General features: G+C 42.1%; 2 protein-coding genes across 3 annotated transcripts; one reads left to right on the top strand and one right to left on the bottom strand.

The window, feature by feature from the left end:
* The first annotated feature begins 43,555 nt into the window (after nucleotides 1–43,555).
* Nucleotides 43,556–180,096, top strand: SLC25A26 (solute carrier family 25 member 26). Its single transcript, XM_063122056.1, has 10 exons — nucleotides 43,556–43,640; nucleotides 51,906–52,062; nucleotides 55,979–56,088; nucleotides 72,915–73,019; nucleotides 75,284–75,331; nucleotides 142,502–142,546; nucleotides 157,611–157,680; nucleotides 168,443–168,507; nucleotides 169,500–169,573; nucleotides 178,491–180,096. Exons 1-10 carry the CDS (start codon nucleotides 43,608–43,610, stop codon nucleotides 178,585–178,587), a joined length of 804 nt encoding a protein of 267 aa, XP_062978126.1. The 5' UTR covers nucleotides 43,556–43,607; the 3' UTR covers nucleotides 178,588–180,096.
* Nucleotides 180,078–324,005, bottom strand: LRIG1 (leucine rich repeats and immunoglobulin like domains 1). 2 transcript variants are annotated; one of them, XM_063122049.1, is made up of 19 exons: nucleotides 323,701–324,005; nucleotides 275,536–275,607; nucleotides 265,408–265,482; nucleotides 229,773–229,910; nucleotides 225,357–225,500; nucleotides 222,307–222,450; nucleotides 220,323–220,466; nucleotides 217,559–217,702; nucleotides 215,340–215,420; nucleotides 206,631–206,702; nucleotides 204,134–204,205; nucleotides 201,504–201,667; nucleotides 196,468–196,788; nucleotides 193,804–194,085; nucleotides 191,838–192,257; nucleotides 190,065–190,190; nucleotides 187,356–187,502; nucleotides 184,638–184,940; nucleotides 180,078–183,449 (listed from the first exon to the last, which is right to left on the bottom strand). In XM_063122049.1, the coding sequence occupies exons 1-19, from the start codon at nucleotides 323,913–323,915 to the stop codon at nucleotides 183,259–183,261; spliced, it is 3,255 nt and encodes a 1,084-aa protein (XP_062978119.1). In that variant the 5' UTR covers nucleotides 323,916–324,005; the 3' UTR covers nucleotides 180,078–183,258. The 2 variants fall into 2 exon arrangements, with proteins under 2 accessions (XP_062978119.1, XP_062978120.1); XM_063122050.1 differs by lacking the exon at nucleotides 190,065–190,190.
* Between the last annotated feature and the right edge of the window lie 199,047 nt (nucleotides 324,006–523,052).

Below are 523,052 nucleotides of genomic sequence, written 5' to 3'. Positions count from 1 at the left end.
CATTCACCACTGCCATTAAAAGTGGACCCACCACCGACCAAGTGGGGCGGATCAACCAAGTTGGACATGGATCCAGGCCACAGGTGGTCGGTCTAACCTGACCAAAAATCCTCTCCAGCTCAGTCAAGGATACTAAGCCAAAACAATCAAATGTAGGCTGTAATCTCGATGCCTCCAGTGGCGGCTCAGAGGGTAAACCTGGAGGAAAACCAGCTCTAATTCCATTAATCTTATCAACAAAAAATTGGGCAAACTCGTCACATCCATTAACTGTAGGTTCTCCTACCGTTGCTGCGCAGTTAGGATTTATCAAGCTGCGGAGCATTGAAAAGAGGCCAGCTGGCCGGTTCTTTAATGCGTCTAGGCGTGAGGAGAAGAAAGATTTCTTCGTCCTCGTCACAGCCCTATGATATTGTTTGCGGTGCCATACAAGAAATTTACGATCAGCAAGAGAGCGGGTCTGTCTCCAGTGCCACTCTAATCTACCCAACCTCTGTTTCATCCCACGCAACTCATCTGAAAACCAAGGTGAATTGCGTGGGCAACCCCGAGCCAGCAGCCGCCTTGGGGCTACATGATCAATAGCTGTGGTCAGCCAAATATTATAGCAATGCACCAACTGATCCACTGAGTAGTCGGTATCCCACTGAGGTTTATGGGTTCTCAAAGCACTCTGGAAACTGTCTGGATTCAGCTTGCTTCTTGAGCGGTCCCAGACTTGTGGGCCATCACCTCTTCGGGGGGGGACAAGAGGTGTCTTAAACACACATTGCAAGAGGTAATGGTCTGTCCATGACAGAGGGGTTAGATGACAATCCCCAACGACCAACCCTAGGCCAAAGATAAGATCGAGTGTATGACCTCTAATGTGAGTGCTCCCATCAACATTCTGCGAGAACCCCAACGAGGTCATGGTCTCAAGGAAGGCCCTGGCCGACACATCACATGCATCTTCCGCATGTACATTGAAGTCACCCAGGACCACCAGCCTGGGTGACTCTAAGATCAGGTCCGACAACAACTCAGTCAATTCAGGGACAAACTCCGTTAAGTGCACTGGCGGCCGATACACTATCAGGAGTTTGCAAGCAATGTTCTTGTGAAAGAGACATGACACCAAAAGATGTTCGAAGGATCTCGAGTCTGGGCTAGGGACCACCCTACAGTAAAAACTAGATGAATATACTAAAGCAACCCCTCCTCACCAACGGCCCTGTCTTGCCCGGTGATGAATCGAGTACCCAACTGGAACAAACTGGGCTAACACCGGTCCATCCACGTCACCCAACCAAGTCTCCGTAAAGACAGCTAGATCTGGGCACTTGTCCATGATCAAATCATGGACAATACTGGTCTTATTACATACAGACCTAGCATTTACCATCACAAGAGATAATAATAATAATAAAGAGGACTACCATCCATGAGGCCATTGCCTGATGTTAAATGGACCAAGGGGGCAGACGAGGGAGGAAGTGCGACAAGAGTCCTTGGTCTTCGCCTACACCATCGCTGCCGCCCACCTAACACTCGCCGCTTACACCCACCCCCAATAGACTGTATCTGCAGGGCATTATTAAAATAACTTTCTTGTCAGATCTGAACAGGCACCCCATCAGTCATAGATTGAGTTCCTGTATTCGTTCCAAGGGATATATGCTTTTTATGGTTTTAATTTTTGTGAACTGCCCAGAGAGCTTTGGCTATTGGGCAGTATAAAAATGTAATAAATAAATAAATAAATAAATAAACCTTTTCTCAGGGCATCCCACCCCAATAAATACCGGGCCTTTATTGAGAATGAAGAAAAAGAGTTTGGATCTCACAGACCAGAAGGAATGTGTTTGAAATTAAGTCATTGTATGCAGCTTTTAATCCAAGGAGTGAAATGGTTAGACTCCCTAATGAAGTGTGGGATTTTTGTTTTGTTTTTCGCAAGTGCCGTTACGGAGTTTAGCTTGCAAAGTTCCCAAACTGCTGTGCTTTAGAACAACATGTGAACAATAAGTCCAATGGATTCTGAAGCCAGCGGTTCATCTTTTTCCTAGCAGATGTGTTTTATGTTCTACATGCGGGATGGGGGCGGCTGGGGGATAAGGAATAACCACATAAATTGCCACTGGAAGCGATTTCTTCCCTGGCTGTCTTTTTCTGCCTTATCTATTCCTAAAGGGACAGTATATATAGATTCTAATCAGGCCTGCCTGTTCGTGTCAGGCATTTCAACAAGGCCCAGGAAGAAAAGAGGCATTGCCTTCTTGCATCCAGAACCTTGTATCCATGTGCACAACATTCCCTAAAGGGAAATACCCTTTACCTCTTTAGATCCAGGTGGGAAAGGAAATATTTATAGAGTCTGGCTCTTTCAGCCTGCATTTTTAAAAGGTGTGTGTGAGAGAGCGAGAGCGTGAGGGGTGGGGCGGAGGGGAGAGATATGTTGCAATGTTCATACAACCAAGTGTTTTCTAGTCTACTGTCTTTAAAAAATTGTTTTAGAATTGCAAACTCATGTCATTCTCAAGGGATAGCATTACAGCCGTTATTCCAATAAACATGCATTGAGTTTATTTATCTAGAAAGTCCCCAAGGATAACAGAATGATAAAAATGTTCCATATTTGTATTATTATGGATAGGAGTGTTCTAGTAGACATTGCTTCCTTGGACTTTTGGAAATGTTGAGCTCCATCACACCTACTTCCCCCCCCCGCCCGGTTTTCCTCCACAATTTCTAGCTCCATTTCATTAGAGCCTCAAGCTAATGCCCCCTTTCACATGGGCTTGTGGTATCGCAAACTTCCCTTTCGCTTGTTTGCTCTTCCACTCTACCCCACCCCACCCCTTCTCCTCCCACCTTCATTGGTTGTAATATTGTGATGGGTGTGGGCTCCTTCCCACCCACTACTCTGGCTTTGTTGTCTAGCAATTTACCGACACGGTGCTGGAAGAGGAGAACCGCTCTGCTTTTCCCTTTTGTCAGCAAGCTCTCCCTTCAAAGCACACGCCCCCAACAAAGGAAATAGCAAGAGGACAACACTATATGGGGGCTGAAGGGCGCTTTAATTCTGCTTGAGGGAAATAATCCAGACATTCCCCACTCTAGGAAAACACGAAAAAGAGAGGGGAAGAGGCGGGATGTCTGCAGGACAGGCATGGCATCATCTGAGTGCCGTGCTGCAAACCAGGCATGACGAGAGTGCACTAAAACACTGGTGTGATGGAGCCTGCCACGACACAGGCTCTGAACACCAGACCTCACGTCTGCCACCACTTCTTATGGGGTGACACAGGCTCTGAACACCAGACCCGGCCGAGGCTACTCCCTGCTCAAGCCAAGCACCACCACTTGATACGCCTGAGGGAAAGGATAAAACCCACCTTCCTCTAAACTATGTGGAGAAAGGGGTTTAAAATGGAGAAGGATTTTAATATATATAATAATGCGCTGTGAGTTATATCTGCTTAGGTGAATGATTGTCAGAGTGGGTGCTGAATGTGTAAACTTAAGATGATAAACGCCAAACAGACACGTGGGATTTTTGTGGTAGTTTTAAAACAAACAATCAAAATTTATTTTTAAAAGTTCATAAGCTTTGTTTCAAATAACAACATTTAAAAAACCTTTTTGAAACCTTCCATACAATCCTGTCACTCTCACATTCGCGCTTTCCTTTTTCTCACACAATCACTCTTGAACTTTCTTTATTATCGGTATTGATTAATATACTTCCACTACGTGCACACCACACTCTAAAGACACCACTCACTACACTGACTCTCAAATTTCCCAGAACTTAAGTACCATAAACACAGAGAGCACTACAGACTCTAAGAGTACCTAACAAGTCTCCCTGAAAAGTTCTCCTGAAAAGAACTCACAATCCCCTCAGTCATTCCCTTATATATCACTCCTCCCCCCTCCCAAGACATTCTAACTCCGCCCACTCAGGCCAACATTCTACAAACCACAGACTTACAAACCGCAGACATACATTTGGAATTGACTTGTGGGGTGTAACGCCACAGAGCCCATTGACAAAGTCCCTCAATGAAGTTCCTGAGTAAACACAGCACATTATGCTAGTACTTTTCTAGCTGCACTGGCTGGCAGTACATGTTCAGGGCTGACTCCAAGTGCTGGTATTAACATTCAAAGTCCTAAACAGCTTGGGACCAGGTTATTTTAAGGACCATCTCCTCTCATATGTACCTGCTCAGACCCTAAGATTGTCTTTACTCTTTAGGGGTCCTTCTCTGTAAACCTCTGCCAAAGCAAGCAGGGGATTAAACTATGGGGGGGGGGGGAGGCACAAGCCCCCACTGGGATTTCTCAGAGGGGGCAATGCCCAATCACCAGGTAACATCAGTAAGCTCACAGCCTGGCTGGCAGATTCCTCAGTCAGTCTCCAGTTGTCTGTATTGTTATGTGTTTGGGAATTAGTCTAATTACCTCCAAGTAAACCCTGCTTCCTCTTCAGTTGTTCAACAGATCTCTTTGCAAGACAAAAGCCACTCTCCTTTTATGTCAGGTTCAGCCTTCCTCAGATTCATTTCCTCCTACCCCCTCAGGCCTTGTAAAACAAAAAGGTTGCACATTTTGGAACTACAGTGTGTGAGGTGTGTGTGTGTGTGTGTTGCCTTTTAGATATGTCTGAACAATAATTTATTGTTTTACTATCCACAGCACCATGTGCATTGATGGTGCTAAATAAATAAACAAACAAACAAACAAACAAACAAACAACATACACATAATGGCACAATCCAGCTACCTAAACTTACGCATGTTTACTTAGAAGTAATTTCCAGACAGCTCACTGGGACTTAATTATAAAGAATCTCCTTCAATTAATACAGTACATCTTGACTAATGAGTCAAAAGCAAATTACATGTCAGACATTTTCAGACTAAACACAGGAAGAGGGTCCTGAAGGCACTCGGTCATGGGAAAAATGTTTGAAGAACACTGACTATAGGACTATGGATGGTGGGGTAGTTTGTAAACTATCATAATATTATAATTAAAATGTAATATTTTTGTAGAGTACTTGTTATTTTAATATGTGGCTTTAAACACTCTGGGATCCATTGTTGAAGGATGGTTTCCAGAAATAGAAATATATACACAAATGCAAACAAATAAGCCCACTCACCCTTTTTCCAAGTTTAGCCCCATGCACACACCCCCAATTTGAGAAATCTACACCCCTGAAAGCAAGTAAGGTGGGTAGCTACCAGGAAAAGGGCCTTTTCTGTTGTGGCACCCCAGCTGTGGAATGAGGTCCCTAGAGAGGGTCGCCTGGCACTTACATTGTACTCCTTTTGGTACCAGATACTAAAACTCTCAGAGTTTTAGTATCCTGGTCTTTTAGCTCTGCTGTTTTAGATCTGTATTTTAAATCTCTGCATTGCTGCTCAGTTTTATTTTAGTTATACTTTTATATTGTACATTTTACTTTATATTTTATGCTGTACTTAATGGTTTTAATTTTTGTAAACCGTCCAGAAAGCTTTGGCTGTTGGGCGATAGAGAAATGAAATGAAATAAATAAATAAATAAATAGCAGTCATGGGATAAGACAGTAGTGTCTAACTTTTTTAGGTCTGTGAACAAATTTGGATTTTTTGATAAAGTGTTGTGGGTGCTGTCACAAAATGGCTGCCATAGGATACGGGCAATCAAACTTTTATTGCTGCAACAAAACATGCATTGTAGAAAGGTAAGCTGATTAGACTAAAAGACAAATGCAAACACAGTTTTTTTGCTCCGACAAATCACCCATTCACAAAGGAGCAAGCGGATTTCCTCAAATCATCTATGAATAAATTATTAAAAAATTATTTCCCCCAAATTTATTTCCTCCCCAAAAGAAGACTGCCCCTTCATGGAACCAGTTACCAAGGGAGGTTGTGGGCTCTCCCACGCCAGAGGCCTTCAAGAGGCAGCTGGGCAGCCATCTGTCAGGTATGCTTTAAGATGGATTCTTGCATTGAGCAGGAGGTTGGACTCGATGGCCTTATAGGCCCTTTCCAACTCTACTGTTCTGTGATTCTATGATAGGGAAAGGTGAAGAGGTCATGGCAATGGTAGTGGAAGTAGTAGGATCTTGGCAAGATAGTTGGATAGTGAGCCATATATGAACCACTGTTGTTATGTTTTTTGATTGTATTACTTTGTTGTAAGCTGCCCTGGGAGAGTGTTACTGAAGGGAGGGGCATATGAAGAGGATATGGCTAGGATGCACCGAAGGGGATTCATTTAGGTTGCTGCTGTGGCTAGCATCAAAGCTGGGTTCACAGAACGTTCTAACCCACCATGTGTTATTGTGTTGTCTGATCACTGTGCATTTTCCAAAGGGTGGGTTAATGTGTTGTCTGAACGCAGTGCATTTTCTGCAGGGCAGCTTTTTAATAGGGATGTGCTCCGCTCCGATTAGAAGCGAAGAATCAGAAGCAAATTGGCCCGCTCTGCCTTGCCCAGAGGCGGAGTAGAAGCGGACCGGGGACCCGTAGAAGCACGGCGAAGAGAAGCGCCCATACGCGGAGTGCTTCTCTTTTCGCGGACTGATCCGATCACCATTTTGAAAAATTTCACCCATAGGATTGCATTGCGGAAAAGAATAGGGGATAACTGTGTTGTTTTTTAAGCTATCTTTCTGAAACTTCTTGTGCTTAGAGAGTCGTGGATGGGCGTCATTTTGAGCCTACTCTCAGCTCTCTGCGTGCTGCAGTTCGCTTGCTAGAATTTTTGGAAAAATCGGGTAAAACAGCGGGAAAATGTACCTTTTTCAAAGGGCTGAGGGGCAGAGTCAACTCCCGGTCATGATCACATGATCCCAAAGTTGGAGGAGGGGATAGGCAAAATGGGTAACTTGGGATTCTGGGAACTTCTCTTTCTTAGTCTGAACGGACTTTTCCCAGTGTTTTTTAAAACAGTAGCCCCACCAAATGCACAAACAAAACCTGAAATCATATACTAAGCCAATAATAAGAGATAGAAAACACAGCACTGCTACCCACCCTAACTTTGGGGAACAACTGAACAGATGTGGTGCAAGGGGATGAGCTCCCCTAGGGCTTGTGGACGTGCCCAGTGCACTCTCCTGACCTTGGAGGATCATCAGAGTCCTCCAAAGGTAAATCACTGGAGAGAATGCCTATCATGAGTTGAAGTGAGCGTTTGCTTCTTAAAGACTGGTACCTTGACAGGACCAGTCAAATTGGCAGATGATTCCCCCTCCCCTTGGGCACGTCCACTCCCCTCTTACTGGTAAAAGACAGATATAGCCTTTTTTTAAAAAAATCTTCTTGTTGTTTATTCAGCAACACTGCTGCTTTTAATTCGACCCCTCCTTTGTTTATTTATTTATTTATTTATTCCATTTTATATGCATTACTGGCTTTGAAACTATCCTTGGCTCACTTCCTTGTGCCCCCAGAAATGTCTGCTGCCTGCCTGCCTTCCCTCCCTCCTCCCCTGCCCACCTCGCAGGGATGGTTTTTGTGTGTCTTGCTTTGACTCAGGGGAGAAGTCCTTCCTGTACTCAAGTTCCAAATCCATTTTTCAAGTGTGGAAGAAGATTCATATTTAGGTTTATCTCTACTCCCCAATTCATGGCATGTTGGGATTTCCTTTGATACTGGGGTGTCCGACTTTCATAAATTCCCCAAAAATCAGGGGATGATGGGATTGGCTTGAAACTTGGCATCCACGTGTATCCCTGGATAAGCAATCATGGTGCCAAGTTTGAGGTTTCTAACATGCAAATTGACGGAGCTATCGAAAGGGGTGTGAATGGGGTGCCCGATTTTCAAAAATTCCCCTAACATCAGGGGATGATGGGATTGGCTTGAAACTGGGCATCCATGTGGACACATGGATTAGCTGTCATGGTACCGAAGGTGAGGTTTCTGACATGCAAATTGACATAGTTGTAAAATAGGACTTGATTTGGGGTGAGTTAAAAGGTTTAAGCCCCGCCAAAAATCATGGGATGATGGGATTGCCTTGAGTCTTGGCGTGCATGTGTATCCCTGGATAAGCTATCATTGGTGCTGAGTTTGAGGTTTCTAACGTGCAAATTGACGGAGCTATCGAAAGGGGTGTGAATGGGGTGCTCGGTTTTCAAAAATTCCCCAAAAATCAGGGGATGATGGGATTGGCTTGAAACATGGCATGCGTGTGATGGGATTGGCTTGAAACATGGTGTGAGGTGTCATGGTGCCAAACTTGAGGTTTCTAACTTTAACAGAAAAAAAGTTGTATACTTTTTTAGCTTTCAATGCAAGCCTATGGGGGGGGGGGGGAAACGGAGCTCCGATCCGGATCCGGAGCTCCGCAGCGGAGCGGAGCGGACATAGGCAGAGCGGGGGCGGAGCAAAGCAGCCCGATCCGCAAATCGCGGATCTGGAAGAGAAGCGGAGCGGGGGGTCCATGCGTTTTTAACCATGCAGTGTGGTTTATTTTTCTCAAACAAGCCATCTTGTCCCCCCAGCTGTGGAACAATCTCTCTGACGAGGCCCGCCTGGCGCCGACATTGGCAACTTCTCGGTGCCAGGTCAAGACTTTTCTCTTCTCCTAGGCATTTAGCAATATGTAATGACCCTGGGTCTGTTTTTTTTTTTTTTTTTTTTTTTGGCTCATCGTTTTTAAAGTTGTTGTCGTGGTTTTAAATGTATGTGTATTTTGCTTGTTTTTGTGGTTTTTAATCGTTACGTATTGTTTTTAAGTGTTTTTATCTTATGTGAACCACTCAGAGAGCTTTTGCTATGGGGTGGTATACAAATGCAATAAATCATCATCATCATCATCGGAACCTATGACTCTTTGTTGTAATAAGCAACCCTGCAGAAAATGTGCTGCGATAAGACAACATGGTAACACACCCTACAGAAAATGCTCTGCATTAAAAACAACAACGATAACTTGCTGTTCAGCGTCAAGCCACAGTGGGTGCGTTAGCAAGTTGTGTGAACTGACGAGTTTGCTATAAATGCAGGTTTCCCCACTGGTTTTTCCTTACCCTTTTGGCTGGTTTTAAAGTAGTGCTGGTGGAGATCTTCTAGCAGACGTTATGGTTGTTGTGATCAGGAAGAGGAGTCCAACAATGTTTGCTCATACAATGCAACCAAGGGCACCAACTGTTATAATCTCTTAAAGTGTTTGGCAGTGTTTACAGATGGATGATTAGACATTAATTAGCACATAGATGGGGAATCAGATGGGCTGTCTGTTCCCAGTTCTATATCTTTGCGTCATTCTGTGACCTTGGGCAACTCATTTTACCTTGCTGGGCCTATTTCCCCCCCCCCACCCACAGATTCACCGGCTGGTGTTTTCCATTCTAATTTTATCTATTTTATCAAGCAAAATTAATTAACTGGAAAGGAATATAAAAATGGTGCAGTGGGATTAGAGGAAAGAGATTATTTCCCATCTGCTTAGTGCTGAGTCGTAGTGGTTTCCTGAAAGCACCTGAAGTTGTAGGGTAGCAACTGGGGCTGGATGACAGTTCAAATATTCTCAAACAACACCATTGCTGAGTCTCCAACGCTGATCATCCATTCTTGTTCACTTAGCAAACCAAGGTCAGGGTGGGTTTTTGTTCTCCCCCTTCCCCACCAGCCGCCCTTAAACTCACATTTTTTTACTTGACTGTAAAAATAACCTACTGCACTTTCAACATTTCTAAAGAATCTATTATAATAAGACATAAGCAGAGATAGAGATCTACAGGGACAACGTTAAAAACCGCCATGCTTTGGTAGCTATAACTCTTTTTCAGTTATCTAGACAACTTATCACATTCTCTTTCTCTAATCTCAGATCTCAGAGGCAAAATCACACTCAAAATCAGAATTCCGGGGTCACTTTACACCTACACCAATCTGGATAAAATTTGCTTTAACCAAGTATAAAAGCTCCTGGAGAGTTGAAACCTTGTTCACACGGACATGCAAGAGATGTGTGTGCACATGTAATGGCCAACACAGGTCTAAATAGGCCCTTTAGTGTTGTGTTCACATTGCTGATTTATGTACTATTATTATCGAAGTGAGGAATAGCTACTTCTAAAATGGGGAATTATCTCAAACACTTGTTAAGTTGAAAAGTATAAACTTTATTTTTGTTCAAAAAACACATATGCATACTCGTTACAGAAAGGAAAAATGGCTTGGTTAGTATAAACCCCACCCCCACCCAGCACATGAGCCAATATAATTCAAATAGGCCTAACTAAGGCCCTTTTGACACCTAAGGATTATCCCAGGGAAATGGAGGAATCATCCTTACCTGCTCCCAAGATCCCCTGTGAGTCATTTGGATGCACAGGGATGATCCCGGGATGATCCTGGGGGGAAAGGCAGGTGTAGAAACGGCCTATGAGAGAGATGGAGGAAATTAGCATTTGCCAATTACAGAGGGGAAGGAGGCACTATGGAAAGGCAGATCAGGGGATTGCAAAGCTATGCAACAAAGGGAGCTTGGATGCTGGTGTTAATAGTGGGCCGTAGGAGCAGAAATTGATAGATTTAGGAAGAAAGTTATGGGGGGGGGCACATGATGTGGTTACAACCTGGGAAATCAGGGGATGAGGCCTGTGGATTTCAGCTATGGTCCACTTACTTTCCCCCATATAACTTGACCATTTCTTTATCTCGCAACAGAGACAGTGGCCTTAGCTAGACCTAAGGTTTATCCCGGGATCGTCCCTGGACCCCTGTTCATATAAATGACACACAGGGGATCCTGGGAGCAGGCAGGGACGACCCCGGGACGACCCCGGGATAAACCTTAGGTCTAGCTAAGGCTTTAGTTATTTGGAGAATAGCTTTATTTCGATAAATACCTTGTTTATTTCTATGGATATCCCATCTTTCCCTTAAGCAGCAGCAGGGGGAGGAGGAAGAAGGGGCAGAGGCTGATGGGTGCCCCAAGGAAGCTTGATGATAGAATAGTTCTGGATGCTCATACTGGCCCACTTACTCCACCCTCTGCTTTTGCCTCTTCCTTCCCTTCCCCAGGTGCAAAACAAAAGCGAAGAAAGCCAGTGGGCATGCAGTGTCACAACCCAGTCTTCTTGGAGGAAGGGGTGGGCAGGGACAGCCAAAGAAAACTAGAGTGGTCACTAATGAATTGCCAAAGAAAGAGGAAATCCATCACCAAAAAGAGGATGAAAGAGGACACTGATTTGCATACAATTTGCATGTGCAAATTTATATGCGTAGATGCAAATTTAGGAAATATTGTAATAATTGAAATAGAAATACAGTGATCTCACCATAGTGTGGAAGGCTATGACCAGCTGACCTGTATGCCTTCCTGTTCAGTCTGCTGTCCAGGTTCTCATTGTGGTTAGGCAACCATTCTTATGCTTCTTTATCTTTAAACTTATAGGGTGGGATACAAATGGTTAAATAAATCAATAAATAAATATGGCTGGACTGAGATCCAAGTAGGGCCAGTTCATAGAATCATAGAATAGTAGAGTTGGAAGGGGCCTATAAGGCCATCGAGTGCAAGTCCCACTTCCTGGTCTAACCACTACCACACCGGCCACTGATAACCAAAGTGGGCATATTTATGAGCGACTTGGCCCTTTAAAATTAAGCTGCTGGCCAGGTGGAACTGTAAAGTGTTCTAAGCCAATCGTCAGAAGATGTCAACCAATTCTACCACTGCTCACATAAAACCCTCTTTGGCTTGAGTCTGCTGGCTGGAGCCCATGTGAAGTCAAGGAGCTTTGAGACCACCTACAGTCATGTCGATTTGTAATCCTTAATCTCTCTCTCTCTCTCCCCCCACCCCCCATCACTCCCTGGTAGTCTTATCTAGGTGGTCGATTCGTATGGACAGTGACAAATCTCTTGCTCCTTGTTTTGTCTTGTGCAATCTTCCTTCTCTGATCAAATTGCACTAGGGGAATATTTTTAAAAAGAGAAGAAATAAAAGGGTCTTTGCTTGACTCACTGTGGATAAATCATGTCTTTGAGGCATAAGGATTTTAGCATGACTCAGCGGCTTGCTCCACGTTAGGTGAGCGGACAATATTAAATAGCTTCTGCTTTTGACTTGAGCATCACCTGCTGGCTTGTAATCGAATTAGCACCATTAGCTAGATATTGAAAATCTCTGCAGTCCATGAGAATGTGCCAAGCTTCTCCCCATCCTGAATACTCAATACAGGACCAGGACAATGTGGATGCACTGTATTCCTATTCATTGCTAACTTGGATTGCTTCCATATTTCCAAAAAGAAAAAGCCAAGGCATTGAAGTATAACTGCAAGAAATTAATATTGTAGCAAAATATAGAACCAGTGGTGTTTTTGTTATAAATACAAAGGTTGTACCATTATGGCCTTGTTTTGATGGCTACAACAGATGGGAGAAGTTTTAAATGAAACCAGCCTTGTGGGGGGATACGGATAAAGCAATAAATGCAATAAGGTAAAACTTGTGGGGAGCAATTGCAGAAGAGCTGCCTAAACTATCACTTTCTTCCCATGGAAGACAATAGCTAAGCCTGTTGCCCAGAGTAGAAACCCATGGATAAGGACGTACAAGATTTTTGTTTTCCTTCATCTATACTCAAATTTGCCCCATTTGCACCTGTGAATGTGAACATGAATGTGAACACATTTTGTTTCAGGGAAAGTTTGCATACTTGCATTCACATTCTGAAAAACTGCACTTCAAAATGCACTTTTAAAAATGCACTTTTTCCAAAAAACAACAACCCCAAAACCACCTTATATTCATGTTTTACACTAGTAGAGGAAGGAATGGCACATTTGGGTGTGCACTTTAAAAAATGTGTACCAAAATGTGGACTTTCTCTGTTCAAACAAAAAGAAAAGCAGATTGCAATAAAAATGGGAACGATCCCAGCTTCAAGGTAGAGTTCAGAGAATCTCGGTAATTTCAAACATTGTTGATTCTCCCATCCCAACCCATGGACAAAACTCCTTTTGATTTCAGAAGAGAGCAATACTGCCCTTTAGCTAGTTACGGCAAAGGTAAAAGATGGGAATAAGAGCATCAAAGACTATAATATATAATCAAACCATACCCAGAAAGTGGGTCTCTCCACAGTGCTTCAGACAATCTTGCAAACTAAAGTTTATGAGGATGCTAAGAATTCCGCAGGAGATCCCTGGTCCATTCAGTGGCCATGCTTTGCATTTGTAAAGGAATGCCAGCATGAATGTGACTTTTAAGATACTACAAAACTCTTTGATGTTCTTGGTGGGATGGGGCACCCAGAAGGGCCATTGTATGATGGTAGTGTAGCTGTGTACCAGTGCATATTTGCAGTCCCAAACCTCTTTTGCAGTTGTGGGACTTGTAGCTGCCAGAGCTGTATGGCAGGGCTTCATTGCTCAGAACTACTGCAATTGCACATTTGCTCACCTAAAGTAAATATAAGCTCCTGCCATATACCGTCGACAGAAAAATAGCTCGCCTCGCCTATTACTATCCTTTTTGGCAGCAAACATCCAGGGTGTCAGGCAGGGGTCATTACCAGACGACATTATTTGACATTTTTGACTGCAGATTGACAGGGATCGAACCTGGGACATTATACGTGCAAAACATGTGCCCTTGTACTGATCTATGGCCTTTTTCCATGAAAGATGTACATGAGCTCCTTAAGGCGCTACATTTTAATGAAGATCTGGAGCTAAGCCATGGGGTGCTCTTGCTCAAATTAAGTCCTAGCTTTCTGTGTTCATGCCTTGTGCAATGTTCCTTCAGCACCATCCCTGCACGCATTAAGAGATCAGAGGCACTGAAGCTAGGATGGCCACCAAGTGGCCTACTCACAAAGGACCTCCCAGTATTTGAAGGCATAAAGATGAGGAAGGGAGAGCAGGGGCCTTATTATTATTATTATTATTATTATTATTATTATTATTATTATTATTATTAATTTATATAGCACCATCAATGTACATGGTGCTGTACAGAGTAAAACAGAAAATAGCAAGACACAGGTCACCTGGTCACAGTCTACTCCACTATAGTGAAATGTATTTAAATTACAGTCATAATGTATACATTTGTGTGTATGAATGTGGGAATGGGTCAGAGTGTGTGCTGAAGTCCAATGCGTGTGCATGCACACACAAACATATATGCAGTTTTTATGCAATATATCCTCTTTTGTCCTCTTTTTCCTGGTACATTTCCCCTTTTTTTTGGTAATACATAAGTAGCTAGCCTACAGAATGCAAGGAGAAGCCATAGCTCAATACTAGCATTCCTGCTTTAAATGCAGAAGGTTTCAAATTGAATCCGTTATATCTCGAGTTAAAAGGATCTTAGACAGGAAGGTTGGGAAAGAATATTCTTTACCTGAAACTTTGAAGAGCCACTGCTGGTCAGAGTGGACCAGCCTTCCCCATGATAGCTGGGGATGATTTATTTTATTTTATTTTATTTTATTTATTGCATTTCTATACCGTCCAATAGCTGAAGCTCTCTGGCCGGTTTACAAAATTAAGACAATTCGAAGCGTAAAACAACAGTATAAAACTATAATATAAAATACATTATATTATGATGGGAGCTGAAGTCCAACACATTTGGAGGGCACCAAGTTGGGGAAGACTGGAGTAAACAGCATTGGCCTAGATGGACCAGTGGGTGTCTCAATATAAGTCAGCTTCATATGTTCAGACCGATACTCATAACTTAGCCTTTCCCAGCCTGGTATCCTCTGAATGTTTTAGGGGCTGTCTACATGCAGGATCTGCGCTCCGTCAGTTAGATGATGTAGGCACAGGTTCGCAGCCACCACTGGTTTGCGTTTTGAGAAAGTCAGGGATTTACTCTGACTTTTTCAAAGGGAGCAACGTCAACATGGCACTTCTGCTGTGTAACGTCACTCCACCGCCAATCTGGAGTCAACCCAGGGGTGGAGCCTCATGGAAGGTGACCAGCGATTGGTCGCCTTCCACCAGGAAGAGGGTGGGGGCGGCTCCAGGGCTTGGATGGCCACCCAGAACTACTGCTCAGGACTACTAGATGCCGCCTCGGGAGAGAGAAAGTGTGGTTGAGGAGGAAAAAGGCGCCATGAAGACAGCCCCTTGGACTGTCTTTTCAGTGGTGGCCCCCTAATTATGGAATGATCTCCCCAATGAGGCTCGCCTGGCGCCAACATTGTTATCTTATTGGTGCCGGGTCAAGACTTTTCTCTTCTCCCAGGCATTTAACAGCATTTAACAACATAAGCTAAGTTTGTTTGTTTTTTAATGGACCCCAGAGCTGTTGTTGTTTAAATGGATACTGTTGTTTTATACTGTTGTTTTTATGTTTTTGATGGTTTAAAATTTTGTATATTTTTTAATGTTCACTGTTTTTAACTTTTGTAAACCACCCAGAGAGCTTTGGCTATGGGGTGGTATAAATTTAATACATAAATAAATAAAATAAACTCCCAGAGTTCTTGGCTACTACCCATGCAGGGTGGGGCCAGTGGGAGGGTACCAAACTGGGGAAGGCTGCCTTAACTTAAAAAAATCAATTCAATTATAAGAAATTTATAGTGAAATCCGATTCATGTCTACTCAGAAGTAAGTCCCATTGATTAGAGGCATTTCCTACACATAATTTTTATATAGTACCATCATGGTTCCCCCCCCCCATAGGAACCCCCATAGTTTAAGAATACAGTTATAACCTAACAAGTAAGTGAAGATGCCAGTTTTAAAATCTGAAGAGTATACCTAAAATGCACCCAAGAAGTCGTCTTTAATTCCTAACCAACCAATTTAGGTTCAGTTGCAAGAGTATAAGTATCCTACTGGCATTTCTCAAATAGATCCCAGCAGTTGAAGAGTGTGTTCTAGTTAAGAAGATTATTATTAAATCTTATTTGTATATTTAAAGCATGTTTCACGCACTGCTCTTGGTTCTTATGAGAAAGTAGACGCATAGACTGGACAGACTGCAGTTGCCATGGTGACCAGCTGTGAGCTTGCAAGGCTCAAAGGAGAAGTAGAGAATGACATTTAAGTATTTTACAGGGATAAACCCTTTTACCGGATAGGCTTGAAGCAGTGCTACAAAATGCAAGCATTATTACTGCGGCCACTGCAGGAGGACTAAGCTATCTTCTCATAAACTCCTGGATCAGTTGATTATTTTAGGGTTTGTTTTAAGAAAAGCTGATGAAAATAGTTGCCCCTAGTGGCCTTGGGAAGCAGTTGTTGAAAACTAGCATCCTGTTGATTTTTGGTATTTTCCCCCCCTAAAAAGGTGTTGCAAGAGCAGAGGTAGGCAAAGCTGGGCCTGGTTGGAGTTGAACTATAACTCCCATCAGCCCCAGCACATGATAGCTGGGAATTATGGGAGATGGTCAGGAATTCTGGGAGTTTAAATATTCCAAAACATATAGGGAGCACCAAGTTGGGAAAGGCTAGTCTAGGAAGAGGCAACTACCAGCAGACAGTAAGTCAGGTATTGGTGGTACATTGACCCAAACATGTCATTTTGAAAGGGAAAATGATGCCATTAGTTTTTGAGGATTCGCGTAATAATCGTAGTGCAAATGGAAGATTATCCTATTCTCACAGAATCATACAGTTGGAAGGGGCCTCAAAGGAAGGAAAGCAGGAAATCCAGTACAACAGAATCCCTAAATAGGTGGCCATCCAACCTTTATGTAAGAACTTCTATGGAATCCACCAACCTTCAGAGCAACCTGTTCCATCGATGAATAGCTCATACAATCAGGAAGTTCTTCCTCATGCTTCGTTGAACTCCTTCTTATCGTTTGCACCCACTGGTTCAGGCCCTATCCTCTGGAGCAAAAGAGAACAAATTTGATCCATCATCTGCACGACAGCCCTTCAAATATCTGACGACGGCTACCATAGATAGGAATGTCAGAAAAATCCACAAGGGATTCAGATGTGTTTGGATTTCTGTGACTCTGACCTATGAATCCGACTTTTTCCAAGTTGTGCAGATTCTGCGGACTTGCAGGCCATTTTTTTTTACTTCTGGGGGAGGTTGCAAAAATGTGCACTTGTGTTAATGCGCTTTAGCGCAAGTGCAAACTAAATTATGTATATCCTTAAAAAAAAAATCCAATTCCATCAATCGGTCTTCACAGCCTCCTCACCATCTTTGTTTTTTCTCTGCTCACTGCCTTTTTAACAGGGAGCAGCAATACCAACTCATCCCATCAACCTCTGCAAAAGATCCCTATATTTTGGGGGTTGTTGGGTACATGTGTACAAATGCACATTTGTGTACGCGTGTGAGAAAACACATTTGGTAACAACAGGAATAGACAGATTATTACACAGTGAGGGTTATGGTGGAAATAAACGTCACGAGAAAGAAACCAATAGCTAACTCTCCCTAGATAATATTGTTCCCAGATACCTCAGCTGAACCATTACATTACTGCAGCCGCGTAATCATACTGTTGGCACAAAAAGTTAAACAGCAATAACAATGTTCTTAACGCTTGACCTTCCAAATCGTACAGCATGTCCTGCTCATATTTATTTATATAAAATAATATAATGTAAATACATTGGCAGTTTTTTAAAAAAACACTTTCATCCATCTCTTCAAAGTAGCACACAGATTTATTGATTTAACAACACCAACCAGAAAATTACCCATATTTGCCACGTGGTGGACAACAGCTTATGCCACCAAGAATATTTGAACAGGGCTTTATTCACAGCAGATGACATGAGAAATTCTCAGATGATTTTAAGAAAACAACCCCAGTATGCCTTTAATGATAAGAGAATAAATAAGGGGGTGAGGGGAATCTGACATGTTGGCATCTATTCCTCTTCCTGATAAATGTTCATGGTTGGGGAGCTTCAGCAATCAGAAATGATGAAAAAGTTAGACACAAATGTCAGATTAGGAACATAAATTCCCTCTGGGCTTTCTAATGTCTAGAATCCTTCTTGCTTCGGACAGGATGATTATCCAGGTGCAACACAGAAATATTGGCCTTTAAGGAGAAGGCTGAAAGAGGGATGTCCAATATTTTTTTTAAAAAAAACTATTACTGTGGTGCTGTAGAATTCCATGCTAAGAAAGAATAGCACGCATGAGAAATGCCACCAGGAATCATGGATGTCCCCTTGTCCCCTTGAAAAGTTATTGGTTCCCTTTTGTCCACCCACCACAAAGCACCATGTCCTTAAGAAGACATACTTATGATGCAGAGCTTGCCCCCTGGAAAGCTCTGTGCTGTTCTTTCCACAATATTTATTCTACTAGAGTCACATCTCTCCATAAACTCTCCATATACTACAATACGACCAATAACTTTTGATAACCACTCCCAAATGGTATCCTTTACTATTATGCTACCCTTCCTTGGTCTTCACAACTCTGTGAGATATGCCAGAGAGCTTGGCTGGCCCAACTTGCCTCAGGAAGCTTTCTGGCTGTTTAGGGATTTGGTTTTGGGTCTCCTCCGCTCTTAAGTCCAACTCTCTCACCGTTACCTATCATTGTATAGAACAGGGGTGCTGAACCTCTTTCAGCCCAAGGGCCATATTCAATTTCGGAGAAGCTTTCAGGGACCGCATTCCAGGGGTGAGCTAAAAGCAAAAATGGACAGGGCCAAACATACCAGAAATACCAGCATATTTTAACTTAAAGCTCTTATTGCCAGTATTTAAGCTTTAGGAGAGGCATTTAAACCTTTTAGATGGGGGCAGTGGCGGCTAGAGACTCAGGCCACAGCTAGACCTAAGGTTTATCCTGGGATCATTCAGGGTTCGCACCTGCCTGAGCACTGGATCCCCTGTGTGTCACCTAGATGAATAGGTTTGACCCCTGGACGATCCAGGGATAAACCTTAGGTCTAGCTATGGCCTCAGTAGGGCAGTGAATCTGCTCCAGGTTTCAGCCAAAATCAGACAGAACTCTAAAGGAGCTATCCAAGGTGCTGAACCTTGGATAGCTCCTCTGTATTTCTGAATTTCAGGAAGAAAAGTAGATTGTAAACAGGCTTAAGCAAACAGTATACCTACCTGAACTACTTATACGAAAACACCTGAGGCTTCTTGCACTTGACTCTGAGAACAGCCCAAGCAAAGGTCCCAACTGGTTTTCCACTTCTTTCTCTGCATCTATTGCCAACACGATCCCAGTGCCTGAAAAAAAATGTCTACCTCTGTTTCCACCCCAAACATTTGTTTGTTCAAATGGAAGGGAATAATGAGGCAGAGGAGCAAGATTTAACATTAGTTGTCTGCCCACATCCTCCACAACCTTCGTCCAACGAATCTCACCGTATATTGCAGCATGATTGCTTTCCTTCAACTGAGCCCTTCAGCCTTCCAAAGTTTCAGTCCTTCTGACAGCAGGTTGACTTCATGTTCCCGGTTTCTTCTCATTTAGACACAGAGGGTATTCAGGTTATAACTCTGTCATTCACACCTGGAGTTCGTAGAATGTTTTATTTCATTCCCCTCAGGCTCTTCCTTTTCTCTTCTAACCTGATGATGCGTTCTTATTATACAGGATCCGAATTCTCAGACGCTTGAGGAAGGATTCAAGGGGTTTCGTTATTTTAAGAGATAGCCATGCCTTTGGCTTGTGCTTTCTCTTTATAATTACGATGCAGCGGACGTGGGCTTATGCTCATGGGTGTTTGCAGGCATCACTGCGATCTTAAGGAGTTGGCAGGGAGGCAAATCACAAACCTTAGCGCATATATAGCACCTTGGGTGTTCAAAGCACATCACATACATTATCTCAGTCATTCTCCTAGAACAGCTCTGCCAGGTCGGTCACTATCATTACCCTAGTCACGGGGGGCTCAGAGAACACAGCATCCAGGAAGCTAAACAAGAACTTTATTGTCTCTCATAAACAAGAACAGGACAATTAAGCCCAGTGCCACTTAGTGACTAAGCCATGTAATGACATGATTCATACATCTCCCCTACTCCCTTGTGTTTAAAGAAGCAACAAATGAATCAGACCGTTTGAAAAAAACACCACCCATCAGGTAGTTCATCTCCTCTTTGCTACTATCACTTCAGCCCATTCATAGGTGTGCTCAAGGGGTGTGCTGGGTGTGCCCAGGCACACCATAATGTCTCAAGCACTAAGCGCCGAATTGAGAGGGCCATTGAGTAGGGATCCAGAGGGGGATCCAGACACAGCTGGAAAGGTCCTCCAGCTGCCCTCTGGCTGCTCTGCTGCTGCTGCTCCCGACAGCACGCCATTGTTCCCGTCAGCAGGAGCAAAAAGGTGCCTCTATGCTAGGAACCATGCTTCAAAGAGGCCAACAGGAGGGCCACCAAAGGCTAATATCGCCTCATAAGCTCCTCCTCCAGCCAGTGTCACCACAAAGTCCCACCAATGGCATGAGGAGCATCTCCTCATTGACCCCCTTCCCTACAACGGCCCTTCCATGATCAGGCAAGCTGAATGCAGAGTAGGACATCAGTGTCTACAGTGTGTAATAAATAAATGAATAAAAATAATACCCTTGATGACTGAGTATTCAATATAACTGTTCACCTTTAGAAAAAAACATAATTTAAATTACCTGGGTGCACACCCTAATGAAATGTGCTGCGCATGCCTATGAGCCCATTCATAGAGTCATAGAGTCACAGAATAGTAGAGTTGGAAGGGGCCTAAAGGCCATAGAGTCCAACCCCCTGCTCAATGCAGGAATCCACCCTAAAGCATCCCTGACAGATGGTTGTCCAGCTGCCTCTTGAAGGCCTCTGGTGTGGGAGAGCCCCATTCTATTCATTGGAACATAAGAAGCTGAGTCAGACCATTGGTCCATCTGGCCCAGTATCGTCAACACTGACTGGCAGCAGCTCTCTGGGGTTTCAGGCAGCGGTTTCTTCCAGCCCTACCTGAAGATGCCAGGGATGGAACCAAGGATCTTCTACATGCAAAGCAGGAGCTTTGCCACTGAGCCATGGCCCCCCTGCTTGACCTCTCCTTCTAGGTCTAACAGCACCATCACCTAGAGGGAGAGGGAAGCCGAGGCAGCTGCTGCTGCTTCTTGCTCTGACCTGCCTTCTCCTTGCTTGCTTGGGGGCTGTCTTCATGGCACCGAGTTGGTGCCACCTTCCTCCAAAACCCTGCAGTTTCCCTCCTCCAGGTGGTGTCGAGTAATCCTGATGCCAAAGAGGGAGCGTAGGGGTTTCGGTGGTCAGCCGGGTACCAGAACCACCCCCCGTCCTCTTCCTTGTTTCTGGTGATCAGTCGCCGGTTGCCTTCCACTAGGACCTAGGACCACCCTCTAGATCAGCCCCGGAGCAATGTTAGATGGTGGAAGAGCCATACTGACCTCACTCGTACCGAAAAAGTTATGGTAAGTCCCCTAGTTTTCCAAAGTGCAGCTTCATGGAAAAGCCCTGAGGTAGCTGTGAATTTGTGGCTGCGTCCTATAACTAACACAGTGCAGATTCACAGCCACCGCGGAGCTTTGGCCATGTATAGACAGCCCGAGAAGGCAGGTGAACAAGGTGGAAGAGCAACAGCAGGTCTGTAGATTGCACTGGGGCTTAGGCCCTGACAGGTGCCCAATAATACCTCCCCACCAGCTCTGTATCAGGCAATGCTTTACTCAAAATTAATCATGATAGATTCATTCACCGCAGGGGTGGGGAACTTCAGCCCCACAGACCAAATCCCACCCTCCTTGGGCACCAATCTGGCCCTGGGGGGTCCAACAGATGGCCCCACCCCCTTTCCCTGGCCATCCCCTTCCCTCTCAACCACTGATCTTCAAGTGATTTCTTGGCTTTTGTGCATTTTCTCACATTCTAAAAGGTTGAGATGCCTCTTCTAAGGCTTAGCTCCTGGTAGTTAAAGACTTTAAGCTACAACGTGCTGCTGCTCCTGATGTTATATTTTGGTGACACCCTTTAAACCTTTGTCCGCTGAGAGCTTCTTTGAAATTGAATTTGGCCCTCAGGTTGAAAGAGGCTTAACACCCCTGATTCACAGTAATCAAGATGGCCGATCTAATGATGGTACAAAAACTGTGGAGTAATTTCATCATATACGTTCAAGGTCACTCATTTCTCTTCAACCCCTGTTCTCCCAACACCTTCACTTTCGGAATTATTGTGGTTGATTGCTGAAAACCAAAAGTATATTATTAGTAGATATAATAGCCAGTCCCAGCCAATCAATACCTAATCTCACTGGGTTCAAAATGAAGTAAATTTTGATGTGTTTTGCAGATACGGAAAGCCCATGAAAGAGATTAATGTGTGGAAATGCTATCTAAATACATTGTTAGACAGCTCTCTGAAGTCTGGAATGGAGAATAGCAAAATTTGCACATTTGGGAGAGAGGTTCAGGAGGCAAAGCGTCCTGAACTCACATCTAGCCCAGCCCCATGTATCTTGTGGGGGAAATGTGTTCAATTACAGTAAGCTGACTGGACAAAACTGTGCACTGCAGAAGTAACTCATAACGCAACAGGAGCTCCATCTAGTGGTAGAAGTAGGTAATATTTGAATGTATTGCTTCATGCAGACATCTTCATTACTAGTATATACAAAAATCAGGATGGTGAAAATGTATAAAAAATGAATTATGTTCCTTGGGCTAGAAGACCCCCTGTGGCCTGTATTATGACCATTCTTACCTGTGTTTTCCTTTTAAGAACATAAGAGCCACTCTGGATCACACCAAGGGTCCATCTAGTCCAGCAATTTTTAAGTGAGGAAAAGAGACCAAAGTTAAGCTATTTCACAGCAGAAATTCTTTCTTTGATGGCTTCAGTACTATTATTTTTGCCATGTGAAAATGTATGCATATTTGATGGTTCAATTTATTAAAATTCATTTCATTTATCCACAAAGTTTTCTTTAATCAGATGATAGTTTGAAGATAAACTATTATTATTATTATTATTATTATTATTATTATTATTATTTATATAGCACCATCAATGTACATGGTGCTGTACAGAGTAAAACAGTAAATAGCAAGGCCCTGCCGCATAGGCTTACAATCTAATAAAATCATAGTAAAACAATAAGGAGGGGAGGGGAAGAGAATGCCAACAGGCACAGGGTAGGGTAAGCAGGTACAGGGTAGGGTAAAACTAACAGTATAAAGTCCGCACAACATCAAGTTTTAAAAGCTTTAGGAAAAAGAAAAGTTTTTAGTTGAGCTTTAAAAGCTGCGATTTTATTACTGTTATTTCAAAGTTTCTTGTTTTTCCCTAGAACATTAAACACTACATATTGACCCAGACTGCAGGGTGAATTATCTTTGTTTCAAACAATGTAATGCTTTGCAGATAAGGCTACAGAAATGCAAGCTAATGAAGGGAGGGTTACATCAAGTTAGCATGGAACAAGGCGAGTTCAGGCATCCCTCACTTATGTTGTGAACTACTCAGGGGCTGTCTTCACTGCATCAAGTTGGCACCGACTCCCCTCAAACCCCATGGTTTTACTTACCCTGGGTGGCACTGGGTAATCTATGGGGTTTCCTGCGGTCATCTAGGTCCTGGAGCTGCTGCCCCACCATCTTCCTGGTTTCTGTTGACCAATCACTGGTCACCTTCCACCAAGACCACCCCCCAGATTGACCATGGAGTGAGGTCAGACAGTGGAAGAGTCGGACTGACCTCATTCCCACCAAAAAAAAAGTCGGGGTAAGTCTTATTTATTTATTTATTATTTATTTATTTATTACATTTTTATACCGCCCAATAGCCGAAGCTCTCTGGGCGGTTCACAAAAATTAAAACCACAATAAAACAATCAACAGGTTAAAAACACAAATACAAAATACAGTATAAAAAGCACAACCAAGATAAAACCACGCAGCAAAATTGATATAAGGTTAAAATACAGAGTTAAAACAGTATAATTTAAATTTAAGTTAAAATTAAGTGTTAAAATACTGAGTGAATAAAAAGGTCTTCAGCTGGCGACGAAAGGAGTACAGTGTAGGCGCCAGGCGGACCTTTTTTCTGCACAGCTTTGTGGGAAAGGCCCATGATGGCTGTGAATCTGTGGCTGCATCATATAACTGATGGAGCACAGATTCTCAGGCACCACAGGGCTTTGGGCGCCTATAGACAGCCCTGCAGGGAGCTTCGGCTTTTGGACTGTATTGAAACGTAATTAATAACATAGATAAATAAACACATAATAAAAATATGCGGAAAGAACATGAGTTGTTGTTCTTCCAAGTTGTAGAGGCTAGCCCCACCCCTTTGCCATGTGGTTGGCAAGCATGGATGCAGCCTGATAGGCCCAAGCCCCACTCACAGGGAGTTTTACGTATATACTATACGTACAATGTTGGGCTCATTCTCACATTTGCCAGATGTAGGGCTGGTGGGGGTTGTGGTTGGTGTGCGCATGGGCAGTGGCGTAGGGGGCCATGGCAGCACGCATGACTACTGCCATGCCTCCACTTCCCACCCCCTCAACATGTTGGTAAGAACACCTCTAATGAAGCACATGCGCATGAGATGGTCTAACTCTAATGTTGAAGCAATGAGGGCTGGTTCATTGATGATCATTGCTCTATGTGTGGAAGTCAACACAAGCCCTGAAGCAATTCTAGCATGTTGAAGATCAGCCTTCTTGCAGATTGCCATTTTCCCTTGGGGTAACCCTCGCAAGAACCCTCTGAGATTGGTTAGGGATGACAGAAGATTTACTCGTCCAAAGTGAGTCACATGGCTGAACAGAGATTAAAAGCCATGTGTCTCCAAACACAGGCGTGACCCAAAGGTTTTATTCCCAACTATGTGGAAATAAGCATGTGAAGGGGGTGCATGTGCGATCCTGTCCTCCAGTATTCCCATCCCTACTGGCTCCACCTCTGACCTTTGCGTGTTCAGCAAAAAGATCTGAAAACAGATTCTAAATGCACTCCACTGTACACAGTTAGAACCTCCCTTCAGACCTTCATAAGGCTAGAGAGGGCAGGGATGATGCACATGGGACTAGGGGGGAGGTATTGGAGGTGAGGCCAACTCACACAGCCCCATGTCCCCTTCACATGTTATTTTCACATGGTTTAGAACAGGGGTCCTCAACATTATTTATTTATTTATTTTTGCATTTATATCCCGCCTTTTTTCCTCCAAGGAACCCAAGGCGGTGTACATAATCCTCCTCTCCGTTTTTATCCTCAGAACAACAACCCTGTGAGGTGGATTGGTCTGAGAGTCTGCAACTGGCCCAAAGTCACCCAGTGGGTTTCCATGGCCGAGTGGGGACTAGAACCCAGATCTCCCGACCCCCTGTCCGACACTTTAGCCACTACACCACACTGGCTCTCATTGAGCCCATGAACTCTGTAGCGCCCATGGGGGAGCTCAAACGCTGCCCACGAGGGTTTCCATTCCCTGCCCTCTTCTAAAAAAATATTTAAATTAAATCTTTGCAAAATGTTAGACTAGTTTTCTTTCTTTCCCTTTCTAGCCTCCAGGCTTGCCCTTTCTCTCCCCTTTGCTTTGCTATTTCTCCCTCCCTCCCAGCCTCTAGCCTTGCTATTTCTCTCCCTACTTTCAACTTCTTTAGCTCACCTTTAACTAGCCACCCCCCCATGGCAGCCATTATGTCACTAATTACATCCTTAGAAGCATTTTTTTGTAGTGGTGCCCACAGCAGTTCCTCAAATTCCCAAATGTGTCCAAGGGTCCAAAAATGCTGGGGACCCCTGATCTAGAATAATGCCTGAATAGGGCCAAGGAAAACAGGAAACATGTAAAGGAAAGAAAATGGTAAAAAAATACTTCTAACCCTTCTACTATTCCCCATTTGTGTTGGTATACTGAGATGGTTCTAACAGTTGAGAGCCACTGAGCTGAGTTTCAAGTTAACCCATTATGATAATATGATGGTCCATGGTTCCCCAAGAATGGGCAACATCAGACCATTTTCTATAGACACAGCACCCTTTTTCAAAGGGAACAGCAAAAGTTGACAGAACTTTTTTTTGCTCGTTCCCTAGACCAGAAGGAGTAGAGGGTATGAACCTGGCAGCTGGAGAGACCTGAGGAGCTTCGCAAAGAGCCCAAGGCATCTTTTGCATCAGCCCCTATCTAGCTGAGGCAGAGAGCCTATGTAGGAGCTGGAGGCATCACCTCTTCCTGGCTCTCAACCGGGTGCTTACATGTGATTCGCCCCTCATCCTGAGTAGTCTTGTCATGCAATGGATTGCATTGGCTGGCTAGTTGAGCACTCCACCAGCAGTCTTGAAATTCTTGTCTGGTTCTTCATCCCTTCTGCTCTCATGGTCCTGGGGATCTCAAAGGGTGTGTGTGTCCAGGGTGTGATAACCGTTGTGGAGTCCATTGGGGTCCAAAGGCTGCTCTGGAACAGTGGGCTCCAGTCAGGGTTTTGTGTGTGTGTGTATCATGTGCTTCTCCTTCCAAGCAGACCTCAAATTCATGGCTTGGGCATGGCTGGGTTCTAACAGGAGGTGAACAGCTAAAGCACATAGACTAAACAAGGTGTTGGGAAAGGAAAGGCCTGTCCATTGATTACCAGAGCAAAAATATTGACATAAAAACCTATCAAATACTGATTCCTTGTCAAGCCAGGAATCAGGTAGGCCATCAAGCAGGTAAGTGGGAAAACAGAGGGCTGTTTAGTCCATACCAGAGCAACAATTTGTTCAGACTGAGCCAGTCCACAACCAGCAAGTTTATAGAACCCCATTGCTCCCTGACCTTTGCTGGTTTGACAACTGCAAAACAACCCCAGGTCATCCACAGTGATGGTGCTGAACTGCATCCTCTTCCTTGTTCAAGCTTCAAATATGCAACAAAACCAAAGGTTCCTGGATCATTTTGTGAAATCCAGGGCCTTACAAATGTCTCCCTAGATATTTGGAGATACCTGGGAGTGTCAGGTCTCCCCGTAGCTCTGCTGCTTTTACAGAAATGCTGCAGTTTATCATTAGAACACTAGATGGCAGCCTCAGACCAGACAAATTTCCACAAGAGGTTCGTAGACCCAATGCATTGTTAAGAATTTCAGTCCCAGAAAATGACACACAAACCAGGAAAGGTGATGAAGCCTTTATAGAATTGGCTTCTCACCCACGTTTGTGGATGAATTTCAGCCTCAAGGCTATAAAGTAATTTTGGTTTCTAAAAAAAAAAAAAAAACAAGAAAAAAGAATGTTCCACAGTTATATTGATCTCCTCTTTACCCTCAAGTTCTCCATATGGCAGGCATGTAGTTTATTTGTAAGATGAAAGGGTCATTATATGCCAAAATGTGGTTTTAAAAATAAATTCCAAAATATGTATGAGTGTAATACCTTTATTAGGCCAACTCAAAGGTCACAAAAAACATGCAAGCTTTCGGGACCTCCAGATCTCTTCATCAGGCAAGACATACAAAAAGCAGGGGTGGGGTGATAAAAAAGAAAATGGGTGGGTTGTTATTGACGTCATGATGTCTGCATTGTCCAAGTTGAGGATGAAATTGTGTAGTGGGATTTTGCAGACATTCAAATTGGGCTCTATCAGGTGATATGGTAGTTACAGGTTTCACCTACAGCTACCCCTAAATAGCTGCCTCTTCTTGTAAAGAGGCAAAGCATTTGGAAGGGGGTGCGTTGTCATGCCTTTAGCCCCAGCCCTGATGTCACGCTGCTGCTCCTGGCTCTGCGTCTCTGCCAGGGCTGGACTTCCCACAAAGTAGGGTGAAGTGCCAGCATCAGTTGACAAGCAAAAGGAGCAGCAAATTGCACTGTTTCCTCCACCTCCAGTGGGTGCTCTGGGGAAACCCGCCAGCCACTCTCCTACCATGGCATTTGCAAAGGGAGGGAAGAATAATATAATCATAGAACAGTAGAGTTGGAAGGGGCCTATGAGGCCATCGAGTCCAATCCCCTGCTCAATGCAGGAATCCACCCTAAAGCATCCCTGACAGATGGTTGTCCAGCTGCCTCTTGAATGCTTCCAGTGTGGGAGAGCCCACAACCTCCCTAGGTAACTGATGCCATTGTTGTACTGCTCTAACAGTCAGGAAGTTTTTCCTGACTTATTTATTTATTTATTTATTACATTTTTATACCGCCCAATAGCCGAAGCTCTCTGGGCGGTTCAAAAAACTCTCTGGGCGATTCACAGTCCAGCCAGAATCTGGCTTCCTGTAACTTGAGCCCATTATTCTGTGTCCTGCACTCTGGGATGATTGAGAAGCACAATGGGGTTGGGAGCCCATGTTCTCTCCTGCTTTAGGGTGGGCGTCTGAGGTAGGAAAGCTTTCATGCATGATCTGTTGTGCATGCATGTAGGCTTCCCTTGACCTTGGAATTCTGATCATGCAGGATTTTAGGATCCAGCAAAGCTTCTATGTGTAGAGGTCTACGCCTGAAGGTTTCTCTGCTTCACATCCATGCTGAGATATGGATGGAGGGGTGGGAGGATCCATGAAACATCACAGAAGGGGCTAAAAGCTGACTTCACAATCTCTTCCAACTTGTTTTGCCCCTTCAAGCAACTACTGTATGAACATGGCTTTAGAGATGCCAGAAGGAAGTCCTGTGCAGACACTGTGTGTGTGTGTGTGTGTGTGTGTGTGTGTGTGTGTGTGTATGCACACTTGTAACTATGGCAGCAGTCTCCAACCCTCCAGGACCCCAAATCTCTACTTGTTGGATGGCACATCTGCATAGTGGTTACAGCTAAACACTCCATTTTTTTTCTGGTGTACTTGCAGTTGATACCAACACATAGGGGGTTACTTGCATATTTATTTATTAATAATTATTTTAGGTTGTCTTTAAAGACGGAACTCTCTCATTATGCAAACGCATAATAAATTACTTTGCATTCATTTTTGATTTTGTGAATTGCTTAGAGTAACCCACCATGGGTTATTGTGTTGTGTGGAGGGAGTTTTTTAACCAACGGTTGGTAATTTGGCTGAAATAAGCAAAGCTAATAACCAATGCTGTGCAGAATTGGCTATTTGAACCACCATTGGTTATTGTATTGTATGGAGGGTACCATTGGTTATTTCATCAGCCATAGAGTTGCAAGGCAAGAGTGGTCAAAGTGGTGGCTGCCATTCTAGTCCAGCCGGCAGGATAGTTTTTTGGCAACAATGGCTGATGGGTTATTAGTGGTAGAACTAGGGCAGGGATGAGTGAGTCAACTCAGCATGGACTAATAGTCAACTTAGCGCTGATCGTAATCCACACCATGGTTGATTATTATGTTGTGTGGGGAGTACCCCCTAGATAAACAACTGTCAAGTTGATTATTACCCCACCATTGACTATTGTGTTGTGTGAACGCAGCCTGTGACTTAGATGCAGCTGCACTATCAAATCTTTTTGCAGCTGTTTGCTATCCTCATAGACCACGGTGGCCTCATTAGTTGCACTCGTTAAAACCTTTGGATCTGGGACGAGAGGTAGGCAGAAAATGTTAATCTGCAATTAAGGGATTGTTTTAAGTAAGCAAGTAAACAAATCTTTAACTTGAAAATAAATCATTTACATTCTGCAGACTGAATGGGAATATAATGCAAGGAGAAATCAGGAATACATTAGTAGTAACTTGGTCATTTCACAGTTTCAACAAATTGCAAACTATTATTGATTTCTATACATAAGCTGCGAAAAAAGAATTACAAAACTTTTCAGGAGACTGAAAAGCCAATATCGACCAGCCAGCAATGACATTTAGGAGAGCGATGCTTAGCTGATGAAAATAAATAGCAGTAAAATAGCTTCTCTCTCGTAATTTTTATCTAATATTGTATGAGCTCGGTAGCCCTTTCCAAGTGTCATCTCATGCATCATTACTGACTGGAGAAACCTGTGCAGAATGAACAAAGGATGAGCTCTGGCGATGGCACACCTGAGCTACTGAAGCTCCAAAGAAAGCTATCAGCTTGATGTATGATTCCTTTCTCAGATTAAAATATAAAAAGAATTAGGGTGGATTTGTACAATTCCTGCCCCTAACACTGATGCTCTGATCTAGTTAGTGGGGTGGACATGTGAAGAAGCAGGTTTCCACTATGTCTTATTAGCTGGAACAGAAGCCACACATATGAACAGATGCTTTTATACAGATGGTTCTTCTTGCCACTGTCGTAGACTATCTAGTAGCAGCTCTGCAGGGTCTATGCTGGAGATCTTTCATATTAGCTGTAATTGCTACCTGATCTAATAATAATAATAATAATAATAATAATAATAATAATAATAATGGGAGATACTAGGGATTGAACTTGAGAACTTCTGAATACAGGGCATGTTCTCTTCTATTGAACTATTATCATGGTGAGGGATGAATGTCGTTGGGTGCTGGTGAGGCCACTAAGAATGTCGTTGGGTGCTGGTGAGGCCACTAAGAGGCCACTGGTGATTCCACTAAGAATCAGGTGTTTACAGGGTTTGCAGCAAATCAGGATTTCTAGGAAGGCAGGACAGAAAGCTCCAGGTGATGCTGGAGCTGGCAAGCTTGTCTGTATGTTGCTCCAACAATCAGCAGATCATGACCTTAAGTAGGAGTTTAACTTTCTTTAGGCTGGTTAGCCCTGCCTTGACGCTGACTAAGGCCATTTTCTCTTAAAGGGGCCTGGTCTGCTTTAGCATCCTCAGAATGTGACAACCCTGGGGTGGTTGTGGCATGCTGATGTCTTCATGGCTAGGGTCCTCAGAGTCTGAGGATGGCAATGTGACCTCCTTTAGAAAGCCGGGTCCTGAGGAGGTGGAATTGTTGTGCACCACCTTGATTTTCGCTTTTAGCAAGTAGGTGGAATATAAACATTATAAATAAATGAACAAATAAATAAATCCCTCATGATACCTTTCTGTAACTGGGTCCCCTCCCTAAACAGTCCACTCGGGAACCTCTTCTTTTGAGGTCGGGAGGTTGGGATCCTCTGAGGATTAAGTTTTGGGGTCCTGGTCCATGTCAACTATAGTTCTTCCCCCATTTAGTTTTTGAGGCTCTGCATGCACACCCCACAGACAATCTGTGACAGTATTGTGTGGGCAGCCAGCAGGTGGGCTTTGGCAGCAGTGGGTGGCTTTGGTGGGCAGTATGGTAGGGGGCTTTGGCAGCACTATGCGAAGGGCCCACTGGATTCTTATGCTGGCCTTGGTCACAGGCTCAGGAGAGCAAGCTTGGGGCTGGGCTTGGTCCCACTGCTCTCCCTCCTCCCCAAATAGCTGATTGGCATACTTGATAAGTATCCAGATGTGGCCTAACTTGGTTACTGTTCACATGCGTAGTTGTACTTGGGGTGGTGACGTTTGTAGAGTTGCACCTACATGGAATGCATTGACTGAAATTTCCATTGTGAGACGGATTCTGATGCCAAAACATTTTTTTTCCCAACAAGCAAGATGTTTGCAGCTAATCACAAATGTGGTAGCAGCAGAGAAAGAACAGTTTTCTAATTGGAAGGGGCATGAAGCACGGAGGGAGGGAGGGAGGGAGAGAGAGAGAGAGAGATCTAAGGGAGCTGTGAACTGTGAGCCACCAGAAGGCAGTACTAATGTTCTACTTGTATATTTGAACATAAAACAAAAATTACCAAGGCACCAGAAGTCTCCATTGCTCCCTTATTTGAAGGTAACCACACCCTAATTGTGCTGCCTCTGGAACCTCTAATTGCTTGGGGAAGCGGGCAGTATGGAACGGAATCTATTCATTTAATTGTTTCTCTCTCACTATTAACTTCCTCGGTTCAGTTCACGTGTGCCATTAGCCATTTGGCAGCTACTGATGCAGTCTCTTTCAACTTGCCTCCACAGTTCCCAAAGCCTCTCTCTGCTTCCCATGATTCCTTGGGAGAATTCCAGGGATGACCAGGCTTCCCTCTTTGGAATATAATGTTTGATTTGACAACGGAAGAGGCACACCAAATGCTTGTCAAAGTACTGGCAGGCTTGTTTCTGCTGGCAAGAGAAAAGTCACTGGTGGTGCTAAGGAAGCCCTTTAAGGTGTCAAAGGATTCTTCTGTGGTTTTGGCGAGGTATGTAATTAAATTTAACTAGCAAAATTATGGATGATCAACACACAGCAGAAATGTCACCTGGTCCATTCCAGCTAAATGAATGTCAACTGATGACAGGCTAGGCTTCAGAGCTCTGTGTCTGCTGGCTCTTGACGCATCTGCTCTTGTTAGGGTCTTACTGCCATAGGGCAGGTAAATCTAAACTGCAAATAATTGTCTTGAAGGCCTGTACTTTCATAAATGAGAGGAAATGACACTGACACGTATCCTTAGGAAGTAGATCTTGCCTCTTCCTTGGAGCAGGAATATAGAAATCAAATATTCTGGAACTAGGGTGGCCATTTATACATCACCAAAAAAGAGGACACCAATTTGCATTACAGTTGCATATGGAGAAATACAAATTTAGAGATAATAACTATAATTTAAATGGAAATACAATACATCTCACTATAGTGAGGAAGAGATTGTTCAGGTGACCTGTGAGTCTGCTGTCCAGATGCTAACTTCAAGGCCCCTGCTGGTCTCCCCCATCTTATGGTTGTTATTATTTTCTTTAAAGCAGGCTCAGTCTAAGCAGCTCATTAAATCGAGGATACCTTCAAATAGAGGCCTATCCTCTGTAAAGTATGACATCTGGCTATCCTAGGTACATCCCCTCTGTACAAACAGCAACCCCCTGCCTTGTGTAGTCATCATCTTTAATGGATTTACCAAGCTCAGACACACTTAGGTGTTCTGATGTTTGAAAATTCAGAGTGGACAATTCTGAGAAAAATGATACAAATATCAGGTTTCTACCACACTTGATAACCCTCAGTACACACCTGCATAGACACACTAACAGCCTTACTGGAAAGTCATGTGCGGGATCACTGAAAGAAATGTGAGAACTAGGAAGGGAGAATGTTCCTCAGTTTTAGGGTGAGGGGATTACATTGGTCCTATCCCATGGGATTTCCCCACTTTCCTGTTGTAATCTAGTCCCAAGTTCCCCAGCTTTTATCCCAGGCCAGGCTGTAAAAATAAAAACAAATTAATTTATCTTTTTCCTAGTTTGGTTTTCATCATGATACACTACATTTACACTACATTTAACTTCATTGGCACATGCTCCTTCTGAAATGAAACTAGGGAGTGATTTCTTTGGCAATGAGCACGTGCTGAAGTCCTCTGCCTTCTATCTTTGTGTTCACATTGAATGTCTAGGACAGTTATTGAAAGTAAAGATGGAAGGCAGAAGACCTGGGCAGGTGCTTACTAGCTTGGCCTTAAGTTTGTTTAAATGGAAGGAATGTTGCTCAAAATAAAATTAGAGGACTCCCATGGATTCATCCAAGAGAAATTCACAAACAGGTTGTTTTGAAAACCTTTTATGTTCAAGCAATAGTTTCCCACAGTTTTGATACTGGAGTAATGATCCAAAAGCGGTTTTTGGCTGCTGTAGAAGCCAACATCGTTGCTGTGCCAGGTTTTGCGACTGCTGGATCCCTACACCATGGCACATATCACAACCATACATATATTTGGAATGAGAGATACTTCATATGCTGACACACTGGCCTTGTTGGCATAAACCAGGATATTGTGGATTTGTGGGGAGGGTGATGAGAGTACCAGCAGGCCACAGAGGAGACTCCCAAGGGCTACATTTGGCCATGAGCTGCGGGTTGCCCTCAGGCAGTCTAGAGGATAACCTGCTGCAGGTTTATGTTAAGTGGCCTCCAGAGTCATGTATAGAGAGCCCTTTTTTATCAACCTATTCCTTTACCAAAAGTAGAAAAGGTTCAATGGACGTTACACCCCAAAGCTAGCTTTCAGTCTCTACCTATGACATTGAAGAATTCTGTCAGGCTCTACTGTATACAGTATTTCATAAAGATGTAGCACTTGGTTCTTAGCTCATTCTGACACTAAAGCTTCTGTATTTTCTTCTCACTTTCATCTGCAACCAGTTTCATTGCAATGGCTTCTCCATTTTACTTTTCAAGGCAAAATCAGGGAGGAGTACATGTAGCTCACTAGAACATATGCATTGCATGAAGAAAGCCTTCTTCCTGGTGTAGTTTTCTCCCTGGTGTAGGTTTTTTCTCCTCTGTGCAGGATGTTCCTGTCTTGTTTTGTTTTGTTTCGTATATAAGAGATTCAGTCATGTGAGCTCTCACCTTCAGCCTGAAGTTGTATAGCCCAGACACATTTATCACCTCAGTCAAAATGAAGGTCTGTTTGGGCCTTTCTACACCTAAGGGTGTAGAGGGATGCAGAGGTGATAATCCTGGGATTTCCAGCTTCCCGGGATCGTTGCCCTGCATCCAGACAGCTGCGCAACATCCCGGAAGTAAAGAGGAATGTCGCACCCATTGCGCCTGCCTTTTTTTTTAAAAAACCCCACCCACAACAGGAGCCAGAGCGCACTTGCGCTCCAGCGAAAAGTAAGTTAAACACAAAACATCAAAAAGAGGCTCGACCCTGCTCCCCACCCCACCCTGATGTCCTTGGACTCCCTTTGGCCCGGCTCCTTCTCTCTGCTGACCCACACTACTTGTGGGGAAGAAGCCTGGACAGGTGCCCACACCACCCGCGGTCCTCGGACCCAGGTTTGTTTGGGGCCTTGTGGATATCAAGACTTGAAGTAAGTCTATTTTCAGATTAATGTTGAGTGCTAACAATCAAGAAGGCCTTATGTAGCAATTCTGTCCTCTCCCCAAATGAATTTTCCATGGTAAGGAAAGTTACCAGTGGAGGCTGGTGGCTCCAATTTCAGTGGGGCTGTGAATCCATTCTGGGTTTCAGCCAGAACCAGTCAGAACTCTAAAGGAGCTCTAACCATGCTGCTGAACATTAGCTCCTTTAGAATTCCACCTGGTTCTGACTGAAACCCAGAATGGTTTCATAGCCATTGGTTATGGCAATAATGGTTTCATGGCAATAACGTCGACACCCCACGTGGCAATAACGTCGACACCCCACGTGGCAATAACGTCTACACCCCACGTGGCAATAACGTCTACACCCCACGTGGCAATAACGTCTACACCCCACGTGGCAATCGCACCAAAAACGCTTTGTCTGGAAGCACCCCTGCATTCCTGTAAATCACAAAAGCACTTCAGCTTCTCTCTCTCTCTCCTTCTCCTTCAAACAAAATGGACTCTGCCATACCCTGAAATAACAACTGCTATGGGGCAATGTGGAGTGGAACAAGATAAGAAACTAAACTTGCTACAGTAACTTATCTAAAAGTAAAAAAAAGAACAAAAAAGAACAAAAACTTAAGTTTCGCTGGCTTACACTGGTGTAGTCTATTTGAAATCAGGCTATAATTTTATTTATTACATTTATATCTTGCCTTCTTTCCTCCAGGGAACCCAAGGCGGCATACATAATCCTCTCTTTCTCCATTTTATCCTCAGAACAACAACCCTGTGAGGTGAATCGGGCTGAGAGTCTGTGACTGGCCCAAAGTCACCCAGTGAGTTTCCATGGCCGAGTAGGGACTAGAATCCAGATCTTCTGACTTCCAGCCCAACACTTTAGTGACTACACCACACTGGCTCTCTAAAAACAGACAAAATATTACTTTTTGAAAGCATCAACTGTTCAAAATGCAGAAATAGATACTTGTTGATTAAATCCAAATTCTCTTTGGGCTCTCTTACTTTGAAATGGCACTTGCCTTCATAAAATCCTAAATAAGGTTAATACATTGAAACGTTCTTCCAATATAAACTGCATCAAATGAATGGGAGACGGTGGGGGCCAGGGGAACCAAGAGGTTCTCCCCTGCCTGGCTCTGCTCATTTAGTTTCCATGTGTCAAATTAATTTCACCCACGGGGGTAATAAAACATCATGGCTGTATATTTTTGTAAACACCATCTGATTTAGAGAGCTGTGATTTCTCTTAACAATCAAAACTTGAATAGGGTGCAGGTTGGTTTTAAGAAGGAACTGAGCAACACAATTTAAGAAGCAACTGAGGCATGTAATTGAGTTTGTCAGGGTAATTGTATTTTGGGATAGATAGCACTTTTTATTTTTTTTAATTGCTAGCGAGTCTTGTATTTAGGGTGCTGATTAATTCTATTAGAGGAATTAATTAGACAGAGAAGGGAGCTGTGTGTTATAGATTACATCTAAATCATTGTAAACACTGTATCTAACTTCACTTTACTAATTCGGTGTCCCAGGGATGGAGGCACATGGAGTGTTGGTGTGTGGTTTGAACTCATTAATTAAGAGCGCTCAGTGTAGCCGGAAAAGATGAGCTCTAATTTCTTTCTTTCTTTCTTTTGGATATATTTCAAAAAATCTAGTACAAGATACGCTATCTGTGGAAAATATACTATTTTTCACTCCAACCCAAAGCCCAAATTACAAAACGTCCTCTCTTCTAAGAGCTTCTTCAGGCAGGTGTTTTATCGCACACTTGTGACAGGCCACTCAAGGATCTTTGCAGGTCATTTTGAAGATGCCATGTTCCACCTACGTGTCTCCCACTGATCTCCCACTGTGTTCACCTTTTTTTTTTAGTTCTAAAATAATTGTCAAAAAACGCAACTCTTCTGACGTATAGCGACGTTTGTCATTATTTCCTGCCATGTGCAAAAGATTCACTATAAATCGCCCACTAGAGGGCGCTGACCCACTACACTGAGTTCTTCACATATTTCTTCGATTCTAAGACACACTTTTTTTCCAATATAAACATCTCTAAAAATGGGGTGCGTCTTAGAATCGCGGGTGTGTTTTAGGGTTTTTTTTTCCTGTTGGTGGTACTGAAATTAGTGTGCATCTTACAATCGATGGCGTCTTACAATCAAAGAAATACGGTATGTGAAGAACTCAAGTGCTGATTGGCTTCCAACACCAAACAGGTATTGCAAAGGGGTTGGACTTTGTTTTCATAACACTGTGGTTTGTCTGCTCTTGTTCTCTCTGCTATGGGACCCTGGAAGTATCAGCATCCCTGGTCTGATCCAGTAGAATTCTTCTTAATGTTCTTAGTTCCCTTAGTTCTTCTGTAATGATTAAATGAGCAACACTACCTTTTCTTAGTGCGTAGCTAAGGTTCCATGTCTTGTCTTCTTGCAGTGAACATTTCACTATTGCTTTTTAAGGGGAAGGGATGTAGCTCAACATATGTTACATGCAGAAGTCCTGGTCCAATGCTCAGCATCTCTTGGTAGGGCAGGGAAATATTCCTAATTCAAATCTCAAAGAGCTTCTGCCAGTCCGTGTAGACCAGCCTTTCCCAACCTAGTGCCCTCCAGACTTTTTGGATCACAACTCCCAGCATTCTGGGCTTCATGCTGGGACTGGTGGGAGTTGAAGCCCAAAACATCTGGAGGGCACTGGGTTGGGGAAGGTTAATGTAGACAATACTAGGCTAGGTGGACTAATGGTCTGACTTGCTATAATGCAGCCTCCTCTGTTCCTAATTACTATAAAAACTTTAATTACTAGGTATAATCCTCACTAACTATATCTATCTATCTATCTATTATTGCACACTGTTACTGAGACTTCTGCTTCCGGATTCTTTGTGGGATTAAGATTGGCTCCTTTACATGTGTTTTCTCTGGGATTTTTCTTTCTCTGCCTTTCTATATGTTCCATTACATAACCACTAGGTGGTGATATGGTATAGTGGAATTGTGCATTTACACAAGGCTTCTATAACGTCATTGAGAAAAATACCCTACTTTTGTTGTTAGGAAAAAGGCACAATAATAGTTGAAAGCTTGGGGGAGGCTCTGGAAGATGACAACGTCGTGTAAAGGACTTGCAAACTATTGTGAGTGAGCGATCATGAGCACACAATAAAAGCCTTTTGCAGAAAAGCTCTGTGTCCTTTTATATACGCTGGATTAAAAATAGCAGGGGGGTAGCCCTACCTTAAATAGCAACATGAGATCATTGCATTGATTTTAATGGAGCACAGCTATGTGTACCTTTGGGATCATGATATTAATCTTAGGCTGTCCAGGCATCCAATAAAGGATTAGATCCCAAACTAAACTAGGATAGTAATGACTTGTACCACTCAAGTTTTTGTATAATTAGAAAAAATGACATTTTCATTAATCAATTTTTCTTAATGAATTCTGAAACAGGTGTTTCTACTGTTAAGCACTTGGAGGAGCCATTAGCTCTCTGGCTGGCTGTTTTCCCCCATCTGTTTGGCTTATATCTGCTGCAATTAGCATCTCAGCCAAATCACTCTCAGCCTGCCCCTTCTCTCCCCACCTCCCCCCCCCCCCCACAAATTAATAACAACCAGATTTCTTTGCAAGGGGATTTTGTGAACAGCAGCGATTCTTAGATATGCAGCAAGTGGTATATCACAACAAGAGCTACCAATCCATCAATTATTTGTAGCACAATTGAGTATCATGAGAACCTCACTTTAAACGTGTTTCTAAATCAAGTTTCTAGGCCTTATGTCAGCCCAGAAACACACACACACACACACACACACACACACACACACACACGTAATAGGATACAGATAGGAATTTTATTATCTGCAGAGTGCTTTACAGCCTTCTTTGGGTTTGTTTTGTTGCGGCCTTTACTGGGTTTATTGCAGAAACCCTGCAAATTAAAAACATTACTTTTAGGCAAAGAACAGACGTGAATGAGTGACATATAAGTGAGGGGCAATTTGCTCATGAGAGAGTTGAGGTTTCATATCTGCAATAGTCACATCCAGCTCTCTATCCACTGAGCCTCATTGGCTCTCTGAAATCTCAAAGCCTAGAGGAGAATTCATTAGGAATTTCAATATTTAGGATATAAGACTTCAATGTCCGATCTAGTTTCTTGTCCCTTCTGCTAGGCACAATGGTGCAGTTGGGTAATTTTAGACCCTGAACATAATGGTCTCACGGGAGTCCAGCTTTAGAAGGCTATGTGTACTACTTCAGTTATGAAACACACAACTGAGATTTCATGCTTCAAAACTACTTCTGTATTCATAAGATGTTAGAGCAAAACAATAACAACAAAACAAAGAAAAAACAACTGTTTGCCAATCCTGATTTTTTTAAAAAAGAAATATTCTGAGCTTATGAGGTTTCACTTTTTAAACTCACTTCCATTACCACACTGTCATGACTACACAAACAAAATGGTGTCTGCTTCTGAACCCCTGATGCTAACTACAAGCTTCATCCCACCTACCTGCTTCCTTCGGATTATCCCCATAGCGCTAAATTTTCGCTGTCGTTGTTGTTTTTGCTACCGGGAGGCAGTGATCCTTTGCATACCAGGAAGTGAGTTGAAGGAGGGAAACGTAAATCAACGGATGGCCCAATTCAATCCAAATTTGGTATGCTTAAAGCTCTCTGTAATAACTATCAATGTGCCAATTTTGGTGTCTTTAAAGCTTATGCAGATGTAAGCATTTGTTTAATCCTGCTCCTGCACCCCAGCGGCGGCTCGGAAGATATGCTCAGAAAGCAGGGACTAGATAGAGCGAATCTTTTTGCTTTGAAGCACAATTAAAGCAGGATGCATGGGAGTACTTCACAATCAAAGCAGATTATAAAGTGGAAAACTTCTGAGTCCTTTGCATGCAATTCGCAGTGATTGCACAGTATAACACTGGTGTGATAAAGCTCTACATTTACTAGGGAATAAGCACCGCATTTTTGTAGCAAAGGCTAACATTTTTCAAGTAAGAACAATAAAATGAGCACCCATAACTATATTCATCCCCTGCTGGCTGCCCCGAAGTATAAAATGTTTTAAAACATAAGTAAAGATGCTGTGGTGAGCAGCATCAGTCCCAGTGGGCTCCAGTATGTCCATGCTGGTACTGATGTTGGTCCTGTTTGCTTCTGCCTCCATCACTTGCTGCTCTCTTGGGGGCGGGGGCTGTCTATACATGGGGAAAGCCCCGTGGTGGCTGCGGATCTGTGCTGCGTCAGTTAGATGACACAGGTGCAGCCTTGTAGCCACCGTGGGGCTTTCCCACAAAGCTGTGAATTGAAGAAGTCAGGGATTTAACCCAACTTTTTCAATTGGAGCAATGTCAGTACGCCACTTTTTCCGTCTGATGTTGCTCCAGGGCCAATCCAGAAGAAGAGGGAGGGTACCTGGCCGGTCACCCAGAAAACCCACGCTCCCTCTTTGGCATTGGGATTGCCAGATGCCACCCCATAAGAGGGAAACCAAGAGGTTTTGGAGGAAGGCTGTGCCAACCCGGCACCATGAAGACAGCCCCTGGGTGGTCATTTGGGGACCCCTGGGCTGGGTTGTGTGTCCCCTGGACTTTGGCCCTGTAATCCAGCCCTGCTGGGTCACTGACTTGTCAACAATAATTCCTAGAACACACCTGTCCTTTGTTGCAATACTCTTCCTGCTTTCATTATCCCAGACCTGGAGGACAGGGCAGGTAAGTGCAATAACGTAGATCCTATTGTGAATGCACCTGTTGTATTTACCTAAACTCACTGCTGCATTTCATAGCTACACCACCACAGAACCCTGCAGAAGGGCCACCATAGTTCCACAGATTCCCCTTTTGTTGCTGTTGCCATTTTTGATTTGGCATTCATAGGGATCAGGGTCTTGTGGAAATCACCCTGTGTATCCAACATGGAATGCTCATGCCACAACCAGTGTTAGTCTTTATCATGGGACTCTTTGTTGCGTTTGCTCGCTAGAGCAAAGCATAACTGCTCCCTGGAATGTGTTAACAGAGAGCTAAGTACGTGAGCCATTTAATCAAATTTCTCAAGGGCTTTATATCTGCACAGCGCATTGGAATAAATGGAAATCTTCTTTGTGTGTGTATAAGAATCAAGAGGAATGATGAAAGGTCATCTCCTCAATGGAAATTTCTGTTTAGTTTGTGTACACATTTGTACTCGGTGCCAGCAGTGATGGCAGACTTCATTCCCCTTAATGAAGTATGTTTATGAATGAACCTTTTATAACTGAGCCAAATCAAATATGATGTGGAGGGGGGGGATAATTGAACTGAGGGAATGAGTCCTAGCCAATGTCCATCATCTTCAACTGAAACGGCTGTTCAGTTAAATGATAGATGAAAAGATTGGGCTTGAAGAGTATGCAATTCCCTTCCTGCTCAGTTGAAACAGCTTGCCACTCTGCTGGTTGAGCATTGTATGAAAGTTGGTGGTTTGTTTGGAAGAAAAAGAAAATCCATTATTTATTTAGTCATGTCAATTCATTCAAATATATAACATTTCTGTTCTAGTTGAAGATTCCGAACCATTTTCAAAGGCAGTCCCAAACATAGGCCCTTTCTACTCCTAAGAATTATCCCAGGAAAATGGAGGGATCGTCCCTGCCTGCTCCCGGGATCCCCTGTGTGTCATTTGGATGCGCAGGGATGATCCCGGGGAAAAAGGCAGGTGTAGAAACGGCCATAGAATACATTACAATAACCCAATTTGGAGGTTACCAGAGCATGGATTACTGTGGCCAGGCTATCCCTGTCCAGGAAAAAAGTGCACCTGCAAAACCAAGTGAAGTTGTAAAAGGTGCCTCAAGCCACTTAGGCCTCAGGGGACAACATTGGATCAAGGATAAGGTGACCATATGAAAAGGAGGACAGGGCTCCTGTATCTTTAACAGTTGTAAAGGCAAAGGAATTTCATCAGGTGTCATTTGTATATATGGAGAACCTGGTGAAATTTCCTCTTCATCACAACAGTTAAAGCTGCAGGAACTATACTAGAGTGACCGGATACAAAAGAGGGTAGGGCTCTTGCAGCTTTAACTGTTGTGATGAAGAGAAAATTTGCACCAGTTGCTGCATGCATACCATCGACACCTGCTGAAATTCCCTTTTCTATGCAACTGTTAAAGATACAGGAGCCCTGTCCTCCTTTTCATATGGTCACCCTAATCAAGGAGGACATCCAAGCTGCTCACCTACTCCTTCAGGAGAAGTATAACTCCATCCAGAACAGGTAATACACCAATTTCCCAGACCTGGAAACCACCAACCAACACTGTTTCCATCTTGTCAGAATTCAGCTTCAGTTTCTAGGCCCTCATCCAGTCCATTTTTGAATCCAGACAGTGGTTATTTAAATAGCATAGCAATTCTGATGGCACAGAGTGCATATATTGGCTACTGTACTGTTACCTTTTAGTCAACATGTTCTGGATTTACTCGCTAAAGTATTTGCAATCAGACTACATTTTTGTTGTTTTTTGTTTTGTTTTGTTTTGATATGCACACTTACAGGTATGGTGGGAACCACAGCTAAGGTGAGACAGACAGATGGACCATTTTTTTTACTCTTGTCTTCCTTGCGGAGGAGGGAGAGATTTCAGTACAGATTAAAATCCCTGCCCTGTATTTAGGTACACCCAAATGCACATAATTGAACTGTAAATTGCAAAAATACAAATGTTATGATTACTTTTGATGAAATTAGTTTTCATACCTCTTAATAACCATTGTAATACTATCCACACAGATAATATAAAAAAGTTTTTTTGTTTCAATGTGCATAGTTTTGACATATGTCCATTTAATTGTTTATTGAAGTCAGTCTCTGTTAGAACTTAATCTGAAAAGGAGACAGAAAACTGACTTTACTCTCTGTAGGAAATCCTATAGCATTGTGGGTTCCCTGGGACATATGACGGGGAGCAGAAATCATTGAAGTTTGTAAAACCCAGGCTGTATATATGTTAGGGTGACCGTATGAAAAGGAGGACAGGGCTCCTGTATCTTTAACAGTTGTATTGAAAAGGGAATTTCAGCAGGTGTCATTTGTATATATGGAGAACCTGGTGAAATTTCTTCTTCATCACAACAGTTAAAGCTGCAGGTGCCCTGACCGCTTTTAAATCTGGTCACAGTATAGCTGCAGTATAGCTCCTGCAGCTTTAACTTTTGTGATGAAGAGGAAATTTCACCAGGTGCGATATACATACAAACGATGATATACATACAACCTGATGAAATTCCCTTTTCTATGCAACTGTTAAAGATACATGAGCCCTGTCCTACTTTTCATATGGTAACCCTAATATATGTATAAATAAACTTATATTACCAAAGTTTAGCTGACCTCCTTCTAAGGAAGCTGGAACCCCTGAAATTTCTCACCAGCTGGAAGTGGGAGGCAAAAGCATAACACTTTTATTTTCTGACACTGCCTTTAAGATGTTTTATTTTCTTGAAAGGTAACATCTAAATGCTAGAAAGATATGTATTTTTATAATAGCATCCACAAATAAATATATAGCATAAATAAATAAATTTATTATTATGTGGTATAGACATGAAATAATAATAATAATAATAATAATAATAATAATAATAATAATAATAATATCCCGTCTATAACCCATTCACTTCTTTGTATTTCTTTTCCTGCTGATATTTTCAGATACTAGAGAGAAGTCAGCATGGACCCATAGAGCTACGAAGTATAAAAACATACTGAGGGCAGAGAGAAAGGGCAAAGGCTTCATTTTTTGATGTTGCGCATGCGCCTATTGCAGCTTAGGGCTCCCGTGAGCTTGTAGTAGAAAGTGATTAGCAAGCGTTGGTGGATGTGACACTTGAGGAGGCGGAGCGGAGAGTTTGCAATATGGCTGCGCCCATTTGCAACGAGTGTTTGATACAGTTGCCGTGTCCGACTAAATCCTTGTGTGCAAATGGATCGGGGGGAGTTTTTGGTCTCCCTGACGGTGAGTGAGTGAGATGCAGAGGCTCGAACAAATTATTAGATTTGGTTAGAGATAGAAAAATGAATTTTAAAAGAATTTGGGATTTGCTTCCTTAAGGAGTGGTAACTGGGAAACGAGGGCTTTCCTTTTATTTTATGTTATTTAAACTGCACAGCGCCCTTTTAGCTAAAATAAAAACAGCCTGATCTTCTGCGCCTTTACTTGGAAGTAATTTTCGCGGACGCTGAAATTTTCAAAATAATAATAAAAGTGCAGTTTTAAATGCTGGGGAAGGGGGACTTACGAAGTGTATATAGGATGGAATCCTGCAGGTTGTAATTGAGGCTGTAAGAAGTTTGTTTCACTTCCTCTATAGAATGGATGAATTCAAGAGCAAGGGCGCTGCTTGCAACGTGGGGAAAAGGATTGGCTTTTTTCGCGTTACTGTGTTGCATTTGATCCAAAGTGGGTTCCCTTTAAAGACTTGCTGTATGGTGTTTTGACTTGGTGATAACATATGAGGCTTTTATGGCGCTTTTGCCATGCCTCGTTCATGGAATTTAATAGGGGTTCATCTTCCACTTATAATCCTCCTGTGTTTTCCCACCATTTGTCCACCATTTCTTCTGTCTTTCCCCTTAATGTAGATAATCTGTTAAGAAAAAACAAAAACGGGATAGCTGCACAGTGCCTTCTGATTAGTAACACTAGAAGTGCCCTTGGAAATGCTGTTTGCTGTCTGTCCTCTCACACAATAGTTGTCCAAAAGTCCCTTTTGGCCCCCAAAGTGACATAACAGGTTTATTGTTCATTCTGCTTGGGAGGTGATAAGATACCATTAGAACTTGCTGGTCAGTGATAACATTTCAAGGCAAACTACTATCTCTCATCCTAATTACATAGTTATTTTGAAGAAAACAAAAAACTCAGGAACTATAAAACACTTTGTACTTTAGATAATGCTTCAAGCGTTAATAATAATAATGCTCTCCTTTCAGTGATATGGAAGTCTCTAATTAGGGGAAGCCTCATAACTGCTCGAATGCATTTTAAAGTCTAGACCTTGATTACTTGGAAGTCATTGCAAGTTAAAGGCACTTATACGTACGTGGAGATTTACACTGTAACCGCATGTGTGTTTTACCTGTAAGTAAGTCCCACTCAGTTTAGTGAGATTGATCGTGAGCAAGTGGCAGGTGTATGGGATGGCAGCTTTCGTCTGAGAAAATATGCTTAGGATCCTGCTGTAGGGTTCTTTTCAGTCTTTATACCAAGTTGGGCTAAAGGCATCAGTAGAACTGCCCTTACGAAACTGGTTAAGACTGTGTGTGTATAAACTGCACCACTGGGCAGTTTTGCAAAGGACTTGTTTTGCTTTGCTAGTTTGTTTGCATGAATCATCTCAACCTATTTCCCCTCTCACAACTTTAGGCCACAATCCCATGCATGTTTAGAAAGGAAGAAAGTCCTACAACTCCCAGCATGGCTGGCTGTGGAATGCTGGGAGTTGTAGGACATTTTTTCTGTCTAAACATGCATAGGATTGCACCCTTAGTGCATCTACTTCGTGATTTATTTATTATTTTGCTAACACAAAATAACATTCATCTTTTGAATTACCCATTCATGAAAAAAATGGGCGTCCTTCTTTTCTAATTGTAAAAAAGAAAAAAATGAATCCTATCTGAAATTAGCTTGAAACAATTTTTCAAAACAAATTAAGTCAGTTTTCTAATACTGTGTGTTTGCTGTTTCTTAGCTACAAAAGAATAGCAGAAGGATCAATTTTTTATTTTTATTTTTATTATTTACATTTATATTCTTCCTCATAGCTGAAACTCTCTGTAGCCTGTATGTAGCTTCCTCGAGCTGAATATACATACATGCATATCCTTCTTCTCTTGGTAATAATTTCATTTTAAGGACACCTCTTATTTTATTTTTTTTATCTTGGGATACATGGCGCCATATGGAGTCAAAACTGCTGGCAAGTCAAAATTGAGCTGCTCCAGGTATAGAAAGATTAACAGTGCAATCCTTAGGATGTTTACTCAAATGTGTTGCTTTAAGTTCGGTTGGACTTATTAAGTCAGTGTGTTAGGATTGTAGCTTAAGGCAAGCTTCATGCAAACATGGTAGGAATCTGTTTGGCTCCAAGCAGCATTTTATCAGGTCGATTACATCTTGTAGCTTTGGAACCAGTCCATCCTGTTACCCACATACTTAAGAAATAAAAGGAAACTGTATATGTAGGCTCCACTTAACCAGTGAAGAGCCAGTGTGGTGTAGTGGCTAAGGTGTTGGACTGGGAGTCTGGAGATCCTAGGTTCTAGTCCCCACTCAGTCATGGAAACCCACTGGGTGACTTTGGGCCAGTCACCTACTCTCAGCCCAACCTACCTCACAGGGTAGTTGTTGTGAGGATAGCATGGAGAGGAGAATGGTTATGGATTGGGTTCCTTGGAGGAAAAAAGGCAGGATATAAATGTAATAAATAAACTGAACTTAGAGCACAGTCACTGTTCAGAAGACGTTGAACTTGGAGTCGCTTGGAGTCTTCCGAGAGTCCTATGACCTGTCAGGCTGAAGCTGGCAGGGCAGGAGGAGTGGTGGAGGAAACCTTTGCCTTCCCATCTTCTGATCTTCTTTATTTTCACTAGTTGGGGTTTTCAGCCTGTCTAGTGAGGGGTGCTTTGGAAGGGGAGGGAAGGAGGCTTGAAAAGGTAGTTCAGGATAAACGGTATCCTGGCCTCTCCGGTGCCCCGTTCTCCTCTCTGGGTCAATTTTCCAAAGGGCCAGGGTGGTGATATCTGATCTACAGCTCCCCCTTCCAGGACTGGAGCACTGTCTCCGACCTTGGAAGGGGATTCTGAACCATTCTGCTCCCCAGAATGCTCGCCCAGGGACCATAGGAGAGCTGTCTTCAGCATTTATTGTTTATCCTGAGTATTGCATTATTTTCTCTTATCGTTGCTTATGCTATTCAGGAAAATAATTGGGATTTGGTGATTTCAGTAATAGCAGGGCACATCTTGTATATTAAAGTTTAAATACATCTAAATTTTAGAATTGAGTTGTGTTTTCGTATTTCTGAAAGCTGTTGAAGTGGGGCTTACTGCTGAGTAGACATATGAAGAATTGAGCTGTGCTTGGTGGGAAAATACCCAAGCTGGTGAAAATTACATATGTGTATATCTGTGTGTACTCGGCATGTGTGGGTACTCTGGCTCCCCAGCATATTCCAGATGTCGCCCTCAGGGCCAAAAAAGTTGTACACGGCTGCCCATTATTGTTTTCTGTCAGCAGCTCTCCAGGGTTTTATCAAAGGTGTTTTCTGGCCTTGCAATCCTTTTAACTCGTGGTGCTTGGGGATTCAAACTATAAGCACAAGAGTTGCATGCTGTAGCTCTCCCTAACATTTTTAGAGGCAACAGGAGCATCTGCCTCCTAGCACAGGCCAAAAGCAGCCCCAAACTAGGCATCCTGCATACACCAAGCTGGCTCACACTGGCAGGAGACACTTGAATCGAGTTGCAGAAGACAGGCAAAAGCAGCTCTATGCCAGGATTTCTATTTATCAGCTTTAAAGGTGCAGATGTAGCATTGAGGAGGGGTGTCTAAGTCCCCTTGTTGTCTAAAAATAAATAAATCATTACCATTTTCCACAGATGGAACTGGCAGCCAGGTATTTGCACTCTCCTGCAGATGCTCCATTAGCCACTTCATGAATTTAAATTACATTTAAGATACAGAAGTTTGAAATCCAAAGAAGCAATTAGCAACTTTTGATTCATGCTTTTGCCAGATGGCTAGATTAAAATCAGATCAATTTTCTTTTTCTTCTTTTAATCACTTGGTACAGATAAGAATTCTGATGGAGAAGGAGTAGAAGGATTTGGGGTTGGGGATAAAATCAATGCATGCAAAATAGCCAAGCAGATTAAAACAGTAATTAACTTATTGATTAAAACTTTAACTGTAGCCAGTGAGCACCTCTTGAATGGGGTGGAAGAGAATATCAGAGCTGAGGACAGCTTTCCTTGGCTTATTTTATCAAAGCATTCAGCAGTACTATGCGAGTTGAACTTAACTACTGTTTGCTTGATTTTCAAAGCAAATGAACATTTGATGAATCTTTGGTTCTTATTTGGAGAACTGACTGAGTTATCTTGCTTGCGGCCTTATTATGAGACAATACTATTTAATTTTACCATGTGATAATGAAGCTTTGCAAATACGTCAACAACATTTTAGTACCTTGCACCATTTTTTATTATCCCATCTGCCTACATAGCCCTGGATTAGTCACCTTGAGTCTAAATGAAAAAGTCAACATAATTGTAAAGGTTCCTTACCTGGTCATCTTTGTAAACTCTTAACTCGCTACTGGGTGAGTAGGGAAGTGGCTACTTAAAATATCAATTGTATCAAGGGAGGAGTTGGGCCAATGCAGCGTTTGCTACTCTGGTGTTAAGAGTGGTCAAATGTCCTGCACATTTCCCTTTTCTAATTTAGCATGGAGGTAAGTTCAAAACATAGGATGCCCCTGCAATTGAGTTTTTAAAGTTATTGGTGTACTGGTGAATAATAATAATAATAATTTTATTTCTTACCCACCTCTCCATTTTGATCGAGGCGGGGAACAACGGTAAGTATAAAATATTGATCAAAACATAGTATACATTGTTAAAACATCCTAAAAGCATCCTAAAATTCCACGGGATAGGCCTGCCGGAAGAGATCACTCTTTATAGCTTTCTTACATGCTAAATGACTGTTAAATTGACAAATCTCCTCTGGCAGGCCATTCCACAGTCTGGGAGCAGGAGAAGAGAAGGTCCTCTGGGTAATACCTGTCAGCCTAATTTTGGCTAGCTGAAGGAAATTCTTCCCAGAGGACCTGAGTATGCGTAGCGGATTGTACGGGAGAAGGCAATCCAGCAGGTAGCCTGGACCCAAACCATGCAGGGCTTTATGTACGAGAGAAGGTGATCCTGCAGGTAGCATTTGTCCCAATTTGCTGGCAAAGAATTCAAGGCAAATAAAGTAATTTGTCAACTTGTAGAATCAACAAATCACATTTTTTTCTCTTGATATTTGATTTGGCTATGTACTCCAGTCTGGCTTACTTGTACCTTTACAGATTTCAAATCATTTGAGCTGATTCAGTGTTGTTATGGGGACCATTTTTGCATTTACTGGTAGTTGAATAGATCCAAATGGAGCCTGCAAGAAAATGTTGCAGTGCATCTTCTCTTCTAGCAGGTGTGCTGCTGCTCAGGGTTTGAGCCAGCAATCCATTCTCCCTGCTCTTCTTTTCTGTTTCCATATCTCCAACTGTTACTCATGTTTTCATGGCAACTGATCATACTTTGGGTGCTTTTATCAAACTGTCGCACTGCCTCATTCATGGAATTTTATGGGAGGTCCACATATCATCATTATTATCTTCCATTCGTGGCCTTCCTGTGTTTTCCCACTGACTCTTCTACCTTTTTTCTCAACACAGAAACCCTGTTAAGGAGAAAAAGATGGAATTGCTGCACGTGGCCTTTTAATTCATTGCACTGGGAGACCTATGTCTGGAAGCACCCTTAGTCTTCACTGTCCACAACTGGGCATGCTTAGTCCTCACTGGCTGTTTTTTTAAGCTGATGTTTTTAAATAGCTGTTTTTATACTTTTACAAGCTCCAGGGTCTCCCTAAAAATGCTGGCACCTCCCTCTTGTTTTTCAGCAGTCCCATATTGGCTCTGTTCATGTCTGTACTTACTCCTTGAATGCACTCTTAGAGGGAGTGGTGATTATTTTATTAATTAAACACACAACAAAATGCTGTAGAGCTGAGTGCTCCTGTTCAGAGTCCCACCAGCCAGCTGTGCTTTATCTCAGGATATTCCATGTTTGTGGATAGTGCCATTTTGGTTACCTAAAGTTCGGTACGCAGAGAATTGAGTTTGCTAATAGCAGGATAATAATTATAATTACAGAGCACTCAGTGCTGTATGATACACCTCCCAACAAGTAACAAGGGATAAGAATAAGCCTTTATTATTTTATAAGTTTGTGAAATTGTTTAATTCTCTGTTTTATGCTTAAAAAAATTCCTGTCAGGATCTTTTTGGTTCTGTTCATCAAGATAGTTCCCGCTTCCCCTTCTGGGTCCTCTTTCAACATTTTCCCTAAAAGATTGTGTTGATCTGTCTTATGCCTTTACTCTCGTGTGACTGTCTCTTAATGCACAATTTACTTGTCCAGCTCTTATCCCTGTTTCAACAGAGATGGATACTGTAAGCAGAGGCTGTGTCAGTTCTTTTTACACTTCCGTGCTTAGCATAATGTCAACAATAAATAAATGTTAGCTATCTAGTCATTTTTCTTTGTTGCTGCTGCTGCATACTTTTATTCCACAACATATTTTTTTTGTGCTAATGGCATATCATTCTGACATCATATTTGCATATTGTAATATGCTTTGCTGCCTTATTTTTTTCTGTCATTTCACCCAAACTAGCAAAAAGTAATTACTTTCAAATTAAATAATGATGAAATGTGACTTTATTTCTTCCCCTCCCCCATGACATCATGCTGTAAATGCAAATCTCAAACACCCATTTACTGTAATAGGAAAAACATCTGTGTTTTTTTTAAAAAATAATCTGGATACTTTACACCTGGATGTATTATGCCTTTATACCTTATATTCCCATATGCATGGCATTGAGTTTGTTCCATTCATCCCCCCTTCATAAGAAAATACATTTTCTAAACTGTCTAGAATAGTAGATTCTACTCTATTTTTAAAAATGTTGTTTGGATTGCTAGTGGGTGGGTACAAGTGCATATTTATTATTTGATGATGTTTTAAAAACTTTTTTGTCCTGAGAGGTATATAGGTTGGTTCCAATACTATAGATAGTGACTTTGCCCAAAGGCAACTTATTGGTTCCATGTCTAAGCCAGAACTTTGAATCTTGGCCACCCATATTCAAAACTAACTTTCAAATACGTTAATGTACATCAGGTATTCCCAGTATTTTTTAGCTTTTGGTATTTTGGGAAAATGCAATGGGCACTGTCACAAAATGGCTGCGTTGGCAAGTGTGATCAATCAGAAAACGTACTATTTAAAAATAAATAAATACCTATTTCAAGGAAAGGCAAAACACAATCCAACAGGACACCGGTTTCACAGAAGGATGAAATGCTGAGGCTAAAAGACAAGTTATTTGCCCAGGAATCTGAGCTCAAGAGGTGGGGTCTGACTTCCAAGCCACATGTTTCCCCCCACAAAGCACCACAAAATACTAATTTCACAGAAAGGAAACTGGTGATGCTCAGAGAAACACAAAAGACAAAACATATACCACACAAAGACACACACCGCGACAAACACACACCGCGACAAACATACACCCCCCCAAAACCCCAAAACATACATCACAAACTCACAGGCAAAACACACACACCCCAGCGCACCCATCAAAATAACACAACCAAGCACCCACAAACACACAGGCAAAACACGCAGATCACACTAACTGACTACACTCAAAAATACTTACAAGAAATAAAAACACACACACAAATACACAGGCAAAACATACAACACAGTGCCCCTAGAAAAAAACAGCCAAATAAACGAACACGCAAGCAAAACCTTTAACTAAATAAACCTCCAATAGACATCTCCCCACAAAAAAACCCCCATGGACAACCCTTCCCAGGTTTCTAACTCTTTAGCTCCTTAAACCTATGAAGCAGCAGAAGCATATCTTCTTCTTTTTATCCTCCCTTCTTTTTCTTTTTTTAAATGATGACTGCTTCAGCAAGTGGTTGGACTTGCTGAAAAGCTAAGCACCAATCTCCACCTGCTCTGCCCTTTTCTTCTTGTAAGAATTCCTCTGGGCCCATATGAGACCAGAGGCATTTTGGGGAGAGGAGAGGAAGAAGGCAAGTGCTTAACCCAACCATGGTTTGTTAATCGTAAACAATCCACAGTTTACAACCCAACAACAAACAATGGGTTTTCTTCATGGGTTGTTTGTGGTTAACAAACCATGGTTTGTTGGTGAGGCTGGAATCAGACAGTACGATAACCCATGGTTCACAACAACCCACAGTTCAACGACAACCCACACTCAATCCTTGAATGTGGGCTATTGTGTTGTCTGAACCCAGTCACTGTATTCTTCAGTTCACCTAACAAGATTCTTGATTTTCTGTTAACATAGATCATTTTATTTTCTTTTTTGTCTTTCTGCCTGTTTCTCTCATATTTTTGAAGGCTGGTGGACTAGCTGGAGCTTGCGTTGACCTGATATTGTTCCCTTTGGATACAGTCAAAACTAGACTACAGAGCCCGCAAGGATTTAAGAAGGCTGGTGGCTTCCGGGGCATCTACGCTGGTGTTCCTTCTACCGCTGTAGGGTCTTTTCCAAATGGTAAGGTTGTGTTATATATGTTGCATATTTGTGGTCATTACTGCCACCTGCATGGCTTGGTTGCAAGGCCTCGACCTAGCTAGTAACACTGTGTAATGCTTGACAGCATGAAGATATTATAGAAATAGATGCTGGGCGCTTTCGGACAACACGATAGCCAACCCTGCGCTTGGGCAACATGCCTAATAAGTCATCCGTGGAGTAGGGTTTCAGGGCAGGGTTGGCTATTGCTCGCTCTCTCCCCTCTCCACCGAATGGTGGTGCTGGTTCCCCCTTACCTTAACCGTGTGCCACCATTCCGTGGGGAGTGGCAGAGGGAAGCTCCCCACGCTGCCTCCTTCCTGCAGCAGCAGCTATGGAGGGACTTGCGCTGTGGTCGCTGCTGCAGAAAGAAGCGTCGCCAGCTCCTTCCCCATTGGCTTTGAGGCTGCGGCCGGAGAGACAGCATCAGCTCTCTCCGGCCACGGCCTCAAAACCAATGGGGAAAGCACCGGCGACGCAGAGGAATCTCATCCCCTTATGTTTCCTTTCCCTGAAAAAAACACCACACCAGCTTTCAGTACTTGTTCACTATGTTTTATTTGAAAGGAGCTCTTCGCTCCTCTGATGCCATGTTTCTCGCCTGCCCAAGGGCCTCTACTTCCCTTGCTCGGCTTCGTCCATTTTCGTCTGCTGCCCCTTACGCCTGGAACGCTCTTCCAGAACATTTGAGAACTACAAGTTCAACCACAGCTTTTAAAGCTCAACTAAAAACTTTTCTTTTTCCTAAAGCTTTTAAAACTTGATGTTGTGCAGACTTCTACTGTTACTTTCTACTGTTAGTTTTTCCCTACCCTGTGCCTGCTTACCCTACCCTGTACCTGTTTGCATTCTCTTCCCCTCCTTATTGTTTTACTATGATTTTATTAGATTGTAAGCCTATGCGGCAGGGTCTTGCTATTTACTGTTTTACTCTGTACAGCACCATGTACATTGATGGTGCTATATAAATAAATAATAATAATAATAATAATAATAATAATAATGATGATAGCTAACACTTGCGTAGCCCTTTCTAATATTCAAAGCACTTCAAATGCATTATCTAGTTGTAATCCTTACAACAACCCTGTAAGATCTCCCATATTTTTGGGGAGAGTGAGGCTGACAGAGTGTGTCCACCTAGTAAGTTAATGGCAGAGGTGAGAATTAAACTGGGGACAACTCTACACCATTACTTTACACCAGCTCTCCTTCAGACAGTGCAAGTGACTACTCTTTGTTTATAGGAAGCTGCCTTGTGCAATGTCTGATCATTTGTTGATCTAGCCCAGTATTGTCTGTCTTGATTGGAAGCAGTTTGCCAAGGTTTTAGTCAGAGCTCCTTCACGTCACCTACTACATCATCCTTTTAAGTGGAGATGTCAGGGACTGAACCTAGAACCTTCCGCAGGCAAAGTGTGCTCTACGGCTGAGCTGTGGTTTGTTCCCCTTGTCTTCTGGTATCTTTAGGCTTAATCACATAATGAGCTGCCCTTCTGTTGTCAAAGATGCACCTGGGGCTGGATATCTGCCCCCTGCACCTGAAGTCTCAGGCTTGCTCAATTCCCAATGATTATGGCACCTTTGGCGTTGCCTCCAGAGCAGGCCTGTACAACTTGTGACGCAACAAACTAAACACAGTCCACCAGGTAGGTATAAATGGCTTTTTGGCCCTGAAAGCCAGAGGTGCGATAAATCTTTTTGGTGTTTTTGTTTCCTCCTTGCCTCAGACTGCAGAAGCAGAGGTGTCAAGTACCTGGCAAGCCGTAATGCATGGCTTAGTGCTCTGTGTGTGGCTTGGTGGGTCACATGAGCTATGGAGGAGGCCTTTTCTACTTGGATGAGGAGTTCAGTAACGATTCTTACCAGCTGGGAGGTGTTTAAACCCATAGCTTGTGGCTTGGTGAAACTTTTAAAAATACTACTTGCTATTCCCCTTTTGGGCAGTTGCTAAATTCTGACCCACAGCCCATCATCTCCTTTCCTGACAGACAATGCTTCCTGTGTTGTGCTCCATGTTATATCACAAATCCTCTTCCCTCTCCCTTTCTGGAGATAATAATAATAATAATAATAATAATAATAATAATAATAATAATAATAATTTCTTACCTGCCTGCCTCTCCCTCCGGATCAAGGTGGGGAACAACATAGAATACAAAAACTGGATTGTGTGTTGTTGTTTTATTTAAAACTATGGTTTGCCATGTTTGGATAAAATAGTAAACCATGGTTTTCCGAGATCCCAGAAGCCAGTTTAAAAATTTCATATTGAGAGGGAAGGGTACAAGTCCAACATCTACTAATGCCTGTGCATGTGACACCAAAACATGATTTGATGTTGAGTCTGAAAATGGTCACTGTAAAGTTTCTTAAACTTAAAAAATTACAAAAGCAGTGTCAGTTTATGAAGTAATGCTTTTACTGTTTGTGCACACTTCCTTCTTGACATCTGTTAGTGGATGTTAATGACAGTTTTCAGAAGCATCCTCGGGCACCTTCAGACCTTCTAAGCTCTTCCTAAGATGATATGAAATTTTTCTGTTCTTTATCTTCTCAGCTCTTATCTCCTTTTGGACAAGATAAGCATCTTTTGATTAGCAGCAGAGGACAACAGATGCAGCCCTGTAACACAATTAAAAGCTGTTCCTCTTGCTGAACTTTACTGTTTTTCTTTTGCATGTTTAAATTCTGATCTGTTTTCGGTTTATAGGAATGCTGCAAAGGTTAGAAATTTTAAATGGTATCGGAGTAAAGGCAGTACTTAATGTGATAGAAGGCAGATGTTCTGTTGTTAGTTTTATCTTCATTACAAAATATTGCTGACGTTTCAATATCCAGCTATGCCATTTCTTTTATGCTGCTACTTGTGTATACATGTATTGGTGGTGATTTTTTTAGAGGGGGCGAAAGACTTTTAAAATAAACATTAACTAGAATTGGTGTTCAATTTGAGTTGAATTCCAGATTGGTTATGTAGGTACAATTTGCAACTCAGTTCCTCCTCAGCTTTTAAAACTTCCTTGAGTTTTAAAAAGCAGTGATTTGACGCAAGAAATGCAGAAGTGAGAATTGTTTCAGGTACATGTTTTAATTATTATTATTTTTTACTTCCAATGCATTTTCCTCTCAGCGACTCCTATACTAAGTCTTTGAATTGCATTTTAAATTCAGGCAAGTTTGGGAGGCACGTTGGGTTCTTTGTCAACTGAGAGAAAGAAAGAACTCTGTTATACCTGGTGCCCCAGGGAACTCATCGCCTTTGTTTGTTTGGTCAATAAATCACAACTCTATAGGAATGTTTATATTTTATTTCACCAGAGGCAAAGAGCTTTCCTTCCTCAAGGCAGGACTTAAATCATATTAATATATTCTGTCTCTGGCGTAAGAACACTAGAGGTGTTTTTTTTTAAAAAAAATCAATCCGAAATTGCAGGTGTTAGCAAGGCTGAATTTCTAGCACCTTTGTTTTTTAGGTGTTTGGGCAAACGGGTTTGGAGTTTTTCTAGCTGTCTTATCTGGTTTCTCTCTGAAGTGTTTTATTTTTTAACATTTTTTTGGGCTTTTCCATGTGGATTTGTCTGGGACATTCAGCTAGTTTACTAAAATTCCATGCCTGAAGCTTCATCTGGCATGTTAGGCCACCACCTCTTTTCTTCTTGTGGAAGTTTATAATCTGAATGATGCAATGTTATTGTGTGAAGAAACATCTTGGGCTAGAATCTAACTAAAAGTTCTACCTAGAGTAGACTCATTGAAATAATTTGGTCTCAAGTTAGTTATTTTAATGGGCCTACCCTTGGATTCTACACTTGGCGTTTGCACTGCAGTAGCAAATTCATGTGCGAACAGGGACCTCTGCGTAGCTTAATAGGCATTCTCTCTCATGTTTCAGCTGCTGCCTTTTTTGTCACATACGAATATACGAAAGCCATGCTCCGCACAGATGCATCGCCGTATTTAATTCCGATAACACACATGCTGGCTGCCTCCTTTGGAGAAGTAGTAAGTAGAAGATACATGAAATACGAAATGTGTGGGGGACATGGGGGTGGGAAGACAGGTACTTATGCATTTACCAATGTATGACTGGACATGGGCCTATATTTACTGCAAATTCTGCAGTCAGAGGCTGCTTAGCAGAGTGCAAGAAGGCCAACCACTATAGATGTAGCCTTTGGAAGGATAATGAACCTGATGGTAGGGTTGACATATACCCAAAATGGCAAGATGTCTATTAGACAGGGATATTGAACCTCAGCATTGGGAGCCAAATAAGGCCTGCTTGCGGTCTTAATCTGGCCCTTTGGGATTCCCCAGAGGGCCGTGGCCCTTTTCCCTGACCACCAATAATTTGGTCTCCTAGGTTTTGTGAATTTTTCCGATCTGAAAAGTGAAAATGCCTTTCCTAAGGTTTAGGTAACTGCAGGAAGAGGTTTAAACTACAACATGCGGGTGGTTTTAATTTTTTTTTAATACCGTTTGTTTTATATTTTGAATGGTTTTTATGGTTTTAATTTTTGTAAACCTCCCAGAGAGCTTCAGCTATTGGACGGTATAGAAATGCAATAAATAAAGAAATAAAATTTTGGTTTTCTTTTGTCTTTGGCTCTGTCTTCTTGACACATGTATACTGGCATGTGGCCCCCAAGAACGTCTTCAAAATTAAATTTGGGCCTTGGGCTGGAAGAGGCTCAACACCTCTGATTTAAGAGGTCTGAAGCAGGGCAGCATTCAAATAGGTAGTTTTTCCTGGCCTTGTTACAGGGGAAACTGCTGCTATGGAATGGTTCTCTTCCATGGGGCTATGAAGGAAATGTAACAGTGTGCTCTACCAGCATATGGTTGGAGGCTACACCTGCTCGAGGAAATAAGGCTCCAGAACACCAGTATTGTGGAGGGAAGCATAGAATTTAAAGATTTATTTATTTATTTATTTATTTATTACATTTTTATACTGCCCTGTAGCTGAAGCTCTCTGGGCGGTTCACAAAAATTAAAACTGTGAAAAGCATGATAAAACAAACAGTCTAAAAACACAAATACAAAACACAGCCTTAATATGCCTTATTGGAAGCTTTTGCTGTCACAACCTCTGCGTTAGTGAAGCTCCATACAGTAGCCTTTCTGACCTAAAATAGTTTTTCCTAAGGTTCATACTCTTTCCTGCCTTTTTTCTTGTGAAGAATTGAGCTAGGAGTTTGGGGATTTGGTACAATGGCCTCTGAGGTAGTACAAATGGGTGAGATCTTCTCTCTCTCACCCCCCCCACCATTGTCAAGTGCTCTTTTATTCTCTCCCCCACTCTCAGCTCATGTATCCCATATTTCACACACAAGGGTGAATCTTGTAATTATAGTTTTATTGATTAGTCATTATGTCTTAATCAAGCCATAACCACAGGGAAAGGCTTTTACTTTGCAAGTAGGCCTCAACTTTCAACACCCTTCCCCCTCCCAGCACTCTAATTGCTTGGTTGTAACAAACAGCTTGAATGTGTGCAGCAGTAAGCCCGAAACATGAGTTGTGCCAGGATTGCTAAGAAACCTCGCTTGATGCTTTCAGACGGGCTGCAAACTTCAGAATTGCTGCCCTTATATAGGGTGCACTGATGGAATATAGGGTGCTGTGTAGGAAGCTCTTGTGTCCGGATTCTCAGGCAGGGTTTGGGAGAGCTGTTTTTGTCTTGTGGCTTTATGTTGGGGTGGGGAAGCTATGCTACAGGAAACATGTTAGTGCTGCAGGGTCCTTGAGTCGACAAAGCGACAGTGTTAAGGAGCTGTTGCTCTGATAAAATGGCTTTGTGGAAGGATTAAAGTGAGTTGGGCCTCAGGGTTATGCACACATTTACTTGTCGGGAGTAAACTCCACTGAACACAGCGGGGCAATTCTATGCAGACGTACGTAGGATTGCATAGCATGTCTCTAAAAGAAGTGTTAAGAGGTTGTTAGGATGGCCTGAACAGTACAGCTGGACTGTGGATCTTGGCTGTGTCTCTTGTATTGGAAAATAATTTCCAAAGAGGGCATTAAAACTTGAGCAAATTGTATGTGCTGTGCAGGTAGTAAATGTGTGCCATGCCCAGGGATTATGCTGCTATGTAGTGAGATCACTGAAGCACTTGGCTACTACAACTTGTGGTGTCCCCTGCAAGTTGTATAACATAGCAATCAGAAAGAAATGAGCATTGTTCCTTAAATGAATCATGTTATGTTTTGAAATATTCATAAACTAAGCTGGATTTTCTGCCAAGCGCCTATGCAGGAGAGCAGTTGAGCGCATTGTTAAAAAGGTTGCAGAGAAATGAGATTTGCTGTCATTAAGACCTGGTAGAGAACACAGAGAAGAGGGGCAGTTATATTGGAAGGAAGCTCAAATTAAGGCTGCAGCTGGAAATTGCCTGTAAATAAAGATGAATGGAGGCAGAGAGCTACAGACGCTGCCAGCAGATTCATCACACAATTAAAGGCTGAAACCAGCAAATTAAGAACTGTCAGATACTTAACCAGCTGCCTACACAGTCTCGCATGCATACATTAATTCTTATACATGCATGCGTTTTCTTCCTGGGTTTCCCCTCCCGTTACTTCAGTTTCTTGGGTTTCCCATCTGTCTGCCAACTTTTTTCTCTTTTCCACTGTTAGCCCCACCCCTGCCAACTCTGTTTTTTTGGACTGGTGAACAGGATAGGAGCAATATAATTTCTGCGGTGTAATTCTTGCAATATAATTCTTTCGTTGTCAACATTCTCAATGACAGGGAGACTCAGAAGAAGTAAGGACACGCATGCTCACAAATATGGATGATCATATCTCGTATCCTAATCCCCGCAAGGAGAGTATGCATTTTATATGATAAGTTTAGAACTATATTTCATCCTTGAAAATTAGTAATTAAATTTACTAGTGACAAGACGGACAACATTACTAGCCTGCCGGCAAACACATACTTAACAGTCGAAAATAGCTTTAATCTCCACACTCTTAAAATAATGGTTAAAAAGAACTGTTCTTGGATTGACTTTTTTAAAAACAAAAACAGGTTGGAGGAAATATTATGTATGAGGTACATCCTAAGGAAAGCAATTCTGTTCTCCTTTGCCAAAATGTCAAAGTTGTTTGTTCTCCTTTGCCAAAATGACAAAGTGGTAGTTGTTTACATTTAACTGCAAAACAGTGTTGATGGCAGAGTTCTTCCAGCCTAGCATCCCCCTTTTTCTTTTATTGGACAGGAACGTAAGCCAGGCTTGCTAAGGACCGCCATTCCCCTTAATCCTAAAACTTTTGAACATGTGCAAAATGGCTGCTTACTCACTGAGTGACTTTAATCAGTCCATGCATATCTACAAACAGAAACGTCAAGGAAAGACTATAAAGCAAACGAACCTGGACTCTGCCACTCTGGCAATTAGTGAGTTTCAGTTACATACGAATGCCCGTACTCAGCGTTGCAGTAGGAGATGAAGACAGACGTGTTGCAGAGGATGAGCGCACAGACTTGAAGCATGGGGTGGGGAAGGGAAGGGAGAAACTGTGAAAAAGTGTAGAGTTGGATATCTCAAAATGCTGTCTGTAGAGGGAGGGATTATTGATACATCTAGTAGGACTGATATGACCACCATGACACCAGCACAACCTGTTTGCAACAGGAAACTATGTATAATGTGTGATTTCTGTTTTCCCAGCAATTGGACATTGTGATGCAGTCTTAGGCATAAGAATAAGCCACATTCAATTGAATAGGATTTACTTCTAAGTAAACATTCATAGGATTGCACTGTTTGCAGTCATTTCTGAAAAATAATTATTATGTTGAACAGGAATGCTTTCTAGGGATGATATTTATGGTAAATTTGAATTGTTGCTATCTGTTTAAATTAAGGTAAGTCTCTTGAAAGGCCCTATTTATCTGTGCTGTTGCAGCTATCTATATGTTTTGGTTATTATTATTATTATTATTATTATTATTATTATTATTATTATTATTTTCTTAAGCACAAAATGCTTTATCATCCTGTCTTGTTAATTATCTTGACTTTGCTTTGATCTGTGTCACTATTGCTTTCATTGTGGGGCTGAGGCTTAGAGAGCGTGGTCAGCCAAAGCAATAGTTGAGCTCTGAGTTTTGACCAGAGAGTTGCCTGGTTCATCTGCACAATTTTCCTGAAACTGTTGAGGTACATGTCCTCATGGTGCACAAAGGCATGAAGAATTCTTACATGTTGACAAGATGATACTCACTACATGGGGGAATTTAATTCTCAGGTATTAATTGTTGAATGGGAGGCCATTCAGGGCCAAACTAAGGGCTTATTTAGATTAAGGGGAAATTGTCTTGCCTTACTGGCGCTTTAGTTTCTACTTCACTTGTGCAGTTGTTATGGGCTGCATTACACAGACGGAGCGGGACAACCATGTGGTCTACAACTGAAAACTTCCCCTACTCTTGGTGCTCATAGCTTTAAATGGGACAGCACCCTCTAGTGGGTGCCTTGTAGTGCAACTTTGGTTGTGCACGGTAGGAAATCCCGCAATATTTCAGAAGAATTGGGATATCCAGGATTTTTTTAAAAAAACAGGATTACTGGGGGAAGGTGCAGGAGACTTGCAGGAGGTTGATGACATTGTCAAAAGGACCCACAAACTTCCATGAGTGGCCAGTCACAAGTGTGCCTTATTTTGCTGGTGTGAAAAGCCCCTCAGTTATTCACGCAATTAGTGTTTCTGGGAATGGTTTTAAGATATAAATAGCAGGCACGGTGGGATACTCAGCCTAGACTGGGACCCTAGTGGGTGGTCCCAGTCTTTCCCCCTCCCCATCCTGCCCCTGATACCTGCTATTTACACTTAAACAACCATTTATGGAAAAGCTAATTGTGTGAATGGAGTCATATTTAGTTTGGCCTTCAGAAGAAATACATCTCCCCAAGAAACTAAGGTAAGATCATATAACGATTACATTAGCTTGTCAAAAATGAAAGAATTGTGTCTTGGCGACAGTAGCACGAATGTGCCTGGAAGCTATATATGTCTTAATACCTTAAGTCCAAGGTCCGCTTCACATTGGAACTTATCGTTACATGCCGCATATATTTTTGCGTGGGTCATAAAGTTACTGCTGTAACATGGTCTTTTGGATCATACTTTCTGATCACATCCTAACCTGCCTCCTCTGATTAGGTGATGAGCTGATGTGATAAAAAGGAGTGATTGATGATATCGGTCTGTGATAACAGCTTCATGCAAAACAAATTAAAATGATAAAATTCTACTGTTTGGAAGGGGGAGTAAACATGTTTTTGAGAAGTTCTTGGGATTTTTTTAAATTAAAAGGTCTTCTGTTTTATGTAATAAAGTAAGCTTTTAATGATAAAGGATTAGATTTCTTGCTTCTCTCCATTCCCTGGCAGTATTGGCAACTTTAGTTGATATTATATGCTATCTGATATACCTGGTATTGCCTGGGTCCCAGAAAAGCACCCCCAGGCAACTGCCCATGTGGGCAGTTCTGCCAAAGTCATGCTGGGCTGTGTAGCCATTACAGAGATCTTGTGAGATATCACAAATAGCCATGTGCGATCTCCCAAGTTCTGTTACACCTACATCTCCCAGCATGTCTTCAGTTGTTGGGAGTTGTAGGCGTCAGCCTAAAGTATGTTTTAAATTATTAAAAAATAGTTAAACTGCAAAAATTCTGGATTTAAGGTGCGTTTTTTTAAAACTTTGTACACGCAGACCTATCAGCATCAAAATTTTCAGGTTTCTACCTCATCAGGAAATGGGTAAACATTTCTGGACATACGAAGTCCAGACACATACTTTTAGCTTTATAGGTTGAGATATATATTTCCTTTGGAGTTGAAATGTGTCTTATCTATGTTTTGGGAGACGCATGGCCGAAAGAAGAAGACCCCTTCTTCTCCTCTTTTCCCTGGTTGTGTATAGCAAAAGGCAGCCCATGTTGTGGTGTGATTGCCTCTGAGTTTCTCTGCCCCACTTAGCTGCCATAGTCTGAGGCCTGGCCTGGGCATGCAGCAGAACAAAGTGTTAGAACAGATTTGTGGAATGTGCTCCTTCAAGAACTATGATTGGCCACCTACTCTCTTGGGCTTTAGAAAGGGTGTGAAGACACATCTTTTTAATTTAGGCTTTTAAATTATGTAGTTCTACTGTTTTTAATGTACTTATTAACCAGAGATTAATAACCATATAACATGTGTTATATGGTGAAGCATTGACCTACTAAGGAGTCATTAGATTATGACTTTTCAGATCTTGAGGTATGGCAGTTGCGAAAGGCCTGCAACTATGTGTAGAACTGAGTAAGCAGGATAGGCTTGCAAATCTGGAGAAACAGGTTTCAAATAACTCTTTTTTGAGGTTACAGTGTTCTTTGGTATTTTTACAACACAAACTAAACTTGCACAGACGTGTTATAACAATTGTACCTAACACTAATAGCAGGAGGTGAATATTTCTCTTGTGCATTCCTCATGAGCTTACCCATGGGATCTGGCCAACTTCTGGGGATATGATTGCATATTAAAGTGAATGTGATCATTGTTGTGACCTGGCATGGTGGAGCCATTAGTCTCCCATGAAAATGGGGGTGTCAGTTGTATAAATCAATGGTGGGGAACCTTTGTTGGCCCATGGCCCAGGTTCCATTTCGGAGAAGCTCTCGGGTGCATTTCAGTGGTGGGCAGGGCCGAAGGCAAGAGTGGGTAGGGCTGAAAAATCCCACTTACCCTCTCCAAATCCCATGGTTAGTCATTTATAATAGGAAGCACGTCTGCTTGGAATAATGAGGATCATGTCTACCCACAAGTAAGCAGGGCAAGCCTCCGTGTGATCTCTCAGAAGTAAGCAGGACAAACTGCTCCAGGCTCAGAAGGCTCAGAAGGAAGCAGGACTCAGAAGGAAGCAGGACAGAATAACTAAACAGCTTCCTTTACCAGCCCTGAGCCTTTCCCCGCAGGAAGAAGCTCTTAGTTCAGATCAGCGCCTGATCCGAGATAAATGCTTCCCCCTGCTAAACATTGAGAAAGGGAGCCTTTTTCAGTGCTTATCTCCAATCAGCTGCTGATCAGAGATGAGGACGTTACCCTCTATGGCAGAGTGGGCAGGGCCAGGGAAAGAAGCTGGTGGTCTGGATGGGAAACCATGGACCAGAGATTCCCCGTCCCTGGTATAAATCAAATGGAGTCCATTGAGTGCTACACCATGTAGTTGCACACTGTTTTTTGTGACTTTGGGGCTATTGAGCAAAATATTTCATGTCTTGTTTTTTTTTGTTTTTTTTAACAGACCGAAAACAGCAGAGACTTGTAGCCTATCTTTACATTAATTTTTTTAAAGGGTTGTCGTCCTCCATTTTAAGTAGTGGTGGAGATGCAATCAACATTCTTGGTTAAAAATAAAAAGATGGAGCTTCCCCACTCCCTCAGTAAGGAATGCTATCTACTTCTGATGAAAGTAATTGCAGAACTTTTTCACCAGTGTAAGAGCAATGAACTCCAACCTTCTGCTGCCTCATATCTGTCATGACAAGCCCATTCCCAAGATAGGAGAGATTTCTCTGAACCTTGAAGGTCACAAAAATATTTGAGGGCCACTTTTACCGCCTTACGCCCCTACCCAGAAATACTTCGGTACAGCACTAGTTGGCATCGTAGCATCCCATCCCCATCCAGAAATGGCTGCAAATACTTATTTTGCACAGGATATTGCTAGGCTTAATTTAAGGCTGAAATCCATTTTATTCCACTTTTAATAATAAAAAAGTGCTCTGGAAGCTTTTTATTAATAAAGTTGTTATTAAGTGCAAGCTATTATGTGAATGGTACTTTGAGAAAAGACATTAACAGTCTGAAAAGTGCTTCCTTACTGCCATTTGGAATAAGTTCATGCCCACACTGTTACTGCGACTACATCCGGAAGTAATCTCATTCAATATTTCCATTTGTAGCCAACTAAGAAAAGGAGTCCATTAACTGTTACATGGATATAAACTAAAAATAATCATTTAGTAGGCTATATTCTAGACTTTTTAAAATCACCTTCTTGCTTCAGAGTTTGTGGTTCTCTGCCTCCCCTCCAATATAGTCTCTTGGGGCTCCTGATTTTTTATTTTTATTTTATGTTATTAGTTTATCCTGCAAAACAGATACCATTTCCATTGAACTGGTTGCCATTCCAGATACGTTCTCACACCTTCTTAGCACATAACACTGACTTTATTATGTTTTTATCATTCTGGTTTTATGTGTTTTATTGTTCTTTGCTGCTTGACTTCATAATGTTTCTTCAACCATCACTCTGGTTTTAATATCTTTCTTGAGTAGTATCTGGACCTTCCAGAAAAGGTGGACAGGCACATATTGTATTTGATTTGAACAAAATAATTGAGCTTCCTATGTAAATTTAACTTGCTCTGCCCAGTTTTGCAAATTGGCATTCTAATATGAATGTTTATTTCCCCCCCCCCCCATGTGAGCCTGCACCAGATCAGTTCCCAATCTTCACCCCAACTAGAAAGAGATGGTTACACTTGGCTTTTGCATAGTGCACGTTTTAAGTGGTCAGAAAGCGTCGCATATTTCTGTAATCTTTGCAGTAGCCCTATAAAGTAGATGAGCATTATTATTTACTCATTAAGGGCAAGGCTGCCAGAGACAACACTTCTGCATCATGCGTCACACTTTTGAGTTGCACAGAGGAGCATAGGATGGACCTGCCCTAGCACCTGTCTGGATATTTACAACCAGCCAAAAGTAACAGCAGCAGAAACCAGCAGCAATTCTCTCTTTTATATTATTTCATTTCATTATACAATTAGGAATTTTTAATATGTGCCTGGGGAGCTCAGTGGGGCAAGGGGGTGCCCTCATAACTTTGGTCATGGGTAGGGGGAGGTATGGTGTTGGGGGAATAACAGGCCAGATAAGGAAAGGGGCTAGGTTCCTTACAGCTATCCCCTCTTCTGGTTCTTTCCCCATCCAGATGGTTCTTGGTGGCCTTAACCTTGGGTTTGGTGCTGCTGTTGCTGAATGCCAGGTTGGTCCAAAACAAAAAACTCCCTCATCCATGATCTGATTGTGGATGAGGGGGCTGACCTGTTATGTATTACTAAAACCTGGGTGGGTGAACTGGGAGGGGTGACTCTCCCCCAGCTTTGCCCACCTGGTACTCAGTGCAGCATCAGCACCAACTTAAGGGCTGAGGAAGGGGGATTGCCGTGGTCTATAGAAATACGATCTCCCTCTCTAGGCAGCAAGATTGTTAACAAGGACTGGCCAACAAGACCACATTATGCAAGTACTTTTCAAGCTTCCCTGGCTGCCGGTCCAGGTCCAGGCCCAATTCAAAGTGCTGGTATTAACTTCCAATGCCCTAAATGGCTTGGGGCCAGGTTATCTGAAGGAACACCTCCTCCCATATGTACCTGCCCGGACCCTAAGGTCATCCTCAGGGATCCTTCTCCATAAGCCGCTGCCAAAGGAAGTGAGGCAGGTGGCTACCAGGAGGAGGGCCTTCTCTGCTTTGGCACCCAGGCTGTGGAATAAGCTCCCTAGAGAGGTTCACCTGGCACCTATATTATACTCTTTTCAATGCCAGGTGAAGACATTTCTGTTTTCCTGATTCTTCAACCTTTTATTGTCTTAGTCTTTTAACTTTGTTGTTTTAAATCTTTATTTTAAATTTGAATTTTAAATCTTTGCGTTGCTGCTTGGTTTTATTCTGGTTTTACTTTTATATTGTGTTTTTTATATTGTGTTTTAAGTTTAATATTTCAGATTGTACCTTGTGGTTTTACTTTTTGTGAATGTGCCCAGAGAGCTTCAGCTATTGGGCAATACAGAAATGTAATAAATAAATAAATAAATAATTGTAGACAGGGGAGTAGTGCTGAGAAGGTAAATTTTTATATAATTACAGTGCAAATCACAACTGCCAGACTACTGAAGAGTGTGGTTTCATGACTATATACTTTCTAATGTTACCGGAGTCTGTAATCTGTTTTGTGTGTATTGCAATCCAATCCTGAGCACCAGATGGCAGTATTGATACATTTATTGGATAATACAGATTTGAAGGCACAGTCCCATTTGATGAGTAGAATGAGTTCTAATTAACAACTTGTTACCCTGCAGAAATGTTTTATCTACAAAAAGCAAATGTGCATAGGTTCATCTCCATAAATTGCCTTTTCCTCCCAGATGGTACTTGTAATTAGGAATGGGAGAACGACATTCAAGCTCATTGAGGCTCTCCGTTTTCCACATTGGTGGTCATCTCGTCTCCCTCCCACTCCAGTGCACATCTCTGAACATGAAAAATGTGCACTTTTCCAAGCACTTTTCTTAACTCCTTACTCCTCCAAAGGCTAAAGGGGCAAGAATGGGTGTTTTTTTAAGCGGTGTGTGTGTGTGTGTGTGTGTGTGGAAATGTACATTTTTCAAAGTGAACAGTTTGGCAAGTGAGCACTTGCAAACACGAATGTAAGCTCAGGAAATTGTGAAAAATTATTTATTTACTTATTTATTTTATATACCACCCCATAGCTGAAGTTCTATGGCCAGTTTACAAAAGTTAAAAACAATGAACATTAAAAGTATACAAAATTTAAAACCATCAAAAATATAAAATAGTATAAAACAGCAGTATCCATTCAAACAACAACAGTTCGGGGGTCCATTAAAAAACAAACTTAGCATATGTTGTTAAATGCTGTTAAACGCCTGGGAGGTCTTGACCTGGTGCCGAAAAGATAACATTGTGGGCGCAAGGCGAGCTTCATCGGGAGATCATTCCATAATTGGGGGGCCACCACTGAAAAGGCCCTCTCTCTTGTTGCCATCCTCCGAGCTTCCCTCGGAGTAGGCACTTGGAGGAGGACCTTAGATGTTGAGCTCAGTGTACAGGTAGGTTCGTGTTGGGAGAGGCGTTCCATCAGGTATGGTGGTCCCAAGCCTGTTAGGCTTTATAGGTTAAAACCATCATCTTGAATTGGGCTCGGAAACGTATAGGCAGGCAATGCAAGCGGGCCAGAATCAGTGTTATATGTTCGAACCTTCTGGTTCCAGTTATCAATCTGGCTGTTGCATTTTGCACAAGCTGCAGCTTCTGAACTGTCCTCAAAGGCTGGCCTACGTAGAGGGCATTGCAGTAGTCTAATTTGTTTACCGGAGCATGGACGACTGAAGCTAGTTTATCCCTGTCCAGATAGGGGCATAGCTGGGCCACCAAACAGAATTGGTAGAAGGCACTCCGTGCCACCGAGGCCACCTGAGCCTCAAGTGACAGAGATGGTTCTAGGAGAACCCCCAAGCTACGAACCTGCTCCTTCAGGGGGAGTGCAACCCCATCCAGAACAGGTTGAACACCCACCATCCGGCCAGAAGAACCACCCACCAGCAGCATCTCAGTCTTGTCTGGATTGAGTTTCAGTTTATTAGCCCCTCATCCAGTCCATTGTCGCAGCTAGGCACCGGTTCAGCACCAGTTCAATTTCCCAAGAACTGCGCTCCTGTTGATGTTCGAGGTAGCAGACGGGACATGTTCACATGATTTATAAACAGGAACGATATTTGTGTACATCCTTATTTGTAATAATAAATTTAAATTATTTTTGACGTGTGTGCATAGGAAATTCAAGATAAGGAAAAGAAATTGCTTTCGCATATAGATACATAGGCTTGGATCCAGAATCCCTAGTAACTCATGAGATGCTCCTGCTGGAGTAAGTGGGGTATGGCCAAAGCATCTGGAGGGCACCAAGTAGGGAAGGCTGGTCCAGATCAAACCCATAAAGGATGCCGCAAGATATGGTGATGATCATGGGGTGAAAATGGAGTTAGAGCAATGGGACATCCATTTTTGGAGATGCGATACCTATGGATAGAAACTGCCAGGAAGTATTGAAGGAAGCAATGGAACACTATTACATTTATGCTTTGGCATCTTCCTGGCCATTGTGGGAATTGGATGCCAGACTAAATGGCTTGGATCCAGAGATCCCATAAAGGGGGAAATCAGTGAAAATTGCCGCCCCTCTGGATCAAAGACGTTTCTGCGAACAGATGGAGCCAGTAGATCCTTGGTCTGATCTGGGAGTGCCCTGTGTGGCTTAGTTTAAACTATTTAGCTTTTATAGCTGTGGACTTGTTTTGGCTTCAGCAGCTATTACAAATGCTTACCTGAGGTAATTTAATAGGTAATCTAGTAATTTCACTGACCTTCCCCTCACACAGTTGCTTAACTCACTTGGTTGCTGACACTTTGTCACTGGGGCTTTAGGTGCTTCATAGCTGGGGCCCCTTGGTAGTAGTTGTAGTGATGTATTTTATGTTGTTAAAGCAGAAAATTAGTTTAGTTTTGCTAAGGAAGTAAGTGTTGGATATATTTTGATGTTTCCCCCCCATTAAAAATGGGTTTTTCTCATGGCTTCAACATTTCTGGAAAGTTTCTACTGAAAAGCACTTCTATGTGGCTGTGATAGCGCTCTTCACATAGATTGGTGCAATTGCATCCAAAAGAGTCATACCAGCAGTAAACATTTGACATGCTAAAGGTGCCTGATTGAATGGAGCAATTCACAACTACCTGTCCCTCTTCATACTTTAAAAACTACTCATTCCTATCATATATCCTCTTTTTGTTGTTGTTCTTGTAAGGAACCCACAGCAGCTTACATGGTCCCCCTCCTCAACAACCCTGTAGGTTAGGTTGAGAGTCAATGACTGGCCCAAAGTCACCCAGAGAGTTTCAAGGCCGAGTGGGGACTAGAACCTGGATCTCCTGATTCTGAGTCCACGCAAATCACTACACCAAACTAGCACTTACGTTTTATACGTCTGTAAGGATCATGAGAAGTGGTTCTGGAGGCCCATGAAGTAATTTTACTGAAGCCTGACTCTAGAATGGCATAAGGCCGTCCGTAGTGGCTGTGGACGAAGCGTATGAGGCCTGTGGCCCAAAAGCAAGTAGGAAGCTTATGTTTGATAAACTTTGAACTTCATGAAGCAGAAAGCAAAAGCTTCTTGCTTTTCCCCACCGCCTGTGAGGTGCACATGTAAAACAAATGTAGCAAGCCTAAAGTTCAGATGTAAAATGAAAATGTCAGCCTTCTGTCAAGGATAGAGGCCCCCCTCCCCTCAAACCTCTGTGCACAAACCTATGAGAAAAGAAGTGCCCTACACAACCAGCCTGACAATAGACCTTTGGAATGAGATTAGCTTTTATACCACAACAATGTGATGCTCTCTTTTTTTGTTCCTGTGCAGTGAAATATATTCCCTTGTAGCTCAAATTCAAATCTGGAACACATCAAAGTACAATATGAAACAAAATAGAAGGCACCGCAAGTGACTGGGAGAAAATAGAGAGAGGTACATTACTTTGTAGCTTCCCCTCTCATGCCAAAATTGCAACGCCACAGAAGTCAGGAAGCCACAGTGGGTGCCTTGGATCCCCTTGGTAGGTTAGATTGTTTTTCATCTGTAGTATTTCTAAAGTCTTTTTCCTCCAGTATTAAGGAATATTTTTAAAAAACCCAACAACACACCGCCCTTAATATAAGGACATTGTGTGTTATGAAGCATGAAGTTCTATAAATATTTATGCCAAACTACAAAAAAAAGTTGACAGTTCTTATTTTCTCAGCCATATTGGGGTCATTTTGTTGTGTTTGACCACGGGATTGAAGAGCGCACATGAGTTTCTACCTTTTTGGAATGACATTTGGATATTGGCACATCTCTCTCTCCTTGTACTTTTGATGAGTTTCTGAATTGACCATTTCACAGGCACTTTTAAAAGTTGCAGCTGGGTATCTAAACTAACAAATAAGTTCCGCTCTTTATTGGCCACAACACGATACTAGCTTCAAAGGTGGGGTTTCTAAAATATTAAGGCAGCAAGCAGTTCTGTGAATAATGGGAGTGAGTCCTCGGGGGACTTGCTTCCAAGTAAATATGCATTAGGATTGGGCTGCCAATAGATCTGATCCTTTGTTCTAAGGCTATGGGAGGTGCTGGACCCTCCCATGGTGGGGCCATTGCTCAGTGGTAGAGAATAAGCAGAAGGTCCCAGGTTCGATCCTTGGTATCTTCAGGAAGGGCTTCTTGAAACCCTGGAGAAATGCTTCCAGTCAGTGTTGACAGTACTGGGCTGCATAGACCAATGGACTCAGTATAAGGCAGATTTCTATGCTCCACCATGGTTACTGTAGCAGTTCAGGTATTATGGCTGCCTTTGCACACCAGTGTCAAAATTGTGGAGATATTGAGCCTTCTGGCTTGTTTAAAGGAGGAGGTGGGCAAACAGACTTGGGAGAGCTACTTCTTTTTAAAAAAATACAACCTAGATATCTATCAAACAGAGCCAGGTGCACAATATATACCCTTAGAATTAAAGAACAGGGTGCCTCTGAGCACGTTAAGAGGGCTAAATGACAGGCTACATTAAATAATAATAATTATTATTATTATTATTATTATTTATTTATTTATTTATATAGCACCATCAGTGTACATGGTGCTGTACAGAGTAAAACAGTAAATAGCAAGACCCTGCTCTAACTGGCATTTTTTCCTTCAAGTAAGTGCATGGGCCCTGATCCACATTGGGAACAGCACATGCAGGTAGGGGAGGTTTAAAGCTTGCCATCCAACCGCTTTTCACCTAAATTCGTCCGCCCACGGTACGGAGATGAGCTGGGGAAAATCTCCATTGGCACAATACAGTTTTTCCTCTTTCTTTTTAGTCCCTGGGGGTGTATATCGGGGTGGGGTGGGGAGTGAGTTGGATGGGGAGTGGGAAGGAAGTGGCTGGTCCTGAGGCTCATGCACTTTCTTCAAGGAAACAGACTAAAGTCCCATTGGGTAGTATCCTATTGTGCCCATGCACTTGTAGGAGTGAGTGCTCCCACAATGAGGCTTTTGCAATTCTAAAAATAATGCAAAACAAGTGGAAACACTTGTTTCTGAAATGGGACAGGTCAGCAGAGTTCTCAGAAGGTTGTTGTTGTTGTTGTTGTTATAATTATTAGTAATAGTAGTAGTATCCCACTGATAGTGCCCTAGTCAGGATGATTTCAAGAAAAAGTAGCTCTGTTTTTATTATACATCAGTACATTATAGGTTTACTAGTGTAAAGCCCTTGTGATCATGGGGGCTAGTAGTCTGAGAGTGAAACATACTGTTCCTTGACTTCCGCTATATCAGTCCTCCAGAAGCTGTATGGAGGGTACTTTTCTTCAACGCAACTGCTTTTGGTGCTCGCTTTCTCGCACCCATCGCTGCTGAATGACATTTGCTTCTTCCCCTCAGGCCTCAAGCCCACCTCTTTCCCTCTTGCCCCACATTTTAAAACCTGGCTTTTCCTAGGGTTGCTTCTTTTGTTCGCTGCTGTCACCTCAGAACATTTGCCACGCCTCCATCACCATCTCTGCTGCCAATATGGCTGCTTTGAGAGCAGGCTCAAATAACAAATCCCAAGGCCCTTCCTCTGTCCCTAACTTTGCGTTTTTTTCTCCTTGCATAGCGTGGAGCTACATGAGAGCTGTAGTTCCCCAACTACCTTGGGTTCATGGCTAGGGTGTGGAAGCATACTGCTTAGCTGTTAACGTTCAAACTGAACTTTTTTGAACTTTCACAATTTTCTGTCTGTCTGTACTGCTCAGGCTTCAGTTTAAAGCAAAAATTAGCAAAATTGGTCAGGTAAATCTCAAGTAATGAGCCTTACACTACTGTATTCTTTTGTAAGATTCTGCATTGGTGAGTTACAGAGTATATCTGAGTTGCGTTTTTGCATGCTCACGTGTTTTCGGTATATAACTCTGGCTACAGGTACTTGCTGTTGGTCACTAGATGGCACTACCTGCCTGCCTTATCTTTTAAGGAAAACTGTGCGGAAGTTCATGCTATCTGAGCTTCCTAAGCACATCCTAATATTGGAGGAGCACATTCCTACAATCCAAAAGAAAGAATAATGCCATTATCCAAATCAGGGTGGATTTGATTTAAATCATTTTGATTTAAATCACTACTCAGAAAGACTCGATTTAATCATGTGACTCCCCCCCCCCCAAAAGTGCACTCTTCCTCGCTATAAGCTTAATACATATTTTACACAACTCAAGAGTTACCAAAGACTCATTCTTGCTGGTATAATCTTAATATTTACAACCAGATGAAGTTTTCATTTTTAGAATAACAACTTTTCAGATTAGTTTTACAGTTATATATAAAAAATACTGATTTGGTTATACTATTAGAAACACATCATAGATCGATAATTATGAAATTATTGCGAGGTGAACTATCTCCAGTTTAATTGGTTAATCATTCATATTTGGACAACGTTTCTGCTGTACTCTATTGGAAGGAGAAAAATAATCATTACCTGAATGGATTAATGGAATTCATTTACCAAAAAAATTAAATATTGCATGAATATACAATATTACATGCTACATAATTAAAAACTAATCCTTATTTCATGATGAATAACCTTTGGACTATAATGTATCTTAAATAGAAAACTATTTTTAGATAGATTTTTCCTCAAAAAGCATTTTATTAAAATAAATCCGATTTAAATCAAAAGAATCCGACTTTTTTGATTGTTTTTTTTAAAAATCATCCACCCTGATCCAAATCAACATTTGTTTTATGAGTGAAAGGCCTGGCAGACAGTTGCAAATATTCTTGGCTGTTCAGAGAGATACAAAATTATACCTTGTTTCCCTAGCAAGAAAGGGTTACTGGTTAAAGAAACAGCATCTAGAACTGTGATGAACTCTGTGAGTGTTTATGCTTCTTTTGCAGGTTGCTTGTCTAATACGGGTTCCCTCTGAAGTTGTGAAACAGAGAGCACAAGTCTCCCCCTCTTCCAGTACCTTACGGATCCTTTCCAACACAATATGTGAAGAGGTAGGAACGGATGCAGTAGCATCTTCTTAGGAACGGATGCAGTAGCATCTTCTTTTCCTGTTTACCTATCTGTACTGATTCCCCTTCCTCTGCTTATTTCTCTGTGTCAAAATTTCATTTGCAAGCTCCTAGGGGCAGGGATCTGTCCTCCTTTCCTCTGTAAAGTGACATGCATATTGAGGGCATTATCTGAGTGAATAAACAGCAGGTTTTATTTAAGGAGAACTTTTGAACCATTAATGCTACAGGAATGCAAAGTCGTTCATATATTCTCCAAATCATTCGTGATTCTTAGTCTTAAAACTCCTGGCTGGTTTATCCATTCATAGAAATCCTACATTTATACAAAGCCTTTAGACACCAGGTCTTGCATTCTTATTTACCTGCCCATTTTCAATGTATGTAATGCATCTGCATTATTTCTGTGGATTTTATTTGCTGCCCCTTACGATGATGATATGGTATTGATGATGTTTCATTTTTATGCCACCTTTCATGAAATGGATGATGGGTGGCATAAAAATGTTTTAAAACAGGGTGTTGAATCTCTTTCAGCCCAAAGACCAAATTCACTCTCAGGAAAGCTCTCAGGAGCCAGGTTAAAGTGGTGGGTGGAGCCAAAATGCCACCCTAATTTAGCCTAAAGCTCTTATTGCCAGTAAGTAAGCTTTAGGGGTGGCATCTCAACATTTTTGAATGGGGGGAAAACTGACTCCAATTTGTAATGTTGAATAGTAGTTCTTATGATGATGAGTTGGAAAGGAAACAGTTCAGGGAGAGGAGGAGCCCAATGGAGCTGATGATAGGGTCCTACTTACCATCTCTCCCTCTTCTGCAGCCTGATAGAATGGCTGCTGCCAGATGTTACAGTTTGGAGCCATGGGAGAGCTTCTGGGAACCACTTGTACAACTAAAATTGTAATGGAGGGAGAACTTCTGCAGGGGAGAGTCTTGGTATGTTGTCTGGCTGGTAGACACACATATGGTTAGCCAATTCTCTTGTAACCTCTTTGGAAGATAGTAGAACTCCTAAGAGGAGTGCAAGTATATGACTTTTGGAGAATTGACATGATAGGTGTTGGGCAGGGATTTTTCCTGTGTGCTACCACTGTAGTCCCCATTTTGGAAAATGGGGACTACAGGATGGTCAAGCCTGTAAGAATCCTCAGAAGTACAGTGATGGGCTGAGGTATCATATAGAAACAGTTACCTACGGAGGTTGTGGGCTCTCCCACACTAGAGGCCTTCAAGACGCAGCTGAACAACCACCTGTCAGGTATGCTTTAAGGTGGATTCCTTAAGGTGGACTCAGTGGCCATATTGGCCCCTTCCAACTCTAGTATTCTATGGTTCCATGACTCCGGATAGGCAGGCTCCCTGGCTAGAGCAACAAGGCAACTTGGCTTGCTGCAATTCCCTCCCTCAAGCTTCCCTTGTCTTCCATCTCAACACAGACAACTTTGACTGGGCTTATTCTTGGACCTCCCTTGGTCCAGGACTGATGACATGGAAGTAACTGAGAAGCCATAAGGACATAAGAAGAGCCATGCTGGGTCAGACCACGGGTCCATCTAGTTCAGAATTTTGTTCATACAGTGGCCAGCCAGCTGCCCATGGGAAATCCACAAGCAGGACATGGTGCAACTGCACCCTTCTGCCCATGTTCCCCAGCAACTAATGTATATAAGCAGACTGCCATACTTGACAGTATTATACGGTTGTAAGAAAACTAGTAGACAAGATCTGCAGAATGCACACAAATGCATTTTTAAATATTCTGCCCATTTTTGAAAGCAATGAAACCATTGCTTGGGAATGAAACTGGACCATTGCGCTTAAAAATTAAGAGTAGGCATACAGATGTATTAAGTTCAACCTCGGAAACCCTACTGATCTCTATGTGCATTTGGAATAGCTGATAATTCTTGATACCAGCAATGCTTGGCAAGAATGAGTTCACACATTTCTATACCTTCCTGTTCTTCTAACTTAATAATGTGACATATTATCCCTTTGATGTGCAGCTGTAACTGATTACTTTTAGCAGCCGTTAAATAAGTTTTGAAAGCAGGGATAAAGCTCTCCTATGTTAGTAAAGCTAGGAAGACAATATATAGTGTGTTTATAATCAATATTGTCAATTTGCTGGAAGCCTGGGTATTAGGCTCAGTAAAGCTGTTATACCTGCCATGTAATAATCAGTAAATTGCAATCTTTGCTAACATAATTCCCAATAGCTGACACTTTCTCTTGTTGATTTGCAGGGTATTCTAGGACTCTACCGAGGTTATAAAAGCACGGTATTAAGAGAGGTAACACACTTCTTTAAATGTTCTAATCTTATTTTTTATTTTTTTGAGTGATGTATGCCTTTGGATTTTCTTGAGTTGTTTTCCCTTAGGCATGCTATGATAGTAGTGCAACTCAATGAAAAGAATGGAATTATAAAACATTCTTTCTCTCATGTTTCCCTTTACCCAGCCAACCCTGACAACACCCCTCTTCTACAGAAGAAGGGTCAAATTAGATTTACAGCTCATTCGATTCTTCTTTTTCTTTGGCCTTATACAAGATATGTAAGGTATTGGCATTATTATTTTTTATCCCTGGCTGTAGAGGTGAGTGCTTAGATTTGTTTGTTCATTTATTTATAACATTTTTATACCGCCCAATAGCCGAAGCTCTCTGGGCGGTTCACAAAATACAAACCCACAAAATACATCATAAAATACAATATAAAATGTAAACATTTAAAACTGCCGTATAAAGTACAACCAATGCTTGGGAGGAGACCAGTGGAACAAGAGGTTGTAGAAGGATCAGAAGAATTATCTGCAGTTGCTTTCTGCAAGAGGATGGAAATTTCCCTGGCCCTTTTTGGCTGGATTCTGTCTTTAAGAGAGGAACTCCTGCCAAGACCGTCTCCTCCCTTCCTGAGTGCACTGCCATTGCTGTCACCTTAAGTCAAGACCCTCCTTGCCAGAGGTCCACAGTTTTACCACAGTTCTTCAGTTTGGGAGATAAAACAAGCTGTATTTAAGCAGAAACGGAAGTGGAAACACCTCGTGGCTGTGCGAGAGGGGAAAAGGAAGTAGCTGAGGCCAAGGCTTATTCGTCTCATGCTAAACATGTTTGGGCTTGTTCGTTTCATACTAAACTGTGGGTGTTGTTGTGTCCATGCACACCAAGGTGCCTGTGAACATCTCTCTTGGCCCCCACCAAGCTCCCTACCCCTCCTGATTTTTATTTTATTTCTTAAGATTTTTAATTAATTTTTAGCGGAGATGCTGGAATGCTTCAAAGCAAAGTTCTGCCCTATTTATAAAGGTACAAAAAAGAAGTTTTGTGTTTTGGAGCTCAGACCCCACCTCTGCCATGTAATTAGGTTCTTGGGCAAGTTATTTTTCTTTCAGTCTCAGTACATTACCTCCTGGGAAATGAGTGTTTTGTGACTGGCCATGGCCACTATGGCAGCCATTTTGTGACTGGGCAGGCACCTCCCAGCAGCCATTTTGTGAGAGCAACCATGGTGCACACCAAACGTTCCAAATGTGCCTATCAAATCCAAAGGATTAGGGATCCCTTGCTTTAGCCTGATGTTCGAAAGCAGCCATTGTATCTCACAGTATGGTCCAATTTTACTGTCAAAATCTAGTGAAGCATTATAAAAGATAAAGTAGATTAAGAAATAAAATGTGCTTGCATTTTGGAGCCGGGAAAACAGTTGGTATCAAAACAGTTGGTTTGATATCTGGGATAAACTTGAAAACTTTTATCTAATCAGGATGTAGGAGGGGAAGGAAACAACTCCAATATATCCCTTTTTATTCACTTCTCATTTTCTACCTTTTTTGGGGAATAGGGTAGGAAGACTGGGAACTTTAGGGCAATGAAACTGAAAATTATAGTATGCTTGAATAACAACATTGAAAAACTTAGCTGAAACCCCAAAATGGCAGCCTCTCAGAGCATTGAAGTCAAGCAGCAGTCCGGAGCAACGATAGAGCCCACTGCCTAGAGTGCCCTGGGCTAGTTAGGCTGTTCTGTACTGAAAACTCTATTTTTGGGGGGACTCTTAACCAAAGACACATGTCTGATGACAATTTTAGCCATGGTTAGCACCGCTAACCATGCTACATAACGTGGTTAGTGAGGCTGACCACAGTGTGGTTAATGGAGGAACATGGTTAGGCAGGGGGTTGGACTCAATGGCATTATAGGCCCCTTCCAACTCTGCTATTCTATGAAAATGCGTGACAGGTGACACCGTTAACCATGCTGCTTAACTCCAAAACGGTTAACAGCATGGTTAATGGTGTCATCTGAACGGGACCAATAAGAAATTCTACCCTCAGAATGTCTCTGGGCTCTGGAGAATGATAGTAAGGTTTTTGTTGTTGTAGCACCTCTGAGGGTCTCAAAAATTAGTTATTTGTGTGATGAGATGACACCTGTTTTTCTCAAACATAATCCCCACTATGGCTTCATCCTGTACTTATTTTCTGCTTCACTAAGCACACGTTGCTTGTTGAGATTTCATCTGGTTGCAGGATAAAGAAAAAAGCAGGGGGGACAAGACTTCTTGATTTCTCTGAGGGTTGATGAATAAATGAATAAATGTAGCTGTGTCAAAGAATAGCGATCTGATTTTTTTCTTTTTGTGTGTGCATATTAACGAATAGATAAAACACACGGTTACAACTGAATGCTATTCTTTCGCAAAAATGTACTTTGACATCTGTCAGGGCGGTAATTAATTTCCAGGCAGATCTCTTAGCATAGTATGTGACCCTGCTGAGAGAACTTTGTTTACTCAAAATGGCAACACTTTGTTGGAAATTTAATTGGGGCTCTTTCCATTATGTGTATTCATAAAAGTTCTTTCAGAACCAATTTCAGCTGAAATATTGCTTTCTTTTTGTGTGTATGTAGCATCTGCCTTGATAGAATGAGAAACAAATTATTGTTGAAATGAAATGTTGTTTCAGTTCAAAATCAAACAAATCACAAATGATCAATTTTACATTGTTTTTCTTAAGTGTCATGTGCTTAGCTCTCTGTTAAAAGGCTCATGGTTTCAACACTGAATATTTCTGTTTTGGGGTGAAGTGTCTGTTAAATTGTTTAATTGGCTTCTTCTACACAGCTCAGACATGGTGCTGGGTGTGTTCTGAAACTCCACATGTATATTGGGGATGTAAATAAAAGAAAACACACACCATCTGTGATATTCTACTTTTAAGCAGAAGCAGTTTCTCTATTGGATGGGAGACACTGTGTTAATTATTGGATATTTCCCTGTATTCTTTTTCCACACTGGTTCTGGAACTAGATGTGACAGAAGCTACGTGTGCTGCCTCTTTTTTTTCTTGTTCTTGATCATTTGTAGAGAAATAAAGCATGACTTGATGCCACAGCTGCTAATTTTCCCCATCCCCAGCAAGTGGTAGCCCAAACATGTAGTGGTGGTGGAGAATTTGCACAACTGGTGACCTCGGGTCACATGGTTTGTAGTTGTAGAAGTTAGTGGAAAAAGCAGAGGACACATGGGGGTGATGTCTTTGGCAGCAGCCCTGCGACTCCTATTACATCTAATTCCATTTAACTTTTTCCTGTCTGTGATGCTGGTGGTACGTGTTCCCATTTTTCAAAGCTCAGAAGCTGATACTTGTGTTTTTTCTATAGTAGCATGATTAAACTTTGGAAGATGGCAAGACAAACACATTACATCTAAGTATCTTAAATGATATCCTTTTGGTTCCAACGTAACTCATCCCATGTGGATAGAGTGCTACTGAATTGGAGATGGGATGACGGAACACAGGAAACAATGTGCTAGACGCAATGGCAGCCCAGGATGCATCCAGACGGAGGACTCAAAAGGCACCGTGAAACTATACCATCTTTCCCTCCTTAACAGATCCTTTTTTCCTGATAAAAAAAGATGGTAGAAGTAGTGGGAAAATATGAGTTTACAAATGGAAGATGTCATTGTCTGGACCTCCTGTAAAATTCCATGAATGTGGCAGGGCAATTGCACAATAAAAGTCTCATTTGGAAGCACCCTCAGTTGCATAAAACAGAACTAAGGAATTTTTGACACAGCTGGTGTGAGTTTCCATAACTGGAAAAAAGAGAGGAGGGTGGGGTAAATTAAACCACAGTTGGGAAAAATCTTCCTTCTGGCCTTTGTGCATCATTTTCATGAAGTGTTGTTATACTGATAAGGCCAGTTGTATGGGGAATTATGCATTCTTGGGCTCATAGTTTGGTGATGAGCCGGTGACATCTATAGCTCCTCTGCTGAAAGTTTATCCTAGTAAGCTGAGCCAGGCTTTTCAATTTCTGTAGAATTCATTTTATTAACTATGACCAAGGAGAACATCTGTTAAAATTCCATTACATTTAGTTCATGGGAAAAAGGGGGTGGAAAGGAGGGAATCCTTCCCCGGATCCTCAGTTTTCTTTAGACTTAAAAACAAAAACTAAAACCCAATAGTCTTTTAACAGATGCCTGAAATGGACATTATAATGAATGAAGATGTAGCATTAAAAAGCAGCCCTTTATTGAATTGCAATGTTTACTATAGCTTGGTGCCTAATAATTTACTTTGATTAGTTCTAATATAATTAAGGATGGCACACTCCTCTTGATTTTAAATTGTTAGTTGCAGTACTATAAATCTGTAAGGGCTAGGCTTTTAAAAGAAACTTGTATGACTCAGGCTTTTATTTATTCAGAAAAGCAGTGAAAAAGAAGGAAAAACATCTCCTGCTACTAAGCTGTAGTTGCCTGATTTGAAAAGTACTTTTAGTACAGCTAGACCAAGAGGAGCTCTGTATTAATTTGACCCAGCTAAACGGGGCCATTTTGGCTAACACAAGAGACTGTCAGAAAGTTATGTTGGAATGGATTATCTATCTATCTATAGATATAGATATAGATATATTCTTGGGATTGCCCTATGAATGAGAGCCTAGTTCTATCCTGATTTATGTTATCTGTTACGTGGATAAACTTTTAAAAATACATGTAGGAAATATGTTCAAGAAACACGTGTTCAAACAACACTGTGTTGGTCCATCCAAATCAGGAGCCACAGAACTGAATTCTGAAGAGAAAGATCAGTTTTAAATTGCTTCCAGCAAAATGTTTGTATTGGCTTCTGGAATACGTATTTTCTCCCAGGAATCTTTATTTGTCCTTGCAAATAACTACTTTTGTGATTTGATCTCCCAAATTGTATATCAAGGCTCTTAAATGGTTGACTTTAACGATTTCCATAAAGATTTTGATTTTTTTAAAAACTGGAACAAGAAATTTAAGAAATGGGCATTTAACTTAAGATACATGCTTTTCTGTGGAAAATAGGTTAGAAGTGTTCCAGCAACATATTGCATGAGAGTTGTGGGGGACACTAATACCCTAAGAAACATTTTTTGCCCCTGCTCCCTGTTTTCCCTCAGAGAGCAATTGGATGTACTTGAATATTTTTTATTTCTTTTTTTATTATTCCATTTCTCAATCTGCATTTCCTTGCTTGGTTGTTCTTATGCTCTGTTGTGCTAGAAAAGCTATGCTCAGGATCTGATTCTGGAATACCGCCACCTCTAATGGCATTTCGTTGGTTCTAGGATGCAATCTGAGCCTCAGCATGGATATATCACAGCTTCATCACAGAGGTTCTAGTGCTCTCTACCATTACGATAAGTTGTTCAATGCAGGTGGAAACAGGACAGGCCCTGCAAGATTGCCATTTGGTGCACCTTCCTTAAGGCCATATAGTCCTTTGAAGGTGGGCTCTACCAAGGAGTGTTTTCAATACAGCCTGAAAATACATCCCTCTGCCTTATCCATGCTATTTGTTTACAAAATTTCTGTCTTTCCTTTCTGTTTAACAACATTCAAAGTGTTGTACGGATGTAACCGTCAAAATTAGATCAAAAAATATAAAAGCACATATACAACAGCTAAAAACGCATGCTCAGGGAGTCATATAACCAGCTAGTGTCCCTGAGCATGTGTTCGTTATTGGAAATAATCAGAAAAATTGCTCCACCAACTGAGAACAGCCAAAATCAAGAAAGAGCTATTGACTGGATCTCACGTAACAGCCAAGAGTATGGGTTGAATATGGGTTGTCATTGAATCGTGGGTTGTTGTTTCATGTGAACCCTTCACTATGGTTTAACTATGGGTTCTTAACCATGAGCAGAGTTCACAACTCAACAACAAACCGTGGGTTCTCTTCCTGGGTTGTTCATGGCTAGCAACCCATTGGGCCTGTTCAGACAACATGTTAAGCCATGGTTAGGCCACTCTTTTGCATCAAATAGTTATTGAGAGTGTTTCAACTGTGTTTATGTAGCCACCAAGGTTAGGAATGATTTACACAACACACTAAGTCATGGGTCACATGACACTCTAAGCAATAATGTTTAGCTCAAAATGCTTAACCACTATGACTTTTCGTGTCGTTTGAACAGGGTCATAGTTAAACTATAGTGCAGGGTTCATATGTAACGCCAACCCATGATTCAGCCCATACTCAGGGTTGTCGTTATGCGTGAACCAGGCATTGTCAATCAATTCATTCTTCCAGAGCAACCTGTGAACCACCAAGCTGAATTCAAGTGCACTGACAATATTGTGTCCTGCTAGGTCAGCCTTCCCATTGAGCATGCTGGATGGGGCTGATGGGAATTGTAGTCCAACAGCCCTGTAGGATACCAGGTTGGGAAAGACTGTGCTACATGCTTGACAACCTCCAGATAGGGAGTAAAAATGCTTATTAGGCTTGTTGGGGCATGCATGTTACGCAGGCCTGTTCCAGACTAAGGGATTTGCCTGGCATATTGGGCAGAGCTGGGTGTTTCTGTTCCTCTTGTTAAGCATAGCTTGCTGGTATAGTGGCATGATGCACTGATTGTGCTGCTATTGATTATCTAGAGTGAATTCATGCAATCAGGGTGTCGGACATTTGGAAAGATGTTCCTGAATCTTTGCTTAATATGCTTTCAAAAATAGGTTAATGATGCAGGACTCCAGAATCTTAGCTACCATCTTCTTTAGAAGCAATTCTTTGTGAACTGCAGTTGTTAGCTGGATTCTTTGCACATTCTCAAGGTGATGTAGAGACATGGTAAGGCCACCATTGGGAAGTTTTCTTTTATGGCACGGTCACTAGTCATTTGAATGCTTTGACCCATTGCAGACCTGCTGCAATTTTGGACTTGTCAGTACAGTATAAATACAGATTTCATAGGCCTATGACAGAGTGCCTTGGGTGTGGGAGAAAACACTGGGGAAATTATCTTTTTAAAATGATTTCCCATTTCCCCCCCTCATGCTTGTTCAGAAGAAGAATGTTAAACATGCTTATACTGAATTGCAGAAAACTCCAAATGAAAGCACTTGATTCTCTTTTGGCTGTGTGGTTTCTGAGCAAGTGGCGTGCATGTATGATACTGTGCTAGGAGGGTGGGGAAGCCTTTCCCAATGAGATGCAATCTGATCTATGATACGTTACTATAGGCTGGCTTTGATTTTTGTTCATATATTACTCAAGGGCAGAGTCAGATAGGAAATACTGAAGAATTATTCCAGTTTAATAAGTTTCATATGTAATTTTTACAGCTGCCATGATCAACATATGCAGTTATGTTAAGCACATGCAGATGGATAATGAAATTACATCTAGACTGATACTGCACTTTAAATATAACTTTCAATGCTGAACAGGTTGCCTGTATAGAGATTTTTTCTGCAACCATGGAGTTTACAAACCTGTTCCCTTGAAATAATAAATAAATAAATTACTTAAGATTTGCAGTGCAGCCCCCCCTTAATCCTCAGGCTATAGCAATCTTTAATATTTGTACACCATCTCGAACACTCATTGAGCAGAGGGACAATACAAAATATTCTAAATAAATGAAACGTAATAAATCTAAGTATGTTTGCTATGAGTAGCGTGTGTTCTATATGTGCATGCACACATGAACACCAGGAGGCAAAACGTTGTAGTAATTGTATTTAGACCCATTTCATAAGTTATATTAGTCTTTGCTGGAAAATGAAAATTCGAACCAACTTCTAATGTAGTTTGGCAGATTTCAACACCAGTTCAGCCCCTCCGTTGGAGTGTGTTTATGATAACACGGCTGACTTGAAACCACAGTGGGACCATATCCATGTGCTCTTGTTTCTTAAGCAGCAGACACATACTTCTACAACCCATGAATTCTGCCATATTTTTAAAGAAATGATATAAAACATTGCCATTTGTACAAAAAACACAGACAAGCAGGTCTTTGTTTTCTGTAAAACCAATTGTGACACAATTTTTTTATATATTCAGGAGAAGCTCTTAATATGTGGGATTTACAAAGGAATTTTCTTTCTTGGGAGTAATATTTGCCCTTGATTTAAGTTGGTGGCAAGTTTCCAATTTTCTGCCTTCTGTTCAGATGTAAATTATCTCTAAAGGCATATTCTCTTGCTGCATACACACACCTGGTTTCTTTAAGGATTGGGACCTTAAGACTCTTGTCAAGAAACCAACATTTTTGGGATTGCCAAGTAATTTAGACCGGCTAGAATAACACCGAGAAAGGAATCCACATGAAGGGTAGATTGAAGAGCCTGTTCGTGTGTGCAGATTCTGAACTTAAATTCACTAGCAAGCTCTATAAAAACACATACCCACTGTGCTGAAGTTTACCTTTAATAGACACTATTTTCAGTGTGAGGGTGTGTTATCTTTGAGGGCTTGGGTAAAAACATTGCATTTGGATTTAACCTGTTCACAGGTTCCTTCTGACAGTGAAAGTAAATACACACTGTATGTTAAAGTTGGTGAATGACTCAGAGGCCTGCTTCAAGCAGTATATGTACTACCGCTTGATCACTCAGCCACGGTTTGGAAAGTGAATGATAGGCTTGCAAATTCCTCCTCTCCCTTCTCCTTGCTTGCTTGAATTCACTCCCTCTCCAGGTTAGCAATCACTATGATTTACCATGATGTCTGAAGAGCTGGGACCATAGATAGCTTGTAAATCCAGAGATTCCCATCCTCCTAATTTCAATCTCTGCTTCAGAAGTGTACTGTCATGGATCACATTAGAGGGCGGGGGGAAGCCCATACATCATTCTTATCTAAGAAGCTTTTGTATTTTTAATGCATCTTTAAACTAAGTGGAAAAAAATGTGTGTTCCTGAACTCTTTAAAAGTTTCTTGCTGCATCTAACAGCCTGTTTAATAATCTTTACCTTAAGTTTTTTAAGGCACAATCGTATGCATGTTTTGACAGAAAAAAAACTCCTACAACTCCCAGCATTCCCTAGCCACCATGGCTGTCTGCGGAATGCTGGGAGTTGTAGGACTTTTTTTCTATCGAAATGTGCATAGGATTGCACCCTTAATTGATTGGTAGTGTATATTTTAACCTTTTTATTGATTCTACATCTAATTCTATCACAAGAATTTCAATACTGCATTAAAATATTTTCAGAGTTTATTCCCCATGGGACTTAAATACAAAAGCTCAGTAACCTTTCGTCTGCCGATCAGATTGGTATGCTTTGGAGGGTAAGCCCCGTCCTCTTTTCCAAAGTGAAATGCATCACCCTGTTAGAGAATCCTGCTTAGAATGCAACCAGTGAGGGGCAGAAATAAATGTGGGCGTAGGTGCAGATTCGTCGCCTTCCTGCAGCACCGCAGTATATTGAGATGACAAGTAGCTGCAAATAGAAATGATCTGTCCTTTACTGGGTGGGCAGATCACACTGGCAGGACATAGTTGCTGATCTTCAGGTAAATGTGGGTGGAAGAGATTCTGATGGCATCAACCATGGTATAGTAAGGTAGGAAAAGGGATTCTGGAAAACCAACTGATGTTGGGTGTACAATTTATGTTGGATGAAATTATACTCACCCAAAAGGTCAGAGTTACCCTTGAAAAGCATCCAGAAACTTCCAATGGGCGCAAAATGCTGCTGCCAGGTAGCAGGGTGAGGCTAGGCATTCAGAATATATTACACCCACTTTGTTCAATATACACTGGTTGTGACTTGGTTTCCAGGCTCAATCCAACTTGCTAGTGTTAACTTTTAAAGGCCTCAATGTCTTGAGACATGGGTACCTTCTTCCATACGTTTCTCTTTACATGTTCCATCCAACACATGAGGTCTTGCTCCATTTTCCATGTCCCTGCTATGAGCAAGGACTTTTTGGTAGTGGCTCCCACTTTGTGGAATAGCCTCGTAAGGGAGATTTGTCATTTTATTCTTTTAGGGGTCTGGCCAAAACCTTTTTTCTAGAAGTCTTTTATTTGAATGTTCCATTGGCTTTGTAATTTTAGTGCTGTTCTTCTATGAACAATGTTCTGTGATGTTTGATTTTTGGTAATTTTATACTGGATATGTTTATGTGTATTGTGCAATAGTTTTGAGTTCTAAGCTACTTTGAGTTCACTTGTGGAAAAATGGAGGGGGGCTACATGTTTTCTAAACAAATAAATAGTTGTTTAATACAAATATAAAATCGTATGATCTGTAAAACACTGATTAAATGAGCATGCTTGTATTTGATCCTTTATATTACGAATGCCTCAGAACTGAAAGTAGTTGTTTAATCGAAAATATGTATAAGTCTGAGGCTATATTTGCACATTTCTTTGAAATGCTGGACTTTTTATTACTTCAGACAGGACATTATATGTTGCTAAGGCAAAACATTCTTGTAATGTCTTACACTCCCCTTTGCCATATACTCCAATTGATGTTTGCCCTCCTCTAGCTTCTTATTAGTTACATAGAAAGGATACAGGGAGGATGCAAATAACTTTATAATGGGCCAAATGCGGCCTGCAGCCTCCTCCCCTTGACCCTGTCCCCCTATGTGGCAATTAGGCTTAGGAAAAAGGTCCCATTTCCCCTTAAAGCTAACTGTCACAGTGCAGTGGGCTGGGATTTTGTAGGTGAGGGAAGGGAAGAAAGACAGAGAAGGTGAAAGAGAAAGAGAAGAAAATTGGGTTGTCAGAAAGAAAAAGAGCTCTGCCCCTGCCCACTTTGGACTTTCCCTTGGTCGCTGTGGCCATGGCCACACTGATAAGTGACCTCCCCTAAGATTTCCCCTGAGGGAATGTGGCCCTTGATATAATGAAGACTCCACACCTATGCTTTGTAAGAAGCCACAGCATAGATTGTTCTAGTCCAGTGCCATCTACTCCAACTGGAAGCCGTTCTCCAAGTTCTTTGAGAAGCCTTTCCTAGCCTCTGCTACACGAGGTCTTCAAGCTGAAAATTCTGGGACCGTTTTATGTTCAAAGCACATGCACCACTGTTCAGTGGCAGGCTGGCAGCCCCTCTCCAAAGAAAGTGCTCAGTGCCCAACTCCTGGGAAACATCTTCTCTCCAGTGCTCCTAATTATTATTATTATTATTTATTTATTTATTTATTTATATAGCACCATTAATGTACATGGTACTGTACAGAGTAAAACAATAAATAGCAAGACCCTGCCGCATAGGCTGGAACTTTTGACTGGCCTTTTAAAATTGCTTATCCTTCTTTGCTCTTTTTAGCTCATGTGATGGCTTTTCTCAGCATGGATAATATGGTTACCCTTGGAATTTGGAAATAAGGAAACTTTTTTTTAAAAAAGGAAAGCTAATATTTATGCTTTTTTTAGTAGCCGGTTCTCGTATTCCTCTTAAAAATGAGGCTTGAGCAATCAAATGGCAGTTCCAAAATAATACACTAGAGGGAGCCCCAATGCCTGTGTTTCCTTTACTTTGAAGGTGCTTAAAGCAAAGTCTTAATCGCACAAGATCTTATCTTCGCTTTGGAGAAATCTGTTCAAACAACCTTCTTATTAGCTTTTTGTAGAAGAGAAATCATACCAAACTCTCCATGGCTTGTTTGTGTGAGGGCTTTAGGGCGGGTGGGGAGAAATCAAGTGAGATTTATATTTGGATTGCTATGATTTATCGGCTTGGTTTTCAAACAGCGGAGTTTTCATGGGATGTGAGTAGATCATGATCGTTCCAAATCTTTAGTTCTTCAGCTGTGAGCTAATTCAGCTGCGCTCACTCTTACTTCATTTTGAAAGGCTGTTTAGATTGTAAATCAAGATCAGGCAACATAGAAGGTTTGGGATCTTTCAAACGTAATGGTTTCCCTATGTGGGGCTACCCATGTGTGTGGTTCAGAAGCTGCAGCTTGTGCAGAACGCAGCAGCTAGGGTGCTCACCGGGACACCTAGCTCTGCCCACATAAAACCTGTGCTAAAAGAACTGCACTGGCTGCCTGTTACCTCCCGAGCCATGTATAAGGTTATGTTATTATCCTATAAAGCCTTAAACAGCTTGGGACCAGGATACCTAGCAGACCGCCTTCCCTTATACATGCCCAGATGACATTTAAGATCTTCAGAGGAGGCCCTGCTTGTCATTCCAAGACAAACAGAATGTTGTCACGAAGAACCTCGACGGTGGGCATTCTCTGTAGTGGCACCCACCCTCTGGGAAAACCTCCCTTGTGCAGTTCGGGAGGCGGGAAATGTAACATACTTCAAACGCCTCCTGAAAACACATCTTTTTAGACAAGCCTTCCCTGGACTGTAACTTATTCTGGGTTTATGTGAATTTTTTCTGTAAAGGTTTAAATTCTGACCTTTGTATATTGTGGTTTTAATTGTGAATTGCCCAGAGAGCCTTGGTTATTGGGCAGTATAAACATGTAATAAATAAATAAATAAACCACTGTGAAGCCAAACTTTAAAAAAGAAAGCTGAGTGGGGTCTAGAACAAGGGAATAGATTCAAGTGTGGGTTAGGGACGCATGTTCTGAGCAAGCGTGGGAACAAGTGGGACCTGCAACAAAGTGTTGCAGCATGGGGTATTGCTGTTCAAGTTTCCAGCCACTCTAGTCTTTCCCCATCCTGTTTCGTTTTCTGTCCCCCACCCCACCCTCAATAGTCAGCCAGCATTCTGTGTCCACTGAGCATGCTCAGGCCTCATTGGGCTGTTTTGGGTCAGCCCAGTGGTGAAGGTTAAGCCTGCTGATACCTTTTCTGTGTGGATGGTGCCAATTTTAGCATCTTTGAATTTTAGATTTCTATTGTTGATCATGCAGTACTTCAAAAGAATGATGGATTTGGCTGAGTATTCGTACAGTAGGCCCTGTCTTATGTTATATATTGGGAGAGGGGTTTTAACTTAATAGCATTTTTTTTAAGACTCGCAGCTGTTCTGCTAATAGTATGAAAAAAATAGCACACTTTTCTAGAGTTGCAATGTCAGGGGGAAGAATTTTCAGGTCTATAAACCTGAATGAGGTTGAACCTGTGGAGATTATTAGCAAGCATTTCATCCTCACCTTCTGGGGCCTCCATGTCAGAATCAAGCAGAACTACTCGGGAATGATTCCACAGACACCTGCCAGACCCCATAGTCATTTGTGACTTGCCAGTTATCACCACCTTAGCTATGATGTAATTGAGAGATCGTTAGTAGTATCAATGGACTATTGATCTCTAGCCAAGAATCATGCCTGTTCTTATGAGGGTATAGGAAATTGCCTTATACCAGGTCAGTCCACTGGTCCCCCTAGTTCAGGGGCAGGCAACCTGGTGCCCTCCACATGGTTTGGAGTACAACTCCCATCATCCCTGGCTATTGCCCATGCTGACTGGGGCTTATAGGAGCTGTGGCCTATAACATCTCTATGGGATCAGCATCTTGGGCAGAGGTCTGTCCAACCATTTGCTAGCCAAACATCTGAAGTGGATATGCCAGAGCTTAAAGCTGGGACCTTCTGCCTGCAAAGCATTGTGTTTTGGCACTGAGCTATGGCTCTTCAATCAAAATGGATGGGCCTGCTTCCAGGAAATTGCTGATGTCCAGCTGCAGTTGAAGCTAGAGAGCAATTGTAGTTATAGGTCTTCTAAAAATGTTTTTCATTCAGAAGAATCACACATAAGCTCCTTTTAAGAGGTTTTTCCTTCTTCTTTTATCGCAGTCCAAAGTACGTTTTGCTAACAGTATCCAATTAGATGCTAAATTCTCGTAATAGTTTTTAAAGACAGTTTTTTAAATTACATACCCAGTGTGTTATTGTTTCGGAAGCTGCTGATTTGTAGCAACAAATGTTTGCATCACAAACGTTACTCAAGCAATGTGACCAGTTCTCAAAAGTCATTGCATATGCATATTTGGAGTTGAAAATTAATTTCAAACCCTTCCTTTTTATGCCAGACTTGCCTGTCAGCTCCAAGGGATGTTTCAGACTTTCTGTTGCGTTATATTTTAACTGTGCCAGTGGCAATTATTCTCTGATATAAGATTGCCAGATGACTGGTTAGATTTTTTTTGAGATAAAAACTGGCTTCCTGACATTATTAGTAATAGCTTGTTATCTTGCTTTATTCCTGACTATACTTGACCATGTCTTTCGCCTTCTATAGCGTATATGTAATTATATTTTCTTTCCTCAAGACCTTTTTGTACTTTTCGTTTAAGATTCCAAAGGTTTTTTTCTTGGTTCCTTGCTCTGTCAAGACTGTGCACAGCCTTACTCAACTTAACTGGACAATTAATGTTTGGTGATGGTAAATGTCTCTTGACAGGTGTCAGCACTATTGCCAAGGGTGTTAAGAACATAAGACGATCCATGCTGGATCAGACCAAAAACTTATCTGGTCCAACATTCTCCTCTTACAGCAGCCAACAGCTGCCTGTGGGAAGCCCACAAATCCACATGAGCACAAAAGCACCCTGCTGCTTATGTTCCCCAGCATACTGCCTCCGATACTGGACATAATATATAGCCATGATGCCAAGTAGCCATTGGTGGCCTTACACTCCATGAAATTGTCTAACTGCCTTTTACAGTCATCCATGTTGGTGACCATCACTACACCTTGGGGTGTTAGAAAGTTTTGATTGAAGTTCTAGGTTAAACATGTTCTTGTGAATATTGCATAATGTTCTGAAGTTTCCTGCCTCCCCTCCACTTGTGAATCAACTCAATAGGACTTGCCGAAGCGCTGAAAGCAATGCTTTCCTAGTTCAGATGTAGAAGTGGTCTTATAAATGCACATTTCATTCCCCTGCACCCACCCACACAGTGACTGGTTTCATACAACCCCGTAACTCACATTCAAGTGTTGAATGTGTTGAAACATGAGTTGTTGCACTGTGGGTTGTTGTTGAATCATGGGTTGTTGCAAAGTCTAAAAATTTGTAATTTTGCATTGCTGCTGTTTTTATCTGGTTGAGCTTTTATATTGTATTTTATAGTGTGGTTTTATATTGTTGTTTTATACTTTGAATGTTTTTAATTTTTGTGAACCACCCAGAGAGCTTCGGCTATTGGGCGGCATAGAAATGTAATAAATAAATAAATAAACCCACCCGTGCTAACAAACCATGGTTTGTTAACTATGAACAACCCATGAAGAAAACACATGGTTTGTTGTTGGGTTGTGAACTGTGGATTGTTCATTATTAATAAAACTTTTTAAAATCATGGCTGGGTTAAAACAACACAATAATCCACATTTCAGAGACAACGCATACTCCACCCTTGAGTATGGGTTATTGATTTATGTGAACCAAGTCAATGTCTCTGCTTTTAAGATGTCCCTACTGGAACAACTGGACGCTACCATTATTATTGGTAATATCACTATCAGTACAAAGTCTAAAGTTTCATCATGGGAACTGTCAGCTTCTTCTTGGCTGGCCAGGATGTTATTGAACAGTTTTCTTTAAACACCAACTTCTGCAAGTGGTAATTTCTCCTAGGAAGACTAATGGGTAGAGGGCTCTGTTAATGTTGTATAATCTGTACAAAAATGAATTCATTCTGGCACTCTCTCAGGATAATTATCTGTGTTTATGTATGTTTGCATATGTGATAACATCCTTGCACGTGTGCTTTTCCCAGACCCTCATCACAGCTGATTATACCTTTTTTCTGTCTCTTCTCCCTTTCCCTTTATCCCTTTTCTTACCCCACAAGAAAGGATCAGAGCCATCAAAATTGGCAAGCGTTAAGCATGATAATTAGTTCAATACACTGACCAATTCTCTGAATTGCAAGTTCAAAGAAACATGTGGACATGGATGAAATCAGATTTTGGCATTTCTCACTCTGATTGTTCCAGGACACTTGGAGCTTCTTTGATCTGTAAATAACTGATGGGTTTTAATGCCTGGCTCAAAATACTTCAAACATGTTTTGCAAAGTTTTGTTTTTAGTCTTAGAGCTAATTTTATGTTACAGCTTTGAACCATAGTAATGAAATTATTCATGTTTCTCAGATTTTAAGGAGTACTCATATTTAAAAAAGAATTAAGAAGCTTTTCACTCTTGATTATTATATAATGCCCAATGTATGCATGCATTTGTATCTGTACTGTGTAATTGTTTTTGTTTTGCTTTATCTTTAGCTAGTATGAAAGTCTGGATTATTTATTTATTTATTTAAAACATTTGTATCCCGCCCTATATCATTAGGATCTCAGGGCAGCGTACAGATAATCTTCTGAGATGGTAAACTCAGAAGATTTATTTTATTTTTTTCCTGCCCTCCTCCAAGGGTGATGGACTCCATAAACATACAGCTGTATTTATATAGACTCTTCCACATGATTAGGAACTCTGTGTGATCTTTCCCCCCACCCAAAATATTTAGTTAGTGGGAAAAGGATTACAATCTAATGTTGTAACCACTATGTCACACTGACATTTGCATTCTTCTTTGAAGCCCTTTATAACTGGGTTTGGACAACACGATAACCAATGGTGGGTTAAATAGTCAGTGGTTGGTTATTGTGTTGTCTGGCAGGACTTTTTCACACCACAGTTGGTTATTCAGCAGAAATAACCAACGCAAATAACCAATACTGTGCAGAGTTGATAATTTGAACAACCGTTGGTTATCATGTTGTGTGTTGGGCACTGTTGACTATTTCGTCATACACAGTTGGTTATTTTCGGCAACTACAGAGTCCCTGGCAAGAGCAACGAAAACGGTGGCTGCTACTCTAGTCCATCTGGAAGAACTTGCAATGGCTGATGAGATACCAGCAGGAGGACTGAGGGAGAGAGAGAGAGGGCAAATGCAGCCTATGTGTTACTTAATGGCAGCAGTTATCTTTTTGGTAGAAAATTAAAGAGCCTTTGTGCATTAGGCAGAATGAGTTGGCTGCCTCAGGTAGCTGATTTTGAGTGTCATGAAAGGGAAACAGATTGTTGTTTAATTTATTATTATTGTATTTTTATTCCGAGGGAGAGGCTCTTGCAGGATTTTCTGCCTCAGGTGCCAAGAAACCTGGGAGGCCTTGGATACTATGCAACTTGATTGGGGTTGCGTGGAATGACAAAATGTCTTGGGCTGGCCCTGGACTGTGGGCCTGAAAAACCTACATTCCTGTTCAGCTGTGAACCTTTCTGGATGCTCTTGGGGAAGCCACTCTTATAGAATAATTGAGAATAAAAAGCTTTTTCATTATTTTTAAAATCTTAAGTACTTAAAATCTGCAAAAACAAATGAACCCATGAACAATTTCATTACTATGGTTCAGATGGTGCTAGAAAAAAGCACTGCTATTGCTACATGTAGCTGTGGTGAAGATCAAAAATGGAACACGTTAACATTCATCGTTGTTAATGGTGAGCTTCCCCTCTTTCCTCTCCAAAAAATTATTTCCCCTCCCCCCAGTTTTTTTTTACTTCACACACCCTTCCGGGTGTGTGAAGTCTCTACATCTCTGAGAGATTAATTTTGCTGATTTATATAACATATTAACAAGCATTGTGATAAATATTAGCATGAGCAACGAGTGAGCTAATTAGTGAGCTGACGTGTAAGAGAATGGCATCACCTATACCATTAAATGCATTCTTCTGGTTATTCCCAGTGATGTACACCCTGAGACCATTGTATTACTGTATGTTGGCTGGAGTTATAACTGGCAATGCAGAAGCACCCTACTGGATGTACTCTGTGCAAGGGAAAAAGTGCTGCATGGGGTAATGGTCCCACACCCTTTCTTGTATCTATGTATCCATCCTCTGAACAGATGGTCAGCCCTGACAATTCACCACTACTTGTTTGGGGGTGGAAGCTGGATCCCATGCCAAAGAGGTGATCAGTACCATTGTGAAAGCAGGTGTAGTGCTGTATATAGAAAGCATGCACACATTTTCAGACCAGGGCCTGGATCTATATACACAGCCAATGAGAGAGAGAGAGAAAGAAATACTGTTATGGTCATACCTAACCTGTACTCAGCCTATACCTTATACTTCACCTGTACCTAAGCCCACTTGTTGTAAGTTATCTTGTAAGTAGACCAAAGCGATAAAGGGGCTAAGTGTTGGTAAACATGCATATTCTGACTTACTAATCTAGGGTTTGATTGCCTGAACTGGGCCAATGACGTTTTTGCTGCCTGCTTTTTGTTTGTAGAAGAAATTAGCCCAGTTTTCTTTAACAAGTTTGTGGCAGAGTTCAGAATAAATAGCTCTAGTAATCCTGTGCCATTTCATTTTCTAATGTATTTTGTGTGGCCATGCACCATAGCGCATTTCCTACAAAGTAATATTCAGGTGAAGAGCTAGGGAAATAAGCTGTGCAAGGAGCGAGAACATTTTGGAGTGACGTGTTGTGAGAATTCTTTTCAACTTTGGAACAAATTCATTGCGCATCTGCTATGACTTGGAAGCAATCTTCATTTCTGTCTTATGAGAAGCAGGGGGAGGTAGAAGAGATGGATGTTTAGAAAAGACCCTGAGTATATATGCATTGCATGGTATAACAGGAAAGTGAGCAACATCAGATTGCACTCAAAGCTGTTATTAAAAAGTGTGTGTATGCTGCAGTGTGTGTGTGTAACATTTATGCATAGCAACAACTAAATCCATATTGTTCTGATGAAAACCTGAAATGGGTCTCAAAGGGGGATGTGATGTGGAGGAGGAATGAGGGAAGAGCAAGTTGACTGAAAGAAAAGATGCCTTCAAAACAAGGTGGAAAGAGTGAAAAATGGGGATTGAAGGAATGGAAAGACTTATATCTTTTCTCCCAGTGCCTAAGCTCTTCTTCAGGCTGTTTCTGGAGATTTATCATATGCTGAAGCAGGCAAGCTCTTCATGTCACTGGGCTTAGAGTTAGAGAGTTTCCTCTGAGATCTTTCTCACTGATTATTTCAACCTCCATCCAGGGCTGAGAGCCAGCTTTAGCCTCCCTCCTGCCCCCTGGCAATTCTTTTCCTCTTTCCCAACATGTTACTTCTCCTGTCTCAAAACCCCAGCAATTTCCCACCCCTCCCCAGTTTGAGAAGTCTCCTCCAAAAAACGTGTAACTGGCTGGAAAAAAAATCCCCAGCCCAGTCACTCTAAATTTGCCCTAAAAATTACTAATGCAATTATATAAATATTCATAAAGCTGTAGGCTTTATTTGAACTTGGAATATGACTTGTAGGGAAGCAGTATGTGATTTTTATTTTATTTTTGGCAAGGTGTGGCAGGAGGAAAAGTAGGAGTTAACAATAGGCAATAGGTTTTTGTGCAGTGGTCATGAAAGGAGTTCATGAAGATGAGACAGATAAGCATGTATGACAAATGTAGCCTGAAGAAGTTTGTAGACGCTGCTTTCATTTTTCATTCCTAATGCCATAACCTTGAGGTCTAGGAAATTGGTTTGATTTTTAAAAAGCAAATGTAACCATCATGATTTAAGTTTTAAAGACACAAAAGAGATTTAAGATTTAAAGAGTAGTGAAAGAGAGGTATAAACTTGGGCATTCAACCTAAAATCTATGGTTGTACTTTTCTCAATACGTGGCAAAGTATTTACAGAAGCTTTAACCATGGAAGAATTGGAGATTTCTCACTTCTTGGCTATGTATTTCTAAAACTGAATGAGGTGAGAGATCTCAAATTCCTCCATTCATATGGTTTCCCTGTGACTTAGTTTGCTAGAGATAGGTTGTCTGACATCAGTTGGACTTTAAGAAAAGATTTGAAGGCTGAAATCTTATATCCACTTACCCAGGAGTTATCCCCATTAAACTCAATGGAAGTTACTTCTGAATCGAAATGTAGAGACTTGTGCTGGAAGAAGTATATATCCAACATGAATTGTCTCTGTTGTTGAGCACTAGGAGATTAGTGTTTGGGGGATTTTCTTTTCCCAGTGTTGCCACCACATATGGGGGACTTTCTCTCTTCATGTATGGGGGACTGCTAGCAAATGCTTATTTCTCTGGGCCTAAGGACCTTTTCCCCACTATAACTCAAGAGTTCCACAAGCTCACCCTTTTCCACTGCTAGCAATTCTCTTAGAATACTTTAAAACCTCCTAGTAGTTTGGAGGAGAGGCTTAGGCATGAGATGGGCACCAACACTGGAGACAAGATGAATTATTAAACAACTCTGTTTATTAAAGGGATATTTTGCACATAAGGGAATACTAATATTTACTTTTGGGTTTTCAAATGACTGCTTGCTGACATTTCCTAAGGACTCAAGAGATACTGCTAATATAAGCCTTTTAATTACTTCTTTTACCTCAGGTAAATTCCCTAAACCCCCACTTCAGCCAAATAAACTCACTTCTAGGTCCAGTTCCAGTTCTTGGGTAAAGTCATCTTCTGGCATCCAAAGCTGCTCCTGTTGTATTTCTGGCTATTGGACAGTATATCTGACTTTTTACTCCCTGTCTTCCTCTGGCAGCTTCTTGGCATAAGATGGCCACTACTCCTTACTCCTGATCTTCACCAGCTGCATAAGGTTATCCCACAGAGAAGGAGCTTAATATTCAGGACTTCACTTTCTCCTCTGCTTTCTCCTAGTCCTTCTATAACGCCACATACCAATGAGCAGACCTTCTCCCTCTTCATTATCAATTGGCTAAATCATAAATTGTCATTTCTCAGTTGCTCTTTTCTACCTACCTAGAATCCCCAGTCAATCAGAATTGAATTTACCTGATCCAACAATATTCAAAGCAATTGCCTCTCTCCTCCCCTTCAGAATGTACTTAAGCAACTACTACGCAGTAACAGTAACAAAGCAAGGCCTCAGGTCTACTCAGATACATTATCGCCTCATAGGCCACACAAAGTAACCATTGCAGAACCACAACAGTTATGTACATGGCATATCTTCACAGTTATGTTTAAATTTCAGTTTGGGTGACCATGATTGAACTGCTACAGGCACATTTCACTTAAGGGAGGCTTTAATGCTGCTTAAATTTCACACATGCCTTCTACGGGCTTGGATGTTAGATATTGGAACATACCTTACAATGCTAGATAGTAGAGGATATCTTGCTGTATCTTTTTTGGAGCTCTTGTACATGAGCATAAGGAATACGCTTCTTTCTCTTCTGTTAAATGGCTTGTGATCTTTAACTTTGGCCCTTTCTACACCTAAGGATTATCCCAGGAAAATTGAAGGATCAACCCTGCCTGCTCCCGGGATCCTCTATGTGTCATTTGGATGCACAGGGATGATCCCAGGATGATCCCAGGATAAATGGCTGGTGTAGATATGCCCCTGATCTCTCAAACTGTGACTTCTTACTAGCAAATCACAATGTGCTGACTTACAATGCAGTCTGTCTGGGTCTACATGGAAGTAAGCCCCATGGGCCTCAATGGAACTTACCACCAGGTAAGTGTTATAGGATTAGCAAGTTTTGATCTAGCATTGGCGAGATGGTTTCATTTTTTTTTCTCAAAGTGCATGTCTTTGCCAATTGGATTTATTTATTTTATTAACTTACATTTGTAGAATGGTATTAACCTTTGGTGGGGTTTTTTGCATTTGATGATGTCTGTATTTGATCATGAATTTATCTTTTTGGTACTATATTTTGCAATCTGGCGGTTTCAACTGCATATTTTCATATTTTACTTCAATTTGTACAGCTTTGTTACAGTTTATATTTGAAACAGAAAACTAAATCCTAAATGAATTATTTCGTATAAACTTGTAATTCTTTTTATAGATCTACTTCTTTTTGAATAAAGAAGTATAACAATATGGAATACTTTCACTGACAATTAACTGCAGTTCCTATAGATTTTTTTAATAATAAAAAAATTAAAGTCTGACTTTTGTAAAAAGGAGTTGTTGCAGGAAAATATCATCACAAAATTGTGAACTGCAGGGAAATTTCATGGTTATGTTAATTTTGTGAAGCTGAATTTCCTGCAATTCTGTTTAAATTTCACTGGAGGAGGCTGGGAGGTGAGGTGAATTTTATTATTTTGTAAAAAGGGAATAGCAGAAGAATTCCAGGAAAGCATCACACAATGGTGCCATTTCACTGTAAAAGCTGATAGTAGAAACCCTCTATAAAGATGCTTTGCTTCAGTTCTCGGGAGTTATGCAAGTTCACAGACTCAATGCCAGCTTTTACGGTCTGCTTCTCTAAGGATTAAAAAAATGTGCAAGCCTGTTAATTTAGTCATCAGTGTCTTTATTTTCTCTGCATACAGCATTGGGCTTCAACTAGGTCCACTCTGCCTATGCCTAGCAAAGGGTCATTTGCTTTACAAGTCTTTGATGGTTGCTGTATCAGCTGTTTTTCCTCCCAGTATTTACAATACAGCTGTGTAGAGGCTCTTTTCATCCATTCATGCTGGTAATTCATTTGAACTTCAACATTCAAGAATTTAACTGTTCACTTCCTGTAATTTGGAAAAGGTGATGGAATGTTTTTGGTAGATGAGGTGTCCCTCAAAGAACCCTGGACATCTAACCTAAACTTCCATAAGTCATGTTGACAGAATATGTTATTAATTTTTTCAGTTAATGATTTCAGTGGAAATCAGGGATTGAACTAGTTGGAGAATCACGTTTTTGCAGTGTAATGACTTGAAGAAGGAACTTGGATTGAGTTTCCATTTTAATATGTTCTTGTGTTAAAAAAAGAAGGAGGGTGTATGTCTCATCTGCAATTTCCACCCCTCAAGATCACACTAGGGTGGCCACTTATACATTGCCCCCAAAGTGGAAAGGAATCAGCAAAAAAGAAGGCAAAAGAAGACATTTGCATAAAACTTGCATATGTTAATTGATGTGTATAGATGCAAATTGAGAAAGAACTACAATTGAAACAGAAGTATAATACACCTCATCCTTGTAGGGAAGATGGTGATCTATGTGTCTGTTCAACCTGCTGACCAGGTATTAATTGTTGATGGGCAACTTCAAGCCCTCTGCTCTCCTTTCTTCTGATTCTCTATCTTTAGACTGGACTTGGACTAGACCAGGTCCAGATGCTTTAGACTCCAGTTCCCAGAAGCCTTTGTCAGCATGACCAAATGTTCAGGAATCCTGGGAGTTGAAGTCTAAATCACCTGGAGATCTAACTTCTACCCACCCCTGGACTAGACGGCCATTCAAATTGAGGACACTTTCAAATAGATGACACCGTATCTCATTCGGAAGGTAACACAAAGAGCTGGTGCAATGTGTGCCTCAATCTGAAATTTGGTCCATGATCACGTTCTAATTTCTGGTTGCTTAGTATGGAAGAAGTACTCACTCTTAAAGAGGTATTAGCTTTACCATGGTGCCCCTTGTTTATGATTGTGCAAATGTCTCATAGGCCCTGTTCAGACAACACACTAAGCATTTTGAGCTAAACATTATGGCTTGTCTCATGTGAACTGTTCCTAACCCTGGTGCTACATAACCATGGTTTAAACACACTCACTAGCCACTTTCTGCAAAAGCGTTAGTGGCCTAATCATGGCATAGTGTGTTGTCTGAACAGGGCCATAATGTCCCTCAATCTGGTTTTGTCCTGCTCCTCCTACCACCTTGTTGGATCTTTTCCTTTTTTAAAAAATAATATTTTTGACATATCAGTCCTCTCCTTTACTATAAGAGTATTCCACTTTAAACAATTCTATCCTTAGTTTGTGTATATCTACCTGTTCACTTTAGATAACAGACACAGTGCTTGTGGAGAAGTGGAGGGCATTGTATCTGTCCTTGCATAACTCTGGTTTCTTGATGGTACTATGGCAAAGGCATGAGGCACTCTAGCAGACTGGTATTGTTATCTCCATAGGTTGTGGTACATCTTGGCATGTTCTGCCCATATACTGATACTGCGTGTGCACACTCTTCCTACCTTCCAGATTTTTTTTCATTTTGGGTCAGGCTGCCGAATATTAAGAGTAGAGAGCGGATTTGACTGTTTGCCATAGGAATGAATGGCAGCCAGTATTCACTGATACTGGTGAAAGTGAAATAGGTGCACTTCGGGACATAATTGTGGTAAGACTTAAAACCTTCTTCCTGTCTCAGGTGGCTCTAGCAATGAAGAATCAAGCCTGCTCCTAGCTGCCAAATCTGGCCACCTCATTTGCCTAGCTCCATATTCAGTTCTGTTTCTTGGTCACTCTAAAACTGTGGCTTTCAAACTGTGTGTCTGAGAACCTTTAGATTACTCAGGGTAATGGTCAGTAATGGTGGACAAGGTAGCTTATCTACCATTACTGAAATTTAGATGCAGGCTGTGTTGTAGGGTGCACACTCCTGTTTACACAATGCAATGGAAAGCCCCCCAAAGTCTGGCTAGTGCCCATTATAAGCTATGCTTTAGAACATACTCCAGAATTCTCTACAGTGTGCAAGGGCTTCTCAGAAGACGAGTAGGCATGGAAAGTGTTCCTTGAAAGAAGAAAATTTGAAAGTCACTGTTACAGTGACTGGGTTTGCACAACTTGACAACCCATGATGGGCAGCCAGCCATGGTAGGTCGTGTCATCCAAACCTGGCAGTTCACTTCTTTTTAGTAAACAAGCCACAGTGAGAACCCATGGCTTTCTTGTAGAGTTGTTCGTGTCTATGGTGGGTTGCTGTCTTGTCCGAACCCAGGAAAGTGACTTCATAGTGAGTTGCTGGGATTGGCTACAGAGCCGCTTGGCAAGCATGGCAAAAAAACCCTGTGCCACTCTTCGCAATCTTGCCAGTGCTGCCTCCAGCCTCCCTCACTGATGACTGCCCTTCCACCGATGCCAAAATGGCACTTTGGAAGGACCATCACTTATTCATCAACTTAAAAAAAAAGAAAGAAATGTGTCTCGGAATTGTGCAAATGGGGTCATAAATTATTTTACAGATGTCCTATATGTCTCGTCTTGCCTGGACAATTTCCTTCCATGTTTTACCTGTCAAACGGAGTAGGGAAGTGGAGTAGATAACATACAAGGAAATTGACAAGACAAAGCTGCACATAGGCTAATTTGCTCACAGTTGTGAAGGTCAGGGGAGAAATAACAGTAAGAAAAAGGAGGGTGGAGGACGCTGAAAAGTGTCAGTTCAACACCTAAAGTGAGAGGATCACATTGCCAAGGGGGAGATATTGTTTCCCCCTTTTGGTGCAGTTTGTGTTTCTCTCCCCCCCCCCCCATTTTTGGTGTTCCTGAATTCCGCTGCTTGGTCCCTCTTTTCTCTTACTATTATTTCTCCCCTCTGTCCGTCGCACCTGTGCGCAAATTAGCCCATCTGTAGTCTCAACAATTTCCTTGTAAGTTACCTACTCCACTTCTCTGCTGCCTTTCACAGCTATGGCAAACCCGATTGTCTGACGGGCGTACTGTGGGTTGTTCTCTCAATAACCAACCCACCATGACTTATTTGCAGGGTGGCTTAGCATGATGTGTGAACCCGCCCAGTGTGAGGAAACATTGGGAATTGGGTTATATACATACCCCAGTATGGCTCCTTCTCTTCCAAGATTTTCTTGTTACTCTTAAAAATTGTTATGTTTATTTTCCTTTTTTAAAAAAACTTGTTTATTTTAAGTAGAATTATTTTATTATAAAAGAGCCAGTATATGTTAACTAACTTTATATATTATATGCAGACTTTGTCCTGATAGAGTGTTAACAATGAAGCCATCAGTCTCTTGATTTCTTGCAGGATGACTAATAGTTTGTTGGCCAAAAATAACAATTTGAATACAAGCAAGCATGACATATGCTTGTTGGCCTCATGAGTTTTGAGCAGTTGTGGGAGCCAAAGGGATAGGGAAATGGCGAAATTTATTCTGTTTTACTTACAGGCAAATATATGCCAATGTGCAAGTTGTTCTGTTGTTTCCCCTCTTGTCCTTAAGGATAGAATAGGTTCCCCTCTATATTTATGGTACCTAATAAGGAGATAGAATTGAGAAAGACGTCCTTATTCGATTCAAGACAGAGACCATAACCTGGCCTGTGGAGACATGAGTAGCTGCTCCAAAGGTCAAGAGGCAAGAGAAGAAAAGCAGAATGTGAAAGGAAAAGAGATTGGAGCACAGATATTACTTATTCCAAAGCAAAGGGGGTAAAGAGGGTTTTTATTCAGGCTTTGCAATGACCCTAGAATTTGTCCTTAGGAGCACTGTAGTTGCATGAGTTGTTTTTATGAATTATGGTTGGGTTAGACACCCTGGCTCTTGGATAACGACATGTAGCTTGTTGACTAGAAACATCCAGGGAAAAAAAGGTTATAATGGGTGACAGAGGGTAGGCAGTGCACTTGTAGGATTCCTTGATTCCTGTATGAGGCACGGATATTAAACAAAATGCAAAACTGAATTCTCCTTGAATTCAGGCTGGTACAAATCAGTATATTGGCAAAAGTAGGAAGTGGTGAAGACCATGTCTCTTGCTGAGCAACAGATAATCTTAGAGGTAGAAAGAAAAACTAGGCAAACAATGATCTGGATGAACCAACTTCTAATTGCAAATAATTCTTTTTTAAAATAATGGGTTTGGGGGAGGGGTTTTCCCCTCAGATCAAAAGAGGGGACCGAGGGTGATGCTGAGGTTTTGATTTCCCCACTATTGGTGTCTAGTGCAAAAAGGTGCAAAGTGCAAGAGTTGGTTTTGAGCATATTTTGGGAGTGGGATTCACACCCATGTGTGAACGGGTGACTAAATACTTGTGATGCTTTTTCCAGTGCGTCCTGCATGGTGTTTTGCTCTCTTTATGACTCTAAATCAGCCAGTTAAAGGGTTTGCCTGTATGACTTGTTTTCATTAAGAATTAGGTAGGCAGCAAGACATCTGCATAGTCTGGGGGTCCCAGGCGTGCTGAACAGTGGGTGACAACCATTCCTATACTGAATGCTAATGAAGGACAGGTGGTACACACAATGACTCTGACTGTTCCCTAAGCCAGTGTTTAGTGTACCTTCCCAGACAAAATGGAGTTTCTTTGAGATAAGATGTTAGGGAGATAATCAAAATGGCAGTAAGGCTGAGTCTCTTGATAGCACTGCTTTAAGGATCAGACTGACTTTTAAAGTTCATGGGTATCATTTTTGCATCCACACTGGAGTGTTCTTTTCCCATCCTTTAATGCCATGTTAACTTATGTCTGGCTTGCATACATTTTGCCCTTTTGCCTGTAATCCAACCTTGGTGACACTATCTTATATCTGTGAAGTCCACAGGCGAGGGTGAATAAATTCCACGATCCATTGGGCACAAACAAGCATTTCTTCAAAATCGGACAATCATACCTTTTTTTAGTTCCACTGTTTTTCTTTCCCATCTTCAACATATGCCACGTATGCTGGGGAAAATCCCGGTCTCTGTTTATTATGTCTTGAGTTCTTTGTATATGTCTGCCTGTGGCTGTCTCTGCTCTCTGTCTCTTTCATTAGGATTTCAATATGGAAGGATTGCCAACTCACGTCTCACAAGGGCTCATGTCCCTTTCATAGCCATATGGTAGGAAAAGGGTTGGCAGGTGCAGTTGCATCCATTAGAGTGTTACTGTGATGTGAGAAACCGCACCTCCAAGGCACCATTCAAAGCCAGCTCCTGGGCCTCTTATACAGAACCATGATGCATCACTGTCTGCATATTGTGGGTGGCACGAAATGTTTGCGAAGCCCAACAGTTGCATAAACGGGCTTAGTCTGCATGCTTAATTTACATTTACTTGTATAATTTTGGAAGGTGTTTTTGAAGCACTTATATTCTTTTTTTCCCCGTCATTTTTATTTTTTCCAACAACATCTAAACAAGCATCACACATCATACAAACACACATAATACATACCAACAAAAATACATATAGCAACTACAATTACACTAAAAAACATTTAGGAGTGACTTTGGATGTATTTTTCTTCTTCTGCCCTCTTCATGCCAGAAATGCCCCTTAATTTCTCAATTACCCTTCCACCTAATTTACATACATTGAATTCACAAAATTATGCTTCTGTTCCCTTTCCCCCTCTTGATTGAAAATCCACCTCTTGATTGAAAATTCACAAACAAATACATCATTTTTCTCTGTCTCTTTCAAATATTCTATCAAAGGTTTCCATTCCAACATAAATGTGACTGTTGACCTTTCTCTCATTATCGCTGTAAGTTTTGCAATCTCTGTCAGTTCCAACATCTTCAACATCCACTCTTCCATTGTCGGTATTGCTGGGTCTTTCCAGTTCTGTGCGAAAAGCAATCTTGCTGCCATCACCATATACAAAAACAAATTTCCCCCTTCTCTTTTGTTTGTTTGTCCATTAGTCCAAGTAAGAATGCTTCCGGTTTCATTTCTATATTTGTCTTCAATATTTTTTCAATTAAAGAATGTATCTGAGTCCAAAATGTCTTGGCTTTTTTTTTACAAGTCCACCAAAGATGATAGAAGGTTCCTTCCTCTTTTTTACATTTCCAACACTTACTTGAAGCCCCTTTAAATGTTTTTGCTAATTTTACAGGTGACATATACCATCTATATACATCATCTTATAAACATTCTCTTTAAGCTTTGCACACAATGTAAATTTTAAACCCTTTCCCCACATATTTTCCCATTCTTCCATTAAAATATTATGTCCAACATTCTGTGCCTATTTTATCACACAATCCTTTACTTGTTCGTCCTCCATCTCATATCTTAACAACAATTTATACATCTTTGCAACAACATGTTGATCGTTTGTACATAATGATATTTCAAATTCAGATTTTGTTTGTTCAAATCCATGATTTTTCTTGTCTATTTTAAATCTTTCCATAATTAGAAAAGTAGAAGCACTTGTATTCTTTATGTTCCCTTGGTGGGTGTTTGTGTGTGTGTGTGTGGAGAAGAGGGCATGAACTCATGGAAAATTACAGAGTAGTGAAAATTGCAGGGGCTGCAAGGTATGTTTGTTGGGCCAGCAAGTTTAGAAATGAGCCATAGTCATATGACTCATTTCTAAATAGTTTAAAAAATTCAATGAATATCTTGGTATTGCTTGGTGGGATAATTTGCATGTAGCAGGACCAAATTCACATCATTTGGTGACTACATCACTAATCAGGCATTCTGCATATGAATAGGGCAAACACAATGGAGAACTCCATTCTCTGGGTTTCTGTAGTTGTTTGGGCACAAATTATCTAAAGAGAAAGCTATATATTGAATGTGAGGGACAATTTTGGTCCTCGTGCAATTTTCCGTTACAGATATCTGGGATCTGAACTTTCAGAGACTATGGAAATATGTTGGGTCTTTGTATCTTAACATGGAGTCCACACAAGGTAGGGGAAGATTGGTATTAGTAAACAGGTGTCAAAATATCAAAGTAATCACATTATTTTTGTCTCTACATAATCCATGACTGCCCCAAAATTAGGAGGAGAGAGAGAACATGATCTCTTACTGGAGCCTTTCCAACCAATGTAATTCTTCAGTACTTGGGCAGCTAGTCTTTGCCATTTCCCCCTATTGGCATGATACCTACCTAATCTATGGTAAGTTGGCCTTTGGTTTCTTTAATTGGGCTGTTTTTGAGTTGCATGAATGTATCTTTTTTCAAACAGTTTAACTCGTTTGCTTACGCAATGGATTCATTTTGACCCCACAGATAAGTTTCCCGTAAGGCAAAGCAAATATTCTGTAAGGTAAAGGGCAAGTAGAGAGAAAAAAATACATTCACTGAGCCAAAAGAAATATGTCTGCCCTTCCTTCCAGTTGAGTTAGTTATTTCCCCAACCATTTAACCGCTTAGGACTAGGGGAAAATATTAACATTTACATCTCTATTTGTCAGATGGCAACTTAAAATCTTTACCAGACAGGCGTTTACCAACTGTTGAAAAGCTGGAAGGATTAAACCTGTTTGCTTTGTCTTTCTGTGCCTCTAAATAATTGATTTTAAAGTAGAGAGACAGGGGATGTATCTTTGTCATCCTCTGCCAGTCCTATGAAATGTGGTCAAACAGATATCTAAAAGGAAAGAATTCTGTTTAGTGATTATTATTATTATTATTATTATTATTTATTTATATAGCACCATCAATGTACATGGTGCTGTACAGAGTAAAACAGTAAATAGCAAGACCCTGCCACATAGGCTTACAATCTAATAAAATCATAGTAAAACAATAAGGAGGGGAAGAGAATGCAAACAGGTACAGGGAAGGGTAAGCAGGCACAGGGTAGGGAAAAACTAACAGTAGAAAGTAACAGTAGAAGTCTGCACAACATCAAGTTTTAAAAGCTTTAGGAAAAAGAAAAGTTTTTAGTTGAGCTTTAAAAGCTGTGGTTGAACTTGTAGTTCTCAAATGTTCTGGAAGAGCGTTCCAGGCGTAAGGGGCAGCAGACGAAAATGGACGAAGCCGAGCAAGGGAAGTAGAGGCCCTTGGGCAGGCGAGAAACATGGCATCAGAGGAGCGAAGAGCACGAGCGGGGCAATAGTGTGAGATGAGAGAGGAGAGATAGGAAGGAGCTAGACCGTGAAAAGCTTTGAAGGTTAACAGGAGAAGTTTATATTGGATTCTGAAGTGAATTGGAAGCCAATGAAGAGATTTCAGAAGCGGAGTAACATGGTCGGAGCGGCGAGCTAAGAAGATGATCTTTGCGGCAGAGTGGTGAACAGAAACCAACGGACTGATGTGAGAAGAAGGAAGGCCAGAGAGAAGAAGGTTGCAGTAGTCCAACTGTGAAATAACCAGTGCATGAACAAGCGTCTTGGCAGAAGAGACAGACAAAAATGATCGAATCCTGGCAATATTATACAGGAAAAATCGACAAGATTTAGCTACTGCCTCAATATGAGGAATAAAGGAGAGCGAGGAGTCGAAGATAAAGCCAAGGCTACGAGCTTCCTTGACCGGAGTAAGCGTAACATCATTGACAGTAAGAGAGAATGAGAGATGAGGAGAAGGTTTAGGAGGAAAAACAAGCAATTCAGTCTTTGCCATGTTAAGCTTCAAGCGACGATGAAGCAGCCAAGCTGAGATATCTGAAAGACATGCCGAGATACGATCGTGAACATCAGGAGAAAGTTCCGGAGATGACAGATATAGTTGTGTATCATCGGCGTACAGATGATATTGGAGGCCATGAGATTGAATAAGCTTGCCCAAGGGCAACATGTATAAGGAAAACAACAACGGGCCAAGCACCGAGCCTTGCGGAACCCCTACTGAAAGGGGAAAGGAGGAAGACGAGCTGCCATTAGTCAACACGCTGAAAGAGCGACCCGCTAGATAGGAGGCAAACCAGTTATAGACAGAGCCACAAAATCCAAGGTCATGAAGGGAATCTAAGAGAAGATCATGATCAACCGTGTCAAAGGCTGCAGTTAGATCAAGGAGAATAAGAACGGAATAATGGCCTTTAGACTTGGCAGTAAGGAGATCATTGGTGATCTGTTTCGGTGGAATGCAGAGGACGGAATCCAGATTGAAATGGATCCAAAGCAGAGTTACTAGAAAGAAAGTCAAGACAGCGAGAGTAGACCGCACGCTCCAGGATCTTTGAAACAAACGGCAACAAAGAGACAGGTCGGTAGTTAGACAGAGATAGCCTATCAAGAATAGGTTTCTTGAGAATGGGAGAGACTGTAGCATGTTTAAAAGCAGAAGGAAATGAACCAGAGGACAGAGAAAGATTAATAATATGTAGCAAGGAAGGGAGGATAGCAGGAATAAGATTAATAAAGACGCGGGATGATGATTACTCAGTCATGTGTTTGTGTCTGTGAGTTAAAATTGCATCTATCTATAACCAAAAGGCCTATACTGAGCATACGTTTTATAATTTTTATGCTGTCATGTGAATTGCACAAGGTGAGCTACCATGGTTGCAAATTTTTGGATTCCCCCCCCCCAAAAATATATATATATATATATTGTGGGGGGTTTCCCCCAATAACTGTAAGGGAAAAAATTGCTCTATTCTTTTTTAATTGCTCTAGATTTTGGGGGATACCCTCCTTCGGCCCATGCAAAAGATTACATGTTATGAACCTGGATTTATGGGGCTTTATTGTACCCAGAAATTAACTTAGCTTAAAATAGAGATAAAAGGCACAGGTGTGTGGGTGGGTAAGTGGGGCTTCATTGTCTTCATTATTATTATTATTATTATTATTATTATTATTATTATTATTATTATTTTATATAGCACCATCAATGTACATGGTGCTGTACAGAGTAAAACAGTAAATAGCAAGACCCTGCCGCATAGGCTTACATTCTAATAAAATCATAATAAAACAATAAGGAGGGGAAGAGAAAGCAAACAGGCACAGGGTAGGGTAAACAGGCACTGGGTAGGGTAAAACTAACAGTATAAAGTCAGAACAAAATCAAGTTTTAAAAGCTTTAGGAAAAAGAAAAGTTTTTAGCTGAGCTTTAAAAGCTGCGGTTGAACTTGTAGTTCTCAAATGTTCTGGTAGAGCGTTCCAGGCATAAGGGGCAGCAGAAGAAAATGGACGAAGCCGAGCAAGACTTAGAAGTTTTTTTAAAAAATTAAAAGACAGTTATATAGGGCAAGGATGGGGAATCTCCAGTAGGTTCTGCATCTGGCTTGCAGAGGTTTGGCTTCTTCCATGAGCCCCACCCCCTCTGCAGCCCATGCCCCACCCCTTGGAGGCTACTCCAAAGAGTGAAGGGGATGAGCTAGCATGGTTTGCCTACCTGGTGTTCTCTGTAGAAGGAGAAGGTGTGGGGCAGGCAATGCCAACCTGGCCAGTGTGTTGGATGGATGGTCTACCCAACACTTTGGCCAGGGCATCTTTGCTGCACATGAGCCTTCCCCAAACAGAAGCCCATGTGTAGTGAAGCTGGGTCCCTGGCTGAAGGTCTGGGTGGATATTCCACCCAGTGCATCTGTCAGAGACTAAATGACATCAGGCGGTCTGGCTGCACCCTTTGAGGAAATTTGGCTCACAGAGGGCTGGGTGAGGAATCATCAGACCCCAACTCCAAATTAGAGAAGAAACCAAGTCGAAAAGGGTGTCAGCATGATTAAACCGCAGAGTCTGGGACCTTATAAACCACAAGAAGACTTTCTTTATCAAATGGGAGCTAATTGAGGGAAATAGAAAGAATTCTGAAAAAAAGCAGATATGAATTGTTACCGCCATTCTTATCTTGCATTCCTGAAAATAGTAAAAATGTCTATATTTCACACTGAAACTTTAAATATGTGGTAATCTAACAGAGGTGAAGCCCTCATGATACAAGTTCTTGCTTCCTTGTCCAAAGGAAGCCTCACTGGAATGCTTGCTTTTTTCTTTTTTCTTTTTGTATTAGTGGGAATTTACTGAGTGATGTCCTCTGCAACAGAGTGGCAGCTAGGATGGTATCTTAAAAATCAAAATAAAAAATTGAGATTTTCAGCTTCCCTAAAATAAAATAAAAGGTAGATGCACACCACTCCATGCACCTGATGAAGTAGGCTATAGTCCATGAAACCTTATGCCAGAGTAAATTTATTAGACTTTAAGGTGTCACAAGACTCTTTGTTGTACTTTCTGCAGTAGCTTAACATGACTACCTTCTGGAAGATATTCAAATGACTCTGATAATGATAGAAAGGCAGTAACAGAAATCTTGACCAATATTTTTCTCAGATATACTTAGGAATTTTTTTACAAGGTGTTGAATGGTAACTTCTGATACATCCCATAAAGATGCAATCATTCTAATGAGTCAAGTCTCAGTCTCATTTTCCCATATGTAAACTGTAAATTTGAACTGTTGTCCCACCTGGGAGTTGGCTAAAATGTTTTGAAGATTAGAGTCTATAAGAGGAGAACTATGATATTTTGCAATTTTTTGAAGCTGCCCTTCTGTCTCCCAAGTACTGAAGAATTACGTTGGTTGGAAAGGCTCCAGTAAGAGACCGTGTTTGACTGCATTTGTCTCTCCTCCTAATTTTGGGGCAGTCATGGATTATGTAGAGACAAAAATAATGTGATTACTTTGATATTTTGACACCTGTTTACTAATACCAATCTTCCCCTACCTTGTGTGGACTCCATGTTAAGATACAAAGACCCAACATATTTCCATAGTCTCTGAAAGTTCAGATCCCAGATATCTGTAACGGAAAATTGCACGAGGACCAAAATTGTCCCTCACATTCAATATATAGCTTTCTCTTTAGATAATTTGTGCCCAAACAACTATAGAAACCCATATAATTGAGATCTCGCTGCATAAGTGTTACGTGCATATTGTGGAGAAGACACCCTTAAAAGTCTATAAGTCTTCAAGAACTTTATGACTATAATGTATACTTCTGTAAACTATGAATACTTATTTAGTACTTATTTAGTTGATAGATTCTTGCTCAAATAAGTAAACCTTGCACAGATGAGTCATGTTTTAGAGATTCATTTCTGAATCCCTTTTGTCACAGCAGATTCCATAGTAGATTGTATTGAAATTCCTGAAATAACTAGAAAGAAGCTTATAAAAGAGAATTGGGCAGCTGAAGGAAACATAATAAAACAGGCCTGCATCAGAGAACTGATGGCAGAATGGGTAGAACATAATTGGGTCAGGCAGAATGGGTAGAATATAGAACCTTATATTCAGTAGAACATAATTATTCTAAGCTGGTTTCAAAAGTTTTCCATTTAAATACTTTTCATTCTCATTTTGTAAACCTAAACTATGAAGTCAGGCTTCACATATTTCCTCTGTGATCTGTCTCACTTGTCTTATAGGCCATAGCTAGACCTAAGGTTTATCCCTGGATCGTCCAGGGGTCAAACCTGTTCATCTAGGTGACACACAGGGGATCCAGTGCTCAGGCAGGGGCGAACCCTGGATGATCCCAGGATAAACCTTAGGTTTAGCTGTGGCCATAGTACTCCTATTTAACCTGACCAAGAACTCATCTGCAATTTAAACATTGATTGTTTCTTCATCATGGTACAATTTAGCACATCAGAAGTTTTGTGTCTAGTTTTCTTTCAGGGAGAATAGCATTCACCCCAAACAATAGTGAAGATGGAAAATGTCACCTGACTTACGTTTTATACTTCTTCCTTTCTGAAAACGTACTGACAAAGATTATGGAGATAATCAGGCTCTGTAAAAATATAATGTATTTATTTGAAACGTTTTTGCCCTGTATCTTAATCAAAAAATACTCCCAGAATGGCTTATGTGGGATCAGTAACAAAGACAATGCCTGCTGTCAGGCTTACAGTCTAAAAGATGCAACACAAAAGGAAAAAAAGGAGCGAGAGGGAAGAGGAAAACAAACACATTCAACCACTGCTTCTTAAAGTTATGAAGTTCCTGTAACAAGCAGCTTGAATGGAAACTGTTTAGGAAGAGGAACAATCAGCAGGGCCCTCAGAGTGGAACCAGAAGTCCCATCCCTCTCCCTGCTGCAGCCAGGTGACAGTCTGATTTGATTTGATTTATTACGTTTATATACAGCCCTATAGCCGAAGCTCTCTCGGGGGAGGGAAGAGGATGATAGTGCTGGTTTCTCACCCAAGCTAATGAAATGGCCCTCCCTCAGCTGCAGCCTGATGGAACAGAATTATCAATAATTATTCATATGTCACAAATGTATCACAGTCATGCAGCAGTAATTTCCCAAAGATTATCTTCAAATGCTTTAACCAAGATAAAACAGTGGTGGCCCGCCTACTTAAGAAATTAGTCACTGAAGAAAATCCATTGGGTGACATCCAATGTCATATGAGCAGACTCCCCTTTGTTTTCCTCCCCCCTACATTTCCCATGTGTCCCTCAGATCTGCTCCAGAGAGTCACCCAACACTCCAGAGCAGATATGAGGGGGGTGGGCACAGCGGCAATCTGTTCTGCTGGTGGATGGACACTGTTGGATTTCGTCCATTGAGTCCAAGAGAGAATGCCAACACTCAGTCACAATCGACACCAGTCCACAACTCCTATATATGAGAAACTTGGCTTGATGAGTAGTTGAGGAAAAAAGGTGGTAAACCAGCAAACCAGCCCTTCATAAATTATAATTCTCAGACTTGCACATTTGGGGAAAATAGCCCCCAAGCTTTCATCCTGGCCTAATCTTGGTAGCTATCTGGTAGGCATGCCATTATTGTTTTATTCTAGATTAAGCACCTTCAGATATACAATCTGAGGCTGACTTCATTGTGAATTTTGGCTCCAACACAAAATTACAATTTACATAATGCTGAGCCTAGTATGATAAGAACTATCAAATGAGTACCACTATCATTTCTATCTCCCTCCCCCATTTTTTTTTTTGGGGGGGGGACAGAATTTTATTTTTCTTTAGTGTTTCAGCTATAGTGCAAAAGAAGTGAATTTTTTGTTGCACTGTCTCCAGTGTTTGCATGCATATTATAACGCGGGTGATTTTGAGCCATTTACTCTTTAGTAATTGCCAGGTGATTCCATGTTACACTAGATGTAGGCTAAAGTTACGCACAGGTACAATTGCATTTATCTTTAGTTACTGATTTAGAAAATGACTTGTATTTAATTTGTAAACACAGCAGTTACTACTTGATATGGAAGCCAATTGCTTTAACGCTAATGTTATGCATTTGTACAGGTTCACCGTCTGTAGTAGAAGGAAGAATACAGCTGAGGTTGCAAGGTCTCAATCCAGCGATTTCCTCATGTAGTAACTTGTACTTGTCTTTAAGCATTTTTTAAATTGTAGGCAATAATCAGGTTTCCTCTTCTTAAAAGGAAGAAGTTTAAGATGATTTTCTGATTTAATTTTTTCTCCTTTTCCCACCACCATTAGCACCTTTTCTATAGCAGCTCATGGTTCAAGAAGCAGCTTGTCTGAGTTTTCATTGGCTGTGAGCTCCCTTTTTATTCTTTGCCGTTTCACGGGGCTGCATATTTGTTTCCCACAGTTTTCTGCATGTTTGTCTGAAATGAACCATGAAATGATTCAATGCCAGCATGTGTTTTCAATAACCAGGGAATGTGGGCATATGGAAGATGAGGAATGTTCAGTTTGATGTTCAAAGTGGATAACATGGGTTAAAACTCTCTGTGGAGTTTTCAGTGCCACTCTTGGCTAGGAGTGGTTAATTATTTTAAGATTATGCAATGTCTTGTATGAACCATCTGTAACTTTCAGCAAGCATTAAATGAGTTAAAAATCGGGGTTGTGGACAGGTGATTTATTTTTTTAAAGGGTTTGCCGCAATAAGGCTAAATACATTCATAGAGTTAAAAACGTTTCCAACTCTGTGTAGGTTCTTATGATGCCCCTCCTATAAACTCACACAGGTGCACTTTCTTCTCATTACTTCTACTCCTTGTGAGAATTCTCATATACTTTCCCATCTCCCGGAAGAGAGTCTACACATAAAGCAGAATGAAGTGAAAGAATGCTGAGATGTTAGAATGGACAGTACTGCTTCAGACTGGAAGTGCAGGATAACTTTTTGACTGCTCCCCCAAGTTAAAAATGAAATGTCTCTACAAATTGAACACTTTGTGCCTCTTCTGCTGGTTTTCTATTTCCAGCGATTTCCTCTTCCACCTTGTTATAGTCTGAAGTGGTGCAGACCATTCTACCCATGGCTTGTTTCAGGGTTGTTTGAGGTTTGTCTAACCTTCAAACAACCCCTGCTGCCTGGGTTTGCATGGCACAACAACCCATGGCAAGCTGGGCACCATGCAAAAATGGGTGGCCAACTCAACATGACAAGCCCCATAGTAAATTAACCCAAGGCAGTGTCATGTTGTGTGAATCAGCCCATGGTCTTGCATGTGCAGATCAGGCCAAAGTCACTACTGTTCTGTTGGGAGAAGAATCCCAGTTAGTTATGACTCACCAAGTTTATTGGATCCAAATGCTTATGCATGATCCAAGAGATGCATTCCATGCAATGTCTCTGGAGACATTCAGTTATAAATCTCCCATTATCACAAGAACTGAACTTCTTGGTGCGCAAAGGGATCCTTGGGCACTTCTCTCTCATCACATGTTGTTTTGCTGGTAGCACTAAAAATGCTACTCAAGAATACTGGTTGAGCTGTTCGTACTGTATTGGTCCTGATGTTCATGGAGAAGAAAGTCACTCTGCTCTTGTTCTCTCTTTCAATGTGTATAATCCTGGCTCATAATCACATGCTGCATAATCACAGGCAATAATTTCCTTTCTGCAACTGTCCAGAAAGTCTTTAAGCTCATTTCTAAGCCCTGTATAACTTATTTTATGCCATCCACACTTAATTATATTCTAGGATCCAAAACTCCATGGTTTAAGAGCAGGACAAGCTCCTGACCATTTCACTCATGCACCAAAAGGCACAGAAATTGTAGTGTAATGTGCTGGCCTTAAGTCCTGCGCCATGTAAGCAAAATTGTGTATCATTGTGTAATAAATGTATCTTAGTGCCAATGTCTGATACCTGACTCCAGTTGGATTTCAGGCCTGGTTTTGGCATGGAAACAGCCTTGGTCGCCCTGTATGATGACCTATGTTGGGAGAAAGACAGGGGGAGTGTGATTCTGTTGATTCTCCTTGATCTCTCAGCGGCTTTCGATACCATCAACCATGGTATCCTCCTGGAACGTCTGGCTGAATTGGGAGTGGGAGGCATGGCATTGCAGTGGTTCCGCTCCTACTTGGCGGGTCGGCTCCAGAAGGTGGTGCTTGGGGAACTGCTCGGCCCCGTGGACTCTCCAGTATCGGGTTCTGCAGGGGTTGGTCTTGTCCCCCATGCTGTTTAACATGTACATGAAACCGTTGGGTGCGGTCATCCAGAGTTTTGGAGTGCGCTGTCATCAGTATGCTGATGACACACAGCTCTACTGCTCCTTTTCATCTTCATCAGGTGTGGCTGTGGATGTGCTGAACCGGTGCCTGGCTGCGACAATGGACTGGATGAGGGCTAATGAACTGAAACTCAATCCAGACAAGACTGAGATGCTGCTGGTGGGTGGTTCTTCTGATCGGATGGGGGGAGGTGTTCAACCGGTTCTGGATGGGGTTGCACTCCCCCTGAAGGAGCAGGTTCATAGCTTGGGGGTTCTCCTAGAACCATCTCTGTCACTTGAGGCCCAGGTTCTTTTGCTTGCTTCTTTTTTTAAAAAAATCCAATATACATGATGTATGACTAATAATGCCTTTAGTTTCAATGAGCTGCTACTTACACTCTTCACTTAGATGGGTTGAATTGAGTCTGTTCTCTCTCTGCCACAAGTTGGCTCCATAAATGGAGAAAACTAGAGAAGTGTTTGATTTCAGAATGGCTAAAGCAGCTGCTGCCTTACAAATATATTTCTTTTTAAATTTCACATAATGTTTATATTCACTTCAAGAGACAAATAATAGTTAAAATGTATAGCTTGCATTTAACACTCGTGTGTGTGTGAAGTTTTTGGAAGACACCAACCTTTATGTGATTCCACCCCCCATAACCAGATAGAGAGAAAATGAGATGCAATATGCAATAAAGCATTTCTGCCTGCAACCTGTTTAACTCTTCTAACTATTCCAAAATACAGGAAAGCGTTTATGCTGGCTAAGTTTAGTGTGCTTCGCTCTGCATTTTTGGAGGGTAGATACAATAGTATTCCACATTCTGAGTGCTAATGCCCCTGTAAAGCTGGCATAATAGAGACTGTGGGCCATGTACTGCTGTACTCTTCCTTTCATTGTGATTTTTGGCATATTTTTATTACCCCTATCTTACAAGGAATACCTGGGAGATCTGATATGTTTTATATAGATTATCTCCTGGCTGACTAGAATTGTCAGATAACCTCCAAGGTAGCTATATTCTATGCTGCTGCAATTGCTTGTTGGTGTGGGATGATACCACCTGACTGTGATAATGTTTTAGTTTCTTAAATCCTATATTATTATGAGTGGGACATGTACAATGTACAATTTAATTAATTGCTTATTTACCTGTACTTTTAATTAATTACTACCTTTTTATATTATTAAATTTATACCCCCATCTTACTTTGCTGGCCCTGGGAATATTATTGTGTTTACAGTGCTGTGCTGTTTTGCTGGTTTTGTGACCGTAATAAATTCTTCTTCTAATAAGTTTATATGTGACAACTGACTCTCAGTCACTTGGGCTACTACGAGCAGCATGGGAAGGCTGAATTGATTCAAACGTTACTCACTTTGCTTAGCCGAAAGATGTGGCTTGAGATTCAAATTCCAGGACGCTTGCAATGGCAAAGGAAAAGTATGAGATTTTCAGTTTAAATACATTTTTAAATCTCCAACTTTGCCCAGCAACCAACCTGCTGTGGAGCGCTGCTGCCATTTTTCTTTCTGGTTACCAACAGTTTACTAGATTCTCTTCCTGCTCCCATTCCCTCCTCTTCAGGATGCCCTCTCCCTTTGGGTTCCCCTCTCCCTTGTTCATATCATCCTGTAGGTAAAGAGTAAATGTTTGATGTTCATAAGTAAAATCATGATGCAAAAACTGGACAAAGTGATAGAAATATAGGGGGGGGGGGAAACAAATTAGAAAATAAACTAAATAAAATAAAAGGGTTGTGTGAAACATGTCTCTTTGCTCACCTGCACTGGTTTTGCAGTAGATCGCATTACCCTGAAAATAATTCAAGAGAACTTCTTCATGTTAATTGGAATTTATATTCTTTTAGTAATTAGATATATTACTAAATATACCTTTTCACAGGCAGCTAAGGTCAACAAATGCTGAATCCGCCAGGTTTTATTTGCCTGGACCAGTAGCTGGAGGACCTTCTCCATGAATTTGTCTAACCCCCTTTTAAAGCCATTCAGATTGGTGGCCATCACTACATCTTATGGTGTCTTTTTCAACTTGGTTCAAGGTTACCCAGGGGTGATCTACACTACTGCTTTTAAAGCGCTTTGGAAAAGTTTTGAAACCTGTATATGCAGTGTGTCCTGGGCCCCAACAGTTGTCAAAACTGTTATAAAGCGCTTTAAAGCAGTAGTGTAGATCCCCCCACAGACGGGCCAAAGCTTGCAAGGCATGTGAAGGCAAAGATTTGGCAAGGTTGGTCCGGTCCAGTCCAGGTGCTGAATAGCCAGGCAAGTTAGACCAGGCAGGATCTGCCAGCACCTTGGCCAGTTCCAACTTAGTTGAGATTCAAGCAAGGGGAGCTGTTGACTCAGCACCAGTCAAAGGCTTTCTGAAGCCTTATAAAGGCCAGCAGCTCAAAAATGCAGTTAACTCCAACCCCTCAGAGAAGCAGTTTTTTCTTAAAGGGCTACTGCCAGATTTTGTAGCCACTGGCTCTTAATGGGCTACAATGGGGGAGTGTCCTTTGCATCTGAGGAGTTAGGTAGAGGCACATCCTCTGGTCTGGAAAGCCCTGGCCTAGCAGAGTTTGGATTAATGGACTGCTTCGAGTCATCTTTGGAGCTCGACAATATGTCAAGGCTGAGGAACATAACATGTGTTAGTGAATTCCATTGTTTTACTAAGCGCTGTGTGAAGATGTACTTCTTTTTCTCTGTCCTGAATCTCCCATCAATTTATTTATTATTTATTACATTTCTGTTACGCCCAATAGCTGGAACTCTCTGGGCAGTTCACAAAAAAACATTCAAAGTATAAAACAACAGTATAAAACCATAATATAAAATACAAACTTATTCTGGAGTTTTTTTGTGCATCGTTAGGTAACTGCATTAAAAAAATTAACAAAGTACAAGTGTTGCATCATCAGCACCTCAAGCCTACGAAATTAGCTTTTGCCTACAAACAGATGTCTTAAGGCTTGGACTTCTGCTGAAGGTAATGAATCCCCCAATAAAATATGTATTCTGACTGTAGGGTGGTATTTGGGAGTTCATTTGCAACCCCAATTCACTTGTGAGCTCCTAAAAACTACAATTATCTTGAAGCAGTGAATCTCCATCAGGTTTTTAAATGATTTATAGGCAATAAACTATCTCCCCAAGCAAAGTTGTCTTTTCTTCTCTATCGCAGCTGCACAGATTTAGCAGGACCAAGTTTAAAAACTTGCACTGTCTGTGCTACAGAAAACTTAGTTTTGGGTCTGAAGCCTTTGAGATGGCAAAGGACGTTCTTTATAGGATTGGCTCAGGAGGGATAAACAGATATGCCCTTGTATGTAGGAATAGGTTGCTGTGGGAGTATGACTATGGTACATTATTTAAGAAGGTGTCTCATTCAAAAGGCAATGGGCAAGTTCACACGTGATGATAAGCCACCCTGGAAACAAAGCATGGTGGCTCGTTTAATCCATCGCAAACCTACACTACTGCCATCAGAGGCTCAGGCAACTCCTTGATTCCCCATGGTTTCTTTCCCTCATTGGTCCTCCTGACCGCTCCTAGCATGTATCCCAGAGTCCTTTGCGGTGCAACCTATTTTACTTTTTAAGAGTGAAACTTTGTTAAGACGTTTCCATCTGTGTATTGTGGATTGTCAGGCAACTTTTTTTTTTTTTTTTTTAAACACATTTTCTTGGGTTGTATGCAAATTTAATTGGTGGCGTGGGGTGAGGTGGGGGAACCAGAGATCAAAAATATGCATTTCTTCTCCCATAAGCTAATCACAGTATTGCCCCACTCGTGCTCTTCACTCCTCTGATGCCGTGTTTCTCACCTGCCCAAGGGTCTCTACTTCCTTTGCTCGGCTTCGTCCATTTTCTTCTGCTGCCCCTTATGCCTGGAACGCTCTTCCAGAACATTTGCGAACTACAAGTTCAATCTCATTTTTTAAAGCCTAGCTAAAAACTTTTCTTTTTTCTAAAGCTTTTAGAACTTGATTTTGATCTGACTTGTATACTGTTAGTTTTACTCTACCCTGTGCCTGTTTGGTGCATTCCCTTCCCCTTCTTATTGTTTTATTATGATTCTATTAGAATGTAAGCCTATGCAGCAGGTTTTTGCTATTTTATTCTTTTACTCTGTACAGCACCATATACACTGATGATGCTCTATAAATAAATAAATAAATAATAATGTGTGAAAGTACAAAGTGGGGGGGGGAATTTGCACTTATTACCAGTTTCCCTTCCACACACATATTTGGAGAGATTTGCACATATTCATACGTCACAGCAAGCCACCCTGAAAACAAGCCATCCTGAATAACCCAAGTGGCAGATTTTGGGGGGGTAACTTGTAAGAGCAGGCGGCTGGTTGGCTGCCTTAGTCTCCAGCTCTTGTACCAGCTGCTTTGTTTTCTGGCTTGCTTGTTGCTTCCCCTGCCTCCTCCACTTCAAATGGAGCGTTTTCATGGCTTTACCCCCTTCCTGTTGCCTTGAGGGAAAGGAGGTGGTGATGGTGGTGCAATAACTGGAAGGAAGAGAAGAAAGGAACTTATGTCTATGAAGCCCAGCATGGGCAGCCAGTCCTTTTCCCCCTATAACATCCCATAATAACCTTGGTTATGCATCAAACCTGAATATCTGCTAGTAAATTAACATAGCTATCAATGTGCAAAATTTGGGATAGTTCGGACAAGGAGGAGTTTAGCTATGCCCCCAAAATTGACTTTTTGCCTCAGTGGGAAAAACGCACAAAATGGTGTTCCCAACCATATGTGTGTTTTGTGTGTGTGTGTGTGTGTGTGTGTGTGAGAGAGAGAGAGAGAGAGAGAGAGAGAGACTGTGTATGAGTTTGTATGTGTGTGTCAGTGAGCAAAAGAGATATTTTCCCAGCATGGCGTCTTTATTCAGAAGTAAGTCCATTGAATTCAATTGGGTTTACTTCATTCTTTGGGTTCTTGTTGATGTACTGTAGGACACGAACAGAAATACAAGCTGTTTATTTATTTATTTATTTTTATTACCTGCTTGCTGGTTTTGCTGATGCTACAAAATATATAAAATTGTGAATGCAGCCTCAAGAAAACGCTAGGGCAAAACTATCATATTTTGAAAGCAATGGTTTAAAAACAAATAAAAAATCCTTGCTTTTGTAAAACGCCCAGAGAGCTGTGGCTATGGGGCGGTCTATAAATGCAGTAAATAAATAAAATATAAATTTATCCTGAACTATACATAGCTACATGCACGACATCAGGATATTTCACTACACTTTTAAGCAGTCCATGGGCAAGTGTGCATTGATGCACAGATTTCAGAACATAATATAAAATCAACGTATTTAGACTGGAAAACTCTAGTCATTCTGATCTGCCAGTTGTGGCAGTGAAAACAGCTTTTTATGGCAAAATGACATTCTTTGGCTTTCAAAATCTGCATTTGAGAAAAAGGATGATATGGGAATAAGAAAACAGTTTTGTGAAATGCATAACTGGGCAATAACCCTCATCCCCCTAGTTTTTCTAGTTGTACTTTTTTCTGATAGTAATTTAATTTGTAGAAAGGATTTTTTAAAAAATAAGTGGAGTTAAGTAGTTTAGCCAATGCCAACAGCTGGTGGTGTTTTGAGATGACATATTGTTAACAAAATACTCTTATTGATGCAATTGATTTAAGGGAGTGAAGAAACATCACAAGGAACAACATGAATGGATATCATAAGATGCAATGGGGAAAGTGAAGGATGCATATTTATTTTTATTTAATTACTGCATTTATATACACATCTGTACTAAGTGTACATAGGATTGCTGCCTAAGGCAAACCATGGCAAATAAGCTTGCATATCTAGGGATTACAGTTAGTTTCGACAAAGTGTGTAAATTGTCTCTCGTTTACTATAGGAATGTTACGAAAACCTCCCTGAGGTTCATAATACTGAATAACAAGCCTGGTACCAGATTTTTCTTTTTCTTTTAAGAGTTGGCATCTTTGTAACAACACCAGGCTCCGCCTTGCAAATGTCAGGTTTTGGACATGGCAACCCTTAACATATTTTTCAGAAACACCAAGCTATGAGCACCCTTAGCTGACTGTGAAAAATGAGGGTGAGGAATGAAAAAGCTTAGTGGCCATGGGAAATGCCTAGAAAAAAGAATCCTCAACACTCTTGCAGATGTGGATTCACATCTCCCTCCTTGCTTGCATTTATCTGTAAGTAAGAAAAGAATTTGAGTTTGCAAAGATATAAGCTCCTATGAGGGCATGGCTTAACTGCCATACACTTGTCCCTTTATAACTGCTTAATTGATGTTGTGAGAGCAAAAGGTCAAGAAGTATCCTGGTTTTTCCCATGAGTAGATCAGGTTCATTTTTCTCTTTCTCTCTCCTGCAAACAAGGTTTTGTTTTCACTTATATTACTTCGCTCTCAGACTTAATAAGATAGATGTGTTTTATCTAAGTGACAAAGATTCTGGTGTTTGTGATTGGATGTTCTGTGCTGCTGCGTTTTATTTTAAAGCTCAAAGTAGCTCTTTGTGTGGTGAGCTCAGTGGATTGGGGAAGAAGTGTAGGGGCAGAGAATGCTTCAGTCTTCCCAAACCTGCACCATTCTTCTGATATAAATCAATTTTCTGCAGGCAATGAGTCCATCAAACAATTTATTATTATTATTGCATTTATATCTCACCATTTTTCCTCCAAGGAACCCAAGGCGACATACATAATCCTCCTACTCTCCATTTTGTCCTCACAACAACAACCTTGTGAGGTAGGTTGGGCTGAGAGTCTGTGACTGGCCCAAAGTCACCCAGTGGGTTACCATGGCTGAGTGGGGACTAGATTCCAGATCTCCCGACTCCCAGTCCAACACTTTAGCTGCTACACTACACTGGCTTCCATTTTCATATCGGTTAGAAAGTGGAGCAGGGGTACACGAAGACATGGGTTTAAGGTTTGCAGGCCCACCCCCATTTGTCTCCCCAGTTTAAGCCATAACATGTTTGCTCAACCCCCCCTGAAGAAGGGTACTGTTATGCTTCATTTTTGTGTTATTGGAGGATTATTTTACCACTTTGGTCCCAGTTCAGTGATCTGCTATGTTCTTCTGGGGGAAATGTTGAAGGAGCTTTCCACTGAATTTGGCTGCAGTAGTTTGTACCTTTCTGGATTAAGCCAAACAAGTCTTCTCCCGTGTCCATTGGGGTTAGTCCATTGATGGGACCTTTCCTTAAAGCCACCTTCTTGATTGGAAAGTAATTTAAGTTAGTCTTTTCATAATATTGCTTCTCAAGGTCACCCCTCAGATGCTTGCTGAACCGCTAAGAGATATTTAAAATATTTCATTTGATGCTGTCATTATGGAAACTCTGTACCTTAGTTTATGGGAGCTGACAAGCTGCAGACAATTTATGGCAGCTGAGATGTGTTTGTGGCTCCTGCTTATCCTTAACAAGCTCAGGTTTGGATAGTGGTGTATAAAAATCTTTTCGGTATAAACGGAAAGTCTGTTTGCTGCTGTTAAGCTCCACTGAGGCTTATTTTTACTGGATTATAGAATTTTTAGAAGCACCCTGGAAACACATTGCCCAAAACACAGGAGGCAAAATTAAACACCCTGGAATGCAGCTGGGAGCCTGAAAATGTCTGTGTACCCATTGCGTGCCCTGGTTTTCTTGCGATGTGGTTGCCCTTTTGTAGGCACTCATTTCATCTCCAAACCATTTTTAACAGTACACATTGCAGAAATGACTAAATGTTATGACATGCCCTGAAATAACTTCAGTTCAACTTGTATAAATTCTACATGTGCGGTGCTTTTGGAGCTTGACAGGTGGAATGTTATTGTGATATTATTTAGCTCTCTTGACATAGTAAAGACTTTTGCCATTTATCTTATGGCACTATATGTTCCAGAGCAAACGAGTAAGAGTTTATATTTGGTTTTTAAAAATCAGCCTCTTAAAGAAAAGCCAATTGCACAGGGAGGCTTACAAATGTCTGCATAAGCCAAATGAATTCTCTTTTTATGGCCCAAAGTGGCCATTTTCAAAGTGTGAAGTGGGCCTCCCTAGGGAGACATAGATGGGTTTTCAGAGGGGTTACTTATGAGTTTCTCTCTTTCAGTGGGTTGCCATAATTGGGTCAGGTAGATAAGACCTCTAATACATCACTGCTAGTATGTTATAACAGAGAGAACGTTGAAATTGAATCAGGGGTGGGAGGGGAGATCTGGGTTCAAATGCCCATTCGGCTATGGAGTGCACTGAGTGATTTTGGAAGAATCACTGCCTCTTAATCTAACGTACCTTGCAGGGTTGTTGTTACGGAACAATGGAGGAAGGGAGAACTGTGGCTGCTACATTGGTCTACCTGGAGGAAGGGTGGGATATGAATGAATGCATGTGCCTCATTGTGCTCTAAAAACGTTTTCAGTGGAAAGTACAAGGAAGTAAGTTGTTTTCTATTGTAGCCTTGATCTTAATGACTGCATTTCTATATGTCTCTGTCTAGCAACCATGTGTAGGTTTTAACATTTTAGATGAAGCGCTTTTTAACTTTTTTCCATCTGGTTCATTTGTTATTGGTTTCCAGTGTACATACGGCCATTTTAAGTTGGGGGTGGGTGGGTTTGCAGGAATCCCTTGGAAACCTGTACCGCTATCCCAAAGTATTGAGAAATGGAACTCTAGCTGATGGATATGCAGCACCAAAGCTGTCCACACACTAGGCGGAAGGGTGCAGTGGCATTCATGTTCTGCTTGTGGGTTTCGTGTGGGCAGCTGGTTGGCCACTATGTGCTGGGCTAGATGGACTCTTGGTCTGATCCACCATGACTCTTGTTATGTTCTTATGTTCATACCAGGTGGTAAAACTATTAAAAGAACTTCAAAATTTCAAAGCATTCATAAACTACTAGCAGAGTTAGATCAGCACCTAGAGTGTTTGTTTTCTGCTTCCAAGGGACCTGTAATTGCCAAATAATCCAAACAAGGGGCTGAAATGCAAACATCTGTACTGATTGTGTCTGTGTGCTAAAACATGTTTAAAACACCTCCAGAATTGTCAGTTTTTAGTTACGTCATTATTTTCATGCCTGGGTGGCCTCCAGATGTTTTGGACTACAACTCCCATGATCCCTGACTATTGTCTGCTGGCTGGTGCTGATGGGAGTAGTAGTCCAAAACATTTGGAGGTGAACAATTTGTCTACCCTATCCCTAGTCTTTATGTACTTCCCCGCCCCCTGCCAACAAATGCCAGATTTAAGGCAAAACAAGACCTGGGCCTGGTGAACAGCATCCCCATGTGCTATACTTTACAGAGGACAATCCTCTAGATTTGAAGGGCTCCCCAGTCTAAGTCCTGTTTAAAGATAAAGACTTAAAAGAAAGTAGAATAGCAAGGGCTTTGAAGTCTCCCATCAACAATTAGCTTTTGGATAGCAGACTGAGGAGGCACACAGGGCACCACCGCACAGTTTTCCCCATGATGGTGAGACTGATTGCATTTTTATTTAAATTATAGTAACTATTTCAAAATTTACATGTATACATACAAATTGGCATGTGCGAATGGCCATTTTTGGGTGGTGGTGATGGATTCTTTCAATTTGAGATGCATCCCCAAATGTCCTTTTTGGGATATGTGTGATGTATTTCTTCTGTCTGGGATGCATTAGCCAGTCCCCTCCAAGGATATTTGTGGGTGCTAGTTGGGAGCCTTTGAGGCTGCAACATTTTTGGAGCTAAGCGAGTGTGGTGGATCTGCTCATATAAGAGACTACTGGGGGGACCCCATAAGAACAGGATATAAATATTTATTTATTTATTACATTTTTATACCGCCCAATAGCCGGAGCTCTCTGGGCGGTTCACAAAAATTAAAAACATTCAAAGTATAAAACAACAGTATAAAACCATAATATAAAATACAATATAATAAATAAATAATAGTAACACCAAAGAAGACCCCAAATGCAGATTATTGCATTGTAATAAAGAGAGCGGGGTGGTGGTGGTTCTTAAATATTTACAGCATTTTGGAAATCTACTTGGGGTGGCATTTGCAGAACTTGCTTAGTGACAGATAGGACTGTGAAAGTTAAAATAATGACAATTCATTTTGTTTCCAGAAGAAAAAACTTCTGCGATAACTTTCTCTGCCACTTGATGGAGATGATGGTGCAAGATACAGGCAATATGACTTCTGTAGCTAAAAACGTCTTGAAGAAGGAATTAATTAGTATTTATTTCTACTCACTCTTGTGCAGTGATCTTATAGTAATTTTATCTTTCAATTAGTTTTGTGTATAAAGAGTAATTAAGTTTACATGATCACAGACAATAAAAGGGAAATAGAGCAACAAATACTCAAAATCAGTGTTCCATCTTTGAATATTTTGGTCTCATTTTCTAAGGGTGCAAATGTATGCATGTTTACATAGAAAGAAGTCCTACAGCTCCTAGCATTCCCCAACCAGCCATGTTGGTTAGGGAATGCTGGGAGTTGTAGGACTTTTTTCTGATTAAAAATGTATAGGATTGCACCTTTAATCATTCCAAAACTAAAAATTCACAAGTGACTTCAAAATTATTATTTGAATGTTAAGATCAACGTATAAATGGTGTGTGTGTATTTATATTTGAGTAGGTCCACACCTGCTTAACTCCAAGCAATACTACTACAATACTACAAAATTTGTTGGTTTGGGAGTTATAGACCTGTTACACATATCATTGTTTAATCCATGGGTAGTCATGAACGAGTGGGAGTAGTGAATGAGCTGGCTATGTCTGTCTGTTTACTCCCACTGAGCTAAACAACTCAGGGATGCTTCATCCCTGGGTTATTTTTGTGTAATATCCAAATGCAGAATTGTGGGTTGTTGATAGAAGAGCAACCTGGACTTGTAACCCATTGAGTTACAAATTTGGGTTCTTCTTGCCCTAACAACCCACAATTCTGGATTTGGACATCACACTATAAACAACCCAGGGATGGAACATCCCTAGGTTGTTTACATTGGTGGGGGTGGTTGGGAACCACCTTGTTTGCTAGCTTCCACTTGTTCACAATTACCTATGGATTGTTTAGTCAGTGGCTAGTTGTGACATGTGAACTGGCAAACATAGTGCTTGATTTCTGGTTTTCATGATTACTATCTCTGAGTCTTCCAATCTTCAATATCTTTATTCAATAATAATAATAATAATAATAATAATGATTGAATTTCTTAAAAAACCAAAACTCTTTTCTTAGTTGTCATAATGTCCATCAGTATCACTGGATCACTTCAGTTCTTGTAGTTTGCCAGTGTTTTTTTTTTAAACTCTTTCACATCTTGATTTCATAGTTTCAGCTGAGTCCCCCTCAGCTGTCTTCCCCCCTCCCTGAGCTAAAGCTACCCAAAATATTTAAGAAATTAATGTTGTATGAAATTAAATATCAAGTGTCTTTGGTTTTGGAAAATGGGAATATTTATGAATTTCTTATACATAGGACACACATCTAAGTGCATTCTAGCCAAAGGATATAACTCTCCCACTCAGATTAATGGGATTTAAAGATCAATCCTATACATGTCAATTCAGAAATATGTCCCATTAAGTTCAATGGGACATACTCCCAGTTAAGTGTTGAAGGTTTGCAACTGCAAACATATCTAGATTTTGCTCATTATTGCTTGTTCTTTTTATGAATTATCTATTAATATATTTCAGCTTAGCATTAATGGGAAATACAATATTAAAAAAAAGTCACATTGATGTCCTGTGTTGCTTTAGTCTGTTGAAATAGGATTGGTTTCCCATGTAGAGTGGGCATGCCAAGACCATTTCATTTTCAGAGTTCATTGGATTTAGGGATGTACAGATCTGCATAAGGCTGAACTGTTGGTGTTGATGTTAGGCTTGCTAGTTGCTATTATTGGTTTTAAGTTTGTTTTGCTTTAAATAGGAACAGTTGTTCTCCATGAGCCTAACCTAGTCCAAGTGAAGCACTTTCAAGGCCCCTTAATTTCAGTGGATGAGTTAAGCACGTGCTTAAAGCTCTGCCATTGACATCAGTAGGACTTTGATTGGATTGTGGCAGTAACTAATCAATTATAAGATCTCTAGTTAAGTTCTGGGCATAGGCAAACCAACAGTAGATTGCGGTCCTAAAAAAGCTTATTTTGACAAGGCTAATATAAATATAGGCATAGCTTCAGGGTTCTAGTGTAAATTTAGGTATAGTTTCAGGGCTGAAATATTTTGGGGATTGTGAACAATAATGGTAGCTTCTTCAAATACCAGCCCTCCACCCTTGCCCTCTTCTCTTACATCTGTGCTTCAGAAGTCCCCCGCCCCCATGAAATGCTGTATTCCATGCTCAAGGGGTTGGCTGTTATGGGATTTTTTTTCTTTTTACACTGTGAACAAAGTTTTGTCCTTCATGGTTCTAAACTCAATGCATGTGCATGACTTAAAGGCATTACCTACCAATAAATAGGAGATTAGCTGCGGCTTGTATATTTCCTGATCGTTTCACATTTTTTCAGATGGCTCATTGTTATCCTGTTTCCTTTAACGATGGGACACTCTAATGAGTTTGCCATCTGACATACATCTGCTTCCTGTTAAACAATACCTTCATTCTTCCAGAGCTGCTAAACTCATCTGTTATCCTATGAGATTTGTATCTTTGCCTTGAAAATAGCAAATACAAGTTGATTGCTGTATATTCTGTTTCCCTATTACGGTTGTTAAGTTTTTTTTGGTTGGTTTTCTTTTCTTTTCTTTTTTTGAGTATTGTCACACTGTGGTTAATGACCATGGGAACAAGCTGGAAATATGTAATCATCTAGAAGATTGCAGCTAATTTACATTTTTTGTATGCATATCCCTGACATAATTTTACGTGGTGTTTTATTAATTGATGGCTCTCCATCCATAGTTGAAGGCCATGTTATAGTGATTCCGGTGTGGTTGAGTCCAAATCTGAATAATTTCAAACCAGTCCATGTAAAATTTACAAAAGTGCTATGTGAATAGGAATACGTTTTAACGTTTTGGACTGAAATAGAAAGATTCAAAATATTATTATGAGTCTGAATCACATGTTTCTTAATATTAAAAATTATGCTAAATAAATAAAAGAAAGAATAAAAATGGTTTAAAAAGAAAACAATGAAATTGGGCTGCGTCATAATTGTTTCCCCTTCTATCTCTGACCTTAGGAGATGTAGAAGAGAAGTAAACCTCTTTAGCTTGATCTCTCATTCCTTCACAGCCAGAGCTGTTATGTGTCTCTGTCAACTTCATTTGTAGATTTTATTTTTAAGCTATGCTTTTCTTCTCTTTTGGAGAGAATTTATAAAAAAATACTGAACTAAGCTTGGAAGGTTGTCCCTGGCAGAAATGTGATCCAATCTAAACCACAGGTGACAAACCTGCAGCAACTCACCCACCCTATGACAGAGGGTCAAGTCTAAGCTTGTGCTGTTGCTTGCTTCCTGGCTTATCAGGAGAAGTCAAAACCATGCTGCATATACCGTATTTCTTCGATTCTAAGACGCCATCAATTGTAAGACGCACACTAATTTCAGTACCACCAACAGAAAAAAAGCTTTGATTATAAGAAATAATAAATGCACCCGCGATTCTAAGGCGCACCCCATTTTTAGAGATGTTTATATGGGGAAAAAGTGCGTCTTAGAATTGAAGAAATACAGTATACCATAGAGTGCCCTCCCTTGGAAGCCCACTTGACCCCCTTTTGAAGTCTGTTTCATCACATGTGGATTTTTAGGGAAGCTTTTAGGGGAAGCTGACTGTTGGCAATATTATTCTCCTGCTATGATTTGGGGTAAGCTCTTTTCTTTTTTGCTGACTACTTCTATATTATTATTATTTGTGGCTCTCTGTGTGTGTGTGTGTGTGTGAGTGAGAGAGAGAGAGAGAGAGAGAGTTAGTTTGATGGTGCTCTCTCCCTCGCTTCCTCTTTCTCCTGATATATATCTGTATCTATATCATCTACCTCTATAACACCATCTCATAACCAGTAAACCTGAAAGGCCACTACTGTTTTGAACAGTGCAACATAAGTGTGTTTTCCTCCTCCCTTTCTGATGAACATGCACTGAGGTGGCCCATTATTGTCCTCTGAAGTTCCTACCCATATGAATTTCCCTAATATAGATCTTTCCCTGTTTACAAGGAAATATATGTAGACTATTAAGTTTCTGTACAATTATATTTCATTGTCTTGGACTTATTTCTGTGACATCCGTAAAGGATTGCTTCAGTATTTTTTCTCTTGTTCCTTTTGTATTAACATTTCTATCCCTGTTATAGGGAAGGAAGGCATCCATTCATTATTGTCCACAAGATAACTCAAGAGGACAAAACACACACTGCATCACACTTACTGTGACCTAATAATTAAAAGGAAATGTTGTTCTATACAAAAAGTAGAGGAAAAGATGGTAGGTGGCATAAAAGGGATGGATGAGCAGGAGTGAATGAAATATCACCTTGGTGCTTTCAAAGCTGGCCACAAACTTCAATAGTTCATCTGGATGGTGAGATTTCTGTTTTCTAGGGCATTCAATAGGATTGAAGGGAAGCCTTTGAATTCCCCTTTCCTCCCCCAATATTCAGTGAGTCCGAATGTTTCCAGATGGAGGGCATTTAGAGTGTCAGGTATGCTAATTGAGCATGTCTGAAACCCACAAGCCAAATGGGTTGTGCTGATCTTTAAGGTGAAGGCCAGAAGATGTATGCTGTTGGCAGAGATGGAGTGGGAGTAATGGTGTGTGTGTGTGTGTGTGTGTGTGTGAGAGAGAGAGAGAGAGAGAGAGAAACGCATGCTGTGTATACAAGGAGTTGGACTAAAAGGCAGGGTGATGTAAGAAGTGAAACAAACTAGACCACCTTTCCCCAAGCTGGTGCCCTCCCAGATGTGTTAGACTACAAATCCCCTCATCCCTAGCCAGTAGGGCAAATAGCTGCTGGGGATGATGGGAATTGTAGTCAACACATCTGGGGGGCGCCAGGTTGGGGAAAGCTGAACTTAGTAAGAACATAAGGAGTGCCACGCTGGATCAGACCGAGGGTCCATCTAGTCCAGCACTCTGTTCACACAGTGGCCAACCAGCTGTCAACCAGGGATCAACAAAGCAGGACATGGTGCAACAGCACCCTCCCACCTATGTTCTCAAGCAACTGGTGAACACAGGCTTACTGCCTCGGATACTGGAGGTAGCACATAGCCATCAGAGTTGGTAGGCATTGATAGCTTTCACCTCTAGGAATTTATCCAACCCCCTTTTAAAGCCATCCAAATTGGTGGCCATCACTACATTTTGTGGTAGTGAATTCCATAATTTAACTATGTACTGTGTGAAGAAGTACTTCCTTTACTTGCCCTGAATCTCCCACCAATCAGCAACTGTAAAATGATACAATGGGTCGTAGAGATAGGGAATTGTGAAGCCCACTTATGACCTATGGACAAAAGTGGCTGCATGGTGTGGACAGGCAGGAAATCGAAGGGAAAAACTTTGGGCTTGAGGACCATTGCTCAGTGTACCAGAGGGCATAGAGTTACTACATCTATATCCTTACAGAGTTCTTGCATCTTTAAGGATGGAGTTGCTTCTTCTCTTACTGCATATTTATTTATTTATTTATTTATTACACTTATATACCGCTCCCATAGCCAGGGCTCTCTACTCTTACTCTTGCCAGTACTGCGACCTGACAAAGTTGATGGGGAACAAGGGTAAAAAAACAGTGGAATAATGTGTGTGTGTGTGTGTGTTAACTTTCACATACTGATATGAACTAACTTGCCACTAGTCCTATTTCTAGATGGCAGGATAACCATGATAGAAAGTCAATGTATGAACAACATCTGAATTCCTTAATAATGTTATCCTTGAAACTTCTTAGAATTTTTAAATGATAGCTGTACTTACATGGTGCCTGGTACTCAGCATGTTTTCTTGACCTTTTTCATTCGAGGAGATAATGTAAGATTTAAAATACACCTGCGACTACTTCTTTCCCCAGTTAGATTTATTCATTTGCTTCAAGCTGCCCAGCACCATACTGTCTTCCATACTGTTGATCTGTTCAAAGATGGGGAGGTGCTGGTGTCATTGTGGATAGGCTGTTGTAGCCTGTATATGGCAAGAGAAATAGATTCTCCTGTGCTGTGTTATTTCTCTGTGTATCTTTTCTTTTGAATTTGCAAAGCATTTTTCTTGTATTCCAACTTGAGTGCCAAAAGCTGGAGTTGAAATGGAGGGGGAAATCATGTAGATATACGTTGTTGTCCTCCAGGTTGATGGAACAAGAGGGCCATGGCAAGACCAAGACCCTGTTCGCACGCAATGTTGTTTAACCCAGAAATTGCCCTTGCTAAGTCGAAGTGTGTGTGCTGTCTCCCCACATGTTTGTTGCTTCCACTTTCAGTCAACAACCCAGGAACTGGGTTGTTATCATGATATCCAAACCCAGAACTCTGTATTATGCAGGGGTTAAAGAACTCAGAGTTAACTCAACAAGTGCCCAGGAATTGCCATTACATGGAAAATGAGTCCAGCAGACAAGGACAGGCATAAAAACATGGTTTCCTGTTTGCTGGCAAAAATACCTTTGCTAGGGACGAATGAGAAATTCATTGGGTTCACATTATTATTATTATTATTATTATTATTATTATTTGCATTTTTATACTGCCCAATAGCCGAAGCTCCCTGGGCGGTTCACAAAATGCAAACTTACTGATGGCTGGGTTCAGACAACACACTAACCCACCATGGGTTAGTGTGTTGTCTGAACACAGTGCTTTTTCTACAGGGTGGGTTAACTTGCTGTCTGAATGCAGTGCATTTTCTGTAGGGTGGGTTATCATGTTGTCTGATCGCAGCATGTTTTCTGCAGTGTGGTTTATTTTTCTTGAACATGCCACCTTAAGAACCCATTCCTTGTTGCTTGGTTGTTTAGGGTGGTTAACAAACAACCCTGTGCAAAGTGTACTGACTTCAGAAAACATGATAACCCACCCTGCTGAAAAAGCACTGTGTTCAGACAACACAATAACCTACCCTGTGGAAAAAGCACTGTGTTCAGACAGCACAATAAACCATGGTTCAGCAACAACCCATACTGGGTGGGTTAGCATGTTCACACTTTTCAAACCTAAATACAAACCAGAACAGTTTACTACAGAAAGTCATACATTTCCAAAGTTTGTGATGCAGTTCACAAAAATGTATACAAAATTGCATATATATTTTTAAATGCACAAAAACACATTATTAATTGCACAGCACTTTAAACAACATGAACAGTTGCAAAAGGGCCAACAAAAACTCACACATTTTTATAACATGCGTACAAAAAGAGGAATAATTTCAGAATCTGATGCAAAAACAAGATGGAACAAATGCAAAACGGAACAATTGAGCACCCGAAAGAAATTGAGCTTGAGAGATTTTTCTACCCCTGGTCTTTTGACTGCTCTGTTGTTACATCTGGTATTTTGTGATGGGTTTTTTTAGGAAAAGCCTTTGCTGCCCATGTCTTCACATTCCCAATATCATCATCCTGTGTTTCTTTTCATTCTTCCCTTTTATTTCTTCTTTCCTTGCTCTCCGCTGGGCAAAGATGCTTTTTAACCATGTGGGGGCAACTAGTCCCCACACCAATCCTTAAACCACTGCTTTAATTGAGACCGTTCATTTGTTTAAGCTTAACCATGTGTTTTAACTGCTGGGGTGATGTATTCAGGCTCTCCACAGAAAAACAAAGCTACACCTGTTGAACTAAACAAAGGCCTTCAGTACTACGAGGTGAGCTAGTTCTCTCCTGAGGCTGTTTACACAGATCTCTTCTTCCAGTATTTATTTTAGAGTTTTGTAAAGGGAGATAATTTGGAGGGCAAACCCGACCTGCTTCAGAAACAGACAGAACCTGAATAAACAAACGCTTGCTGCAGATTAGTAAGAACATCTGTAGTTTTTAGATTGTTTTGAGAGTGCATACCAATTTTTTTTCAGGCGGGGGGGCGGCTCTTGTTTGTCCATTTTTTTCTCTTCCCATTTAAAAAAGGCAGTCACAAAGGATGGGGGTAGAAGGCACAGCTGCGCTAGGCATGACATGCCACTGTTTTAATTTTAAGTTTTAAAGGCCCAGCAGAAGAGTGGTTTTATTGTATCTTAGGAGAGAATAAAGCCACATGCAAATTCCAGCCATGGACATCTGTTTCCTCTTGATGTGGAAGAATTCTAGCATTTTGAAGGCTATTTCAGTTCTGAAGCAGTCTGTCTTCCTCAGATTTTGCCTTGCCTGTTGCCTTCCTTCCAAACCCAGTTCTGCAGTCCATCACAGCTTTTGTTAGGCCAGGAAGACTGTTGTTTATCCATCCATTTTGTAAGTTAGGTTACCAGATTGTCCTCTGGATTGTTTTCTCACTTGTAAAAACTAACTCCAGCAGCATCTTCCCATACTTGAGCAACCCTGGGGTCTTTCTTCCGATCTTGTAAACATTAGTGTTGTATGGTATAGTGATAGTTGCAGCTTCTCATTTATTGCTGAGCTAGTGGCTTCTCCATCTTTTCCTATAAAGAATAGTAAGTTTCTATAGTTTGCTTAAATATTCACTTCTGCTACCTCCTGCCAGGTATCGATAAAACTGCAGCAAAGACGGATGATTTCTACAGTTCTCTTCCTTTTTTCTTATCATTTCTTCAAGGTGAAGACAGAATTGGACTGAGAGAAGCAATCTTTGAGCCCTGGATTGGTGGAAAGGCTTTGTTCCCTCTTGGTGACCATTGTCAATCCTTTGACTGCCTGGCAATGTTGGTTAATGGCATCTCTGTTTGACCTTGTTCAGACAACACCCTAAGCCACAGTGGTTAAGCATTTTGAGCTAAATACTGTGGCTTAGCGTGTTGTGTGAACCGTGACTTAGCCTGTCCTGTGAACCATTCCTAACCATGTTGGCTACATAATTGCTGTTTAAACATGCTCACTAACCATTTGCTGCAATAGGGTTAGTGGCCTAACCATGGCTTAGCGAGTTAAAGATTTATTTACATTGGATAAGTACTTCCAGCCCATCGACCTACAAATAAGTTGGCAGTCATGTTACAATAGGACAAAGACTTTATATATATGTGTGTGTAAGTGTGTAATTTTTAACATTTCTTGGACATGCCTTAACTAAGGTAGTTTGATTAACCAGAAGTGCCAGGTTGGCTTTGGATTTGATTTAAAGCTACCCAAAGTGGATTTAGGTACATCTGAATAATGGACATACTTCCTCCCATGTACAAACACTTGTGAGCAAACCCAAAGTTACTAGATAAAGTTAACTGTGCTTCAGTGTATTTTGTTGTTTTGGTTTCTTAACCCATTTATAGCTTTTAGCTAAAAAAAAGTGGCTAAACAGAATTGAATAAGACGGAATGTATGTATCTGCAATTTCTGTAAGTCATACAGATGGCTACGTGCTACCTCTGGTAGCAGAGGCAGTATGGGGAACGTGGGCGAGACGGTGCTGTTGCACTCATGTCCTACATGTGGGTTGCTGGTCGACAGCTGGTTGGTCATTGTATGAACAGAATGCTTGGCTAGATGGATCCTGGGTCTGATCCAGCATGGCTCTTGTTATGTTCTTAAGTTCTTATTTCCTCAGTCGAGGATGAGAGAAGAGGTAAATATCTTGCTGCCTGACATACTGAAGGGGTCTGTAGGTTCAGGGACCATATTGGCCCATGTGGAATGTATTGTGGGGGGTGGTGCATGAGTGGGCAGAGCTGGTGAATGGGGCCAAGAAATACACACCCATTCACACCCTCACATAGCCATTTGCAAATACCTCTCTCTCTGTCTTACACACACACACACACACACACACACACACACACACAGAGAGATTAAGATCACTGGGAGTACGGGTGAGGCTTTCATTTTACTCCTGAGCAATAGCAGCTAATAGCTGCAGGGAAACAGCACTCTTGTTTAGGATTTCTGGACAGGCGAGGTTAAAGCCTTTCCTGCCCGTCCCTTCCCCACCCCCATGATCCCAATCAATATCTTGTTTCCCTGCTGCTGTTGATGGCTGATCAACTGGGTAGCAAGAAAAGTGGGTGGGGCACTCCAGGCACTGGCAGCCTGCACAGAGAGTGGTCAAGCACTGCTTGCAGCCCAAGGGCGGCAGGGAAAATTAAATTAAAGAAAAACGAAGAGTCTTGTGGTACTTAAGACTATCAGATTTATGGTGGAATAAGTCAGAGCCCACTGTAGGTCACCTAAGAGCCAAAGTAGACATGACACTAAATGCATCACTCCAAGTGCTGCATCTCTTTTTATAATTATAAATAGCTGCTGACAAAACTCTCTCTCTCTCTCTCTCTTTCTCTCTCTCTCACACACACACACAGAGCGAGAGAGCGACAGAGAGAAGCTGCTATTTATTGCGGTGTCAATGGAGGCTTCCCACCCAAAGCAAATAGCAATCTTGGGGGCGATTCTTGTCAGAACCATGGTGGGCGAGGACAGTGTTAATCCTTTCTCATTGCACACCACTGTTCTGATGAAAATGGGAGGGGGCTACCTCTGCAAGAGCTATTTTATAGTTGTAAAAAGGAACACAATACCTGAAGTTGACCTGTTTGTTTCCTGGCTCTAAGTGGGCAGATATATACACACGTACACACAGTGCATGAAGAAGAAAAAGCATCTACAAAGTCAGGTCAAAGCACACATGGATCCGAGTTTCAACTAGAGGAATACAATACCCAATCAGTCTGAGTGAGACCAATTTCCATCTCGACGTTAGTGGAAATAAATTGCCATAGCAAATGAAAAGAGCAAACACCTAAAGACCGGTGGCGTTTGTTTTTTTGCTCTGATAAAGTAACACAGCTACTTCTCTGGAATTTGTCACAAAGGGAAGACTGTTAATTTGAATGCATGTCCTTTATCAGAATGGAGTCTTTCGATAAATACTATCAGTGCTCTGAGGCTCCTTCCCAAAGACAGGCAGGTGATGTTTGTCTCAGCCAAATTGCTGTAGCTGGAGAACATGTTCGGTATTATGTGCTAATTTGGTAACACACGCAGCCACTGTTATGCATCAGAAATAGGCCCTGCATCTCTTAAAAACAGGTATGGTTGGAGTATATGAATATTATATCTTAACAAAATATACCAGATAAAACAAGAGTGAGTTAATTCTGTACAAACCAAATCAGTGAAACCTGCAACATTTGTTGTTTCATACATTAAATGATAATATTTATTAATAGCAGTATTGATATTGTCAAGTTAAGGTATATGTGGCCAAGAGAAAATCGACAATGTTAATCTGTAAAACATTCTACAATAATTGATGTCCGTCTGGAAGTAATTCTAGTGTTAGTCAACTCTGCTGAATAGTCTGAACAGCTACATAACATCAAGCCAGACAGGCAGAGAGAGCTGGTACGCTGGTGTCTGTTTTCTGTGAACGTTGTAGGAGAGTTGATGGAGCCAGCCAGCATTTTGCTGGCAGAAAGTTATCCACATGTGCGGAACACATTTTCACTGTTGTTTTAACATATTTCAGGTGTAAATATCAATGCTTGGCAGGGCGTGATGATCTTCTGTTTCGGTGATTTCTTTAGGAAAATAATCACAAAATGCAATCAGTTCACAAACCGCCAAAAAGAGAAGAAGCCCTTTCTGAAGCAAGACATTTTAATCGCCCTAATTGTGGTGTAGCTGTAAAAAGGCTTGCGGTGAATCCAATCAATTTTTGTCACTCTTGGAATGACCTCGTAAAGAAAGCGGTCTTTGTATCTGTGATTCAGGGTTGGGGCCTCCGCCTCCCTTTACCCCCCTGCAATGGGTGTTCTGTTAAGATGGTATCAAAATGTAAAGGCTTCTTGGAAAGAAAAGACCTGGAGAAAGCAATTTTTTAAAATTTCACAATTTGTGTGAAATTGCAGCTTGTGATAGTAAAATGCAGCAATCCTCTAGATTATTATTTGGTTTCTTCTTACTGTATGTGAAGTTTTTTGGAACATTTGGAAAAGCACTATATGAATACTAACCAATCTGTATAAGAATGCCCCAGAAGTCTGTGAATTTGTCTACTTCTTCCCTGCTCCTTGTGAACTGCTGTATTGGCACCAGCATGGAAAAAGGCCGTGCCTTTCAGAAAGCTGAGCAGCACGGAAAGGTAATAGATTGTAGTTGAGGATTTGTTACTTTTTGGTAGGGATGGGCAGATCAGTTTATTTCCAGTCCATGTTGGTTTCACATGTGTTTCTTTGTAAATCTATTCTGTGCTTTAATATGCAATTTTTTAAAAAAAATCTGCACAAAAATTCATATTTAAACATTTATTTTCCAATGTATTCCCCCCCCCCCTCAAAATACAGATTTCTAAATGCACTGGTAAAAATCCTGTGTCTGAGTCTGAGAATGTTCTTTTTAAAAAGATTGTCTACCGTTTCTTGAAGTTTGAGGTCAAAAACACGTGACGTTAAGATTTCTCTCTCTCTTCTTCTGGTGTCCCTTCAGCTTTTCTTTCTTCTCTATCACCCACTGATCCTTCCCTAGTATTCTGAATCATATCCTAAAGTCAGGTTTTCTAGATGCATTTTGGCACATTTTTTGAGATGAGGACTGCATCGCAAAATTCAGATGTGTGTGAAATCTACAGGGAAGCCACATTCCGATCCACACATTAGTTAGTTTGTTTTGAAATGTGGATTGGATAAAATCCTCAAGCATTACTGCTTTCGGCTTGAGAGGTGCCTCCTCCCATGGCTACATCCTCGCAGGAATGGCTGTAAGAAAAAACATCTCAGTGTAGAGTTCCAGGCCATTGTGACATCAGAAGCCAACGTGCTCTTTGGAAAATTCCAAGCTCACAGTGGTACGATAAGCTATGTTGCAGAATTCAAATGTTTCCACCATTTGGTGGGCATTTTATTGTAATAATACTGATCTTAAACTTCTGTGGCAACTAACTTCATAGCTTTATCTTAACAGCTGGACTTACGCAGTACATTTGCTATTTAAATATGTCTCCCAACTATGGCTGAGCATTGCATATCTAGTACAGACATTAGCACAACCTAGAGAAAGGGCCACAATTGAATTGTAGAACACATGCTGTGCATATATAAAGGCTTAGACTAAATCCCTGGTGTCTCCAATAACGGATCCAGGGTACTTAGCCTGGAAGAGTCCTGTGCCGTCAAGATTCGTAGTACTATCTTTATAGTAACCACAGGCAAGTGTGTGAGTAAACTGTATGAAAAACATCCATATTTGTGCCAAGTTGTTAACCCATATTGTACACCAAGAATAGTAAGGTTAAGTCCTTGTATAAAATATGCCTTGTAAATGTGCCCACTAGTTTTACTAGTTTACAAACATTTTTACTAGCCAACCAAAAGGCTAATAATCTGTGTTTTCGTGCTGACTGCAAAGGAAGGAAATGAAAGCTGCTAGTAAGAAAATAAAATAAATCCTGCTAAGCGGACAGGCAGAGGAGGTATGAAGTGATCTGTCCTCTGTGAGCCCACTGCATTTCTGTACTGGTCACAGAGGGAGGGGCTTTAGAATAGCACCCACGTGGGCTGGTGGAGGAGTAATGGAGCCCACTCACTTTCCGGCATGATATTCCTTGTTCCTTAGGGCTGCTAGGCGAGTTGTTAAATAGAAGTCTGATATGTGATCATTGTACATCATACATTTTGCTTCTTTTTGCTCTGGGGAAGTTTAAGAAGCTGTGCAGGGCATGGATGCCACATTCCTTTACCCTTTGACATCCTGCCTTGCCCCCTCGTGGATCCATTGCCCATACATTTTCGACCCTGTATTCGCAGCCCTAAGACCAGGAACTCTTGAAAACAATTGGACACCAGGATTCTTTCAGGCTGTTGAATTTTCCATTTGTATGGTGTAATCATGGGATTTGGGTTGACCTCATCCTGGATCAGAACAAGTACCCCTGATATAAGTTGATTTTGCATTTGATTCTGGGAGCAAAAGGATCGCCCAGTTAATTCCTGCTCAAGAACGAGGCATCCTTTTGCAAGCCTGTATCTCCTCGCAAATGTATTACTCCTTTTGCTGTAAAATGAAGAGGGCTTTGGCACCTGAAATTGGGGGCAGGAAGGAATTTAATCTCAGCACTTGAGTTTCATGGTCCTGATAAATAAGAATCATGTTTGACCTTTACTGTGGGGCTTTGAGATGCCACAAGGGAGATACTTTCTTGTTTGCAACGACAACCTTCCTATGAGATTTCAGTTTGTCAGCTCAATGTACAGCAGTGGCATTGATTTCTTCTCAATGCCACTTCCTGCCTGACTAGATAACAAATTTCCCATGGCAGGTGTCTGTCAAGCTCAGTTTTGCCTGGCAGAGGATTGGTGTCGACTCATTTATTAATCATTAGTGGCAACATGATGAACCAGACAATAAGCTTTAACTCTTGTGGTGTTGAAAAACATGGGGGAGGATGTAGAGCAACTTTCCCCAATAAGGTGCCCTCCCAATGTGTTGGACTACAATTCCCATTGCCCCAGCCTGCATGATAATGGGCATCCTGGCTGGTGATAATAGGAGTTGTAGTCCAGCACAACTGGACGGGCCTCAGGCTGGGGATGGCTAGTGTAGAACGATAGAGACATTTCTGTCTGCATGGCTGGATTTTATTGCAGAAAATAGTATATATAAAACTAATAGAAGTTATTAGAGTTTTTTCATACTGGCCTTGCCGCTGCCTGTGTAAAAACGTGTTTACTCCCAGCTTCATAGGTAAACTTTTCTCTGCATATCCATTATTGTAGAGAATGATACTTTTCATAGATTACCCAAAACAGAACAAAAACCAGTTAGAAACAAAAATACCCCTTCTGGCTTCGTTTCTATGAAATGGAATGCAGTCTAGACCTTCACAAGATTATTGAGTGATTCAAATTTCGGGTAATATTGAAACATGCAATCTAAAACTATTACTTAATTATTGCTTCAGTTAAGTCAAGTAAACAAAACGGATAGAGAGGTTAAAATTGCACCTTGTTAGCTCTCATCTGGCAGCAGCACAGGGAGAGATGGGAATAGGGCTAACCAATTCACCACTCACTCTGAGCTGTTTCCATTCCTGCTGGTCATTATAAGAAATACCGGCTCAATTCAGACAACACATTTCTCAACAGTGGTTTTAGAACTCCATGGTGCAGTTTTTACACCATTGTTGAGAAATGTGCTGTCTGGTGAGAAAACTCCATGCAGTGGTGGAGTTTTTTTGGGAAAACAGTCCATGCTAAATATCCACTCTATGCAGAGGTGAGTTCCTGTACAACCATTGTGTTGTGTAGAGGGCTCCGTGGAGTTTTCTGTTGTGTTGAGTTGACTTTTCCCATTGGCTACAGAGTTTTCTGGCAAGAGCGGTGAAAGGAGCGAATGCCGCTCTAGGAGAGCCACCAGGATTGACTTTTGCAGCAATGGCTGATGGGATACCATCAGGAGGACCAGGGGAGGAGAGAGGGTAGAGGAACTGTAAATCAAATATCACAATGGATTTTACTCAACTCCATGGTAGTCCACGGTCACACAACGGTGGAGTTAAAATATGTTGTGTGGGGAGTACCTCCTAAAAACTCAAACGTTGAGTGGAGTTTTCACACTGCTTTGACGAATGTGTTATCTGAACTGAGCTGCTATGTAATTTTAAGAATTGGTTCCTGGGTTGACTTGTTTTTCCTTTTCCCTCCTCATCCCCTTTCCTTTTGTGTCATGTCTTTCAGGTTATAAGCCTGCAGTCAAGGACTGTCTTGTTTGTTACTGATCTTATGTAAGCCACTCTCATAAGTAATGTTGCATGAAACTATCGGTCATCCTGGGTTGTTGTTTTTATAGATCTTTGATAGCATGTAAAATCTTCCTGCAGTAGGAGTGGGGTTGATTAAAAGATCAGCAATTTCTCTATCCAGTAAATTTTAATGTAGGAATTCAGTTGAAATTTGGGGTAAAAATGTTCTGAACAAATAAATTAATAAGAGATAATATTGTAACTACTCTTCTACAATTTCTAAAATAATTGTTTTTCCCACGGACTCTTCTGTAGCTCATGGAGATAAGTCCAAGAACATGAACAGAAACTGGAATAATTTGAACTGTGTTTCAGTAGAAAAATCAAAACCAGCGATGTGTACCCTGAGCCTGTCTTGTAACACACCTGAGGAGAGAAGGAAGAGGAAAAGGGGGTCTCAGGGCTACCCCCTCTCCCCAGAGACTGAGCCTGGGGAACTGTACTGTGAGCTCAGTTTTGTTTGGGAGGAGTGGAGGCATATGGGAGGGAAAGGGATCAACCTAGCCTTCTTCCTCCTGCCTTTAGCCTGGGGTGGATTTCAGCAGGCCCCCTAGAGAGCACTCCTACCCTAATTTCAGTGGAAAATATCGTTCAGAAATAGAAATACCGTGCTCATCCTTTGAATTATACTCGAGAAACCTCAATACCACATGTACCACAATGTCACTGGAGGTGTGGGAGCTGTACATTGCAGAAGGATCAGTTTCTTTACCTCATGGTAGTTAAGAGAGAAACTCACAGCCATGAAAAAGAAGAAGAGTGAATACACATTTTGTTAGGCTGGGTTTCCATTTTTGGAAGTTGAAATTGAGACGTAGACAGATGTTGATGTGGACAGATAGCCAGATGCAAGTGGGGTTTTTTGAGTGAATATATTAGGTTAATGTTAAGCGGTTACATCTGTTTCTGTGTTGTTTTGTTAAAAATCTATGTATTAAGTTAGTCATCTTCATAATTAAAAAAATAAAGCATAAACAATTCATGCCAGGGCTCTTGAGTGCATTTTAGCATCACGTTAAATTAAATGTCACAACGAATGTCTGGCTCTCAGCTTCACTCTTCCTTATTATATGTCTGTATAGATTTAATACGACAGCTATGGTCTATGATGTAAATTTGAATGACCTGAAGCCTGTCGTGTTGACAGTCATGGTATAATAATGTTTTACATTTAACATTTATAGCGCCTTTGTAGAATACAGTTTTTGCAAAAACACTTTACGAGCATGATAAAATTACATGATAAAAAAATTAATATACTATCATAACAATATGCTATCATAACAATGGCTGCAGTCCAGGTATATGATTAGGCATGCTTAAGTCCTGTTGACTCAAGAGAGGTATAAGCAAAATACCTGTGTACATGTGTGCATTGTGGTCAGTGGAACCAGCAAATAGTAAACTAACCTGGAAAATTTCACTAACACGTTTCTGAATTTGTGGTTTCTTCTTGTGTATGTCTTTTTGGGGAGAAAGATTCATGGATAATAGCTGGCAACAGTGTAATGTCCTCAGTCAGCATGTTCTTACTTTCCAGCAGAATCCCAGACAGTAAAAGCCCAAAGAACTAGTAAACTAGATATCCCATCACAGCCCCAGTATCGTAAGAGTGAATTCACACAATCATTTCCCCCCACAACACAGTGCATGATTCTGTGAATGGATTCCATGTGCATTTAGCTGCCTTCTACTAATATATAGAGGAAGTTTGATTTTTGAGTCTGGCTGTGTGGGTAAGAGGTTGTGGAACTGGCAGGAGCAATGAGTAGTAGAGGCTGTGCTGTACCCATTCACCAGAACAGATCTTTGTCATAAAACAACTTCAGAGAGTCATCATGTGGTACAAAAGAGTGATTATTACAACCTTCTCAGAGCTTCTAACACCTCCAGTTAAACTCCCGAGTCTTTTGATGCACGAATGGAAATTCTTCACCTGAATCTTTATATCTTTGAAATCAGAAGATAAAAAGGGGCCAATGAGTGTTTGGGTGTTTAGATGTGGATGACAGATGGAAAAAGTGGATGGCTAACCTCCAGAGATAACATTTTCAAGCATTGACAACTTGGGTTCTCAAGAGATTAATAACTCCACGGATCTACTCAATTTTCAGTGGTCAGGATTGATTGGGGACAAATATACTTTCCCTTATAAAGTGTCTAAGTCTTCAATTAAACTTAAATCTTTGTGATGGCTGAGCTGGCAGTTCTTTGGCAGGCTTGCTTGCTGTGCATAGCTTCTAAACCATCCTCTATTATTACTTTTCCAGACTTTAAGTCAAACTTTGAAACTCACCCTACTCAACGGTGCCAGTTAGCACTCTTACAGCCCACCCTGGTTATAATACATTAACCTCTCAGCAGGGAATGTGCTAAACGGAGTCAAAGGTTCTGTAACAAAACCAGCCATCTAACAGCCATGTGTATAATATAATCCTCCACGATTTATAATTTTAATAAGCTACAATTCCCCGAATGAACAATAACGTTTCCTAATTTAGTAAGCCAAACTAACATGCCAGCATAATTTTGCTTATGTGACTGGTGTGATTTCTCTCTCTCTCTTTCCCCTCCACTCTAGATTCCGTTCTCTCTGGTCCAATTTCCTGTGTGGGAGTACTTAAAGGTAAGCTTCTCATATATAAATTCTGAATGTAAAAATTATTGTAAATGTGGATAGCACTTAATTAAAGGAGGAGAGATCTGTGGTCAAAAAGGCGATGCAAAATGCAGCAGGGGTTAAAACGAAGGGGACATGGTAATAAAGACCAAGAAAGACTAACTCTGGAAAACCAGGATAAAGCCAAGGGAAAGGTGTTAATATCGTAGTTAATGCTTTGGTTAATGTGAGATCAGTATAACATAGCAGTATGTTTGTCATGGATTTGTACTAGAAAGATGAATGGAACTGATTGGGCAGCCTGGTTATAACATTTGGCAGATTATATACAAATCTGTTCTTCTTCCCAACTTTCCCTGTCACTGACCTGCTTTCCCCTACCTGGTACCCTCCATATATTTTAGACTACAACTCCAAGCATCCCCAGCCAGCATGCCCAGTGGTCAGGGATGATGGAAGATGTACTCCAACACATCAGGACTGCTCCAGGTTGCGGAAGGCTGCACTAGACTCTACCCTGGTCAAAAGACCATTGCTGTCACCATACTGCACTGTGATACCGCAGAGCTTTCTGTGGAGAGAAATAAGAGAAACTGAGAGCCCAATCCTGTGCATGTTTATACAGGAAAAAAGTCTTAGAGCTCCCAGCATTCCCCAGCCAGCTATCTGCCCTAATTTTCTTTGTGGCAAATTGAGGATACCCTGAAGAAGACTGTGTAGAAACGTAAAACCCTATAGTATGTTCAAAGATAAATTGTATTAAAGATATTTACAGGTATCACCTAAGTACTCTTTATTGTACAATGAGTCATATTTCTTATCCCGTTATTCCTTCTTTTCCTGTGTCCAGCCCCAACTCCGGTCCTAAACTTATGCAAAGTAAATTATCAGTGTTCTTTATTCTGGGTCCAGAATGTGGGTTAGCTTGTCTTAGCATTTGGATTTTTTCAGAGACGGGGGAGGCATGGATTTTGTTCAGGGAAATTTTGTAAAAGGGCTCCTCTTCTAAATCATGCTTCGAACTGAGGCAGTTAACTTAAATTATTCTGGTGGTTTTGGAGTTGAATCCACTTGCCCACTTGGAACTTGACTGAGACCACAAAATAATTTTACATAAACCACCAAACTGCTGTCAGATACGAGTAGATTTCAGCCACTACCAGCCTTTGCTCGAGTGACATAAAAAGAAACCTGAGATGTATTTTCCACATCCTACTGGATGAAGCCCCAAAGTGTAGCTTCACATAACTTGAAATCAAGAGAATAGTGTTTCCAATCATGTTTAGTTTATCCATGTTTAAATATCTTATTTGTATAGTTTGAAGTATCTTATAGCATTTTAATAGCAATCTAATTTATTAATGGGGCAAGGGAAGGATGGTAAGAACTGTAGGAAATGTAAGGAGAATGCTACAGCAATTATATATTATTAAATTTTAAATATGTCTTTTCATAATTTAAAGGATACATTTGAGATGTTGGAAAAATAGAGTTTCATTTCGACATTTGTGTATTGGAAGTGCCCTTTAAAGATGCTGTGGCATATTGTGTATTGGCAAACACTGGATTACAATTTTGTAGATGAGTCCCTTGGACAGGGAAGAAAGCAGTAAAGGAGCTCAAATATATGCAGTGATGATGATGATGATTTTAAAAATGTATATGTTGCCTATAGCCAGGCATTCAGTCCAGCATATAACAAAGATAAAAATGTACTTATGTAAATAAAATCAATGCAACAAATAAAAACAGCATTAAAAAAGCCCAGATAAATGGAATTTTAAAAGAAGAACAGATTAAAATCCCTGAGAAATTAAAAACGTATTTTTCGGGCCATAAAATGAGATCAAGGTAGGAACCAAGGAAGTCTTTCTGAGGAATGCATTCCACAGCCAGGATGCCACCACTGAAAAGACCCTTTCTCCAGCAGCCACCCTTCTCATATCAACTGGCAGAAGCACCTGGATAAGGCCACAAGAGAAGATCTTAAAGATATAGAGACAAGTCATCCTTTCAGAGGTCCTGGTCTCAAATCACAAGTAAAAACAGTGCTTTGAATTGTGCTGGGGAAATGGACTGGGAGACATTGAAGCTGGCAAAGCAGTGGAACAATTTATTTATTTATTAAAACATATGTACCCTGCCCTTTATCACTGGGGTCTCAGGGTAGAGTACAGATAAAATCAGAACAGTATAAAACAATAAACAATATACACAGCTAAAAACGTATTCAATCATTAACAAATTAAAGCCAGTAGAAAATTTAAAAAAGCAATAGAAACAATTAAACACGATTAAAACTCTGTGCAACCATGGAAAATTTAGCCCTCAAAGGCTTTAATAAAAATACATTGTTGTAACTTGGTGCTGAAATGAAGCCAGCGTCGGCACCAGTCGGGCCTCCAAGGGGAGGGCATTCCACAGTTGGGGTGTCACAACAGAGAAAGCCGTATGTGTTGCATTGGTGGGATGCAGAGGAGGAGTCCTCCAATGGATCTCAAATATGCTCATATTGCCCAATTCCAGTTAGCAGTTTTACAGCTCTATTCTGAACTAACACCTTCAAAGGCAGCCCCATGTACAGCACAATGCAGTAGTCTAAACAGGAGGTTACTGGAACAAGGATAACTGAAGCCAGGCTATTCCTATCAAGGTAGAGTCATAATTGGCATACCAGCCAAAACTGGTAAAAAGCAGTCCATACCATAGTGGTAAACCACCTTCTCTAATGTCAAAGATGGGTCAAGGAGCACCTCTCCATGGCATGGTTGATGCTTTGGGTCAGGCAGTGCAACACGTTCCAGGCTGAAGGCTACTCACCTGGGAAGATAAACTGTTTACTAACAGTATCTCCATCTTATTTAGATGGAGTTGCAGTTTGTTGGCCCTTATCCAGTCCATTGCTGTGTCCAGGCCTTGATTTAGCAACCCACCTGCCTCACCTGATGAAAAAGCAAAATAGACTTGTTCTTGTGCACATATTGGTGACATCTCACTCCAAAACTCCAGATGACCTCACTCAGTGTTTTCATGTAGATGTTAAGGAGTATGGGAGAATATAATAGAATCCCGTGAGAGCCCAAATCACAACTACCAAACCATCAAGCAGAATTACCCAATGCCATCTTGAATTGGCAATCCAAGAAAGAGTGGAACCACTATAGAACAGGGAGCCTAATCCTAAATGCAGGCTCTTAGGAACTATGATCAGTGGTAGTGAAAGCTGTTGAGAAGTCCAGGGCAATCAACAGGTTCATAGTTGCCCTGGCACAGGTCATTCCATAGGTGTCCAAGACCATTTCTTTGCCAGACCAGGCGTGAAACCCAGCTGAAATAGATGTATAAATCAGACTCACCTAAGAGTGCCTCCCACTTGAATCTCTTGCCCAGGATGGGAATTTTTGCCACTGGCTGATACTTATTCAAATCTGGGTCAAAGGCAGGTTTCTTAAGGAGCAATCATATCACAGCCTCCTTTAAGGCAGCTGGTACAAGAACAGCGCCTGGCAGCAAAGTGGAAGATCCCAAACCCAGAGATTCCTAGTTTAAACTCCAGACTCCCTGACATGCACTTACTTGGAAATTGCTAAATCTATCACAGTAATGCATTGAGAAGGATAGAGTTTTATGAAACCAACTGGCTGGTTATAAGGTGCGATTTGGCGAAAGTATTCTCATCGTGCTAGTATGTGGAAATTGTCTCAACCTACAGGGTAACTTCACTTACCTTATTAGGAATCTGTTTTAATACCATAGTGTAGGAATGGTTTCCTATTACGTTGTATATTGTAGAACTAGCCTGACATAGTAATTGCTAGGTAAGTATAATTTTGTTCTGGACAATGGAGATGACAGCATTAAGGGGAGGGAGGAAAGAGACAGTGTGCTTTCCAAAACCACTTAAAACAGGGACATGATTTAATGATTCCCAGAATACAAGGCTGTTTCGGCAAACATTCACAATGCTGTGGAGGTGAGCTGTATGATAAATGCAGAGTGCAAAGTTATGCCAGTGGACATCAGCTCACAGAGTAAATACACAATTTGGATTTTAGATAGAAGGTAATCTAAATATCGTTCTGTATATTTCCAGTAAAATGGAGGATCTCTTCAGTAATAAATGCATTGCAAGATGTTGATCCTATGGCAGCATGAACCTAAATTCCTCTCAAGTTGCTCAAGCATCTTCAGGCACTGCATACATATTATTTAAGCTTTGCAGTGCTTAAGTTTGAAGCCCTGGCATTTTGGTAGGTGGGATTTTATTTGGGTTAGTTACACCCTTTTTAAGAAGGAAGGAAGAAAATGTTATGAAGAAGAGTGCCCTGTAAGAAAATCTGCAGAGCTGGCTCAGGGGCCATGGAATGACTGTGGATGCTAAAAAGAGAAATCATAGAATCATAGAATAGCAGAGTTGGAAGGGGTCTACAAGGCCATCGAGTCCAACCCCCTGCTCAATGCAGGAATCCACCCTAAAGCATCCCTGACAGATGGTTGTCCAGCTGCCTCTTGAATGCCTCTAGTGTGGGAGAGGCCACAACCTCCTTAGGTAACTGATTCCATTGTCGCACTGCTCTAACAGTCAGGAACTTTTTCCTGATGTCCAGCTGGAATCTGGTTTCCTTTAACTTGAGCCCATTATTCCGTGTCCTGCACTCTGGGAGGATCGAGAAGAGATCCTGGCCCTCCTCTGTGTGACAACCTTTTAAGTATTTGAAGAGTGCTCTCATGTCTCCCCTCAATCTTCTCTTCTCCAGGCTAAACATGCCCAGTTCTTTCAGTCTCTCTTCATAGGGCTTTGTTTCCAGACCCCTGATCATCCTGGTTGCCCTCCTCTGAACACGCTCCAGCTTGTCTGCGTCAACTCTGGTGCTTGATAAACGTGTTAAAAACTATTTTATTCTTTAAATCCAAAAATGCTCTGCTCAACATTTCGGACGTGTCGTCCTTCGTCAGGAGCTGGAAACAGTTGCTGTGCTAGCAGGAGCTACTGTGTCTCACTGGTTTTCTCACCCGCAAGTTACCCTGTAGGTTTTTTCCCTACATCGGCATACCGCCATGGAATGACTACCGCTGGGAAGGCTGAATTTTCAAACATTTCACCCCAGCAACCTGGCAAGGATTAGGCATTGCTACCAACTATTCCCATGTCCTATCTTTAGATAGATGAACTGATTTATAGGATTTGTTGCTGTAACCTATCATGGCAAATTGGAGCGTCAGCCCATGATAGTTTGGAATACGACCTTTAGTGCCACAGCACCCACTATGTGGAACCCTATACCAGTACAAATTAGACAAGCACCAGCCATTCTGGATTTACAAAAAAATATGCTTATTCCAACAAGGTTTCCTAGAGTGCTGTTTTGTCTTATATATTTAGGGGCAATCCTATACAATGGCCTGGTTCAGACAACACGCTAAACCATGCTTCTTAAGGGATTCCCTTAACCATTTTGTGGTTAAGCAGCATAGTTTAGCGTGTTGTCTGAACCAGGCCATTGTTTACAACAGAAAAAGTTGTACAATTACCACCATTCCTCAGCCAGCCATGCTTGTTGGTGAATGCTGAGAGTTGTAGGATTTTATTTTTTTCTGTCTAAACATGCATAGGATTGTGCCTTTATTTATATATTTAATATTCTGGCCTTCTACCCAAAAATGGCACTCATTCCTTGTTGTCATGCTATTGCCTGTTCTATTTTTTATACAGTTATTTTATTATACTTTATATAATGTTGTTTTTAAAACTTTGTTTCTATACAGTGTATTGTATTTTTACTACCAGTTTTATACTGTGTTTCTCACTTAGACACACCTTTGTAATGCAAACAATTCATAAATAGCAGTAATCAATAATATAATATAGAAGCAAATCATAAACACTTCCAGGGAGGGAAGACCGTTTATGACTTCACTGAATACCACAAATACTCTTACTCTACAATCCTCTGCACAGTTACCTGGAATGACTATAAACCCCCTGAATAAGGTGAGAATTACCTTTGATTAAACCTGCTGCACAAGATTGGGCAGCATAGCAGTTTTTCCTGATTCCTGACTCAGTGGCAGCTTGAACCCATTGCTCTTCCTTCTTTCCTCAAAGGTCAGAGGAAACAATTTGATGCTTGAAAATGGCTGCAGTGCATCATGACCTCTTCCCTGATTAACACTCTAAACATTCTGCGAAGCTCCTGTGTCACAAACCTCTACAGCTCAGGTGGCTGCAGTGTGGGCCCTCCAGATGTTTTGGCCTACAACTCCCATCATGTCTCATCATTGGCTCTGCTGGCTAGGGCCAAAACACTTGGAGGGTCACCAGTCCTTCTAAAGTATTGCAGCGATGTTTTTTTTCTATCAATTACTATTTCTAATGATCATCAATTCATTGATTTTCAGTGTTTAGCATCTTGATTCTTTGATAACTCATGGAGAGCATGTGCGCTCTCTCTCTCTCTCTCTCTCTCTCTCTCTCTCTCTCTCACACACACACACACACACACACACACACACACACACACACTTTTAAAAAGTTGTGCAGTTCTTCACCCTAACAATATTCCTAAAATGGTTTTCACTGAGTTCTCAGCAAGTGAACTTTCTCCTCTCCCCTTTCCTTCTCTCTCTCTTTCTCCTGCCTGTTTCTCCCTTTCCCTTCCCCTTCTTCCCCCTCGTAGTTTAGCTTCCCATTTCTCTTCTTACTTTTCCCAGTGGCGTTTAAGCCCAGGGTAGATGAAACCCAGACAAAGCCTTAAACCCATTTCCTTGCAAGCTGTGCTGTAAGCGTTCTACCATTCCCTCCTCCATCTTGGTGTAACGTCTCTGCTTCTTTGGGGGATTAAGCGTTAATCGTCCCAGTTACACTAACGTGTCTGCCATTTGCTTAGGTGCTCTTTCACGGAAACCAGATTTCTAGTGCACTGTTTCAAGGCAGATGATGTCACTTTCATCCAATGGGGGAGTGCAAATTCCAGTTGCCTAGTGGCTGCCTTGCCCGCCCCCCACCCCAGAACAATATAGCCACAGCTGTTCAGCAAACAAAACCTCACTTTATTAGTGTCACAATAACAGTTATTCACAGTGGCTTTAAAATACTGTCAAAGACATTCTTGTGCGCCATCTGTATGTTGCTGTATGCTTGGAACAGTGAAGGGAAAGGAAATGCATTGCTGGCCGTGTTAAAATACCCTTTGGATAATGCTCAAGAGTTTAGAAAGAGGAAGCATATTGGAAACAGGCTCCCCAAGGATGAATCCACATGGAGTCCCTTCACTGCTCTCAGTCCTGTTTTTAGAATGGGAAGCGATCCTATTTCTAGAGAGTTTGTACATGCCTCATTCTAAATATGTACGGAAAGCATTCTCGGCTCCAAAGCTTGTTACTGTCTCTGGAGTATTTCTGTACTGAGAACACTAGTTTGGATCGTACTGCAACACAGGCAGATTCGTTCTTTCCTCCTGATTAGGAATTCCTGGTTGGCGCTAATGTTTTTTTCCTATTTGCAACATTATCCACAAGATAATGGAAAGCTTTCCAGCATACAGTACGGTTAGGGAGAAAAGTAGACCTAAGTTGGAGGGGATCTCATGAGGAAATCAATTCCACTCTTTGCAATAACAGGGCTAACTCCCCTTAAACCAGGGGTGGGGGGATGTGTAGTCAACCAGAGGTTGCTGGACTGCAACTCCCATCAACCTTGCCCAGCATAGCCAATGATGGGGGAACATGGGAGTTGCAGTCCATCAACATCTGGAGGACCTCAGTATTCTCCAACCCTGCCTTAAATGACCTCTGGTAAAGGCTCATCCATTAATCGTTGAAGCTGAAAGCCTAGCTCAGCCCTGTGATATGTCTATTATATTATACAAAGAGGGTGTCTTTGAGCATGTACAGAATGCCACTGAAAATATAACTTCCTCATAGATTCAGTGTACCCCTTTTCCCCTCACACATTGAAAGAATGCATGAGGAGGTCATGGGGCCAGGCTGGGTAGCCCTGCTACCAAATTCCATACTGGCTGCCTGAAGAGGAAAATCCTGATTGGGCCAGGTAATGCCCCTTCCTGTTGCCACTGACTACGTGGCCAGGTGGGGCTATGCAGCCCAACCCCCTTCATGTTCCCTTTCAGTGTGTGAAGGTGAGTTGAGCGAAGCACCCTATTAAGTCAGATGATTGTTCCATCCAGTATAGTATCATCTAATCTGACTAACAGTGGCTCTCCAGGGTGAGGGCTTTTTAACTGGAGATGCCAGGTAGTGATGCAGCTCGGGCTGGACCTTGGAGCCAAAATCCAGGGCACCACAGCTCAGGAGGGAAGGGGTAAATGACCACCCAGAGAGCAGCAGGTGATGAGGCCAGCTCCATTTTATTCCTGTAGTCACGATGATGCTATGATTTATGGGAGCTAAAAATGCAAATGCTCGGTGTGTTTTTATTTTTGTCATCCTTGGAAAACATTCTAACATATCAGCTATGTAGAAGAAGTTGTAAAACATGGAATAACTTGGAGCTGGGGTTATGGGGAAGGAGAGAAATGTTAGTTAGGTGCTTCACACCTGAAATAATGCTCATGGCTGTCTAAAGCCCACCCACCTCCAGGTAAGACCATGAAATCTGTGGTCCAAAATTATGTAACTTCATCAGTGATGGCGGGGATTGAGCCTGGGCCCTTCTGTATGCGAAGCATTGGTGTTCTTCCACTGAGCTAGAGCGTCTCTATTTCTGTCGCCCTGGACAATCATAAGAACATAAGAAGAGCCCTGCTGGATCAGGCCAAGGGTCCATCTAGTCCAGCACTCTGTTCACACAGTGGCCAACCAGCCATTGGCCAGGGATGAACAAGCAGGACATAGTGCAACAGCACCCTCCCACCCATGTTCCCCAGCAACTGGTGCACACAGGCTTACTGCCTTGAATATTGGAGATAGCACACAACCATCAGGGCTGGTAGCCATTGACAGCCTTTGCCTCCAGGAATTTATCCAACCCCCTTTTGAAGCCATCCAGATTGGTGGCCATCACCACATCAAGTAACAGTGAGTTCCATAATTTAACTATTCGCTGTGTGAAGAAGTACCGTATTTTCCGGCTTATAAGACGACTTTTTAACCCAGGAAAATCTTCTCAAAAGTTGGGGGTCGTCTTATAGGGCGGGTGCTGTAACTTCCAAACTTACTGTTTGGGTTCTGAGGGTGTCGGGGGTTGAGGCAGGCAAAGGGAGCGCGAGCTCCTGAGTTCTGTGTGCGTGTGTGTGTGTGTGAGAGAGAGAGAGAGAGAGAAAGTGAGCGAGCGAGAGAGCGCGAGGGAGGGAAGGAAGGAGGAGAGCGAGGGGGGGCGAGCAACTCCTGATGGAGGTCTGTGTTCTGTGTGTGTGTGTGTGTGTGTGCGCGCGTGTGTGTGTGTGTGTGTGAGATCTGAGAGGCAGAGAAGGAGGTAATAGGATTGAAATCAAATCTGATGTTTTTTAAATTTTTATTTGGTGTGCGTTGGAAGAGGGGTAGTCTTATACGGCGAGTATATCCCAATCTCTATATTTTAACTGGAAAAGTTGGGGGTCGTCTTATACGCCCAGTCGTCTTATACGCTGGAAAATACGGTACTTCTTTTTATTTGTCCTGGATCTCCCACCAATCAGTTTCATGGGATAACCCCAGGTTCTAGTATTTTGTCCCGTTAATCAACTACTTGGTCCCAATGTACAAGACCATTTTTGATTTATGGGTGATCAGATGACGGTTTTCACATGCAAAGGGTTTTATAATGTTTATCCTGATGTGGAGCTAACAGTTGAGTGGCCGAGACTTCCCAACATTATCCATTGGCTTCCCAACATTATCCATCCACAGTCTGTGTGATTTTGGTCTTGAGTTCAGGCCTCAAGTCAGGGAAGATTGTTCTAGAGTATCTATAGGTTCTAGAGGATCTAGAAGATCTGATAGTGTTTAGCAGTATTAGCAGGCTACTGTGGACTTCCTTTTAAAAGTAGAACTCAATAAATTATTCTTTCCACCCCAGAAATAATTAAGATGTGATGACCTTATCCAATACAACGTCTTTAATGGTGACCTCTTTCTCTTTCCAAGAGAATGTGGGATAGTGTTAGCTTTGAAATATGGGAAAGGGTAAGGAGAGGCTGAATGGGTAGCTAATTCTAATAGGAGTAATTATGGCAGGTGGATGAGAAACGAAGCTAAGGCAGTTGGTACAAAACATAGCATGGAAGCAAAATGAGTTATTGTCTCGGGGCGGGGTGGTGGCAGAGGGAAGTGTGCAAACCAGGATTTGATTTTGACAATATGTTTCCTGAGTGTGCACTAAATGTACTTTATGGCATGCAGAAGTGTGCTTGTACTTCCAACTTTGGTCCCACGTTGGTATTTCTCAAAACGACTTTTTTTTAAAAAAAAATAAGCACAACTCAGCATACAAGTGACCTAGGAAGCCAAGGAGGGCCCAGATTGTATGAGTTTCCATGTGCTTCAGCCAGAAGATTTATTTCCAATTTGTTATTCATAAGGGAAGAGCGCGAGATTGGGATGGGTCCTTTGAAGTGGAAAACAAAGTCTTCTATTCAGTCTTGGGTCTAATAGAATACACATGACACAGGCTTGGCATCACAGCCTGTTTTAAAAGTGCAGCGCTTGTCATCTTTTGCTTTCCAGTACTGGGAACGCTGGTGGGAATGGGTATTGCCCTGAAAGGAAAACATGGCTAATTATTTCCTGCTGTCTTTAATAGTACACGCCTGGAGCAATCAGACAGGGAATCATTAGAAAGAAACAGGATGACCAAATCTTTGTGTACTCATATTGATACCTAGTCAGTGTATTTACAATTTCAGAGTTAATTGGACTAAGAGAGAGAGAGAGGGAAACTTCTATAATTACATGCATTGCTAATTACCGTATTCTTTTTAAGGGTAGGCAACCTGCTGCCCTCCAGATGTTTCGGACTTCAACTGTCACCAGCCCCAGTCAGCATGGCTAATGATCAGGGATTATGGGAGCTGTAGCCTAAAACATCTGGCGGGTATGATGTTGCCTACTCCTGCGTAAAACTAATTTTACTTAGAATCCCAAAATAATTGTCCCGTTAATCAGCTACTTGGTCCCGATGTACAAGAGCATTTTTGATTTATGGGTGATCAGATTATTATTATTATTATTATTTATTATTATTTATTTATATAGCACCATCAATGTACATGGTGCTGTACAGAGTAAAACAGTAAATAGCGAGACCCTGCCGCATAGGCTTACATTCTAATAAAATCATAATAAAACAATAAAGAGGGGAAGAGAATGCACCAAACAGGCACAGGGTAGGGTAAAACTAGCAGTATAAAGTCAGAACAAAATAAAGTTTTAAAAGCTTTAGGAAAAAGAAAAGTTTTTAGCTGAGCTTTAAAAGCTGCGATTGAACTTGTAGTTCTCAAATGTTCTGGAAGAGCGTTCCAGGCATAAGGGGCAGCAGAAGAAAATGGACGAAGCCGAGCAAGGGAAGTAGAGACCCTTGGGAAGGTGAGAAACATGGCATCAGAGGAGAGAAGAGCACGAGCGGGGCAATAGTGTGAGATGAGAGAGGAGAGATAGGAAGGAGCTAGACAGTGAAAAGCTTTGTAGGTCAACAGGAGAAGTTTATATTGGATTCTGAAGTGAATTGGAAGCCAATGAAGAGATTTCAGAAGTGGAGTGACATGGTCAGAGCGTCGAGCCAAGAAGATGATCTTAGCAGCAGAATGGTGAACAGAAACCAACGGACTGATGTGAGAAAAAGGAAGACCAGTGAGAAGAAGGTTGCAATAGTCCAACCGAGAAATAACCAATGCATGAACAGACAAGAATGATCGAATCCTGGCAATATTATACAGGAAAAAACGACAGGATTTAGCTACTGACTCGATATGAGGAATAAAGGAGAGCGAGGAATCAAACATAAAGCCAAGACTACGAGCTTCCTTGACTGGAGTAAGCGTAACATTATTGACAGTAAGACGACGGTTTTCACATGCAAAGGGTTTTATAATGTTTATCTTGTTCGACCACACAGCAACCCTACGACAGTTATTCACATTTTATTGATGTGGAGCTAACGTTGAGTGGCTGAGACTTCCCAACATTATCCATTGGCACAGTCTGTGTGATTTTGGTCTTGAGTTCAGGCCTCTCAGGTCTAGGACATACATTTTACATATAGCTCAATATGGTAGAGCTGGGCTGTTTTGCACCCTTGGAATTCAGCTGCTAGTTACGTTAACCCCTGTCAGGAATGTATTTATGACAAAGCAACGTTTGTTGTCAGCAGTGATGGATTACTGTGGTGTATCAGTAATGCTTGCCCTACCATTAGGTAGGGTGAAGCATCTTTTCAAGCAACAGACTTTGGGGTACCTTGAAAGGGTGGCAAATTGTCTATTATGTAGTTCCTTATTATGTTTTAATCAGTAGGAGGGGTGTTATTTGGATTTTCTGCCTCAGAGAGCATTCCTAAAGTAAGGTGGAGGGAGTGGGGGGGGTGAGTGAAGAGAAGGATCCCCCAAGGGTCTGCCATCTCATGGCAGACCAGAGGTCATGAGAAACAGGCAGATGCACCTGTTTCTTTGTCTCCAGTGGGTGTGTTTTGCCTACTACAGGTAAAGACCCAAACCTGCAACCTCACAGAGACACAGAGGGCTGTTAGATCCATGATCAATGTCTATACTGGCTGGGGATGCTGGGAGTTGTAGTACAATACATCTGCATGGCACCAGGTTAGGGAAGGGTACCTTAAATGAACAAGACCCCTCTTACTGGTACTTACTTAGCAAATCAAAGTTTCATAGAAAGAGGAATAGTCCTGTAAACTATCTGATCTTTCAGCTAACAAGCATCCACCATATGAGATTGTTCGGAAAAATCTAAACGTAATCAGAGCAATGCACATGGTGAAGAGTTTACCATATGTAGTTGCTTAGCAATAATTCCAGACAGAGGAATGCTTGATTGTCATGCACCTGAAACCTGCTAGCTGCACGGGGACTGTGCTAAATGCTGAGGTTGCTCCATGTTTTTTCCAGATGGCACATTATGAGCTATCATAGTCAGCACTGGCAGCAAAATCCAGAGGAATAACTGTTGTAAAAAAACACTTCCTCCTCTTGTTTTGTGGAATTTCTCTCCCCCAACGCGCGTGCGCGCGCGCACACACACACACACACACACACACACACACACACACACACACACCCCCCTCTACACATTCCCAGTTTTGTTCTATAGCAAGGCTGACCAACGTGCAGCCAAGGGGGGAGAGAAGGAGGGCAGGAGGGGCAAAGGGGGAAGAAGCCAACATGAGTGCAGATTTGTGCCTCTGGGTGGACAGAGAAAGGAAAGGCAAGAAAAGGGGAAGAAAGAGACAAAGAGAGTGAGAGAAAAGGGGGTGGCGGAGAAACAGATAAAGGCACGAAGTGAGAAAGGGGGTGGCCAAGAAAGAGGGAGAGAGAAATAAAGGAGGTGACTGAGAAAGAGGGGGTGCAGAGAAAGAAATGGGGATGGCAGAAAGAGAGCGATAGTGAAAAAGGGGAATGGGCCCACAGGCTCCAATTCCGCCCACCACCAGCATGACAGATGACCCCTGACGGAATGCAGCTTTTGACAGAAAGGGAGGGAAAGGCTCCTCACCACCCCTCTTCTATAGATAAAGACCCCATGTTACAATTTGTAGGTTTACAATGATCTTCCCCTCCCCTTTAGTTGATGCGTTCATTCCCTCCCTCTTGCACATTTCAGTTTGGAACTCCCTATGAAAAGGAACATATTAGGTCATCCGTGTCCAGTCTTTGCCAATGCAGGATTATTCCCTGTGGTATGTTCTCAAGTGCTGCCTTCTACAGTCTATTTTTAAACGATCCGGCTAGTAGGGCTTTCCCTGCTTCTCTGGGGAAGAACTGCGCCATAATTATGTTGGCTTAACTGTGAGGGGATTTTATTATTTCCTGTTGGCCAACTTGAATTCTCCTTTGGCCTTGGTCCTCCAAACGACTTTGAGTTCTGCTGCACAAGAGAGTTGCCCATTCGTGGGTCTCTCAGCTTAAACATGCACCTTGCTCAGAGGAAAGAGTGCAGTGATTAAGTGAGACAGTGCAATCTAGGACTCGGAGCATAAGGCAGATGACAGACGTTCCACCCTCCAGGATCAGTTGTAAGTTTTGCTTTTGCCTTTTCTAACGATGCAAGACTCCAGAGTGGATTTTCATGCCACCTAGGCTGTGAGCAGGCTTTTGGCTTCATAAAAAAACACCTAATGTTTACTCAGCATCTTCTTTCTTCTTTTTTTTTTAAAAAGTTGCTGATTTTGTTTTCACTTGAAACATTGTTCTTCTTGATTGCCGCAATGGCCAGCCAATCAGCTCTTTGTACATCCATCTTGGGCGGGGCAGAGGGCATTCGCTTCATGATTGTCACAAAGGATGAACAATCAACACTCTGAATAGTTGTTCACCTCAGTAAAATGGGAATAATAGTGACCTACGGCATGGTCTTTAAGTCCACTTTTAGTAGTGGTGGCTATGGTCAATCTTCATTTGAGATTGAGGTAGTGGGTTACAAAACATTGTTCGTGTTGCTTACCTCAGCTTTAGGGCAGTGTATCCGAGTATGGAGTAATGTAGAGTCTGTCCTTTGGAAATGGTTTTGTTTGGCATGTACATACATACTGGAAACCACTGCTGATACTTTTCCAGTGTTCTTTTTTGCGTGTGTGTTTTATCTTCCCAAGAGGAAGAGAAAGCCAGGCAATATCTGCAGAATTGCATTGCTCCAGGCTGAAATGAATATACACTTAACTCTCTGCGTACCCGCCTATTCTCTTTCAGTTCCGATTATCTTTCCCAGACCATCTACTTTTCTGAGTGCACGAGGACCTTTGGAGGGGCGGGCGGGCGGGCGGAGGAATTACTTGTTATATAATTGAAAATGCCACAAAAACAGCTCTTTAAAACTCCTGTTTCCATCCTCTTTATAGCTAACTCGCAAGTTGGAAATAGGGCAGATACTAACTCCCCCTCCTCCCCTCCTATCTCTTTAAACACAGGAACTCTGGTCATGGAAGCAAGGACACGTGGTCGATTCTTGGCAGTCTGCAGTCTGTGGAGCTTTTGCAGGTGCAAAGGATTATATGTTATCCTGGGAAATGCTAAAGAAGAAAGGAGGGGAGGAGGGGAAATGTGCAAATCTATGAAGGCTCGCAGCGCAGCAGCATTCTTTGATAATTCCAGTTTGTTTAGAGCAAAGAAAATGGATCTCTCTACGTGGAAGGGGCTGGGTGGAGGTGGGAAGTAAGGGAGAAAAAGGTGAGGTTAGGGAACCCAGGCAAGGGTGTCTGTTTGAAAGACAGCCAATTTGTTTTTGACAAATTTCTGTTATTGAACAAACAGGTCCTGTCAGTCAAGCTCTGGGATTATCCAAAGGTTGAGTTGTAAAACCCTCTGCGAGAAGAGAGACCCCGTTTGGGTGCGGGTTTGTGCAGCTGTCTGCCCTGAGCTTCTCTTGAGGGCTTTCAGAAAGGGGCCATGATTCACTGTTCATGTGACAGCTCTGACAGCGCTCTAGATTAAGTAGAGTCAGGAGAACAGAATGTCTAAATGCAGCAGCCTCCAGGCGGAAACTTTCCATGGAGGAGAACCGGAGGCTGAAACATCTGGGCAGTCTCCGGACACTATCCCTGGAATGAAGAGTGGCAGGGCGTGCTCTGGGACGATTTATTGCAAAACAAGCTGGAAGTTAATTGAATTCTTAAAGAGCCACCTTGCCTTATTATAACAGCCTGCTTTAAAATAATTTCCTTTAAGATGTCACAAGTGGCTCATCCCACACGTCTGACAAGGAGCAGGGAGGGGAACCTTAATGGTCTGATAGAAATCTCAGGTTAGTGGCTGCTTGGGATGGAGGGGCGAGATCTTTTTTCCAGAAGGAAGTGAAATGTACAGCGTAAGGTTCTGAAGCGGTCACAGGGAAAAGCGAATCGTGAATAGGAGGAGTAGCAATGGCACTTTTGGATTGCCCCAAAGTATATTTCATCCTGCTTTAGTATTAATCTGCTTTTTAAAAAAGAGGGGAGGTGGAGGTTTTCCTCTAGAGTAAATGTAGTGTAGCCATGCAAATAGGGAGGGATTTTTAGGCTGTGATCCTGTATATATTTGCCTGGGAGTAAATGCCACTGATCTCAGTGGGCTTTATTTTGAGTAGACATGTATGGGATGACATGGTTAGTCACCCAGATCGGGTAGTCTACTCATAAAAATTGCCATGACATGTAATAGCATAATTTAGGAAATGCCTACTCTACCTATGCATGCCCCTATTGGATTGCCCCTATGTTTTCCTTACTTAGAAGTATGTTCTTTTGATACCGGCATGACATCTTTCCATACAAGTGAATTTAGGATCACTTGCCCCTTCATTCTAACAATTTCCAAAGGGATTAAGCTGTGTTAAGTCTATTTCAGCAAAAACAACAGAGTCTAGTGACACCTTAAAGGACAGATATAAAAGCAGGCTGTTATAATAAAGTGGCCATTCTTGAACAAAGGGATTTCAAAGAAAGATATCAACACAAAATGGATGAACTAAAACTAATCAAGAGATTCAACTCATATTTCCTGTGGTTTGAATAAGCACAAGGGGGGTGTAGGTGGTCACACTACCTATGTTAATTGGCTCACCTATCATCCAACAGCTTTTGTGAATGGCAACTCTTAAGGTAATTGTTGCTGTCTGTACTTCTTCCATTTCAGTTTCCTTTGACAACACAGTTTACATCTCCTCACCCCCACCTCCTATCACGTGTATAAAAATCCGCCAATTTGAGGTTAACACTTTATGTATCTGATGAAGACTGCCAGAATAAGTGTGTTAGTCTTCAAGGTGCCACAAATCCCTTTATTCTACTTCTTAAATTCTTGATGCCTATCACTGTCATGGGCTTTATCTACACCAAGCAGCATATTGAACTATGAAAGCAGTATATGGTATGTGTCAATGGGCCCCAACAATTGTCAGTGTACTTCAATACCGCTATAAAGCAGTAGTGTGGCTCCTGCCTCTTATATACTGCTTTCATTGTGCTTTCATAGTGCTGTAGCCTGCTTGGTGTAGATGAGGCCATGGTCTCTTGTGCCCCTGAATCCATGTCCCCATTTCTGTTTCCAACCATTTCTGCCCCCACTCTTGTATTCCCAAGTTCTTGGGCTCCCCTCATGATACCTCCATTTCAGCAGCTCTACTCGCCTTGAATACCTTCACGCCCTTTACAACCATTGCTTCTTTCAGACCCATAGCCTTTCACTTTATTTATTTATTTATTACATTTATATACTGCCCCATAGCTGAAGCTCTCTGGGCAGTTTACAAGGGTTAAAAACAGTGTCTTTTGGTCCTCTCCTGATGTAGAATCCCTGCTTTGTGCATGAATAGGGCAGACACAACAACATGATTTCTCCCAACATGTCTAATTTGGCCATACACTAAATCCTGCATTTATCTCCTAAGAGACTCATGATGTCTCTCTCACTTGGCATCATGCCCTTACACAATATGGGGAGTAGTTAGAAAACTGGGATGTGGAGGTGAGTGAGGAGCACTTGGGTAGATGTTGAGCAGCTGTTGAAATGCTGTCTTTCCAAAACACACGCTGAAGCAGTTGGAATGTGCCTTAATGGTTGCTTTGAAACAGTCAGATTCCCCCTACCTCTTCTCCGAAGCCCCCCTGGAATAGGTTCCGGGCTACCCAGACACATGTATTTTGGAAGAAACTAGGTAACGATCCCCAGACGGGGAGGGTTTCGTAGTCTGGTGAGATGATTGTTCTGTATCTGCTTGATCCCTTTTTCGTCTTCAGTGTGCTGCATGAATATATCTTGCGTCCACAGGTCATCAGAGAAGAAGGACATATCATTGCACACCAAAATAAAACCATACATAAACACTGGAATTTGTAAGCATAAATAAGTAAAAAATAGTAGCATGAGAGTTGCTTACATTCATCACCACGTTGCACGTCTCTTGGAAGAGAAATAAAAGTTTATAAGCCCAAGCTACTAGCCAATCCTTAATCACAGCAATGTTGCCAATCCCACAAAGAGTGTATTCAGACACTATAACCGTCTGAGACTCCCTAGCTGCTCATGTTCTTTGCTTTACCACAAAATTTACTTAAAGCCTTTTAGAGGTCAGAGGAGAGAAAAAACATTAAACAAGATAAACACACCCTCCTGTTTTGAGCTCTTGAGTTAACCAAGAAAAATTACTGGCTCCTTTCTTTCTTAATCATAATGTTGTATACTTGGCTGTGGGAAAACAAACATTACTTGCTAAGTTAAACGGTCAACACTATCTTCTTTTTTTAAGCCTATAAAATTGCACTGGTTGAAGTAAACTTTCTATGATGCTTTAGGAGTTTGTAGTGAATTTCTTGGTTCCAGTCTATGCCCTTTATCCATCTGTCTATAAAGAACAGCACATCTGTTCAATAAAGACGCATAATATAAACTTTAAAATAAAAATCGGAAGCCTGCAACCAAAGAATTGGCTGGTTGGTTGAATTCAGTATTTGAAATTCTGAATCCATTAAAAAAAAAAAAACACCGCTAAATGCTTCCCCTCTAGTTCTGTTGGGTAAAATCCATTGTTTGTTTTCTATCCTTCAAATACTTTGCATCTTAGTTTCTCTACCTCATGAGACCTACGTAATACCATATGACGTTTTCTTTCTAGCCAAACTGACAGCATTCTCTTTTCTAATAGAATGTGACCAGATTTGTTCCCTGAGCAGACAGAATGTTCATGAACATTCCGTTTGTGTCAGAGGGCTCCATGACCACCACAGATGTAATAGAATATAGATCCCTGGGTGACCATATTCTATTCCCTCTCTTGGTGTCATTAAGCTTTGCATCTTCTCCCTTTTTCCTGGTAGTTTTTCTATGGGCATTATCCAATGGTGACATTCTGCAAATTGTAATAATGGTAGTGGAGCTCTGCTGAATTTTTTTCATTGCACAAGTGATTGCCCATTACTCTTGCGCAACTGGTTGTGGAAGCAGTTGTGAAACCTGTTGCGCAATAGTTTCTTTGCACAACAGGTGCAGGCAGTTGTGGAAACAAGCAGAATGTGCAACCGGTTGCAAAACAAGTTGCACAATGCATTCCACCAGCATAATCATAGAATAGTAGAGTTGGAAGGGGCCTGTGAGGCCATTAAGTCCAGCTCCCTGCTCAGTGCAAAACAGCTTGTGTAACCACGCTTGCAAAAGCTTAACTTTAGTTGGATTCTCCTCTTGTGCATAGTTTAGACCCTAGTTTCTGCCAGCGCAATGCCGTGTGCACTAATAGAATGACCCAGTGGGATCCTGCCCTTGGTCTTTAAAAGCAGAAGTAACTAGCAGACATGTGATAGGTGGGAGAAGCTGGGAGCTGTAAGCACCATCTTCCTAGGATACCATTACAGCCATTGCCCAATCAGTGATGTAATGCAGGGGTGGGGAACCTCTGGCCCACAGCCAAATCTAGCCCTCCTGCAGTACCAATCTAGCCTTCCAGGGCTCCCCAGATGGCCACACCCCCTCTCCCCTGAGCACTGCTCATTTTGTGGTTTCCTAGCTTTTGCACATTCCCCCCTTTTGGCTGAAATGCCTTCCCTAAGGCATAGTTGCTGGCAGTAAGAGCTTTATGCTAAAATATGCTGGTATCTTTGCTATTCCTGCCCCTTTTGCCTTTGGCCCTGCCCACTGCTGGAATGTGGCCCCCAAGAGCTTCCCTGAAACTGAATTTGGCCCTCCGGCTGAAAGAGGTTCAACACCCCTGGTGTAATGGCCAAGCTGAATACTTGGCGATCATTCTTTAGCTGGGTGGGACAACTGTTTGGAGGTGCTAAGTCTTTTAGGCACAGGAATGAGACACAGGTGAGAGCCCAGAGAATTTGCTGGTCACAGATTGTTTGGAGCCATTGGTGGAAGAGACAGGTTGTCAAGGAACCACTCTAGAGAGCTGCTTCCAGTGGATAACTTTATTCAAGGAAAGACTGCAGTAGGGTTGCCACAAGCCTGAGGAATGTAAATCCTATTTCCCATGTCAAGCACATAGGTTGCGTTTTATGCACAGCAGAGCAGTGACAGGTTGGCAACTTGGTACTAAACCAGGTGTTCCTGTGATGTCTGCAAAATAAAAGGAGTTATGGGTTTCCATAGGCTCTTGGGCCACATTCCTCCATGTGCTCTTTGCCACCTGCACTGACCCCATTCTTTCCATTTCCTGATATTTTCATTCGTGGCAGTCAGCATAAGGATTGGTTCAGTTGCTGCGTGGCTTATGGCACTTGGAGGCCCGAAAGGACTGCAAAGCAAGCAGGGAGCACAGCACATTCCTTGCAGATACTCCTTCTTTGGCCGATGGATGGGGCCAGGTTGGTCTCCACTTTGCCATGATGCTTATCCTGGGAGGTTGTGGGTGCAACCTCCCAGTGACCCTTGGTCCCATGGATGAGGCCAGAGTGTGCTGCAATCCCAGGATCAGCGCTTCGGGCAAGACTAGCGCTTTGGACTGAGCCCAGAAGCCTATTGGTAGCCAATGTAGTTTGTATCACAGGCAAGAGGATAAACACCCCTAGCATGAACCAGGATCGCCAAATGGAACCTCCATGTCCAGAGGCAGTGTACTCCTGCATTTTTGACAGAGAAGGTTGTTTACTTTCATGCTCTGCTTGTGAATGGCCAGGGGCAAGCTCTTTGGCTGCTGTGGATAACAGAGCATTGGAATAGAACCCTTTCTGGGCACCTGCCAAGGAGCTCCTCCCAGTTGCAGCATGTTTTTCTAACTGGCAACCCCTGGGATCACTTCAAAGCAAAGTGCTCCAGGTGCTGCCATCTTCATTTCCCCCGAATGCCTCTGGGCTACATGATGGGGCTCAGAGACATTCTTAGGAAATGAAAACGAGAGAGACAGAAAATATAGAGGGGTGTGTGTGCGCGTGCGCATGTATGTGTGTGTGTGAAAGGTCGAGAGAGTGCATGATTTAGGTGGTGATTCAGTGTGTGAGAAAAAAAGAGATGGAGGGATGAATTGGCTGTTTGAGGAGTGTGGGAGAGAGAGAAAGAGCTTGCCTTCTGTGAAAGATGTTTCTGTTGGCACTGAAAACTTTGATTTAAATGAGTTTGTTTGTTTGGGCTCGGACTGCACCTGTTTTGTACACAGTTGTTTAAGCAAGTTACCTGTCGTTTGTGACTAGCTTAACCTCCCATGGCATCCATTTTGTGATGTACCCCTGGGCCCCAAAAAAGGTTGCCTCTGCCTGGAATAGATAGACGTTGGTCTGATACAACAAGGGAGTTATTTTGTTTACTTTCTGAAGGAAGTCAGGATACCAAAAGGCTGTCTGTTAGTAGGTTTTTGTTTTGTAATTTTCTTTTTCCGGCACAAGGGAGTTGAACTGGCGGGATTGATTGATCTCATCCACACTGGTATTTCATACAGTGCAAAAGATCTGCAGTATTATTTTGGTGCATTTGAAGGTATGATCTTACTGAAAGTTGTTGACTTTTCTATTCCGTTCTGGCTATAAAACACATGCCTTTGTTAATCATGGGCATGTTGTAGGGGCAGCATATATATCTCGGAAGTGAGGATTGCAAACAGTGAAATGCTAGTGATGGCTTTTTGTGCAATAAGCCTGGACAGCTGCCTTGGTTTCCCCTCGACTCTAATTAGCTCTGACAAGTTTACAGTGCTGCGTGTTGAGAGCCTCCTTGCCCATACAAGGCATAAAGGCAATGATGAAATCGCCTCTTAAAACTGACTCTTTACAGATGCTCGAGACAGTTATTCCAAACCTAAATTGGTTAAATAATTACAGATGAAATGCCCAGTCCCAAGGTTTTTGCCTCTCCTTGTGACTTGAATCTTCCTTTTATAGACTGACCAAATGTGCTGACTAACTGAGGGAAACACTCAGGATGCTATAGAGCTCGTCTTATGGGCTACATGACCTTTTAGTCTAGTCTGTAACCAGTACAGGGGTGGATATTCTTAAATTGGAGTAGGCTTTTTAGTATTTCAGTTCTAAAAGGCACCAACGTATTTTTAAATGCCCTCTGAGGCTGGATTTAGTTTGTATTTATTCTGTGGCTGTTTTAATTTGTTTTTGATTTTACATTGTTGTATTATATTTAGGTATTTTATGGGGTGGCATAGAAATATGATCAGTAAATAAGGGTGCAATCCTATGTGTGATTAGACAAAAAAAATCCTTCAACTCTTAGCATTCCCCAACCTGTATGGGAAAATAGGCACAAGATTGCACCTTACATCTCTTAACTGAAGGTCAAGGCTTTTAAAATAGTGGGCATTGCAGGGGTGGGGGGTAGATTTCTTTCTTCTAGTATTCTAGGCACTAGCAATTTGTAAAAATCAGTTGCCCAGCCAAGCCTTATTATGTGACGGCATCTCTTAGTTTGTGCACTGCACAGAGTTTATTTATTTATTTATTTATTTATTTATTGCATTTATATACCGCCCCATAGCCGAAGCTCTCTGGGTGGTTTACAAAAGTTTAAAACAGTAAACACTAAAAACAAATATACAAAGTTTAAAAACATTAAAAGCATAAAAACAACAGTATCCTTATAAAAAGGACCCCTCCTATTTTGGGGTCCTTTAAAACAAACAAATTCAGCTCATGTTGTTAAATGCTCTTAAATGCCTGGGAGAAGAGAAAGGTCTTAACCTGGCGCTGAAAAGATAACAATGTTGGCGCCAGGCGAGCCTCTTCGGGGAGATCATTCCATAATTGGGGGGCCACCACTGAAAAGGCCCTCTCTCTTGTTGCCACTCCAGCCCAGCATATCCTGTGATTTCAAGGTCTTCCTTAATATTTCACAATGACATTCTTCCTTTTGCACTTCATTACTCCCCCCTCCCTACAATTGCCATGCTTAAGCCATCCAAGGGCTCTCTTTATTTACATACTATTTGGTGTCCTTTTGATCTCATGATTTTCTGTCAGCATTGCAGAGTCCTACGTTTTATCTGCAGTCCACTAATAGAACCATGGAAACATTAATACAGCCTTTCCCGACCTGATGTCCTCCGGATGTGTTGGACTATAACCCCCATCATCCCCAGATAGCATGATCATTGGTGATACTATCTGGGGAAGATGGGAGTTGTAGTCTAACACATATGGAGAGCATGAGGTTGGGGAAGGCTATACTAGTCTGTTCCTCTTTCACAGCAAGATGTAGACTGGTATTGTTCATTCTCCTCCCTCTGTCCCTCCTCTGTGTGTGTGTGTGTGTGCGTGTGTGTGCGATGTGCAGGTGTCACACCTTCATCCAGATTCCACAAGTATGGACTGTACTATGCTGTGCCAAGGAAACTGAGATAGTGTAGGCTGTTCTTATGCAGTGCTCAGCATAGAATGAAATCCAAGTCCGCCAACACATCGTTATAGTTACACTTGGTGGTCCTGTTGTTGCCTTTTGTCTTCAGCAGGGGCGACATGCTGTCATTTTACCATGCCACCTCCTCTGAAGTCATGACTTGAGTATAGTTAGTTGAGAATGCTAGTGAATCTCCAAAGTTAAATAGATCACTCGCATTTCCTGATTCCTAGTGGCTAGCGGTTGTTGTTTTTTAAGTTTCTGTTTTTAACATGGAGAATGGGAATTACTGCCTGCTGTTTTCATAAATCCTCAGATTCTTGTTAGTTGGAGAATCCACAGCATGAAGGAAACCCAAAGTTTGAGCTTAATTAACTCTGTCTTATGTATATTGACTACATTAATTGCATTCCATTCCTTTCTACAGTGTGTTTTTCCTATCTGGTGGTGGTTACTGAGTGTATGAGGTTAAGCTTGCAAAACTAATAGTGCAATCCTATACATATTTACTCAGAAGTAAGTCCCATTGAGTCTAATGGGACTGGATCCCAGTCCAGTGTGTTTAGGATTGCAGCCTAAGACAATCAAGGGAGCTTTCCAGGGTCATTCAAAGTCAGTTTTTCTATCATTTCCAGATTTAAATATCTCTCTCCCGCCCACACTTTGGAAAAGAACAAGTTTTCTATATTACAGAAAACTGGGAGGAAAAGTCAACTATTTATAGATACTTCCCAAGACAATGTGCTGGGCTGGACCTTTTGGAACATGTGTTCTGACCTTGGCTCTAGATATGCTACACACTCCTTAGAAAGGATTTTGCTTTTTTAACCTCTCATTGCGTTTTCTCTTCTTTTCTTTTATTCAGCACTATGATTCTTTTGAATAGTTTGGTTTTGGTACAGCTAACAATTGTAGCTCTTACCTCTCCCAGTACTACGTTGCTTTTCACAACCAGGAGGGTTAGTAAATATCAACGGAGGCTTGTTCAAACCTAGTGCAAATTGTGGCAATTTGTGTCTTGCTACTTAAAATCTTTAGCCAGTGGAATCATAATGACACAGCTGCAAGCATGCAGCCTGCTGCTGTACCCATAGGGATCTGTGGACTGAGCCATGCTCATCCGACACTGGCCTTAGAAGAGAACCAGAGCAGGGTATCTCAGACTCCTTCCTCAAACCAGGCAGCTTGGGAAGGACGTAGGAGCAGGGAAGAGGGCTGCAGACAGAAGGCTCCGTGTGTTCTCTGCCTTCCTGCAGTTTCCGTGTGGGTGGCTACAGTGCTAAACTTCTGCTGCTGGGAGGGACACATTGCTGGCTCTGACTGCTGCAGGCTGTTCTCCTTTCCTGGAAGTTCATGCCTCCCCTCCAGGTGTCTTGTGCCCCAGCCAGGGGGATCTGCCCCACTGCTGTTCTTGTCTAAACACATCCAGTTGTTTATCTCTACCCTTGAGCTGAATTCTAATGGAACTTTCTCAGAGCAAAGCCCCATAGCTAAGGAATGCTATGCGCCAGTCAAAGGGGTGCTATCCTGTACTTTCTCATTGCTAAATCCCCCCTCCCTTAGCTGCTCCTTTCGTATCTGCTTTGATTGTACTCAAAGACCATTAATTTCTGCTTTTGTACCTCCGTGTTGGGACTGAGGAAGGGGCTGATTGGAGATGGGGAAGGAGGAGTTGCAACCTGGTAGTTGGTACACAATGCCTTCCAAGCACAGGGCCATGACTCAGTGGATCCCATGTTCTTCATGCGGAAGGTCCCAGGTTCAGTCCTGAGCATCTCCAGTCAAAAAGGTCAGGTAGCAAATGATGGGGACAGTTTCTCTCTGCTGGGGATCCGGAGCTGGCATGAGTTGAACCTCTTTCAGCTGGATTCTATTTTGGAGAAACTTCAGGTGCTGAGTTCTAGCAGTGGGCGGAGCCAAAGGCAAAAGGAGGCATGGCCAAAATGCCAAAAGTATGGCCACATTTTTGCTTGGAGAGGCATTTCAACCTTTTAGAATTGGGAAAAGCGGCACAAAAGATTAAAAGCCATCAAACAATGGGTGATTGAGGGAAAGGTGGTGGGGCTTTGTGGCCGGATTTGCCCCCCAAGCCCAAGATTCTTCAGTCCGGGGCTAGATGGACATTTACTGTGACCTGGTAGAAGGCAGCTTCATAAGTTCTTAAGTGGTAGTTCTAGCATCCTGTCTTTGGGACGATGGGGCAGAACTAATGTGAATTCAGAAGTCTGGATGAGGTAAGAATGTAGGGCTACCAAGACAGGGGTTTGAATAAAGGCCATATTATTTGAACACACTATTTATTTATTTATTTATTTTGCACTGATTACCGCAACCTACCATGGCTCTGGCTTCAGACAGATTCTGAAGTGAGAAACAAGCTGTAAGCATTAATGATGAAGTGGTTTTGGCAGAAGCTGTGGGAACTGTGGGGCTGTGCAGCATGCATGTTTCACAAACAAAGTCTTGCTTGTGTTCGGCATTTTTATACATTCAGGTGGATTTGCAGCTGCAGTCACCACCCCTCTGGATGTAGCCAAGACAAGAATTATGTTGGCAAAGGTAAGAGCTAGAAGAACAGTATGGGGCTGATTGACAGGTTTGCAGGTTAATAACTCCCAGATTTTGCTTAGTAGCAACTAAATGGAATCCCGCACCTTCTAATGGTTTCTCTTTTTGTGTTCTGTGTTTGGGGTATCTTATGTCTATAACTCTGGTGCCACTAGTCCTGGTTTTTCCTATCACCTTTGGTTTCTTTTTCCACTCAAGTTGATGCTGGTTTTGATCTGTTAATTTAGATTTATCGTTTGGGTCTTTCTTATAACTCAGGGCTGGTAACCAATTACCCTAATTCCATTCATCATTGCATCACTGCTTTTCAGATAAGAAACAGATTGAAAATCTAAGCCATTCTAAGTTAGGCTGGGATTTGAACCCACATCTTCCAAGCCCAATCCTGTGAGTCTCTCTCTCTCTCTCTCTCTTGTGTGGAGCAGAGTGCTTCATTACAAGAATCTAAATAAGAATAAAGATCCTGCACTTCAAAGAAGGGTAGATGAATTGGACATATACCATATTCACTACGCCAATGAATGACTCCCAGCAAGTCATGGGAGCAAAGCCCTTGTCTGGTAAAAGTAACACAACAAGCAGCTCTCCAACTCACTGGTTCTTTGCTGTGTGACCATCTGGAGCAAATATGTGTTCCAAATACTGTTCAGTAGAGTAAAAAGGAGAGCAGTTACTACTCTGTGTCTGTAGATCCATAGCTTAGTGGCAGGACATGTGCTCTGCATCTATGAGTTGCCTCGTTTACCCCCTGGCCACCTCCATTTAAAAGGCTGGGAAAGTAGAGCTTGTATGGCTCCATAGTATACACCAGAGCTGAGAGCGATGAAATAGGCAGGCAAATTACTTGAGTGTAGATGGAGGAGAACTCCCAGCGGATACAATCTGACACTCTGGAGTTGAGACATTACTAGGCAAGATGAGCCAATGGTCCAACTTTGGGACAGCTTCATATGTTTATATATGTGTTTTCTTCTTCTGCATAGACTGGTTCCAGAAATGCAGCTGGGAATGTGTTGTCAGCTCTGCATGGAGTGTGGAAGACCCAAGGGATGACTGGGTAAGGATGAATGGGCAAGAAATTGGGGAGGATACAAATGTCCCAGCATGTAGTGTTTGAACACACTCTTCCATAAAATGGTGGATTTGACTCCTAACCCCCAAGCCAAATGAGCTTTGGCTATTGGGTGGTATAGAAATGCAATAAATAATAAAGCCATCCAAGTTGGTGGCCATCACTACATTGTGTGGTAGCGAATTCCATAGTTTAGTTATATGCTGTGTGAAAAGATTTTGCTGTACAAAAATCTATACTCAGTAATGGTTCACTGGTTTATTTTTATTTTTAAAAAAACTTGACATGGGGCAGGGGAGGAGGCTTATTTAGGAAAGCCAACAAATATACCTACCATGCTCAGTGATAGGTGTTTGTTTAAAGAGGGTTCCTAAGAAATTTCAGTTATTTATATTGAACCAAAGGATAGCAGACCATTTTTCCATGGAGCACTAGTGGAGGTATGGTATTTTAGTCATGTACTTTAATGGCTTCCTAATCTCTGGTTGTTACCAGCACTCTGTGCATATACATATGTATATTCTGCAGTGTACTTGTAGCGTAGTAGTTCAAGGACTTAAAAGGAGAATGTTATAAGGATCTTGAATTGCCTTACTTTCTAGCTATCCCTTTCCCTTCCATCAGTGACAACTCTCTGTTTCACAAAACTTACTGAGTAATATAGCGATTAAAACATTTTCTCTCTCTCTGTTCTCTCTCATTGCCAGAGATAAGGTAAATTTATTACGATCATAGATGGGCACAAGAGAGTAAATAAATGGGCTGATAATAGGTTTCAACCTAAAAAAAACAGATAAAACAAAAACAAATCGGAGATAGCTGGAAGAGAAAAGAAATCAATCTGAAGAAAGCCTCTGTAAGATCATAGGTTTATAGAATTAGAAGAGCTTCAAAGATTATCACATCCAATCCTCTGCGCTGAGGCATTTTTGTTTTCACTTTAAAGAAGGGGCCAAATTAGATGTGACATGAATTGTGTGAATTAAAATGCACATTTATTTTAATATGCATGGTGTGAAACTTCCCATCCACATTCCCCCTCCCCCCCCCCCAAAAAAAGTTGCCTTTCCAAAGCTGCTGTTTGCTTTTCAAGGGAGGTTCCCATTTGGCACCAATGGAGGCTTCCTTTAAAATACAAGCAGCATGTCTCATGGTAGGGAGTGAAATTTTCCCTTCCCACAACCACGGATGATCAAGCTTCCCCATAGCTATTTACATAGCAAAAACATGCACATTCATGGGATACATTCAGTTTGGCCCTTAGAATGCCCAGGGGAATTTTCAGGCCGATCAATTTGGCAGGTCAGTTTTGTTCCATATGATACTTCACGTATTATTGTTGCATACCAGCATGTAGCGATTAAAAATGTGGAAGAATTAAATGGTTGCAGCCATTTTACCATGGTGTCATTGTATCTTGGGATTTCTAGTATTTACAGCGTGGGTGAGATTGCAAAAGGCGGTTTGGTGCAAAAGTGGCACATGCTGATTTTGTTAGAGTATACAGAATGCTCATCATCATCATCATCATCATTTTATTTCTTACTCGCCTCTCCATTCCGATCGAGGTGGGGAACAACAGCAAACATAAAATACATAAAACTGAATTAAAACATAATATACATCATTAAAACATTCTAAAATCATTTTAAAAACATAAATGTGAGGCACAAGAATGATGACAGATTTCCTTGTGAATAGCCTTCCTTGGAACAATTGTCAGAGTTCTTAAGGCAATATTTTGACCATGCTTATGCTTTTGGTGAATTTCATAAGTAGCACTAATTAATAGAACTTAAGGTCATCAAGAGGTTTGGCTGAATTGTGCCTTGTTAAATTTTCACGTCTTTGTCATCACTTATAAGGACTCCTTTGCTGTGAGGCCTTGACGCTGGGCCCTTTTATGTGTTTGGTTAAAACTTGGTTGTTCAAGAAAGCCTTTGGCTGAATGTTCTCCTGATGTGCCTTAATCCGATGGCCGTTATGGTTGTGTTTTATGAAGATGTTTATAATTAATAATATTCATGTTGATATGAGGCTGTATTTTGTAAGTTCACCTGGTTAAAAAACAGCAAGGTATACATTTGTTTGAGTAAATAGAAAAGATCAGTTTCTAAGGACTAGAACCTTGCTTAGCTGTTTCCTTTTGTAGCAAAGCCTCAATTCTTACCATTGAGCCCAAAGGGCCTTTGTTCAATTCCCAAACTTGTTGCTGTCAGGATGGGGAAGAAAGAGCATGTGAGGAACCCTAGGCAGTCAGGAGGCCTTTCAGTGGGCTCTTTATCACTGTGGGTTCAGGTCCTGGGATGCTGCTCAGCCATCTTAGGAAGCAGCCGATTGCATGGCTCACTAGAATGGTTGCAGTGCAGAAAATTGGAAAGGTCATGGAGTAATGGGGTGTATATGCAATTGCAGCTGAAAATGAATTCCTTTCCACAGTTACACTCCTTGGCCTGTTTTTGATATTTCATTTATTTCTTTATTTTGGATGGCCGAAATCTGTCTAAATGTGTATATCCAGAAAGGAAAATCAAAGCTCTGAGCAATCTCTAGGAAAAGAGAAGTTGCAAGCTGAGGCAACTTCAGGGAAAATCTTGGGAGGACGGTTAGAAATCGTAGCGGCCAGTGCTGCCAGGCCTGCTGCCAATTATAAATCTATTAATCAAGGCAATAAAAGCGTCAGGCCCTGCGCCTGTCTGAAACTGAGAATGATGAATGCCTTATCTAATCAATCGTTATTTCAGCGCAAAGGAAGACAAAATCCGGAGCTGTACATTGCAGCTTCCCACCTTATTAAAACCAGAGGGCACATTTTGTTTCCTGTTGGCACCTGTACTGTGGGGCAACAAATTAACATCCCGTCCTGTCTGGGGGAAAGAGAAGGAACTACTAGCAACAGCAACAGGCGTCACGGCAGTGAAGTAATAGGAGATTATAAAAGGAGATTAAGGGGTCATAAAACAGACATGTGCTTGTTTGGCTTTGTGCTTTTAAATGGCAGCCTGCATGAGCTGCTTCCCAGTTTCATGAGGACTGGCACCTCTCATGCCTTGTTGCCTTTTATTTGAATCCATACAATTTATTTATTTATTTATTTATTACATTTTTATACCGCCCAATAGCCGAAGCTCTCTGGGCGGTTCACAAAAATTAAAACCACAGTAAAACACCCAACAGTTTAAAACACAATTACGAAATACAGTATAAAAAGCGCAACCAGGATAAAACCACACAGCAAAGTTGATATAGGATTAAAATACAGAGTTAAAACAGTAAAATTTAAATTTAAGTTAAAATTAAGTGTTAAAATACTGAGTGAATAAAAAGGTCTTCAGCTGGCGACGAAAGCAGTACAGTGTAGGCGCCAGGCGGACCTCTCTGGGGAGCTCGTTCCACAACCGGGGTGCCACAGCGGAGAAAGCTCTCCTCCTAGTAGCCACCTGCCTCACTTCCTTCGGCAGGGGCTCACGGAGAAGGGCCCCTGTAGATGATCTTAAGGTCCGGGTAGGTACATATGGGAGGAGGCGTTCCTTCAGATAACCTGGCCAAAAACCGTTTACAAAGCAGAAGGCAATGGGATGCCAGGAGTGACATTTTGGCATCCTGAAAATCCTGCCTTCCTTTTTAAAATCATGTTTCTAGTATTCATGGTGGGGGACATAAATTTGAAAATGGATGGGTTGTCTGAGCATGGGCTTGCAAATTACAGGTGGAGGATTGGATCCGGATTTAGTCATATTTTGAGTAGACCCACTGAAACCAATGAAATTTACATTAAAGCATGGCTAAATCTGGATTCAGCCCAGACTGTGCAAGGCTTCCAGTTGTCAGGGTTGCAAGTTAAGTGTCCAGTTAAAGCTTTAAATTGTTGGTAACTGGAACTGACTGATGGGCAGTGAAGTTCCCACACTTCTTCCAGCACAGCTGGAATCTGTTGGAGTTGGCCAGTGTTGTAGACAGGGTGCTGAATTAGATGGGTAATTAAGCTTGCCTTGATGGTTGCAGTCCTAGACACACTTACTTACAAATAAGCAATGTCTGCTTTGGCCCACAATGCCAGGGGCTGACACTGTAGATGAGATCCACAGAGGTTATCTTGGAGGCGGTTATGGGCTGGATGAGGAAAAATAAACTGAAGCTGAAGACGGAGATTGCTTACAGTCAAAGGTACCAACCTGGGTTTGGAGGTGTATCAACCAGTTCTGGATGGGGTTACACTCCTCTTGAAAGACTGTGTTCGCAGCTTGGGGGTGCTCCTGGATCCGTCGCTCCAAATGACAGCCCAGATAGATGCGACGGCCAGGAGTGCCTACTATCAGCTTCAGCTGATACGCCAGTTGCGTCTCTTCCTAGAGTTGGAAGACCTAAAGACGGTAGTGCACATGCTGGTAACTTTGAGGCTTGACTTCTGCAATGCGCTCTACATAGGGCTGCCTTTGTACCTGGTCTGGAAACTTCAACTAGTTCAAATTATGGCAGCCAGGTTGGACACTGGTACACCTAGGGGTGACCAGATTACACCAACTTTAAAATGACTTCACTGGCTGCCAGTTAGTTTCCGGGTGAAGTGTAAAGTGTTGGTTATCACCTTTAAAGCCCTACATGGTTTGGGTCCAGGTTACCTGTGGGATCGCCTTCTCCCATACAATCTGCCCTGCACACTCATGTCCTCTGGGAAGAATTTACTCCAGTCAACAAAAACTAGGCTGATAACCATTACCCAGAGGACCTTCTCTTCTGCCACTCTCAGACTGTGGAATGGCCTGCCGGGAGAGATTCACCAACTTAACAGTCATTCTGAATTTAAAAAAGCTATAAAGACTGATCTCTTCCAACAGGCCTAACCAGTAGAATTTTAAGATGTCTGGCTATTATTTTAATAATTTATTAGTTTTATATGTTTTTAATCAGTTTTATGTAATTTATAGTATTTTTGTATTCAATGTTGTTCCCCGCCTCGATCCAGAGGGAGAGGCGGGTAAAGAAATATGTTATCACCATCATCATCATCATCATCATCATGGGGTACCTCTCCTGTTGCCTACTCTGCACCAAATTGCAAACTTCTTTTAAGACCCTACTGTGTAAAGGAAATAATTTAAGGTTCAAATTGCTGCTCTAATGAAAATTCAAGGGAAATGTGAAGTCCGTGGCCACTATTTGCTCTCCTGTTAATCATAATTTATGGCACTTAAACCTGGGGACTGACTATACGTGGGGAAAGCCTCGCAGAGACTTACGAATTTGATTTCCTGCTTTGGTTGCTTTGGAGGAACTCTGAATGTGGTCCTGGAATTCAGGTGTGTCATTCTTGAAGTTGTCCTGTATGTGGAAGGTGCCATAGTTAACCGCGGATGATTGAATGAAACCAGGGCCAAGAGACAACTTGGTGGGCTGGCTTCAGTAGTGTGTGTTTGAGATTTGACAGGACGCTATATGTGGTTTAGTGTGTAGATCATGAAGTTGTGTGTGGGCTCCTAGTCAACAGCAGCATCTTTGGCAGTGGAGAGATGGCAGTTCAAGGGGCTGGTCCTTTCCAGCAGGACTCTGTCAACCACCAAGTCAGATGACAGCATTGCTGTAGAGAACAATGATACTCTACCACAAGATCTGCCCCTGGAATGTTGTGTCGGTACTTGCCTTGTTACAAATTACTTGGCTTTAAAGCTATAATTATGGTAATAGAGCGAATTGCTGTCTAGTGAAACCATAAAACATTTCCATCTGCCCACCGCAGCCCTGAAGCAAAGCTCATTACCACAGACAAGTGCAAGTGCGGCAGGGAGGCTAACGGAGCAATGAATCTGACTTAGCAGTGATTTGAGGAAGAGAGAGAAAAACCTCAAGTACCTGCCGGAGACTTGGCACCAGGCTTCCAAAGGCCCAGACGTTATTTCACGGGCCTTGACGACTGGTTTGATAAACCCTTGATTGCAGGAGAAATGCTTGCTGAGCCAGTTCTGATGTGCCACTTTCTTAGAGAAAGTGGTGAGACGTGCCATCTGTCTTCACAATGTAGGTAGAGTTTTGATGCCGTGTATTGTGGGGTGGGAAGGGAGTTATGATGCAGTTGGCATTGTGCTGGGATTAGAAGACCCCGGTTTCATAAAGAAGCATGTTGAAGGCATACAGTTGGGAATGGGTAGATCTAAACATTGCATGCAGAATGGGGAAGTAACTGGTCCATTTATATGTTTCATGAAGCAGCCTTGAAATGTAAAAACTATCCCCATTTGGAAGTACGTCTGCTTTCAGAAGTGCTGTAATAAGCCCAGGATACCCCAGCGCAGATCATCCAGAGCGAAATTTGTCTTGAACAGGCAGAAATTATCTCACATGAGAGAAATGCACAATTAGCTGGTAGATGGGCAGTTTACACATGGCCTAAGGCTTCAACATCTTTTCTCTGTGATAAAAGAACTATTAGATGACAAAATCTGCCTCAGGAACCCATATTGGATGATACAGAGCCATGTTGGGTATTAACTGAAGGCCTTATATAGTTATGGAGGTTCTTGTTTGTGTGAGTGTTCGTTTGAATACTAATTACTTGGATACATTAAAAACTGGATTTAAGAGGGATTAACTGCACTGCTGGAAGTGGACTTCTCCACCCACTCCTTCCCACATTAGCTTTTCTAGCTCCCTGAAAATGCTACCCAGAAAGTCAGGGAGACCCTGCTGAATGAGGTGAGTTGTGGTGTGTGTGTGTGTGTGTGTGTGTGTGTGTGTGTGTGTGCGTGCATGTTTGGGAGGAATCCCCAAAATCCAGGTGGATGGACCTTCTGCAAGAGGAATGTCTCTTCTCCCATAAGGCAGATCCTGGATCCAACTAAATCTGCTGCCAATCAATTTCATTGAATGGTCCTAATTTTCATATTTTTGGGTGAGTGAGATAAACTTGACTCCACTTTCTCCACACCATGCACATCTGTTGTTGAGTGGGAACACTCAACAGTTTTCTAAGAACTGGGAAATTCACAGCCATGAAGCTCAAGTGGGTGATCTTGGGCCAGTCACCACAGGTCTAGACATAACGTCTGGGCACAATATCCAAAAAGTATTTTTAGCAACCGACATGAAACTAGTAAAAATGCCCCTGAACATATGCAGAGTGCCTTTCTTTTTCTGTCCAGCAAATGGTAGTTTGTCCCTGCCACAGAAATAAAGAGAAGCACTAATTGTGCAGATGGTATTGTTCACCATAATCCTGAGTCCCCTACAGGTCTCTCTGAAAATTAAATGTTGCCTCCACTTCCTCGGCCAGCAAAAGTCTAGGAGACACTGTCTTTCCCTCTCTCCCAAAGAAATCCATTCCAGATTTTTCTTCCTTCCCTGCAGCAGCTCCCGTTCATACCCAACTATTTTGTTGTTGTTTTGTTTCTTATGTTAACCTACAGAGGACAAAACAATGGCAGTTGGACTTTTTTCCTCTCTCTCTCTCTCTGGGATGGAAAGGGGGAGTATGAGAGAAAAGCCAGTTGCATGTGGGCCTGGGGAATGGAGAAAGGCTGCAGAGGTAGAGAACAGGGTATGTGTGGGGAAATGGGAGGCTTGAAATTGCCCCCTGCCTTCTCCCATCCACCCAGTTTACAAAGAAAACCTTGCTTTTTTTAATGTAGGGTTTTAAAAGGAGATTGTTGGTTCTCAAGGTGAGGGGTTGCAGGTGGGATTTCTTTTATTCCTTTTGCATTATTTTTAGACTGGGTGGAATGCTCCCAAGGGTTCTTTAGCTGCTGCTACTGACATCTGTGATGGCTGATTTACTTCTTGAGTTGGCAGGGCAACAGTTTTTACATTCCTGCATTTCCTTATACCAGGACTTGTGCAGCACGTTTAAAGGAAAGAATGGTATCCCCACTGAGCAGCATCAGCTATCAACTACACACTCATGAAAAGTCGGGCTTCGATGTGAGACAGAGTTGAATCCCCAACACTTCTCATTAAGAAATGAAGCCATTCCATGCCACACATTCTCAACTTCATGGATTTTTAGGAACAAATACAAATGACCCCTCCAAGACAACAGTACAATACATACATCGTTGCTTTTAATTGCCAGGGAATAACACTTGTTTCTAGTTGCATTCAGGATTTAAACAAAAACTCATTCAGTGTCTCAGAAACAAAACTGTAAAGAACTAATTCCTTCAGACTTATGAACAAGAATTTAATCTGAGCCAGGATCCACCAGAGCTTCGCATTAGAAACAATTTTAAATGTCCTGGCTCATTCCTGGAGATCATATGTAGAATTACCTTACATCACTGAATGATCATAACCAGGCTTCATATGCTTGAAATTAGGAAGAGCCCCTTCCAGATTTTGGGAGGGATTGGGCATCTGTCTGTGTGATGTCCAGACAGCCTTGAGAACTCCACACTTTTTCCATTTTGGATATTTAGTGATAAAATGTTCTTTGGACAAACTTGCAAAAAAGATTGCCTGAAATTTTAGCTGCAAAGCTTGGGTTGGAAGCAAACAGCCCCACTCTGTGGGAGAGATTAACTGGGTACCTTCAGAGAAAGGTAAGGCAGACCAAGTCAAGAAATACTTTTGTAAGCCGCCGTGAGAGCCTTTTTTGGCTGAATGGCGGCATAAAAATCCTTAAATAAATAAATAAAAATAAGTCTGTGGGTGCCCATCCCTTCTGCCTGACCACCAATTTGAACTGGAGTGGAAGACAAGTCTGGAGAACAAAAATAAGATGACGCGATGACATTTCTTTGTCCTCCTCCTTTTGATTAAGGACGGCCATGTCCTTCGGCTCATAACACTAGAGCTGCCATCGAACAAGCTACCTCCTTACTAAGGGGCCGGGGGCAGAATTGTACATATTCAAAGCGGTTGGCGCTTCTTCATAGGTTCAAAATAACCTTGGTTTTTGTTTCTGTCCTTGCAGATTGTTTGCAGGCATTGTCCCTCGAGTATCCGCCATCAGTCTTGGAGGCTTTATCTTCCTTGGGATGTATGACAAGATACGAAGTTTGCTTTTGTGAGTCGGCTCTGGGACTTGAAACAAACAGCTGAGGAGCTGCTTCCTTTCTTTCCTAAGAAAAATGCACGTTCGTGGAAGTTCTTCATTTGCCTTCCCACCGGTTTCTCCCTCCCCCCCCCCTCCTCCTGCCCCCAGCCCGTCCTGGCTCCTGTGGCTCAGCAGCTGTTCAGCAGCCTGGACTCTATTCTCACTATTTAAACAAAAAACGAGTCCCCTTAATTCCGTTTCCCTAATATAAAATTTCCGTGTATGGAAACCCCTGTTCTAGTGGTGAGCTCATTGGAAGGAGTGTGCCAAGAAAGGCAACTTTTGGGGGCAAACGGCTCGATTTATGGGCTGCACCGTTGTGCCTGAAAGGCATTATTATTAGAACTCGTTTAGGGAGAATGATGTGCAAACGAGAAGAACATGGCCTGCGCAGCGTGGCAGGAATTAAAGGAACCTTCTTTCATTTTGTGACACTGGAATTGAGGAAGACCGCACCATTTATTTGCATTGCCAAAGGCCTGCTGTGATCCAGAGGATGGAAGAGGTTGTGTGCGGGTTTCTTTAAGGGGAAAAAGGCCACTTGCTTCTTGTCTGAAGACCATTTGGAAAGTTTAGACCACTATTCATACCTGCAGGTGCATAGTAAGCATTCTTGCTTGGATAAGCAAGGCTGCCTTTTTTAATTAGACTCAGATTTCTCCAGTAAAAGTACAATGTTGTATTATTTTACTGTCTGACAATGTTGCCTATGAAAAAGAAACAAAGCCCTTTTCCCCCTTTCCTTTCCCACCCCCGGCCTCTATATCAGCCCAGTCTCGCAGAACAAGAAAAAGGGGACTGGGGGTGGGGGGAAGATTCCATCTGTTTGGTGACTTAAGTCTGCAGTCCCCAGTCCTTTTATTGTAGGACAGTAACCAAAATCAGTGGGTCCGTTCTGGAATGAATAGTGAGCAATAGGTTGCAGTCTATGCCACAGTCCTCAGGATAGCAGAGTGAACTGGGTGGCACAACTGGATTTCTAATTTTTATACCCTTCTTGGCAAGCTGGTATCAAAAATTTGAGGCATTTCAAAACCAGCTCGTGATGCATCAAGGGCCCAGCACTATTAGCAGTCGGGAAACGGTACACCCAACTGTGACAGACTATAGCTGCCAGTAAGATATTGAGAGAGCGAATGCCTGCCCATGCTGTTTTGTAGACCCAGTTAACATTTAAATAAATGCAGCCCAAGTTCGTCCGATAACTGAGTCTTGTGTTTTTCTTCCACGTTCATCAGCAACATGACAACCTAGAAAAACATTCCTTATCAGTGATATTAAGAATACAATCCTATGCATATTTACTCAGAAGCAAGTCCCCATTGTATTCAACTAGACTTACTCCATAGTAATTGACGGATTGCAACCTAAGAGGCATCTTGGAAATCCCAAAGGTGTAGGCAATGTAGAATTTTGTTTTCGCCACCCCTCCGCCAGAACAGATCCTGGTCTAGACAAAACTACTGATATTATAAATGGACCTTTATTAAAGACACTTCAATGCCGTTTGTTAGACACTTCCAATATTTTTACAATGTACTTCTCAATGTACAACATTGTACCAAAATTTTCTAATAAATAAATAACTTTGTACACAAAAGTAATACTTCCTCTTTCACATTGCCTCTCAGAAGCAGCAGATTCACATATTTAGTGGAAGTAACATTAAACAGTTAACCATATCCAAAAATACAATATTTTTCAAAATGTTAACGCGGCAAGTGTGCTTAGCATTTCCAATGGTGATAACATTTTCCTATGCTTTTTTGTAGGCACGTTCCCTCAACCTAACCTAAAGCATTTCCACGTATTCCCTCTTGATACAATGAAAAATGCACCCTGAATATTTTTGTTTTTCTTATTGGCCACTGCGTTCTTAAAATTTACTGAATAGCTATAACGTTGGCACCTCACATAATTAGCCACCTACTACAAAGTGCAAGTGTATCTACCATCAGGAAGTGACGGAGACAGACAGCTGGCTAATTTACGCATTGCTTCATAAAGGCCAGCTTCAGCTAAAAAGCAGACGGCAAAACGTTTAAGGTCCTTGCCTTACAAATACGCATCTCCTCCTATGGGTTGGAGGTGCAAAACAGCCAGATGTTTACAGGCTCAACCTAGCTTTAAGAGAAAAGAACAGGTTGCTTTCCTGTAACTGGGTCTTCAAGCGGTCGTCTGTGCATTCACACATATGGGCTCTGCACCTGTGCAAAGCTCGCTTTGGGAAACTTCCGAAGCTGATAAGTGTTGGGTTGAGGTGCGGGAGGGGCTCCCGCCAAAAAAACATTGGGGTGGGGGAGGGGTTCCTGCCAAAACCACTTATCCTGGCTTTGGAAGTTCCCCGAAATAAGCTCCGTGCAGGCACAGAGCCCATATGCGTGATGCACAGAGACCACGATGACGAAGTTTACATTTGACCAGATTTCCTATTAGAAAGCCCATCGCACTCGCATAAAACTAGAGGGTCAAACAGCCACGGATGGCAGGCCACAAACACCTGGTTGTTTCTTGTGGAAAGGACATACCTCAGGGTTGAAGAGCAACCTGTGTGCTAACCTGGTCTCATGATGCCTATTCGATGTGGCACTTTCCAATACAGGAATCGTTGAGAGAAAGATTGGTGCAAGGAAATACTCAAATGCCTTATTCAGAACTGATCGAACAATCTGATCAAGGTGGCTGCACAGCCAGAAAGAAAGGCTTCCATTTACGTGGTATGCTAGCTTAAGCCCACTCTTTGTACACTGTCCCATACAGGTGGGGCCTCCCAGGTTAGGTCCCACAATCCTTATAGGGCCTCATACAATACTGCCCTAAACTAAACATTCTTGCTCCCCAGCATTGCTCCTCTGAAACTGGCCTTTAAAAGTCATGGCTAAGAATAATAACAATAAAAAACAGAAAACCCAAAATGCCATTCTGCCCCTCTTAGCCTAAGTCATAACTTAAATTCAACAATCTTGTATTAGAAGAGCCCAGACTACAAACTATTATGGGAAAATGAAACTTTCAACACACAGGTACAAACATCAAGAAGCAGCAGCACTTCTATAAATAAAAAAATGCTCTATACTTAGATTTTAAGTAAAACAGCTTTTCCTGTGTGTGTTCACATTGGGGTGTGTTTTTATTAGTTTGCTTTAGAACATTTGCTTTATAATAGTGCTTTAGGTGGCTGACAGCTCTCAAAGCAGTATTTTAAAAAATTAAATAAAAACAGTAGCCTAGTATGGTAACATCCTTTGAATAGTTTTCTTGGTGGAAATTAAAACTGAAATACCTTACAAAATTCAGAGAGCTTTCTTCAAAAGCAGATAGAGCTAGTCACTAAGAATCTGGGTTCTAAGACAGCATCCAGATCAGAAAAGGTGTTATGTGTGCAAAAGGATGATTCAGTGTGTTGGATTACTGCATAAGAAAGTAAATTTAGTATTAGCAACATATTTTAAGATTACCATTGTCAGTGCTAAGGTACCACAATGAAAATAGTAAGGAGTTTCCATTAGACACATTTCAGAGCAAAGGAAAGTCGGCCAATTAATAATTGTCTACATTGTCTTGCCTGTTTTGAGGTTTATGTGCAGTTCAGGGCTGTTCCACTGGGATGCAGATTATCAACTAGTGCAATGAACATTTAGCACTTAAATATAAATACAGGTCCTATGCAAGGCTGTGTGCATCTAAAATTTGTTTGAAGTCAACTGGACATGTATGCGTATAACCCAGCACGATAGGAGCTACTTTTTTTTAAAAAAGTGATGGCTGCCTGTTTTTTTCCATTTCTGGCACCAGCCCAATTGCACTGAACGAAAACACCGCTGATGCACACCAGTTTAATCACGTGTGCCAAGGATCACACGCTTCAGACGTTCCTGGAGTGCCTTGCATCACCTCTGCTTGGCAATGCTGAAATAACAGATCTCCATATAAACTTTAAGACTGCATAGATTTGTGCAGCATTTCCAAGGAGATATTTGAACTAACAAGCCAATTCAGTACTATCAAAGGGGGAAAAATGGATGAAGTTTCATCAGCAAAGTCTTCTCCGTTAAAGGTATATGGGCCTGTCCTTGAAGTTCTTCTACCTAAGGCACCAAAACTCTTGGGTGAGTGCTAAGAAAACCTAATAACCACCTTATAGTGAGAAAACAATGTACATTGTCAACATTGTATAATTTCACTCAGTTCGATCATGCACCAAGGAATAAAATAACCTCTGTTAGAAGATATAATATATATATAGATTTATATATATATATATATGAAACTCTTATGTACAAATTTGTTATCAAATACTTTTCTTTTTACTTTACACAATAACCTTTTTTATTTCTGTGCTTTATATGCAAGCCAACGTGTGAGCCACAGATACTTCTCAGGGAAGTTTAAGAACTATGTACAAGTGGGCAACGGCTGAGACACAACTTTGTTCCCCCACACAAGCTTCTTATACCTCATTTTGCTTTCTCTTTTTCTTCCTTTGAGAAGCTGTCAGTCCAGAACCTGAGGTAGAAGTAGCTTAGATAATTCTGTGCATATATATATATATATATATATATATATATATATATATATATATATATATTCCGTTCCGTTCCGTTCCATTTGCACATAGCAGTTTCCTCAGTCTGTGGTGATCTTTTCAGTGGCTTGACTCGTGAAGGGAGTCACGTGACCTTGGTAAGTGTCCATTGGAGAGAAGTGTTTGTTTAACTTCCACTTCTGGCAATGTCTGAGATAGTTCAGCAGTTCCTTTGAGGTGCCTCAGTGAGCCTTCAGAAGGCAATAGAAAGCTGTAAGGCTCTGAAGGTTTTGCTAATGGCTGTGAAGAACCTGTAAGGAAATACAATGCAAGAGTTTTAGGGATGGAGCTTTTTCAAAACTTTGCTATTATCTATCTCTTCCAGAGCATACACGTGCACACACACATTATCTATGTCTATATGATATCCAGAATTCCCTGCAATAATGCCAGTGTTCCTGATCAGTTCAGACTGGAAGCAACACACAATTGTCTCTGACCATACCAAGGCCTGCATCCAGTGAGAAAGCACCCCAGCTGCTTCTGCGACAGTGCAGGGCGCTCAGGCAACATCTTCTAATCTCAGGCACTCATCTCTTGTGCCTCCACACCAGCAATGTATTGGCTGCTACATACACCCAACAGTTTTGAGGTCCTCCAGGGCAAAACTGCCTGATATCTAAAAAGCTTGTGCATCACATTTATTTTCTGCAAAATGTTCTATGAAAATATATTCTGTACACTCATGATGTTTCCCTGCTAATTTGTGTGCCTCTAGGATACAGACTGTATAGGAAAGCAACTCCATAGGGGTCACTTGCTGGAGTGGATTGGGCCAATGTGAATTAGATCAAAGTGGCCATCTCTCTCTTGCAAACACACAGATATAAGCCACTATGGTTAAGTGTTTTGAGCTAAACATTATGGCTTAGCGTGTTGTGTAAACCATTCCTAACCATGGTGGCTACATAGCCACGGTTTATACACTCACTAACCATTTGCTGCAAAAGGGTTCGCGGCCTAACCATGGCTTAGCATGTCACATATATATTCATGTTACGGTTTTATAGATGGGAGTGCCTTCTGAAAACATATTGTGGGATGTATGTCTAAGAAAGTGGACCTCTTTCAGCCTAAGGGGTTGAATTCAACTTCGGAGAAGCTCTTAGAGGGCGCATTCAAATGGTGAGCGGGGCTGAAAGCAAAGAGACGGTGCGCAAAAGGGGTGTGTTCAACCCCCTCTCCCCCACCCCTCCCCTCCCCAGGATTTTGTAGCTTAAAACTCTTGCTGCCAGTCACTACGCCTTAGGAGGGGCATTTCAATCTTTCAGAAGGTGGAAGAACTGGACAAAAGCCTGTAAATCAGCAAATGATCAGGGGTTGGGGGGAAAGCAGGTGGGGCCAGGGGAAAGGGGGAGAGAGCCCAGGAGGCCAGATGTAGCTTGAGAGTCCCCCACCCCTGGCCTGGCCAAAGCGATAGAACCTCTGCACAAACACACCTGTCCTGTCCTCTCGAGGTGGTGTGCTTGGGCTCGCAGATCGTATCCTGTCGTGATTACTGGGATAGATAGTACCGTTGACATCGGATTTCCTGCCGCTCACACTCCCATTGCACTTTGAAGGACTTTGACAGTTAGCAGCAGGTACACTGTCCTGCCTGCTGTTCTCTTTGCTGCTGGAAGCATTTGGAGGCACAGTCTCTGCAGGCAGAGGGTAATAATCTGGATCCTTGGGGTAAATGGTGATGCTCATACTATCAGTGCTCCCACTGCAATCAGTGCATACAACTGGCAAGCTGTAATCTGGAGGGGAGAGAGAGAGAGAGAGAGAGAAACATTATGACTCGGGCTCTTGAGTAGCTATGGGCAGTATCCAATGCAGCCCACGCGCACGTAGGCAGGAAACACTGACGTTCTCGTTCCACATGTTCCAGCCCTGCCAATTCCACTGCGCCCACCACTTCCACAACGGAGATTTAGCATTTTGGGGGCAAGCCCCCAAATGAGCAGGAAACCTGATTTCTGGAACACCCCGTTCCAAAAGGTCTGAAACAAGCATTTGTGCTCGTTTTGGGTTGGCCACAGACGCACTGAATCTCCATCCCACATGTGGTGGGTGCCGCTCGCAGAACAGAACTGGCAGGAGTGGCGGCGCATGGGCAGTCCGTGCTGGATACTTCCCTATACTTCAGACAGAAAAGGCAACACTGGCTTCATGGACTGGCTTGGGTTTTTTTGGTGTTTTGGTGTGTGTGTGTTTTACATGTCAGGGCACTCCATTCATTCTTCAGCATAGCTAAGACTATCTATGCCTATGCTGAAATTCTATGGGAGCATAAAAGAGACAGAGAATTTGATAGTGGCACATAGTTTAGCTTCCCGAGAAGCTCTATTTACATTTTAAACAAACAGCAAGCTTTTATCCCCCATGGCAGCAAATGCTATAACATTTCCAGTGATCAGGGGTCGGGGTGGTGGTGGTATAAGTTATCTGAATGGTTCCTTGCCTTTCATTACAGATAGCAAAAGCAGAATAAACTATGCAAAGTGAACCATGCAATTGTACTTAGTTTGCAGGTCACAGAATCCACATTTTTTGTGAAGCAGAATTTGACTAGCCCTTCTGCTGCATGCTGCTTTCACCACCAAGATGGAATCCTGGATGTAGAGAAAAGCTGAAGGGTTGCAGGGAGAAGGATGGATTGGTAAGCAAGAGAAGTCATCAGAATCTTGCTTCTTTGCAACCAGTTTTCTACATTACAGTGGTGGCCAAAATTGTGGACACTTTTTTGAAATTTTTATGTTTTGCAACTTTGCATGCTTATAAAAAATGTTCTGTTTCACGAAATTCAAATGTTTATATATCAATTGAAAGACCTGATTCACGAAATACAACCATCCTGTTTATTTTCCTGGGTGTCCAATCAACTCTTTCCTTTGGTGCCGTTGCTCTGTTTATGATATACGTACGTACACTTTTAATTTGGGAAATACTTCAAATATTCACACAATCTCCAACTGCGCTTCAGTTACAGAACAAACAGCAAAACTGACTTTCCCCAACTTGAAACATCACTGCCATGTGATTGGTCCCCAGAGCAAGGACTGTGATTGGCCAGTAGGGTCTGCAATTCCAATCCGCTTCTTCACTCAATCACACCTGTGTTTGTTTTTAGAATAAAGTAAGCATAACTTTTTTTGCACTGCAGATATTTGCATTCTGGGTTTTGTTTTGTTTTTTTTGGTATTGAATTCAGTGTTAACTTCTCTTTCAATTGATATATAAACATTTGAATTTCGTGAAACAGAACATTTTCTATAAGCATGCAAAGTTGCAAAACATGAAAATTTCAAAGCGTCCACAGTTTTGGCCACCACTGTAAATGGTGGCCTCCCTACTTGCCACAGTTCAGAGGAAACCTAGGTCTACACCAAACATCTAGATCTGCCTTAGCTGTAAATGTTTACATTTTCTTTGCCTGTAGTTCAGCTATGGGCGATTAACCAATTACGTAATTGCAAACTGATGCACCCTTTTAAAAGACCTACTCTATGTTGCTCTCAGGAGCAAACTGAACTGCTCTAAGAGTTCTGTGCAACCCAAGCACTGATTACCCTTGCCAAACATAGCTATCATTCATCTATTTTGGATTGTAATTTTATCAAGAGGTGTAACTCCCACTGAAAGGGGTGGGATCCAAGCACAAGCATGAAGTATTCCTGCAGTGAGCAAGGGGTTGGATTCGATGGCCTCATAGGCCCCTTCCAACTCAACTATCCTATGATTGTATGAATACTCTCGCATCATTCCTATTTATTTTGGTGGTGCTTACACAGGAGAACTTCCCAAACAATTTGTGCTTCCTAGATTCCACCCAACTTTCTTTTGGACTAACAAAGCAGGTGCTTTCACAACTGTTAGATTTTCTCTCCATCTTTTTTCATAAGTAGCATAAAACTAATTGGAAGCAAGCATCTTTGACTATAATTATCTCTGAAAGTCTAAAAAGGCTACCTTCATTTGCTGGTATTATTAACAGGAATTGTTACAAAACCCTGGCCAGATCTGTACACTAAGCAGGATATGACGCTTTGAAAACGTTTTGAAAACTGCCTGTGTCCTGTGTCCTGGGCTCCAACAGTTGTCACTACTGTTGTAAACTGTTTTAAGGCAGCAGTGTAGATCCTGCACCTCTCTCAGACTAATAGGCTCCATACCTGTCTTGTCAGCAGTGAGCATCTTTTCAGCGATATCTTCTCCTCTCCAAGCTTCCTTGTTGTATCCTAAGCACAGCTTTGGCTGCCGGTAAACAATAGGATGAGCGTCGGCCTCCGGATCCTTCCCACCTTCAGTTTGGCAAACACCTGCAACAGAACAACAAAGTGGCTATCATACCGCAGATGCTGCAAGCTTTTGCAGGTAAGGAAGATATTCAGATAATGAGATGTTTGAAGTATGGATTTAAACCAGAGAGGTCTGCGAAACCGACTTGGCTTACTAGCCAACTTTTTAAACTCCCTCCACTTCCCAGTCTCCTGGCATGTCAAAAGTGCTGCAGGGATTTTCTCTCATTTGTCCTAGAAGCTAGGGCAAGGGTTCACAACCTGTAGGCAGGCCAACCCCCAACAAGCCCTCTTCCGTACCTCCCTCCAGAACTGCACCTACTGCCAAAAAAACCACATTGGTACAGCACTAAGGGGAGGTATGGCTGCTTTACCACTGGTAATGGTGGTGGTAATGGGACGACTGGGTATGGGTGGCTGGGGTGGAGAATAGGGCATGGCCTCCTCCCGTGACACCGATGCCGCCCAGATTCATAGAATCCTAAAATAGTGGAGTTAGAAGGGGCCTCTATAGGCCATCAAGTCCAACCCCCTGCTCAATGCAGGAATCCACCTTAAAGCATCCCTGACAGATGGTTGTCCAGCTGCACTAGAGGCCTTCAAGAGGCAGTTGGACAACCATCTGTCAGGGATGCTTTAAGGTGGATTCCTGCACTGAGCAGGGGGTTGGACTTGATGGCCTCAGAGGTCCCTTCCAACTCTACTATTCTAGGAGTCTATGAATCTGGGCAGTATCGGTGTCACTGGAGGAGGGAGGAAGCCATGCCCTATTCTCCACCCCAGCTTGCTGCTTGAAGGCTGCTAATGGAGGCCGTAAAGCAGCAAGCGGGTTGGGCTGCCTGGGGAATGTAGGGGCTTTGAATGAGTGTGTGAGCACATGGGCGTGAGCATACAATGGTGTGCGTGAATGAGAGCAGGTGTGTGAGTGCACGCACTCCGACTCCCAGGCAGACACCTGATGTGGCTCTCCAGGCCGAAAAGGTGGTGCACCTGCGAAAAAGCATTACCCATATGGCAAAATGAGCTACAGCAAGCTACTGGCCCCTTTTTGCCTGGATGGGCTGTGTACAGGCCTCATGTTAGTGGGCCAAGAAGAGAACAAGCAGGCTCCCCAACAAGGCTATTGGTCTCTTTAATCTGTCCTTGCACCCTGTAAACACAGATTTATTTAGTTAGTTTCATACCATTAACTTGCTTTTCAGCCAAGATTGGCTCGCACAAATTTACAATATAATTAGGGATATGTTGGTGGGGCAGGGAGAAGGCCGCTCTCTTCTGGCCGTGATACAGTCTTCCCTCCAAAAGGAAGCTGCAGATGTCCACCTGCATCCTGGAGGCTTGTCAATGGGTCACAGCAGGCCCAAACATCACAAGGAACAAATGTTTTAAATGTGGCCTATGGATCCTTATGTAGCTCATCAAGCAGCTTTAAACTGCTGCCAAAAAGATTACAGTGAAAGCTTTAAAAGTTATTGCTGCAAGTGGTTCTCTTGATGAATTGATTTGATCAGTATGTTCATTTTTCCCCTCGTCAAAACTGTAAGAACCCATTGTTATATACAATAAAACTGACTGAACAAAAATATTTTAATGCACTGGAGGTCTAGAAGGAGGACTGAAAGATGGCTCCCTGACCACCAAGACAACTCCAAGGTACCAGGAACATCTTGCAAATGCTGAGGGATTTTGGCAAGGACAAAGTATCAGTCGGGTTAGATAACCAGAACAGTAAAGGGAGAAACTGCGTGTTGATGCACAGCTCTCCCCCCGAGAATTGGATATGCATTGAGATTAGGATGCCCAAACACTTCTGCAACCATACGCCTGTACATGCAGAAGTCTGCTTTTGCGTAGTCCCTTCTTCCTCGATTGAGGTAGTTTCCAGAACATGTGCTATATCTACTGTATGCAATCAAATAATTACAAACAGTGAACCTCTGTAAAGTGTACACTGTTATGACAAATCAATCCCAAATAAAATTTAGAAAACACCCCTAGAAATAGATATGTGGGGAAATCTGCTCTGCAAATGTCTCAAGTTCAACTGGGAACTAGGTTCCACCAGAATGTTCAGGGTGATTTCCAGAGGCTGGTGAATTCCAGAATGGCCGTTCAGGAAATGGAAACAATGACATCACCTGAAAGTCTAAAGAGGATTCCACGCATGCATGGTGAAAGTTGGCACAGCCAGGGAACATCTGCTCAGGAAGCAATGGTTTGGTTATCCATATTTTAAAGCTGATCTACATATTCAGAAAAATTACAGTGTAGAGTCCATCATGACCTGTACTACATCTGAGAACAGAATTTATTTTAATGTGTTCCTCCATTAAAAGCAAAATAAAACGAGCAATTTAGAGAGAAAGATTCAAAGCCTGGATCTACTTTTGAAGTGTAGCTAATTCTCTATATGCAGGGACATGTATGTCATGGGAGAACACTAAAACAAATGTCTCCCCAACCTTGAGTCTGATGTGGTATAGTTCAGGAAGGACTCTACCATGTGATTTTGCAGAATCTATACTGTCTCTCTGTCCCTTAAGAGAAGCAAAATGAACACAGTAGAGTTCTTCCAAGCCATACCATTGCTCTTTATGTGCCCGTTGGGCTGTTGGCCATTTTCCACTGTGACCACCGATTCTTGTCGTTCGGACAGTGTCCCTTGGGATGACAGATAGCTTGGCACATCAGGTGGTACAATGGTCTCATCTGGAAAGACAGGGAAATGAGATAAAAGGTGAAGGGCCCATTGCCACGGCACAAGGCTGCTGTTGAATCCAACGCAGCGCAGGGGCTTGTGCATTCATCTCAGTCCAGGTTAGAACCGTCTTGAACAGACTTTTCAAGGATTAGCTGATAAAGAATGGGAGGCTACCTAAAATAAAACTGTTCTGTTTGTTTTTACTTCTGAACAATAGCTTCCCACAGCTCCGTTTTTTAGCCTCAATTTCTGCAGAGAATCTCCTCCCTGCACAGAGAGAATATTATTCTGCTGCTTGTCCTTTCCCCCAGTAACCACACATCCCCAATCTTCAGTCTTGTGCTGCACGAAACACCTTTACATCAACTCTTTTGCTCATGTCAACTCTGGAAATGTTCCAGTTGTTATTCTCTAGTTCAGCCTACCCCAATCTTGTGCCCTCTGGGTGTTTTGGACTTCAGTTCCCATCAGCCCTAGCCAGCCGGGGGAATGATCAGGGAACCTGGTAGTTGTAGTCTAAAGAATCTGGAGGGCACCAGGTCGGGGAAGCCTACTCTAGTCAAACAGATTCTAAAAATTCATCACAGGGGATATTCCCCACTCAAGTTCTCAAAAACTAAAGTAAATGAAGGCTGGCAATGTTTGGAGGGTGTGTTAGCCAGCAGTGGCCCTTGGGTTCCCAGAAATATGGGCTCAAACTTGGGAAAAAGAGGGGCTGCCCTGAACTTTCAAGGCTATGAGTCAACACAAATAAAGTCGGTACATAAACTCACTGAGCTGCACCCACGGCTTTAATTCAGAAGAAGGTATGCAGCAGGTAAACTCTTCACCCGCTGACCCAAACATGGGCCACAAAATAAGCTAAGGCGTGGGCAGCGAAGGTGTCAGAGAACAAGACGTCTCTCCCTTAGTGACCTAGCAGGCTATTTGAAGTTGATTTCTTTTGTGGAGAAGGGGCTCTATGTTAGGCAAGGAGCTGGACTGTCCTTTCATTGAACCCTGACCCTAAAGCATGAGGCAAGAGCATTCCTGAGGAAAGAAGGTGGCCCTTCTCGGGCAGATGATGGGCATCCAAGAGTGCTTAGGGAAATACAAGGTGGTGGTGCAAGGGGCCATGATTCAGGAGAGGCGGAATTCCTTGGCAGCATGTGGTGTGATGGGGAAAGAACCTGCCTATACGCCATGCAAACAGTTCACAACTCTACTTGGAGTACCTGGTAGCATCAGTTGCTGTGCATCACATCTGCAGCAAAGCAATCCACTGCACACATGCACTGCATCCAAAAGGTCCCAGCTTCAATCCCCGCCATCTCCAGGTAGGACTGGGAAAGACCCCTGTCTGAAATCCTGAAGACCTGCTGCCAGTCAGTTTGGACAATACTGAGCTAGGCAGACCTAGTTCCGTATTGACACGATATAAGGCAGCTTCCTATTTATTTATTTATTTTATTAGTAATACTTATATACCGCTTAATATAACAGGACCCCTAAGTGCCACACACACATATATATTAAAAGTCATATTAAAACACATGATTTTAATCTAATTTTAAAATACACTATGAAGGCTGCAGCAACACCACACAGTCTGGCTTCAGAAACGAGCCCTTCTTGATCTGTGTACCATTAACCCCCCACAAAGACTCTGGGCCTACCTGTGTTGGTGACGCTGTATTCTTCGCTCTTCTTTCTGGTTTGATAGATTATGCACACCCAAATGATGGATGTTAACACGATGCTGCCTACTACAGCAATAGTGATAATCCCGACCGTGGTTCCATCCTTCCGGCAGCCCAGCGAAGGCAACACGCTAACGTGGCTGTGCGCCCGTTCTGTTCCGACAGTGTTCGAGATCTCACAAGTATATTTCCCAGCATCTTCCACCACAACATTCCGGACAATAAGCAACTGGTTTCCTGGAGTGAAGTGATGCCTTTCGGTGACTATCAGGGACTGGTCGCCCTTCAGCCAGTTAATGCGTGGAGGGGGACTTCCTGTTGCTTTGCACTGCAGAACCACGGTTTCACCCACCGAGACAACGCGATCTTCCAGTGGGTGAACCAAGCTTGGAGTCTCTGCAGGGATCCAAGAAGAGTTTTATTAGAATGTAAGCCAATGCAGCAGGGTCTTGCTATTTACTGTTTTACTCTGTACAGCACCATGTACATTGATGGTGCTATATAAATAAATAAATAAATAAATAAATAAATAAATAAATAAATAAATAAATAATAAGTCAGCTGAAACATGTTTTATGACATTGCCGCAAAGATCCTTGACTTTGCTGTGGGCAAGAAAGAGTCCCTTATGACACATGAACTCCTCAGTTGTAGAATGTAGTCTAGGCTTTCCTTGTACCAAATGGTCAGTTGAAACTCATACCTCCCAAGTCTTTTCTCCATGCTAAAGAAGGACGGCTTTCACCTCTACCAAAGAATACTCAATTGCAGGTGGGTGTGTTTAAATGTGTGCAAATATAAAATTGGTGATTAGCTCTAACTGAGATTCCAGAAAAGGCACAACAATAATGCTGCTGCCTCTCCAGCCAACCCATCAACAACAACTTTAAAACAGGAGGTTGCAACCCTAACAAGAGGGAAATGGTTAAGAATTGTATCACCATATGTAAGTCATAGAAAGTATTACTTCTTTGTTCCTTAGAGATGGGGAAAACACGTTCATTGTAGCTTACAGACCTCTAGTGTGTTGATGCATATTCCCAAGATCCCATGTTACAAGGATATCCAAACTCCCCCCACCTTGCTAAATGCTTCCCCAAAGTTCCAGATCCTAGAAACTCTTATACTGTAATCCCAATCAACATGGGATAGTCAACTATCACTGCACTCTGCCCACCCAATGAGGGCTAACTCCGGTCCTGCCTTTTTAATCTCTCTCTTGTTTCTGCTCATACCCATCAATGTAATTTCAACATATTCCATAGTTAAACTATAGAATTCACTACCACAAGATGTGATGGTCACCAATTTGGGTGGCTTTAAATGGGGATTGGATAAATTCCTGGAGAAGGCTATCAATGGCTACTAGTCTGGATGGCTATGTGATACTTCCAGTATCAGAGGCAGTAAGCCTGTACATACCAGTTGCTGGGGAACATGGATGGGAGGGTGCTGTTGCACCAATGTCCTGCTTTGTTAGTCCCTGGTCAATGGCTGGTTGTCCACTGTGGGAACAGAGTGCTGGACTAGATGGACCCTTGGTCTGATCCAGCGGGGCTCGTCTTATGTTCTTATTTAATGGGCTGAATAAAGTTTGGGCAGCTGTGATTCTCCAACACATCTTTGGCTACTGTCCTCCCATCCTGACCACCTCAGTCTTTCCAAGTCCCTGGGACAGAAACGTGGTGTCTCACTTCTTTGCTTTGTACTAGCAAAGAAAGTCCTCCTCCAAGCAGGATCTCAAAGGACTGCTGTGCTATAGGAAGAGGAATTTTATAACATAATTCCTTCTGAAACATAGTCCCATTAGTTGCTTAATTCTTGATAATGGCATCTTAAAAGGTCATGTCTTCTACCTTTCAAAAGAAGGGGTTATAAAAATAAGCTAGAATTAATGTGTATCCCCCACCTTGCCCTTCCCAAATGAAGCAAACTTCCTTACCCAGCACAGTCAGGGTAGCATTCGCTGACACAGAGCCAGCAGAATTCTGGGCAGTACAGCTATAAATGCCCATGTCCTCTATCTTCACGTCGGTGATGAAGAAGACGTCATCATCAGGCATGACATGCATCCGCCGCTCACGAGCAGCAGGGAAGTCAGTGCCTCCATCTTTCTGCCAAGCAATTTGCGGGGTGGGGTGACCACCAGCGGCACACTCCAACCGGGCTGTTGTCCCAGTCCGGGCTGCAATGTCATGGGGGGTTTTGAGGAACGATGGCAACACTGTGAAGGAACAAAGACTCTTGAAGAACGTTGGCTATACTTTTAAGGGCGAAAAAGGTCTCAATCCCATTCTTTTTCTACAGCATGTTCATCCTCCAGCATTACTAGGATGGCAGGAAGCTCCTCCAATTTCACAAGTCAGAGTATGCTACAATACCAATTTTAAGCTAATTTGTAAGTGGTATTGTAGCATACTGTTATTTGGGACTGAAGCTTGTGTTTTCTACGTAAATGATTTATATTTTAAAATGTGTTTATATATGTATATAGGTATTCTGGGCAGTACAGAAACGTAATAAATAAATAAATAATCTCATGTAATTAAGCATATATCCAATTTGCGATCTCACAATTAACCGATTTTACCTTTGATTACAAGAACTGGCACAGATTATTTATCTATCTTTCATTAAACAGCAATGAAAGATAGATAACTTGTCAGATTTCCCAAATTCTAGAAAACACTATAATTTCCCCTATGCAGAATCTACAAATAAGAACGGCTGTAAATTTTTTGGGAAAAATGAAATAATTCATTGCCATGATTTTGTTTTTAAATTTGCCAACCTTGAGACTTTGCAATTGCAGCTAAATTCCAAGTTGAACAGTGTGTCAGCTTCCACATTTAGTGAAGGCGCCAAAATACAGATGTAATTTTTTTACCTGTATCACATTGTCAGTTTTGTCTTCTAGCTACAGCAACTCATGCTTGATCTATGTATGTACCAGAAAGAAGTGGTACCAGAAAGAAGAATGGCCCTGTACAATTTGTGGGACTAACATTTGTGAATGTTTCCCTAACATAAAAACTTCCTTGCAAATAAGAAAGCTAGCACAACAGGAAGAGGGATGAACTACACCATTTCTCCCCACTGTGCTAGTTTTGTTTTTGTTTTCAATGGCAGGGACTTTTTTTAAACATTAGGAAGCATTTAGGTATGTTATCCCACCCCCTGCAAACTGAGACTTTACCACTTCATCCTGCCATACATGTAGACCAGGTCTCATAACCTGCTCCTGGAAGTGCTAACTTTCCTGTGAAATTTAAGACTTATGCAGAATCTACAGTACTGCTTTATAGTGGTACTGAAATGCACTGACAATTGTTGGGGCCCATGACACATCTACACCAAGCAGGATATAACCAGGGCTGTGGAGTCGGAGTCGTGGAGTCGGAAGCAATTCTTGGGTTACTGGAGTCAGAAAAAATGTACCGACTCTGACTCCTAATAAATTTAAATTGTATATAGAGTTGCGATATGTATATTCACTTGAATTTTATATTCAAATGATACTTTAATCTTGCAAAAGGCTTGTTACTTAAGTACCTGAGTTCATTTCTTTTAAAATGGTCATTTGTTAAGTTGTTTTAAGTGTTCAATTGTTTTTTAGCTTTTTGTAGTTTTGACTTTGATATCAAAGTATATACTTTAGATTTTTGAACTAGTAGAGAAAGTTGTTCCTGATTTTCTTTTATAGTTTCATATCCTATTATTTTATACTCTATAGTCTTTTGATAAACCGCCCAGAGAACTTGGGCTATGGGGCGATATAAATGCAATTAAATAAATAAAAATATAACCTCATCGTTTTCATTTTTGGGGCTTCTTTAATAAATAAAATAAAAAACCCAGAATATCTTAGCTATAGCCTTTAGACCCTGGCTTTAACAGGTTAGGGTTCTAAAAAGTTGCATGCTTGCAGTCGATGTAGGAAATATATAGGAAATTTATTTCCTATATCAATATATAATTAAAGGAGTTGGAGTCGGAGGTGCCATGAATAAAGGAGTTAGAGTCGGAGGTTTTATGTGCTGACTCCACAGCCCTAGATATAACTCTATGAAAGTGGTATGAAAGTGGTATATGGTATGTGTCAATGGGCCCCAACAGTGGTCAGTGCACTTCAATACCGCTATAAAGCAGTAGTGTGGCTCCTGCCTTTTATATACCACTTTCATAGTGGAATATCCTGCTTGTAGCTGAGCCCTTAGAGTTAAAATGCAAGACCTCCAAAGGAAATGTTTTAAAATAACCTTTTAACATAGGAGAGTGCTGCTATGACAAGAAGGGGGGAAATCCAAAATGGTAGAAACTAATATTTATAAAAGTAGCCTTACACATTTCAGGCCTCAACTCTTCTTCAGAATAATTTCTATAAACAGGGGCCCTGCCCTTTGGGCATGTAAACTTGCAAACAAGTAAGAACACTGTTTATATCATTTGGATTCTTTCCCCTTTTTTGTCACTGCACTTTAAAATTAACACCTACAAATATGCCATTTAGATAGTTAGCAATTTGAAAATAGAGGTATGAAAATCTGGTTCTCATAATGTAAGTTAGTTTCAACCCCAGAGCATGAAGTTCTTCTTCCTCACTCACCATTCACCGTAAGCTGAGCTTTGTGAGAATACGTAGAGCCAAAATGGTTGGTAATGATGCACTGGTAGCGCCCCTCGTGGGTGAAAGCGACATGGCGCAGGTGCAGAATGGTGGTGTACTCTATCACCACACCATCTCTTGCCCGGACATGAGCAAAGTTCTCCATCTCGGCATGGTGTAGGACTTCATTGTCTTTCTTCCAGGCAAAGGTCATGGGCGAAGTGCTGCTACTCGCAGCTGAGCAGGTGAAGCGGATGTTCTTGCCGAGGACAGCCATCGTAGTCTCCGGCTCAACAATAATCTTCGGCTTGGGGAAATCCTCTGAAAAACAACCAAGAAAGCATTTTCATTTTAGAAAGATGCCATGGGAAAAAGCTAAAAACTTTTGGATACAAATGCATTCTCTAATTCAGAAGATATTAAAGACCAATATACAACTGAAGCCGGAATACTTCCTTTTGGGCTTAATGGACGATCAGACGAAAAGGAACTATGGGACTCTATTTTTATATATGATAACAGCAGCGAGGTTATTATATGCACAAAAATGGAACAGCTCAATATTGCCTACAACGAATGAATGGCTAGTGAAGATGGTGGAGTTGGCGGAGATGGCAAAACTTACGTCAGTAATTAGAGAAAAATCAACATCTATGTTTTTAACTGAATGGAAACCTCTAATAGACTTTCTGCAGGGACTAGAAAAAATGATTTGTTTATCTGTGGATTCAATGATTAAGAAGAAAACTTTAAGATAAAAGAGGGGGATTTTGATTTTTGTAATTATAGAGTAAGAGAAGATATGGACATTTACTTTTGCTGTGGAGAAAATCGGAAGTCCATCTTAACTTTGTATGCTTTTTATGTGTTGCGTGTTTTTTATCTTTTTATATGGTTTTTTTCTTTTGTATTGTGTGTTTGCAAGTTCGTGGTGTTTTGAAATAATAAAAAAAATATACTGAAAAAAGAAAGATGCCACAGGCAACCCGATCTTACCATATTTGAGAGGTGTAAAGGCCAGCTTTTGTCTGTTGAACAGTGCTAAGAAACTTCCTATAAGTCCCGACCTTGCAATTCAAATGCAGTACTGCACTCTCATGTCCCCACAAAGAAAGAGCATGCACCTAGATTATCCACCTTAAATTTTCTCCCCCATGTAGTTTCAGGTTACTGTAACCCTAAACTGAAAACACTTGGGTTTTTACAGACATGTCATTGCCTGTTTCTCCCCCACGCCTCCATAAAAAACCTATTTGCATAAATGAATCTGTATTGCAACAGGCAGCAAACAAATATCAGCAGAAATCCACCACGCGCTTTCTGGATGCAGGCTGTAAAACGTATAACCCGGTATAACGTGGATAAAACACCCAAACTGAGGCGTGCGGCAAAACACGATTGCCATAAATCCTTAGAGTGGAAGGAGAAGCCAGTGCTTTTGGGTGACTCACCACTGATCCATCCTGTCCTATTTATATTAGTGAGGAAAAGAATTCGAAGGTATGCAGAGAAATATGACCTATATGCACCACGTCATTTCCCTCTTCTTGGGTTGGCTGGTCAGTGAGAGATGCCCTCCAACTGCTGCTACCTCACACTAACATGGTTCATTTGTTAAGGAGTTGCAGCAACTGCTGCAATTAACGTCACCAGTGACAAGTGCTGACAGGCGGGAACAGCATCCTGGCACAAAGACATTGAAGGAAGGCAGATGTATCTGTTTGTCACCCTTCCAAAGCAAAGACTTGTGCTCTTGGGGCCTGACAGTGAAGACTATTTGGTTTAGCCGAGTTCCAAGCAGCTTAATTTATTAGGCACACAAAAAAGCATCTCTGATTTCTGTATGAAACATTTCCCCTTGCCCCAAAAGCACAGCTATAGCAATGGAAAGGAGAGACTCAAAGGGAACGATGGTCATCGAATCACGTTCAGATACAAAGAACAGAGATTGGAATGCCAACCTATTAAAGGCAGAGAGCCAATTCAAAACTTGGAGAAAGCAGGCAGTGCAGCATTTTCTTCCTGAATGGTAAGCCTTCAGACTGCAGGTGGCTCCATCAGGTGGAGGGGGGGGGGGGGAGGAAGCTGCACCTGGAAGGCTAGCTTGTCAGATGAAAGAGTTCTATTCCAGCCTTATCCCTGACATGCTAGCTTTCCATGCAAAGGGAGGCAAGAGATATTCAAACATGAAACTCACCACCTGCAGCCTGATACCATACAACCACAGGAGGGCTTGTGTTGTATATTATTTCCGTGCCTTTTGAGTTGGCCCTGTGGGAATACTCAATGCATACAGACTGTTGATGCATTTCACGTTTTTGCTGCCAAGTTCTTATTTATTTTATTTTTATTTAAAAACATTTTTATAGCACCACCTCACTATTTCTGGCATCGTGGCGCTTTACAATAAAACAAAACAATTTCCATTAAAAACCCCCAAGACGCATTAAAATTTAAATGTTCTACTTTACGTTCTTTATAGGAAGGGGGAACTGGGTGCTTGCAATTGACCAGCAAAGGAGGCAATGAGTTCCAAAGTCCTTTATTTTAGTGAGATTCAACAGAACCTTCATTTACAGAGTGAATATTTCTTTAGTTTCCAAAAAGTGAGATTAACTGTGGCTTGGAAGGGAGAAGGAAACAAGGTGATCATACTATCCCAGCTTTCTGCCTCTAAGCAGACTGGCAACTAGGAGCATCCCTCTGACTGATCAGAGCAGAAGCAAAGGCTCCTAGGCAAAGGAAGATTGGTAGTTCCTTTCTGGGGGATGTTGCAATCGCTCCCAAACGTGGACATGTCTTTGCTGGCCCTCACAATGTAAGGCATGTCAATGGAGCGCCTGCATTGCTGAGCACTGGAGCTGTATATTAGCTCCTTAGCTCTTGCAGCCGGGAAGCGGAACTCCTCCTGTTGATGTGCTTTGTGGCTTGGTTTCCCAACCCAGCCAACTGCTGTTGTTTTCCTCAACAGAGAATGACCTTAACTTCATGCAGTCAACAAGGTGTGGCCTCAACCACTGATGACTGTGGCGGGTAGGACTAGAGCAATATCTGCCTATGGATTTCCTAATCATCTTTAACACGCGTACAGCTGGAGAATGAGATCATCCAAGGAGCTGAGATGTTCCTGTGTTCTGAGCAGGTGTTTGTATGTTTCGGCCTATCTGACTGCAGCATCGAGTGTGGATCAACTCCAATGAGGTTGATAGATTATGTTTTCAACAGAACAGGGATCCTTGCCTAACAGATTATGGCAGCTCCAATTCTACATCAATAAACAAACTCAGCCAAAGAAGAAGGTTTCTAGAAATCTGTTTGAGAGGAGAGAAGTATGAGTAACTGCAACTTTGGCTGTGGTGCTAAATGTTTAAACTATTCCACTTTAAAAGACAAAAAAAATGTTATGCACATGAGCATTCAGCTGCTCTGTATTTACTATGCTGGTACATAATCGTTCCCTGAACCAGCAGTATAGAAAAGGCTCAGAAAAGACTATTCAGAAGAAAAATGTTACTTATTCCGCACAACATGGTGATGCTTCCTATTAAAACAACAACATCTCAATAGGCCTTGTATGCATTAAAGCAGGGGTAGGGAACCTCCAATCGTTGTTTGACTCCAACTCCTATCAGCCTGAGAGGAATGATGGGATTTGCAATCCAACATCTGGAGGGCCACAGGTTCCCCACCCTTGTACTGGGAGCCTTCCAAGATTAGTTTAACTAAATATGGTGAATGGAAGGTGTGCAAATTGGCGTTGCAATGCAGCTGACAAATTGTTCATCCATCTTGTAAGGCAGATATTTTGGTCTACAACTCCCATCAGTCCTAGCCGGCATAGCCAGTGGCTCCCATCATGGTCGCTGTAGGCCAAAACATTCGGAGGCACACGAGTGGTCCTTCCCTCTTTAAGGGGTTTAGATTCTGAGACAGTGGCTTTCAAGAGAGTTCACTATACCTTGCAAAGTACAATTATGAATGTAACATCCATGTCAGACATTTGCACTGATTTGACCACTCAGATATATTTTTTTATTGAATAATCTGTTACCACCTTTCTATTCTCCAAGGCAGTGTAAAGTAAACAAGAAAACAACTCAACAACCAAAAAAAAAAAAAAAAAAAAAGGGAGGGGGGAGAATCAGCACCCGTAAGAGCATACAAAATTAGTGAAAATGAAAAACGAGATGAAGGTCCCCTGACATGGCAAATCAAGCCAATCTCAACCAGGCTAGAAACCAGATTACAATGTGGCAAGGTAGGATGTGTCATTCAGGAATGTCTGATATTGTTTTGCCACCACAAGGTCTGCTATAAAGTTTCTGCCATCAAGTTTCCATGACCTCCTAAAGGGTCCCCCAAGTCCCCATTTAGGAATCACACATGCTGTCAATGGCCTGGTTCACACATAACGCTAACCAATGTTTTGTTTAACCCATAGTTTGTTTCCCTACAAGGGGTTTGCCTGGCAGATGTTTGAACAAACTGTGGTTGGCTTGCTCAAACCCTAGGTTGTTTGTTTCCCTCCTCCTTTGCTTTCTCCCTCCCTGTATCTCAAATGCCTTTGTAGCACTTTAGCAGTGGCATGCAGTGTGGCTGGTTCCCCCCCCCCCATTCTTGTCCGCCACCACTGCAGCTTCACAAAACAGCCCATGAACAACCCACAGTTCTAGATTCATACGTAATGACAACCCAGCAATCACAACCGAACAACGTGGGTCTCTTTCTGGGCTGTTCGTGGTTAACAAACTATGAATTATTAGTATGGCTGGGTTCGCACAACACAACAATCCAGAATTCAACAACCCATACTTGGGTTGGTTAGTTTTATCTGTGAACCCAGCCAACATGATTTATAGTTTTGAGCTGAAATCAGCTCTGCCCAGTGATGAACATAAGCATACAAAAGGGTGTGTGTGCACGCTCTGCTCCACAACATACAAAAGAACGAGCTAGCCACAAAGTACAGACACATTCTTGGGTAAGGGCTGCCTCCAAACTAACCTCAAAATTACCAGGCTACAGCCAAGACTTACCACATACAAAACTTTCTGGCACCACATCGAAAATGTTTCTTCCCTTTAAAGACTCTGGGTGGGCACAGGTAGCTTCCACAAATGGCTGCAGTTCCTTCTTGGTTAACCACTGCGGCAACCACTTGAGCTGACAATCACACAGGAAGCTTTCACTATTTATGCGGCTAGAAGGGAAGCAAGCAAAAGGCACACAAAAAACTTTTCTGTGAAACTTGCAAGGGAGTTTTAAAGCATTTGCATACTTGCCTTTCATTAACATGAGGGGCAACTCAGATATTGACAAAAGAACCCAGACATTGACATAAGAATCTGTTAACAGGGCATCTTCACACATTATACACTGGCCACAAAAACAATCAAAGCAAAACAAATTCCATGGTTGCCAGCAAGCAGGTGAATAGTGGAGAGGTGCACAGGTTTCTGCTTTCAGTAGAGTAGACAAAATATTGGATTTGGACAGGATAGTCAGGGTAAACAACAGTTGGATATATGAGACATTGTTCTGAGCCTGCATATGGGATGGATTCAGACTTAAGGTGGATCAACAGTGCTGGTAGAAGTAGGGTTCCCTGCCCCCTGAACATGCTATACAGAGAATCAGGGGACTCTGCTGAATGGGGTGAGCTGCGACGTAGGGGGCACCCCCCAAAATTAAGCAAAGGACACTTCCACTAGTGGAAGGTCCCTTGCTCTTACAGAAGACAGATGCTGGATCGAACCCCTTTTTTATAAATAGCAATTTGGCTGGTCACCCAGGGTGAGTAAGAATTGTATCCAGGTGACTAAACAAAGAACCTCTTACTCGAAGAACCTTAGAACCTCTAAGAGGAAGAAGAGATGGATATTTGTTCTTTCAGGTCATCCATGCATCATGTTGGACTAACATTAGTAGATGTGGGCTAGGAAAAAAGACTGTGCTAGCTAATAACTTTTAACTTATTTGGAAGACCACTACAAAAGACACTATAAAATCACTACACAAATACCACAATAAAAAGCAAACGCCTTTGAATATAATGCCCACCGCAAAATTAAATGGAACAGGCCTTCACCAGCTGGCGCTTGTTTTCTCCTATAAATATTCAGATATATATTTTGCAGGAAATAAAAACTGGATGACCCCCAACCTCATATGCCAAGATTAAGGTCGACATTACTTCTAAAGCAATAATCTTGCTTGCTAGGAATAAAGAGAGCAATTTGTTTAACAGTGTGTTGCGGGTCTTTTAAGCCAGGAGAATTCTCCAAACAACTTGTGGAACCGAAATATTGGGTGGTGGTTCAAATCTGAAATATGCAAAGATGATATAAAAGAAGTTTGTTATGGGGAATGTTAAAAAGAGCCCTACTGGATTAGCCAAAAGGCCCACCTAATCCAACTTCCTCTTTCCCACACCAGCTAACCAGATGCATCTGGGAAGCTCTCAAGCCAGGCACGAAGCCAGTATCCGTTTCCCATTGCTGCTCTCCAGCAACTAATATTCAGTAGGCATGGTTGGGTAATTGCTGGGGGCCCACAGCCCACTGACCAGAGGCCCCAGCACATGCTCCTCTTATTCACTGCTGCAACCAGCTTGCTGACCTGCCTCTTGCTCTGGCCCAGACAATGGTGGTGGTGAGAAGGAGGAGCAGTAGATGCCATGGCCTACTTGCTCACCGGCTCTCTACCTGTCAAGCAAGCAAGCGGTAGCTATGATGAGAAAGAGGGTGAGGAGCAGGAGCAGCTAGTGACAATGGTCGTGAGAAGGCCATCTATAGACCTCTCCTCTATGAATTTGTCTCTTTAAAGCCATGTTAAGCTGGTGGCCGTCACTGCATCTTATCACAGCAATTCTAATACATTAAATTACTTCTTTTCATATTCAGACAGGTGGCTACTGCAACACCTTGAAGAATGGAGATGAATACGTCCTCTATCTCAACTAAAATTATACAGCTGATGATCAGTTACTGCTTTTGGGTTTACTATATGGACGATGGGGTACAGATCTTGGATATATATATGGTTGTCTGCCTGGCGTGCAAGCCAGTAAGTTTAGTTCCTGGACATCAAATATCACTTGAACATCTGAGCAGCATACTAACATTTTTTGGTGGTGGTGGTGGGGAAGCAGGAGATGGAAAGCATCACAAGACAGGATGTTTGCTATTTACTATGCTAAACAGGATCCTACTCGTGCAGCTGAAGCAACAGATCTGCTAGCAAGTCTGTAATTTTTCCATCCTGAGACTAAGAGGGCACAAATATCAAGTTCAAAGCCTGCGTATCCTGACATGGCAGTGCACCTGAAAAGTAGATATAAAAGGAATGGCAGCTTTGCCACCAGAAATTGAGTAAGTCGGTGAATGCTCTGCAAGGCTAGAGAACAGGAGTCTAGGTTTCCTGAGCAGAAATGGATAAGGGCACAGATGCAGCCCAATGAAAGAAGCTGCTGAGAAGATCCAATTTCAGTCGTTACTGAATGTGAGATGAGTCTCTGACATCTGCTCTACTGTAAAAATAGTCTGTAGGGGTGGCGAGTGGGGAAGCCGTGCGAGTAGGAGCGTGGTGGGAGAGCTGGAAGCAGCCGGTGGGGTTGGGGGCAAAATGTCATAACAATACAGGATAGAATAATAGCTCCATTACTTACAGCTTCTTCAGGTTCTTTAGCTTGGTAAATGCATCCTCCTGAACAGACCGTATGGCATTGTCTTCAAGGTTCCTATAGAAAAGAAATGTCCCCCCCCCCCCCGCTTTTTAAAACACACTCACATATGCTCACAAATGCACACCATTAATGGGGTTGTGATACTACACAAGGCTTTGTGCCAGTTTAATTTCTTTAACTGGTTTATGGCTCTGTATACATTCATAACATCAGTACTCCTACTAATAGGAGCCTGTGTCTTTATTGGTATTCTGGTTTTAATCATTTTAATGTGGTGTTTTAATCTTTTTTACTTTTGTGCTATTGTGCCTTTTATGTTCACCGCTCCAAAATCTGTACAGGTATGAAGCACTATACAACTGTTGTAAATAATAAATAAATAAATAAATAAATAAATAAATAAATAAACGTAATGCTAATGTTACAAAGGATGAGTCACAGTGGTAGAATTCTGCTTGAAACCCTGAAGAGTCTCTGCCAGTCAGTGCCAACAATACTAGGCTAGATGGACCAAGAGTCTGACTCAGTATAAAGCTGCTTCCTGTGTTACCCTCTTCCAGCGTGATGGTGAGGAGTTTGAAAGCTTTTGTTTCCATTTTTAGACTGACTGAGGCATGCTGTGATGTCTGAACCCAGAAAAACCACTTTAGTCTTAACTACGATTAGTGAAACAAGGCTTGTGGTGGAAAATCTTTTTAAACCCGTAAAATCCTATGTGTTCCCTAGTCTTAAATATTGAGGAAAACTGCTACCATCTGAAATAGTGTCATTAACGTATTATCTGAGCAATGACTGAAAAGCTGTACTTGCAGGGGGAAAGCAAATGCGATCAACTTTTCTTAATCAAAAGTACCTCCCCCTGCAACCATTGAATCACACTCCTGTTCTTGTGATGAAATTTGGGGAGATTATAAGGAAAAGGGAGAAGAGAATTTTATAGCTTCAGCCAAATATTCTTCCTTTTAAAAAAACAACAACCCAAAAACCCCAAAGACTGCTTAGGGGAACACACATGCTTGTCATTTTCAATAAGAATGGCAGCTGGGCTGTCCCCTGATAAAAGACACTGGAATGTAAATCTCTATACATTTGCAGCATATGAGTAAAAATATTACTGCTGCAGAAAAAAAGCACATTTCCTTTGGATACGATCCACTCTAGTGCAGGTGCAATGCCGGTGCACAGAAGATTTCCCATAGCCCCTACAGAATCTTGTTTCCACTCCCTGCCCCGGCACAGGCAATGTGAAGAGCCATTAGGGTGAATGGAGGTTCCCGGCATAACTTGTGTTTCGCCCATATCAGCCCCCACTCTTTTCAAAGCAAATTTTTCATGCTCAGGAGCATGGGTCGCTTGTATTGAGGTTAGACAAAGACTAGATGGGGATATGGGAGAGGCGCGTAGACCTTCCACGGTACTTTGAATTGCCTACTATGTGCAGAGTTAGAGTGAGGAGGGAAAACAAGGCTCTTGCCTGCAGGCATTATACCCACTGTAGACTGGATCGTGACCTTTGTTTTTAGATGATGTCTACATATATTCGCAGAAGAAATAATCTTGGAAGAAGTATCCCCTCTTGTGCAAACAAGGAATGCCTCTTCTAAAAGGGTGCTTATCATCTGCAGATTTTGGAACTACTTGCATATCAAAATAGTAAATTAAAACAACAACTCCTGGCCAATTTAGAGGGGCCTTTTAGGTTTTTATTTATTTATTTATTTTACTAATTCAGTGTCTACTTCTGGCATCTCTAATGCCAATAGAGTGAGACAAAAAGAGGGCAAATGATGGGGCAGAAACTGATCTTTATAAAAGCTTTAGACTACAGTGTGGCAGTGTAAAAATCCACAATGTGATTTGCAGAAACTGAAGCACTGCAGAAGAACACACCACCCAATCAATTTTGCCCACTAGTTCAGTTTATCCTCATTTCAAGCAGTGAAAGATGGTAACTGCTAAAGCAGCTGAAGCCGTGGCTCCATTAATGCTTGTTACACTTTGCTGGCAAAAACAGCAGTGAAGCTCTCCTGTGGTAAAATGAACTTACTCTCCCATCCTTTTTTGCACATATAAAACTTAGGCCCAGGTGGAAAGTAAGAATGGAGTGAAGGATGCTATCCAAGGACACTGGGAAAGGAAGAATGGAGTGTGGGGGCAAGGTTTCCCACTGGGTTCGAATGTTTGTTACGCCTTTGCGTGAATAAATAAGATGTACTCCACTGTACATTAAAAAAAAAATTAAGAGCATGCAAATTGGCCATGTGTTCTATAACTTTCCTCCTGGCAGAAAAAAAGCCAAACTTGGAGCTGACTTATAATGAGAAGGAAGCAGCTGGCTCTCACAAATGGACTGACTTCTCAGCTTACAAAGATGCTATTAAATTGCTTGCAGGCCTTTCCAGCAGCCCCTTCTGGCAGGCTTTCCTTCTCCCACCCAGCCACTTCTCTTCAAAACTGCAAAGCATTGTGGGTTACTCACAGGTGTTCCAGGGCCTCCAAGCCTGAGAACGCCTCCTTGGCCACAGACGTGATCTTGTTTCCAAACAGAGTTCTGCAGTTTCCAAACACCCAGCGTCAGATAACCAGTGGAAGGAGGGAGGGGGGGGGGGGAGAGCAAAAGAAAAGAAAATGAAAAGACCCCAATTAGTGTGGCTATATCTGATGAAACATCCCCATGTAAGGCGCTGGATATACGATCTGTGGAGATTAAGGAAGCTGAAGTATGCATACTCTCTCCCCTACCCTGAAATTAAATACTTTTATCTTTATTAGAACTTAATAGTGATGATAGCTTTACACAGGACACTCTGTACTGTGTTAAGAAATGCAGGTTTGCTTTGGTTACTGGGGAAAGGGAGTCAGAATAGGATTTGACCTTCACTTATCAGACAGAACACTGTTTAAACGAGACACTGGATTCACCTCAACACATTTTACTCCTGATCTTTTCACAGTTCGTAATAAAATGGCTTGCAATACAGACCAATAATTCCCAGAGAATCCTGTGAGCTTTCTGGACTTCTTTACTATTGGGGCAGTGTGTGTGTGTGTGTGTTTGTGTGTGTGTACAACACCCAAAACACTTGATAACCTTTTGAAGAAACTGCTCAACCCTTCACAGTGGGTTTAGGTGGGCTTCCAATGGCAAAGGAACAGGATATCCTTGCTTTCTTTCTATCTCCAGAAACTATATTTATTGATTAAACACCTAAAAGAGATGCTCCAAAATTCTTTGTGCTCCATTCATGCTTCTGGTCTGTTAGCAAAATACCTGGCAAAACCAGCTCATACATTCCATCCCCCCTCCCCGTCCTCAACAGCAGTCAAGTATTCTATTCTCATTATATTTAAAAATCCTTAATTATTTTTGCAGCTCAACATGGATTTCTGTGGCCACACTACACAGAATGGGAAAATGCTTTTAGGCAGAGAATTTTTCCGCTGTATACTCATTAACTTATTTACTGTCATAAGATGAGTGATCACGTCCCAACAAAACCCACAACAGTGCTAAGAAGGGAATCTCTACCTTTTACCAAAGCTATTTCTGGCTCAATAGAAAGTGTGACAATTTCTTTCTTGCTACTGAGTCAGCAGGCCAGATAGCCACATGACCTAAAGTTTTGGTATTGCTAGCTTCTGTAGTTCAAAATCATGAGTCACATATCCCCAAAGTCAGGTGATTTGGCAAGCTGTAATGTGTAGGGTTTGCTTTTTGCTAACTCTTAAAAGAAAGGCAAAGCTACTCAAAGCCACATCACATTCCAGCATGGAATGTTTGCTGCTATGTTCCATCCTTCTGGTACAGAAATGCAATGTGGGGCCATTGGAATGCCGTGCTCATGAAATCAAATATGGGAAATGTTCGATTTTCACAATCCAGGAAATGCGTTGAGACTTTCCTACTTCTGCCGTTGTCTAATAGCTAGGCTAAATTGGCCTGGAGGTGTTTGGTTTGGGATGTTCTTGAGCGTTTTCTCCTATTATTGATATCCAATGTCTAGCGTTTTCCTGGTTTTTTTTGAATGCATTGTAGCCCATCCTAAAACCTGATGACAGAGTAGATTAAAATCCTGCAATAAATTAATTCAGAGAGGTATTACATGGTAAGCTCTGGAATGCTTCTTGCATTCTCTGGAATGCATTTTCATTAGCAAGAGTATCCCTATAACTCTCTTCCCTGAAAAAAGATGTGAATCAAGATCGTGGCATGCCAAGAATATAGGAGATTATTGGGGTCAGGAAGTCTCTTCACCTTGTGAATCTATTCTACAATTGGTGCTGTGGGATTATAGGTAAATGCTGGGATAGGAATTCTTCTGCAAGTTAAGGATATCGCAGAATGCAGAGCAACCTTCTGTAGCTATTTTGCTACATTTCTCATACAGTACTCTAACGGAGCAATCCTATGGTCCCTGAGAGAGCATCCCAGGGACCATAGAATTTTTCAGATTCCCACTACTGAGGTCAAAGATACACTGGAGCGCTCCTTCAAAACATATAGGATTGCACCCTAAGTTACTCATTTTCAGTATCAGCACAACTTTGGCACAGAGCTTTGTGATGAGCAGTGTCTAAATGATGTGCAAACATGTAGGAACTACATGTTTGCACACCAGTATCTACTGCAGAGGAGAAATGCACAGTTGTCAAAAGTTCTGAAAACAGGAGACTTTGTCTAAATGTGGAACAGGCACCAGTGATGGGCTCTACTTGAGATCTTCCAGCTCTGTAGGATTTAGATCCCACCAATGCAAGTGGTTCTTATGATAAAGGAGATGGAAAACTTCCATAAACAAGAGCAGGCAGGAGATCAACTTTACCTAAACAAACACCTATGTTTTGCTACATGCAAATGACCCTCCCGTAGTACAAGGCTCTCAGTTTTGAGAGCTGGGAACAGCAGCTGAAACAACTTGTAAGAAAAGCAAAAAATTATCTCAGAGGTTTACATAAGTAGCCCACACGTGTAAAGACTTCCACCCAAGCACACACCCTATTATCTTTCAGATATGCCTTTTCTGGTACATTGATTCTCAGCCACACCCGGTCAAAGCTAGTGAAATAGAGGTGGAGCTGGCAAAGAGTGTGAAACTATCTTGGCTGCACAAACCAACTATCCCAAGACAACAATACAGACCTTGCCTATGCTTCAGCTTCAATGCTAATTCTCAGTTTAATCCTAAAAGGAGCACTTAAGTAAGTTGAAGTTCAAAAAAGGAGTTATGTTCATGTTTCTATTCTCCAAAAGAAATATGCACATTGTGGGCCTGTTCAGACAACACACTTAGCCATGGCTAACCCTTTTGCAACAAATGTTTTGTGAGTGTCTTACTTATCTTCTAGAATTCTTTGAGAGTGTCAACAAATATGTAGACAGGGGTGATCCAGTGGACATTGTTTACTTGGACTTCCAAAAGGATTTTGATAAAGTTCCTCACCAAAGACTCCTGAACAAGCTTAGCAGTCATGAAATAAGAGGAGAGGTCCTTTTATGGATCAGTAACTGGCTAAAGAACAGAAAACAAAGAGTAGGAATAAATGGAGAAGGCTATCAATGGCTACTAGCCCTAATGGTTATGTGCTACCTCCAGTATCCAAGGCAGTAAGCCTGTGTGCACCAGTTGCTGGGAAACATCGGTGGGAGGATGCTGCTGCACCAATGCCCTGCTTTGTAGGTCCCTGGTCGACAGCTGGTTGGCCACTGGAGTGCTGGACTAGATGGACCCTTGGTCTGATCCAGCATGGTACTTCTTATGTCCTTAGTTATTTAGCCACCATGGTTAGGAATGATTCACACAACATGCTAAGCCATAATGTTTAGCTCAAAGTGCTTAACCACTGTGGCTTAGCATGTCATCCAAACAGGGTCTATATGTAATTCAGTATTACCTTCTCACAGAACTTCAAACATGAATGTGTATCTCAAGACGGTAAAAAAAACATTCCAAATGAAAGGTGATAGCCAGGGCAGAGAAGTTCATCAGGGCTTGAACATCCGAGAGAGTAGGGGGAAGGGCTCAGCAAAGATATATGGGAACTCCTGCTCTAAATAATTTTAGGTCACAGTAAGATTATTCATCATTTTTCAGTGTTGAGTTGTGATGACGTTAGGTCATATCTGCATTTCAAATTATTTTAAAAATCTGATTTAATTGTCATGGTTTTCCTCTAAAGGGCACTGGGGATTGTGAGAAAGCCCAATTTCTGACAAGAAAATTTTGTTAAATATTTTCAGGAGTTCCATAAGAAGCAGATTTACCATCATGGATTGAAAAGTGGACTAAATCCTCAAGCACACCATTTAATGGCAAAAAGGAGAGAGAGAATTTGCTGTTCAAGGTCAAATTCAAACCAATGGTCAAGTGGGGGACTAATCATGTAATTGGTATGTGTGCCTTTAATCTTTTTTGGAATTTAGTCTGAGACGTCTCCACATAGTTGGCCTATTTTCTCCCAGCCCTAGGTCTGCAGCTAGAATCCCAGTTACCTATTGGTGGCTTGTTCACTCCTTCTTCTTCCTGTTGTGCTCCAAAAGCAAGCACAACCACTACCTCATGGGGAAGAGAGAGGCTAGCCCATATTGCCTGCTTATCAGAGCTAACTACGTGGGGTATTATAATTATAATTGCACTGGGGAAGCAATAGGCAAGTCTTTCCTTCCTGTGTGCTGCTCTCCTGGCAAAGATTACCCACCTGCCACCGATTACGTAAGAACAGAGATGTAGCTACATGCTAGACATTAGGTATAGACTGGGTTTAGACAATCGCGCAGGGGGAAGAACCCTGCATGTGTGTCCTCCATTTGCATAATCCCCCCATGATGGCACGTTATCCAAACCTGCAGCAGGTGCAACAGGGGTGGCTTTGTACCCACCCTACAATCTATAACATGCAGTAGAAATTGCAGGATGGGTATGACGCCATATGCCCTGGGTTTGGAAGACACGTCAATCTGCGTTGTATCACAGAGGATTATGCAAATGGAAGTTACATGCACAGCATACGTGGGGGGAGAAGCCAGGATGGCTTCTTTTCCCTGCATGGCCTTCCGAACACACCCGTAATGTGTCTTTGTCCCTCACACAGACTGTTTCTCCTACCTGAGTTTGAACTTGATATTAGGCCTTCTGTAAGCCAGGCTTTCTGTGATAGTGCTATGCAGCCTTGTGTTGTATACCTGAGCAGCCAAACCCCAGTAGTTGGTTACCAGGAACAAGGCCTTTTCACTGATGGCATCCAAACTGCGCAATAGCCTCCCTAGAGTAAGTCTCTTCACATCCACTTTGATCATTTGGATTCAACTTAAATGTTCCCATTTGAAAGAATTTATAATGATGGAAACATTCTGCTCCTGTTTATGTTTTTAGCTATTGCTGTCATTTGTTTGAATTCAGTGATTTCAATGTCGTTTTAGTATGGAATTTATTTTTAAAATCGGATTTGTATTTTATATACTTATATTAGCCACGTTTCCACTTGTGCTCTCTTAACGAGGTGTGTGTGTGTGTGTTAAATAAAAGAGCTGAATAATTAGGGAGTGGGGTGAGTAAGAGACTAACAGCTCCCCAGGGATTCCCGCCATGCAGTTTGCGCCAGTGTACTTTTCTGATTACTCTTCCGAGGCGATGTTTTAATTTAGGCCCGTTTTCTCCATAGTGGAGAAGCTCATCTATAATTCAGAGAAGGCTAGTGACTTGGCCTGCCCCTTTCTCCCAGTTTAACACCTTCAATATGCTGAACAAGGCACTGGAGTGCTTACTGCAAAACCCTTTCAGAAGCTTATCCACAACAGATCAAAAGGGGAGCAGCTTTTAAAGCAATCTCCAAAGCGCTGGGGTAATTATTAATTCATTTGAAGGTTTCCTCCTAAGTGTCTGTTCCCTCCCCGCTTTATGCTAATGCTTTTAAACGCCAGCAGGTTGAGAGTTTAAACACAGGGGCCTGGCTGATGAAAGGCAATATTTACTATAAGAAAGTTAATTTTTGATGACTTTTTAATGAAAGGTTGCAAGTATGTGCTGAGTGAATGAAACACCAATAAACAAACAATTATTATTGTCTCTAAAATAAGTAGCGAACAAGATCTTGTGTGCGTTTGTGTTTAATTACACCAGGTGCAATTCTAGATGAAACAGAAAGACCTTTCTAACACTGTTCTGAGGTAAAATGAGCAGCTGATGGGTTTTGTGCCTTAACTGAAATAAGAAAATATACCTTTCTACGAAGGAAAAACAGGGGAAGAAGAGTGAAAAGGGGACATTAGTATATTGCTGGCATGGCTATTTATCAGCTCATGGCTGTTTTTCTGGAGAAGGAAAAGTGAGAAAGACAGCCTAATGAGCCTATGTGGTTGAAAAAGTCCACAACCTTTTGTGGTTGCTTAGCAGCTGCTTAAAGGGGGTTCCAACAACTTTTAATTTGAAGTGGGGGGTGAAAAAACCTCGCCCACAGGACTAGCCAACAGAGCTAGGCCTAAAGATGGCTTCCCAATAGAAAGGAATGCCGTTTGGATTCTCTTTCCGATCATGGCCAGATGGGTGAACATCTTCCAATCAAATGAACCAACCTGACTAATCCGATGGCCCCAGACCTTCTGAAACCTTAGTTTAAAAGAAAACAGGAAGAAGCTGCTGGGAGCCAATTCACTGATAACCTCTGACCCTGCGAAAAGACTCTCCTCAGCAAGCCTGCTGGCTTGTTTATGTGGCTCCCAAAATCTACATGTCCTGCACCTTCTCTGGATTTGCATCCTGTCCAATCCTTGCTTGGTTACACTGAACCACATTTGCCATTTGGATGCCTACTCTCCCAGTTTAGAGAGCTCCTTCCACCTTGTATCCATTGCTAGCTGTCACATATACATATCTACAGAGCAGAGAGTGGGACTGCTAAACAAATTTCACGGCAAAGCAATAAAACATATTTATTAATTATTGCATTTATATCCTGCCTTTTTTCCTCCAAAGAACCCAAGGCGGCATACATAATCCTCCTCCTCTCCATTTTTATCCTCACAACAACAAGCCTGTGAGGTGGGTTGGGTTGAAAAAGTCTGTGACTGGCCCAAAGTCACCCAGTGGGATTCCATGGCCGAGTGGGGACTAGAACCCGGAACTCCAGACTCCCAGTCCAACACTTTAGCCACTATGCCACACTGGGGAATTTCAAGAATGAACAGTAAAACTAAGGGGGAAATTACTGAAATCTCATGGGAATGCAAAAAAAATAATAAAAAAAATAAGGGGAAAATGGCACAAATCTTATAGCAAAGCAGTAAAATATTGGGGACAATTATGCAAATTTCAAGGCAGAAAAATAAAACTAAGGGGGAAATTGTGCAAATGTCATGGCAAAATAGTAAAAAATAAGGGAAAATTGAGAAACTCACATGGCAGAGCAGTAAAACAGAGAAGGAAACTGCAAATTTCAAGGCAGCACAGTAAAACTGAGGAGAAAATAACACAAATTTCCTAGCAGCGGATATTCACTCCTGAACACTTGCGCAGGACCAGAGGGGAAAAATTCCAAGCACATTTTCAACACACACGGATGTTCTTTTTTCTTGACTTTTAGGAGCATGGGGCGGAGGGCACTGATAAGGAATGAGGGAGGATGGCAGTGACACTAGCAAGATTGTGATGGGCAGCAGGAGTTTTTGCCGCTCCTGCTGGACAGTTCTCTAGTTGTTCTCAACAACCCACGTTGAAGTCGCCCAGCTGGGTTCAAATGTCACAAGAAGCTGCCATGGGTTCCCGGGAGAAAAATAAGCCACCCTGCAGAAATTGTCCCACGTTCAATTGTGCCGAGAAAAATAAGCCACCCTGCAGGAATTGAGCCATGTCTGATCAGTCATGGTGGGTTGCTGTGTTGCGCTAACCAGTTCTATGAAACCAGTTCTATCATGCAACTGAAACTACCATTCCATGTTACAAGTACCCAAATGGCAGCCAGTACCATCCACGTAGAATGATAGATTTGGAAGCGAACTTGAAGGTCATCTAGCCACAACTAGATGAAGATCATCTAGCCACAACTTATCTGTGGCACAACTCTCTGCCACATATAAAACATTTTAAAGCATCTTTCCTTTTAGCTAACTGAGTGAATGGACAGTCCGTTACTTGCTTCTGCATGCATATCAAAGGGGGAAAACCTTCTGTATTTTTCTTTTTCCATTTTTTTCATCAACCTGCCCAGTCACTAAGTTCATCTGAGGGCATGCTGGTGGTGGTTCCAATCATGCGATTGGAGTCCACCAGGGGAAGAGACTTCAATATGGTGGAATTCCCTGCCTCTGGAGCTCAGGCAGGCACCAACTTTATATTCCTTCTGGTGCCTCCTGAAAACGTCATCATTCCAGGAAGCCTTCCCTTAACGATCAGCCACAGCTTCTTTTGTTTCTTTTAAAATGTATTTTTAATGTGTTTTGATTCTGTTTTGATTCTATTTTATTTTGTCCACCGCTCCAACATTTTGAATGGGGAGCGGTATATAAATATTGTGAATGAATGAATGAATAAATAAATACATAAATAAATAAAATGCAGGTATCATTTGAGAATCTTAGGTCACTTAAAATAAAAACATTTCTTCATGGCTAAGATTAGCATGTGTTTATGACAAATAAACATTGCTGGGGGTAGGTAGGGGTTTATAAAAATGTCAGGACTTCGTACTGCCTCTAATTGTGAAAAATAAATAATATAATCAGAACTAAAACACCCGATGACTGCATTTCTGGTAAAATCAGCATTTGAACACAATTCACTGAAAATAAACTTTCTATAATATCTAGATCCCTCTCACATTTATTGGCATATTGGTAGATGTTGAATAGCAGGTAATTAGCCATTTGAGAAGGGTACAAAGAAAAATTGGCTTTTGTAACTAAGCTAATAAAATAATATTTTATCCTTAAGAATGAGAAAACCTTTTAAAGTACAAACTAAGCAAAAGGATATGTAGCCTCTGAAAAGCCAAGTTTTCTTCTAAGAGATGTGCTTCAAATAAAAATAATAATATTTGCACTCCATAATGAATGTAGAGGAACTATACATAACATTTCAATGGATTCCTTGGCTTCTCCCATCCCTAAAAGATATATATGGTGAGTGCAATGCAAGAAGAAAAGGGGACGGTCCAAAAAACAACCCTTTTACAAAAACAAAACATCTTAGATACTCACAGCGTGCTTAAGTTTTCCAGGCCTGTAAAAGCCCCACTGGTGTCTTCTATTGTGCCTGAAATCTCGTTATGGTCCAGATTCCTGGAGAGAAGAAGACAAAAGAAAGCTTGCAATCAATTTCCCATTTTGTGAGCTCAATGTTAAAAGAGACGAAGGGTAACCTTTAGGAAGAGTTTACCAAAGGCCTCATCTTTTGTCCCCCTATAGCATAAAGCTTTTATCAGAAGTGCCCCAGTACTTGCAGGAAAAAGCAGAGGCAATTAACTTTAGCAGACTAGACCTGTCCTCTTTGCTATTGTTTTCTTTAAATGAAAATGTCCAAAGTGATGCTTCTGGCATCTCGCCCTCTTTACGCCTGAAGCAGATTTCGATTTTCCTCCTTCTGTCACCCAAGACATTTTTGCTATTTCAGGGCAACAAAGAAATTGGGCTTTATTCCAAATTAGACAAGAATCAAGAACAAATCAAGCCACAATCACTGTGCTGGAATTGGCACTAAGCATGAGGATTGCATCCCAGCTATCAGAGTGTTGCTGAGCATGGTGACACAGAAGTGGCTGCTGTAAAGATCTCTGCGCAGATAGAAGCCAAAGAATTGGTGCAATCATTACAACAGGTTATGGGTGAAGCAGTCAGGAAAAAACAACGCCTGAGGTCTAAGTCAAGATGGTAAAGCCTTTAAATGTCCACATGCTGTGAGTCCAGGGCTATAACAGCAGGGCTAGCAGTAAACTTTTGCTTCTTTGAATCAGATATATTTGATTCTACACGTGTTACGTGGGTATATATATATATATTTTAAATTTCAGACAAGTGTTATTTCCCTCCACTTCTAATTTTGCAAATCTATTATTGGAGGAGTGGAGAAAGGCAGCGTCTTGTAATGCTGCATCCAAAACTGGCTAAGGTCATTTTGGGAACATAGTATGCGGGTGAGTTCTCCGAAGCACACTTTTTCTTTTTCTTTTTTCTTTTTAAGTTAATTGACCTTTACATTGCATTTTCTATAAAAGGAGAGACAGAAAAGCATAGCTTGTTGCTATGCGGGTTCTTCCAAAGGAGCATGAAATGCCTTTTAATACCAAGGAAATAAAAGGGACGAAAAACATACTTTCACACACACAATAAGTATAGGAATTCAGTATTCCGGCCCAGTTTTCTTTGCATTCACTTTGCTTTTCTCCCAGCCCCTGTTGCCAATTTCCTATTCTTTCTGGCTGGCTGGCCCTGAAAGCATACTGCCTTGTTAATCATTCTGCTGTGAGGTCCCTGGGCCTGACCTCTATTTGAATAGCTTCGCATTTCAGCAGTTTCACACCCACCAAAGGCTCGTCAACAATAGGCTGTAATTAAAGCATGCCCAGCTCTTTTTCACCAGGTGCAGGACCCGATGGGCCTTCCTCTTGATTCAATTAGAACTTGCTCTCCCACCCTCCGTTCTCTATGGGTGCTGGACACAAAAGATGACCAGGAATTAGCTGCAATCCAAACACCCTTTTTTGGTTTGGGAAAGGCTTTCGTCCTTTTTTGTGGGCCAGCTGCCTAGGAGAAGAGCCTTTCTGAAAGCAGGCATGGGATCGAAAAGTGGCTCTGGGAAAGGCAAAGAAACATAAAGCGCTTCCTCTCTCTGCTCAGTAAAACGAATAAATAACTGCACAGTGCTGTAACTAAGGAGAGACGTTTTTTCTTCCTTTCAATTAAACCAAAACCTTAAGAAGGCTTAGGAGACAATTTTTTTTGAAAAAAAGTTTTGTTCATTTGTCTTAAATATATTTATTTGTTTTAAGGAAAACTGATCCCATAAACACTGGATAGGATGCCAAACCATTTTTGAAAAGTGGCACTAAGGATTTCATGACACTGGAGGATGAATAATTGCGCATGCATAATCTCAAGGCAATAAAAGCCAAGATAAATTGTGGGAACGAAGAAGCCACAGTGTTGCTAGTTTCTATATATCCCAAACTGAAAATGAATAGGTCCATCAAGTACAGTGGTAAAATAGCAGGTTTTTTGTCACACCAACCAAGGGAAACCAGAAAAAGGATCCTTGCTGACCTAGGAAGCAGCTCTGGAAGCTCTGAGACAGAGAAAATCTATCATGCTATACCAATTACACTTCCGATCAATGGCAAACATATTAAAATATCAGAAACCACCCCTTTTATCACTGGGGAGGGCATCTGGGTAGTCAGAAATAGAAAATCTAGAACACTTACAGAACACGCAAGCTTTTAAGTCCTTTGAACGCTCCTTCTGCAATGTGGCTGATGGAATTGTGGCTGAGCTGTAGTATTTGCAATCCTCCCAGGTCTGCTAAACTCCCCTCATCCAGCCTAGTTAGGTTGTTAAACGACAATGACCTGGAAACAAGAAAGAACAAAATATCAATCTAACATTTTCCTAAAGTTCTCATTATCTCTCTTCTACAGCTCCACTGTGTTTATCAGCACCTATGTCCTGGCAAGTATGATTTTGTAACTGATATCACCAACATCTTTACTGTGGGAAAACAGGTCAAATGTACTTAAATCAGGCAAGGCATTTATAGGTTAAATTAAATCACACATTATTTTACTTAGGTATTATATCTGCATTCCATCTAATATTCCTCCAAGAATATCGGAATGTGATACGTAGGGTTTCCAAAAGGTTTAACATCCAGTTACTGGCAAAGCCAAAGCCTGCTTAACTTCAGAGATAGCGCTACTTTTAAATTAGTCTCAGGGCCTTAGATGATACCACACTGAGTCATCCCTAAGTAAAGGAAAGAATTATCTAAGCTTATTCAAACTAAAGAAACAAATAGAAGTTTGTCTCCTCTCCAGATTCAGAGTCAACCAGTACTTAGGGGCACATAGTGTCCAAGCCTCATACTGCATTAGCGAAAACTGCAAGGCAGAAGTTGGCACTCTGCCATCTGGTTTCATTCACAACTGGCAATAAGGCCTAGGTCAAGCAATACGGCACGTTTTCCCGCCAAATGAATGGGCCAAGGCGAGCATTGTGCTTGCATGATTCCTCCTCCTCTTTCATGCGCCAGAAGTTTTCACTTTTTAGCAAAGTTAACTACAATTCTCTGTCATGTCTAAACCCAGGTTTGTTTAAACTCTGGTTTGTTTAAACTATGGCTAGAATTAAACCAAGGTTTTGGATCCTGGCTTTTTCATTAACTACAATTAAAACAAACCACAGTGCCCCAAGTTTGGCATAACATGAATTGTTGGCTGATTTAAAACCAAAAGTGAATGTTTCCCATCTCCTCCAGGCAGCCACAAAAGAGGAGAGCAAACGCCCAACACAGAAGCTTAGGCGTGCTGGTTCATGTCGCAGGAAACCATGGTTTCCCTTTATATATGAACTGGCTCCCAAAGTGTTAAGTGGGCTTTGAATTCTGGTGAGCATTTCAGTTGGTGCTTTGCATTTTGTGAGCATTTCAGCAACATCATCTCATACAAAGCAACATAAGCAATATTTTGTACATGTACTGTGATAATAATATTGCAGAGTAATGGAACAAACTGTATGTACTGTAATTTTGTCCACTTCTAAACTTCCATATTTCTCTTGCAGATTTGGCTATTAACACACTGCCATGGGGGAAGCACCGAGGGTTAAGTATAAAAGTTAACTGTATATGCCAAAGCCTAAGTCAAAACAGACACATTTTTAAGTAGTAGGAGTGTCATTTCCTTGGCAAATAAGCTGTATTTCTTTTGTAAATGTGAGCAGAGGCGGCAGCAGTGCAACTAAAAGCACTGGAAGAAATTCAGAAGAGATTAATGGCTTTCAAGAAGGCATGGGACAACATACATTCATTCCTAAAGCGGCTGTAGTGTTGAATTATGAAGAAATGGCAGCCAGTCAAAATTATTTCCTCACCTGCGATGAAAGAATTTTTCAAAGGGGGAGTGGGGGGTGGGGTGGAGAGAAGAAGAAGAAATCCAATGCTAGAAGGTAATGCTAAAGTTGACTAAGGGAAAACACACACACACACACACACACACTTCCTTTGATACCCTGCATGGAGCTTTCTGTCAGAACTGGTAGAAGCATGTTTCTTTTCTGACGTCATCTAGAGTTAGCCAAGAGCAAACTTCAGAATATAACTTAAGAATATCCATCATTAGGGTTGCAACCAACTGGAAAGATGCATACTACTTGCAGACATACTAGCATTAATGCTCTCCTCTCCTTCTGTATTTCTATATACTGGAGTAGAACAAGAGCAGGCAATGACCAGAGTAGTAGACAAAGCAGAAGGTTCATAAGCCAGATGAAAAGCCGTATGGTGTTTCCCAATGCTATTTTCTTTCCATAGTATCATACAAACTTATTTTAGCATATTTACATGCCACCTTTTTATCCAATATCTCAAGGTGGCTCACAAAAAATTAAATAAAGCAACCAATCGCAATTAAAAAGTCAGAGAGTTTAAATAGTTAAATATAGTAAAATGTTTTTAAATGTAGGGGTAAACAAAAGCAAAAAAACCCGCCTGTCACCTAAAGAGTAGAAAAGTTTGTGCCGGCTGTGCCTCTCTGCAAAGAGTATTCCATACGTTTCGCACCACAAGTTTTGCACCACAATCGAGAAAACACTCTCCCTCGTAAAGGAAACCTGACCTCTGAAAGATGAAGCATTTCGAGAAGGCAATGACCTTAGTGTGTGGGACAGGCTGATATAGGAGGAGCTGGTCCTTCTAGTACTCGGGTCCCAAGCCATTTAGGGCTCAAACAGGCAGGGACCAGGGCTTTGAACTGGGCCCAGAAACCAATAGGCACCTAGTGAAGTTCTTTTAAAACTGGCAAAATATGGTTTGTCCCAAGAGTGCCAGCCAAAACTCTGGCCACTGCATTCTGCAATAACTGAAGCTTCTGAAACGTTTTCCAAGGCAGCTCTACACATAATGCATTGCAGTAATATCTACTTTTATTGTCAACTGTTGCCCCCTCACCCCACGCCTGAAAGTGGCTAACTCACAGTTCATTCAGCTTTTGGCAGAAACTCCATCCAACGGGGCTGATACGGGATATCAAGTTGTTACTGAGATGAAATTGCTGAAGAGATGCAAGACCATACAGGGATCCACTGTTCACCTCTGTGAGGATGTTGTACTCCAGATGCCTAGAGGGATGGCCACTTTTGATTACACAAAAGGTCACAACGAACACTGATTTTTTAAACAACAAAAACAACAACACACACATACATGGGCTCAGTTCAGACAACACATTACTCAATGCAGTGTAAACTCCACTCAACGGTTGAGTTTTAGGGGGTACTCCCCACACAACATGTTCTAACTCCACCATTGTATAACTATGGGCTACCATGGAGCTGAGTAAAAACCATCATGACGTTTGATTGACAGTTCCTCTGCCCTCTCTCCTCCCTCAGTACTCCCAATGGTATCCCATCAGGCACTGGTGCAAAAAAACAATCTCCTAGAGTGGCACTCGCTCCTTTCACTGCTCTTCCCATGGAACTCTGTAGCCAGTCGGAAAAGTCAACACAACACAACAGAAAACTCCACGGAACCCACCACACAGCATTTGTGCAGGAACTCTCCTCTGCACAGCGTGGATATTCTGCATGGAGTGTTTTCCAAAGGAAAACTTCACTGTGGGGTGGAGTTTTTCCGCCAGACAATACATTTCTCAACGGTGGTGTAAAAACTCCACTGAGAAGTTCTAAAACCAGTGTTGAGAAATGTGTTGTCTGAACTGAGCCATGTTGTCATATTTAAATGCTACCCTTGGTTATTCCCCTGATCCAACAACTGGGTTTAGCAATGCCTCTTTTTTTTCTTGGGCCAGGAAGTGCAGCACAGTAGTCTCATATTAATACCCTTCTTTGCTCTTATGGATCATGTTTTCAGACTTATCTCAAGATGCCTCCCCTGCCCAGGAGATGATCATATTGTCTGGATGGATATACCAGCAAAGAACAGGTGGCCACAGATAGCCACTATGCAAGAAATCCATAGCAAGAACCCCCCAAAGAGATAGCCTTTGCTTGAAGACCTCTACCAAGAGAAAGCCCCCCATCTCCCTCAGTAATTGGTTCTGCTGCTGAACTTGGTACCAATGGGACGTTTTATTTACTAGTGTTGACTATTTCAGAAGGGATGGGTGTGTGTCATGGCTGTGGACAGAAGGACACTGCACAGAAAAAAAAAAGTAAAGTGAGACCTTTTAAGGGGCATGAGAAAATAAATTTTAAACTATATTTTTATTGAAAAAATGCTCATGTCCAATAGACAACAAAACAAGAACCATGAATCATGGTGCAAAACAGAGTAATGTGTCAGTGGAGAGGATTCAAAATATCACGACCAAGAAAAATACAAATTTAACAAGGTAGTTTCTTGTTATCTAGAGAAGAACAAACAGATAGATAGATAGATAGCCTATAGGAAATGTATGTGCAGCTTTCAACACTTTGGCCATATTTTAAAGTCACCTTCTTAGTGCGTCTGTCTGAAATAATTTGTGGCTTTTTAGCAAAAAGTGTACCTGGGGAGCCTTTGTGGCTTTTACTAAGGTCTAGCTGGGTTTCATCTGTCTTTGGAAGAATCCAACTGTGCAGGAATTTGGCCACATGTATTTGTAGACCACCAAAGCCAGTTTACATAACCTGAATTGCTACAAATCTTCTGCACACTGTTCCCTAACTTCAATCTAAACCAGGGATGGGCAACTTGCGGCCCTCTAGAAATTTCAGCCTACAACTCCCATATAACCTCACTACTGGCTATGGTGGCTAGGGTTGAAGGATGTTGTAGGCCAAAACATCAGGAGGGCCACAATTTACCTACCACGATCAAAATTAGAAACTCAATCCTATGTTTGTTCACTCAAAAATAAGTCCCACTGCATTCAATAAGCCTTACCCGCAGGTAAGTGTGCAAAGCATTGTGGCCTAGAAGTAGAAGCCAGAAGTTAAAACCATCTTTTTAACTTACAGAACTTGCATTCTGGCCAGTCCCCAGAAAGCTCCATCGGTCAGCTTGCTTATGTTGTTGCGCTGCAGCTTCAGAACTTCTAAGCTGTCCAGCCCTTGAAATGTCAGGCCTTCTATCAGACGAATACGATTCCGGTTTAGCTCTCTGAAATTCCCAACAAAACAGAAAGATGTTGACCCAATCATTTCCAGTGCATTCATCTTCACAAGCACAATAGCCACGAGCCACACCTAAACCATTTCCATCAGGGTTCCCCTGAAAAGACTGTCCCAAAAGAGTAATATGACGCGGTCAGTTCTAAATAAATCCCACCTTCAGCAAACTTGACCACAGGCAAAGATAAAGAAGAGTGCAATTCTTAGCACTGGGCATGTTTCTGACAAACCAGAAAATATATTTTACTGGGGCTTTTGTTTAAAATCATTTACTTTTATATAATATCTTATCACATTCTTAAAGCTCACATGCTTAAGAAAATCAGCGGTTTCCCTTTTAACCTAGCAAGAATATAAAGTTTTTTTCAACAACAAAACACAAATGTCTGTTAATGGAAGCCAAAAGGCCGGGAAATATATTAAGAGTAGATCATAATGCCACAAAAATAAAATCTGTAAATTTTACAAATTTACTCAGAAATTCTTTAAAAAAGGGGACGACGGCAAAATTGCAGTAAGTTCCAAATATTTTGACCTATCCCTTTCCCTCACAATATCTATTTAATTTCATGCTACTAAAACTAATTTCTTTCAGATAATGTTCTAGCTTCGCTAACTGTGGTGTATACTTTACTATAGCATAGGCGGTTGTAACTGTTTGGGCTTCAGCAAGTAGGGTGGTATCTTACTATATTGATTTTTATTGGTGTGGAGGTAAGCTAATGTTTACAGTATACAGGGGTTTCTGCCTGATGAAAGATTCTGAGTATCTCCAAAGCTTGCATGTTCCTACATGGGGAAACACTGGGTCATCACTTCTTTACCTATTTTGTAAATCTACTGCATTTAAGCATCAATGAAGGGTTTCTTGTTATCTAGAGAAGAACAAACAGATAGATAGATAGATAGCCTATAGGAAAAGTATGTGCAGCTTTCAACACTTTGGCCATATTTTAAAGTCACCTTCTTAGTGCGTAGATATCAAAATGTCAACACTAGAAAGCCATAGAATTCACTTATGTTTTAACATGCAAAGTTTAAAAGACGGGGAGAAAATAGGATGGCTATTCTTTGGATCCAAACTACAGTGTTTTATCAAAAGAACTGTGAATGGAAGGAAAATAGCCACTAGCACTGTTCTGCAATGCTTAAGAGTTTACACAGAGCTATAAAATGTAGATTTCTAGAGCAGTCCTCACGTTTTTCATCGTGTAAGAGGTTGCACGGGCAGAATAGTATTTTTGGATTAAGTTTCCCTTTTCTCATACAACAGTCTAGTGCAAAGTAAAGGAAAAGAAATGAAGAAGCTCTTCTGTGAGTAGACGAGTAACTTTGGATCCAACCACATGATTATATTCACATTATTTTGGAGGTTCTGTATTAATTTCTTTGGACAGCTGTAGAAATAATTCACTATAATTTAATTCAGGTTGCCCAGAGTACAATATTTGACCTGCAAGTATGAATGTTATGCAGAGATGTCCCTATACCCACACAGGATTAGGGATTTCTATTCCAACATGCTAAATAACAGATGCAGAAGTAACATCGGGGCCTGCTCCTGCTGGCTCTTCCCCCCCCACAGGGCAAACTGCCATCTTGGCCCTGTGGGGAAGAAGAAGGACCGAGGGGACAGGAGCAGGCAGAAGTAACATCGGGGCCTGCTCCTGCTGGACTCTCTCTCTCTCCTCCCTCCCTCCCTCCTGGACTCCTTTTCCTTGTGTGTCATGTCTTTATTAGATTGTAAGCCTGAGGGCAGGGACTGTCTTTTTTGCTAAGTGTAAGCCGCTCCGAGAGCCTTTTTTGGCTGAGGAGCGGGGTATAAGTATGATAAATAAATAAAATAAATAAATAAATAAATAAATATATTACAATAAAAAATATCTCATAGATGAGAACTAAGTTCCAAAATCCTTTATGCACTTTTGAACACTACCCTTATAGGGCATTGTTAATTAGGATTTGCAATAAAGAAAATATGAAACTTCCATTCAAGAGTGGTAAAAATGTAAATTTACTTTATGAACAGCTGACTTGCTCAGTAAATAAGGAAAATCAGTTTCCCTGGAGAGAAAGCTGAATCAAAATTCTAGTGGTAACTTGATTTCAATTTAAAAGGAATCTCATAAGCTATTTTTCACATAAACTCTAATTTTTATAGCACTACTTGAAATAATGGTGCATAATCTAGTCATCAAGTCAGGTTCCAAACTTCTAGAAACCAGCAAGCAAATGCTGAAGCCAAAGGTCAATAATCTGCACTTAAAGCACATTCATAGATGCAAATGTATATTTATGATCAAATGCAGCCCACGTTACACTCTAGCTGAACAAACAACAACGTGTGTGCTAACTCATCAGAAGCACCATTTTGTCCATCTAAATGTCAACTGCACACTTTTAACAGCCTTCCCTCGTTGTAGTTTTATTACTACATAAAGACACATGTGTGGTCTTGAAAACTGGGTTTGAGGAAGCCCTCTGACCTGCTTCACTTTCAATACCTTTTCACGAAATAAAGGAAGAAATAACAAGGAGCAAGAAAAATAAATGAACTGGAAGGTTGGGAGGCAGGGGGAATCTAAACTCTGTGTTCTAGATAACCAATACCAAAACCAATATCTAAAACCTTATTATCCAAGGTTGTTGTTTTTCATTCTTGTTGTTTTTTTGGTCCTGTTACGAGTACAATCTGCAAAGTCAATACCATGTGGAACCACCAAAAAAGAATCTACTCCTAATTTGTTTTATTAGGTGTCACCACAGGGCCATTAAAATATAGTTTATTCAATGTTTTATAGAAGAAGGATTGCATTTGGTGAGCATGTCCTCAGGGAACGTTTGTCTCCATAAAGCTTATGGTTAGCCATAATTAAAGTGCACATTTCTACTCACAGTTGCGTGAGCTTAGGCAGCTTGAATGCTTTCAGAGGAAGCTGAGTGATCCTGTTTTTACTCAGGCGAAGCGTTAGCAGGGATCGTGAGAGACTATCAAAAGCCTTGGTCTCCAAGATGCTGATTCTGTTGCTCCCCAGGTAGCTGCAATAATTCATTACAGAACATTCAAATGGCTATGTCAGAGGTCTTGGTCTTCACTCTTTATCCGAAAGACTGGTGACATTAGATACATATTGCATTCAAAAATCAAGTGTGTGTTTCTCCCTCAGACAAATCAAGACAATTTTTCCAGTAACACAATTTACACAGCAGATGGTAGGAGATCCTCTGAGGTAATTCTGCACCTTCAACTTCCTTCAGCATTTTTCCCCAACCAGGTGCCCTCCAGATGTTTTGGACTTGAATCCCCATCAGCTCCAAGCCAGCATGTCCAATGGCCAGGAATGCCAGGAGCTGTGAGACAAAACAACTGGAGGACACCAGGTTGGGGAAGGCTGTCCTAGAGGGAAAAAAACCTCCCTGTCAGGCCTATAGGGTACCAGAGACAAGATCTAAACCACAAACAGAGCAAAGACACACTGCATCCTAGTAGGTAGAGTGTGATCATTGAAACTAGGACAACTGCGAGTTAAACATAGGCTCACTAAGTGACTTCTGCCAACCGTAATTCCCAGTCTCTACAGTTTACGCAGTCTTCTTGGATTTTTACTAGAATCCCAGACCCGAGTGCCAAAATCCAGGGCAGGGGGGACAGTCAATTTAAAACAGTGAGCTCTGGAGGAGGAGCCAGTTACCTGCTATAACCCCATGAACTATGCAATGACCGGCAAATCCCAAATGCAAATCTCCATCTGAGTGGCTACAGATCAGGCATTCTAACAGCCCTAAATTAAGGGGATGAGGAGAGAGAGAAAAAACCAGCCTTTTATCTGTTGCTATTATTAAGCCATGGAGAATCAAAAAACCTTTGCCAACCTACTGAAAACCATCTGCTGACCTACACTACTCATACCAATCTACCTTATTTATCATTTATATTCCAACTTGCCCTCAAGGACTTCAGGCTAATACACGTAACTCTCCTTCTCATAACTCTGCATCCTCACAACAACCTGATGTGAGAGGATAGACTGAGGGCATGTCTACATCGGGCGATATCCCGGGAATTGTCTCGGGATCATCCTGCACGTCCACATGATGCACAGGGGATCCCGGGGGCAGAGAGGGATGATCCCTCCATTTCCCTGGGATATCGCCATACCCTTTCTTCGCAGCTTTTCCCACAGTCCTGTGATGATCCCAAGGACTGCGGGTGGTGTGGCCGCCAATCCCAACTTCTTCCCTCTTCCCTGCGAGTAGTGGGGGTCATCAGAGGGAAGGAGCCGGGATGGGAAGAGTCCAGGACCATCGAGGGTGGGGTGGGGAGCAGGGTCGGGGCTTCTTCTTTTTTTTGCGTTACTTTTTTGCTCCTCTTCTTTGGGGGAAAAAAAAAGGCGCACACAACGTCTTCCTTCTTTCCTGGACATTGTGCACTGTGTGGATGCATGGGGAGGATCTCATGATCAGCATATCGTGAGATCCTCTCCCCTCCCTCCCAGAACGCCGGGAGGTGTAGACATGCCCTGAGAGATAGTGGGACTCTTTGCATGACACACCAGCCCATGACACACAGAGCATGTGCGGATGCTATTTTGAATATACAACTCCAGCTTTGGGGTTGTTTTATCATGGGAACCTAGCGAGTGTGGCTTATGCAAGGATTAAACAACGCACAGAAAACCTACGGTCTGTTTTAGGGTTATGCAACGGGTGTTTAACCCTCGCATAATCCATGCTTGCAAGGTTTGCATGACACGACAACACACAAGTGGAAGTTGCAGATTTAATTTGGAGCCTGCAGGCAACATGGGCTATCATAGGTCAAATAACCCATGACAAGTCACAGCATATCATCTGAACCCAGTTAGTGTGACTGGTTCAAGGATCAGCTGATGTGCTTCATGGATGGCTCTGACAATCGTAGCCTGACAATCCAATCACTACACCACACTTGCTCCCTTCTGTCCATCCCTGCTACCCAGCATTTTGCCCCACTGAAAAAGAAAATATACATTATGCTTTGTACTAATTTTCATTTAGCAGCATTAAACTGCTGTATTTTTGAAGGATCATGTAAAAGATGTTTACCAAAGTGTATCCTTTTATTGGTATGGATTTTGCCTTTGACCTTCTGCCTCAGCTCATTTTTCGAAATTTACAATCTCCATACTGAAAAGCAGCTCTACCACACACCATCTGTTGTTTAATACACTTCAACTGTGACATACTGTTAAGTCAGAAGTCAAACCATTTCCATTTTCTTGTTTATAAAAATAGACATTTACAACATTAGCCAACATTGCAACATGAGTATTTTCATCATATACAATGTGGTAAAAAAAATTTTTTTTTATTAAAAATGTGATACAAATATCAACACACCACTTTGTCTCTCTCTTAGTTCCCCACTCACTTTTCACAGGGGCCACATACCCAGCGAAACTGACGTGTCTTATTCTTTCCCCTCCCCTCCCGTCCTGTCACCACTATATATGCCTGTGCGATTTGCTACAGCAAGTGGACAGGAGAGCACGCAGCAGTTTAAAGCCAAAAGACTCCTGCCCTGACCTGCCCTTGACTGTTCAGTTTCCCCTGCCCCACCAGCTCTCATAGAGACCCAGTTTGCACAATCAACGCGGCTTAAACAAGCTGAGGCTTGTTTGAGAACTACATTTGAGAACTACAAGTTCAACCGCAGCTTTTAAAGCTCAACTAAAAACTTTTCTTTTTCCTAAAGCTTTTAAAACTTGATGTTGTGCAGACTTCTACTGTTACTTTCTACTGTTAGTTTTACCCTACCCTGTGCCTGCTTACCCTACCCTGTACCTGTTTGCATTCTCTTCTCCTCCTTATTGTTTCACTATGATTTTATTAGATTGTAAGCCTATGCAGCAGGGTCTTGCTATTTACTGTTTTACTCTGTACAGCACCATGTACATTGATGGTGCTATATAAAATAATAATAATAATAATAATAATAATAATAATAATAATAATAATAATAATGAGGCTAGATGGCTAAATGTCAGGGATTCTGCACTGCTGCAGAGACTGCACCGAGCAGGGAATTAGACTAGATCAGCCTTGCACAACTTGGCTTCTTGTTGGGTTCTCTGAAGGCAGTTTTCCCCTCAAACAAGACATGCTGCCTGAGTTTGGATCACATGACGAGCTGCAGCTGGGTGGACAATTAGGCAAACGGTGCCTGGCACAGGCCGTGGCTTAAAACATGCCACCATGACTTGTTTAAGCCACACTGATCATGTGAACCAGACCATTATAGAGCTGGAAGGGACCTTGAAGATTAGCCTTCCCCAAACTGGTGCCCTCTAGTTGTCTTGGACTACAACTCCCAGCATTCCTGACAACTGGCCATGCTGGCTTGGGCTGACAAGAGCTGAAGTCCAAAACATCTGGAGGGTGCCAGCCTAAGCAAGGCTGATCTAGTTTTCACCCCCTTCTCAATGCCATCTTTGCAATGCAGGATGCAGCTACAACCTCCCTGTCATATGGCCATCCAGCTTCTGCTTAAGTACCTCCAGCAAAGTAGAACCTACCAGCCCCAGAGGCAGCCTATTCCCCTGCTGAACAGCTCTCACTGTTAGGAAGTTCCACCTAATGTTTATCTGAAATCTGCATCCCTACAACTTCTAACCACTTGTTCTAGTCCTGCCCTCTGGAGCACCAGAGAACAAGTCTGCTCCATCTTCCGCATGACAGCCATTCAGGTATTTGAAGACCGCTATCATGTCTCCTCTTACACTTCTCTTTTCCGGGCTAAACATACTCAGCTCTTTCCACCATTCCTCACTGAACTTGGTTTACAGACTCCTCGCTATTCTGGTCACTCTTCACTGAACATGTTCCAGTTTGTCAATGTCTTTCTTAAAATGTGGTACCCAGAACAGGACACAGTATCCAAACGCATCCTGACTAATGCAGAATGGAGTGGGAACTGTTACTTCCTATGACCTGGGTGCTGTGCTTCTGTGGATAAACCCTAAGACTGCATTAGCTTTTTTAGCAGCCTTATCACACTGCTGGCTCACATTCAGTTCATAAACAGGCAGAAGAGGGCAAGGGTGTCATTTCAATAACAAGGTGCTTCTTCAACCCATGCCATAAGTAATGAGATTACTCAAAGAACGGGTACTTAAAATAATATGCACACAAAGACACCCATGAGCAACACCCATCTGATTTAAAATCCATAATTGTAATCTATTTGCAAGTTTTAATATAGATAGATAGATCAGTCCTTCCTGTATAAATGGATACTTTCCCATAAAATGTTTAAAAACAAAACAAACTTACAGGTCCTTTATATGAAGTCCCACTGGGAAGCAGCCACTTCGGATTTCTGTGATGTTATTTGAGCTCAGGTCCAACGTTTCCAGGGCAACATATGGCTCCAGTTGGCTTGCTTCAATGCTATGGATCTTGTTGCGATTCCTACAATGCAGAATGGAGAAGAATTTGACATAATCCACTTTGCTGCCCCTCCCCCCCAGGTTAAAATGAAATAAGTACAAACATAGAACAGACACAGTCTCTCATATCATATTTGGCTCCAGGCTAGTATTAAATGTATTTTGTGGAGATGGAAAATAAAGGTTAGAAATAAAAAATTAAAGTAAGAAAACACCTTTGATGGAACTAACATATGCTGGCAAGTTTTCCAGTTATATAGAGCAATTCATCAGGCAGAATACCAAGAAAGCTTAAAAGCTATCTGTTTAGATTGTGATATAGTGACACACATACATGAGGCCTCACCACTGTCTGCTAGGGAAGACTGAAGTATATAGTCATATGAAGCATGTGCAAAGAGCCTTTCGTCACTTCTTATATATAAAATTCTACATTGCCCAGTAATGGAGTAACGTAAGAAACAGAGAAGCTCTTGAAATTCTGCAACATTTGTGGCAACCATCCTAACTCTATTCTCATCAATGGAGGTTTCACGTGCTTGAAAAGTACCATATATTTCTGCAATCCACACCTTGGCCACATCAGAAGTAATGGTAAGCAATTGGGTTGGCATTCACTTGGAAGTGATGGAAGGAATTGGCACTCCTTAGGAAAGGAATGGGACACATGAGCACAGTACTCATGCCAACGCCTGCTTTGGAGTTATATCTGAAACGATTCTCTGAGTTGATGAGACCATGAATGAACAGTGAAAGGAAACATTACCGGTTTAGCCCTTATTAGCATATAACAACAACTGAGTGCGGGTAGAGTATGACTGGGTTTGGACGACGCGCTAACCAATGGTGGTTAAATAGTCAACAGTGGGTTATTTTGTCATCTTTCGGGACTTTTTCACACCATGGTTGGTTAGTTGGTTGAAATAATCAAACACTGTGCTGGGCACCATTGACCATTTCATCGCTCATAGTTGGCTATTTTCGGCGACTACAGAATCCCCTGGCAAGAGAGACTAAAGCAGCAGCTGCTGCTCAGTACAGCCAGCAGAACTTGCAATGGCTGATAGTATACCAGCAGGAGAACTGAAGGGGGGAGAGATGAAACTACACTACAGTGATTCAGGACCATACTCAAGCACAATCTATGGTTTGATTCTGTCTTCAACTGATGCGTTGGGATCCACTATTGTGGTACAGCCTGAACTAAAGTGGGTTGCAACAGCAGGATTACCATCTTAGCAATATATGGTTTTTTAAAAAGGGGGGGAATGAATTGTTTCCCCACATGCATCTTTGTGATAAAGGTGGGGGTAGGTCTAAAAAGGATGAAGACTACAACTATAGGCTTGGAAAACATCTGGAGATGAAACACCAGATACTCTTCCTGCCTCTCCACCTAAAGGCATACTTTGATTCAACAAGTAGGAAATATGACCAAACATTTCCCCTTCCTATACAGTAAATATTGCTGCTTTTTTTTTTAAAAAAAAAATGTTTCATTGTTACCATAACATGGGAAATGTTGCTTGAAATCCAGAAGCATGTGTGCACATCACATCACCCTGCACCTACTCCAATTTTCCCTCCAATATTACCCTCACAGCAGGTGTCTCCTCAAAACACACAAACAGCTTTTTAATTTCCCAGGAGTTGTACCCTGCTGCCAACAGATATATCAAAGGTAATAATTCCAAAAGAGAATCCCCCGCATACACACTTCCAACATCTGTGAGCAAATATTTTCCCTCTGGAACTCTTAACAAGCATTGGCTAGGATTCCAAAAAATTTTAAGAATTGACACAGAAACTGAATTAGTGGCATCACAGAAATTTCCCAATGTATCCACCACCTGTAATCTGGGCTCTAGGCTCCCATTTTATGGCAATTTGTATACAAAGATCTTCATGACAATGAAATATTACTAAGGACTGAACATTATTAGTAGCTCTCCAACTCATTACATGTTTCCAAAGGAGTTTCCCCTCCACTTCAACCCCAATGCTCAACAAGACTAGTCATGCTCTAACTCAGTTGAAGAAAATAAAAACACACTAGTTGACAGGTGGGAAGTTATGGTTATTATTTGGAAGAGATGGAATTGCTTAAAGTAAAAGCTCTCCACCAAGTGGTCTAAGTTTTATTTATTTATTTATTACATTTTTATACCGCCCAATAGCCAAAGCTCTCTGGGCGCTTCACAAAAATTAAAACCGTGAAAAGCATAATAAAGCGACCAACAGTCTCAAAAAGCTAGTGTGAGAGGGTAAGGAGAGAGTTAGTAAAGAGTACAACTATGCTACTCTGGGTAGCCATAGCTTCACCTACCTTCAATACTTTAAATCCTACTCAGGTTACACAGTACGTTGTCATTACAGGGCCGTGCTGTTGAGGTTAAAGTCAACTTCCTGATTTTCCTGCACTATTCGAGAGTAATAATGTATTTGGGCTTTTTAGCAATGCTGCATAAAATGTATTGACTCCTACACTAAGCAAATATTGCACAATTTATTGCCAATCGTAGTCCTGTATATTGGTATGTTCAGTTCGCAAATTTCCAGAAATCACCCCTTTCCAAACATGCAAAATATGAAGTCCCAACAAACCAAGTAAGCCTTTCCAGGTAGTTGTAACATTTTAATATTCCTAAACCTTACCATGAAAAAAAAAAAGTGATTTGAATTCCACGGTCATGAGGGCTAGAAACCTCCAAAGCAAAAGATATTTTCAGCGATCATTTGCCATCCTTGTAGAAGTTATTTGATTTAAAACAAGTGCTAAATGCGTTAAAATATGATTTACCTGGTATACATCCACAAACTGTCTAGGAGCAAACACATCTAGAAAGACTCCCCTGCCCTCCTCACTAATTTCTATCACTTTTACTACTTTGATTCCATTATATCGGAAACTGCATTAGAAAAGTCCCACCCTTTGCCTGTTCACAGCAAGCTTCCTTCACACGCAAAGTGTACAAAACTAGAGGATTTTCTGTAGAAGCTGCATATCCCATTGTCCTTCAAATGATGTAACTTGACCCTACACATGTTTTACTTGATAGTAATAAGCCTCACTTAGTTCAATTGACTTCATGTTAATTATGCTGTGTGCAGCTCCCACTCTCCTTTAAAAAAAAAAAAAAATTCTAAAGTAAGGATGTGAGGCCTCAATTCAGATTAAGACAACCAACCCTTCCCTCCTCACGACCACCACTTCCTTTCTGAAATTCGCCTCAGGCACAACAGTTTTTTAAAAGCTTCCATTGGTGTCAATATTTCTTTCTTTTCAAACTGTTATGAAGGGGGTGTGATTTCAAGAAGGAAGTGGCTGGGGAGGAAAAAATTAAACTTTTCTCACCCACAAACTATGGATACGGACCTGTATGCTTACTTTGGAATAAACAAAAAGAAGGGGGGGAGCTACATCCCACATAATTAACATAAGGTGGAGCCTGACCCCTAACCTTCACTTAGTCAGCCTTGAGCTTTCTCAGGAGCAGAGTGAATTCGGCTGATTTGCAGAACCAAAGAAACCTCCTTGTATTGATCGCTAAGTATGCGATTACTGTTTGCAATTTCAGCAGGCGGTGTCATGAAGCAGAAGGTAAGATTGGTGTTTGCAGGCACTAGAGGTGAAGTGAGATCTGACAGGATAAAACAGGTGGTTGCTACTTCAAAAGATCATGGCTTTTCTAGGAATACTGGAGTATGCTTTAGAAGGTAAGGTTACACCTTAATCCCAGTGGGTAGGCCACTGCTAAATGTCTTCGTGAATATTTATTGAGAAGTCTTTTCAGCAGCCTTTTCCACAAGCGGGAGGAGGGAGACTCCCCTTCTGATGCTAAAGAGGTGATATGTGCTTTGCACAGTGGGAGTTATTTTTGGTTTACCGTAAGGAGAAAGAGAACAGGGAGGCAGGGAGAAATTGCATGGTTGGCCTTCATCTAGTATCGGCTTACAGCATTGGCCAGACTTTGTTAATTTAGAAAAAATAAGAACAAGAAGCCTTAATACAGCAAAACTCTATTAAGGCACCACCTGCTACAAGCATCAAAAACAAAACCAAGCTTCAAACGAGAGGAGTGATCTACACATCCCTTTCCGTTCTATTAATATTCAAATATGTTCAAGTGCAAGGAGAAGAACAATTAAACCACCTAAAAGTGCCTGCTACCAAAGGACATGCAAGGTCTTGTGTCATAGAAGAATGTCAGGTCATGACTGGAGATCTAGATCAAAAAGAGGAAGTTACATGAGAAAAACCAACCACTGCTTTTAGGAACGGCGCTTCCAGCTTTCCACCATTTGCAGCAGTGTGCTTAGGCACAGCTACTTTCAACCTCTACTTGTCCTAAAAGAATAAGAGAAGCTTTGCATCAAAAGTTAGCCATTCCTCTGGATCCAGCTGAACCTGGTTCCAACACATCATTGTGTGCTTGCCTTCTACCCCAGGGATAACGTATATGCCCAAACTTGCCTCTACTGGTTTTCCTGAATTTCTCAGCATGCAGAGGCTTCTGCAGAACAACTTCAGAGGTTACTCACATGACAACTCCCTACCACACGAAAATCACATAATAACTTCAACACTGTAGTCCAAAGGAAGTCAGACAAGCATGGCACTACAGATATCAAGGGGAATCAAAGTTGGCACCCAGAATCCATATGCTTTTTGTCTGTTGAATGTTCCATCAATAATAATTTGAGCTAAAGCTTTAACCAAATATATGAAAACTTGGAAAACAGAAGACATCGCTAGCAAATGTAATTTATAATAACTCAGCCATGCCCTCTGTTTGGACACATGATTCAGATTCCTTTATTTGCATCAGTTACAGGCCTTTGCTTTTAAAATACAATGTACAAAGGCTAAAAGCAAAATTACAATTCACTGAAGTCACCCAGGTTACATGCTAAAAAATTACATTAAGCGCAAATACCAAAATTAATACATAGTCCTTTCCACATTAAACAAAATTAAACAAATAAACGTTTGATCAAAGAAATGTGTAAAATCAAGAGTCAGCTAAAATGGTAGTTCTTATTTTAATAGCACCTGCTAAAAAAATTGCAGTCTTTGTTGTCACCAGCTTAAGGCTACATGATTGCTACTGCTGCCACTGTCTTTTCCCCTGGCAAAGAAACTCAGAAACAGGCAGATGGAAGCTGTCCTGCTTACATCTCAGCTGCTCCGCACTGAGGGACTTTGTTCCCCAGATGGGGGGACAAGGAAGAGATGGTGGCCATGGCAGCAGTAGTGACAGGCCAGGTGACCGCAAGGGGAGGGAGCAAGACAACCAACATTTGACCTGCTGGCAAGCTGGAGGCAGATGTTACTATAACAGACCTCACAGAGTTTTCCCAGCAAGGTAAGCTCTTTTTATATTATGTTTATTTTTATCCCAAGGCACTGCACACTTCAAATATATATAAAAGGAGAAGGGATTATAGGTCAGTGGTAGTAGAGTACATATTTTCTGTGTAGAAGGTCTCAGGCTTAATATATGACACCGCCAAATCTCAGTGAGCAGGGCAGGTAAAGATGCCCACCTGTGTGTCCTTCAAGAACCAGTGGCACTCAGAGAAGTTAATACCAGATAGGAGGGCCCAATAGTTTGGCTCAGTGTAAGAAGCTTCGTAAATTCCAAAAGCAAAATAAGAGCTTTCAAAGATAGAACCAGTGCTTCTGTTTTAAAATGGAGGAAATCTAAGTATGATGGACTCATCTAATCTAAGGACATATGTGTGTACCCTTGCAACTGTGAGAGTAGGTCAATGTAATGTGCTTCACTTCATTCAAATCAGTACAAGGCTGCCTAGTAAAAAGCCCTTTGAATGATGCTCCTTATCCTAAACTGAAATCCTCTTCTGCGTTTGGAATGGCATTGAGCTTCAGAAAGCAAACAGCAGTGGCTATAACTACGTTCTTTAGACAGGAAGTGAGTATCCATAAAAGCAGCCCCCACTTTTCTCAGAGGCCACTGAATCACTAGTTCCCCAAGGGAATGCCTGGCAGATTCTCAAGCCTGTTGCAGAGACTGTTTGTTCAGGTGGAGCTCAAACACATAACAAGAGCAGTCCAGGGGTTGGAGACGTGCTCCTGACTTGCTTGGGTCAGCCACTGTGAAACTCAACATAAGCTGCCTGCACCAACTGCTTAATTAGTTACAGCACAGGCCCTGGAGCAAGATGGGTGATAGGCTTCCTTTGTAACAAAAAGGAGAGAAGAGTGCCTGCACCTAGCCTAATCTCCTAGCTACATGAAACCATTTCTTTTCCAGGAATGAAGGCATAGGAAAGGTCCAGAAACAGTGGCTGTGCAGAAGTACAAGTACAACCAGCACTCACTGGCTGGATAAAGGTTATGGGGTGGGGCTTAAACCAACCCAGCTCTGGCAAAGGATATCTCTGGCTGCATTTCATTAAGGCAACCTTGGAGCATGAGGCCCACTGAAGTCAGGCCACGTTGCTGCTACCCAATGAGTAGTCTAAAGGGCAAGGATGTTCAGCAAGCACAATGGGAATATACCTGCAAAAAGCTATGGTGTAAAAGGCAAACCCTACGGGCTAGTAATAAAAACTCTAGGGGCATGGCTAGACGGAGTGATATCCCAGTGATCGTCCCAGGATCGTCCCTGTGCATCCACATGATGCACAGGGCATCCCAGGAGCAGAGAGGGAAGATATCGCCCTACCTATCAATTCTGATTTTTCCGCAGTCTTGTGATGATCCTGAGCCTGCGGAACGTGTAGCCCACTGTCGCTGTTTTGAGTAACCTCGAGGAGCTGGGAACCTTACCTATTGTTTGAGCGCTCATGCACTCCTTTTCCTTTAAAAACAAAATTTCAAAATGGCGGCTGCGATGTTGCGTGCCACGTGTAGATGAGGGGACAATCTCGCGATCATAAAATCACGAGATCATACCCCTCCACCCCCCTCGTCTAGCCATGCCCTAGGAGTCTCTCAAGCTGAGTGGAAGTCAGACAATAAACCTCAATGGAAAAAAGTATCCTGAATGTATGTAAAAAAGCAGTAACGGAAGGGAGGGAGCTGCTACTTCATGCTTCCAGTCCTCAATAGCGTGTTTTCTCATCTATCACATTCCACAGCTTCCTGGAAAAATATGCACTGGTTGCAAAAGTGAGCTCTGAGGAATGGAGGTCTCTGCTCTAACAGGGCCAAGCCAGTGAGCCTTGGGCGTGTTCATCCATTCTGTTTCTAATATTTTAGCCAAGCACCTTCTGTCTGTATTCTTTTACCAGAAACCTCTCACATAATTAAATCCCTGTATCGTATTTATTATTTTAGTTAAAGCATTTTAAAGACAGCCTTTCCAGATGAAGTTCTCTCAAACTGTCATACCATAGTATAAACATAAAACTGAAATATTACATTTTAAAAACAAAAACAAAAACTATTAGAATTACAAAAATTCACAAATAAGAAACATTCTCAAACATAGAACAGCCCTCAAAGTAATTATCACAAAGCACAGCAATAAGGTAGTAAATCAGCAGCATATCTAATAAAATTGCATCAGTTGAAAGCCACCTGGAACAGATATGGCTTCAAAGCATTTCTGGACACGAGGACTGAAGGGGCCACCCATATGTCCCTTGGGAGAGAGTTTCACATAGCAAAGGCCCAGTCTCTAGTGACTACCAATCTAATCAGTTTTAGAAGTGGGCTAGAAAGCAGGGCCCTCAATGGTGCTCTCAAGATACAGGCAGGTTCCTACAGACTTAGTCCCAAACTATTTGGAGCTTTTTAGGTCAAAACCAGCACTCTGAATTGGGCCTGAAAATGCACTGGTTGCCCATGCAATTGGAAAAGAATCAGTGTGATATGTTCTGATGGGCTAGCCCCAGTGAGCACCCAAACAGCTGCTTTCTGTATGAGGTGGCATTTATTTCCCTTCAAAGGCAGCCTCATGTAGTGCATGTTACAGTAGTTTAGGCTGGATTAACTAGCACATGCATAACCGAGGATAGATCTGCTTTCTCTAGGTAGGGCTTGTACCATTTGCAATTGAGAGAGGTGTTAAAATAAAGAAGCAAAGGGCAGATTTACTGTTTTACTGTTTATTGTTTTAACTTTTGTAAACCGCCCAGAGAGCTTCGGCTATGGGCAGTATATAAATGTAATAAATAAATAAATAAATAAATAAATAAATAAATAAATAAATAAATGGGGCTCTCAGCCCTCCTCAAATTGCTCATGTGAATTTTAGAGGAATAGAAACACCTTTTCTCCTTGTCAGGGTATCTATTTCCACCAAAGATATTGTAACTATGTGCCTTGTAGGGAGCAGTTATCAAGAACAACTCTGAGGTATCTCCACGTGACATCAAAGAACATGGTTCCCCGACAGACCCCTCCCCTCACCCAAGCACTATGCCCTCTTGCGAGTGTCAAAATTTAACAAGGCATACCCTCCTGAACAACAAAGAGTACTGAGGTACCTTAAAGGCTAATAGACATAGGATGCAATTTTCAACAAGAGTGCTTCATTGAACACAGTGTGATTTACTTCTGAGTAGACACAAATAGGATTGTGCTGGTGCTATGGTATAGTGGGCTCCAGCCCACAATAAATGTGTTTAAGGGTCCACATGAGACTTTGTCATTTTTGCTGCAAGACATCTACTATAGAAGATACTTCTGAATACCCCATAAAAGACTACCAAACACTGTTAGCTTGATGTTTACATAAGCATAGCCATCATGTCAGAGTTTCATCATCCACTTGTGTTTCATGGTACAGGAAAACCAACGGCTCATACAAATGGCAATTTCAACCGCAAATACTAGCCAGAGTGAAAGTCCACCGTAAGAACAAGGAGGATGTGGTGATAGGACACCAACAGAGGTTGGAAACAAGAGCTGTAACAAGCACTGAGAACAGATGGAAAATAAGGCCAATGAACTGATAGCTGAGATTATTTCCTACTTCTTTACACCTGCCACGCCAGATTTCAGAAGGTTGAATTACCCCAACTGACAGGAAGTTCCATTCAGAAGAGAAGTACTTTTTTAGGAGACAGACTTCACCCACATGCCTCATGGGATGATGTTAACAAAAATAAAGGGCACAGCTTAACTCAACCCCTTCATCCCCTCTGCTGCAGGAGCACCCACTGGCATTCTTGAACTGGCAGGTTCCCAGTTGGCTGGTTGGCTGGTTAGAGTGGAGCAATAGTCAATGAGCAAGGTACTCTGTACCTCTTGTGCGGCATTTTATGGGCCTTCCTGGTCCAAGGGGGTGGGGTTTCTGGAAGCCATTTTTGCAGTGAGTGTCACAGAAGGGGATGCATATGGCTTGGGGCCACATGTTGCCCACCCAGCCATAGGAGAAGATATGCCCAGCACAAACCTGTGCCACTCACTTAACATTATGGCCTGGTTCAGACAACACGCTAAACCATGCTGCTTAACCACAAAATGGTTTAGCGTGTTGTCTGAACCAGGCCTATGGGTCTTTCAAAACAAGCCTTTTAACGTGCAATTGCTGTGGCCCATTCATATATTGGGGTGGGGGCGCTAGACGATGACACCATCCATTTGTAATCCTCCTGTGTTTCCCCATTGCTTCCTCTGTTTTTTCTTACTGTGGAATTTTTTTTAAAAAAAGACAGAATAATTGCACAATGCCTTCTGATAGTTAGGTCTAGGATCTCTCCATTTGGAACCATCCTAATGCTGGGAGAAGCAGCAACGAACAGGAATGAAGGTTTTGTTAGGCTGCGTTGGCATATCTCACTATTTATGCTGCTTTAACTAAAGCCAATCCATAACATCATGTTGTGGCTTCCAGTATGGCAAGTCCTCACAAATTCCATGGGAAAGGTGAAATGAAATTATGTGCCAATACTGACTTTGCACTGGGAGCAATGTAGAAGACTAGGTTTTCTTAAAGTTGAAAAATTTTATACTGTTGTTTTAATGTTTGTTATGTTTGTTTTTATACTGTTGTTTTTATGTTTCTGATGGTTTTTAAAATTTTGTATACTTTTTAATGTTTACCATTTCTAACTGTTGTAAACCGCCCAGAGAGCTTCAGCTATGGGGCGATATATAAATGTAACAAATAATAAATAAAATTAGGATTCCAGAAATCAAGTTTTTATATATATCTTCCTCAAAACAAAGAAAAAAATTTAACAGTAGCATCTCAATTCCTATTTATTTATGTAGTGTATGTATTCCACAAAGCACTCCATAATTTTTATACTCTTTGCTCTTATTGTCAATAACTTTTGTGGGGTAAACTTTATTACTTGTTTTTTAGAAATTAGGAGCTGAGTCAAATCTGAATTTGTAACCCGAGAAAGCATCACTTTAGCTGCACATGGATATGAGCCCGGTTCAGTCAGACCATAGTCTTCAAAATGCCTCACAGTGATTGGGAAACAAGTTAACAATAGCTGGGCACTACAAAGCAAATATGGCAAAAGATGATCTCAAGGAGAACTGTTTATACCAAAAGCCTGCCTTCTAATCCCCATGTGCCGGTCAGTAACTGCACAATAATGACTTGGCACACAATTAGGAATTATGAGTTTGCAGTATTTCCCATCTTGACGTTGACAAGAGTAAACAAATGCTCATTTCTATTTCTAGTTCACTCCATCTCACTCAGCCCCATTATGGAACTCCTGTGTACTTAATATGTGCACGCATGTGCTCATCAATTACCTCACTTATGGGTTACATCACCTTAGCCCTCGCCACAAGCCAAACAGTTACACAGGAAGCCTCAGGTGTCTGTCTGTCCCACAGGCCTGCAAACCCACATGTTTTTCCAGAGGCAACGTGGCAAGCCACCCACCACACAGGACTCTACCTTGATTCTGCTCATATTCCCACTGGTTTGCCAACACCATCCTGACCAATATGAAAAGCATACTCTGTTTTAACAGCTGCTCAGAGCTTTGATTTTTTTTTAAATCCTACTTTGCTCTTGTGCTGAATATCACTAGGGGCTGGTACAGCCATAATCAAGGGAGCAGAACACAGAACTGGACATCTTTCCCTGCCCTACCTCCTTGCCTAAAAAATTCTTTCACCCTTCTCTGTCCTAGCTCAACATATTTGACTGTTGCCAAGCTGGTTAGGAGCATCCTTAAAGTCCAATCATACGCCCTGACCAGGCAATCCCATAGACTTCCCTAAAAAACGGTTCTACATCATGCCTACATCAACCTTAAGTTCTCTAACTTTGACACCCAAATGTAGAAGGTGGGCTAATACAAATCAAGAAAATCAACATAGATGCACTTGATTCAGCAGGTTTATAATTTTAGCAATACCCACCTCCTTCCCTGACATTTCTAAGCACTGAACAAAAAACGTATATAAGCTAAATGCCATGCCTTGAAAACAATATGCAATATCAATGAATGAAATTCAATTGAACTACTTACCAACTGGGCCCTTCAAAAGAATATCATCTTAACTAAAGTAATTACTACTTTTTGTTTTGCCTCACCTGTTTTTTCCCCTTACGACGGTAATGTGAAACTTAAACTGGACTGAAGGCAGAAAAAGGCTTAATTCAAAAGGTATTATTTTCACTGCCGAAGAATTAGAATTGCATTAGCTACTTTGTTTTTGAAGTATAACCTGAGATCTACAGGCATGGCCTAACAAGCTACAATTTAGTGGCCTCAGAGCAAAATGGCCAAGGGCCCAGCTTTTAGCACTAGGTAAGAAAAGTGTGTGTGTGTGTGTGTGTTTGTGTAGTGGGGTGTGTGTGTGGGGGGGGATATACATGCATCTCTCTTATTATAAACCTTCGGAGATCCAAAATGCACAAAAACATTTTAAACAACTGATTTGTCTAGTAAAAATATATAGTTTCTCCCAATCCTGTTACTCTAACACACTTTTAAACTTTACTTTATAACCAGAGGCCATTCATGTGATTTTAAATGTTTGCTGCTATAGAAGGGTAAAAATATTTGAAACAGTTTTCAAGGTAGCATTCAAACTGCCACTAAAATAACATCAATAAATAATAAAAACAATAAATTAAAGCCTTTATTTTCAGGATTCCATGATAGCTACCATCACTTTATGATTTGTCATATAAATCTCATGCCAATGTGATGCAGTGTGTAGTGTACCGTTGGGTATGGGAAGTGTGCTTAGTCATGAATTTTAATGCATGGGCTTGCAGAAGTCAGCCTACCCTACTTCACAAATTGTACTAAGGATAGAGTGTGATTAAGGATGGATCACTGATTTGTTCACAGGACTATACCAATTGCCCATATTTAACCAATTGAATCAGTATTCTTCCAGAATGGCATAGCACATTACTACACGTGTGACAGACGACAAAGAAATAAATCAATGTTAAAATGGCTGACTTTCACTGTCAAAAGTCTGAAATAGAGCAGAGAAAAAAGCAAACCACTGCAAGATTGTACAATATTGTATTTTGAAAAGGTTTTTACTGTCTGTAATCTTCCCAGAGAGCTTTTGCTATGGGGAGGTACAGAAATGTAATAAATGAAATGAAAATTAAGAGTGCAGTACTCAATTTAATGATTTTGCTCAATAACATTTAAGCTTTCCTGTACTCTGCACAGGCAGTATACAGACTTTTAAAAGTTATAAATTCATACAATTTAAGTCCAAGTATTTACACACACACACACACACCTGCCAGATACTTTATGCAATTTCTAGTGACAATCACCTTAGTTTCTAAAGGAATGATTCCCTTCCAAATTCAATAGGTCTTGAATTTATGTCCCATCATATCAATTCTATCGCTCCACATTCAAGATTTCAACACAAAATGTAGTTCTTAAAATTAGATCTTTTAAACAAAGATTTGTGGCTTTTCTTGACTTCAGGCATAATCTTATGAGATGTACCCCTGTACTTGTAAGCTTCTGAACTTGGAGGCTTAATGGTATCCTATGCAAAGCAGGAGGGGCTTTGTGCCTCTTGCTCTGCATTTAAGCTAAATGGGCGATTTTGCCGATCTAGCGGAGGCTTGGGGAGTGGGAAGGAAGGGCAGACATAGGATTTCTTGGATGGCTGCCACTCTGGTCTCCTCCCCAACTTCAGGAATGCCTCCTTTTCCCCATCTCCACACACCGTTTTCAGAATGCGGATAGCCGGCACAGTTCTCTCCACACCGGCTATGAGGGAGAAGGGGCAGGGATCGTGGTTTCCTGACTCCCAGCTTGGAGCCCAGTCTACTACCTAAGAAACTAAACATTCTATGTCCCCTCCAGAAGCTATCTAGGAGACATAGGATTGCTCCCTTAAAGTTATTATCTGGTAATGGTAATCAGGTAAATTACCAAACAGATGCACAAGAAATTTACGTACAAATGTTGTTTATATTCAGTAGTTAATGAGATGCTATGAGATTTGAAAACATTATTAAAGCAACTTGTTCTTCTCCTGAATCCACTGTAAGCTTTGGTAAACTTGAGTATCTCTTGGTGATTGAGGAAATTGTGACCAGTTGGAAGACAAGGTATTTCCCCCCCTCTTCCTAACCATGGTAAATCAGGAGATTTGTTTTCTTTAAATCTGCATTTTCTTCTGATTCTGAGTTGCCCTTCACCCAAGATGTATGGCTAAGCCAGTGAGACACTTTTGACATTCTGTTCTATTGTTGTTATTAATTGAGTTTAACCCTCCTACACCATTTTTAAACATTATTGATCGGATGCAATTTATGATACTGGGAAAACCTAAGTTGTTTTGCCTATCTTATTTTGAAATGTTGCTGAGGATAGGACAGACATGAATTAGCTTATGCATTCGGTAGTTTCACTTTCTCACTCATACAGGTAGACCAGGCCTCTTAGTAAGCTAAATGTGATATATGTACACACACACTCTCTCTCTCACTCTGAAGGGGAAGTTACTATAATTGTGGGAGTATGAAGTAGTTTAGGTTTGCTAAAAACAGATTTACAAATATTTCAAACAGCTGCTGGGGACCACGGCAACCCCATTAGCTTAAGAGGGTTAAGTATGTGGGGATAGACAGGATTAAGAGCCTTAGTCTATGGACATGAAGAAGAGGGACTTATGCATCACAAGGACCACAAAACCTGCTGCAATATCCAAGCAAATTAAGATGCCTCTGTTGCTTGCACAATTACTTTGCTGGTTAATAGTGGAGCCATTTTTGTTACGCTTCTGATCAAGAGGCTAAATAAGATATATCCACTTAGCAAGCGTTTATGCTCCCAGCTGGACATTACGCAATGTACAACCAAGCGTGCAGAAATTATTCTCGGAAGGGGCCATGTGCAATTTGTTTCACTCAAGCCCCGCAACCGTGTGGACTGCTGACAGCTGAAGCACCAAAGGTGTGCATCTAGCATATCTAATCGCCAAGCCAAGAGCCATGCTTGCGTACTTTCACCAAACATTTTAGCATTCTGGATGGAGAAGCAAAGGCTAGCCCATGCAGGAAATTAATAGCTATAACAAGTGGCACCATGCCAAAGAAAATTAGAGAAAGGAATTGGGGGCGAGGGTTGCTTCCCCTTTCAGCACCCTAATGCTGTGTTTGCATTATAGTTTCATTAATTTGTGAGGGAGGGAGCAATGCTCTTTCCATATTTGTACATGGAGCTACAAAAAGTTGGTGGTGATTGGGGTGGGAGGGAAGGGAGTCTCTTGATTGACAACATCCTGCTCCCTCTTTTTGAAGCAGCCTTCTCTGTCCTCTTCGATAGCTCTAGCAGACAACCACATGGCTCTCCTCGGGATCAACGAAGCAAAACACTCAAAGGACAAGAAATGATCTGGTTGCTGAGTAATAAAACTGAGGGGGGCCCTCACCCCCACCACTTTTCAGCCTGACAGAAATCTAGCCTACCTCCTCCAACAGTGTTTGTGGCTTTACAAATGGTGAAGGAATGAGTTGTGCCTTTTTATATCGGGCCGGTATCAAGGGACATGCTTAGAAGATGCACCTGCTCATTTGAGCGAAGTGAAACCACAGCTGCGACAGCTGACCACCGCAATGGGGGACGGGGTATTTTAATGATAGCGGGACAACCTTCCGCTGCTCAACCTGATCCCACCCCCTTCCAACATCGGCCTGCTACCATCATCACTTCCTGTGCATGGCTGCTGTGGCAGCTACTTCTGTTTCTAAGCCAAAGGAATGCAGTGCAATGCTACGTAGCCTAGAAGCATGTGGCAAGTTTGCCCTCCTCATAAAACACACCAGTTTCCAACCATTGCAACAGATGAACTTTTGTATATGGATACATGCAATGAGCAACCTACCAGAATATTTAAGCTACAGAGCATCCCAAAAGCCCCAAAGTACCCCTGATTTATATAACATAGACGATTGAAACCTCAGTGACTTACATGTCCTGACACAAAATAAAAACCCTGACATGTTTTCGGGGAACTTATTTAAACGCGAAACCTTCAAACTTCCCTAAAAATATCTTCTTTTTACATCCTAATATATATGTGTGTGAAACCAATGCCATTTTATATGGAAACATATCCTATATAATCTGACATTTGTGTGTGGTGAGGCGGGGTGGGGTGGATAGATCACTTTGCCCCAATTAGACTTTTACACAAATATCTTTTTGCTTACTCATAAGATGCATGATTGAAACTGCTCTCATTTTCTGTCTAGATCTCTGTCCCATCCTCTAGTTTACAGTCTAAGCTCCATTAAGACATCAGGTCAACAGACTACGAGATCTGAATGAAATGCAATGAAAGCAGAAGCCTCATTGAATTAGCTTCTATCTGACATAAAAGTACAGTGCTGTTGGAAATTAAGAACCACGTAGCAGAAATGTAACTTTTGAAACATGGAATATATCTGCTTGGAAAACAAAGGCCTAGCTGAGGTGTTGAACCAGATGTCCACCATCACCATCTTAAGGAAAAGTCCCCACTATGGTTGCCAACTGAGGGGGCTAGAGGGATAGGCCAGGCCTGGCCTGCTTCTGTGACTTTGACAGCAGCTGAGCATGCAGGAGTCAACAGCAGATGATGCTTTTCATGGCATGGAGCTAAACATGATCGTCTGATGATTGCTGTATATCCATCTGCTTTTAAAAAGGAAAGTAACAGGGGCTAGTTCAAAAGTTAACAGTCAGATGAAAATGCATCATATACCATATCCTAGCCACGAGGGACTGGTACACTGGGAAAGAGAAGTGGGAAGCATGAGCCTTGCAGAGGTTAGGAGAAAATCCTGTGCGCTTACATCGGAAGTTCCCCACCAAGGGTGCAAGCCAGATCACATCCAGCACAATCCTACGCATTTTTACTCAGGAATAGAAGTCCCACTGTTTTCAATGGTAAACGTACACCTTTCTCCCTAGTAAATGTATTCCAGACGGCAGTCTTGCGGGGGTCGGTCTGATGCACCGTCTCCTCCCTGAGCTAGCATTTCTGAACTGCTCCTGAGTAGATGCTGGTATGCTTTTTTGTTGAAATCAGAAGGATGGAATGGGGCTTCTAAAAGGCAGCCTTTTTGCAAGCAAAACAAATCTCTATGTAAGCCGGTCATAACCTCCAGGGATTTAAAGTGTCTTAACCGTTCAATCACTATCCTCCAGAGAAGCTCAATTTTATGCAAAAAGGGCAACAGCACTGATCAAAAGTAAAAGCTAAAATAAAAGCAAGCCTCCCTCTTCCACAGACCCCACCCTGCCCTGTTTAGCCATATTCAGCTAAAGCAGTCTTCCCCAATTACACGCTCCCCAGATGTGTTGGACTACAACTCCCAGCATTCCCAGCCAGCCATTCTTGCTGGTAGATTCTGGGGCTTGTAGTCCAACATCTCTAGTCGGCACCAGGTTCTGGAGGTCTGAGGAAGGTAAGGCATCTTTCATGTCACAATTCAAAACTCCAAAATAGGATTTTGGAAGACTGTTTGTGCTTCTGGCTTCTATAAAAGGTATTGGGCCAGTTTGCACAATTAAAATAAGTCACAGTGCTTGTTGCCAGCCATGGTGCATGACGGGCACAATTTTCAAAATCACCACAAGGCCACAGAATTGTAGAACAGTAGAGTTGGAATGGGCCTATAAGGCCATCAAATCCAACCCCCAGCTCAATGCAGGAATCCACCTTAAACCATCATTGACAGATGGCTGTCCAGCTGCCTCTTGAATGCCTCTAGTGTGGGAGAGCCCACAACCTCCCTAGATAATTGGTTCCATTGTCATACTGCGCTTACAATCAGGACGTTTTTCCCAATGTTTAGCCTGAGTCCATTATTCCGTGTTCTGCACTCAGGGATAATCAAGAAGAGATCCAGAACCTCCTCTCTGTAACAACTGTTCAAGTACTTGAAGAGTGCTATCATGTCTCCGCTCAATCTTCTCTTCTCAAGGCTAAACATGCCCAGTTCTTTCAGTCTCTCCTCATAGGGGGTTGTTTCCAGACCCCTGATCATCCTCGTTGCCCTTCTCTGAACCATGGCTTATGTCATCCGAAACTGGGCGGTATGGCTTGTTTAAGGGTTAAACAACCGTTAAACAGCTCTACAACAACCCATGAGTTGAGGGCTGTTCAGCCAACAAGCTATGCCACCCAAGTTCAGACGACATGTAAGCTGGGCCAGGCAGTGATTATGCAAATCATGCCTACCACACACTGAGGCTCACAACAAGCCATGGCGGCTTGTTTTGATCTTTGTTTAGGTCACTGGTTAATAAGCTTGCAACAAAAGCTTATGACAACTTTTATGCACCAGTTTAAGTTTTCCCTTATATATCACAAAAGCATGCCAAATTCAGTACATGTTGTTGTGCTGTTTCCAAAGATGGAACTCTAAAAGCTCTAGGAGCAATTATGTACTATTCTGTTTAACAGGATATTGACTCTTCTTCCTCAGATTGCTGTGGACAGAGGCTCTTATTACATAATTAGGCAGGCATACTCATATCCAGATCCTAAATTTGGACTGGGGGCAGGGAGGGTGAAACATTACACAGAGAAAATCCAGTGTGAATATTTGTGGGGTTTTCTTTCTTGGCAGCACAGAGAAAGGCTATGTTAAAAGGCCAGACTTTTTTTAAAGCCACAAACCAAATCTATTGGCTATGCTAGATAAGATAGGCCTCTGATCACAGGACTCATTACAAGGAAATATCTATATATTACCACACAATTTATTATGCCTGAAAGCTACAGTTAGACTGACAGGTCAGCAGACTAACAGAAACGGTATGAATTATAATGAAAGCACAGGCCTTTGAGTGAATTGGTTTATTTCTGACATCCCTCAAGATCAAATGTGCTGCTGCTCTTAGATATTAGGATCAGTACAGCAAAAGCACAATTTTAAAGACATGGAGAACAATTCTACTGTACTAAGGAAGGGAGAGGCCTTGCTGAAAAACTGCACCAGACATCCAACTTCATGATGGAAGAAAGTTCTGGGCAAACAAAGGAGGATTCTGAGAGCAAGAAAGAATATATAAATGGTTCAGAAGAGAAGGGTACTGTACTGTGAATCCCATAGAATAGTACAAAAATATTTACAAAAGCAAATATAGTCAGCCCAATGGCTACATTGCTGGCCTCAGATGTAGAAAACAACTTCAATCCTTCACCTATAATATGTGGCCTACCACACAGGGCTGTTCTGAGCGTAAACGTAAGGGCAGGCCTGCTGGATCAGACCAAATGTCCTTCTAGTCCAACATCATGGTTCCCACATGAGCCAATCAGATATCTGCAAGAACTGATACATTTCCCCACAAGCGGTCCATAAAAAGAAAATGACTGGGAATGCAAAGGTGAGGAAAAGAACGTAGATTTGTGACATCTGTAACTTCCAATTACAGGGAATAATTTTACCAGTGCTCTCCAACCACAGTGCTTTTGGGAAGAATAACATAATATATCAAAGTTGTTCTAATCATTTTGCTAGTTTGGGGAGCAATCCTGTGGCCCTTAGACAGCGTCCCAGGGGCTATAGGATAGTTCGGATTCCCTGATCTGAGGTCGGAGATAGCACTCCGACCTGGGGGGCGGGATCAGGGATCTGATCCCCCCTCCCCCTCGCAGCCAACATGGGAAGAACCATGCTGGCTGGCCTCCGAGATGGCCAACTCAACCTCGGAGGGTGAAAATGGGGTGTTTCAGTAGGCAGGGAGGAGAGGAGACTGGAGAGGCCAGAATATGACTTATCATGAGCCTCTGTCTACCATCCTCCTTCCCCTCACTTCCAAAATGCCTTTGCTAGATGGACAAAAAAGCTGAAGGATGGGGTGGCAAAGATGGCCCCCACTCCTTCTTCAACCATGTATAGGATGCTCGTAAGCCTCTGAGTTTGGGGGTTATGATCATCGAGGGCACAATCCCATAGGATTACACTCTTTGTCTGTTAGGAGTGTTGTTTAAAAAGCATTGGAACTTTGGGGGGTTGTGTTAACAAAACATGCTACCTATTACCTTTCCTTATTTAAACCACAGCTCTCATTGAGAGGCAGACTTGAGGGAAATAAACTGATACTGCCAGATATTGGACTACAGCTCATATTATGCTTGACGAATGGCCATGCTGGTTGGGGTTGATGTGAGTTGAAATCTACCAAGATCTACTGCTAACCTAAATGATGCTGCAGATGCCAAATAGCTTTAAACACACTAGGCAAAGCCTCTGGGTGTACCTGTCTCCTCAGCAACTCATGTCAACAATGGCCTAATTATCACTGGGTCTGGACTGAACCATTTAGGCTTGCAGGTGGGGGTACACATGACTCAATGCTTCACCATTTTAAAAAACACATGCTGCATGGGTCAAGTTCTACCCAGCCTTTTCCCTGACATGGTAGTTTTCAAAATGGAGGGATTTTTAAAAAAATTGCATGAAAAACTATTCTATCGTGTGAGCTCCAACCAGCAGAATGAAGTTGTAACAGCATAGATAAAAGCTTTCTATCTCACTGCAAAGGCCTTGTTTATGCAAAGCTGTTGAACAGGGGTAGGCAACATGTATCCCACAGGCTGTATGTCCCTGGCGGCAAAAAGATTGGCAGCTTATCACTGAATTTCGGCGGCAAACTGCTACAGAGGCTTAAAAGGGCAAATTTATCTTGAAAACAAGCTAAAACTCTGGAGTGGTTTGCTGCTGAAATTCAGCAGCAGACCATCAATACCTTGCCACTGCTGAATTTTCGCCATGAGACAGTAGCAATAGTACAGCTCACATGGGGTCCAGCAGATGGGAAATTGCCCATCCCTGCAGTAGAATCTACAGCGTAGGCCAGCTTTCTCCAATTGGTGCTCCCCAAGTATTTTGGACTATCAGCAGCCCCAACTAGGATGGCCTGTGGTCAGGAATGTTGGGAGTTGGAAGTCCAAAATATCTGGAGGGCAACATATTGGGGAGGCTGGCATTGCGTCTGCCACTAATTCCATAGCAGACATAGTAATGAACCTTCACTATGGGATATGCAGTTCCTTGGATCAGATCAAAATCAATCAAGGGTCATATGTATGTAAATACAAATCTTTAAGGCAATGGGAAAGGACTACATGGCCCCCAAACCAAAAATCAGTCAATATTTTGTGGCCTTTTAAATACAGATCTCACTGCTAGGAATATCCATGCATGCCAGAACAGACCCTTGGTGGAGCGGGGGGGGGGGGGGGGGAGGGTGAGATTAACCTCTGTGGTAGATGCTTTGTTAATACTTTCTTGATCACTTTAGGCTTCTGTTAACACTTTCAAGACATACAAGATAAAATACGGCTGGCTGATCACCCACAGCATGAAGCCTGCTCATGTTGTTGAAAGGGCTTATCAGCGAGGGTTGTCAGAAAAACGGTGAGATATTGTAAGGAGTAAGTAGGCCATCTTTGGGGGTCTTTCTACAGCTCTACTGAGACCATTCAGATTTGCTAAAGGAAAAAAAATCCTGTATCTTTGAGTAGGATGGTCCCATTAGCAAAGGAAATGGATTACATGACACCTGAGTTCCTTTTTTAAAACTAACATCCTTCAAAGAATTCTGCAAAATAGGTCACAGAAAAATGTTCAAGGAAGTCAAGAAATAGGAGAAACATTCACTAATTATACAAACCAGATCTATAACACAATGTCCCCATTTGGGAGTTTTGCAAAAGCTTCAGAAGGTATGAACAAGCAGCCTAATCCAGCAGAAATCTTTCTGAAATAGCTACACACAATTACTTCTTTAGCTGTCTCCATTCCAAAAAGGAAATGTGTTAATTGCTATAAAGCCATATATCTTGGGGGAAAGACTATACTTTATTCACCATGACCACACAGAATACTTTCCACATACATTTAAGCAAACAGTCATACCTTTCACAGAAATGTTCTAATGTAAGAAATGGTTTTGTAATAGTCCCACATAACTTTGGCTTACTTTTTAAAAAGATCCTACTGCTGCTTCTAAGTATTTGTCTTTTTAGAATTCTAAATACTGATAATGAACATTCTCTACATGTTTATCCTTATTTAGCCAAGACAGCATAAGCTAAACACAAAAGTAGAACTGCAACAAATCTAGGGGGGGGGAATCCCTAACAGGGACCCCCCCCAAAAAAATCAACACCCACAGCCCAACAAGAACTGAGTATGTCCGGTGGGCACAGAACGCTGATTGACTGTTTGGAGGGGAGGAATTGAAAAATGAGAAGAGATAATGTCAGGAATGGTCAACTTTGAGGTGTCTGGAAACAATTTCAACACTCCGCCCCCCCCCCAAAAAAAAACCAACCAGAGGCTGCATCCCTTCCACCGCTGAATTTCAGTGATTGGGGGGGGGGAGAACAATCAGCAATTGGCCGTCAAATTCTGGCAACCTAACAGAAGCTGAAAAGGCCCAGATTTAGCTGAAAACATTTGGCTGTTTTCAGTCTCTGTCTCGATGAAATTTGGTGGCAAACTGCCGATTTCCTCCGCTGCTGTAAAGTGGCATAAGGGGGCAGTGGGGGCATACTAAAGTTGAGGGGGAGGATGTAGCCCACATGTTGCCTACCCCTAGGTAACAGGAGTATTCTAGAAGAATCCATAAGTATCCAAAAATCCACAAGTATCTGAAAATATTCAAAATATTAATGCTGGCAATGGAAACAGATAAAAGAAGACAAATCTAAATACTCATTTAAGCCATTAGGAACAAATGATTGTGAAGTCTAGTAAGCTTTGCTTCATGCAGAGACAAAATTATGCAGAGATCACGTCCCTTCTGGGTGTGGAATTCTGTGTATTCAATGGCAAAAAGTCTCAGATCATCCGGGGAATGTTTCGTGTCCGAAAAGAGAGATGTTAAAGGAGCCTCCATGTTTTAGGTTTTTATTTTAGTTTTATGCTAAGTAATCCTAGTTCTTAGCTGTCTCCTAATCTGTCCTACATAAAACAAGTAGCATGGCACAGGATAACATAAATTACACTGGAGGAATTACAGTTGGGAACACCTTGCCGCACAGTGGCAAGAGGGAGAAGGGGGGGCATCCTGAAGGTCGTTGTGTGTGTGCAGCTGGTGAATTGCCCACTCCTGGATAATGGAATGGAATATCCTGGAAGAGGGCATGGCTGGCTGGAACACTGAACAGGAGCGCTCCACGCTGCAATCTTTTCTTGTAGGTCCCACTTGGTATTCATGACCGGTATGGTCTTGCACACTTAAAACACTTTGGGCATTCAACATTATTCAGAGTAATGTTTTTATTTCCCTAATAAATAATTCAACATTAAACAGTGTTGACAGGTAGAGCATGTTTCCTTTCAACTACTTTCTCCCCATCAGTAGATATTTCTCACCAGTAGCATTATGCACAGACTTTAGTGTGGGGGTGGAGGATATCTTGAAAATGAATGATTCTGCGTACAGAGATAACGTATCACTCTCTATTTCACATTAACAGCATGTTCTTTCAGTTTTTTCTTCTAGGATGAACCTTTACAGATCACAACATTACATTTACATCATAAATACTTGAGCTAGGCAACAAGGAAAACACGCTTTCCCATAATCCCTGTCTACAACAGTTCATACTGGGTTCTAAAAGATGAACCTTAGAACAAAACAGCTCCAGGGTCAACCTTAAAATTTCAAATCCTTCAACTTTATAAACATGGAACAATGTCAAGGCTTTTTCAATCCCATAAGATAATCAGTATCACGGCGGCTAAGAGGCTACCTGCTAAGGGGAAAAGAGTCTTATTACAATTCTAAATTCTTGAATCTTTATAACAGAAACACTCTAAACTATTTCAGCTTTCATTGGAAGACATCACCTCTTTTGTTACTCCTAGAAGCAAGCTAAAATATACTAGCAAAATGGAGATGTATTATGATGGATAACGTGTTAGGAATGCTTAGCAGAGATTAAGCAGAAGCTTCTCAGCGTTTGACTCTCCTGCACAGTTTCTGAGTGCCTTCCCTCCGGAAGAAAAATACTCACACTACGTAGGGTTATCTTCAGCAAAGATTTTACTGAGGCATTTATGTATGTTTCATACAAAACACATCCAGCATTAACAACATCAGCGACCAACATCCATCACCACACTATATCACATTTGTACAGCTTTATATACAATTTCATACACAGTATTGCACATAGTTTCATCATCCAATAATTCAATTAAGGGATGATGCAAAAAATTCTTTCCTGATTTTCGACCCCCACAGTTCCAACACTAATGAGCAACACCTGTGTGAAGCTTAATGCCAAGTCCAGTTTTCTTTTCCATTCCAGGGCTCTTCTGTGGATAAATTTCCCACCCGACATAACGATCTGTGGACAACAGGCAGGTATGATACAAGGTCACTTCTGGAACCCTTAGATGGAGATAGGGCTACCCAGGACCAGTAGGGTGGGCATATTTTGCCAGAAATAAGTGCGTTACTATTCTCCCCACAGAAGTGCCTGACAGCCATCCACTTATATAAGATCACAAACAATGTACTTAAGACCATCCACAGGGATGTGTCCTCAATCGTTTTGATACTGGAGTACCAAAGTACTAGAGTACTAGGACAAACATGTTTTTGCACATGTGTTTGCATGCATATGCGCATTCAGGTTTTAAAACTTTTTTTAAAAAATTAACCATTTTGACATGATTTTCTTTAAAGAAAACATTCCGCAACTTTCAAGGAATGGCACTACTGCTTTTTCATTGTGTAAGCCTATCTCTGTTATCTATACTTTGATGTAGATATGTGATGAAGATACGGACAGGAAGGAACAAGTCAAACAGAATTATTATCAATACAAAGTACTTGTGAAGTGTGTTTTTTATTACTGAAAAAAATTAAAATATTGGCCATGGAAATCAGGGCCTCTGTCTAAAAATGAAATTATTTTTGCCCAGAGCAATCTCAAACAACCATGGAGCTGCTAGTGAATTCCCATCTCCAATATTCTAAGTGTCAACAAAGAACACCTTCGTTTTAATTCAAGCAGCTATTTACATTTGAAATCCACCCAGACTATGAGCAAGTTACAGAAGAATTCTCTTTGTAGTGCTTTGTCCTAGTTGATATTTATATTAGATTAGACAATCTTCTGGCAGGTAGAAATGTCTCTCTAAGTTGTTACAAGCCAAGCATGAGGCTGATCTGCAATCAGATATTACGAGTTGCAAACTTCCCTAGCGTCAATCTTTCACTTGGCACAGATCTTTCCTTCTGCAAAAGCACCCAGAAAACCAAGTTGTGCAATAAAATATAAATCCCAGGAGGAGGTTTGGCATTGTGTTTTCCATTCCCAGAGATCATGATGCACAGAATGGTTAACGTAACCTTAGTGTAGAACAAAGCACACCCACACACGAATTTCTTATGGAGCTTTATTTAGTTCCCAGGAGCTTTAGAGTTGGATTGGAGCTAGACAGTCTTCAGGTGCATTCCAGTCTTGTGTTATTTTATAGCCTCTTACTTTTAAATTTTATTTACTGATTTTCCATCCCTGGTGTGCTTCTGAGTGCAATACAATTCTTAACTGGGTCCTATGTGTATTCCACATAGGTTTGCCCAAACACCATATTTTGTCATCAGTTTCTCTTCTCCACATCCTATTACCATTGGAGGTTAGGTGGGTGGTGATTAGAGAGAGCACCTTTTCTGTGGTGGCACTCTACTTATGCAACTTTCTCCTTAGGGAGACTAGTCTGGCAACAAATTTAATGCAATTCCAGAAAACAGCAAAAGACACTTTTATACGCTATGTTTTATCTGTTTTGCTGCAGTCTTCTGCTGAACTTTTGCCCTGTTGCTCCACTCTTTTCTACTTGATTTTATTTTTATACTGGTGTTTTATCACGGTGAGTTTATGCTGCTCAGAGAGACTTCATGAGGGACATCCAAAAAGTCTTTTAAATGAATTATACAGATGGATTGCTCAGGAATACACAAAATCATTTTTGGTGCTTTCCCCCAAAGAGGAAAGACTCCTTCTTCTGGAGATTTACTGAAGCTCCAGCCAGATTTGGAAGAATTTTTTTTTAGCATATCGCTGATGTGTTGATCTATTAAGTGCTTTTAATTAGTTATTTTACCATTTAATATATGCTATAATAGATTGCCTTGGCCAAAGCTGTTGTAATCAGACAAGCTTGCCATCTTAATACAGTCTTGCCAATGTATCATTGGTTGGTGAGTGATAATGATTCTTTGTGATGTCACTGTTGACATAGAAACCATGTGCCCACACAAGTGAAAATGCTATCAAGCCAGTATTAAGAGCATGGACATCTGAGACAGCAGGCAACATCAAGTCCAGCTGGGTCATCAAAGCTGTTCAACTGGAAGAGGAACTCTGTACAGCTCTGAGAAAGGTTGTTGTGAAGCTGCTCCCAATATGCCTCACAGCTCCAAAGATACAATCTCCACTCCTGCGGGCTCGTCCCAGACTGATACAGCCGTATCAGAACAGACCAAAAGTGCTACAGTTTCATGTGAAAATATAAACCAGCAAGACAACCAACTAATAGATCAGTTATCAGTCTCGGTAACAAAGCTGTCCTTACGAACAGCTAAAGACAACGACTCCGATACAGCAAGTGACGACTTCACAGACAAACAAAATGGTTCTGGTGACTCTTTTTCAGAAGGGCAAACATCAGCTTCACCAGATAATGCTGAACAATTAACTGACTCTGAAGTAATAGTGGGCAACCAGAATGCTGATGACAGCCAAGTGAATAAAGAACTACAGGCTATTCTCCAGTGGATGGTTGCTTCACATCTAAATGTCCCTAACCTGACATTCATAAATGAGAATGACAATGAACTGTCTAAGCTTCCACTGTTGGCTGAGAAAGCAGGCAAGAAAGCGTACACAGTTGGAGACATTCTTCAGGAGGTAAAAAGGTACTTTGTACAACAACAAACAGGCACAGCTGTGGGAAATGCACCCTCATGTGGACTTCTGGACTGGCTGCTTGCTAACCTGTAAGAACCAAGTCTTCCTTCTCCCTTCATGTTGTCTCAACCAAGCCCAGGTGTCCAAACGATGCCTTTACAGGAGCAGCAGTTACCACCATCACAGCACCATTGAAAGCCACCATGCATTGAACTCAGCTTGTCGCTACAATGGTAGCTGGGCAAGATCATCAATAAAAAAAGACGTTAAAAAAGTGAGATGGGGAGCCAGGCTATTTTTTTAAAAAAAAAATCTAACACCACTTGGTACATAACTGGCCACATTGCCAAACAACTGCAAAGGAGTGGAACTGATTCATTTGATGGTAGAGCTGCTATACTGATTTGATGGGTGAGTTCCCTCAGCTCACCTCAAAAACCATTAATACTTTTTCAGATATTCTTGGGAAATGCTACCCAAAAAATCCTTAAGATTGTTCAAGGTTTTCCAAGAAAGCTAAAACGAACCCCAGAAATGTGTGAAGTACTCCTCCCTCCCTTTCCTGGCAAAAAAAAAAGTCCTTTACCATTGAGAAGGGGGGAAACCAGTGAGCAATGAAGTCTTACTAGGGACAAGGAAGATCTTCCTAGCTTCTTCTTAACAGGAAATGATGCTCTGGACCATGTTTAACACCTTCATTTCATGCTAGGAAGCTTGGCATTTGTAGCTCTCTGCATCACAGATTGAATGAGGAAGCAGAGAAAGATATTAAATCCATGCTCCCCAGCCATCATTCCTTGCAATTTATCAATAGTGTGTTCAGTAATGAAAATAGCAATGTCATGCATTGTTGCATTTATCTTATTACTACAGATTGTGAAATTCTGTGGAAAGGTCACTGTTGTAGTAGTAGTTGTTGTTGTTGTTAGGATTACACAGAGGTGGAAGGAGAAGGGCTTGGGGATATGGAGGAAGGTTAGGAGCATGTGGTGCTCCTAACCACATGTGGTGCTGCCTGAGGAAGGTTAGGAGCATGTGGTGGGGAGGCGGGCTTGGGGATATGGAGTTAGGAAGCCCATTTTCACTCAAATGTCTTATCAAACACCTAACTGCTTTCATGAACTTTTAAGTCCTTGCCTCTGCATGACTTCACTACAACCACGAGGTTTACATGAACATAAGAAGAGCCGTGTTAGATCAGACCAAAAGCCTATCTCATCCAGCATTCTGTTCACACAGTAGCCTACCAGCTGCCCAAGGGAAACCCGTAAGTAGGTCGTGAGTGCAATAGCACTCTTCTGGTTGTATTCCCCAGCAACTAGTGCACATAAGCATACTGTCTCTGATACTGGAGTTACCATGCAGCTGTCAGAACTACAAGCCAATGGCTAATCCCCTTTTAAATCCATCCAAGTTGGTGGCCATTTCTACATCTTGTAGTAGCGAATTCCAAAGTTCAACTTTGCACTGTAAGACAAAGAGAAAAATGTTTCCCTATCTACTTTTTCCACACCGTGCATAATTTTGTTCACCTCTATCACCACAGCCCTCATTCAGTTTTTTTCTAACCTAAACAGTTCCAGACATTGTAGCCTTTCCTAATAGGGAAATTACTCTGGCCCCTTGATCATTTTGGTTGTCCTTTCCTGCACCTTTGCCAGCTCTACAATATCCTCTCTCTCTTTATGTGTAGTGACCAGAACTCTACACAGCATTCCAAGTGTGGTCACACCACATATTTGTGGTAGCTGCCGGTGGCTGCTAAGGTGCGCTACAAGGTCTTGTTGACCATGTATAAAGCCCTGCATTGCTTGGGTCCTGGATACCTGAGCACTCGCCTCTCTCCTGTGTCTCACCATTGGCAGACTCGCTCTCAGGAGCAGGGTGCCCTGATGGTCCCCCGCTACAAATTGGAATGTGCCGGGGCCAGGGCTTTTTCAGTGGCTGGCCCCCGGTTATGGAACAATGTGCCACTGGAGATTCGACAGGCTTCCACTTTTAATTGCTTCAAACACCTCTGTAAGGCGTTTTTATTTTCACAAGAGTTTGGGGAGGGGTGGTTTAAATTGGGGTTGAGGGCTTTTAATGGTTTGAGGGTGAGGGTTTTAATGGAATTGTCTTAATGTGGGTTGAGGGTTTTAATGGAATTGTTTTATATGTTATTGTAAAGCGCCTCGATGCTAGAAATGGTGAGGCGGCGCTATAAAAATGCTTTAAGTAAAATAAATAAAAAATTGCATAATGGCAGTATGATATTGGCAATTTCATTTTCAATTCCTTTTCTAAAATGCCTAAAATGAAGTTTGCCTTTTGAATATTAATGAATATACACTCTCTCCTGTTAAAAAGCAGATGAATTCAGGAAAAAGACATTGGATTCTGCACTAGTATACCCAGTACCACATTGGGTCATTTCATACAAACATCTAATTTCTGATTCAGTTCACAAATGCGTGTCACCATTTGATTCTGCCACAATCAAGTGGGGTGGTTCACACATATTCACACTCACTATATGAGCATTTTTCATACCTTCATAATCACATGGACATGAAGAGAATGAGCAGGATTGCATATCCACTGATCCCACCCCAAGCACATAGAGCAGGAAGTCTGAAAGGCGTTGCTATGCGCATACAACTGTATGTGTGTGGGTCGTCCATGTGATAAGATCCTGGCCTGACCAGGATTTCCAAATATGTGGGAAAAACCCACATGCATACAACTGTATATGAATAGAAACCCTTTTCAGAACATCCCCTAACATGTAGCATTCAAGGGATGGGCCAGCAGGCACAACCCTAGTTCGCCAAACATTCTCAGTATGCACATGATCCCAAAGATCTGAAAAGGGTTTCAGTGTTTACCAATGATTTTTAATCACCCTCCCCACAATTTACCCTCACAACAACCCTGGCTTGAAAATACATGACTGGCCCAAGGGTGAGTGACTGGCCCATAGCTTAGTCGACCAGTGAAGTTGGGTCTCCCCAGTTCTAGTAGAACACTACTCTCCTACACATGTATGCACATAACAAACAGGTGCACCAAACTGGTAGCAGATCTTCTATAGGACCAAACAATGATTTAAATGTGACATAATCAGAACTCTTCAACAGACAAAATGAGCATCCAGAGCACACATGAAAATGTTAAAAGACCCTCATATATCAATTTCAAGTTTGGGGCTGGATTGTTTTGACATCAGACAATGGCTGGTGTGGTTGCAAATTAGATTTTCTCTTGGCCAGAGTTGGATGGTTCTTGCTGGTTCTCAGATTACAGGACTGGCAGTTTCCAAGTAAAACAATGGAAGGTATATTAATTCTCCTGAAATGCTATCTTTTAGGGCGACATTCCAACTTTGGAAAGGTAGGAGATGGTGAATAGAAATTTCAAAATAACATTGCTTAGGCTCAGAGCCAAAAATACAACTACCCACCAGTCACAGTATGTCTTCTACTACCTCTGAAAATAAAAATCTTATTTGGACAACCAAATAGAGCAGATCACACAGTAACATAACAGATTCCAAATGTCACTTTGCCCTGTGGTATCAAACATGTGGTCTGTTTTCTCACAATGGTACTTCATACAACGTTTTATTGCCACTAAAAGAAAGAAATAGCAGTGCAATGGTGATGTGACACCACAAGGTAGTACCCACGAACAAATTACTGGACAATACTTCAAAATGCATTGAATATCCACTGGGAGCAAACAGGCACAACCAAAAATAGCTACTAATTTTGGCAGGTCTATATACCTTCTATGGTCATTTGGAAGAAAGGAGAAAATATTATACTAAAACAAGAATGGTTTCCAAGAGGTAGAAGAAAAACAGACCAGAAAGTATATTCCAGTTAAAGTTGGTGACAGAATGGCACTAATTATGCATGGTTGTTCTATGAAGCAGATGTGGTATTTGAAATCATGAGTGTTGTTAGGCAAGGGTAGGCAGAAAGTAGATCTTCAAGTGTTTTAGACTTGGACTCCTGACCATTGGCCATGCTTACAGGAGCTCCTGGGAGTTACAGTCTAAAACATCTGGAGATCTACCTTCTCCCAGCCCTGTATGTAAGGGATGGTCTAGAACAGGGTCATTTAAAGAAATATGCAAAGTCAAAACCAGATTTGTCAATGTGTGTACATTAAAGATGGAACTGCAGCCTGTTACAGCTTCCTAGTAAGTATACCTAATGGATAAGATTTATTTCTAAATATGTTGGTCACATCCACACTTTTAGGAGTACACTTAGAATGTCTTAACTGAACACCTGAAATTGCATGACACAAACCACAGTTAAGCATATTTTTCAATCCCACTGATTTTAAAATGAGGGAGTTAAGCACACATTAAAATTCTTCAATTGAACAAAATGAGACTAATGTGCTTACTTCTGCCTGCATCAAGCCCATAACAAACTGGGACTTTCACAGTCAGTGTTAGCACTACCTATCCCCTGAAAAAAATATAGAAATTTATTTGCTCCAATTTGGGGCCATGGTGTGTGGGGGTGGGGGATGGATGGGGAGATGTGGAGAGAGAATTAATCTGGAATTTTGAAGCTAAGTTTCTTTATCTTTTATATCCACAGTTGGAAAATATCAATATTTACAAATAGCAACTGAACATGGATCAGAAAGGTTGCTAAAAATACTTTCTAGTGAGTAGAGTCTTGTGAGTTGCCCCTGCCTGGGATTAATACTGGTCACCCCTAGTGAACACTTGGGACAGCACATCTAAACATAATGTAGACAGTAAATCATTGCAAATCTAGAGCAAAAGTGGTTTCAGGATCTGCTCTGGGGACACCACAAAAACTGGGGATATAAAGCCAGATGTAACTGAGTTTCCTCTGGCCGCCACCCTCCCAGGAATCGCAATACCAGCAGTGTATATTTACCACCCCTTTAAGCAATGGGAAGAAGCGCAGATGTGAATGCAAGTTGATGATTACTTTAATCCTGTTTCACTTTAGTATGGATAAGACGAGACTGAGAAGTTGGCCCTCTGACAGTGGTATAAGAAAATGCTCAAAGTAACAGACCTTGGGTTTTTGGGTTTGTTTTGGGGTTTTTTAAATGATTTGCGAGTGACAGGAGAATGAAATGTGGCCACAGCTGCCAAATTTGACCTAAATGAGGGAGCTCTGTAACTTTCCATATTTTAGCATGCTCTTAATGGAAAAGTAGGAATGGGGCCAGTTTGTCTTGCTCTCTTATGTACTCCATGTAAATGGTGGGAGGTCTTAAAGAAATATACCAAGGTCACTTCAAAAGCACTCAAAGTGCACATCTTTTCACAGCCTGTAGGAAACCACAATATAGGACACCCCTAAAGTGAATAGCAACAGCTAATATGAGGGCAGGAAGATAGGCCATGAAGCCAACAACTGCACCCTAATGCAATCACCTTATTAAGCACTTTTTTCCTTTTAGTAACAGTGCTCGCTTTCACCTACCAATTGATTTCATACTAAACATTGTAAACAAATGCATAAACCTACAATAATTAACCCTAATAAGACAGCCGGAGCGACACAAAACAAAAACAACTGACGTCAGATGAAATAGAGGTGCTGTGGCAACAATACTTGATGGATTTCATCACTTAGAGACGTGCATGCATGGCCTATTCACCAGATCACAAGGGTATGAATCATGTGCAAATCCAGGACTAATTTCCATGTCATGTTGGGTATACAGTCTACATAGTAATCTAATTCATGAACCAGCCCAAGGACTCTGTGTACATAAAGGATGTGTATTGCAGGTTCAGTTCCAATATTATCTTCTCTATATTCAGGATTACCCCAAGATCTTGTATGATTCCTTCTAGGGACCGAACAACGACAACTATGACAATAACTGGATCGTTTGGCTCATGACAGTCCAAATGGAAGCATCTTGATCAGTAAGAACTGGGAGAGCACAACAATGAAAAAGGTGGTGGTAGCAATGAATCTATGGAAGTATGCAATCTTGAGGTTCAATCTTGATACTGTTATCTTCCTTCAGCAAAAAGAAAATGTTTCCGACAGACACCAGTTAACCTGCTCTTTTCAATAAATTTATTAAGCCTTCTCAACTCCACAAGTGTCACTAGTCTATGCTTCTTTAAGTAGGTTAAGTAAAAGCTATTGGTGGTACTTTATTCATAGCTCCTTGCTATAAACATATTTCTGATTTCTTGCACCACTAGCCCCAGTGTTGCAGTAGGCCCTATGGGTTCAGAGCCAGACTCTGATTCAGACTTCGAATATAATAATTGGGAACTGAGTTGTATCATAAGGAACTCAAGGCCTAAGAGCCTGGCTCTGCCTGTCTTCCCATCTAAATGCAGGCCAAGAGAGGATGAGACTCCTTTACAGCTGTAGCTGAAAGATAAGACTTTGAGTCACTCCTCTGCTTTAAAGCCACAGAATTTGAGAACTGGGCAGGAGGAAGACCCCACAGGCGATGTCACCCAGGGCAAGGCATTGACTCAAGAGGGTGGAATAGAGCTGCCCTATTTGACGCAGTGCTTGTCTTCCAAGTAGACTCTCGTCAGGATAAAACATCAAATGACGGAGTCTAGCAGCCCCTCCCCGTGCATAGGCTAGCAGCTTTTACTGGGAACGTCATGAGATCCATGATTTGATCTATCCTGCTGTACTTTGGACTAACTTTGATAATGCATGAAATCTAACCTTGGGACTGTTTCTTGAACTAAGCAATGTGCTGATAGTAGATGCGTTTGCTATGTGACTTAATTTTTGTAAACTTCCCAGAGAGCTTCGGCTATGGGCCAGTATATAAATGTAAATAATAATAATAATAATAATAATAATAATAATAATAATAATAATAATAATATCGTTAAGCTTTTTCTGTGAGGTTTAAGAAACTGGTATGTGTAACCTGTCAGCTTGCCAGTGTGTGACAAAAGTCTGGCTTTGACACAATTAGTTGGTTTCTCTTAAGTTATGACTTGTGAGGAGGAGAGGACAAGAACTTGGCCTCTATTACATACTCTTCAAGGTCAATTTTCAGCACCCACATGCTTAATATAATAAATGCCCAAGCTGGGGAGGGGGAAGTTTGGAAGCGGAACATGCCCATACTTGGAAAATAGAGCTGGATGAGCTCCCAACCTCCATGCAAAACCTCATCTCAATGATGCACCTCAGAGAGAGGCTTAACTGCCTTTCTCTTAAACATGTGGAGCTTCTCATTGCCCTGGAAGGATTGGTTCCATCTGTCACTAGTGTCAATTAGGCCAAAGTCTGCCTGTCTCATATGCTATGGTGCTTGCCAGCCATTCTGTGTTCTTCTTAAGGAGTGACTTCCAGAGTTGAATAGGCAATTCTTGTTTAAATGTAGATCCTCAGTGTTACTGTGGTTCTCACAGGAAAAAGTTAATCAAGCAAAGTAAGGCATATGTCCTTCAGATAAACCAATCACACATGGAACATGCTGCACCTTCCATGACAAATTTTGCTGTGTTCAATTCTTTGTTTGCTTGAGTACATCCGTCTGAAATACCATCCATTGTTTTTCCTTCTCTCCAAAGAGGCCACAAAAGTCAGGACTCACTTTCTCCCGTAGGAAGAACCAGTATACTGCCATCATAACATGCTGTTTAGCCTTGTTAATTCTTAAGAGAAGACTTTGAGCCCAGTAGTTTCCCAGTTTTCTTCCCTCTCTCTCTGTCAACAGATGAATAAAAGGACTGTTTTCCTCTGCTGCCTTTGCTACCGAGGATTTTGAGATTAGGTGATTTATCACAAAGGTGGCATATGCTGTTCAGATTTCATGAACATTCATGATTCTTTTCAAGATAAACTGTGATGAGCCTCAACGTCTTCACATATGCTCTTACTACAATCAACAATATGTAGTATGGGAAATTTGACCTAGCAAGGGAAGAGCAGAATTTTGAAGATTTTGCACTTGCCATCTTTTGACAGCTCTCATATGGCTAATTTAATGTGTAGTAGTGTCTTCACCATGTTTATTATCTGTTTTTTATACTGCTCAACCCTTTGATGTGAGACACCATCCTGAGGTCTCCTGCCATGCAAGCTGGCTACAGGTTTGATGTTTTGGTGGCCTTATTTTCATCTGAAGAGATGTTTAGGTGAATCTGAAGGATAGGGTGTATTGGACTAGAACCAGGGAGACCCAGACTCAAATCCCTGTATATGGAAAGGCCATAGCTCAGACTGAGAACACATGCTTCTCGCATGCAGAAGGTCTCAGGTTCAATCCCTGGCATCTCTAGGAAAGACTCATGTCTGAAACCCTTGGGAGCCACTACCAGTTGGTGTAGACAATGGTCGGACATGGTATAAGGCAGCTTCCTATGTTCCATATCCATGAAGCTCATTGGGTGCTCTTGGGCCAATCATTCTCTGTCAGCCTATCCTACACAAAGGGCTAATCTGAGAATAAGAAGTGGGAGATCCAGGGACATCACACTGAATACCTTGGAGAAAGGGCAGGATACAAATGTAATAAATCAATAAAACAAAAGTAAGACAAAGGGAAGCTCCCTTCTCATTGTACTTGGATGGAAGCGATCATTCTAACTCATTTGAGCCAACCTCTTGTCAAAAGTTAAATGCTGGTCTCGGTTGTTTGTGCCTCCAAGTAGGTTCTGGCTGCTTAAAAGGCATATCCATCCTAGAGCCAAAACAGCCTTTACTTTATAGATGCAGCTAGCAGATACACTTTCTTTTTTCATTTTTATTCTGGAGAAAGTGCAGGGGCCTGATCCATGTGCTTTATAGACCACTATTTTGCAAAAGAAATTTCAGGTGGGGGGAGCATAGTGGGGGTGAAGGGTGTTAAGCCCTCTCCTGCCACCCCCACCCCCCATGCCAAGGTCCTAATCTGGATCAGGAGCACTGCACATACTCTAGAGTAAAAATAAGGGGGGACAGAACTGTTGCTACATGTAGCCTCGTGGGCCCTAGCAACAAAAATAGTTGAATTTGCGAATGAACAGTTGTCCCAATGTGGAAGGGCTAAGTGCTGGCACCAACAGCAAAGGCTCATAGAAGGAAGGGTTCCATGAAGTCACAGGAGTCACAATGGGCACATGGAGGTTCCTGATGCTGTAGATGTTAATGAGCATGGAGATACATACGTATGCACTGCAAAGTTTGCTGCGGAAAAAAATACAAATAGGCATGCTAAAATTCAGACTTACAGGTACAGGGAGGTTATGTGGGCTGAAGCTGCTCCCAGGGATGGAATAGCTGTCAGTTCATTGTTATTCAATCGCCTGGAAGAAACAAACAAAAAAGCATTTAATTACGGGTAGCCTTTTAAAATAAATAAATAAATAAATAAGGTGCACGAATTTGGCAAGTTTTAGGCAGTTCTTTTGTTGTACAGATGAAGCTCATTATCTGTCATCATTAACAACCTGAGTTACCTAGTAGTCTGATTATTTGGAGAAATATATCTGCCCAGGGCTTCCTGTATCTTTGCAACTTTCCAGCCAAGTCTCTGCCAAGAACACTTGTAACAGAAACCCAGCTGCACATTCCATGCCTACTTTAGTTATTGCTAACACATATTTATGGAGTAGCAGCATACGCCAGTTCCTCGTCAAGGGTGGCTAAACTACAGATCACGAGACACATCAGCTCCCAAAGAATATTGTCTCCAGTTCCCGATCCAGTCTCATGCACAAAACTCCACCCCACCCGCCCTTTATGGGGCAGGGGCAAGCTATAACATCATTGGCATCTCACTGATGTGTTGAATTGCTGGACAGGGTAGACAAATGGCCAAGAACGGGCATGATCAGCAGTTACAACAACTACAGCGCCCAACAAGAATGTTACACGATTAACAATAAGCAAACAACACCACAGTCATCTGGCAGTGTGGAGAGCCAGCCCTCCCATGCAGCAAGCTGAGGGGACTTGCTTCAGGCAGCACCATGGGGAGGAAGACAGATTTATATCCCAACTTTTTTCCTCCAAGTAACACAAGGCGGTGTACATAATCCTCCTCTCCAAGTTATCCTCACAACAACAACCCTGTGAGGTAGGATGGGCAGAGAGTCTGTGACTGGCCCAAAGTCACCCAGTGAGCTTGCATGGCTGAGTGGGGACTAGAACCTGGATCTCCCGACTCTCAGTCCAACACTCTAGCCACTACACCGCACTGGCTGGCAATGAACACTGTGTAAACGTGCAATTCAATCCGAGCTTTTGTGTTTAAAGTGCTCGGCTCTGGTTAGATGATCCTCTGCACCCCACCCTTTAAAAGCTGCATTGGCTTCAAACAAGGGAGATTGAAGCACATTGAAATTGAACAGGATTTAAACACCAGGCACGAACCAGGAAAGTGAAGCATTTTGAGACTGCAACCCTAAGCACATATTTTCCCATTTGGATATAGAAGGACTTGCTTCAGAGTAAGCATGAACAAGTTTTCTGGTGGTCAGCAATGTAGATGAATACCTCTTAACTCCGAACATATGAAGGTGCCTTAGACCAACTCAGCCCATTAGTCAATCTAGCACAATATGTCTACGCCTACTGGCAGCAGCTGTCCAGAGTTCTCAGGCAGAAGACATCATCAGGAATCAAACCGGGGACCTTGCGCATGCAAAGCACGTGCTTTACCACTGAGCTACAGCCATGTTCAAAGGGGAAGAAGGATAAAAATGCAACAGATAGCACCGCATGTCCTAATAATTTCAGGCTCCCTACTTTTTATTTATTTATTTATTTATTACATTTCTATACCGCCCAATAGCCGAAGCTCTCTGGGCGGTTCACAAAAATTAAAACCATAATAAAACAACCAACATGTTAACAGTACTTCCTGTTTCTTTCTACCAGGACAGATGTTTTAAAAATATATTGTTAAAACAACACCATTTTTTACTGAATAACAGGTTCTCCAATTGCTGCCCCTGAACCTGCTGATCAGTGTGACAAAATGTCTGAAAGAGTAATTACCTCACCTCATCCACTCTTCCTCCACCTACCTTTTCCCTCACCTCTCCGAATGATAACACTGTGCCCCCTCCATGCCACTGTACTCCCTCAATGGCAGCGATTCACTGTGTCGCTGACCCTGCTCTGTACTGTGCAAAATGGCCAACTGCAGGAGGCAGCCGAGGCAGCAGCACCCACTAGTTCCTTTGCTGGAAGAACTCCAGCTGTTGCACACACTGACTAGTAAGCCTTTGTTTTGTTCCTGGGATGTGGGTGAGAGAAAGTGATAGGATGGAATGGCCAGAGCAATCGAGGTCTACGCCAAGGACTGCCATTTTGTGGTGGCACCCACGACAGCTGCTTGTTAAGGGTGGCTTGAGTAGCTTAAACACCCTAACAACCCAACAACTACGGAGAATGTCCTGGGTTCAGACAACATGGTAACCCACAGTTCAACAAACAACCCATGGTTAAACTACACACACTCAACCACTGGGTGTGGTTTAGTGCGTTGTGTGAAGAGCCTCAATGTTTCCAATTAGTGCCTTCCCAACTCTACACTGCTGTCTTGTTACAGCTCTGGCCATGCAACCAGAGCAGCACATAACACTGTGGTAAGGGGCATAAACTTTGGCCATTCTTGCCCCACAACCTGTATGACAGAAGTAGTCCCTGATACTCAAATTGTGGGGCAGGATGCCACAGCAAAGCTTGCAGCAGCTTGATTTTTACTGCCCTGGAAAAAGAAATACACATATGAAGGCTGAAAGAGAGCATCAAGCATTCACAACTTTAGCTACAGAAGGGAAGAAATGATAGATGTTTAATTCCCATTAAGAAAACAAATAAAGGCCTTGCATTCAACAAAAGCAAAACTATTTTATAAAGGAAATACCCAGCAAGCATATATAGACATTTCTATAAGTAAGCCTTTTCTAAGCAAAAACAAAAGGCTGTTAGTAAGAGAATTTTATTACTTTATATTCCACTGCTATGCTATCGGATACTGAAGCACGCCCTCTCAGTGGCATAATGTTTGAATTCTGGCAGTAAGTGAAAGCTGATCTGGGTCACATACCATGCTCCCTTCTTGGTTTAAAGAGCCCTTGTTTTGTATGTTGAATTAGTCAATTAATTACCATAATAACAGTTGCGCGTCTGGCAGCTTGAAAACTTGCCTAATTTCCTGGCCTTCTTGCTGCCCGGCCTTCACCCTCACACCACCAATTAGAGCAAAAATTAAAATAAAATCAGAGCAAAGATGGTCAATTCCTGAATCAGACCATGGTAGCGTTTCTACCATGGAAATGCATCATCGGGTCTCATTTATTTGCCCCTTATGTTTTCAGAACAGCATAGTTTAAAAGTTACTTATTTTAGATTTATAGTTCACTATATTCATAAAACTGAAGGAAGAGAGGCAAGAGAAGGGAGAAAATTAAGGAATTATGTAATTAAAATTAAGGTCTATTTTTGCCCTGATTTAAAATTACAGGAAAAACCTGTATTAACTATTTATTTTTAAAAGGAGAGAGACGGGATATGCAATAGCTTATAATTTATACATTTTTAAAAGAAGAGAGGCAGGATATGCAATAGCTTATAATTTATATTTATCTAGTATAATTCATATCTATGGTAACCAATTGCCATCATCAACTGAGTATAAGAAGTTGCTTGCAAGAAACACAAACAACATTTCTGGTTTCAATAATATTATCCAGAAATGAAGATTCTTGAAATGATTCTGATGAAGAGATACATATGAAATGCTCCAGTATGAAGACACACAACATACATCTTGGTGATCCCGCAGCTCAACGTTCTAAAATTCTGCTTGGAGCTCAAGAGATCAGTACAAAGATGTGTGTATGACTTGTTTGAATAAAATATTCCAGACAAGGAAAATGCCCCAAGAGCTATCACATGTTGGAAAATGTTGGGGAACATACAAGCTGGTCTCATCTGTAAATCCACTTTTCAATCATTGACAGAAGAATATTTTGAAGACATTGCCCTAATCCAGCTATCTCTTACAGGTGTAGGCATTAAACATTGTGCACATGAATTTCCTCTGTCCACAGAGCCTTCCCGATCCTTTCTGTGAAAAGCTGGAACTCCGCATGTAGTCAAAGGGATGTACATGCAGTCAAAATGAGGAATCCTGTTGGTGGAGGAGCTCCAGATGACCACTGGAGCATGCACGGGTCTTCCGACTGAGAGGAATAACTTCACTTCTGAAGATTTTTCCAATGTCAGCTGTGGAAGCAGGAAGGGGTTCAGCCCCATTCAGTATCAGGACATCAATGTGGGCATAGGGCTTTTGTCTGAAGCTGCCACACTTTAAATTATTAGAATTTGGCAGTTCCCCATATCAGCCATGAAACCACAGAAGCTCAAGACAAAGTAATAACTAATAATCTGAACAACTCTTGGTTGTTCTTGTATTTTGACAGAGAATTGCTGTTAGCATGTGTTAGGTAAGTTGCTTTGGCACCTGGTCTGGAGCTTCTTCCAAAAAAACAAGCAAAGGTGACCACTCTCTGTAACAACTCTGGTTGAAAGCTCTGCTTTCTACCCTTTGATCATGCTACTCTGTGTGGTAAGAAAGGGAGGTGGGAGTGCTACTCAGTATAAAATATTTACAGCCCAGTTGCCAGGCTAATGTCATGTTGAAATGGATCCTGCTCAAAAAATAGCACAGTTCTCTCGAGGATTCACTGAAAGGCACTTAGATTTTATTTTTTAATTTTATTTTTTTGTAAGAAGAGAGATGTTTTGGAAAGGAACTTTACTCAATTTACCACTCATTTCGTATTTAAAAAAATGATAGCAGGAAATCAAATATATATATTTTATATTGAAGAACAAGCATCTTTTCCCCCCTGATCTATGAAACAAAACACCGTGATTGAACAGAAAACAAGAAATGGGGCTCCTCAGGACACATTATGAACAACACAGGGATGCTGTGGCAAATAGTATCTCCAGGTACAATTCTCTCTCTGCCTGCAATGTTCAGGGTAACTTAACCCTTATCATAACATCACCACATTTTGAGTTCTCCTGCCTCCCAAACTCCACATCACTGGCTGTCACAACACAGGGAAAGTGATCTGAAAGGGTAAGAACACTTGTGAGAGGTCAAAACCTCCACATAGGGATGCCATTTCAGTGGTATCCCTGTGCCATGTGCAATGTGTAGGGTCAGCATTATACTCCACAGGAGACTGCAGTTGCTTGCTTTACTTATTTATTTTATTATTTATTTATTATTGCATTTATATCCCGCCTTTTTTCCTGCAAGGAACCCAAGGCGGCATACATAATCCTTCTCTTCTCCACTTTATCCACACAACAACAACAACCCTGTGAGGTGGGTTGGACAGAGAGTCTTTGACTGGCCCAAAGTCACCCAGTGGGTTACCATGGCCGAGTGGGGACTAGAACCCGGATCTCCCAACTCCCAGTCCAACACCTTAGCCACTACACCACACTGGCTCTCTAATTAGCATGTAGCTGCAGTAGCCCATTATAGGCCAGAGGTGAGAAACTTTGGATGGTCCAGGGCCAATTTTTACCCCCTGGGGATACACACACAACAAACATGCATCCAAAATGCTGCCCCAAAAGCTGCATTTCTGATTTCAAATGAGGTGCACACACTGTACATGCGTGGTGCTTTTTTAAAAAAAATGGAAATGCAGCTTTCAAACAGCATGGAGGCAGCACTTGAGGGGCATCAGAAAGAGCAAAACAGGCCTGGGAGGGGACATGTGACCCATTGCTTTGCCCACCCACTATATGGCAATATTATTTAAGAAAAAACAGAATGACGTTGCATCACACATGTAAGTGGGATGATGTAATACAGTGGTTAAAAGCATGGCGTTGTGAACAGGAGGTCTCTGGTTCATATCTCAGGTAAGCAATGAGTGCCCTTAGGCAAGCCACTATTTTTCAGCCCCTTATGAAATCCCCTTACAGAGGATTAGGGATACTCACCTAACTTAAACAGAGAGGCTGTAAAGATTACTGAAATTATGTTTGCATTTCAAGCACTATATTAAATAACTATAGCCAACTAAGGCAGGCTGAAGATGAACCTCATTCTTGTTGAATAAATATCTTGTTGTAAAGCAAGCCCCAATTAATTACTGCAAATATGTGCCTCTCTTTATGTATTTCTTCTTGCCAGTATTAAAAGAACTTCATTGGTTGTTTCTGGACACAATTCAAAGTGACACCTCACTATTAAAGCCCTAAACAGTTTGCAACCAAAAATTCATAAAGGGCCACCTTTCACCATTGAACTCACACAGTCACCAGGAACTACTTCAGAGGTTTTTTCCAGGTTCCTCCACCGTCAGAGATTAAATGAGTGGCAATGGGAGGGGGTGTTACAGTGGCGGTTCCCATCCTTATCATAGCCTCCTCAGATGCTCATAATGTGTGTATATCATCATCATGATCTTAGGTGCAAAGTTCATAGAATCATAGAATAGTAGAGTTGGAAGGGTCCTATAAGGCCATTGAGTCCAACCCCCTGTTCAGTGCAGGAATCCACCCTAAAACATCCCTGACAGATGGTTGTCCAGCTGCCTCTTGAATGCCTCTAGTGTGAGACAGCCCACAACCTTCCTAGATAACTGGTTCCATTGTTGTACTGCTCTAACAGGAAGTTTTTCCTCATGTTCAGACAAAATCTGGCTTCCTGTAACTTGAGCCCATTAGTCCATGTTCTGCACTCTGGGAGGATTGAGAAGGGATCCTGGTCCTCTTCTGTGTGATAACCTTTCAAGTATTTGAAGAGTGCTATCATGTCTCCTCTCAGACCTCTCTTCTCAAGGCTAAACATGCTCAGTTCTTTCAGTCTCTCCTCATAGGGCTTTGTTTCCAGACACCTGGCCATCCTCGCTGCCCTCCTCTGAACCCCCTCCAGTTTGTCTGCAACCTTCTTGAAGTGTGGTGCCCAGAACTGGATGCAGTATTCAAGATGAGGCCTAACCAGTGCTGAAAAGGTGGAACCAGTGCCTCATGCGATTTGGAAGCTATACTTGTATTAATGCATCCTAAAATAAAGGCTAACACACTTTTAAAAAATTCACCAAGACTTTTAACCGAATTGTCTCAGCTGGCTTTTCCACTTAATTTATGGATTTCACTTGTCTGCTTTTTCACACACAACACACACACACGAAGATTAGTGTTTGTTCGGTTTAGTGATGATGGTAGTTTTCTTGTTCTCCTGCATTTTAAAAATGTTTACTATTGTAGCATCGTATTGTTCGAGACTATATAGTAAAGTGGAAATCTTTATCTATAGAATAAAATGTTTAAGTTGCCTTTGAAGACTTTTTGTTGAAGAAAGACTCAAAAATTCTTAAAATAAATGAATCAATCAAAACGCTTTTAATAGCTGATATTTGGTAGGACAGTTATTTGTATTGTATGTTGCAACTGTAAAAGCCCCAACAATCATCAAAAGTAGTTGCTATTTAGGATAACATAAAAAAGTAGTGCAATCCTGAAAACTTTACGGTACTAAAGTAAAATGGCTCTGCTAATGCAGATGCTCTGATGTATCATGTCTATTTGAATCAAACAATACTAATAACATCCTCTGTATTGCCTCCTGAGAAGTAAGTGGGATGTTCACAATTAAAATCCTAAGCATCCCATGACAGAACCTCAAACGGAGAGTGAATCTCAACCTTGACACATTTTTTGATGCAGGCAGCTCTTCTTTTACATTTCCTTCCCACACTAAAAAGCTAGGGTAATGTCCCCACACATCCAGTAGAAAAACATGGGAAGTTATTTTATGGGTCTAGTGGCAAGTGCATAGAATACTTTAAAATGTGGGCAGCGTTCAAAGCACATTTATTTTTATATCCTATTGCTTATTTTAAAGATGTCTGTGGTTTTGGTTTTAAACGGCCAGTGGCTTTAGGGGTTGACTGATAGAGGTATAATAAGACCCATTCCTCAGAGCTCTTCCTTTCCCTGCCTGCTACCACCAGCAAGGCAATGTTATGGTGTGTACTACGCACATATTACTTTTTAAAGTTACTTTTAAAAAAACATTCCCCCAAACACACAGACAGCTCTTAAAAGAGTCACCAACCCACAATCAGGAAAGTAGCTTAAGCTTGTAAAAAGTGGTTCCTACCTTAAAACTCACCACTTTAGGAAGAAATTGTCCTTTCTACTTGTTTTTTTACTAGCAAAATGCCCATCTTTATGATAGGTGGTGTGTGTGCAAAGGGAGGGCTTGTGCACTATAAGGCTCTCAATGTATTTCTGTTCCTTCTGCACTCAAATGGAATTGCAAACCCCAGTGAACCCCTCACAACAAGCACTTTAGAACTTGTTGATCCACTCTATTCCTGGAAAGTTTAGTTCCACACACGCAAAGGGACATGCACACACTCAAAACAAATAGGGAAGCCTTCTTTATGGAGGAGCTTCACATGACCACTGGAGCATGTACAGGGCTTCTGACCATGAGGAATGGTGGGAAGGACCTCAGCCGCATCCCAAACCAGGAGACCAGTTGGTCTGCAGCCACTGCATTTTAAAGTATCAGAATTTATCAGTCTCTTATATGTTGAGTTTTTAATTGATCCCAGATCTATTTTTAGGTTTGGCTGAGAGCTCAAAGTTGTTTTTAAATGTATGCTGTCTGTTTTAAATTTTTATGGGCTTAACCCAACTCCTACATCCGGTCCACAGAGCATTTGTAAGTTCCTCCAGGGGCTGGGTTTGGCCTCCAAGCCCCACCCCCTGGAGGAATTCCCACTGCTCTTTTTAATCTGAGGTAATAGAGGACCCAAATGGTACTGAGAGGAACACCAATCCACTCCACAGATCCTTGAAGAAGTATCTTAAAAATATCCTGGAAACAGGAGTGAAATCAGAGTCTGGTGGTGTGCTCCTTCAGAGCAGCCACAAGGAATAAACAGAATCTTTTTCTTATTTATTATTTATTTATTGCATTTCTATACTGCCCAATAGCCAAAGCTATTTCTTCCTTTTTATGCCATGGACTGTTATTAAGTTTGAACCGAGTGTCATGGTTAATCTTAAATATGGTTTAGGGGAAAAAGCCAGGATCAGAAAACACAATTTGAAGTTAGCGTGAAATGAACTTTGTAGTTGTGGAACTATGCTTTCAGAATTCCCTCCACAGCAAACACTATTTGATATTATTGCGGCACCAGGAACATAGTTTTTTAGTCACCTGGGCATTTTTGTTATTGTGCTTAAGTGGTGTTTTTAATCTGAATCATATTGTTGCTGTTTTCACTTTATTTATTTTTATTCATAGTCATTGATTTAAATTATGTGTTGGCCACTCTGAGGGGATCTGGCCCACTAAAGCAGGGTATAAATCTTATTTATTCATTTGTAAATAAATAAATATCCAGGCAAACTTCAGCAGCCATCACAATATGTATTGTGGAGAGGAAAGTGAAAAGGAGGTCCCAGAGTTTAGAAGGCTTGCACTACTGTGCTATAGTAGAAAGAATTTCCCAATCATTTATTTCTACCACCACTACCCTACAGCATAGATTTTTAAAATGTTTAAGAGTTTAATGAAGTGGTATAAAAAATAATAATTGGGCCAACAGTTTGAGGGGAGCTACCATAAAAGAACAAAAGAAACTTCATAGAACAGCCTTCTAAGTAAACACAGATAAACATTACGGTAAATGAAATATACTGAGAATTGGTTTAAGGTTAAAATTAAGAAAATAAAAATAGATTAGCAAATAAAAATCTCTTTTTAATTCTGGCTTCCATTACCACACCAGTGCTAACCTAATCTCTCCCCACACTTCTAAACCCAGTATTTCTACCGCGTCTCTTGGGCTAACAAATAGAAGGTGGGTGTAGAACAAGTTAATTATTCTGTACTACAGTACACTATACATTTGTTTCCTGAGAGATTCAGGAAGGGTTAGCATCAGATGTCACAACTGAGTCGACTCCCCCTTTCTGGAGGGAAGTGTATCCACCTAGTCAGGTGTGGTTACCTGAACTACTCAAGCACTAATTCCAATTATGAAGTGCAGCAGAGAGAGAGAGAGAGAGAGAGAGAGAGAGAGAGGAGTAGACAAATCCCAATGATTTCCAATAAATGTACTGCGGTTTAATTGAGATGTTGTGTTCTACTAATTGACCGCTTAATTAAAAAAAAAAAAAAAAGCACACAGGTACCATATGAAAGAAAAACAATAGCTCAGATTTAATCAGCTGTACAGTGGGAACATGTCATGGGAAACTGTATACATTTTCCTACTGACATCCCAGCCAGAATGGAAGTGTAGGTGGAGGGAAGCCGAGATTAAAGCCCTTTTGAGGGAAATACTTACACCTCCCGTAGGTTTGGCAGCTTTGCGAAAGCAGAAGGATCAATCTCTGTCAACTTGTTGTGGCTCAGGTTTCTGTTCAAAAGAAAAGGCAGTACGATCAGCATGGCAGTCGCTGCAGTAAGTGCTAATTATTATGGGATTGCATTGCAAGATTAGCTATGTTTTTATAAGAACATTTATAAAATGAGTGTGAGTGCGTGAAGAAGGGAAACATATTATATTTACCAGAATGGTCCTTCTAAAAGTACTGGTAGAGAAAATGTTTCCCTTATTTGAAACAGGCTTCCACCAACATCTAAAGCAACCCAACATTGTTAAAATTTCGCTCGCTCTCCCCAAAGAAATGCTCAAACTTGAGAGAGAGTCGCAGATGAAAGATCGCTACTCAAATTGTAAGGGTGATTCTTATGTGTGTGGGCATAAGCCGTCCAAACTTCAGGACTGCCCCAAGACATTTGGCGACTTGAGGTGGAATAGTAAATGGCACTGCTTTCAAGTTGAGGTGTATAGTAACCACGGCTGGCCAAGTTATTCTGGCACCCGAGAGAGAAAATCCTGCAAATGTCTCTCCCTGAGAATAAACATGCAATAATGATCAATTAAATTTGCCCCACTTGTGGAACTTTCTTCTCAGAGAGGCATGCCTGGTGCTGCATCTCTTGTCCTTTCTGTGCCAGGCAAAAGTCTGTTTATTTACCCAAGCATTTAATGTCTTTCATCTTCTCTTAAGTGTTATTTTTAGTAACTTGTTAGTAGTTTCATATTGTCATTCAGTACTTTTTATTACTTTGTTTTATAACTGCAAGCAACCCTGAGTGTTCTAATTGATATTGGGATATCAAAATAGATAGATAAATAAACAAACCATTCCACCATTAAAATTGAACATGCAAACATTGCTGTTTTCAGAACTCTTAATGAAGTCGTATAAAACCAAGAGAGATATCAGTGAAACCGCAAGACTTAAAAATGTGTCTGTTATTCTTACACGGAGCCTTGTGCGGCGCAGAGCGGTAAAACAGCAGTTTCTGCAGCCGAAACTCTCCCCATGGCCTGAGTTCGATCCCAATGGAAGCTGGTTTTAGGCAGCCGGCTCAGGTCAACTCAGCCTTCCATCCTTCCGAGGTCGGTAAAATGAGTACCCAGTTAGCTGGGGGAAAGGTAATAACGGCCGGGGAAGGCAACGGCAAACCACCCCGCTTATAAGGCCTGCCAAGAAAACGTCAGCGAAAGCTGGCGTCCCTCCAAGGGTCAGTAATGACTAAGTGCTTGCACAAGGGGTTCCTTTCCTTTCCTTCCTTATTCTTACACAAGTGCATCTGATTCTGTGCTTACGTGTGCATTCCTTTGGGGAAAAGATTGACTTCAGGGCTCATATGCATGTTACCTGCCCTTTTCCTCTTCGTCTCACTGACGAGCTCAGGCTTGACTTTGTGGTTGGTTTGGTTTGTGTGTGTGTGTGTCTGTGTAGGAGATTCTTTGCCATCATAATCTGGACAAATTGCAACTTTGTTCTGACTTTTTATTTATTGGGATATATTGACTTAGGTTTGAAAGCACCCTAGAATTTTTAATTATGTATTTTGTTAGATATTCATCTCACTGAATTCATAGCATAGTAAAACTGCCAATTTCTGGCCCAGAGAGAAATCCCGGGGCAAACAACATGAGATGCAAATTCTGGTAGGTGGCATAATAAACCAAACAGGCTTAGGGTGCAATCCGCCTTGAGTCCCAGTACTGGGGAGAAGGCGGGATATAGAATAATGTTTGGACAGGAAAAAGTCCTACAACTCTCAGCATTCCCCAACCACCCATGCTGTCTGGGGGATGCTGGGAGTTGTAGGACTTTTTCTGTCTAAAAATACATAGGATTCAGGCTGCAATCCTTTACCCACCTAGCCCCACCGAACTCAAGGAGCAGACATGTATAGGATTGTGCTGTCACTCAGTTCTATAGACTGGAACCTGCATGTACAGTGGGTTTTCAGGGCTAACGTTCACATCCCTTACCTGTGTCCAAGAACCTTAAAATGGTACAACTGAAGTATATTGCAGGAATGCGGAATGTGTGGCCGTCCAGATGTTGTTGGAGCTTCAACTCTCATTATACCTCACCACTGGCTGTGCCAGGTAGGACTGGTGGGAGCAGAGTCCAACCAAATTTGGAGGGCTACATATTCCCCATCCCTGAATTATTGCAATGAAGACTATCTCAGGCTTTATCTGAGTCATGTAATAAATGCACAGTTCTTGTTTTGGAATTAGTGAAATGTTTCTTAAGACAGTTCAAGAGTCACCAGGTCAAGATGGCGTACATCAAAGAGTTTGAAAGGAATAAGCAATTCAAATCGAAAATACTTGAAGTTCTAACATGAATATGCTACTCAGCACTAAAACTGCCCCCCTTGATGGACAATTGGAAGATAGTCAATGTAACCCTACTTTTTAAAAAGGGATCTGAACAGAGTCTGGAAAACAAAGCCTGCTTGATTAAAGCTAGAAATATTAAAAGCGTAGAAGAAAAATCTTGCTCAGGAAGAATTAACATGGCTTCTGATAAGGCAGGGATGCTGGGATCTCTGTTAAGTGTGTTCAACCAAAGGCAAATGGAGAGGCCTATTTAGATCTCATGCTGAAAGCACATAGATCAGGGGCATGGAGACATTTGGGGGCAGCTGTGTGTCCTCACCCACACACCCTACACGGTTTAGCCCTACTTGTGTTGCAGGCGAACATAAGGGTTATTTATCAGAGCTTAACTGTTCACTGTACTGCTACTAACATAGAGAGTGAGGCTATGAACAGGATTAGTTGGTCTTCTGTGAAGCTGCCTGAATTTTCACACATTTGAAGATATTCAGGAAGTTAATTCAGCACGGGCACATATATACACACAATCTAAATAAGATATACAATGTGGTATATGAGAAATACATGTATACGTAACGCCACAGTACAATCAGTGTTTCCATTCAACAGGTTGACTGTTTTGGATTAGCTCGCAAACATTTACCTGCAATTGTATTTTCAGCACACCGCATCCAAACTCTTTTGGCACCATATGCTAACAGGCAGAAGAGGGACAGCAAAATGGAGGGGGGAAAGTCTAGGAATGTCTGTTAATGCCAAATGCGGCTTTCATTAAACACTTTGTCAGCCTTTGTGCTAACACAACTTTCCGCCGTTTCACACACAAAAGGCACCAAGAGCCTTGAACAATCAAAATCTTGCAATAGAAATTCCTCTGCCTAATCTGTCGAAAGATAGCTGCCTAGTCTGCAGCTTAGTGAATAGGCACCCCGCCCGAATCCAAGAAATCTGTGCAGATGCCTTAGCATGGCAAAACAGAGCACCATGCACACATGGCTGGACCTGAATAGGGAAAAGAAAGCTGCTGAGTTGCTGTTGAAGGGACAGTATATAGTCGAAAACCAACAAGAGCCCTTTCCTGACCAAAAAAATAAAGGCACAGCTTGTCAACAGGCTACAACTGAATTTCAACCTTATAAAACAGTTCACAGATTCTAAGAGAGATTGGATGAATACGCTTTCCCCTCTGGATTGCAGGATTAAATCCAAAAAGAAAGCTGAAGGACACTGGCTTAGCTATGACCAATTATTTTCAAAAGTGAACACAACTTGGCCAAACATTTAGGGCAAAACAGGTTATTTCACAGACCCTTTTCAAAGAGGATTCTATGAGCAGGATTCAAAATTGATCCAGAACCATGCCAATGGGCTATGTGGGGCAGAATTACATGGAGTATCACTCAGTACTAATTTTACTGGAAGTTTCTACTCAGACAGCACAGAGTAAGTAGGAAAAGGCTACATCAGAATTGATGCTCAATAGATTTTGGGCCCAATCAGAATTTGCCTCAGATGTTCAGATATACAAATTTTCAAGATTGGTCAAAAAAGCTTTTTTCCTAGGGGAAAAAAACTCTAGTCTCCATGACCCCTCCAGAAACTGGAATTCAGAGGTACACTATCTCTGAACCTGGAAGTTCCATTTACTATGACAGCTAATAAACTTCTGACAGACCTCCATGAATTTCTCTAATCTCCTTTTAGAGCCATATAAGCCAGTAGCCATGTTGTGCAAAGTATTTTTATTTGTCCTGGATCTCCTGCCAATTAGTTGGATTGGCTGACCTCAAATCCTAGTGTTATGAGAGAGGGAGAGAGAACTTCTTCAAATACTTTTTGATTTTAGATCTCTGTGTCACGTTCCTCATTCAGTTGGCATCTCTTTAAAACAAAACAAAACACAATTACCCCTTCCTAAAAATGCACTTTCCTCGTAGCAAAGATGCTCCAACTCCTTGATCATTTTGGTTGCACTTTTCTACAGACTTTCCAGCTCGATAGTATCTTCCTTGACACAAGGCACCCAATACTGGAGATGACAGACTTGACCTTGGGGGAGCTAGGGGTGGCAACGGCCGACAGAAAGCTCTGGCGTGGGCTGGTCCATGAAGTCACAAAGAGTCGGAAGCGACTGAACGAATAAACAACAACAAGCTGAAACATGGCAATTAGTCTTATGGCCCAAATTGCAGCCCAATGGTGCCTACATTGATGAGAACAGATGACTAGCTAGCACCATCTAAATTGCTTCCTAAATTATTGGTGGTTGGTGGTAATGTTCCAAGTGTTTCCCCAATTCCTGGCTGCATCTCTCATTAACTAGAACCAGACTGCCATAATGTTGTAAAGGCCATATAAAACCACCTGCAGATAAATTTGGTATCCTGTCAGTTACAAAGTAAACGGGGATTTCGGGTTTTTTAATATATATGTATGTATGTGTATATGTGTGTGTGTATATATATGAATTTATCATTATCTTGGGCTTCAGAAAAGAGGCATTATGATTATTTGAGCAGCAGTAGGGTCAGAAGATACATGCACCGAGAGTCATCCCCATCTGCAAGTCAGGCCTTACTCCAATGGCAAGAGCTTCCCAACATCCAGGTGCTGAATATGGATGTCTCAGCAAGGAAGGGCTCCACAGGCAATGTGTGGATATTGGAGGACAGGGAGGCACGCAGTGTCGAAGACTGAGCAAGCTGTGCAAGCCTCCTGCTCCTCCTATGAGAGTGTGAAGGTGGGCTGCAATTTTCAGAGACACACCGTTTTTGCTGTAGTTGAATGTGCATATTATGGAATTCACATGGAATAACCATCAGGTTTGTTAGTAGAAACGCTGTAAACCACAAACATGGCCAGCCCTACCATTAGGGAAAATGAGGCAATTGCCTAAGGTAGCAGATGTTGGGGAACAACAGTGGCAGCTGCCCAATCATTCCTCCAGAACAAGCCAGGAATTCCCCTCTGTTAGAGAACAAAGCTGTGTAGACCACAGAGCCTCTTCTGTGTGCTCTACTTCACCTGCTGCCCTCAGATATGTTGCAAGATACTATCCCTTCATCACCGCTAAAGCAAGATTCAACTGCAGGTCCAGACAGCTTCTATACATGAAATTGGGGGGAGGGGCACAATCTTATCCTTTGCCTCAGGCAGCCAAATGTCTTGGGACTTTCCTGTTCAGGAGAGGGGATGAGGCAGCAGCACTGAGAAGGGGAGGGGCAGTAACAAAATGGCAGCTTTGCCTAGCCATGCGAGGGGAAGGAGAACAGGACTTTGACATTTGGTCCACTACCAAAAAGGCATTTGATTCAGATAAGTCATGACTGGTCTTTCAAGAACAATGAAAGTCAAACAGCATGACAAAATTAATTCAACTGCTTTTTTATACGCATTTGAGTGATTTCTCTGAAACAGGAAGCTCAAACCGCAAACGACGTACCCCCTTCTCTCGTGTCCCATACTGTAGTTAATTGATTTTGCCCACACACACAATTCAATGGGAGCGTTTGAGAACTGGATCCATTCCTCATAGCCCTACTGACAATAGGATGTTTTTGGTGCAGTGTTGTAATGTAGCACAGTGTTGTGAATGATAACTGTGTAACGGAATCTCTACCTATAAAGCTGAAAGTATGTGTATGGGGTGAATGTCTGAAAATATTTACCCACTTCTAGATGATTTAGAAACTTCAAATTTGACACACTGATAGGTCTGGCAGTACAATGTATCAGACAAATCTAAAAACACAAAATTTTGCGTTTTAAGTATTTTTAAAGAATTTAATTTAAAAAACTAGGCTTATGCCTACAACTCCCAGCATGCCTTGGATGGAGCTCCCGGAATGCCTTGGACAAGAGGCCAGACTTGCTAGCTTTTGGGTTGTGCAAGGCATCCAGAGGCCGGCCACCCACTGTGAGTGTGCATGTGGGTGGCCGCTGCGTGCCTTTCACAACCCAGATTCCTAAGGTCAATCTCGAATAGTCAACCCAATTCCAAATAAAAGGAAACAGCCTACATAAATGGGCTGCGACCATTTGCTGTGCCTCCTCCTACCTGCCATGCGTGATTTTAAAATCATAACTAGATATAACAGTGTGACTTTGAGAGGCTGAACTCTGAACATGCTCAAAGTCACCCTGTCCTGATATCACTGTTTTCTCAGAATCTGGGGGAAATGCACGTATGACCTTCACTCTTATAAGGGAAAGAGGAAGGAAAGAAGGGGAGGAACTCTGCACATACCCAGAAACAGGCCCAATGAAGTGGGGCAAGTGCCCAGCCCTTCAGTTCAGGATCGTGATGGCGCATTTGTTGGGTGAGAAGCACAAGCCGAGAGGGATGCTACTGTCAGAAAACGCAATCGCTAGTTTTGCTAGTTTTGCTAACAATATAAATGCCCTAAACATAGGCTGTCATTAACTGCAAGCTATAAAAGACATTTCATCATGACAGCATATTCTCTGCTTCAGAAACTAAAGCAGAGTCAAAAGGCTCCATTGTACAGCAAACAGAGAAGCACATTGCCCCTGCTTAACATGCTTATACTTAATGGCAGCAAATAAAGAGAAAAACTGCTGGTTCTCCTAATGTGCACTGCATAAAGGAAAGGTTTTCTGTTCACTTACTGATGACAAGCAAGCAGGACACAGAACATTTGTTTTTTGTCATTGATAAAAATCTCCCTGATATGTGCCGATTCAGCTCAACAAACGTGGCAGCCCAGTGCCCAAAGAGAAGGTACGACTGATACCAGGAATGTCTGTCACTAGACCAGAACGTTGCTTTCTACCATGAACCTCTAAATAAAAGGAATTTACCAAGTAATTAAATAAGTGACATGTCTACATAGTGCTGAAGATCCCTCCTTTTGCCCCATATAACTATCTAATTCTACATCTTACTCAAAGAAACCATATGGGCCTATAAAGCATTGGACTGAGAAACAAGAGGCAATAGTTCATGCCCAAACTCTATGAGGAAACTTACTGATGGCCGTTTGAAAAGTTGACCAGCTCACACAGCTATTAATTCTTTATTAATAAGGAGTTTTACCCACTTGGGCAATGCATCCCCCTCTGAACTAGCCTTAATTTGGGATAATTTTGAATTGCCACAATAGATCTATGATCCCTAGAGAAAGAAGGAAACTCTCACTGTAGCTGCAACATTAAACCAGTAGTTTAAAACAAAATAAAAACACCACCTGCTAGTGCAAACATATCCAAAATATTTTATGAAATCCAAAATCTGTCATTGTCAAGGACACACTTACTTTTTAGCTGGCAAATTAAAACCACAAACATTTGATTTACAAATGCATCGTATTTTATTTGTGGAGAGATAACTCATTGCATACAGGATGGATATCATTATCTTCTCTGGATTCAAGTAATCAAAGTTAAGTAATAATAAAATTAAATTCACATATTTCAAGATGCACTTATGCTGTTGCCAGAAACGTCTTGCCTCTTCTCCAAATAAAAGAAGACAACCACATTTTATATTTTTAATTTGCTGTCTTAATGTCTTTAATTGTTCAAAAGTATTCAAGTTTGCCAACATTTGCTTATGTGTACCAGATTGCCCACTATTACATCATAATCAGTGACGCAGTTCAGGAGGGTAATGAAAGAGGAGGGGAGATGAAATATTTCTGAGTTAACAGTGGAGTAATTCAAACGCAACTACTCCCAAAGCTAAATGCAATCTTACTCTCAATTTAGAAAAGCCGAAGGGAAGAGGGAAGGGAACAAGAGAAAGAAAGCCATCTGCTTTGTAAATAAACTGGCTGCACAATGCATAGTTTAATCGATACCAACATGACTCTTGTAATCATTCTAGCAAGTCAGAGTAAAGTCATTGTCTTCAAGTAAGAGCTGTGGAACAGCAAGGGCTCTATTTTTGATCCCAGCCAAATCCTTTTCCAGTCATTGCACATGGACTGATCCTGCCTACTTCTGTGAAAGCGAAACCACAAAACAATCAATCACTATTCTTCCAGAGAGCAAGCAGGCACAGTACTTACTAGGAGTGTTTACTCGGCTTTCTGAGAGTCTCTCTCCTTGCCTGTTCTTATTTACCAATTAATAAAGGAAGGACCAATCTACTCCCCAAAGATCACAAATGAAGTATCTATCTACTGGTTAAGATCAGTGACACTTAAAATAAAAATTATTTATTAACCTGATATGTGAAAACAGCATGCTGGAGTTTTACCACTAGGAATGATACAATTCTGTTGGGTTCTCAGCATGCCTGAAAACATTCAGAGAACATTCTCTAGATGTCCCCAACTTTGGAGAGGAGATGGGTTTCTACCAAGAAGCCCACATCATGACTGAGAAACCAAAAGCCAAAAGAGGAAAGCATCCAAGTCAGGTGAAAAGAAGGGAGAAACAGGCTCTCAGGCTGCAAAGGATTTATTGATACAACGCGTTTCGGCCTGTGTCTTTTCAAAGGTCTTCTTCAGGGAGCTGTAAACGTTAAAAGTACATTTAAAATCATAATATAAAGGAACAACATATATGTATAAAGTTAAATTAACATATTGCCTCAAGGGCCTATGTACATGCGTAGGTTTTAAAAGCCTTTTTATTCCATAGGCCCTTGAGGCAATACATTAATTCAACTTTATAACTATGTGTTGTTCCTGTATATTATGGTTTTAAATGTACTTTTAATGTTTACAGCCCTCTGAAGAAGGCCTTTGAAAAGACACAGGCCGAAACGCATTGGGCTTTGTATCAATAAATCCTTTGCAGCCTGAAAACCTGTTTCTCCCTTCTTTTCATACATCTTGACTTGGAAATCTATCTTACTACGGATATTGTCTGTTTTTATGCTTTTTGTAGTTTTAAATTTTGTACATTTGTTTTTAATGTTCACTGTTTTTAGTCTTTGTAAACCACCCAGAGAGCTTTGGCTATTATTATTATTATTATTATTATTATTATTATTATTATTATTATTTATATATATAGCACCATCAATGTACATGGTGCTGTACATGAGGCGGTATATAAATGTAAATAATAATAATAATAATAATAATAATAATAATGATCCGCCTAGCGCCTATTTGCCCAAACTTCTGGAGGAAGATTTATGACTTGGGTATAATTTTGGAAGCTTAATCTTTGTTAGGCTTGTGGGTGGTTATAGATTGTAGACTACTGGCACTACATTGATTTGCTTCTTAGTGATGTGTTTTGTTTTCTTTGTTTTTATGGGCTCCGGGGACTATGTGGCAGGAAGGCAGCATAAAAGATTTTAAATAAATAGTGCTTGGTGCCTTGATTTTGTTTGTGCCAACACGTACACCTTCTCATTTGGAGTCTCACTCTTTATTGTGGTACATGGTGATAAAGTTAAAAAGATTTGACTAGCCAGTGTCTGTGCACCAGCAATGTTGTCTAGTATTATACACCAGGGACAACTAAAATCAGCTATTACAAGATTCAAAAAACGATCTTGCTACTCATGGTTAGTCACACCATGGCAGCCTCATCCATTTTATCTATTTGAATATTTCTAACCCGCTTTTCAAAACCAGAAGGGATTCCCAGGGGCTAACAATAGGTACAGGCAAAAAATAAACAAAATTTATAAAATTCATTAAAAAAATATTTAGAACAGCAGAATATATATTGAAACAGAATATAACTACATCAACACTAGAATTAAAATGCAAATACGAGAAATCTACTGGGCAAATAATAACTACTTTACCTGGGGCCAAAACGGGGAAAGTCAAGCCTACCAAGCAATCCTCCCTGAGAAGGATACTGCAAATACTGGGTGTCACCACTGAAAACGCCCTTTCAGGCTTCACCCCTACTCTCATGAGAAATTAATCTCATGTGGTATTAATGAAAATTTTCTCAGGATAGAGCCTTGGTTTACCCTACCCAGTGCCTGTTTACCCTACCCTGTGCCTGTTTGCTTTCTCTTCCCCTCCTTATTGTTTTATTATGGTTTTATTAGAATGTAAGCCTATGCGGCAGGGTCTCGCTATTTACTATTTTACTCTGTACAGCACCATGTACATTGATGGTGCTATATAAATAAATAAATAAATAAATAAATAATAATAAAGAGAAAGCTTACTAGGGACTTTTATTTATTTATTGCATTTTTATACCGCTCAATAGCCAAAGCTCCCTGGGCGATTCACAAAAATTAAAACCATTCAGTATAAAACAAACAGTATGAAAACATGATATAAAATACAATATAAAAGCACAACCAGGATAAAATCAGCAGCAGTGCAGAAATATGGAGGTCAGGCAGGCGCCAACTTTGTATTCCTTTTGGCGCCTCCTGAAAACGTCATTATTCCAGGAAGACTTTCCTTAATGACTAGCCACGGTTTACTGTACATTTCACTTCTTTTAAAATCTATTTTAAAGTGTTTTATTCTGTTTTTATTTTATTTTGTCTTGTACAGCGCTCTGAAATTTTCAATGGGGAGCGGTATATCAATATCTATATAAATAAAAATGAAGAAGACCGTTCGTTACTGTCGTTATATCTCCGAAAGTTCTGCCTCTGCCTCCTCTCCTATTTGCATATTCTCTCGCAATTGGCTGAGTGAATATAGATGTCACACCTGTGACAGTTACACGTTCAGAAGAAAGGTAACTGTCATGAGTTTCCAGTAACCTCCTCATGCTTTTATATCTCCGAAAGTTCTTCACCGATTGCTTTGAAATTTTGACAGTGTTGCGTTCGAATACGCGAGCGTTGTTATGTAACTATGTTCTCTATAGGGGTCAAAGGTTTGTCTTAAAATCGAAGAAATAGGCCTCCTCAAAACCAGTCCTGCTGATCATTGTGACATCACCAACCAGTAGGCCAATCCACTGCCTCTGCCTCCTCTCCTATTTGCATGTTCTCTCCTATTTGCTCTTATAGGTCATTGTGACATCGCCAACCAGTAGACCAATCCACTGCCTCTGCCTTCTCTCCTATTTGCATGTTCTCTCCTATTTGCTCTTATAAGTCATTGTGACATCGCCAACCAGTAGGCCAATCCACTGCCTCTGCCTTCTCTCCTATTTGCATTTTCTCTCCTATTTGCTCTTATAAGTCATTGTGATATCGCCAACCAGTAGGCCAATCCACTTCCTCTGCCTCCTCGCCTATTTGCATATTCTCTCACAATTGGCTGAGTGAATATAGATGTCACACCTGTGACAGTTACACGTTCTGAAGAAAGGTAACTGCCAGGAGTTTCCACTAACCTCCTCACCGTAAAAACATCCTTTTTAAAAAACCAAACAATCTGCTTTACTTCATCTAAATAATGCATCGCAGAAGATCACACTTAGGTCGTCGTACTCGCGGAGCGGAAGCACTGCGACGAGAAATTGCAAATCAGACTGAGAAAGAACGGGCATCAGCAAACGAGAAAAAAAGAAAAAGAATGCCTCAAATACGTGCCAAGGAACCAGCCAAGCAACGTTCAGCCAAACTTGAGGATGCACGGTTGCGAGCACGGCAATCGCGTTCTACAGCTTCAGATCTGCTTTGTTCTCAACAGAATGAATGCGACAGGCTGAGAGTGGCTGAAAGACGTCAACGAGAAACAGCACATCAGCGTCAAACATGACTCCGTGGTAAACAATCACACGATTACAATCGCCTTGCATTCCGGTACAACCCAGCTGATGATTATAGTTTGAGGTGGCATGTTCTCATCGGCACTATGACTGAAGTGTGCCCTTATTGCAAGGCTCTTAAATTTAATGGAGAAACAAAAGGAATGTGTTGCGCTGCTGGAAAAATTAAACTGCCTCAACTTGGAGGACCACCAGAGCCATTACAAACTTTGCTTGCCGGATATACCGCAGAATCAAAGCATTTCCTATCTAACATCAGGAAATACAACTCATGCTTCCAAATGACGTCGTTCGGCGCAGAAATCATTACAGCTCCATTTATGCCAACTTTCAAAGTCAAAGGACAAATTTATCATAAAGCCGGCTCCTTCCTTCTGTTTCAGGATAGTCAACATAAATTTCTACAAATGTATTTCATTGGTGATGGCAATGATGAATTGAATGCACGCTGCGGAATTTATACCGGCATAAAAAGGTCCATCGTTTCAAAACTGCAACAGCTACTTCACGAAAAAAACAATTTAGTACATTTGTTCAAAACAGCAATTGACATGATGCCATCTGATACACACAAGATTGTTATTCATGCTGACAAAACGCCTGCTGGAGAACATGTGCGAAGATTCAATGCTCCAACTATAGACGAAGTGGCAATTGTTATAGTCGGAGATCAATCTGGACAGGACCTTTCTAAGGTGAAGATGTCCTCATTCCTCGCATTCCTATGATTCCAACAGATATGCCATTTCAATTTAAGAGATTGCAATTCCCAATTCGATTGGCGTTTGCAATCACCATCAACAAAGCTCAGGGCCAATCTTTAGAATTGTGCGGTTTAGATCTAGACACAGATTGCTTCTCACATGGACAATTACATGTTGCGTGTTCTAGAGTCGGCAAACCAGACAATCTCTATATCTACACAGACAATGGAACAACTAAAAATATTGTATATCCACAAACATTGTGAAATTAAACATATTAGAAACATCCGCTTTGTCTTTTTTTTCTTTTCAATTTAACCAGACTGAGCCACAGCAACGCGTGGCAGGGTACAGCTACTTGTAAATAAAAAATAAATAAAAAATACAAATTTAAATACAAATTTAAAACAGCAAAGTTAAAATTAAATTTATAGACTGTTAAAATGCTGAGAGAATAAAAAGGTCTTTACCTGGTGTTTGAAAGAATATAGTGTAGATGCCAGGCGAACCTCCTTAGGGAGCTCATTCCACAGCTGGGGTGCCACAGCAGAGAAGGCCCTTCTCCTGGTAGCCACCTGCCTTACTTCCTTCGGCAGGGGCACACAGAGAAGGACCTGAGGGTGACCTTATGGTCCAGGCAGGTACATATGGGAGGAGGCGTTCCTTCAGATAGCCTGGCCCCAAGCCATTTAGGCCTTTAAATGTTAATACCAGCACTTTGAATCAGGCCCTGACCCGGACTGGTAGCCAGTGAAGCTGGAAAAGGACTGGTGTGATGTAGTCTCGTTGGCCAGTCCCAGTTAGTAAATGTGCTGCCCTTTTGAATAGGAAGGGCTAAATTGTGGCAAGACTTAAATGTTATTAATGCAGAAAAAGTTAATATCTGCATCAGCAGAAGCCAACATTTCGGCGTAGGATAGAACTCTGAAGTAGAGTGCCATTGATTATGCAAAACCCATTCAGCCCACTCTCATTCCTTAGAGTAGTTTTTTTTGTCTGTTGCCTGAGCTGGGGAACAGGCAGTATTGCAGAACAGGAAAAGCAACTGGAGGACACACCTGGCGATATCACATCCTGGTCCGTAGAGTCCCTCCTCCTCCAAGGTTGCCACAAACACCCAGCTACTTGTGGAACTGATGGTGCTATCCCTGATCCATGTTCCTCAAGGCATGAATGTTATGTACTATAATAGACGAAACATTGTGAAGTATTAAGGCAACCTTTCCCCAGGGTAGACCCTAACTCCCATCATCCCCAGCCATCTGGAAGGCCGTTGGAGAAGGCCGATATAAAGATTTCATTTCTAATGTGTGTGTTTTTTTAAAAAAAACTCATACACAGTACAGTCTTGCGTTTCTGTTTCCTCTGTTTAAAAGCACCGGGTGGGGAGGGGGGTAATTCTGAACAGCACTTTTACAGCCAAACATTTTTACTATTTTTTAAAAAAACAAACAACCCAAACCTAAAACTGGCTAGTTTAAATGGAGGTGTACAGTTTCTACAGCTACATGCCTTGTCTCCTTCTAAAAAAATCAATGGGCAATATAATTTAGTCCAAGTCATGGTAGGATTTTATTACTAATAAAGCACCATGCAATTTAACGGATTCTGAAAACTGGCAACTGTATAAGGAATCTTACTAATTTCATTTGCCCCCCCTCCCCCGCAGAAAAGCCTTGATACTAGAAAATGCTAGAAATAGAAAACTTCATGAAGAGATAGTATTACGTTTGGTGTGGAGAGAGAGAAACTGTCTCAGTGTGTATACTAATTTCTTTTGAATTATCTATTCCATACCTTCAGGGGTTCCAAATTGTACTGGAATTATGCCTTTCTCCCAGTTGCTATATTTCCAGAGGAAATGTATACATTTCCATTTATTCCTTTATCCCTAAAGGGGCTTTTTTTCTTTACCATACATCTTACCAGCACGGGCCTATTTGCAATATAATCAACAGTGCCTTGCATTGATTAAGCCTCTACATTCATTCTGGGAGCATTCTTCGTATGCTACATGCATAAATAATTTGCTCAGAAGACTGAATGCAACTCAATACCTTGCATATAGCAAATAGGTAAGATGTATGATTTAAAAAAAAGCCAATTCACCTACATAGTATCATCTCAAATCCTCTGTGACAATTGTTCTTCAGCTCTATCTTAATTGTTTTGCGAAGTAATTAATTCCCCACCAACAACACACTTTTTAAAAGAGTAGCAATGTCTACATACAATCTTACTGAAGACAGGATAGATTAGCTGCATAAGTCACTGAAAAAGAACATGAGATGAGATTTAGTAAGAGAAGTAAGCAAGCAAGTTTGCACAGCACAATGGCAAACTTGCAGCCTTGAAATATAAGACACAGTCCCAAATCACAGTCTCTCCCTGTTACCAACCCTTCTCAGTAGTTCATTTTAACCCAAACTAATTTGCAGAGGATTTTTGCTTTTACTTCTTTCAAAGCACGATAAAAAAAAATTGGCAACAAACTGGCATAAAATAAATCGAGTTAAAACAGGATCCGCTTTGCAGGATCAGAAGCTGAATATCACTTGAAAACTTATAAATGGAATGCAAGGGCTTCCCCTCTTCCCAACCCTTTCTATATTGAGTCATCCATTTATTTTAAAAACGTCAAGCCTGATATATAGCAATATAGATACCTACATATACCTTGAGGGATCTAGACACCTGTGCGTGGGTGTATATATCACAAGCATAAATTAGTGAGCAGATCATTTGTCATTGCAGCTGTTCTGATATCTGATCAGGACTGGGAAGTTTAAAATAAAAAATCAGTAGGATGTTAGACCCCAACTTTCATGGGAGATAGCCATGGCACAGAATTTTAATATTGCATGGAAAGATAACTTGGGAATTTTAACCAGGTTCTGTTTTAGAGTCCCTCATAAACATGTCTCACTGCAGACACAGGTGAGATATGCTAGTGAAACCAGGGCATCAAGTATAAGAGACAGAAGTGGGAATTGTACAAGTACATACATGATGAATGTCACATCATTTGAGCTGCTTTGACTCTTCATATAGAGTCTCCAGAATGACAAGGAGAAAAAGAGCGTGCTCACATCAGTTAAAAAAAAAATACAAACCTGTGCAATACAACGATGCCTACAATCCCATCTGGTATGCCAATTTTTAAATAAACAGGATTTTAAATGGTCTAGATTGTAGCGTAGGTTGAAACAGTAAACATATGAGCTGTCCAGACCGCTTCCTCAAGCAAGAAAGAACAGTTCTGTGCAACTCCAAAAAATTGGCACGTTACCAATAGTTTCAAACTGTCTGAAAAATGGTCAAGTCTCCTTGAAACCAGCAACAACTATTGCTAGAACAACCTATTTTTATCATTAAGTGTTTAATTTTTATCCAATATCCTCTTCAACTCCTTTCACTCACATGAAACCGATATTCATAATGCCAGTGGAACAATTTAATAAATTGGGGGGACACTATTTTGATCAAACATATCTTTGCCCATATATCAACTAAACTGTGATCTTAGGCACCAAAAGCCGATCTACACATTACACAGAAGGCTGAGAATGGAAGAGGCAGCATTTTAGACCGTACCAATTCAGAACTAAGCTGGGATGTCATGCTTTTGTAAGTCCTCCTGTACAAGGATCCACAAAACCACTTGCCAGAGGTGAGTACAACCGGTCCTCAGTCAAGCAGCACACCCAACACCACACAGATCCCTACCTCACAAGTCTCATTGCCACTGCAGTTTTCAAGGAGGAGAGAAACAGGAGGACTCCCTTGCAAGAAATGGTAGAGACTCCCATTGTGACTGGGTTCACACAACACGCTCACCCATCCAGTGTGGGTTGTTGTTGAACTATGGGCTATTGTATTGTCTGAACACAGTGCTTTTTTGGCAGGGTTGCCTGTTAACCATGCAGTATGGCTTGTTAAATACCCTGAACAACCCAACAACAAGGCATGGGTTCTCAAGGTGGCTTATTTGGGAAAAATAAACCACACTACATGATTAACAAGTCGCCCTACAAATAACGCACTGCATTAAGACAACACAATAAATAACCCTTGGTGGGCTAGCTTGTTGTGTAAACGCAGTGAATGTCTCATCTTTCCCATATTCCACACAAATGAGAAAAAACGCTGCTTCTCACCCAAAGCCCCATGTTCATGCCAGGAGTTGCAGGGGAAGAATAGGTGGCTAGTAAACCAAGCCAACATTTGTAGACTCAAAGTGATTGGTAGAAAATGATACTTCACAAGCTGCGTTCACACAGAGACAAACCACATGAAGAACGTTTGTATGAAGTACAAACTTCATTCCTGTATTATTCACAATTAGAGACACATATGTATATGTAAGGAGGCAAAGAATGGAGATACGGACTCTTCTCAATGCTAAGTAATAGCCAGACTGAGTATTTTTACACCTTTCGCTCTAGTTATTTCCCTCTATGCTATGTTTAGGCTGGGTTTTATACTGATTTTATGGTGATTGTATTGAGACTGTTCTGAATATGTTTGATGTTGTTTTGATTATGTTTTTACTTTAGCAGTTCACAATTTTTGCAGATATCGGTGAACTGCCTAGGGGACGTTGTTAACGAGCAGTATGAAAATCACAAAATAAAGTTATTTTAAGATGTTGTACCCCATCTTGGATATTTTTTTTTCTTTTAACTGAAAGATGGAATAAAAATATTTAAAATAAATGAATGAACTGATAAGCAAGCAAGCATGTGATAGCCACACCGCCCTTTCCAATTTCCTGCAATAAGTGTCAATGCTACCTATCAAACAAGAAGACAAAAATGTAGAGTGAGGTGCCTGAATAGCTGCAAGAAAAACGTACGTTCTGAACCTTCTTTTGCTTCAACCATCCCATTCAGAGCAGTGACAGCCCATTGTTGTGTTATTCTGACACACTTGTACTAACTAGGGAGACAGGGAGGGTCGTGAAAGCGACTGCCGAAGGAAAGATCTTTTATTTCCAGGAGGCATCTTACAAAATGGCAACCCTGCCAAGATCTCTGGTGTCAATATTTATCTTCTGGAACTGCGCAGCCAGAATTACATAAAACCGTGGTGTCGCTCTTATTGTTGTGCTACTCCTGCTTTTCCTTACCACTAAAATCTTTATTTCCCCTATTTTGATGAGTTAGCATTACAAAGGCATGATCTTATTAACAAATCTATTTTCTTCAAGAGGCTACCATGGTTTGGTTTACATATCACAATGTACCAGATTTTTACAAATCTAGGATCATGTGAATGCTCCATCCCTAGATTGTTTGCCATGGTGTGCAAACCAGGAAATCTGCATTGTGCTTTCCCAACAAGTCAGAGTTGGAGTCAGATAGCATGTATGTTTACACGGTGAATAGTTACAGAACAGGAACATACCAGCATCTCCTCCAGCCTTGTATCTTTACAAACAAGGTAATTTACTAGCTCAGTTTGCCCCAAGTCTGTGCCCTCCAAACGATTTGGACTACATCTCCGAGCATTCCAGCACACACCCTCACAGCCATGCTGGCTGGAGCTGATGGAAGTTGAAGTCCAAAATTATCTGGAGGGCACCAGTTTGTGAAAAGCTGCACTGGTTGTTCTTAGCCGTAGTCAGTACATCAGCTGCTCTCTGTTCTTCTGGGGATACGTAACTTGTGTATTTTTCCTCCCTCCACTAGATATTCAGAGGGGCATCATGGGTGTACTATACAGTGCCTAGCTGGCACAAAACTGGCCAGTCTTAATTTCAACGCAAGTCCAAAAAGCTATAGCAACACTTCTACTTCCCAATCCCTTTCTGTCACAGGGCAAGAACAAGCAGGTTTCCGTTGCCAATCCATTATCTCAGTCCTGCACCTGTATCTCAACTGCCACAAATCCGTCATCGTCCCCCTACTCCCTTGGTCTCCCTTCATGCCTCCGCGCATCTCAGACAGACAGCAGGCCCTTCACACCTCCCTACTGTAAAGCTGTCCAGAGCAATTACCCTACTTCAGCTAGATAGGCCTGAGAACACACAGCAGTCTAATTTATAGCTGGTGCAGCCACAACAGCAACAGCAGGCTGCCCCCAGGGGCAGAGGTGGTGGGGGGGTGGGGAGACCTGAACTGCTGGAAGAGTGTGGCAATGTAGACATGGACAGCTTGCTTGCTGAGCTGGAAAGCTCCCAGATATAAGCAAGGTCCTCAAGCGATCTCTCCTCATACTCCCTGTGCTGTTAACAGTTAACGTAGGATATTGTCACAACATTAAGAACATAAGAAGGGCCAATGGACCTGCTCGGACAACACGTTAAGCCATGGTTAGTCCACTAACCCTATTGCAGCAAATGGTTAGTGAGCATGTTTAAACTGCAGTTATGTAGCCACCACGGTTAGGAATGGGTCACAGGACAGGCTAAGTCATGGTTCACACAACACGCTAAGTCATAATATTTAGCTCAAAATGCTTAACCACTGTGGATTAATCTGAAAGAGCCCTATAACTTCCAGCGTTCCTCATTCAGTATGAATGGCTGGGAAATGAATAATAATAATAATAATAATAAAAATAATAATATTTTTTGTCTGTACACCACCCTGAGATCTTAATGATATAGGGCAGGATACAAATGTTTTAAATAAATAAATAAATTTTATTTATTTATCTCCCTCTGGATCGAGGCGGGGTACAACACAAATGCAAACACCATAAATGCTTGTGAGTTATGGGGCAGGGGTAACATTAAGCTGCAGTAGGTGAATTCAGACATTTTATTTTTAGCAGGTATGAATTGCAGATGCAAGAATCAATCACACCCTCTCATACTCAGTACAAAAGTAAATTCCAAATTACTGACAAAGGGATATCAACTATGGAAAATCTCAATCCTACAAACAACTCCAAAGCGCACAGATCTTTACAACACAGGCTATTCATTCACACACTGAAAAAGTAAAGACTCTTAAATGCAAAGTCTCTATGGGAGATGAAATGCAAATCAATTTTAACCTATCAAAGTCTGAAAGTTTAAAAAGAAAAAGGTCACTGCTCCTTAAGAACTTAAGAAGAATGCTATCCACTAGCCCAGAGCTGGGAAATTAAAGTCCACATATTAAGAAAAAGTTATGTCCATATTAGGTAACAGGCACTGAAGTTATATTACATAAATGCATTTTTATTAAGCCGTTTCGTAGACATTTCAGGCTGATTCTAGTCTACCTGATATTTTTAGACAAGCCTCTAAAGACATAAAAGAATCCTGTCTGCATATTACAGCAGCATAATAAAAATACTTCAAGGTGATCCAAACCAGATGTACCAGGTATAGGCCTGTACACTTTAAAGTGATATTGTGGCTTTCTATGCCCAACTGTGGCACTGACAGGATTTGCACACAAGTTTAGATCACAGGTTCACAATAAATTGCAACTGGGTCATGATGGAGTTAAGGAACAGGGAAGGGGAAAGAGTTGTATTCTAGCACTGGTATATTTGCTCAGCTTTCACTTACTAGAGGAGAAGCCCAGGCATCAAAGAGGGCTGTGTCATTCCACTTGTGCAATAAACTCCTTTCACCAGCATCACTTCACACTTTGCGGAGTGCAAAGTTCACAACGCTGATATTGTTGGCTCTCCCACTTGCTGGTTCTTGGCAACCATCGTCTCTGCTTGGCTGTTCATTAATACGCAATCAGTACATTAAAGGCTTTGTTCTATGGCTCTAGACAGGGTGGTTGTGTGTGTGTTTTTAATACTCTATCCCCACTGGTGGAGTTCTTCCGTGTGAGACAAAGAACACTTTTTCCAGCGTTATTGCTAGAAGCAACCATAAAATTGTAGACACTTGCACAGGCTATTTAAACATACCCTCGCAAAAAATTCACCCAATGCTCAATCCAAACTGGACCTCCAACCTCCACCCTGACCAAAGGATCCTGTAACAGCTCTTAACTGACCATTGGCTGCAGTTATGTGCTGTGCCATATGTAGCTCTGCCCGCTTTTATAGCAAATCCTTCCTGCTTTTAAAACGGTTTGCACTCACGTAATACCCATGACATAGTCACACTGATTAATGGGTTCATAGCTGAAACTTCAGGAGACTGCAAAAACAATAGGGGATCTCTTGTTCAGTTCAGTCACATGAGGGGGCAAGTTATGAAACACTCACCCATCAGCCCAGAAAACTGGAACAGGCCATTTTCTACCTTGCATCTGATGAACAGTATGTGGCATATTTCAAAAGTGTTATACGTTTTTCAACAAAAGGACATATTGCCCACTGAAGATGAGTAAGGCTACAGTCACATTTTCTCAATTTCCATGTAGCATCTATAATGGGGGTGGGGTGATAATTAAATATGTGTGCATCCTCAAGTTAAACAGAAGTTCCAAAATCTGGCAGGGAAAATGAGTTGATTAAAAGGGCAATACAACAACATAATTAGAATGAGTTCTTTAAAAAAGTTTGGTGGTAGTTACTGATTCACTGAAAAATAAATAACAACAAAGAAACCTATGCTAAGCACTTCAAAGTACTTAAGAACACAAGATTAGACCAAGAGTCCATCTAGTCCTGCACTTTGTTCACGCAGTGGCCAACCAGCTGTTGACCAGGACCCCATGAGCAGGACACGAGTGCAACAGCACCCATGTTCCCCAGCAACTGGTGTATATTTCATATAGGTCTCAGTAATCCTTTCAACAAACATGTAAAGTAAGCTGACAATAACGTTCACATATTACAGAATGGAGACCAAGAAACAGCGACATCCCTTAGGCCACCTAGTCTTCGTAGCCACAGCTCACAGCACCAGTTTTCCTTAAGGTCATATGTTTTGAAAGTTTCCCTGCTTAAAGTTTAGTTAACTATAGTCTCCATTTGAAATAATCCTCATGGTATCATTCTCACTTTGCTGAAAGCAACCATCACTCTCCAGCTGAAGTACTTCCTTTCTGATCTCCAAGGAGTCTTGTTGCGAGGAAGAAAAAACAGCTAAGGCATTCTAGAATTAATTTTAGCACTGGCTTTATCCATTTCAACTTTGTAGAAGTCTTGTTTCCATTTGTATCTTAACAGGGAAGGCTCCAAACAAGCCTTTGCCTTGTTTTCCAAGGATTAGCCCACCTTACCTCTCTATGCCATCAAGAGGTCAACTCAGATGCCAGCTTAGAGAACTTAAGCCTTTTGCACTAGTTCCCATGCCAGGGCAGCCCCCTGCCCCTCATAGATCTCTCAGCACCCTTTCCACCTTCAAAGCATTCCTTAAAGTTATAGTTTATTGACAATGACCTTCCCCATAATATGCAAGTTCCAAAGGCTTTAAAGGGCACATCCAGTACCCATAAAAAAAAAAACCACAAATCCACATCTGGCCATCATGTCCCATCTCACAGCACCAGTATCGCCACCTGCTCCCCCTGTTTTTGACTTAATGTGACTCTGTGGGGCAAACTTGTCTAGTGCAGTTGTGTTAAGAAAAGTCTTTGAATTGCCCACCATATTGGCCCGAACAGATTAAACCCTACAATCCATGGCACTCTCTTTCCTGCCCAATCTCCGCTTTAAAAAGATATGACGCTCAGTACATGTTTTCCACAGCTTTAACACTTGGGGCTTCTTCCTGACCTTCACAACACAAAGGCATTATGAACCTTTTCCATCTCTCAGAAAAAACGACATGATCTGTTAAACATCTGGAGACACGAATGGAGAGATTACGATAGATCAGCTAGCCAAACATGCACGTGCGGCCCAGGGTCAGAAGAATAACAGTGCCTAAAACCAGAAAGTATGCTTTATATTTATAAGTGATTTACAAGATTTAGCTCCAAACATGGACAATGGGCTCACTCTTTGCTGAAAACAATCATGTATGAACCACTAAATAGTATAGCAATAACAAATAGCAAGAAAAGACAGAAAGCTGGAGAGTTAATGGCAATATTGAATAGCTGGTGGGCCACATCCAATTTGCATATTACATCCAAGAGAGCGATCCGTATTTGAAAACCGTTTCCATAAACATGACAGATGCCAAAATCAGTCAACATGTTACACTTTTTCTATGGCAGGATTTATTTTGAAACCAGTCCCTCAAATAAATCCCAAAGTCAATGCATGGAGAATCAAATATGCGGTATAGAACTAATTACATCCAGAACAATTAATTTGGAAAACTCTGGTTTAACATGCTTCCTCGGCCCTATTCAGCCTTTCAATGTGGGTAGGAATTAAATGCATGAGGAGGAATGCTCCAGACCTGCCCCCTCCTCATGTATTTCTGTCACTCCCTGCTCATGGAGGGTGAAGGTCTAAAGAACCTTCACCCTCATGAAGGCTCTCGACATGATCCAAAATGCTAGGAAATCAGTTCATCCTGCTCTCAGAGAATTTTCCCAATGTTCACTTCAGTTCATCCTGAACTTTTGAGATTTATTTTTTTAACTTCAGATGAAAATTTCTATGCATGTTTGTCTACATTTTTCTCCTAATACATCCATTTCTGTATGCATGCTTGTGTACATTTTTCTCCTAACCCATCCATTTCTATATTTTGCCTAATACACATTTTTGCAAGCTGTTTTCCTAACATGATACATAGTTATTGTTTTCATTATTATACTCATTGTTGTGAGCATTTTTCCTAATATACACATTTTTATATACGTATTTTGACTGAAAAACTCCACTGCTAAATTCATAAAAGAGCAAATATCAAAGGACAAGTGATTTTCTGTTCATATCTTGTTTTGAAAGTGCAAAATTAGATACGTTCTCAATAAAAAGGGAGCTAAACGAATTTCCTTCCCATCCCTACCTGTGACAACCAGGGAAAAGGCCTTTGCATTTGTGGCATCACAGCCCTGGGTATATTCTTCCCAGGGAGGCTTGCTGGGCACCAAATTTTAAAAAGTATTAATCACCAAGCATCTTTCTATTCACCCAGGCCTTTAAAAATGTTTAACACCTGAAATTATTTTGTTGCCTTCAATTCTATTGTTTTGTTTGCTCTGCTCTTTTATATGTCATATATTGCTGTTGTTTTTATTGTACCATTTTAATTTAATTGTTGTAAGCCACCTTAGAAATTACAAAATTGGCAGGATGAAAATAGTGAGTTAAGCCATGATTTACATTCTGATCTCAAACAGTATCTAACATACAAAAAATAAAAATAAAAATGGTAGGGCTAATTCAAGGAACTTCTGACTTGAGTCTCTCAGTGTCTCAACTCAAATTGTTCCAACAATTTCAATTTGATGTTTTGCTACCACACACACACTCTGTGAATATGCCTGTAACTGAGAGAGAGAGAGAGAGAGAGAGAGAGAGAGAGAGAGAGAGAGAGAGAGAGAGAGAGAGACTTTAACAAGATCCTTTAAAATATGAGATTTTTAACTCTACAAATGGTTACCAGATGTAAAGGAATTTGTAAATGACTCATCTATCATGATGAAGAGTGTATAGACAATGAGATCTGGGTGAAGGCAATTTCAGAAAGTATCTCCTTTTTGAGAAGGGGAAAGGGGGTGCGGGGAAACGAAAGGAAAAGCCTGGCTGATTGGTTTAGCTGAACAAACGTTTGTTTTCAATTATATTTCAGATTCCTCTAACAATAACTGTGTGGCGTCTGGCACCAACTCATCACAGCTTTTGAAGTGGTTCTCAACTTTTAAACAGAAAGGGAAGAGAAGAGGGAGAGACATGTCAATCAGCAATTTCAGCTTTTAAGTCTCCATGTTTTCCGCAAAACAAACATTAGAGCAGCATTTGGACTTCCTAGCTAAAGATGTATACATAAAATGACAGAGAGAGAAAGAGAGAGGCGTTTGTTTTTTAAGACGTATGCAAGCAGGTTGAGAGTCTGTTCTTTCTAAAACTTTGGCAGCTCTTTCAAATTAGAATATGGTGGCAGAAAGAGGGTATTAATCTTCAATTTGTGGAGGTACAGCAAAGAGTACTGGAGGTCTGTAATACCATTATTCAAAATTATTCCCAAGAGCATCAGAAGGGAGAAGCTAACTCAACTTCGCACACTATTCATCTAAACTGCGGTGTAGTAGCTAAAGAGTTGGACTGGGAGTCAGGGGATCCAGGTTCTAGTCCCCACTCGCCAATGGAAACCCACTGGGGGACTATGGGCCAGTCACAGACTCTCAGCCCAACCTACCTCACAGGGTTGTTGTTGCGAGGATAAAATGGAGAGGGGGAGAATTATGTACACCACCCTAGGTCCCTTGGAGGAAAAAAGGTGGGATATAAATATAATAATAAATAAATAAAACTGAAGAACTATTTCTGCCCCACTTTTTAAAGCAAGCCATTATAATGAAAAATGATAAACACAAAACAAAATATGCATAATAAAAATATCCAATTCAAAACATATATTGGGGGGGGGAAGTATGGAACACAATCCAGACCCTGCCCCCGGCCCCATTTTTATCAGAACCCGTCTCCATCATGAAACTGCACCCACTCCGGCCAGATACAACCCCTCAGGCCATCCCCCAACAGACACAGCAGCTCCTGATGTGCCCAGCAGCCACATTTTCTGAGAGCAGCAGGAAGCAGCAGGGAGAAGGAAAACAAGCAGCTGTAAGCTAGACCAGTCTCCTGTTGTCCCGTGGTCACAAGTATGGCCAACCTTGACGTGGCAGGCAGGCAGGCAGAAGGGGTGGGAAAGCAGCTGAAAGAGAAATTGGGGTGTTTTTGTATGTATTTATCTGGATGCAAGTTCTTATTACGTATCATGTGTAAGTTCTTATTATGCGGAAGCAGGACAGGGGCTGTGCTTTTAGCACCACTGTCTTGTGTCCATCCTCTGACTTCTGCACATTGACTGCAGTTGTTGATGAAGGGCCTTCAATGCACAAGCAGCTGCCCGCATATAGGAGCTCCATGCAATCAGGTTGCCTGATTGGGAGGGTGTCTCAATCATATGGGGTCCCTACACATGAGAGTCTGCTTGAGCATTGATGCTCTTTTGCAAATAACCACACTCAGTGTGCAGATGTCAGGAGATAGATGGAAGATGTCTGGGGCAGGGCCCCACTCCTGTTTCAACACAATAAGGCCCTACATGTGAGTAACATGTGAACAGGGCTCATATGTATGCTTTGGCATACACCAACTTTGTGCTTTGACCCCACACACTGCCCAAGTGCAGACCCTGACCTCTTTCCCCCAAACACAGACCTCCAAGGGGAAAAGGTTCCCCATCCCTGAAATATAAATAATAACAGCAACATACACTCAGCAAAAAGATAGATAAAAATCCTGGCAGAATTTTTTAAAAACACTTCTTTAGGAACTGCTTTAAAACCACAAAGGTGAGGGGAGTGAAGTTATTGAAGAAAAGAATTCCACAAGCATGGGGCCACTTTCCAAAAGGCCCTGTACCTGGTACGAACTAACCTTAGTGGCAGGACAGAGAGCAGGGTTTCTAAAGCCAATCTTAGGGCCTGGGTACTTTCCTATGGAGGAAGACGCCCCTTCAGATAATCCTGTCCCAAACTGTTCAAGGCTTTAAAGAGTGGCGCTAGCAATTTAAACCACCCAGCCCGCCCCTACAAGCACTCTAGTGGCGGAATTCTGCACCAGCCAAGTTTGCGGACTGACTTTAAAGGCAGCCCTACATAGAATACATTACAGTAGTCTAGTCCAGGTGTAACTAGCGTGCATGTGTCTGAATAACTGAAAGCCAGTCTGATTTTTCCCCAGACAGCATTGTAGTTGGTGAAGCAGCATAAGTTGATAAAAGGCATTCCTAGCTATGAAGGCCAGTTGTGCCTCCATAGGTAATATGGGACAGGATTCCATCCCCACACTCCCTTCCAAATCTGCACACCTGATTACATGCCCTAGTGGACACAAATCAGGGGCTGTTCTATCTAGGAATTCAAAGGAAGGAGAGGAGAAAATCAATTAAAATTCTGTGCCAAAACATCAGAGAATTAGTAACATGCTACATTTGCCACTGTGGAAGGCAACCATACACATACAAATGAAAGACTGTCAAAGTGAGTCTAAAAATGTCCCTGAAAAAGCTGGCCTGGGACTGGGGAGGAGAAGGAAAGAAGACACTGACTTCTGCTATCAGCCAGGGGAACCAGGGCCACTGGGAGGCTGCACCCGCTGCTTCCCAGGTACGACATCAAGCCAAGGGGGAGGCCAACCTGGACCATCCATTGGCCAGAGAAGGAACAGCTGCAGGGAGCTGCCTTTCACTTCCCTGCCAGAAAGAACACTCAGCTGCAAGCCTCTGACAGGTGCCCTGTTGGGACTGCAGAAACAAAGGGAAGAAACACCCTGGACCGATCCATTGGCCAAAGGAACAAGATCTGCCCATTGCACTTCAGGGCAAGAACACCAGCAAGGGAAGATCAGCCTGACCCTATCGGGAGAAAACTGCTTACTTAAAGTTCACGACATTGCTCTAGTCTTAGAAAACTGATCTCTCTCCTCTCCTTTTTTCCCCTCCACTCCCCCACTTCCCTTGTGCATCTTTAGTTTTTAAGCATGATGACAGAGCCTGTCTTTCTCTTTTATTATTGTCTCCTAAAGTGAGTCACTTAGGAGACAAATAATAACTGTCTGGAAAAAAAGGGCAAAAATATGGCAAATAAATAAAGATGCACGCAGCTCCTCCAGTACAAGAGATAACTGGACTACTATGTCCCCTCGTCTCTCTCCCCAGCAGACCCGTGAGCAAAATAACTTAGGAGTTCAATCCTATGCATGTTGAGAAAAAGGTCCTTCCACTGCCATCGTGGCCGGCCCTAGTATTAGACAGAGTAAAGCAGCTGCCTCAAGTGACAGATGCTGAAGGATGTGGGAAGGAAACAGCAGCTTCTCACCCCCAACCCCGTGCTGTTCCTCCTGAGCCCAACAGTATTTCACTTTTTCTTGGAGGACAGAGCTTGTGTATGCTACATGATCTACCCTGTGCTCCTTAAACTAGCTTGCTACTCTCAGGTACAGTGACCTGTCCCTGGATAGTGTTGTAGATTCAACTGCCAGTCTAACGGACTTCTGTATGTGAAATGGTGCGGTGGAAGGCAGGGGGTGGGGAGGAAAGAGAGAGAGAGTCGTGTCCTCCACCTCAAGACAGCAAAGTGTCTTTGGCCACCCAATAATGGATAAGGGACGCCCATGCAGAAAATAATGGATAAGGGACGCCCATGCAGAATTCTTCCATATTTAGCATGCTCTTGAAATTAGCAGAACTCTAAAGGCACTAATACGTGTGCGACGCCACCGCCTCACACACAAGGCTTTGACGCACACACCTCCCTCAGGCTAAGCACCACCACTTAAATACCGGAGGAAGGGGTAAAAAGAAAAGCATAACCTTTCCCTTACAGCAGAGGGAAAAGGTAAGGACATTTGGAAAAGGCTTTTCTGTGAATATACCAGGCTGAAGGTTTAATGTAAAGTGTTTATTTATGAACCAATAGAGCAGGAGACACACACAAACTACACGTGGTTTTATGATAGCAAAATAAAGAAAATGTTTATTGTTGTTTACAGTTCTTAGTTCCTTCAAATTCTGTTATACTGGTAATAACAACTCTAATAATAATAATCCTTAGTCCTTATGACCTTATTTTCACTCACTCCTCACACAACTCCTGACAAGAAATCACACAGCTAAACACATCTACCCTCCAAACCCAATTATCCGCCAAACCACTCAGCTCCCCCATATCTATACTCCTCCCCCCTTTCCACAGCATCACTAGCCACACCCACTCAGTCCAACGTTCTGTACTCTCTGGACATACTCATCCGGACATATCTAAGGGAACAGAACTGTGTGTAAGATAACGTGTTTTATTGCTGCTCTATTTTGCTTAATGTGTTAACTTGTCCTACCGTTTCAACAGTTTTAATCAGTTTTAATGTTTTAATGTTTTTAATGTCTTTAATGTTTTATGATGTTGTGATGGCCTTTGGCTACAAACAATAAAGAATGATAATGATGATGATGATGATGGTGAGTAACACCACAACTTGGCTATACAGTGAATAGCCATAGGTGAAATGTACATTTATGGTAGCCAGGGCCAAATCCAGCACTCCAGTCACTGGCTCTTGTTCTGAGCCAACTCACCCTAATGTATTCAGGAAGTATGCAAAAACCTCGAACCTAGGCATTACTCTCAGAATGCTAAACGTTTGCCCGGCAAACACAACCTCTCTGCGTAAGAAATGCCTGCACTATAGGCAAAAGGAAATCGTACCATTTCTCGGAAATGGCTTCAAAGTAAAATCCTACCTTTTAAAATATGGGGAGGGAATCAAAATGTAGAAATGAGGATTATTTTCTGTTTAGCAAGAGGACTTCACAAGCAGCTGAAAGTCAAATATCACCCAAAAATCACATTTTCCCAGCTGGGTTTCCTTACCTTGCCAGGAAAACCTTGTGTGCCTAGCAAGGTTGGTGGGCTTGGCATGAACCATTCTATGGAGAGGCAAGATTGAAACAGACTAATAGGGACTTGTTTCCTAAATTTTTCACTTTTGTGGCTCAGGCTTTTCAACTAATCCCTCCAAAGATAGCTTTATATTTGCTGCAGTACATTCCCTTTTTCTTCAACAACTGTCCTTAATTCAATATAAAGATCAGCTTTCTCCTCAACATATACTAAAGATCAGAGTCTTGTACTGTGTCAACAAGGAGTAATTGCCATCCTCTGGTTCTGTATTTGCATTCACTAAGTACCTTTCCAAACAACAGAAAAACAACGGGTTCTTCTGCCATTACACTAGTAATAGGACCAAGCCTTACATAATAGGAAACTATTTTATCACTGCAAAATAGATACGGACAAAGGATTCTTTTAAAGTATCTTCACCTTTTCACTGAATTTTGCTTGTTTTAAATATGGGGATCTATATACTCCAGAGCCGGAAGTGGGGAAAGTAGAAGCCACAATTATTATTTTTTAAAAGAAAGGGTTTATGAAATGGTGGCAGACTGCAACCAAGGAAAGGGGTAGCATGTTTTCTAAATTCTCAAGAGAAAATTAAATATTTTTTAAAATCTTTGTAAAACTCTAAGAGTTAATTTGGAGAAGAAAAGGTGTTTCTCATTGCATTAACCAAGAGACATGCTGCAACAACTATTTCCCATATGCTCAAAAGTGCAACAGATACACTAGGTAAGGTGTGGAAGAATACTGAATTTTCCCAATAAAAACATATTGCTGATTAAATGCTGGGGAAATTCAATTCTCCCACAGATTCACTAGCTAAAGGGCAGACACTCCTGGAAATGACCACATATCTGCTGCATATTTATTACGCAATAAAGCAATTATTTGGAAAGGCTATAATGTGGACTAGATTCTGCAATTCACCCACAAGTATGCATTGCAAAGGTGACAAATCCATCAGTTTACCCATTCTTTAGCTGTAAAGGCTGCAAGTTTGGCAGTGTGATTAAAGGAATTTAAAGAGTTACGACTGAGGTTTAATCTGAACTTGGGAACCCCTTTTCAACCCTGGAATTTACAATATGATATAGTAATGAAGAGCAGAACCTCTGAGGAAGGACAGGTGCTTTGGGCCTGCTTTACATGCATGCATATGTTCCCATGCAATGCCCAAGAAAGTGACATGTTTCATTCCCATGACTTGAAACATCTACATTCAGACTCCAGCTCTGTGTAATGAACAGGAAGTGCAATTTGGTACACGATGCAAATTATGAAGAAGGGCATATCATTACTCAGTAGTAGAAGTTTAAAAGGAGGGAACTTTTCTATTCTGGTTTGGAGCTGTTCTCTGTGGTCCGAGATCTAACCAGCAACGTGCTATGTGGCTCTTCCAAAACAAACATATTACATGATGGGGGTAGTAATGTTCCTGCTTTACAGCTGACATGCTCCAGTAGCCACAAAGCCACCCAAACAAGTGGAAGCAAAGGAATTCCGTGCTGGATGTCTGGAAAAATAAACAGATCCCACACAAGTCGAGGGAGGAAAACGTTCTGAGGGAATCTGGGATGCAGCAGACAAATTTACCAAACAGCATTTCAGAGCACATTACCATTCTTTTTTTCATTAAAAAAAAAATCAAAATGACGCTGACTCCTCACATCACAAAGACACACACCACCACCACTCCTTAGCTTGATCCTTGGGTGGGGAAATGCTGCATTGCAGCAAGCTGCTGTTCAAAATGCTACATTATTTTTACACCTCAAAACTAAACACCTTTATTGGAGAAGAACTTCTGTTGATTTCAACTTACTCCATGTCTGTGGAGGCTAGTGGGCTCCGACATCAGGGTGGTGGTGAATCTACTCCGAGTTTCAGTAAGAACGCTAAAGGAGCAATCCAAGATGCTGTGACTGGTTCTGACAGAAACTCAAGAGTGTATTCACCACCCCACTAACATCAGAAACACCAGCCTCCACTGTTCTATAAGGTGCTGAAGGAGGTTTTCCTCAGGACCGCAGCCCCAGAAAAAAGGGTTACATTCCCACCCCCTAACTGCCTGATGCAATATCAACAGTTCAGCCTCTCCCCCAGGCTGGTGGGTGCTATTTGCATTTTTTAAAAATTGCATATTAAATGTAAAGACACATTTAAGGTTGAATCTTGTGTAGTCATAGGAACATCTATACTGAAACAGACCAAGGGTCTATCTAGTCCCAGTGGTCAACCAGATGCCTGTGGGAAGCCTATAAGTAGGATATGAGTGCAGTAACATCCTCACAGTCTGCAACTGGTATACGAAGACATACTGCCCTCGATGCTGGAGCTAATATATAGTAGCCACTGATAGTCCGTTTTATCAAGTTTTTACCCACACTACCATAAGTTGTCTTTGCAAGTCACACACTTGTTCGTTTTTGGGGGGAGGGGAGGGAACAGAGAGATGTTCACATTCAAAGGAATCCACAGCTGCCAGCAGATTCTTCAGTAGGCTGTATAGATTGCGACACAATAGTGAGCACATTATATTAATAGTGAGCACACTATGGCTTGGATCCAGACTTAAGTCATGCTTTCAGCAGACCACTGAAATAATTGGGACGTTATTTTATTTATTTATTTATTTTTGCATTGATATCCCGGCTTTTTTCTTCCAAGGAACCCAAGGCGGCATATACATAATCCTCCTCCTCTCCACTTTATCCTCACAACAACCCTGTGAGATAGGCTGGGCTGAGAGTCTGTGACTGGCCCAAAGTCACCCAGTGGGTTTCCATACCTGAGTGGGGACTAGAATCCAGATCTTCCGACTCCCAGTCCATCACTTTAGCCACTACACCACACTGGCTCTCTCATTAAGTTAGTTATGACTACCTTATCCCAATTGATTTCAATGGGTCAACTCAAAGCATGTCTAAGTCTGGATTCAACTCTACATTAACAAAGAACGATAATTGTAAAGAGCAACTAGGTCTTGAAATGATGGAGCAGGTGGAAGTTCCCAGAGCCACAAGAGGTCGGAAGAATTCAGGAAGCCATACAGGAAGCAATTGAAAATTATGAGACAAAGGAACTTCCCCACTGCACTTCCATGAATTCAGAAATGAAGGAGTCTGTGCAGTGAATGCTTTTGTTCATACTAAATATGCCCTTTAAACTTTCTTTAAATTTTGACAAGCTGGGATGGGCACAATGGTACATGCTTCGTGTACAAAAGGCCCTAGGTTCAATCACTGGCATCTTATATGCTGCTAAACCAATGAGACTAACCTATCAGGGCTGTTTTCACATAACAGTGGCATTTGGTGGCAAATACTGGGTTAATTGACGCAGGAATTGCAAGGACTTGTCTCACACACAAGCCACTTAAAATTTGCAGCAACAACCTACAAATACCCCATTCATAGATTGCTAGAGTGATGGTTGGGTTGTTTAACCCATGAATAACCCAGAGTTAACCTAAGAACTTTGGTTAAGTAGGGTAACTTGGGGTTGTTTAACCTATGAACCATTCAAAAAGTCCAGGTTTGAATGTCACATTAGCAAACTATTTCTAGGTTGTTGCTGCAAATTAGAAGCAGCTCAGACAGGCACATGTCTCCACAAATCTTGGGTTAATTAAACCATGATTTGCTACTGAATGCCACCATTATGTGGGAATTAGGTCATTTAGACTTGTTCATAGATGTGAGCACTGAGGCTGCTGGTTAAGTCTTCTAGCTATTTTCTCCTGCTGCCATACCCTCACTGGAAGACTCCTTTTCAGAGGAGGAGCTAGAGCTCCCACAGACAACTAACACTGACAAACAGCCCATGCCAGATGAGGAGGAGCAGCCTGGGTCCTTGAAGGACAGGGCTACTAGTCTATCCCTGCAAGACGAGAGGAACTCTGAGACAGAGGCTGAGCAACTCTCTAGTGCCCAAGAGCAGTGGTGTCTGAAGAGGCAGGCCAGAACAACCCCTATGAGAAAAAATGCCCATTTAGAAAGAAAGGTTCCTCATGAGTTCCTCTCCTCATGAGGACAACTTCTTCAACAAGCCTCTAATGTAATGCAGCTGAGTCCTGGGTGGTCCTCTTGAAGCTCCAACTTATAAACTCTCAGTTGAAACCTGCTGTTTGCTGGAATATCTTTAACCCAATTTCTTTAAACCTTGCTTTTGCATCTCGTGTGCTGCTGAATCCTGGACTCCTGATAAGACCCTGCTTTTGGCCAGCCCTTTTTTCCTGGACTGGTAACGCTGTGCTTCAGCCTTTTGCTTGCTTTACCGATTTTGCTAAATGGATTTACCCCTACTTTCCCCCAAAGATGATTCAGCCAGAGCCCAACACCTGCTGACCCAGAGAAGTGGGGGGGGGGGGGGGGAGAAACCAGCTTGCATCTTCAAAAGCAGTTTCCACCCACTGGTTCTAGTCCTGTCCCCTAGAGCAGCTGAGAACAAGTCTGCTACAGCTTCTGCATGACAGGCTGTCAAGTATTTGAAGATGGCTATCATATTTCCCCTTCATCTTTTCTTTTCCGGGCTGAACATACCCAGCTCTTGCAACTGTTCCTCATAGGACTCACTATCCTGGCCGCCTTCCTCTGGACACGCTTCAGTGTGTCAATGCCGTTCTTATAATGTGGCACCCAGAAGTGGACACGGCTTCTGCACTGATCCTGCATACCCAGCCACTAACCCTGCACTGCTGAGGAACAGTCACTGTTTCAAATGGCTTAAGAAATGTTCAAGCTTCACTTGAAGCTCAGCGGCCCTCTGGACAGTTATGTTAAGCAGTAGCCAAGAGACAATTTCCATCTACACCACTCATGACACCTTGCACATGCTAAAAATTTAATCCTCTTGACATCCTTGGAAGTCGGACTGGACTCTTTGGTTCATGTTTAGAACAACCTTTTTTCATGTGCCTTCTACAATAGCATGAAGGCAGGCTTCTGCTAGCACACAAAATGAAGTGATCCAAGGAAAAATAAAGGCAGAGAAGCTATATGACGCCAACCTTGGTACATTATGTTTCTGAAGTACAGCTTCTAAATGAAGAGACCTATGTGTGCCTTATCGTTGGACAGCATCAATTTCTGCTAAATCTGTAGATATTAAGGCATAATCCAAACGGAATCTGCTGTTCAACTAATTTTATTTCCCCCATTCTCCCCAAAACTTAATTGCACTTGCTTATTTAAATATCTTTTTTTCTGTTTCAGAGAACATCCTTGTATTGTTTCAAGATTGCCCAGATACAAATACCACAAACACACGACTAGCTACAAAGAGAGAGGATTTGGCAAACAGTTCAAAGAATATTGTATGTTTTGCTTACATTTTCTGGAATTTAACAAGTGTTCCTGTATAGTCAGAACAAATGAAATACAAGTACTTGTCGAATCAGAACCAATGACTTTTAGCAACATAAAAAAAGATACCATGACACAGACGGAATTTACATTGCTTTAGGCAGTGTTTGAGTTGAGACCTGCTATCCTGCATAACTCCAAGGGAATAAAAGAGATAAACACGATCCAAATTATTTGAGGAAACCCTGATCAAAGCACTGTGTTCTGGAGCAGAACTGCGAAACCATCACCACCAGGAAAAATTGGACCATAATAAAATAGAGTGTTAAAGATGATGGCATTTATAATAGCAAAAAGCTACAAAATTGGATTTCAAGAAAGCCACTTTGTACTTTGCTTCACAAACGGAGATGAAAGGACCAAAAAAACCCACCAATTATTTGTCAACAGCCAGCCGCTTTTGAAATCTTGCAAGCTGGAAAAGTTAAGAATCAGGAAAATAATGGTGTGAACCAAATACTGATGTGAGCTAAAGCAGATTGAGTGTTATTCTTTTATCAAACATCCAATCTCCAAACAGACTGGAAAACTGTTTTTGAAACTTAACTACCCTATTTCTTCGATTCTAAGATGCACTTTTTTCCCATATAAACATCTCTAAAAATGGGGTGCGTCTTAGAATCGTGGGTGTGCCTTAGGGTTTTTTTTTTCTGTTGGTGGTACTGAAATTAGTGTGTGTCTTACAATCGATGGCGTCTTACAATTGAAGAAATACGGTAGTATGTTTCAAAAGCAGTATGTGATTTGGCATTGGGATAGGCATTAAATGTTCAAATTAAAGTAATTAAGGAATTTCACTGGGCTAATGCAAGCTCCTCACATGAGCCTAAGCAGCTCTTTGGATCACAGCAACAGTGTGTTGTTCATATACTTCCAAGCCGATAGAAGAGCACTCCACAATGCAAACACTTATGTAAGCAGAAGAATAGAGAAACAGGTACAGCACATGCCTTGCACGCAGAAGATCCCTGGTTCAATTTTTAGTGGCTCCTGGGGAACTGGAAAAACTCCTGCCTGAAATCCTGGACAGCCCCTGCCAGTCAATGTCAACAGTAATGATCTAGATGATTCAGTAGAAAGCAGCTTAATATTTCGCCTATTATGGCAAGTGGGACACATTCAGGTGTAAAGGCTGGCAAAACTCAATTTGCAAGATTGTGGAGAAGGGAGTGGGAAGCAGTGCTCAGCCTTGATTGGCTAGAATTCAGCACTGCACACATTCTTCCATCTACCTGCAAACTTCATTGGGTACAACTTCATCAAATCAAGTGCACTTTGCAAGGTTCACTATAGATCCTAACTCTGTTTGGTTTTAAGCAAGGATGGTTAACACACTCCGAAAGCTCTTTGCAACTGAATAGTTTAAAATCTGCACAACTAAATACCGGTTCAAGGGACCTATGCACATAGACACCAAGCATTTTTAAACGGCCTAGAATATTCACCCCCATCACAGCCCCAGTAGATTCAGTCATTGATTCACACCAACAAAAAAGCCAGGCCATTTAAATGCAAACTTGTGCAAGACAAGTCAGCTTTCAGTGGCTCAGGCCATCTGGGCTGCGTACTAAATTCCACCCAGTGCCAGTTTTCTTCTATTTTTCCTTTGCTGGCCAATGAAATTAGCTTCTCAGACACATACATGCACAAGAAGGACGAGGCAGCAATGTTTGGACAACTGGAAGACATTTGAGGGGTTATATTTCACAGGGCCTCCAACCAGGCTAGTTTCCTATGATATCCATTTTATTACCCCTGATAGCATTTGCAGACCACCAGCTCCCTAATCTGTTATACCTTCCACTGTCTCTTCTCTATGGCAGGGAAGCAAGAGGGGGTAAATTTGACTGTCCATGCATCTGCCACCCTGGTATGCTAAATAAGCAAAACAAAAACACATTGATCATCTTTAATAACAGGAACAGTTATAGTTGCACAGAGAGAGAGAGAGAGAGAGAGAGAGAGAGAATTGCAAAATGCTAGCCCTTTTTTAAAATAAATAAATAAAAGCATCCCCAATTTAGAAACACAAAAAAGATCACTCCAGCTTTGTAATGCCACAAAACCAGATAACTTAAATATGACATGCCTAGATCCGAAAATTGCTACCAAAAGGGATCATTGCAATAAAAATAAAAGCAATTTCACTGCTCTCATTTATCCCCACAAGCCTATGAAGTTGGGTCATTAATAGCCACATTAATATCCTGTGGGGAACCGAGGGAAATTCACTTTTATTACATTTCTATCCCACCCTTTCTCCAAGGAGATTGGACTGGTATGCATGGATGTTATCCTATTTCATCCTAAAAAGCCTGTGGGTTGTTAGGCTAGGAGACAGTGACTGGCCCACGGGGTCTTGGTCATGCTTAAGTTTAGGTTTAAACAAGCAAGTGTATGGTTAAAATCGATTTGAATCCATTCCCAGTTCTATCCAAGCCAACTGCAATGTAGTAGCCATTGGATCTGTTTGCTCTTTTCATGTAACCAAACAGAATGCTCATATGGAATAAATTAGGCACCATGCTGAGTTATCAATAATATGGGGCTATTCACACAACATGTGAACCCATTGGTTGAGGTGGGTTGTTTTGAACCATGGGTTAGCGTGTTAACCATGCAGTGTGGCATTATTTCTCGTTCAAGCCATCTTAAGAACCCATGGTTGGTTCCTGGGTTGTTCAGGGAGGTTAACAATCCACACTGCATGGTTAACATGACACCCTGGCTGCATTCAGACAATACGATAACCTGCCCTATGGAAAATGTGCTGCATTCAGACAACACACTAACCCACTGTTTAACAAACAAGTCATGGTTAAAACAACCATGGGTTACCATGCTGGGTGAACAGCCTTTCTGTCTTTCGTTGGGGTGAACTGCTTGGGACAGGAACAGATCTTCAGTGCACTTGGACAGGACAATAGCTAGAAGAAGCACATGACCATAGACAAACACAATTTGGGGTGAAATAACTCAAGACATATTAGCAATTCATAATAGAACAGCTTCTTGCTATCATTAAACTGTATGTTTCATTAGCACTAACCAGCAATGGAACTATTTGCACTTTATCAGAAGCAGCTTAGTAAAGAACAGGCCCATTTGCTTACCATGCACAATTTTCACAGCACAACTAAATTTAGAAACCTTGGCTAATCCTTGGTTAAGTGTAGGAAAATTCTTACATAAGAACATAAGAAGTTATATTACTCCTACTTTTCAAATGATAGCTAAAGCAGAGAAGTTACCTGAGTTACTCTGGACTCTAGAATGAAGGATGAAGAAGCACTCTTCAGAAAAATGGCCTTCAACTTTTCTACACTCAGGAGCCACCTTTAGCCCAGTTTTGCAATATGCTCAGAGAAGATACTATCTACTAAAGTTTTTACTAGCCCAGTGGCCTAGCCATATCTGGAATTCACTTGCAGGCTAAAAGTATTAACAGTCAACGTTTGAAAAGATTTTCTGGTTGGAGTCCTGGAAGCCATTCTCACCACATGAGACAAGACAAGTAGCTGTTTAAAATTCTGCTTTAATCCCAGCTTGAAATATGAGACTCCATTTTAAATCACCCCCCCCCCATACCTTTTTGTTTCCTTTCCCTTTCTTCCAAAAAGTAGATATGTGACCAGCTTAAGGTCAGGGTGCAATCCACTACCTCGAGATCAATCTTCTTTTTTTTATTACTTTTTTTTTTAAGGAACACAGCAAAAATTAACAAGCTAAAATAAAGACCAAAACTAGGGCTCAGGTTTTACATTTTCTCCATCTTTCAATGAGCCCTTGGGGGTTCTAGTTTGCTGCAAAAGCAACAGATCTTAAGAGACCTCTCTGAACCATCCAAAACTAGAATTCCCACATTTACTTCGTTGGAGTCTTTTCGGTTTTGTACAGGAGATACTTCTAAACATATCAGTTCAAACTTAAAAGTTCTGGGTGCAAGACTATTCAGCTGGGTTAAAATCGCAACTTTTTTTTTCATCCCCTTCTCAGCAGCACTGAACATTTCCACATGCTGAAACTAACGCATTTATAAGAACAAAGATACTATGGGTTGTGCTAGTATGCGTGAGAACAATTCATTTCTCCATGCCCATAAGGACGGCTGTTTTGCTGTCCTGGAAATGTGTCCTTCACCCCTACTACTCCGCCCCCAACTCTCTATCACGCAGGCCCATTCATCCTCCACCTTTCAAACTTCTCCTTTTGTATGTGGTTCTGAATATTAACACTATCTATTGAGCTGCAGCTCTCTTTGTATGTGGCCCTTGTGTTTCAAATTGCACTCACTGGGGGAGGAAAAGCAAGCCTGGTTAAAAGCCCCAAACAATTTTCCCAAGAGGAAGGGAGATCCTGAGGATTTTGCTTTGGGGTCTTGAAGTCCTTCAATTTGAATGACACTTCAGAAAGCACCAACAAGAGCTATTCAGAGAGCACAATTAATAGAGACATAAGTAACTACCTTTCACAATTGCTGATAATCTATAGAAATGCGCATTGGCATTCTAGCAGAGCCTTTCATAACTCCTTGGTATCCCATCTGACTGGACAGGCCTAGCCTGTGTCCCAAATCATCTCTACAACAGCAAGGGCCTCATTAAACCACAGTCTCTGGGGAACAGGGAAAGCTAATCAAAGCATGCCAAAACCTGTGAATGCTTCTGAAGGGAAAGGACAAAGCACACATACACTGGAATGACAAGCGAGGCTGCTAATTAAAACAAAAGTTGCTGTTCTAAAAGCGCCTTAGTACTACTAGAGCACATACACATTCACAGTAGAAAAAGCTTTCAGCCCTTAGAGTTATGAGGAAGCTGAATCTGTAACAAATACAAAATCTAACTTTGCAAATTTCTCCCCAAAACAAGTGTGAGAATACTCTGCACTTAAGCCTCCTGATTGGCTGGTTCCGTCCCACCCTTGCAATCCACAGCAGATGTCAACAAGTGTCACAAATTATCACTACAAAACTTGGAAAAGTTACTGGTAGCGTAATCATGATTGAATTACTGCGGAAGTGAAGTTAGAAGGGCACAGTATAGGACCTCTCCTAAAAAAAAAGAGACAAACAACTTTTGCGGATGAAAAAAACTCACACAGAGGACTAAAATAAAGACTTGGAAATGCTATGACTTTAAATTTGTACTCTGTACATTTTCACAGACACAATGTGGGTACAAGAATGGTGTGTGTCTGATACAACTTGGATACCATAAAAGGGATTCAGTGTAGTATAGTTTACTTATCAGCATTTCCATTCAAATATTAGTGACACGTATACCTATCATTATGCATGCTATTGAGTCACAGCTACGCACTTAAGCTGTAATCAAAACCAGGCATCCTAGGAACAAGTATAATATAACTTACACAAGTTACTGATGTATTCTTGTTTAATTAAACTCATTCTCTGAAGGATCTGCAGGCTGCAATTCTATACACACTTACCTGAGAGTGAGTCCTACTGAACTCAATGGGGCTTACTTCTGAATAAACATGTATAGCAGTCTTTGCCAACATGGTGTGCCTTCAAATGTTTTGGACTTCAACTCCCATCAGCCCCAGCCAGCATGGCCAGTGATCAGGAATGCTGGGAAAGGCCGATATATAGAATTCCACTGGCAGTGTTCCATTTTCATCACAATCTCAGAAAACTGAGGAGTTGCAGAAATGTAAGAGTGAAAATGTCTCAGCACTCTCACATCCTCACCCGCTTCTTAAATTTGGGGTATTTCTAACTTCACTCTTAGAACAAAGGATGTTACAAGAAGACAGGTAGTAATCCATTTTAAAAGGCTCCTGGGTTCTCAAAATTAAGATGATAGTACTTTCATGTCCTGCTTAGCGGTTACACCAACATTCATGCCTGTCGCTGTAAATCAAGGCAAAAACTCCATTCAAGCCTCCCTGAACGTAACTTGGGGAAAGCTCTCATTCTCTAAGGCTCAGGGGGAAATTTAAGGTCCCTGACTTCAAGAGAAGCCTATGAAATATACACCCTGTTAAACCAATAGCAACAGTCCATCCATTTACATTGGCAAGCCCATAACTCACACTATAAGCCCACTACACACATTCAGACATGTTTAAAAAATGAGAAGTTATTCATATGGGAGCCATTCACACAAACAGTTCTGAATGTGTGGCAGGGAGGGGGAGGAGTAGGGAAAGGATCAGACAGCTAAGTCCTCCAGAACTTCGTTCCTCAAAAGAAGCATGTGAATCAACCCTTTTAAATGCCACAATCCTAGGAAAATGTACAAGGAAGTAAGCCTCACTGAACTCAATGGGGCTTGTCCCTTAGTAAACATGCTTAGGACCAGGCATGTGGGTGGGAAAAGTTTGGGGGGAGGGAAGTCCCAGAGCTTTATGGGTCCTTTAGATGGTGAACTGTACAAATTAGGAAGAATATATGACTACAGCTTCCTAACAAGAACAGCCCAGGATCATGCGGAAAAGCAGAGAGCAGGACGGTAGCTTCATAGAGCTTGCTGTGAAGGCAGTAACGTCTCAATGCTAAAAGTAAAAGAAGCGGGAAATGTTTTCAGAAGGAAGCATGGGTGAGGGTGAAGGGGAAGGGGGGTGGAACAGGAATCCTTATGCTCTCCTCAGTCCTGCTGAGCCAAACAATCCAGCCTTTGGAGATTACAGCGTATTCTCCGTTCCATTCCATTTGTTCAGCGACAATGAATAGGATTTAGGGGTATGAAGCCATAATTGCCAAGCTTGAGTGAGCTGCCTTCTCTCGCCTCTCTCTCGCCTCCATCCACAAGCACACACACAGGCTTACTTCCTTACTAGGGTCAGCTTTATCATTCTGTATTTTTTTTAAAAAAAATCCATTTCCTACTTTAAGGCTCATCAAAAGGTGCCTCAAAACTGCCTACCTATGCACCCACTGGGAGTACCAGTATCCTATGGAAATAAGCCAATTACTATGAAGTTGTTTAGCCACTCTGGCAGTCTTTTTGGCTAAAGGGGGGCATAAATGCTACAAATAAATACATTTTTAAAGTGTTAAACTAGCTTCCTCATCAATATGTCTGGTCCTGCTAAGGTCACCAGAGACTTACCTCCAGGTGACTGGGCATAGGACTGAGCCAAAGGATGCCATAGTAGGTCTGATCAAAGGTGTGTCTAGATGGGCCCTCTGTCCCTAAGAACAGGTGACTGGATACCCCCAACAGATCTCTGTAGTAGAGCACATTGCAAAGAGCTATACCCTACTGTTTGTCCCCAGAATCTGGTAACCATCAAACTGAAGCCTTCATGTTCAGAGGCAGTATAATCTGATAACCAAATTATACCGGCTGGGTTCACACAACACACCATGACTTACTGTATTGTCTGAATGCAGCAGGTTTTCCTCAGGGTGGGTTATTGTGCTGTCTGAATGCAACATATTTCCCGCAGTGTGGCTTGTTAACCATTCAGTGTGGATTACTTTTCTCGAACAAGCCACCTTGAGAATCCACGGCTTGTTGTTCAGGGTGGTTAACAAGCCACACTGCATGGCTAAAGAGCAATGGAAAATGTGCTATGTTCAGACAAAGTGATAACACACCCTGCAGAAAACATGCTGCATTGTGACAACACAATAACCCACCCTGCGGAAAATGTGCTGCAGTCTAACAACATGATAACTCACGGTTCAATGACAACCCACGCTGGGTGGGTTAGTGTGTTGTGTGAATCCAGCCACTGCCTGTGAATAGGGAGGCTTCATTTTTTTTATCCATCATGGTGAATAGCTATTAATAGCCTTACTTCCCACCCCGTGAATTTATCTAACTTTGGTACTGTATTTGCAGGGCACATCCTAACTACCAATGGACCGGCTTCAAAATATTGTCTCAAGTCCATCCCTCACCCCCATTTTGATGTTCATCACACTTTGCACCTGGCCTCTGTGGGCAACAAGCATTTTGTTTCCTATCCTCTGCAGTTCAGTTTTACACTGCGGATAATGTTCTAATGTAAATCATGCTTCAGACGTTTTATATCTTTTGATGTGTATCTTAGCTTCAAAGGCAGACACCAAGAAAGAAAGCACAGGGAGAGAAAGCCAAATGGCTGGCTAGGTTTAGATCCTCTTTTACCTTGCCAAACACACACAGAGCCATTGCCCCTTCCTCCCCAGCCACACGCAATGATGCTCAGTTTCAGAACCGCATGGAGTCTGACTGCAAAGCAAGCTACTCAGAGAGTAGTTGAAAGATCAAGTAGTCTTACGTAAGCATTCTTACCCACTGTACAGAAAGAGTACACAGTCCTTTCGCATGTACTAAGCACCATCTCCCAGAGGACTCTTTAAAAAGAACATTTCCCAGTACACATTAGCCAGACATTATTACATTATAATCCTTTTTTTACCCTTCCAAATCAATATGTATTTCTAAAAAAGGGTTTTGTTTTGTTTTTTAAAAAATAATCCTTTAAACTGTCTAGGAGGTCTTGGCAGCAACACAAGCAAGCAAGTTCATAAGATACAATGCTAGCACTGAAAGCGTTTGCTGGTATTTACAAAACATAAAATTGTCCCAAGTTAATTCTGTAGCTGTCACAAGACTTCAGTGAAAATATTTATTTAAAGTATTATTAGCAGTCTTCCGGGGATAGCAATGCTTTGTTGAATATATTTTATCTGCATTTATAAGACATTTCATATTGCTGATATGTATCTCAAGCTGTTGCAATAGAAGGCAGGGTGGGTTAGAAATTCAGTAAATCAATAAAGCCTAGACTTCAGCAGTACAATTCCAAGCATGTTTACTCATATGTCAGTTCCAGGGGCTTCAATGGGGTTACTCCCTTGTGAGCGTGCCTTACACTGCACAGCAAGTGGTTTTAGGTTCTCAAGAAGAGCGAGGGCAGACCTTCTTAAAGTTAATAAGCACTTGTTAGAAAGAGCTGCACCTCTCCACCAATCCATGGAGGTGGAATGGAAACACAGACCCCTTGATTCTCCACCTGAACATTATCCCAGTGAGCTATGTACCTTCCCACAAACATGAATGTTGAAACCACTAGAAACCAATGGAATAACTCCAGACTGGTTCTTTAAAAGTTTTCCTGGGGTTCTTTAAAGCACATCTTCATCTATTTCTATCAATCCACTTCTCCTAAAGTAAACTTTCCTGCATATAGGCTGCGATTGCACCACCCAAGTGGAGACATGGTACATTTGACATAGGTCTCAGCATTCAAAGGTTCAAAATTTTTATTAAAACTATTCTAGGCCTTGTGGCTGCAAAGATGCACTTTAAAAAATGCAATGGTAAAGAAGTATCAGAAGCTGAATCTGGAGGAGGAGGAGGGGTCGGGGGGGACACAGTACAAATTTCTGGAGCGGGTTCTTTTGCCAATCCCCATGATGAAAAGAAGCGGAAGAAAAGTTCCACAAAATAAGCAAATATTCACAGAATTCAGCATTTGGTTTTGTTTTTCTTCCTAAGTCAGAATAAACAAAACCCTGCCTAGAACCTGGGAAAGTTATCTTTGTTTCATTTAAGGCCTGTTCTGAGTTAATGCTTTGCACCCCTGGTATGGCTCTGGGTGAGAATAAATCCCATGTGCAAAAACATCATATTGGAATGTATTCTTCACACAAGTTGCTCAATAACAATGTCCTAAATATAAACTTGGATTCATAGTCATTTGGTCACCTGTGAACAGTGGCTAAAGTATCCCAAGCAGACCTAAGAGAACAAGGTTCAAATCCTCTACTCAAAGGCAAGGCTCACTGTCTGGCTTTTAGAAAGTTCCTATTTCGCAGCCAAACCTCAGCAGGCTCTAACAAATATAAAAGGTGAAAATGATATATTGTGGTCTGCAATGACAAGACAGAAAATAAAGTTAACCCAAAAATTTTTTGCCAGAACATTACATCTGTGCAATTTACAAAGCTTATTTCAAAATCCATCTCATAAATGCAAAACTGGCAGTGCCTGTCTTTTTTGAAAAAAGGGAAGCTATTTCCAAGTTGATAAACAATTTTAAGACACACGTTGTTCCAATTTACACAAGTTTTCCTTCATCTTCCATTCCAGCTTAGACTGAAAAAAGGGTGTGTGTTTATTTTAATTTTGTATGGACCAGGCTATTGCTGGAAAATCATAACAAAAATTAAAAGGTCCCAGGGTAGAAAGAAGAGAATTCAAATATACTTATTGATTTACAGAAAGCAGGAATAATGTGGTCACTTCTATTTAATGTACTTGAGCATATCCCTTGTGCATTGAAATGCAATTCAGTTTTAAGTATGAAGGTTTAAAACAGGCAACACCATTCTAAAACTACAAAATTCAGGGGGGAAATCAGCTGATGCCCATTTTATAATGCCATGATATCAGGCAATACTCCAAACTTTCTCTGCTGGAGATTTGCAGGAACAAAACTAACATGAGGATTTAGATCACATACAATTACTCTAAGGAAAACAGAATCCCATGACATCTTGAAGACTAACATATTTTGTGGGCTAGAGCCCACTTTCTCAAATACACAGGAGTGTTTAGGACTCATTCACAAAAGCTCATACCCCAATTAATGTGTTAACCTTCCATATGTCACAGGATTCTTACCTGCTATCATTATAAAAGTCTAGATGCTAGTTGTGGACCCATACTGGAGTTTTACTTCACAGAAAAGCCCTCCATACATTACACTAATTATAACCAGTAATCAAGTAAACATGGAAGATTTAACACCATTGGTTATATATCACTAGCACTGTAATTATTGTCAAAATACAGTTGGTATATTGAAGAGCAATAAAATGTCATCAAGATGTCTTCACATTGTAGCATTAGCTCTGAACTATTAAGCTTCTTAAATGGTGCACATGTACAATGAAAGAGAACAATGCAGGTTTAGAGATGGGAGATCCTTTAAAAAAAGTTTAGCAGATTATAAGAATTAGCTGAAGCAATGATCAGCGAATAATCACATTTGTGCTTAACACACTCAAAAGAGCAACAACCTGAAGAACTGTAGCAGAAGCTTGTTCTTCCAGCCAAGTTTAAATATACAATATATTCTATAAGAATCATATTCTAGACTCTTATATGTCTGTAAGGCACAGTGGTAAATAACTCCTGAGATAGTGATATAATTATTGCGGTGGTAAAGAAATTATACCCTAGAGACTGGCAACTCAATTATAATGACATCAACATGAATAAAAAATTCACACTGACACAGCATTCATGGTAGGTATAAAAACGAAACTGCATTAATTCTGTTTGTCCCTCCACACATTCATATAAGGGGAATTTAGCCTACACTGCACAGTGGTTTACATAAAATAAACAGAAGTGAACAGCAACCTAACAAGTGCAGAATTCTTCAAGAGCTTGAACTGAAGATAGAAATGTTAATATTTTCACCACCAATCTCTTTTCTGATAAACACACAATCCTTTGGCATTAGAAGTTTCAGGTTTATTTGGGTATCGAACTCTCAGTGGCAGAACTTCTTATTTTGATTTTTCAAAGTGGTACACACTCTGAAATATTTGGGCAGGCAATACATGTACACATATGTTTAGGCTGATCTGCAATGTGGTGGACAAATGAAGTGATTTTGTCCAAGTTCTTCTCCTAAGGTTGCCTGTATAAATACACCCTATTCTGTTAAGGTAATGCTGACATTTCTGAAGTTACAATGTATGTTAAACTGCTCTAACATCTTTAAGTAGAATACCACGCTCAATTTATGTATTCTTTCAACCCAAGTAGCTCTTTGCTAAAAGCGTTTTGCCGCAAGTAGATACCAGCTATCAGGATAAAGCAGTATGGAAAAATCAGTTTTCCTTGTACAATTTTTATAAGTTTAAAAAAGTAAATCTAACTTCTGATAACCCAAGATGGCTATAGGTAGTCAGATTATAGGAGCAGAACCTATTTACAGGTAATCTTTAATACTCTCTACTTTCTGACTGAATGAAGTGTGAGGATATTATTAGGCTTCATTTCACACCAAAGCACACATACTTCCAAGTGAATACTAGAATTCCTCAATGTGAGAGGAATTATGGGAATCTGAATACAAAAGTTAGTGAACATCACAGCAACCACAGGTTCGTTTGTCTATGTTTTAATACCTTAACCTCAAGTTGCTCACATGGGTCCCAATTCTGAAAGTCACATGAAATAAGCATTCTAATAGTAAGAGAGTTTCACAGAACTGTTCTTTCAGATAACAAGGGCCCACTGTGCAGCAACCCAAAGGGAAGTATTTGGCCTACATCTGCAAACCATTTGCCTCCCCACCCACCCACCCGCTCCAAAAAGAAAAAAAAATCATCTTTGTTTCCCCCACTACAGAATGCAGCTATTAATTCTTTTAAAAAACACAAGGAAGTGGGTCAAACAAGAAGTAAGATTATTCTTTGTCCTAAAGAGGAAAACAGCAACCTTTTATTCACAGCCCCTCCAACTTTCACCACTGAATTAGAGGTGAAACATGAGATATGCAATCCCACACAGAGCTGGGAGGAGAAGTTTAAGAACTAGTTCTGAATATCTGTGAAAAAAGCATAGGACATTTTTTTAAAAAAAAATGTATCTTAAATATCGAAGGGTGGGTGTTATATCACAATGTGCACACACCAAGATAACACAGCAGCTGTTTATACAGTGCGTTAGTTCTGTACCACTCACTCTGCAATCCCTAACTTCCTGATCTTGTGCACAGGATTCCTAAGAGTCTTGATAGTTCACAAGAGGAGGTCTTTCAGGGACTTAAACATGGGCTTTACTCACATACAGGAAGAGAGATAAATTGATTTTTTAATATTTTATGACAAGTGTAATTGTCTTACAGGTGTGACAGGAATACACAAAAAGGGACAATGACTATCTTCAGCCTGTCAGCCACTTTTAAAATGCTCAACTCAACTACTAAGCTGATTATTAGGTTCTTTTGGTTTGACAGCCCTCCCACGCTACAGACAGGTCTTACAGAACTAAAGGGATCCAGGATCTTGCAAAATACATGCCAATAAGCCCAATGAAAACTACACATGTACCTGACTGAACATGTGTTAGAAAAAACCCTGAAACTCTCTTCCCCGCAACTGTGCAATATACTCAGTGTAGAACACTACCTGCAACTTCAGTGACCATAATTTTAAAAACACTGCGAGTTCGCACACTGGGGCCCAGGGAAGTGAAGCTGTTTAGAAAAACACAGGCCCCACTGGCTGGATGGCAGAATTCCCATAAAAGCACACACACAACTTAATGATCAGGATGTGATGCTTCCCCTTTAAAAGGCTGGACATCTCTAACTACAAGGGGAATGAGCAGCCTCTATTCCCACTGGGATCTCTCCGCAAGGATATGAGAACGCTCTACCCCCAAAGGGATCTCGTAGTTAGTTGCTCAGCAACTAAGCTACAACTAGATCTTTCAATGAAGGGGGAAAATGCACGTTACATTAATCACAGGCTGCAAAGAATAAAGGAGTTAGAAACTGCTCTTCAAGAAAGGAAGGAAGAAAGAAAGAAAGCCAGGATATTTTATTCTCTGTGTGTGCATTTATATTTACATTTACACACACACACACACACACACAGAGAGAGAGAGAGAGAGAGAAAGAGAGGTCGTGCATTTTTCATATGGAAGAGGAAGAACTCTGACATTACAGAATCGAGAGACTTACAGATAAACTACCCAGGTGGGCAGGTCCTGAGGAACTTTTTCTAGCCCCCTACTGCTGCAATCCAGAAGGTCGCCACTACACGTACAGTCGGAGTCACAGAGCTGCCGCTCTAAACAGGACCCGAATCCCACGAACGTTTGGACAATCAAGAGCCAAGTCCAAAAGGCATCTGAAAACCGTAAGGACCCCAACTTTTCCCATCCCGGCAGCGCCATTTTGTATCCCGGATGAGAAGTGGGGACCAAAAGTACACTCGGAGTTGGTGGTGCCCCACGGGATTTTATTTCGTGGCTTTTGAGAAGTCAAACGAGTCCTGAAGTGTTTTCGTTTCCCCTCCGGCCCAGCTCTCTTGGCACCGTCTCTAGGCCTCCCTTGGCTAGACCATGGCAACTCCACCGAGTCCGCAGCAGCTCCTGGGGTTTCTCAGGGGCCGCTCTCGACTCTGCGGCGCGGCGGGGCTGGTTGCGGGGCGCAGCGGGAAAGCAGCCCAAGGCTGGCTCATCCAGAGACCCCAGTGCCACTGAGCAGGAGGAGAAGGCAGCCTGCCAGGATGAAGCCTCCGGAGCTCTTGGCACCGGCGCGAAGTCCTTAGAAGTCCTCTTCCTCCCCAGCGATCAGAGCTCGCGTAACAAACAAGGGTCTGGATCCGGAGGGAAGCTCCCGCGTCCCGTTCCACGGACGACCGAGCTTGTTGCTCTTCTTCTTGCTGCTGCCGCTGCTTCGACAACCCGACCAGAGGTCCAAGAAGGCTCGGCGTCCGCAGAAAGTTCCTCCGCCTTTTTCTCCCTCCTTCTCGGCAGCCTCCACTGCAAGAGCAGGACTGGGAGGTCTCAGAGCAGCACGGGTCGAACCGTGGCGGGGGGCTGCATCACCGCTGCTGCCCCGATGTCTGGTCTAGTCTGGTCCTTTTCTCCTCCTCCTCCTCCTCCCGGGGCTCAGACACCTTTCCCAAGCACGGGCAAAGCGGCTGCTTTATCTCCGCCTCCGCAACTTTCTCCCCTCTTGGCTTTCTCCGCCGGCCCCCTCCAACGCCTCCCGCTCCCGCCTCCCCTACTCAGCCCTAGCGCCCAATTCGAGCGTTGCCAGCCAAGCCGATTAGCGCGATCCTCTCGGGGCGCCCCCACAGCCAGCCGCCGTCTCCCGCCCCCCTCCACTTCTCCGTCCGCAAAACCACTTTCCAGCCCCCCAAGCGTCGCTTTCCCAACTCAAACCCACGTTGGACACATTGCAACATGTTCCATCCTCCTCCACCCCCCCCTTCCTCCGGCCCACCTTTCGCTCCCCATTGGCTGCTCCGCGTTCCACGGCGTGCCCGCGCGCCTGCCGATTGGACAGCCGGCCCTCCCCTCGTTTGGATACACAACGTTCCATTGAGGTTGACGAGCCGTCAATCAGAGGCGAGAGGTCCCGCCTCCCTTTCCCACCCAAGGTGTGAAAGCGGGAGACTCCCATTTCAACAGCCGCGTCTTAAAGGGGAAGCGCACACCGGGAGAGGAAGGCGAAAACACCGCCCTGCTTTCTCACACGTCGACCTGGTGTGGCTGAGATCCTGGCTTTTTAGCTGCAACGGCGGGACCCGCGAGGGAAACGTAAAGCCCGCGCATCTTCTTCGACTTAGAGCTTTATTACTTACGTCGAAGAATCTGGAGCAGCAATGAAAACAAGAGATTTCCAAAGACGCTGTGCAAAACAAAGGCAATGATGCAAACTAGCCAGCAATTGCCCGACGACACGAGCCAGTATATGGGAGGGAGCGAGGTGTTGGGAGCAGAGTAAAAAACCTGCAGGGCAGCATAACCACAAACGCTTATCCCAGAACACGTGTGTTGTTACTCTTTAAGGTGCCACAAGACTCTGTTGTTGTTGTTGGTTGTTGTCGTCGTCGTCAATAGAGTTGGCAAGCAGTGACTGCAGCCGTTTGCCTCCCCCAGCGCATTCTCAGCTGCTGCTTTCCTTTTCCCTCTCCGCTTCTGTAAAAAGTAGGGGAGGGCAGGGGAGCCAAGTTAATGGAGCATCTGCATTTTTCTGGGTCACTTAGGAAACATTTCTAAAGTTAGATCCTGCCCTTCAAATAAATAATATCCAGAGTGGCTTACACAACATTCAATTAAAAACATGTTTTTTAAAAAACCAAAAACAATTCTAAAGAGTCGACAACAGTGAACGCATCACATAACCAATTCAGATCTAGAGGGTTGAGTCGTTATTGTAAGTTTAATAATGGGGTTTCTGAGGGCCCAGTACAAACTAGTAATACAGGCTCCCTTCCACACATTTATCACAATCCCATCCCAAACCATTCTTGCCCAACAGTAGAGTACCCACAATGTAATAAAGGTAAGATGGTATTTTCTAGATGATCAGTCCATTTGCCTCTGCCATAGGGTGGCCATTTATGTTGCCATAAAGAGGAATGCATCACCAAAAAAAGGGGGAGGCACAGATTTGCATATGTTAAAACAGATAGGCCTTGTTCAGAAGACAGAAAGCCAAGCCATGTTCAGAAGACACCTTAAACCATGGTGAATAAGGCTTTTTGCTTTGTTCACCATCGTTAAAGCCATGGTTTAAAGTGTCTTCTGAACACAGCCTGGCTTTCTGGCTTAACCACCATGGTTAAAGCTGTGGTCTAAGGTGTCTTCTGAATGGGGCCATAGATAGAAATGTAAAATGAATTACAATTTAAATAGAACTACAATCCATCTCACCACAGCAGAGAGGACCGTGACCAGGTAACCAGTGTGTCTGCTGCTCAGGTGCTGACTACTGATCGGCAACTTCAAGGCCCCTGCTGCTCTCCCTTCTTACAGTTCTTTGTCTTTAAACCAGACTTGGACTGGACAGTGCTTCAAACAGAGGACAAAACACAAATATAAACTATTAGAAAGGTGTTGCCAGATGGGATGTGTGTTGCATTAGGATCATAGCCACTCTCCTTTCCGTAGGGACATAAAAGCATGTACATGGGTTTACCTCTTGTTTATACACGCAACTCCCAGTTGTCAGGCCTGGGCCAATCCGGCAGTGTAGTCAGAAAGTCAGAACGAAAGGACAAACCAAGAGGCAGAAGCAAGCCAGAACCAAAATATAACTAAACATGCAGAAACATGTCAGAGCTCAGGAAGACCTTGTAGCTCAAGCAAAGCTCAAATGGAATCCCTTTTATACCCCTTCCTCCCTGGGAGAATCCAGTCACCATCCTAGAGAATGTGGATAGGGATTATTATTATTATTATTATTATTATTATTATTATTATTATTATTATTATTATTATTTATTTATTTATTTATATAGCACCATCAATGTGCATGGTGCTGTACAGAGTAAAACAATAAATAGCAAGACCCTGCCGCATAGGCTTCCATTCTCCCCTCCCTCTCCCATTATACTAGAACCCGGGGTCATCCCATGAAGCTGATTGGTGGGAGATTCAGGACAGATAAAAGGAAGTACTTCTTCACACAGTGCATGAACTATAGAATTCACTACCACAAGACATCGTGATGGCCACCAATTTGAGTAGCTTTAAAAGGGGCTTGCATAAATTCCTGGAGACTATCAACAGCTACTAGCCCTGGTGGCTAAGTGCAAACTCTAGTATCCGAGGCAGCAAGCCTGTGTGCACCAGTTTCTGGGGAACATGGGTGGGAGGGTGCTGTTGCACTGTGTCCTGCTTGAGGGTCCCTGGTTGACAGCTGTTTGACCACTGTGTGAAGAAAGTGCTGGACTAGATGGATCCTGAGTCTCATGCAGCATGGCTCTTCTTATGGGTGAGCAGAGGCAGTACAGGGCCTAAAGCAGGAGCTCTCCAGATGTTGTTGGACCCATCTGCCCTAGCCAGCACAGACAGTGGTGAGGGATGATGGGAGATGCAATCAAACAACATCTGGAGAGCTCACATTCCCCATCCCTGCCCAAAGGTATTTCATTAAGAAGCTGCTATTTGCAGTTCAGTACTTTACTGGACAGGGTGATAGCACACATATCCTGCAGTGAGCCAGATTAGGCTGAGAGAAAGCAACTAGCCCAAGGTCACCCAGGAAGTTTCATGGATAAGTGAAGATTTGAACCCAAGTTTAAGTTCAATTCTATACCCGTTAGGTAACACTGTCACTAGATTTCCTGAAGAAATAGGCACTCCCCCCGTGGAACACTGTGGATTGCAATCCTATGAAGTATGCATGCCAGAAACTGAAACCCCCAAAGCTAATGTGGAATGATTTGTAAGAGACAGAGGTAAATAAGTAGGTCCATTGTTTTAATTTAACCCCAATTATAATCTCACTAGGTGGCCTTTGACAGGCAATTCTCTCAGCATATGTACATTTATTTATTTATTGCATTTTTATATTGCCCAATAGCTGAAGTTCCCTGGGCAGTTCACAAAAAATAAAACCAATCAAAGTATGAAACAAACAGTATAAAAACATGATATAAAATACAATATAAAAGCACAACCAGGATAAAATCAACAGCAGTGCAGAAATACAAATTTAAAACAGCAAAGTTAAAATTAAATTTATAGACTGTTAAAATGCTGAGAGAATAAAAAGGTCTTCACCTGGCATCTGAAAGAATATAGTGTAGGTGCCAGGCGACCCTCCTAAGGGAGCTCATTCCACAGCCAGGATGCCACAGCAGAGAAGGCCTTCCTCCTGTTAGTAGGGTGACCATATGAAAAGGAGGACAGGGCTCCTGTATCTTTAACAGCTGTATTGAAAAGGAAATTTCAGCAGGTGTCATTTGTATATATGGGGAACCTGGTGAAATTTCCTCTTCATCACAACAGTTAAAGCTGCAGGTGCTCTGACCTCTTTTATATCTGGTCATTCTAGTATAGATCCTGCAGCTTTAACTGCTGTGATGAAGAGGGGATTTCACCAGGTTCTCAATATATACAAATGATACCTGCTGAAATTCCCTTTTCTATGCAACTATTAAAGATACAGGAGCCCTGTCCTCCTTTTCATATGGTCACCCTACCTGGTAGCCACCTGCCTTATTTCCTTTAGCAGGGGTTCATGGAGAAGGACCCCTGAGGATGACCTTAGGGTTCGAGCAGGTACATATGGGAGGAGGCCATATGTGCAATATAGAATTAACAACAGACCACCTTACAGTTTGATGTAAGAATTACTGAGATAATGTCGTAAAAGTATTATTATTATTATTATTATTTATTTATATAGCACCATCAATGTACATGGTGCTGTACAGCGTAAAACAGTAAATAGCAAGACCCTGCCGCATAGGCTTACATTCTACTAAAATCATAGTAAAGCAATAAGGAGGGGAAGGGAATGCAAACAGGCACTGGGTAGGGTAAACAGGCACAGGGTAGGGTTTCAATTACAAAAGCTAAGTATATCAGTATTATATTAATTATATTATCAGTTAATTTAAAAGTATGATCAGCAAAAGAAAGCAAAATACAAATTCAAAAATGGCACAGTGCAAAAGGTTTGAATTTATCAGGTAAAATCTAACAGAAAAAGGCACGAAGTACATAGGTCTTTGCCCTGAAAGGAAGTGAAGAATGTGCAACTAATCTGATGTAAAATCCCTAAGGGAATTTCACAGACTAGGGAGCCACCACTGAAAAAGCCCTGTGCCTAGTCAATGGCAATCTTTACTCCAAATTGGTGCAACATACACCAGGGCTTGATGAAAAAGATGTTAATGTTGGGGTGGGGGCTCATTACTATATGTTTTAGAAGCAGCCATCTCAACACTCAACCATTTCAGTCAATAGAAAAATGAGTTGTATTCAGTGAGATCTGGACTAGGCCTATGCACTGTCAAAGGAGAAGAAAACACCCCTTGTGTTTTCCAATATGTGTTGGGCTCTGTGCCTGAAAATATTCATGCATTTGGATGCAAACAATAGGCATCAGATCAGCCTTAAGCACCATCTGGAGGGAAGAAAGCTTTCCTTTCATTTCCCAATACACATCTGATCCTGACAAGCACTTACGCGCAGGCTGCAACCTTTTACCCACAGAGTCCCAATGAAATTAAAATTAGGCTATACAATATATTCACTTCTGAAGCCACACCTCATGTAATGTTGACATTTGTAGCAGCCCCAATCCCAGTTCTTTACCTATGTTTGTAATGTATGGTTGCTAATTTTAAAAAACATTGTAGAAGGAAAGTTGCAGGCAGGGGACCTGGAATTATTTCTGTTGTGTGAATAATGTAAATCCTTGACTTTTTTAGCCGACAGCTAAGATTCAAGTTCGGTCAGGTTAGGATTTCTACCTTTTCCCTAACAGAATCAATCCTCAGCCTCCTCTCTGGCAGAAATTCAGCAGGTGCAGGTTTTCCTGATTCAAAATTGCAGTGATTAGATCAGCTACACCAGTTGACTTTCTGCCTGAGATACAGTTCTAAAAGGCACAGAATCACTGTCTGAAATAGAGATGTCAACATTAAGACAGAACTTTTGCCCATACTGTTTCTGCACATAAATGTTCCTGCATCTCAGTCCAATACTTAAAATTGTCTTTAAATGTATCAGTAGAAGGATATAGACTAACTTTTACTAAATGGTAATTTATAGCTATGTGCCAGCAACTATGTGAAGAGTTGGTCTGCAGTTGTCACAGGACGTTGACTGTGCTCCACCAGTCACAGAGAGACGTGATAGCAAGGGCACAGTAAAATTCTCATTGCCACGTGCATAGACACACTAGAGATTACCAGTTCCCATGTTTGGATGCACGCTGATGCAGCTATAACTTACCGAATAGTAGGGGTGTGCACAGACCCCCCGCTCCGCTTCACTTGCAGATCCGCCATTTTCTGGATCGGGCCGCTCCGCCCCGCCCCCGCTCCGCCCACTTCCGCTCCGCTCCGCCCGGAGCTCCGGATCCGGATCCGGAGCTCCGTTTCCCCCCCCCCCCATAGGCTTGCATTGAAAGCTAAAAAATTATACAACTTTTTTTCTGTTCAAGTTAGAAACCTCATGTTTGGCACCATGACACCTCATGGGGATATACACACGCACGCCAAGTTTCAAAGCAATCCCATCATCCCCTGATTTTTGGTGAATTTTTGAAAATCGGGCACCCCACACACAACATCCCTGCGAGGTGGGCAGGGGAGGAGGGAGGGAAGGCAGGCAGGCATGCAGCTGGCATTTCTGGGGGCATAAGGAAGTGAGCCAAGGATAAGCCAGTAATGCATATAAAATGGAATAAATCAATCAATAAACAAAGGAGGGGTGGAATTAAAAGCAGCAGTGTTGCTCAATAAACAACAAGAAGAACTTTTTTTAAAAGGCTATATCTGTCTTTTACCAGCAATAGGGGGACGTGCCCGGGGGAGGGGGAAGTAGCTGCCAGTTCAAGACACTGACAGCCACAGCTCTGAGAAGAAGTAAAACGCTCACTTCGACTCAGAACAGGCATTGCTCCACCACTGAAAAGTGACCATTCACTTCAACTCATGATAGGCATTGCTCCACCGTTTTACTCTCTTTGGAAGGCTCTAATGGTCTTCCAGTGCAGGAGAGAGTGGGGGCACGTCCACGATGAGATGCCCTAGGGGAGCTCATCCCCTTGCACCACATCGATTCAGTTGTTCCCCAAGGTTAGGGTGGGGAGCAGTGCTGTGTTTCTATCTCTTATTCTTGGCTTAGTATATGATTTCAGGTTGTGTTTGTGCATTTGGTGGGGCTACTGTGTTAAAAAACACGGGGAAAAGCCCGTTCAGATGAAGAAAGAGAAGTTTCCCAGAATCCCAAGTTACCTGTTTTGCCTATGCCCTCCTCCAACTTTGGGATCATCATGACCGGGAGCTGACTCTGCCCCTCAGCCCTTTGAAAAAGGTATTTTTCCCGCCGATTTTTTAAAAACGTCTAGCCCGCGACCCGTACGATGCAGAAAGTTGAGAGTGGTCTCAAAATGACCCCCATCCACGACTCTCTGTGCACAAGAATTTTCAGAACGATAGCTTAAACCCCCCCCCCCAGTTATCCCCGATTCTTTCCCTCAATGCAATCCTATGGGCGAAAAGCCGAAAACGCAGTTTGAGCCGTGCGGTTGACCCGATTTTCACAAAAATATAGCCCGCGACCCGTACGATGCAGAAAGTTGAGAGTGGTCTCAAAATGAAACCCGTCCACGACTCTCTGTGCACAAGAATTTCCAGAACGATAGCTTAAACCCCCCCCCCAGTTATCCCCGATTCTTTCCCTCAATGCAATCCTATGGGCGAAAAGCCGAAAACGCAGTTTGAGCCGCGCGGTTGACCCGATTTTCACAAAAATATAGCCCGCGACCCAGACAACACAGAAAGTTGAGAGTGGTCTCAAAATGACCCCCATCCACGACTCTCTGTGCACAAGAATTTCCAGAACGATAGCTTCAAAAACAACGTAGTTATGCGCGATTATTTGCCGCAATGCAATCCTATGGCGAAATGTTTTCAAGATGGCGACCGGAGCGCTCCTACTCCGCGGTCCGCTCCTACTCCGCCTCTGGGTAAGGCGGAGCAGGCCAATCCGCTACTGCTTCTACGCTCCTAATCGGAGCGGAGCACATCCCTACCGAATAGTAACTCCAAAGTGTTTCTGGAAGCCCTACTTACTTATATCTTCTTTGGAGCTAGGCACACATCTTCATCCTTTCCACAATATGTTTTAATTTAAATAGTCCTTTGGTGCAGGTGTCACATTCCACATATCTCACAGACATAACGTGGGAAGAGATCTTGAGCCACAGCCCTCATTTGGTGGACATGGGTAAATCCTAGCTCTCTTCCTGAAGCGTGGTCCTCAAATTTAATGGACAGGATCCACTTATACCAGAGCCTGGTTAATTTCCATTTTTTTTTTTAGATCACAGGCAGACAATTAGAAAAAACATGCATCACATCAGAAATCGTTTCAGATAATTACAACAGATGTAGCTGAGTTGCCCCTATGAAAATCTAGAGTAGTCTCCCCCAACCTGGTACCATCCAGATGTGTTGGTCTGCAACCCAATAGGCCATGCTGGCTGGGGATCATGGGGATTGAAGTCTAAGACATCAGGAAGGCACCAAGCTGGGGAGACTGCTCTAAAGTTTGCAGCCTCAGTTCAGCGTCTCCACCAGGAGAGAACTAGCACCTAACGTACATTGCAAAAGAGCTGTAACTGTTAGGGCTAGGCTGTGGGCACAACCCTGAGGCCAAGAAGTATGAGACAAGCAAGACCAAGAGTAAGCCAGGACTGAAGGCCAAGCCAGAAGATAGGGTCAAAGAGCAAGTTGGAAGCCAGGACTGAAAAAGAAAAACAAAAGATACAGGAACACACCAGAGCATAAGACAACCTTCACCAAACTGCTGCCCTCCAGGTGTTTTGGACTACAACTCCCAGGATTCCCAATCATTGGCCACGTTGGCAGGGGCTGCTGGGATGCTAAAGTCTAAAACACCTGGATGGCACCAGAAGGTCATGTTTCTAAAGCAAGGTTTAACTAGCATAGAAAAAGAAAGGGCTGAAGCTTCGGTGTCAGTGGGGACAACAGATCCAAGTTAAAGCAGGCATTCCTGAGGGGTTTGCTTCTCAGTTTCTGAGGTAGAAACTAAAGGAAAATGGAACCTCAGCAGGAACATCACAGGACCCGATCCAGATTTTAAAAGCCCCCTATCCCCACACTCAGCTCCTGACCCTGCATCTACTCTAGAGTAAAAATGGGTGTGGGTGGAGACATAGCTGCTAGATTCGGAATTAAGGTAATGTCTACAGTATAGCAACAGTGGTGTAATACGTCCAGGGCTCATGGGGACACAGCACTGGCCCTATTTTATTTTATTTTTAGCAGGGATGCTGACGTCTTCTGCCACCCCTCTCAGATTTCCATGTTCCCTATGGGCTTAGCTGCAATCCTCATAGTAGCTGGGAGGAAATTAATTTTTCCAGCAGCAATATATTATTCTGTGTTGTAATGCAAAGTATTTGGAGTGGTTTGGTTTTGAATAGACAATTAAGGGCATGTCTACACATGCCAGATATCCTGGGGTCATCTCTAAGTTGTCCTGGTGCACAGAGAATCCCAGGGGTAACCTGGGACGACCAGGGACTTTCCCCAGAATATCTGGGACCACGGATTTCCTAATATTTCCTTGCACCCGGGACCATCCCAAGGAGCACAGAAGGTGTGGCCGCTGCTCCCGGGTTGTCCCTTCTTCCCTGTGAGTAGCGGGGCTGGGCACAGAGCTGCGCAGGGAGGCTCCATGCCCAGAGGTGGGGGAAAGCAATTTCGCCATCCCTAGGATGGGGGTTGGGGGGTTGGGCACGGTTTTTGTTTTTTACTTTTTTCCATGCGACTGGCTCCTCTTAAAAAAAGAAAAAGTAGCCACAATGTCCCTCTTCCCTTCCAGGAGAACATACTCTGTCTAGATGCTGGGGAAGGATCATGGAAGCAGATAAGTCTGCAATCCTCCCCCCTCCCTCCTGCTACACCCTTAGCTGTAGACATGCCCTAAGACCCATTAGCTTTACAAAAGACCTGCCCCAGCAGATGAAAACTTCTAGAACTGGTTTGTGAACTCTCCATGGAGGCGTGGCTATGGGGACTGTCATAATCAGCGCCCACCACGTCAAAATTTGCAACTGCACCACTGGATAGAAGGCATGCTTGAGATGCAGTGAACATTGGTAGAATTCTCCTATCCATCTGTATATAGCATTACATTGTATTACTGTCTGCAGCAGTACTGTCATCTTTTGAGCAACCTTGTTTAATGTGCATGTGTCTAGCTGATGAGTCCCATCCATAATTTTGAAATTACACTGGACATTGCTTTAAAAAAGAAAGAAAGGAGGTAAACTTGTATATCAAATTTGCTAATGCCTCCATTCCGTGGAATAATAACACTCCTATGACTTGGCTCTGAAACCATTGAAATCGTTGGTGGTTAAGCATGCCATGAATTGGGTGGAACCCAGAGCCAGACGTCTCTCGATTTTGTACTGAAAAAAGTGTGGCAGGGAAGGGGGCTGGAGCTTTGGCAAGTCACCCAGTCGAATATGAAGTCATGTCTACTCTTCGTGCCCACTTACGGAGCTTTGCTGACAACATTACATCCCATTATTTTTAGCATGTTCTGGGAGAATAAGGACGCTGACAATTTGGAGAGGTTTGCGCGAGGCTAAATTGCAATTAATAGGCAAGAAGTGTAGAGGGAAATGCCTGTCGCTCTGACTTAGATGTGTTGATGTTCCTCTAGCAAGAAAGTTGGTACTCCGATGCTGGATCTGTGCAAAGTCAGATGACTCTTTTTCCATCTCAAGACCTTGGCAACCAGTCAAGCAATCTGTCTTTGGTGCTAGTGTTCTACCTATGGACCACACACAGTGGAGGATGCATATGAGCCAAAACTAACAGCAAGGTTTCTGGGATTTTTGCCTTTGCACTATGTGAAAGGCACGGCACCACCTGCGTTACTAACCTGTCAGCATCAAGACCGTTTAATTGGCTGCCTGCTCCTCACTTATGGTTTGGCCTCCATTGCCTTCGATTGTCCCCCACTCTGCAAGTTTCTCAGGGGGCCTGGCTGGCAGGTATTGCTTGTGTACTCTGAGTCTCACATTGACCATATTATTTGGGATCAGGAAGGAATTCACACACACACACACACACACACACCATCCCAGAATATATTGGCTGTCATACACATGGCTTTTCCAGAGAAGCCGGGGAGGTCCAGTGGAAAGAGCATTAGATTTGGATTCAAGTTGCAATGTGGACCATTGATTCAGTGGGTAGCTTTTGTACAAGACTGACTCTCTCTCTCTCTCTCTCTCTCTCTCTCTCTCTCTCTCTCTCTCTCTCTCTCTCTCTCTCTCTCTCTCTCTCACACACACACACACACACACACACACACACACACACACACACATTTACTCTTACCCACCCCCCTAATCCCAGATCTCTCTCATTTCCTCAGTTTATAATCATGTTGTGAAGATGAGCAAATGAAAGATTGTAAATTACTTTCCTCATTTGCAGCAAAATACATAAACCTGTTTGAGAAGAAACATCACAACTTGTTACCAAATGTGCTCCTGCAAACATATATACAAACGTATGCATGTTCATAGAATCATAGAATCATAGAATAGCAGAGATGGAAGGGGCCTACAAGGCCATCGAGTCCAACCCCCTGCTCAATGCAGGAATCCACCCTAAAGCATCCCTGACAGATGGTTGTCCAGCTGCCTCTTGAATGCCTCTAGTGTGGGAGAGCCCACAACCTCCCTAGGTCACTGATTCCACCGTCGCACTGCTCTAACAGTCAGGAAGTTTTTCCTGATGTCCAGCCGGAATCTGGCTTCCTGTAACTTGAGCCCGTTATTCCGTGTCCTGCACTCTGGGAGGATCGAGAAGAGATCCTGGCCTTCCTCTGTGTGACAACCTTTTAAGTATTTGAAGAGTGCTATCATGTCTCCCCTCAATCTTCTCTTCTCCAGGCTAAACATGCCCAGTTCTTTCAGTCTCTCTTATAGGGCTTTGTTTCTAGACTTCTGATCATCCTGGTTGCCCTCTTCTGAACACGCTCCAGCTTGTCTGCGTCCTTCTTGAATTGTGGAGCCCAGAACTGGATGCAATACTCTAGATGAGGCCTAACCAGAGCCGAATAGAGAGGAACCAGTACCTCACGTGATTTGGAAGCTATACTTCTATTAATGCAGCCCAAAATAGCATTTGCCTTTCTTGCAGCCATATCGCACTGTTGGCTCATAGTCAGCTTGTGATCTACAACAATTCCAAGATCTTCCTCGTTTGTAGTGTTGCTGAGCCAAGTGTCCCCCATCTTGTAACTGTGCATTTGGTTTCTATTCCCTAAATGTAGAATTTGGCATTTATCCCTATTAAATTTCATTCTGTTGTTTTCAGCCCAGCACTCCAGCCTATCAAGATCACTTTGAAGTTTGTTTCTGTCTTCCAGGGTATTAGCTATCCCACCCAATTTGGTGTCATCTGCAAATTTGATCAGCGTTCCCTGCACCTCCTCGTCCAAATCATTAATAAAAATGTTGAAGAGCACTGGGCCCAGGACTGAGCCCAGTGTTCTCAAGGTACGCATTCATTTAAGGGACCATTTTGACTTTGGCAGTAGGGCCTTTGGCAGGGGAAGCCAGTGACTCTCTCTCACACACACAAGAACAGGGGAATGCATGAAACACAAGCAAGAATTTTAAACGGATACTCATTAATCAGGGAAATTAACTTGGTTGAGCATTTGTGAATCAAAAGAAGCAAAACATACACAAGCATCTAAGAACTCCTCAGCAGATGTAGAAAGAACCAGATTATGGGGAAATTAGTTTACTTGTTTTGGCGCCTGAATCCAAGGGCTCCGGTGCTCAAAGCTAGGCCACGGACAAGTGTGAACAGTCCAGGGTGGGTTTGCAAGTATGAAGAGGTTGAGAGCAGGATATTGCACTATGAAAGCGGTATGAAAGCAATATATAAAAGGTAGGAGCCACACCAAGCCAGATATAGTGGTATGAAAGCGGTATGTGTCAATGGGCCCCAACAGTTGTCAGTGCACTTCAATACCGCTATAAAGCAGTAGTGTGGCTCCTGCCTCTTATATACTGCTTTCATACCGCTTTCACCTGCTTGGTGTAGATTAGGCCTAAGTAGATCAGAGTCTGTAACACCCTTGGGAAGGAAAAAGAAAGGTTTGGGATGAGTGGGGAGGAAAGAAAGGATTTGAGGAGGTTTGTCCTATCAAGGAGTGGTACGCTCAGGCTCACCCTGATGGATGGTCACAATAACCAAAGGGGCTGCAGGGAGAAGTGTACTTAGAGCTCAAAATGCATTCAGTCCAATTTGCAGGGCTTTGTGTGTTTCCTCTTTTTTCTCTTCTGGGAATTTACTGTGCAGAACGAGGCTCAAAACGCATTGTGTATCAAGACAACTCTGGGATAATTGATCTCAATAGCAATGGACGGAGGTGGAAACAAGCGTGAGCTACTGAGAGAAAATACGGATCCAGGCCACAATCCATTCTGCTAATTGTCTGGGGCTCTGACCAATAACAACCCAAAATTAGATTAAATTCACTCTCACCCACCCACTATAGAAAAGAGGATGCAGAGTATGAGGCTACAAGTTGTACAAGAATCCCCTGAAAATAGAATAGAATTGCAAAGATACCTCTCTCTGTGTCTCCTGTAGCTGAAGTTCGGGGGCACTCCTGAGTCTCAGTAAGTGAAGGAAAAATATGTCAATTTTTGAATGGGTTGTAGTGAATCTCAGCCTGTGTTGAAGCGAGGGCCTAGTCCTGGCAACAGAAATCCCAGGCTTTCCCTAGCTAGTGCTAGTAAGGAAAACAATTCTCTGATCTTTCAGAAGAGCTTGGAGAGAAGGGAAGAGTTTCCTTTCCTTCAGCTAGAGGAGATCTACACTAGTCAAGTTAGAACATGTCTTACCATTTATAAGTGTGTGGTTCGTAGTATTACGCCATCTGACGTATAGTTTGTGATGTTTTATTGTTGTCTGTTCTCCTGTTTTTATTTTGAACTTCTCTGAAATAAGTTGTTCCATTTGCTATGATGTGGCCGATTTCATCGTATTAAATGGGTTTCCTGTATTTCTTTAGCCAATCGCATTCCTGGGGGGGGGGGCATGTTTATGTAATTTCCGCACCCAAAGTTTTTTTTTCCTTTCAAGCCTCTTTTTTGCAGCCACTTCCAGTTTCACTTTTGGGAGGCTTCTTGGTGGATTGTTTGTAGGTGGAGGGGAAATTGAAGCGGAGAGAAGAGGAAGTGGGCGGGGAAATGGGAAGACGGGGAAATAGAACAAACAGATTTATTTTCTTAGTGTGGCCAAAAAGAATGCATTCCAAAGGAAAGAGAAAATGTAAGTAAATGTTTTAAAAACGGCTACGTTTTAAATTGTTCCAAAAAAATGACTGTAAAAACAACATTTCGTATACTAGTGTAGATCCCCTCCTAGTGCTGGCAATGGAAATCTCAGGCTTTTCCGAGCTAGCGCTAGCATTAATAAGTGAAGGTCTGTGTGAGATCCACAAGGTGCTATGGGAAGGAGCCAACAGGCCACATGTGACCTGTGGTTGGCAGGTTGTGCATCCCTAATGTAAAGGATACCCCATGGGTTTTTTCTACAGTGTTGGCAAGGCTCTGGGAATGGAGGTGCATGTACATCCCATGGGGAAAACCATGTGATTTGCCCCACCCACCTGGTTGGGTCATTTAGCACATCAGCATTGAGATTACCTTCGGAGGCCTTTCTCTGGCTGCCCCTGCCTTATCAAGCAAGGCGGGTGGCAGCCAGGGAGAGGGTGCGGCACTTCAGCTATCATGCCATGCCTAGGCAAGCCCACTTCGTGCTTACTGTGATGTCTTTTCAGTTCCAGGTGAAGACCTTTTCATTTCCCCAGGCTCTTAATCTTCCGTGATGTTTTTTATGCTGCATTGATTCTACTGCTTTACTCTCAGTTCTGTTGCTCTTATGTATTATTTTATTAACATAAAGCATTTTTACCCTGCTCTTCTGCTGAAAAGGCTCCCAGAGTGGCTTACAGATGATCAAAAAAAGGAAGACAGTCCCTGCCCACGGGCATAGAATATAAATGACACAGCATGAAAGGAAAAGGGGATGGGGAAGAAAGAGGAAGGAAGTTAAATGTTAGTTCTCATAATTACCAGCTGGAATGGAAACAGTTTAGGGAGAGGAGAAACTGGTTGGTCCATCTCAGCAGCACCAGTGGAGCGGCTCCCTCTACTGCAGCCTGATGGCAGGGCCAGCATCAAGGACAGGTATGGTCGAGCACCTAGTGATGACACGTTTCCTAGCAGGGGCCCACTGATCACCATGGTTGCTCCTCTCGCTCTGGCCCAGGCAATGATGCTGTGGAGGAGGAGCACTAGATCCCACTGCCTACTCGCCTGTTGAGCAAGAAAGCAGCAGCAATGCTGAGAAAAAGAATGAGGACCAACAGATGCTGGTGACAATGTTGGTGAGAAGGAAGGCTCACCAAGGAAGGGAAGCTATTGAAGGTGTTGTGCCCAAGGGCCCTCCAAAACCTGGAGCCCCCACAGTCCAATGGAATGGCTGCCACCAGCTGAGGGAGGGGAGGCCCAATGGAGTTTGTCTTCTGGGAGCCAGATGGGATGGCCCTGCCTTCCACCTCTCTCCCACTCAGTGCTACAGCCTGAATGCTTTATTTTCTGGTTGTATTTTTACAGTTAGCCACTCTGAGAAGATTTGTATCGAAGGATGGGGTATGCGTTCATGAAACAAATAAACCATAATATTTAGCTGTTATTCCATCCATACTGGAGTTGCTTATGGAGAAGCAGCTCCCATGTGGCTGGGAGGACATCTCTAAAAAGTACCAGTGCAGGGCTAATTTCGTGGGAAAGAGGCAACGATTTCCACACAGCCACGTGGGATTTGCTCACAGGTAAGCAGCTGCCACATCGAGCTATGAGATTGTTTGTGACTCCTGACTTTGGAGCTGCTGCAGTGCCAACTTTACATCCTGCTCCCAAGCTCCCTCTGCCACGGTAACCATCTACTTCAGCCTGAGGCTGGAAAAGAAGAGGCCGAAGGTGGCCTAGTGAATACAAATGTTGGACTTGAGCTTCAGATTATGCCGCCAACTCTAGTTCCAACATCAGCTTCCGATTATGCCAGCTCCGGCTGCCTTACAAAGGCTTATTTCTCTAGCTTCGTCTCTCAGGATTGTCAAGTGTGTAGATCTTCTTCTCTTTATCCCCCAAATATCTGGATTCCGTTCCCACGACACATGACAAAAAAGGATGCTTATTGCATCAACGCATTGTATTGGCAGCCTTGCCCACAAACCACTTAAGACAAATTACTTGGATTTTAGCTGCTTTAGTGCCACGGAAATCAATGGAATGAAGTTGGCTTAAAGCCAAGGACTCTGGCATGCCAAATGTAATTCCTATAAAGATGTCTACATCTGAAAACTTCATTTCTATTCTGTCAACGCTCCACATCACACCCAAATGCTAACAGTGCTGGCGGGGCAGGGGGAGGCGTTACGGTTTTCTAAAAGCATCGATATCTGCGTGAAAATGAACATTTCCTGACTTCTTAAATTAACTTTCTTTTCTGTTTTTCTTTCTGTTCTTTTTTCCCCCTCTCCCTCCCACCCCACTTTTTCCCCTTTTTCTTTTTTCCCTTTTCTTTTTTTGCTCAGAGCTTTGTTATATGCAAATAGATTTGGCTGCAATCCAGCACACAGCTAAACTGCTTAAATCCAATTGAAGTCATGGGGGTGCGGGGGTTGAGATGCCTGACTGTGCTGGATTGTGGCCTTTGTCATTCTTCCAAATGTTTAATAGTCTCGCTACTATTTCTGAACTTTCAGAACAAGCTTTCATTTCACTTCAAGTTCAATCAGCTTTTAAATGAAATTGAATGTACGAAAGAAGCATTGAGAGCTTTCTTTTAGTTCTAGAGGACATCGGTTCTTTTTGTAATGTTCCTAACATACCTAGTGCTTGCCAACTTTACCCAATCGCTTGTCTCCTGGGATAAGATCTATTTTAAAAAATGCTGTAAAATCATCCAATAAAATACTCTTTTAGTGCCGTGATCATATTACATCTTCTCTTTAAGTCTCTGCCTCGGCTCCCCACTGAATCAGCATCACTCACCTGTTCCGTGCATTTAAGTCTTTCCATCTCAGATGACATATTTTCTCCCCACATTCCCCTTCTTGCTACTTCCATTCTGTGCAAGCAATTTTTCTCTTGATTCAGGGCCGATAAAGGGACTAACATTCCACCTCCCCCCACCCCCACTAATCTCTAAGAAGCTTCCAAAACGATAATTTCTCAGAATTTTCCACAGCTAAGTAAATCCTGGAAGAGGACCTTAGACAAACTATTCTGTCAGACACACATCTGAAAAAAAAGGATATAATAATAATAATAATAATAATAATAATAATAATAATAGTGGGTTACATTACAGGATCATTGTGAAGATTTCTGAGATGTAGATGAAGCAAGATTGGGACCACAATACCTGATGGAACGCCTCTCCCGACATGAACCTACCCGTACACTGCGCTCAACATCTAAGGTCCTCCTCCGAGTGCCTACTTCGAGGGAAGCTCGGAGGATGGCAACAAGGGAGAGAAGGGCATTTTCAGTGGTGGCCCCCCGACTGTGGAATGATTTCCCCAATGAGGCTCTCCAGGCGCCAACGTTGTTATCTTTTCTTCTCCCAGGCATTTTAACAGCATTTAACAACGTTAAGTTTGTTTTTAATGGACCCCAGAATTGTTGTTTTTAAATGGATACTGTTTTTATACTGTTTTTATGTTTGTTTTTTAAAAAAATTGTATACTTTTAATGTTTACTATTTTTAATGTTGTAAACCGCCCAGAGAGCTTCGGCTGTGGGGCGGTATATAAATGTAATAAAATAATAAATAAATAAATAAATAAATAAATAAATAATATGATGGATGGATGATATTCTGGAGGTGACAGACTTGACCTTGGGGGAGCTAGGGGTGGCGACAGCCGACAGAAAGCTCTGGCGTGGGCTGGTCCATGAAGTCATGAAGAGTCGGAAACGACTGAACGCAAAAACAACAAACAACAAGATGAAGCCCACTGAATAGTCAAATATTGCCCTCATGTCCAGTTTGTGGGCTTCCCAGAAGCATCTAGTTGGCTGCTGTGGGAAACAAGATAGTGGACTAGATAGGGCTTTGTTCTGACCCACCAGGGCTCCTCTTAGGTTCTTAGTGTGGTGCAGCAGAGAGCATCTCTAGATAGGGTGGCTGAGTGTCCATTTTTACATTAAGGTAGTCCTCTATTTGAAGGTGTCCTCGGTTTGAAGGGCTGTCTAGTCCAAGTCCAGTTTAAAGTTAAAGAACCATCAGAAGGGGGAGCAGCAGGGGCCTTAAATTCATCCATCATCAGTTAGGCATCCGGCAGCCGACTGAGCAGGCACACAAGTTACCTGATCACAGTTTTCCCCCTATGGTGGGAATATTGTGCTTTTATATTGTATTTTATATCATGTTTTTATACTGTTTGTTTTATACTTCGAATGGTTATAATTTTTGTGAACCGCCCAGGGAGCTTCAGCTACTGGGCGGTATAAAAATGCAATACATAGATAAATAAATAAATATATTGTATTTCTATTTAAATCAGGAGTTTACAAGCCCTTTGACCTCAAGGGCTACATTCGGGTGTCTGCTGGGGTACCGGGGGCTGCATACGTGTGGGCACACACATATTTGCCTATGCACACACATATATGCATGTGCACATATATGCACATACACACACATTCACACTTCCTCCCTCTCTCACCCGAAATGAATTAAGGAAGTAATTCCTTAATTAATTAATTGAAAGTATCATGTTTTCAAATGCAAGATGTGTGAGTCCTTCAGTTCATCACCATTAAAGAAGGCATTCTGTCTTCTTTCCTTCTCTCTTCCAATCCCTTTTTCTTAAACTGTAAAAAGACTTTGTGTCAAGTCTTTTTAGACTATTAGCCTGAGGATGGGTGGCTGTCTTATTGTTTTGATCTTTGTAAGTAGCTCTGGGAGCTTGTTTTGGTTGAGGAGCGGGGTGAACTAAATCTAAGGTAGACTGTACTTTTTGATAGAATGGTTGCGACTTGCCCCAAAGTAACTGAAGGGCTATCTGCACCCGTTTGAGGCTGCTTGACAGCTGTCTCACAATTAGGGCCCCATTTTCAGATTCACTCACCTGCAGATGTTAGGCAGGTGGTTAACTGGGCAGAGGGGTTTTCAATGTGTGTGTGGAAGGTGCTATGACTATGGAATTCTCTCCCAAAGGAGTTCTTCCTGGCTCCTTCTCTACAATATTTTAGGTACCAGATGACATCTATCCTATTTGCTGAGGCCTTTGGTGGCTTCACACAACACCACAGAAGTTCAGGGACTACATGAGGGAAGACTAGCATCATGCCCACTAGTGACACTTCCCCCGTTGCTGAAATGCCTGCTGGCCCTTCCCCTGGGCCTAATATGTTTACAGCTTTTCCTCATAATTAGGTGTCTTGACCCAAGGAATGCCTTTTATACAAACATCTCTCTCTCTCTAATACCAAACATGGTGGGGCATGGCCAGCATAGCACCAATGGGAATTTCCAATGTCTCCTATGCCAAACAGCTTAGGGCAGGGCATAGGGTGCCCATGTGTCCTTTTTTCTTTTCTTTTTTACAGAGGACCATCCTCTATTTGAAGGGCTTCTATTGTGAAGTTGTCTCTGTTTGAAGGGCTCTCCAGTCCAAGTCTAGTTTAAAGATAAAGAACTGTAAGAAGGGAGAGCTGGGCCTTGAAATTGCCCATCAGAAGCAGGACACAGACTGAGCAAGGCACACAGGTCTCTTGGCGCTCGTCTATAGGACAACAGGATTGCTCCGCATTAAATATTAACCCGAATTGTCATTGATTCCAATGTAGGTAAAGAGTGTCACACTGCAGCAGCAGCAGCGATTTATTTCCTGATTTATTTATTTTCATACAGAGTTATAAATGCGCACGTGTACATACATGCCGGGATCTTTTTACTCACGGGGAGGCAATATGTAATGCCCATGTACAAGTACGGCGAGCCATAGCTGTTCAACTTATCGGGTCACCCTCTTTCCCCCACCCCAGCTGGACGCGGCTGAGCTGAGCTGCCTCCGACTCGCCACTCCGTCGACCGTCCCACTTACTGGCCCCACAGGAGATGCCTTGATCCAGCTGCTGCCCTCACAACAGAGTGCTCCCTCACCCCCTCTGAGTTCCGCACAGCCAGCTCAGCGGCTGACCCCCCGCAGCACCAGAGCAGTGGACCTGCGAGGCAATCGGCATGGACGGGGTGGCTCGGAAGGGAGCCCTGGCCACCTCGCTGCTGCCACTACTGCTGTTGCTGCATTTTGATCTCTTTGCCCTGAACGCCCCTCACGTGAGAAGGAAGGAGGCAGCCGATTGGTGCAAAATTGGTAAATCGGCCAATCTGGTTTTCCTATCCCCAAACCTCCACCCACATGTCAAAATTGGATTGAACTCCCCCAAAGACGCATAGCCATAATGTGGTGCAAACTTGGACGTGCTCTAAAAGTCGCGGTAAATAGCGAATGTGAAGATGCGCATTATAGGATTAAAAACCTGGCGCTGCTGTGAATGGGCAGCTGTCACATGTAACCTAAAATGCGAATATGCACATTGAGGCCGGGGTAAACAAGCCAATCTACCGTTATTCTATTCCAGTTATAATAATTATTTCTAATTTTGCAACTATTTGTATACATTACCACATGCACATTTTATGCAAATCAGTGTCCTCCCTTGTCTTCCTTTTTTCTTGTGACACATCTCCTCTTTTGGTGGCAATTCACAAATGGCTACCCTAGGCAGGGTGTGTGAGATTGCCATCAGGACCACAGCAGGTGGAAAGGATTAAATCCCACCTCCTGGGCACCCAGTTCTAATCCTGTCTGGGCTCCCAATGCTGCCATTTACAATACCTATACATAACATTAAGTTATGTGTTTAATATCATGTGAAGTTTGACCTTTAGTGGGGCTTACCTGGCAGGTGGAGTGTGAAGATGTCAGTGGGGAGCAGAGGTAGAGAAGAATTCAGCAGCCCTTTCCTGCCTGCTCACTCCATATAGCATTGCACCTCCTGGACAACAGTTCTGAATAAATAACACAGAACCCAAAAACCCCATAAAGAACCCATAAAGTTTTTTTTAAAAAATAATAATTTCTTTGCATTAAAAGATGAAGCTTGTTCCTTTGTGGATAAAGCTGATTACACATCCCATAAAGCATCAAAAAGGAAGGTGGAGCACACTAGGCTAGAAGATGATTCCGCAGCACTATTACCTCACGTGGGGCCCTACGCATGTCCCATTCAGGTGGTGTGCCGCTTGGTGATTTGCATCCAGAGTCCTATGCTAGGCTTGGACTGATTTCAGAAAACACAGACATGAGAGATAATTGCAGACCGCATGCAGACTCCGTCAAGCTGCAATTAACATGCTACAATTATTCTAATTGCTTCACTTGGGCTTCTCTTCGTTTTAATTGGATAACAATTTAAAGAATTAAATGGTAATTCATATTTGATGTGTGTTAGATAAACAATGCACCATGTCAAGTACTAAATGATGCCTCTCAATACTAAATATAAAGGGAGAGATTATTTTAAATAACAGTCAATGCATACGGTGAACTTCAGTTTAAATCTCTATGTGGGACTTGATCAAAGATGCACAAATCCTGGGGTATGATATTAACAAATAGTAGGGGTGTGCACGGACCCCCCGCTCCGCTTCTCTTCCAGATCCACGATTTGCGGATCGGGCTGCTTCGCTCTGCCCCCACTCCGCCTATGTCCGCTCCGCTCCGCTGGTGAGCTCCGGATCCGGATCAGAGCTCCGTTTTCCCCGCCATAGGCTTGCATTGAAAGCTAAAAAAGTATACAACTTTTTTTCTGTTAAAGATAGAAACCTCAAGTTTGGCACCATGACACCTCATGGAGGTATACACACGCACGCCAAGTTTCAAGCCAATCCCATCATCCCCTGATGTTAGGGGAATTTTTGAAAATCGGGCACCCCATTCACACCCCTTTCGATAGCTCCGTCAATTTGCATGTTAGAAACCTCAAACTTGGCATCATGATAGCTTATCCAGGGATACACATGCACGCCAAGACTCAAAGCAATCCCATCATCTCCTGATTTTTGGCGGGGCTTAAACCTTTTAACTCACCCCAAATCAAGTCCCATTTTACAACTACGTCAATTTGCATGTCAGAAACCTCACCTTCGGTCTCATGATAGCTTACCCATGTGTCCACATGGATGCCAGGTTTCAAGCTAATCCCATCATCCCCTGATTTTTGGGGAATTTATGAAAGTCGGACACCCCAGTATCTCAGGGATTTAAAGCTGCAGACAGCTCAATGGGCCCATTTCAAAGGAAATCCCAACATGCCATGAATTGGGGAGTAGAGATAAACCTAAATATGAATCTTCTTCCACACTTGAAAAATTGATTTGGAACTTGAGCACAAGAAGGACTTCTCCCCTGAGTCAAAGCAAGACACACAAAAACCATCCCTGCGAGGTGGGCAGGGGAGGAGGGAGGGAAGGCAGGCAGGCAGCAGACGTTTCTGGGAGCACAAGGAAGTGAGCCAAGGATAGTTTCAAAGCCAGTAATGCATATAAAATGGAATAAATAAATAAATAAATAAATAAATAAACAAACAAAGGAGGGGTGGAATTAAGTGTTGGTGAATAAACAACAAGAAGAATTTTGTTAAAAAGGCTATATCTGTCTTTTACCAGTAAGAGGGGAGTGGACGTGCCCAAGGGGAGGGGGAATCATCTGCCAATTTGACTGGTCCTGTCTAGGTACCAGTCTTTAAGAAGAAAACACTCACTTCAACTCATGATAGGCATTGCTCCACCGCGTTACTCTTTGGAGGGCTCTGATGGCCCTCCAAGTACAGGAGAGTGAGGGCACGTCCACACGCCCTAGGGGAGCTCATCCCCTTGCACCACATCTTTTCAGTTGTTCCCCAAAGTTAGGGTGGGTAGCAGTGCTGTGTTTTCTATCTCTTATTATTGGCTTAGTATATGATTTCAGGTAGTGTTTGTGCATTTGGTGGGGATACTGTTTTAAAAAAACACTAGGAAAAGTCCGTTCAGACTAAGAAAGAGAAGTTCCCAGAATCCCAAGCTACCCGTTTTGCTTATCCCCTCCTCCAACTTTGGGATCATGTGATCATGACCAGGAGTTGACTCTGCCCCTCAGCCCTTCGAAAAAGGTATTTTCCCGCTGTTTTACCCGATTTTCCCCAAAATTCTAGCAAGCGAACCGCAGCACGCAGAGAACTGAGAGTAGGCTCAAAATGACCCCCAGCCACGACTCTCTAAGCACAAGAAGTTTCAGAAAGATAGCTTAAAAAACAACACAGTTATCCCTTATTCTTTTCCGCAATGCAATCCTATGGGTGAAATTTTTCAAAATGGCGATCGGATCGGTCTGCGAAAAGAGAAGCGCTCCGCGTATGGGCGCTTCTCTTCGCCGTGCTTCTACGGGTCCCCGGTCCGCTTCTACTCCGCCTCTGGGCAAGGCAGAGCAGGCCAATTCGTTTCTGATTCTCCGCTTCTAATCGGAGCGGAGCACATCCCTAACAAATAGTGTTTACATTCAAGCAGATGCCCTGGCAGGGCTGGCTGTAGGGGTGGGCGAGCTGAGTGGTCACCCAGGGCACTAAGCTGAGGGGGTGCCAACATCACACCTGCACCAGGCCCCATAAACCTGGGTAGTCCTGCAAAGGTGATCACAGGGGGGCACTCTTCACCTGGGGCACTATTTATCCTAAAACACAACCCTTTGCCCTGGGCCTCAGGATGACTTTGCATTTATAACTGTTAATTCATCATGCATTTTATAGTTCTGTCAGGACTTAATTCATGGCCATAAGTGTGCGCAAGGGGTATGCTGGGTGTGCCAAGGCACACCATAATGTGTCAAGCAATAAGCGGGCCATTGAGTAGGGATCCAGAGGGGGATCCAGATGCAGTGAGAACGGTCCTCTGGCTGCTCTGCTGCAGCACCGAAGAATCAGTCTCTCTGAGAAAGCACCATTGCTCCCAGTAGCAAGAACGAAAAGGAATCGCTCCGTTGGGAGCCTCTCTGCCAGGAGCCACGCTTCAAAGAGGACCCCTGAAGGCTAATACCACTTCATAAGCCCCACCTCTGGCCAGTGTGACCACAAAGTCCCACCAATGCTGGGGCTTGAGGAGCATCTCCTCATTCCCCCTCCCCTCATCTGCAATGGCACTCCCATGGTCAGGCAAGCCGAACGCGGAGCAGGGAATCAGTGTTTAATAAAGAAAAGAATAAAAACAATGTTCTTTATGATAGATATTTAAAGGCGAACATTTATTGAATACTCTCTCTCTCTCTCTCTCCCTCTCCCTCTCCCTCTCCCTCTCCCTCTCCCTCTCCCTCCCTGGGTGCACACCCTAATGAAATGTGCTGCACACGCTTATGTTCATGGCTTGTTTCTGTTTTCAGAATCGGGGCTCAACTCCTGCAACATGTGATGCAATATAAGAGGTGTGGGCAACCTCAAATGGCCCTCTGCCAATTATCAAAAGCTCTCTGCAAGCAATCAGCTCAGATGGATGGCAAGTGTGATCTGTCTCCTCCTTTAGAAAGTTGCTGTGTGGGGTGGAGGGAAGAAGGAAAGGGACTGGGGAAGAAATGGGTGCCACACCGACTTTTGACTCTGGCCCCACCTACTGTTGGCATGCAGAACCTGAGGGATTGCAGCTGAGGTAATGGGGTCCTCAAAAAAAGGTTCCCCACCACTGCAATATAAGGGTGAGTGCCTATGAGCATGCAAAGAACTAATTTGGTGTAATGGTTAGAGTGCTGCATTTAAACCAGGGTGACTTGAATTCAAATCCTTGCTTAGCCCTGAAGCTCACTTAGTAATTCAGAGATAGGCTCATTGCCTGTTTGGGATGGGGTTGCACTAAGTAGTGCCATGCTGGATCAGACCAAGGTCCCTCTAGTCTAGCACTCCATTCACGCAGCAGCCAACCAGCTGATGACCAGGAACCCACAAGTAGGACATGGGTGCAATGGCACCTTCCCATCCATATAGGCATACTGCCTCTGATACTCCTTCTGAAAGAGCAGTTTCATAGTCCATCACTGTTGCTGGAGGCCCAAATGGCCATAGTGGCTCGGAGTGCCTTTTACCGGCTTCTGTTGATTCGCCAGCTATGGCCTCTCCTGGACAGGGATAGCTTGGCCACAGTGGTACAAGTGCTAGTAACCTCAAGAGTGGATTACTGCAATGTTCTCTATGTGGGGCTGCCCTTAAGGCTGCTCTGGCAGCTGGGTTTATTTATTTATTTATTACATTTCTATTCTGCCCAATAGCCAGAGCTCTCTTAGTGCAGAATGCAGTAGCTCAGTTGTTGTCTGGAGCTGCCCCTTTTCAGCATGCAACTCCTTTGCTAAGGGAACTGCACTGGCTGCCTATTCGCTACCAGGCCAGATTTAATTTTTTTGTACTGGTGTGCAAAGCCCTAAACAACTTGAGACCAGAATACCTGAGAACATGCCTTCTCCCTTACCAACCTGCCTGATGACTGTGGTCATCAAAGGGCATGTTCCTGGTGGCTCCAATTGTAGTTCACCTGGATAAAAGCCTTCAGTGTGGTGGCCCCCTTCCTATCGAACTTCCTGAATCTGGAAGTGAGGCAGATGCCAACACTGCATTGCTTTCAGCAATTTTCCAGGAAGCCTTCCTTGTTGACCAGCCTCCATTTTTTTTATTGGCATTCTGTTTTTTTAAAGAATAATTTTAATATCATATTTCTTTTTATATTTTCTTCATTTTATCTTTTGTTATTCTGGAAGCTGTCTAGACGGGGAGTGGTATGCAAATGTTATAAATACATAAATAATCCAGAAGAAGTTACAAGAAAAGGGAGCAGAAAACCAGCCACAAAGGTCTCAAGCAAACCATATGCTGCCAAAGAACAAAGAAAAGGAATCTCTGGACATCTCAAGGCAATTGAGATTGTCTGCTGCAATATATCTTTCCCCATCTTCCAGATGGAGCAGAAGTATGTGCTTTTTATGTTTTTTTTAAAGGGGTGCAGTCTCTTTGCTTCTCTTGCAAAGAAAACCACCAGTAGTGTAGTAGAAGGCAGAGCAGAGCTCCAGGTACTTTTCAGAATGGGAGGACTAATGTTTTCCGCCAGGGCACCAGAATGACTGATTGATCTTTGCTGCTCTGGCAAGTGAAACAGGTGATAATGAGACTTTCAAGTTTTAGGACAGTTTATGACAAATTAGCATCCAGGACGTCAGATAAGGAGGACAATAACAGAAGGTGGATGCTTCTTCCCTATTTCTTTGATGGCGATCCTACTTCACACTAGCAGTTTAAATGGTAACACCTCTTCACAAAATTATTTACATTTCTAATTAAAAGCAAACAGTTACATTTCAGCTGGCTGAACTCTTTTGTTTAAGCTAATGTGTTTTACAAATTGAACCTATGAAGTCAAATGTGAGCACCACTGGGTTCAATGGAGCTGAATTGTAGGATCTGGGACTGCAGTCATGCTGATCCTAATAAATGGGATATTATGCTGCATACCTCAGTTCTTTTGGTCTGTGTGTATCTAGGATGCCATAATGATTTCCTGCATTTCAATATTTACCTCTACACCACCGAAAAAAACACCAGAGAGCTCTAAAGAAAGAACTAGATTTTGCTGGTTAATTTCACATTTGTTATTACTGGATTACTATCTAATTTTGTCCCATGGCTACCGGAAAAGGTACAAGTTAGTAAAATGTTAGTCACTTCAGCTGCTGGGTGTTTTATGAAGACATCGTTTGCACAGCTCAAATATAATTATACTTCAAGGTTTATAGTTTGTGTCAGTTTAATTGCTTTTACCTCTGGGCTGGGATGGAAGCTTGGAACATCCTAGCTCACGAGGAATGCATTAGACACAATCATGAATGACAGGGCAAATGTGAAGGATGGAATTTAAAATTAATTTAGAGCATCTGCTGCTACCTGCGGAATTAAGGGTGTTTGTTCACAGGAAAGAAAGGTGAAATTCTCCAAGGGAAAACTGAACTGTCCACATATCACAGAACTGTCCACACTTGAGAGAGAGAGAGAGAGAGAGAGAGAGAGAGAGAGAGAGAGAGAGGGAGAGGGAGAGGGAGAGGGAGAGGGAGAGAGGGAGAGAGGGAGGGAGGGAGGGAGGGAGGGAGGCATACTCCAGACTTAGCTTGGAATAAAGTGTAAGCTCAAGGTACGTGCAGAAATGGGTAGTCAATATAGTCAGTTGAGACTGGTGGTTCCGATTCTGGAGGGGGTATGAATCCATTTTGGGTTTTGGTCAGAACCAGATGGAAAGGTCAAGCACCTTGGATAGCTCCTTTAGAGTTCTAGCTGGTTCTGACAAACTAACAAACAAACACCTAAGCTAGTAGTAATCTCTACATCCTGGGTCACTGAATTCCATAAATTAACCATTCTTGGATGTTAAATAGTACTCAGTGCAGTCTGGTGGCTCTGATTTCGGTGGGGCTGTGAATCCATTTTGGATTTCAGTCAGAACCGGCTAATAATAATAATAATAATAATAATAATAATAATAATAATAATAATTTATTTCTTACCCGCCTCTCCTTAAGCCTAGGCACAGAGACTTGTCATTGGTGCATTAAGAGAATATATTGGGCTGCTGCTTTTGTTTGTTTTTTATGAAGTTATGTCATTTTTATTGATTGAATCTCCTGTTAAGAGTTTAATTTTGCTGTTTAGTTACTCAGTACTATGTCTAATCCCCAGAGGTACTGGACATTTTCTGTATACCTCAGGATATTACTAAATAATATTAAGGAATACATCCTGGCTGAGGACACTAGTGATTTGCAGGAAGGCCAAAATGCATCTCAGGAATGCAGAGTATCAGGCCTGGGGATCCTGGGATCCTAATCTGGCCTTCTGGGGTTCCTTTTATTTGAGCCCACAACCTTTTGTTTGGTGGCTTCCCAACTGTTGTGCTGTTTATCCACCCCCGAACTTGAGTAGATCGAAATGCCTCACCTATGGCTTAATTACTGGCAGGAAGAGGTGCAAGTTAAAATGTGCTGGTATTTTTAGTCCCACCCTCTTTGCCTGTGTCACTGCCCACCAGGGGAAAGATCCCCCACCCCCAGACCATCTCCAAAGTGGAATTTCACTCTTGGCTTAAAAGAGGTTCAACACCCTGATATAGATCATGCTATGGCTGGTGACTGGAACGGAGCTGACTGTAGATGACATTTTTAAAAAATTGGACTATTTTTATTATGTTGTATTTGTGTTTGTATGAATTGTTGCAAACTGCCCAAAAAGCTTCGGCTATGAGGTGGTGTAGGAATGAAATTAAGATGATGATGATGATGATGATGATGATGATAATTATTATTCTTTGGCCAACTTGTAAGCTACCATTCAGTTTCCTGGTGAGAGCACAGATATACTAAGCCACAAAACTGGACCACAGGACTGAAAAACCTTGCTTGACTGATCAATTCATATGACGGCCTATAATGCAGCTGGCCAATATGACCCTTTCAGTGGATAAGTATTATGGAACAACTCTTGTTAGAGCTCCCACCATTATCCAACTTTCAGGACCTCTTTCAGAGATATGGGTGGTTGGGAAACCAGACACAGCTTTGCCTATTGTGGCATCCAGATTTGATTGGTTGCCAAGAAAATGTAAGAAAATGTTTGATGCTCCTTGCTTATTACGCTTTCATGTTTTATTCTGTTCCCAGTTTTTTGTTTTTTTAAAAATACCTTTTTATTATGGTGTGTGTGTGTGTGTGTGTGAGTGAGTGAGTGAGAGAGAGAAAGAGAGAGATTTTATGTGAGTTACTGTGTTGGGGTGGGCCTTTTAGGGCCAAAAAGCACCATATAAATAATTGTATAAATACATTTTAGACAATTTTGAATTCAGGAGACAGCTTATTTTATCCTCAGAGCAAAGCATGGCAAAGAGAAATATGATTGGAGATCACAATATTCCACATAACATTTCCACTTGCAAAATGAATATTAACATAGACCTTTACACCCCGTTCCTAACTGTACCAAAGTTTTTATTTGAAAACCATCTTGAAATGGTAAATTCAATGGGATGGTAAATATATATTAAATAAGAATGTGTATGCAGGCTTTGTTTATGTGCATGTAACTTTATTTTTTCCTCCCTTGCCATCTGAGCTGCTGTTCTCCCTGCTTCCTTTGTGGGAAACGCAAGAGTAAATGGCTTCCTCCCCCACACTGCACCTGGATAGCTCTGCTCCCTGGTGTGGAGGAATGGATTAATCTGAATCATTGGATTAAGTGTTAAATCCATGTTCTCCCTTCCACCTGCATGGATGGTATTGGGGGCATAGGTGTGCACAAGGGGTGTGCTGGGTGTGCTCAGGCACACCCTAATGTCTCAAGCACTAACAGCCGAATTGAGGGGGGCATTGAGTAGGAATCCAGAGGGAAATCCAGAGGCAGCTGGAATGGTCCTCTGGCTGCTCCGCTGCCCCTGACAGCGTGCCATTGCTCCCGGAAGCAGGAGCAAAAAGGAATCACTCTGCCAGGAGCCTCCCTGCCAGAAGCCATGCTTCAAGGAGGCCAGAAGGAGGCCCCCCGAAGGCTAATATCACCTCTTAAGCCCCTCCTCCACCCAGTGTGACCACAAAGTCCCACCAACGCTGGGGCTTGAGGAGCATCTCCTCATTCCTCCTCCCCCTCCCCTACAATGGCCCTTCCATGATCAGGCAAGCTGAATGTAGAATAGGACATCAGTGTCTACAGTGCATAATAAATAAATACAGAGCATAATAAAAAAAATACAAAATAAAAATAATGCCCTTGAGGAGTATTCAATAAGTGTTCACCTTTAAAAATAAAATAAAAATTAATTACCTGGGTGCAAACCCTAATGAAATGTGCTGCTCACACCCATGACTGGGGGGCAGGGGGCCACTGAGGCCAGCGTGCCCAGAGCAGCAAATCCTGATCTGGACCACAGGTAGTCTTGGCTTTGGCTTCTCTGAGCAAACCCAGTGTAGTTCTGCCATCTTAGCCAAAAAGTCAAGTGGTTCCTGAATGAGCCTGGATTGCCCTGAAATGTAGAGATTTCACTTACATTGCTTAGTTCCTCTTGCTGAAAAGTTTATCATCAAAAGGGCAACTCATGACGTGAAAAAAACAGGACCCACAAAAAATGAGCTTGTCATTAGTCTGGCTCCCAAACCAAAAAGGAGCCTTTAATTCATTATTGCTCCTTCCTCGTCCTCAAAACCATTTTTCTAGGAAATATCGAGAGGGCTGGTTATTTTCTTGGTTAGGTTTCCTGTCCCGCAAGTCAAAAATAAAGGGGTAAAACAAACAGCAGTTGAAATAAACAAACCAGATATGTGTATGAAAAGTTTTGAACCCCTAAAGCTATTGTTTCACAGTCTGAGACAGGTGAGTACCAGCAGCTGGGAATGTGACAATTCCATTTGGATGGAATCCCAACTTTTCATTTTCCTTCAGCTTTAGTTGTTGTCTCCCAGGTGTGAGTGACTCTCCGTCTTTGCCAAATCCAATCAAACTTGCAGTTTGGAAGACAGTGGGAAAGGAAATCAAAGAACATCTGTATATAGCATGACTTTAACTTTTAAGCATCTCAGCATTTTTTGGGGTCTTTTTAAAAGAAGCAAACAAATAAGAAACCCAGCCTGCTTTTTATCGCTGACGGTGTTGATACAGCTCACATGAAAACTAGGGCAACTGAGATCACACGAGAGTCAGCAGAATGCTGGATTAGATGAACCACTGGTCTGATCCAGCATCACTCTTCTTATTTTTGGGAATATTGCAACCTTGTCTGCATGTTAGAGGAAGGGGGCAGTGTGCAGTTAGTTAATTCATGGATCTCTATAGCCTACAGTGTGGTTTCCTGCTCCTCCCCCTGTCCTTCCACCATTGCTGGGAGCTCATGGCGTTAGCTCTTTTTCTTTTTCTCTTTCTCTCTCCCCTTCCCCTGCCGGTGTTATAGAACAAAAAACGGACTGAACAAACTCCGTATGAAACGTTATGCTCTACCTGCATTTTTATGTAGAAATATTGTGAGTAAACCATTTTACCTTTTCTTCATTAAAGAAGGCTGTGGTCTCTTTTTTAGCCTTGTGTGCATGCGTGACTGGTAAATGCTCATTCTCTCCTGCCTTTTGTTTTTCTTTGCTAACTGCCTTTTTAACAGGAGGCCAAATAATTCCCCAGTACTTCCATTCTTATTATGAGCCTGAAGGGGATGAGATCAAGGCCAGAACCAGCCCTTCAAGCAGTGGTGCAGCTAGGGATGGAAAATGGGGGTAAAGGCCTTGCCTCCCCCAATTATCACCCAAAAGGCAACCGGAGATGGGGCAGAGTGGCAAATGTGCCCTGGTTCAGCAGCTGGACTAGCATGTGGATGCTGGTGCCCAACAGGATTGACACTGCTTGCTGCAAACACCATTTCTTTCTTATTTTTAAAGGCATGTTATAATCAGGCGTCAGCTGGTCCAAGTAAGAGTGTGTGTAGCATCAGGGCAGCAGAAACCAACTCCATTTTGTTTCTGTAGGCATGATGGTGCTATGATTTGAGTTTAAAATGTGAAATTGTACATGCTCAGAGTATTTCTTTTTTTTAAAAAAATCAGGGTTGGCACACGTGTTATGAATATTGTAAAGCAGTTGTAAAGCAAGGTGGGAGAAGAGAAGTGTGAGTTGTGTGCTTCACCATTGAAGTAAGAGACATGGTTGTCTAAATGGGGCTGAGGCAGGGCATCAGCCCATTAAGTCCAGGGTCCAAGATTGACCTAGCTGCATTATTGCCATCAAGTCAGCGTAGGCATATAAAGTGGGGCCAAGGAGGACTGCTTTGATCAGATGAGCTGAAATGTAGTTGACTTGTGAAGGACTGGAGGGGGCAGCAGGTACATGGCGCACTGTCCAGCAAGCCAGTTCATAGATCGGAGGGTGGCTGGCTGTTGGGACACCGTGCTCTTCCACCTTCGTGGTTGTGAAGAGAGAACTTTGAAAATATGCAGCCTTTTCCGTCAGGGAGCCAGAAAGTCTGAGTTCTGTATTGTCTGCTTTTCCCTCTATAAGTACTTATGCCAGCTCAAATTTGGATCCCCTGTTATCCTTACCCACTGGCCCAAGCTACCATGGTTTCTCATGATAAGGTGTATATTTCTATATCATATACATATGTTAGAATGGGCCTGTTTGCATGATCACGGAGGGGGAAATAAGCCTTGGTGGTTTATTTCCCCTGCCACGTATGCAGGTTGCTTGTTGGTGGCATGACCATATTTTTTCTCAGTGGCCTGGCTTCAAGTGTTGTGAGAACCTGACGATGGTGGCTTGTTGCCGTGGTTAACAAACTACCACAGAACCCTAAAACAGTCCTAACCATGGCAACAAGCCACCCTGGCCAGGTTCACACTAAATGGAAGGCATCACCAGCAAGGATAATTATGCAACTACCCCGGCATATGACCAAGGGGCTGCCTTGACGGCGCTGGTTTTCCCCCACTTTCTGAAAAATCCTACGAATTTGCTGTTGCAGGGTAGCATCAGGTAATCCCAATGCAGGAGGCAGCACAGGCTTTCTGGCAGCCAGTTGGCTCACCAGGCCCGGCCCCCCTCGCTCGACTTCCACCTACCTATGGGAGGTCACCTTCAGCTTGGGAATGCCTCCAGCACAGTGCTAGAATGAGGACAGATGGCAGAAGAGCTGTATTGACCTCGGTTCAGCAGGAAAAATCGGGGTAAATCCCTGATTTTTCCACTGTGCAGCTTCACGGGAAAGCCCTGCAGCAGCTGCAAGGTGACTGCTGCATCGTATAACCAATGCAACGCCACCACACAGCCACCATGAAGCTTTTAACTCATATAGAGTCCCCAGCACACACAGTGGGGGAAATAATCCACCATGGCTTATTTCCCTCTCTGTGATCATGTGAACCCGGTCAATATATTTCCTTATAATACATACATGACTCTGAGTTGTTATATGTTGCCCTCCTCTTCCTTCAAATCCCTCTTAAAACTTCTAGGAAGCTCTGTAAAGTACCTGGTGCAATACTTCAGGAGTGGGCAACTTGTGGCCCTCCAGATGTTTTGGCCTACAACTATCATCAGCCTTAGCCATCATAGCCTGCTTTGTTTGGACCAACCAAACCTCATGACTCCAACATCTAGGCTACTTTTTATGCATTTTTGGTCCCCTTCCCCATTGCTTTTTGTACAGTCTTGCCTGATGTAGAGTTCTGGTGAGTCGAAAGTTTGCACACTCTTTTGTGGCATTTTGGTTGGTCCAAATAAAGATGTTGCCTAAATTTGGATTGTTGTTATTGTTTATATTATTGTTTAATGATATTTATTTATTTATTTATTATATTTATACTTCAACCTTCCTCCAAAGAATTTGAGGAGACATACACGGTTCTCCCCCACACCCATTTTACGTGCGCAACAACCCTATGAGGTAGGTTAGACTGGAAGATAGCAACTGGCCCAAGGTCAGCCAGTGAGCTTTGTGACTTAGGTGGGGATTTGAACCGAGGTCTTCCTTCTTCTACTCTCACACTCTAACTGTTATACAGGATTCTTACTAATGATATATAGTTATTAAAAGGGCTGGGATGGTGCCAGCAACTGTTGGAAGGACATGAAAAGAGTCAATGGGGCCTGTTATGTTTTGTATATTTCTATCTGAGAAACAGAAAATGTATGGATTGGCTTCCATATGTGAGTATATTCTTGCTTCTGGAGTGCTTTCTCATGCAACATAGGTCAAATGTTGACCCATCTTGCAACCAGGGATGTCTGAAGGCATGCTTGAGGTCTTTTTTTTTCCAGCATAGACTTCTGCTTACCCTCTTCTGTGGGTGTATGAGCTTAAACATCTGGTTCCCATTTGGCGTGAACAGATGTGTTTCCACTTTCAAAGCATGTCCTGTGCATTCTTTCCTTAAATGAATACTAACAACGATTGTACACTTTAAAGGTGTCTAGTCTTTTTCAGTCATGAAGAATGGGGGGGGGGAGCTCAATGTCATTTATTATTTTTAGTTCATCCAAGCCCACAAACACCAAAACAGAACCCAATTAAAAGCTCAGTCCAAACAAAGGTCTCAGTTTGCTTCCAAAACAGGCTCAGGCTTCTGTGGGTCTCCAGGGAAAGAGAGTCTCAGAGGTATTTCTAAGCTTCTAAGTTTCCAAATTTGGTGCAAGGATGAAATAAATGGACGTGGCTTTCTAAGATAATGAGCATCATCAGATGGGGTGGGTGGGATCGTGTTTCCCTACCATCACTTTGGCTTCTTGCTGCTGTCCCAGAGTAGTGATGAACATCTTCCTCTTTCTTCACATGGGGAAGAAAGAGGAAGCAGCAACGACCACGTGGCCCATTCACACAGCAGGAAATGGCAGCAAGTTTTGCCTCAATAAATAAATAAATCAGATTTATTCGGTCTTATTTTTTCGCAGCAAAAAGACCAGAAGGAGCAGGAGACATGTGGGAAGCAAACATTGTTGTCAAAAGGAGCCACGAAAAATTGTGAGAGGCCAGTAATGAGCATGCAATAAAACACTCATCTGATGATGCACATTGTTCCATCTGATGCCTGTAAGCTAATAGTTTCAGCCCAAATGAAATGGAAGATGCTTGAGGTAATTTTCACACTGCTAAAAAAGCCTCCCATATGCCCTCATCATATGAATGTATGATTGCTGAAACCAAGAAAATCTCTTAGATTTAGAAATCCTAGCCTTGTGCAAGTATCCCAGAGTTTTTCCACTTCCATCTCTTGAGAGCATCTGTTTGCATTGTAGTCAATGTAATTTTTTTAAGATTCTCTGAGGTTTGGAATGCGTTGTTGGAACATAAGGAGAGCCATGCTAGATGGGCAAATAGCTGTCCACAGAAACTCCCAAGGAGGACATGAGTGCAACCATACCCTCCCACCCATGTTCCCCAGCAACTGGTCTACATAGGCATACTGCCCCTGATACTGGAGGTAGAATAGTGCAGGCCATAGATATTTCTGTGCTAAACTAGGAACTATTTCTTTAGATCCAGGGCAAAATAGACTGGTGCAATCCAAAATATTGTTGTAAACATGAGATAATGCATGGAAACTGCTGTGAATATAGGTAAGCAAATATTTTATTTATTTATTTATTTATTTATTTATTTATTACATTTTTATACCGCCCAATAGCCGAAGCTCTCCGGGCGGTTCACAAAAATTAAAACTATAATAAAACAACCAACAGTCTAAAAACACAAATACAAAATACAGTATAAAAAGCACAACCAGGATAAAACCACACAGCAAAAAATGATATAAGATTAAAATACAGAGTTAGAACAGTAAAATTTAAATTTAAGTTAAAATTAAGTGTTAAAATACTGAGAGAATAAAAAGGTCTTCAGCTGACGACGAAAGGAGTACAGTGTAGGCGCCAGGTGGACTTCTCTGGTATAATAAAGTATAATATTTTATTATCCCTGTTGTTAATGTTATTGTTATCGTTGTTATTACAAAATGTCCCGGAACAGTAATGACTCACACTCTTAATCATGTATTTATTATTTATTTGTAGTAATGCTATAACACAATATAATAAAACCCCTAAGTGGTGGGCCTCAAGCCTTTTATAGGGCCCCATGTAGGCCCCAAGCCTTTTGCAAGGTTCTCTTATGGAAACCAGCACTTTCAATTACTCCTGAAAAGCTACAGGATGCCAATAAAGACTTCGAAGGAGTGGTGTAATGTGCTCAGGATAGGCCCTCAACTGCCAAACAGCCTTCAAAGGCAGCTCCACAGGAAGCCTTGAGGTTACGCATGTATGAAAAAGAGAGAAAGTAGAGACTTACAGCTCAGGTAGACTTGATGTTCCTGGCTGCTCTCCCAAGTCAAACTTCCAGGGTCCAGGAGCAATACAAGGATTTTTAGCTCTTGTTCAGATTCTTGTTTAGCCATCACCTAAAGTCATAATCACATAGTCTCTCTTGCCATCTGTTTAAACTGGAAAGCAGCACAAATTCACTAGTTTTGGGGTGTGGTATTCGTTGTTTTGAAAATGAGGACAAATAGGGTAAAAGGTGCAGAGAACTCTCCACACTGAAAGTGTGACAATGGCAATAATAATGTGGCAGAGCTAGGTGACTCTGAAATTTCCCTGACAATCACAGAACTTTGAATCATGGCGCAATTAATCATCTTCATTTCCTAACATGTCTGCAAGCCCTTACCAAAGATTGTGCCTTTCAGAAGCTGCAGCCATGGAATGCAAACAAAACTTCAAAGGCAGTTGGCCTCCTGTAACTTTGCAGAAGAACAAAGTTTTGTTGAAGACGGTATTCCCCACTGTGCTACAGTGGATGGATTTGAAAGCAATGTCTGCTGGTAAGCCTACATGAAGTATCTGAACGTCTCCTTGGAAATGAGATGTCAACACACTGGTGTTAGATATTCTTGACTACTGCATTGAAGAAGCTTATGGTGAAGAATCTGTTTTGTGTTTTTAAACAAACACTCCAGCAGTTGCTTGAAGGAAATAATGCAATTCATTTTCTTAAGTACACAAGAGGCAAGATAATGAGCTGTCCAAATTTAGGACCGCCCTCCATGTGGAGTGGTAGCATGTTGTCCTGTTGTTGTTGTTTTAAAACTATTTGCTTAAAATAGATTCCCTAAAATAAAGCAAAAGGTCCACAATATGGCAAGGCTTTATTGCTAGTTTGGGATGGAAGGGTTTACTACATTTCTTTTTTGTTCTTCTGAGGGGATATATAAACCACCGTTCAGTATTGCTACCCCCAGAACAGCTAAAAGTCAAGTAAACGTGTTGAGTTGTATCCAAAGGCACCGTTGCATTAGTGGAAAGCATGTAAACATTGTGCAAGGTGAGACATGGACTATTCACTAAACTCCCTCACCTATTGCAGCCCTCTGCTCCATATCCTATACTGCACAGAAGACTCCCCAACCCTAATGAGCTCTTTGGAGATGCAGGGTATGTGCAGTGGATAGGGTGGTGGTGGCAAAAACTGGATGCTAGTACAAGACCATCATTGGATACAGCGCATCAACAATAAAATCATCATAAAATGTACCATTAAAAGGATATGAAAACTGGCGAGGCAGTTCTGGATGGGGTTGCACTCCCCCTGATGGAGCAGGTTCGTAGATTGGGGGTTCTCCTAGAACCATCTCTGTCACTTGAGGCCCAGGTGGCCTCGGTGGCACAGAGTGCCTTCTACCAACTCTGTTTGGTGGCCCAGCTACACCCCTATCTGGACAGGAATAACCTAGCTTCATTCATCCATGCTCTGTTAACCTCCAAATTCGATTACTGCAATGCCCTCTATGTGGGGCAGCCTTTGAAGATGGTTTGGAAGCTGTAGCTTGTGCAATATGCAGCGGCTAGATTGATAACTGGAACCAGAAGGTTCAAACATATAACACTGATTCTGGCCCACTTGCATTGCCTGCCTATACGCTTCCGAGCCCAATTCAAGGTGCTGGTTTTAACCTATAAAGCCTTACACAGCTTGGAACCACAATACCTGACGGAACGCCTCTCTCGACATGAACCTACCCATACACTGCGCTCAACATCTAAAGTCCTACTCCGAGGGAAGCTCGGGGGATGGCAACAAGGGAGAGGGTCTTTTCAGTGGTGGCCCCGCAATTATGGAATGCTCTCCCCGATGAGGCTTGCCTGGCGCCAACAAAGACATTCTTAGCAAATGAAGATGGTGGGCAACTGTGGGCTGATGATTTCCTCTGCAGCATGTCTAGAGACCAAGAAAAAGAGACTCCTGACCAGTAAGCCACAACTTCAAAGGCCTTCCTTTAAGAAAGTCATCTGGATCCATTGTGACATATGATTAATACCTCTGCATACATTGCAAGAAAAAAAGAAGATAATCTGAAGAAGCCTCATGTAGCAAGTCCTACTGGAACTGTGATGTACATTTGAGCTGGGATATGGAGATACATATGTAAAACTTTGAGCTAACAATGGAAGGAATGTATGATAATAAAGCTACATGAAGCATTTCCCCTATATTTATTCCACCATTCTCTCACCACCAAATGTAGAAGATTGGATTGGTTTGCCTACAATCTCATTTACTGCCACCAAATGTTTTCCTGCAATCCCATTTACGGCCATTTTTATGCCACAAAGTCTGTCAATGTATAACAAATATATCTTATTGCTTATTCCTCATTCCTACTAAAATCTAATACCCTTAAGGCACGGTCAGTAGTGAAGGTCTATAGCTAGCTATAGGCATGGGATAAACAGTCCAGGTGCTTTATTTAAAAGTTAAAACATATTGTTTATTTAAACTTATTTACATATCAGGATGTTCAATGATCAATATGCTTTAATGGTTACTTGCTTTAAACGTACTCTTTCTTTAATTGACTTCCCTGTTAAAACACACTTGCCAATTACCCTTTTCTACCTCTGCTCCAATTAGCTCACCCAGAAAGACTCAGTGGATTAGAACTGAAGTTCTCTCTCTATTTGAGAACTCACTGGAAGGATACTTTTTATTTATTTATTACATTTTTATACCGCCCAATAGCCGAAGCTCTCTGGGCGGTTGAACAAAGTACGCTGTCTATTATGGTGGACTCCCAGCTTCTTGAAATGAATTGCCTTTAACTAGCAGTCCTGCTTCAGTTTCCTCTGAAGACTTTCTTCTGGTCAGAGATTGTCAGGAGAACAGTTTCTGAAACTGATCTCTCCTTGCAGCTCTCACAGCTTTTGCCTTCAGCTGTTCGTGCCATACTTCTTTCTCAGCCATTGTCTAGACACTGCTGCCATTCCTCCTAAGGCTCTTCCCTCCAGGCTGTTTGAAGTAATCCAACTGACTCTGGATTGTGTTGTCTCTGCCCATTTATACCCTCTGCCTCAAACCTTCTGACCAATAACTTTTTAACAGCTGGCTAACTGCCCATCCATTGGTCTGAACTTAAGAACTCGTAAATAAACTGTTTTCTACAGCCTATCCTTTTTCATTCTACTATCCAGTATATAAACACCTGGATCAACTGTAAGCCTGCTAAAGTCAAAGCTGTTTCCTTGGTAATACAATAGCAACAGCTTTACTGGTAGTTGGCAAGCTGCCAACCATAGGCCTCAGTTACAAAGTTACGATAAACCTTCAATTAGAAATCACCTCTCACATTTAACTGATCATTATCACAATAAAGTTATATTGTATAATGTACTTATTTATTCATTTTACACAACATTTCAATAACTTTTACTTCAGAAAATTTACCATACTCCTAAAAGATGAGGTTGTATTATTTCTCTGCAAAAAGACTTCCTGGGGCTTGTCTAGACGGGCGCTTTTTCCCACGGTAGCTTCGGAGCGGTGGCAGGTGATCTACATGACGCAGCCGCCACTCCGAAGCAATCCAGGGGCAAAACCACAAAGCTGTGCTCTAAAAAGTCAGGCACTAACCCTGACTTTTAAAGCTTGGAGCGAGGCTGCACATCTCTGTGGACCCTTGTTCAAAAAATGTAAAAAAAAAATTAAAAGGCTTTTTGGGGGGGATATTCTGCGAGGGAGGGAGCACCCCATTCCTCCCCCCTTGTTCCCCCCATTTAGCTGTAAATGCGACCCTTCGCATTTACAGCTTTAAAGAAAGAAAAAAGAACAAGAGAAAAAAGAACTAAACTTGGAAGAGGGGGCACGGATGGCAATTTACAAAAACAAAACCTAACCTTGGAAGAGGGTGTGTGGATGTTCCCAGGCGCCCCTGAACTGCCGTGTGTGTGCTCAGGTGGGCGAGTGCCTACAGAAAGCCCACAACTGCGCTCCTTTCGCTGTAGATGGTCGGAAGTGGTGCCAACACGGCGGTGCGCCACCCTTCACTGCAGGACTAACATCGTCAAGATGAGGGCCTGGTGTGTAACTCAACTTTTTCCCCATTGGAACCCACAGTGGAAAGTCAAAGGGGGTTTTCTGAAGAAAGGTCTAATATGGGACTGCAGTGGAGCACAAATGGCTGCTAGCACTGCTTTGCTGCCTTTCCCTTTAAAGTACAGAGGGCTGTGTTCTCTAAAACCATTTTTTTAATCCTGTGTGATAACTGAAAACCCACAGTCTCATAATGTGAACCGTGGCTAAGGGCCAGTTAGAAGCACATGTAATCCATATTGGCCTATATTGTCTTCATTAGAAACAGCTGGGAAAGTAAGTAGACATTATCGTACTGCACTAGAAATGTTATTGGTTTGAAGGCAGCAGCATTTGCCTGCTAAAACTCAACCCACAAAATAATTGTGTATGAATAGAAACAGGACCAAACTGAGGTTGGTGAAGGATTTGGAGTTGTAATACTTTTTTTTTTGCGGGGGGGGGGGGACTTCCATGATGTGATGACTTCCCACTTTCATTCCTATTTCAGCTAAGTATTCACACCTAACCCAGCTCAGTATTGAATTATTCATGAATTTTGATTGTGACCAGCTCCAGTTTGATATAGGGGTCAGTATGTTGGCCTAGAACTGGGGAAACCTAGGTTCAAATTCCTGCTAGCCATTCTGCTGGTTGAGCTTGGGTCAGTCACTCACGTTCACTTCAATGGGCTTGGGGTTCCTTCCTGTTTAGGGTGACCATATGGAAAGGAGGATAGGGCTCCTGTATCTTTAACAGTTGTATCGAAAAGGGAATTTCAGCAGGTGTCCTTTGTATGCCTGCAGCACCTGGTGAAATTCCCTCTTTGTCACAATGATGAAAGCTGCAGGAGCTATACTAGCATTACCAGATACAAAAGAGGGCAGGGTTCCTGTAGCTTTAACTGTTGTGATGAAGAGGGAATTTCATACACCTGCTGAAATTCCCTTTTCTATACAACTGTTAAAGATACAGGAGCCCTGCCCTCCTTTCTATATGGTCACCTTATTCCTGTTTCTTATATGTAAAGCAATACTGAAGGCTTAAGGTTGCTAGACCTTGGAGACCTGCCCCATACATTATCATCATCATCATCATCATTATTTGTTTGTTTCTTACCCACCTCTCCCTTTGGATCAAGGCAGGGAATGACATTAAATACAATAATACAATATAAATCTAATGCATAAAACTGCTTAAAAGAGCATATAAAAACAACTCCCTGATGGCATAGGTGACGAAGCAGTGGTGGTTTCTGCAGACATTCTTTCCCTGGCCCTGTTTCCCTTCCTGCCCCTCAGCTTCTGTAAAGAGAAAGAGTCCATGGGTGCTAATGAAGGAGGACAGTAGAAACATGACAGGATGAGAGGGAATGAAAAGGTGGGTAAACCCACCTTTGACTCATCTCTCACCTCATGGAGAATTTAAAAACACAGTGCAGATCTGCAGGGTAGAACATGGCACACAACAACCCTAGCTGATGTGCTTGTTGAGAGTACATCAGACGAGAGAGGCAAGCATATATGGCAGCATTTGGAATATTAAGCTCCTTTCAAAATCAAAAAGAAAATCTGAACAAGTGCAGAAAGTTGAAGGAACCAGCTGTGTTTTGCTAGTTCATTATGCCAGAATTTTAAATGTTCTTGCTCAGTTTGCCAACCATTCTTTCTGAAGCTGCCCAGTTGCTTTCTGGGGTCCTTGAAGTGGTTTCCCCAGTTATTTGAACTCATCTGATGACAATGCCTCATTATTGCCTGAGAAGCAGAATCCTGTATTCCTATGCAAAAGATCCCTGCCTCCTCCCAACATATACAAAGCCACTGCAGAAACTAGAACCAGATTTTAAAGGGAGGAGAGAGAGAGAAATGGGCACTCTAAAGCTTGCAGTTCTTAAGTGTGAAGATGTGAGGAGAGGCCATTTATGAAATACTGCTTCATGCTCTTCCTCACATTGTGATTCATTTGCTCCAATCCATCACTGATTTATCATGCTCTTCTGCTAAGGCCTTCAAAGACGACTGTGCATCTGCTTCAGCCATTCAGCCAGGGAGAACTAAATGGGAAGGATGAACCAAGGAGAACATGTCGCCAGTTCCATTAATGCCTGCTAACGTTGGTGGAAAAAAGGAGGGAGAAGGAGAAAAACTTGGCTAACAAGCACCAGAAGAAGTGCCTACACAACTGGAAAACTCAGGAATTTGGAGACCACGCTGGAGAGCATATATGTAAGGAAAATAACAAATTATTCAAGCAACAACTCTTAAATTACATGCTAGAGCACATTAGTGTGACTGGAAGGAGAAAAAAATCAATGGTGTGCTGAGAAAGAAATGAATTTAAAAAAATTAGGAAACTGGACTTGCATTCAAGGAACAGATAGGCTTGAGATATCCCAAACAATTCAGTGCCCAACAAAACAGAAAGATATTAAATAAACAGTCCACTAAAACTCAAGATGGGACTTTTTTTTTTGTATTGAACCTTATAGCTCAGAGTTACTGGGCATGTCTACACCATTCGATATCCCTGGGATCGTCCCGGAATCATCCCTGTGCGTCCACATGACACACAGGGGATCCCAGGAGCAGGGAGGGATGGTCCCTCCATTTCCCTGGGATACCTTGGGACACTTATAGCCCGGTTTTTCCCACTGTCTCGAAATCGTCCCAAGACCACAGGAGGTATGGGCACCCATCCTGATTTGGCAGTCCTGTAATTGCGGTAAACATTGGTCACATGTGCCCCGTTAGTGCTGATAGTGGAAGCGGGGAACACTCAGAAGCATCCCTCTTCCATTGCGAAAGGGCTGTAGGTGTAGATTAGACCTTAGTAGACATACATACAATTGTGTTGTAAACCCCCCATTCAGGCTGAAAGGTGTTTAAAAAGTGAATTATGAAAATGGTCCCTGGTCAAAATCAGACAAAGCTGTATTATTTCACTTCAGTGTTTTATCTGCCTCTTCCGCATTTGCTGTCAAATCTTCCAGGTGTTGATCTTGTTTCTCTTTCTTCTAATCTGAATGCTTTATCTAAATGTATTGAGATTATTGGTAAAATCCAACCTAAGCCCTACTTAGAGTAGATCCATTGAAATGAATGGGACTTAAATTAGTCATACCTAACTTAAATACTATTCATTTCAATGGATCTACTCTGGGTAGAGGAGGTTGGACTTGATGGCCTTATAGGCCCTTTCCAACTCTACTCTTTTATGATTCTATGAAGTAGCGCTTAGGTTTGATTGTAACCTTTGAATGCAAATATCCCCCCCCCTTTCCCCTAGTTTTATATTATTCTAAATTTCTAATAAAAGGAAAAAGAAAAGAAAAGCCATGCAAGATAATCAAGGCATTTCATTCCTTTATCCTGACTTTAAATGAGTGGCTTGAACCAAAGGATTATTGTTAAATAAATTGTGTTTGCTCTCTTTCCCCTTTTTACTAGGAGTTAGGACATTAAAGGACTTCTGAGTGGGTGTGTTAAGTTTATGGTTTCGTTGGCTTTTGATATCATGGATTTTTGTTTGTTTGTTTTTTGTTTTTGCACTTTCCTGTATGCTGCTACCCTTATGTCTGGCAAGGATCTTCTATCCACATCCTCGCATGGAAGGCAGATGGGGAGCACAACAGAGAGCTGCAAAAGGATTTGCAGAGATTCGAGGGCTGCAGCTAATGTTTATATCCATGAAGGGAATCATCTGATGGAGCTGAAGAGTATAAAGAACAGAATACAGCTGCTTCATAACACTGACTTTCCAGATCTAAAACAAACATTAGAACTGGACCAGCGCATTGGATTGGCTGGTATTACAATTGTGGACTTTAGGGATATGATTTAGGTCATCCTTCCCCAATCTGGGCCTCTCCAGATGTGTTGAACGACACCCCCCATAATCCCCCAGCCAGGCTGGGGGATTATGGGAGGTGTCGTCCAACACATCTGGAGAGGCCCCAGGATGGGGAAGTCTGATTTAGGTGATACACAACTAGCAACAAAGTAATAATGATGGTTGAACCCTGCAGCCATGATCGCAGGATGGTTCTAGGGTTTTGGGGTGGTTTGTACCGCCCCAATGACCCGCCCTAGCTGGATTCGGATGTCATGACAAGCTATGCCTGGTGAGGGTAAATATGTAAATTAGCAGCACATGATTGGCATGTGCAGGATGGTTCACAAGCCACTGTGGGCCTGTTCAGACAATACGCTAAGCCATGGTTAGGCCATTAACCCTTTGCAGCAAATGGTTAGTGACTGAGCATGTTTAAACTATGTAGCCACTATGGTTAGGAATGGTTCACACGACATGCTAAGCCATAATGTTTAGCACAACATGCTTAACCATTGTGGCTTAGTGTGTCGTCTGAACAGGGTCTGTGGCTTATTAGCCACCCTGCAATCATGCAAACCGGCCCATTTTATGCTAAATGTTCTTAAACTACTCCACTTCCCCAGTGATGCAGCTAGGTGATTTGAGACCCTGAACCTAATGGTATAATGCTCCCACTGTAGACAGCCATAGTTTTGAAGCATACAATTAACATTTCTCTTCTCTTCCTCACCACCTCGCACCTCCACCATTCCATGCTTTAGAACGGCTTCTATATTCTTGATACATCAAAGGGAACAGCAACTATTTTTGTTTGTTTGCCGCCCTAATAAAAAAACAATTACTCTGAGCATGTGCAGTTTCACATTTTAAATGTGCTTAATCATGACTATAGAAATAAAACAGAGTTGGCTTCTGCTGTCCTGATGCTAAACACACTTACTTGCGCCAGCTGCCCCCTGACTATAACATGCTTTTAAAAAGAATGAAAGGGTCCTGCAGTGAGCATCGTGGGCTCCCCGGCACGCCCATGTTAAGCCAAATGCTGACCCTGGCTTTGTTACCTGCTGTTCTCTGAGTGGTCATTTGCCACCTCCTCCAGGCTTCAGGGCCCTGGACTTTGGCCTCAAGATCCAGTCCTAGGCCATAGCTAGACGGGGCTTTATCCCGGGGCAATCCCCGGGATCATCCCTGTGCGTTCACATGATGCACAGGAGATCCCGAGATCAGGGAGGGATGATCTCTCCCTTCGCCCAAGATCTCACCCTACACTTTAGGCCCGCTATTTCGGTGGTCTTGGGCTGATCCCGAGACTGTGGAAAGTGTGGCCCACCATCATGGTTTGTCCCGGCTTCTCACAGTAATTTGTGAGGAGCTGGGACCTGCACATGGGGCGCAGAGCTCCTCAGGAGTTCTGCGTCCATTGGGGGTGGGATGGGGTGAGCAGGAAAAAATAAAGAAATAAAAAAAACTTACCTTTTGCGCACGAGCGCTCGTGCGCTGCTTCCTCTTTAAAAACAAAAACAAAATGGTGGGTGTGATGTCCTCTTCCTCTGAGCTCGTCACATGCCACGTGTAAATAGAGGGGGAGATCTCATGATGAAAATACCACGAGATCTTCACCCCTCCATCGTGCTAGACCAGTAGGTCTAGCTAAGGCCCTAGTTAAACCACTGTTTCTCCCTAACCACAAGGCAGCTATGTTCCTGCAATATGTCTTAGAGCTGTTCTGCTAACACATGTGACACCACACAATGGTTTCCTTCTGTTCTTTTTTCTCTGGGTGCCATATAAACTACTGGGATTTAAAATCAGTAGGCAAATTAGGCACCAGTAGGTAAATTAAAGACTTCCTGTTTTGAATGATTATTGTGTTCATGCTTGACTCCTATTTTTCAAGTAGAATTAAAGGAAATCTAGAAGAAGAAGAAAAATCAAAATAGCTCGCTGCCTAACATTGAGTCTAGGATGAATAAAGGGGTGGAGGTATATCTGAAATAGGTAACAACAACAACAACAACGACAACAACAACAACACACCACTCAGTATGTAGAATTTACCCTTATGGCTTTTAAACTTGGAAATAAGTGGTTGGTGTTGGTGTTTATTCATTCCTGTACTGTTCTAATGGCCCAGGTCTTTGCCAGCCTGCAACGAGCTTGCTTGTAAATGGAAGTTGCGGGCGAAGGAGGGGAGAAATAATGAGGCGAGACAACTGTATATGGTATAACATTCAGGCCACAGACACCATTAGAGATGGGGCTAGTCCAGAGATGAAGATATTTTCTGAGTCATAAGCATCAGAGGGGTGAGAGGGCAAGCTGTCTAAAGAATTCCCTTTGTTGCTGGCTGGCTTTAAGAGCCTGGATAAAGTAGGAAGGGTTTACCCTGATCCACATGATACTTTGGTTGGCCTCTAGGTGGATTCTTCTAAGAAAGCAGTATAACATAGCTTGGTTGCACGCTCACATGCCTCATGTGCATGGAGTGTCTTTCTTTCTTTCTTTCTTTCTTTCTTTCTTTCTTTCTTTCTTTCTTTCTTTCTTTCAAGGTCTCTTTGCAGTTTCTCCTGCTCTGAGTCATACAGCACGAGTTTCTGGAAGGGAGTTTCCCTCCCCTCTGTGTTTCCTGTTTTGTTTCTCTCAGAATCATTCCACACCCTCACCACACATATAGGGTAACCATATGGAAAGGAGGACAGGGCTCCAGTATATTTAATAGTTGTATCGAAAAGGGAATTTCAGCAGGTGTCATTTGTATGCATGCAGCCCCTGGCGAAATTCCCTCTTCATCACAACAGTTAAAGCTGCAGGAGACCTGCCTAGCATGACCAGATACAAAAGAGGGCAGGGTTCCTTCAGCTTTAACTCTTGTGATGAAGAGGCAGTTTCGCCAGGTGCTGCAGGCATACGAATGACATCTGCTGAAATTCCCTTTTCGATACAACCGTTAAAGATACAGGAGCCCTGTCCTCCTTTCCATATGGTCACCCTACACACATATACACTTCTCTTAGGGTGGTCAGGTGTGCTATGGTATAGAGGACAGTCCTCCGTTTGGAGGTCTGTCAGAGGACAGTCCTCTGTTTGAAGGATGTCTCTAGCTGAAGGGCTGTCCAGTCAGTTTTTAGATAACGACCCATAAGCAACTGCAAGAAGGGACAGCTGGGACTTGACGTTACCCACCAATAGTGCTTGAACAGCAGACTGAACAAGGCACACAGCTGACCTGGTTACAGTCTCCCATGCTATGTTGAGACATACTATATTTCTATTTAAATTATAATAATTATTTCAAAATTTGCATACCTACAAGTCTATTAGCATATGCTGTTTTTGTGCAGCCCAGTGTCCTCTTTTGTCCTCCTTTTTCACAGTGGGTCGCTGGCCACCCTGCTTCTGCCTCAAGGGAAATTCTGGGTGCATGCAGATTTGCTACCCGGATTGGCTTCTAGATCACATGACCTATGCTGGTTTGTAGTCTGAACTCTTTGTCTTGAGCAATTTTCGTCATTGCTGCTGACTTACCTCTATTTCAAGTCCAACGTTTCCATTTCAAGGCAACTTGGGTATGGGATGAAATTGGACAAGGGGAAATGTCTGCCCCTGTCTGCGCCTCTATGGCTTCTGCTCTGTGGCTGTTTAAATACAGGCAGAGGAGATGATCAGGGACAGCTTCAGGCTTGACGGGCCCTCAGTATAGTGACTTGGTGGGCCCTGTCTGTGCTTATCTTCCTCCTGTGGGTTTACCACTGTTGTTTTTATGTTTCTGATGGTTTTTAAATGTTGTATACTTTTTTAAATGTTTACTGTTTTTAACTTTTGTAAACCGCCCAGAGAGCTTCGGCTATGGGGCGGTATATAAATGAAATAAATAAATAAATAAAATAAATAAATGCCCAGCCCATGGCAGCCACCTTTTAAATTTTCCACAATGCTCCCAATGTTAGGTGAAATTAAAATGGTGGCTGCCTGGTCACCAGGCACTGAGCACCAAGGGGAAAAAATCAAAATGGGATGTGTGTGTGTGTAGCAGGCGTCGGTGGCACTGGGCCTGGAGATGATACAGGAATTAAAGGCAGTTCGGCATTACAAACCAGGTGGCAGAGGCTGGTGGCTCCAATGTCAGGGGGCGGTGAATCTGCTCTCGATTTCAGTTAGAACTCTAAACTAACTACCCAAAGTGCTGAAGATAATTTGGGGATAGCATCTACTGGAAGCAGTGTTCAGGCTACCAGGTTTGAGTGTTGTAGGGGGAAATGTTGGTGGAGCTCTCCGGCAAAGCCTTGCGTTCTGTGGCCTGGAAAGTGATTTCAATGGAATTGTTTCAGCAAAGAAGTGAGAACCTGAGAGCCAAGGGGACCAGTGGACTTCGCTGGATCACTGATGGGCCAAAGGGCAAGTTTCTATTAGTGCCTCAATGAAGGGACAAAAGCTCTGGGCCAACCTTAGACAGAGCGAACAGAGGAGGGAAAGTTGTTTCTGAGCAGAGCTGACAGTAGGTTCAATAGGGCGGATTCCTTTTCCCCAAGCTTTGCTCAGGGCAGCCTAAATCAAGACAGCCCTTCTTCACAATCACTGTGCTTAAGGATGGGAAATCTCTGCCCAGCCCCCCAATGTTTTGCTAATTATGCAACACCTTAGACTGGAGGCATGGGACTCTAGTCATGCCTAGTTTCTGATTGGTAGGCCTTCAGATCATCCAGTAGAGGCTGGTGATGCCGATGTCAGTGGGGGCACTTAATCTACTCCAGGTTTTAGTCAGAACCCTAAAGGAATTTTGCACCTTGGGTAGCTCCTTTGGAGTTCTGCCTGAAACCCAGAGCGGATTCATTGCCCCATGAACATCAGAGCCAACAGGCTACACTGATCTCATCATGAGGCATATAAAAACTCAGTAATTTGATGAAGTTGTCCTGCTGAATTTCTACCCAGATGATAATGTCCTATTGGCAAGATCATTTGCTTTGGCCTAGTTGTGAGCCTTCAACATTTGTTTCCACTCAGGTTACCAGGCTGTGCTCCTTAAAGTAGCAGGACACAATTTCACTAATACAGGCATGTGCCAAGGCACCACGCTAAACTGCCTGCCAACAAACCTATCCCCGCTTCTGGATTATTATTATTTATTACATTTATATAACGCCCCATAGCCGAAGCTCTGGATGTATGTGACACCTGAAAGCAAGAAAACCAATGACTTCAGATACGAAAACAAAACCCTGTTCAGATGAAGCCCAGGTTTTCCGAAAGGGTTTTGCAGTTGAAGCCTTACTTGGAATCATCCTTTGACTTTTAAACATTGAAATCTTGAATAAACGGAGCCTGCATAATACAATCTCTGTTTGAAATTTAGCTGTAAGCTGATGGTGAGTGGAGACTTGAATAACAAACACCAACTGTTTTGACATTTTTACCTTTTCCAAGTATTTATGTAAGCACACATATTTTGTTTAAGGGCTGCAGCAATACAGTTAACATAGAACAGTCCACTTTTGAAAAATATTGTACTTTTTTTTAAAAAAAAATCCTTGGGAGATATTGTTTAATGAAAAGGTTAATTGTGTTTTACAAGGTCGTAGCGCTGAAATGGGTAAATAAAAGACCTGCTTGCTAGTTTCTGTTTTGGAATGAGGTGAGGCAAAACTTCCATGCCCATGCCAAATTCTGTCTCTTGAAGGCATGGATTTACTAGCAATTTTGCCTTCCTTTCTGGGGTGCCAAAATAGAGGACTTTTTAATAATGAAAAAGTCATTAGAAATAATCGTGAGTCAGTCAAGACTTGGGCCTATTGAATACTTTTCACAACTAATGACTTTCAAAAGAATTGCTTCTCTAAAATGGTATTTATGTGGAGAAATGCTGAGGGGCATTGAAATCAAGTCTTACTCACTTTGCAGAGATACAATTTCAGCAACTGAGGGTGGCAGAAGTGGGAAGCAGAGCAATTTCACCATCCTGCTGCAATACTTATTTCCCCCTCTCTTCCAATCCAATTGCCTTTTTCTTGTGTAACGTGTCTTTTTAGATTGAAAATTTGTGTGCAGGGACTGTCATGTTTTACTGATTATAGGTAAGCCAGAAGCCTTTTTGGCTGGTTGGGGCATGCTGGGAGTTGTAGGACTTCATTTTGTCTAAATGTGCATAGGATTGCACCCTAAATTAAGCACACCCACCCACACCCACACCCCACGAAAACAAGAAGTAGTAGCAGCAGAGCCGGATTAGGGCCAGCTGATGCGCTAAGCACAGCCCAATAATGGTGCCCCCTTGGCCCTTCCATTGCTTAGGCGGCAAGGCATTAAGACTCAATAAGTGCTGAAGGTGAAATAAGACGTTGAAAACTCAGTTTTCTTCAAGGCCACCCCCCACGCCAGGTTGAAATGATAAACAAAAAATTAACGCCTGGTTGATTGGGTGTAATAAAACAAAGCACAAATAATAAAAATATTGCCGCTAGGCCCTTTCTATGATTCTGGGATTCCTTAAAATTAGACGGCTACAGCTATGGTACTGGCACTCTGTGGTGCCCCCTTCCCTTGGTGCCCTAAGCATATGCTTATATTGCTTAAAGGTTAATCCAGGGCTTAGCAGCTAGGGATGCACGGATTTTGCAAAATCTGTTCTATCCGCGTTTCACAGATTGTCAGGTGCCTTTTGTTCTGTTGTCTCCTCATTGGTAGAATTGGATTTCCCTCCCAATTTCCTGAATTTGCACAAATTCACACTTGTAAAAAGGCACAAATCCTCCTCCAAATGCACAACTCCCTGCAGAAATGCACATTTTCATGCTTTATCCTATGGGGCAAATGTGCACTTTTGGTCAGTGTTTATTTTATATATTTTTCTATGACTAAATTTGTTTAAAATTCTGGAAAATTAAAACAAACCAGCCTCCAAGTCTGCAGAATCTGGGTGACCTGGGAAAGGCCGGTCTGCAGTAGAATCTGCGGATCAGATTCATAAAAATCCAAACTCATTTGATTCTGTTGCAAATTTCTTTGATATCCCTAGCAGAAATTCACAAAAGCAGCAGCAAATATAAAGGGAACCCTGCTGCTATCCTTATATCACTGAAATTTACTGGCGTGGAGGCAGCAAAATATACAAATAAAAGTCGGCAGTTTGCCACAGTTAGTTTTCAAGCTAAATCTGTCCCCTTTAAGCCTCTGTTGCAGTTTGCTGCTGAAATTCAGTGATTACCTATATTCGAATCAAAGAAAATTCGGGTTTATATTTAATGAGGAGCAATCCCGTTGTCATATAGATGGGGGCCATGTGCCACCAATTTTCAGCAATGCAGGAACAGCAACAGGGTTCACACTTGAGGCTGTGAGGGGGCATGAAGCCCATGGGCCATATGTTGCCAGTTACTATTTTACATAGAAATACAATACATCTCATCATCATGGGGAAATCTGTGACTGTGCAACCTGTGTAGCCTCTCAGTCTGCTGTTCAGGTGCTACAAATTTATGGGCAATGCCCCTGCTCTGCCTTCTGATGGTTCTTTATCTTTAAATTGCATTTGGACTGGATAGCTCTTCAAATAGAGGACATCTTCAAGTGAGGACTCTCGCCTATAAAAGAGGACAATGGCCACCCTAGCTGACACTGCTCATTTCCCAAGAAACTAACAGCAACCCAGACTGTTATGTTTATAATATTTTGTGAGCAGTTCAGGGACTTGAGGACTGGTTGGGATAGAAGCAAAGAGACAAATAATGCTTTCTGTTTAATTCAGTTGGTTTTCTATTTTGTCCCCTTTTTTAATGGACTAGATGATTTTTAATCAAATTAACTTACTAATACGCATCCTTAATTTTGATCATTTAAAAATAATTGGATGGATAACCTGATGGCTACCATTTAATTAAAAGAAGGAACTTCAAGTCTGGCACAAAAATATAGAAAAATATAATAACAAGGGAGTGAAAAAGCAGAAATTCAATTCATTGTTCTGACTTCCCTTAATAATATCAGATCCTTTAAAAAGTCATGGCAATATTACAGAGGAAAACTCAGTTCTTAAGATCAAACTGAACACCAAGTGTGGGAAGGGAATTTGCACTGAATGGAGTCTACAGATGGTGGGTAATGGAGTAGGTGGAGGAGGGAAAAGTGAATCAAACCTTTTATATAGCATATTCCTCTTTGCTTTCCTCATGCTCCAGCTGACCATAACCTTAACCCTAACCCTTCCCAGATCTCATTTTGCCAAAAGAATAGGCCTACTGTCTTGACTTCCATCTGCATATCTTTGATTGTTGCTCTTTACACATTACACATAAATGATTTTCAGAGCAGAAAAATATTTATTCACTTCTCAAACTTGTATATTGCCTGATGTTTTGTTTTAAAAATCCTGAAATGGCGAAAACATTGAAACATTAGTAAAATGACAATAAAGCAGCTAAAGAAATTACAATTGTCCATTAAGTATTTAAAGATGGAGGAGGAGGAGGAGTGGCAAAGTTAGTAGCTTACACATAACCACCAAAGGGAATATTCCATTCCAAAACAAAAGAAATCAGGCCAGATTCCTAAAAGGTTGACTGAAAAGAGAAGTTTTAGCTTTGCAACATTATCTTGACAAATGCATTTTCTTAGAAACATGTTTAAGAAAATGCATTTGGGGGCTGCGAGTCATTTGCTGGAGATAAAAGGTGCACAGGAGAGGGATGCTTAGCTGCAAAGCACAGTACAAGTATTATTTGCATGTAAGCCCCCCCCCATCTTCCCTCTCAAATGGCAGACAGAGGCCATTACAAGTGGATCCACCTGATGAAAAGGCTCCAGTGTACCAGTCCACATGTCTGGTACGGCCTGCTCGCAGTGGGTCATTGTTCCTTTTGCTGGATAGGTGAAGCTAGTAGACCATCTGTCAGGGATGCTTTAGGGTGGATTCCTGCTGTGAGCAGGGGGTTGGACTCGATGGCCTTGTAGGCCCCTTCCAACTCTGCTATTCTATGATTCTATATCAAAGAGTGAACCATTGTTACGGTACGTTGATCATACATCTCAGACCCAAGCCCTACCAGATCATTAGAAGATTTTGCTGAGCTACTCAGAGAAAATAATTTCAGCACGAAGGTTTTACAGTTCTGTTCTCTGTGCATCCCAACTGAATTGGATTACGTTTGATGATTTTCTTTAACCATGTTTAGTCTCTGTTCACTGTACTGAAAAAAATGATATTATAATTAAAAAAAAGTGGAATTGCAAGTGGATCCTTTCTTAAAGCCTTCTTTTTGCTGCAATCTGTTTCCTGCAAAGAAACAGCTACAGCAGTTGGGACTTTAGGACAAGGAGTATGGGAAATTGACCATCATTATATTGAGATGGAATTGACGTTTTTGGTGAAGAAATTTGAACTCAGTCCCAGGGCTTCTGTTGTTGTATCTATACGAACCTTTCAGCTCATGCAGGTTTTACCTCTCTGCTTTCAAGTTACCCATAAGGATCTGCAATTTCTTTGAATGCCATTTTCCAATTTCTGACAACACTTTGGTCTCATTTGAATCAAGTATATTGAGTCTTTTCCAAGACCAGCGGGGTGTGATGGTAGGGGTGAGCAGATGTGGCCTATCTTTTTAACATCCTAGACCAGTTGTGGCTTTGGAGTAGGCAAGCAAGGTCTATTTATTTATTTATTTATTTATTTATTTTTATTTATTGAATTTCTATACCGCCCAATTGCCGTAGCTCTCTGGGTGGTTCACAAAATTAAGACCATTCAAAGTATAAAACAACAGTAATGACTGTGACATGTATGACATGTATTACAGTAATGACATGTATGACTGTGTTCAGTCACCTGCCTGCTTGGATTGTTACGTACTTCAGTGTAACTGAATTAGCATCGCATCTTTAATCAAAATTGCCTGAGAAATTCAATATCAGCTTTAACAAAACGAAACCAAAACTGTATGGATTGCCTACAGTGATACCAGTTCTGTTCTCCACATTAAACTCATTATAAACACCAAAGAGTTCAAACTCAATCCTCTTCTTTGAACAATTATTTTGTTCCTCTACTCTTTTTTTTTATAAATGTCAGAGAAGATGCCAATTGTTTGAGTAGTTTAAATGTGTGTGTATGTGTGTATTTAAAAGACCAGCAATTTGGCAATAATAGGTAAAGGCTTGCAGCTGAATTTGCAAAGGCAGGTCACCCAGATGAATTAATTAAAATTCTGGGACATTTTCTCTCTGTTGTAGAGGGGAATATCTCCAGAAAATAACTGCTATCATTACAACTAATTGTGAAATGTTTTTGTTAGGCAGAGTTCAAAGAAATGTAAAGATTAAAGTTCAGGAAGTGGAGGGGGAGAGATGAGGCCATACTATTTCTGAAAAAAGCACCTCTCAAATATTTATTAGAGGGGAAGGTGTTTTAGGTTATTTAGTTGGCATTATTCACATTATTCTATTTGCTTCCATGGTGTCATTGCAAAAGAGTAATTACAAATTTAAGGTATGGCCCAGTCAATTAAATTTGTTGGTTTGTTGGTTTCATTAAATTCATATCCCACCTTTCTGCCCCCCAAAAAAGGCACCCAATTTGTTCAGTTGGAACCAGACTTAGTCTGGATGGGACAATGTGATTAATTTATCCAGCTGATTATAATGGGTCTACTCTAAGCATTACTACATCTAGATCCAACCTGTTATCCCATATTTTCTATTTGTTTCTAAACATGTTACCCATCCTGGCCCATCAGGATCTGTGGGAAATACAACTTTAAGTAAATATGGGCATGATCCAGTCAAAGATGCATACATTTTTGTCTCACAAATCTCAGTGTAAGAATTAAGCACACTGAAATCAATTGAAATCCAATTGAAACCAACAGGACTTGAAAGTTTTTACCTTGGCATGATTATACCCATATTTATTTTAAAAAAAACTGTATAATTCACCTAACTTTTTAGCTTGGGATGAGTCTGGCCTCTGTAATCCCCCCCCCATCACCATTGTGAACCCAGTGTGCAAATCTCACGTGTTTCCATTGTCTTTTGTCTAGGAATCCGAGGAACCTTCAAAGGAAGAGAATTAAGTGACAACAACTGAAGACTGAAACAAACATCACTGGAGTTTGTTTACTGGGGCAGATAATTGCTCACATGATTAGAAAACTCAGAATGCCATGCTGTGTGCCCTTGCTGTTCAGACATGGTGCAAGAATGATAGCGTAAAGGCAAAGGTTGGTCTTATTTATAGAACATAAGAAGAACAACGCTGGATCAGACCAAGGGTCCATCTAGTCCAGCATTCTGTTCACACAGTGGCCAACCAGCTGTTGACCAGGGGCCACAAGCAGGACATGAGTGTAACAGCACCCTCCCACCCATATTCCCCAGCCACTGGTGTACATAGGCTTACTGCCTCAGATCGTAGAGGTAACATAGAGTTATCAGGATAGTCTTCTCCAGGAATTTATCCTACCCCCTTCTAAAGCCATCCAAACTGGTGGCGATCACTACATCTTGTGATAGTGGATTCCATAGTTTAAATGCTGTGTGAAGAAGTACTTCCTTTTATCTTCCTGAATCTTCCACCAGTCAGCTTCATGGGATGGCCCCGGGTTCTAGTATTATGGGAGAGGGAGAAAAATGGCTCCCTATCCGCATTCTGCACACCATGCAACATTTTGTACACCTCTATCTTGTCTTCCCTTACCCTCCTTTTTTTTTCAAGCTAAACAATCCTAACTGTTGTAACCTTCCCTCAGAGAGAAGATGCTCCAGCTCTGGGATCATTTTAGTTGTCCTTTCCTGCATTATCCTTTTTAAAGTATGGTGACCGTATTTAAACTGTACTACAACTAAGGGAAGGACGTAATTCTTAAGCAATTGATTACATATGGATCCTTCCAGCCTAGTTCATGAATGTGTTAAACAGGAATACTTGGGTTTAAGATGATTGGTTGGCATTAAAGAGAAACTTATATATCGTGATACCAGCCTGCTCCAAAATGCCCTCCAGATGTGTTGGACTACAACCCCCATCATCTCCAGCCAGCATGGCCATTATGCCAATGAGGGAATATCATATTCAGTTAACCAGACCAGATGGATAACATTCAACTCCAGTGGGAGGTTAAAAGTCTGATTAAACAAATATTTTATCTACTCTGCTGAAGGGAAACAAGGGTGAGCAGAGATGAAAATCTCTAGGTGAGACATTCCAGAGAACTCCCTGCAGAGTTGGAAAAATGCCTTGGAAAAAAGAGATACTAGTAAGGGTTTGATCCTTGAGAGGAAGGTCTCCACTCGTGGAAGATCCCTCGGCCTGATTTGGGGGGATTCCCCTCCCTGCCACAGATCACCCTATTCAGCACAGTCTCCTGACTCTCTCTGTAGTATTCCAGGGGGCTGTTGTGGAGAAGCCCACTGCTGCCAGCACATTGGATCAGTGTAAATCTAGCTTCAACCCAAGGTCTATTTTTAAAGTAAAGCTGTGAAACACATTCTTCTTGGTACTTAAAAAACACATACACACACACCAACAATGCCCAGCATACAGTCCCAGTTCCAGCATTCTGGATCTTCCACTTCCACTTGAAGTCTGGGCATGTTTTGAAGGCTCTCCCGCCTTAACTGCAACCGGTTCACGCATATTCTGGCTCTGAAAGCCCTGGCACTGAATCTACAATTTTTTCCTGAGCCACTCCCAGCAGATAGCGCAGTTATCAAACAGGAACCTGTATGATTTAAAGCCAAGTTACATTTGTGTCCTATAGCAGGTTGGTACACACAGCTGCATCAGCTTATACAGAATTGGCATCCTTAGAGGGTTGGATATGAGAGTTCATAGTGGAGATAAAGTGATGTTGATAAGTATAGCAAGATTTGCAAAGAATCACTGTCTTGTTGTGTTGGGTCTCAGGGGCTCTTCTTTGGATAGTTCTCTCAGGTTGGATGCATAGATCAGGTGATTGATGATTGCTACTAAGGAGTGGTAATAAATGGATAATTATACGCATAGGTTTGGATCCAAATGTACTTGTCCTTACATGGAAATCAAGTTAGGGATGACAAAGACCAATTGATTTCAATGGGTCTCCTCTGAGCACGACCAAATCTGGATCCAACCCGTAATGTGGCGTTTCAAGGATTTTGGAGTGGTGGTTGTGGTACATCAGCCTATGTCCAGTTCCTAAACCCAGGCCCATGACTTTCTTTGATGAACAATAAGTTTAGAAATGGGGGGTTTTGTCAGTGGAACAGAGGTGGTGGTGGTGATTTTCACCATGTCCCTCACCTCTGCAGCTCAATGGCCCCTCTTAAATCTGCTCCAGAGGGTTAGATGACTTTTTAGAACAGCATGGGGTTGTCAACTGGGGCTGCAGAGGGGGAGAGAGAACCAGCAAAAATTGCATCCCTCCCTATTCCGCTGATGGAAGTCTCTGCTCAAAGTGCCTTCCATCAAAGCACCTTCCATCAGTGAAGAGACACCATTGGATGCAGCACTCAATCAAGATGAACACAGGGAGGAGCAACGTGAGGGCAAGATCTTCCATGCGCTGGTGTTTTTTTATTAGTTTCAGCAGAAGTTCTCCATTATACCATTGTGACTGCTATACAAGGCTCAGCACTGGTGAAATAATGTTGGGCTCAACTCCAGTCCCAGCTGGTCACTAGCAAGATTCCGTCAAGGTCAGATGCTTTTGCACAGCTGTGTGATTTCATAGAAAGCAATGATGAGTGTCAACATTTTATCGCCGACTCAGTTGCCAAAGTGAACTAATTACTTGCAGATGATAGTGTTCCATATTATGCAAAATGTTGGTTGATACACAAACTTCAAGAACAGAACCAAGATGACAGGAAACACAGAACCTGACCTTGTCCTTTCATAGTACAAGTAGCAAACTCCTTTTAAGGAAATATTTTGATATTTTCATAAGAACAATACAAGTTCACAGTTGTTTTAGACACCATTGAGCTTATCACATTCCCCCCCCTCTCTTGTAGACTCATCTGCGTAAGCCCACTTGAGGGACCTCCTAAATACTGGCTAGACTGTGTGGTGAGGCACATGCAGTTTCAACCTAGGACACCAAGGAACTCAGTGATTTCAACAGCACAGAACCTCACCTTTGGATGGCAATTCTAATTCCCTCCACCTAAGTCTCTTAGAGTATCATCAGGCAAACATTTTATCGCACACTTGCTACTGCCCATTTATGGATGTGTGTGCGTCCTTTAGACAACAACACCTGCCTCCCGTGCATCTCCAGCTCCTTATGCTAATTTTTCCATCGCAAAATAGATCCCTGAAAACCTGACATTTTTTAAAAAACGGAATGTGCCACTATCTCCTCCTGTCTGCAGGAAAAGCAGCACGATAAAAATGGCCCCTGAATGGGCCACGTGGGGGCTTTGTTTACTTCCTCATTCCTGGCAGGCAGAAATAGGAAGTAATGAGGGATAGAAGCAGGGGCAGAGAAGCGATGGTAAGGAAACACGATCCCCCCCAATGACACTCTTAATTTCATGCAGTGACCTTTAGAAATGCTGTGTCCTGGAGCGGCTTGGCTAATTGTCTTTCCAGATTTTTCCACCTTTGCCTTACCTGTCTCTGGGCTCCATCACACCTACATGTTTGCCCTCAAATTATCCACCTTTATTTCCATAGCATGTGAAAGCCTGATCACTTACACCTTCACACTTTTATGTTTCATTCACCTTTACACCTCTCCTCTCCTGCACACCAGCATACCACTGTTGTTCTGTTGAGATGCACTCTCAGATCTCTTTTGTAGCTCCCCCTACAGTTCATTGGATGGTGGTAGTTGGACACCTCACCCTGGAGAGGGTTGCTGGGTTGTGTAAATCCCATTGATTTCAACTGCATTTACATCCAGTTTATACTAAAATCCCATACGTACTTACCTTTGAGTAAACCCCATTGAACAGAGAGAGATTTACTAAAATGGGGTTTACTCAAAGGTAAACTTGCATGGGATTTTAGTATGAATTGGATGCAAATGCAGTTGAAATCAGTGGGATTTACTCTTGAGTAAGGGAACCAGCAGATCTGAAGTTTATGAACTTGAAGATGCACAGCTTCAAAGGAATGGAAGATCGATCCTTCGCACTTGAGAACTACCAGGAAAATGGGTTTAAGGGGGGGAGATTAAAAAAAATTAAAAAATCAAGGGATGAATCAATATGATTCAAGCTTGGCATGCTGAAAGCCCTCCTTAAGAGCTATCACTGTGCCAATTTTAATATCTTTAAACATGAGGGAGCTGCAGGCAAGGAGGGGGCATCCACATTTCTTTTAAGGTGAAAACGTACCCCTGGTCATGCCTACTAAAGAGTAAGAACATAGAGTTAAATGGGACCTCTCTCCCTCCCCCTTCACGGTTGAGTAGAGAATCACACAGCCCTCTTCTTTTGTTAGGGAGACCACCCTTAGACATACACTTCCCCAAAAAAGAACAAGATGGTTGATAGAACACAACCACAGAAATACACTGGAGGGAGGAGAGCCTTTATTTTGCAGGGAGGGAAAATAATCCAGACTTTCTGTGCTCCAAAAAGAAATGAAACATGGAGGATAATAGCTGAAATGAGTGCAAGATGTGGATGACGTCATGTGGGTATCGGGCTACAAAACTGCATACCAGGCAGGGGGAGTGTGTGAGAAATCGCTGGTGTGATGGAGCCCTCTGTCTGGGTTGCTTAAAGTGACACACAAAAAAGGTTGCCAAACACCGAGGAAGTTGGCAGTGCCTGCTCTACTACCAAGCACCTTGTCAATGACTTAAGAAATACATATCAGTAGTGCATGGTGGCAGTCATACTGATTGAAGCACCAATGAAATTTGTGAGCATTTTCATAGGATATTGAGGACACCTTATCAGACATTTAGGCAAGTGTTCACCTTTATAAAAATGGCTTTTGTCCCCAAACATGATGAACTGGATCCATACTTTGTCATACTTAGATTAGACCCACTGAAATCAATGGGACTTAAGTTAATCATGACTAATTTAAATTCAATTGATTTCAATGGGTTTACTTTAAGTATGACTAAATTTGGATCCAACCCAATAACGCCACTGGCTTATAGGAGCCAATCTATGCATGCTTGTACATTGGTTGTGTGCTCAGCTTTCACAACTGAATGTGGAGACTACTGAAAATCACTCTGTTTGAGCCAACATGGTGTGTTATGAAACCCCTATCTGTAGTGCTTTATCTGTTTTGACTCAAGCAAAGCCATCATGTTTGCAGTTATCAAGTGATGTGTGCTGGTGTGGACATGCAAAAAGTTAATACCTTGCTGATTTGGTTTTTAGAAGAATTTGGGCACCTTTGGTGCTGTAGGATGGCTAATAGAAACTCTGAAATAGATTTTGAGCTCGTGACTTAGCTTGCTGTATAAATAATGAAGAGGCTCTAAGGTCTAAGCATTTCCAGATGTCCTAGCAGGTAATGGCTTTGAAAATGATGTTAAATAAGTGCTGAGTTTTGACCTGCAGGAGAAATGTACTCTGGTGTGACACAAATGATACCGCTTTCAAAAATTATCCTATATTATCCTAGTCTTCGTGATGGTAACAACCTTGGGGCAGGAGACTTGATTAGTTTCCTGTCTGGAAGGTGAAGTACATTGCAGTTACTGTCTGTGGTTTATGCATGGAGTCACTGGGCTGCGAGTTGCAGAGGACCCTCGCCCCTGCCCCATCAAGGTGTGAAACGAAGGACAAAAAAATCCTATAAGTTACACGCAATCATTAACTGTTACACACAATCATTAAATAAAAATAAATAAATAAATCATTAACTGGATGGAATCTTGCTCGTACAAAGCTACAGCCATTCTGCATCACAGCACTGAAACTGGGAATCAGGCATAATCTTCTTACCCCCTGCATCACTAGAGGTCTGAGTTATTGAACCCTTCTAGAGAGCTTCCAATTTGGTGCCATTTTAATGCTGTGTCTATTTCTTATTAGTTATTTCAATGAGCACTAAAACACTTTTTAGCCTAGCCTGCCTTTAAAAAAATAGTTATTAATTGTGCAATAGAGCCTAAGGAAAATATACTTTAGGACATTTTTTAAAAAAATAATAATAAAATGGATCAAAATGTGTTTTAAAGTAAGACCCTGTTCAGACAATACACTAACCACGGTGATTAAGTATTTTGAGCTAAACCTTATGGCTTATCATTTCATGCGAAGCATGGCTTAGCATGTCAAGTGAACCATTCCTTACCATGGTGGCTACAAATCCACAGTTTAAACATGCTCACTAACCATTTGCTGTAAAAGGCCCAACCATGGGCTCATCTACACCAAGCTGGATATTACACTATGAAAGTTGCATGAAAGCGGTATATAAAAGGCAGGAGCCACACTACTGCTTTATAGCGGTATTGAAGTTGACAACTGTTGGGGCCTATGACACATACCATATACCACTTTCATAGTGTTATATCCTGCTTGGTGTAGATCTGTCATGGGCCCCAACTGTTGCCAGTGCACTTCATTGCCACTATAAACCAGTAGTGTAGATCTTGCAGTGCACTTCAATACCGCTATAAAGCTGTAGTATGGCTCCCCCCTTTTATATACCGCTTTCATAGTGGAATATCCTGCTTGGTGTAGATGAGCCCCATGGCTTAGTTTGTTGTCTGAACAGGGCCAAAGACATGCTCAAGGGATATTGTCACTTCTTGCCCTACTTGGCTTTGTTAGCTCTCACTACTGTGGACAAAACGTAGGAGGGAACAGACACTCAAAAATTCTATATTGCCCAAATGTGAAAAAGTCAATTGCAGTTCTGCATGTAACTTATAATGGAAAGGCAGTGATTGGGTAACGAGAGGACCTCCTAATCTCAAAGCACCTCAGGATTTCAAGCAAGTGTCTTTCCCAGCCCTGTTGCTACCAAAAACCCTTTAATGAGAGAATCAAGGGATAGAACTTGGGACCTTATGCATGCAAAGTAGGCGACTGCTCAGTCATGTTCCGCCTCAAACAACTCACTTTTACAAGTGCCGGTGCTCTTTCGGCAGGATTTGATTATTCTGCCAACAGTGCGGTGAATCCAGTGCCACACATTGTTTAATATGAATGAGAAATATTTATGCCGATTGCAAATAAAAAGCTCCATAAATCTTTCAAAGGTCGGTTGGTTTGTTCTCAGAGTGCCGTTGTCTGTCATTAATAAAAGTGAAAAGTTGCGAGCAGCACACTCTGATGTTTAGAGCTTCTCCTACAACGTACAGAATAATTCATAGTCTTATGTGATGGATCGTATGAAAAACAACTCTGAAAATTCACTCCCCCCCCCACTACCTCACCCTGTAGTCCTTGGCCTGAAAAACAGCTTTCAACTCTTTAACATTTGCATTCTTCCTTCCACCTCCTGAGTCCACCCCAGATGACATATGTGCTATTTGCAGAGACTGTTTGTGCAAACCAGGTGGTTAGAAGTAAAAATGCCAGCAGATCTGCCTTTTGTAACAGTGTGAGCAGCTTGTTAAAATTAGTCACCCCGAGTTGCAGTACATCTGTGCTGTCAGGTTTCCAAAGCACTATCAGTCCTGCACATGAAAGTAAGACTCCATCTTCCATTCCCCACATGGGAAAAGCTACCAAACCGAAGGCTTTCCTTCCTCCCAAATGCCTTCTTTTCTCCTTCTTCTCTTCTTTTGGTAGACAATACATTAGCACTTAGTTTTAAAAGTTGTGTTAGCCGGTTGAATGTTTTTGTTGCCCAAAATGTACAAGCACATCCTAATATTCAGTAAAACTTAAGGAGGAAATAAGCCCACACTGCAATTTTCTCTATCTATCTATCTATCTATCTATCTATCTATCTATCTACGTATCTAATTGCAGTGTGGGATGATGCTATATATATATATATATATATATATATATATATCCTGGATTTCTGCTAAAAATAGTGTTCAAGATGGATTCAGAAACATTTCCTCTAATGATGCCCAAGGCCTGGGTTGGGCAATTAGTTCACACCAAACATCTCCACATGTGATGGGGCAGTCAAATGCATGGTATATCCAATGTCCTGGGTATACCATGCATTTGACTATAGACCATATGTGTCCAACATGCATTGGCTTGAAAAATACCATTGGATTCCCTTATGCAAGCTGTGTTTTGGGCCTACATTGTACAGTGGATTTTTATGAGTACTTCACAATAAAAGCAGATTATAAACTGGAAAACTTTGGAGTCCTTTGCATGCAATTCGCAGTGGTTGCACAGTATAACGCTGGTGTGATAAAGCTCTAAGTTCAAGTCTGCAAACTTGTTGGTACTTCTCCCTTGTTTCTTAGTAGTCTTCTTTTACTACATAGCCATTGTAACTCAGCACCTGAGTTCACAATTAGTAGGTACAAGTGGGACCTGCAACAAAAGTTTGCAGTGTGGAGAATTCCGTTTTAGTGTTCCAGTCGACCAGCCATACCTACTTTCAGGAAACTCAGAATTCTGTGGCCACTGAGCATGTTCATTAGAATGTCTGTGTTAAAAGGGAGCACACAGACTGGGTTTGGAAAATAGGTGGGATAGGAATGAAGAAGATAACCAAAAAAAGGCACCTGAGATTTGAAAAAGTGTTGCCAGGCCTATCATCACAACCAGACGCTTCCTTCCTTCCTTCCTTTTTTAAAAGGAAGCTGAGATTCATAGGCTGCTGAAATCTGTGAGCAGTGCCAGTTTCTGCACTTGTACAGTGCAATTGATAAAATTGTGTTGTTTATATTACTTGACGGTAAAGAGTGATTGCAGATGATATGGCACAATGCATTCTCAACAATATATGAGAGCCAGTGTGGTGTATTGGTTAGAGTGTTGGGCCCAGCTACTAACTGCTAATGGGCAAGTTCAAGGCCCCTTCTGCTCTCCTTTTTTAATGGTTCTTTAAATCTGACAGCTCTACAAAGAAAGAATACCTTCGCATAGAAGACTATCCTCTCAAGAGCCCTTTAAACAGAGGCCTGTCATTTGTAAAGTAGGACACATTGCCATTCTCAGTGCCTCCTCAGTGTTTAAAAACAAAATGGCTGACTGGGTGTAGGATCTGTAGGGATGTGGCAGTGCTCAAACCAATGGAGTAAAGCTAGGGTTTCCTTCATGAAATTCACAAGCCCCATCTCCTGAACTTTTAACCAAATCATGTCACCTCAAAGCCATCTAAAACAGAAGCTAAAGGAACCACCACAAAAGTTGAGGAAGCTGGGACCTCTTTGTAATTCAAGCACTGGAACTTGGTGGTCAATATCCTACATTGCTGAAGTATATGAGATTGCATTTAATTCTATTTTGCATCAGACTACTGCCTTCAAATGCAACAAGTGAAAAGTGGTTGGTTTCTGTCTGCTTAGTGGTTTGTTGTGGTGCTGGCCTCATATGCCTTGCCTGCCACAGTCACCAATATTCTTTAATTGTACTGTCAAACAAGGGAAAGAATTTGATGGGGACGCCCCATAACCCATTGGATAGCATCTTGTGAGACATGTATTTTATATTCTAGCTTAATGACTCTCATGGACACTGTGAATGAAATTGGGGTAATAGTGACATTGGTGATAGGGCTGTTCTGTTGATCAACATATGGCCAAAAGTGCTGCAGTCAGATGTGGGAGGAACAGATTCAGGATCACCACTTAGCCATACAGGCCACTGGGGTGTGTGTGTGTGTGTCTGTGCGTCTGTGTCTCCCAGTGCACTGCAGTCCTCAAAAATATCAAAGAGCAAGGATCGAGATTTTCAAAGGCAAACACAGACTGGAAGGTTCTAATGTTCCTGGTTCATCACATGAATACCACCAGACTACTCCTTTGTTCTTCATTCCAGAATGGCCTTAGCTAGACCTACTGGTCTAGCAGGACGGAGGGGTGAAGATCTTGTGATATTTTTATCATGAGATCTCCCTCACTGTTTACATGCGGCGTGCGATGTCGGAAAGCGAGGATGTTGTGGACGCCATTTTAAATTTTTTCTCAAAGAAGAAGAGTGCAAGAACGCTCGTGCGCAGGAATGTAGGTTTTTTTAAAAAATAAACATAATCCCCCCCCCCCGAGGAAGTGGGACAACCCGCGATGCCTGCCCACACTTTCTGTGGTCTTGGGATCATCCCGAGACCGCAGAAAAAGCGGGCCTAAAGTGTAGGGCAAGATCCCGGGGCAAGGGAGGGATCATCCCTCCCTGATCCTGGGATCCCCTGTGCGTCATGTGGATGCACAAGGTCGATACCGGGGTTTGCCCTTGGACAAAGCCCCATCTAGCTAAGGCCAGTGTCTTCTGTCCTGATAACCCAGTATAAAACCTTTGGTATTTTCTTATATCCTAGCTAACACACACACACACACACACACACACCAACAAACAGATCCACACTATTCTCAGCTCAAGTATCTTCTTCCTCACCATCTTCAGCAACCACTTGTTCTTCAAGTGTACAATTAAAGACCGTCTCCAGACCATAGAGGTGTCACCATGAACATAGCAACCATAGCATAGAAAGGGAGCTTTGGGTCTTATTGCAATGAATAAGGAGAGTGGTTGGAAAGCAAAGTTGTCTGCTGTGTTTATGCTGTTTGTACAGCATGTGGGTAACTACTGCCCTGCACATCAGATCACTCTGAGTGCCCCTTCAGAAGGTTGTCTGATAGTGGATCCCACATTCTTTAAGCCAAGATGACATGAACATTGAACCTTTGTGCATAGGAACATCCCCCTGTCTGCTCACGCATGCAAGTCTGTCAAGCCCTTGTATAGTGAGGTCTCTTGAATACCACGCTTTCTTTAGGAATTTGGACTTAAATGTGAAAATTCTCTACCACACAATAAAAGTGGCATTCCTTTGCCCTTTAGCACATCACTCTTCCCTTGTGAATAGAGCCTAGAGTTCTTTGGCTCTTTCCATATGGAACAATTGATCCCTTCACTTAATTTGCCAAGAGTAATCAGTTATTTCTGCTAGCTATAAATTTTAACCCGCCTTTAAAACAAAAACAGGAGGCAGGGAAGAAAGCAAAGCAATAAAAGTGGGACGGCTATAAAGCATGCAGCTGTCAGAGCAGTGACGGCTGGGATGTTTTAGCACTGCAGGGGGGGCGGAAAGAAGAAGCAAAACACACTTCTAAGCCGTTTTCACCTGTTGGTTTCTCAGGCCCTGGGGTTCAGCTCTGAGAATGGGTCATTCTTCAGTTGATTCTTCTGCTGCCGTAAGGGTCACTGTGTACCCTGCCCATTCTGAGCTGGGAACTGTTTGACTACTTTGGGCTGTTAATGTCACACGGAAGGACTAACAGTAAATCCAAGGAATCAATCAGTGGATTAAACTGTTGTTTGCAACTTCATATGTATCCTTCCTGGAAGGGCATACCATTGTTATTATTGATTTTATTATTGACTTATTTGTTACATTTATATCTCACCTTTCCTCCTCTACCTCTCCATTTTATCTTCTCTCACTGGCCCAAAGTCACCCAGTGAGTTTCATGGCTATGTGGATACTGGAACCCTGGTCTCCAGGGTCTCAGTCCAACACTCTAACCAATACACCACACTGGCTCTCATATATCATTGAGAGTGCATTGTGCCATATCATCTGCAATCACTCTTTACCGTCAAGTAATATAAACAACACAATTTTATCAATTGCACTGTACAAGTGCAGAAAGTGGCACTGCTCACATATTTCAGCAGCCTATGAATCTCAGCTTCCCTTTAAAAAAGGAAGGAAGGAAGGAAGTGTCTGGTTGTGATGATAGGCCTGGCAACACTTTTTCAAATCTCAGGTGCCTTTTTTTTGGTTATCTTCTTCATTCCTGTCCTACATCTTTTCCAAACCCAGTCTGTGTGCTCCCTTTTAACACAGAACCAGATACTTTCTATCTCCACTGAATTGCATGTTTGCTTCTTAGGCTGTATGTCTACCACCTGGAGCTGCAAACAGAAAAAGTAAGACATGCATCTGTATTTCTCAAATTACGAAGCAGGAAGCATGAGGTGGTTCAATGTTAGGAGCACTCTTGTGCATAGGTGAAGATGACAGCTGGTTGGCCTCTGTGTGAACAGAGTGATGGACTAAATGGACCTTTGGTCTGATCCAGTGTGGGTCTTCTTATATTCGTATGTTCTTTTTTTTTTTTTTTTGCAGAATTTTTTTTATTGTTTCACAAGCCTACATAACATTAAAACATTACATAAAAACATTACATAAAATACAAACATCCGGGGGAGGGGGGGTGGAAGAAAAAAAGAGAGAGAAAAGCAAAGATAAGAAGAAAAGACAAAAAAATGGGAAAAGAACACAAAGGTTAAGGTGTATTTTCTGCTCTCTGCACATCATGAATGCAAAGTATATTCTATCATTACTTATTTACATTTAATACAATAATCAAATTCTTTTCTTTCTTCTAACTTAACTATATCTCGTACACTGAATCCACAGACAAATACATCATTTCACTCTGTTTCTTGCAAAAATTCTATCAGAGGTTTCCATTCCAATATAAATGTGGCTGATGATTTCTCTCTCATTATTGCTGTGAGTTTTGCCATCTCTGCCAACTCCAATATCTTCAATAACCATTCATTCATTGTTGGTGTTGGTTCGTTTTTCCATTTCTGTGTGTATAATAGTCTTGCTGCCGTTGTCATATATAAAAATAAAAAACCCTATCTTTCAATTGATTATCCATTAGTCCCAGTAGAAAAGCTTCTGGTTTCATTTGTATATTAGTCTTTAATATTTTTTGAATAAGGAATGTATTTGTGTCCAGAATGCCTTATCTTTTTTACAAGTCCACCAGAGATGATAAAAAGTTCCTTCTTCTTCCTCACATTTCCAACATTTGCCTGAAGCTCCCTTGTACATTATAGCCAACTTTGCAGGCAACATGTCATCTATACATCATTTTGTAGAAATTCTCTTTAAGTCTTGAACATAACGTAAATTTCAAACCTTCCCCCACATATACTCCCACTGTTCCAATAAGACATTATATCCAAAGTTTTGAGCCCATTTTATCATGCAGTCTTTTACCTGCTCATCCTCCGTCTCATACGTTAATAAAAGTTTATATATCTTTGAGATAACATGTTCATCATTTGTACATAATGCCATTTCAAATTCTGATTTTGATTGCCCAAACCCACCATTTTTTGGGTCCATTTTAAACCTTTCCATACTTTATATTCGTATGTTCTTATAAAACAAATTCATACCAGTACATACTGTGTGGTTTGCTTGTAGCTCTGCTGTACACCAGACTTATACAATTCAGGATATGCAAGTCAGTCACACATTACATTCAGTATTCATCCTAGCTATATCAAATCAGTGTGCAAATCTTTCCTGTATGCATGGTTGCAGTACAAAAATCCTAAAGAAAAGCAGGATGCAATATGTGATGTCATTCCTACTGCAGTTTGTGAAAAAATAACACATAAGTTACGAGTACTACAAGGCAAAGATGAGCCACTAGTATTTAGTGCTATATGGTGGAAATTCATTTCACACCCAACTGATTCTGAGATGTTGACATATATGTTGAACACAGCTAGGGATATATGGACTGTATAAATGGTATGAAATTTCCGATATAGAATAAATTCATAGTAAAGTTATGACAATATCAAGAATTTAAAAATGTAATAAGGGCAATAAGCTTCACTCCATTGTTTCTTAATTTTTTTTAATTATTATTATTCATTTAGGGGAGGGAGGGAGATATATTATATTATACTATATTATATTATAATGTTTGTGATATGTTGAATATATGTAAAACTTTAATAAAAACATTATTTAAATAATAATAATAATAATAATAATAATAATAATAATAATAATAGTCATCCCTTTCAACCAATAGTCATAATAGCATAGTGATCAGGAGTGGAAAGAAGCATTTAGGCCTAGTAATTTCATTTAGGAATGTATTTATTTAGGCATTTATGACCCACTGTTTGGTTACAAGAGCCTCCACGGCAGCTTGCAACATAATTAAAAAAAAGTTTAGGACAACGAACACATTTCTAAAGATCTATTCAGCATATATAGATAGCAGTTTAACAATTGAGGAGCTTGGTAAAAAGATATCAGCAAACTATACACATGCAATCCAGCCCATGTTGAGCCTTCTTAAGTAGAATTGAAAAACAACAGCGTCCTAAGAGCACATCCCAGTCACATCCCATTCTTAAAAGGTTGTTCTTTGCAATGATTGGGATAAATGTCATTCTCAAAGATGCTATGTGGCAATTGGCTAACAGTTTCTCATATATCATATTGCACAGATGTTGGATTATATATATCATGGAAACAGAAGGATATTACAGTACCTTGTTCCAGTATACCTCTCCTCCTATGTACAGTTGTTTTTAAATGGATACTGTTGTTTTTATGTTTTTGATGGTTTTAAATTTTGTATACTTTTTAATGTTTACTGTTTTTAACTTTTGTAAACCGCCCAGAGAGCTTGGGCTATGGGGCGGTATATAAATTAAATAAATAAATAAATAAATAAAGATACCTTTGCCTACAACTTGGGCTGAATTTTATTTATTTTATATGTAGACTACGGATGTGCAAATCGCAAAATTTGAATTCACCAAAGTTCTTCAAATTCCATCTCAAAGTTCGTTCTGACTCAAGTTTGTATCAGACTGCAAGCTTTGATAGTTGTGTGTGTGTGTGCATCTTTGAAAGGTACATTGTCTTCTCCCATTGATGATAATAATAATAATTAATAATAATAATAAATTTATTTCTTACTCTCCTCTCCGTTTGGATCGAGGCGGGGAACAACAATAAGTATAAGTACATAAATTAAAACATATTTGAGTGCATTTTTCAAAAGCACGCATTTTCCTGTGCACATTTTTCAAATATACACATGCTGTTGGACACATTTTGTGGGATCTGTGAATCACATCGCAAATGTGCTAATGTTCAGACTTCAACCGCCAATTGCATCCAAGTCCGTGTTTTGTCTGGAAGATGAGAACTGGGTAAATCCTGATCAAAACCAAATTGGAAGGAACGTTTCATACATCCCTAATGCAAATACACCTGTATATATGCTTCACCTGACAGTAAGATAACCACCTCTGGGTAACCTTGTTTCCTTTGACTGTATCCCATCCCTTTCCCCCCTTTCCCTCCCTAACCAATCCTTTTATTTTGCTCTTGGTTTTAGTAGAATTATTTATACTAGCATAAATACTTAGGTTAGTAAGTATTGTGAAACTTGTCATAAAACATATTATTATTATTATTATTATTATTATTATTATTATTTTAAAACATACAAAAATACAATATTTTTTTAAAAAAATACAGAAAAATTGAGAGCTTAAAACCAGAGCAACACTAAATTCATCTACAGCAGCAAGGCCAACTTTGAAATAACTCAAACACCTAGGAAAAGAAAAATGGTTCACTAAATAAAAATGGGGTAAAAAAGAGGGCGCTAACCAGGCCTTCTAAGGAAATCTATTTATTTATTATTGCATTTAAATCCTGCCTATTTTTGCCTCCAAGGAACCCAAGGCGTCATACATAATTCTCCTGTTCTCCATTTTATCCTCACAACAACCACCCTGGCAGGATCTACACTACTGCTTATAACGGTTTATAATGGTTATGACAACTGTTCAGGCCCAGGCCACATTACATATACAGTTTTCATAACGTTTTTAAAGTGTTATATCCTGCTTGGTGTAGATCGGGCCCCTGTGAGGTAGGTTGGGCTGAGAGTCTGTGACTGGCCCAAAGTCACCCAGTGGGTTTTCATGGCTAAGCGGGGACTAGAACCCGGATCTCCCGACTCCCAGTCCAACACTCTAGCCACTATACTGAGAAACTCCCACTCTGTGTCCCACTCAACCTCCAAGACTGACCCACAAAGCTCTCTACTCCTTGTCTCTTCAAAACAACAATAACAACAACAAGAAAAATAAAAAACTTGGAAAATGTTAGGGCCATCTTCTTTCTCTCCCTTTCTCTCCTATTTCTATCCAATTTAGCTCACTGTTTCCACCCTCTTAGCCTCCATCTTTGCTCTTTCTCTCCCCTCTGCCCCTTTGCCTTGCTATTTTCCCCTCCCTCCCAGTCTCTAGTCTCACTATGTCTTGCCCTCCCATGCCTCCTTACTCACTTTTGACTAGCCAGGCCCCCACGGCAGCCATGTGACTAACCACATCCTCCATGGGAGCCATTTTCTGGTGGTACCTACAGCTGTTTCTCAGTCACTGGCTTGTCAGCTGCAAAATACACAAATGGCAGTGGCACTATTGCAACTGGTGCCTACAGGGAAATAAAAAGTAAACCACATCACCCCTCCCTCCTGCAAAATCTAGTGAACCCCCACTAACTGTTGTGTTTCTCAGAACGCTCTTATTTTCGATGGGAGGCAAATGACGAGGCTTGCTAAGTAATCCACAAAGCTTTTATTAAGCAATAAACATCTACCTGAATAGAGTCTAACCTCTTGGAAATGTCTCCCTAGGCAAAACTATGCAAACTAAACAAGACAATTGTCTGTTCAAGAAGAATAAGAAGCTACTTCTCAAACGCCCATAACTTCAGAACGCCTGGTGCAGTGGCAGGTTCTGGCGTAATCTCTCCGACCTTCTCACGCCTTCCTTTCGTGCTGTGCGTTTCAGCTTCCGGCGGACCCTAGCATCAGCTAGCTTGTCAGGACGCTCACCACCGGAAGAAACCTCACTTCCCACTGAGTGTGTAGGATTTGGCCTTGAGGAGATAAGCTCTGGAGACGGCTGACTCCCAGCTGGGGAATCGCCTGTGAGAGCTTCCTCCTCCACTGGTACAGGCTGGCTGGTGTCTGGCTCTGCGTCTTCTAGTTCTGAATCTGATTCTGATTGAGTACCTGAAACATCTTCTCCTAAAACAGGGGCAGAAGGGTTAGACCTGACACTAATTGTACCTCATCAGCTGCTGGTGAGAACTAGGGCTCAGATTATCTGAGAGGACTTCAGAGTTGGCCATTGCAGTCTGACTCTGAAAACAGTAGCTGCCCTTTTGGGGTGGGGGTGGGGGTGGGCCCGGAAGAACATGAAGCCCTGGCACAGTGGTCAAAGAATGGATGGCATGGCAGCAAGTTCTTTGTCACTCTCCTTTCCTTTAGATAAAAGCAATATCATATATCATTTCATTGCAACATCCAAACTTGGATTCCTCAAATCCTAGCGATGCCCAGAGCCCATGCCATCTGGAGTCAGCAGCAAAAGAGAAGAGAGAAAGCAACAAGAAATAAATACTGCATGTTTGATTTCAATTGAAGAGCAAATAAAGGGGGTTTCTCTATTTAGTGAACATTTCAAAAGACAAAAAGATAAATAAATTAAAAATGGAATGTCCTTGGTGACCCTTTTACTGTTTATTCAGTTCCTTTGTACATTTGATCTTGTAAGAAACTGTCCTGCTTTGTTGCTATGTGTGACATTTGTACATGCAACATTTCTGTAGTCCTCCCACCATTGAGTGGGGAAACCAGATTGCTGGGGTCACACTCTGGTTCATCTGGGGTTCACAATCTGGGGTTCCCTTGATGGCCACACCCCCTTCCCCTGGCCCCACCTCCTTTCCCTCTACCACCAATCACTGTAGGCATTTTACTAAAGGACTCTCCCAAACCTGCAGTTGGCACTGAATATGGTGGCCATGTGCCCTCTTTTACACAGGACAGTCCTCTATTTGAAGGCTGCCATAGGACCATCCTCTATTTGAAGCTCTCCTTTATTTATTTATTTATTTATTTATTTATTTATTTATTTCATTTCTATATTGCCCAATAGCTGAAGCTCTCTGAGTGGTTTGCAAAAGTTCTCTTTGAAGGGCTGTCATGTCCAATTCCATTTTAAGAACTGTTGCCCATCAACAGTTAGCCCTTGGACAGCAGACCGACAAGGCACACAGGACACCCGGTCCCAGTCTTCCACACTATGGTGAGATGTACTGTCTTCCTATTTAAGTTATAAGAATTGCATCCATACATAAAATTAGTACATGCAAATTACTGCATTCCCTAGCACGGAAGCAAATGAGAACTCTGGAATACCCTCACACATCCTCCTCCTAATGGCATCTCTCTCTATAGAGAGATAGAAATAGAGAGAGATGTTCTTCTATATGTAAATACCCTGAGCCATAGATCTAAAATAGTGCTTGTTAATCTCCTTTCCCTTTCCTTTTATCAGGCCTGCATTCTTCCTCCCAGACAGGAGAAAGAGAGGGTCATTGTGGGTGCACCAGCATGTTAGCAGACATTGGGCCTGTTCAGAAGACAGACTCAGCCATGGTTAGGCCACTAATCCTTTTGCAGCAAATGGTTAGTGAGGGTGGTTAAATTGTGGTTAAGTAGCCACCATGGTTAGGAATGGTTCACACAACACACTAAGCCATAATGTTTTGCTCAAAATGCTTAACCACCATGGCTTTGCATGTTGTCTGAACACGGTCAGTGTGTGCAGGTCCTTGTGCTATGATCCCTTTGAACTTGATGTGAGATGTAGGTAATTTTGCACAAGCACCACTGCAGCCTCCTATGCATGCAGAGGGGGCATCACAAAGCTCCATCTGATGAGTGTTTTCTTGCACACTCGTTACTAGGCACTCATGGAGTTTGCTCAGGTCCCTCACATGATGTTGTCCGGGTCCCGCGCCCCTTCTGGCCTTCCTTGTGTGACCAAAAAAACCCCTGGTTAAGTCCAACGTATTTTTAAACATGGAATTGATGCTCTCTCCTGCTGTGCGCAGGAGAAGCAGCACCATTAGAACAGCAGACTCAATGGGCCTCGTGCGCATTGTGTACTTCCTCTTTTGAAAGAGGAAGTAATTGAGGAATGAAAACACGGGCGGAGAAGCAACGGTAGGGAGCATGTTAACCCCCGGTGTGATGGAGCTTACAGTCCCAGGTCTCTTTTCCCATATTCAGATCATGCTTTGCCAAAGCATGCTTGAACAGTAGGGAACCCTGTCGCCTCCACCTGAGGATCTCCTAGAAACACCCTCTCCCCATCTCTGTTTTTTCATGTGAATGCAGGCTAAGATACAGGGGCATTAGCCAGCCAGGGTAAACAACTATAATAGTTGAGCATGAAAGCTTACACATATATAAGCAAGACTACATGCCCATGTCTTTATGTCCTCCGTAATTCATGACAATTCTGTGTTTTTAAACATAGAAGTATTACAGCTATGAAATGAAAACAAATAAACACACACAGACACACACCCTCAACCTTTTTGTGTTTTCTCTGTTTTTGAAGTTTATTGCTGCAAACAGGGCTTTCTCTAATCTCAGGGAAGGGCTGGGTAGCTTTAAGGCGAAAAGGCTTGATAAAAATTATTTCGGCTTACAAAGGAACTTTTATCGACTTCTGTTTCCTCCAGTGCTGCTGATATCTGACAAGGTGGGTGGGGATCTGGAACATGAAAGACTTATCGAAAGGAAAGACAGCTTCAGCTTGGGGTTGAATCCAAAGCACACTGAACTTAATATAAAGACACCCATTGATTTCAAACAGCTTTATGTTACACAAAATGGGTCCCATTTCCCAAGGGCAAATTGGAGAAGAGCATTGTTTTGTAATGACTTTTGTTATGCTACGGTCAGTCTTGTGCTATTTCTTTTTAAACCCATAATCGAACAAATAATGCATGGATGCCCTAGTATCGAATATAACAAATCTCAAAGGCATTCTGGACTCTTGAGCCTAGCAAACCATGCAGGCATTCTCAAACTTTGTAATTATGAACTTCCAGAGTGAAAAAAAAAAAGAAAAGAAAAGAAAAAAGGTCCCTTCCCTACTATGTTAAGGATCAACGAATGAAACCTGTTGGAGGGATTTTATTTTGCAACTCTCTTTTTCTGATCTTGGACATATGATTTTAGTGGAAAATCTGGCTGCTAGTTCCCATTTTAACACATGCTCTTTGCCTGTCAGTGTTCAGTTCATTCAATATGATTGATCTTTAGAAGAGAGGAGGAGAGCGCTACAGCTCTGTGGTAGAACACATGCTTTGTGTGGAGAAAGTCCCCGGTTCAGTCCCTGCAATCTCCACTTAGAAGGATGAGGTAGCAGGTGATGGTGAAACCACGTCTTTGCCTGAGCTCCTGGGAAGCCATTGTTAAAGCTCCATCTGATGAGCATTTTACTGCACACTTGTTACTGGGCACTCACGGATTGCTCACATGACGTTGTCTGCCTCTCGTGCATCTTCCACTCCTTCTGGCCTTTGTTGCGCTGCAACCCCCCACCCCCCCGAGAAAGTCCGGTTGCTGCTCTCTCCTACTGGACTGAATGGGGCTAATTACTTCCTGTTTTCAGGAAGCAACGTTGGAGCGGCGACAGAGAAGCGACGGGAGCCACATGTTTGACCAACATGTGATAGGGCTGTCTGACAGAGAGAGTAGACAATATTGGGTTAGGTGGCAGTGGTGGCTGGTGGCTCCAATGTCAGTGGGGTGGTGAATCCGCTCCAGGTTCCAGTCAGAACCAATCAGAATTCCAAAGAAGCTATTGAAAGTCTGCACCTTGGATAGCTGCTTTAGAATTCTGACTGTAAACTGGAGCAGATGTACCACCCCACAGATATCGAAGCCAACAGCCTCCGGTGCTAGTTGGACAACAGCCTGAGCTCTTTTGTAGCTGGTCACACAAGGCAGGGCTCCTGCAGCTTTAACTGTTTTGATGAAGAGGGGATTTCGCCAGGTGCTGCATACATACAAAGGATACCTGCTGAAATTCCCTTTTGTACACAACCGTTAAAGATACAGGAGCCCTGTCCTTCTTTCCGTATGGTCACCCTAGGCCAGAGCTTTCCAAACTTTTCATGTTGGTGACACACTTTTTAGACATGCATCATTTCGCGACACAGTAATTCAGTTTTACTAGCAAACCGAAGGTTAAACTAACCCCTTATAAGAGATACGGACACATACATAAATTGTAATAACGAAATGTATGAGGACACAACATATCTCATGAAAACCTTTCATTTATATTTTTAAAAATATATGATTTGCAAGATAATAACATACATTTCCAAGACTTTTCATATTGAACCAATTTTGTCGAGCAGCGATAGAGCGGCGGTTGAGACAGTGTTCTATCAAAAAACTGGACCCATGGAATTTCTCGAATGCGTCACTTCAGGTGCAGCTGCATCACCAGAAGTGACGCGGAATCAGTTGTTTCGACCCAATTATGCATACTGCTCATGCGCAGTACCTGTATGATCCCTTGACCGTGGTGTGTATACACGGATACGACGGAAGGGGAATATACTAGTGCACCATACTAATCGGCACCTTTGCTGCGTAAAAATGCATGCAAGTTGGTATTGCTTATTTCACATAGACTCAGAGGTTTCTTGTTACTTTCGCATGACACACCTATACACTGCAGCTGACACACTAACGTGTCGCGACACACAGTTTGGAAAGCTCTGCCCTAGGCTGAGCTCATATAAAGCAGCTTCCTTTGTTCCTTGATGTAAAAGCCCTGCGTTTTCATATGTTTGAGCATATGTGCTTCAGCTGTGAGAATGAAGATAGTTATCACTAGATTGGGAAGGGGGTAATTCTGATTGGGGCCATGACAGCGGGAAAGTAAAGCTCATCTTCTCTCACATCATGGTTCCGATCAAGCTTCTCCCCACCTTGGCCATACCACGTATTCGTTAAAGAAAAATTAACCAGGCAAGGGCAAACCGCATGACAAATATCATGACTGGCCCTAAGAAAAAACACCTTCAAACAGACCTAAGCAATATTGTAGAGGTTTACAGAGACCAAGCATAATTTTTTCCCCAACCCGAACAGCAATAAGAGTCAGAGAATGTCCTCTTTGTCTCATCATCAGGACAGGGGGAATGTCTGTATAGTGTCTAGCCATATGTGGATACCGATATCTAAGTAAATATACGCTATGCTGCTGTCATGAGATAACAAAATAAAATGATGGGTGATATAGTAGAAAGGCGAACAAACAGTTCATCTGCAAATTAATGGAATGAGTAATGAAATCTATAACCATCTCCCCGTGTGGATGGATACAATTTTATTCCATTGCATAGTTCATTCGGATGAATTCAGAAATGTATATATACAATACAGGATGTCCACCATGTGCAGTCTTAGAAAAAGCAAGAAAGCTTACACATTCCAGTTGTTAAATGATGCAACATCCAGGTGGATATTTAATGGGCCATAGCAAATCTTGAATGACACTGCAGACTCCATAAATAATCCCTTTAAACAGATAGAACAGACCCTCTTTTTATGAAAAGCTGTTACCAGCTTCTTCATGTGGCAACCATATTTTGATGTAGTATTTTTAGTGTCTCCCAAAGACACGCACATGTGGCTGACTTACCAAGTTCAGTTAATAAAACAAAGAGGTGGAATCTGGACCGCAGCAACAGCTCTAGATATATTACAGAGGGGTTTATTTTTTTAAGAAAGATAAGGCGAACCTTGCTAGATCATACCAAAAGTTCCATCAAATCTAGCTTTCTCTTTCCAATGGTGGCCAACTAGAGGATGCTATTGCACTCATGGAGGGTGCTGTTGCACTCATGTCCTGCTTGCGGGCTTCCCATGGGCAGCTGGTTGGCCACCGTGTGAACCGAATGCTGGACTAGATGGACCTTAGATCTGATTCAGCATGGCTCTTCTTATGTTCTTATGGTCTTAAATGTCCCTCTTCAAGCAGGGTATGAAGGTGATGGCATTCCCATGTTGTCTGTCCTCAGCATCTGGGCTTCTGAGTTATATTGTTTTTGTACATGGAAGTTCCATCTATCTATTGTAGTAATAAATATCATAGTGACAAATAACTAATGTATTTTAGGATGTCTTAATAATGTATAACAGTGGTTTCAATTAGCTACATACTGCGGACCTCTTGTTTTTCAAATGCCAAGCCATGGACCCCCTACTTTAGATTTTTTTTTTATCTCTATGGTAGTTACCTGTGTGAAGCAATTTTTTGGAGAAAATAAGGGGTAGCCCCTAATAAGCAAAGGATTTTAGGCATACTAAAAAACAGACCATAAAATTTGTGATATTTGTGATATTACCACGCAAAAATGACAATGATTTAATTAGGAATATAAAGACGAATTTAATTTTACTAACGTCTAGTTTACAATTGAACAAATTATGACATGTCTAGCAGTTACTAAACCTAAATGTGATAGGAGAAATCATGCCTCTTTTTGTCCTGAGCAATCCCTTCCACATCCAGTTCAATATTTCCTACTTTTAATTAGGGGTGTGATCCGCTCCGATTAGGAGCGTAGAAGCAGTAGCGGATTGGCCTGCTCCGCCTTACCCAGAGGCGGAGTAGGAGCGGACCGCGGACCCCCTAGAAGCAAGGCGAAGAGAAGCGCCCATTTTTCGGAGCTCCTAGTTCAGGCGGAGCGCTCCGGTCGCCATCTTGAAAACATTTCGCCATAGGATTGCATTGCGGCAAATAATCGCGCATAACTAGGTTGTTTTTGAAGCTATCGTTCTAGAAATTCTTGTGCTCAGAGAGTCGTGGATGGGGGTCATTTTGAGACCACTCTCACCTCTCTGCGTTGTCTGGGTCGCATGCTATATTTTTGTGAAAATCGGGTCAACCGCGCGGCTCAAACGGCGTTTTCGGCTTTTCGCCCATAGGATTGCATTGAGGGAAAGAATCGGGGATAACTGGGGGGGGGGGTTTAAGCTATCATTCTGAAAATTCTTGTGCACAGAGAGTCGTGGATGGGGGTCATTTTGAGACCACTCTCACCTCTCTGCGTTGTCTGGGTCGCGTGCTATATTTTTGTGAAAATCGGGTCAACTGCGCGGCTCAAACGGCGTTTTCGGCTTTTCGCCCATAGGATTGCATTGAGGGAAAGAATCGGGGATAACCGGGGGGGGGTTTAAGCTATCGTTCTGAAAATTCTTGTGCACAGAGAGTCGTGGATGGGGGTCATTTTGAGACTACTCTCAACTTTCTGCGTCATACGGGTCGCGCGCTAGAAGTTTTTAAAAAATCGGCGGGAAAAATACCTTTTTCAAAGGGCTGAGGGGCAGAGTCAGCTCCCGGTCATGATGATCCCAAAGTTGGAGGAGGGCATAGGCAAAACGGGTAACTTGGGATTCTAGGAAACTTCTCTTTCTTCATCTGAACGGGCTTTTCCCCGTGTTTTTTAACACAGTAGCCCCACCAAATGCACAAACACAACCTGAAATCATATACTAAGCCAAGAATAAGAGATAGAAACACAGCACTGCTCCCCACCCTAACCTTGGTGAACAACTGAATCGATGTGGTGCAAGGGGATGAGCTCCCCTAGGGCATCTCATCGTGGACGTGCCCCCACTCTCTCCTGCACTGGAAGGCCATTAGAGCCTTCCAAAGAGAGTAAAACGGTGGAGCAATGCCTATCATGAGTTGAAGTGAATGGTCACTTTTCAGTGGTAGAGCAATGCCTGTTATGAGTTGAAGTGAGCGTTTTACTTCTTCTCAGAGCTGTTGGTGGCTGTCTTGAACTGGCAGCTACTTCCCCCTCCCCCGGGCACGTCCCCCTATTGCTGGTAAAAGACAGATATAGCCTTTTAAAAAAAATTCTTCTTGCTGTTTATTGAGCAACACTGCTGCTTTTAATTCCACCCCTCCTTTGTTTATTTATTGATTTATTCCATTTTATATGCATTACTGGCTTATCCTTGGCTCACTTCCTTATGCCCCCAGAAATGCCAGCTGCATGCCTGCCTGCCTTCCCTCCCTCCTCCCCTGCCCACCTCGCAGGGATGTTGTGTGTGGGGTGCCCGATTTTCAAAAATTCGCCAAAAATCAGGGGATGATGGGATTGCTTTGAAACTTGGCGTGCATGTGTATATCCTCATGAGGTGTCATGGTGCCAAACATGAGGTTTCTAACTTGAACAGAAAAAAAGTTGTATAATTTTTTAGCTTTCAATGCAAGCCTATGGGGGGGGGGGAAACGGAGCTCCGGATCCGGATCCGGAGCTCCGAGCGGAGCGGAGCGGAAGTGGGCGGAGCGGGGGCGGGGCGGAGCGGCCCGATCCGGAAAATGGCGGATCTGCAAGTGAAGCGGAGCGGGGGGTCCGTGCACACCCCTACTTTTAATCTCAAATCTGGATCAAAATTGAGCTGATTTCTATGCTTGTTCTTCATATAACAAAATGTCAAAAATGTTTGTTAGCAAAGATATGTGGAACAATATATATGTGGAACAATAGATGTTTCAAAGCTTTTTCACCTAATTTCTTATAATCAGGAAAAACCTTCACCCAGTATTGGTCCAGTCTATATTCTTTGAAAAATGATTTCAATGAACCATCACAAGTCACATCAACAAGTGCATCTTGCTTTTACGCAGATAGAGTTCTTACTTGTACATCACCACATTCAAAAGGATTCCTTATCCACGAGTTTTCAGGATTAGGTGCAGGGAAGTAATCTCTGAAGCTAGTCGCAAAATCACGCAGGTGCTCAGTGATGTTATATTTTACTTCTGGTAGGAATTCATCATCAGTGGACTCCAGAAATGAATGGTGAATATGTGAATGGTGCCACGGACCCCCTGGGTGGGTTATGTGGACCCCCTGGAGTCCATGGACCACCAGTTGGGAACCACTGATGTATACTATGTTTTTAATACAGTTTGATGTATATTATACTTATTGTTGTTCCCTGCCTCAATCCAAACGGAGAGGCGGGTAAGAAATATTGATTGATTGATTGCATTTTTATTCTGTGACAGCATTCTGGACACAGACGAGAATTATTAAAGGTTTTAATCACTCTTATCGGCACCAGAGCTCGTCTCTTAATCCGCGTCCACCCAACAGCCAAAGGTATTTATTATTATTATTTATAATAACTAATATAATAACTAATAACTAATATTGATCATAAAAAATAATGGACATTATAGCTAAATTTAGGGTGACCATATGGAAAAGAGGACAGGGCTCCTGTATCTTTAACAGTTGTATAGAAAAGGGAATTTCAGCAGGTGTCATTTGTATGCATGCAGCACCTGGTGAAATTCCCCTTTCTAAACAATTGTTAAAGATACAGGAGCCCTGCCCTCTTTTGTATCTGGTCACTGTAGTACAGCTCCTGCAGCTTTAACTGTTGCGATGAAGAGGGCATTTCACCAGGTACTGCAAACATACAAATGACATCTACTGAAATTCCCTTTTCGATATGACTATTAAAGATACAGGACAGGAGTCCTGTCCTCCTTTCCATGTGGTCACCCTATTAAATTACTGTAATAATAAGTAACAACTAATCCTCCATAAATTTGTCTAATACCTTTCAACTAAGCTAGTTCAGAATCTACAGATCTTACTTCTAAATGATGCGTTTAATGCTGGGGTGTCATTTAACCTTCGTACAAAATGTCTTTGTTTGCTTGTTCCATTTCTTTGCTTTGGAGGATGACCAGATGCGAAAGAGGACAGGGTTCCTGCACCTTTAATAGTCACGTAGAAGAGGGAATTTCAGCAGATGCAGCTTGTCATGCAATCTACACCAACTGAAATCCCCTTTTCTACCCAACTGTTAAAAATACAGGAGCCCTGTCCTCTCCTGCATCAGGCACCTTACTATTAAGGCATTGCAAAACCATAAAGCAAAATCCATCACCATGATCCATGAGTCCTTCCTTAAAGCCTTTGTTGAAAGATTTTTTTCTGTACATGTTTCTGAAAAAAACGAGTGCACAATATATTGACACGTTGGCTCTTAGTCATATTGTTGTTGGCACTCTGAGAGAAAGCTTTAGGAAGCATGACTTTCCTTTATGAAAGGGGTGTTGACTTTCCCCTTACAAATCATGTTTATCTATTGACTAATACTGTAATCCAGTTCCTTACTATAGTTCTTTTATTAACTGAATTTGTCAATTGAAGCCTTTCATGCAAAACCTTTATCAAAACACTGCTGCCTTACACAATGGTGTAAAACTCTCTGCCATGGGGTTGGATCAATTCTAGAACAACGGTCCTTAACCCTTGTTAGCATTCCTAGGCCATATCTATGCAACACAAATATAAATGAGTTTGGTTGTCATGGTTTCCCTCACAACAAACCCTGGAAACATGAGTTCCTATGGAGGGTAGCCATTTATGCCTTGCCAAAATAGAGCAAATGCATCACCAAAAAGGCGGGGTGGGGAGGGAGAGAGGACACAGGTTTGTATAAATGTGTATATGATAATTTATATGCCTAGTTGCTAATTAAGAAAGAATTACTATAATTTCAATAGATATACATCTCACCATTATGGGAAAGGCAGAGTACACATCAAATAAAAAAACAACCATTTGGTTATTCACGAACACAATGGAGAAAAATCAAATCTTACAAAAGGTTTAACTTAACTGTGTTCATTGACATATTCAAATTGTTACATAGTTTATCTTTACAAAGCTTCCTTAAATACAATATTCTTGGTGTAAACTCCAGGGTGGCCATTGTAATGTCCTTGTTCTGGTCCATCAGCAATGGTGGACCTTGTTCTGGTCCACCATCAGCCAATGGGTGCACCCAACTCATGAGAAAGTAAAGTTGGGTGTAGAAGACAGGTGTAGTCAGATTTATTTATTTATTACATTTATATGCCGCCCCACAGCCGAAGCTCTCTGGGCAGTTCACAACACCAACTTGGTCCATGTGCCAACTTGGTCCATAGTCTATCGTTGATTTGTTTACAGGCTGTATGTTACTGACATATTATTGTTCTTTGTCCTGCATCTGTGTTTAAAAATGTGTACAGAGTCTTTTTTTTTGGTTCATATTTCATTTTGTTCCAATTTGCAATTAACTATGTTGGACTTGATGTCCTTACAGGCCCCTTGCAACTCTATTCTTCTATGATTCTATGTTTGTTTAATTATACTTGACTTGTTTTTGATATTAGCAATAAAAGTACATTGTTGTAGAAGATAGACTAATTCTTAAAATCATCATCATCATCATCTTTATGGCCATAAATAAATTTAAAGTAAAAATTACAGTTCTTATTTGTGGAATCTGCATGTCGAGATTTCCAAAGAGGTGTGTTTCATGAGTATCAGTCAATGGAAAGGCAGTCAAAAAGGGATGACTAACTAACTCCCAACTCCCAACATATGTAATTATACATATAAGATAATAATATCTGACTGAGATGCTCCACCACCTTCATAAAGCTACACTTTGAAAGGCTGTTTAGAGAAGCCTTCTGGTCCCAATGGGAGATTTCCTCACAATCCAAATACCAGTTCTAGAGGAGGGATTTCTCAATTCCCCTCCTCCACTTTGAATTATGGTCCTTAAAGAATATATTTTCTAACTTCCAATCTAACCCTTTCCCCTTGTTCTCCTCTAACCAATTTAGATCTCCTATTCCTATTATACCCTCTATTACATATCTCAACTGGTTTGCTACATAATATAATTTAATGTTTGGGATCCCTAATCCCCCTGTTCTCTGCAATTTATACCATATTTTCTTATTAATTCTTGCTTTTCTATCTCCATTACAAAAATTGTTAACCATAATTTGCCAACTCTTTATTTCCTTTTCCGATATCTTAATTGGTAACATTCTAAACAAAATTTTTTTTTTGGTAAAATCCTCATTTTTATCAACGCTATTCTCCCAAACCATGATAATTTTATCTTTTTATATTCCTCTAACTTTCCTCTTACTTGTTGCTTTAAACTATTAAATTTTTTCTCTTCCATATCTTCCCAGTTTTTTGTAATCTTAATTCCTAAATATTTAATTGTTTCTTTTAATTTAATTTTTTTCCTTTACCTCCCCTTCCTTTTCTTCCACTTTGCTATAATTAAACAGCATCATTTCTGACTTTGACCAATTTATTTGTAATCCAGTCATTTCCCCAAATTCCCTCAGATGTTATTTTATCCAATCCATTTTCTCCAAGGGGTTCTTAACTGTCAATAATGTGTCATCTGCAAACATGCTTATCTTAATTTCATCTTCGTTCCCAATCCCCTCTATGTTTCTATCCTTTCTAATTACGTTTGCCAAGACCTCTATAACTAATACAAATAGGACAACCTTGCCTTGTTCCTCGGGCGAGTAGTATTTGTTCTGTCATCCCATCATTTACCACCACTGATGCTACATTTCGTGAATATAACTGATTTATTAATCCTTTAAATCTTTCCCCAAATCCCATTGTTCCTATTATAATTTTTAATGCTTGCCAGCTCACACAGTCAAAGGCCTTAAAAATATCTAATGCAATTATTCCCGCTTTTGACTTCTTCCTTTTTATTTCATATATTATATTTAATAATCTTCCCACTAAATTATGCATCTGTCGCCCTACTACAAACCCACATTGGTCCTTTCCAATATATCTAGATACAAAAGTATTCATTCTTTTTGCCATTATCGCTGTTAATATTTTTGCATCTTGATTAATTAATGATATGGGTCTATATGAATCCGGAACAGTTAGATCTTTATCAGGCTTAGGAATTAATACTATTAATGACTGTTCCCACGATGGCGGGATCATATCTCCCTTTATTATTCCATTATATAGTTTCATTAATTTCCTAACTAATATTTTTTTTAAAGTTTTGTAATACTCCGGTCCCAATCCTTCTACCCCTGGGGATTTCCCTCCCTTTAGCTTATCTATGACCCCCTCTATTTCCATTTCTGTCACCAATCCTTCCATTAGTTCCCTATCTTCCTCCTGTAATCTTATCTTTATATGTTTTTTAATATATTCTCTAATTCTCGTCGTGGGTGTATCTCCTGCCTCATAAAGCCCTTGATAAAACTCTTGAAATATTTCTATTTTGCCTCTCATTAAATTACAAATTTCCCCTGTTTTATCTTTAATTGCCCCTATTGTGTTCTTTGCCTTCCTTGACTGCGTGGCCCTGCCCAGCATTCTAGAATTTCTATTATTATTCTAGAATGGAATAAGCCTTCTGGTCCCAATGGGAGATTTCCTCACAATCCAAATACCAGTTCTAGAGGAGGGATTTGACAAACCAAGACAGCCCTTGGTTGTCATGAAAACCCGAGCTGGAACGCCAGAGACAGCCTCAGCATGGAAGTTGAAGTCACCCAGAATCACTATCCAGGGTCCTCCAACACCACACTTGAGACCGCCTATCCCAGCTTTGTCATGAAGGATGCTAGACAGTTGGGAGGGTGGCCCAGCACCAGGTGCAACCCCTCAAGGCCTGCTCGAAGGCAGAGTGGTTTCCTGGAGATAGAGATGGAGGTTCTCTGAACCATGGTGACTCCCCTCCTCAGCCCTCCAATCTTTGTTGGTGCTGCACCAAGTACCCAGGTGGGCAGAGCTGATCCCACCCTCCTACTGCCATATCTCCTTCTGCCCCCAAGTCACTGAAATAGTAGTACCCCCTCCATGGGTCCCAGTGCCAGAGTTTCGAAGTGCATCCTTACCACACCAGCACTACCCACACACTCTCAACACCCACCCACTATTCAAATATATCTTCAACCATTCAGTGCATACGCTCCACTCATCCAACAATTACTCCCAGCCAAACTAACATAGTCACCATTTGTAGCTTGTGGCTATAACCACCTGCTGGTCAAATCTAAGACGTCAGGCTTGCCAGCCAACTAAGCAACATAGAGAACAAGTAAAGTGCTTATTTCCTAGCCATTCATCTTGCTTCCATTAATTCATGCTCATCCCATCTCTCACCTAGAATGTGGCAAACACACCTTCTGCAAGGCTCTCACTCCAGGGAAATCCCATTTCTAACTACCACAGGCTCCCGCCTTGGGCAGAAGCAGCAGCTCAGGCATAAGAAGCCCCTATCCCCTGTCTCTCAGCCAAGGTGGGCAAACAATGGGCCTGTTCAGATAACACGCTATGCCATGGTTAGGCCACTAACCCTTTTGCAGCAAAGGTTTAGTGAGCGTGTTTAAACTGGTTATATAGCCACCATGGTTAGGAATTGTTCACATGACGCGCTAAGCTGTAATGTTTAGCTCAAAATGCTTAACCACCATGGCTTAGCATGTCGTCTGAACAGGGTCAGTGAGATGTAAATACAACTGTCATCAGGAGATTCCTGCTCTCACTCCGGGACACCCCATTCACACAGAACAGGTAATCAATAAACAAGCAGAATGTAAACAAACCAAGGAAGAGAGAGAAAATAAGAGCCCCCTCAGCCTCGTGGCATCCTGAAAGGGCAAACCAAAAGAAGCCCACCCTCTTTGGGGACACTCTTTTGGGGATGCCTCTGCCGGTGGCAGGCCACCACCTTGTAGTAGGGCTGTTTAACTCTCCACAAGGTCTCAAAGACCTCAGAGATAGCGCTCTGTACCGATTGGCTGGAGAAACTCTGGCAGGTGTTTTTACTCACTCTGCAATCAGTGTCAGGCTGACACAAGGCAAGGTTAGTGGTGGTGGTGATGGTGGGGGCAGCTGCAAGCAGCTGTAAGCAGTGGAACAGTCCTCTCACCAGTCCAAAAGTGCAGAGTGCCCACTCCCATGGCTCTTCCTGCTCAATCCCGTGACTTAAGGTGCAATCCTATGCCTATTTTGACAGGGAAAAAAAGCTATATGACTTGTTGGTCTGTCTAAACAGGCGTAGGATTGTCCCCTTAAGCTTTTAATACTTCCATGCTGGTAGTGTAATGCCCTTTAGATGGATGTGCTCCGTCTGAATAAATCATGTGAAAATGATGCTGGGAAGAGGTGTAAACAGGTGCCAAAGGGGCTCAGCAGCTGTTGCCCCAGCATTACTGTGCAGAAGAGAAGGAAGAGGAGCCATAATTGGAGTGAACTTTCCACTACATCCTTGTACTGAAAGAGTGTGAATGAGATCATAGGCCAGGACTCCCCCCCCCCAAATTATTAATCCTCCAAGCCCTCCAGAATACTTAATCTGGCTTAATTAGGACTCCCACCCCCGTCTGATGTCAGCCAAGCCAAAACTTGACTCACCCCACTGTTGACCTAGTTACTCTTTGTTTTAAGCATGTAGTGAAAGGCATTCATTGGATATCCAAAGCTACACTTCCTAGAAACTCAAATCCAAAGCCAAATCCTCACAGCAAAACCACAGCATGATACCTTACTATGTGCAGCTGCATGACCTAATGCAGAATCTATTACAAATGTTTCTGTGCTGTCGTGAGATTATGACCTCCCTGCTAACCTTCTAGGACTAGAACTGTTAAAATATCTGGCACAGGCAACGGAGTCAGTGGCTACTCTTGCTATTCCCAGTTTTACTCATGTCGGGGGGGGGGGAAGAGGAGGTTAGGAATTGAGGGGGGGAGGCTACACAGAACTGCACATGGTAAACAAATAATTTCTTGCATTTCTTGTCTGTATACAAAATCTGAACTTCTTCAGCATTGGCAAGGGAAATGCATGCTTGTATAGCCAGGCAAGCAAGAATAGATAGAAATGTATGCATGGCCGTTTCTACACCTGCCTTTTTTTTCTTCCAGGGATCGTCCTGGGATCATCCCTGTGCATGCAAATAACACACAGGGGATCCTGGGAGCAGGCAGGGACAATCTCCCCTCCCCAATTTTCCTGAGATAATCCTTAGGTGTAGAAAGGGCCCATCTCTGGCCAGATCTACACCAAACAGGATATGACACTTTGAATACGGTTTGAAAACTGTATATGCAGTGTGTCCTGGGCCCCAACAGTTGTCACTACTGTTATAAACCATTTTAAAGCAGTAGTTTAGATCCCGCCTTTCTTCTCTAGGCAATCTGCAGGCATTATGTCCATTCAGAATAAGGTGATCACCTGATTAAGAAAATCATACTTGCTTAATCAATAATGATTATCTATTTTATGAAAGTTCATTAATTGATTAAATCTGCATACATTTGCATGTGATCAAAACAATAATTTAGAAGGAAAAAACCCAATTATTAAAGGCAACTCCTTAATGGCGCCCCCTCCCATGTAGAATTAAAAGGCGGGCGGGGGGATGCCTCTTCTAAGATAAAAACTATCTGCAGTTTTTAAGTACTTTTTTCTACAGCTTTTAGAACTCGGCTTCGTTCTTACTTTCACACTGTTAGTGTTATTGCCCCCTGTGCCTATTTGGTGCATTCTCTTCCCTTTCTTATTGTTTTATTATGTTTTTATTAGAATGTAAGCCTATGTGGCAGGGTGTTGCTGTTTTATTCTTTTACTATGTACAGCACCATGTACATTGATGGTGCTATATGAATAAATAAATAATAAAGTGGGAGGGTGTTTAAAAAGTATCTCCTGATGAAGCGGGGATGCTGATAAAACCTTTTTGTTGTTGTTTATGCGTTCAGTCGCTTCCGACTCTTCGTGACTTCATGGACCAGCCCACGCCAGAGCTTTCCGTCGGCCATCGCCACCCCCAGCTCCCCCAAGGTCAAGTCTGTCACCTCCAGAATATCATCCATCCATCTTGCCCTTGGTCGGCCCCTCTTCCTTTTGCCTTCCACTTTCCCTAGCATCAGCCTCTTCTCCAGGGTATCCTGTCTTCTCATTATGTGGCCAAAGTACTTCAGTTTTGCCTTTAATACCATTCCCTCAAGTGAGCAGGCTGGCTTTATTTCCTGGAGTATGGACTGGTTTGATCTTCTTGCAGTCCAAGGCACTCTCAGAATTTTCCTCCAACACCACCCCTTAGAAAGGATTTAATCAATTACTCCAACCAATTTATCAATTAAGGGTGCAATCCTATGCATGTTTAGACAGAAAAAGGTCCTACGGTTCCCAGTGATGAGAATTGTGTGATTTTTCTGACTAAACATGCATAGAAATGTACCTTAAACACGTCAGTGCCCCAATTCCCACCACGAAATGGCTCTAAGACATTGTGGAGCAAGGCAATCAACATGAATCTGAAGATTTTTGCAACCCTGGGGGTTCCTCCAAAAATACAGATACCTCCCTTTGTAGTACCAACAGCACTCATACCTCAGCATCAGAAATAGAAGGATACACACACACACCCCTCCATACACACTATCTTTGGCATCTTAATCCTATTTGATTCATTCAGACCTCAGTGAGATTGGTGGGGGTGATGCATCACTTTTACTGCACACAAGCCCATTTCAGGCTTTTTGAAAGAGTGAAAAAAGGGAAGCAGATGTTGGTGGGGCTGCAGTTTTCATGCATATGTGATATTCATGTTGACACAGGTGCACATGCCCTGCCTGTATTGGCACAGGGCTGCACCAGGTCTCTAGTTACTTTCTTTGCCTCCAACAGTGCACAGCTGCTGGCTAACTGTTCTAAATCCTGGCATGGGAGAAGTTCCGATGCACAGCATTAAATTCACCAGCCATGGTTGGGCAATAACCGTCTTCTCATCTGGAAAAAGAAATGCAAAACGTCAGAGGAAATGGACATCAGAACAAATCCCATGGGGTGAAATGGTAACCCCATCTGATGGTCTCCAAGTGATCTGTTATCAGCCACACGTGTCAGGAATTTCTTGGAGGGGCCACTTTTGGCAGAATTTGTCTCCCAACACATATCGGGGTAATTGAAGTCCCCCATTACTACTACATCACACTTCCTCGAAATACTGGAAATTTGCTTATCAAAAGTTCCATCCTTGTCTTCTCCTTGATTGGGTGGTCAGAAGGAATCTCTAAAAGCAATATACCTTTCTCTGGGCTGAAGCCCTTTCCTGTAGACAGCAACTAGTGTGTGTCCCAGCTCCTGTTTTCAGTAAAGAGGAAGGAAGGAGCAGGAGCCTTTCCTCTGGGAGGAGAGACTCAGCAATTTCAGCAGCAGTGTGGCAACTTACCCTTGGGGGGGATAAGACACCTCGTGATTTCAGCAGCATGATCCCATGCCTCTGGGAAGAGGGGAGGCTATTTACACCGTTTACACCAAAGCAGTGACATCACTGCTCATAAGCATTGGAAATGGTGTTACTTGCTATGGGAGAAAGACTGAGCTGGCCTTTCATCCCATTTAACAAAAGAGGGTGCTTGAGGATGATGGCTGTATTTGCCAGAAAGATTCTTTTAACAAAAGCTGGCCTTACAAGACAGGTGTCCAGGCTGACTAGGTGCATTACTAATGATCATTCTTGCTATCCAGCATCCATATTCTGTTCAATTTAGAATACTTTTGCCTTTGGGGACTGCATACAGTGAATGCACTGTATTTTTAATTAAAATTAAAATTAAAATAGCAATTTCTAGGCCTCATCTAGAGTATTGCGTCCAGTTCTGGGCACCACAATTCAAAAATAAAATACACATTCATATAAATTTCTTTACCCACTAATTGCCAAGAGTTTCCTACTAACTCGTAGTTGGCAATCAGAGTTAGTGCACTCTTTGAGTTAGTGCATTGCTCAAGATAGGATGCTGAAATAGGGAAGTAGAAAAGAAATAGGGCAGAGAACTTCTGTTCCTAGAAATAGAGCTCAAAATCTGCCTTAAGAGAAAGTTGTTGCCCGGTTGTACCTCGACCTTCAACCTGTAAGAATTTCATTCTGAATATCATCCAGCTGCTAACATCTGGGCATTGGCTGGGGATGGTTGAGGAGGGCTACCCATTTGCCTGCATCTATTGGCAGGTCTTTTATACATCTCCCAAAGAAAAAATAAATATGCTGACTTTCAGGTGATCTAGGTTTGACCTATTTGCAAACATCTTGGATCATCGTCTAAAATACTAAAAGGTCATCCCTTTTTGAAAAACAACTGTGAAGGACAGGGGTGCAAACCTCTGAGTTGTTGCTATGGGATTTTGATGTCTGCCTTCCATGTATGCTCTATTGTGTTCAAAATCTACTGTGGGAGGAAGAGAGCTGGTGGCATTTGGCCAAGGTCGTTTCTGCCTAGAGCCTGTGCAACTCCCACCACAGCACCTGGAGGTTATCAGGGTGGTTGGGAAGTTAAGTCGTTTCAGCTGTGGGAAAAGAAGGTGGGTCCTGTCCCTATGGGGAGGGGTCGTCAGAAGGCTGGGAAAGGCACTGGTTGGTTAACAAGGGTCATGGGGGCTAAAGAAGAGATTAAAAGCGCCATGAAGAAGCCCCTCCATCTTCCTTGGTGGTGCGTGCATATGTCAAGTGGGAAGATCAGGTCTGAGGCAACCAGGAGGGGGTTTCTTGGAGTTAGAGAGGTTTTTTTTATGTTTTAAAGTGTGTGGGTATTTTGGAGAAGGCCAGCCGCTGTTTCGGCTGGGCATGGGAATGTTTGACTATTTATTGGGGTAATGGCTAGTTGTTAGAACTTTTCCTCACCTTTCTACCTCACTCCCTTTCCCCAATTCCCCTTCCCTTCTCCCCTTTCCCTTTTAAAGGCTTTTTACCGACCAAGGCCCTACGTGTTAGTTTTTAGTGCTGGCGATAAATTTGCTTTGGTCCCTAAATGTGTGTCTGTGTGTTATTCCCTGAACATCTGGCTCATCCCAGGTGTGGACAGGGCTAGGGAGGTGGGTTGTCTGGGAGTTCAGGATGTTTAATCCAGGAGCCTACCTTGCATGGCTGTCAGGTGGACCCAGACATCCTCTACAACCACCACCACCCATATCCTGAACGGGGTCAAATCAGCTAGCTAATATGAAGTACAAGACCACATAGAAGGAGTTACTGTTTTAGGCATAGACCTTGGCTACAGGTTGGCAAATAAAATGTATAAGAGTAGGCATTGAAAAACACCCACGTACAGCCACAGTTCTGTCATTTTGTCAATAAGTAGAGGGCAAATGGGCCTTAGCTAGACCTAAGATTTATCCCGGGATTGTCCTGGGGTCATCCCTGTTCATGTAAATGACACACAGGATATCCCGGGAGCAGGCAGGGACGATCCTGGGATAAACCTTAGGTGTAGCGAAGGCCTTGGTGTGTTATAAATTGCTATATAAATAGAGAAGGCCATTACATCCACATTCTTTTCAGAAAGATCCACTAAACTATACAAAGAGTACCAGCAACCAGAAAATGATAGTTTGTTGATATACAAACTCACCGTCTCTATGGTCTAGGCAGACTTTGCACAAAACTTATTTGACTACATTAAGTTACTAGGCTACTATAACACTCAGCTGGAAGGTTAATGAACAACATTCCACCCCCTTACAGCTAATCTGTACTGCTTTAATTCAGAAGGTAAATTAAGAGGACCCTACCCTTAAAGGCACCATTAAAATCATTTCAGTAAAATGACATTCATAGTTTTTCTACTTCTGTCATTATAAGAGAGGTTCGGCTATTGTGCAGTATATAAATGAAAACTCTACCTATAAAGCTGAAAGTATGTGTGTGGGATGTATGTCCAGATGTGTTTATTCACTTCCAAATGAGTTAGAAAGTTGAAATTTGGCATGCTGATAGGTCTGGCTGTACAGTGTACCAGAAAAATATAAAAACATGAAATTTTGGGTTTTAAAGAATTTAATAAAAAACCTAGGCTTACGCCTACAACTCCCAGATGCCCTGGGTGGAATTCCCAGCATGCCTTGGGTGGGAGGCGAGACTTACCGGCCTTTGGCAGACATTGTGAGTGCACGGGCGAGTGGCCACAGTGTGCCTTTCACAACCCAGACTCCTAAGGTTGGTCTTGAGCAGTCAACCCAATTCCACTTAAAAGGAAACAACCCACATATATGAGCTGCATCCATTTGTGGTGCCTCCTCCCACCATGCGTGGTTTTAAAATCATAACTAGATACAACTGCATGACTTTGAGAGGCTGAACTCTGAACATGCTCAAAGGCACCCCGCCTTGATACTGCTGGGTTTTTTTTCCCAGAATCTGAGGGAAGTGCATATTTTCCTTAGTTTTTTTTTTAAAAAAAAAAACATTCACATTTGGGAACACAAATAATGAGCTTTGAGGCACAATTCGAAGAACCTCAGTGAGCTTGAACATTGTATGCGCACCCATTTTTAATCTTTATAGGCTCAGCCTACATATGTAGCAGAACGAGGTGGCAGGGTCCTGAAGCAGTAGAATGAATCAGTCACAGGTGGGTTATTACATTTTTGAATACAAGTCTGTCTGTGTATAGATATGTATGTGCTCAGCACAACTAGAATATTAGAGAGCCTTTTTCTTTGATCTGCTAATTTAGGGGTGCATAACCATTTTGGCTGCATCTGGTGTCACCTTGGAGGAGCATGGGGCCATACATGCTCTTGTATGTATACATACATACATAGCACTCTTCAAATACTTAAAAGGTTGTCACGCAGAAGAGGGCCAGGATCTCTTCTCGATCCTCCCAGAGTGCAGGACACGGAATAACGGGCTCGAGTTAAAGGAAGCCAGATTCCAGCTGGACATCAGGAAAAACTTCCTGACTGTTAGAGCAGTGCGACGGTGGAACCAGTTACCTAGGGAGGTTGTGGGCTCTCCCACACTAGAGGCCTTCAAGAGGCAGCTGGACAACCATCTGTCAGGGATGCTTTAGGGTGGATTCCTGCATTGAGCAAGGGGTTGGACTCAATGGCCTTGTAGGCCCCTTCCAACTCTGCTATTCTATGATTCTATGATATGATTCTATGTGCATAAACACACACTTCCCCCCCTATACACACAGTCCCCCTCACATACACACAGGAATAAGGAGATTTAAATTTTTTAAAAAAATTAAAAAGTAAATTAAATTTGTAATAATTGTTTGAATACACTGTACTTTTAATATACCAAATGTAATAATTTTATACCAAACCAACTTGGACATAATTACATTTTATGTTCCTAAAGTAACAAAGTGACTTTCAATCTGTAAAAAGTGCTAATATTCCGTTATTTCAATTTTTTCTGAAAATTTCTGCTTTTTTCCAGACCCCCACCTCACCCTGGGAAAAATCTGTTTTTTTCCTGGCTTCAAAATTTCTGGAAATTTTACATCTCTAGGTGGGGGACAAATGTTTTAATAAATAAATAAATACATATTTTATGACTACTGGATTGTTCCTATTCACATGCTTGTTGTCCTGCTCAAAAAATTCTCAAAGCCTGGTGAGGCAGGGACTCCCTTTGCAAAAGCTAGTCTGATTCATTCTCAGCAAAGCTTGTTCTTCTGTGTGTAGTAATTTTTGTCTTAAAATTCTACCTGCTAGGACAGAGGTTAGACTGATACATCTGGATTTCTTAGATTTCCGCCCCCTCTGCCAAACTCTTTTTAGAATATGGTGCTAAGATGGTTATTCTACAAAGGAGGCCATTTAGTGGGCACTTACCAATTTTGCTACAAGTTCAGCAGTTACACATATTCTAATTTCATGTTTAATATCTGATTACATTTATAGTCCATCTTTATACAAATACCAGATGACTTTTTGTCAGTTTTGCTCTCAGCCTAACCTCAGTGGGTTGTTGTGAGGGTAAAATGGACAGAACCATGTACACCACCCTTGACCTTTTAAGGATAAACATGTAAGCGATAAATAATATCATCCTTCATATATTGATTCAATGTACATCAGCCTCCCCCAAACTGGAGCCTTCCAGATGTTTTGATCTTCAACTACCATCTGCCCTAGCCAGCATGCCCAATGGCCAAGAATCCTGGAAGTTGTAGCACCAGGTTGGGGAAGGTTGAGGCACGCAGTTAAAGCTGAGCTGGATTTGCTTGCCAGACCCCAACCATACTGCTGTGGGGCCTAATTTTAAAACCCAGGAAAACAGCTCCCTACTCCGATTGGATGCCTCGGATTGGATATGGGCATAACCCTGTCTTCCATCTGACGTTGAAATCCCACTGAGGTCTACAGTTTTGTGACTCTGAAGTGTAAGAGCAACAACCGCTGTAATTAATCATCGTCTTCAAGGATAAGAAGCCCCTGGATGACAGAGTGGGCCCACGCATGGCTACCACGCTAGCAGTCAAATGGGATTTGGTCGCTCTGTTTGCTCTCCTTGTTTTAACTTTCATTCCTGGCTCCACATGTTGAAATGCCTCCAGGCTAGACAAGTATGAAAATCTGTTTGTTTCAAATACTTGATGTGGCTTTTTTAGGCAAGACTCTGCCCAGGTGTGATTTCCCCCCCCCCCCCACCTTTCTTTCCTTCTTCCTCACCCTGTTTGTTTACATTTAAACATAGGTCAGGAAACATTCTTGTGCTTGACACATTTTTCATATAATACAAATAGTTTCTCTCTCTGGCCCCTCGGCTATTTTGTCCAAATTCTATATTTATTTACTTTTAGATTTATTTATTTTTTAAAAATACACCAAACAGATAGGAGGGGGGGGGGAGAAATCTAGCCAAGAGAAAGAACAAATTGCAAGAGAAACTGAAATGAGTGATAGCTTATGTGAAGTGCCACGAACATTCCTGACATTCTGTCAAGTATTTGGAGCTGCCAGACGTGATGTATGTGGTTCACCTGTCAACATTTGATGGAAAAGCAAATCTGCCATGCCGAGGCTTTTCAGCTGCGCCATGGACCTTTCGCCCTTTCCTCCCCTTGAATTTCCCAAAGAACATCCCAGGCCTTTGAAATATTTCTAGTTAAGGATCCCCTGGAGTCCTGTTTACCGTTCAGCATTTTAACACCTGTGCTTGACAATGCAGCAGAAGAAAGCCCTAATGCCTTCTCTTCTCCCTCACCCCCTGCAAAGAACCATCTACCTCTCACATTCTATGAGATTCTTCACGACCAATAATTTGCTCATCCCTAGATGTTCTGGGTCCCTTCACCCAGTACGAAATGTCGAAATGGAGCACACATCCTGGGAGAAAACGCCATGTCATATAAGCCACCCTGGTCTTACGAATTGCCAAAAAAGTGCCTAAGAGGCCAGTGAGCTGCAGAATATTTGCATATGTTAATTTATATGTAGAGATGCAAATTTGTGAACTGTCCAGAGAGCTCCGGCTATTGGGTGGTATAAAAATGTAATAAATAAATAAATAAATAAAATTTAGAAAAAAATATTATAATTTAAATAGAAATACTGTACAGCTTACCATAGTGTGGAAGGTTGTAACTGGTGACCTGTGGGCCTGCCTACTGTTTAAGTGCTGATTTGTGATGGGCAATAGCTTTTATGGTTTCATATCCTTCAACTGAAATTGGTCAGGGCACCTCTTCAAACAGAGGACTGTTCTCTGTAAAAGAAGACACCTGGCCACCCTACTTTGTCTTTATATTTTGAGGGCAAGATCTTGCTTACCGAACCACATCCTACTGATGTTCACTTGCTTCTGGCCTTTTCCACTGTGGCGCCCACCATGTGGAATGATCTCTCCATTGAAAATCAGGTGGAGTCCTTTTGTGGGGTATTACTGATGACATCTGAAGGCACATTTATTTCCTTGGGCATTTCCCTGACTGTTACCATTGAGCTTCTTTAAATGTGTGTTTTATAGCATGCTCATGACTGGCCACTCACGGATGTTCATGGGTCATTTTAATGATAATGTCAGGCTCCTGTATGTCTCCTGCTCCATTTCTCAGTTTTACCATTATAAGTTAAGCAACAGAAAACCTGACTCTTCTGAAATAAGTTGGGATTTGTCGGGATTTCCTGCCATGTGCAGGCAAGTTGCACCCATTGGACTGTATGAACAATGTGGTTGCTGCTCTCTTCCTCATGTAATTTTAGCACATTGCAAAGCAGAAGAGAAGCAGGAAGCAGAGCCATGGTAAGGAATGCAACCCCCCTTCTGAAGGAGCCCATTGCCAGGTACCTTTGCTGATTTTAATGCAGTACTATATTGTTTGATTATTGATTTTTATTTTATTGACTGTTTTTATTGTATTTTTTATGGTTTTATTTGGTTTGGTTTTGGTTTTTTAATGAAAAACAGAATATAATTTTTCTGAAATAAATAAATCATAATAATACATGCATGTGAGCGTAAATACCCTGAAGAACAGGGTTTTAAAAAGAAAACCTATTAAATAAATGAATAAATAAGCCAAGCGGTAAGTCGTTTTGAAACAGTTGTGTAATTTTGGATGTGCTTAAGGGACAGCCCAACTTAGGCATCTGTCTTTGGCATCTTGTTAAGGCTTTAGTTAATCAACATAAATCTCAGTGAAAGTCTAGCAGCTCCCATGAGTGTGAATAGCATAGTGCAAGCTAGTTGCAGATCTATAGAAAACAAATATGTGCTATTGGCTCTCTTGCCCCAAGCTATTCCAAGTATTTGCTCAGTACCGGTTCTTATGGGACACACCCAAAGTGCTTATTATTCAGCAGCTTGACTAAATAGGAACATTAAAAAAATATTAAAAAATAAGAGATTACTTTGTGGCAGTACAGGGGTGGCTTGACCATTATTTTATATAGTTTCTTACTTTTCATTCTCCCCCCCCCCGTTAATTCAGGTTTTTATACTGCTCCATAATATTAATTCTCTGAAAATTTCCAATAAGATAACAGCGGTGAAATTAAAGATAACAATAAAACAACATCATAAAACATCACAAAGGCAAAAATGAAAACCCGATTCAATTTCCATATTCAGCCAGAGGGCAGGGTGGGGGTGGAGAAACTTGCCTTCAACTGCTTTCTAAAATTCAACTGGGAGACATCTGATAGGGCAGGCAGTTTTTCTGCCACTGAAGAAGATCTTGTAGCAAACCATCATGCTCAATACAGCTTTCTTGGCTGATCGCAATGGCTGTAGAGGCAGGTGAACAGAACTAGGTTCCTGCAGGTGAACAGAACTGGGACTGTAAAGGGTTTAAAAGTCAATAGTAACTCCACTTGAGCCTGGAAATAATGGATAAATACAGGTCCATATATAGACTGGGGCAGAATTTCTTGTGCCTAATCTCCCTGCTGCCAATTTCTGGATATACCTCTGGATTTAGTTGCAACTGACTGGTGCGAGATTGCGCTTTTTGACCATAAGAGCACAGAGCTCAGATAAGCTAACAAAATTGGCCCCATAATTTGTAGTTGAGCTCAAGCTGTAATGATTATTATCCAGTGCCTGGCATATGGAAGGCGTTAGTGGCTTGTGCCTTTTTCTTGTGTTTTTAATAAAGATCCACAGTTTTGCAATAATTTATCTAGATGAAGCTCTAATGCTAAGACAGGTAGTGTAAATGCATATTAGCAGAAAGAACTCAAATGTCTTTTCAAATGTTAAATGAAGGGAGCACCATTTCCTATTAAACAGATAAGACTAAAGAATGACTCTCGCAGTAGCTTATATTCACTGTGCATGTTTTCTTTCCTCCCCCCTTAAAGAAATATTGGACTTGCTTGCATTATTATTGACGTCGGACCCAAAGTCTTCCCAAGTTTATTGCTGTTTTCTTTTCAAAGAGAAAATCAGACTATGATAAACAATAATTTTCATCATAATCTTATTCTTGGGAAAGTCTGGAGCCTTTTATGACGGCTGCCATCTAAGTAGCCTGACAAATATTTAGAAGATTAAATACTTAAAGGTATGACTGTGAAGGTAAAATGAAAACCAAGTTAAGGGCTGAAGTATGAGCTGATTACAGCAAGCAAGCCCAGTTGAAGGTCCTGTGTTGTGAGGAAGACGGGCACACCCAATTTCTATCCTGATTTCTTTCTGTCTCAGGTAAAAAAAAAGTACTTTTGGGGTTGCAAGAGGTCAGGCTGTGAATAAGAACTTGGGGATGATTTAGAATGCCTTTGCTAAAACAGAAACTTCCTTTCCTGTCACTAGGATTGTGTCACCTCTTTCTTTGTCTCTATAGTCTCTACTCTAGAAAAGTTTATGCTACAATAAATTAGACTTCAGTGCCACAGCAGGCACATTACTAGGCATTTAAAGATCCTAGGGGCCAGGGCCATAGGACACAAATCTGCATATGCTAATTTATAACTATCTTTGCAAATTTAGAAATAATTACTAAGATTGATTTAAACGTCACAGGAGGCAAAGCCAGCCAATTTTTCATCCGAATAATCTCAAATAAAAGAAATCCTTCAATTAATTTACACTCAACATTATTGCCTCGCAGGGGAAGATTCTGTTTCCATGGCAAAATGTTGAGGCAGGAACCGCACCTTCTCCATTCCCCTGTCTCAACAGGAAGTTGATAAATAAGACTTCAATGTGTATAATGTGGGAGTGTGTGTCCGTCCGTCCGTCCATGTAATGGATCAGTAGGTAGATAAACAATAATAGATGGGCCCAGCAAAGGAAAAAAAGGTGTTAACATTTGTACCCTAGAAATGCATAAACAGAATTACCTTGATGTTTTATTGGAGCTCAGGCTGCCGCAAGAACCCTTATTTCAGAGCCATTAATGCTGCAATCCTGTGCATGTTTAGACAGAAAAAAAGTCCTACGACTTCCCAACATTCCTCAGCTAGCCAGGTGTCTAATTTGTGTCCTTGCAGGAAAATCAACGCTCTTGCTGCATTTTATACAAGATGGTGAATACAGGGCAGGATCTACACTTAAGGTGTAAAACGTTAAGTAAGGGTTACGATAACTTATTGGGTCAGATGACGTTAACTTTTTACCATTTTTTCACTGTTGTATTTCCCTTCCTCCTATCAATGCATTTCTTCCATTGTTACCTTCTAATAGCATTGCACGGTGTCGTATGTGCCCCCTTACTTCATTACTGTTCTCTCTCAATGATATCTCAAATGTTGATGTTCAGCCAATCGTATTCCTTGGGGCATGTATTTTGTGAACTGCCCAGAGAGCTTCGGCTATTGGGTGGTATAAAAATGTAATAAATAAACAAACAAACAAATAAATAAATAAATAAGAAACAGCAGGTAAGGATACTTTGTGTACTGCTCTACTGAATGAATCACGGTAAAGCAAAAGGTAAGCAATGCAACATTTAATCAGTGTGCCCCGTGACGTTAAAATATGACTCAAATTATAACGTTTCCAGTGGTAGGGAAAAAAACGTTATAAGCAGCAGTGTAGATCTGCCTCAGCTTTCTTCCTACATGGAAACGATCTATATATAGGAAATGGTATGAAGCAACTCTGAGTGATGTGACATGGTCTTATGATGAGGCTTGGTCTATTTGGTGTGGATTCTGAATCAGATTTGGAGGCTGAAGGAGAAGAGCAGCTGGGACAGGAAGCGAGGGATGAAATTATTATTATTATTATTATTTATAAATATAGCACCATCAATGTACATGGTGCTGTACAGAGTAAAACAGTAAATAGCAAGACCCTGCCGCATAGGCTTACAATCTAATAAAATTCTCCAAGACTCTCAAGGAGTCAAGGAGGAATCTTTTCAGGACCTTATTGAATAGGAGGCCCAGACTCCGAGATCATCTTCCCCTCCCCCTGGAAACCCCATCTGTATCAGAGGGGGAGAGAGCACCAGAATGGCCAAATTCCAGAGTCTGCGGCAGGGTCAAGCAGGCAGAGTGGAGAAGAGGTGGGAGACTGTCTGCTAGACTAGCCACATGGCAGAGGTTGTAGCTTGAAGACCCTCCCTGAAGGAAGAGTCCAGTAAAAGCCTGTTAGGCATTGCGGGAAACTGTCCATTTAATTAACAGCAACTGCCTTGCTTTGCTAAGCTAACTCTTAGACGATAGCTCCTAGCATTCACACTCCCTTTAGGTGTGAAGAGGTGTCTATTTACTGACAAAGGTTTTGTGGATCGCACAGCAGACCTCTTTATTGTCTCATATCTTAGACAGAGGGCTTGGAGTCGTGATACATACTACGTGTGGAGTGTCAAACTTTCCAGTTTGTGCTGGGCTATGGATACTTTAGTATGAAACTAGCTGTACCCAGCGTAACATACGCTGTTGTAACATATCTTAATGTTTATTCATTAAATATCATCGCGGGGGTGGGGGCTGCTTGGAGGCTGCTGATACAGTGCCGTCTGGCAGACCTCTCCCCGGGGTTCCTGTCAGCCTTGGGCCACCCACCCAGCTCGCATGAGATTAGGCCGGGGCCTGGGCTCGCAGCAGGTGAGCAGCCTCCCACCCGGCCACCAAGGGCCCCGGCCGTGCCTCGCTCATGATCCGGACCATGGCGCTGCCCCTTTCATGGGCATCCCTGTGCATCCACATGACGCACAGGGGATCCCAGGAACAGGGAGGGATGATCCCTCCTTTTCCCCGGGATCTCGCCCTACACTTCTAGCCCACTTTTTCCACAGTCTAGGGCTGATCCCGAGACCGCAGAACATGTGGGTGTCCCGGCTTCTCACAAGTAACCGCGAGGAGGCAGGATCCAGGCACAATGAGCTCTGTGCTCATCGGGGGTTGGGTGGGGTAAGCAGGGAAATTGATTTTTTAAAATAAAAACTCACTGTTTTGCGCATGAGCGCTTGTGCGCTCCATTTCCTTTAAAAAACAAAAAAATGGTGGCCGTGATGTCACGCACCGTGTGTAAACCAGGGCAATGATCTCGCAACCATAAAATCATGAGATTGTCGCCCTACTACCCCCTCGACAATTTATTTCATTTACAGTTATTTCAATTATATATAATATAAGCACATACAATTTTTATGTAAATCCATGCCCATTTTTGTTCTCTTTCTGTGTGTGATGCATCTCCTCTTTGGGGAGGATGCATAAATGGCCAACCTTACCAGCAGGTGTGTTGGACAAGATGGCCTGCAGTGTGTGTGTGTGTGTGTATGTGTGTGTGTGTGTGAAAAACCTACCATGAAAGCCAATAAAAATGCACACAGATTGATTTGGCCTTGGTATTCTAGTTGACGTCCCTCCGTAAGAATTGGTTTGCAAACAACAAATTCAGCATCCATCTCCAGAATATTTAGACATAAATTAACACCTGTTTCCCCTCCCTGCCCAAACATGGCCTTCTGCACAGCACTAACCAAGACTTCAAACAAAACAGAAATCCCAAGAATGGAATTCAGATCATGTTTTTTTATTTCCTCATCCAAGTGTGAGATCGTCTGTATTAGCATTCCCAAGAGTTTGTGTGTAATTCATTGCAATTATCAGTAGGTAGTGTTTGGCATAACTCAGTATAGTCCTGGAGCTAGAAAATGTTCCATCACTGTCCTTGACAGAGGCAGCTGCAGCACAGAGAGAAACTGGTGTGGCTGAACCATCCTGCCCTTCATCTTGGATGCAAGTCAGATCCAGCACAAAGTGTGTCCTCGCTTGTGTCCTTTCTTTTTTAACAGAACTTGTTGTTTTGAAAATTTACAGGGATAGTAGTTGTAAGTAACGTGGACTTTGCATCTACATACACTTTTCGTCTATTGCTGCAATCGTGACAGAGGGGGAAAGGGAAAAGGTTCAAATAGGTGGTTAACACATATTTAAAAGGGTCCTAGGTTGTTTTTAAAAGAAGGCCAGTCAACTACAAGCACATTGCTAAAGTAAAGAGCAGTTGACCAAAAAGCATGAACGTACATATTGGAGCTGGGTAGACATGCCTCTCTAAGCCTTGATCTATCTTGCTGTTATGTCCAAGGGGCTACAATTTAATGCAACCTTCCCAAACCTGGTGGCCTCCAGGTGTGTTGGACAACAACTCCCATAATCTCCAGCTGCATGGCCACTGGAATGGTTCTTTAGCAGGGCTTCAGCTTCTTGGGTGCTGAAGCATGGTGGAAATACTACAGGAATTACTGTAAAAAACAAACACCATTTCATTGAAATGATTTGATATCATCATCATCATCATCATCATCATCATCATCATCACCACCACCATCATCGCCATTACCCAAAATGTTACAAAAGAAGCTGGACAATGGCACACTTTCTTCTGTACCCATATGTATACATATATTTGTCACTGAGGATAAAACTTCATTCATTGGAGTCCAAGGTGCCCTTCTCCTCCTATTTTTAATAAGAAATTTTCTTACTGGCAGCTGGGATTGCTTCAAAGCAAAGTCTGGGCCTCCAGCCACTGCTGTCTTCATTTCCCATGAATACCTCTGAACCACATGTGGGGTTCAGAGACATTCTTAGGAAATGAAGATGGTGGGCAGCTGCAGGCTGATGCTTTCCTCCGCAGCACATAGAGGCCAATAAAAAGGAGAAAAAGAGACTCCTGTCGCTTCTGTCCGGTATGCCGCATCTCCCATGGCAGCCATTTTATGGGGCTGCCCAGAACAATTTCTCAGATGCTTTATAAAAATCAGCAATTCAGCACATGAAGATGCAGTACTTGATTGTTCTACCTGTCATCTAGGATTGAAAGGTGCAGCAGTGCAGTATTAAAAGGCACTGGCTACCTTTTGTTGCAATCCACTCCATAAAAAAGTAGAAAACAACAAGTTACACAGGTTTAAAATGGGATGGCAGTGGCTGCGGGGAAGAAATTGAACAGGTTCAATTCTCTGTATCACAGAGATGTAGCAGTAGAAGCTGCCCCAGTTGAATTTCTGCCTGCTGTGCAGCCTTTGGCACAGGTGTCCCCAGTTGAAGGTCAGTTCTTTATCTGTAATGAAATATATTACATCTGCCTTCTCCACTCTGGTGCCCTCCAGATCTGCTGGATTGTAACTCCAATGATTTGGCTGGGAATTATGGGAATTGCAGTCGAACATATCTGGACTGGAGGGCACCAATAAATTCTGGGGAAGGCTGCAATAAATTCTCAGTAGATCCTCACACTGTCACAAATCTAGGGATGAATGAACTCCCTTCCACTTCATCAGGAAATGGGGTTGAAAAGCAGAGCTATTTTCCAAATCATCGTCTCAGGTTTTGCACATTTCTCAACATGCTTTCATGTCAGGGATCTATAATGCTGAAACTAGCTCTAAACTGAGAACTAAAAAATGTAATCTTATGCATGTCTAGACAGTAAAACGTCCTATAACTCCCAGCATTCCATGGACATCCATTGTTGACCGGGGAACACTGGGAGTTGTAGGACTTTTTTCTGTCTTAAACATGCATAGGATTGCACCCTAAATAACCTAATTCATATTCACACCAGAATGTATGACCATCTCTTGTTGTTCTCTACATTTTAGCTTCCTTGTATATTTTCTAATTAGAAAACTAAACACTTTAAGAAAAACATTGAATATTATTGGGGTGTGTGTGTGTGAGTTTTATGCAATTTAGCTTTTCTTGCCATGGAGAAAGAAAAGAAACCTTAAAAGGAGCATGATTGAACTGGGTTAAAATCAGGCAAATGTAAGATCTGCTTTCAATTATTCATTTGTTTTCAGTTTCTGAAGGTCAAAAGCGACTGCAGTGGGACTGGAGGAAGAACATCAATATCATTAAAAATTTAGCTTCTATTTGCAGTCAAATTAAACTTTGAGGGCCCAATCCTAAGGCTTGCTTTGCCAACAAAATAAGAGCTTAGGGTGGGATATCCTAACCGCTGCAGTAGCGCAACAGCACAAGCTTTGACATTCCACCAGCGTTGCAGGCAGATTTAGTGGTGCAAATATCTAGGATCAGGGGGTGTGTATGTGTGTGTTTTAAGAAGCAGATAAAATATAGCCTCTGATGAGGGCATTGATTTATTGTTGTTGAGCCTTGGCTTCAGTGCAGTTACACAGCGATGGATTTGTACATTAATGGACTTTTCTGTCTTAGAAAGAGTTTGGCAGTTAGGAGAGAGCAGGCATCAGATGTCCATGGGACAGAGGTATCTTGTCTCAATGATATGATATATTGTGATGGACTCCAAAGTACTTTCATATGGATATTACTGGGAGCGCATAGCCCTCCTTAAAACAGCTAGCATTTCTGTTTGCAATAATGATGAATTTTTACATGACCCAATGAGGCTTTTCCAATGCCCTTGGAAATTCCGCTACACTCTTAACTCAAACCACCTTCATGTTAAAGTAACACAGAAGTCGCTGGTTCCAGTAGGATTTACAGGAACCTCTACTGTTGTTTTAAATGGAAGTCAACTTGAGGCCTATCTATGAGCTTCTCTAAACGAGCGAGTTATTGCACGCTTGTGATTGGCCACTCATGGAAGTTTCGGGGCCATTACACAATGTCATCAACATCCAGGAAGTCTCCTGCACTATCCCTGGGGAATCTTGTTTTGTTTTGTTTAAAAAATGGAGATAAGCCAAAATTATTTCATTTGATTCTGGTTACAAATATTTAACAGCTGAGCATTTGTTAGGTTACGCATATCCCTAATAGGTTTGGGTGCACTGAATATGTGTACACCTCTGGGGGTGGAGGGTGTCACACACCATGCAGATGTCAGTTGCAGAGCTATGTGGCACAGCCCTGCTCCCTGATCTCATGTTCAGGTAGTCTAGGCAACACCCAATTAGGGCTAATTTAAATGACAGAAGTCTGTCCTTGTATTACAACATCAGAGAGAAGGAAAGAGCGCATTGGTATTACTTCTTTCCTTTGTCCACTTTATGCTAAATATAACTGAGTCTACTAAAAAGCCCATTGAAAGGAATGGCAGCAGCTGAAGAGCGCAGTAGTGAGAAAACTTGAAAAACAATATCATAGTGCTCTCAGGCTGCTATCATTTGTTTCAATAGGGCTTGCACAGGAGAACTTACCAGGAGATGGTGTCTTCAATGTTTGAGGTGATAGACAAGAGACAGGCTCTGGTGCTATTGAAAAGTGTAAAATCTTTAATAAAATATTTTTGTACCAAAGGCTCAATGTTTTGGATTAAAGCAAAATCCTTCTTCAGGAGCTGACACTAGACACAGGCTGGTGTAAAACAACCTGTACTTGTATATTAAAGTATTAAGCTTTTATTTCTCCAAGGCATTCTGTGAACGAACTGTGTTGTGCCGAAAAGTTCTTCCTCGTGATGACGAAACTAGACTCAAGAGCACCAGAGCCTGTCTCCCATCTATCATCTGTTCAGTGGTGCTTTTTCCCTCTACCACACATCTTCAATGTTTGAGCCTTCACTTTAATTTAATTTACATACCTAGTTTATAAATTTGATGTCAGCTGATCATTTTCTCACCTTGGAGCATTAGTAGAAATAAAATATTTAGGCTGCTGAAAACAGCAGGGGAAAAAGGACGATTTCCCCCTCTTATTCCACGAGATTACAAGCATTCTCAATGTTTAGGAACACGAATGACAAACTTATAAATCTACATGGGCCAAAGAGGAGATATTTTATCAGAGTTGATTTGTAGGGCAGGAACCAAAGTTTCCATTTGAAAAAGCCTTTATCTTACTACAATATTGACATTAGGGCAGTATTTTCCTTTGATTAGGATGTAGCGTCAGAAGGAGCTGATACTGACAAGAAGAGATAAATTTATATCTTTTAGAAAGGAGCCGCCAAGGGTTACACTTTTAAAGAAAGACAGATTTTAAAAGCAAAACAAAATCAAAGCCTAACATTTGGATTTCCAGTCAAAGCAGGACATCAGATATAAATTGGCCAAATTGCCAAATGCACGCCTTCGTAGTCCTATTCACAGATCTTGCTGCCATTTTTGCCTTTGAATTTATGAGGTGATGATAGGATGGTTGGAGATGGAGAAGTGGGGTGGATTACTCCTGACAAGAAGGTGACACATGGTTTGAACAGTTTTGGGGTTGGGGGAAAACAAATTGAGGCTTAATTTATAAGTGACATCACTTTCTTCTATGAAGATTTCTTGTATGTAAGAAAAAGTGTATACATTTTTTGATCAGAGCAGGCTTGGAGGACATCTTTTCTGCTGATGGCTGAATTCAGGCTTAATCTGCTCATGGCCACATGCAGGTGGTGTTGGTGGCAGAGTCAAAGGTGGGTCAAGCAATCCCCTTTCTCCCTCTTTCCAACACCCTCCTGAGATCCTAGTGATATAGGGCAGGATACAAATGTTTTTTTTAAAATAAATAAAATAAATAATCTCTCTCTCTCTCTCTCTCTCTCTCTCTCTCTCTCTCTCTCTCTCTCTCTCTCTCCATCTCCCTCTTTCTCCCTGGCCAGAAGGATGCCAAGCAAAGTACAGATTGCTCTTATCAGAGATCTCAACTGATTTCTTGGAGAGGACTTGAAATTAGGCCAAGGGCTGAATGAAATTAGGCTGAGGATCACATGCTACCCATCCATGGGTTAGAGTGTCAAAGTAGGACCATTGACACTTGGCTTCAGATCCCTGCTTAGTTATGAAGCTCACCATCTCTCCTTCTAACCTTTGTTACAGGGCTGTCTGGAGGATAAAATGATGGCCAGAGAACTACGTGTGCTTCCCTAAATCAACAACAACAATTCATTTTGCAAAATTTGAAAAGAGAAAAAGTGAAGTAGAGAATACTGAGATTAATAGAACAGGACTGAAGAGGAACCATGAAAATCGAGAAGATGACTTGGGAACAAAAGAGGCACTCCCCATGAACCAAGAACAGCCACATTTTATAAGAAAGGAAACCATCATCTTGGGAAAACATGCACGTCTACTTCTGTGATGGCTTTGCTATTGCAAAGATTATGTTTCAACAGGAAGACTTTTAATCAGGTCCTGCTACCAACCCAGAAAGAAACCAATGATTTCTAGAAAAAGAAAGTGCGAGGGCAGATTAGACTGTTTTTCCTTTGGGGACAAAGGGACTGATACTGCACATGTGGGATATCTCACTGAGATTTGCTTCTGTGAAACTTATGCCTATCTTACTACTGAAGCCCGTATTTACCCACAGCTATTATCGCCACTTTTCCAGTCTATGGATGATAGGTAGCACTTTTAAGTTATCCAGTTCATTTCAGAAAACACTAAAAAAGAGAAACCTTAGTCAGTTAGCTAAAAATAAAAGTGTTAGAGAAGACTTGACTTTTAAGAAGTTACATATTTTAAAAATATGCAATCCTGTTGCCTGTATACAATTACTTCAAAGGTGAGGGGATTATCATGAGCAGGTGATCTGAATTTTTAGAAGCTCCTTGGACTTTTAGAAGGACAAAGCAACTATATATATATATATATTTGTAGAAGCCTACTTAAAAAAAAATCTACAACTAGAAAACCAAAGTTCATTAACTAGGGTAAACTTAATCAAATTAATCCAAATGTTATGATTTTATGTACCTTGCATTGGTTTTACATTTTATTTAGTCATAGAAACGCTATTAAACCCTTGGCTCATTATTTAGCAATAGAAATTGAGGTGCCCTCCCCCGATCCAAATTGAGCCCATAATGCAGAGGGGGAGGGGATTGAAAGGTTAAAGCCCCCCTAGCCCCATGCTAAGGACCCAATCTGGATCAGGCCTCCTGCACTTACCCTAGAGTAAATATGCTAGCTACATCTTTAACATAATGCCTTTGTCCCTTATGTGGAGATGTCTGAAATGGTCTCTGATTTACCCAGAGACTACATAAAACAGCCTCCTTGTGATGATTTACTCCTGCCCCCCCCAACACTGTAACAAGTGCTTCTTCAACACAGCACATAGTTAAACTATGGAATTCACTTCCACAAGAAGCAGTGATGGCCATGAATTTGGTTGGCTTCAAAGGGAGATTGGATAAATTCCAGGAGGATCAGGCTGTCAGTGGCTACTCATCCTGATGGTTATCTGCCACCTCCAGTATCTGAAGCAGTATGTCTATGTATACTAGTTGCTGGGGAACATGGGTGTGAGGGTGCTGTTACACTCATGCCCTGCTTGTGGATTTCCCATGAGCAGCTGGTTGGCCACTGTGTGAACAAAGTGCTGATCTAGATGGACCCTTGGTCTGATCCAGCAGGGCTCTTCTTATGTTCCTTTCAGTTGTCTTGAATCTACCCCTATTTAGCTTCATAATATGACATTTTGGTTTACAGATCACAGAAGTCGGCTGGCCAAGACCCACTGGGGATATACATGTCCTGTCCTGCTTGTGGGCTTTCTGTAGGCATCTGGCTGGCCACTGTGTGAACAGAATGCTGGACTAGATGGATCCTTTGTCTGATCTAGCATAGCTCTTCTTATGTTCTCAGGCTCACAGGTCAAATCCAGCCCACCTGGGGTCATAACTTGGCCCTGCCCACCTTTTCCACAACCTCTGATTGTTTGGCGTTTCCCTGGCTTTTGCATGTTTTTCGTACAAATCCCATTCTAAAAGGTTGGCAAGCTTACTTACTAGCAGTAAGAGCTGTAAGCTTCAATCTGCTGGGTTTGGGGGTTTTGTTTTGGTATTTTGGCCCTGCCCCCTTTTCCCTTCCTTCCAGCCTACCCCTTTTGCCTTTGGCCCCGCCCACCACTGGAATGCTGTGGCCAAGAGCCTTTCTGAAATTGAAAGTGGCCCGGAAGCTGAAAGACATTCAGCATCCTTGCTGCAGTGTAGCAATGGACAATGGCACTTCAAACTAGATTGATGCAGGATCTTGGCCACCATGTAATGGGAGGATGTGATGAGCCACACTTAAAGAACAACAAACCAAAACCCATTGGATAGAAAAGATTTAAGTGTCGTCTTGAACAATTTATTGAAGTGTGCTTTGCACATCCACTACATGAGTTGGCTTACTTTATTCTGCCCTTTTATATATCCCATGCTGAGAGAACGTCAAGGTGAATCCCAGCTTTCATTTGTGCTTTGCAGAAATTCTTGGGAATTTTCCTATCCATACTCTTAAAAATGAAACATCTGCTCCTCGGGATATTTATATCTGGAGGCTGGCAGGGCAGAGAAGAACTTTCATACTGCTGGCCTGGAATAAATTAGTTATTGAAAAAAGGCTCGGTTTCCGCCACTTTTTAGTGACTTTTCCACAATAAAGGTGGAATATATAAACAAGACAGCCATCGTAAAGTAAAAGGTGTTTTGTTTTTTGATGGGGTGGATTCTGGCAATCTTCTCTATCTCTCTGAGGGGCTACAGAACAAGCTGGTTCATTCGAAGAAAGCTTTGATCTATTCAAACTTGAACCATTTCTCAGTGGAGTAGGAAAACCTGTTTATTGGTCCCGAATATTACTCTGGGCTTTATAAAGCTAGCATGCAACACACTTCATGTTTAATGATGCGAAATAGTTACATCCTCTCACTCCGAAATTCACCCCAAGGTTAGAATTACCCGTAAACGTCCATGCTGTTCATTATTGCCTCGGTGTTTGGGGTTTATAGGTTGGTTTTGGAATGTGGTGTTAGGAATCAGGCTGTCCTGCCACGCAGGGCTTCTCTGAAGCTTCAGCTTGGCTTGGTCACTTACAATGGACGTTTGCTTAATGGGCACTGATGTTACCAGAGCCTGGAATATTATTCACACTTGCCTGCCAGTGTGGCAAGACAGTGTGACAAGTCCTCCTAAAAGTGTTAATTATTTTTCCTCAGAAAATAGTATTGGGATTTACTGAACACCAGGGATAATAGCTGTGTAAGGTAGAGAGGGAGGAACCAACAGCCATGGTGATGGCTTGACATCGGCAAGGTACGTTGGGAGGTTCCTTGACTATGTTTGCCCATAATAATAAACCAGGATTGCCGGTTTATCCTGGTTTACTGCTACCAAGAAGCATGCTACATTAGCTTCTGCTTTGGTCACACGCCCAAGCACGTAAAACAAGCTAGAAATGGAAATCTTTGCATGACGTCCAAACCTGGTTTATTGCTCCCAAAACAAACCAGAATTCATAAGTTAACAACAAACACTCATTTAGTCCTGGCTTATGATCCTGGCTTGTTTGGAAGCAAAGAAGTTTGGTTTGGACATCACATGAAACCTTCCATTTCCAATTTCTTTTACCTGCTCACACAAAGGGATGAATGTCGCAGAAGTGAACAAATTGCATTCACTGGCATGTTGCTTGTTCGCAGTAAATTAGGATACGTCAGCAATTCTGGCTTATCATCATGTGTGAAGGTGGTTGCTATAGCATTTGTCTCAGCTAAGATGCAGGAATGCATGTGAAGAAAGTGGTAGGAAGTACCATCTGAACTAACCATTCATTTAAATTACACTTGGGAGACTCTAATGGTTTGCTTCTTAATGGTTTGCTTGCTATGACAAAGTTTAAGAATTCTCCTTTTTTTTAGATGGTTGTTACTCTTTTGGATGCTAAAGATTCATGAAGTAGCTTTGTGGAAATTTATGGGCTGTTGCTCGTCTTCTCATGAGAAGTCACGTTCATTGTGAGAACACAGATTTTTCCTGCTGTCCTTTGTCTTACAGAGCACAGATGTTGATGCCTTGGACTGTTAGCTTGCTGTTGATGGACAAGACCACTAGGGAAAGGCAGGAGGTGAGCAGCTGCAATAATGAAAGTGGTGTGGCATGATGTCATATCTTCCTGCTTCCAGAGTTCTGTTTTCTTTTTCCCAAAGAAATTCTGGTGGACATGGCTTGTGAACAAAATGAGTGCGGTAAAGAACTCCAGCTAGTGGAATCTCCTGGTTGAATTAAAGAATCGGTCTGTGAGCCTTCTCCCATATAGTCCGACTTCTTCTTTTTTTGTAATACCCTTGTTATAGATGGGTGAATTTACCCCAACAGAAATTGTGATTTGCTGGTCAGGTTACAAATTCTTCCGTCCAGTCTTGTCTATATGTGAATTGCTGCTGAAGCCCAGATCTCTGCCTCATCATGCCCTCCTGACCTCTTCCTCCTTAAAACGCCACATACGTGCTCACCACAGTGCGAGTCTCTTCAAGGTCGCCTTTCAGTCCAGCAGCACATCCTGGAATGCCCATGTGACTGATGAGAACTGTGCTGTTGTGAGCTCAGATGCGCATGTGTAGCGTGTTCAAACTAAAAAAAAAAAAGGTAAGAGATAGATGCTTTCATACTGCAGACTGCGCATGTGATCATAATCACAGTTTGACTAATGAAGTTCATTAGCCACTATGAGGGCCATTTTCTTGGACAAATCAAATCAATAAATGAATAAATTAGATGGTTGTCCAAGCTCAGTATACGTGCAAGCATTACAAACATGGTAGATTCCACTAACAAACTGATTCAGTTCAAGTTTCAGTGGCATCACTTGTGTGTGTGTGTGTGTGTGTTCTGTTTTACATAACAAAGACATTTACACATTGTGTGTACCATTCCATCATTTTTGCGCTTGTAACCCTGAGATTTGGGGTTGATTTCATAGAGGACTCCTAGTGATAAGCATAAAAACATAAGAAGAGCCATGCTGGCTCAGACCCAGGGTCTGAAGAGAGACTGAAAGAACTGGGCATGTTCAGCCTGGAGAAGAGAAGATTGAGGGGAGACATGATAGCACTCTTCAAATACTTAAAAGGTTGTCACACAGAGGAGGGCCAGGACCTCTTCTCCATCCTCCCAGAGTGCAGGACACGGAATAACGGGCTGAAGTTACAGGAAGCCAGATTCCAGCTGGGCATCAGGAAAAACTTCCTGACTGTTAGAGCAGTACGACAATGGAATCAGTTACCTAGGGAGGTTGTGGGCTCTCCCACACTAGAGGCATTCAAAAATCTGTCAGGGATGCTTTAGGGTGGATTCCTGCATTGAGCAGGGGGTTGGACTCGATGGCCTTGTAGGCCCCTTCCAACTCTGCTATTCTATGATTCTATGATTCTATCTAGTCCAGCTGTCAACCAGGGACCCCCTAGCAGGACACGGTGCAATAGCACCCTCTCACCCATGTTCCACAGTAACTGGTATATACAGGCTTGCTGCCTCTGATACTGGAGGTAGCACATAGCATCAGGACTAGTAGCCATTGATAGACTTCTCCTCCAGGAATTTAAACAACTTCCTTTTAAAGCTATCCAAATTGGTGGCCATCACCACATCTTGTGGTAGTGAATTCCATAGTTTAACTATGCGTTGTGTGAAGAAGTACTTCCTTTTATCAGTCCTGCATCTCCCACCAATCATCTTCATGGGATGACCCCAGGTTCTAGTATTATGGAAGAGGGAGAAAAATGTCTCCCTATCCACATTATCCACGCCATGCAGAATTTTGCACAGGATCAGAAGGCAGTGCAACTATTTTGCCTTTTCTTCCTTGACAGATTTTCTGTGCTAAGGAAAAGGATGGAATAAATGGTCAGAAAACACAGGAGGATTACAAGTGGAAGACACTGCCATCTGGACCCCTGGTAAAATTCTGTGAATAAGGCAGGGCGATTGCACATTAAAAATCTCATCTGGAAGCACATTGGACTCATGGGCTGTAATTATGTTTACCAGCCTTGAGCCTGAGGAACAGGGCAGGATATATGCAAATCCATGTTAGTGTTGATGGTGCTGGTGGAGTTGGTGCTGGTGAACAAGAAGGGCTCTGAAGATATGGCATTTTTCGTTTGAAGAATCTTCATTTAAAGAGATTACTGTCAATCCCTTTCCTCAGATACCCCCTCCAAAGCCCCAACAGTTCATTTGCAAAGGGCTTACCCTATAGTGTGTGTCTGCACAGGGGCTGACTAGAGCCCTAAGCAGAAGCATGCCACGCTGCGACATTTTGTTGCAGGTTCCACCTATAATAAAAGAGGATGTGTGGCTGCTGGCATCATAGCGCCAGGACTGTGAAATCTAGATACCTGAAACTTGATGTGCATACTACGGGGATCCTAAGTGTGTGCACCTCGGGATTATTTTGTTTTTAGAATATATAAATGAATATTAATTAATTTAAGTGTGTCAGTGTGTTTGAAGGCTTCAGTACCAAAGTCAGTCACTAGGTGGCAGACTTCCCATTGCTTCAGTCCATACACCTTGAAGTGGAGAGGGAGGAAGATTTTGAGTGACAGAATTATATGGCTGCCAGTCCTGCTGCTTTGGGGCTGCCCCCCTCAAAAAATGGAGTTGACAGACCCCTCCTTTGGAGGGGGGGCAATAGGGGGCACTATACAAGAGGTCATGCCTAAGGATGCCAGCAGTTGCAGCTTTACTCAAATAGACCAGGCATACATGTGTCTAACTCTGATAACTGTGTGTCTTTGCTTGAAGGCTTCACTGTGGCAGGATCAACACTACTACTTTATAATGGCATTGAAGTGCACTGGCAGCTGTTGGGGCCCATGACGCATTCCATATACCGTTTTCAAACCGCTTTCATAATGTTATATCCTGCTTGGTCTAGATCTGGAAACGAGGGGCTGTTCCAACCCATGCAAAACTGGGAACAGCCAGTACACCAGCTTGGAACAATAACAACAATGTAGAACTCCCAGCTTTTGACTTCCTCAGCTGGTCGGTATTTTGCATGGCCTGTAGGCCTGGAGCCATAGTGAGAGTTTGGTGCATGCCTGATTCTCAGTAGCAATCCAAGACTTATTATTGTGCAATGAAACCTTCAGCTTCCATTTTAAGATGGAGCTTAAACTTCCACCCACCCGCTGCCCTGGCAAGTTATTTTATATCACTGGTGTTTATACGAGGGCGGGCGGGAGACAAATGACAAAACAGAGACGTGTGGTAAATGTCAGTGGGCTGAAGAACCAGGCACGTCAAGCAGGCCTGGTAAGGAATTGCTCTGCTCGGGACTTATGACAGCTCTTACAGCAAAGGCTTTGCCATGCATTTCAAAACAAAACAAAACAAAACACAGACGCTTCCAGTAGGAACTTGATCCAAGGCTCATTGGAGTTGATGGGTTTGGATTGTAAAACACAATGAGTAAGAGGCAACTCAGGCAGGGGAATGTACTGACCACCATGCAACTGACAGGATTATGGAAATGGAGAGGACACTGCTAAAGCTAAACAAAAGGATGAGCCATAAAAATCATCTGGAGGAAAATCTCCCTTCTATTGTTTTACAAACCGTCGTTTTTTACTGTACTCCAAGTGAAGAGTTTCTGCAGTGGGCAAGTGCCAGCTTTCAATCTAGCCAGGCACAGCACCTCATTATTATTATTATTATTATTATTATTATTATTATTATTATTATTACTACTACTACTATTATTACATTTATTTCTTACCCGCCTTTCAATTCTGATCGAGGCAGGGAACAGCAGAAAATATAAAATCCTTAAAACTGAATTAAAACATAATATACATTGTTAAAACATCCTAAAAACATTCTAAAAACATCCTAAAATTCCACTAGATAGACTGATATTATCATTGTAAAAGAAGATAGTTCTGGGTGCTTGCAGATGAAGTGCTACCAATCAGAGGACTTTGTGAAGCTGTTCCATCTTTTCTTCCTCAATTTTTTTTTTCCTGGTAAGAGAAAAGATGGAAGAAGTGCTGGGAAAACAGGAGAAAGTTAAGAATGAAAGACCTCACCATCTGGATGTTCTGTAAGATCCGGAAGAAACCTCTTTCCAAGCTCTTCTACATGAGGCATTTATTGTGCGCTCATCATGCCCTAATCATGGGTGTTTATGGGTTCTTTAGTTGATGTTGTGACCCTCCAGTTTCCCTTCTGGTTTTAAACAGCACTTTCAGGAGGTTTTTTTTAGAGTGGGGAAAATGCAGTACTATTTGTGAAAGCAAAAGAAAATGCTTTCCCCACATGTATAATACTGCTATTCTGCTATGCCATAGTGCCACGTATAGGGTGACCAACTGTCAGGATTTCCCCGGATTTGTCCTGGTTTTTGTTCTTTCCATGGTGTCAGGGGGGATTTTCTATAATTTTCAATAATGTCCTGGAATGACACACCTTCCTCTTTAAGGCTGCCATTACCATGGCAGGAGGGAATGACATGCTTTCTTGAGGCACATCATTCCCCCACCCCGAGCTCCAATTGAGGTCTTAAAGGGGAAAGTGGGTCATTCGTGGACATTATAGAAAAGGCCCCAATTGGAGTGGATGGTGGTGGTGCAGAATGAAATCCTTTCCCCTCCTCCACTCCAATCGGGTTCTCTAAGGTGGCGGGGGAATAACGTACTTTCTGCAGGACTCAGAAAGCTGCTTCCCCACACACACACTAGGTGTCCTCTTTTTTGGTTTCCCAAATATGGTCACCCTAGCCACGTAGAGGTTATGTATCAGGGAAGCATGAAAGGAAATTCTGTTCATGCAGTGCTCAGATCTCATTTACTGCCAGTGACTAATTTCAACCTTTTAGAAAGGGGGGGGGAAAACTACACAACCCTACCCTGTGCCTGCTTACCCTACCCTGTACCTGTTTGCATTCTCTTCCCCTCCTTATTGTTTTACTATGATTTTATTAGATTGTAAGCCTATGCGGCAGGGTCTTGCTATTTACTGTTTTACTCTGTACAGCACCATGTACATTGATGGTGCTATATAAATAAATAATAATAATAATAATAAAAGCCAAGAAACCATCAAGTGATCTGCAGTTGGGGGAAAGGGGTGTGGCCAGGGAAAGAGGTGTGGCCCTCTGGGGAACTCTGGAGGGCCAGATTGGGACACCAGGAGAGCCAGATCTGCCAATGTGGTACAGTGGTTCAAGTGTTGGCCTGAGACTCGGGAGTTCCAGGTTCCAGTCTCCACTCAGTCAGGAAGCTGGCTAGGTAACTTTAGGCCAATGACTGATTCTCAGCCTAGCCTACCTCACAAGGTTGTTGTAAGGATAAAATGGAGATGAGGAGGATCATGTACACCAGCTTGGACAACTTGGAAGAAAGACGAGGTATAAATGTAACTAATAATAATAATAATAATAATAATAATAATAATAATAATAATGGGGCAATAGGACAGAATCTGGTAGATGCTGTCTCGGAAATATGAAATTGTCATTTTTTCATATTTGTAAAAGAGCACAACAGAATTGCCAAGGCCTAAACCCAGTGAACTGTTATGTCAACATGGGTCCTGTTGCAATCAATGGTCGCCATAAAGGATACATGACTAAGCGCAAGACTATGGCCTAAGACACCTAAGAGGCCTGAAAGCGGCTTGTAGGAGTCCAGTGGGTTTGGACTTGCAGAATTCTCTGAAATTTGCACAGCAGCCGGTGAACAAGGCCACAAACCAGCAGTCTTGACTTTGTTCTTCTTCTGCAAAAGTCTCTGTTGAGGGATGGATAAAGACTTCCTTTCTTCCCAGTTCCATTACATCTGAAATCCTGATCTGGTCTCTGGTAACAAGATATTAGTAGCTTTGTTGCCTCTGAAATGCAGGAATGCTTTGCAAGTGCAGGCTGTGGCTGTTGATCCCATGTATGGTGATCAGTTGCCCGGGCAGGTGTCTGATTTTCATTAAAATTGCAAATTGGACTGGAGGCTTGATCTGATAACAAAGACATAATTGAAACCATGTGTCTTCCTTCAGAAACCGTGTGGGGACGGGGGACGGGGGGACAAGACAAAGGATCCTCCAGTGTGCGTCCACTTGTGCATGTACACGAGCCGAAAATGCGTCTTAATACTTTGGTCATGGGTGAATAAATAGCTTCTAAGGAATGCAAGGCCCCGACAAGCTCACTGCTACTTTGGAAAGAGCGTCTCAGAGGGAAAAGAGCAATGCTACTCTGGGCAAGGGAGACTGGAGTAAAAAGGGGAGCAAATTCTCTAAAGCAGCTCCATTCAACAAAATAACACATTGAGCTGTGTGCTCTGGCTACCAGACACCACTAAGGCTGCAATCCTATGTACGTTCAGACAGAAAACAGGCCTACAGGTCCCAGCATGGCCCAGTCAACATGCTGGTATTAGGTATTCTTTAATATCAGGTATCCCTTAATATTCATTGGCCACTGTTTCTATTCGCAAGGAAGGCTTAGTTCCAAATATATGCTAGATCAGCTGCACCGATGCAAGGGGAATTCTTCCCCACCCCTCCTTCCCAAGGCAGCCCCTCGAGTTCCCTGAAAATGCTATACAGAGAGCCAGGTGAGCCTGCTGAATGGGGTGAGCTGTAGTGTGTGTTTCTTGGGGGGGGGGGTAGAGGCTATCCCCAAAAATCATGTGGAGGAACCTTCCGTGAGTGGAGCCCTTTCTCTTGAAGAAGGCAGATCCTGAATTCAACCCGAGCTGTGGGAGATCTCTGAATTAAATACAACCTCTTATTTTATTTATTTATTTATTTAAAAAAATCAGCAACAGGGGCAGCCATTTGGATTGGGACAGCAGTGCTTGGGAAGGGGAGGTTTAACCTTTTCCTTTGTGCCATAATTCTCATTGAAATCGCCATCTGCAGAAATGGTTATTTGTTCCATGGGGCAAAATATACAGGTACCTTTATGGTAAGGGATGGGGGTGATCATATGCAACCATAATAATCTGAGGTCCTCCTCCAAGGGAGGTTTGGAGGATGGCAACAAGGGAGCTGGCCTACTTAGTGGTGACCCCCTAATTATGAAAAGCTCTCCCCAGTGAGGCCCACCTGGCACTGATATTGTTGTCTTTCCAGCCCTAGCTTAGCACCATTCCCAGACATTTGACAGCACACATTAGGTTTTAACAGGTCCTGGAATTTATTGTTAGTTTAAATTCTTATATTTTTGTATGTAGCTGTTTTTATGTTATTATATTGCATTTTAGGATTTTGATCTTTGTAAACCCCATAGGCCTTAGCTAGACCTACCTGTTAGCCCGTGACGGAGCAGGGAAGATCTTGCGTTGTGTTTAATGCGAGATCCCTCCTCTGTTTACACGCGACGCGCAACAACCTCAGAAGGAGAGGTGTTACGCCTGCCATTTCCCCCCCCCCCCCCGCGGTCTCGGGCTCAGCCTGGGACCGTGGAAAAACTGGGGCCAAAGAGGAGGGCGATATCCCGGGGCAAGGGAGGGATCATCCCTCCCTGATCCCGGGATCACCCCGGGATAAAGCCCCGTCTAGATATGGCCATAGAGAGTGCTTTGGTTAATGGGCAGTATAGAAACGGAATGAAAGAACATATGGTTTCAGTTGGGGATATGGTACAGGAGGCATATTGAGAATAGGCTGACACATTAACCTGTCTCTTCCCCAGCACTGTGGCCCTAATTCTAACCAGGCTGGCTATTGTGGATTTTCAAGTGTTTTCTTTTTTTAAAAAAAGAGTTGACGATGACCTTCACGGATCTCTTACATCATGTCTTGTATGACCCAATTCACTGAGCAACATGGGAAACCATTTCCTGCATGGATTATTTTCATCCTGCTCCAATAAAATAAGAGTTTCTCGGAATTACCTGGATGGTGCCAATAGCATCTTTCCCACCAAAATGTTCCGAAGTTTGGAGGGAAGGCAGCAACTCAAAATATAGTGTGAATTATTGAGCTATGAAAATGCTTAAAGTGTGGTCAACAGCTGGAATTTTTGGGTCATCCTTCAGGTTTCTAGGCAGAACTGAGATCTTGCTCTAAATTAGTGGTTGTGAGCATGGAACTAATTGGTTGCAACTGTTCTAGACTCATTAATCTAAAACAAAAGGGTAAGATGTTGGGCGGAAAGTTTAATTGAAAAGTTTACACTCATTCTTTCCCCCTGCAGTCGTATAATTTCTAGATACACTGGTAGAAAAGAACCATCTCCTCTCTCACAATGGGCCACTTGCCATGCTGTTTCTCCCCAGAACCCAGGGCGGGACCTGGCATTGACCAGAGTGAGCCAGCTGCCGGAGACCAATGGAGGCTGGTGGCTCTGATGGCAGTGGGGTTGTGAATCCGCTCTGGGTTTCAGTCCGAACCAGCCAGAAATCTAAATGAGTTATCAAAATTTCTGAACCCAAATCCCCAAATAGGTTTGGCAGCTCAGATATCTCCTTTAGAGTTCTGACTGAAACCCAGAATGGATTCACAGCCCCACTGACATTGGATCCACCAGCCTCGACTGCCTTCAGTCAGCAGGTGCTTGGGGGCAGGGAGTGGTAGCGAGCTGCTGGAGGACAGGCTTGCGTGTATGGGGCTTGTGTGGTACCCTCAGATGAAGTAGAAGATGGTGCCCTGGTGCCAGTGTTGAAGTGAGATTCAACTGCCAGTCCAGTCAGTGGAGGCTGGTGGCTCCAATCTTAGTGGGGCTGCAAATCCATTCTGGGTTTCAGTCAGAACCTGCCAGAACTCTAAAGAAATTATCCAAGGTGCTGAACCTAGGTTGGAAGGTTCAGCACCTTGGAAGTAAAGAGGGACATTCTGGGGTGACATTTTTTTTTTTTAAAGAGGAGACATTTGCAGAATTGCACAATTATGCAGGCGCAATCCTGCGTGAAGGAACGATCTTGTTAAAAACAACAATAATCCAACCAATTCAGTGCTGGAAGATGCTGAGTGTCATCCCAAATATGGTGAAAATGCTCTCCTCCCTCACTCCTGATGCCCACAGACTCCCCCCGCGCAGCTCTGTGGCTGTTTCTTGAGCCCTGCTCCTTGTGGGGAAGAGGGGGGACCCTGGGAGAGAAGAAGGCTAGGGATGGGGAAGGGTGAAAAATGGTGAAGAAAGAGAACTAGCAAGGCTAGAGGCTGGGAGTGAAGAGATAGAGTGAGAGCACGGGGGAAAGTTCTGTGTGGATGGAAGAGGATTGACTAGGGCCAGGAAGCGCCTCTTTCCTTCTCTTCCTGCCCACTTCACAGCTGATCAGCAGCAGGTTCAGGAATAGGAAGGAGAACCTGGTTCTTAGGAGCCCTAAGATTTTCCAAGGTTTTTTTTACATTAAAAATATTCTTTTGAAGGGGGCAGGGAGTGGAGAGCTTCAGTGGTGCTGTTTTGAGGTCCTTGTAGGTGCCATGTTGCGGACCCCTGCCTTAAGGCTTAGGTATTCCCACAAATGTGGGGCACATAGACAAAGAAGGGGGCTGTAATTGTTCCACAGTCCTCATGTGTAGAGTCTAGAGCAGAGTCTAAGGCTAGCTTGGACTGTGTATGTATGTGACACTTACTGAAAGCTTAAAATCACAGTGTATATTACACAATCTTGGGTTTGATTCTTAATTTTCATCCCACAAACCCACCCTTATTAGGACCAAGGGTCTGAGATGTTTCACACTTCCTGCCCCCCCTTTTTTTTTACAAGGCATGCCTTGCAATTGCAACCTCCTCCTCCTTTCATCCATCTCAGCCTGAAAGCAAATTCCTGTTGGGATGGTGTAGAGCCGCCTTCCTCAGCTTGGGCCAGAATGACACCTTGTGTCAAATCATTACAAATGTGGAACAGAAAGAAGGAAATAACACTATGAAAGTGGTACATGGAATGTGTCATGTGCCCCAACAGTTATTAGTGCACTTCAATACCGCTATAAAGCCGTAGTGTGGATCTAGCCCTGGTGACCTCTAGTTGGACTACAAAACCTCACCATCCCCAGCCAGCATGGGCATTGCTGGAGAGGATAGGGGCTGTAGTCCAATAGCACTGGAGGGCCCCAAGTTGAGGCTGGGAGTAGAAGACTGGAGGGAGACGGCTGCGGAAGTGAGGAGTGAAGGGAGCAGCTGCAGTCAGCCATTGTGAGTAAAAATCCACACATGACTGCTCTAAGCAACTAAAACAAGATAAACAGGATTTGGTAAGAATTTAAACACGACACTGGCAGTATTATTTGGGAACACAACAATTGCGTAACACTGTGAAGAGGGGTGAAAGAGAGAAAGGGGGGGGGAATCACAGCACAGCTGCGTACTGTTAAAGGACAAGCCAACAGCAACATCCTTCTTTGGCCACCTACAAAAAGGTATGTGTAGTTTTAGCTCCCTCTTTCTCCATGAACAATCAGGGTTATGTTCTGCCCTTTTGCAAGGGCCTGAGTCAAATTCACCCGTTAACTCTACATGCCGAGTCTTAGAAGCTGCCTACAAATAAACACTTAAACATCTCGTAAGTAATGCTTCCTGATTTATGGCCAGCCTTTATTAAATCTAATCTAAACGAAACCAGCCAGGATCATTCCAGATTCTGCGCTGCACCTTTCCCCACCCCCCTCCTCCCCTCCTCCCTGTGATAACCGTGCACAGCATGAAAATCCGATTTAGAACAAGATTACAGCGGCATAATCTCATTAACAATGACAAGCTCTCCTGGCCCTTTCTCCTGCTCCAGAGCCATCACTTCTCTGGCTCCTGGGGAGCTGTAGGAATATCACAGCTGTGATGAATTGCAAATCACAGAGGTTCAGCGCTGATGTGACCGTCGGTCACCCTGCCACGGCTTTGGGAGCGGTTCGCGTGGGCTCACGCAGCTGGAAACGCTTCAGTGGGGTGGTTCGGGTAACTGGCTCAAAGCGGTGCTTGGGCCACTCCAGTTCCCTCCCTGCTTTTCGAAAACGAATTTAGGAAAGGAATCAGCAAATGGCCAAAACAAACAAACAAACAAACAAACAAGAAAACCCAAAATGAAATGAATGTCTTTTGTAATATTGGATTGTCTCGATTAGGGTAAATATTAAGAAAATAAGAAGAGCCATGCTGAATCAGATCAAGAGTCCATCTAATCCAGCACTCAGTTCACACGGATCTACACTACTGCTTTAAAGCACTTTAAAGAGCTTTATATAACAGTTTTGAAACCTGTATCTGCAGTGTGTCCTGGGCCCCAACAGTTGTCAAAACCGTTATAAAGCGCTTTAAAGCAGTAGTGTAGATCCTGCCCAGCTGTTGATCAGGAACCCACAAGCAGGACACGAGTGCAACAGCACCCTCCTGCCCATGTACCCCAGGAAGCGGTGTACTTAGGCTTACTGCCTTGCAAAGTGCCCGGACTCTATGGGGCATCCTCCTTGCAAAGTGCCCAGATGCTTTCTGAAATCCACGTGTGTCATACTTGTACGTATGAGCCAGTCCAGCATTTAGACACTCCAGCGTTTCTGAGATGCTCATCTTCATTTGTTTTATGGCCACTTTCCTTTTTTATATTTTCAAAACTCTGGAAGAGACAGAGAATATTGGATGTGGCCCTGAGTTGATACTATGACAGTGGTGGACAACTTTGGAGGGTCAGGGGGGCAATTTCTGTCCTCTAGAACCCCCAGAAGCTGCACCCACACCCACAAACACTGCTGCAATCACCACCGCCAAATTTGCCACCAGATTTCGGTGGCAATTTGGCAGCGAGGATAGACCTACATTTTTTGCTTTAAAACTAGATGTCCATGGTGTGTACACCTTGTTTTAATGCAAAATCACACTCCCAAAGCTCTGGGGCAGGGCGATTTTGCACTGAAACAAGGCACACATCAAAACAAGGTGCACAAAATATGGCTTTCTTTCCAGTCCATTTATTCAGTGTGAAGTCTTGGTTGTGCGTCCTGGGGTGTGATAAGCCCATCGCAGCCAGTTTGGGAGTTGTGTGCAACAACATGGAGCACATACTCAGTTTTGTGGACACCGATCTTTCAAAGTTGGCTGAAGTCACTTTGAAAGTGTTCCATTTAAAATGTGTCAATGTGATGCAGATGTATTGGGCACCTTGATCAAAAGAAGGACCCATGACCCTTGTAAACAATATGCTATAAAGTCTGAGATGAAGTCCAACTCCCGCATACTTTCCTAAAGGGTACTTAAATGTAAAATACTGCAAAATGTTCAGCAAGATGAGAAATGCATCAGTCTTACGTTGTATGCTGGTTTGCTGATATGGATTGTCATCATCATACTCATACTCATGGATAACTTAGCTAAAATTTCACTCAACACTCTGATGCCACCTACTGGGGAAAGTTTCTTATACACACAGTATTTAAAGATATGCATTAGAGAAAAGTTAAGAAGAAATATAGGGGGCAGGAAAATGCACAGAGACTTATTAGAATATATTTAGCAGGAAGTAATAAATACACACACTGCAGCTTAAGAACATGTGGACAGATATTACTAGACTTGCCAGATACAAACATGATGTGGAAGCAGCAATGCAGGATAGTGACTGACATTGATGTTTCCAGAAGTTTGTGTGAAATTAAAACCAATATTTAAGAGGGCACATTATTAATGAATAAACTGGTTCATTTATTGAAAGCATTTATTTGCCACTCTTCAGCCATCATTTTCCTAATTAAAACATTAAAAGCAACATAACAAAATTACATATTACAAATGCAGCATTTGGATTATAATCCAGCATCAGTTGTCCATAGTAGTAAAAAGCCTGAGCAAATTTTAACAAGTTTTCACCTGGCACCAAAAAGAATATATAGACAGCAGCAAAGACCTCCATCAGATAAGCGTTTTATTCTACACTCGTTACCGGCAGGGCTGGTGCTACCATTAGGCCAACTGGGCAGCCGCCTAGAGCGCAGACCTCAGAGGGGTGCAAGTACTGCCCTTTAAGGGTCACAGTTTCATGTAAATTAGCTGTTTTAAGAAAAAACAATATAAAAGGAAAATATAATAGTTTAGAAACACTTCTTGAACAACTGAATTGAAGTAGGCAATTTTGGGGGGGGGTACAAGGAGCTCGCCTTGCCTAGGGTGCAAAATAGTCTTGCAACAGCCCTAGTTACTGGGCACTCACAGATTTTCATGGGTCCCTTTCAGGATGTCATCTGCCTCCCATGTGCCTCCCACTCCTTCCTGCCTTTTGTGCATGACAAAAAAAGCCCTTGGTAAGCCCATCTTGTGTTTAAATACGGAAGTTGCCGCTATCTCCTGCTGTGTGCAGGAGAAGCACTGCGATAAAGACGCCCCCTGAATGGACCACAGCCATTTTTTTACTTCCACTTTCCTCTCCCTGAGAGAAAGAGGAAGCATCGAGCAACAAAAGCGGGGGCAGAGAAGCAACGGTAGGCAAACGTGATTTCCCCCTGTCTGATGGTGCTCAAACTGCAATAGGAAGAATTGCATAAATGGAGTGCTATAGCTAAACATACCATTCAGAGGACAGTGGGACACATAGACAAGGGTGTCTGAGGCTGATCTTAATGGCCAGGTAAGTTCATGCTGGAGAAGGCCGTCCTTCAGATGCCTTGGCCCCAAGCTGTTTGGAGCTTTATTTTTATAGGTTAAACCAACACTTTGGATTTTGCTCAGAAGTTGACGATTTAGACTTGTGTTTGATATTTTAAGAAACTCCAAACCTTTACAGTTGTTTTTTTAAAAAATAGTAAGACAAGGTTATAAATGTATTTTAGAGGTTCTTGATTATAAAAAAAATATTAAAAAATATTAGCCGCTCAAACGTTTGAAATACAAAAAGTAAATTGGCCCAGTGTCCAGAGTTCAAATTCTACCAAACTAGGGCAGGATCTACACTACTGCTTTAAAGCACTTTATAACAGTTTTGACAACTGTTGGGGCCCAGGACACACTCTATATACAGTTGTCAAAACTGTTATAAAGTGCTTTAAAGCAGTAGTGTAGAGCTGGTTGCTTTAGAGAAATCATGCTGTGCCTTCAAGGGCCAACGAATACATTCAAACTACTGTCAGAACTATGGGTTGGATCCAATGGTGTCCATCCTTCAGTGGAAAGGAACCACTGGTGGAATGGTTCCTCTCCCATTGTAACTCCATCACATGCCCTCCCCACTGCAGAGGGGGGCTGCAGTGGGGAGAAGAGCAAACAGAAGTTCTTTTTGGTTTTGGTTTCTTCGGAACTTAGGAACAACCTGCACAAACCTGGTGCCCTCCAGATCATGCCATGCTTGCTGGAGATTATTTATTTAAAACCCTTCTTGGCTGCCTTTCAGGGCAGAAGCTCTCCTGAGGTTGTGTGCAACAATAAAACACATAAAACCATCATATCAGTAGAAAGTCAGAGTAAAATCATATATTTTCAAGGCTTTCTTAAAAGCTGCAATGATGGAGCATGGCAGCCCCCTGATGTCAACTTATTCCAGAGGTGTGGGGCCATTGCAAAGAAGACCCTCCTACGTGTGGTGACCCACCTAACTGCTTTCACAGGTGGGCCACTGAGAAGGGCCTCTCTTGCTCATCTTAAAGAGCGGGCAGGCTGAGATGAAGACAGTCCTTCAAGTAATTTGGTCCCAACCTGTTTAAGGCTCTAAAGGTCAAAACCAGCCATTGCATTTGGGCTCGGAAACACACTGGTTACCAGTGCAGCTAGTGCAGTGTAGCACAGTATGGTGTAGATGATGGGACTTGTAATCCAAACACATCTGGATGTTGCCAAGTTGGAGAAGCTTGTCAAAGACGTTAATGTTTCACTGCTCCCCACCCCCACTCCAAAACAGGCTGCACCTTCCATGTTGGTTATTAGAGATGTAAAATTTCCGGAAATTTTGAAGCCATGGAAAAAACCCGTTTTCCCTGTTTTTTCCAGGAAAAATGGAAATTTTCAGAAAAATTGAAATAATGCAATATTAACACTTTTTACAGATTGAAAGTCACTTTTTTACTTTAGGAACATAAAATGTAATTGTCCAAGTTGGTTTGGCATAAAATTATTACATTTGGTATATTAAAACTAGTGTATCTGAACAATGATTACAAATTTACTTTACTTTTTTTTTGGTAACAAATGGACCTACAAGTTCCTGAACTGTTAGGAATGGACTGTAAGGAACCTCTTTGGTTCTGCCAGTTTATGAGGAGCAGGCAAAAAACAATTTTAAAAAACAACAACTGAAGGAACCACCAACATTAGTAACAAAGAAAATTATGTCTCCGCTAGTCCTCCAGTGTCAAGACATAAAGCCCCCATTCCCATAAAAAGAACTGAGAAAAATGGGGGGGGGGAACCAAGATTCAATGAATATGCATGAAATTTAATCAGACTCATTTTCTGACCTATGGCTATCAGTATTAGTTTCAGTCTCTGCTTCCATGGAAGCACCCCCTAGAGGCAGAAATGCATCTTCCTCTTGCATTTGAGAGTTGTAGTCTCAGTTTGCAACCGAGGACTTGCTTGTTCTTGGTGCACAGACATTGTAATAATCTGATACTGTACAGTTTTAGAAATCATTTGGAGAAGTAAATATCTGAACACCTTGTCTTAAACATTTTATTCATCATGCTAAAATAAAATATCCCGTAATCCGTTTTTTCTTCATTTCCCCCCCCCCCAATTTTTTCAATTTTTTGGAAACCCCCTAAAAAAGGCTTTGGAAAAAAATGGAAAAAAACCTGGGGTTTTTCCCATTTTTTGGGGGGGGGGGAGATTTTTTCCAGGCCTTCACATCTCTATTCATAACCCATTTTTCCTTCTTCATGTTGGGATGCAAGGAGGACTGGGCTCCTGTATCTTCAGCAGTTGTATAGAAAAGGGAATTTCAGCAGGTGTCACTTGTATGCATGCAGCACCTAGTGAAATTCCCTCTTCATCACAACAGTTAAAGCTGCAGGAGCCCTGCCTTTTTTGTAGCTGGTCACTCTAGCTATACTTTACTATTTCACCAGGAGCTGCAGGCATACAAATGACACCTGCTGAGTTTCTTCTTCTTCTATACAACTGTTGAAGATTCAGGAGCCCTGTCTTCCTTTCCATATGGTCACCTTACTATAACTGTGGTTTGTGAATTCAACTTCTTAAAAGCTTTTGCACAGATGAAGAGGGAATTTCACCAGGTGCTGCATGCATACAAATGACACCTGTTGAAATTCCCTGCCCTCTTCTCTGAATGTCTGAATCCACCCTCCCTTGTAGTTACATTTTGTTACAACCTGATCTTTCATTACCCTCTGGTTGTTGTTTTCTCTCTCTCCTATAATAAAGATATTTTTTTTTAGTCTAAGAGTTTTGAAATATTTGTCTTAAAACCATAGGCCTGGCAAGAAGAGTATGATAGGTTTGGGACGTGCAGGATCCTGGGCCCCATACTGAGTCTACATCATAGGGAATCCATAGTGAACACGATGCCTGCTGCTTCCTAATCATTCTTTCTCAATCTCGAAGTGTCCACAAAGATATCACAAGCCTCCAGAGTTCTCCCTTTTAAAGTAACCTGAGCTTGAAAAGACTGCCTTGAACACTACCAGTTAAGAAAGAAGTAGTAAAACACAATATAGGCAGCTTGAGACTATTCACTATATTATCAGCTATTTGATAAGGGCCAGCATGTGCTGATCAAGGAGTAGTAACCTTAGCAAAGAGGTGGAAGCTATTGTGTTTCCTCAAACGTTTGCTTATGTTTAATTTTGAGGTGGCACTTTCGTTTGGTTCAAGGTTATCTTTAATAACATAGATGTAAGAACCATTTTAGTCTTTCCATGCCCAAGTTATGTAAGAAAAGGCATCAGATATTTTAACTTAGTTGATAGAACAGAACATAAGCCACCAATCTCTTACAGAACTATGATGCAGTAGACCAAACGATACAAGAAGGAAGGAGTCAGTGGGATTGTTTTTCTCTCCTCCCCCGAGTTTCAGACTACTTTTGATTGTTCCACAGAAGGATCTAAATGTCTGGCTCACTTACTGAATTACAGCAAGGGTTGAGGTTCCTCAGTGGATATGAGGTTGGGCCCAAAATTGCCATTGTGCCAATGGAATAGATACTGCTGGTAGAGTGGGACATCCCTGTCCTCTGCTCCATCCTGCAGGCCTCCTAGCACACTCCAAAACTGCTCTGGAGTGTTGGGGGACCCTATGCAGCAGATTTGGAGAGTGTCCGGGGGTGGGGGGGAGTCCCATTTGGCCACCCATACCAATTCCTCTAGTGGAATGGTGATCTATCGGCAGACACACACCTCTGTTAAACAGCAAGAACACATCTCTCTAATTTTTGTCCTGCCTGCAGTGAAACCTAGGAGACCATTGGGTGGACCTTCTCAGTTTACAAGGACAAGGTTGTGTCAGGATCAGGATCGGTCTACCTGCTGTGAATTCCAAATTGGGCTTGAAGAAGATGAAGCTGACCAGCTAAGACAGGAAGCAGAAGAGGAAATTCTTTAAGACTCTCCAGATATCAAGAAGGAAACTTCCCAATATCTTATCAACCAGGTGGGTTAGGCTCAGAGATCATCTTCTCACTCCTACCACTCCCTGGGAACTCAGTCTTTGTTGGAGCGGGAGGAAGCAGATCTGGGTCAAGTGGGCGAGCTGAGAGGAGGTGGGAGATGGTCTGCTAGGCTAGATACTCACTAGAAGTTACAACTTGAAGGCCTTCCCTGAAGGAGGGGTTCAGTATAAGCTTGTCAGGCATGGTGGGAAACTGTCCATTTCGTTGATACGCAACTGTCTTGCTTTGTTAGGCTAAGCTTAGAGGATAGCTCCTAGCATTGACACTTGCTTCAGATATGAAGAGATGTCTATTTACTGAATAAAGTTTTGTGGATTGCACAGCAGACCTCTCTACTGTCTCACATTTGGGGGATGGCTTGGAATCACAACAGGAGTGGAGGCCCTAAATGATACCCTAGGATCTTCTTTATATATATATATATATATATATATATATATATATATATATATATATAATTTTCTACAATACTAAACATACGCCATTACAATAAAAACAACAACATACTACATAAATGTTGAATAACATTAATATCATATCTATATAACATAATCAAACTTAACATATAAGTGCACCCCCCACCTCGGGATCTCATTCCTGATTCCAAAATCTCATACATTCTTCTGCTGGTGGTTTCCCACTTCCCTTAGAAAACACAAATATTAGGAACTGTTTCCAAATTCCTTCAAAGTCATTTGTTTTACTATACCTCTTCTCAATTTAATATTACAAGTCAATTTATCATTAATAGCTAGGATCTTCTTTAAAGCATAGGCATTTTATGCAGCTCAGTTCATCTGGAAGGGACTCCCTGAAGGAGACAGGTTATAAATCTCTGCTATAGATAATTATGGGCCTTTATGCTAGGTATGGGGTGACCAACTGTCAGGATTTCCCCAGATTTGTCCTGTTTTTTGTTCTATTCTGGGTGTCAGGAGGGATTTTCTATAATTTTTTATAATGTCTGGGAATGATATGCTTTCCCCTTTAAGGCCGCTATTAGCGTGTCGGGGGAATGATGCACTTTCCAGAGCAACGTCGTTCCCCTCGACCCATTTTCCAATTGGGTCCTTAAAGGGGAAAGCATGTCATCCCCAGGCATTATAGAAAAGGCCCCAATTGGAGTAGTAGAGGGGCAAGCATGTCATTCTTGCCCGCCACGCTAATGGAGGACAGCATTAGTGTGACGGGGGAATAATGTGTTTTCTGGAGGCCCTGGAAAGTACGCTCCTCCACCACACGCACTAGGTGTCCTCTTTTTTGTTTTCCTAAAATAGGTTGCCCTATGCATAAAAAATCCCCACACAATGCTGGCCCCTAGATGTTTTGCTGTTTGAAATGAGGAAGGCAATAGCACCCCTGTCCCCTTCTCCACCCCCACCCCCCACAAAAATCAAGGTACATAGTACTCAAGGAAAGCCAAGTTGTTTTGGTGCTTGAGGCAGAGAATTCTACAAGCATCTCCCCTCTTCTGTGGCAGCAAAAATACAATCATAATGCATTCAGTAACTATTTACTGCCGTTTCATGACAACCAAAAGCATTCTCCTTGGAGCAGTTTTTCAACTTAAAAACAAATAATTGAGGTGGATTAAAAAAAAAAAAACCACCCCCAGGTGCCATGATTGTTTAAATGCATAAGTGTTCAAAACACACTTCTATAATTGCACAAACAACATGTTAAAGAATAACAACAAAAGTTGGGCAGTCCACGACCAGCATGAGAAGAGAGACCAAGAGGGGCCATAGCTCAGTGTGATAGCACACATGATTGGCAAGCAAAAGGTCCCAAGTTCAATCCCTGGCTTCTCCAGGTAGGGTTGAGGAAAACAATCTCACCTGAAACCCTGGAGAGCCGCTGCAACTCAGTGTCAACAATACTGGGCCAGACTCATTATAAGGCAGCTTCCTATGTTCTATAAACAAAATGAGCATTCAGATGCACCTCACCCTGCTCCATTTGCCAGTTATCCTGGGCCCACAGAACAGGAGGGAAACGCACACTGGCCCTGTCCATTGACCAGAAAAGTAAGGACTGTTGGCTTGTGTATGTATGTGGTATTTTGGGGATGGGGTGAGGTGGGTGAGCTGTATTATTGCAATAATTAATTGAAATAAGGAGTATACATCTTCAAAATAAATGCATAGAAATAAATCTCTTTTCTGAACCTGAATTCCCTTGTTCCACATCAGTTTTTGTCAAAGGATGAGGGCATTACACTTATGCAGGGCTGGCCCAAGACATTTTGCTTATCTGAATCAAATGACAAGATGACAACCCCTCCTGTCCCATGTACAGAAGCTGACCAGCAGCCCTTACTTCTCAGACATATTGGGCCGGTTTGCATGACGTAAGAGTGGTTAATAAGCCATGGTGGCTTGTTAATTACCCTGCAGGTGCCAATCACATGCCAGCCTGATTTACATAATTACCCTTGCCAGGTGTGACTTCTTGTGTTTTCCAAACCGACGAGGGTAGCTTGTTGAGTGATTAACAAACCACCCAGAACTCACGGTCCCCTCACCAGGTTCAGATGACACAAGAAGCCATGGAACAGTATTCAGTTGGCAACTTTTTGCCCACGGGTGCCGCAACCCACTGTAGCTAAGCTACAGTGGGCTGTGGGGATCATGCGAACCAGGTCATTGGTGACAAGACAGCTTCTTCTACCACCTCTGAGGGAAGCAGGCTAGTTTAAGGGGCAAAGGGCAAACCACGTGGCACACACAGCTCATAGAGATTGAGAGACAATGCCTTATATGGAGAAGTGAAACTAAAGGCAGAAGGACTGTGGTACAAGGAAGAGAAACCTGCACTAATGAGTTTGTGAGAACTATTATTATTTATTTATTTATTTATTTAGCACCATCAATGTACATGGTGCTGTACAGAGTAAAACAATAAAATAGCAAAACCCTGCCGCATAGGCTTACATTCTAATAAAATCATATTCTCTGATTTGTACTTAATAAAATAGTTGTTATGATACTACAGTCATTAAAGACTGTTTTCTTAATAGCTCACCAACATTTGCCGTTTCCCTTGCATCGGCTGTTTGAGCCAACTACCTCATTCTGCCCAATGGTAGGGCCAGCTCTGCTATTATGCATGTATGCAACCAATACGAAGCGGTTACTCTTGTTTATACTACTGTAACATGGTCTACATGGGGCTGCCTTTGAAAAGTGTTCAGGAACTTCAGCTGGTCCAAAATGCTGCAATCAGATGCTTGACCAGGGCCAGTTACTGGGAGCACCTGCCTCTCTTGTTAAATGCAACAGCTTCAAAGGCTACTAGTCTATTTACAGGTACAATTCAAAGTGTGGGTTATGACTTGAGATCAGGCCACCTGAAATACCACATTCTCCCATATGAGCCTGCCTGGGTTTTAAGATATTCTTGGGAGGCCCTTCCCTTGCTCCCACCGCCATTAGAGGCAAGTGTCAAATGGAGTGGGCCTTCTTGGTGGCTGCTCCCAGGCTCTGGAACTCCCTGCAAAGATAGGCTACATTGTCTCCCTGTCTGTTGTCCTTTCATTGGCAGGCAAAAAGATGGTTTTATTCAGGCAAGGCTTTGGCATGTAGGCTGTTCTGTTGCTGAAGGGGGCTCTAATTGATTTGGTGCTGTCTATTTCTTTTACTGTTGTGTTTTTAATTGTGTTTTTAGAGATCTGTTTTCATGTGATGTTTAATTAAGATTTTGTTTTCAATGTGTATTTTGTTATTGTTAGCTGCCCTGAGCTCCATATTTTGCAGAAAGGCAGAATATAAATTAAATGAAGCTCCCAAAGAAATTGGTGATATCATCTTCAAAGGTTTTCAAACAAATGAAGATGCTTTAGGTTTAGGACATATTGTCTTAAGATGTTGCACACATCACACTTTGGAGTGGCGTGGGTAAAAAGTAGATCTACAATGTTTTTGAACTTCAGTTCCCAGCATTCCCGACCATTGGCCATCCTAGTAGGGGCTTCTGGGAGTTGAAGTCCAAAATAATCAGAGACCACATTCTTCTGCCCATCTGTGCTTTAGAGTGCCTATTATGAAGCATCCAGTTCTTCTGCTTGCAGATAGCCTTATCAAAATGTCCAGAGATTTTCCACCTAAAACAAACAACAAACAAACCATGTTGCTTTATACAGATACATCTGGAACATGTTATTGCCAGAGACTTGACATAGATAAACTATTGTTTTGGCTCAATATTAAAATCCCTGTATTTGTATTCTGCTCTTTCATATCTTCAGAGAAAATGCCAGATATGCTAAACAATGGTCTTCCAATTAACTAAATGAGTCAGGAAAGTGAATGACTCTTGAATGTTAGCAACAAGCACAAGGCAATGGATGCTAGTTAGATAAAGGACCTGTATACACATTTTTTGTATCCATTTGGTGCATACAACTCCACAGCTGTAAGTACTCTCAGGGCAAAATGACAACGAAGTCCCAGAGGTTGCTGGAATGATGCTGCGGCCCCCAGAAAGACGGCAGTTTTAAACAATTTGTTCCTAATTGAAAAAGGTCACATGAGGCAGGCTTTACAAAAGTTTACATAACAAAGCACAATTCTGTTCAATAAAATGATTAATTCCCGTCATTACACATCAAACAAAAACACTTACAAAACATTATTGTCTCTGCTCACACTGCATGGCCGGAGTGCTTCCTCAGTTTCATTTTCAATCACTGACTCTTTTGACAGAGACTTAATTCTCTGGCATTAATTCAGGCTGAGGAATTTGTGAATGGGAACTGAGTAGGCTGGTTTCTTGAGGGTGAGATATGTTGCACTAGCGTTGTGGCAGGAAAAAGACAACAAGCTCTTTAGGCTCGGAGGGCCTTCTAAGGATCACGGTTTTATAAAGAAAAATGTCTGAGGGAGACAAAGAAAACGTTGTTTGCTCTTTTGTGAGACAACTGGGCATTGTGAATGATCCCCATGTGAAAAGGCTAGATTGTGGCTTCAAAATGGCTGGAGCAGTTCTAGAGACCCATGACCATATCCAGTGTAGTATGCTGTGTAGTGAGTATGAGGGAAAGGGGCTTTTCAGTGGTGGTCCCACTCCTAGGGTGACCATACGGAAAGGCGGACAGAGCTCCTGTATCTTTAACTGTTGCGAGGAAGAGAGAATTTCAACAGATGTCATTTGTATGCATACAGCACCTGGTGAAATTCCCTATTCCTCACAACAGTTAAAGTTGCAGGAGCCCTGTCCTCTTGACCAGATACAAAAGAGGGCAGGGCTCCTGCAGCTTTCACTGGGAATTTCACAAGGTGCTGCAAGCATACAAATGACACCTGCTGACATCCGCCTTTTCTGTACAACTGTTAAAGATACAGAAGCCCTGTACTCCGTTTCATAGTCACCCTACCCACTCCTCTAGAATTAGCTTCCATCAGGGGTCTGTTTTGCCCCTTCTCTGCAGGCCTTCAGGAAGGCTCTGAAGATCCACTTGTTTTTGCTGGCTGTTTCACAATCTTTGGGCTGCAGCTTTTATTGGTTTTTATAGTATTTATTATTTTATAGTATTTTATAGTATTTTTATAGTATTTTATTATTTATTTATTGCTTTTCTATCTTTTTTATCTTCTATGTTGCCTTGAGAGGGTTCTATCCTTAAAGGCGTCCTAATTTTTTTATAAATAAATAAATAAAAATATAAAGACAGAGGGACAACATACTTTGGGTCAACACAGTGGAGGCTGGTGGCCCTGATGTCATTGGGGAGTGAATCTGCCGGGTTTCTGTCAGAACTCTAAAAGAGCTATGCAAAGTGTGAAGCACCTTAGAAAGTTCCTTTACACTTCTGACAGGTGACCTGGAGCGGATTCATCACCCCACTGACATCGGAGCCACCAGCATGGGCTCCTTGCAGCTTTATTAGATTGTAAGCCTATGCGGCAGAGTCTTGCTATTTACTGTTTTACTCTGTACAGCACCATGTACATTGATGGTGCTATATAAATAAATAAATAAATAAATAATAATAATAATAATAATAATAATAATAATAATTCCATGCTCCAGGCTGAACACCATGTAGCATTGAAAGGAAGGAAACCTTCCGTGGCATTACCCCACAATTTAGTATCTTGTACATGTCTAAGATTAGTATGTCTGGTAAGTATGGAATGTTAGAACTGAGTGGGTGTGGTTTATGATGTAATAGGTTGGGGGAGGACTATATAAGGAGAGTGTTGGGAGTTTGTGAGGTATGTGAGTTTGAGGAGCGAGTGAGAGAAGAGTTGTTTATTGAGGTGTTTGGATTCTAGGGATTTAGGTTTGGTGTGAAGACAGTGAGGTGGTTGTTGTGTGGAGAGTTTAGATTAGGCAGGATTAAAAGTATTATATTTTTATTTAAAGCATTTCAATAACAATACACATATTATTATTTTGTTAGCTTCCAAATACCACATGTCAGCTTGGCATTATTTATCTGCCTTACAGTTATTAAACACCTACACCAGATTATACCCACAGTATATTCAGAGAGATCCAATATTAAACCTGTTTCCCTCATAGCTAGGGGAAAGGTTTTATTTAACCCTCCCTCAGGTTTTCAAGTGGTGGTGCTTGGCCTGAGAAGGGTTTATGCGACGGGCCTAGTGTAAGGGTCGTTGATGTCCACTGCTGTGCAGGACTATCTGAGGTGTCATGGGATGAGCCTTCCCAACATAGAATGTGTTCTGGAGTTCCAAAAAAAGATTAAAAGCAATGCATGAGGAGAAGGAGGGCTGCATCCCCACTCCTCTCTTCCATCACGTTTGTTTCTCTGTATTCGTGGGGAGAAACTGTCTGAAGAGGAGAGCCTCCTGTATCCGCCAGAATGTGGATTATTCAGCACCCGAATGTCTTTTGAGAATGTTACCTGTGATTTCAAAATCCACTCACCTCCGTGGCACTGAGGGCCAATGTGATGTAATGGTTAGAGTGTCAGCCTGGGACTCAGGAGACCCGAGTTCTAGGCCCCACTCAGCCACGAAGCTCACTGGGTGACTTTGGGCCAGTCACAGACTCTCAGCCTAACCTACCTCGCAGGGTTGTTGTGAGGATAACGTGGAGAGGAGGAGGACCATGTGAACCACCTTGGGTTCCTCACAAGAGGAAAAAAGGTGGGATATAAATGAAATAATAAATAAAACAAATGACTTCAGTGATGGCAGAGAGTAAAGTTGGATTGAGGTGATTGGTTGCTGATTAGAGAGTAGAAGTCAGATTGATTAGCAGCTCCGTCATAAGCATGTACAAGTCTGGCAAAACTAATGTTTACACACAGCACAGTGGAGAGTCCAGATGGACAGAGAGCCCTATGATCATTAGTGCTGCTTTTATGAAACCTTTACCAACCAACCCCCTCCCCACCCCCACCCCCAATATTCATTTTTCATTCCATTCTGTTCCAGAATCCCATTTACTGACATCTCTTCCTTTAATGGCTTGGCTGGGAAGAAGTCAAAACAAGTCGTTAAATTGTCAGATTTAATGTCATCGCTGCTGCAGTGATTGTATTTGAAAGTGGCATAACGGTTAAACACACATACATACACACACACACACACACACACACACACCCCTACCACCTCTCTTTTTGCTCAACTGTTCTACACTATCAGAATGGGCAACACAATGCATTTTGACTCATTAAAACAAAATGCCCACTCATTGCCTTTGAAGTCCCTGAAGAGCAACTATTTTCGATAAGAGCTGATGCCTGAGAGGCTCATTAAACTTTCGGGTAGCTGTTTATGAACACAGGGTGCTAATCTATAAAAGATAAGCAGTCTAGCCTTTCACTAACGGGACTTTAACCCCCCTTCCCAAACACACACCCCTCCACCTTGTCTCACACTTTCCCTTGTATTTCATCAAAGGCCAAGACTGCAGGGTAAAAAACAACCACAACCTATCTAATCTGTTAAGGAGACCAATCTTATCTGTCATTATTAAACACCTTCATGGGGAAAAACGTTTGCAACACTATATGTCTTGCCATCTTAGAACATGGAAACAGATGGAAAAAAATCTTGCCGAAATGGCTAATAGTAAGCCATCTGTTTTCCTAACTACACAGATTAGCTTGTGGTACAAGAAAATGCAAGTAGAATAAATACAATTAATACCGCTCAGATTTCTTGCCAGAGGTGCGGACGTTGTCAAGGAAATGTTGTGAATACTGTGCAGTAGGAATGGAGCTGAATAATAATGTGTCCAACTTTCATTGTCTTTGTAACTTTCAAAGTCAACCCTTAAGTGTGACTGCTTCTTACTAGCCACAGCACTTGAAGGTATAGACTGATTTGTACCTAAAATTGGGTGCTATGGGGGAAGCCAAGCCTGAATGTACTGCTCTGGCTCCCAGTTGCCCACAACTGGGTTTATTTCTTTGGGTTCCCAGTGCTTTTTCTTAGGGTTCCAACTTCTTAGTTTCTTATGGTCTCTTTTTGGGGTTGCTGGCTAAGCTGTAGCTATGGCCTTAGCTAGACCTAAGGATTATCCCAGGGCCTTGCTAGACCTACCAGGTAATCCAGTGGGGAGTAGGGGCGAGGCTGCGCTGCAGCTAGCGTGGGCCGTCACCCCTAGCTAGACGTAACACGCGACGGGGTAAGGGAAAGCCCCGTTGCGTCAGCCATTTTTTTTTACCTTAAAGGGGCCGTGTGCGCAGGAACGCACCAACGAAAAGGTAAGTCTTTTTTTAAAAAAATAAAGGGTTCCCCACTCCCCCCTGCCCCTGATTTCCCCCAATGTCTGATGCCCCCCACCTGCTCGCTCGCCCGTCCGCCCGTCTGTCCGCCCGCTTTCTTGCCCGTCCAACCCCCGCTCGCCATGTCCACCCCCACTTGCTCGTCCATCCCCCCGCTTGCCATGTTCGCTCGCCTGCTTCCCCGCCCGTCCCTTGCTCGCCATGTCCGATGCCCCCTCCGCTCTCCCTCACCACAATCTCCCCATCCTGGCTCCGCTCTTCCCCCCCATCTCTCCTGCCGGGTCTGCTCTTCCCCCCCGGCCCCCATCTCTCCCCCCGCGATTTCCCCCCAACCCGATGGGCACAGCTTTTCCCGGCTACTTGCGAGTAAGCCGCGTAGCCGGGAAAAGTCATGGAACCAGCTAGACTTTGCTCAGCCCGGGGCTACGGAAAAACCGGGCCACAAGTGGATCCGGTTATCCCGGGTCAATGGAGGGTTTAGCCTGGGCTGACCCTGGGATCCCCTGTGCGTCATCTGCATGCACAGGGGTGAGCCCGGGTATCAACCCGGGCTAAACCCTCATCTAGCAACGGCCCCAGGCAAATAAAGCGGTCTTCCCTGTCTGCTCCCAGGATTCCCTGTGTGTCATTTGGATGCACAGGGATGATCCCGGGACAATCCCGGGATATAGGCCTGGCCTAGCCATGGCCTATGACAGGCTTTTCACTCTATCTGTCCCTAGCCATGTTTATTTATTTATTTAGTTTATTTATTTATTGCATTTTTATACCGCACAATAGCCAAAGCTCTCTGGGCGGTTCTCCTAGACCATACTCACATAATAGGTTTATATTGGTTTTATATAGTTTGCTTTCATAGCTTCAGTCAAAGAATCCTGGCAACTTAGGTGCTGAGAATTCTGTTCACTCCCTGCCCTACAATCCCCAGGACTCCCAGGGAAAACAAGAATGACTCTTAAACCAGTTTAGGTCTGTAGCATGGATATGCCCTTGGCTGGGAGGTAGCTTCCAGCAGAGCCATTTGTTCTGTGGTTCCTCCTAGTTGAGTGCAGGAAAAGCACAGGATTGAGGATTGGGTGCAGAATTCAGAGAAAGGCCACAGACAAAGAGTCCAAACTAAGGGGCAGACCAGCTTATGTATGGAAAAGGGCTTCCGCTTCAATCCGTGTTCAAGATTGAAGATGAACTAGAGAAACCTTGCCTGAAAGGCTGAAGAACATAAGAAGAGCCATGCTGAGTCAGACCAGGGGTCCTTCTAGTCCAGGCTTCTATTCGCACCATGGCCAACCAGCTGCCTGAGAGCCTGAGTGGTGCTTCTGGAATCCAGGAGAGTCACAAGCCATGAGATAGGCAGTTCAAGGCTAGTAACCAATAGCTCTGACTTGATATGAGGGCTACTCTTCGTATTGCAAGAGAGACTTTTATTTGATTCTACTGGGAAGGCAATGAAATAAGGAGGCCACTCATTTTTATGCATGTGCAGAGAACAGCCACTTCGGGTCTTGTGAGACCTCTTGAAGTCTGAGATGGGAAGTAACCACTGTAGAAGTTTAAAGGCAAGAGGCTTTCAACTTCTACAAATTCATAAGCCCACCATTGGGCTTATGAATTTGGGTCCCTTGTTCAGTTCCACCAGGGGGAGCTGCTGGCAGTTCTGCAATGGCTTACAGCTATGGAATCAAAGCATCGTCTGGGACAGGGCTGCCAGCTACAGACTAGTAAGGATGTATATCCGTAGTATATCCGCATGACTACAGACTGAAGTTTGTTTAATGGCATGTCATTCCCTGAGGGAACTCTGGGAACTGCAGTTCCATGAAGGAGGGCTAGGGATCTCTAAAATAATTCTCAGCACACTCACCAAACTATATTTCCCAGGGATTTTGGGGGGATGAGCCTGACACTGATACACAATACAAATATAAATTTGTAGCATAGATAGATTTAATATTTCAGTGGCAGCGAACATGTGGCCCTCCAAGCGATGTTGGACTGCAATTCCTATCAGGACCAGCCAGCATAGCCAACGGTGAGGGATGATGGGAGGGTCACATGTTCCGCTTGCCTGTGATTTAATTACTCTTTTAGCATATCTTTGAGGGACACCTCACATTTTACGTGTGTGTGTGTGTGTGTGTGTGAGAGAGAGAGAGAGAGAGAGAGAGAGAGAGAAGGGTGGATGGAGGGAGGGAAAGATAGATTCATTCTTTGAAAGATGGGCGTGTAAGATGGTGATGTAACAGTTGTGTGTTTGTACCGAAGGAGCAGCAAGTGGCACGGTTTCCCTACATTAGCTTCTGTAATTCATGAAGCAGCCTATACCTGTCATTGGAATATATGTACTGTACAAATTAATGCACTGAACATTCTCAATATAGCTGTCTGTACATTACAACCTGGGGACCACATAAAGCATTCCACTAAACTCAAGGGCTACAAACGTAAGTTGTACAGAATTGAGATATACAGAGTTTTGGATAACAGAGGTGAAAATAAATAACAGGAATTGCACAGCATATTACAATGGGAAAATGTGCCCAGAACTCTTCTTTATTCATTTATGAAAATCCAAATCACTTTAACCTGAAAGGAATTAACATACAGATTGTGGTTGGGTTAGATATATCATGTACTACCAGCACCCCAGTGAATAGAAAAGACTTTAAGAAAATGAGGTATAGAGAAAGATTTGTGGGTTCCCGTCTCCCCAAGTATTCCCACATTAATTACAAATGGGATCATCTTTTCAGAATGCAGTAATTTCACTGCAGTTTCAACTAACCAATTTATTTGAGAAATAGAACACCTTAGCTTTAGGGGATTGTTATCAGAGCAGCTATATTTATTAACTGTTCAACCAACATCCTGAGGGGATGAAAAACAGTGTTTTCCCTAAGATTATTATAAGGTACTGTGGATTTTTCTTTTTTTAACGGCCTAAAAATTGTGCAGGATATGAAAGATTTTGCTAATCTGCATTCAGTAGAGTTGCTGCTGTTTATATTCTGGGGAAATCATGCTACATTTCTGAAAGGTCTTTTTATTCTTGCATTATTGTGCATTATCTATGGCAGGGAACAAACAACTTGTTTTTGAAACAGGGACATGTTTGAAATATGGTATCACATGGAAGGTGCTTGCGGGTCTGTTATCATGAGAAATACAGCAAAGAAAGACCTTGCTGAGAAGAACATACAATGAAATAAAAGCCTCCCCCGCCCTTTTTTTCCCTGAGCAATGTTCCCAATTGCACGGAGAAAACCTTTCTGTGTATTAATTGTACCCATTATGGGTTGGATTCAGATTTAAGCTGGATCAACTGTGCTGGAAGGAGCAAACTTCCTCACCCCCCCTCTCTCAGGCCAGTCCCTCCAGGCTCCTGAAAATACTTCACAGAGAGTCAGGAGACCCTGCTGAATGGGGTGAACTTAGTAGGGGAGGGTGGAACCCCCTAAAATCAGGCAGAGGGACATTCCACAAGTGGAGATCTTCCTCTTGCAGAATGTCTGTTACTCTCATGGAAGGCAGACCCTCAATTTAACCCACAGGCTCCACACACATGGGCAAAGACAATACACCAAGGTCAGTGGTGGGATATTATTTCTCCCCTCCACCTGTGAAACCTATCTAATTGGAAGACCATTGGAAAAGGGGTTAGAACTGAAGGTCAACCAACATCCATGGTCGGTCCTACCGCTAGGTAGATTGAAGCAGATGCCTCAGGCAGCTGATTTTAAGCATTATTATTAATTTACTGTTGTTGTATTTTTGCTACTGAGGAGGGGGAAAGTGCTGGTGGGCTTTTCTGCCTCACGTGCCAAAATTGGCCTTGGTACTCTTCACATTGACTTGGCATGAGATGCCGTTTGCTGCTCAGCTTCAGACAGCAAGATGCCTTTGACCCACCATGCCAGTGATATTGATTGGCAGTAGGTAATGTGCAACAGTACATTATAATGATTATCATAACTAGTTTTTAATTTTATTAATTTATTTTATTGCATCATTATTGCAAGGAACCCAAGGTGGCTTACACAATCCTCTTCCTCTCCATTTTATCCTCATCACAGCCCTGTAAGGTGGGTTAGGCTGAGAGTCAGTGACAGCCCCAAAGTCTCCCAGTGAGCTTCATGGCCAAGTGGGGACTAGAACCCAGGTCTCCTGAGTCCCAGCCTAACACTTCTACTCAGTCTACTGGTTTAGATTTTAGGCTTCTCACTTGAATCCCCGTGGTTGAGATAGCAGCCTTACAGATCTGCACATGGAGATGTTGCCTATGATATAGCCAGTCAAGAAGAGGACTTTCACATTTAGATACTCTACACCCTTTCTCCTTAAAGGTAACTATGTTATATATAGGGATATATTGTACTCTTCCTCTCTCGAGGTATACTAGCAGGGATGTGATACATTAACCCTTCCTTCCCAGAGGTATACTATCAGGGATGGGATATATTGTACTCTTCTTCTCTAGAGGTATACTATCAGGGACGGCTATCCAGTGGCATGTGGTTTAGGGGACCACTGGGGATAAAGGGCTGGACTAGACAGACCTTTGTTCTGACCTAGTATGGCAATTCTTATCCTCACTCAAACCTGCACTTCCTAAATGACAAAAACATTTATAACGTAGAATCATTCTGTCTGCCTAGAAAGTCATTACACTTGTTTGGTTCTCTAAGAACACAGGAAATTGGGTTCACACACAGACGCAGAGTTGCCACTTATAGTTAAGGAAATGCATCACCAAAAAAGAAGACCAAAGAGGACAGTGATCTGCATAACATTTGCATATGTTAATGCACACCTATAGATGCAAATTTAGAAATTATTATTATAATTACAATAGAATTATAGAACAAATCATCATAATGGGGAAGACCTTCCTGTGCAGTCTGCAATTCAGGTGCTTACTGCTGATGAGCAACAGTTCTTATACTTCAAGAGGCAGCTGGACAACCATCTGTCAGGTATGCTTTAAAGTGGATTCCTGCATCGAGCAGGGGTGGGGGTGGGGGTGGTTGGACTTGATGGCCTTAGGGCACCTTCCAACTCTACGATTCTACGATTCTACTTCTTTATCTTTAAACTGAAATTGGACTGGACAGTCCCTCAAACAGAGGTCTCCTTCAAACAGAGGATGGCCCTTCAAATAGAAGACTGCCCTTATAAAAGAGGACACATGGCCATGCTATAATACACGTACGTGTGTGTGTGTATGTGTGTGTGTGTGTGTACACATCACGCTTACACAGGAGCCTACAACAAGAGCGTGTACCTCAACAATACTTGATTTGTTATCCTTTCATAATGTGGGAACATTGCCCTCTAGTGCTTATTTTGAACTACAACACAACAGACCCTTTGAGTTAAACTCTCAACAAGGGAGAATGATCCGTCCTTCTCCTAAGTCCCTTTCCAAATCACCAGCGTCAAATGCACACCCAAGTCCACATCTGATCAGCTTGCCACTCATTCAATTGAAGCGAGAGGAAAGAACAGTCTTTCAGCACCTGTGGCTGCAGTCTGTGAGTGGTCAATGTTCAGTCGTGATTGAATAACTTGTATTTGATCCTCACTAAGTAAAGTTGGAAAGAAATCTCTAAACTAATAAAAATCACCACCGCAAAGATTTGCATATTCTTTCAAGAGATTAATAGCAGCAACAGCAGCCGGCTGTTCAGATGTGTATTATTTTATAGCTGCTGGAATGATTCCTTGACTTGCTTATATACAAAAAGGCAGCGTGTGAATTGGTAACACAGTAGTCTGACTCAACAGCAGACTCAAGTAAAGGCAGATTTGCATATTGCTTGCTTTGGTTCATTACAAAATGAATTAATGTAATTGCCTGTGTAATTAGAACCATGTGCACCTGAATTCATTTTAGTGTGATCCATGGTGTATTACTGAACTGCACACTGCATCTTTTCGCATGGTGTTCCCATACATGAATGATTTTCACATCTGCAAATTCCAGAAGAAAGTCAATGAGAACTGAACCTATTTCTGAATTCCTGATTCTAGTAGATTAGCCTTCTTCAGCCTCCAGATGGTTTGGACTACAACTCCCAGAATTCCGGACCATTGGCCATGTGGGCTGGGGCTGATGAGAGCTGAAGTCCAAAACATCTGAAGGGCACCAGGTTGGGGAAGGCTATAGAAGACTATTAGCAGATACTATTAAAGATACATCACTATGTCAAGAAAGAGTGATGCCACACATTCCTCTGGCCCATGAAAACATACGTCATAATAAATGTGTTAATCTTTAAGGCAACCTCTTCCAAGTTGTCCTCCAGATATGTTGGACTACAACTCCCATTATCCCCCACCAGCTTCTTTAAGGTGTCATCAGACTTTTTGTTGTAATGGCTGCAACAGACTAGCATGGCTATATCTCTGGGATATTGTCCATATGCTATCAATTCACACAGGCGATTTCCCCCTCTATTCAAATGCAGAAAGAATTCCTTAATCTACAGAAATGTGACACTTGAATTAGTCCTGAACGAGTGCAGCTGTAGTGGGAATGGAGCCAGTTTTTGGCTCAGATTCATATACTTTCTTCATGCGAGAAACAGCTGGTAACTGTGCCTCAGAGGAAGCTGGTTAAACAGAACTGTTCTGATCTGATCTGAGAAATAGTTTGCTTTACATTTAGCATAGGAAATAGTGAAGGTCTAAAAGCAGCTACTAAGTTCACACTTTATATTACACAGACAGCTCAGGATCAGGTTATCTGAGAGATTACCTTCACCAGTATAGGCTGCCCTGGGGCCGATCTACACCAAGCAGGATATAACACTTTTAAAATGGTATGAAAATGGTATATGTAATGTGTCCTGGGCCTGAACAGTTGTCATAACCCTTATAAACTGTTATAAGTAGTAGTAGTGTAGATCCTGTCCTGTTTTCTGAGGGGAGAGCTTGCTGACCATTCTGTGGCTTCATGAGGTTCATTTGGCCATGGTGTGGTGGGGAGCCTTCTTAGTTGTGGCACCCACCATGTGGAATGATCTCCCCATTGAGACCAGGCGGGCTCCTAGCATGGAGTGTTTCCCCTGACAACTTAACACACGTTTGTTTGCCCGGGTGCTAACATTGCCAGCTACGCCTAGCTATTTTAATAAGATCGCATTGTTTTTATCATTATTTTATTGATAAAATGATTGGTTTTATTGTATTTTATCATGATTTTATTTTGTAAACAGCTTTGGGATTTGTTTATTTTAAAATGAAAAGCTGTAGAGAAATTTACTGAAATTGATAAATAAGTAGATATCTACAAAATTTGCCCCTAACTGGGCAGAGATTTTAGTCTGCATAATTAATCAACATAAAAAAAAAAGATGGTCCAAAACCCAATGCACAAGTCAGACCTGGCTGCTTGTGGGTGTGGATTGAGAGTTCCTTGCAGAAGATGCTCTGTGGTGATGTAATAATTGCTGCCCAGCATTCATAATTACATTCATATTTACTGTTCCACTGCACAACCCATGTTTAATTTGTACTGGTAGAGTAAATTAGGGTCCATTATAAGCTGTGTACATAGTAAGCTGGACAAAACATTACTTTACCCTGTGACACATCCCCCAGATCCACTTAACCAGTCCTCATGCTCATCGTTAAATGGTTTGTGCAAGCTGACTTTCAGATGGCTCTTCTGGAGTGGGGTGGGGAAATCAAGTGAATTGAGGTCTGGTTCACAAGTCCAATCTCCATCCCACTCCATGCCTGGACTGCACCTTGTACACAGCAAACTATCATCCCATCAAGAGCCCCATCGAAACTTTTGGGGCGAGTGGTGAAGTGGTGCTTTTGAGACAACAATATGAGCAATTCTGTTGGCCCAATATAGGGAGCATAGTCTTCTGATATGAGTGGCCATTCTTAAACCAAGGAGCTTGCTTTTTCTTCAACACGTATTATTTTCCAGAGGCTACCCTTGTTTAGCTTGGAGAAGAGGAGGCTAAGAGGAGACATGATAGAGGTGTACAAAATTATGCATGGCGTGGGGAATGTGGATAGGGAGACATTTTTTTCTCCCTCTCTCAAAATACTAGAACCCGGGGTCATCCCATGAAACTGATTGGTGGGAGATCCAGGACAAATAAAAGGAAGTACTTCTTCACACAGTGCATAGTTAAGTTATGGAACTCACTACCACAGGATGTGGTGATGGCCACCCATCTGGATGGCTTTAAAAGGGGGTTGGAAAAGTTCCTGGAGGCAAAGGCTATCGACGGCTACTAGCCCTGATGGTTGTGTGCTATCTCTTATTCAAGGCAGTAAGCCTGTGTGCACCAGTTGCTGGAGAACATGGGTGGGAGGGTGCTGTTGCACCATGTCCTGCTTGTTCATCCCTGGCCGATGGCTGGTTGGCCACTGTGCGAACAGAGTGCTGGACTACATGGACCCTTGGTCTGATCCAGCACAGTACTTCTTATGTTCTTACCCTTGCTGAATGAGGCTCGTGCCAAGGCACTAGCTCTTCACCTAAATCTGTGTCTCCTCCATGATTAGTTCTTCCTGTCCTGTCCTCAGTGGTGCTGTTAGGTAGTTCTAGAATTTGGACTTAATAATCTGATGCCTATCCATCCGTCTTTATATATGATGCTGCACTAATGGAGTGACACAGTTGGACACTGTTCCTTGTGTTCGTATGGTTGGCTGCTGAGCCCCTCGCTTGGCACCATGCTCTTTCCTTGCTTGATTTTAGCCCATGTTGGTCCTGCCTCTGCTTGCTTTCCACCCTGCTCCTTTCTTCTTTCTCTGTACCTGCCCAAGAGATCTCTGTCCACAGATAGAAAACCTTGGGTTCATTTCAACTTTGGCCTAGTTGTGAACATGGCATCAGATGTCCATCCCTCCACATCAGCCTGATCCAAGTCAGTGGATTGGCTTTCCAGTTGGGACGTGCCTTTGGGAGGTGGCCTCAATGTACAGTGGCCTTAGGAAATGATCCTGCCACTACTTATCAAGCCAGTGTTTATATTCTGTACCTATGGGGTTGGATCAAGATTTATTCTGGATCAACTATGTTGGTGGAAGTGGAGTTCCCTGGCCCATACTTCCCACATCAGTCCCCTAAAATGCTACACAGAGAGACAGGAAACCCTGCTGGGTGAGGTGAGCTGTGGGGGCGGGATGGTGGTGGTAATTGGGTAGATAGACATTATACAAGCAGAGCCCTTCCTCTCATGGAAGGCAGATTCTGGATCCAACCCATGCTCTTGTGTGCTGAACTGTTGTTAGGTAGGATTACAGATTTGGGTGTTCCGAATTACTTGGCCATGTTTAAAAATGTTTGAGCAATCTCTGTCCTTCCATTTTGGATTTCCAGACTTTGTACAGATGGGTGTACATGTGCAGGTGCTTGCAGCTTTCTGCTTCTTCTGTTAATTGGAATTTGTTTTTTCATCCATGTAACCAATGTGCATAAGTGCTTGTGTGCACTGAAGAAACACAGCATGAAAATATTAGATACAATATGCCTTGAATACTTGTTGCTGGGGAACACAGGCAGGAGGATGCTATAACTGTACTTATGTCCTGCTTGTGGTCTTCCCACGGGCATCTGGTTGGCCACTACGTGAACAGAATGCTGGAGTCAATACGGCTTTGCTCTGATCCAGCAGGGCTCTTCTTACATACTTGTGGACCTTGGTGTGTGTGTTCATACACATTTGTGACCTTCAGAAAGAGAAGAACTGGAAACTGCAGCCCACACCAACTGCAGAAATGGATGTTAGAACTTATCCATGCTAAACTGGAAGGGAGGCAACATGGAAAATGGGGGCAGAGCCAAACCACATAACAAGAACAGAATGGAACAGGGGATATCTACTGTCTCTAACTATTGATACCACCACAGTGTAGTGGTTAGAGTGTTGGATTAGGCTTGGGTTCAGATCCCCACTCAGTGGCTTGGGCCAGCCACTTCCTCTCAGAGCATAAAATGAGGAGGGAAAGGATTATGGACATATCTCTGATATCACTGGAGGAAGCGCAGTATATAAATTAAATCATATAATGTGCCCATGGGGAGAAAAAAAGGTTCAAAGCTTATGGGAAAGAAATCATGAATGTATTCTACAAGGCAACTTGGAATGCAATTGTTCCAGGGCGACGGAATTTTTCCAGCACTGTCTTACTTAGTCATCTTAATGGATGCTGGCATCGTGAACACCGGAGACCAGACCTTGCCACTGCTATTATCTTAACATCTGGACACTTGATTTGCCCTGCAGTCTAGATTTACAAAGGGCTGCATCCAAATTGGCATCAGGCCCTGATTTGTTTTGTGACTTTCAATTGCCATTGTTCAGGTTGGTTGGGATCTGTAGACGAAATAAAATGGAATCAAATATCTGCAGCGGCTAATCACATTCAGTTCAATTGTATGATGGCAGCTTAGAAGAGGAATGTGTGCCCGAAGCAATAAGATATTGAAACAGATGAGCAAACCTATTGTAGGCAAACCATAAACGGCCTGCAAAATAGTATCCTGCAATGTTTACCCACTTTCCTGTCTTTGATCTCAGCCGTTGTGTCTCCTTGATTTGCCTGCTTCCAGAGGCAGGCAGTGTGACTGAAGTGAATAAAATGTATTGCAAGTATCTCTATAAAGTTGGGGTGCTGCAAAATACAGTTTTGGCTACAAAATTTTTTGATTGAAATGGTTTTTTCTGGAAAATGGATTATCATGAGTTCAAAAAGACCATCTTGTCCAAATCTTTTCCCAAAGTCAAGACCCATCAGCCATTTACAGATCAGCCTATGAAAGACCATGATATGCCACAAACAGAGTGCAGCTCCTTAAAAGGTAAATGGCTCCTGTTGACTTAAACAAGGGAATGAGGAACATACACAACATTACAAGAATAATCCAAGGAAGAAAACAACATTACAAGATAATCCAAGGCCTCTCTAGCCAATCTGAGTTTGGACTATAACCAAACTTTCCTCCAAACCAAATATGGCAATCTTATCTTCCAAAAACTCCCCCACAGGTGGTGGTGTGGTGGTTGAGAAACACTTTTACTCAGAATTCAAGCCCCATTATGACAGCGTGCTTGATATTCAAGAGGAAGGGGGAGAAGGGAGAAACTCTCTCTTGAACACAGGCCTCAGCTAGACCTACCTGGTATTGTGCGATGGAGCGGTGAAGATCTCGCGATATTTTTATCATGAGATTCCCCCTCTGTTTACATGTGGTGTGCGACGACCTCGGAGGGAGAGGGCATCGCGCCCACCATTTTCTTTTTTAAAAACAACAGAAGACGCGCATGAGTGCTCATGTGCTCAAAGGGAGGCTTTTTTAAAATAATAATAATAATTTCCCCACTCCCCCCCACCCCCTATGGGTGCAGGTCCTGGCTCCTCACGAGTAACCACGAGGAGCTGGGACAAACCGTGATGCCCGCACACATGTTCCATGGTGTCAGGATCAGGCCAAGGCTGCTGAAAAAGTGGGCTCAAAGGGCAGGGTGAGATCACAGGGCAAGGGAGGGATCATCTCTCCCTGATGCCAGGATCCCCTGTGTGTCATGTGAATGCACAGGGACGATCCTGGGGATCGCCCCAGGATATCGCCTGTCTAGCTATGGCCACAGTTTCCTTAACTATCCTGTGATATTGCCATTTCTTCATCTTCATATCACATTGTACTTGGCAACATCATCAAGTGGGGAAGGATCGCAGCTCAATGGTAGAGCACATGCAGAAGCTTCCAGGTTTGATCCCCGGCATCTCCAAGCAAGGCAGGAAAAAGTCCAGCCTGAAGCCCTGGAGAGCTGCTGCCAGTCAGTGTGGACAATACTGGGTTAGATGGACCCATGGTCTGGTTCAGTTTAAGACAAGCACCTATATTCCTATCAACTTTTCACCAATATGTGTTGATATTTATTTAATTATAAAATTTATGCCCCTGCCTTCAGTAAAAATACAGTCAAGGAAGTGAATTAAAATAATAAAAATTCAAGTCACAAGCTTAAAACAGCAGAAGTAGCTCAAAACACAAAAGCACAGTAAAACTATTCCCCTATTTAAAAGAGCCTGGGAAAATAGCATCCAAAGGGACATAAGCATAGGTGGCCACAGATGGGCATAGTATTCCACAGATGGGGTGCCGCAGCTGAAAAGCGCCTCTCCACAGTTGCTACCTGCCTACACTCAGGTCATAGGGCATTTGGAGAATGTGTGGGTAAATATCAGGCTTGCAGGATCTACTTTGTTGTTTTACTAGACTCACGAGGTCCACCAAATGGAGCCCAGGTGCTAAATAGTGGTTCAGGTTGGCAGACATAGGGTGTCTCTGAGCATTTGTTCAGCTCAGGAATTTGTTATTAGCATTAGAACCCAACTTCCATGGAGCCAGCTGCTCTTTCCCCATTTCCTTTCATACAACAATCTGTTTCTGGTTCCCCACTCCCACACCAGAATTATTTTTCAGCAAACTAATTTGGGGGAAAGCAGGGCAAAAGCTTTTAAGAAGTTGAATTCACAAACCACAGTTACAGTAGACTGACCATATGGAAAGGAAGACAGGGCTCCTGTGCCTTTAACAGTTGTATAGAAAAGGGAATTTCAGCAGGTGTCATTTGTATGCATGCAGTAGTTGGTGAAATAGTAAAGTATAGCTAGAGTGACCAGATACAAAAGAGGGAAGGGCTCCTGCATCTCTAACTGTTGTGATGGGAATTTCACCAGGTGCTGCATGTGTACAAATGACACCTGCTGAAATTCCATTTTTCTCTACAACTGTTAAAGATACAGGAGCCCTGTCCTCCTTTCTATATGCTCACCCTACTTTACATTCTGCCTTATACTTTCTTGGACACATTACTTGTCTCTGAGCCTCATCAGTTTGCCTTCTGTGAAACTGGCATTGGAACAGAATCCTACATTCAAAAGAGTGGTCTTGTTTTGGAGCTCAGCCCCCCTCTCTGCTGTTAGATTCTGAGTCAATTAACTTTTCTTTTTGTCTCATCACGTTGTCTTCTGGGAAATGGCTATTTTATGACAGGCCACGCCCACCACTGTAGATACTTTGTGAAGGGGCAAGCCCTTCCCATGGCAGACATTTTTGTGAGGTCACCCACAATACTTTATCAAAATTCCACACGTTAAACCCCAGCTTAATATTACATGAAAACCCTCTCACCATCTGACTCCATGCCTTGGAGAAGCAATTTCCTTCTTTGGAGGCATTTGAATTGCTTAGTGGAGATCTCTCACCTCACGCCACTGACCGACTGATAGCAGCTGCTACGACAAATGATCGGTTTCCGGCCCAAGTGTAAGCAAGGTCAGGTGTGTGAGAGCAAATAATAGCCTTGGAATATAGCCTTGCTAGGGGCACCGTGCTGAAGTGATTTATTGCATCCTCCACCCTTAGAAAAGGACGCCTGACTCTCGAAAATGAAATGCAATGGTAATTAAGCATAAAGTAGGCTACCAAACAATTGATTGCCACTGTCAGGGAAGCCTGATTAAATTAGATGCTTGAAGATGCTTGAAGAGCTGAATCTGCCCACCTACAAATTAAAGATTAGTAATTGAAGTTACAGGCCACAGCCGGCCTCCAGATGATACTTCCCCTAGAGGGGCCTCAGTGTGGATTAATCAGGTAGAACACAAACACACGCTGTGGCTTAGGCTGATAACCTTTATAGAGTAGAGAGATTATCTCCTTTCTGATGGCCCAAGTATGAAGTCATTTATAAAGCACCCAAATGTTTAGCAGTCAAGTTTTGTAGGAGTTTGGCCGCCTGAGACCTGTTCCCAGGTTAGCAATGAATTTGAAAGCTACAGTACAAGCTGTCCTGAGAAAATTGGCAGGAGGGTGGTATAAAAGATGTGATAAAGTAATTAATAATGATGGAACAAGGTCAGGAGGCTGCCACCATCAAAGAAGGTACCAAGTTGGGATGCTGGGTGGCCATGTGTCCTCTTTTACAGAGGAGAGTCCTCTATTGGACAGGCTGTCCTAGCCAAATTCGATGTAAAGATCCCATCAACAGCACGTGAACAGCAGACTGAATGGGCAGGCACAGAAGTCTCACTGAGTAAAAGAACTCTCTCTTTCACTCTCTCCAGATTGACTCAACTGCAGCATTCAGATACAATAGCCAAATGGGACACATACATATACATGTAGGCCTAGATGTGTATACATACTGCTGGGCCAGGATCTTTTGTTGCCTGAGGAGAACTGGTCAATGCTTCCCATTTTTAACTGGAGGATCTGGCCCAGTCACCACCTTTCAGCCTAACCTATCACAGGATTGTTGTGAGGGTGAAAATAGATAGATTTTTAGTTCCTAAAGGAAAGGCAAAACATAAATAAAATAAAATGAAGTAAATGATTCCATACTAGACAAATGTAATTTTCTTAAATTCTACTCACCCCTAACTTGTCAAATGGCCATCTGTGCATTGTATTACTGTGTGCACTCAATTACACTGCAGACAAGATGCATTCAGTATTTCACCTGGAAATTCATCTTATAGGGATCCTGGGGAGGAAGTCTGACATCAACTCTTTTAACTCATATTAAACATTATAAAACACACACACATAAAGACCATCCACTTGCTTATCGTATGCCCCAATGCATATGCCTCTATCATCTCAAAGAAACTTTATTAAGAGCAAAAACAAGGAGTCTTGTGGCACCTTTAAAGACTTATCAAATGTATTCAAGCAATAGCACTTCATCAGATGCATAGAACATTGTGGCAATTTTTAGGTTTATGTTACCCGTGGTAGGGAGATTGTAAAGGGTGAGGTCAAAAGGAAATTAATGCAGAAAGTACTTAATTAAAGAAATGAAGGAAAGTATCATTTCAAGTGGAGAGGTGGGTAAGAAATAAAGTATTGATCCAAGTGAAGAGGTGGGTAAGAAATAAATAAATAAATAAATAAATAATAATTATTATTCAATACTTCACAGCCCATCAACTGCATTTTCCTAAATAAAAAACGAAACCTAATGTAGCCTAGATAAGAACCCTGGGCGGAATCTACACTACTGCCTTTAAAGCGCTTTGAAAATGTTTTGAAAACTGTATATGCAGTGTGTCCTGGGCTCCAACAGTTGTCAAAACTGTTATAAAGTGCTTTAAAGCAGTAGTGTAGATCCTGCCCTGAACTACAATGTAGTGCTGCCATCCTCTGCTCTCACTCCCAGCGATAGGGATATAAGAATTGTAGGCTACTTTAGTGCTGACATTTATTTTATTTATTTATTGCATTTATATACTGCTCCATAACCGAAGCTCTCTGGGCGGTTCACATAAGAGAAACATTTTAAAACAATATACAAAAATTAAAAACCATAAAACATGAAAAATTCACATACATTTAAAACCACTATATCAACTTTAGAAATGACAACCCATAGTCATCCACAATGCCCTCCCTATCCACCAACATGTAGCATCAGGGAATTCCATACATCAGGTATGTCTTATTCAAAGTGCTTTTCTTTTGTTTGTCCTGAATCTGCCTGTCGTAGGAGTGGTGCATCATCCACAGATGAGCGAGGAGCTGTGATTTAAGACCATTCTGAGAAATGTCAGGATTATAATCATTGCTAAGCAAATGGATGTATGATGTAGCCAGTGATGTATTAAGTTCGATGATAATCAATTAGAAAAAAAAGTTTTAAAACTTGAGGATCTGGGAATTATATTCATGATGGATAGAAGATCTAATGAGGAAATTAAAAAGGGAATGGCACTTGCAACTATTGAAGACAAGACTGATAAATAATAGCACATCAGTGGAAGCATGAATTAGATTAATGAGATATAATATATGGGTGAAATTGGTGTATGGATAAACTCACGGAAGAGGTAATAAAAAATAGACTTGAGGCAGATGAAATGTGCCCTTTTACTTCTGAGGCCTTAGCTAGACCTACCTGATAATCCAGGATGGAGAAGGGAAGATCTCGCGTTGCGATTAATGCGAGATCCTTCCTCCGTTTACATGTGAGGTGCGACAACCTCAGGAAGAGAGGTGACATGCCCGCCATTTTTAAATTTTTAAAGGAAGAGCGCACGAACGGTCGTGTGCAAAGCTAAGGTTTTTTAAATTTTACCTTAATTTCCCCACTCTCCCACCCTACCCCCAATGGGCGCAGCTCCTGGCTCCATGTGAGTAATCGTGTGGAGCTGGGTCAAGCTGCGGCAACAGGCCACACGTTCCGCAGTCTCAGGCTCAGCCCGGGACAGTGGAAAAAGCGGATCCAAAGTGTAGGGCTGTATCCTGGGGCCAGGGAGGGATTATCCCTCCCTGATCCCGGGATCCCCTGTGCGCCATGTGAATGCACAGGGATGATCCTGGGGATCGCCCCAGGATATCGCCTGTCTAGCTATGGCCACAGTTTCCTTAACTATCCTCCACGAGTAACCACGAGGAGCTGGGACAAACCGTGATGCCCGCACACATGTTCCATGGTGTCAGGATCAGTCCAAGGCTGCTGAAAAAGTGGGGTCAAAGGGCAGGGTGAGATCACAGGGCAAGGGAGGGATCATCTCTCCCTGATGCCAGGATCCCCTGTGCGTCATGTGAATGCACAGGGACGATCCTGGGGATCGCCCCAGGATATCGCCTGTCTAGCTATGGCCACAGTTTCCTTAACTATCCTGTGATATTGCCATTTCTTCATCTTCATATCACATTGTACTTGGCAACATCATCAAGTGGGGAAGGATCGCGGCTCAGTGGTAGAGCACATGCAGAAGCTTCCAGGTTTGATCCCCGGAAAAAGTCCAGCCTGAAGCCCTGGAGAGCTGCTGCCAGTCAGTGTGGACAATACTGGGTTAGATGGACCCATGGACCCATTTTAGGCCCAAGTCTCTAAAATTAAGTAAAAGAGAAAATATTTAGATTTAGTATAGGTTGTTTTTTTAAAAAATAATCTAGACTGGTACATAAAAGGTAACTATAATTTGTTGGGCATAAAATGATGTTTGGAAAATAAGGGAAGGCAAAGTTGAAGAAGTATCAATTCAGCACATTTGGCAGATTCATGGTAGGCCTAGATGTAAACATGTGATTGTTTATATCAGGTGTAGGCAAACATTTTGGGCTGTGGGTACATTTGGCAATTTTAAGAAACTGTCCTGGGCACCACCACAAAATGGCTGACATGAGAGGCATGGCAAAGGACAAGTAACATGCCCCTAAGACAGAGTATAAGACAGGATCTGGGCTCCAACACACTAAACAACTCCTTTGGATCCACAGTTTTCAACACCAACAGAAACCTTTTTCATAGCACTTCCAATTGCTGGTATGAATGTGTTAATTTGAAGAAGAAAAAACATGGGAGGGGTAGGGGAAATGTGTCCAGGGGCATATTGGTGCCCGTGTCTGCCATGTTGCCTACGCCCTGGTTTACATCATTAAATTTCAACATGTTACTAAAGAAAAAGGTGATTGTGTAGGAGGATCTTGGTTATGAATTTTGGAATCAGAAAACATGGAGATCACATATGGTCCATGTATAGGATTCTAACATGGATTCAAATTCATGCTTACAAGAGATGTCTTCTGCTGGGGAAGGGAGCTTAATTATTGGTGACTGGCTACACGTTTGGGTAACACTTTGGAGCAATTACCACTTGTGACTTAAGATAGCTGTCTAGGATGGTAGGAGTAGCATTTCTTCAGCAGCCATGGGTGGGACTTTCTCTGCCTAGTGTGACTTTAGAACTGCTTCTCACCTTACATTTGTCCAATTCAGATGGGACATGAATTCCTGCTATGTGAACAAGCCATGGCAAGAACAAGCAGTGATTCCTGCTCAAGGATCATTCCTGCTTCTGTATATTTCACTCATGAAAATATGTAAACCAAGAGTGGGTGGAAGGTAGATCTGGATCTACTGGTAGACCTCTGGGTGGTTTGCAACAGATTGGCACAAATTTCTGACTCCCAATTGTTTAACGATAGCAGCAACAAAATGGGTTGTATCCAACCCTTTCTATCCACCAGTGAATTCGAAACAGCTTACGAAACAGCTTCCCCGTCCCCCTTGCCATCCTTTGTGTACTCCTAAATCTGTTCCAGAGGGTTGGGGGTGATGGGAATTGTTTGGTATTGCTGCCTCCTGTAAAACACGCAGTTATCAGAGGAAAAAAACAAAAGTCAGAACAGAATGAGCATTTACCAGTCCCACATGCACATAGGCTAAAAAAACAGACAACACCTTCTTTTAGTGAAGAAAAGTTATAGTGGTTTATTCACAATATTCTTGCATAAAAGTGCAGGTACAGCATAGTTTCAAACAAGAGTTTGTTCAGTATATTTCTTTGTGTTCTGTTACCCAGGCAGGAGTGAGAGAGAGCTAGTACATTTTCTCCCAGAGATGGTGGAAGATCAGAGAGAGGGGCGTGGGGGATGGAAGGAGAGGAGCAGGAGGAAACCACACCGTAGGCTATAGAGATCCCAAGGCTAGCTGTGCCAAGAGGACCCTCCAAATCAGATCTGGAAGGCATGCAGGTGACTGCAGTGTGGAGAAGAGCAAGGGAAAATCCCATTGCATGATCACAGGTTTGTTCATGGGAAGTTGGCTTTAAGTCTGCCCACCCCTGATGTACATAAAACACATGTGCATCATTCTCAAATGATGTTCGTCATATGCATTTAATATCCAGGTATCCATAACAACTGCAAAATTTACTGTGAGAAACAAGAAATGACCGGGCAAAGGATCTAACAGCAGATGCATTTTGAATTTATAACAATAGATGGATTTGGAGATCGGTTTGCATCCAGCAGTTAAGAAAGTGAGTGTGAGTGGGGAGATATTAATGATGATGCTCTTAGAAATATAAATGACACCAAAATTGGGATCTACAATAATTGTCTTTTGAGTAGATCCAAGTATTGCCAGTGTGATTAAATGGTGATGCGCCTTTTTAAGGCCAAATGTATTTAAAGGCAAACTGCGTGGGAAGTCAGTAATAACATGTAACAGAGTCTGTAGCTATGAATTTATGAAAGATGTTTGATTAATTTAATCCCACAAAGGCAAGTTGTGTGACAGAATTATGCTTCCCAAATAATTTGTTGGCAGAGATCTGTTTGAATTTCAGCCAGTTCAAGCACAGCCACCATTGTGCACGGTAAAATAACTACAGATGTTTTTTTGCTAGCAAACATACACATATGCCTTTTAACATGTGGTCAGCCCTTAATATCTCCCAGTCCTTCTGCATTTCCAAAGCTGCTCAGATCAAATGTTCACTGTAAACACTAATGCAGCTTTGTGCTTTTAAAAGCAATTTGTATCTGATGACTGAGATTTAATGCCTTCCCTCCTCCATGGGTGTACAATTTTGAAGCTTTAAACCTGTCTCGATTAGTTCTCTGCTTGAGGGACATTTTAATGTGGATTAATGTGTTGCCATTTTTTAAAAAAAATGTTTGGCTAAGTCTTCATTCACTAATTCCTCTTTCTGAAACTCGCTAACCCAGGGCCTTGCTAGACCTACCTGGTAATCCGGTGGGGAGTAGGGGCGAGGCCGCGCTGCAACTAGTGTGGGCCGTCGCCCCTGTTAGACATAACACGCGACAGGGTAAGGGAAAGCCCCGTCGCATCAGCCATTTTAAAATAAAAACTTAAAGGGGCCATGTGCGCAGGAGTGCACCAACGAAAAGGTAAGTCTTTTTTTTTAAAAAATAAAGGGTTCCCCGCTCCCCCTGCCCCTGATTTCCTCCCCAATGTCTGATGCCCCCCCGCTCACTGGCCAGTCCTCCTGCTTGCCCGTCCACTCACCCCCCTGCTTGCCATGTCTGATGCCCCCTCTGCTCCCCCCCAGCCGTGATCTCCCCACCCTGGCTCCGCTCTCCCCCCATCTCTCCTGTCACGTCCACTCTTCCCCCCCTGGCCCCATCTCTCCCCCCTGCAATTCCCTCACCCCTGGCCTGATGGGCACAGTGCGGCTTCTCCTGGCTACTCGTGAGTAAGCCGCGTAGCCAGGAAAAGCCATGGAACCTGCTAGACTTTCCACAGCCCCGGGCTCAGCCCGGTGTTGCAGAAAAACCAGGCCAAAAGTGGTGCCGGTTATCCCGGGTCAAGGGAAGGTTTAGCCCTGGGATCCCCTGTGTGTCATCTGCACGCACAGGGGTGAGCCCGGGTTTCAGCCTGGGCTAAACCCTCATCTAGCAACGGCCCCAGTCTTCCTAACCTGGTGCTCTCCAGATGTGTTGGACTATAAATTCCATCATCCCCAGCCACAGGCTTCCCCAACCTTCCCCTGCCTTCATCTCTTAGGGGCTTTGGAAAATCATAGATCATTCATTAAAGGTCAATAATGACATGCAGGAGTTTGGGTCATCTGAATGAACCATTCTTCCTTTACAGTTCTGTGACTGATTTCTAGCAGCAGAATTGCAAAGAGAGAAAATGGTGGTTGAGCGTTTAAGAGCAAAAATGCCTAGCAGTCATTTCCTGACATGGGGGCTGTCTATGAACTCTGGAAACCCTGAGGTTATTCCGTGGTGGCGGTGCATTGCTAATACACCATAGCAGCTGCCTTGAAGCCATTGCAGGGTTTTCCAGAGAAGCCCCGGATTTTAAAAGTCAGGGATTTACCCCGACTTTTCAAGATGGAGCAATGCGAACACAGCCCTTTAGCCATTTAATCTCGCTTCATCCTTGATGTGGAGGCGTGGCTGGGTAGATGGCAGGAGGTGGGCCTGTGTTTTTCTGCTGCTGACCGATATTTAGAAAGTGGAATTTATTCAATCTCATTTTATTTAAAATTGTTTATATCCTGTATGGTTTTTATCCTGTAGGCCACCTTGAAAGGCTGCTAAAAATGGATTAAATAAAAACTAATTAATAAATATCCCACCCTACTTCAGTCATTGCTTCTTGCATATCCATGGCCCTTTGACCCATTATTTATATATTTTTCTCTATACCCACATGTGCATATATTTGCATTTATTGCTTTAATCACATCCACATTTCTTGGAAGCAGTGGAGGCCAATTGGACAGAGGGTGGGTTACGAGAAGTGGAGCCAGTGGGGTCAGTGGACATGGAACAGTCTTTGAATCCACAACCCATATCACAGAAAGAGAAAACGGAGGCAGAAAATATGCAGAGGGAGGGATGATGAAGTCACAAGCCACACCTCTCTCTCTCTCTCTCTCTCTCTCGACACACATCCTGCAGTTCCACTAACTGCTCCCATTCCACAGAGAAACAAATGACATTACCATGATGAGTGGGAAGGTAGAATCCACACAGCCATAATAATTAAAATAATAGGCAATATTCTCAGAACCACACAGAAAAGCAGCCTTTGGAACACAGGAACAAGTTTTTTTTTTGTTTTTTTTACAGGAACAAGTTTTTGAAAGCATCCAAAAGTTCTTGCTTTTGTATATCCATCAGAAAGCACCCACCAGAGCAGGCCTACTCAGAAGCAGCACAATACAAAATTCCAGATTATGCATATCTCATAAGAAGTAAGGAGGACTGGATTGCTCAGGAGAAAGCATGGAAGGTTCTGGGTGAATCCACACTCCATCCATTTGCATGTAACGGTGATGATTATATCCCTTGGGAAGCCAACAGGAACCCCCATTACACACAAGCACTCCCCTAGAGCGTACACCCACACTGAGCATGCACACAGGGGTGTGTGTGGCAGCAGTGTGAGGGCAGTGCCCAGGGACCCTTGTAATAGGGCCGCTTGGAAGTATGCCCTCGAACTAAGTGGTACTTAACTTCCAAATAAACATGATTAAGATTAGACTGTCTATCCCCTGTCTATCTGTCAATTATCACACATCTGACAAAACGGGTTCTTAGCGACTAAAGTTTAGGCCAATGAATAATGTTAACAAGAAATCTGTTAGTCTTTAAGCAGCCTCAGGATTCTTGGTTTTGTAGCAACAGACTAACATGGCAGCCCCTCTAGTATTAGCAAGATGGTAAGCAAAGGCACACTCATTTGTCAGGGTGTCACAAAAGCCCTACCTGGCCTGCATTCAGAGCAGACAATCCCTTAATTACCCCATTCTTCCTCTAGACCAGCATCTGGCACAGGTCGCTTTCACTGACAAAATACAGGATTAAATAGAATCAGGGAAACATTGGCCCGACCCTTCCAAATCTGGTCAGTATGAACAGCTGTAACTAAACAACCCAGCTGCTTTAAGGAAGAGCCACGCCTGAGAGAAGCCTATCCTATGCACCAGAAATACATTTGCCGTCTCTGAGGAATTTGACATGAGCTATTTGTCAGTGGAAGACTCATGAGCTTTCGGTTGTTGCACTCCTTTCTCCTCCCTTTTGTCAAAGCAATAATTCCTTTCTTGTTTCAGATTGCAACTTGGTATTTGCCAGGTGTAAGATATTTCTGCAGTAAACATTGGTACTGACAGCTGTTGCGGCAGATTTCCAATTTCCCACCAAGCTGGCTTGGGGTATAAGATGCCAGATGAAATTAAGCATTTTCCGATGATCAGGCTCTTCATCGCTGTCGGAATGCACATTCTGCAATGACCTATCTCTGGAAGGGTAATTTTGGAGGCTGCCTTTGCTCCAAGGGAATAGCATGAGAAAGAACAAGCCAACACATGTGAGGGCAACTGGGAGAGGATGCGTTGACTTGATTGGTAGATGTGGGATGCAACATCACTGTCAAAATGCAGGATAGCCCATTATTAAATTGTTACCACACGGGGATTAACCATGTGTAATTTATTTAACAGAGAAGCCACTATTGCTTTCCAAGGGACAGAATGTGATCTATCTTGGACCATCAATGACACAATTTCACTTTATTATCCTTGCACATTCTTCATTCCTGTGAAAGGAACGAACAAGGAACTCAGGAAGGGATACAAGGTTCCCCCCCTTTCCATTTTTACATATGCCCCATGTTGTAGACTATGTGAAGATATAGTGCTAGGCCAAGGTCAGCCAATGAGCTTCATGCTGACCAGGGATATGCTCTACTATTTAATTCACTATGCACTATACCAGACTGGCTTTTATGAAGATCTATTGGCCATCAAGGGATATGGTGCAGTTAATCACATGACCTAGCTATGTGCTAGTCACATTTATAAAACACTCGTGACAATAGCTTCCTCATTTATCCTCATAACAATACTATTGAACGCATACTGAATGTTCTCTATCACCTATGGAAACTGAATAAGGGCTAAAATAGAAGTTATGTTAAATGCATAGCGTGTAGCTTATTCTAGCTGCTGCTGCTTCTTTTTTTAAAAAGGTGTTTACATTTGAAAAGTTAAAGTTATTTTATTTTATTTTATTACATTTATCTACCACCCCATAGCTGAAGCTCTCTGGATGGTTTACAAAAGTTAAAAACAATGAACATTAAAAACAGATATTCAAAAATTTTAAACCATCAAAAGCATAAAAACAATCCCGATTTATTGTGGTTTTTTAATATATATATATATATATATATATATATATATTTAAAAAGTCAAAGATTTTGAGCTGTACTCAACAGCTTATAACAAGGGTCCCCAATGTGGTATCTGCAGGTACCCTCAAATTTTTATTTTTATTTATTTCCATTTTTTAAAAAAAATGTACATGTATGTGTATGAAATACATACAACTTTCTAGCAATTATACATAGCCTTCAGCAAAAGTGGACCAAATATCCAAATGTATCTATTTGAAGATGGTGTCTATACACTACTTGTTCAAATATTGAAAGTGTTGTAAAGTCCTCAATCCATTGCTTTATAGGAGGTGAGTGTTTATCCTGCCAATGTTGTAATATCAGTCTTTCAGCTGTTGAAAGGGCACAGGGAATCCATTGACCATTTGTTAATTTCTATGAAGCAAGTACATCAATAAATATTAAAGACTGTTCCAGTACCACATTTACCTGCATAATAACTCCCTCGGCAAAAAAGAAGCAACTCCTGCACAAAATATATGTTTAAAAGAAACATTAGCTGTATTGCACTGCCAGCAATTAGCCGAATTAGACAATCCCTTATTAAAGAAGTATTGTGGTATCCATTAGACATTAAACAAAAGCTTTGGCTGAATAAGATGCAGCCTAAGGTGCATAGATGTGACAGGTGGATGCCAAAGCAGTGATCCACTGATTAGGCATTTTGTGGTGGTGCCCACAGGAGTTTCTCGAAATCCCAAAAGTGCCCTCGGGCCAAAATGGATCCCTGATCTTTTCAAATGTAAACCTTTTTTCTTCTTATGAATATAAGAATACAAGTAGAGCCATGCTGAATCAGACCAAAGAACAGAATGCTAGTCCAGCAGTCTGTTCACACAGTGGCCAGCCAGCTGTTCGTAGGAAGCCCATAAATTGCACATAAGAACAGGGCTATCTTCCCACTCATGTTCCTGAGCAACTGGGATATGGAGGCAAACTTCCTCCAATAATGGAGGTGATTTTCTATAGCCATCATCTGTAGTGTCTATTGATTGCCTTATTCTCCATGAATTTGTCTAATCCCCTTTTAAAGTCATTGAAATTGGTGGCCATCACTACACTTTGTGCTAGCATATTTCATAGTATAACTATGCACTGTAGGAAGAAGTGCTTGGTGTAGCTCAAGGTATAGTGTCCTGAATCTCCATTCAGCTTTGTGGGATGATACCAGGTTCTAGTATTATGGGAGAGGGGGGTGTTATGGTACTGGAAGAAATGTGTAATAAACTTCCTCTGTCCTATTCATCACAACAGAAGACATTCTTTCAAGGATCTATCGTTTTAAAATGAAGAAAATGTGTTCACTATTTAGGTAATTTTGACTGGGTTTTGGAAGCAAATATTCCTCACATGGATTAATCATTATATCATGCTGTATTTTCAATACTGTGAACCTAAGCTACTGGGTATGTAGTCGGGTTAGTCAAACATTTGGATATATATGAGATTGGCCCTCTATTCTATGATTAACACCAGTATAATATATTCTGTTCTGGAGCTTTGGTAAAGAATTTATACTTGACACAATCACCCAGTAACCCCTAATGCTTCTGACATTGCCTCCTTTATTGCACACCAGGCTAAAACCCTAGAATTTCATTTATCTACTGAGACAAAATGCTTGCTGTGAGCTCTACATTTTGTGGCCAACATGTCTGGAATCAATTTATTTTGTTAGCCACCTTCCCTGCATTTCATTGTTTTAAAGAAACTTGGAATAAAACCAAGACGTTTTTATTCTACCCAATTTCCTGCTCCTGGTATTTTAGGTTCTGTTCTGTTCTGTTCTGTTCTGTTCTGTTCTTTTCTTTCTTTCTTTCTTTCTTTCTTTCTTTCTTTCTTTCTTTCTTTCTTTCTTTCTGCAAGAGGCTGAGCTCTTATAGACACGGGAATTAACAAACAATGGATGGCTTGTATAAGGCTCCTAGAAGGCTACAAGTCTTAAAAACTGAGTTGCTAGGTTCCTGGGGATTAAGATACTTAACTGTAGCAATGCAATATATGAAGGCATCACCTTCAAGAGCCCTGATTGAGTTGGCTTGCATCCTCATCAGTATGGACACAACTTAAGTTATGTACAATAACACCGGACTGTTGCCTGTTACCAAGATTGTCTCCCTTAAGCGATTGACTCTGTTGCCATGATCATTTTAATCATAGAATCATAGAATAGTAGAGTTGGAAGGGGCCTAAAAAGCCATCGAGCAACCCCTTGCTCACTGCAGGAATCCACTCTACAGCATACTTGACAGATGGTTGTCCAGCTGCCTCTTGAATGTCTCTAGTGTGGGAGAGACCACAATCTCCCTAGGTAACTGGTTCCATTGTCGTACTGCTCTAACAGTCAAGAAGTTTTTCCTGATGTCCAGCTGGGGCCTAATGTTAACAAACATTCCGACTGATGTGGGGCAGTCTGGATGGTGGTGGTTTACACGGAAGTTGTAGATCCCCAAGCCCAGGGTATGAATTTGGCACACCTGGGCTCCCAATCCAGCTCTCCAGGGGTTCCCCAGATGGCCCCACCCCTTCCTTAGCCCCACCCCCTTTCCTCACCTCTGATCATTTGGAGGTTTCCCAGCTTCGAATGCCTCTCCCAAGGGTTAATTACTGGCAAGAATAGCCTTCTATTCCCTCCTATGGAATTCCCTGCCTCTGGAAGTCAGGCAGGCACCAACTTTGTATTCCTTTCAGCGCCTCCTGAAAACGTCATTCCCGGAAGCCTTTCCTTGATGACCAGCCACAGTTCATTTTGCATTTTGCTTCTTTAAAAATCTATTTTTAATGTGTTTTTATTGTGTTTTTATTTTATTTTATCTTGCATACTGCTCTGAAATTTTGAATGGGGAGCGTTATATAAACATTGTAAATAGAATTAAAGAAAATAAAACAAATAAATAAGAGCTTTAAGTTGACGTGCGCTGATATTTTGGGTTCTGCCTTGTTTGCCTTTGTCCGCCCCCCTTTTGCCTTTAGCTCCGCCCACCAATAATTTGTGCCCCCCCCCAAAAAGCTTCTAGGAAAGGTTCAACACCTATTGCCATCACGTAGTGACTATTTCTGGTGGTGGTGGGGGCCTCCAGTCCATGTGGAAGGGTTTGTACATACAGCTCTACACATGAAGTCTCCCCCCACTGCAGATATTTGCAAGTTTTGTTGTCCCCAGGAATGCCAGGGGCTGGACCTAGTCAGAAGATGCAGTTCAGGATGGGACTAGTTGGCACAGCCATGCTCCCTTGTCACACAGTCATAGAACATGTGACGCAGTCTTCTGAAAGGGCTGAAGTATTTTGTCAAGAAAAACAGCAGCCTAAACATGCTTGCACCCTTCACAGGATGGATGGTACCTGACTACTAAAGCTATTGCTAGAACTGATTATGTTCAGTGATTTTCTGCAGCCAAAATACAGCTCACCTCATTTGCATTGGATGCATTAATGAGGATAACATCTCGGTTCCAAAAAAGAATAGAAAGAAACTTCTGTGGAAGCCTTGGCTTGGAACTTGTTTAAAAAACAGGTTGCTGAATAACATTGTGCAGTTCCAGGGCCCTTCCCAAAAGAAATTTCAGCTGCTTTAAAATGAGCCCTGGGAATGTGGCTTTTATCTGCCAGGCTATTTAAAAAGAGTTGACCTCATCCTTCCTTTACATGCTGGGACTTAACTTCTCTTGTAAGTGTCCAGCATAAATTCTCTCTGGATGCAAATCTCCCTGTCAAAAGTACAAACAGACATCTGATCAAAGGTCACCTCTCTTTTGTGTTTCTATTTGATACTGAAATTTCTATTTCATTTTTGGCTGTCATGGTCAGTTAGGGGAACTGCATCTTGATGGGAAATTACTGATGCATTTCATGTCTTCTCTTGGAAGTGGTGTGTGTATGTGTTTCTTTTCATTCTGTCTCCCTCCTCCTTTCTCCTTTCATATCTTATGGGTGTTTTAATTTGAATGTGTTTTCATTTTTAATGGAATAGTTAAATTAGCTTTGAAAGTGCAGCTCAGTGCAGCTTCTGAAGATTGCCTGCTTATTAACTGAAGCTCAATTTACTAAGAGATGATAGCCTGGGAACTGATAAAATAATTATCGTTCTTTTATTTGTGGCTTTATTTCATTCTTAACTCAGGCAGTTTGCAGTATGTGAAAAGGCTAGAAGGACAGGATTTTTTTTTAGCAAAATAATGTAGAAGGGAGATATAGTTTAAAACTTAAGATCACAGGCAGGATTAAAATGAGGCACAATAAGAACAGAATACAACTTTGAGGCCATAGCTAGACCAGGCCTATATCACGGGATCATCCCTGTGCATCCAAATGACACACATCCCTGGGAGCAGGCAGGGATGACCCCTCCATTTGCCTGGCATAATCCTTAGGTCTAGCTAAGGCCTCAGATTCTTGGGAGCCACTATCTACATTAACTTGGGGGTGTAGGACTGCAAGTGTATTTTGTCTCATAAGCTGACCCCTTTGCAAATGGACTAGGGTGGCTATCCATAATCTTTTACAGTCCTCTGTTTGAAGGACTGCCAGAAGACTACCTGCTATTTGAAGGTATCCTCTATTTGAATTGAAGGGCTGTCCTGAACAATTCCAGTTTAAAGATAATGAACCATAATGACTTTTTACCATTCAGCAGTTAGCGCCTGGACAGCAGAGCTTTCAACAGTATGGGGAGAAGTACTCTATTTCTATTTAAGTGTGCAATCCTATCAATTGAGCCCTCTGTAATCGGAGGCCCCTGAAGCTCAGGGGAAATAGAGAGGTCTGAGGAGGCTGACAGATGGCATACTTGTCCCTGCTAATAAAAAGGTCTTGGGACTACAACCCTGTAAGCCCTGGTTCCACTACATCACCGTCTATCAATTGGGATAGACAGTGGTGTAGTGGAACCACACCACTTGCACTGCTGCCCCCACCCCCATGAACATGTGGATTCTTGGGTGCTTTCTTATGAGTATGGTTGTCACTTTCCAAATAGCAGAAATAACTAATCTGGACTGGACTCAGCAGAACCTAGCAATTGGGAGTGGGTTATACAAGGTCTTTTGAGCCCGAGAAAGCATTGTCCTGGGCTGGTTAAAAGCTGTAATAGGCTGAGAAAGTTATGCGAATGAGCCCTACGAGATGTGGAGACCTCCATTTGGAAGCATCTTAGGAAGAGTGCTAGTGTGGTTGTTGGAGCAGAAAGGTTCAAGAAACAACAGTGTTAGGTGGAGTAGGCAAGGAGAAGCTTCCAAAACTAAAAGGTCTGCCAAACATCCCCTTTCCTTTTGTGTCATGTCTTTTAGATTGTAAGCCTGTGGGCAGGGACTGTCAAGAAATACTTTTGTAAGCCGCCGTGAGAGCCTTTTTTGGCTGAATGGCGGCATAAAAATCCTTAAATAAATAAATAAATAAATAATACTGTGGACATTCCTGCTTCAGTAAAATGCCTAAAGTTAGTCCTTCCTGGAGACCAAGACAAACTGCTATTTACCATTAAAGTGATTATACAAGTTTATTACTGGCATCACAAGGCTCTTTCCTCAACAGACATTTGTTTGATATGTTGTCCATATTAGATTTACGATCTGATCTTATACATATTTATTCCAAAGTAAGGCCCACTGCATTCAGTGGCATATAAGTTTCTTTAGGATTGCACCTGCGAAAGTAGAATTGTATCAGTTTTGTTGTGTTTGTTTTCTCCTGTGATGGGAAATCTCTAATATAATACCATAGAGTATCTAGCTTTCTAAATATAGATACAAGGTTGGATTGAATGTCATGTGTGCAGAAGTCTGCTCACGCCCTAGGTCTTCCACTCAGACAATGAGTGGAAGCCACTGTGGTGTAGTGGTTAGAGTGTTGGAGTGGGGCTTGGGAGACTTGGGTTCTAGTCTCCACTCATCCATGAAGCTCACTGAGTGACTTCGGGCCAGTCTTTGGGCATGTCTGCACCAGCCATTAAATCCGGCATGGTCTTGCGTGGGTCCCTCTGCGTCCATATGATGCACATTGAATCCCGGGGGCAAGTGAGGACAGCCACGGGCTTTCTGCGGGATATCAGGAACTGCAGAAAACCCAATGTTTCCCACGGTCCCAGGAGTAGGGTGACCATATTTTGGAAACCAAAAAGGAGGACAACATGGTCGCCCCCAAGGGGGCGTGTCCAGTACCAAGGGGGGATGCCCACCCGAACATAGCCTTGGTCACATGTCTGATTTTACAGCACACATTTAAGACAAATCTGTTCTACATAACATCTTAATGTTAAAATCACTGAAATAAAGAACAAGTGAGAGATTCAATGTATCTGAAATTAACTTCACTCACTCCTACTTTTGTAGGTTTTGCTGTACTTTGAAGCTTTTGCTATACTCTGTGTGTTACATTCTCCCCTTCCCTCAAATATCTTTTCTGACTGTATCTTCACTCATTGCAACCTGCTGTTGTTGTTAACAGGGTTTGCTACTGGCCCCAGATCTGTTTCAAATTTGGTGTGGCTAAAGCTCTACCTAAATCCTATCATGGTGCGAAGTTTCATCTCTTTATCTTTAAAAATGATGATTTAAAAAATAATAATTTTAAAACCTCAAATTTTAAAAAATTCCTAAAAAATCAATGGATGAACGAATCTACTTCAAATTTGGTATGACTAAAGCCCTTCCTAAGAGCTACCATTGTGCCAAGTTTCATGTCTTTATCTTAAAAAATGATGGAGTTATAAGCATTTTTGTTAATTCCCATTAGAACTGACCTTTGGAAAAAAAAATCCGGATTTCCCCTCCCCTCCCGGATTTGCCATCAAAACCCCGGGCAAATCCGGGCAAATCCGGTCATATGGTCACCCTACCCAGGAGCATCCTGCAGACTGCAATCAGTGTGGCCACCGCTTCCACCTCTTCCTTCTTCTTCCCGTGAGTAGCAGGGCTCTGTGCCCATGGGGGTGGGGTGGGTGGGGAGTGGCTTCATTTTTTAAAAAAACTTACTTTTGCAGCTCTCCGTCTCCACTTGAGGGGGGAAAATGGCGGCCGTGAAATCCCTCTTTCCTTCCACGACGTTGCGCGGCCGTCAAGACGTTGGGGGAAGATCATGGAAGCAGGTAAGTCCTCGATCCTCTCCCCTCCCTCCCTCTACACCCTTAGGTGTAGACATGCCCTTTGACTCACAGCCTAACCTATCTCTCAGGGTTGCTGCTGTGAAGATAAAAATGGAGAGGAGGAAGACCGTGTAAGTCGTCTTGCAAGAGAAAAAAAGGCAGGATAAAAATGTAATAAATAAAAATCCCATGCATACCCCAAATCTGTTCCCGAAGGTTCCCAACTCTTCGGAGCAGATTTGGGGAGGGGAGGTCATGGCAAAGTGCAAGGTGAGGTGATCTGCTCCAGCAATGGTTTTCCTACTTCTGGTGGAACAACACCGTTGGCTAGAAGCCATAATATCAGAAACAAAAATTAATTTTAAAAGTCCCCTTGATTGGATGAATAATTAACACATGACATTTCTAAAGGTAATTCGCAGGGTGGGGAACTCATATATTCCTTCTGATGGCAACACTTTGGGGGTTTCTTTTGTACAAGCTTCCAGAAGATGGCAGTAGAGCACTTTCGATTCAAATTCTCCTTGATGCAGAAGAGGAGACTGCAAATGCTGGAGCACTTTCCTTATAACGCCACTGAAGTTTTCCCACAGACAATTCCCACCACATTTCTGATTTCTCACTTTGCAAATGTAATTATGCTAAGTCCTCATGACACACACTCACACAAACAAACCCCAAAACCGTGTACCACGAAGTATTGGCATATTTCCTTGTTTTTAAAAGCAAACGTTCCTGTGGAGTGTTAACATGCTTGGTGTTTTGAAGGGAAAGGTCAAAGTTCAAGAATTTCAAGGGTGTGGGTTCTTCAATGCAGCAACAGGGAAGGACTCAGACTCTATTGGGGCCTCAGGAAAATCTGCAGCTTGTGAAGGTCCACAATGCTTTTTGTCAAAAACATCCAAATACGAAGAAAGGAAACATAAAATCTTGTATGCCTCTTTCATGCGTTTTTGGAAAATAAACATACTGGCAGCATTTTGAAATGATTTGCTTTATTTATTAAGTCCAGAAACATGAATTTTATTGGCCTACAATTTTAGGTTTGCTTGGGGTAGAATTAGGAATTACAGACACAGAGCAGAGAGTGTAGCACATCCTCACAACATGTAACTCACCAAGCCAAATACAAATGCCAGCTATGTATGTAGAATGGTCATGTGTCCTACTTTACAGAGGACTGTCCTCTATTTGAAGGCACCTTGTGTTTGGAGGCCTCTGCTGTCCAAGTCTGGTTTAAATATATCATTTATTTATTGTATTGATTAGTTTAATATCCTGCCTTTACACCCACACCCACCCACAAATGGCACTCAAGCTAACCAAGAATAACAAAATCAAGATTAAAACAAAAACTTAATTAAAACATGATATAAAACAAATAAATTAAAAGCACAATTAAAAACACAACAAAGAAAATAAACGGTACCTAACCCAATACGATTTGCTTCAGCAGCAGATCTCCTTACATCCCAAACGCCTGCCTGAATAAAACATCTTTGTCTGCTGGTGGAAGGATAAAAGAACTTGCCTTCCCCAGCCTGGTCCCCTCCAGGTGTTTCTGACTCCGTGCCCATGGGGGTGGGTTCATTTTTGTTTTTTTTAAAAACTTACTTTTGCATCACTCCGTCTCTACTTGAGGGGGGGAAATGGTGAAATCCCTCTTTCCTTCCAGGATGTCGTGCGGCTGTCAAGATGTTGGGGGAAGATCACGGAAGCAGGTAAGTCCATGATCCTCCCCCCTCCCTCCCTCTACACCCTTAGGTGTAGACATGCCCTTTGACTCACATAAATAAAACATTTGAATAAAAACAAACCTGGTCCCCTCCAGATGTTTCTGACTTCAATTCCCATCAGCCACAGCTAGCATGATGAATGGTCAGGAATCCTGGGAGTTGGAAGACCCCAGATTGGGGAAGGCTGCAACAGACTATCAAGTTTATTGAAAATCACACACCTTCAAATTCCAAACACAAATGTTTGATCACTTACAATGAGGAGAGAAGAAAAATGCAAGAGAGCCCACACAGGCCTTTGCTAGACAACACACAGGGGATCCTGGGGTCAGCCAGGGGTCAACCCTCCTTTGCCCCGGAGTAATGGGCTCCACTTGTAGCCTGGTATTTCCTGCGGTCTCGGGCTCAGCCAGACACCGCAAGCGTGTAGCCCATTCCGCAGATTCTCCCGATTACTCACGAGGAACCGGAAGAAGCCGTGCATGGGGCTCAGTACTCTGCAGGAGCGCTGGGCCCATCGGGGCAGGGGGAAAGATCGGAGCTGGGGGAAGGGGAGATCGGAGCCGGGGAGGGAGATGGGGGAGATCAGAGCTGGAGGGGAGATTGGAGCCAGGGAGAGATCGGAGCCAGAGGGGGGAGAGATTGGAGCCAGGGGGGGAGATTGGAGCCAGGGGGTAGCAGGGAAACTTTTTTTTAAAAAAAACACTTACCTTTCTGCTGCTGTGCTCGTGTGCAGCCAGCCCTTTAAGAGAGAAAACAAAATGGCGGACGTGACGGGGCCCTTTCTTGACCTCGTCGCGCCTGAGGTGTAGACTACGTCGAGAGCCTGCGATAATTGCATCGCAGGCTCTCCCCTCTTCACCACCGGACTTTCAGGTAGGTCTAGCAAAGGCCACAGAATATATTTTTCATTATTAAAAATGCCCCCCTCAATACAGGAGAAAAAGGACAGCACTGCCTACAGAATTTACCCCCTCAATCCACGCCTGCATTCCAAACAAAAGTTGTGCCGAGGATTTAGCACAGAGGTTCTGAAAGGCAGAAGGACAAAATTGCCCCCTTTTGGAAAATAAAATGTGACTATAGCCTTGGCACTGTTGAATGCATTCCATACAGCAGGCGATTCATTTGTTCTACAGATTGAGGATGGACACATACGATGTTTCATTTATATGCACAGTTAAAAATTGCAAGTGTAAAGGTGACAAACAGGTGTTTGAGAACACAAGAACCGGAAAGGTAAGATACACTTGTCAGGATAGCTTCTTTAGAGTTCTGACTGGTTCTGACTGAAACCTGGAGCGGATTGACTTTGAAGGAACCAGTCTCTACTGCTGAGATGTGCTCCATGGCCGGATTTGCTGCTGTGTAATGTGTGAAGTAGGCCTCAGTGTGTGTTGATAGATAAACAATTAAATAGGGCCAGGTAAATACTGTCAAAGGCATTAATTCCTTAGATTTTTTTTTTAAAGGAGTGCCTGTTTTTCTGCGTTGTTGGCATTGCTATAGTTACAGTAAAGTATACAGAAAATGATAACCAAATAAATAAATAAATAAATTGCTGCTTTTGTGCAATTCATGTTTAAATACAACCAAGGACAAGTTTTTGGACCTTCCTGAATGTCATCTCCCCTTTCCTAAGCTTTTGTTCCCACTGTTGAAATCTAAAAATATATCACTGCTATCAGTGGTTTCTATGCCTGGAAGAAGGTTGTTAACATCGTTGTCGTCTTCTTGACATCTGTTTTCTTTACCAAGCCTTTTCCCCACCCTGAATAGACCCTCTTTTAGAATTCCTCCATTATTTCTGTGTCATTCTCTGCCCCAACCCTATTTTGATTATTTATTATAGAGTATAAACCTGAGAGAGCGAGAGAGAGAGAGATTGAGAGAGAGAGAGATCTCACGTCACTTCTGTTAGCTGTGCTGGATCTTACACAACGTTACAGCCAATAAATATTGCAATAGTAATGATGGCGGTGGTAAAATCTCTTGTCTTCTTGTTCTGGCAAGGATGGTCTCAAGGGAGAGGGATCCAAATAAAATAAAATCCAGAGAATTCCTATAAAACAGATTTAATTTGGCTGGCCATGTGATCAAAGATCTTCAAGCCTGTTTATGAAAATAGACTAATGTGTTTCTCGATGAAATATTGTTTCATTGGCTTCCTTTCAAAGCGAATTGGCTGGAGAAACTTACTTCAAGTCTCTAGTCAGCAGTTCGTTCCCTCATTTCTACTGCCATTTTGATTGCACTTTTCGTTGCATGCATAAGTTGAGTTTATGACAATCCCCAAATATTTATTAGCTTTCACATTGATTATGGAAGGCCGTCAATTTACACTTGGTCAGTTCAGAAATGATTAACATAGGAGGTGTAAATAAAATGCAATAAAAATCGCTGTGTAATTGCAAACAGAGCAGCCTGAAAACCTAAACCAGATGTAACTGATTAAAGAGAGGGGTAAAGAAATAATTGTTGACTGCAGCATATCCTGCAGTATAAATAATTCAACAAACACATTTCTCTTTGTTTGTTTGTTTAAATCAGGCAAAGTTTTTTCAGCATTTTGTTTCCACTGCCCTTATGTATTTTCTTACTTGAGAAGAGAAAGACATTCTGGGTACACTATGTGTGGAGAGGGTAGGGACAGATTAAAAATCCATCAGTTCCAACATCCAAATCTTCCCGATGGCCAAGCAGATGTTTCTGGCAGGCCCATCAAGAGGATTTGAAAGCTGGACCCCTTTTTTTTTTAGGGAGAGGCAGTCTTGGCAAATGTCTTGGCCAAAAAAGCAAATAGAAGAAGGGAGAACAGGTCACTCCAACTAAGAAGAGAACAAATGGGGAACTCAAAGAACATCCAGTCTAGACTGGGTTCAGACAACACGATAACCAGTGGTGGGTTAAATAGACATCAGTTGGTTATTGTGTCATCTGTCGGGACTTTTTCACAACACGGTTGGTTATTCAGCCGAAATAACCAATGCAAACAACCAACGCTTTATAGTAGGGCTATCCACCAACCCCCCAAACTGCTTCATGGCCCGATCCAGAACTTTTGGAACCAGTTCATGCCGATCCGATCCTCCCCGACCCGCTCCGGATTGGATCCCAGAGCGAGATCTGAAGGGTTGGATCAAGATTTGCCCGCCATTTTGCCCTCCCTTCCCCACTTACTTGCCTCCACGACAGAGGCAGGTAAGTGGGGAAGGGGGGACGAAATGGGGGTGAATAAGTCCCCCCTCCCCCTTACCTGGCTCTGCTGTCTGCTGCCACATGGATCGTGGCAGCGGCGGGCGGCAGAGCCAGGTAAGGCCCCCCTCCCCCCCCACTTACCTGCCTCCGTCGTGGTCCAGCGCCGGCTTCAACTGAGGGCTAGGCCCCAAACTGGAAGAGCAGGCCATGGCCTGTTTCCGCTTTGAGGCCTGAGCCTCAGTTGAAGCTGCCGCCGGACCATGACGGAGGCAGGTAAGCCCCCCTCCTCCCTGCCCCTTTACCTGGCTCCACCGCCATCATCGCATGGACTGTGGCCCCCCCCTTACCTGTCTTCGGAGCTCTGGATTGAGGCGAAGCGATCTGCTTTGTCGCGATCCACTTCATCTTGATCTGCAGCTCCCCCGACCCAATCTGGCTCCACCTTTGGCAGAGGCGAATCGGGTCACTCCGCTTTCGCTTCTACAAACCGAAGCAAAGCAGAGCACAGCCCTACTTTATAGAGTTGATTATTTGAACAATTGTTGGTAATCATGTCGTGTGTCGGCACCGTTGACTATTTCGTCACACACAGTTTTTGGTGACTACAGAGTCCCCAGGCAAGAGTGACAAAAGTGGCGGCGGCTGCTCTAGTCCAGCTGGAAGAACTCACAATGGCTGATGGAATTCCAGCAGGAGGACTGAGGGACTGTGTCAATCAAATCGTTGATTAGTAGTCATCTCGACACTGGCCTAAATCCACACCACAGGCATCAGGAGACAGCTGCAGTGGACCAAGGGCCCTCATGGATGCAGCAGCAGCACTCTTTGATTTGTGGGGATGCTGATGTCACCTGCCCCCACGCTCAGAATGTCCTGTTGCCTCTGAGTTTAGCTGCAGTTCTCGCAGTAGCTGGAGGGGAGGGAGGGGAAATGAATTTCCCCAGCAACAATATATTGTTCCCTGCTGTAACACAAAGTATTTTGGGGTGGGGTGGTCTTGAATGGGCCAGTAAGACTCCTTAACTTTAAAAAAGACTGCTAGAACACAGCCGCCTGAATGTTTGGGGGGCGTGGCTATGAGGACTGTCATGATGAGTGCCTGCAAGTCAAATGTATCACTATACAACTGGAGGCAGGATGTTGGAAGCCACGTGAGCTTGCAAGAAGGACTAAGCTGCTCCTTGCTATGTATGGGTCCCTTCACACGACTGATGTGTGAAGGGGCTAGAACAAAGGTCATAACAGTAAAACCCCTGCATTGTCCCACCACAGATTTCACCACCTATATGAAAAGTAAAAAAACACACGACACAATGTGATATGTGTACGTGCTATGCATGCATTGTCAGCTCTTCTTCCTCTGTGTTGTCTGAAGGGCTGGTGCAAAGATTCTGGTTGCTTGCACGTCCTGTACTGTATTGGAACTATTGTCTCGGTCATGAATTCTGTGTAAAATGTTATATTTATTCAGTCAAGTCTTGTTGGGAGAGCAAATCATCCAGGGGGCACTTAGGACCACTCCACACATTATGGATTTCCTACAGGCAGAGTGCTTATGAGCAGAAAACTGTTCAAGCTCCATCCATGTATTCACCTCCCCATGAGATGAACACTCATATGTCCATTTTGCTGCCAATTCGGACTCACCGCCAGTTGGGGTTCCCTGCTGTATCTGTACATGGCCAAACAGATATATTTCTGTTGTCAAGTCATTGTGTGTAATCGTTGGTCACCACGGTATAAGATGCAGGTTTGTCTATGTAGGGAAGAATAGCACCAAATGGCGTGGAAACTAAGAAGAGATAGACTCTGGTGCTTGGTGATCGTGTTAAAAATTGTTTTATTGTTATTTAAATCCAAAAACGTTCCTCTCAATGTTTTGGATGTACTGTCCTTCGTCAGGAGCTGGAAACAGTTGCTGTGCTAGCAGGAGCTACTGTATCGCACTAGTTTTCTAGTCACTTCAGAACACAGGATCCCAATACTCTTTCACTCTATTAGATCTATGATTCTATACCTAGGGAGGTTGTGGGCTCTCCCACACTAGAGGCATTCAAGAGGCAGCTGGACAGCCATCTGTCAGGGATGCTTTAGGGTGGATTCCTGCATTGAGCAGGGGGTTGGACTCGATGGCCTTGTAGGCCCCTTCCAACTCTACTATTCTATTATTCTATGATCTCACTGGCCAGCAACATTATAATGTTCTGACCATGTTACTGTAATTCATAGCTGCTTACAATGATACTTACGCAGAGCTACACTTGCATGAGAATAAACCTGCTTTTTGTAATGTGAGAATGGCCACATAATTTTTTTGGAGGGGAGGACAGGGGGTAAGGGGACAGGAAACTGTTTTTAGTATGTTTTTAGAACGTTTTAATAATGTATATTGTGTTTTGATTAATTTTTAATGTATTTTATGCTTGTTGTTATTCCCTGCCTTGATTGGTATGGAGAGGCGGGTTAGAAATATTATTATTATTATTATTATTATTATTATTATTATTATTATTTGAGAAAAAAATGTGGAGAGATCCAAGCATGGACACACACATTGCAAAAAACCCAAACAAACCATGTGCCTCCATTCATGTGTGTGGATCTTTAGGTATGAAATTATAACCTGAGCTCCCAGGGAGTGCTGGTGGTGACAGTGGAAGCAAGGCCTCTTGTCATAAAGTCACGTGGAGCAAAGAGCTCCGCAAGGCTGCTTGCAAAACCAACGAGATTGATTAAACACTTCTTAGCCGACTGGGCAACCCATAAAATTTTTATTAAAACCTGAAGTGTTGAATTTATTTCCTTGCTCTGTCACAGTTTTCTTTAGTCTGTACTGATAATTACGACATTAGAGATTAAATGAACCTCATATACTACATCTTTGGGGCCTCCTAGGAGACTTGGGAAAGTGATTTAGGGAAGCACTTTCGCTATTGTTCCTAATCGAGTTACAGTAATTGTCACCTATAATTTTGACTTGACTGCTGTGTGTTTAATCGAGAGCTTTGCCTAGGGATGCATTGTCGCAGACTCAGAGCACTCTCCCCGGCCCCCCTTTTGCACAACATTTTGCATGAACACAGCTCAAAAGAAAGGAATCCTCATTTCGTGTCCTGCTGATAAACTGGCTCTTTCCTCAATTTAAGGATAGGGCAATAGAAGTGCACACTGCAAAGGCTAATTGTGCTTAGTGAGTTAGATAATAATCTCTCTCCTTTTTTTGCGTTTTCAATGTTTTATTATTTTCTAAAACACAAACAAAACAAATAACCATTACAAAAAACAAAATCAAACCTCAACATAAAAACATACACAATTAAGATGGACTTTCCGATTCTCTCCCCAGCAAAAAATATGTAACAGTATTTTCTCTTACTCTATAATTTAAAAAGTGAGTTTCCCCTCTTTCTTTCATTTTAACAAATTCTTCTCATTCATTGAATCCACAGATAAACACATTTTTTTCCTAGTCCCTGCAAAACGTTTATGAAAGGTTTCCATTCAGTTATAAACCTAGATGTTGACTTTTCTCTGATTATTGACATAAGTTTTGCCATCTCTACCATCTCCAGCACTTTCAGCAGCCATTCATCCATAGTAGGTAGTACTGAGCCTTTCCATTTTTGTGCATATATAAGTCTCGCTGCCTTAGTCATATACAAAAACAAAGTCCCAAAGTTCTTTTTCATATGGTCATCCATTAAACCCAGCAGTTAGATAATAATCTATGGTGACACTAGAGGAGTTTTGGTGTCCAAATATCAAAGGATAGCGCAGGTAATTTTTATATTTGTACTTCCAATGAAACGAGCAGAGCTATGTCTTCTCTTTGTGGGAGACTGAAGCTTGGTTTTTACGGCCTGCCTCAAAAGTGCTTGTCATGATACAGTGGCATTATGATGGGCCTGTTCAGACAACATGCTCATCCATAGTTAGGCTGCTAACTACGGTTAGTGAGCATGATTAAACCATGGTTATGTAGCCACCATGGTTAGGAATGGTTCACATGACACGCCAAGCCATAATGTTGAGCTCAAAGTGCTTAACCACCATGGCTTAGTGTGTCATATGAAAACGGTCAATGACTGACTTTGCTATGGATGAAAAAACTTAACTTTAATGGTAGAAATTCAGATCCGTTCTGCTTGCTTTGAGCTAAACAACAGCCATTTACAAATAAATAGAACAATGCTTGGATCCTGTGGATTTGAATTAATTGCAACCCTTCCTTTTGTCTGGAATATCATTTGTTTGGTGACCTTGAGCTCAGTTTGTCAAATGTAAATGAACTTACTGCATCAAAAACAACAAAGCATCTTGTGACACCTTGAAGACTAAAGGATTTCTTTACACCACTATGTATGTGTATGTACATACACATACATGTGTATGTACATGTGTATGTACATACACATGTGTATGTACATGTGTATGTACACTATGTACATTGATGGTGCTATATAAATAAATAATAATAATAATAATATGTCTAAATCCATTGTGCCATCTATTGCAACTATTTCCAGAGAAAGAGAGAGAGAGATGTTTGTCTGTTGCAGCAAAAACAACCAGGAATCTTGTGGCACCTTAAAGTCTAAGAAATTTTGTTGGGCCACTGAGCCCCCTTGTGCCACTTAATCTTCACCTGTTTCTTTGAAATGCTAACTAAGAAAGCCTGCTAAGAGTTCTAGTAACTGAGCCTTAACTCCTGAGGAAATTAATTTTACTCTTCACCTGATCATAGGAATCAGGTCAGCACTGGCTGAGGAAACCTCACAGCTGGTGGTGAGCCCACTTTTAAGTATGGCTTGCTTTAAAAGACATGAAGGAGAGTAACTAGGAGGAACCACTTCACCTCAGAGTCAGTGCCAGCTCCAGATTTTGGAAGGCCCTTGGGCAAGAAACCCTCAAAGAGCCCCTCTCTTGCAATGGGCCAGTTCACACAATACACTGGGCTTAACAAGAGTTATTTAACCCAAGAGGCACCATTTTGAATATGCAATCCCCATTCGGGGGTTGCTGAGTTGTATGAACCTGGCCACTGAGGGTTATTTGATGGTTAAACAACCCTTGCATATCCCTACAAAAAACTGAGGGTTATGCAAGGATTGTTTTACCTACAAACAACCCTCAGTGGCCAAGTTTGCATGACATGGTAACCCTTGAGTGGTGGTTGTACAAAATGTCATCGAGCGTGCACCATGGCTCATTGGGGGTGGGGCTAAACAACCCCTGATGAGCCCGACATGTCATGAAAACATGTCATGAAAGTCAGTGAGTCTATCTGCTCACCAGCATTGTTGCTCTTCTTCTTCTGCTTCTGCTTCTTCTTCTTCTTCTTCTTATTATTATTTATTTATATAGCACCATCAATGTACATGGTGCTGTACAGATAACACAGTAAATAGCAAGACCCTGCTGCATAGGCTTACAATCTAATAAGTTGTAGTAAACAATAAAGAGGGAAGGAGAATGCAAACAGGCACAGGGAAGTGTAAACAGGCACCGGGTAGGGAGAAGCTAACAGTATAGAGTCAGAACAAACTCAATATTTGAAGGCTATAGGGAAAAGAAAAGTTTTTAGCTGAGTTTTAAAAGCAGTGATTGAGTTTGTAATTCTCAAGTGTTCTGGAAGAGCGTTCCAGGCGTAAGGGGCAGCAGAAGAAAAAGGACGAAGCTGAGTAAGGGAAGTGGAGGTCCTTGGGCAGGCGAGAAGCATGGCATCAGAGGAGCGGAGAGCACGAGCGGGGCGATAGTGTGAGATGAGAGAGGAGAGATAGGCAGGAGCTAGACCGTGAAGAGCTTTGAAGGTCAGCAGGAGAAGTTTATATTGGATTCTGGAGTGAATTGGAAGCCAATGAAGAGATTTCAGAAGTGGAGTGACATGGTCAGAGCGGCGGGCCAAGAAGATGATCTTAGCGGCAGAGTGGTGGACAGAGACCAGCGGACTGATGTGAGACGAAGGAAGGCCAGAGAGAAGAAGGTTCTTCTGCTTCTTTGCTACCAGGCAAGGAGGCAGTGAAGAAGCAGGCTGTGACATCTACTGCTCCTCCTTTACATCATTACCATTAAGAGTAGTGGTTAGTGTTGGGCTGGGACTTAAGTTTTAATCCCTACTTGGCTATGCAGCTCCCTGCATGAGTTTGGGCCAGTCATTGACTCCCACCTAACCTACCCCACAGGGTTGTTGTGAGGATAAAATGGACAGTAGAAGGATCATGCATGCCACCTTGGGCTCCTTGGAGGAAATGTGGGATACAAATGTAATTAATAAATAGATAACTAAATAGGGCCATAGAGAGAGCGGTGGCTGAGCGTACAGGTCACAGTAGCCCTTGTCAATGGGTTCCAAACAATGCTAACCCTTGTCACTGCCCCTGCTCAGAGTGGCGCAGTGTTGCATGGAATCACAAAGTTGGCAATAATGACAAAGCTCATCTAGCACAACCCCCTGCTCCTGATCAAGAGGATGGAGTATCTGTCTGTACACCTTGTTTAATTCCTAGGAGTTCCAGAGCCTGTAGCTGGGGTAGAGATCAACAGGGTCACTCTGTGGCTATGTTCTCTGTGAGAGGCCACCTTTCCCTCTCATGACTAGGCAGGAACAGTTGACAGCCAGTCCCCAGGCCATAGAAGTATCAGCCAAGTAGGCCTTGGCCAAGCTTCAGACAGGCCACAGCAGGGGAAGGGTCCTTCTGTCTCTAACAAACAGGGGTCTACAGAGCCAGTTGGAAATTATGTGGTCAAAGTCAGATTGGTGGTCAGATTCCAAAGGAGGCAGTTGGGTAAGACACAGTTATTCAACTAGCTAGTCATCAAAATGAACTGTTTAGACTGACTTGGATAGGAGGATGTTTATAAGGCCTAGTGTGTCTCTACTGGCCTGTGGGGGTCAGCTGACTGTACTTAGGCTAGAACTGCAGTGTAGAAGGCACCATTGATCCAGAGCCAAATATTCCTAGTTGACGGAGGACAAGTGGTGCGGGAGGGAAGATAAATACTTTTTAGGTGGCTCAGATTCAAGGTGCCTTTCACAGCCTTATAATTCTGTACAAGGCTGATACTGCCATGAGGCAGAGCGAGCTGGTCACCTCGGGCAGTAGTTGCTGAGGGGTGCAGAATTGATAGAGCTGGATGGGCAACTCTCAGTCTAAGTTATCCTGCTCCCTCCTGGTGCAGTGAGGTGGATGATATTCAGTGTTAAAATAAGTTTCAACTGCCAGTCTGGTTGTTTTTTGTATGTGGGACTGGAAATGGAGCGGGGGCTGGGAGGCATCATTTTGTCAGGCAGCAAAATGTTTTGGGCTGTCCCTGATTGTGCATGGTGGGGCTCGAAAGATTTGAGAATAGCAAAATGGCGCTGTCCCTCATTATTGCTTTTTACTGATGCTAGATGTATTCATCCTAAGTACAAAGAAAGCCTTCAGTCCCGAACTTGCGTTACACCTGTATAAATCAAAGCAAGTGCCAATTAGAGCAGGAGTGGAGCTGCTCGTAGAAGGCCAAGCTATCCTAGGATTTCAGGACTAAAGAGAATTGAAAATCCATGTTGAGGGACCCTTGCATGTCTCCAGCTCCCACTTCAGCACTAACTTGAATTTGTGTATTTGCACCAGGTTTGAAGCTTCAGTCATATGCAAAATAACAGACAAGAAACAATAACCTGCTCCTGAATAATTCATGCTATTTGTGAGCCACTTTTAAAAGCTTTCCTCTTAAATCGCAGATTAGCATTTTTGTTGCTTTCCTAATCAAAGGGTGTTCTTTAAACAATTCCCAGTGCTTTCTAAGACGTATTTCCACTATTTTGACTCTGGGTTCCTCTCTCTCTCTTTCTTTTTCCTTTGTGGTTTCACTTGGCCTTTAGAAAGCCTCATGGCTTGTTCAGAAGCCCACAAAGATCAAGAGCTTTCTGCTAAATGGTGAACGCTTTAAAAAACCGGGGAGGCTATTTCCCAATTTGTAAAGAGCCCTTTTAAAATGATGTGATTGTATTTTCATTATATGATTTCTTATTCCCAGGTACAGTCCTGTACACAACTGGGAGTATCATTGAATTCATTGGGATTGACTTCTGAAGAGATGTGCATAGGATTGCCCTGGCAGGCTCCAACCCAATAACATTTACCTTGGATTAAGTCCCATCTCATTCAGTGGGGCTTACTTCTGAGTAGACATCATAGGATTGTGCTGTAAAAATGTATTGTTCACATATTGTGATCAGTTCTTCTGCTGTTGTTGGTAGCACTGTTGTGCTCTTGCTGGTACCTGATCCTTATGTTTCTCTTGATCCATTGACCCCACATAGCCTCAGCTGATCTGAGCTGGGTTTTCCAGGTCATGTAATTTAGATGGAGGTAGAGCTAATAGGGAACACCACGCTTTGAGAATGCAACACAAGTACCTCTTCCCTTGGAAGTAAAGTTAGGAGCATAAGAAGTTGCCTTATAGTGAGTCAGACTGTTGGTCCATTTAGCTCAATATTTCAACGCTGACTGGCAGCAGGTGTTCTGGGCTTTAGGCAGGAGTTTTTCCAGTGCTACCTGGAGATGCCGTGGATCGAACCTGGGACCTTCTGCATGTAAATATTGGAAATGTGAACTTCATTACTGCTTTTAAAAATGATGTGTGTAGAAAACGAATGGTAGCGATCAATCATCAAATGGATGATGGCAGCTTCTTTCCAGGCCCATCCCCCACAGTGCTAGAGGAAAGCAGCTTTTCTGTAGGGCTGGGCAGGGAAAAGCTCCTTCTCTGTGTAGAGTGGGCATGGACTGATAGCTCTGTGCCTCTCTGTGCATGGAAAAATGAGCAGTTTGAGTCTGAGGATGTCAGGGGGTGGAGCTTCAGGAAAGGGGGTGGAGCTTCAGGAGGGAGAGGCCCTCCCTCTGATGTGGCTCAGCCCCTGAAGGTATTCATGGGGCCAAAGTAGTTCCTCACCCCCACTTGCCCCAACCTTTTGGGGATGGGGTCTTCAGAAACATGCATCACTGATTTAATTCCTCTTGTTTTTGTTATTTGCATCCTACTACAGACTGTGGAGCCTAATTTTTTTTCACTCTTGTCCTTCATAATGTAAAAAGTTGCAGAACCTCCATCTTATGACTAGGGGTGTCAGAGAAATCAGTAATGGAATCAATTGAGTTCAGATTTCTATGAATCTGACCCCCAGATTTCACAGTGGATTGGCTTTTCCCATATTGCACAGGTTCCATGGACTTGCAGACCAGTTTTTTTTAAAAAAAAAAAATCTGGAATTTAAAGCAAATTCAGTTGTAGAACAATATGTAAAATAAAATTTAAAAAAACCTCTGGCCGAAAATGTGCATTTCCCCCATAGGCTAAAGCATGAAAATGCACATTATTGGGTATGCGGGGTGGTATTTTGGGGTGTGTGTGGGATTTCCACATTTGAGCAAATTTGGGAAATTTCAATACATCTGAATCCACAAATGAGTAAAATAAAAGGCACCTGACAATCTGCGAAATATAGACTGAATGGACTTTACACAAATTGTACATCCCTACTTAGTACATGCAGGTTATTATTCCAACCTTACACTTATTTTTCGCCTTTTCTTTATTATTGTCTTGCATAAGAACATAGTAGCAGAAGTAGTGCAATCTTGTCCATGTCTGTTCAGAAATGAACCTCAACTAGGTAAGAGTGTTTAGGATTCCAATCTAAGGCAATGAAAACGCACACTTTCTGTAACTATACTGATGTTTATAATATCCCATAGCTATAGGAAACAACACTGGTATACTTTTTTTTTGTAGTCCAACAATTTCTTTAGGTCAAAGTATCAGGCACAGCTGAAGAGCTTCCTTGTTCAGGGCATAAGCTGAACATGAGTTCTAACTTGTGGGACGTGTATTGCACACAGAGCTAAATCTGTAGATGGTTGTTCAACCCAGAGCAGGCTGTTGAACTGCAAAGGGTGCAGCAAGGCCATTATGAGGACTGAGCCAGGACATCGGAGGCAAAGATATTATTTACAGCACAATCCCATGCATTGCTCCTTGGAAGGAAGTCCCTCTGTGTTAAATAGGCCTTACTCTCTCGGACGTGTGTTTAGGATTAGGGCCTAAAATTCTAAAAAGAATTGAAGAATTGAAAGATGAATGATCCTGCTTCATTATGGGTTGGATCCAGAGTCATGTTTGGAGTGGACCTGCTGAAATCAATGGGACAAGATAGTCACAAGCAATAAAAGAAAATCAACAAGCAATTAAGAAAAAAGAATAATTTATGTCCCATGGATTACAATGGTTCTACTCTAAGTTTGACCAAATCTGGATCCAACTCACTGTCTTAAAAAAACAAACACACCCAACCCTTTCAAGATTTTTAGTTCTTGTTTTTAAAGAAAACAAACACACAATCCTTAATTTGAATTATCAGGTCTTTTTTGTGGGAGTATGGAAACTCCCAATCTGGTGGACTCACATCATTTTGTAGATCTAACTGGAGGATAAATTGGCTACTTCTTTAGCAACAGCCATGCAATTCCCAAAACACTTGCGTGAGCTCTTCTTAAAATGAAATCCACACCATGTTAGATAGAAAGGCAACTAGTGCACAATATTTCCCCCAGGTTTTTGTGCTGAAGTGGAGTTCAGTTGTACAGTAGAGTGAAAATCTGTGTTGGAATAGCGATGGCAGGGGATTACTCCAAATAAAGGTATAGGTTAAAGGTGCATTTTTTAAAGCAGTTAGTAGGTGGAGTGACAACAAGGGTCATTTAGGGTGCAATTATAGAACTTTGGGTGCAATCAGGTCACAAGAGTGGGGAAATGTTGCCAAGAGGAGCCAAATAAGTTCATTTTTAGCCTGGTTTCATGTGTATATAAAGACTAGCATGTTTACTATGTTTTGTAGTAGCCGTGGTTTCATTCTGTTAAAAGCTTGGCCAGATTTGCTCTGCTATGGTACTTCTGGTCACTTAGCCAGGGAACTATCTGCTTATGACTCGGTGTGTGTGTGTGTGTAGGGTGTCTATATGCTGTATTTACACTGTCAAGGCTGCGCAGTGGTACTGCATTGTTTATATGATACAGCCGCCAACTCACAGCGCCAGGCTCCCCGCCCCCCCCACCAAAACTGCACTTTTTGAAACTGTTGATTTCTCCTTTGCTCCTAGGTCACTACATGGTTTCTTTGTGTGTCAGTGGTTGCCTCAGTTCGGGTTGTGTTGTTTTTATACTGTTGTTTTTGATGGTTTTAAATTTTGTGTATTTTTAATGTTTACTTTTTTAAACTTTTGTAAACCGCCCAGAGAGCTTCGGTTGTGGGGCGATATATAAATGTAATAAATAAATAAATAAATAAGTGGACATAGTTCTGGGTAGATCGGGTAAGCACGGAAATGCAGGGCGGGCAACAGGGTGGGCTTGACAAGCCAATGGCCACCAGCGCTGTGGTTTTTCTGGCTGTATAGCCCACACTCCCTCTTGCCATCTAACATTATCATTTCCAGCTCCCAGGAGCAATGCTGCAGGGTTTTGAGGGAATCAGATATCAACACGCCATCATAAAGACACCCCATTGGTAAAGTTTTCCAAGCCCTTCACTTTCTGTATTCAAGCTGCTTTATTAAGCATTTCTGCTTATTGTCTGAATGAATTAAAGAGTTGGGGGAAGGCAGACATCTGAAGTCAATTTTATGTTTAAAATGTGAACATTTAAATGAATAAGAACATAAGACGTGCCATGCTGGATCAGACCAAAGGTCCATCTAGTCCAGCACTCTGTTCACACAGTGGCCAACCAGCCATTGGCCAAGGACCAACAAGGCAGGACATCGTGCAACAGCACCCTCCCACCCATGTTCCCCAACAAATGGTGCACACAGGCTTACTGTCTTGGATACTGGAGGCAGAATGAATGAAGTATGAGGAGGGATTTAAAAAGTGGGAGCACAGGGGAGCCTCCAAGCTACATTCTGACATTAATCCAGACATGCTTAAGTTTACAAGGCATTAACCAACGCCCCGTAGCATTTACAAGCTTTGAGCTCTGTTTACTGCATAGATTAGTGCTAATGGCATGTTAAATGGATACTGATGAAATTGCTGTAAGCTGCCCTGAACCCATGGGATAGGGTGGGCATAAACATTTTCAACAAGCTAACAAATAAATACTTGAAAAGCTATTTATTATGGCACCATATTTTCCATTTATTTCCTGTGTGGATGCCTTTCAAACTTCTGATGAAATTCCAATCAAATACAGATGGTTATATATATATATATATATATATATATATATATATATGTACACACACACTTCACACCTTATATATGCTATATAATTTACATCCAGTCTTTCATTAGGTAATGAACTTTTCCTTAAACAGTTTTACTGTAATTGTCAAATAAGCATAACTATTACATACTAAGGAATATAATTAGTAAGTTTCTTTAGAGATCTTGTTCTTTTTTATTGCCTGTGTTTTCAATTTGATTTCCAAATAAGAAAATTCCATGAATATAGAAATGTTCCTAACAGTCAGAAAAATGTATGCCAAATAAAAAATAATAATTAAGATTTAGAAATCAAAATCAAAAGTCACTTCAGAGAGAACTCTTAGGGCTCTTCTACACCAAGCAGGATATTCCACTATGAAAGTCGTATGAAAGCGGTATATAAAAGGCAGGAGCCACACTACTGCTTTATAGTGATACTGAAATGCACTGACAACTGTTGGGGCCCATGACACATCTACACAAAGCAGGATATAACACTTTGAAAGCAGTATGACAGCAGTATATGGCATGTGTCAATGGGACCCAACAGTTGTCAGTGCACTTCAATACTGCTATACAGCAGTAGCGTGGCTCCTGCCTTTTATAAACTGCTCTCATGGACATTGTAACAACAAATGAAGGAATACAGGACGTTTATGATTTGGGGTTTTCATTTTTCTTTTCCTTTCTTTTCCTTTTCTGTCTTCTTTCTTCCTTTATATATATTTTTTCTCTACTTTGATTAAGCCTCCTTCCCCTGGAAGTTGTATCAATCAACTTTTATTTTTTCCTTTCTGTATATTATACATATTCACATAACTGTTGGTTTAATATTAATTGTTAGGGGGTTGTTTGTATTCATTCCTTATTTTTGTATCACTTTAAATAAAAATAGAATTTATTGCTGTCATACCACTTCCATAGTGGAATATCCTGCTTGGTGTAGATGAGCCCCAGTGTTTCAGGCTGGCCCAGAAATGTATAAAAAGAAGGCCATCGGCGTTATAAACCAAATAGGGAACTACCCACTCCTGTGAATTATGATAGCAACCCTCTTCAGATAACATGCTAAGTTGCACTGGTTAAGCATTTTGATCTAACATTATGGCTGAGTATGTTGTATGAACCATGACTTAGCATGTCATGTGAACCATTCATAATCATGGTGGCTACTTAACCATGGTTTAAACAAGCTCACTAACCATTTGCTGCAAAAGTGTTAGCGGCCCAACCATGGCTTAGCATGTTGTCTGAAGAGGCCCATTATGTATTGAGATTTCTGTGCTGATTTGGCGGTATTCTCTGCTCTTGAAGTTTAGACTTGGGATCCTGAGAATGTCCCTGAAGCAACATAAGGTTTGTTGAATTTTAGGCTGCAGCTTTCATCATTCTTCACCAAGGGCTATGCTGGTTAGGCCTGATGGAAGTTGTGGTTCAACAACATTTGGAGGGCTACACATTCCCCACCTTTGTCCTACACTCTCCCCCTATAGGGAACACCAAAGAGAAAAGGACACCCATGAGACATCCGTAACTCAGTAGACTGGTTCCTTCTTTGGTCCGAGGACTCCTGCTCTTGCTAGAAGAAACACCTCAAGGACTCCTTATCAAAGAAAACCTGGGCCATGTTTACACACTGTATATACTCCATTGTGGTTGCCAAGTGGCACACCTTTGTTTACGTGATTTATTTATTTATTAAATTTATATACAGCCCCATAGCTGAAGCTCTTTGGGCGGTTTACATGATGCAGCTGCCAGTTTGCAGCCACATCGCATTTTTTGTTATGAAGCAGAGTATTTTCAAGATCTCATTTTACCGTGTATTTTTTCTTTTCTCTGCTGTCGCCACAGTTGTTTGTGTGTGTGTGTGTCAGTGGCAGCTTGAGTGTGTCTTCGGATGCCTCACCAGGACACAGCCCTGCGCATGTGTGAAGCAGTGCGAGACTGCAGGGTAGGGGGCGGGACCCAGGTGAGTTTTTACACACGGTTGCCATGACAACAATATAGTATAATTGTGGGATGAAAGCAGGAATAGGAAATGTATATAATCCTAAAACTCAATGAACTGTAGCTGTGTAGGTGCGCAGATAGAGGCTTTCAACAATGCAAAGCTGTGCAGAGTTTTTTTTAAAAAAACTTAAGACAGTTCTAGTGTTACTTGACCTTTGCTGGGTGACAACGGTGCTGCATACTTTCCGGACAGGATAATCCGCATTCGGTCCTGCAATGTATCACTGTTGTTGCCGCTTCACAGCTGGAATGCTGCAGGTTTTTTTGGGGGGGGGGATCAACAGTAAAAGCAACGCCTTCTGGACAGCCTCTTTGATGAAGTTCTACCATTCTTAATGAGGACAAACCCTACGAAGTGACCTTGTGGCTACAGCTGGCCTGGGGATTACTGGCAGGCAATTTCAGCCAGCAGCATAGCATTGTTTAAAACTCTTTTGCAAGAACTGCAGCTCATTCTGTCGTCTTCACTTGCCAAAAGTCAGTCTGCTGCTGACATACTGACATGCGGCTGAAATGACAGCTCTGGATTTCACACACGGGTGCACCATAGTCACAGGGGAGTTCCTTTTATTCCTGTTCTGCTATTAGGTTTCAGACTTCCCCACTGAGTGGATATCCTCAAGTCATACTAGGTATGTTTAGTTATGCATTGAACTTGCCAAGTGGAACTAATCCAGCAATTCAGCTCCAGACAGAGAACAAAGGGAAATAAGCCTAGCATCAGGTGAATGTTTAAGGCTTTACAAAGCAAAGGCACAACAGAGTTCTAACTGCACACTTTTGACTGCTCTGCCCACCTGTTTCGCTCCATGGTAGACTCTTGGAGTGTGCAGCAATTGGAGTGTGTGACATGGGAAAGATCCAATATTACTAGAAATGGCTGAATCGGTCCATTTCACTCTCCTGTGTGTTTCCCTACAAGTTCTGTTTCACCCCATTTCTGCATTAATCTGCATTTTTTATTTAAAAAAATTCCCAGAAAATGGTGTATTTCAATATCCATTTGTAAATGTTTTCTCCCTCAAAATACGTGTTTTAAAAGATATTTTGATACTCTCCCCCCCTCCCGCCCACCCTCACTGAGAACTGCATTGGAACATTTGGCAAGCATGAAAGTGATGCAGGAGGTTTGGATCCAGTCAGTTTGTATTGGGATGGAATTCCTCAAGCATCAAGGTGCTAGACCACTTGGAGGAAGCCTAAGAGCTGTGGTAACTTTTCCCTGTTCAGTGGTGTTCTGGGGCATCCTCCAGTCTTCCTTCCACTGTGTCTTCCTTTTTCCTCATGGCACAATAAAAGAAACTCTCTCATTGTCTCTGCAGAACTTAAAAAATGTCTTTGGCATCCTCTCATTTCATGTGAGGTGCCAGTGGGTTGCAAAGAGATACCTCCAAGCACTTTGTGAGGCTTCACTTGACTTGGCAGGCACTCCACATCAGCCTTCTCCAATCTAATGCCTTCAAGATATTTGCACTACAACTCCCAGCCCGCTATGGAGTTGTTGTCAAACACATCTGAGGGGTACTAGGTTGAGTAAGGCTAACCCATTGCGACCCTGCATGAGTGCCAGGAACTGTCTACTGCCCCATCTGGTTAGTTGTGTCATTACAGGTTCTCAGTGAAGAAGCTTCCAGACTGACTCCACCCAAGCTAGTCATTGGCTCCTCCAAGGCAGGAAGGAGTATGAAGATTTCCTGAACTCTGGTATGTCTTACGTTTCTGGTCATGCTCTTTGGTCCTGACTTCTGGCTTGTTTTCCAGTTCTGCTTTCTGCTTTGCCCTCTGATCTGGATTGCTCTTCAGTCCTGATTCCTGACTCACTCCAGATTTGGTTCAGGGCCAAATCCTGACAATGAGGCAGTGCTTTGAGCTGGTCTCCTTCCAATGAGGAGGCATCCCCAGACCAGTGTCATAGGGGACCAGTGTGCTCTTGAGAGGGCAAGTACTCTGACACAGTCTAAAAGAGAAACATTTCTGGGATATGAATGAAGTGCACCTCCAATTTTAATTCAGAAGAAGTATGCTTCAGAACTTTGGAAAACACTCTCCTAGAGTGCTTTTATTAAAAATTAGGGTGCAATCCGATGCATGTTTAGACAGGAAAAAAAGTCGTACAACTCCCAGCCAACATGCATAGAACTGTAGCCTTAACTACTCAACAGTCAGTAGGCTGTGGATTATAACCATAATCCTCACTGTGAAAAATCAAGCCACTTTGTAGGTAATCAGGCGTGTTTATGCACAGTATAATCTCTCTTTTGAGCAAACACTTCTGATTTACTTACGGTTCTAAAATAAGAGGCATCTATCTGAACACTTGGGGTACCCTGACACGTAAAAAGACAACATATTAAAAATAAAATAAAAACAAAGCACCTGATTTCAATATGCAAGAATACTAAACACATTCAGCAAGCCAAGATAAAACGGATTCCTGTCTTCCTTATGCATTAATGACTGGTTGTTTCTGTTTATTCAGCTATCTCTAGAGAGGGAAGAGCTCTGTATTGTTCCACAGAGGCATGCGTTCTGGGCCCTGGGGGTCCAAGAGAAGAGCTGATTTCAAAGGAAGAGAACATTCCTTGTTGGGAAACTTACGAAATGCTTCTGTCTGAATTTCTTCCCCAGAGTTGGGGGTTCCAGATTACCCAATCTTCTGTTTGACAGGCTTTAGTGATTTACATCATTTTCTTGATTCTTTGAAATCTATTCTTCTGACTTTGATTTCAAGACTTTGTTCAGACTACTGCACACACAAAATTTACTGCAAAATGCTTTCCCTCTTATGTTGCCAGTGCATCTGAGTGCATCTGCACATTGATTGAAACACCGTGAACATTGGGATGCAATTGCACCATCACAACAAGTTTTCCTTTTTGCATTGTGATATAATCCATGTACAAGTCTGTATGAGTGCACGATTGCCTTGTGCTTAGTACAAAAAGGAAACCTCAATATGGTGGTCCAATCTTATCAATATACCATGGTGTGGAAGAATCAATGAGTATAATCTAGGTGCAGGCAACCTGGAACCCTCCAGATGTTTGGGACAATAGCTCCCACCAAGCCCAGCCAGAACAGCCAAGGGAAATTGTAGTTCAAAACATCTGAAGGGAACCAGGTCACCTATACTTGGCATATGCACTAGGGCACATCAGTTAAAAAAGAAGGCATGGGCTGAAAACTGGGGAATTTTTAGGAAATCTCCCAGTTAAACTTGAAGCTGGGGCAGAATTAACCATTGGTTTTCTTCCCCTTGCTGTTTTCTCATTCTTGTGGGGAAGGAGCACCCATCAACTAGTTATTCCTTAATGGATCACCTGCATACTGCATATCCCAGCTCATCTTATCAGTGTATCCAGCTAAAGGTCTAGGCTGGCATAAAAGCCACTGTGTGGAGAAGCACTGAAAAAAAGAGCACATTGGCTCATGCTTAGCAACAGTCCTTTTGCTCCCTAACCATCTCCGTCGTATTTGGAAGAAGCAACTGATGTGGAACACTGGGAATTTTAGCCAAATATGTCATAACAGAGTACTGTATGTCTCTCCAACACTTACACACACACACCACAAGTGATAAAACGAAGGTGACTGCATTTTTATTTTTGTTATAAAGAAAAGTTTCTATCTGTTATGGCTTTAGTAGTAACTTTAGATTTATATTTAAAACATATGCAACTTTTAGAGAAACTGCAGCTGTAGCACCCCCTGCCCCTTCCTATAAGTAAACTATATAACTGTTTACTCATAATGCCTTTTGAACTAGAAGAACCAGTTTGGCTGCACACCTATGCCAAGGAAAATTTCTGCAGGTCAAAGCACTCCCATATTTACTTTCATTGCAAATTATGTGTAAGCTCCATCACACCTATACATTTGTCCTGGTTTTCCCTCAAATTATCCCACTTCATTTCCATAGCGTATGAAAGCTTGCAAACTTACACCAGTGCTCTTGTATGTCTGTAGCACGTTGCTGTTAACCCACTGAGGTTCACTCTCACCTTGTTGTTTTCGCCATCGCCTCTGCCCATTGATCTCCTTTGTACCTCCTCCTACAGTTCATTGGTTGGTGGTAGTTGGACACTGTGCCCTCCCTCCCTACAATGTTATTTCCTGTTGCCTAGGCTACGGCCGTTCCCCTCACCCTGCCTGGAGGCTTTGGAGTGTGAACATAGTAAAATCAGATGAAGGTTCTTACCTTTGAGTAAACCCCATTGATCAGAGAGACTTACTTCTGAGTAAACAGAAATAAGACCTCGGAAGTAAGCATGGGGTTGCAGAGCACTTCTTTCCAGTTTGCTGTTTTAACACTTAAAAAAGAATCTTCTGAGTGACCACACTATTAAAAATCAGTTCTGTATGTGTTTACTCAGAAGTAAGACTCTCTCTGTTCAATGGAGTTTCCTCGAAGGTAAGGCAGCATATGATGTTAGCAGTTGAAATCAATGGGATTTACTTTTGAGTAAGCGAACCAGCAGATCTGTAGTTTATGAACTTGAAGATGCACAGCTTCACATGATCAAAGGAATGGAAGAGCGATCCTATGATCCTTCGCACTGGTGGACTATAAGTTCTAAAGGGTTTGAGGGAGGAAATTTTAAAAATCATTAAAAACCAAGGGATGACCCAATTTGATTCAAATTTGGTATGCTGAAAGCCATCCTTAAGAGCTATCACTGTGCCAAGTTTTATCTCTTTATCTTTAAAATTTACACAGATGTAAGCATTTTTAAAATTTCCATTTAAACAATTCCTTAAAATCAAGGGATGAACCAATCTGATTGAAACTTGGGGTGGCTAAAGCCCTACTTAAGAGCTATCACTGTGCCAAGTTTGATAACTTTATCTTTAAAAATCACACAGATGTAAGCATTTTGGTTACCTTAGAGCAAAGGAGGGGAACTGACCACCTTTACAAAAGAAGTTAAAATGATTGTTCATCTGCCCACCCTTTGAAATGAGCAAAACAAACCTTCACACCTCCAGGCCTGTAAATCTTTCCCAAGGGGCAGGGCTTGAGATTTCACCAGCATAGTAGCGCTCCAGGTGAAAAGATACATGAGCTGAAAGAGTGCAACAACGTACAGATGTGAAAGTGCCCAGCTCTTGACTCGGTAAGGAAACGGAGGGGGAAACCATGGATGAAAACTGGATTTAAAAAGTAGGTGTGATGGAGCCCAGAATAAACCTTTCCCTTCTTCACTTAGCCATATGTGCCTCAATCTAGCAAAATGCCTTGCATGTAAGACCGTACATAAGACTGCTATGCATTCATGCCTTCCCTACTGGGTTTGGTTCTCCGATTCATTTCCAAGGAAGGTATCCTATATGTTACTTTGTCCCACTGAGTGCATGTAGATCTCTGGATTAAAATGATGGTCTGGGATGCTAAACAGGAAATTCAAGTGACAATGTCTGAGTTTTATTATAATTAATGAAGTTGCTGTCCTTCTAGTATTTAGTAATTCCAGTACATTTATTTTCCCCTGCATCTATGCTAAAAACAAGTATTTTTTTAAAAGTAAATATAAATTTTATATTTAAAGTATGACACTGACTATATTTTAGAAAGGACATATGGAATATGATCCAGATGTCACTGGCTTATGACCACTTTACTCTGCCATTTCAGATTTAGAAAATGACTCTTTATGTGAGTAGGAACAAAAGTGACTAGTGCTAAATCCCACTGCTCATTACCATAAAATGTATGTGCTTAGAGGATATGAAAGTATTCCTTCTAAAAGGATATGAAAGTATTTTATCCAAAGAAGAGTTCAAGGGCCTTGGTATAAAGAACACACTCTCAGGGTTTAAGGTAAAGCGATGTGCCAGGATTTTTATAAGGGGAAACGTATGAAAAAGTGAGTCAGTTTTTCAAATTGCTAATTACAATTCATGCATTTATGTAGAAGACTGCAGTTCTGGATAAATACTTAAAAAACAATGCTTCGGGACTCATAAAATGCTGCTTTTTACTGGAGGGAAACAACACCAAAGATATGTTTTAAAGCCCCTGTTCTGAAAGAATGTTTGCACATAACTTTGGAAACCACAAATTTCTCTGAGTAGAAGCAATTTCAAAATGAAATGATTGCATGACACGGACTAGCATCAGCCCACAACCATCTCGGGCAGTTGACTGGGTCCCAGAAGCCTGGTAGTGCTCATTGCTGAGGCCTGCTTCGGGGGCCCGTTTTATTTTTTTCTGGCCCAGTGCAATGAGCATAACTAAACAATTGGTTTTAGCCACCATTTACATTTCCCACAATGTCCTCAGAGCAATAGTATGTCAGGGGCACTGTGGGAAATTAAAATGGTGACTAGACCAAGCTACCAAGCTTTGCTCAGAGTATTGTTGCTGCCTGACACCAGAAGTTAAGCCTTCTAATGGAGGAGGGCACACCAGAAGGCACTCTACCTCAGTGTCTCTTCAAACCAGGAACTGGCCCTGCCATCTTTGATCCAGATCACAAACTACTATACAATTATATTTTCAAAAATCATAATTAAAAAGCTCCCATAGTAACCTTCCAGAGTGCTAAGGTACTTGTCTGTGCCTCATTGTAAGCCGTACCTTGGGAAAGGTGACAGATAGGGCCGTTCTGTCTCAAGCAGTCAGTGAGTAGAGGGCAGATCCAAAAATATTCTAAATAAATAGAAGGCATTTGCCATGCAGATTTTGGTGATATGGCTTTAGAACAAAGATTAGACATTTTGAGGGTGTGTGTCTGTGAAGGAAAGTGGGATTGGTTTGTTGTTGTTTTGTTCCTTCTAAAACAACAGCTGGTTCCAATAAAATGGCCCCTGCAACTATGAACGGGGCCTTTTTGACATTAACAGCACTGTTGCCCATTAGGGGCCTTGTTTCCACTAGCCTGTCTCAGCGAGATCGAATCCACCAGACAGCATGGGGTAATCAGAAATGGCAATCCGGTATCTGCCCCATTAATTACCCCCTGCCATTCTTGGGTCGATTCTGATGTCACCTACTCTGTGCTCAGTGTGATAAGATTAATCTGCTTTCAAGGGCAACATCCCCTAGTGATCTCCCTTCTTTCCTTTCCCCTGATCACATTAACTGTCAGTAATGAACAGCATCAACTCAAGGATTCTTCCAGGAAAGAAAAACAAACTAAAATCCACAAAAGTGTGTATATGGGGCCCTTAAATATGAAATACGTGAATTAAAAAGACGTGTCAGTATATCTAGTTACTGTAGTGCTGTTAATAAATGTGTCTCCAGGACAGGGCTGACTCAAGATAGTTTGTTGGCTGGAGAAGATAGCAACCCCATCCCCCAAATAGAAGCCAGCCAGCCTGGCTGTTGAATTTTTATTTGATTTATTTAGGGCGTTGTCCTATGAAGATAGTATCCAATGCAAGGCTGAGCATCCAATGTAGGGCAGCTGGAGCATTAGAGGAACTTCTCTGACATCACTGCATGCAGTTTTTGCATGGATATATTCAACTTGAGAGTCAGTGGGAAGACCCAGATCCATGTCCTCACTTGGCCATGAAGGTCACTTGGTGACTTTGGGCCACCCACTGACTCTCAGCCTAACCTAGTTCACAAAGTTGTTGTGAGGATAAAATGGAGAGGAGGAAGATCATGAATGGCCCCTTGGAGGAAAAGGTAGGATATAAATTTTATTTATTTATTTATTAAACTTATATACCGCTCCCATAGCCAGGGCTCTCTGGGTGGTTTACAGAAATGGAATAAACAAATAAATAAATAATAAACTTGGAGGTGTTTGATTGGGTGTGTGCTACATGATGCTCCCTCAGCACCTCTGTTGTGCATTTCTCAGTGTTGGAGGTAATATTCAGGTGTACAACATATCAGTCTGTGAGGAGAAGGCTGTTCTCACAAGTGTGTATTTAAACTAGTATTTAATACTGCTGGCATTTTCGCTGTGCCCAGTGCTATGGTAATTGGCCAATAACGGTATGAAAATATAATCATTATCCTTCATCTCTGTCTGAATTTTGCAGACTAAGAATGAGGTACCCCATTACTCACAACACTCAGATGCTGTGTTAGTAGCAGTAACAGTCGCCTGACAGTTGTACCAATGTGACTTAAGGGCCTTTCTATAGTAGGCATAGCCTTGTTGAAGGTGGGGAAAGCCTGTTCACTCCAGAAAAAGAGAGTGAGTGAGCTGTGTGCCTGTGTGCTGGAGGAAGAAATACTAATTCTTCCAAGGACTGCAGATCAAAAAGTACATATATCAAGAAAAGTGTTTAGAAATGAGAGGACATACCCTCCCCCCTCCCAACGGGCTATATGAATACTCATAAAGTACAGTGGATGGGCACTCACCTGTTACTGTACTAAAACCAATTTGAAACTTTTAAAGAAATACATGGTGCATAAGAGGAGATGGGATATATATGCAATATCCGACAGATACCTGTGATTGACCTACTGTACATACAAACACTTTACACACTACTATTGAGATGTGCTGGTTCTCTGCCTAGCTGGTGTTGGCTTCTTCATAGTATAATTTCAGGCACCACAGAATCATGTTGTTTTTGCCTGTAACCAAAATACAACAGGAAAAAAATGTGTGCACTGCTTGCTACATTATGAAGACAAGTGTTCTTTCCTGTTGCTAAAAAGGTACCTGTCCTGGTCCAGCAAGGCTGATCTATGTACGGAAGCATCTTTCCACATGTGTTGGGATGCTCATCTACACCCCACTGAACAGGCTATAGGTAACTTTGATGCAGACAGAGCGTGTACATCTCTATCAAGGCTACCATCTAGTGCACTAGCGTAGGATTATCTATATTAAGTGCTTTATGATTTCCTTCCATTGCCATTCCTATACAATGCAATAGAAACCATGAAGTCTTCTGGAAATACAGGCCTCCTGCCTCTTGATAAACTAGAGAGGCAGATCACAGGCGCAATGAGTGAAGGAAAACGTAAACTCTCTGAATTATTTGCCTCATGCTGGCAGAACTTTTACTTGTCTTGACTGGCCTGGGGGCATAATACTGGAACAAAGCCAATTCAATTTCCCTTTACTTCATCCTTTGTCCTTGGTTCTCGCCATGGCAGAAAGGTAAGGTGTTAGTAAATATTAACATTTCACACATCATGGCGATGCTTCTCAGAGCAGTGACAGAGGGCAGCTGAAAGGACCTCCTTGGCAGGAATAGTTCTGCCTGAGCAAATTCTCTCCTTCTGCCAGCAGTAAAGAGATCCCAAGTCTCAGGGAACCAGTAACTGAAGCATTTGACATTGTTATCATCCTTTGCTGAGGCAGCAACAGTAAATCTTGAGTAGCTAAGCGCTGCCAAGGTTAGTTTTGTTTGACTGTCTCCTAATAAAGATTCCGCATTTGCTCAAGATAGAGATGAAACAGATACCATAATGGAAAGGATCTGTTAATGTAAATAAGATGTCATGTGTTCTTATTGTTGATTCACCATTTAAGGGTGCATGTGCATGTCCCATCCTCCTCCGAAGAGCTCAAGGTAGCCTATATGGTTTTTCTCCTCACTCATTTTATCCTAACAATGACCCTGTCAGGAAGGCCAGACTGAACAACTGGCCTAGGTCACTAAGGGTGCAATCCTATGGGCTGTGTCCCCGCGAGACAGAAGCCTTCAAACTCAGGGGCCTCCATGTATTTAGTGCCCTGCTGGGCTGAAGCCAGCAATGTGGGAGGAGCGACAGAGGCTTTGTTCTTCATCTAGCGATGACGCTTCAGATGGGGAGAGAAGGAGGCTGGAAGAGGCTCGGGATAGCTCATATCCTGGCCTCTTTGGTATCCTCCCCCTCTCCACCCACTGGAACACCCCCTTTTCTCTCTCTCCAAGGTCAAATTTCTGATCTTCGAGGGCAGCTGCCGTGGTTCTTTTCATGCTGGCTTTGAGGGGGAGGGGAGTTGGATCTGATTCCCCCTTCTAAAGTCAGAGCACTGTCTCTGGCTTTGGAGAAGGGCATTCCTACTACCCTATGGCCCCTCAGACAATGTCTAGGGGTCATACAATTGCTCCCTCAGCAACTTTTCTAGCAGAGTGGGGATTTGAATCTGGGTTTACCCTGTCCTAATCTTTGTTCTAACCACTATATGAAACTACCCTCTCAATTTAATTATCTGTATAAGAATACAGTAGTGTTAAGGCTTATTACTCAAGTTCTATCAGACCGATTTTGCTCATTTTTGTTTTAAACTGAAGCTTGAGCAGGGTAGACATGCAAAAAATTTCAAAAGTTAAAAAAGTTAAAAAGCTCAAGCTTAAGCAGCAACTAATTTCCCCCACACCAAACAGACAGGGCAGTCTGCTTGGCCAATCAGTGTGTTGCAAAGGCAAGTCTCGGGAGCAGCTGCGCAGTTAGGCTGTTCCTGCCAGCAGGGAGGGGGACGGGGATGGAGGCTGCCAATCAAGGGGACGGGACTGTGCCACTTACAGATTTCAGAGAGGGGTTCACTATGCACGAGCCACACTTGCATTATTCATGAGCCCCTCTTTGGGAAAAAAGTGGGAAAGGAACAGGGTCGCTTGTGCCCAGGGCAACATGGGCTTTACGCTAGATTTTTTATAATAGGGTTGGGCAACTTGTAGCCATCCAGATTTTTTTGACCTATAACTCCAATGGCTGTGCTGGCTAGGACTGATGAGAGTTGTAGGCCAAGAGGTCCACAGGTTGCCCACTCTTGTTTGCTAAGAACACGTGAGTGTGGAAGAATTACAGGCATTGTTCACCTAGGGTGGAGCCTTCCAGATGTGTGGGACTACAACTCCCATCAAATCCAGCCAACATGGCTGATGGTCAGGAATTCTGGGCACTATTGTCCAAATAGGTTGGGAAAGACTGTCTTAGCGAGATTTTTCTATAAACAAGTGATTGGGCTGTGGATCCCTGCCACAAGTATAGAGATGTTTTATGCTGCATTTCTGCCATTCACACTTTATTTGTTCGGCAGTGGCGAAAGCACCATAGCAACATGAAATGTGAGGCCACACCAAGTACTTTACCTAAGTTTGAGCAAGAATACCTTGAATGCCATTGGCTGACTGGTGTTAATGTTGCATTGCTGTAATGCACAGTACATTAAGAGCTCCATGCTCGTTACTGGGAACTCACGGAGTTTGCTCAGGTCCCTCACATGACGTCATCTGCCTCCTGCGCCCCTTCTGGCCTTCCTTGCTTAACAACAACAAAAAACTGGTTAAGTCTGATGTTTTTTAAACTCGGAATCACTGCTCTCTCCTGCTGTCTGCAGGAGAAGCAGCGCCATTAGAACAGAGCTCCATGGGCCTTGTGCTCATTCTGTACTTCCTCTTTTGAAAGAGGAAGTAACCGAGGAATGAAAACAACAGCTGAGAAGTGGGATAGGGAGTGTGTTAACCCCCGATGTGATGGAGCTTTAAAGGGAATGAGATGAGGCACAAAGCAGGGAAAGGTCATGATAGAAGTCTAATCCTCAGCAGGAAAAGGAGATAAATGTAACAGGAATGCCAAATTTTATTGGTTAACATTCATATATTCATGTAAATTGGGTGAGCAACTTCTGGAGGTATGGAGGGTAATTCCTTCCCCAGAACTCACCAGGGGCTGCACCCCTACTTTTCTTGCCCTTCTTGTGGCAGCAAAACCCACACTGGATTCCTGCATTGAGCAGGGGGTTGGACTCGATGGCGTTATAGGCCCCTTCCAACTCTGCTATTTTATGACTTTATGATTTTTTAAAAAATATTAACTGGCCTGTTTCTGCTTCTGTGCTACCAAATTTTGATATGCTAGCTGATTGTTTTCCTCCAGACAAGAAAAATGTTGAAATCAATGGGATTTATTTTTGAGTAGAGTAAATCCCCTAAACCTGCCTGGAGGCTCCCTCCCTCCCTCTGTGGCTCCTCCTTAGGAAAAGGGCACAGAAAGAGGGGAAATCTTTCCAGCCCCCCCCCCCCTTCCCTCTGTTTCTCTTCCCTCCAAGCACAGACCAAGGGGCATTAGGTCATATTAGCAATTGAA

The sequence above is a fragment of the Elgaria multicarinata genome, chromosome 3 (genome assembly GCF_023053635.1).
Source record: "Elgaria multicarinata webbii isolate HBS135686 ecotype San Diego chromosome 3, rElgMul1.1.pri, whole genome shotgun sequence".
NCBI classification, from domain to species: Eukaryota; Metazoa; Chordata; class Lepidosauria; order Squamata; family Anguidae; genus Elgaria; species Elgaria multicarinata.
The sequence above is the reverse complement of the archived record's forward strand: the minus strand, read 5'-3'. Positions and strand labels throughout refer to the sequence as shown.

Coding starts and splice junctions, on each gene's coding strand:
- LRIG1 (XM_063122049.1), bottom strand. CDS start 323,915: ATGGCGCTGCCGGGATGGGAAAAGTTGGGGTCCTTACGGTTTTCAGAT. Junction 265,483..275,535: donor CTGCCAAACCTACGGGAGGT/GTAAGTATTTCC, acceptor TGTTTCTTCCAG/GCGATTGAATAACAATGAAC. Junction 222,451..225,356: donor CTGCCTAAGCTCACGCAACT/GTGAGTAGAAAT, acceptor TGGGAATTTCAG/AGAGCTAAACCGGAATCGTA.
- SLC25A26 (XM_063122056.1), top strand. CDS start 43,608: ATGGATCGGGGGGAGTTTTTGGTCTCCCTGACG. Junction 73,020..75,283: donor CCAACACAATATGTGAAGAG/GTAGGAACGGAT, acceptor GTTGATTTGCAG/GGTATTCTAGGACTCTACCG. Junction 157,681..168,442: donor AGTCTGTGGAGCTTTTGCAG/GTGCAAAGGATT, acceptor TTATACATTCAG/GTGGATTTGCAGCTGCAGTC.